Source organism: Bombus vancouverensis, chromosome 3 (genome assembly GCF_051014615.1).
Source record: "Bombus vancouverensis nearcticus chromosome 3, iyBomVanc1_principal, whole genome shotgun sequence".
Taxonomy (NCBI): Eukaryota; Metazoa; Arthropoda; class Insecta; order Hymenoptera; family Apidae; genus Bombus; species Bombus vancouverensis.
Window position 1 is genome coordinate 5,056,296 of NC_134913.1, and position 576,716 is coordinate 5,633,011.

Sequence of the window (576,716 nt, forward strand, 5' to 3'; positions counted from 1 at the left end):
CATATAACGTAATACGTTATAACGTTATACCATATAACGTAATAAGTGATAACGTTATACCATATAACGTAATACGTTAAAACGTTATACCATATAACGTAATACGTTATAACGTTATACCACATAACGTAATACGTGATAACGTTATACCATATAACGTAATACGTTAAAACGTTATACCATATAACGTAATACGTTATAACGTTATACCATATATCGTAATACGGTATAACGTTATACCATATAACATAATACGTTATAACGATATACCATATAACGTAATACGTTATAACGTTATACCATATAACGTAATACGTGATAACGTTATACCATATAACGTAATGCGTTAAAACGTTATACCATATAACGTAATACGTTATAACGTTGTACCGTATAGCGCAATACGTGATAACGTAATACCATATAACGTAATACGTTATGACGTTATACCATATAACGTAATACGTTATAACTTAATACCGTATAACGTAATACGTTATAACGTAATTCCATATAACGTAAAACGTCATTTCGTTATACCATATAACGTAATACGTTATAACGTAATACCATATAACGTAATACGTTATAACGTTATACCATATAACGTAATACGTGATAACGTTATACCATATAACGTAATACGTTATAACGATATACCATATAACGTAGTACGTTATAACGTTATACCATATAACGTAATACGTTATAACGTAATACCATATAACGTAATACGGTATAACGTTATACCATATAACGTAATACGTTATAACGATATACCATATAACGTAATACGTTATAACGTTACACCATATAACGTAATACGTTATAACGTTATACCATATAACGTAATACGGTATAACGTTATACCATATAACGTAATACGTTATAACGATATACCATATAACGTAGTACGTTATAACGTTATACCATATAACGTAATACGTTAAAACGTAATACCATATAACGTAATACGTTATAACGTAATACCATATAACGTAATACGTTATAACGTTATACCATATAACGTAATACATAATAACGTTATACCATATAACGTAATACTTTATAACATAATACCATATAACGTAATACGTTAAAACGTTATACCACATAACGTAATACGTTATAACGTAATACCATATAACGTAATACGTTATAACGTTATACCATATAACGTAATACGTTAAAACGTAATACCATATAACGTAATACGTTAAAACGTAATACCATATAACGTAATACGTTATAACGTAATACCATATAACGTAATACGTTATAACGTTATACCATATAACGTAATACGTTATAACGTTATACCATATAACGTAATACTTTATAACGTTATACCATATAACGTAATACGTTAAAACGTTATACCACATAACGTAATACGTTATAACATAATACCATATAACGTAATACGTTATAACGTTATACCATATAACGTAATACGTTAAAACGTAATACCATATAACGTAATACGTTATAACGTTATACCATATAACGTAAAACGTCATTTCTTTATACCATATAACGTAATACGTTATAACGTAATGCCGTAAAACGTAATACGTGATAACGTTATACCATATAACGTAATACGTTATAACGTAATAACATATAACGTAAAACGTTATAACGTAATACCATATAACGTAATACGTTATAACGTAATACCGTATAACGTAATACGTTATAACGAAATACCATATAACGTAAAACGTCATTTCGTTATACCATATAACGTAATACGTTATAACGTTATACCATATAACGTAATACGTTATAACGTAATACCATATAACGTAAAACGTCATTTCGTTATACCATATAACGTAATACGTTATAACGTAATACCATATAACGTAATACGGTATAACGTTATACCATATAACGTAATACGTTATAACGATATACCATATAATGTAATACGTTATAACGTTACACCATATAACGTAATACGTTATAACGTTATACCATATAACGTTATACGGTATAACGTTATACCATATAACGTAATACGTTATAACGATATACCATATAACGTAATACGTTATAACGTTATACCATATAACGTAATACGTGATAACGTAATACCATATAACGTAATACGTTATAACGTTATACCATATAACGTAATACGTTATAACGTAATGCCATATAACGTAATACGTGATAACGTTATACCATATAACGTAATACGTTATAACGTAATATCATATAACGTAAAACGTTATAACGTAATACCATATAACGTAATACGTTATAACGTTATACCATATAACGTAATACGTTAAAACGTAATACCATATAACGTAATACGTTATAACGTAATACCATATAACGTAATACGTTATAACGTTATACCATATAACGTAATATGTGATAACGTTATACCATATAACGTGATACGTTAAAACGTTATACCATATAACGTAATACGTTATAACGTTATACCATATAACGTAATACGTGATAACGTTATACCATATAACGTAGTACGTTATAACGTTATACCATATAACGTAATACGTTATAACGTTATACCATATAACGTAATACGTTATAACGTAATACCATATAACGTAAAACGCCATTTCGTTATACCATATAACGTAATACGTTATAACGTAATACCATATAACGAAATACGGTATAACGTTATACCATATAACGTAATACGTTAATGATATACCATATAACGTAATACGTTATAACGTTATACCATATAACGTAATACGTTATAACGTTATACCATATAACGTAATACGGTATAACGTTATACCATATAACGTAATACGTTATTACGGTATACCATATAACGTAGTACGTTATAACGTTATACCATATAACGTAATACGTTATAACGTTATATCATATAACGTAATACGTTATAACGGTATACCATATAACGTAGTACGTTATAACGTTATACCATATAACGTAATACGTTATAACGTTATACCATATAACGTAATACGTTAAAACGTTATACCATATAACGTAATACGTTATAACGTTATACCATATAACGTGATACGTGATAACGTAATATCATATAACGTAATACGTTATAACGTTATACCATATAACGTAATACGTTATAACGTTATACCATATAACGTAATACCTTATAACGTAATACCATATAACGTAATACGTTATAACGTTATACCATATAACGTAATACGTTAAAACGTAATACCATATAACGTAATACGTTATAACGTTATACCATATAACGTAAAACGTCATTTCGTTATACCATATAACGTAATACGTTATAACGTTATACCATATAACGTAATACGTTAAAACCTAATACCATATAACGTAATACGTTATAACGTTATACCATATAACGTAATACGTTATAACGTTATACCATATAACGTAATACGTTAAAACGTAATACCATATAACGTAATACGTTATAACGTTATACCATATAACGTAAAACGTCATTTCGTTATACCATATAACGTAATACGTTATAACGTAATGACATATAACGTAATACGTGATAACGTTATACCATATAACGTAATACGTTATAACGTAATAACATATAACGTAAAACGTTATAACGTAATACCATATAACGTAATACGTTATAACGTTATACCATATAACGTAATACGTTAAAACGTAATACCATATAACGTAATACGTTATAACGTAATACCATATAACGTAATACGTTATAACGTTATACCATATAACGTAATACGTTATAACGTTATACCATATAACGTAATACTTTATAACGTTATACCATATAACGTAATACGTTAAAACGTTATACCACATAACGTAATACGTTATAACGTAATACCATATAACGTAATACGTTATAACGTTATACCATATAACGTAATACGTTAAAACGTTATACCATATAACGTAAAACGTCATTTCGTTATACCATATAACGTAATACGTTATAACGTAATGCCATATAACGTAATACGTGATAACGTTATACCATATAACGTAATACGTTATAACGTAATAACATATAACGTAAAACGTTGTAACGTAATACCATATGACGTAATACGTTATAACGTTATACCATATAACGTAATACGTTAAAACGTAATACCATATAACGTAATACGTTAAAACGTTATACCACATAACGCAATACATTAAAACGTTATACCATATAACGTAATACGTTATAACGTTATACCATATAACGTAATACGTGATAACGTAATACCATATAACATAATACGTTATGACGTTATACCATATAACATAATACGTTATAACGTAATACCATATAACGTAATACGTTATAACGTAATACCATATAACGTAATAAGTTATATCGTTATACCGTATAGCGTAATACGTGATAACGTAATACCATATAACGTAATACGTTATGACGTTATACCATATAACGTAATACGTTATAACGTTATACCATATAACGTAATACGTGATAACGTTATACCATATAACGTAATACGTTATAACGTTATACCATATAACGTAATAAGTGATAACGTTATACCATATAACGTAATACGTTAAAACGTTATACCATATAACGTAAGACGTTATAACGTTATACCATATAACGTAATACGTGATAACGTTATACCATATAACGTAATACATTAAAACGTTATACCATATAACGTAATACGTTATAACGTTATACCATATAACGTAATACGTGATAACGTAATACCATATAACATAATACGTTATGACGTTATACCATATAACGTAATACGTTATAACGTAATACCATATAACGTAATACGTTATAACGTAATACCATATAACGTAATAAGTTATATCGTTATACCGTAGAGCGTAATACGTGATAACGTAATACCATATAACGTAATACGTTATGACGTTATACCATATAACGTAATACGTTATAACGTAATACCGTATAACGTAATACGTTATAACGTAATTCCATATAACGTAATACGTTATAATGTTATACCATATAACGTAATAAGTGATAACGTTATACCATATAACGTAATACGTTAAAACGTTATACCATATAACGTAAGACGTTATAACGTTATACCATATAACGTAATACGTGATAACGTTATACCATATAACGTAATACATTAAAACGTTATACCATATAACGTAATACGTTATAACGTTATACCATATAACGTAATACGTGATAACGTAATACCATATAACATAATACGTTATGACGTTATACCATATAACGTAATACGTTATAACGTAATACCATATAACGTAATACGTTATAACGTAATACCATATAACGTAATACGTTATATCGTTATACCGTATAGCGTAATACGTGATAACGTAATACCATATAACGTAATACGTTATGACGTTATACCATATAACGTAATACGTTATAACGTAATACCGTATAACGTAATACGTTATAACGTAATTCCATATAACGTAAAACGTCATTTCGTTATACCATATAACGTAATACGTTATAACGTAATACCATATAACGTAATACGTTATAACGTTATACCATATAACGTAATACGTTATAACGTTATACCATATAACGTAATACGGTATAACGTTATACCATATAACATAATACGTTATAACGATATACCATATAACGTAATACGTTATAACGTTATACCATATAACGTAATACGTGATAACGTTATACCATATAACGTAATGCGTTAAAACGTTATACCATATAACGTAATACGTTATATCGTTATACCGTATAGCGTAATACGTGATAACGTAATACCATATAACGTAATACGTTATGACGTTATACCATATAACGTAATACGTTATAACGTAATACCGTATAACGTAATACGTTATAACGTAATTCCATATAACGTAAAACGTGATAACGTTATACCATATAACGTAATACATTAAAACGTTATACCGTATAGCGTAATACGTGATAACGTAATACCATATAACGTAATACGTTATGACGTTATACCATATAACGTAATACGTTATAACGTAATACCGTATAACGTAATACGTTATAACGTAATTCCATATAACGTAAAACGTCATTTCGTTATACCATATAACGTAATACGTTATAACGTAATACCATATAACGTAATACGTTATATCGTTATACCGTATAGCGTAATACGTGATAACGTAATACCATATAACGTAATACGTTATGACGTTATACCATATAACGTAATACGTTATAACGTAATACCGTATAACGTAATACGTTATAACGTAATTCCATATAACGTAAAACGTCATTTCGTTATACCATATAACGTAATACGTTATAACGTAATACCATATAACGTAATACGTTATAACGATATACCATATAACGTAGTACGTTATAACGTAATACCATATAACGTAATACGGTATAACGTTATACCATATAACGTAATACGTTATAACGATATACCATATAACGTAATACGTTATAACGTTACACCATATAACGTAATACGTTATAACGTTATACCATATAACGTAATACGGTATAACGTTATACCACATAACGTAATACGTTATAACGATATACCATATAACGTAGTACGTTATAACGTTATACCATATAACGTAATACGGTATAACGTTATACCATATAACGTAATACGTTATAACGATATACCATATAACGTAGTACGTTATAACGTTATACCATATAACGTAATACGTTATAACGTTATACCATATAACGTAATACGTTAAAACGTAATACCATATAACATAATACGTTATGACGTTATACCATATAACGTAATACGTTATAACGTAATACCATATAACGTAATACGTTATAACGTAATACCATATAACGTAAAACGTCGTTTCGTTATACCATATAACGTAATACGTTATAACGTAATTCCGTATAACGTAATACGTTATAACGTAATTCCATATAACGTAAAACGTCATTTCGTTATACCATATAACGTAATACGTTATAACGTAATACCATATAACGTAATACGTTATAACGTTATACCATATAACGTAATACGTGATAACGTTATACCATATAACGTAATACGTTATAACGATATACCATATAACGTAGTACGTTATAACGTAATACCATATAACGTAATACGGTATAACGTTATACCATATAACGTAATACGTTATAACGATATACCATATAACGTAATACGTTATAACGTTACACCATATAACGTAATACGTTATAACGTTATACCATATAACGTAATACGGTATAACGTTATACCATATAACGTAATACGTTATAACGTTACACCATATAACGTAATACGTTATAACGTTATACCATATAACGTAATACGGTATAACGTTATACCATATAACGTAATACGTTATAACGATATACCATATAACGTAGTACGTTATAACGTTATACCATATAACGTAATACGTTATAACGTTATACCATATAACGTAATACGTGATAACGTAATACCATATAACATAATACGTTATGACGTTATACCATATAACGTAATAAGTTATAACGTAATACCATATAACGTAATACGTTATAACGTAATACCATATAACGTAAAACGTCGTTTCGTTATACCATATAACGTAATACGTTATAACGTAATACCATATAACGTAATACGTTATAACGTTATACCATATAACGTAATAAGTTATAACGTTATACCATATAACGTAATACGTTAAAACGTTATACCATATAACGTAATACGTTATAACGTTATACCATATAACGTAATACGTGATAACGTTATACCATATAACGTAATACGTTAATACGTTATACCATATAACGTAATACGTTATAACGTTATACCATATATCGTAATACGGTATAACGTTGTACCATATAACATAATACGTTATAACGTTATACCATATAACGTAATACGTTATAACGTTATACCATATAACGTAATACGTGATAACGTTATACCATATAACGTAATACGTTAAAACGTTATACCATATAACGTAATACGTTAAAACGTTATACCACATAACGTAATACGTTATAACGTAATACCATATAACGTAATACGTTATAATGTTATACCATATAACGTAATACGTTAAAACGTTATACCATATAACGTAATACGTGATAACGTTATACCATATAACGTAATACGTTATAACGTAATAACATATAACGTAAAACGTTGTAACGTAATACCATATAACGTAATACGTTATAACGTTATACCACATAACGTAATACGTTAAAACGTAATACCATATAACGTAATACGTTATAACGTTATACCATATAACGTAAAACGTCATTTCGTTATACCATATAACGTAATACGTTATAACGTAATGCCATATAACGTAATACGTGATAACGTTATACCATATAACGTAATACGTTATAACGATATACCACATAACGTAATACGTTATAACGTTATACCATATAACGTAATACGTGATAACGTTATACCACATAACGTAATACGTTATAACATAATACCATATAACGTAATACGTTATAACGTTATACCATATAACGTAATACGTAAAAACGTAATACCATATAACGTAATACGTTATAACGTTATACCATATAACGTAAAACGTCATTTCTTTATACCATATAACGTAATACGTTATAACGTAATGCCATAAAACGTAATACGTGATAACGTTATACCATATAACGTAATACGTTATAACGTAATAACATATAACGTAAAACGTTATAACGTAATGCCATATAACGTAATACGTTATAACGTAATACCGTATAACGTAATACGTTATAACGTAATACCATATAACGTAAAACGTCATTTCGTTATACCATATAACGTAATACGTTATAACGTAATACCATATAACGTAATACGTTATAACGTTATACCATATAACGTAATACGTGATAACGTTATACCATATAACGTAATACGTTAAAACGTTATACCATATAACGTAATACGTTATAACGTTATACCATATATCGTAATACGGTATAACGTTATACCATATAACATAATACGTTATAACGATATACCATATAACGTAATACGTTATAACGTTATACCATATAACGTAATACGTGATAACGTTATACCATATAACGTAATGCGTTAAAACGTTATACCATATAACGTAATACGTTATAACGTTATACCGTATAGCGTAATACGTGATAACGTAATACCATATAACGTAATACGTTATGACGTTATACCATATAACGTAATACGTTATAACTTAATACCGTATAACGTAATACGTTATAACGTAATTCCATATAACGTAAAACGTCATTTCGTTATACCATATAACGTAATACGTTATAACGTAATACCATATAACGTAATACGTTATAACGTTATACCATATAACGTAATACGTGATAACGTTATACCATATAACGTAATACGTTATAACGATATACCATATAACGTAGTACGTTATAACGTTATACCATATAACGTAATACGTTATAACGTAATACCATATAACGTAATACGGTATAACGTTATACCATATAACGTAATACGTTATAACGATATACCATATAACGTAATACGTTATAACGTTACACCATATAACGTAATACGTTATAACGTTATACCATATAACGTAATACGGTATAACGTTATACCATATAACGTAATACGTTATAACGATATACCATATAACGTAGTACGTTATAACGTTATACCATATAACGTAATACGTTATAACGTTATACCATATAACGTAATACGTTAAAACGTTATACCATATAACGTAATACGTTATAACGTTATACCATATAACGTAATACGTGATAACGTAATACCATATAACGTAATACGTTATAACGTTATACCATATAACGTAATACGTTATAACGTAATGCCATATAACGTAATACGTGATAACGTTATACCATATAACGTAATACGTTATAACGTAATAACATATAACGTAAAACGTTATAACGTAATACCATATAACGTAATACGTTATAACGTTATACCATATAACGTAATACGTTAAAACGTAATACCATATAACGTAATACGTTATAACGTAATACCATATAACGTAATACGTTATAACGTTATACCATATAACGTAATACATAATAACGTTATACCATATAACGTAATACTTTATAACATGATACCATATAACGTAATACGTTAAAACGTTATACCACATAACGTAATACGTTATAACGTAATACCATATAACGTAATACGTTATAACGTTATACCATATAACGTAATACGTTAAAACGTAATACCATATAACGTAATACGTTATAACGTTATACCATATAACGTAAAACGTCATTTCGTTATACCATATAACGTAATACGTTATAACGTTATACCATATAACGTAATACGTTAAAACGTAATACCATATAACGTAATACGTTATAACGTTATACCATATAACGTAAAACGTCATTTCGTTATACCATATAACGTAATGCCATATAAAGTAATACGTGATAACGTTATACCATATAACGTAATACGTTATAACGTAATAACATATAACGTAAAACGTTATAACGTAATACCATATAACGTAATACGTTATAACGTTATACCATATAACGTAATACGTTAAAACGTAATACCATATAACGTAATACGTTATAACGTAATACCATATAACGTAATACGTTATAACGTTATACCATATAACGTAATACGTTATAACGTTATACCATATAACGTAATACTTTATAACGTTATACCATATAACGTAATACGTTAAAACGTTATACCACATAACGTAATACGTTATAACATAATACCATATAACGTAATACGTTATAACGTTATACCATATAACGTAATACGTTAAAACGTAATACCATATAACGTAATACGTTATAACGTTATACCATATAACGTAAAACGTCATTTCTTTATACCATATAACGTAATACGTTATAACGTAATGCCATAAAACGTAATACGTGATAACGTTATACCATATAACGTAATACGTTATAACGTAATAACATATAACGTAAAACGTTATAACGTAATACCATATAACGTAATACGTTATAACGTAATACCGTATAACGTAATACGTTATAACGTAATACCATATAACGTAAAACGTCATTTCGTTATACCATATAACGTAATACGTTATAACGTTATACCATATAACGTAATACGTTATAACGTAATACCATATAACGTAAAACGTCATTTCGTTATACCATATAACGTAATACGTTATAACGTAATACCATATAACGTAATACGGTATAACGTTATACCATATAACGTAATACGTTATAACGATATACCATATAATGTAATACGTTATAACGTTACACCATATAACGTAATACGTTATAACGTTATACCATATAACGTTATACGGTATAACGTTATACCATATAACGTAATACGTTATAACGATATACCATATAACGTAATACGTTATAACGTTATACCATATAACGTAATACGTGATAACGTAATACCATATAACGTAATACGTTATAACGTTATACCATATAACGTAATACGTTATAACGTAATGCCATATAACGTAATACGTGATAACGTTATACCATATAACGTAATACGTTATAACGTAATATCATATAACGTAAAACGTTATAACGTAATACCATATAACGTAATACGTTATAACGTTATACCATATAACGTAATACGTTAAAACGTAATACCATATAACGTAATACGTTATAACGTAATACCATATAACGTAATACGTTATAACGTTATACCATATAACGTAATATGTGATAAGGTTATACCATATAACGTGATACGTTAAAACGTTATACCATATAACGTAATACGTTATAACGTTATACCATATAACGTAATACGTGATAACGTTATACCATATAACGTAGTACGTTATAACGTTATACCATATAACGTAATACGTTATAACGTTATACCATATAACGTAATACGTTATAACGTAATACCATATAACGTAAAACGCCATTTCGTTATACCATATAACGTAATACGTTATAACGTAATACCATATAACGAAATACGGTATAACGTTATACCATATAACGTAATACGTTAATGATATACCATATAACGTAATACGTTATAACGTTATACCATATAACGTAATACGTTATAACGTTATACCATATAACGTAATACGGTATAACGTTATACCATATAACGTAATACGTTATTACGGTATACCATATAACGTAGTACGTTATAACGTTATACCATATAACGTAATACGTTATAACGTTATATCATATAACGTAATACGTTATAACGGTATACCATATAACGTAGTACGTTATAACGTTATACCATATAACGTAATACGTTATAACGTTATACCATATAACGTAATACGTTAAAACGTTATACCATATAACGTAATACGTTATAACGTTATACCATATAACGTAATACGTGATAACGTAATACCATATAACGTAATACGTTATAACGTTATACCATATAACGTAATACGTTATAACGTTATACCATATAACGTAATACTTTATAACGTAATACCATATAACGTAATACGTTATAACGTTATACCATATAACGTAATACGTTAAAACGTAATACCATATAACGTAATACGTTATAACGTTATACCATATAACGTAAAACGTCATTTCGTTGTACCATATAACGTAATACGTTATAACGTTATACCATATAACGTAAAACGTCATTTCGTTATACCATATAACGTAATACGTTATAACGTTATACCATATAACGTAATACGTTAAAACGTAATACCATATAACGTAATACGTTATAACGTTATACCATATAACGTAATACGTTATAACGTTATACCATATAACGTAATACGTTAAAACGTAATACCATATAACGTAATACGTTATAACGTTATACCATATAACGTAAAACGTCATTTCGTTATACCATATAACGTAATACGTTATAACGTAATGACATATAACGTAATACGTGATAACGTTATACCATATAACGTAATACGTGATAACGTTATACCATATAACGTAATACATTAAAACGTTATACCATATAACGTAATACGTTATAACGTTATACCATATAACGTAATACGTGATAACGTAATACCATATAACATAATACGTTATGACGTTATACCATATAACGTAATACGTTATAACGTAATACCATATAACGTAATACGTTATAACGTAATACCATATAACGTAATACGTTATATCGTTATACCGTATAGCGTAATACGTGATAACGTAATACCATATAACGTAATACGTTATGACGTTATACCATATAACGTAATACGTTATAACGTAATACCGTATAACGTAATACGTTATAACGTAATTCCATATAACGTAAAACGTCATTTCGTTATACCATATAACGTAATACGTTATAACGTAATACCATATAACGTAATACGTTATAACGTTATACCATATAACGTAATACGTTATAACGTTATACCATATAACGTAATACGGTATAACGTTATACCATATAACATAATACGTTATAACGATATACCATATAACGTAATACGTTATAACGTTATACCATATAACGTAATACGTGATAACGTTATACCATATAACGTAATGCGTTAAAACGTTATACCATATAACGTAATACGTTATATCGTTATACCGTATAGCGTAATACGTGATAACGTAATACCATATAACGTAATACGTTATGACGTTATACCATATAACGTAATACGTTATAACGTAATACCGTATAACGTAATACGTTATAACGTAATTCCATATAACGTAAAACGTGATAACGTTATACCATATAACGTAATACATTAAAACGTTATACCGTATAGCGTAATACGTGATAACGTAATACCATATAACGTAATACGTTATGACGTTATACCATATAACGTAATACGTTATAACGTAATACCGTATAACGTAATACGTTATAACGTAATTCCATATAACGTAAAACGTCATTTCGTTATACCATATAACGTAATACGTTATAACGTAATACCATATAACGTAATACGTTATATCGTTATACCGTATAGCGTAATACGTGATAACGTAATACCATATAACGTAATACGTTATGACGTTATACCATATAACGTAATACGTTATAACGTAATACCGTATAACGTAATACGTTATAACGTAATTCCATATAACGTAAAACGTCATTTCGTTATACCATATAACGTAATACGTTATAACGTAATACCATATAACGTAATACGTTATAACGATATACCATATAACGTAGTACGTTATAACGTAATACCATATAACGTAATACGGTATAACGTTATACCATATAACGTAATACGTTATAACGATATACCATATAACGTAATACGTTATAACGTTACACCATATAACGTAATACGTTATAACGTTATACCATATAACGTAATACGGTATAACGTTATACCACATAACGTAATACGTTATAACGATATACCATATAACGTAGTACGTTATAACGTTATACCATATAACGTAATACGGTATAACGTTATACCATATAACGTAATACGTTATAACGATATACCATATAACGTAGTACGTTATAACGTTATACCATATAACGTAATACGTTATAACGTTATACCATATAACGTAATACGTTAAAACGTAATACCATATAACATAATACGTTATGACGTTATACCATATAACGTAATACGTTATAACGTAATACCATATAACGTAATACGTTATAACGTAATACCATATAACGTAAAACGTCGTTTCGTTATACCATATAACGTAATACGTTATAACGTAATTCCGTATAACGTAATACGTTATAACGTAATTCCATATAACGTAAAACGTCATTTCGTTATACCATATAACGTAATACGTTATAACGTAATACCATATAACGTAATACGTTATAACGTTATACCATATAACGTAATACGTGATAACGTTATACCATATAACGTAATACGTTATAACGATATACCATATAACGTAGTACGTTATAACGTAATACCATATAACGTAATACGGTATAACGTTATACCATATAACGTAATACGTTATAACGATATACCATATAACGTAATACGTTATAACGTTACACCATATAACGTAATACGTTATAACGTTATACCATATAACGTAATACGGTATAACGTTATACCATATAACGTAATACGTTATAACGTTACACCATATAACGTAATACGTTATAACGTTATACCATATAACGTAATACGGTATAACGTTATACCATATAACGTAATACGTTATAACGATATACCATATAACGTAGTACGTTATAACGTTATACCATATAACGTAATACGTTATAACGTTATACCATATAACGTAATACGTGATAACGTAATACCATATAACATAATACGTTATGACGTTATACCATATAACGTAATAAGTTATAACGTAATACCATATAACGTAATACGTTATAACGTAATACCATATAACGTAAAACGTCGTTTCGTTATACCATATAACGTAATACGTTATAACGTAATACCATATAACGTAATACGTTATAACGTTATACCATATAACGTAATAAGTTATAACGTTATACCATATAACGTAATACGTTAAAACGTTATACCATATAACGTAATACGTTATAACGTTATACCATATAACGTAATACGTGATAACGTTATACCATATAACGTAATACGTTAATACGTTATACCATATAACGTAATACGTTATAACGTTATACCATATATCGTAATACGGTATAACGTTGTACCATATAACATAATACGTTATAACGTTATACCATATAACGTAATACGTTATAACGTTATACCATATAACGTAATACGTGATAACGTTATACCATATAACGTAATACGTTAAAACGTTATACCATATAACGTAATACGTTAAAACGTTATACCACATAACGTAATACGTTATAACGTAATACCATATAACGTAATACGTTATAATGTTATACCATATAACGTAATACGTTAAAACGTTATACCATATAACGTAATACGTGATAACGTTATACCATATAACGTAATACGTTATAACGTAATAACATATAACGTAAAACGTTGTAACGTAATACCATATAACGTAATACGTTATAACGTTATACCACATAACGTAATACGTTAAAACGTAATACCATATAACGTAATACGTTATAACGTTATACCATATAACGTAAAACGTCATTTCGTTATACCATATAACGTAATACGTTATAGCGTAATGCCATATAACGTAATACGTGATAACGTTATACCATATAACGTAATACGTTATAACGATATACCACATAACGTAATACGTTATAACGTTATACCATATAACGTAATACGTGATAACGTTATACCACATAACGTAATACGTTATAACATAATACCATATAACGTAATACGTTATAACGTTATACCATATAACGTAATACGTAAAAACGTAATACCATATAACGTAATACGTTATAACGTTATACCATATAACGTAAAACGTCATTTCTTTATACCATATAACGTAATACGTTATAACGTAATGCCATAAAACGTAATACGTGATAACGTTATACCATATAACGTAATACGTTATAACGTAATAACATATAACGTAAAACGTTATAACGTAATGCCATATAACGTAATACGTTATAACGTAATACCGTATAACGTAATACGTTATAACGTAATACCATATAACGTAAAACGTCATTTCGTTATACCATATAACGTAATACGTTATAACGTAATACCATATAACGTAATACGTTATAACGTTATACCATATAACGTAATACGTGATAACGTTATACCATATAACGTAATACGTTAAAACGTTATACCATATAACGTAATACGTTATAACGTTATACCATATATCGTAATACGGTATAACGTTATACCATATAACATAATACGTTATAACGATATACCATATAACGTAATACGTTATAACGTTATACCATATAACGTAATACGTGATAACGTTATACCATATAACGTAATGCGTTAAAACGTTATACCATATAACGTAATACGTTATAACGTTATACCGTATAGCGTAATACGTGATAACGTAATACCATATAACGTAATACGTTATGACGTTATACCATATAACGTAATACGTTATAACTTAATACCGTATAACGTAATACGTTATAACGTAATTCCATATAACGTAAAACGTCATTTCGTTATACCATATAACGTAATACGTTATAACGTAATACCATATAACGTAATACGTTATAACGTTATACCATATAACGTAATACGTGATAACGTTATACCATATAACGTAATACGTTATAACGATATACCATATAACGTAGTACGTTATAACGTTATACCATATAACGTAATACGTTATAACGTAATACCATATAACGTAATACGGTATAACGTTATACCATATAACGTAATACGTTATAACGATATACCATATAACGTAATACGTTATAACGTTACACCATATAACGTAATACGTTATAACGTTATACCATATAACGTAATACGGTATAACGTTATACCATATAACGTAATACGTTATAACGATATACCATATAACGTAGTACGTTATAACGTTATACCATATAACGTAATACGTTATAACGTTATACCATATAACGTAATACGTTAAAACGTTATACCATATAACGTAATACGTTATAACGTTATACCATATAACGTAATACGTGATAACGTAATACCATATAACGTAATACGTTATAACGTTATACCATATAACGTAATACGTTATAACGTAATGCCATATAACGTAATACGTGATAACGTTATACCATATAACGTAATACGTTATAACGTAATAACATATAACGTAAAACGTTATAACGTAATACCATATAACGTAATACGTTATAACGTTATACCATATAACGTAATACGTTAAAACGTAATACCATATAACGTAATACGTTATAACGTAATACCATATAACGTAATACGTTATAACGTTATACCATATAACGTAATACATAATAACGTTATACCATATAACGTAATACTTTATAACATGATACCATATAACGTAATACGTTAAAACGTTATACCACATAACGTAATACGTTATAACGTAATACCATATAACGTAATACGTTATAACGTTATACCATATAACGTAATACGTTAAAACGTAATACCATATAACGTAATACGTTATAACGTTATACCATATAACGTAAAACGTCATTTCGTTATACCATATAACGTAATACGTTATAACGTTATACCATATAACGTAATACGTTAAAACGTAATACCATATAACGTAATACGTTATAACGTTATACCATATAACGTAAAACGTCATTTCGTTATACCATATAACGTAATGCCATATAAAGTAATACGTGATAACGTTATACCATATAACGTAATACGTTATAACGTAATAACATATAACGTAAAACGTTATAACGTAATACCATATAACGTAATACGTTATAACGTTATACCATATAACGTAATACGTTAAAACGTAATACCATATAACGTAATACGTTATAACGTAATACCATATAACGTAATACGTTATAACGTTATACCATATAACGTAATACGTTATAACGTTATACCATATAACGTAATACTTTATAACGTTATACCATATAACGTAATACGTTAAAACGTTATACCACATAACGTAATACGTTATAACATAATACCATATAACGTAATACGTTATAACGTTATACCATATAACGTAATACGTTAAAACGTAATACCATATAACGTAATACGTTATAACGTTATACCATATAACGTAAAACGTCATTTCTTTATACCATATAACGTAATACGTTATAACGTAATGCCATAAAACGTAATACGTGATAACGTTATACCATATAACGTAATACGTTATAACGTAATAACATATAACGTAAAACGTTATAACGTAATACCATATAACGTAATACGTTATAACGTAATACCGTATAACGTAATACGTTATAACGTAATACCATATAACGTAAAACGTCATTTCGTTATACCATATAACGTAATACGTTATAACGTTATACCATATAACGTAATACGTTATAACGTAATACCATATAACGTAAAACGTCATTTCGTTATACCATATAACGTAATACGTTATAACGTAATACCATATAACGTAATACGGTATAACGTTATACCATATAACGTAATACGTTATAACGATATACCATATAATGTAATACGTTATAACGTTACACCATATAACGTAATACGTTATAACGTTATACCATATAACGTTATACGGTATAACGTTATACCATATAACGTAATACGTTATAACGATATACCATATAACGTAATACGTTATAACGTTATACCATATAACGTAATACGTGATAACGTAATACCATATAACGTAATACGTTATAACGTTATACCATATAACGTAATACGTTATAACGTAATGCCATATAACGTAATACGTGATAACGTTATACCATATAACGTAATACGTTATAACGTAATATCATATAACGTAAAACGTTATAACGTAATACCATATAACGTAATACGTTATAACGTTATACCATATAACGTAATACGTTAAAACGTAATACCATATAACGTAATACGTTATAACGTAATACCATATAACGTAATACGTTATAACGTTATACCATATAACGTAATATGTGATAAGGTTATACCATATAACGTGATACGTTAAAACGTTATACCATATAACGTAATACGTTATAACGTTATACCATATAACGTAATACGTGATAACGTTATACCATATAACGTAGTACGTTATAACGTTATACCATATAACGTAATACGTTATAACGTTATACCATATAACGTAATACGTTATAACGTAATACCATATAACGTAAAACGCCATTTCGTTATACCATATAACGTAATACGTTATAACGTAATACCATATAACGAAATACGGTATAACGTTATACCATATAACGTAATACGTTAATGATATACCATATAACGTAATACGTTATAACGTTATACCATATAACGTAATACGTTATAACGTTATACCATATAACGTAATACGGTATAACGTTATACCATATAACGTAATACGTTATTACGGTATACCATATAACGTAGTACGTTATAACGTTATACCATATAACGTAATACGTTATAACGTTATATCATATAACGTAATACGTTATAACGGTATACCATATAACGTAGTACGTTATAACGTTATACCATATAACGTAATACGTTATAACGTTATACCATATAACGTAATACGTTAAAACGTTATACCATATAACGTAATACGTTATAACGTTATACCATATAACGTAATACGTGATAACGTAATACCATATAACGTAATACGTTATAACGTTATACCATATAACGTAATACGTTATAACGTTATACCATATAACGTAATACTTTATAACGTAATACCATATAACGTAATACGTTATAACGTTATACCATATAACGTAATACGTTAAAACGTAATACCATATAACGTAATACGTTATAACGTTATACCATATAACGTAAAACGTCATTTCGTTGTACCATATAACGTAATACGTTATAACGTTATACCATATAACGTAAAACGTCATTTCGTTATACCATATAACGTAATACGTTATAACGTTATACCATATAACGTAATACGTTAAAACGTAATACCATATAACGTAATACGTTATAACGTTATACCATATAACGTAATACGTTATAACGTTATACCATATAACGTAATACGTTAAAACGTAATACCATATAACGTAATACGTTATAACGTTATACCATATAACGTAAAACGTCATTTCGTTATACCATATAACGTAATACGTTATAACGTAATGACATATAACGTAATACGTGATAACGTTATACCATATAACGTAATACGTTATAACGTAATAACATATAACGTAAAACGTTATAACGTAATACCATATAACGTAATACGTTATAACGTTATACCATATAACGTAATACGTTAAAACGTAATACCATATAACGTAATACGTTATAACGTAATACCATATAACGTAATACGTTATAACGTTATACCATATAACGTAATACGTTATAACGTTATACCATATAACGTAATACTTTATAACGTTATACCATATAACGTAATACGTTAAAACGTTATACCACATAACGTAATACGTTATAACGTAATACCATATAACGTAATACGTTATAACGTTATACCATATAACGTAATACGTTAAAACGTTATACCATATAACGTAAAACGTCATTTCGTTATACCATATAACGTAATACGTTATAACGTAATGCCATATAACGTAATACGTGATAACGTTATACCATATAACGTAATACGTTATAACGTAATAACATGTAACGTAAAACGTTGTAACGTAATACCATATAACGTAATACGTTATAACGTTATACCATATAACGTAATACGTTAAAACGTAATACCATATAACGTAATACGTTAAAACGTTATACCACATAACGTAATACGTTATAACGTAATACCATATAACGTAATACGTTATAACGTTATACCATATAACGTAATACGTTAAAACGTAATACCATATAACGTAATACGTTATAACGTTATACCATATAACGTAAAACGTCATTTCGTTATACCATATAACGTAATACGTTATAACGTAATGCCATATAACGTAATACGTGATAACGTTATACCATATAACGTAATACGTTATAACGATATACCACATAACGTAATACGTTATAACGTTATACCATATAACGTAATACGTGATAACGTTATACCATATAACGTAATACGTTAAAACGTTATACCATATAACGTAATACGTTATAACGTTATACCATATAACGTAATACGTGATAACGTAATACCATATAACATAATACGTTATGACGTTATACCATATAACGTAATACGTTATAACGTAATACCATATAACGTAATACGTTATAACGTAATACCATATAACGTAAAACGTCGTTTCGTTATACCATATAACGTAATACGTTATAACGTAATACCATATAACGTAATACGTTATAACGTTATACCATATAACGTAATAAGTGATAACGTTATACCATATAACGTAATACGTTAAAACGTTATACCATATAACGTAAGACGTTATAACGTTATACCATATAACGTAATACGTGATAACGTTATACCATATAACGTAATACGTTAAAACGTTATACCATATAACGTAATACGTTATAACGTTATACCATATAACGTAATACGGTATAACGTTATACCATATAACATAATACGTTATAACGATATACCATATAACGTAATACGTTATAACGTTATACCATATAACGTAATACGTGATAACGTTATACCATATAACGTAATGCGTTAAAACTTTATACCATATAACGTAATACGTTATATCGTTATACCGTAGAGCGTAATACGTGATAACGTAATACCATATAACGTAATACGTTATGACGTTATACCATATAACGTAATACGTTATAACGTAATACCGTATAACGTAATACGTTATAACGTAATTCCATATAACGTAAAACGTCATTTCGTTATACCATATAACGTAATACGTTATAACGTAATACCATATAACGTAATACGTTATAACGTTATACCATATAACGTAATACGTGATAACGTTATACCATATAACGTAATACGTTATAACGATATACCATATAACGTAGTACGTTATAACGTAATACCATATAACGTAATACGGTGTAACGTTATACCATATAACGTAATACGTTATAACGATATACCATATAACGTAATACGTTATAACGTTACACCATATAACGTAATACGTTATAACGTTATACCATATAACGTAATACGGTATAACGTTATACCATATAACGTAATACGTTATAACGATATACCATATAACGTAGTACGTTATAACGTTATACCATATAACGTAATACGTTATAACGTTATACCATATAACGTAATACGTTAAAACGTTATACCATATAACGTAAAACGTTATAACGTTATACCATATAACGTAATACGTGATAACGTAATACCATATAACGTAATACGTTATAACGTTATACCATATAACGTAATACGTTATAACGTAATGCCCTATAACGTAGTACGTTATAACGTAATACCATATAACGTAATACGGTATAACGTTATACCATATAACGTAATACGTTATAACGATATACCATATAACGTAATACGTTATAACGTTACACCATATAACGTAATACGTTATAACGTTATACCATATAACGTAATACGGTATAACGTTATACCATATAACGTAATACGTTATAACGTTACACCATATAACGTAATACGTTATAACGTTATACCATATAACGTAATACGGTATAACGTTATACCATATAACGTAATACGTTATAACGATATACCATATAACGTAGTACGTTATAACGTTATACCATATAACGTAATACGTTATAACGTTATACCATATAACGTAATACGTGATAACGTAATACCATATAACATAATACGTTATGACGTTATACCATATAACGTAATAAGTTATAACGTAATACCATATAACGTAATACGTTATAACGTAATACCATATAACGTAAAACGTCGTTTCGTTATACCATATAACGTAATACGTTATAACGTAATACCATATAACGTAATACGTTATAACGTTATACCATATAACGTAATAAGTTATAACGTTATACCATATAACGTAATACGTTAAAACGTTATACCATATAACGTAATACGTTATAACGTTATACCATATAACGTAATACGTGATAACGTTATACCATATAACGTAATACGTTAAAACGTTATACCATATAACGTAATACGTTATAACGTTATACCATATATCGTAATACGGTATAACGTTGTACCATATAACATAATACGTTATAACGTTATACCATATAACGTAATACGTTATAACGTTATACCATATAACGTAATACGTGATAACGTTATACCATATAACGTAATACGTTAAAACGTTATACCATATAACGTAATACGTTAAAACGTTATACCACATAACGTAATACGTTATAACGTAATACCATATAACGTAATACGTTATAATGTTATACCATATAACGTAATACGTTAAAACGTTATACCATATAACGTAATACGTGATAACGTTATACCATATAACGTAATACGTTATAACGTAATAACATATAACGTAAAACGTTGTAACGTAATACCATATAACGTAATACGTTATAACGTTATACCACATAACGTAATACGTTAAAACGTAATACCATATAACGTAATACGTTATAACGTTATACCATATAACGTAAAACGTCATTTCGTTATACCATATAACGTAATACGTTATAACGTAATGCCATATAACGTAATACGTGATAACGTTATACCATATAACGTAATACGTTATAACGATATACCACATAACGTAATACGTTATAACGTTATACCATATAACGTAATACGTGATAACGTTATACCACATAACGTAATACGTTATAACATAATACCATATAACGTAATACGTTATAACGTTATACCATATAACGTAATACGTAAAAACGTAATACCATATAACGTAATACGTTATAACGTTATACCATATAACGTAAAACGTCATTTCTTTATACCATATAACGTAATACGTTATAACGTAATGCCATAAAACGTAATACGTGATAACGTTATACCATATAACGTAATACGTTATAACGTAATAACATATAACGTAAAACGTTATAACGTAATGCCATATAACGTAATACGTTATAACGTAATACCGTATAACGTAATACGTTATAGCGTAATACCATATAACGTAAAACGTCATTTCGTTATACCATATAACGTAATACGTTATAACGTAATACCATATAACGTAATACGTTATAACGTTATACCATATAACGTAATACGTGATAACGTTATACCATATAACGTAATACGTTATAACGTTATACCATATATCGTAATACGGTATAACGTTATACCATATAACATAATACGTCATAACGATATACCATATAACGTAATACGTTATAACGTTATACCATATAACGTAATACGTGATAACGTTATACCATATAACGTAATGCGTTAAAACGTTATACCATATAACGTAATACGTTATAACGTTATACCGTATAGCGTAATACGTGATAACGTAATACCATATAACGTAATACGTTATGACGTTATACCATATAACGTAATACGTTATAACTTAATACCGTATAACGTAATACGTTATAACGTAATTCCATATAACGTAAAACGTCATTTCGTTATACCATATAACGTAATACGTTATAACGTAATACCAAATAACGTAATACGTTATAACGTTATACCATATAACGTAATACGTGATAACGTTATACCATATAACGTAATACGTTATAACGATATACCATATAACGTAGTACGTTATAACGTTATACCATATAACGTAATACGTTATAACGTAATACCATATAACGTAATACGGTATAACGTTATACCATATAACGTAATACGTTATAACGATATACCATATAACGTAATACGTTATAACGTTACACCATATAACGTAATACGTTATAACGTTATACCATATAACGTAATACGGTATAACGTTATACCATATAACGTAATACGTTATAACGATATACCATATAACGTAGTACGTTATAACGTTATACCATATAACGTAATACGTTATAACGTTATACCATATAACGTAATACGTTAAAACGTTATACCATATAACGTAATACGTTATAACGTTATACCATATAACGTAATACGTGATAACGTAATACCATATAACGTAATACGTTATAACGTTATACCATATAACGTAATACGTTATAACGTAATGCCATATAACGTAATACGTGATAACGTTATACCATATAACGTAATACGTTATAACGTAATAACATATAACGTAAAACGTTATAACGTAATACCATATAACGTAATACGTTATAACGTTATACCATATAACGTAATACGTTAAAACGTAATACCATATAACGTAATACGTTATAACGTAATACCATATAACGTAATACGTTATAACGTTATACCATATAACGTAATACATAATAACGTTATACCATATAACGTAATACTTTATAACATAATACCATATAACGTAATACGTTAAAACGTTATACCACATAACGTAATACGTTATAACGTAATACCATATAACGTAATACGTTATAACGTTATACCATATAACGTAATACGTTAAAACGTAATACCATATAACGTAATACGTTATAACGTTATACCATATAACGTAAAACGTCATTTCGTTATACCATATAACGTAATACGTTATAACGTTATACCATATAACGTAATACGTTAAAACGTAATACCATATAACGTAATACGTTATAACGTTATACCATATAACGTAAAACGTCATTTCGTTATACCATATAACGTAATGCCATATAACGTAATACGTGATAACGTTATACCATATAACGTAATACGTTATAACGTAATAACATATAACGTAAAACGTTATAACGTAATACCATATAACGTAATACGTTATAACGTTATACCATATAACGTAATACGTTAAAACGTAATACCATATAACGTAATACGTTATAACGTAATACCATATAACGTAATACGTTATAACGTTATACCATATAACGTAATACGTTATAACGTTATACCATATAACGTAATACTTTATAACGTTATACCATATAACGTAATACGTTAAAACGTTATACCACATAACGTAATACGTTATAACATAATACCATACAACGTAATACGTTATAACGTTATACCATATAACGTAATACGTTAAAACGTAATACCATATAACGTAATACGTTATAACGTTATACCATATAACGTAAAACGTCATTTCTTTATACCATATAACGTAATACGTTATAACGTAATGCCATAAAACGTAATACGTGATAACGTTATACTATATAACGTAATACGTTATAACGTAATAACATATAACGTAAAACGTTATAACGTAATACCATATAACGTAATACGATATAACGTAATACCGTATAACGTAATACGTTATAACGTAATACCATATAACGTAAAACGTCATTTCGTTATACCATATAACGTAATACGTTATAACGTTATACCATATAACGTAATACGTTATAACGTAATACCATATAACGTAAAACGTCATTTCGTTATACCATATAACGTAATACGTTATAACGTAATACCATATAACGTAATACGGTATAACGTTATACCATATAACGTAATACGTTATAACGATATACCATATAATGTAATACGTTATAACGTTACACCATATAACGTAATACGTTATAACGTTATACCATATAACGTTATACGGTATAACGTTATACCATATAACGTAATACGTTATAACGATATACCATATAACGTAATACGTTATAACGTTATACCATATAACGTAATACGTGATAACGTAATACCATATAACGTAATACGTTATAACGTTATACCATATAACGTAATACGTTATAACGTAATGCCATATAACGTAATACGTGATAACGTTATACCATATAACGTAATACGTTATAACGTAATATCATATAACGTAAAACGTTATAACGTAGTACCATATAACGTAATACGTTATAACGTTATACCATATAACGTAATACGTTAAAACGTAATACCATATAACGTAATACGTTATAACGTAATACCATATAACGTAATACGTTATAACGTTATACCATATAACGTAATATGTGATAACGTTATACCATATAACGTGATACGTTAAAACGTTATACCATATAACGTAATACGTTATAACGTTATACCATATAACGTAATACGTGATAACGTTATACCATATAACGTAGTACGCTATAACGTTATACCATATAACGTAATACGTTATAACGTTATACCATATAACGTAATACGTTATAACGTAATACCATATAACGTAAAACGCCATTTCGTTATACCATATAACGTAATACGTTATAACGTAATACCATATAACGAAATACGGTATAACGTTATACCATATAACGTAATACGTTAATGATATACCATATAACGTAATACGTTATAACGTTATACCATATAACGTAATACGTTATAACGTTATACCATATAACGTAATACGGTATAACGTTATACCATATAACGTAATACGTTATTACGGTATACCATATAACGTAGTACGTTATAACGTTATACCATATAACGTAATACGTTATAACGTTATATCATATAACGTAATACGTTATAACGGTATACCATATAACGTAGTACGTTATAACGTTATACCATATAACGTAATACGTTATAACGTTATACCATATAACGTAATACGTTAAAACGTTATACCATATAACGTAATACGTTATAACGTTATACCATATAACGTAATACGTGATAACGTAATACCATATAACGTAATACGTTATAACGTTATACCATATAACGTAATACGTTATAACGTTATACCATATAACGTAATACTTTATAACGTAATACCATATAACGTAATACGTTATAACGTTATACCATATAACGTAATACGTTAAAACGTAATACCATATAACGTAATACGTTATAACGTTATACCATATAACGTAAAACGTCATTTCGTTGTACCATATAACGTAATACGTTATAACGTTATACCATATAACGTAAAACGTCATTTCGTTATACCATATAACGTAATACGTTATAACGTTATACCATATAACGTAATACGTTAAAACGTAATACCATATAACGTAATACGTTATAACGTTATACCATATAACGTAATACGTTATAACGTTATACCATATAACGTAATACGTTAAAACGTAATACCATATAACGTAATACGTTATAACGTTATACCATATAACGTAAAACGTCATTTCGTTATACCATATAACGTAATACGTTATAACGTAATGACATATAACGTAATACGTGATAACGTTATACCATATAACGTAATACGTTATAACGTAATAACATATAACGTAAAACGTTATAACGTAATACCATATAACGTAATACGTTATAACGTTATACCATATAACGTAATACGTTAAAACGTAATACCATATAACGTAATACGTTATAACGTAATACCATATAACGTAATACGTTATAACGTTATACCATATAACGTAATACGTTATAACGTTATACCATATAACGTAATACTTTATAACGTTATACCATATAACGTAATACGTTAAAACGTTATACCACATAACGTAATACGTTATAACGTAATACCATATAACGTAATACGTTATAACGTTATACCATATAACGTAATACGTTAAAACGTTATACCATATAACGTAAAACGTCATTTCGTTATACCATATAACGTAATACGTTATAACGTAATGCCATATAACGTAATACGTGATAACGTTATACCATATAACGTAATACGTTATAACGTAATAACATGTAACGTAAAACGTTGTAACGTAATACCATATAACGTAATACGTTATAACGTTATACCATATAACGTAATACGTTAAAACGTAATACCATATAACGTAATACGTTAAAACGTTATACCACATAACGTAATACGTTATAACGTAATACCATATAACGTAATACGTTATAACGTTATACCATATAACGTAATACGTTAAAACGTAATACCATATAACGTAATACGTTATAACGTTATACCATATAACGTAAAACGTCATTTCGTTATACCATATAACGTAATACGTTATAACGTAATGCCATATAACGTAATACGTGATAACGTTATACCATATAACGTAATACGTTATAACGATATACCACATAACGTAATACGTTATAACGTTATACCATATAACGTAATACGTGATAACGTTATACCATATAACGTAATACGTTAAAACGTTATACCATATAACGTAATACGTTATAACGTTATACCATATAACGTAATACGTGATAACGTAATACCATATAACATAATACGTTATGACGTTATACCATATAACGTAATACGTTATAACGTAATACCATATAACGTAATACGTTATAACGTAATACAATATAACGTAAAACGTCGTTTCGTTATACCATATAACGTAATACGTTATAACGTAATACCATATAACGTAATACGTTATAACGTTATACCATATAACGTAATAAGTGATAACGTTATACCATATAACGTAATACGTTAAAACGTTATACCATATAACGTAAGACGTTATAACGTTATACCATATAACGTAATACGTGATAACGTTATACCATATAACGTAATACGTTAAAACGTTATACCATATAACGTAATACGTTATAACGTTATACCATATAACGTAATACGGTATAACGTTATACCATATAACATAATACGTTATAACGATATACCATATAACGTAATACGTTATAACGTTATACCATATAACGTAATACGTGATAACGTTATACCATATAACGTAATGCGTTAAAACGTTATACCATATAACGTAATACGTTATATCGTTATACCGTAGAGCGTAATACGTGATAACGTAATACCATATAACGTAATACGTTATGACGTTATACCATATAACGTAATACGTTATAACGTAATACCGTATAACGTAATACGTTATAACGTAATTCCATATAACGTAAAACGTCATTTCGTTATACCATATAACGTAATACGTTATAACGTAATACCATATAACGTAATACGTTATAACGTTATACCATATAACGTAATACGTGATAACGTTATACCATATAACGTAATACGTTATAACGATATACCATATAACGTAGTACGTTATAACGTAATACCATATAACGTAATACGGTATAACGTTATACCATATAACGTAATACGTTATAACGATATACCATATAACGTAATACGTTATAACGTTACACCATATAACGTAATACGTTATAACGTTATACCATATAACGTAATACGGTATAACGTTATACCATATAACGTAATACGTTATAACGATATACCATATAACGTAGTACGTTATAACGTTATACCATATAACGTAATACGTTATAACGTTATACCATATAACGTAATACGTTAAAACGTTATACCATATAACGTAAAACGTTATAACGTTATACCATATAACGTAATACGTGATAACGTAATACCATATAACGTAATACGTTATAACGTTATACCATATAACGTAATACGTTATAACGTAATGCCATATAACGTAATACGTGATAACGTTATACCATATAACGTAATACGTTATAACGTAATAACATATAACGTAAAACGTTATAACGTAATACCATATAACGTAATACGTTATAACGTTATACCATATAACGTAATACGTTAAAACGTAATACCATATAACGTAATACGTTATAACGTAATACCATATAACGTAATACGTTATAACGTTATACCATATAACGTAATACGTTATAACGTTATACCATATAACGTAATACTTTATAACGTAATACCATATAACGTAATACGTTAAAACGTTATACCACATAACGTAATACGTTATAACGTAATACCATATAACGTAATACGTTATAACGTTATACCATATAACGTAATACGTTAAAACGTAATACCATATAACGTAATACGTTATAACGTTATACCATATAACGTAAAACGTCATTTCGTTATACCATATAACGTAATACGTTATAACGTTATACCATATAACGTAATACGTTAAAACGTAATACCATATAACGTAATACGTTATAACGTTATACCATATAACGTAAAACGTCATTTCGTTATACCATATAACGTAATACGTTATAACGTAATGCCATATAACGTAATACGTGATAACGTTATACCATATAACGTAATACGTTATAACGTTATACCATATAACGTAAAACGTCATTTCGTTATACCATATAACGTAATACGTTATAACGTAATGACATATAACGTAATACGTGATAACGTTATACCATATAACGTAATACGTTATAACGTAATAACATATAACGTAAAACGTTATAACGTAATACCATATAACGTAATACGTTATAACGTTATACCATATAACGTAATACGTTAAAACGTTATACCATATAACGTAATACGTTATAACGTTATACCATATAACGTAATACGTGATAACGTAATACCATATAACATAATACGTTATGACGTTATACCATATAACGTAATACGTTATAACGTAATACCATATAACGTAATACGTTATAACGATATACCACATAACGTAATACGTTATAACGTTATACCATATAACGTAATACGTGATAACGTTATACCATATAACGTAAAACGTTATAACGTAATACCATATAACGTAATACGTTATAACGTTATACCATATAACGTAATACGTTAAAACGTAATACCATATAACGTAATACGTTAAAACGTTATACCACATAACGTAATACGTTATAACGTAATACCATATAACGTTATACGGTATAACGTTATACCATATAACGTAATACGTTATAACGTAATACCATATAACGTAATACGTTATAACGTTATACCATATAGAGTAAAACGTCATTTCGTTATACCATATAACGTAATACGTTATAACGTAATGCCATATAACGTAATACGTGATAACGTTATACCATATAACGTAATACGTTATAACGTAATGCCATATAACGTAATACGTTATAACGTTATACCATATAACGTAATACGTGATAACGTTATACCATATAACGTAATACGTTAAAACGTTATACCATATAACGTAATAAGTGATAACGTTATACCATATAACGTAATACGTTAAAACGTTATACCATATAACGTAATACGTTATAACGTTATACCATATAACGTAATACGTGATAACGTTATACCATATAACGTAATACGTTATAACGTTATACCATATAACGTAATACGTTAAAACGTTATACCATATAACGTAAAACGTCATTTCGTTATACCATATAACGTAATACGTTATAACGTAATGCCATATAACGTAATACGTGATAACGTTATACCATATAACGTAATACGTTATAACGTAATAACATGTAACGTAAAACGTTGTAACGTAATACCATATAACGTAATACGTTATAACGTTATACCATATAACGTAATACGTTAAAACGTAATACCATATAACGTAATACGTTAAAACGTTATACCACATAACGTAATACGTTATAACGTAATACCATATAACGTAATACGTTATAACGTTATACCATATAACGTAATACGTTAAAACGTAATACCATATAACGTAATACGTTATAACGTTATACCATATAACGTAAAACGTCATTTCGTTATACCATATAACGTAATACGTTATAACGTAATGCCATATAACGTAATACGTGATAACGTTATACCATATAACGTAATACGTTATAACGATATACCACATAACGTAATACGTTATAACGTTATACCATATAACGTAATACGTGATAACGTTATACCATATAACGTAATACGTTAAAACGTTATACCATATAACGTAATACGTTATAACGTTATACCATATAACGTAATACGTGATAACGTAATACCATATAACATAATACGTTATGACGTTATACCATATAACGTAATACGTTATAACGTAATACCATATAACGTAATACGTTATAACGTAATACCATATAACGTAAAACGTCGTTTCGTTATACCATATAACGTAATACGTTATAACGTAATACCATATAACGTAATACGTTATAACGTTATACCATATAACGTAATAAGTGATAACGTTATACCATATAACGTAATACGTTAAAACGTTATACCATATAACGTAAGACGTTATAACGTTATACCATATAACGTAATACGTGATAACGTTATACCATATAACGTAATACGTTAAAACGTTATACCATATAACGTAATACGTTATAACGTTATACCATATAACGTAATACGGTATAACGTTATACCATATAACATAATACGTTATAACGATATACCATATAACGTAATACGTTATAACGTTATACCATATAACGTAATACGTGATAACGTTATACCATATAACGTAATGCGTTAAAACGTTATACCATATAACGTAATACGTTATATCGTTATACCGTAGAGCGTAATACGTGATAACGTAATACCATATAACGTAATACGTTATGACGTTATACCATATAACGTAATACGTTATAACGTAATACCGTATAACGTAATACGTTATAACGTAATTCCATATAACGTAAAACGTCATTTCGTTATACCATATAACGTAATACGTTATAACGTAATACCATATAACGTAATACGTTATAACGTTATACCATATAACGTAATACGTGATAACGTTATACCATATAACGTAATACGTTATAACGATATACCATATAACGTAGTACGTTATAACGTAATACCATATAACGTAATACGGTATAACGTTATACCATATAACGTAATACGTTATAACGATATACCATATAACGTAATACGTTATAACGTTACACCATATAACGTAATACGTTATAACGTTATACCATATAACGTAATACGGTATAACGTTATACCATATAACGTAATACGTTATAACGATATACCATATAACGTAGTACGTTATAACGTTATACCATATAACGTAATACGTTATAACGTTATACCATATAACGTAATACGTTAAAACGTTATACCATATAACGTAAAACGTTATAACGTTATACCATATAACGTAATACGTGATAACGTAATACCATATAACGTAATACGTTATAACGTTATACCATATAACGTAATACGTTATAACGTAATGCCATATAACGTAATACGTGATAACGCTATACCATATAACGTAATACGTTATAACGTAATAACATATAACGTAAAACGTTATAACGTAATACCATATAACGTAATACGTTATAACGTTATACCATATAACGTAATACGTTAAAACGTAATACCATATAACGTAATACGTTATAACGTAATACCATATAACGTAATACGTTATAACGTTATACCATATAACGTAATACGTTATAACGTTATACCATATAACGTAATACTTTATAACGTAATACCATATAACGTAATACGTTAAAACGTTATACCACATAACGTAATACGTTATAACGTAATACCATATAACGTAATACGTTATAACGTTATACCATATAACGTAATACGTTAAAACGTAATACCATATAACGTAATACGTTATAACGTTATACCATATAACGTAAAACGTCATTTCGTTATACCATATAACGTAATACGTTATAACGTTATACCATATAACGTAATACGTTAAAACGTAATACCATATAACGTAATACGTTATAACGTTATACCATATAACGTAAAACGTCATTTCGTTATACCATATAACGTAATACGTTATAACGTAATGCCATATAACGTAATACGTGATAACGTTATACCATATAACGTAATACGTTATAACGTTATACCATATAACGTAAAACGTCATTTCGTTATACCATATAACGTAATACGTTATAACGTAATGACATATAACGTAATACGTGATAACGTTATACCATATAACGTAATACGTTATAACGTAATAACATATAACGTAAAACGTTATAACGTAATACCATATAACGTAATACGTTATAACGTTATACCATATAACGTAATACGTTAAAACGTTATACCATATAACGTAATACGTTATAACGTTATACCATATAACGTAATACGTGATAACGTAATACCATATAACATAATACGTTATGACGTTATACCATATAACGTAATACGTTATAACGTAACACCATATAACGTAATACGTTATAACGATATACCACATAACGTAATACGTTATAACGTTATACCATATAACGTAATACGTGATAACGTTATACCATATAACGTAAAACGTTATAACGTAATACCATATAACGTAATACGTTATAACGTTATACCATATAACGTAATACGTTAAAACGTAATACCATATAACGTAATACGTTAAAACGTTATACCACATAACGTAATACGTTATAACGTAATACCATATAACGTTATACGGTATAACGTTATACCATATAACGTAATACGTTATAACGTAATACCATATAACGTAATACGTTATAACGTTATACCATATAGAGTAAAACGTCATTTCGTTATACCATATAACGTAATACGTTATAACGTAATGCCATATAACGTAATACGTGATAACGTTATACCATATAACGTAATACGTTATAACGTAATGCCATATAACGTAATACGTTATAACGTTATACCATATAACGTAATACGTGATAACGTTATACCATATAACGTAATACGTTAAAACGTTATACCATATAACGTAATAAGTGATAACGTTATACCATATAACGTAATACGTTAAAACGTTATACCATATAACGTAATACGTTATAACGTTATACCATATAACGTAATACGTGATAACGTTATACCATATAACGTAATACGTTATAACGTTATACCATATAACGTAATACGGTATAACGTTATACCATATAACGTAATACGTTATAACGGTATACCATATAACGTAGTACGTTATAACGTTATACCATATAACGTAATACGTTATAACGTTATACCATATAACGTAATACGTTAAAACGTTATACCATATAACGTAATACGTTATAACGTTATACCATATAACGTAATACGTGATAACGTAATACCATATAACGTAATACGTTATAACGTTATACCATATAACGTAATACGTTATAACGTTATACCATATAACGTAATACTTTATAACGTAATACCATATAACGTAATACGTTATAACGTTATACCATATAACGTAATACGTTAAAACGTAATACCATATAACGTAATACGTTATAACGTTATACCATATAACGTAAAACGTCATTTCGTTATACCATATAACGTAATACGTTATAACGTAATGACATATAACGTAATACGTGATAACGTTATACCATATAACGTAATACGTTATAACGTAATAACATATAACGTAAAACGTTATAACGTAATACCATATAACGTAATACGTTATAACGTTATACCATATAACGTAATACGTCAAAACGTAATACCATATAACGTAATACGTTATAACGTAATACCATATAACGTAATACGTTATAACGTTATACCATATAACGTAATACGTTATAACGTTATACCATATAACGTAATACTTTATAACGTTATACCATATAACGTAATACGTTAAAACGTTATACCACATAACGTAATACGTTATAACGTAAAACCATATAACGTAATACGTTATAACGTTATACCATATAACGTAATACGTTAAAACGTTATACCATATAACGTAAAACGTCATTTCGTTATACCATATAACGTAATACGTTATAACGTAATGCCATATAACGTAATACGTGATAACGTTATACCATATAACGTAATACGTTATAACGTAATAACATATAACGTAAAACGTTGTAACGTAATACCATATAACGTAATACGTTATAACGTTATACCATATAACGTAATACGTTAAAACGTAATAACATATAACGTAATACGTTAAAACGTTATACCACATAACGTAATACGTTATAACGTAATACCATATAACGTAATACGTTATAACGTTATACCATATAACGTAATACGTTAAAACGTAATACCATATAACGTAATACGTTATAACGTTATACCATATAACGTAAAACGTCATTTCGTTATACCATATAACGTAATACGTTATAACGTAATGCCATATAACGTAATACGTGATAACGTTATACCATATAACGTAATACGTTATAACGATATACCACATAACGTAATACGTTATAACGTTATACCATAAAACGTAATACGTGATAACGTTATACCATATAACGTAATACGTTAAAACGTTATACCATATAACGTAATACGTTATAACGTTATACCATATAACGTAATACGTGATAACGTAATACCATATAACATAATACGTTATGACGTTATACCATATAACGTAATACGTTATAACGTAATACCATATAACGTAATACGTTATAACGATATACCACATAACGTAATACGTTATAACGTTATACCATATAACGTAATACGTGATAACGTTATACCATATAACGTAATACGTTAAAACGTTATACCATATAACGTAATACGTTATAACGTTATACCATATAACGTAATACGTGATAACGTAATACCATATAACATAATACGTTATGACGTTATACCATATAACGTAAGACGTTATAACGTAATACCATATAACGTAATACGTTATAACGTAATACCATATAACGTAAAACGTCGTTTCGTTATACCATATAACGTAATACGTTATAACGTAATACCATATAACGTAATACGTTATAACGTTATACCATGTAACGTAATAAGTGATAACGTTATACCATATAACGTAATACGTTAAAACGTTATACCATATAACGTAAGACGTTATAACGTTATACCATATAACGTAATACGTGATAACGTTATACCATATAACGTAATACGTTAAAACGTTATACCATATAACGTAATACGTTATAACGTTATACCATATAACGTAATACGGTATAACGTTATACCATATAACATAATACGTTATAACGATATACCATATAACGTAATACGTTATAACGTTATACCATATAACGTAATACGTGATAACGTTATACCATATAACGTAATGCGTTAAAACGTTATACCATATAACGTAATACGTTATAACGTTATACCGTATAGCGTAATACGTGATAACGTAATACCATATAACGTAATACGTTATGACGTTATACCATATAACGTAATACGTTATAACGTAATACCGTATAACGTAATACGTTATAACGTAATTCCATATAACGTAAAACGTCATTTCGTTATACCATATAACGTAATACGTTATAACGTAATACCATATAACGTAATACGTTATAACGTTATACCATATAACGTAATACGTGATAACGTTATACCATATAACGTAATACGTTATAACGATATACCATATAACGTAGTACGTTATAACGTAATACCATATAACGTAATACGGTATAACGTTATACCATATAACGTAATACGTTATAACGATATACCATATAACGTAATACGTTATAACGTTACACCATATAACGTAATACGTTATAACGTTATACCATATAACGTAATACGGTATAACGTTATACCATATAACGTAATACGTTATAACGATATACCATATAACGTAGTACGTTATAACGTTATACCATATAACGTAATACGTTATAACGTTATACCATATAACGTAATACGTTAAAACGTTATACCATATAACGTAATACGTTATAACGTTATACCATATAACGTAATACGTGATAACGTAATACCATATAACGTAATACGTTATAACGTTATACCATATAACGTAATACGTTATAACGTAATGCCATATAACGTAATACGTGATAACGTTATACCATATAACGTAATACGTTATAACGTAATAACATATAACGTAAAACGTTATAACGTAATACCATATAACGTAATACGTTATAACGTTATACCATATAACGTAATACGTTAAAACGTAATACCATATAACGTAATACGTTATAACGTAATACCATATAACGTAATACGTTATAACGTTATACCATATAACGTAATACGTTATAACGTTATACCATATAACGTAATACTTTATAACGTAATACCATATAACGTAATACGTTAAAACGTTATACCACATAACGTAATACGTTATAACCTAATACCATATAACGTAATACGTTATAACGTTATACCATATAACGTAATACGTTAAAACGTAATACCATATAACGTAATACGTTATAACGTTATACCATATAACGTAAAACGTCAATTCGTTATACCATATAACGTAATACGTTATAACGTTATACCATATAACGTAATACGTTAAAACGTAATACCATATAACGTAATACGTTATAACGTTATACCATATAACGTAAAACGTCATTTCGTTATACCATATAACGTAATACGTTATAACGTAATGCCATATAACGTAATACGTGATAACGTTATACCATATAACGTAATACGTTATAACGTAATAACATATAACGTAAAACGTTATAACGTAATACCATATAACGTAATACGTTATAATGTTATACCATATAACGTAATACGTTAAAACGTAATACCATATAACGTAATACGTTATAACGTAATACCATATAACGTAATACGTTATAACGTTATACCATATAACGTAATACGTTATAACGTTATACCATATAACGTAATACGTTAAAACGTAATACCATATAACGTAATACGTTATAACGTAATACCATATAACGTAATACGTTATAACGTTATACCATATAACGTAATACGTTATAACGTTATACCATATAACGTAATACTTTATAACGTAATACCATATAACGTAATACGTTAAAACGTTATACCACATAACGTAATACGTTATAACGTAATACCATATAACGTAATACGTTATAACGTTATACCATATAACGTAATACGTTAAAACGTAATACCATATAACGTAATACGTTATAACGTTATACCATATAACGTAAAACGTCATTTCGTTATACCATATAATGTAATACGTTATAACGTTATACCATATAACGTAATACGTTAAAACGTAATACCATATAACGTAATACGTTATAACGTTATACCATATAACGTAAAACGTCATTTCGTTATACCATATAACGTAATACGTTATAACGTAATGCCATATAACGTAATACGTGATAACGTTATACCATATAACGTAATACGTTATAACGTAATAACATATAACGTAAAACGTTATAACGTAATACCATATAACGTAATACGTTATAACGTTATACCATATAACGTAATACGTTAAAACGTAATACCATATAACGTAATACGTTATAACGTAATACCATATAACGTAATACGTTATAACGTTATACCATATAACGTAATACGTTATAACGTTATACCATATAACGTAATACTTTATAACGTTATACCATATAACGTAATACGTTAAAACGTTATACCACATAACGTAATACGTTATAACGTAATACCATATAACGTAATACGTTATAACGTTATACCATATAACGTAATACGTTAAAACGTAATACCATATAACGTAATACGTTATAACGTTATACCATATAACGTAAAACGTCATTTCTTTATACCATATAACGTAATACGTTATAACGTAATGCCATATAACGTAATACGTGATAACGTTATACCATATAACGTAATACGTTATAACGTAATAACATATAACGTAAAACGTTATAACGTAATACCATATAACGTAATACGTTATAACGTAATACCGTATAACGTAATACGTTATAACGTAATACCCTATAACGTAAAACGTCATTTCGTTATACCATATAACGTAATACGTTATAACGTAATACCATATAACGTAATACGTTATAACGTTATACCGTATAACGTAATACGTGATAACGTTATACCATATAACGTAATACGTTATAACGATATACCATATAACGTAGTACGTTATAACGTTATACCATATAACGTAATACGTTATAACGTAATACCATATAACGTAAAACGTCATTTCGTTATACCATATAACGTAATACGTTATAACGTAATACCATATAACGTAATACGGTATAACGTTATACCATATAACGTAATACGTTATAACGGTATACCATATAACGTAGTACGTTATAACGTTATACCATATAACGTAATACGTTATAACGTTATACCATATAACGTAATACGTTAAAACGTTATACCATATAACGTAATACGTTATAACGTCATACCATATAACGTAATACGTGATAACGTAATACCATATAACGTAATACGTTATAACGTTATACCATATAACGTAATACGTTATAACGTTATACCATATAACGTAATACTTTATAACGTAATACCATATAACGTAATACGTTATAACGTTATACCATATAACGTAATACGTTAAAACGTAATACCATATAACGTAATACGTTATAACGTTATACCATATAACGTAAAACGTCATTTCGTTATACCATATAACGTAATACGTTATAACGTTATACCATATAACGTAAAACGTCATTTCGTTATACCATATAACGTAATACGTTATAACGTTATACCATATAACGTAATACGTTAAAACGTAATACCATATAACGTAATACGTTATAACGTTATACCATATAACGTAATACGTTATAACGTTATACCATATAACGTAATACGTTAAAACGTAATACCATATAACGTAATACGTTATAACGTTATACCATATAACGTAAAACGTCATTTCGTTATACCATATAACGTAATACGTTATAACGTAATGACATATAACGTAATACGTGATAACGTTATACCATATAACGTAATACGTTATAACGTAATAACATATAACGTAAAACGTTATAACGTAATACCATATAACGTAATACGTTATAACGTTATACCATATAACGTAATACGTTAAAACGTAATACCATATAACGTAATACGTTATAACGTAATACCATATAACGTAATACGTTATAACGTTATACCATATAACGTAATACGTTATAACGTTATACCATATAACGTAATACTTTATAACGTTATACCATATAACGTAATACGTTAAAACGTTATACCACATAACGTAATACGTTATAACGTAATACCATATAACGTAATACGTTATAACGTTATACCATATAACGTAATACGTTAAAACGTTATACCATATAACGTAAAACGTCATTTCGTTATACCATATAACGTAATACGTTATAACGTAATGCCATATAACGTAATACGTGATAACGTTATACCATATAACGTAATACGTTAAAACGTTATACCACATAACGTAATACGTTATAACGTAATACCATATAACGTAATACGTTATAACGTTATACCATATAACGTAATACGTTAAAACGTAATACCATATAACGTAATACGTTATAACGTTATACCATATAACGTAAAACGTCATTTCGTTATACCATATAACGTAATACGTTATAACGTAATGCCATATAACGTAATACGTGATAACGTTATACCATATAACGTAATACGTTATAACGATATACCACATAACGTAATACGTTATAACGTTATACCATATAACGTAATACGTGATAACGTTATACCATATAACGTAATACGTTAAAACGTTATACCATATAACGTAATACGTTATAACGTTATACCATATAACGTAATACGTGATAACGTAATACCATATAACATAATACGTTATGACGTTATACCATATAACGTAATACGTTATAACGTAATACCATATAACGTAATACGTTATAACGTAATACCATATAACGTAAAACGTCGTTTCGTTATACCATGTAACGTAATACGTTATAACGTAATACCATATAACGTAATACGTTATAACGTTATACCATATAACGTAATAAGTGATAACGTTATACCATATAACGTAATACGTTAAAACGTTATACCATATAACGTAAGACGTTATAACGTTATACCATATAACGTAATACGTGATAACGTTATACCATATAACGTAATACGTTAAAACGTTATACCATATAACGTAATACGTTATAACGTTATACCATATAACGTAATACGGTATAACGTTATACCATATAACATAATACGTTATAACGATATACCATATAACGTAATACGTTATAACGTTATACCATATAACGTAATACGTGATAACGTTATACCATATAACGTAATGCGTTAAAACGTTATACCATATAACGTAATACGTTATATCGTTATACCGTATAGCGTAATACGTGATAACGTAATACCATATAACGTAATACGTTATGACGTTATACCATATAACGTAATACGTTATAACGTAATACCGTATAACGTAATACGTTATAACGTAATTCCATATAACGTAAAACGTCATTTCGTTATACCATATAACGTAATACGTTATAACGTAATACCATATAACGTAATACGTGATAACGTTATACCATATAACGTAATACGTGATAACGTTACACCATATAACGTAATACGTTATAACGATATACCATATAACGTAGTACGTTATAACGTAATACCATATAACGTAATACGGTATAACGTTATACCATATAACGTAATACGTTATAACGATATACCATATAACGTAATACGTTATAACGTTACACCATATAACGTAATACGTTATAACGTTATACCATATAACGTAATACGGTATAACGTTATACCATATAACGTAATACGTTATAACGATATACCATATAACGTAGTACGTTACAACGTTATACCATATAACGTAATACGTTATAACGTTATACCATATAACGTAATACGTTAAAACGTTATACCATATAACGTAATACGTTATAACGTTATACCATATAACGTAATACGTGATAACGTAATACCATATAACGTAATACGTTATAACGTTATACCATATAACGTAATACGTTATAACGTAATGCCATATAACGTAATACGTGATAACGTTATACCATATAACGTAATACGTTATAACGTAATAACATATAACGTAAAACGTTATAACGTAATACCATATAACGTAATACGTTATAACGTTATACCATATAACGTAATACGTTAAAACGTAATACCATATAACGTAATACGTTATAACGTAATACCATATAACGTAATACGTTATAACGTTATACCATATAACGTAATACGTTATAACGTTATACCATATAACGTAATACTTTATAACGTAATACCATATAACGTAATACGTTAAAACGTTATACCACATAACGTAATACGTTATAACGTAATACCATATAACGTAATACGTTATAACGTTATACCATATAACGTAATACGTTAAAACGTAATACCATATAACGTAATACGTGATAACGTTATACCATATAACGTAATACGTTATAACGTAATAACATATAACGTAAAACGTTATAACGTAATACCATATAACGTAATACGTTATAACGTTATACCATATAACGTAATACGTTAAAACGTAATACCATATAACGTAATACGTTAAAACGTTATACCACATAACGTAATACGTTATAACGTAATACCATATAACGTTATACGGTATAACGTTATACCATATAACGTAATACGTTATAACGTAATACCATATAACGTAATACGTTATAACGTAATGCCATATAACGTAATACGTGATAACGTTATACCATATAACGTAATACGTTATAACGTAATAACATATAACGTAAAACGTTATAACGTAATACCATATAACGTAATACGTTATAACGTTATACCATATAACGTAATACGTTAAAACGTAATACCATATAACGTAATACGTTATAACGTAATACCATATAACGTAGTACGTTATAACGTTATACCATATAACGTAATACGTTATAACGTTATACCATATAACGTAATACGTTAAAACGTTATACCATATAACGTAATACGTTATAACGTTATACCATATAACGTAATACGTGATAACGTAATACCATATAACGTAATACGTTATAACGTTATACCATATAACGTAATACGTTATAACGTTATACCATATAACGTAATACTTTATAACGTAATACCATATAACGTAATACGTTATAACGTTATACCATATAACGTAATACGTTAAAACGTAATACCATACAACGTAATACGTTATAACGTTATACCATATAACGTAAAACGTCATTTCGTTATACCATATAACGTAATACGTTATAACGTTATACCATATAACGTAATACGTTAAAACGTAATACCATATAACGTAATACGTTATAACGTTATACCATATAACGTAATACGTTATAACGTTATACCATATAACGTAATACGTTAAAACGTAATACCATATAACGTAATACGTTATAACGTTATACCATATAACGTAAAACGTCATTTCGTTATACCATATAACGTAATACGTTATAACGTAATGACATATAACGTAATACGTGATAACGTTATACCATATAACGTAATACGTTATAACGTAATAACATATAACGTAAAACGTTATAACGTAATACCATATAACGTAATACGTTATAACGTTATACCATATAACGTAATACGTCAAAACGTAATACCATATAACGTAATACGTTATAACGTAATACCAGATAACGTAATACGTTAAAACGTTATACCATATAACGTAATACGTTATAACGTTATACCATATAACGTAATACGTTAAAACGTTATACCATATAACGTAAAACGTCATTTCGTTATACCATATAACGTAATACGTTATAACGTAATGCCATATAACGTAATACGTGATAACGTTATACCATATAACGTAATACGTTATAACGTAATAACATATAACGTAAAACGTTGTAACGTAATACCATATAACGTAATACGTTATAACGTTATACCATAAAACGTAATACGTGATAACGTAATACCATATAACATAATACGTTATGACGTTATACCATATAACGTAAAACGTCATTTCGTTATACCATATAACGTAATACGTTATAACGTAATGACATATAACGTAATACGTGATAACGTTATACCATATAACGTAATACGTTATAACGTAATAACATATAACGTAAAACGTTATAACGTAATACCATATAACGTAATACGTTATAACGTTATACCATATAACGTAATACGTCAAAACGTAATACCATATAACGTAATACGTTATAACGTAATACCATATAACGTAATACGTTAAAACGTTATACCATATAACGTAATACGTTATAACGTTATACCATATAACGTAATACGTTATAACGTAATGCCATATAACGTAATACGTGATAACGTTATACCATATAACGTAATACGTTATAACGATATACCACATAACGTAATACGTTATAACGTTATACCATAAAACGTAATACGTGATAACGTTATACCATATAACGTAATACGTTAAAACGTTATACCATATAACGTAATACGTTATAACGTTATACCATATAACGTAATACGTGATAACGTAATACCATATAACATAATACGTTATGACGTTATACCATATAACGTAATACGTTATAACGTAATACCATATAACGTAATACGTTATAACGATATACCACATAACGTAATACGTTATAACGTTATACCATATAACGTAATACGTGATAACGTTATACCATATAACGTAATACGTTAAAACGTTATACCATATAACGTAATACGTTATAACGTTATACCATATAACGTAATACGTGATAACGTAATACCATATAACATAATACGTTATGACGTTATACCATATAACGTAATACGTTATAACGTAATACCATATAACGTAATACGTTATAACGTAATACCATATAACGTAAAACGTCGTTTCGTTATACCATATAACGTAATACGTTATAACGTAATACCATATAACGTAATACGTTATAACGTTATACCATATAACGTAATAAGTGATAACGTTATACCATATAACGTAATACGTTAAAACGTTATACCATATAACGTAAGACGTTATAACGTTATACCATATAACGTAATACGTGATAACGTTATACCATATAACGTAATACGTTAAAACGTTATACCATATAACGTAATAGGTTATAACGTTATACCATATAACGTAATACGGTATAACGTTATACCATATAACATAATACGTTATAACGATATACCATATAACGTAATACGTTATAACGTTATACCATATAACGTAATACGTGATAACGTTATACCATATAACGTAATGCGTTAAAACGTTATACCATATAACGTAATACGTTATAACGTTATACCGTATAGCGTAATACGTGATAACGTAGTACCATATAACGTAATACGTTATGACGTTATACCATATAACGTAATACGTTATAACGTAATACCGTATAACGTAATACGTTATAACGTAATTCCATATAACGTAAAACGTCATTTCGTTATACCATATAACGTAATACGTTATAACGTAATACCATATAACGTAATACGTTATAGCGTTATACCATATAACGTAATACGTGATAACGTTATACCATATAACGTAATACGTTATAACGATATACCATATAACGTAGTACGTTATAACGTAATACCATATAACGTAATACGGTATAACGTTATACCATATAACGTAATACGTTATAACGATATACCATATAACGTAATACGTTATAACGTTACACCATATAACGTAATACGTTATAACGTTATACCATATAACGTAATACGGTATAACGTTATACCATATAACGTAATACGTTATAACGATATACCATATAACGTAGTACGTTATAACGTTATACCATATAACGTAATACGTTATAACGTTATACCATATAACGTAATACGTTAAAACGTTATACCATATAACGTAATACGTTATAACGTTATACCATATAACGTAATACGTGATAACGTAATACCATATAACGTAATACGTTATAACGTTATACCATATAACGTAATACGTTATAACGTAATGCCATATAACGTAATACGTGATAACGTTATACCATATAACGTAATACGTTATAACGTAATAACATATAACGTAAAACGTTATAACGTAATACCATATAACGTAATACGTTATAACGTTATACCATATAACGTAATACGTTAAAACGTAATACCATATAACGTAATACGTTATAACGTAATACCATATAACGTAATACGTTATAACGTTATACCATATAACGTAATACGTTATAACGTTATACCATATAACGTAATACTTTATAACGTAATACCATATAACGTAATACGTTAAAACGTTATACCACATAACGTAATACGTTATAACGTAATACCATATAACGTAATACGTTATAACGTTATACCATATAACGTAATACGTTAAAACGTAATACCATATAACGTAATACGTTATAACGTTATACCATATAACGTAAAACGTCATTTCGTTATACCATATAACGTAATACGTTATAACGTTATACCATATAACGTAATACGTTAAAACGTAATACCATATAACGTAATACGTTATAACGTTATACCATATAACGTAAAACGTCATTTCGTTATACCATATAACGTAATACGTTATAACGTAATGCCATATAACGTAATACGTGATAACGTTATACCATATAACGTAATACGTTATAACGTAATAACATATAACGTAAAACGTTATAACGTAATACCATATAACGTAATACGTTATAACGTTATACCATATAACGTAATACGTTAAAACGTAATACCATATAACGTAATACGTTATAACGTAATACCATATAACGTAATACGTTATAACGTTATACCATATAACGTAATACGTTATAACGTTATACCATATAACGTAATACGTTAAAACGTAATACCATATAACGTAATACGTTATAACGTAATACCATATAACGTAATACGTTATAACGTTATACCATATAACGTAATACGTTATAACGTTATACCATATAACGTAATACTTTATAACGTAATACCATATAACGTAATACGTTAAAACGTTATACCACATAACGTAATACGTTATAACGTAATACCATATAACGTAATACGTTATAACGTTATACCATATAACGTAATACGTTAAAACGTAATACCATATAACGTAATACGTTATAACGTTATACCATATAACGTAAAACGTCATTTCGTTATACCATATAACGTAATACGTTATAACGTTATACCATATAACGTAATACGTTAAAACGTAATACCATATAACGTAATACGTTATAACGTTATACCATATAACGTAAAACGTCATTTCGTTATACCATATAACGTAATGCGTTATAACGTAATGCCATATAACGTAATACGTGATAACGTTATACCATATAACGTAATACGTTATAACGTAATAACATATAACGTAAAACGTTATAACGTAATACCATATAACGTAATACGTTATAACGTTATACCATATACCGTAATACGTTAAAACGTAATACCATATAACGTAATACGTTATAACGTAATACCATATAACGTAATACGTTATAACGTTATACCATATAACGTAATACGTTATAACGTTATACCATATAACGTAATACTTTATAACGTTATACCATATAACGTAATACGTTAAAACGTTATACCACATAACGTAATACGTTATAACGTAATACCATATAACGTAATACGTTATAACGTTATACCATATAACGTAATACGTTAAAACGTAATACCATATAACGTAATACGTTATAACGTTATACCATATAACGTAAAACGTCATTTCTTTATACCATATAACGTAATACGTTATAACGTAATGCCATATAACGTAATACGTGATAACGTTATACCATATAACGTAATACGTTATAACGTAATAACATATAACGTAAAACGTTATAACGTAATACCATATAACGTAATACGTTATAACGTAATACCGTATAACGTAATACGTTATAACGTAATACCATATAACGTAAAACGTCATTTCGTTATACCATATAACGTAATACGTTATAACGTAATACCATATAACGTAATACGTTATAACGTTATACCGTATAACGTAATACGTGATAACGTTATACCATATAACGTAATACGTTATAACGATATACCATATAACGTAGTACGTTATAACGTTATACCATATAACGTAATACGTTATAACGTAATACCATATAACGTAAAACGTCATTTCGTTATACCATATAACGTAATACGTTATAACGTAATACCATATAACGTAATACGGTATAACGTTATACCATATAACGTAATACGTTATAACGATATACCATATAACGTAATACGTTATAACGTTACACCATATAACGTAATACGTTATAACGTTATACCATATAACGTTATACGGTATAACGTTATACCATATAACGTAATACGTTATAACGTAATGCCATATAACGTAATACGTGATAACGTTATACCATATAACGTAATACGTTATAACGTAATATCATATAACGTAAAACGTTATAACGTAATACCACATAACGTAATACGTTATAACGTAATACCATATAACGTAATACGTTATAACGTTATACCATATAACGTAATACGTTAAAACGTTATACCATATAACGTAAAACGTCATTTCGTTATACCATATAACGTAATACGTTATAACGTAATGCCATATAACGTAATACGTGATAACGTTATACCATATAACGTAATACGTTATAACGTAATAACATATAACGTAAAACGTTGTAACGTAATACCATATAACGTAATACGTTATTACGTTATAACGTTATACCATATAACGTAATACGTTAAAACGTAATACCATATAACGTAATACGTTAAAACGTTATACCACATAACGTAATACGTTATAACGTAATACCATATAACGTTATACGGTATAACGTTATACCATATAACGTAATACGTTATAACGTAATACCATATAACGTAATACGTTATAACGTTATACCATATAGAGTAAAACGTCATTTCGTTATACCATATAACGTAATACGTTATAACGTAATGCCATATAACGTAATACGTGATAACGTTATACCATATAACGTAATACGTTATAACGATATACCACATAACGTAATACGTTATAACGTTATACCATATAACGTAATACGTGATAACGTTATACCATATAACGTAATACGTTAAAACGTTATACCATATAACGTAATAAGTGATAACGTTATACCATATAACGTAATACGTTAAAACGTTATACCATATAACGTAATACGTTATAACGTTATACCATATAACGTAATACGTGATAACGTTATACCATATAACGTAATACGATATAACGTTATACCACATAACGTAATACGTTATAACGTAATACCATATAACGTAATACGTTATAACGTTATACCATATAACGTAATACGTTAAAACGTAATACCATATAACGTAATACGTTATAACGTTATACCATATAACGTAAAACGTCATTTCGTTATACCATATAACGTAATACGTTATAACGTTATACCATATAACGTAATACGTTAAAACGTAATACCATATAACGTAATACGTTATAACGTTATACCATATAACGTAAAACGTCATTTCGTTATACCATATAACGTAATACGTTATAACGTAATGCCATATAACGTAATACGTGATAACGTTATACCATATAACGTAATACGTTATAACGTAATAACATATAACGTAAAACGTTATAACGTAATACCATATAACGTAATACGTTATAACGTTATACCATATAACGTAATACGTTAAAACGTAATACCATATAACGTAATACGTTATAACGTAATACCATATAACGTAATACGTTATAACGTTATACCATATAACGTAATACGTTATAACGTTATACCATATAACGTAATACGTTAAAACGTAATACCATATAACGTAATACGTTATAACGTAATACCATATAACGTAATACGTTATAACGTTATACCATATAACGTAATACGTTATAACGTTATACCATATAACGTAATACTTTATAACGTAATACCATATAACGTAATACGTTAAAACGTTATACCACATAACGTAATACGTTATAACGTAATACCATATAACGTAATACGTTATAACGTTATACCATATAACGTAATACGTTAAAACGTAATACCATATAACGTAATACGTTATAACGTTAAACCATATAACGTAAAACGTCATTTCGTTATACCATATAACGTAATACGTTATAACGTTATACCATATAACGTAATACGTTAAAACGTAATACCATATAACGTAATACGTTATAACGTTATACCATATAACGTAAAACGTCATTTCGTTATACCATATAACGTAATGCGTTATAACGTAATGCCATATAACGTAATACGTGATAACGTTATACCATATAACGTAATACGTTATAACGTAATAACATATAACGTAAAACGTTATAACGTAATACCATATAACGTAATACGTTATAACGTTATACCATATACCGTAATACGTTAAAACGTAATACCATATAACGTAATACGTTATAACGTAATACCATATAACGTAATACGTTATAACGTTATACCATATAACGTAATACGTTATAACGTTATACCATATAACGTAATACTTTATAACGTTATACCATATAACGTAATACGTTAAAACGTTATACCACATAACGTAATACGTTATAACGTAATACCATATAACGTAATACGTTATAACGTTATACCATATAACGTAATACGTTAAAACGTAATACCATATAACGTAATACGTTATAACGTTATACCATATAACGTAAAACGTCATTTCTTTATACCATATAACGTAATACGTTATAACGTAATGCCATATAACGTAATACGTGATAACGTTATACCATATAACGTAATACGTTATAACGTAATAACATATAACGTAAAACGTTATAACGTAATACCATATAACGTAATACGTTATAACGTAATACCGTATAACGTAATACGTTATAACGTAATACCATATAACGTAAAACGTCATTTCGTTATACCATATAACGTAATACGTTATAACGTAATACCATATAACGTAATACGTTATAACGTTATACCGTATAACGTAATACGTGATAACGTTATACCATATAACGTAATACGTTATAACGATATACCATATAACGTAGTACGTTATAACGTTATACCATATAACGTAATACGTTATAACGTAATACCATATAACGTAAAACGTCATTTCGTTATACCATATAACGTAATACGTTATAACGTAATACCATATAACGTAATACGGTATAACGTTATACCATATAACGTAATACGTTATAACGATATACCATATAACGTAATACGTTATAACGTTACACCATATAACGTAATACGTTATAACGTTATACCATATAACGTTATACGGTATAACGTTATACCATATAACGTAATACGTTATAACGTAATGCCATATAACGTAATACGTGATAACGTTATACCATATAACGTAATACGTTATAACGTAATATCATATAACGTAAAACGTTATAACGTAATACCACATAACGTAATACGTTATAACGTAATACCATATAACGTAATACGTTATAACGTTATACCATATAACGTAATACGTTAAAACGTTATACCATATAACGTAAAACGTCATTTCGTTATACCATATAACGTAATACGTTATAACGTAATGCCATATAACGTAATACGTGATAACGTTATACCATATAACGTAATACGTTATAACGTAATAACATATAACGTAAAACGTTGTAACGTAATACCATATAACGTAATACGTTATTACGTTATAACGTTATACCATATAACGTAATACGTTAAAACGTAATACCATATAACGTAATACGTTAAAACGTTATACCACATAACGTAATACGTTATAACGTAATACCATATAACGTTATACGGTATAACGTTATACCATATAACGTAATACGTTATAACGTAATACCATATAACGTAATACGTTATAACGTTATACCATATAGAGTAAAACGTCATTTCGTTATACCATATAACGTAATACGTTATAACGTAATGCCATATAACGTAATACGTGATAACGTTATACCATATAACGTAATACGTTATAACGATATACCACATAACGTAATACGTTATAACGTTATACCATATAACGTAATACGTGATAACGTTATACCATATAACGTAATACGTTAAAACGTTATACCATATAACGTAATAAGTGATAACGTTATACCATATAACGTAATACGTTAAAACGTTATACCATATAACGTAATACGTTATAACGTTATACCATATAACGTAATACGTGATAACGTTATACCATATAACGTAATACGATATAACGTTATACCATATAACGTAATACGGTATAACGTTATACCATATAACGTAATTCGTTATAACGGTATACCATATAACGTAGTACGTTATAACGTTATACCATATAACGTAATATGTTATAACGTTATACCATATAACGTAATACGTTAAAACGTTATACCATATAACGTAATACGTTATAACGTTATACCATATAACGTAATACGTGATAACGTAATACCATATAACGTAATACGTTATAACGTTATACCATATAACGTAATACGTTATAACGTTATACCATATAACGTAATACTTTATAACGTAATACCATATAACGTAATACGTTATAACGTTATACCATATAACGTAATACGTTAAAACGTAATACCATATAACGTAATACGTTATAACGTTACACCATATAACGTAAAACGTCATTTCGTTATACCATATAACGTAATACGTTATAACGTTATACCATATAACGTAATACGTTAAAACGTAATACCATATAACGTAATACGTTATAACGTTATACCATATAACGTAATAAGTTATAACGTTATACCATATAACGTAATACGTTAAAACGTAATACCATATAACGTAATACGTTAAAACGTTATACCACATAACGTAATACGTTATAACGTAATACCATATAACGTAATACGTTATAACGTTATACCATATAACGTAATACGTTAAAACGTAATACCATATAACGTAATACGTTATAACGTTATACCATATAACGTAATACGTTAAAACGTTATACCACATAACGTAATACGTTATAACGTAATACCATATAACGTTATACGGTATAACGTTATACCATATAACGTAATACGTTAAAACGTAATACCATATAACGTAATACGTTATAACGTTATACCATATAACGTAATACGTTATAACGTAATGCCATATAACGTAATACGTGATAACGTTATACCATATAACGTAATACGTTATAACGTAATAACATATAACGTAAAACGTTATAACGTAATACCATATAACGTAATACGTTATAACGTTATACCATATAACGTAATACGTTAAAACGTAATACCATATAACGTAATACGTTATAACGTAATACCATATAACGTAATACGTTATAACGTTATACCATATAACGTAATACGTTATAACGTTATACCATATAACGTAATACTTTATAACGTAATACCATATAACGTAATACGTTAAAACGTTATACCACATAACGTAATACGTTAAAACGTAATACCATATAACGTAATACGTTAAAACGTTATACCACATAACGTAATACGTTATAACGTAATACCATATAACGTAATACGTTATAACGTTATACCATATAACGTAATACGTTAAAACGTAATACCATATAACGTAGTACGTTATAACGTTATACCATATAACGTAATACGTTATAACGTTATACCATATAACGTAATACGTTAAAACGTTATACCATATAACGTAATACGTTATAACGTTATACCATATAACGTAATACGTGATAACGTAATACCATATAACGTAATACGTTATAACGTTATACCATATAACGTAATACGTTATAACGTAATGCCATATAACGTAATACGTGATAACGTTATACCATATAACGTAATACGTTATAACGTAATAACATATAACGTAAAACGTTATAACGTAATACCATATAACGTAATACGTTATAACGTTATACCATATAACGTAATACGTTAAAACGTAATACCATATAACGTAATACGTTATAACGTAATACCATATAACGTAATACGTTATAACGTTATACCATATAACGTAATACGTTATAACGTTATACCATATAACGTAATACTTTATAACGTAATACCATATAACGTAATACGTTAAAACGTTATACCACATAACGTAATACGTTATAACGTAATACCATATAACGTAATACGTTATAACGTTATACCATATAACGTAATACGTTAAAACATAATACCATATAACGTAATACGTGATAACGTTATACCATATAACGTAATACGTTATAACGTAATAACATATAACGTAAAACGTTATAACGTAATACCATATAACGTAATACGTTATAACGTTATACCATATAACGTAATACGTTAAAACGTAATACCATATAACGTAATACGTTAAAACGTTATACCACATAACGTAATACGTTATAACGTAATACCATATAACGTTATACGGTATAACGTTATACCATATAACGTAATACGTTATAACGTAATACCATATAACGTAATACGTTATAACGTTATACCATATAGAGTAAAACGTCATTTCGTTATACCATATAACGTAATACGTTATAACGTAATGCCATATAACGTAATACGTGATAACGTTATACCATATAACGTAATACGTTATAACGATATACCACATAACGTAATACGTTATAACGTTATACCATATAACGTAATACGTGATAACGTTATACCATATAACGTAATACGTTAAAACGTTATACCATATAACGTAATAAGTGATAACGTTATACCATATAACGTAATACGTTAAAACGTTATACCATATAACGTAATACGTTATAACGTTATACCATATAACGTAATACGTGATAACGTTATACCATATAACGTAATACGTTATAACGTTATACCATATAACGTAATACGGTATAACGTTATACCATATAACGTAATTCGTTATAACGGTATACCATATAACGTAGTACGTTATAACGTTATACCATATAACGTAATACGTTATAACGTTATACCATATAACGTAATACGTTAAAACGTTATACCATATAACGTAATACGTTATAACGTTATACCATATAACGTAATACGTGATAACGTAATACCATATAACGTAATACGTTATAACGTTATACCATATAACGTAATACGTTATAACGTTATACCATATAACGTAATACTTTATAACGTAATACCATATAACGTAATACGTTATAACGTTATACCATATAACGTAATACGTTAAAACGTAATACCATACAACGTAATACGTTATAACGTTATACCATATAACGTAAAACGTCATTTCGTTATACCATATAACGTAATACGTTATAACGTTATACCATATAACGTAATACGTTAAAACGTAATACCATATAACGTAATACGTTATAACGTTATACCATATAACGTAATACGTTATAACGTTATACCATATAACGTAATACGTTAAAACGTAATACCATATAACGTAATACGTTATAACGTTATACCATATAACGTAAAACGTCATTTCGTTATACCATATAACGTAATACGTTATAACGTAATGACATATAACGTAATACGTGATAACGTTATACCATATAACGTAATACGTTATAACGTAATAACATATAACGTAAAACGTTATAACGTAATACCATATAACGTAATACGTTATAACGTTATACCATATAACGTAATACGTCAAAACGTAATACCATATAACGTAATACGTTATAACGTAATACCATATAACGTAATACGTTAAAACGTTATACCATATAACGTATTACGTTATAACGTTATACCATATAACGTAATACGTTAAAACGTTATACCATATAACGTAAAACGTCATTTCGTTATACCATATAACGTAATACGTTATAACGTAATGCCATATAACGTAATACGTGATAACGTTATACCATATAACGTAATACGTTATAACGTAATAACATATAACGTAAAACGTTGTAACGTAATACCATATAACGTAATACGTTATAACGTTATACCATATAACGTAATACGTTAAAACGTAATACCATATAACGTAATACGTTAAAACGTTATACCACATAACGTAATACGTTATAACGTAATACCATATAACGTAATACGTTATAACGTTATACCATATAACGTAATACGTTAAAACGTAATACCATATAACGTAATACGTTATAACGTTATACCATATAACGTAAAACGTCATTTCGTTATACCATATAACGTAATACGTTATAACGTAATGCCATATAACGTAATACGTGATAACGTTATACCATATAACGTAATACGTTATAACGATATACCACATAACGTAATACGTTATAACGTTATACCATAAAACGTAATACGTGATAACGTTATACCATATAACGTAATACGTTAAAACGTTATACCATATAACGTAATACGTTATAACGTTATACCATATAACGTAATACGTGATAACGTAATACCATATAACATAATACGTTATGACGTTATACCATATAACGTAATACGTTATAACGTAATACCATATAACGTAATACGTTATAACGATATACCACATAACGTAATACGTTATAACGTTATACCATATAACGTAATACGTGATAACGTTATACCATATAACGTAATACGTTAAAACGTTATACCATATAACGTAATACGTTATAACGTTATACCATATAACGTAATACGTGATAACGTAATACCATATAACATAATACGTTATGACGTTATACCATATAACGTAATACGTTATAACGTAATACCATATAACGTAATACGTTATAACGTAATACCATATAACGTAAAACGTCGTTTCGTTATACCATATAACGTAATACGTTATAACGTAATACCATATAACGTAATACGTTATAACGTTATACCATATAACGTAATAAGTGATAACGTTATACCATATAACGTAATACGTTAAAACGTTATACCATATAACGTAAGACGTTATAACGTTATACCATATAACGTAATACGTGATAACGTTATACCATATAACGTAATACGTTAAAACGTTATACCATATAACGTAATAGGTTATAACGTTATACCATATAACGTAATACGGTATAACGTTATACCATATAACATAATACGTTATAACGATATACCATATAACGTAATACGTTATAACGTTATACCATATAACGTAATACGTGATAACGTTATACCATATAACGTAATGCGTTAAAACGTTATACCATATAACGTAATACGTTATAACGTTATACCGTATAGCGTAATACGTGATAACGTAATACCATATAACGTAATACGTTATGACGTTATACCATATAACGTAATACGTTATAACGTAATACCGTATAACGTAATACGTTATAACGTAATTCCATATAACGTAAAACGTCATTTCGTTATACCATATAACGTAATACGTTATAACGTAATACCATATAACGTAATACGTTATAGCGTTATACCATATAACGTAATACGTGATAACGTTATACCATATAACGTAATACGTTATAACGATATACCATATAACGTAGTACGTTATAACGTAATACCATATAACGTAATACGGTATAACGTTATACCATATAACGTAATACGTTATAACGATATACCATATAACGTAATACGTTATAACGTTACACCATATAACGTAATACGTTATAACGTTATACCATATAACGTAATACGGTATAACGTTATACCATATAACGTAATACGTTATAACGATATACCATATAACGTAGTACGTTATAACGTTATACCATATAACGTAATACGTTATAACGTTATACCATATAACGTAATACGTTAAAACGTTATACCATATAACGTAATACGTTATAACGTTATACCATATAACGTAATACGTGATAACGTAATACCATATAACGTAATACGTTATAACGTTATACCATATAACGTAATACGTTATAACGTAATGCCATATAACGTAATACGTGATAACGTTATACCATATAACGTAATACGTTATAACGTAATAACATATAACGTAAAACGTTATAACGTAATACCATATAACGTAATACGTTATAACGTTATACCATATAACGTAATACGTTAAAACGTAATACCATATAACGTAATACGTTATAACGTAATACCATATAACGTAATACGTTATAACGTTATACCATATAACGTAATACGTTATAACGTTATACCATATAACGTAATACTTTATAACGTAATACCATATAACGTAATACGTTAAAACGTTATACCACATAACGTAATACGTTATAACGTAATACCATATAACGTAATACGTTATAACGTTATACCATATAACGTAATACGTTAAAACGTAATACCATATAACGTAATACGTTATAACGTTATACCATATAACGTAAAACGTCATTTCGTTATACCATATAACGTAATACGTTATAACGTTATACCATATAACGTAATACGTTAAAACGTAATACCATATAACGTAATACGTTATAACGTTATACCATATAACGTAAAACGTCATTTCGTTATACCATATAACGTAATACGTTATAACGTAATGCCATATAACGTAATACGTGATAACGTTATACCATATAACGTAATACGTTATAACGTAATAACATATAACGTAAAACGTTATAACGTAATACCATATAACGTAATACGTTATAACGTTATACCATATAACGTAATACGTTAAAACGTAATACCATATAACGTAATACGTTATAACGTAATACCATATAACGTAATACGTTATAACGTTATACCATATAACGTAATACGTTATAACGTTATACCATATAACGTAATACGTTAAAACGTAATACCATATAACGTAATACGTTATAACGTAATACCATATAACGTAATACGTTATAACGTTATACCATATAACGTAATACGTTATAACGTTATACCATATAACGTAATACTTTATAACGTAATACCATATAACGTAATACGTTAAAACGTTATACCACATAACGTAATACGTTATAACGTAATACCATATAACGTAATACGTTATAACGTTATACCATATAACGTAATACGTTAAAACGTAATACCATATAACGTAATACGTTATAACGTTATACCATATAACGTAAAACGTCATTTCGTTATACCATATAACGTAATACGTTATAACGTTATACCATATAACGTAATACGTTAAAACGTAATACCATATAACGTAATACGTTATAACGTTATACCATATAACGTAAAACGTCATTTCGTTATACCATATAACGTAATGCGTTATAACGTAATGCCATATAACGTAATACGTGATAACGTTATACCATATAACGTAATACGTTATAACGTAATAACATATAACGTAAAACGTTATAACGTAATACCATATAACGTAATACGTTATAACGTTATACCATATACCGTAATACGTTAAAACGTAATACCATATAACGTAATACGTTATAACGTAATACCATATAACGTAATACGTTATAACGTTATACCATATAACGTAATACGTTATAACGTTATACCATATAACGTAATACTTTATAACGTTATACCATATAACGTAATACGTTAAAACGTTATACCACATAACGTAATACGTTATAACGTAATACCATATAACGTAATACGTTATAACGTTATACCATATAACGTAATACGTTAAAACGTAATACCATATAACGTAATACGTTATAACGTTATACCATATAACGTAAAACGTCATTTCTTTATACCATATAACGTAATACGTTATAACGTAATGCCATATAACGTAATACGTGATAACGTTATACCATATAACGTAATACGTTATAACGTAATAACATATAACGTAAAACGTTATAACGTAATACCATATAACGTAATACGTTATAACGTAATACCGTATAACGTAATACGTTATAACGTAATACCATATAACGTAAAACGTCATTTCGTTATACCATATAACGTAATACGTTATAACGTAATACCATATAACGTAATACGTTATAACGTTATACCGTATAACGTAATACGTGATAACGTTATACCATATAACGTAATACGTTATAACGATATACCATATAACGTAGTACGTTATAACGTTATACCATATAACGTAATACGTTATAACGTAATACCATATAACGTAAAACGTCATTTCGTTATACCATATAACGTAATACGTTATAACGTAATACCATATAACGTAATACGGTATAACGTTATACCATATAACGTAATACGTTATAACGATATACCATATAACGTAATACGTTATAACGTTACACCATATAACGTAATACGTTATAACGTTATACCATATAACGTTATACGGTATAACGTTATACCATATAACGTAATACGTTATAACGTAATGCCATATAACGTAATACGTGATAACGTTATACCATATAACGTAATACGTTATAACGTAATATCATATAACGTAAAACGTTATAACGTAATACCACATAACGTAATACGTTATAACGTAATACCATATAACGTAATACGTTATAACGTTATACCATATAACGTAATACGTTAAAACGTTATACCATATAACGTAAAACGTCATTTCGTTATACCATATAACGTAATACGTTATAACGTAATGCCATATAACGTAATACGTGATAACGTTATACCATATAACGTAATACGTTATAACGTAATAACATATAACGTAAAACGTTGTAACGTAATACCATATAACGTAATACGTTATTACGTTATAACGTTATACCATATAACGTAATACGTTAAAACGTAATACCATATAACGTAATACGTTAAAACGTTATACCACATAACGTAATACGTTATAACGTAATACCATATAACGTTATACGGTATAACGTTATACCATATAACGTAATACGTTATAACGTAATACCATATAACGTAATACGTTATAACGTTATACCATATAGAGTAAAACGTCATTTCGTTATACCATATAACGTAATACGTTATAACGTAATGCCATATAACGTAATACGTGATAACGTTATACCATATAACGTAATACGTTATAACGATATACCACATAACGTAATACGTTATAACGTTATACCATATAACGTAATACGTGATAACGTTATACCATATAACGTAATACGTTAAAACGTTATACCATATAACGTAATAAGTGATAACGTTATACCATATAACGTAATACGTTAAAACGTTATACCATATAACGTAATACGTTATAACGTTATACCATATAACGTAATACGTGATAACGTTATACCATATAACGTAATACGATATAACGTTATACCATATAACGTAATACGGTATAACGTTATACCATATAACGTAATTCGTTATAACGGTATACCATATAACGTAGTACGTTATAACGTTATACCATATAACGTAATATGTTATAACGTTATACCATATAACGTAATACGTTAAAACGTTATACCATATAACGTAATACGTTATAACGTTATACCATATAACGTAATACGTGATAACGTAATACCATATAACGTAATACGTTATAACGTTATACCATATAACGTAATACGTTATAACGTTATACCATATAACGTAATACTTTATAACGTAATACCATATAACGTAATACGTTATAACGTTATACCATATAACGTAATACGTTAAAACGTAATACCATATAACGTAATACGTTATAACGTTACACCATATAACGTAAAACGTCATTTCGTTATACCATATAACGTAATACGTTATAACGTTATACCATATAACGTAATACGTTAAAACGTAATACCATATAACGTAATACGTTATAACGTTATACCATATAACGTAATAAGTTATAACGTTATACCATATAACGTAATACGTTAAAACGTAATACCATATAACGTAATACGTTAAAACGTTATACCACATAACGTAATACGTTATAACGTAATACCATATAACGTAATACGTTATAACGTTATACCATATAACGTAATACGTTAAAACGTAATACCATATAACGTAATACGTTATAACGTTATACCATATAACGTAAAACGTCATTTCGTTATACCATATAACGTAATACGTTATAACGTAATGCCATATAACGTAATACGTGATAACGTTATACCATATAACGTAATACGTTATAACGATATACCACATAACGTAATACGTTATAACGTTATACCATAAAACGTAATACGTGATAACGTTATACCATATAACGTAATACGTTAAAACGTTATACCATATAACGTAATACGTTATAACGTTATACCATATAACGTAATACGTGATAACGTAATACCATATAACATAATACGTTATGACGTTATACCATATAACGTAATACGTTATAACGTAATACCATATAACGTAATACGTTATAACGATATACCACATAACGTAATACGTTATAACGTTATACCATATAACGTAATACGTGATAACGTTATACCATATAACGTAATACGTTAAAACGTTATACCATATAACGTAATACGTTATAACGTTATACCATATAACGTAATACGTGATAACGTAATACCATATAACATAATACGTTATGACGTTATACCATATAACGTAATACGTTATAACGTAATACCATATAACGTAATACGTTATAACGTAATACCATATAACGTAAAACGTCGTTTCGTTATACCATATAACGTAATACGTTATAACGTAATACCATATAACGTAATACGTTATAACGTTATACCATATAACGTAATAAGTGATAACGTTATACCATATAACGTAATACGTTAAAACGTTATACCATATAACGTAAGACGTTATAACGTTATACCATATAACGTAATACGTGATAACGTTATACCATATATCGTAATACGTTAAAACGTTATACCATATAACGTAATACGTTATAACGTTATACCATATAACGTAATACGGTATAACGTTATACCATATAACATAATACGTTATAACGATATACCATATAACGTAATACGTTATAACGTTATACCATATAACGTAATACGTGATAACGTTATACCATATAACGTAATGCGTTAAAACGTTATACCATATAACGTAATACGTTATAACGTTATACCGTATAGCGTAATACGTGATAACGTAATACCATATAACGTAATACGTTATGACGTTATACCATATAACGTAATACGTTATAACGTAATACCGTATAACGTAATACGTTATAACGTAATTCCATATAACGTAAAACGTCATTTCGTTATACCATATAACGTAATACGTTATAACGTAATACCATATAACGTAATACGTTATAACGTTATACCATATAACGTAATACGTGATAACGTTATACCATATAACGTAATACGTTATAACGATATACCATATAACGTAGTACGTTATAACGTAATACCATATAACGTAATACGGTATAACGTTATACCATATAACGTAATACGTTATAACGTTATACCATATATCGTAATACGTTAAAACGTTATACCATATAACGTAATACGTTATAACGTTATACCATATAACGTAATACGGTATAACGTTATACCATATAACATAATACGTTATAACGATATACCATATAACGTAATACGTTATAACGTTATACCATATAACGTAATACGTGATAACGTTATACCATATAACGTAATGCGTTAAAACGTTATACCATATAACGTAATACGTTATAACGTTATACCATATAACGTAATACGTTAAAACGTTATACCATATAACGTAATACGTTATAACGTTATACCATATAACGTAATACGTGATAACGTAATACCATATAACGTAATACGTTATAACGTTATACCATATAACGTAATACGTTATAACGTAATGCCATATAACGTAATACGTGATAACGTTATACCATATAACGTAATACGTTATAACGTAATAACATATAACGTAAAACGTTATAACGTAATACCATATAACGTAATACGTTATAACGTTATACCATATAACGTAATACGTTAAAACGTAATACCATATAACGTAATACGTTATAACGTTATACCATATAACGTAATACGTTATAACGTAATGCCATATAACGTAATACGTGATAACGTTATACCATATAACGTAACACGTTATAACGTAATAACATATAACGTAAAACGTTATAACGTAATACCATATAACGTAATACGTTATAACGTTATACCATATAACGTAATACGTTAAAACGTAATACCATGTAACGTAATACGTTATAACGTAATACCATATAACGTAATACGTTATAACGTTATACCATATAACGTAATACGTTAAAACGTAATACCATATAACGTAATACGTTATAACGTTATACCATATAACGTAAAACGTCATTTCGTTATACCATATAACGTAATACGTTATAACGTTATACCATATAACGTAATACGTTAAAACGTAATACCATATAACGTAATACGTTATAACGTTATACCATATAACGTAAAACGTCATTTCGTTATACCATATAACGTAATACGTTATAACGTAATGCCATATAACGTAATACGTGATAACGTTATACCATATAACGTAATACGTTATAACGTAATAACATATAACGTAAAACGTTATAACGTAATACCATATAACGTAATACGTTATAACGTTATACCATATAACGTAATACGTTAAAACGTAATACCATATAACGTAATACGTTATAACGTAATACCATATAACGTAATACGTTATAACGTTATACCATATAACGTAATACGTTATAACGTTATACCATATAACGTAATACTTTATAACGTTATACCATATAACGTAATACGTTAAAACGTTATACCACATAACGTAATACGTTATAACGTAATACCATATAACGTAATACGTTATAACGTTATACCATATAACGTAATACGTTAAAACGTAATACCATATAACGTAATACGTTATAACGTTATACCATATAACGTAAAACGTCATTTCTTTATACCATATAACGTAATACGTTATAACGTAATGCCATATAACGTAATACGTGATAACGTTATACCATATAACGAAATACGTTATAACGTAATAACATATAACGTAAAACGTTATAACGTAATACCATATAACGTAATACGTTATAACGTAATACCGTATAACGTAATACGTTATAACGTAATACCATATAACGTAAAACGTCATTTCGTTATACCATATAACGTAATACGTTATAACGTAATACCATATAACGTAATACGTTATAACGTTATACCATATAACGTAATACGTGATAACGTTATACCATATAACGTAATACGTTATAACGATATACCATATAACGTAGTACGTTATAACGTTATACCATATAACGTAATACGTTATAACGTAATACCATATAACGTAAAACGTCATTTCGTTATACCATATAACGTAATACGTTATAACGTAATACCATATAACGTAATACGGTATAACGTTATACCATATAACGTAATACGTTATAACGATATACCATATAACGTAATACGTTATAACGTTACACCATATAACGTAATACGTTATAACGTTATACCATATAACGTTATACGGTATAACGTTATACCATATAACGTAATACGTTATAACGTAATGCCATATAACGTAATACGTGATAACGTTATACCATATAACGTAATACGTTATAACGTAATATCATATAACGTAAAACGTTATAACGTAATACCACATAACGTAATACGTTATAACGTAATACCATATAACGTAATACGTTATAACGTTATACCATATAACGTAATACGTTAAAACGTTATACCATATAACGTAAAACGTCATTTCGTTATACCATATAACGTAATACGTTATAACGTAATGCCATATAACGTAATACGTGATAACGTTATACCATATAACGTAATACGTTATAACGTAATAACATATAACGTAAAACGTTGTAACGTAATACCATATAACGTAATACGTTATAACGTTATACCATATAACGTAATACGTTAAAACGTAATACCATATAACGTAATACGTTAAAACGTTATACCACATAACGTAATACGTTATAACGTAATACCATATAACGTAATACGTTATAACGTTATACCATATAACGTAATACGTTAAAACGTAATACCATATAACGTAATACGTCATAACGTAATACCATATAACGTAATACGTTATAACGTTATACCATATAACGTAATACGTTAAAACGTAATACCATATAACGTAATACGTTATAACGTTATACCATATAGAGTAAAACGTCATTTCGTTATACCATATAACGTAATACGTTATAACGTAATGCCATATAACGTAATACGTGATAACGTTATACCATATAACGTAATACGTTATAACGATATACCACATAACGTAATACGTTATAACGTTATACCATATAACGTAATACGTGATAACGTTATACCATATAACGTAATACGTTAAAACGTTATACCATATAACGTAATACGTTATAACGTTATACCATATAACGTAATACGTGATAACGTAATACCATATAACATAATAAGTTATGACGTTATACCATATAACGTAATACGTTATAACGTAATACCATATAACGTAATACGTTATAACGTAATACCATATAACGTAAAACGTCGTTTCGTTATACCATATAACGTAATACGTTATAACGTAATACCATATAACGTAATACGTTATAACGTTATACCATATAACGTAATAAGTGATAACGTTATACCATATAACGTAATACGTTAAAACGTTATACCATATAACGTAATACGTTATAACGTTATACCATATAACGTAATACGTGATAACGTTATACCATATAACGTAATACGTTAAAACGTTATACCATATAACGTAATACGTTATAACGTTATACCATATAACGTAATACGGTATAACGTTATACCATATAACATAATACGTTATAACGATATACCATATAACGTAATACGTTATAACGTTATACCATATAACGTAATACGTGATAACGTTATACCATATAACGTAATGCGTTAAAACGTTATACCATATAACGTAATACGTTATAACGTTATACCGTATAGCGTAATACGTGATAACGTAATACCATATAACTTAATACGTTATGACGTTATACCATATAACGTAATACGTTATAACGTAATACCGTATAACGTAATACGTTATAACGTAATTCCATATAACGTAAAACGTCATTTCGTTATACCATATAACGTAATACGTTATAACGTAATACCATATAACGTAATACGTTATAACGATATACCATATAACGTAATACGTGATAACGTTATACCATATAACGTAATACGTTATAACGATATACCATATAACGTAGTACGTTATAACGTTATACCATATAACGTAATACGTTATAACGTAATACCATATAACGTAAAACGTCATTTCGTTATACCATATAACGTAATACGTTATAACGTAATACCATATAACGTAATACGGTATAACGTTATACCATATAACGTAATACGTTATAACGATATACCATATAACGTAATACGTTATAACGTTACACCATATAACGTAATACGTTATAACGTTATACCATATAACGTAATACGGTATAACGTTATACCATATAACGTAATACGTTATAACGTAATAACATATAACGTAAAACGTTATAACGTAATACCATATAACGTAATACGTTATAACGTTATACCATATAACGTAATACGTTAAAACGTAATACCATATAACGTAATACGTTATAACGTAATACCATATAACGTAATACGTTATAACGTTATACCATATAACGTAATACGTTATAACGTTATACCATATAACGTAATACTTTATAACGTAATACCATATAACGTAATACGTTAAAACGTTATACCACATAACGTAATACGTTATAACGTAATACCATATAACGTAATACGTTATAACTTTATACCATATAACGTAATACGTTAAAACGTAATACCATATAAAGTAATACGTTATAACGTTATACCATATAACGTAAAACGTCATTTCGTTATACCATATAACGTAATACGTTATAACGTAATGCCATATAACGTAATACGTGATAACGTTATACCATATAACGTAATACGTTATAACGTAATAACATATAACGTAAAACGTTATAACGTAATACCATATAACGTAATACGTTATAACGTTATACCATATAACGTAATACGTTAAAAAGTAATACCATATAACGTAATACGTTATAACGTAATACCATATAACGTAATACGTTATAACGTTATACCATATAACGTAATACGTTATAACGTTATACCATATAACGTAATACTTTATAACGTTATACCATATAACGTAATACGTTAAAACGTTATACCACATAACGTAATACGTTATAACGTAATACCATATAACGTAATACGTTATAACGTTATACCATATAACGTAATACGTTAAAACGTAATACCATATAACGTAATACGTTATAACGTTATACCATATAACGTAAAACGTCATTTCTTTATACCATATAACGTAATACGTTATAACGTAATGCCATATAACGTAATACGTGATAACGTTATACCATATAACGTAATACGTTATAACGTAATAACATATAACGTAAAACGTTATAACGTAATACCATATAACGTAATACGATATAACGTAATACCGTATAACGTAATACGTTATAACGAAATACCATATAACGTAAAACGTCATTTCGTTATACCATATAACGTAATACGTTATAACGTAATACCATATAACGTAATACGTTATAACGTTATACCATATAACGTAATACGTGATAACGTTATACCATATAACGTAATACGTTATAACGATATACCATATAACGTAGTACGTTATAACGTTATACCATATAACGTAATACGTTATAACGTAATACCATATAACGTAAAACGTCATTTCGTTATACCATATAACGTAATACGTTATAACGTAATACCATATAACGTAATACGGTATAACGTTATACCATATAACGTAATACGTTATAACGATATACCATATAACGTAATACGTTATAACGTTACACCATATAACGTAATACGTTATAACGTTATACCATATAACGTTATACGGTATAACGTTATACCATATAACGTAATACGTTATAACGATATACCATATAACGTAATACGTTATAACGTTATACCATATAACGTAATACGTGATAACGTAATACCATATAACGTAATACGTTATAACGTTATACCATATAACGTAATACGTTATAACGTAATGCCATATAACGTAATACGTGATAACGTTATACCATATAACGTAATACGTTATAACGTAATATCATATAACGTAAAACGTTATAACGTAATACCATATAACGTAATACGTTATAACGTTATACCATATAACGTAAAACGTCATTTCGTTATACCATATAACGTAATACGTTATAACGTAATGCCATATAACGTAATACGTGATAACGTTATACCATATAACGTAATACGTTATAACGTAATAACATATAACGTAAAACGTTATAACGTAATACCATATAACGTAATACGTTAAAACGTAATACCATATAACGTAATACGTTATAACGTAATACCATATAACGTAATACGTTATAACGTTATACCATATAACGTAATACGTTATAACGTTATACCATATAACGTAGTACGTTATAACGTTATACCATATAACGCAATACGTTATTACGTTATACCATATAACGTAATACGTTAAAACGTTATACCATATAACGTAATACGTTATAACGTTATACCATATAACGTAATACGTGATAACGTAATACCATATAACGTAATACGTTATAACGTTATACCATATAACGTAATACGTTATAACGTAATGCCATATAACGTAATACGTGATAACGTTATACCATATAACGTAATACGTTATAACGTAATAACATATAACGTAAAACGTTATAACGTAATACCATATAACGTAATACGTTATAACGTTATACCATATAACGTAATACGTTAAAACGTAATACCATATAACGTAATACGTTATAACGTAATACCATATAACGTAATACGTTATAACGTTATACCATATAACGTAATACGTTATAACGTTATACCATATAACGTAATACTTTATAACGTAATACCATATAACGTAATACGTTAAAACGTTATACCACATAACGTAATACGTTATAACGTAATACCATATAACGTAATACGTTATAACGTTATACCATGTAACGTAATACGTTAAAACGTAATACCATATAACGTAATACGTTATAACGTTATACCATATAACGTAAAACGTCATTTCGTTATACCATATAACGTAATACGTTATAACGTTATACCATATAACGTAATACGTTAAAACGTAATACCATATAACGTAATACGTTAAAACGTAATACCATATAACGTAATACGTTATAACGTTATACCATATAACGTATAACGTCATTTCTTTATACCATATAACGTAATACGTTATAACGTAATGCCATATAACGTAATACGTGATAACGTTATACCATATAACGTAATACGTTATAACGTTATACCATATAACGTAATACGTTATAACGTAATGCCATATAACGTAATACGTGATAACGTTATACCATATAACGTAATACGTTATAACGTAATAACATATAACGTAAAACGTTATAACGTAATACCATATAACGTAATACGTTATAACGTTATACCATATAACGTAATACGTTAAAACGTAATACCATATAACGTAATACGTTATAACGTAATACCATATAACGTAATACGTTATAACGTTATACCATATAACGTAATACGTTATAACGTTATACCATATAACGTAATACTTTATAACGTAATACCATATAACGTAATACGTTAAAACGTTATACCACATAACGTAATACGTTATAACGTAATACCATATAACGTAATACGTTATAACGTTATACCATGTAACGTAATACGTTAAAACGTAATACCATATAACGTAATACGTTATAACGTTATACCATATAACGTAAAACGTCATTTCGTTATACCATATAACGTAATACGTTATAACGTTATACCATATAACGTAATACGTTAAAACGTAATACCATATAACGTAATACGTTATAACGTTATACCATATAACGTAAAACGTCATTTCGTTATACCATATAACGTAATACGTTATAACGTAATGCCATATAACGTAATACGTGATAACGTTATACCATATAACGTAATACGTTATAACGTAATAACATATAACGTAAAACGTTATAACGTAATACCATATAACGTAATACGTTATAACGTTATACCATATAACGTAATACGTTAAAACGTAATACCATATAACGTAATACGTTATAACGTAATACCATATAACGTAATACGTTATAACGTTATACCATATAACGTAATACGTTATAACGTTATACCATATAACGTAATACTTTATAACGTTATACCATATAACGTAATACGTTAAAACGTTATACCACATAACGTAATACGTTATAACGTAATACCATATAACGTAATACGTTATAACGTTATACCATATAACGTAATACGTTAAAACGTAATACCATATAACGTAATACGTTATAACGTTATACCATATAACGTAAAACGTCATTTCTTTATACCATATAACGTAATACGTTATAACGTAATGCCATATAACGTAATACGTGATAACGTTATACCATATAACGTAATACGTTATAACGTAATAACATATAACGTAAAACGTTATAACGTAATACCATATAACGTAATACGTTATAACGTAATACCGTATAACGTAATACGTTATAACGTAATACCATATAACGTAAAACGTCATTTCGTTATACCATATAACGTAATACGTTATAACGTAATACCATATAACGTAATACGTTATAACGTTATACAATATAACGTAATACGTGATAACGTTATACCATATAACGTAATACGTTATAACGATATACCATATAACGTAGTACGTTATAACGTTATACCATATAACGTAATACGTTATAACGTAATACCATATAACGTAAAACGTCATTTCGTTATACCATATAACGTAATACGTTATAACGTAATACCATATAACGTAATACGGTATAACGTTATACCATATAACGTAATACGTTATAGCGATATACCATATAACGTAATACGTTATAACGTTACACCATATAACGTAATACGTTATAACGTTATACCATATAACGTTATACGGTATAACGTTATACCATATAACGTAATACGTTATAACGTAATGCCATATAACGTAATACGTGATAACGTTATACCATATAACGTAATACGTTATAACGTAATATCATATAACGTAAAACGTTATAACGTAATACCACATAACGTAATACGTTATAACGTAATACCATATAACGTAATACGTTATAACGTTATACCATATAACGTAATACGTTAAAACGTTATACCATATAACGTAAAACGTCATTTCGTTATACCATATAACGTAATACGTTATAACGTAATGCCATATAACGTAATACGTGATAACGTTATACCATATAACGTAATACGTTATAACGTAGTAACATATAACGTAAAACGTTGTAACGTAATACCATATAACGTAATACGTTATAACGTTATACCATATAACGTAATACGTTAAAACGTAATACCATATAACGTAATACGTTAAAACGTTATACCACATAACGTAATACGTTATAACGTAATACCATATAACGTAATACGTTATAACGTTATACCATATAACGTAATACGTTAAAACGTAATACCATATAACGTAATACGTTATAACGTTATACCATATAGAGTAAAACGTCATTTCGTTATACCATATAACGTAATACGTTATAACGTAATGCCATATAACGTAATACGTGATAACGTTATACCATATAACGTAATACGTTATAACGATATACCACATAACGTAATACGTTATAACGTTATACCATATAACGTAATACGTGATAACGTTATACCATATAACGTAATACGTTAAAACGTTATACCATATAACGTAATACGTTATAACGTTATACCATATAACGTAATACGTGATAACGTAATACCATATAACATAATAAGTTATGACGTTATACCATATAACGTAATACGTTATAACGTAATACCATATAACGTAATACGTTATAACGTAATACCATATAACGTAAAACGTCGTTTCGTTATACCATATAACGTAATACGTTATAACGTAATACCATATAACGTAATACGTTATAACGTTATACCATATAACGTAATAAGTGATAACGTTATACCATATAACGTAATACGTTAAAACGTTATACCATATAACGTAATACGTTATAACGTAATACCATATAACGTAAAACGTCGTTTCGTTATACCATATAACGTAATACGTTATAACGTAATACCATATAACGTAATACGTTATAACGTTATACCATATAACGTAATACGTTATAACGTTATACCATATAACGTAATACGGTATAACGTTATACCATATAACATAATACGTTATAACGTTATACCATATAACGTAATACGGTATAACGTTATACCATATAACATAATACGTTATAACGATATACCATATAACGTAATACGTTATAACGTTATACCATATAACGTAATACGTGATAACGTTATACCATATAACGTAATGCGTTAAAACGTTATACCATATAACGTAATACGTTATAACGTTATACCGTATAGCGTAATACGTGATAACGTAATACCATATAACGTAATACGTTATGACGTTATACCATATAACGTAATACGTTATAACGTAATACCGTATAACGTAATACGTTATAACGTAATTCCATATAACGTAAAACGTCATTTCGTAATACCATATAACGTAATACGTTATAACGTAATACCATATAACGTAATACGTTATAACGTTATACCACATAACGTAATACGTGATAACGTTATACCATATAACGCAATACGTTATAGCGATATACCATATAACGTAGTACGTTATAACGTTATACCATATAACGTAATACGTTATAACGTAATACCATATAACGTAAAACGTCATTTCGTTATACCATATAACGTAATACGTTATAACGTAATACCATATAACGTAATACGGTATAACGTTATACCATATAACGTAATACGTTATAACGATATACCATATAACGTAATACGTTATAACGTTACACCATATAACGTAATACGTTATAACGTTATACCATATAACGTAATACGGTATAACGTTATACCATATAACGTAATACGTTATAACGATATACCATATAACGTAGTACGTTATAACGTTATACCATATAACGTAATACGTTATAACGTTATACCATATAACGTAATACGTTAAAACGTTGTACCATATAACGTAATACGTTATAACGTTATACTATATAACGTAATACGTGATAACGTAATACCATATAACGTAATACGTTATAACGTTATACCATATAACGTAATACGTTATAACGTAATGCCATATAACGTAATACGTGATAAAGTTATACCATATAACGTAATACGTTATAACGTAATAACATATAACGTAAAACGTTATAACGTAATACCATATAACGTAATACGTTATAACGTTATACCATATAACGTAATACGTTAAAACGTAATACCATATAACGTAATACGTTATAACGTAATACCATATAACGTAATATGTTATAACGTTATACCATATAACGTAATACGTTATAACGTTATACCATATAACGTAATACTTTATAACGTAATACCATATAACGTAATACGTTAAAACGTTATACCACATAACGTAATACGTTATAACGTAATACCATATAACGTAATACGTTATAACGTTATACCATATAACGTAATACGTTAAAACGTAATACCATATAAAGTAATACGTTATAACGTTATACCATATAACGTAAAACGTCATTTCGTTATACCATATAACGTAATACGTTATAACGTAATGCCATATAACGTAATACGTGATAACGTTATACCATATAACGTAATACGTTATAACGTAATAACATATAACGTAAAACGTTATAACGTAATACCATATAACGTAATACGTTATAACGTTATACCATATAACGTAATACGTTAAAACGTAATACCATATAACGTAATACGTTATAACGTAATACCATATAACGTAATATGTTATAACGTTATACCATATAACGTAATACGTTATAACGTTATACCATATAACGTAATACTTTATAACGTTATACCATATAACGTAATACGTTAAAACGTTATACCACATAACGTAATACGTTATAACGTAATACCATATAACGTAATACGTTATAACGTTATACCATATAACGTAATACGTTAAAACGTAATACCATATAACGTAATACGTTATAACGTTATACCATATAACGTAAAACGTCATTTCTTTATACCATATAACGTAATACGTTATAACGTAATGCCATATAACGTAATACGTGATAACGTTATACCATATAACGTAATACGTTATAACGTAATAACATATAACGTAAAACGTTATAACGTAATACCATATAACGTAATACGTTATAACGTAATACCGTATAACGTAATACGTTATAACGTAATACCATATAACGTAAAACGTCATTTCGTTATACCATATAACGTAATACGTTATAACGTAATACCATATAACGTAATACGTTATAACGTTATACCATATAACGTAATACGTGATAACGTTATACCATATAACGTAATACGTTATAACGATATACCATATAACGTAGTACGTTATAACGTTATACCATATAACGTAATACGTTATAACGTAATACCATATAACGTAAAACGTCATTTCGTTATACCATATAACGTAATACGTTATAACGTAATACCATATAACGTAATACGGTATAACGTTATACCATATAACGTAATACGTTATAACGTAATGCCATATAACGTAATACGTGATAACGTTATACCATATAACGTAATACGTTATAACGTAATATCATATGACGTAAAACGTTATAACGTAATACCATATAACGTAATACGTTATAACGTTATACCATATAACGTAATACGTTAAAACGTAATACCATATAACGTAATACGTTATAACGTTATACCATATAACGTAATACGTGATAACGTTATACCATATAACGTAATACGTTATAACGATATACCATATAACGTAGTACGTTATAACGTTATACCATATAACGTAATACGTTATAACGTAATACCATATAACGTAAAACGTCATTTCGTTATACCATATAACGTAATACGTTATAACGTAATACCATATAACGTAATACGGTATAACGTTATACCATATAACGTAATACGTTATAACGATATACCATATAACGTAATACGTTATAACGTTACACCATATAACGTAATACGTTATAACGTTATACCATATAACGTTATACGGTATAACGTTATACCATATAACGTAATACGTTATAACGTAATGCCATATAACGTAATACGTGATAACGTTATACCATATAACGTAATACGTTATAACGTAATATCATATAACGTAAAACGTTATAACGTAATACCACATAACGTAATACGTTATAACGTAATACCATATAACGTAATACGTTATAACGTTATACCATATAACGTAATACGTTAAAACGTTATACCATATAACGTAAAACGTCATTTCGTTATACCATATAACGTAATACGTTATAACGTAATGCCATATAACGTAATACGTGATAACGTTATACCATATAACGTAATACGTTATAACGTAATAACATATAACGTAAAACGTTGTAACGTAATACCATATAACGTAATACGTTATAACGTTATACCATATAACGTAATACGTTAAAACGTAATACCATATAACGTAATACGTTAAAACGTTATACCACATAACGTAATACGTTATAACGTAATACCATATAACGTAATACGTTATAACGTTATACCATATAACGTAATACGTTAAAACGTAATACCATATAACGTAATACGTTATAACGTTATACCATATAGAGTAAAACGTCATTTCGTTATACCATATAACGTAATACGTTATAACGTAATGCCATATAACGTAATACGTGATAACGTTATACCATATAACGTAATACGTTATAACGATATACCACATAACGTAATACGTTATAACGTAATACCATATAACGTAATACGTGATAACGTTATACCATATAACGTAATACGTTAAAACGTTATACCATATAACGTAATACGTTATAACGTTATACCATATAACGTAATACGTGATAACGTAATACCATATAACATAATAAGTTATGACGTTATACCATATAACGTAATACGTTATAACGTAATACCATATAACGTAATACGTTATAACGTAATACCATATAACGTAAAACGTCGTTTCGTTATACCATATAACGTAATACGTTATAACGTAATACCATATAACGTAATACGTTATAACGTTATACCATATAACGTAATAAGTGATAACGTTATACCATATAACGTAATACGTTAAAACGTTATACCATATAACGTAATACGTTATAACGTTATACCATATAACGTAATACGTGATAACGTTATACCATATAACGTAATACGTTAAAACGTTATACCATATGACGTAATACGTTATAACGTTATACCATATAACGTAATACGGTATAACGTTATACCATATAACATAATACGTTATAACGATATACCATATAACGTAATACGTTATAACGTTATACCATATAACGTAATACGTGATAACGTTATACCATATAACGTAATGCGTTAAAACGTTATACCATATAACGTAATACGTTATAACGTTATACCGTATAGCGTAATACGTGATAACGTAATACCATATAACGTAATACGTTATGACGTTATACCATATAACGTAATACGTTATAACGTAATACCGTATAACGTAATACGTTATAACGCAATTCCATATAACGTAAAACGTCATTTCGTTATACCATATAACGTAATACGTTATAACGTAATACCATATAACGTAATACGTTATAACGTTATACCATATAACGTAATACGTGATAACGTTATACCATATAACGTAATACGTTATAACGATATACCATATAACGTAGTACGTTATAACGTTATACCATATAACGTAATACGTTATAACGTAATACGTTATAACGTAATACCATATAACGTAAAACGTCATTTCGTTATACCATATAACGTAATACGTTATAACGTAATACCATATAACGTAATACGGTATAACGTTATACCATATAACGTAATACGTTATAACGATATACCATATAACGTAATACGTTATAACGTTACACCATATAACGTAATACGTTATAACGTTATACCATATAACGTAATACGGTATAACGTTATACCATATAACGTAATACGTTATAACGATATACCATATAACGTAGTACGTTATAACGTTATACCATATAACGTAATACGTTATAACGTTATACCATATAACGTAATACGTTAAAACGTTGTACCATATAACGTAATACGTTATAACGTTATACCATATAACGTAATACGTGATAACGTAATACCATATAACGTAATACGTTATAACGTTATACCATATAACGTAATACGTTATAACGTAATGCCATATAACGTAATACGTGATAAAGTTATACCATATAACGTAATACGTTATAACGTAATAACATATAACGTAAAACGTTATAACGTAATACCATATAACGTAATACGTTATAACGTTATACCATATAACGTAATACGTTAAAACGTAATACCATATAACGTAATACGTTATAACGTAATACCATATAACGTAATACGTTATAACGTTATACCATATAACGTAATACGTTATAACGTTATACCATATAACGTAATACTTTATAACGTAATACCATATAACGTAATACGTTAAAACGTTATACCACATAACGTAATACGTTATAACGTAATACCATATAACGTAATACGTTATAACGTTATACCATATAACGTAATACGTTGAAACGTAATACCATATAAAGTAATACGTTATAACGTTACACCATATAACGTAAAACGTCATTTCGTTATACCATATAACGTAATACGTTATAACGTAATGCCATATAACGTAATACGTGATAACGTTATACCATATAACGTAATACGTTATAACGTAATAACATATAACGTAAAACGTTATAACGTAATACCATATAACGTAATACGTTATAACGTTATACCATATAACGTAATACGTTAAAACGTAATACCATATAACGTAATACGTTATAACGTAATACCATATAACGTAATACGTTATAACGTTATACCATATAACGTAATACGTTATAACGTTATACCATATAACGTAATACTTTATAACGTTATACCATATAACGTAATACGTTAAAACGCTATACCACATAACGTAATACGTTATAACGTAATACCATATAACGTAATACGTTATAACGTTATACCATATAACGTAATACGTTAAAACGTAATACCATATAACGTAATACGTTATAACGTTATACCATATAACGTAAAACGTCATTTCTTTATACCATATAACGTAATACGTTATAACGTAATGCCATATAACGTAATACGTGATAACGTTATACCATATAACGTAATACGTTATAACGTAATAACATATAACGTAAAACGTTATAACGTAATACCATATAACGTAATACGTTATAACGTAATACCGTATAACGTAATACGTTATAACGTAATACCATATAACGTAAAACGTCATTTCGTTATACCATATAACGTAATACGTTATAACGTAATACCATATAACGTAATACGTTATAACGTTATACCATATAACGTAATACGTGATAACGTTATACCATATAACGTAATACGTTATAACGATATACCATATAACGTAGTACGTTATAACGTTATACCATATAACGTAATACGTTATAACGTAATACCATATAACGTAAAACGTCATTTCGTTATACCATATAACGTAAAACGTCATTTCTTTATACCATATAACGTAATACGTTATAACGTAATGCCATATAACGTAATACGTGATAACGTTATACCATATAACGTAATACGTTATAACGTAATAACATATAACGTAAAACGTTATAACGTAATACCATATAACGTAATACGTTATAACGTAATACCGTATAACGTAATACGTTATAACGTAATACCATATAACGTAATACGTTATAACGTAATACCATATAACGTAATACGTTATAACGTTATACCATATAACGTAATACTTTATAACGTAATACCATATAACGTAATACGTTAAAACGTTATACCACATAACGTAATACGTTATAACGTAATACCATATAACGTAATACGTTATAACGTTATACCATATAACGTAATACGTTAAAACGTAATACCATATAACGTAATACGTTATAACGTTATACCATATAACGTAAAACGTCATTTCGTTATACCATATAACGTAATACGTTATAACGTTATACCATATAACGTAATACGTTAAAACGTAATACCATATAACGTAATACGTTATAACGTAATACCATATAACGTAAAACTTCATTTCGTTATACCATATAACGTAATACGTTATAACGTAATACCATATAACGTAATACGTTATAACGTTATACCATATAACGTAATACGTTATAACGTAATACCGTATAACGTAATACGTTATAACGTAATACCATATAACGTAAAACGTCATTTCGTTATACCATATAACGTAATACGTTATAACGTAATACCATATAACGTAATACGTTATAACGTTATACCATATAACGTAATACGTGATAACGTTATACCATATAACGTAATACGTTATAACGATATACCATATAACGTAGTACGTTATAACGTTATACCATATAACGTAATACGTTATAACGTAATACCATATAACGTAAAACGTCATTTCGTTATACCATATAACGTAATACGTTATAACGTAATACCATATAACGTAATACGGTATAACGTTAAACCATATAACGTAATACGTTATAACGATATACCATATAACGTAATACGTTATAACGTTACACCATATAACGTAATACGTTATAACGTTATACCATATAACGTTATACGGTATAACGTTGTACCATATAACGTAATACGTTATAACGATATACCATATAACGTAATACGTTATAACGTTATACCATATAACGTAATACGTGATAACGTTATACCATATAACGTAATACGTTATAACGTTATACCATATAACGTAATACGTTATAACGTAATGCCATATAACGTAATACGTGATAACGTTATACCATATAACGTAATACGTTATAACGTAATATCATATAACGTAAAACGTTATAACGTAATACCATATAACGTAATACGTTATAACGTTATACCATATAACGTAATACGTTAAAACGTAATACCATATAACGTAATACGTTATAACGTAATACCATATAACGTAATACGTTATAACGTTATACCATATAACGTAATACGTTATAACGTTATACCATATTACGTAATACTTTATAACGTAATACCATATAACGTAATACGTTAAAACGTTATACCACATAACGTAATACGTTATAACGTAATACCATATAACGTAATACGTTATAACGTTATACCATATAACGTAATACGTTAAAACGTAATACCATATAACGTAATACGTTATAACGTTATACCATATAACGTAAAACGTCATTTCGTTATACCATATAACGTAATACGTTATAACGTTATACCATATAACGTAATACGTTAAAACGTAATACCATATAACGTAATACGTTATAACGTAATACCATATAACGTAAAACGTCATTTCGTTATACCATATAACGTAAAACGTCATTTCGTTATACCATATAACGTAATACGTGATAACGTTATACCATATAACGTAATACGTTATAACGTAATAACATATAACGTAAAACGTTATAACGTAATACCATATAACGTAATACGTTATAACGTTATACCATATAACGTAATACGTTAAAACGTAATACCATATAACGTAATACGTTATAACGTAATACCATATAACGTAATACGTTATAACGTTATACCATATAACGTAATACGTTATAACGTTATACCATATAACGTAATACTTTATAACGTTATACCATATAACGTAATACGTTAAAACGTTATACCACATAACGTAATACGTTATAACGTAATACCATATAACGTAATACGTTATAACGTTATACCATATAACGTAATACGTTAAAACGTAATACCATATAACGTAATACGTTATAACGTTATACCATATAACGTAAAACGTCATTTCTTTATACCATATAACGTAATACGTTATAACGTAATGCCATATAACGTAATACGTGATAACGTTATACCATATAACGTAATACGTTATAACGTAATAACATATAACGTAAAACGTTATAACGTAATACCATATAACGTGATACGTTATAACGTAATACCGTATAACGTAATACGTTATAACGTAATACCATATAACGTAAAACGTCATTTCGTTATACCATATAACGTAATACGTTATAACGTAATACCATATAACGTAATACGTTATAACGTTATACAATATAACGTAATACGTGATAACGTTATACCATATAACGTAATACGTTATAACGATATACCATATAACGTAGTACGTTATAACGTTATACCATATAACGTAATACGTTATAACGTAATACCATATAACGTAAAACGTCATTTCGTTATACCATATAACGTAATACGTTATAACGTAATACCATATAACGTAATACGGTATAACGTTATACCATATAACGTAATACGTTATAACGATATACCATATAACGTAATACGTTATAACGTTACACCATATAACGTAATACGTTATAACGTTATACCATATAACGTTATACGGTATAACGTTATACCATATAACGTAATACGTTATAACGTAATGCCATATAACGTAATACGTGATAACGTTATACCATATAACGTAATACGTTATAACGTAATATCATATAACGTAAAACGTTATAACGTAATACCACATAACGTAATACGTTATAACGTAATACCATATAACGTAATACGTTATAACGTTATACCATATAACGTAATACGTTAAAACGTTATACCATATAACGTAAAACGTCATTTCGTTATACCATATAACGTAATACGTTATAACGTAATGCCATATAACGTAATACGTGATAACGTTATACCATATAACGTAATACGTTATAACGTAGTAACATATAACGTAAAACGTTGTAACGTAATACCATATAACGTAATACGTTATATCGTTATACCATATAACGTAATACGTTAAAACGTAATACCATATAACGTAATACGTTAAAACGTTATACCACATAACGTAATGCGTTATAACGTAATACCATATAACGTAATACGTTATAACGTTATACCATATAACGTAATACGTTAAAACGTAATACCATATAACGTAATACGTTATAACGTTATACCATATAGAGTAAAACGTCATTTCGTTATACCATATAACGTAATACGTTATAACGTAATGCCATATAACGTAATACGTGATAACGTTATACCATATAACGTAATACGTTATAACGATATACCACATAACGTAATACGTTATAACGTTATACCATATAACGTAATACGTGATAACGTTATACCATATAACGTAATACGTTAAAACGTTATACCATATAACGTAATACGTTATAACGTTATACCATATAACGTAATACGTGATAACGTAATACCATATAACATAATAAGTTATGACGTTATACCATATAACGTAATACGTTATAACGTAATACCATATAACGTAATACGTTATAACGTAATACCATATAACGTAAAACGTCGTTTCGTTATACCATATAACGTAATACGTTATAACGTAATACCATATAACGTAATACGTTATAACGTTATACCATATAACGTAATAAGTGATAACGTTATACCATATAACGTAATACGTTAAAACGTTATACCATATAACGTAATACGTTATAACGTAATACCATATAACGTAAAACGTCGTTTCGTTATACCATATAACGTAATACGTTATAACGTAATACCATATAACGTAATACGTTATAACGTTATACCATATAACGTAATACGTTATAACGTTATACCATATAACGTAATACGGTATAACGTTATACCATATAACATAATACGTTATAACGTTATACCATATAACGTAATACGGTATAACGTTATACCATATAACATAATACGTTATAACGATATACCATATAACGTAATACGTTATAACGTTATACCATATAACGTAATACGTGATAACGTTATACCATATAACGTAATGCGTTAAAACGTTATACCATATAACGTAATACGTTATAACGTTATACCGTATAGCGTAATACGTGATAACGTAATACCATATAACGTAATACGTTATGACGTTATACCATATAACGTAATACGTTATAACGTAATACCGTATAACGTAATACGTTATAACGTAATTCCATATAACGTAAAACGTCATTTCGTTATACCATATAACGTAATACGTTATAACGTAATACCATATACCGTAATACGTTATAACGTTATACCACATAACGTAATACGTGATAACGTTATACCATATAACGTAATACGTTATAGCGATATACCATATAACGTAGTACGTTATAACGTTATACCATATAACGTAATACGTTATAACGTAATACCATATAACGTAAAACGTCATTTCGTTATACCATATAACGTAATACGTTATAACGTAATACCATATAACGTAATACGGTATAACGTTATACCATATAACGTAATACGTTATAACGATATACCATATAACGTAATACGTTATAACGATATACCATATAACGTAATACGTTATAACGTTACACCATATAACGTAATACGTTATAACGTTATACCATATAACGTAATACGTTATAACGATATACCATATAACGTAATACGTTATAACGATATACCATATAACGTAGTACGTTATAACGTTATACCATATAACGTAATACGTTATAACGTTATACCATATAACGTAATACGTTAAAACGTTGTACCATATAACGTAATACGTTATAACGTTATACCATATAACGTAATACGTGATAACGTAATACCATATAACGTAATACGTTATAACGTTATACCATATAACGTAATACGTTATAACGTAATGCCATATAACGTAATACGTGATAAAGTTATACCATATAACGTAATACGTTATAACGTAATAACATATAACGTAAAACGTTATAACGTAATACCATATAACGTAATACGTTATAACGTTATACCATATAACGTAATACGTTAAAACGTAATACCATATAACGTAATACGTTATAACGTAATACCATATAACGTAATACGTTATAACGTTATACCATATAACGTAATACGTTATAACGTTATACCATATAACGTAATACTTTATAACGTAATACCATATAACGTAATACGTTAAAACGTTATACCACATAACGTAATACGTTATAACGTAATACCATATAACGTAATACGTTATAACGTTATACCATATAACGTAATACGTTAAAACGTAATACCATATAAAGTAATACGTTATAACGTTATACCATATAACGTAAAACGTCATTTCGTTATACCATATAACGTAATACGTTATAACGTAATGCCATATAACGTAATACGTGATAACGTTATACCATATAACGTAATACGTTATAACGTAATAACATATAACGTAAAACGTTATAACGTAATACCATATAACGTAATACGTTATAACGTTATACCATATAACGTAATACGTTAAAACGTAATACCATATAACGTAATACGTTATAACGTAATACCATATAACGTAATATGTTATAACGTTATACCATATAACGTAATACGTTATAACGTTATACCATATAACGTAATACTTTATAACGTTATACCATATAACGTAATACGTTAAAACGTTATACCACATAACGTAATACGTTATAACGTAATACCATATAACGTAATACGTTATAACGTTATACCATATAACGTAATACGTTAAAACGTAATACCATATAACGTAATACGTTATAACGTTATACCATATAACGTAAAACGTCATTTCTTTATACCATATAACGTAATACGTTATAACGTAATGCCATATAACGTAATACGTGATAACGTTATACCATATAACGTAATACGTTATAACGTAATAACATATAACGTAAAACGTTATAACGTAATACCATATAACGTAATACGTTATAACGTAATACCGTATAACGTAATACGTTATAACGTAATACCATATAACGTAAAACGTCATTTCGTTATACCATATAACGTAATACGTTATAACGTAATACCATATAACGTAATACGTTATAACGTTATACCATATAACGTAATACGTGATAACGTTATACCATATAACGTAATACGTTATAACGATATACCATATAACGTAGTACGTTATAACGTTATACCATATAACGTAATACGTTATAACGTAATACCATATAACGTAAAACGTCATTTCGTTATACCATATAACGTAATACGTTATAACGTAATACCATATAACGTAATACGGTATAACGTTATACCATATAACGTAATACGTTATAACGATATACCATATAACGTAATACGTTATAACGTTACACCATATAACGTAATACGTTATAACGTTATACCATATAACGTTATACGGTATAACGTTATACCATATAACGTAATACGTTATAACGATATACCATATAACGTAATACGTTATAACGTTATACCATATAACGTAATACGTGATAACGTAATACCATATAACGTAATACGTTATAACGTTATACCATATAACGTAATACGTTATAACGTAATGCCATATAACGTAATACGTGATAACGTTATACCATATAACGTAATACGTTATAACGTAATATCATATAACGTAAAACGTTATAACGTAATACCATATAACGTAATACGTTATAACGTTATACCATATAACGTAATACGTTAAAACGTAATACCATATAACGTAATACGTTATAACGTTATACCATATAACGTAATACGTGATAACGTTATACCATATAACGTAATACGTTATAACGATATACCATATAACGTAGTACGTTATAACGTTATACCATATAACGTAATACGTTATAACGTAATACCATATAACGTAAAACGTCATTTCGTTATACCATATAACGTAATACGTTATAACGTAATACCATATAACGTAATACGGTATAACGTTATACCATATAACGTAATACGTTATAACGATATACCATATAACGTAATACGTTATAACGTTACACCATATAACGTAATACGTTATAACGTTATACCATATAACGTTATACGGTATAACGTTATACCATATAACGTAAAACGTCATTTCGTTATACCATATAACGTAATACGTTATAACGTAATGCCATATAACGTAATACGTGATAACGTTATACCATATAACGTAATACGTTATAACGATATGCCACATAACGTAATACGTTATAACGTTATACCATATAACGTAATACGTGATAACGTTATACCATATAACGTAATACGTTAAAACGTTATACCATATAACGTAATACGTTATAACGTTATACCATATAACGTAATACGTGATAACGTAATACCATATAACATAATAAGTTATGACGTTATACCATATAACGTAATACGTTATAACGTAATACCATATAACGTAATACGTTATAACGTAATACCATATAACGTAAAACGTCGTTTCGTTATACCATATAACGTAATACGTTATAACGTAATACCATATAACGTAATACGTTATAACGTTATACCATATAACGTAATAAGTGATAACGTATTACCATATAACGTAATACGTTAAAACGTTATACCATATAACGTAATACGTTATAACGTTATACCATATAACGTAATACGTGATAACGTTATACCATATAACGTAATACGTTAAAACGTTATACCATATGACGTAATACGTTATAACGTTATACCATATAACGTAATACGGTATAACGTTATACCATATAACATAATACGTTATAACGATATACCATATAACGTAATACGTTATAACGTTATACCATATAACGTAATACGTGATAACGTTATACCATATAACGTAATGCGTTAAAACGTTATACCATATAACGTAATACGTTATAACGTTATACCGTATAGCGTAATACGTGATAACGTAATACCATATAACGTAATACGTTATGACGTTATACCATATAACGTAATACGTTATAACGTAATACCGTATAACGTAATACGTTATAACGCAATTCCATATAACGTAAAACGTCATTTCGTTATACCATATAACGTAATACGTTATAACGTAATACCATATAACGTAATACGTTATAACGTTATACCATATAACGTAATACGTGATAACGTTATACCATATAACGTAATACGTTATAACGATATACCATATAACGTAGTACGTTATAACGTTATACCATATAACGTAATACGTTATAACGTAATACGTTATAACGTAATACCATATAACGTAAAACGTCATTTCGTTATACCATATAACGTAATACGTTATAACGTAATACCATATAACGTAATACGGTATAACGTTATACCATATAACGTAATACGTTATAACGATATACCATATAACGTAATACGTTATAACGTTACACCATATAACGTAATACGTTATAACGTTATACCATATAACGTAATACGGTATAACGTTATACCATATAACGTAATACGTTATAACGATATACCATATAACGTAGTACGTTATAACGTTATACCATATAACGTAATACGTTATAACGTTATACCATATAACGTAATACGTTAAAACGTTGTACCATATAACGTAATACGTTATAACGTTATACCATATAACGTAATACGTGATAACGTAATACCATATAACGTAATACGTTATAACGTTATACCATATAACGTAATACGTTATAACGTAATGCCATATAACGTAATACGTGATAAAGTTATACCATATAACGTAATACGTTATAACGTAATAACATATAACGTAAAACGTTATAACGTAATACCATATAACGTAATAAGTTATAACGTTATACCATATAACGTAATACGTTAAAACGTAATACCATATAACGTAATACGTTATAACGTAATACCATATAACGTAATACGTTATAACGTTATACCATATAACGTAATACGTTATAACGTTATACCATATAACGTAATACTTTATGACGTAATACCATATAACGTAATACGTTAAAACGTTATACCACATAACGTAATACGTTATAACGTAATACCATATAACGTAATACGTTATAACGTTATACCATATAACGTAAAACGTTGAAACGTAATACCATATAAAGTAATACGTTATAACGTTACACCATATAACGTAAAACGTCATTTCGTTATACCATATAACGTAATACGTTATAACGTAATGCCATATAACGTAATACGTGATAACGTTATACCATATAACGTAATACGTTATAACGTAATAACATATAACGTAAAACGTTATAACGTAATACCATATAACGTAATACGTTATAACGTTATACCATATAACGTAATACGTTAAAACGTAATACCATATAACGTAATACGTTATAACGTAATACCATATAACGTAATACGTTATAACGTTATACCATATAACGTAATACGTTATAACGTTATACCATATAACGTAATACTTTATAACGTTATACCATATAACGTAATACGTTAAAACGTTATACCACATAACGTAATACGTTATAACGTAATACCATATAACGTAATACGTTATAACGTTATACCATATAACGTAATACGTTAAAACGTAATACCATATAACGTAATACGTTATAACGTTATACCATATAACGTAAAACGTCATTTCTTTATACCATATAACGTAATACGTTATAACGTAATGCCATATAACGTAATACGTGATAACGTTATACCATATAACGTAATACGTTATAACGTAATAACATATAACGTAAAACGTTATAACGTAATACCATATAACGTAATACGTTATAACGTAATACCGTATAACGTAATACGTTATAACGTAATACCATATAACGTAAAACGTCATTTCGTTATACCATATAACGTAATACGTTATAACGTAATACCATATAACGTAATACGTTATAACGTTATACCATATAACGTAATACGTGATAACGTTATACCATATAACGTAATACGTTATAACGATATACCATATAACGTAGTACGTTATAACGTTATACCATATAACGTAATACGTTATAACGTAATACCATATAACGTAAAACGTCATTTCGTTATACCATATAACGTAAAACGTCATTTCTTTATACCATATAACGTAATACGTTATAACGTAATGCCATATAACGTAATACGTGATAACGTTATACCATATAACGTAATACGTTATAACGTAATAACATATAACGTAAAACGTTATAACGTAATACCATATAACGTAATACGTTATAACGTAATACCGTATAACGTAATACGTTATAACGTAATACCATATAACGTAATACGTTATAACGTAATACCATATAACGTAATACGTTATAACGTTATACCATATAACGTAATACTTTATAACGTAATACCATATAACGTAATACGTTAAAACGTTATACCACATAACGTAATACGTTATAACGTAATACCATATAACGTAATACGTTATAACGTTATACCATATAACGTAATACGTTAAAACGTAATACCATATAACGTAATACGTTATAACGTTATACCATATAACGTAAAACGTCATTTCGTTATACCATATAACGTAATACGTTATAACGTTATACCATATAACGTAATACGTTAAAACGTAATACCATATAACGTAATACGTTATAACGTAATACCATATAACGTAAAACTTCATTTCGTTATACCATATAACGTAATACGTTATAACGTAATACCATATAACGTAATACGTTATAACGTTATACCATATAACGTAATACGTTATAACGTAATACCGTATAACGTAATACGTTATAACGTAATACCATATAACGTAAAACGTCATTTCGTTATACCATATAACGTAATACGTTATAACGTAATACGATATAACGTAATACGTTATAACGTTATACCATATAACGTAATACGTGATAACGTTATACCATATAACGTAATACGTTATAACGATATACCATATAACGTAGTACGTTATAACGTTATACCATATAACGTAATACGTTATAACGTAATACCATATAACGTAAAACGTCATTTCGTTATACCATATAACGTAATACGTTATAACGTAATACCATATAACGTAATACGGTATAACGTTATACCATATAACGTAATACGTTATAACGATATACCATATAACGTAATTTGTTATAACGTTACACCATATAACGTAATACGTTATAACGTTATACCATATAACGTTATACGGTATAACGTTATACCATATAACGTAATACGTTATAACGATATACCATATAACGTAATACGTTATAACGTTATACCATATAACGTAATACGTGATAACGTTATACCATATAACGTAATACGTTAAAACGTTATACCACATAACGTAATACGTTATAACGTAATACCATATAACGTAATACGTTATAACGTTATACCATATAACGTAATACGTTAAAACGTAATACCATATAACGTAATACGTTATAACGTTATACCATATAACGTAAAACGTCATTTCGTTATACCATATAACGTAATACGTTATAACGTTATACCATATAACGTAATACGTTAAAACGTAATACCATATAACGTAATACGTTATAACGTAATACCATATAACGTAAAACGTCATTTCGTTATACCATATAACGTAAAACGTCATTTCGTTATACCATATAACGTAATACGTGATAACGTTATACCATATAACGTAATACGTTATAACGTAATAACATATAACGTAAAACGTTATAACGTAATACCATATAACGTAATACGTTATAACGTTATACCATATAACGTAATACGTTAAAACGTAATACCATATAACGTAATACGTTATAACGTAATACCATATAACGTAATACGTTATAACGTTATACCATATAACGTAATACGTTATAACGTTATACCATATAACGTAATACTTTATAACGTTATACCATATAACGTAATACGTTAAAACGTTATACCACATAACGTAATACGTTATAACGTAATACCATATAACGTAATACGTTATAACGTTATACCATATAACGTAATACGTTAAAACGTAATACCATATAACGTAATACGTTATAACGTTATACCATATAACGTAAAACGTCATTTCTTTATACCATATAACGTAATACGTTATAACGTAATGCCATATAACGTAATACGTGATAACGTTATACCATATAACGTAATACGTTATAACGTAATAACATATAACGTAAAACGTTATAACGTAATACCATATAACGTAATACGTTATAACGTAATACCGTATAACGTAATACGTTATAACGTAATACCATATAACGTAAAACGTCATTTCGTTATACCATATAACGTAATACGTTATAACGTAATACCATATAACGTAATACGTTATAACGTTATACAATATAACGTAATACGTGATAACGTTATACCATATAACGTAATACGTTATAACGATATACCATATAACGTAGTACGTTATAACGTTATACCATATAACGTAATACGTTATAACGTAATACCATATAACGTAAAACGTCATTTCGTTATACCATATAACGTAATACGTTATAACGTAATACCATATAACGTAATACGGTATAACGTTATACCATATAACGTAATACGTTATAACGATATACCATATAACGTAATACGTTATAACGTTACACCATATAACGTAATACGTTATAACGTTATACCATATAACGTTATACGGTATAACGTTATACCATATAACGTAATACGTTATAACGTAATGCCATATAACGTAATACGTGATAACGTTATACCATATAACGTAATACGTTATAACGTAATATCATATAACGTAAAACGTTATAACGTAATACCACATAACGTAATACGTTATAACGTAATACCATATAACGTAATACGTTATAACGTTATACCATATAACGTAATACGTTAAAACGTTATACCATACAACGTAAAACGTCATTTCGTTATACCATATAACGTAATACGTTATAACGTAATGCCATATAACGTAATACGTGATAACGTTATACCATATAACGTAATACGTTATAACGTAGTAACATATAACGTAAAACGTTGTAACGTAATACCATATAACGTAATACGTTATAACGTTATACCATATAACGTAATACGTTAAAACGTAATACCATATAACGTAATACGTTAAAACGTTATACCACATAACGTAATACGTTATAACGTAATACCATATAACGTAATACGTTATAACGTTATACCATATAACGTAATACGTTAAAACGTAATACCATATAACGTAATACGTTATAACGTTATACCATATAGAGTAAAACGTCATTTCGTTATACCATATAACGTAATACGTTATAACGTAATGCCATATAACGTAATACGTGATAACGTTATACCATATAACGTAATACGTTATAACGATATACCACATAACGTAATACGTTATAACGTTATACCATATAACGTAATACGTGATAACGTTATACCATATAACGTAATACGTTAAAACGTTATACCATATAACGTAATACGTTATAACGTTATACCATATAACGTAATACGTGATAACGTAATACCATATAACATAATAAGTTATGACGTTATACCATATAACGTAATACGTTATAACGTAATACCATATAACGTAATACGTTATAACGTAATACCATATAACGTAAAACGTCGTTTCGTTATACCATATAACGTAATACGTTATAACGTAATACCATATAACGTAATACGTTATAACGTTATACCATATAACGTAATAAGTGATAACGTTATACCATATAACGTAATACGTTAAAACGTTATACCATATAACGTAATACGTTATAACGTAATACCATATAACGTAAAACGTCGTTTCGTTATACCATATAACGTAATACGTTATAACGTAATACCATATAACGTAATACGTTATAACGTTATACCATATAACGTAATACGTTATAACGTTATACCATATAACGTAATACGGTATAACGTTATACCATATAACATAATACGTTATAACGTTATACCATATAACGTAATACGGTATAACGTTATACCATATAACATAATACGTTATAACGATATACCATATAACGTAATACGTTATAACGTTATACCATATAACGTAATACGTGATAACGTTATACCATATAACGTAATGCGTTAAAACGTTATACCATATAACGTAATACGTTATAACGTTATACCGTATAGCGTAATACGTGATAACGTAATACCATATAACGTAATACGTTATGACGTTATACCATATAACGTAATACGTTATAACGTAATACCGTATAACGTAATACGTTATAACGTAATTCCATATAACGTAAAACGTCATTTCGTTATACCATATAACGTAATACGTTATAACGTAATACCATATAACGTAATACGTTATAACGTTATACCACATAACGTAATACGTGATAACGTTATACCATATAACGTAATACGTTATAGCGATATACCATATAACGTAGTACGTTATAACGTTATACCATATAACGTAATACGTTATAACGTAATACCATATAACGTAAAACGTCATTTCGTTATACCATATAACGTAATACGTTATAACGTAATACCATATAACGTAATACGGTATAACGTTATACCATATAACGTAATACGTTATAACGATATACCATATAACGTAATACGTTATAACGTTACACCATATAACGTAATACGTTATAACGTTATACCATATAACGTAATACGGTATAACGTTATACCATATAACGTAATACGTTATAACGATATACCATATAACGTAGTACGTTATAACGTTATACCATATAACGTAATACGTTATAACGTAATATCATATAACGTAAAACGTTATAACGTAATACCATATAACGTAATACGTTATAACGTTATACCATATAACGTAATACGTTAAAACGTAATACCATATAACGTAATACGTTATAACGTTATACCATATAACGTAATACGTGATAACGTTATACCATATAACGTAATACGTTATAACGATATACCATATAACGTAGTACGTTATAACGTTATACCATATAACGTAATACGTTATAACGTAATACCATATAACGTAAAACGTCATTTCGTTATACCATATAACGTAATACGTTATAACGTAATACCATATAACGTAATACGGTATAACGTTATACCATATAACGTAATACGTTATAACGATATACCATATAACGTAATACGTTATAACGTTACACCATATAACGTAATACGTTATAACGTTATACCATATAACGTTATACGGTATAACGTTATACCATATAACGTAAAACGTCATTTCGTTATACCATATAACGTAATACGTTATAACGTAATGCCATATAACGTAATACGTGATAACGTTATACCATATAACGTAATACGTTATAACGATATGCCACATAACGTAATACGTTATAACGTTATACCATATAACGTAATACGTGATAACGTTATACCATATAACGTAATACGTTAAAACGTTATACCATATAACGTAATACGTTATAACGTTATACCATATAACGTAATACGTGATAACGTAATACCATATAACATAATAAGTTATGACGTTATACCATATAACGTAATACGTTATAACGTAATACCATATAACGTAATACGTTATAACGTAATACCATATAACGTAAAACGTCGTTTCGTTATACCATATAACGTAATACGTTATAACGTAATACCATATAACGTAATACGTTATAACGTTATACCATATAACGTAATAAGTGATAACGTATTACCATATAACGTAATACGTTAAAACGTTATACCATATAACGTAATACGTTATAACGTTATACCATATAACGTAATACGTGATAACGTTATACCATATAACGTAATACGTTAAAACGTTATACCATATGACGTAATACGTTATAACGTTATACCATATAACGTAATACGGTATAACGTTATACCATATAACATAATACGTTATAACGATATACCATATAACGTAATACGTTATAACGTTATACCATATAACGTAATACGTGATAACGTTATACCATATAACGTAATGCGTTAAAACGTTATACCATATAACGTAATACGTTATAACGTTATACCGTATAGCGTAATACGTGATAACGTAATACCATATAACGTAATACGTTATGACGTTATACCATATAACGTAATACGTTATAACGTAATACCGTATAACGTAATACGTTATAACGCAATTCCATATAACGTAAAACGTCATTTCGTTATACCATATAACGTAATACGTTATAACGTAATACCATATAACGTAATACGTTATAACGTTATACCATATAACGTAATACGTGATAACGTTATACCATATAACGTAATACGTTATAACGATATACCATATAACGTAGTACGTTATAACGTTATACCATATAACGTAATACGTTATAACGTAATACGTTATAACGTAATACCATATAACGTAAAACGTCATTTCGTTATACCATATAACGTAATACGTTATAACGTAATACCATATAACGTAATACGGTATAACGTTATACCATATAACGTAATACGTTATAACGATATACCATATAACGTAATACGTTATAACGTTACACCATATAACGTAATACGTTATAACGTTATACCATATAACGTAATACGGTATAACGTTATACCATATAACGTAATACGTTATAACGATATACCATATAACGTAGTACGTTATAACGTTATACCATATAACGTAATACGTTATAACGTTATACCATATAACGTAATACGTTAAAACGTTGTACCATATAACGTAATACGTTATAACGTTATACCATATAACGTAATACGTGATAACGTAATACCATATAACGTAATACGTTATAACGTTATACCATATAACGTAATACGTTATAACGTAATGCCATATAACGTAATACGTGATAAAGTTATACCATATAACGTAATACGTTATAACGTAATAACATATAACGTAAAACGTTATAACGTAATACCATATAACGTAATACGTTATAACGTTATACCATATAACGTAATACGTTAAAACGTAATACCATATAACGTAATACGTTATAACGTAATACCATATAACGTAATACGTTATAACGTTATACCATATAACGTAATACGTTATAACGTTATACCATATAACGTAATACTTTATGACGTAATACCATATAACGTAATACGTTAAAACGTTATACCACATAACGTAATACGTTATAACGTAATACCATATAACGTAATACGTTATAACGTTATACCATATAACGTAAAACGTTGAAACGTAATACCATATAAAGTAATACGTTATAACGTTACACCATATAACGTAAAACGTCATTTCGTTATACCATATAACGTAATACGTTATAACGTAATGCCATATAACGTAATACGTGATAACGTTATACCATATAACGTAATACGTTATAACGTAATAACATATAACGTAAAACGTTATAACGTAATACCATATAACGTAATACGTTATAACGTTATACCATATAACGTAATACGTTAAAACGTAATACCATATAACGTAATACGTTATAACGTAATACCATATAACGTAATACGTTATAACGTTATACCATATAACGTAATACGTTATAACGTTATACCATATAACGTAATACTTTATAACGTTATACCATATAACGTAATACGTTAAAACGTTATACCACATAACGTAATACGTTATAACGTAATACCATATAACGTAATACGTTATAACGTTATACCATATAACGTAATACGTTAAAACGTAATACCATATAACGTAATACGTTATAACGTTATACCATATAACGTAAAACGTCATTTCTTTATACCATATAACGTAATACGTTATAACGTAATGCCATATAACGTAATACGTGATAACGTTATACCATATAACGTAATACGTTATAACGTAATAACATATAACGTAAAACGTTATAACGTAATACCATATAACGTAATACGTTATAACGTAATACCGTATAACGTAATACGTTATAACGTAATACCATATAACGTAAAACGTCATTTCGTTATACCATATAACGTAATACGTTATAACGTAATACCATATAACGTAATACGTTATAACGTTATACCATATAACGTAATACGTGATAACGTTATACCATATAACGTAATACGTTATAACGATATACCATATAACGTAGTACGTTATAACGTTATACCATATAACGTAATACGTTATAACGTAATACCATATAACGTAAAACGTCATTTCGTTATACCATATAACGTAAAACGTCATTTCTTTATACCATATAACGTAATACGTTATAACGTAATGCCATATAACGTAATACGTGATAACGTTATACCATATAACGTAATACGTTATAACGTAATAACATATAACGTAAAACGTTATAACGTAATACCATATAACGTAATACGTTATAACGTAATACCGTATAACGTAATACGTTATAACGTAATACCATATAACGTAATACGTTATAACGTAATACCATATAACGTAATACGTTATAACGTTATACCATATAACGTAATACTTTATAACGTAATACCATATAACGTAATACGTTAAAACGTTATACCACATAACGTAATACGTTATAACGTAATACCATATAACGTAATACGTTATAACGTTATACCATATAACGTAATACGTTAAAACGTAATACCATATAACGTAATACGTTATAACGTTATACCATATAACGTAAAACGTCATTTCGTTATACCATATAACGTAATACGTTATAACGTTATACCATATAACGTAATACGTTAAAACGTAATACCATATAACGTAATACGTTATAACGTAATACCATATAACGTAAAACTTCATTTCGTTATACCATATAACGTAATACGTTATAACGTAATACCATATAACGTAATACGTTATAACGTTATACCATATAACGTAATACGTTATAACGTAATACCGTATAACGTAATACGTTATAACGTAATACCATATAACGTAAAACGTCATTTCGTTATACCATATAACGTAATACGTTATAACGTAATACGATATAACGTAATACGTTATAACGTTATACCATATAACGTAATACGTGATAACGTTATACCATATAACGTAATACGTTATAACGATATACCATATAACGTAGTACGTTATAACGTTATACCATATAACGTAATACGTTATAACGTAATACCATATAACGTAAAACGTCATTTCGTTATACCATATAACGTAATACGTTATAACGTAATACCATATAACGTAATACGGTATAACGTTATACCATATAACGTAATACGTTATAACGATATACCATATAACGTAATACGTTATAACGTTACACCATATAACGTAATACGTTATAACGTTATACCATATAACGTTATACGGTATAACGTTATACCATATAACGTAATACGTTATAACGATATACCATATAACGTAATACGTTATAACGTTATACCATATAACGTAATACGTGATAACGTTATACCATATAACGTAATACGTTAAAACGTTATACCACATAACGTAATACGTTATAACGTAATACCATATAACGTAATACGTTATAACGTTATACCATATAACGTAATACGTTAAAACGTAATACCATATAACGTAATACGTTATAACGTTATACCATATAACGTAAAACGTCATTTCGTTATACCATATAACGTAATACGTTATAACGTTATACCATATAACGTAATACGTTAAAACGTAATACCATATAACGTAATACGTTATAACGTAATACCATATAACGTAAAACGTCATTTCGTTATACCATATAACGTAAAACGTCATTTCGTTATACCATATAACGTAATACGTGATAACGTTATACCATATAACGTAATACGTTATAACGTAATAACATATAACGTAAAACGTTATAACGTAATACCATATAACGTAATACGTTATAACGTTATACCATATAACGTAATACGTTAAAACGTAATACCATATAACGTAATACGTTATAACGTAATACCATATAACGTAATACGTTATAACGTTATACCATATAACGTAATACGTTATAACGTTATACCATATAACGTAATACTTTATAACGTTATACCATATAACGTAATACGTTAAAACGTTATACCACATAACGTAATACGTTATAACGTAATACCATATAACGTAATACGTTATAACGTTATACCATATAACGTAATACGTTAAAACGTAATACCATATAACGTAATACGTTATAACGTTATACCATATAACGTAAAACGTCATTTCTTTATACCATATAACGTAATACGTTATAACGTAATGCCATATAACGTAATACGTGATAACGTTATACCATATAACGTAATACGTTATAACGTAATAACATATAACGTAAAACGTTATAACGTAATACCATATAACGTAATACGTTATAACGTAATACCGTATAACGTAATACGTTATAACGTAATACCATATAACGTAAAACGTCATTTCGTTATACCATATAACGTAATACGTTATAACGTAATACCATATAACGTAATACGTTATAACGTTATACAATATAACGTAATACGTGATAACGTTATACCATATAACGTAATACGTTATAACGATATACCATATAACGTAGTACGTTATAACGTTATACCATATAACGTAATACGTTATAACGTAATACCATATAACGTAAAACGTCATTTCGTTATACCATATAACGTAATACGTTATAACGTAATACCATATAACGTAATACGGTATAACGTTATACCATATAACGTAATACGTTATAACGATATACCATATAACGTAATACGTTATAACGTTACACCATATAACGTAATACGTTATAACGTTATACCATATAACGTTATACGGTATAACGTTATACCATATAACGTAATACGTTATAACGTAATGCCATATAACGTAATACGTGATAACGTTATACCATATAACGTAATACGTTATAACGTAATATCATATAACGTAAAACGTTATAACGTAATACCACATAACGTAATACGTTATAACGTAATACCATATAACGTAATACGTTATAACGTTATACCATATAACGTAATACGTTAAAACGTTATACCATACAACGTAAAACGTCATTTCGTTATACCATATAACGTAATACGTTATAACGTAATGCCATATAACGTAATACGTGATAACGTTATACCATATAACGTAATACGTTATAACGTAGTAACATATAACGTAAAACGTTGTAACGTAATACCATATAACGTAATACGTTATAACGTTATACCATATAACGTAATACGTTAAAACGTAATACCATATAACGTAATACGTTAAAACGTTATACCACATAACGTAATACGTTATAACGTAATACCATATAACGTAATACGTTATAACGTTATACCATATAACGTAATACGTTAAAACGTAATACCATATAACGTAATACGTTATAACGTTATACCATATAGAGTAAAACGTCATTTCGTTATACCATATAACGTAATACGTTATAACGTAATGCCATATAACGTAATACGTGATAACGTTATACCATATAACGTAATACGTTATAACGATATACCACATAACGTAATACGTTATAACGTTATACCATATAACGTAATACGTGATAACGTTATACCATATAACGTAATACGTTAAAACGTTATACCATATAACGTAATACGTTATAACGTTATACCATATAACGTAATACGTGATAACGTAATACCATATAACATAATAAGTTATGACGTTATACCATATAACGTAATACGTTATAACGTAATACCATATAACGTAATACGTTATAACGTAATACCATATAACGTAAAACGTCGTTTCGTTATACCATATAACGTAATACGTTATAACGTAATACCATATAACGTAATACGTTATAACGTTATACCATATAACGTAATAAGTGATAACGTTATACCATATAACGTAATACGTTAAAACGTTATACCATATAACGTAATACGTTATAACGTAATACCATATAACGTAAAACGTCGTTTCGTTATACCATATAACGTAATACGTTATAACGTAATACCATATAACGTAATACGTTATAACGTTATACCATATAACGTAATACGTTATAACGTTATACCATATAACGTAATACGGTATAACGTTATACCATATAACATAATACGTTATAACGTTATACCATATAACGTAATACGGTATAACGTTATACCATATAACGTAATACGTTATAACGTTATACCATATAACGTAATAAGTGATAACGTTATACCATATAACGTAATACGTTAAAACGTTATACCATATAACGTAATACGTTATAACGTAATACCATATAACGTAAAACGTCGTTTCGTTATACCATATAACGTAATACGTTATAACGTTATACCATATAACGTAATACGTTATAACGTAATACCATATAACGTAATACGTTATAACGTTATACCATATAACGTAATACGTGATAACGTTATACCATATAACGTAATACGTTATAACGATATACCATATAACGTAGTACGTTATAACGTTATACCATATAACGTAATACGTTATAACGTAATACGTTATAACGTAATACCATATAACGTAAAACGTCATTTCGTTATACCATATAACGTAATACGTGATAACGTAATACCATATAACGTAATACGTTATGACGTTATACCATATAACGTAATACGTTATAACGTAATACCGTATAACGTAATACGTTATAACGCAATTCCATATAACGTAAAACGTCATTTCGTTATACCATATAACGTAATACGTTATAACGTAATACCATATAACGTAATACGTTATAACGTTATACCACATAACGTAATACGTGATAACGTTATACCATATAACGTAATACGTTATAGCGATATACCATATAACGTAGTACGTTATAACGTTATACCATATAACGTAATACGTTATAACGTAATACCATATAACGTAAAACGTCATTTCGTTATACCATATAACGTAATACGTTATAACGTAATACCATATAACGTAATACGGTATAACGTTATACCATATAACGTAATACGTTATAACGATATACCATATAACGTAATACGTTATAACGTTACACCATATAACGTAATACGTTATAACGTTATACCATATAACGTAATACGGTATAACGTTATACCATATAACGTAGTACGTTATAACGATATACCATATAACGTAGTACGTTATAACGTTATACCATATAACGTAATACGTTATAACGTTATACCATATAACGTAATACGTTAAAACGTTGTACCATATAACGTAATACGTTATAACGTTATACCATATAACGTAATACGTGATAACGTAATACCATATAACGTAATACGTTATAACGTTATACCATATAACGTAATACGTTATAACGTAATGCCATATAACGTAATACGTGATAAAGTTATACCATATAACGTAATACGTTATAACGTAATAACATATAACGTAAAACGTTATAACGTAATACCATATAACGTAATACGTTATAACGTTATACCATATAACGTAATACGTTAAAACGTAATACCATATAACGTAATACGTTATAACGTAATACCATATAACGTAATACGTTATAACGTTATACCATATAACGTAATACGTTATAACGTTATACCATATAACGTAATACTTTATAACGTAATACCATATAACGTAATACGTTAAAACGTTATACCACATAACGTAATACGTTATAACGTAATACCATATAACGTAATACGTTATAACGTTATACCATATAACGTAATACGTTAAAACGTAATACCATATAAAGTAATACGTTATAACGTTATACCATATAACGTAAAACGTCATTTCGTTATACCATATAACGTAATACGTTATAACGTAATGCCATATAACGTAATACGTGATAACGTTATACCATATAACGTAATACGTTATAACGTAATAACATATAACGTAAAACGTTATAACGTAATACCATATAACGTAATACGTTATAACGTTATACCATATAACGTAATACGTTAAAACGTAATACCATATAACGTAATACGTTATAACGTAATACCATATAACGTAATATGTTATAACGTTATACCATATAACGTAATACGTTATAACGTTATACCATATAACGTAATACTTTATAACGTTATACCATATAACGTAATACGTTAAAACGTTATACCACATAACGTAATACGTTATAACGTAATACCATATAACGTAATACGTTATAACGTTATACCATATAACGTAATACGTTAAAACGTAATACCATATAACGTAATACGTTTTAACGTTATACCATATAACGTAAAACGTCATTTCTTTATACCATATAACGTAATACGTTATAACGTAATGCCATATAACGTAATACGTGATAACGTTATACCATATAACGTAATACGTTATAACGTAATAACATATAACGTAAAACGTTATAACGTAATACCATATAACGTAATACGTTATAACGTAATACCGTATAACGTAATACGTTATAACGTAATACCATATAACGTAAAACGTCATTTCGTTATACCATATAACGTAATACGTTATAACGTAATACCATATAACGTAATACGTTATAACGTTATACCATATAACGTAATACGTGATAACGTTATACCATATAACGTAATACGTTATAACGATATACCATATAACGTAGTACGTTATAACGTTATACCATATAACGTAATACGTTATAACGTAATACCATATAACGTAAAACGTCATTTCGTTATACCATATAACGTAATACGTTATAACGTAATACCATATAACGTAATACGGTATAACGTTATACCATATAACGTAATACGTTATAACGATATACCATATAACGTAATACGTTATAACGTTACACCATATAACGTAATACGTTATAACGTTATACCATATAACGTTATACGGTATAACGTTATACCATATAACGTAATACGTTATAACGATATACCATATAACGTAATACGTTATAACGTTATACCATATAACGTAATACGTGATAACGTAATACCATATAACGAAATACGTTATAACGTTATACCATATAACGTAATACGTTATAACGTAATGCCATATAACGTAATACGTGATAACGTTATACCATATAACGTAATACGTTATAACGTAATATCATATAACGTAAAACGTTATAACGTAATACCATATAACGTAATACGTTATAACGTTATACCATATAACGTAATACGTTAAAACGTAATACCATATAACGTAATACGTTATAACGTTATACCATATAACGTAATACGTGATAACGTTATACCATATAACGTAATACGTTATAACGATATACCATATAACGTAGTACGTTATAACGTTATACCATATAACGTAATACGTTATAACGTAATACCATATAACGTAAAACGTCATTTCGTTATACCATATAACGTAATACGTTATAACGTAATACCATATAACGTAATACGGTATAACGTTATACCATATAACGTAATACGTTATAACGATATACCATATAACGTAATACGTTATAACGTTACACCATATAACGTAATACGTTATAACGTTATACCATATAACGTTATACGGTATAACGTTATACCATATAACGTAATACGTTATAACGTAATGCCATATAACGTAATACGTGATAACGTTATACCATATAACGTAATACGTTATAACGTAATATCATATAACGTAAAACGTTATAACGTAATACCACATAACGTAATACGTTATAACGTAATACCATATAACGTAATACGTTATAACGTTATACCATATAACGTAATACGTTAAAACGTTATACCATATAACGTAAAACGTCATTTCGTTATACCATATAACGTAATACGTTATAACGTAATGCCATATAACGTAATACGTGATAACGTTATACCATATAACGTAATACGGTATAACGTAACAACATATAACGTAAAACGTTGTAACGTAATACCATATAATGTAATACGTTATAACGTTATACCATATAACGTAATACGTTAAAACGTAATACCATATAACGTAATACGTTAAAACGTTATACCACATAACGTAATACGTTATAACGTAATACCATATAACGTAATACGTTATAACGTTATACCATATAACGTAATACGTTAAAACGTAATACCATATAACGTAATACGTTATAACGTTATACCATATAGAGTAAAACGTCATTTCGTTATACCATATAACGTAATACGTTATAACGTAATGCCATATAACGTAATACGTGATAACGTTATACCATATAACGTAATACGTTATAACGATATACCACATAACGTAATACGTTATAACGTTATACCATATAACGTAATACGTGATAACGTTATACCATATAACGTAATACGTTAAAACGTTATACCATATAACGTAATACGTTATAACGTTATACCATATAACGTAATACGTGATAACGTAATACCATATAACATAATAAGTTATGACGTTATACCATATAACGTAATACGTTATAACGTAATACCATATAACGTAATACGTTATAACGTAATACCATATAACGTAAAACGTCGTTTCGTTATACCATATAACGTAATACGTTATAACGTAATACCATATAACGTAATACGTTATAACGTTATACCATATAACGTAATAAGTGATAACGTTATACCATATAACGTAATACGTTAAAACGTTATACCATATAACGTAATACGTTATAACGTTATACCATATAACGTAATACGTGATAACGTTATACCATATAACGTAATACGTTAAAACGTTATACCATATGACGTAATACGTTATAACGTTATACCATATAACGTAATACGGTATAACGTTATACCATATAACATAATACGTTATAACGATATACCATATAACGTAATACGTTATAACGTTATACCATATAACGTAATACGTGATAACGTTATACCATATAACGTAATGCGTTAAAACGTTATACCATATAACGTAATACGTTATAACGTTATACCGTATAGCGTAATACGTGATAACGTAATACCATATAACGTAATACGTTATGACGTTATACCATATAACGTAATACGTTATAACGTAATACCGTATAACGTAATACGTTATAACGCAATTCCATATAACGTAAAACGTCATTTCGTTATACCATATAACGTAATACGTTATAACGTAATACCATATAACGTAATACGTTATAACGTTATACCATATAACGTAATACGTGATAACGTTATACCATATAACGTAATACGTTATAACGATATACCATATAACGTAGTACGTTATAACGTTATACCATATAACGTAATACGTTATAACGTAATACGTTATAACGTAATACCATATAACGTAAAACGTCATTTCGTTATACCATATAACGTAATACGTTATAACGTAATACCATATAACGTAATACGGTATAACGTTATACCATATAACGTAATACGTTATAACGATATACCATATAACGTAATACGTTATAACGTTACACCATATAACGTAATACGTTATAACGTTATACCATATAACGTAATACGGTATAACGTTATACCATATAACGTAATACGTTATAACGATATACCATATAACGTAGTACGTTATAACGTTATACCATATAACGTAATACGTTATAACGTTATACCATATAACGTAATACGTTAAAACGTTGTACCATATAACGTAATACGTTATAACGTTATACCATATAACGTAATACGTGATAACGTAATACCATATAACGTAATACGTTATAACGTTATACCATATAACGTAATACGTTATAACGTAATGCCATATAACGTAATACGTGATAAAGTTATACCATATAACGTAATACGTTATAACGTAATAACATATAACGTAAAACGTTATAACGTAATACCATATAACGTAATACGTTATAACGTTATACCATATAACGTAATACGTTAAAACGGAATACCATATAACGTAATACGTTATAACGTAATACCATATAACGTAATACGTTATAACGTTATACCATATAACGTAATACGTTATAACGTTATACCATATAACGTAATACTTTATAACGTAATACCATATAACGTAATACGTTAAAACGTTATACCACATAACGTAATACGTTATAACGTAATACCATATAACGTAATACGTTATAACGTTATACCATATAACGTAATACGTTGAAACGTAATACCATATAAAGTAATACGTTATAACGTTACACCATATAACGTAAAACGTCATTTCGTTATACCATATAACGTAATACGTTATAACGTAATGCCATATAACGTAATACGTGATAACGTTATACCATATAACGTAATACGTTATAACGTAATAACATATAACGTAAAACGTTATAACGTAATACCATATAACGTAATACGTTATAACGTTATACCATATAACGTAATACGTTAAAACGTAATACCATATAACGTAATACGTTATAACGTAATGCCATATAACGTAATACGTTATAACGTAATACCATATAACGTAATACGTTATAACGTTATACCATATAACGTAATACGTGATAACGTTATACCATATAACGTAATACGTTATAACGATATACCATATAACGTAGTACGTTATAACGTTATACCATATAACGTAATACGTTATAACGTAATACCATATAACGTAAAACGTCATTTCGTTATACCATATAACGTAAAACGTCATTTCTTTATACCATATAACGTAATACGTTATAACGTAATGCCATATAACGTAATACGTGATAACGTTATACCATATAACGTAATACGTTATAACGTAATAACATATAACGTAAAACGTTATAACGTAATACCATATAACGTAATACGTTATAACGTAATACCGTATAACGTAATACGTTATAACGTAATACCATATAACGTAATACGTTATAACGTAATACCATATAACGTAATACGTTATAACGTTATACCATATAACGTAATACTTTATAACGTAATACCATATAACGTAATACGTTAAAACGTTATACCACATAACGTAATACGTTATAACGTAATACCATATAACGTAATACGTTATAACGTTATACCATATAACGTAATACGTTAAAACGTAATACCATATAACGTAATACGTTATAACGTTATACCATATAACGTAAAACGTCATTTCGTTATACCATATAACGTAATACGTTATAACGTTATACCATATAACGTAATACGTTAAAACGTAATACCATATAACGTAATACGTTATAACGTAATACCATATAACGTAAAACTTCATTTCGTTATACCATATAACGTAATACGTTATAACGTAATACCATATAACGTAATACGTTATAACGTTATACCATATAACGTAATACGTTATAACGTAATACCGTATAACGTAATACGTTATAACGTAATACCATATAACGTAAAACGTCATTTCGTTATACCATATAACGTAATACGTTATAACGTAATACCATATAACGTAATACGTTATAACGTTATACCATATAACGTAATACGTGATAACGTTATACCATATAACGTAATACGTTATAACGATATACCATATAACGTAGTACGTTATAACGTTATACCATATAACGTAATACGTTATAACGTAATACCATATAACGTAAAACGTCATTTCGTTATACCATATAACGTAATACGTTATAACGTAATACCATATAACGTAATACGGTATAACGTTATACCATATAACGTAATACGTTATAACGATATACCATATAACGTAATACGTTATAACGTTACACCATATAACGTAATACGTTATAACGTTATACCATATAACGTTATACGGTATAACGTTATACCATATAACGTAATACGTTATAACGATATACCATATAACGTAATACGTTATAACGTTATACCATATAACGTAATACGTGATAACGTTATACCATATAACGTAATACGTTATAACGTTATACCATATAACGTAATACGTTATAACGTAATGCCATATAACGTAATACGTGATAACGTTATACCATATAACGTAATACGTTATAACGTAATATCATATAACGTAAAACGTTATAACGTAATACCATATAACGTAATACGTTATAACGTTATACCATATAACGTAATACGTTAAAACGTAATACCATATAACGTAATACGTTATAACGTAATACCATATAACGTAATACGTTATAACGTTATACCATATAACGTAATACGTTATAACGTTATACCATATTACGTAATACTTTATAACGTAATACCATATAACGTAATACGTTAAAACGTTATACCACATAACGTAATACGTTATAACGTAATACCATATAACGTAATACGTTATAACGTTATACCATATAACGTAATACGTTAAAACGTAATACCATATAACGTAATACGTTATAACGTTATACCATATAACGTAAAACGTCATTTCGTTATACCATATAACGTAATACGTTATAACGTTATACCATATAACGTAATACGTTAAAACGTAATACCATATAACGTAATACGTTATAACGTAATACCATATAACGTAAAACGTCATTTCGTTATACCATATAACGTAAAACGTCATTTCGTTATACCATATAACGTAATACGTTATAACGTTATACCATATAACGTAATACGTTAAAACGTAATACCATATAACGTAATACGTTATAACGTTATACCATATAACGTAAAACGTCATTTCGTTATACCATATAACGTAATACGTTATAACGTAATGCCATATAACGTAATACGTGATAACGTTATACCATATAACGTAATACGTTATAACGTTATACCATATAACGTAAAACGTCATTTCGTTATACCATATAACGTAATACGTTATAACGTAATGCCATATAACGTAATACGTGATAACGTTATACCATATAACGTAATACGTTATAACGTTACACCATATAACGTAATACGTTATAACGTTATACCATATAACGTTATACGGTATAACGTTATACTATATAACGTAATACGTTATAACGATATACCATATAACGTAATACGTTATAACGTTATACCATATAACGTAATACGTGATAACGTAATACCATATAACGTAATACGTTATAACGTTATACCATATAACGTAATACGTTATAACGTAATGCCATATAACGTAATGCGTGATAACGTTATACCATATAACGTAATACGTTATAACGTAATATCATATAACGTAAAACGTTATAACGTAATACCATATAACGTAATACGTTATAGCGTTATACCATATAACGTAATACGTTAAAACGTAATACCACATAACGTAATACGTTATAACGTAATACCATATAACGTAATACGTTATAACGTTATACCATATAACGTAATACTTTATAACGTAATACCATATAACGTAATACGTTAAAACGTTATACCACATAACGTAATACGTTATAACGTAATACCATATAACGTAATACGTTATAACGTTATACCATATAACGTAATACGTTAAAACGTAATACCATATAACGTAATACGTTATAACGTTATACCATATAACGTAAAACGTCATTTCGTTATACCATATAACGTAATACGTTATAACGTTATACCATATAACGTAATACGTTAAAACGTAATACCATATAACGTAATACGTTATAACGTAATACCATATAACGTAAAACTTCATTTCGTTATACCATATAACGTAATACGTTATAACGTAATACCATATAACGTAATACGTTATAACGTTATACCATATAACGTAATACGTGATAACGTTATACCATATAACGTAATACGTTATAACGATATACCATATAACGTAGTACGTTATAACGTTATACCATATAACGTAATACGTTATAACGTAATACCATATAACGTAAAACGTCATTTCGTTATACCATATAACGTAATACGTTATAACGTAATACCATATAACGTAATACGGTATAACGTTATACCATATGTAGTATCGTGGACGAAAGGCCTGGGAAATATCGGGCGAACTATGAACAATGTCGCGAGAGCCGAGGCGCCGTCGGGCCCATCAATGTGTCATCGGTCTTTTCAAGTGCATAGTTTCGTGGAAAAGACCTACGTGACCCTGGCCACGAGCGTCTGCAGAACACGTGTGCGGTGGGCCTAGGAAAAGGGCAATGGAATGCGACAACAGTCAGTCGAAAAGCAGTGTGCGAGGCGAGAACGAGAGTGCGAGTTGAGCGGAGACGGAGGTTGCGAGTGGCGTTGCCGAGAGAGTGTGGATTGCGCTGTGTTCTGTACGTTTGGTATGAATAGTTCAAGTTAAGCCTCAATCGTCTTATCTGTCTGATTAACATCTCTATTGTCCACGTTTTGTAAACATATTACATCACGATATTACATATTTTTGGGGGCCCCTCCGGGATTGGACAAGACAGAAAACGAAACGGTTTAACAGAGCTATTCGAGCTAGTTGTGAATTTACCGGTACGCGGTGCGGTAAAAGACGATATCGTTGACTGTTTAAGTTTGTGTTGTGTGAAAAATGGCCAACGTCGGGGACGAACGATTGTCGGGTGAAGAGGGTTCGACGCTGGAGGAGCTGAGGAATAAGCTCGCGCGAATGAACCTCCCTATATCGGGTGCGAGGTCAGTGCTGATTGCAAGGCTGAATCGGGCGTGTAGGGCTGGACAATCGTATCGTAAGGTATCGACGGGCGGTGAAGAGCTAACCGGTCAACGAGATTTAGAAAATGTACAGAGAGCTGAGCGTGATTGCAACGAAGATGAGGATGTTGAGAAAATGAATACGAAGGAGTTGAAGGAGCGCCTCGCTAGTTTGGGTTTAAAAACGACGGGAAGAAAAGTAGAGTTACGCGCACGGCTACGAGCGGCCATGGATGGTAACGACATATCGTCGGAAGAAGAAAGCGACGACGAAAGTGAGGATGAAGATGACAAGAAAAACGCAAGAGGATACAAGAGAGATACGCGAAGGGTGCATCAGGACCGTGACGAATGTTGTCGAAGGGCATGTGTTGGTTCGACACTGAGTTTTAGAGACGTCGAAGATGCATTAGAGTCGTTTAGTGGCAACAGAGGTGAAAATGTCGAACGATGGTTCGAGTTGTTCGAGGAAGTCGCTGATACGTGCATGTGGTCGGATGGGCAGAAGGCAGTCTACGCCAGGAAGCTGCTGAAGGGATCAGCGAAAATATTTGCGAGCTTCGAGTGTCATGCCAGGACTTGGCATGAATTGAAGAGGGGGCTAGTGAAAGAATTTTCGAGGAAAGTCAACAGTAGGCAAGTTCATCAGAAACTTGAAGAAACAAAAAAGGAGAGTGATGAAGCATGTTTGGCTTACATGTACCGTATGCTCGAAATAGCTAGCCATGTGGACATGGAGGAGGAAGCAAAGGTGGAATACATAGTGGATGGAATAATAGACGACGAGAACAATAAGGCTGTATTGTATGGCGCTACGTCAATCAAAGAGTTGAGGAAGAGGTTAGTAATGTACGAAGAGCAGAAGAGTCGCAGAGCAAAGTCGATTGTGAAGTCGGCTAAAACCCAGAAGAACGGGAAGCCCAGTCAATCTGTAGATGCAATGAAGAAAAGAAGATGCTTCATTTGCGGTAGTGAGGATCATCTAAGTGTTACGTGTCCGGAGAGGGGAGAAGGTGTTAGGTGTTTCAAGTGCAGCGGATTTGGACATATTGCAGCGAGGTGTACGGCACAACCGAAAGAGACTTGCGTAGTGTCAAGATCCGAAAAGGGGAAGTATGTGAAGGAAGTGGCGATAGATGATTGTAGGTTTGTGGCATTAGTGGATACAGGTAGTAACCTTACGTTCATACGAGCGGATGAGTATGTGAGGTTAGGATCGCCACCTCTGGGAAACTGCAAACTTAAGTTCGATGGTTTTGGTTCTGTTGGCAATAGTACCTGGGGCGAGTTTACAAGGGTAATGACGGTCGACGGGTACGACTTTACTGTCACCCTGCATGTTGTCTCGAATAAGGTAATGACAAGACACAGTCTACTCTTAGGTACCGACTTTTTAGACCAGGTAGAGTTGCGAGTCAAACGGGGCGAGGTGACATTTTTACGACTCGACGATCAGACCGACGGTCACGAGGACGCGCCGGATGTACTGGGGGTAAACGCGGTAGAACAGACCGACGAAACAGACCTGACACGCGTACGGGAACCGCATTATCGTGAAGCGATTCGCGATATCGTTAGGGGGTATAGGCCGGAGAAGAAGCGAGACGTCGGAATAACCGAGAAAATAGTTCTGAAAAGCGACAAACCGGTAGCGCGAAGACCGCGAAGACTGGCGCCGTCGGAAAGAAAGGAAGTAGATGATCTGATGGAAGCGTGGATAAACGAGGGTGTCATCAAATCGTCAGACTCGGAGTATGCGAGTCCGATAGGTGTAGTTAGAAAGAAAGATTTGTGTGTGCGTGTGGCTAGATGGGCCTTGTTACTAGGCGAGATTAAGTATCAGGTGTGTCATCGGCCGGGGAAAAGTATGCAGCATGTAGATGCTCCGAGTAGGAACCCCCTGCCGAGCACTATGTATGTAACGGAGAGTGAAGACGGGCTGATTGCACGGTTGAGAAGGGCACAGAACAAGGACACTGAAGTCCGTAGGATTTTGGACGCCGCAACGTGCAGTCAGGCCGATGGGCAGGTAGTAAGAAACAATATTTTGTATAAGGAGTGTGAGGACGATGTGCTAATAGTAGTATCGAAGGCGACGCGGGCTCAGGTAGTCAGGCAAGCGCACGAGCGTGGGCATTTCGAGGTTACCAAAACAGAAGCTATGGTCAAGAAGCACTTCTGGTTCAAGGGGTTACGCGAAAAGGTCGAACACGTGGTGTCCAACTGCCTTGACTGTAGCCTAACCGAGCGAAACATAGGTAAGCTAGAAGGGAACCTGCGAAATTACAAGAAAAGAAGAAAGCGTGCGAAGCAGTACCTGAGGAAGGACCCGTGCACACCTCGATTTTATGAAACCTTGGGTCCTAAATGCCGAAAGTGACGCATCTGATGACAGCGAGATAGAAGGCAACATCTGAGGGCAGATGTTATTGCAGGATGGCCGAATGTAGTATCGTGGACGAAAGGCCTGGGAAATATCGGGCGAACTATGAACAATGTCGCGAGAGCCGAGGCGCCGTCGGGCCCATCAATGTGTCATCGGTCTTTTCAAGTGCATAGTTTCGTGGAAAAGACCTACGTGACCCTGGCCACGAGCGTCTGCAGAACACGTGTGCGGTGGGCCTAGGAAAAGGGCAATGGAATGCGACAACAGTCAGTCGAAAAGCAGTGTGCGAGGCGAGAACGAGAGTGCGAGTTGAGCGCAGACGGAGGTTGCGAGTGGCGTTGCCGAGAGAGTGTGGATTGCGCTGTGTTCTGTACGTTTGGTATGAATAGTTCAAGTTAAGCCTCAATCGTCTTATCTGTCTGATTAACATCTCTATTGTCCACGTTTTGTAAACATATTACATCACGATATTACACATATAACGTAATACGTTATAACGATATACCATATAACGTAATACGTTATAACGTTACACCATATAACGTAATACGTTATAACGTTATACCATATAACGTTATACGGTATAACGTTATACCATATAACGTAATACGTTATAACGATATACCATATAACGTAATACGTTATAACGTTATACCATATAACGTAATACGTGATAACGTAATACCATATAACGTAATACGTTATAACGTTATACCATATAACGTAATACGTTATAACGTAATGCCATATAACGTAATACGTGATAACGTTATACCATATAACGTAATACGTTATAACGTAATATCATATAACGTAAAACGTTATAACGTAATACCATATAACGTAATACGTTATAACGTTATACCATATAACGTAATAAGTTAAAACGTAATACCATATAACGTAATACGTTATAACGTAATACCATATAACGTAATACGTTATAACGTTATACCATATAACGTAATACGTTATAACGTTATACCATATTACGTAATACTTTATAACGTAATACCATATAACGTAATACGTTAAAACGTTATACCACATAACGTAATACGTTATAACGTAATACCATATAACGTAATACGTTATAACGTTATACCATATAACGTAATACGTTAAAACGTAATACCATATAACGTAATACGTTATAACGTTATACCATATAACGTAAAACGTCATTTCGTTATACCATATAACGTAATACGTTATAACGTTATACCATATAACGTAATACGTTAAAACGTAATACCATATAACGTAATACGTTATAACGTAATACCATATAACGTAAAACGTCATTTCGTTATACCATATAACGTAAAACGTCATTTCGTTATACCATATAACGTAATACGTTATAACGTTATACCATATAACGTAATACGTTAAAACGTAATACCATATAACGTAATACGTTATAACGTTATACCATATAACGTAAAACGTCATTTCGTTATACCATATAACGTAATACGTTATAACGTAATGCCATATAACGTAATACGTGATAACGTTATACCATATAACGTAATACGTTATAACGTAATAACATATAACGTAAAACGTTATAACGTAATACCATATAACGTAATACGTTATAACGTTATACCATATAACGTAATAAGTTAAAACGTAATACCAGATAACGTAATACGTTATAACGTAATACCATATAACGTAATACGTTATAACGTTATACCATATAACGTAATACGTTATAACGTTATACCATATAACGTAATACGTTATAACGTTATACCATATAACGTAAAACGTCATTTCTTTATACCATATAACGTAATACGTTATAACGTAATGCCATATACCGTAATACGTGATAACGTTATACCATATAACGTAATACGTTATAACGTAATAACATATAACGTAAAACGTTATAACGTAATACCATATAACGTAATACGTTATAACGTAATACCGTATAACGTAATACGTTATAACGTAATACCATATAACGTAAAACGTCATTTCGTTATACCATATAACGTAATACGTTATAACGTAATACCATATAACGTAATACGTTATAACGTTATACCATATAACGTAATACGTGATAACGTTATACCATATAACGTAATACGTTATAACGATATACCATATAACGTAGTACGTTATAACGTTATACCATATAACGTAATACGTTATAACGTAATACCATATAACGTAATACGTTATAACGTAATAACATATAACGTAAAACGTTATAACGTAATACCATATAACGTAATACGGTATAACGTTATACCATATAACGTAATACGTTATAACGATATACCATATAACGTAATACGTTATAACGTTACACCATATAACGTAATACGTTATAACGTAATACCATATAACGTAATACGTTATAACGTTATACCATATAACGTAATACGTGATAACGTTATACCATATAACGTAATACGTTATAACGATATACCATATAACGTAGTACGTTATAACGTTATACCATATAACGTAATACGTTATAACGTAATACCATATAACGTAAAACGTCATTTCGTTATACCATATAACGTAATACGTTATAACGTAATACCATATAACGTAATACGGTATAACGTTATACCATATAACGTAATACGTTATAACGATATACCATATAACGTAATACGTTATAACGTTACACCATATAACGTAATACGTTATAACGTTATACCATATAACGTAATACGTGATAACGTTATACCATATAACGTAATACGTTATAACGATATAACATATAACGTAGTACGTTAAAACGTAATACCATATAACGTAATACGTTATAACGTTATACCATATAACGTAAAACGTCATTTCGTTATACCATATAACGTAATACGTTATAACGTAATGCCATATAACGTAATACGTGATAACGTTATACCATATAACGTAATACGTTATAACGTAATACCGTATAACGTAATACGTTATAACGTAATACCATATAACGTAAAACGTCATTTCGTTATACCATATAACGTAATACGTTATAACGTAATGCCATATAACGTAATACGTGATAACGTTATACCATATAACGTAATACGTTATAACGTAATATCATATAACGTAAAACGTTATAACGTAATACCATATAACGTAATACGTTATAACGTTATACCATATAACGTAATACGTTAAAACGTAATACCATATAACGTAATACGTTATAACGTAATACCATATAACGTAATACATTATAACGTTATACCATATAACGTAATACGTTATAACGTTATACCATATTACGTAATACTTTATAACGTAATACCATATAACGTAATACGTTAAAACATTTACACCACATAACGTAATACGTTATAACGTAATACCATATAACGTAATACGTTATAACGTTATACCATATAACGTAATACGTTAAAACGTAATACCATATAACGTAATACGTTATAACGTTATACCATATAACGTAAAACGTCATTTCGTTATACCATATAACGTAATACGTTATAACGTTATACCATATAACGTAATACGTTAAAACGTAATACCATATAACGTAATACGTTATAAGGTAATACCATATAACGTAAAACGTCATTTCGTTATACCATATAACGTAATACGTTATAACGTAATGCCATATAACGTAATACGTTAAAACGTTATACCATATAACGTAATAAGTGATAACGTTATACCATATAACGTAATACCTTAAAACGTTATACCATATAACGTAATACGTTATAACGTTATACCATATAACGTAATACGTGATAACGTTATACCATATAACGTAATACGTTAAAACGTTATACCATATAACGTAATACGTTATAACGTTATACCATATAACGTAATACGGTATAACGTTATACCATATAACATAATACGTTATAACGATATACCATATAACGTAATACGTTATAACGTTATACCATATAACGTAATACGTGATAACGTTATACCATATAACGTAATGCGTTAAAACGTTATACCATATAACGTAATACGTTATAACGTTATACCGTATAACGTAATACGTGATAACGTAATACCATATAACGTAATACGTTATGACGTTATACCATATAACGTAATACGTTATAACGTAATACCGTATAACGTAATACGTTATAACGTAATTCCATATAACGTAAAACGTCATTTCGTTATACCATATAACGTAATACGTTATAACGTAATACCATATAACGTAGTACGTTATAACGTTATACCATATAACGTAATACGTTATAACGTAATACCATATAACGTAAAACGTCATTTCGTTATACCATATAACGTAATACGTTATAACGTAATACCATATAACGTAATACGGTATAACGTTATACCATATAACGTAATACGTTATAACGATATACCATATAACGTAATACGTTATAACGTTACACCATATAACGTAATACGTTATAACGTTATACCATATAACGTAATACGGTATAACGTTATATCATATAACGTAATACGTTATAACGTTATACCATATAACGTAATACGTTATAACGATATACCATATAACGTAGTACGTTATAACGTTATACCATATAACGTAATACGTTATAACGTTATACCATATAACGTAATACGTTAAAACGTTATACCATATAACGTAATACGTTATAACGTTATACCATATAACGTAATACGTGATAACGTAATACCATATAACGTAATACGTTATAACGTTATACCATATAACGTAATACGTTATAACGTAATGCCATATAACGTAATACGTGATAACGTTATACCATATAACGTAATACGTTATAACGTAATAACATATAACGTAAAACGTTATAACGTAATACCATATAACGTAATACGTTATAACGTTATACCATATATCGTAATACGTTAAAACGTAATAACATATAACATAATACGTTATAACGTAATTCCATATAACGTAATACGTTATAACGTTATACCATATAACGTAATACGTTATAACGTTATACCATATAACGTAATACTTTATAACGTTATACCATATAACGTAATACGTTAAAACGTAATACCATATAACGTAATACGTTATAACGTTATACCATATAACGTAAAACGTCATTTCTTTATACCATATAACGTAATACGTTATAACGTAATGCCATATACCGTAATACGTGATAACGTTATACCATATAACGTAATACGTTATAACGTAATAACATATAACGTAAAACGTTATAACGTAATACCATATAACGTAATACGTTATAACGTAATACCGTATAACGTAATACGTTATAACGTAATACCATATAACGTAAAACGTCATTTCGTTATACCATATAACGTAATACGTTATAACGTAATACCATATAACGTAATACGTTATAACGTTATACCATATAACGTAATACGTGATAACGTTATACCATATAACGTAATACGTTATAACGATATACCATATAACGTAGTACGTTATAACGTTATACCATATAACGTAATACGTTATAACGTAATACCATATAACGTAATACGTTATAACGTAATAACATATAACGTAAAACGTTATAACGTAATACCATATAACGTAATACGGTATAACGTTATACCATATAACGTAATACGTTATAACGATATACCATATAACGTAATACGTTATAACGTTACACCATATAACGTAATACGTTATAACGTAATACCATATAACGTAATACGTTATAACGTTATACCATATAACGTAAAACGTCATTTCGTTATACCATATAACGTAATACGTTATAACGATATACCATATAACGTAATACGGTATAACGTTATACCATATAACGTAATACGTTATAACGATATACCATATAACGTAATACGTTATAACGTTACACCATATAACGTAATACGTTATAACGTTATACCATATAACGTAATACGTGATAACGTTATACCATATAACGTAATACGTTATAACGATATAACATATAACGTAGTACGTTAAAACGTAATACCATATAACGTAATACGTTATAACGTTATACCATATAACGTAAAACGTCATTTCGTTATACCATATAACGTAATACTTTATAACGTAATGCCATATAACGTAATACGTGATAACGTTATACCATATAACGTAATACGTTATAACGTAATACCGTATAACGTAATACGTTATAACGTAATACCATATAACGTAAAACGTCATTTCGTTATACCATATAACGTAATACGTTATAACGTAATGCCATATAACGTAATACGTGATAACGTTATACCATATAACGTAATACGTTATAACGTTATACCATATAACGTAATACGTGATAACGTAATACCATATAACGTAATACGTTATAACGTTATACCATATAACGTAATACGTTATAACGTAATGCCATATAACGTAATACGTGATAACGTTATACCATATAACGTAATACGTTATAACGTAATAACATATAACGTAAAACGTTATAACGTAATACCATATAACGTAATACGTTATAACGTTATACCATATAACGTAATACGTTAAAACGTAATACCATATAACACAATACGTTATAACGTAATTCCATATAACGTAATACGTTATAACGTTATACCATATAACGTAATACGTTATAACGTTATACCATATAACGTAATACTTTATAACGTTATACCATATAACGTAATACGTTAAAACGTAATACCATGTAACGTAATACGTTATAACGTAATACCATATAACGTAATACGTTATAACGTTATACCATATAACGTAATACGTTATAACGTTATACCATATAACGTAATACTTTATAACGTTATACCATATAACGTAATACGTTAAAACGTTATACCACATAACGTAATACGTTATAACGTAATACCATATAACGTAATACGTTATAACGTTATACCATATAACGTAATACGTTAAAACGTAATACCATATAACGTAATACGTTATAACGTTATACCATATAACGTAAAACGTCATTTCTTTGTACCATATAACGTAATACGTTATAACGTAATGCCATATAACGTAATACGTGATAACGTTATACCATATAACGTAATACGTTATAACGTAATAACATGTAACGTAAAACGTCATTTCGTTGTACCATATAACGTAATACGGTATAACGTTATACCATATAACGTAATACGTTATAACGATATACCATATAACGTAATACGTTATAACGTTATACCATATAACGTAATACGTGATAACGTTATACCATATAACGTAATACGTTAAAACGTTATACCATATAACATAATACGTTATAACGTTATACCATATAACGTAATACGTGATAACGTAATACCATATAACGTAATACGTTATGACGTTATACCATATAACATAATACGTTATAACGTAATACCATATAACGTAATACGTTATAACGTAATACCATATAACGTAATACGTTATAACGTTATACCATATAACGTAATACGTTATAACGTAATACCATATAACGTAAAACGTCATTTCGTTATACCATATAACGTAATACGTTATAACGTAATACCATATAACGTAATACGGTATAACGTTATACCATATAACGTAATACGTTATAACGATATACCATATAACGTAATACGTTATAACGTTATACCATATAACGTAATACTTTATAACGTTATACCATATAACGTAATACGTTAAAACCTTATAACACATAACGTAATACGTTATAACGTAATACCATATAACGTAAAACGTCATTTCGTTGTACCATATAACGTAATACGGTATAACGTTATACCATATAACGTAATACGTTATAACGATATACCATATAACGTAATACGTTATAACGTTATACCATATAACGTAATACGTTATAACGTTATACCATATAACGTAATACTTTATAACGTTATACCATATAACGTAATACGTTAAAACCTTATAACACATAACGTAATACGTTATAACGTAATACCATATAACGTAATACGTTATAACGTTATACCATATAACGTAGTACGTTATAACGTTATACCATATAACGTAATACGTTATAACGTTATACCATATAACGTAATACGTTATAACGTTATACCATATAACGTAATACGTTAAAACGTTATACCATATAACGTAATACGTTATAACGTTATACCATATAACGTAATGCGTGATAACGTAATACCATATAACGTAATACGTTATAACGTTATAGCATATAACGTAATACGTTATAACGTTATACCATATAACGTAATACTTTATAACGTTATACCATATAACGTAATACGTTATAACGTAATGCCATATAACGTAATACGTGATAACGTTATACCATATAACGTAATACGTTATAACGTAATAACATATAACGTAAAACGTTATAACGTAATACCATATAACGTAATACGTTATAACGTTATACCATATAACGTAATACGTTAAAACGTAATACCATATAACGTAATACGTTATAACGTAATACCATATAATGTAATACGTTATAACGTTATACCATATAACGTAATACGTTATAACGTTATACCATATAACGTAATACTTTATAACGTTATACCATATAACGTAATACGTTAAAACGTTATACCACATAACGTAATACGTTATAACGTAATACCATATAACGTAATACGTTATAACGTTATACCATATAACGTAATACGTTAAAACGTAATACCATATAACGTAATACGTTATAACGTTATACCATATAACGTAAAACGTCATTTCTTTGTACAATATAACGTAATACGTTATAACGTAATGCCATATAACGTAATACGTGATAACGTTATACCATATAACGTAATACGTTATAACGTAATAACATGTAACGTAAAACGTCATTTCGTTGTACCATATAACGTAAAACGTCATTTCGTTGTACCATATAACGTAATACGGTATAACGTTATACCATATAACGTAATACGTTATAACGATATACCATATAACGTAATACGTTATAACGTTATACCATATAACGTAATACGTGATAACGTTATACCATATAACGTAATACGTTAAAACGTTATACCATATAACATAATACGTTATAACGTTATACCATATAACGTAATACGTGATAACGTAATACCATATAACGTAATACGTTATAACGTTATACCATATAACGTAATACGTTATAACGTTATACCATATAACGTAATACTTTATAACGTTATACCATATAACGTAATACGTTAAAACCTTATAACACATAACGTAATACGTTATAACGTAATACCATATAACGTAATACGTTATAACGTTATACCATATAACGTAGTACGTTATAACGTTATACCATATAACGTAATACGTTATAACGTTATACCATATAACGTAATACGTTATAACGTTATACCATATAACGTAATACGTTAAAACGTTATACCATATAACGTAATACGTTATAACGTTATACCATATAACGTAATGCGTGATAACGTAATACCATATAACGTAATACGTTATAACGTTATAGCATATAACGTAATACGTTATAACGTTATACCATATAACGTAATACTTTATAACGTTATACCATATAACGTAATACGTTAAAACCTTATACCACATAACGTAATACGTTATAACGTAATACCATATAACGTAATACGTTATAACGTTATACCATATAACGTAATACGTTAAAACGTAATACCATATAACGTAATACGTTATAACGTTATACCATATAACGTAAAACGTCATTTCGTTATACCATATAACGTAATACGTTATAACGTAATGCCATATAACGTAATACGTGATAACGTTATACCATATAACGTAATACGTTATAACGTAATAACATATAACGTAAAACGTTATAACGTAATACCATATAACATAATACGTTATTACGTTATACCATATAACGTAATACGTTAAAACGTAATACCATATAACGTAATACGTTATAACGTAATACCATATAACGTAATACGTTATAACGATATACCATATAACGTAATACGTTATAACGTTATACCATATAACGTAATACTTTATAACGTTATACCATATAACGTAATACGTTAAAACGTTATACCACATAACGTAATACGTTATAACGTAATACCATATAACGTAATACGTTATAACGTTATACCATATAACGTAATACGTTAAAACGTAATACCATATAACGTAATACGTTATAACGTTATACCATATAACGTAAAACGTCATTTCGTTATACCATATAACGTAATACGTTATAACGTTATACCATATAACGTAATACGTTATAACGTTATACCATATAACGTAATACGTTAAAACGTTATACCATATAACGTAATACGTTAAAACGTAATACCATATAACGTAATACGTTATAACGTTATACCATATAACGTAAAACGTCATTTCGTTATACCATATAACGTAATACGTTATAACGTAATGCCATATAACGTAATACGTGATAACGTTATACCATATAACGTAATACGTTATAACGTAATAACATATAACGTAAAACGTTATAACGTAATACCATATAACATAATACGTTGTAACGTTATACCATATAACGTAATACGTTAAAACGTAATACCATATAACGTAATACGTTATAACGTAATACCATATAACGTAATACGTTATAACGTTATACCATATAACGTAATACGTTATAACGTAATACCATATAACGTAATACGTTATAACGTTATACCATATAACGTAATACGTTAAAACGTAATACCATATAACGTAATACGTTATAACGTTATACCATATAACGTAAAACGTCATTTCTTTATACCATATAACGTAATACGTTATAACGTAATGCCATATAACGTAATACGTGATAACGTTATACCATATAACGTAATACGTTATAACGTAATAACATATAACGTAAAACGTTATAACGTAATACCATATAACGTAATACGTTATAACGTAATACCGTATAACGTAATACGTTATAACGTAATACCATATAACGTAAAACGTCATTTCGTTATACCATATAACGTAATACGTTATAACGTAATACCATATAACGTAATACGTTATAACGTTATACCATATAACGTAATACGTGATAACGTTATAACATATAACGTAATACGTTATAACGTTATACCATATAACGTAATACGTGATAACGTTATACCATATAACGTAATACGGTATAACGTTATACCATATAACGTAATACGTTATAACGATATACCATATAACGTAGTACGTTATAACGTTATACCATATAACGTAATACGTTGTAACGTTATACCATATAACGTAATACGTTATAACGTAATGGCATATAACGTAATACGTGAAAACGTTATACCATATAACGTAATACGTTATAACGTAATATCATATAACGTAAAACGTTATAACGTAATACCATATAACGTAATACGTTATAACGTTATACCATATAACGTAATACGTTAAAACGTAATACCATATAACGTAATACGTTATAACGTAATACCATATAACGTAATTCCTTATAACGTTATACCATATAACGTAATACGTTATAACGTTATACCATATAACGTAATACTTTATAACGTAATACCATATAACGTAATACGTTAAAACGTTATACCACATAACGTAATACGTTATAACGTAATACCATATAACGTAATACGTTATAACGTTATACCATATAACGTAATACGTTAAAACGTAATACCATATAACGTAATACGTTATAACGTTATACCATATAACGTAAAACGTCATTTCGTTATACCATATAACGTAATACGTTATAACGTTATACCATATAACGTAATACGTTAAAACGTAATATCATATAACGTAATACGTTATAACGTTATACCATATAACGTAAAACGTCATTTCGTTATACCATATAACGTAATACGTTATAACGTAATGCCATATAACGTAATACGTGATAACGTTATACCATATAACGTAATACGTTATAACGTAATAACATATAACGTAAAACGTTATAACGTAATACCATATAACGTAATACGTTATAACGTTATACCATATAACGTAATACGTTAAAACGTAATACCATATAACGTAATACGTTATAACGTAATACCATATAACGTAATACGTTATAACGTTATACCATATAACGTAATACGTTATAACGTTATACCATATAACGTAATACTTTATAACGTTATACCATGTAACGTAATACGTTAAAACGTTATACCACATAACGTAATACGTTATAACGTAATACCATATAACGTAATACGTTATAACGTTATACCATATAACGTAATACGTTAAAACGTAATACCATATAACGTAATACGTTATAACGTTATACCATATAACGTAAAACGTCATTTCTTTGTACCATATAACGTAATACGTTATAACGTAATGCCATATAACGTAATACGTTATAACGTTATACCATATAACGTAATACGTTAAAACGTAATACCATATAACGTAATACGTTATAACGTAATACCATATAACGTAATACGTTATAACGTTATACCATATAACGTAATACGTTATAACGTTATACCATATAACGTAATACTTTATAACGTTATACCATGTAACGTAATACGTTAAAACGTTATACCACATAACGTAATACGTTATAACGTAATACCATATAACGTAATACGTTATAACGTTATACCATATAACGTAATACGTTAAAACGTAATACCATATAACGTAATACGTTATAACGTTATACCATATAACGTAAAACGTCATTTCTTTGTACCATATAACGTAATACGTTATAACGTAATGCCATATAACGTAATACGTGATAACGTTATACCATATAACGTAATACGTTATAACGTAATAACATATAACGTAAAACGTCATTTCGTTGTACCATATAACGTAATACGGTATAACGTTATACCATATAACGTAATACGTTATAACGATATACCATATAACGTAATACGTTGTAACGTTATACCATATAACGTAATACGTGATAACGTTATACCATATAACGTAATACGTTAAAACGTTATACCATATAACATAATACGTTATAACGTTATACCATATAACGTAATACGTGATAACGTAATACCATATAACGTAATACGTTATGACGTTACACCATATAACGTAATACGTTATAACGTAATACCATATAACGTAATACGTTATAACGTAATACCATATAACGTAATACGTTATAACGTTATACCATATAACGTAATACGTTATAACGTAATACCATATAACGTAAAACGTCATTTCGTTATACCATATAACGTAATACGTTATAACGTAATACCATATAACGTAATACGGTATAACGTTATACCATATAACGTAATACGTTATAACGATATACCATATAACGTAATACGTTATAACGTTATACCATATAACGTAATACTTTATAACGTTATACCATATAACGTAATACGTTAAAACCTTATACCATATAACGTAATACGTTATAACGTAATACCATATAACGTAATACGTTATAACGTTATACCATATAACGTAATACGTTATAACGTTATACCATATAACGTAATACTTTATAACGTAATACCATATAACGTAATACGTTAAAACGTTATACCACATAACGTAATACGTTATAACGTAATACCATATAACGTAATACGTTATAACGTTATACCATATAACGTAATACGTTAAAACGTAATACCATATAACGTAATACGTTATAACGTTATACCATATAACGTAAAACGTCATTTCGTTATACCATATAACGTAATACGTTAAAACGTAATACCATATAACGTAATACGTTATAACGTTATACCATATAACGTAAAACGTCATTTCGTTATACCATATAACGTAATACGTTATAACGTAATGCCATATAACGTAATACGTGATAACGTTATACCATATAACGTAATACGTTATAACGTAATAACATATAACGTAAAACGTTATAACGTAATACCATATAACGTAATACGTTATAACGTTATACCATATAACGTAATACGTTAAAACGTAATACCATATAACGTAATACGTTATAACGTAATACCATATAATGTAATACGTTATAACGTTATACCATATAACGTAATACGTTATAACGTTATACCATATAACGTAATACTTTATAACGTTATACCATATAACGTAATACGTTAAAACGTTATACCACATAACGTAATACGTTATAACGTAATACCATATAACGTAATACGTTATAACGTTATACCATATAACGTAATACGTTAAAACGTAATACCATATAACGTAATACGTTATAACGTTATACCATATAACGTAAAACGTCATTTCTTTGTACAATATAACGTAATACGTTATAACGTAATGCCATATAACGTAATACGTGATAACGTTATACCATATAACGTAATACGTTATAACGTAATAACATGTAACGTAAAACGTCATTTCGTTGTACCATATAACGTAAAACGTCATTTCGTTGTACCATATAACGTAATACGGTATAACGTTATACCATATAACGTAATACGTTATAACGATATACCATATAACGTAATACGTTAAAACCTTATAACACATAACGTAATACGTTATAACGTAATACCATATAACGTAAAACGTCATTTCGTTGTACCATATAACGTAATACGGTATAACGTTATACCATATAACGTAATACGTTATAACGATATACCATATAACGTAATACGTTATAACGTTATACCATATAACGTAATACGTTATAACGTTATACCATATAACGTAATACTTTATAACGTTATACCATATAACGTAATACGTTAAAACCTTATAACACATAACGTAATACGTTATAACGTAATACCATATAACGTAATACGTTATAACGTTATACCATATAACGTAGTACGTTATAACGTTATACCATATAACGTAATACGTTATAACGTTATACCATATAACGTAATACGTTATAACGTTATACCATATAACGTAATACGTTAAAACGCTATACCATATAACGTAATACGTTATAACGTTATACCATATAACGTAATGCGTGATAACGTAATACCATATAACGTAATACGTTATAACGTTATAGCATATAACGTAATACGTTATAACGTTATACCATATAACGTAATACTTTATAACGTTATACCATATAACGTAATACGTTAAAACCTTATACCACATAACGTAATACGTTATAACGTAATACCATATAACGTAATACGTTATAACGTTATACCATATAACGTAATACGTTAAAACGTAATACCATATAACGTAATACGTTATAACGTTATACCATATAACGTAAAACGTCATTTCGTTATACCATATAACGTAATACGTTATAACGTAATGCCATATAACGTAATACGTGATAACGTTATACCATATAACGTAATACGTTATAACGTAATAACATATAACGTAAAACGTTATAACGTAATACCATATAACATAATACGTTATTACGTTATACCATATAACGTAATACGTTAAAACGTAATACCATATAACGTAATACGTTATAACGTAATACCATATAACGTAATACGTTATAACGATATACCATATAACGTAATACGTTATAACGTTATACCATATAACGTAATACTTTATAACGTTATACCATATAACGTAATACGTTAAAACGTTATACCACATAACGTAATACGTTATAACGTAATACCATATAACGTAATACGTTATAACGTTATACCATATAACGTAATACGTTAAAACGTAATACCATATAACGTAATACGTTATAACGTTATACCATATAACGTAAAACGTCATTTCGTTATACCATATAACGTAATACGTTATAACGTTATACCATATAACGTAATACGTTATAACGTTATACCATATAACGTAATACGTTAAAACGTTATACCATATAACGTAATACGTTAAAACGTAATACCATATAACGTAATACGTTATAACGTTATACCATATAACGTAAAACGTCATTTCGTTATACCATATAACGTAATACGTTATAACGTAATGCCATATAACGTAATACGTGATAACGTTATACCATATAACGTAATACGTTATAACGTAATAACATATAACGTAAAACGTTATAACGTAATACCATATAACATAATACGTTGTAACGTTATACCATATAACGTAATACGTTAAAACGTAATACCATATAACGTAATACGTTATAACGTAATACCATATAACGTAATACGTTATAACGTTATACCATATAACGTAATACGTTATAACGTAATACCATATAACGTAATACGTTATAACGTTATACCATATAACGTAATACGTTAAAACGTAATACCATATAACGTAATACGTTATAACGTTATACCATATAACGTAAAACGTCATTTCTTTATACCATATAACGTAATACGTTATAACGTAATGCCATATAACGTAATACGTGATAACGTTATACCATATAACGTAATACGTTATAACGTAATAACATATAACGTAAAACGTTATAACGTAATACCATATAACGTAATACGTTATAACGTAATACCGTATAACGTAATACGTTATAACGTAATACCATATAACGTAAAACGTCATTTCGTTATACCATATAACGTAATACGTTATAACGTAATACCATATAACGTAATACGTTATAACGTTATACCATATAACGTAATACGTGATAACGTTATAACATATAACGTAATACGTTATAACGTTATACCATATAACGTAATACGTGATAACGTTATACCATATAACGTAATACGGTATAACGTTATACCATATAACGTAATACGTTATAACGATATACCATATAACGTAGTACGTTATAACGTTATACCATATAACGTAATACGTTGTAACGTTATACCATATAACGTAATACGTTATAACGTAATGGCATATAACGTAATACGTGAAAACGTTATACCATATAACGTAATACGTTATAACGTAATATCATATAACGTAAAACGTTATAACGTAATACCATATAACGTAATACGTTATAACGTTATACCATATAACGTAATACGTTAAAACGTAATACCATATAACGTAATACGTTATAACGTAATACCATATAACGTAATTCCTTATAACGTTATACCATATAACGTAATACGTTATAACGTTATACCATATAACGTAATACTTTATAACGTAATACCATATAACGTAATACGTTAAAACGTTATACCACATAACGTAATACGTTATAACGTAATACCATATAACGTAATACGTTATAACGTTATACCATATAACGTAATACGTTAAAACGTAATACCATATAACGTAATACGTTATAACGTTATACCATATAACGTAAAACGTCATTTCGTTATACCATATAACGTAATACGTTATAACGTTATACCATATAACGTAATACGTTAAAACGTAATATCATATAACGTAATACGTTATAACGTTATACCATATAACGTAAAACGTCATTTCGTTATACCATATAACGTAATACGTTATAACGTAATGCCATATAACGTAATACGTGATAACGTTATACCATATAACGTAATACGTTATAACGTAATAACATATAACGTAAAACGTTATAACGTAATACCATATAACGTAATACGTTATAACGTTATACCATATAACGTAATACGTTAAAACGTAATACCATATAACGTAATACGTTATAACGTAATACCATATAACGTAATACGTTATAACGTTATACCATATAACGTAATACGTTATAACGTTATACCATATAACGTAATACTTTATAACGTTATACCATGTAACGTAATACGTTAAAACGTTATACCACATAACGTAATACGTTATAACGTAATACCATATAACGTAATACGTTATAACGTTATACCATATAACGTAATACGTTAAAACGTAATACCATATAACGTAATACGTTATAACGTTATACCATATAACGTAAAACGTCATTTCTTTGTACCATATAACGTAATACGTTATAACGTAATGCCATATAACGTAATACGTGATAACGTTATACCATATAACGTAATACGTTATAACGTAATAACATATAACGTAAAACGTCATTTCGTTGTACCATATAACGTAATACGGTATAACGTTATACCATATAACGTAATACGTTATAACGATATACCATATAACGTAATACGTTGTAACGTTATACCATATAACGTAATACGTGATAACGTTATACCATATAACGTAATACGTTAAAACGTTATACCATATAACATAATACGTTATAACGTTATACCATATAACGTAATACGTGATAACGTAATACCATATAACGTAATACGTTATGACGTTACACCATATAACGTAATACGTTATAACGTAATACCATATAACGTAATACGTTATAACGTAATACCATATAACGTAATACGTTATAACGTTATACCATATAACGTAATACGTTATAACGTAATACCATATAACGTAAAACGTCATTTCGTTATACCATATAACGTAATACGTTATAACGTAATACCATATAACGTAATACGGTATAACGTTATACCATATAACGTAATACGTTATAACGATATACCATATAACGTAATACGTTATAACGTTATACCATATAACGTAATACTTTATAACGTTATACCATATAACGTAATACGTTAAAACCTTATACCATATAACGTAATACGTTATAACGTAATACCATATAACGTAATACGTTATAACGTTATACCATATAACGTAATACGTTATAACGTTATACCATATAACGTAATACTTTATAACGTAATACCATATAACGTAATACGTTAAAACGTTATACCACATAACGTAATACGTTATAACGTAATACCATATAACGTAATACGTTATAACGTTATACCATATAACGTAATACGTTAAAACGTAATACCATATAACGTAATACGTTATAACGTTATACCATATAACGTAAAACGTCATTTCGTTATACCATATAACGTAATACGTTAAAACGTAATACCATATAACGTAATACGTTATAACGTTATACCATATAACGTAAAACGTCATTTCGTTATACCATATAACGTAATACGTTATAACGTAATGCCATATAACGTAATACGTGATAACGTTATACCATATAACGTAATACGTTATAACGTAATAACATATAACGTAAAACGTTATAACGTAATACCATATAACGTAATACGTTATAACGTTATACCATATAACGTAATACGTTAAAACGTAATACCATATAACGTAATACGTTATAACGTAATACCATATAATGTAATACGTTATAACGTTATACCATATAACGTAATACGTTATAACGTTATACCATATAACGTAATACTTTATAACGTTATACCATATAACGTAATACGTTAAAACGTTATACCACATAACGTAATACGTTATAACGTAATACCATATAACGTAATACGTTATAACGTTATACCATATAACGTAATACGTTAAAACGTAATACCATATAACGTAATACGTTATAACGTTATACCATATAACGTAAAACGTCATTTCTTTGTACAATATAACGTAATACGTTATAACGTAATGCCATATAACGTAATACGTGATAACGTTATACCATATAACGTAATACGTTATAACGTAATAACATGTAACGTAAAACGTCATTTCGTTGTACCATATAACGTAAAACGTCATTTCGTTGTACCATATAACGTAATACGGTATAACGTTATACCATATAACGTAATACGTTATAACGATATACCATATAACGTAATACGTTATAACGTTATACCATATAACGTAATACGTGATAACGTTATACCATATAACGTAATACGTTAAAACGTTATACCATATAACATAATACGTTATAACGTTATACCATATAACGTAATACGTGATAACGTAATACCATATAACGTAATACGTTATGACGTCATACCATATAACGTAATACGTTATAACGTAATACCATATAACGTAATACGTTATAACGTAATACCATATAACGTAATACGTTATAACGTTATACCATATAACGTAATACGTTATAACGTAATAAAATATAACGTAAAACGTCATTTCGTTATACCATATAACGTAATACGTTATAACGTAATACCATATAACGTAATACGGTATAACGTTATACCATATAACGTAATACGTTATAACGATATACCATATAACGTAATACGTTATAACGTTATACCATATAACGTAATACTTTATAACGTTATACCATATAACGTAATACGTTGAAACCTTATAACACATAACGTAATACGTTATAACGTAATACCATATAACGTAATACGTTATAACGTTATACCATATAACGTAGTACGTTATAACGTAATACCATATAACGTAATACGTTATAACGTTATACCATATAACGTAATACGTTATAACGTTATACCATATAACGTAATACTTTATAACGTTATACCATATAACGTAATACGTTAAAACGTTATACCACATAACGTAATACGTTATAACGTAATACCATATAACGTAATACGTTATAACGTTATACCATATAACGTAATACGTTAAAACGTAATACCATATAACGTAATACGTTATAACGTTGTACCATATAACGTAAAACGTCATTTCTTTGTACCATATAACGTAATACGTTATAACGTAATGCCATATAACGTAATACGTGATAACGTTATACCATATAACGTAATACGTTATAACGTAATAACATGTAACGTAATACGTCATTTCGTTGTACCATATAACGTAATACGGTATAACGTTATACCATATAACGTAATACGTTATAACGATATACCATATAACGTAATACGTTATAACGTTATACCATATAACGTAATACGTGATAACGTTATACCATATAACGTAATACGTTAAAACGTTATACCATATAACATAATACGTTATAACGTTATACCATATAACGTAATACGTGATAACGTAATACCATATAACGTAATACGTTATGACGTTATACCATATAACGTAATACGTTATAACGTAATACCATATAACGTAATACGTTATAACGTAATACCATATAACGCAATACGTTATAACGTTATACCATATAACGTAATACGTTATAACGTAATACCATATAACGTAAAACGTCATTTCGTTATACCATATAACGTAATACGTTATAACGTTATACCATATAACATAATACGTTATAACGTTATACCATATAACGTAATACGTGATAACGTAATACCATATAACGTAATACGTTATGACGTTATACCATATAACGTAATACGTTATAACGTAATACCATATAACGTAATACGTTATAACGTAATACCATATAACGTAATACGTTATAACGTTATACCATATAACGTAATGCGTTATAACGTAATACCATATAACGTAAAACGTCATTTCGTTATACCATATAACGTAATACGTTATAACGTAATACCATATAACGTAATACGGTATAACGTTATACCATATAACGTAATACTTTATAACGTTATACCATATAACGTAATACGTTAAAACCTTATAACACATAACGTAATACGTTATAACGTAATACCATATAACGTAATACGTTATAACGTTATACCATATAACGTAGTACGTTATAACGTAATACCATATAACGTAATACGTTATAACGTTATACCATATAACGTAATACGTTATAACGTTATACCATATAACGTAATACTTTATAACGTTATACCATATAACGTAATACGTTAAAACGTTATACCACATAACGTAATACGTTATAACGTAATACCATATAACGTAATACGTTATAACGTTATACCATATAACGTAATACGTTATAACGTAATACCATATAACGTAATACGTTATAACGTTATACCATATAACGTAATACGTTATAACGTAATACCATATAACGTAAAACGTCATTTCGTTATACCATATAACGTAATACGTTATAACGTAATACCATATAACGTAATACGGTATAACGTTATACCATATAACGTAATACTTTATAACGTTATACCATATAACGTAATACGTTAAAACCTTATAACACATAACGTAATACGTTATAACGTAATACCATATAACGTAATACGTTATAACGTAATACCATATAACGTAATACGGTATAACGTTATACCATATAACGTAATACTTTATAACGTTATACCATATAACGTAATACGTTAAAACCTTATAACACATAACGTAATACGTTATAACGTAATACCATATAACGTAATACGTTATAACGTAATACCATATAACGTAATACGTTATAACGTTATACCATATAACGTAATACGTTATAACGTTATACCATATAACGTAATACGTGATAACGTTATACCATATAACGTAATACGGTATAACGTTATACCATATAACGTAATACGTTATAACGATATACCATATAACGTAGTACGTTATAACGTTATACCATATAACGTAATACGTTGTAACGTTATACCATATAACGTAATACGTTATAACGTAATGGCATATAACGTAATACGTGAAAACGTTATACCATATAACGTAATACGTTATAACGTAATATCATATAACGTAAAACGTTATAACGTAATACCATATAACGTAATACGTTATAACGTTATACCATATAACGTAATACGTTAAAACGTAATACCATATAACGTAATACGTTATAACGTAATACCATATAACGTAATTCCTTATAACGTTATACCATATAACGTAATACGTTATAACGTTATACCATATAACGTAATACAGTGTAACGTAATACCATATAACGTAATACGTTAAAACGTTATACCACATAACGTAATACGTTATAGCGTAATACCATATAACGTAATACGTTATAACGTTATACCATATAACGTAATACGTTAAAACGTAATACCATATAGCGTGATACGTTATAACGTTATACCATATAACGTAAAACGTCATTTCGTTATACCATATAACGTAATACGTTATAACGTTATACCATATAACGTAATACGTTAAAACGTAATATCATATAACGTAATACGTTATAACGTTATACCTTATAACGTAAAACGTCATTTCGTTATACCATATAACGTAATACGTTATAACGTAATGCCATATAACGTAATACGTGATAACGTTATACCATATAACGTAATACGTTATAACGTAATAACATATAACGTAAAACGTTATAACGTAATACCATATAACGTAATACGTTATAACGTTATACCATATAACGTAATACGTTAAAACGTAATACCATATAACGTAATACGTTATAACGTAATACCATATAACGTAATACGTCATAACGTTATACCATATAACGTAATACGTTATAACGTTATACCATATAACGTAATACTTTATAACGTTATACCATATAACGTAATACGTTAAAACGTTATACCACATAACGTAATACGTTATAACGTAATACCATATAACGTAATACGTTATAACGTTATACCATATAACGTAATACGTTAAAACGTAATACCATATAACGTAATACGTTATAACGTTATACCATATAACGTAAAACGTCATTTCTTTGTACCATATAACGTAATACGTTATAACGTAATGCCATATAACGTAATACGTGATAACGTTATACCATATAACGTAATACGTTATAACGTAATAACATATAACGTAAAACGTCATTTCGTTGTACCATATAACGTAATACGGTATAACGTTATACCATATAACGTAATACGTTATAACGATATACCATATAACGTAATACGTTATAACGTTATACCATATAACGTAATACGTGATAACGTTATACCATATAACGTAATACGTTAAAACGTTATACCATATAACATAATACGTTATAACGTTATACCATATAACGTAATACGTGATAACGTAATACCATATAACGTAATACGTTATGACGTTACACCATATAACGTAATACGTTATAACGTAATACCATATAACGTAATACGTTATAACGTAATACCATATAACGTAATACGATATAACGTTATACCATATAACGTAATACGTTATAACGTAATACCATATAACGTAAAACGTCATTTCGTTATACCATATAACGTAATACGTTATAACGTAATACCATATAACGTAATACGGTATAACGTTATACCATATAACGTAATACGTTATAACGATATACCATATAACGTAATACGTTATAACGTTATACCATATAACGTAATACTTTATAACGTTATACCATATAACGTAATACGTTAAAACCTTATACCATATAACGTAATACGTTATAACGTAATACCATATAACGTAATACGTTATAACGTTATACCATATAACGTAATACGTTATAACGTTATACCATATAACGTAATACTTTATAACGTAATACCATATAACGTAATACGTTAAAACGTTATACCACATAACGTAATACGTTATAACGTAATACCATATAACGTAATACGTTATAACGTTATACCATATAACGTAATACGTTAAAACGTAATACCATATAACGTAATACGTTATAACGTTATACCATATAACGTAAAACGTCATTTCGTTATACCATATAACGTAATACGTTATAACGTTATACCATATAACGTAATACGTTAAAACGTAATACCATATAACGTAATACGTTATAACGTTATACCATATAACGTAAAACGTCATTTCGTTATACCATATAACGTAATACGTTATAACGTAATGCCATATAACGTAATACGTGATAACGTTATACCATATAACGTAATACGTTATAACGTAATAACATATAACGTAAAACGTTATAACGTAATACCATATAACGTAATACGTTATAACGTTATACCATATTACGTAATACGTTAAAACGTAATACCATATAACGTAATACGTTATAACGTAATACCATATAACGTAATACGTTATAACGTTATACCATATAACGTAATACGTTATAACGTTATACCATATAACGTAATACTTTATAACGTTATACCATATAACGTAATACGTTAAAACGTTATACCACATAACTTAATACGTTATAACGTAATACCATATAACGTAATACGTTAAAACGTTATACCACATAACGTAATACGTTGTAACGTAATACCATATAACGTAATACGTGATATCGTAATACCATATAACATAATACGTTATGACGTTATACCATATAACGTAATACATTATAACGTAATACCATATAACGTAATACGTTATAACTTAATACCATATAACGTAAAACGTCGTTTCGTTATACCATATAACGTAATACGTTATAACGTAATACCATATAACGTAATACGTTATAACGTTATACCGTATAACGTAATACGTGATAACGTAATACCATATAACGTAATACGTTATGACGTTATACCATATAACGTAATACGTTACAACGTAATACCGTATAACGTAATACGTTATAACGTTATACCATATAACGTAATACGTTATAACGTTATACCATATAACGTAATACTTTATAACGTAATACCATATAACGTAATACGTTAAAACGTTATACCACATAACGTAATACGTTATAACGTAATACCATATAACGTAATACGTTATAACGTTATACCATATAACGTAATACGTTAAAACGTAATACCATATAACGTAATACGTTATAACGTTATACCATATAACGTAAAACGTCATTGCGTTATACCATATAACGTAATACGTTATAACGTAATACCATATAACGTAATACGGTATAACGTTATACCATATAACGTAATACGTTATAACGATATACCATATAACGTAATACGTTGTAACGTTACACCATATAACGTAATACGTTATAACGTTATACCATATAACGTAATACGGTATAACGTTATACCATATAACGTAATACGTTATAACGATATACCATATAACGTAGTACGTTATAACGTTATACCATATAACGTAATACGTTATAACGTTATACCATATAACGTAATACGTTATAACGTAATGCCATATAACGTAATACGTGATAACGTTATACCATATAACGTAATACGTTATAACGTAATATCATATAACGTAAAACGTTATAACGTAATACCATATAACGTGATACGTTATAACGTTATACCATATAACGTAATACGTTAAAACGTAATACCATATAACGTAATACGTTATAACGTAATGCCATATAACGTAATACGTGATAACGTTATACCATATAACGTAAAACGTCATTTCGTTATACCATATAACGTAATACGTTATAACGTAATGCCATATAACGTAATACGTGATAACGTTATACCATATAACGTAATACGTTATAACGTAATAACATATAACGTAAAACGTTATAACGTAATACCATATAACGTAATACGTTATAACGTTATACCATATAACGTAATACGTTAAAACGTAATACCATATAACGTAATACGTTATAACGTAATACCATATAACGTAATACGTCATAACGTTATACCATATAACGTAATACGTTATAACGTTATACCATATAACGTAATACTTTATAACGTTATACCATATAACGTAATACGTTAAAACGTTATACCACATAACGTAATACGTTATAACGTAATACCATATAACGTAATACGTTATAACGTTATACCATATAACGTAATACGTTAAAACGTAATACCATATAACGTAATACGTTATAACGTTATACCATATAACGTAAAACGTCATTTCTTTGTACCATATAACGTAATACGTTATAATGTAATGCCATATAACGTAATACGTGATAACGTTATACCATATAACGTAATACGTTATAACGTAATAACATATAACGTAAAACGTCATTTCGTTGTACCATATAACGTAATACGGTATAACGTTATACCATATAACGTAATACGTTATAACGATATACCATATAACGTAATACGTTATAACGTTATACCATATAACGTAATACGTGATAACGTTATACCATATAACGTAATACGTTAAAACGTTATACCATATAACATAATACGTTATAACGTTATACCATATAACGTAATACGTGATAACGTAATACCATATAACGTAATACGTTATGACGTTACACCATATAACGTAATACGTTATAACGTAATACCATATAACGTAATACGTTATAACGTAATACCATATAACGTAATACGATATAACGTTATACCATATAACGTAATACGTTATAACGTAATACCATATAACGTAATACGTTATAACGTTATACCATATAACGTAATACGGTATAACGTTATACCATATAACGTAATACGTTATAACGATATACCATATAACGTAATACGTTATAACGTTATACCATATAACGTAATACTTTATAACGTTATACCATATAACGTAATACGTTAAAACCTTATACCATATAACGTAATACGTTATAACGTAATACCATATAACGTAATACGTTATAACGTTATACCATATAACGTAATACGTTATAACGTTATACCATATAACGTAATACTTTATAACGTAATACCATATAACGTAATACGTTAAAACGTTATACCACATAACGTAATACGTTATAACGTAATACCATATAACGTAATACGTTATAACGTTATACCATATAACGTAATACGTTAAAACGTAATACCATATAACGTAATACGTTATAACGTTATACCATATAACGTAAAACGTCATTTCGTTATACCATATAACGTAATACGTTATAACGTTATACCATATAACGTAATACGTTAAAACGTAATACCATATAACGTAATACGTTATAACGTTATACCATATAACGTAAAACGTCATTTCGTTATACCATATAACGTAATACGTTATAACGTAATGCCATATAACGTAATACGTGATAACGTTATACCATATAACGTAATACGTTATAACGTAATAACATATAACGTAAAACGTTATAACGTAATACCATATAACGTAATACGTTATAACGTTATACCATATTACGTAATACGTTAAAACGTAATACCATATAACGTAATACGTTATAACGTAATACCATATAACGTAATACGTTATAACGTTATACCATATAACGTAATACGTTATAACGTTATACCATATAACGTAATACTTTATAACGTTATACCATATAACGTAATACGTTAAAACGTTATACCACATAACTTAATACGTTATAACGTAATACCATATAACGTAATACGTTAAAACGTTATACCACATAACGTAATACGTTGTAACGTAATACCATATAACGTAATACGTGATATCGTAATACCATATAACATAATACGTTATGACGTTATACCATATAACGTAATACATTATAACGTAATACCATATAACGTAATACGTTATAACTTAATACCATATAACGTAAAACGTCGTTTCGTTATACCATATAACGTAATACGTTATAACGTAATACCATATAACGTAATACGTTATAACGTTATACCATATAACGTAAAACGTCATTTCGTTATACCATATAACGTAATACGTTATAACGTAATACCATATAACGTAATACGGTATAACGTTATACCATATAACGTAATACGTTATAACGATATACCATATAACGTAATACGTTATAACGTTACACCATATAACGTAATACGTTATAACGTTATACCATATAACGTAATACGGTATAACGTTATACCATATAACATAATACGTTATAACGATATACCATATAACGTAATACGTTATAACGTTATACCATATAACGTAATACGTGATAACGTTATACCATATAACGTAATGCGTTAAAACGTTATACCATATAACGTAATACGTTATAACGTTATACCGTATAACGTAATACGTGATAACGTAATACCATATAACGTAATACGTTATGACGTTATACCATATAACGTAATACGTTACAACGTAATACCGTATAACGTAATACGTTATAACGTTATACCATATAACGTAATACGTTATAACGTTATACCATATAACGTAATACTTTATAACGTAATACCATATAACGTAATACGTTAAAACGTTATACCACATAACGTAATACGTTATAACGTAATACCATATAACGTAATACGTTATAACGTTATACCATATAACGTAATACGTTAAAACGTAATACCATATAACGTAATACGTTATAACGTTATACCATATAACGTAAAACGTCATTGCGTTATACCATATAACGTAATACGTTATAACGTAATACCATATAACGTAATACGGTATAACGTTATACCATATAACGTAATACGTTATAACGATATACCATATAACGTAATACGTTATAACGTTACACCATATAACGTAATACGTTATAACGTTATACCATATAACGTAATACGGTATAACGTTATACCATATAACGTAATACGTTATAACGATATACCATATAACGTAGTACGTTATAACGTTATACCATATAACGTAATACGTTATAACGTTATACCATATAACGTAATACGTTATAACGTAATGCCATATAACGTAATACGTGATAACGTTATACCATATAACGTAATACGTTATAACGTAATATCATATAACGTAAAACGTTATAACGTAATACCATATAACGTGATACGTTATAACGTTATACCATATAACGTAATACGTTAAAACGTAATACCATATAACGTAATACGTTATAACGTAATACCATATAACGTAATACGTTATAACGTTATACCATATAACGTAATACGTTATAACGTTATACCATATAACGTAATACTTTATAACGTAATACCATATAACGTAATACGTTAAAACGTTATACCACATAACGTAATACGTTATAACGTAATACCATATAACGTAATACGTTATAACGTTATACCATATAACGTAATACGTTAAAACGTAATACCATATAACGTAATACGTTATAAGGTTATACCATATAACGTAAAACGTCATTTCGTTATACCATATAACGTAATACGTTATAACGTTATACCATATAACGTAATACGTTAAAACGTAATACCATATAACGTAATACGTTATAACGTTGTACCATATAACGTAAAACGTCATTTCGTTATACCATATAACGTAATACGTTATAACGTAATGCCATATAACGTAATACGTGATAACGTTATACCATATAACGTAATACGTTATAACGTAATAACATATAACGTAAAACGTTATAACGTAATACCATATAACGTAATACGTTATAACGTTATACCATATAACGTAATACGTTAAAACGTAATACCATATAACGTAATACGTTATAACGTAATACCATATAACGTAATACGTTATAACGTTATACCATATAACGTAATACGTTATAACGTTATACCATATAACGTAATACTTTATAACGTTATACCATATAACGTAATACGTTAAAACGTTATACCACATAACGTAATACGTTATAACGTAATACCATATAACGTAATACGTTATAACGTTATACCATATAACGTAATACGTTAAAACGTAATACCATATAACGTAATACGTTATAACGTTATACCATATAACGTAAAACGTCATTTCTTTGTACCATATAACGTAATACGTTATAACGTAATGCCATATAACGTAATACGTGATAACGTTATACCATATAACGTAATACGTTATAACGTAATAACATGTAACGTAAAACGTCATTTCGTTGTACCATATAACGTAATACGGTATAACGTTATACCATATAACGTAATACGTTATAACGATATACCATATAACGTAATACGTTATAACGTTATACCATATAACGTAATACGTGATAACGTTATACCATATAACGTAATACGTTAAAACGTTATACCATATAACATAATACGTTATAACGTTATACCATATAACGTAATACGTGATAACGTAATACCATGTAACGTAATACGTTATGACGTCATACCATATAACGTAATACGTTATAACGTAATACCATATAACGTAATACGTTATAACGTAATACCATATAACGTAATACGTTATAACGTTATACCATATAACGTAATACGTTATAACGTAATACCATATAACGTAAAACGTCATTACGTTATACCATATAACGTAATACGTTATAACGTAATACCATATAACGTAATACGGTATAACGTTATACCATATAACGTAATACGTTATAACGATATACCATATAACGTAATACGTTATAACGTTATACCATATAACGTAATACTTTATAACGTTATACCATATAACGTAATACGTTAAAACCTTATAACACATAACGTAATACGTTATAACGTAATACCATATAACGTAATACGTTATAACGTTATACCATATAACGTAGTACGTTATAACGTAATACCATATAACGTAATACGTTATAACGTTATACCATATAACGTAATACGTTATAACGTTATACCATATAACGTAATACTTTATAACGTTATACCATATAACGTAATACGTTAAAACGTTATACCACATAACGTAATACGTTATAACGTAATACCATATAACGTAATACGTTATAACGTTATACCATATAACGTAATACGTTAAAACGTAATACCATATAACGTAATACGTTATAACGTTGTACCATATAACGTAAAACGTCATTTCTTTGTACCATATAACGTAATACGTTATAACGTAATGCCATATAACGTAATACGTGATAACGTTATACCATATAACGTAATACGTTATAACGTTATACCATATAACGTAATACTTTATAACGTTATACCATATAACGTAATACGTTAAAACGTTATACCACATAACGTAATACGTTATAACGTAATACCATATAACGTAATACGTTATAACGTTATACCATATAACGTAATACGTTAAAACGTAATACCATATAACGTAATACGTTATAACGTTGTACCATATAACGTAAAACGTCATTTCTTTGTACCATATAACGTAATACGTTATAACGTAATGCCATATAACGTAATACGTGATAACGTTATACCATATAACGTAATACGTTATAACGTAATAACATGTAACGTAATACGTCATTTCGTTGTACCATATAACGTAATACGGTATAACGTTATACCATATAACGTAATACGTTATAACGATATACCATATAACGTAATACGTTATAACGTTATACCATATAACGTAATACGTGATAACGTTATACCATATAACGTAATACGTTAAAACGTTATACCATATAACATAATACGTTATAACGTTATACCATATAACGTAATAAGTGATAACGTAATACCATATAACGTAATACGTTATGACGTTATACCATATAACGTAATACGTTATAACGTAATACCATATAACGTAATACGTTATAACGTAATACCATATAACGCAATACGTTATAACGTTATACCATATAACGTAATACGTTATAACGTAATACCATATAACGTAAAACGTCATTTCGTTATACCATATAACGTAATACGTTATAACGTTATACCATATAACATAATACGTTATAACGTTATACCATATAACGTAATACGTGATAACGTAATACCATATAACGTAATACGTTATGACGTTATACCATATAACGTAATACGTTATAACGTAATACCATATAACGTAATACGTTATAACGTAATACCATATAACGTAATACGTTATAACGTTATACCATATAACGTAATACGTTATAACGTAATACCATATAACGTAAAACGTCATTTCGTTATACCATATAACGTAATACGTTATAACGTAATACCATATAACGTAATACGGTATAACGTTATACCATATAACGTAATACGTTATAACGATATACCATATAACGTAATACGTTATAACGTTATACCATATAACGTAATACTTTATAACGTTATACCATATAACGTAATACGTTAAAACCTTATAACACATAACGTAATACGTTATAACGTAATACCATATAACGTAATACGTTATAACGTTATACCATATAACGTAGTACGTTATAACGTAATACCATATAACGTAATACGTTATAACGTTATACCATATAACGTAATACGTTATAACGTTATACCATATAACGTAATACTTTATAACGTTATATCATATAACGTAATACGTTAAAACGTTATACCACATAACGTAATACGTTATAACGTAATACCATATAACGTAATACGGTATAACGTTATACCATATAACGTAATACGTTAAAACGTAATACCATATAACGTAATACGTTATAACGTTGTACCATATAACGTAAAACGTCATTTCTTTGTACCATATAACGTAATACGTTATAACGTAATGCCATATAACGTAATACGTGATAACGTTATACCATATAACGTAATACGTTATAACGTAATAACATGTAACGTAATACGTCATTTCGTTGTACCATATAACGTAATACGGTATAACGTTATACCATATAACGTAATACGTTATAACGATATACCATATAACGTAATACGTTATAACGTTATACCATATAACGTAATACGTGATAACGTTATACCATATAACGTAATACGTTAAAATGTTATACCATATAACATAATACGTTATAACGTTATACCATATAACGTAATACGTGATAACGTAATATCATATAACGTAATACGTTATGACGTTATACCATATAACGTAATACGTTATAACGTAATACCATATAACGTAATACGTTATAACGTAATACCATATAACGTAATACGTTATAACGTTATACCATATAACGTAATACGTTATAACGTAATACCATATAACGTAAAACGTCATTTCGTTATACCATATAACGTAATACGTTATAACGTAATACCATATAACGTAATACGGTATAACGTTATACCATATAACGTAATACGTTATAACGATATACCATATAACGTAGTACGTTATAACGGTATACCATATAACGTAATACGTTATAACGTAATACCATATAACGTAAAACGTCATTTCTTTATACCATATAACGTAATACGTTATAACGTAATGCCATATAACGTAATACGTGATGACGTTATACCATATAACGTAATACGTTATAACGTTATACCATATAACGTAATACGTTATAACGATATACCATATAACGTAATACGTTATAACGTTACACCATATAACGTAATACGTTATAACGTTATACCATATAACGTAATACGTTATAACGTAATACCATATAACGTAAAACGTCATTTCTTTATACCATATAACGTAATACGTTATAACGTAATGCCATATAACGTAATACGTGATGACGTTATACCATATAACGTAATACGTTATAACGTTATACCATATAACGTAATACGTTATAACGATATACCATATAACGTAATACGTTATAACGTTACACCATATAACGTAATACGTTATAACGTTATACCATATAACGTAATACGTTATAACGTAATACCATATAACGTAAAACGTCATTTCTTTATACCATATAACGTAATACGTTATGACGTTATACCATATAACGTAATACATTATAACGTAATACCATATAACGTAATACGTTATAACTTAATACCATATAACGTAAAACGTCGTTTCGTTATACCATATAACGTAATACGTTATAACGTAATACCATATAACGTAATACGTTATAACGTTATACCATATAACGTAAAACGTCATTTCGTTATACCATATAACGTAATACGTTATAACGTAATACCATATAACGTAATACGGTATAACGTTATACCATATAACGTAATGCGTTAAAACGTTATACCATATAACGTAATACGTTATAACGTTATACCGTATAACGTAATACGTGATAACGTAATACCATATAACGTAATACGTTATGACGTTATACCATATAACGTAATACGTTACAACGTAATACCGTATAACGTAATACGTTATAACGTAATTCCATATAACGTAAAACGTCATTTCGTTATACCATATAACGTAATACGTTATAACGTAATACCATATAACGTAATACGTTATAACGTTATACCATATAACGTAATACGTTATAACGTTATACCATATAACGTAATACGTGATAACGTTATACCATATAACGTAATACGTTATAACGATATACCATATAACGTAGTACGTTATAACGGTATACCATATAACGTAATACGTTATAACGTAATACCATATAACGTAAAACGTCATTTCTTTATACCATATAACGTAATACGTTATAACGTAATGCCATATAACGTAATACGTGATGACGTTATACCATATAACGTAATACGTTATAACGTAATAACATATAACGTAAAACGTTATAACGTAATACCATATAACGTAATACGTTATAACGTAATACCATATAACGTAGTACGTTATAACGTTATACCATATAACGTAATACGTTATAACGTAATACCATATAACGTAAAACGTCATTGCGTTATACCATATAACGTAATACGTTATAACGTAATACCATATAACGTAATACGGTATAACGTTATACCATATAACGTAATACGTTATAACGATATACCATATAACGTAATACGTTATAACGTTATACCATATAACGTAATACGTTAAAACGTAATACCATATAACGTAATACGTTATAACGTAATACCATATAACGTAATACGTTATAACGTTATACCATATAACGTAATACGTTATAACGTTATACCATATAACGTAATACTTTATAACGTAATACCATATAACGTAATACGTTAAAACGTTATACCACATAACGTAATACGTTATAACGTAATACCATATAACGTAATACGTTATAACGTTATACCATATAACGTAATACGTTAAAACGTAATACCATATAACGTAATACGTTATAAGGTTATACCATTTAACGTAAAACGTCATTTCGTTATACCATATAACGTAATACGTTATAACGTTATACCATATAACGTAATACGTTAAAACGTAATACCATATAACGTAATACGTTATAACGTTATACCATATAACGTAAAACGTCATTTCGTTATACCATACAACGTAATACGTTATAACGTAATGCCATATAACGTAATACGTTATAACGTAATACCATATAACGTAAAACGTCATTGCGTTATACCATATAACGTAATACGTTATAACGTAATACCATATAACGTAATACGGTATAACGTTATACCATATAACGTAATACGTTATAACGATATACCATATAACGTAATACGTTATAACGTTACACCATATAACGTAATACGTTATAACGTTATACCATATAACGTAATACGGTATAACGTTATACCATATAACGTAATACGTTATAACGATATACCATATAACGTAGTACGTTATAACGTTATACCATATAACGTAATACGTTATAACGTTATACCATATAACGTAATACGTTATAACGTAATGCCATATAACGTAATACGTGATAACGTTATACCATATAACGTAATACGTTATAACGTAATATCATATAACGTAAAACGTTATAACGTAATACCATATAACGTGATACGTTATAACGTTATACCATATAACGTAATACGTTAAAACGTAATACCATATAACGTAATACGTTATAACGTAATACCATATAACGTAATACGTTATAACGTTATACCATATAACGTAATACGTTATAACGTTATACCATATAACGTAATACTTTATAACGTAATACCATATAACGTAATACGTTAAAACGTTATACCACATAACGTAATACGTTATAACGTAATACCATATAACGTAATACGTTATAACGTTATACCATATAACGTAATACGTTAAAACGTAATACCATATAACGTAATACGTTATAAGGTTATACCATATAACGTAAAACGTCATTTCGTTATACCATATAACGTAATACGTTATAACGTTATACCATATAACGTAATACGTTAAAACGTAATACCATATAACGTAATACGTTATAACGTTGTACCATATAACGTAAAACGTCATTTCGTTATACCATATAACGTAATACGTTATAACGTAATGCCATATAACGTAATACGTGATAACGTTATACCATATAACGTAATACGTTATAACGTAATAACATATAACGTAAAACGTTATAACGTAATACCATATAACGTAATACGTTATAACGTTATACCATATAACGTAATACGTTAAAACGTAATACCATATAACGTAATACGTTATAACGTAATACCATATAACGTAATACGTTATAACGTTATACCATATAACGTAATACGTTATAACGTTATACCATATAACGTAATACTTTATAACGTTATACCATATAACGTAATACGTTAAAACGTTATACCACATAACGTAATACGTTATAACGTAATACCATATAACGTAATACGTTATAACGTTATACCATATAACGTAATACGTTAAAACGTAATACCATATAACGTAATACGTTATAACGTTATACCATATAACGTAAAACTTCATTTCTTTGTACCATATAACGTAATACGTTATAACGTAATGCCATATAACGTAATACGTGATAACGTTATACCATATGACGTAATACGTTATAACGTAATAACATGTAACGTAAAACGTCATTTCGTTGTACCATATAACGTAATACGGTATAACGTTATACCATATAACGTAATACGTTATAACGATATACCATATAACGTAATACGTTATAACGTTATACCATATAACGTAATACGTGATAACGTTATACCATATAACGTAATACGTTAAAACGTTATACCATATAACATAATACGTTATAACGTTATACCACATAACGTAATACGTGATAACGTAATACCATATAACGTAATACGTTATGACGTCATACCATATAACGTAATACGTTATAACGTAATACCATATAACGTAATACGTTATAACGTTATACCATATAACGTAATACGTTATAACGTAATACCATATAACGTAAAACGTCATTACGTTATACCATATAACGTAATACGTTATAACGTAATACCATATAACGTAATACGGTATAACGTTATACCATATAACGTAATACGTTATAACGATATACCATATAACGTAATACGTTATAACGTTATACCATATAACGTAATACTTTATAACGTTATACCATATAACGTAATACGTTAAAACCTTATAACACATAACGTAATACGTTATAACGTAATACCATATAACGTAATACGTTATAACGTTATACTATGTAACGTAGTACGTTATAACGTAATACCATATAACGTAATACGTTATAACGTTATACCATATAACGTAATACGTTATAACGTTATACCATATAACGTAATACTTTATAACGTTATACCATATAACGTAATACGTTAAAACGTTATACCACATAACGTAATACGTTATAACGTAATACCATATAACGTAATACGTTATAACGTTATACCATATAACGTAATACGTTAAAACGTAATACCATATAACGTAATACGTTATAACGTTGTACCATATAACGTAAAACGTCATTTCTTTGTACCATATAACGTAATACGTTATAACGTAATGCCATATAACGTAATACGTGATAACGTTATACCATATAACGTAATACGTTATAACGTTATACCATATAACGTAATACTTTATAACGTTATACCATATAACGTAATACGTTAAAACGTTATACCACATAACGTAATACGTTATAACGTAATACCATATAACGTAATACGTTATAACGTTATACCATATAACGTAATACGTTAAAACGTAATACCATATAACGTAATACGTTATAACGTTGTACCATATAACGTAAAACGTCATTTCTTTGTACCATATAACGTAATACGTTATAACGTAATGCCATATAACGTAATACGTGATAACGTTATACCATATAACGTAATACGTTATAACGTAATAACATGTAACGTAATACGTCATTTCGTTGTACCATATAACGTAATACGGTATAACGTTATACCATATAACGTAATACGTTATAACGATATACCATATAACGTAATACGTTATAACGTTATACCATATAACGTAATACGTTATAACGATATACCATATAACGTAATACGTTATAACGTTACACCATATAACGTAATACGTTATAACGTTATACCATATAACGTAATACGTTATAACGTAATACCATATAACGTAAAACGTCATTTCTTTATACCATATAACGTAATACGTTATGACGTTATACCATATAACGTAATACATTATAACGTAATACCATATAACGTAATACGTTATAACTTAATACCATATAACGTAAAACGTCGTTTCGTTATACCATATAACGTAATACGTTATAACGTAATACCATATAACGTAATACGTTATAACGTTATACCATATAACGTAAAACGTCATTTCGTTATACCATATAACGTAATACGTTATAACGTTATACCATATAACGTAATACGGTATAACGTTATACCATATAACGTAATGCGTTAAAACGTTATACCATATAACGTAATACGTTATAACGTTATACCGTATAACGTAATACGTGATAACGTAATACCATATAACGTAATACGTTATGACGTTATACCATATAACGTAATACGTTACAACGTAATACCGTATAACGTAATACGTTATAACGTTATACCATATAACGTAAAACGTCATTTCGTTATACCATATAACGTAATACGTTATAACGTAATACCATATAACGTAATACGGTATAACGTTATACCATATAACGTAATGCGTTAAAACGTTATACCATATAACGTAATACGTTATAACGTTATACCGTATAACGTAATACGTGATAACGTAATACCATATAACGTAATACGTTATGACGTTATACCATATAACGTAATACGTTACAACGTAATACCGTATAACGTAATACGTTATAACGTAATTCCATATAACGTAAAACGTCATTTCGTTATACCATATAACGTAATACGTTATAACGTAATACCATATAACGTAATACGTTATAACGTTATACCATATAACGTAATACGTTATAACGTAATACCATATAACGTAATACGTGATAACGTAATACCATATAACGTAATACGTTATGACGTTATACCATATAACGTAATACGTTACAACGTAATACCGTATAACGTAATACGTTATAACGTTATACCATATAACGTAAAACGTCATTTCGTTATACCATATAACGTAATACGTTATAACGTAATACCATATAACGTAATACGGTATAACGTTATACCATATAACGTAATGCGTTAAAACGTTATACCATATAACGTAATACGTTATAACGATATACCATATAACGTAGTACGTTATAACGGTATACCATATAACGTAATACGTTATAACGTAATACCATATAACGTAAAACGTCATTTCTTTATACCATATAACGTAATACGTTATAACGTAATGCCATATAACGTAATACGTGATGACGTTATACCATATAACGTAATACGTTATAACGTAATAACATATAACGTAAAACGTTATAACGTAATACCATATAACGTAATACGTTATAACGTAATACCATATAACGTAGTACGTTATAACGTTATACCATATAACGTAATACGTTATAACGTAATACCATATAACGTAAAACGTCATTGCGTTATACCATATAACGTAATACGTTATAACGTAATACCATATAACGTAATACGGTATAACGTTATACCATATAACGTAATACGTTATAACGATATACCATATAACGTAATACGTTATAACGTTATACCATATAACGTAATACGTTAAAACGTAATACCATATAACGTAATACGTTATAACGTAATACCATATAACGTAATACGTTATAACGTTATACCATATAACGTAATACGTTATAACGTTATACCATATAACGTAATACTTTATAACGTAATACCATATAACGTAATACGTTAAAACGTTATACCACATAACGTAATACGTTATAACGTAATACCATATAACGTAATACATTATAACGTTATACCATATAACGTAATACGTTAAAACGTAATACCATATAACGTAATACGTTATAAGGTTATACCATTTAACGTAAAACGTCATTTCGTTATACCATATAACGTAATACGTTATAACGTTATACCATATAACGTAATACGTTAAAACGTAATACCATATAACGTAATACGTTATAACGTTATACCATATAACGTAAAACGTCATTTCGTTATACCATACAACGTAATACGTTATAACGTAATGCCATATAACGTAATACGTTATAACGTAATACCATATAACGTAAAACGTCATTGCGTTATACCATATAACGTAATACGTTATAACGTAATACCATATAACGTAATACGGTATAACGTTATACCATATAACGTAATACGTTATAACGATATACCATATAACGTAATACGTTATAACGTTACACCATATAACGTAATACGTTATAACGTTATACCATATAACGTAATACGGTATAACGTTATACCATATAACGTAATACGTTATAACGATATACCATATAACGTAGTACGTTATAACGTTATACCATATAACGTAATACGTTATAACGTTATACCATATAACGTAATACGTTATAACGTAATGCCATATAACGTAATACGTGATAACGTTATACCATATAACGTAATACGTTATAACGTAATATCATATAACGTAAAACGTTATAACGTAATACCATATAACGTGATACGTTATAACGTTATACCATATAACGTAATACGTTAAAACGTAATACCATATAACGTAATACGTTATAACGTAATACCATATAACGTAATACGTTATAACGTTATACCATATAACGTAATACGTTATAACGTTATACCATATAACGTAATACGTTATAACGTTATACCATATAACGTAATACTTTATAACGTTATACCATATAACGTAATACGTTAAAACGTTATACCACATAACGTAATACGTTATAACGTAATACCATATAACGTAATACGTTATAACGTTATACCATATAACGTAATACGTTAAAACGTAATACCATATAACGTAATACGTTATAACGTTATACCATATAACGTAAAACTTCATTTCTTTGTACCATATAACGTAATACGTTATAACGTAATGCCATATAACGTAATACGTGATAACGTTATACCATATGACGTAATACGTTATAACGTAATAACATGTAACGTAAAACGTCATTTCGTTGTACCATATAACGTAATACGGTATAACGTTATACCATATAACGTAATACGTTATAACGATATACCATATAACGTAATACGTTATAACGTTATACCATATAACGTAATACGTGATAACGTTATACCATATAACGTAATACGTTAAAACGTTATACCATATAACATAATACGTTATAACGTTATACCACATAACGTAATACGTGATAACGTAATACCATATAACGTAATACGTTATGACGTCATACCATATAACGTAATACGTTATAACGTAATACCATATAACGTAATACGTTATAACGTTATACCATATAACGTAATACGTTATAACGTAATACCATATAACGTAAAACGTCATTACGTTATACCATATAACGTAATACGTTATAACGTAATACCATATAACGTAATACGGTATAACGTTATACCATATAACGTAATACGTTATAACGATATACCATATAACGTAATACGTTATAACGTTATACCATATAACGTAATACTTTATAACGTTATACCATATAACGTAATACGTTAAAACCTTATAACACATAACGTAATACGTTATAACGTAATACCATATAACGTAATACGTTATAACGTTATACTATGTAACGTAGTACGTTATAACGTAATACCATATAACGTAATACGTTATAACGTTATACCATATAACGTAATACGTTATAACGTTATACCATATAACGTAATACTTTATAACGTTATACCATATAACGTAATACGTTAAAACGTTATACCACATAACGTAATACGTTATAACGTAATACCATATAACGTAATACGTTATAACGTTATACCATATAACGTAATACGTTAAAACGTAATACCATATAACGTAATACGTTATAACGTTGTACCATATAACGTAAAACGTCATTTCTTTGTACCATATAACGTAATACGTTATAACGTAATGCCATATAACGTAATACGTGATAACGTTATACCATATAACGTAATACGTTATAACGTTATACCATATAACGTAATACTTTATAACGTTATACCATATAACGTAATACGTTAAAACGTTATACCACATAACGTAATACGTTATAACGTAATACCATATAACGTAATACGTTATAACGTTATACCATATAACGTAATACGTTAAAACGTAATACCATATAACGTAATACGTTATAACGTTGTACCATATAACGTAAAACGTCATTTCTTTGTACCATATAACGTAATACGTTATAACGTAATGCCATATAACGTAATACGTGATAACGTTATACCATATAACGTAATACGTTATAACGTAATAACATGTAACGTAATACGTCATTTCGTTGTACCATATAACGTAATACGGTATAACGTTATACCATATAACGTAATACGTTATAACGATATACCATATAACGTAATACGTTATAACGTTATACCATATAACGTAATACGTTATAACGATATACCATATAACGTAATACGTTATAACGTTACACCATATAACGTAATACGTTATAACGTTATACCATATAACGTAATACGTTATAACGTAATACCATATAACGTAAAACGTCATTTCTTTATACCATATAACGTAATACGTTATGACGTTATACCATATAACGTAATACATTATAACGTAATACCATATAACGTAATACGTTATAACTTAATACCATATAACGTAAAACGTCGTTTCGTTATACCATATAACGTAATACGTTATAACGTAATACCATATAACGTAATACGTTATAACGTTATACCATATAACGTAAAACGTCATTTCGTTATACCATATAACGTAATACGTTATAACGTTATACCATATAACGTAATACGGTATAACGTTATACCATATAACGTAATGCGTTAAAACGTTATACCATATAACGTAATACGTTATAACGTTATACCGTATAACGTAATACGTGATAACGTAATACCATATAACGTAATACGTTATGACGTTATACCATATAACGTAATACGTTACAACGTAATACCGTATAACGTAATACGTTATAACGTTATACCATATAACGTAAAACGTCATTTCGTTATACCATATAACGTAATACGTTATAACGTAATACCATATAACGTAATACGGTATAACGTTATACCATATAACGTAATGCGTTAAAACGTTATACCATATAACGTAATACGTTATAACGTTATACCGTATAACGTAATACGTGATAACGTAATACCATATAACGTAATACGTTATGACGTTATACCATATAACGTAATACGTTACAACGTAATACCGTATAACGTAATACGTTATAACGTAATTCCATATAACGTAAAACGTCATTTCGTTATACCATATAACGTAATACGTTATAACGTAATACCATATAACGTAATACGTTATAACGTTATACCATATAACGTAATACGTTATAACGTAATACCATATAACGTAATACGTGATAACGTAATACCATATAACGTAATACGTTATGACGTTATACCATATAACGTAATACGTTACAACGTAATACCGTATAACGTAATACGTTATAACGTTATACCATATAACGTAAAACGTCATTTCGTTATACCATATAACGTAATACGTTATAACGTAATACCATATAACGTAATACGGTATAACGTTATACCATATAACGTAATGCGTTAAAACGTTATACCATATAACGTAATACGTTATAACGATATACCATATAACGTAGTACGTTATAACGGTATACCATATAACGTAATACGTTATAACGTAATACCATATAACGTAAAACGTCATTTCTTTATACCATATAACGTAATACGTTATAACGTAATGCCATATAACGTAATACGTGATGACGTTATACCATATAACGTAATACGTTATAACGTAATAACATATAACGTAAAACGTTATAACGTAATACCATATAACGTAATACGTTATAACGTAATACCATATAACGTAGTACGTTATAACGTTATACCATATAACGTAATACGTTATAACGTAATACCATATAACGTAAAACGTCATTGCGTTATACCATATAACGTAATACGTTATAACGTAATACCATATAACGTAATACGGTATAACGTTATACCATATAACGTAATACGTTATAACGATATACCATATAACGTAATACGTTATAACGTTATACCATATAACGTAATACGTTAAAACGTAATACCATATAACGTAATACGTTATAACGTAATACCATATAACGTAATACGTTATAACGTTATACCATATAACGTAATACGTTATAACGTTATACCATATAACGTAATACTTTATAACGTAATACCATATAACGTAATACGTTAAAACGTTATACCACATAACGTAATACGTTATAACGTAATACCATATAACGTAATACGTTATAACGTTATACCATATAACGTAATACGTTAAAACGTAATACCATATAACGTAATACGTTATAAGGTTATACCATTTAACGTAAAACGTCATTTCGTTATACCATATAACGTAATACGTTATAACGTTATACCATATAACGTAATACGTTAAAACGTAATACCATATAACGTAATACGTTATAACGTTATACCATATAACGTAAAACGTCATTTCGTTATACCATACAACGTAATACGTTATAACGTAATGCCATATAACGTAATACGTTATAACGTAATACCATATAACGTAAAACGTCATTGCGTTATACCATATAACGTAATACGTTATAACGTAATACCATATAACGTAATACGGTATAACGTTATACCATATAACGTAATACGTTATAACGATATACCATATAACGTAATACGTTATAACGTTACACCATATAACGTAATACGTTATAACGTTATACCATATAACGTAATACGGTATAACGTTATACCATATAACGTAATACGTTATAACGATATACCATATAACGTAGTACGTTATAACGTTATACCATATAACGTAATACGTTATAACGTTATACCATATAACGTAATACGTTATAACGTAATGCCATATAACGTAATACGTGATAACGTTATACCATATAACGTAATACGTTATAACGTAATATCATATAACGTAAAACGTTATAACGTAATACCATATAACGTGATACGTTATAACGTTATACCATATAACGTAATACGTTAAAACGTAATACCATATAACGTAATACGTTATAACGTAATACCATATAACGTAATACGTTATAACGTTATACCATATAACGTAATACGTTATAACGTTATACCATATAACGTAATACTTTATAACGTAATACCATATAACGTAATACGTTAAAACGTTATACCACATAACGTAATACGTTATAACGTAATACCATATAACGTAATACGTTATAACGTTATACCATATAACGTAATACGTTAAAACGTAATACCATATAACGTAATACGTTATAAGGTTATACCATATAACGTAAAACGTCATTTCGTTATACCATATAACGTAATACGTTATAACGTTATACCATATAACGTAATACGTTAAAACGTAATACCATATAACGTAATACGTTATAACGTTGTACCATATAACGTAAAACGTCATTTCGTTATACCATATAACGTAATACGTTATAACGTAATGCCATATAACGTAATACGTGATAACGTTATACCATATAACGTAATACGTTATAACGTAATAACATATAACGTAAAACGTTATAACGTAATACCATATAACGTAATACGTTATAACGTTATACCATATAACGTAATACGTTAAAACGTAATACCATATAACGTAATACGTTATAACGTAATACCATATAACGTAATACGTTATAACGTTATACCATATAACGTAATACGTTATAACGTTATACCATATAACGTAATACTTTATAACGTTATACCATATAACGTAATACGTTAAAACGTTATACCACATAACGTAATACGTTATAACGTAATACCATATAACGTAATACGTTATAACGTTATACCATATAACGTAATACGTTAAAACGTAATACCATATAACGTAATACGTTATAACGTTATACCATATAACGTAAAACTTCATTTCTTTGTACCATATAACGTAATACGTTATAACGTAATGCCATATAACGTAATACGTGATAACGTTATACCATATGACGTAATACGTTACAACGTAATAACATGTAACGTAAAACGTCATTTCGTTGTACCATATAACGTAATACGGTATAACGTTATACCATATAACGTAATACGTTATAACGATATACCATATAACGTAATACGTTATAACGTTATACCATATAACGTAATACGTGATAACGTTATACCATATAACGTAATACGTTAAAACGTTATACCATATAACATAATACGTTATAACGTTATACCATATAACGTAATACGTTACAACGTAATACCGTATAACGTAATACGTTATAACGTTATACCATATAACGTAAAACGTCATTTCGTTATACCATATAACGTAATACGTTATAACGTAATACCATATAACGTAATACGGTATAACGTTATACCATATAACGTAATGCGTTAAAACGTTATACCATATAACGTAATACGTTATAACGATATACCATATAACGTAGTACGTTATAACGGTATACCATATAACGTAATACGTTATAACGTAATACCATATAACGTAAAACGTCATTTCTTTATACCATATAACGTAATACGTTATAACGTAATGCCATATAACGTAATACGTGATGACGTTATACCATATAACGTAATACGTTATAACGTAATAACATATAACGTAATACGTTACAACGTAATACCGTATAACGTAATACGTTATAACGTTATACCATATAACGTAAAACGTCATTTCGTTATACCATATAACGTAATACGTTATAACGTAATACCATATAACGTAATACGGTATAACGTTATACCATATAACGTAATGCGTTAAAACGTTATACCATATAACGTAATACGTTATAACGATATACCATATAACGTAGTACGTTATAACGGTATACCATATAACGTAATACGTTATAACGTAATACCATATAACGTAAAACGTCATTTCTTTATACCATATAACGTAATACGTTATAACGTAATGCCATATAACGTAATACGTGATGACGTTATACCATATAACGTAATACGTTATAACGTAATAACATATAACGTAAAACGTTATAACGTAATACCATATAACGTAATACGTTATAACGTAATACCATATAACGTAGTACGTTATAACGTTATACCATATAACGTAATACGTTATAACGTAATACCATATAACGTAAAACGTCATTGCGTTATACCATATAACGTAATACGTTATAACGTAATACCATATAACGTAATACGGTATAACGTTATACCATATAACGTAATACGTTATAACGATATACCATATAACGTAATACGTTATAACGTTATACCATATAACGTAATACGTTAAAACGTAATACCATATAACGTAATACGTTATAACGTAATACCATATAACGTAATACGTTATAACGTTATACCATATAACGTAATACGTTATAACGTTATACCATATAACGTAATACTTTATAACGTAATACCATATAACGTAATACGTTAAAACGTTATACCACATAACGTAATACGTTATAACGTAATACCATATAACGTAATACGTTATAACGTTATACCATATAACGTAATACGTTAAAACGTAATACCATATAACGTAATACGTTATAAGGTTATACCATTTAACGTAAAACGTCATTTCGTTATACCATATAACGTAATACGTTATAACGTTATACCATATAACGTAATACGTTAAAACGTAATACCATATAACGTAATACGTTATAACGTTATACCATATAACGTAAAACGTCATTTCGTTATACCATACAACGTAATACGTTATAACGTAATGCCATATAACGTAATACGTTATAACGTAATACCATATAACGTAAAACGTCATTGCGTTATACCATATAACGTAATACGTTATAACGTAATACCATATAACGTAATACGGTATAACGTTATACCATATAACGTAATACGTTATAACGATATACCATATAACGTAATACGTTATAACGTTACACCATATAACGTAATACGTTATAACGTTATACCATATAACGTAATACGGTATAACGTTATACCATATAACGTAATACGTTATAACGATATACCATATAACGTAGTACGTTATAACGTTATACCATATAACGTAATACGTTATAACGTTATACCATATAACGTAATACGTTATAACGTAATGCCATATAACGTAATACGTGATAACGTTATACCATATAACGTAATACGTTATAACGTAATATCATATAACGTAAAACGTTATAACGTAATACCATATAACGTGATACGTAATAACGTTATACCATATAACGTAATACGTTAAAACGTAATACCATATAACGTAATACGTTATAACGTAATACCATATAACGTAATACGTTATAACGTTATACCATATAACGTAATACGTTATAACGTTATACCATATAACGTAATACTTTATAACGTAATACCATATAACGTAATACGTTAAAACGTTATACCACATAACGTAATACGTTATAACGTAATACCATATAACGTAATACGTTATAACGTTATACCATATAACGTAATACGTTAAAACGTAATACCATATAACGTAATACGTTATAAGGTTATACCATATAACGTAAAACGTCATTTCGTTATACCATATAACGTAATACGTTATAACGTTATACCATATAACGTAATACGTTAAAACGTAATACCATATAACGTAATACGTTATAACGTTGTACCATATAACGTAAAACGTCATTTCGTTATACCATATAACGTAATACGTTATAACGTAATGCCATATAACGTAATACGTGATAACGTTATACCATATAACGTAATACGTTATAACGTAATAACATATAACGTAAAACGTTATAACGTAATACCATATAACGTAATACGTTATAACGTTATACCATATAACGTAATACGTTAAAACGTAATACCATATAACGTAATACGTTATAACGTAATACCATATAACGTAATACGTTATAACGTTATACCATATAACGTAATACGTTATAACGTTATACCATATAACGTAATACTTTATAACGTTATACCATATAACGTAATACGTTAAAACGTTATACCACATAACGTAATACGTTATAACGTAATACCATATAACGTAATACGTTATAACGTTATACCATATAACGTAATACGTTAAAACGTAATACCATATAACGTAATACGTTATAACGTTATACCATATAACGTAAAACTTCATTTCTTTGTACCATATAACGTAATACGTTATAACGTAATGCCATATAACGTAATACGTGATAACGTTATACCATATGACGTAATACGTTACAACGTAATAACATGTAACGTAAAACGTCATTTCGTTGTACCATATAACGTAATACGGTATAACGTTATACCGTATAACGTAATACGTGATAACGTAATACCATATAACGTAATACGTTATGACGTTATACCATATAACGTAATACGTTACAACGTAATACCGTATAACGTAATACGTTATAACGTAATTCCATATAACGTAAAACGTCATTTCGTTATACCATATAACGTAATACGTTATAACGTAATACCATATAACGTAATACGTTATAACGTTATACCATATAACGTAATACGTTATAACGTAATACCATATAACGTAATACGTGATAACGTAATACCATATAACGTAATACGTTATGACGTTATACCATATAACGTAATACGTTACAACGTAATACCGTATAACGTAATACGTTATAACGTTATACCATATAACGTAAAACGTCATTTCGTTATACCATATAACGTAATACGTTATAACGTAATACCATATAACGTAATACGGTATAACGTTATACCATATAACGTAATGCGTTAAAACGTTATACCATATAACGTAATACGTTATAACGATATACCATATAACGTAGTACGTTATAACGGTATACCATATAACGTAATACGTTATAACGTAATACCATATAACGTAAAACGTCATTTCTTTATACCATATAACGTAATACGTTATAACGTAATGCCATATAACGTAATACGTGATGACGTTATACCATATAACGTAATACGTTATAACGTAATAACATATAACGTAAAACGTTATAACGTAATACCATATAACGTAATACGTTATAACGTAATACCATATAACGTAGTACGTTATAACGTTATACCATATAACGTAATACGTTATAACGTAATACCATATAACGTAAAACGTCATTGCGTTATACCATATAACGTAATACGTTATAACGTAATACCATATAACGTAATACGGTATAACGTTATACCATATAACGTAATACGTTATAACGATATACCATATAACGTAATACGTTATAACGTTATACCATATAACGTAATACGTTAAAACGTAATACCATATAACGTAATACGTTATAACGTAATACCATATAACGTAATACGTTATAACGTTATACCATATAACGTAATACGTTATAACGTTATACCATATAACGTAATACTTTATAACGTAATACCATATAACGTAATACGTTAAAACGTTATACCACATAACGTAATACGTTATAACGTAATACCATATAACGTAATACGTTATAACGTTATACCATATAACGTAATACGTTAAAACGTAATACCATATAACGTAATACGTTATAAGGTTATACCATTTAACGTAAAACGTCATTTCGTTATACCATATAACGTAATACGTTATAACGTTATACCATATAACGTAATACGTTAAAACGTAATACCATATAACGTAATACGTTATAACGTTATACCATATAACGTAAAACGTCATTTCGTTATACCATACAACGTAATACGTTATAACGTAATGCCATATAACGTAATACGTTATAACGTAATACCATATAACGTAAAACGTCATTGCGTTATACCATATAACGTAATACGTTATAACGTAATACCATATAACGTAATACGGTATAACGTTATACCATATAACGTAATACGTTATAACGATATACCATATAACGTAATACGTTATAACGTTACACCATATAACGTAATACGTTATAACGTTATACCATATAACGTAATACGGTATAACGTTATACCATATAACGTAATACGTTATAACGATATACCATATAACGTAGTACGTTATAACGTTATACCATATAACGTAATACGTTATAACGTTATACCATATAACGTAATACGTTATAACGTAATGCCATATAACGTAATACGTGATAACGTTATACCATATAACGTAATACGTTATAACGTAATATCATATAACGTAAAACGTTATAACGTAATACCATATAACGTGATACGTTATAACGTTATACCATATAACGTAATACGTTAAAACGTAATACCATATAACGTAATACGTTATAACGTAATACCATATAACGTAATACGTTATAACGTTATACCATATAACGTAATACGTTATAACGTTATACCATATAACGTAATACTTTATAACGTAATACCATATAACGTAATACGTTAAAACGTTATACCACATAACGTAATACGTTATAACGTAATACCATATAACGTAATACGTTATAACGTTATACCATATAACGTAATACGTTAAAACGTAATACCATATAACGTAATACGTTATAAGGTTATACCATATAACGTAAAACGTCATTTCGTTATACCATATAACGTAATACGTTATAACGTTATACCATATAACGTAATACGTTAAAACGTAATACCATATAACGTAATACGTTATAACGTTGTACCATATAACGTAAAACGTCATTTCGTTATACCATATAACGTAATACGTTATAACGTAATGCCATATAACGTAATACGTGATAACGTTATACCATATAACGTAATACGTTATAACGTAATAACATATAACGTAAAACGTTATAACGTAATACCATATAACGTAATACGTTATAACGTTATACCATATAACGTAATACGTTAAAACGTAATACCATATAACGTAATACGTTATAACGTAATACCATATAACGTAATACGTTATAACGTTATACCATATAACGTAATACGTTATAACGTTATACCATATAACGTAATACTTTATAACGTTATACCATATAACGTAATACGTTAAAACGTTATACCACATAACGTAATACGTTATAACGTAATACCATATAACGTAATACGTTATAACGTTATACCATATAACGTAATACGTTAAAACGTAATACCATATAACGTAATACGTTATAACGTTATACCATATAACGTAAAACTTCATTTCTTTGTACCATATAACGTAATACGTTATAACGTAATGCCATATAACGTAATACGTGATAACGTTATACCATATGACGTAATACGTTACAACGTAATAACATGTAACGTAAAACGTCATTTCGTTGTACCATATAACGTAATACGGTATAACGTTATACCATATAACGTAATACGTTATAACGATATACCATATAACGTAATACGTTATAACGTTATACCATATAACGTAATACGTGATAACGTTATACCATATAACGTAATACGTTAAAACGTTATACCATATAACATAATACGTTATAACGTTATACCACATAACGTAATACGTGATAACGTAATACCATATAACGTAATACGTTATGACGTCATACCATATAACGTAATACGTTATAACGTAATACCATATAACGTAATACGTTATAACGTAATACCATATAACGTAATACGTTATAACGTTATACCATATAACGTAATACGTTATAACGTAATACCATATAACGTAATACGTTATAACGATATACCATATAACGTAATACGTTATAACGTTATACCATATAACGTAATACGTGATAACGTTATACCATATAACGTAATACGTTAAAATGTTATACCATATAACATAATACGTTATAACGTTATACCATATAACGTAATACGTGATAACGTAATATCATATAACGTAATACGTTATGACGTTATACCATATAACGTAATACGTTATAACGTAATACCATATAACGTAATACGTTATAACGTAATACCATATAACGTAATACGTTATAACGTTATACCATATAACGTAATACGTTATAACGTAATACCATATAACGTAAAACGTCATTTCGTTATACCATATAACGTAATACGTTATAACGTAATACCATATAACGTAATACGGTATAACGTTATACCATATAACGTAATACGTTATAACGATATACCATATAACGTAGTACGTTATAACGGTATACCATATAACGTAATACGTTATAACGTAATACCATATAACGTAAAACGTCATTTCTTTATACCATATAACGTAATACGTTATAACGTAATGCCATATAACGTAATACGTGATGACGTTATACCATATAACGTAATACGTTATAACGTTATACCATATAACGTAATACGTTATAACGTAATACCATATAACGTAAAACGTCATTTCTTTATACCATATAACGTAATACGTTATAACGTAATGCCATATAACGTAATACGTGATGACGTTATACCATATAACGTAATACGTTATAACGTTATACCATATAACGTAATACGTTATAACGATATACCATATAACGTAATACGTTATAACGTTACACCATATAACGTAATACGTTATAACGTTATACCATATAACGTAATACGTTATAACGTAATACCATATAACGTAAAACGTCATTTCTTTATACCATATAACGTAATACGTTATGACGTTATACCATATAACGTAATACATTATAACGTAATACCATATAACGTAATACGTTATAACTTAATACCATATAACGTAAAACGTCGTTTCGTTATACCATATAACGTAATACGTTATAACGTAATACCATATAACGTAATACGTTATAACGTTATACCATATAACGTAAAACGTCATTTCGTTATACCATATAACGTAATACGTTATAACGTAATACCATATAACGTAATACGGTATAACGTTATACCATATAACGTAATGCGTTAAAACGTTATACCATATAACGTAATACGTTATAACGTTATACCGTATAACGTAATACGTGATAACGTAATACCATATAACGTAATACGTTATGACGTTATACCATATAACGTAATACGTTACAACGTAATACCGTATAACGTAATACGTTATAACGTAATTCCATATAACGTAAAACGTCATTTCGTTATACCATATAACGTAATACGTTATAACGTAATACCATATAACGTAATACGTTATAACGTTATACCATATAACGTAATACGTTATAACGTTATACCATATAACGTAATACGTGATAACGTTATACCATATAACGTAATACGTTATAACGATATACCATATAACGTAGTACGTTATAACGGTATACCATATAACGTAATACGTTATAACGTAATACCATATAACGTAAAACGTCATTTCTTTATACCATATAACGTAATACGTTATAACGTAATACCATATAACGTAATACGTTATAACGTTATACCATATAACGTAAAACGTCATTTCGTTATACCATACAACGTAATACGTTATAACGTAATGCCATATAACGTAATACGTTATAACGTAATACCATATAACGTAAAACGTCATTGCGTTATACCATATAACGTAATACGTTATAACGTAATACCATATAACGTAATACGGTATAACGTTATACCATATAACGTAATACGTTATAACGATATACCATATAACGTAATACGTTATAACGTTACACCATATAACGTAATACGTTATAACGTTATACCATATAACGTAATACGGTATAACGTTATACCATATAACGTAATACGTTATAACGATATACCATATAACGTAGTACGTTATAACGTTATACCATATAACGTAATACGTTATAACGTTATACCATATAACGTAATACGTTATAACGTAATGCCATATAACGTAATACGTGATAACGTTATACCATATAACGTAATACGTTATAACGTAATATCATATAACGTAAAACGTTATAACGTAATACCATATAACGTGATACGTTATAACGTTATACCATATAACGTAATACGTTAAAACGTAATACCATATAACGTAATACGTTATAACGTAATACCATATAACGTAATACGTTATAACGTTATACCATATAACGTAATACGTTATAACGTTATACCATATAACGTAATACTTTATAACGTAATACCATATAACGTAATACGTTAAAACGTTATACCACATAACGTAATACGTTATAACGTAATACCATATAACGTAATACGTTATAACGTTATACCATATAACGTAATACGTTAAAACGTAATACCATATAACGTAATACGTTATAAGGTTATACCATATAACGTAAAACGTCATTTCGTTATACCATATAACGTAATACGTTATAACGTTATACCATATAACGTAATACGTTAAAACGTAATACCATATAACGTAATACGTTATAACGTTGTACCATATAACGTAAAACGTCATTTCGTTATACCATATAACGTAATACGTTATAACGTAATGCCATATAACGTAATACGTGATAACGTTATACCATATAACGTAATACGTTATAACGTAATAACATATAACGTAAAACGTTATAACGTAATACCATATAACGTAATACGTTATAACGTTATACCATATAACGTAATACGTTAAAACGTAATACCATATAACGTAATACGTTATAACGTAATACCATATAACGTAATACGTTATAACGTTATACCATATAACGTAATACGTTATAACGTTATACCATATAACGTAATACTTTATAACGTTATACCATATAACGTAATACGTTAAAACGTTATACCACATAACGTAATACGTTATAACGTAATACCATATAACGTAATACGTTATAACGTTATACCATATAACGTAATACGTTAAAACGTAATACCATATAACGTAATACGTTATAACGTTATACCATATAACGTAAAACTTCATTTCTTTGTACCATATAACGTAATACGTTATAACGTAATGCCATATAACGTAATACGTGATAACGTTATACCATATGACGTAATACGTTATAACGTAATAACATGTAACGTAAAACGTCATTTCGTTGTACCATATAACGTAATACGGTATAACGTTATACCATATAACGTAATACGTTATAACGATATACCATATAACGTAATACGTTATAACGTTATACCATATAACGTAATACGTGATAACGTTATACCATATAACGTAATACGTTAAAACGTTATACCATATAACATAATACGTTATAACGTTATACCACATAACGTAATACGTGATAACGTAATACCATATAACGTAATACGTTATGACGTCATACCATATAACGTAATACGTTATAACGTAATACCATATAACGTAATACGTTATAACGTTATACCATATAACGTAATACGTTATAACGTAATACCATATAACGTAAAACGTCATTACGTTATACCATATAACGTAATACGTTATAACGTAATACCATATAACGTAATACGGTATAACGTTATACCATATAACGTAATACGTTATAACGATATACCATATAACGTAATACGTTATAACGTTATACCATATAACGTAATACTTTATAACGTTATACCATATAACGTAATACGTTAAAACCTTATAACACATAACGTAATACGTTATAACGTAATACCATATAACGTAATACGTTATAACGTTATACTATGTAACGTAGTACGTTATAACGTAATACCATATAACGTAATACGTTATAACGTTATACCATATAACGTAATACGTTATAACGTTATACCATATAACGTAATACTTTATAACGTTATACCATATAACGTAATACGTTAAAACGTTATACCACATAACGTAATACGTTATAACGTAATACCATATAACGTAATACGTTATAACGTTATACCATATAACGTAATACGTTAAAACGTAATACCATATAACGTAATACGTTATAACGTTGTACCATATAACGTAAAACGTCATTTCTTTGTACCATATAACGTAATACGTTATAACGTAATGCCATATAACGTAATACGTGATAACGTTATACCATATAACGTAATACGTTATAACGTTATACCATATAACGTAATACTTTATAACGTTATACCATATAACGTAATACGTTAAAACGTTATACCACATAACGTAATACGTTATAACGTAATACCATATAACGTAATACGTTATAACGTTATACCATATAACGTAATACGTTAAAACGTAATACCATATAACGTAATACGTTATAACGTTGTACCATATAACGTAAAACGTCATTTCTTTGTACCATATAACGTAATACGTTATAACGTAATGCCATATAACGTAATACGTGATAACGTTATACCATATAACGTAATACGTTATAACGTAATAACATGTAACGTAATACGTCATTTCGTTGTACCATATAACGTAATACGGTATAACGTTATACCATATAACGTAATACGTTATAACGATATACCATATAACGTAATACGTTATAACGTTATACCATATAACGTAATACGTTATAACGATATACCATATAACGTAATACGTTATAACGTTACACCATATAACGTAATACGTTATAACGTTATACCATATAACGTAATACGTTATAACGTAATACCATATAACGTAAAACGTCATTTCTTTATACCATATAACGTAATACGTTATGACGTTATACCATATAACGTAATACATTATAACGTAATACCATATAACGTAATACGTTATAACTTAATACCATATAACGTAAAACGTCGTTTCGTTATACCATATAACGTAATACGTTATAACGTAATACCATATAACGTAATACGTTATAACGTTATACCATATAACGTAAAACGTCATTTCGTTATACCATATAACGTAATACGTTATAACGTTATACCATATAACGTAATACGGTATAACGTTATACCATATAACGTAATGCGTTAAAACGTTATACCATATAACGTAATACGTTATAACGTTATACCGTATAACGTAATACGTGATAACGTAATACCATATAACGTAATACGTTATGACGTTATACCATATAACGTAATACGTTACAACGTAATACCGTATAACGTAATACGTTATAACGTTATACCATATAACGTAAAACGTCATTTCGTTATACCATATAACGTAATACGTTATAACGTAATACCATATAACGTAATACGGTATAACGTTATACCATATAACGTAATGCGTTAAAACGTTATACCATATAACGTAATACGTTATAACGTTATACCGTATAACGTAATACGTGATAACGTAATACCATATAACGTAATACGTTATGACGTTATACCATATAACGTAATACGTTACAACGTAATACCGTATAACGTAATACGTTATAACGTAATTCCATATAACGTAAAACGTCATTTCGTTATACCATATAACGTAATACGTTATAACGTAATACCATATAACGTAATACGTTATAACGTTATACCATATAACGTAATACGTTATAACGTTATACCATATAACGTAATACGTGATAACGTTATACCATATAACGTAATACGTTATAACGATATACCATATAACGTAGTACGTTATAACGGTATACCATATAACGTAATACGTTATAACGTAATACCATATAACGTAAAACGTCATTTCTTTATACCATATAACGTAATACGTTATAACGTAATGCCATATAACGTAATACGTGATGACGTTATACCATATAACGTAATACGTTATAACGTAATAACATATAACGTAAAACGTTATAACGTAATACCATATAACGTAATACGTTATAACGTAATACCATATAACGTAGTACGTTATAACGTTATACCATATAACGTAATACGTTATAACGTAATACCATATAACGTAAAACGTCATTGCGTTATACCATATAACGTAATACGTTATAACGTAATACCATATAACGTAATACGGTATAACGTTATACCATATAACGTAATACGTTATAACGATATACCATATAACGTAATACGTTATAACGTTATACCATATAACGTAATACGTTAAAACGTAATACCATATAACGTAATACGTTATAACGTAATACCATATAACGTAATACGTTATAACGTTATACCATATAACGTAATACGTTATAACGTTATACCATATAACGTAATACTTTATAACGTAATACCATATAACGTAATACGTTAAAACGTTATACCACATAACGTAATACGTTATAACGTAATACCATATAACGTAATACGTTATAACGTTATACCATATAACGTAATACGTTAAAACGTAATACCATATAACGTAATACGTTATAAGGTTATACCATTTAACGTAAAACGTCATTTCGTTATACCATATAACGTAATACGTTATAACGTTATACCATATAACGTAATACGTTAAAACGTAATACCATATAACGTAATACGTTATAACGTTATACCATATAACGTAAAACGTCATTTCGTTATACCATACAACGTAATACGTTATAACGTAATGCCATATAACGTAATACGTTATAACGTAATACCATATAACGTAAAACGTCATTGCGTTATACCATATAACGTAATACGTTATAACGTAATACCATATAACGTAATACGGTATAACGTTATACCATATAACGTAATACGTTATAACGATATACCATATAACGTAATACGTTATAACGTTACACCATATAACGTAATACGTTATAACGTTATACCATATAACGTAATACGGTATAACGTTATACCATATAACGTAATACGTTATAACGATATACCATATAACGTAGTACGTTATAACGTTATACCATATAACGTAATACGTTATAACGTTATACCATATAACGTAATACGTTATAACGTAATGCCATATAACGTAATACGTGATAACGTTATACCATATAACGTAATACGTTATAACGTAATATCATATAACGTAAAACGTTATAACGTAATACCATATAACGTGATACGTTATAACGTTATACCATATAACGTAATACGTTAAAACGTAATACCATATAACGTAATACGTTATAACGTAATACCATATAACGTAATACGTTATAACGTTATACCATATAACGTAATACGTTATAACGTTATACCATATAACGTAATACTTTATAACGTAATACCATATAACGTAATACGTTAAAACGTTATACCACATAACGTAATACGTTATAACGTAATACCATATAACGTAATACGTTATAACGTTATACCATATAACGTAATACGTTAAAACGTAATACCATATAACGTAATACGTTATAAGGTTATACCATATAACGTAAAACGTCATTTCGTTATACCATATAACGTAATACGTTATAACGTTATACCATATAACGTAATACGTTAAAACGTAATACCATATAACGTAATACGTTATAACGTTGTACCATATAACGTAAAACGTCATTTCGTTATACCATATAACGTAATACGTTATAACGTAATGCCATATAACGTAATACGTGATAACGTTATACCATATAACGTAATACGTTATAACGTAATAACATATAACGTAAAACGTTATAACGTAATACCATATAACGTAATACGTTATAACGTTATACCATATAACGTAATACGTTAAAACGTAATACCATATAACGTAATACGTTATAACGTAATACCATATAACGTAATACGTTATAACGTTATACCATATAACGTAATACGTTATAACGTTATACCATATAACGTAATACTTTATAACGTTATACCATATAACGTAATACGTTAAAACGTTATACCACATAACGTAATACGTTATAACGTAATACCATATAACGTAATACGTTATAACGTTATACCATATAACGTAATACGTTAAAACGTAATACCATATAACGTAATACGTTATAACGTTATACCATATAACGTAAAACTTCATTTCTTTGTACCATATAACGTAATACGTTATAACGTAATGCCATATAACGTAATACGTGATAACGTTATACCATATGACGTAATACGTTATAACGTAATAACATGTAACGTAAAACGTCATTTCGTTGTACCATATAACGTAATACGGTATAACGTTATACCATATAACGTAATACGTTATAACGATATACCATATAACGTAATACGTTATAACGTTATACCATATAACGTAATACGTGATAACGTTATACCATATAACGTAATACGTTAAAACGTTATACCATATAACATAATACGTTATAACGTTATACCACATAACGTAATACGTGATAACGTAATACCATATAACGTAATACGTTATGACGTCATACCATATAACGTAATACGTTATAACGTAATACCATATAACGTAATACGTTATAACGTAATACCATATAACGTAATACGTTATAACGTTATACCATATAACGTAATACGTTATAACGTAATACCATATAACGTAATACGTTATAACGATATACCATATAACGTAATACGTTATAACGTTATACCATATAACGTAATACGTGATAACGTTATACCATATAACGTAATACGTTAAAATGTTATACCATATAACATAATACGTTATAACGTTATACCATATAACGTAATACGTGATAACGTAATATCATATAACGTAATACGTTATGACGTTATACCATATAACGTAATACGTTATAACGTAATACCATATAACGTAATACGTTATAACGTAATACCATATAACGTAATACGTTATAACGTTATACCATATAACGTAATACGTTATAACGTAATACCATATAACGTAAAACGTCATTTCGTTATACCATATAACGTAATACGTTATAACGTAATACCATATAACGTAATACGGTATAACGTTATACCATATAACGTAATACGTTATAACGATATACCATATAACGTAGTACGTTATAACGGTATACCATATAACGTAATACGTTATAACGTAATACCATATAACGTAAAACGTCATTTCTTTATACCATATAACGTAATACGTTATAACGTAATGCCATATAACGTAATACGTGATGACGTTATACCATATAACGTAATACGTTATAACGTTATACCATATAACGTAATACGTTATAACGTAATACCATATAACGTAAAACGTCATTTCTTTATACCATATAACGTAATACGTTATAACGTAATGCCATATAACGTAATACGTGATGACGTTATACCATATAACGTAATACGTTATAACGTTATACCATATAACGTAATACGTTATAACGATATACCATATAACGTAATACGTTATAACGTTACACCATATAACGTAATACGTTATAACGTTATACCATATAACGTAATACGTTATAACGTAATACCATATAACGTAAAACGTCATTTCTTTATACCATATAACGTAATACGTTATGACGTTATACCATATAACGTAATACATTATAACGTAATACCATATAACGTAATACGTTATAACTTAATACCATATAACGTAAAACGTCGTTTCGTTATACCATATAACGTAATACGTTATAACGTAATACCATATAACGTAATACGTTATAACGTTATACCATATAACGTAAAACGTCATTTCGTTATACCATATAACGTAATACGTTATAACGTAATACCATATAACGTAATACGGTATAACGTTATACCATATAACGTAATGCGTTAAAACGTTATACCATATAACGTAATACGTTATAACGTTATACCGTATAACGTAATACGTGATAACGTAATACCATATAACGTAATACGTTATGACGTTATACCATATAACGTAATACGTTACAACGTAATACCGTATAACGTAATACGTTATAACGTAATTCCATATAACGTAAAACGTCATTTCGTTATACCATATAACGTAATACGTTATAACGTAATACCATATAACGTAATACGTTATAACGTTATACCATATAACGTAATACGTTATAACGTTATACCATATAACGTAATACGTGATAACGTTATACCATATAACGTAATACGTTATAACGATATACCATATAACGTAGTACGTTATAACGGTATACCATATAACGTAATACGTTATAACGTAATACCATATAACGTAAAACGTCATTTCTTTATACCATATAACGTAATACGTTATAACGTAATGCCATATAACGTAATACGTGATGACGTTATACCATATAACGTAATACGTTATAACGTAATAACATATAACGTAAAACGTTATAACGTAATACCATATAACGTAATACGTTATAACGTAATACCATATAACGTAGTACGTTATAACGTTATACCATATAACGTAATACGTTATAACGTAATACCATATAACGTAAAACGTCATTGCGTTATACCATATAACGTAATACGTTATAACGTAATACCATATAACGTAATACGGTATAACGTTATACCATATAACGTAATACGTTATAACGATATACCATATAACGTAATACGTTATAACGTTATACCATATAACGTAATACGTTAAAACGTAATACCATATAACGTAATACGTTATAACGTAATACCATATAACGTAATACGTTATAACGTTATACCATATAACGTAATACGTTATAACGTTATACCATATAACGTAATACTTTATAACGTAATACCATATAACGTAATACGTTAAAACGTTATACCACATAACGTAATACGTTATAACGTAATACCATATAACGTAATACGTTATAACGTTATACCATATAACGTAATACGTTAAAACGTAATACCATATAACGTAATACGTTATAAGGTTATACCATTTAACGTAAAACGTCATTTCGTTATACCATATAACGTAATACGTTATAACGTTATACCATATAACGTAATACGTTAAAACGTAATACCATATAACGTAATACGTTATAACGTTATACCATATAACGTAAAACGTCATTTCGTTATACCATACAACGTAATACGTTATAACGTAATGCCATATAACGTAATACGTTATAACGTAATACCATATAACGTAAAACGTCATTGCGTTATACCATATAACGTAATACGTTATAACGTAATACCATATAACGTAATACGGTATAACGTTATACCATATAACGTAATACGTTATAACGATATACCATATAACGTAATACGTTATAACGTTACACCATATAACGTAATACGTTATAACGTTATACCATATAACGTAATACGGTATAACGTTATACCATATAACGTAATACGTTATAACGATATACCATATAACGTAGTACGTTATAACGTTATACCATATAACGTAATACGTTATAACGTTATACCATATAACGTAATACGTTATAACGTAATGCCATATAACGTAATACGTGATAACGTTATACCATATAACGTAATACGTTATAACGTAATATCATATAACGTAAAACGTTATAACGTAATACCATATAACGTGATACGTTATAACGTTATACCATATAACGTAATACGTTAAAACGTAATACCATATAACGTAATACGTTATAACGTAATACCATATAACGTAATACGTTATAACGTTATACCATATAACGTAATACGTTATAACGTTATACCATATAACGTAGTACTTTATAACGTAATACCATATAACGTAATACGTTAAAACGTTATACCACATAACGTAATACGTTATAACGTAATACCATATAACGTAATACGTTATAACGTTATACCATATAACGTAATACGTTAAAACGTAATACCATATAACGTAATACGTTATAAGGTTATACCATATAACGTAAAACGTCATTTCGTTATACCATATAACGTAATACGTTATAACGTTATACCATATAACGTAATACGTTAAAACGTAATACCATATAACGTAATACGTTATAACGTTGTACCATATAACGTAAAACGTCATTTCGTTATACCATATAACGTAATACGTTATAACGTAATGCCATATAACGTAATACGTGATAACGTTATACCATATAACGTAATACGTTATAACGTAATAACATATAACGTAAAACGTTATAACGTAATACCATATAACGTAATACGTTATAACGTTATACCATATAACGTAATACGTTAAAACGTAATACCATATAACGTAATACGTTATAACGTAATACCATATAACGTAATACGTTATAACGTTATACCATATAACGTAATACGTTATAACGTTATACCATATAACGTAATACTTTATAACGTTATACCATATAACGTAATACGTTAAAACGTTATACCACATAACGTAATACGTTATAACGTAATACCATATAACGTAATACGTTATAACGTTATACCATATAACGTAATACGTTAAAACGTAATACCATATAACGTAATACGTTATAACGTTATACCATATAACGTAAAACTTCATTTCTTTGTACCATATAACGTAATACGTTATAACGTAATGCCATATAACGTAATACGTGATAACGTTATACCATATGACGTAATACGTTATAACGTAATAACATGTAACGTAAAACGTCATTTCGTTGTACCATATAACGTAATACGGTATAACGTTATACCATATAACGTAATACGTTATAACGATATACCATATAACGTAATACGTTATAACGTTATACCATATAACGTAATACGTGATAACGTTATACCATATAACGTAATACGTTAAAACGTTATACCATATAACATAATACGTTATAACGTTATACCACATAACGTAATACGTGATAACGTAATACCATATAACGTAATACGTTATGACGTTATACCATATAACGTAATACGTTATAACGTTATACCATATAACGTAATACGTGATAACGTTATACCATATAACGTAATACGTTATAACGATATACCATATAACGTAGTACGTTATAACGGTATACCATATAACGTAATACGTTATAACGTAATACCATATAACGTAAAACGTCATTTCTTTATACCATATAACGTAATACGTTATAACGTAATGCCATATAACGTAATACGTGATGACGTTATACCATATAACGTAATACGTTATAACGTAATAACATATAACGTAAAACGTTATAACGTAATACCATATAACGTAATACGTTATAACGTAATACCATATAACGTAGTACGTTATAACGTTATACCATATAACGTAATACGTTATAACGTAATACCATATAACGTAAAACGTCATTGCGTTATACCATATAACGTAATACGTTATAACGTAATACCATATAACGTAATACGGTATAACGTTATACCATATAACGTAATACGTTATAACGATATACCATATAACGTAATACGTTATAACGTTATACCATATAACGTAATACGTTAAAACGTAATACCATATAACGTAATACGTTATAACGTAATACCATATAACGTAATACGTTATAACGTTATACCATATAACGTAATACGTTATAACGTTATACCATATAACGTAATACTTTATAACGTAATACCATATAACGTAATACGTTAAAACGTTATACCACATAACGTAATACGTTATAACGTAATACCATATAACGTAATACGTTATAACGTTATACCATATAACGTAATACGTTAAAACGTAATACCATATAACGTAATACGTTATAAGGTTATACCATTTAACGTAAAACGTCATTTCGTTATACCATATAACGTAATACGTTATAACGTTATACCATATAACGTAATACGTTAAAACGTAATACCATATAACGTAATACGTTATAACGTTATACCATATAACGTAAAACGTCATTTCGTTATACCATACAACGTAATACGTTATAACGTAATGCCATATAACGTAATACGTTATAACGTAATACCATATAACGTAAAACGTCATTGCGTTATACCATATAACGTAATACGTTATAACGTAATACCATATAACGTAATACGGTATAACGTTATACCATATAACGTAATACGTTATAACGATATACCATATAACGTAATACGTTATAACGTTACACCATATAACGTAATACGTTATAACGTTATACCATATAACGTAATACGGTATAACGTTATACCATATAACGTAATACGTTATAACGATATACCATATAACGTAGTACGTTATAACGTTATACCATATAACGTAATACGTTATAACGTTATACCATATAACGTAATACGTTATAACGTAATGCCATATAACGTAATACGTGATAACGTTATACCATATAACGTAATACGTTATAACGTAATATCATATAACGTAAAACGTTATAACGTAATACCATATAACGTGATACGTTATAACGTTATACCATATAACGTAATACGTTAAAACGTAATACCATATAACGTAATACGTTATAACGTAATACCATATAACGTAATACGTTATAACGTTATACCATATAACGTAATACGTTATAACGTTATACCATATAACGTAATACTTTATAACGTAATACCATATAACGTAATACGTTAAAACGTTATACCACATAACGTAATACGTTATAACGTAATACCATATAACGTAATACGTTATAACGTTATACCATATAACGTAATACGTTAAAACGTAATACCATATAACGTAATACGTTATAAGGTTATACCATATAACGTAAAACGTCATTTCGTTATACCATATAACGTAATACGTTATAACGTTATACCATATAACGTAATACGTTAAAACGTAATACCATATAACGTAATACGTTATAACGTTGTACCATATAACGTAAAACGTCATTTCGTTATACCATATAACGTAATACGTTATAACGTAATGCCATATAACGTAATACGTGATAACGTTATACCATATAACGTAATACGTTATAACGTAATAACATATAACGTAAAACGTTATAACGTAATACCATATAACGTAATACGTTATAACGTTATACCATATAACGTAATACGTTAAAACGTAATACCATATAACGTAATACGTTATAACGTAATACCATATAACGTAATACGTTATAACGTTATACCATATAACGTAATACGTTATAACGTTATACCATATAACGTAATACTTTATAACGTTATACCATATAACGTAATACGTTAAAACGTTATACCACATAACGTAATACGTTATAACGTAATACCATATAACGTAATACGTTATAACGTTATACCATATAACGTAATACGTTAAAACGTAATACCATATAACGTAATACGTTATAACGTTATACCATATAACGTAAAACTTCATTTCTTTGTACCATATAACGTAATACGTTATAACGTAATGCCATATAACGTAATACGTGATAACGTTATACCATATGACGTAATACGTTATAACGTAATAACATGTAACGTAAAACGTCATTTCGTTGTACCATATAACGTAATACGGTATAACGTTATACCATATAACGTAATACGTTATAACGATATACCATATAACGTAATACGTTATAACGTTATACCATATAACGTAATACGTGATAACGTTATACCATATAACGTAATACGTTAAAACGTTATACCATATAACATAATACGTTATAACGTTATACCACATAACGTAATACGTGATAACGTAATACCATATAACGTAATACGTTATGACGTCATACCATATAACGTAATACGTTATAACGTAATACCATATAACGTAATACGTTATAACGTAATACCATATAACGTAATACGTTATAACGTTATACCATATAACGTAATACGTTATAACGTAATACCATATAACGTAAAACGTCATTACGTTATACCATATAACGTAATACGTTATAACGTAATACCATATAACGTAATACGGTATAACGTTATACCATATAACGTAATACGTTATAACGATATACCATATAACGTAATACGTTATAACGTTATACCATATAACGTAATACTTTATAACGTTATACCATATAACGTAATACGTTAAAACCTTATAACACATAACGTAATACGTTATAACGTAATACCATATAACGTAATACGTTATAACGTTATACCATGTAACGTAGTACGTTATAACGTAATACCATATAACGTAATACGTTATAACGTTATACCATATAACGTAATACGTTATAACGTTATACCATATAACGTAATACTTTATAACGTTATACCATATAACGTAATACGTTAAAACGTTATACCACATAACGTAATACGTTATAACGTAATACCATATAACGTAATACGTTATAACGTTATACCATATAACGTAATACGTTAAAACGTAATACCATATAACGTAATACGTTATAACGTTGTACCATATAACGTAAAACGTCATTTCTTTGTACCATATAACGTAATACGTTATAACGTAATGCCATATAACGTAATACGTGATAACGTTATACCATATAACGTAATACGTTATAACGTTATACCATATAACGTAATACTTTATAACGTTATACCATATAACGTAATACGTTAAAACGTTATACCACATAACGTAATACGTTATAACGTAATACCATATAACGTAATACGTTATAACGTTATACCATATAACGTAATACGTTAAAACGTAATACCATATAACGTAATACGTTATAACGTTGTACCATATAACGTAAAACGTCATTTCTTTGTACCATATAACGTAATACGTTATAACGTAATGCCATATAACGTAATACGTGATAACGTTATACCATATAACGTAATACGTTATAACGTAATAACATGTAACGTAATACGTCATTTCGTTGTACCATATAACGTAATACGGTATAACGTTATACCATATAACGTAATACGTTATAACGATATACCATATAACGTAATACGTTATAACGTTATACCATATAACGTAATACGTGATAACGTTATACCATATAACGTAATACGTTAAAACGTTATACCATATAACATAATACGTTATAACGTTATACCATATAACGTAATAAGTGATAACGTAATACCATATAACGTAATACGTTATGACGTTATACCATATAACGTAATACGTTATAACGTAATACCATATAACGTAATACGTTATAACGTAATACCATATAACGCAATACGTTATAACGTTATACCATATAACGTAATACGTTATAACGTAATACCATATAACGTAAAACGTCATTTCGTTATACCATATAACGTAATACGTTATAACGTTATACCATATAACATAATACGTTATAACGTTATACCATATAACGTAATACGTGATAACGTAATACCATATAACGTAATACGTTATGACGTTATACCATATAACGTAATACGTTATAACGTAATACCATATAACGTAATACGTTATAACGTAATACCATATAACGTAATACGTTATAACGTTATACCATATAACGTAATACGTTATAACGTAATACCATATAACGTAAAACGTCATTTCGTTATACCATATAACGTAATACGTTATAACGTAATACCATATAACGTAATACGGTATAACGTTATACCATATAACGTAATACGTTATAACGATATACCATATAACGTAATACGTTATAACGTTATACCATATAACGTAATACTTTATAACGTTATACCATATAACGTAATACGTGATAACGTAATACCATATAACGTAATACGTTATGACGTTATACCATATAACGTAATACGTTACAACGTAATACCGTATAACGTAATACGTTATAACGTAATTCCATATAACGTAAAACGTCATTTCGTTATACCATATAACGTAATACGTTATAACGTAATACCATATAACGTAATACGTTATAACGTTATACCATATAACGTAATACGTTATAACGTTATACCATATAACGTAATACGTGATAACGTTATACCATATAACGTAATACGTTATAACGATATACCATATAACGTAGTACGTTATAACGGTATACCATATAACGTAATACGTTATAACGTAATACCATATAACGTAAAACGTCATTTCTTTATACCATATAACGTAATACGTTATAACGTAATGCCATATAACGTAATACGTGATGACGTTATACCATATAACGTAATACGTTATAACGTAATAACATATAACGTAAAACGTTATAACGTAATACCATATAACGTAATACGTTATAACGTAATACCATATAACGTAGTACGTTATAACGTTATACCATATAACGTAATACGTTATAACGTAATACCATATAACGTAAAACGTCATTGCGTTATACCATATAACGTAATACGTTATAACGTAATACCATATAACGTAATACGTTATAACGTTATACCATATAACGTAATACGTTATAACGTTATACCATATAACGTAATACTTTATAACGTAATACTATATAACGTAATACGTTAAAACGTTATACCACATAACGTAATACGTTATAACGTAATACCATATAACGTAATACGTTATAACGTTATACCATATAACGTAATACGTTAAAACGTAATACCATATAACGTAATACGTTATAAGGTTATACCATTTAACGTAAAACGTCATTTCGTTATACCATATAACGTAATACGTTATAACGTTATACCATATAACGTAATACGTTAAAACGTAATACCATATAACGTAATACGTTATAACGTTATACCATATAACGTAAAACGTCATTTCGTTATACCATACAACGTAATACGTTATAACGTAATGCCATATAACGTAATACGTTATAACGTAATACCATATAACGTAAAACGTCATTGCGTTATACCATATAACGTAATACGTTATAACGTAATACCATATAACGTAATACGGTATAACGTTATACCATATAACGTAATACGTTATAACGATATACCATATAACGTAATACGTTATAACGTTACACCATATAACGTAATACGTTATAACGTTATACCATATAACGTAATACGGTATAACGTTATACCATATAACGTAATACGTTATAACGATATACCATATAACGTAGTACGTTATAACGTTATACCATATAACGTAATACGTTATAACGTTATACCATATAACGTAATACGTTATAACGTAATGCCATATAACGTAATACGTGATAACGTTATACCATATAACGTAATACGTTATAACGTAATATCATATAACGTAAAACGTTATAACGTAATACCATATAACGTGATACGTTATAACGTTATACCATATAACGTAATACGTTAAAACGTAATACCATATAACGTAATACGTTATAACGTAATACCATATAACGTAATACGTTATAACGTTATACCATATAACGTAATACGTTATAACGTTATACCATATAACGTAATACTTTATAACGTAATACCATATAACGTAGTACGTTATAACGTTATACCATATAACGTAATACGTTATAACGTAATACCATATAACGTAATACGTTATAACGTAATACCATATAACGCAATACGTTATAACGTTATACCATATAACGTAATACGTTATAACGTAATACCATATAACGTAAAACGTCATTTCGTTATACCATATAACGTAATACGTTATAACGTTATACCATATAACATAATACGTTATAACGTTATACCATATAACGTAATACGTGATAACGTAATACCATATAACGTAATACGTTATGACGTTATACCATATAACGTAATACGTTATAACGTAATACCATATAACGTAATACGTTATAACGTAATACCATATAACGTAATACGTTATAACGTTATACCATATAACGTAATACGTTATAACGTAATACCATATAACGTAAAACGTCATTTCGTTATACCATATAACGTAATACGTTATAACGTAATACCATATAACGTAATACGGTATAACGTTATACCATATAACGTAATACGTTATAACGATATACCATATAACGTAATACGTTATAACGTTATACCATATAACGTAATACGTTAAAACGTAATACCATATAACGTAATACGTTATAACGTTATACCATATAACGTAAAACGTCATTTCGTTATACCATACAACGTAATACGTTATAACGTAATGCCATATAACGTAATACGTGATAACGTTATACCATATAACGTAATACGTTATAACGTAATAACATGTAACGTAATACGTCATTTCGTTGTACCATATAACGTAATACGGTATAACGTTATACCATATAACGTAATACGTTATAACGATATACCATATAACGTAATACGTTATAACGTTATACCATATAACGTAATACGTGATAACGTTATACCATATAACGTAATACGTTAAAACGTTATACCATATAACATAATACGTTATAACGTTATACCATATAACGTAATACGTGATAACGTAATATCATATAACGTAATACGTTATGACGTTATACCATATAACGTAATACGTTATAACGTAATACCATATAACGTAATACGTTATAACGTAATACCATATAACGTAATACGTTATAACGTTATACCATATAACGTAATACGTTATAACGTAATACCATATAACGTAAAACGTCATTTCGTTATACCATATAACGTAATACGTTATAACGTAATACCATATAACGTAATACGGTATAACGTTATACCATATAACGTAATACGTTATAACGATATACCATATAACGTAGTACGTTATAACGGTATACCATATAACGTAATACGTTATAACGTAATACCATATAACGTAAAACGTCATTTCTTTATACCATATAACGTAATACGTTATAACGTAATGCCATATAACGTAATACGTGATGACGTTATACCATATAACGTAATACGTTATAACGTTATACCATATAACGTAATACGTTATAACGATATACCATATAACGTAATACGTTATAACGTTACACCATATAACGTAATACGTTATAACGTTATACCATATAACGTAATACGTTATAACGTAATACCATATAACGTAAAACGTCATTTCTTTATACCATATAACGTAATACGTTATAACGTAATGCCATATAACGTAATACGTGATGACGTTATACCATATAACGTAATACGTTATAACGTTATACCATATAACGTAATACGTTATAACGATATACCATATAACGTAATACGTTATAACGTTACACCATATAACGTAATACGTTATAACGTTATACCATATAACGTAATACGTTATAACGTAATACCATATAACGTAAAACGTCATTTCTTTATACCATATAACGTAATACGTTATGACGTTATACCATATAACGTAATACATTATAACGTAATACCATATAACGTAATACGTTATAACTTAATACCATATAACGTAAAACGTCGTTTCGTTATACCATATAACGTAATACGTTATAACGTAATACCATATAACGTAATACGTTATAACGTTATACCATATAACGTAAAACGTCATTTCGTTATACCATATAACGTAATACGTTATAACGTAATACCATATAACGTAATACGGTATAACGTTATACCATATAACGTAATGCGTTAAAACGTTATACCATATAACGTAATACGTTATAACGTTATACCGTATAACGTAATACGTGATAACGTAATACCATATAACGTAATACGTTATGACGTTATACCATATAACGTAATACGTTACAACGTAATACCGTATAACGTAATACGTTATAACGTAATTCCATATAACGTAAAACGTCATTTCGTTATACCATATAACGTAATACGTTATAACGTAATACCATATAACGTAATACGTTATAACGTTATACCATATAACGTAATACGTTATAACGTTATACCATATAACGTAATACGTGATAACGTTATACCATATAACGTAATACGTTATAACGATATACCATATAACGTAGTACGTTATAACGGTATACCATATAACGTAATACGTTATAACGTAATACCATATAACGTAAAACGTCATTTCTTTATACCATATAACGTAATACGTTATAACGTAATGCCATATAACGTAATACGTGATGACGTTATACCATATAACGTAATACGTTATAACGTAATAACATATAACGTAAAACGTTATAACGTAATACCATATAACGTAATACGTTATAACGTAATACCATATAACGTAGTACGTTATAACGTTATACCATATAACGTAATACGTTATAACGTAATACCATATAACGTAAAACGTCATTGCGTTATACCATATAACGTAATACGTTATAACGTAATACCATATAACGTAATACGGTATAACGTTATACCATATAACGTAATACGTTATAACGATATACCATATAACGTAATACGTTATAACGTTATACCATATAACGTAATACGTTAAAACGTAATACCATATAACGTAATACGTTATAACGTAATACCATATAACGTAATACGTTATAACGTTATACCATATAACGTAATACGTTATAACGTTATACCATATAACGTAATACTTTATAACGTAATACCATATAACGTAATACGTTAAAACGTTATACCACATAACGTAATACGTTATAACGTAATACCATATAACGTAATACGTTATAACGTTATACCATATAACGTAATACGTTAAAACGTAATACCATATAACGTAATACGTTATAAGGTTATACCATTTAACGTAAAACGTCATTTCGTTATACCATATAACGTAATACGTTATAACGTTATACCATATAACGTAATACGTTAAAACGTAATACCATATAACGTAATACGTTATAACGTTATACCATATAACGTAAAACGTCATTTCGTTATACCATACAACGTAATACGTTATAACGTAATGCCATATAACGTAATACGTTATAACGTAATACCATATAACGTAAAACGTCATTGCGTTATACCATATAACGTAATACGTTATAACGTAATACCATATAACGTAATACGGTATAACGTTATACCATATAACGTAATACGTTATAACGATATACCATATAACGTAATACGTTATAACGTTACACCATATAACGTAATACGTTATAACGTTATACCATATAACGTAATACGTTATAACGTAATGCCATATAACGTAATACGTGATAACGTTATACCATATAACGTAATACGTTATAACGTAATATCATATAACGTAAAACGTTATAACGTAATACCATATAACGTGATACGTTATAACGTTATACCATATAACGTAATACGTTAAAACGTAATACCATATAACGTAATACGTTATAACGTAATACCATATAACGTAATACGTTATAACGTTATACCATATAACGTAATACGTTATAACGTTATACCATATAACGTAATACTTTATAACGTAATACCATATAACGTAGTACGTTATAACGTTATACCATATAACGTAATACGTTATAACGTAATACCATATAACGTAAAACGTCATTGCGTTATACCATATAACGTAATACGTTATAACGTAATACCATATAACGTAATACGGTATAACGTTATACCATATAACGTAATACGTTATAACGATATACCATATAACGTAATACGTTATAACGTTATACCATATAACGTAATACGTTAAAACGTAATACCATATAACGTAATACGTTATAACGTAATACCATATAACGTAATACGTTATAACGTTATACCATATAACGTAATACGTTATAACGTTATACCATATAACGTAATACTTTATAACGTAATACCATATAACGTAATACGTTAAAACGTTATACCACATAACGTAATACGTTATAACGTAATACCATATAACGTAATACGTTATAACGTTATACCATATAACGTAATACGTTAAAACGTAATACCATATAACGTAATACGTTATAAGGTTATACCATATAACGTAAAACGTTAAAACGTTATACCACATAACGTAATACGTTATAACGTAATACCATATAACGTAATACGTTATAACGTTATACCATATAACGTAATACGTTAAAACGTAATACCATATAACGTAATACGTTATAACGTTGTACCATATAACGTAAAACGTCATTTCTTTGTACCATATAACGTAATACGTTATAACGTAATGCCATATAACGTAATACGTGATAACGTTATACCATATAACGTAATACGTTATAACGTAATAACATATAACGTAAAACGTTATAACGTAATACCATATAACGTAATACGTTATAACGTAATACCATATAACGTAATACGGTATAACGTTATACCATATAACGTAATACGTTATAACGATATACCATATAACGTAATACGTTATAACGTTACACCATATAACGTAATACGTTATAACGTTATACCATATAACGTAATACGGTATAACGTTATACCATATAACGTAATACGTTATAACGATATACCATATAACGTAGTACGTTATAACGTTATACCATATAACGTAATACGTTATAACGTTATACCATATAACGTAATACGTTATAACGTAATGCCATATAACGTAATACGTGATAACGTTATACCATATAACGTAATACGTTATAACGTAATATCATATAACGTAAAACGTTATAACGTAATACCATATAACGTGATACGTTATAACGTTATACCATATAACGTAATACGTTAAAACGTAATACCATATAACGTAATACGTTATAACGTAATACCATATAACGTAATACGTTATAACGTTATACCATATAACGTAATACGTTATAACGTTATACCATATAACGTAATACTTTATAACGTAATACCATATAACGTAGTACGTTATAACGTTATACCATATAACGTAATACGTTATAACGTAATACCATATAACGTAAAACGTCATTGCGTTATACCATATAACGTAATACGTTATAACGTAATACCATATAACGTAATACGGTATAACGTTATACCATATAACGTAATACGTTATAACGATATACCATATAACGTAATACGTTATAACGTTATACCATATAACGTAATACGTTAAAACGTAATACCATATAACGTAATACGTTATAACGTAATACCATATAACGTAATACGTTATAACGTTATACCATATAACGTAATACGTTATAACGTTATACCATATAACGTAATACTTTATAACGTAATACCATATAACGTAATACGTTAAAACGTTATACCACATAACGTAATACGTTATAACGTAATACCATATAACGTAATACGTTATAACGTTATACCATATAACGTAATACGTTAAAACGTAATACCATATAACGTAATACGTTATAAGGTTATACCATATAACGTAAAACGTTAAAACGTTATACCACATAACGTAATACGTTATAACGTAATACCATATAACGTAATACGTTATAACGTTATACCATATAACGTAATACGTTAAAACGTAATACCATATAACGTAATACGTTATAACGTTGTACCATATAACGTAAAACGTCATTTCTTTGTACCATATAACGTAATACGTTATAACGTAATGCCATATAACGTAATACGTGATAACGTTATACCATATAACGTAATACGTTATAACGTAATAACATATAACGTAAAACGTTATAACGTAATACCATATAACGTAATACGTTATAACGTTATACCATATAACGTAATACGTTAAAACGTAATACCATATAACGTAATACGTTATAACGTAATACCATATAACGTAATACGTTATAACGTTATACCATATAACGTAATACGTTATAACGTTATACCATATAACGTAATACTTTATAACGTTATACCATATAACGTAATACGTTAAAACGTTATACCACATAACGTAATACGTTATAACGTAATACCATATAACGTAATACGTTATAACGTTATACCATATAACGTAATACGTTAAAACGTAATACCATATAACGTAATACGTTATAACGTTATACCATATAACGTAAAACGTCATTTCTTTGTACCATATAACGTAATACGTTATAACGTAATGCCATATAACGTAATACGTGATAACGTTATACCATATAACGTAATACGTTATAACGTAATAACATGTAACGTAAAACGTCATTTCGTTGTACCATATAACGTAATACGGTATAACGTTATACCATATAACGTAATACGTTATAACGATATACCATATAACGTAATACGTTATAACGTTATACCATATAACGTAATACGTGATAACGTTATACCATATAACGTAATACGTTAAAACGTTATACCATATAACATAATACGTTATAACGTTATACCATATAACGTAATACGTGATAACGTAATACCATATAACGTAATACGTTATGACGTCATACCATATAACGTAATACGTTATAACGTAATACCATATAACGTAATACGTTATAACGTAATACCATATAACGTAATACGTTATAACGTTATACCATATAACGTAATACGTTATAACGTAATACCATATAACGTAAAACGTCATTACGTTATACCATATAACGTAATACGTTATAACGTAATACCATATAACGTAATACGGTATAACGTTATACCATATAACGTAATACGTTATAACGATATACCATATAACGTAATACGTTATAACGTTATACCATATAACGTAATACTTTATAACGTTATACCATATAACGTAATACGTTAAAACCTTATAACACATAACGTAATACGTTATAACGTAATACCATATAACGTAATACGTTATAACGTTATACCATATAACGTAGTACGTTATAACGTAATACCATATAACGTAATACGTTATAACGTTATACCATATAACGTAATACGTTATAACGTTATACCATATAACGTAATACTTTATAACGTTATACCATATAACGTAATACGTTAAAACGTTATACCACATAACGTAATACGTTATAACGTAATACCATATAACGTAATACGTTATAACGTTATACCATATAACGTAATACGTTAAAACGTAATACCATATAACGTAATACGTTATAACGTTGTACCATATAACGTAAAACGTCATTTCTTTGTACCATATAACGTAATACGTTATAACGTAATGCCATATAACGTAATACGTGATAACGTTATACCATATAACGTAATACGTTATAACGTTATACCATATAACGTAATACTTTATAACGTTATACCATATAACGTAATACGTTAAAACGTTATACCACATAACGTAATACGTTATAACGTAATACCATATAACGTAATACGTTATAACGTTATACCATATAACGTAATACGTTAAAACGTAATACCATATAACGTAATACGTTATAACGTTGTACCATATAACGTAAAACGTCATTTCTTTGTACCATATAACGTAATACGTTATAACGTAATGCCATATAACGTAATACGTGATAACGTTATACCATATAACGTAATACGTTATAACGTAATAACATGTAACGTAATACGTCATTTCGTTGTACCATATAACGTAATACGGTATAACGTTATACCATATAACGTAATACGTTATAACGATATACCATATAACGTAATACGTTATAACGTTATACCATATAACGTAATACGTGATAACGTTATACCATATAACGTAATACGTTAAAACGTTATACCATATAACATAATACGTTATAACGTTATACCATATAACGTAATAAGTGATAACGTAATACCATATAACGTAATACGTTATGACGTTATACCATATAACGTAATACGTTATAACGTAATACCATATAACGTAATACGTTATAACGTAATACCATATAACGCAATACGTTATAACGTTATACCATATAACGTAATACGTTATAACGTAATACCATATAACGTAAAACGTCATTTCGTTATACCATATAACGTAATACGTTATAACGTTATACCATATAACATAATACGTGATAACGTAATACCATATAACGTAATACGTTATGACGTTATACCATATAACGTAATACGTTATAACGTAATACCATATAACGTAATACGTTATAACGTAATACCATATAACGTAATACGTTATAACGTTATACCATATAACGTAATACGTTATAACGTAATACCATATAACGTAAAACGTCATTTCGTTATACCATATAACGTAATACGTTATAACGTAATACCATATAACGTAATACGGTATAACGTTATACCATATAACGTAATACGTTATAACGATATACCATATAACGTAATACGTTATAACGTTATACCATATAACGTAATACTTTATAACGTTATACCATATAACGTAATACGTTAAAACCTTATAACACATAACGTAATACGTTATAACGTAATACCATATAACGTAATACGTTATAACGTTATACCATATAACGTAGTACGTTATAACGTAATACCATATAACGTAATACGTTATAACGTTATACCATATAACGTAATACGTTATAACGTTATACCATATAACGTAATACTTTATAACGTTATATCATATAACGTAATACGTTAAAACGTTATACCACATAACGTAATACGTTATAACGTGATACCATATAACGTAATACGGTATAACGTTCTACCATATAACGTAATACGTTAAAACGTAATACCATATAACGTAATACGTTATAACGTTGTACCATATAACGTAAAACGTCATTTCTTTGTACCATATAACGTAATACGTTATAACGTAATGCCATATAACGTAATACGTGATAACGTTATACCATATAACGTAATACGTTATAACGTAATAACATGTAACGTAATACGTCATTTCGTTGTACCATATAACGTAATACGGTATAACGTTATACCATATAACGTAATACGTTATAACGATATACCATATAACGTAATACGTTATAACGTTATACCATATAACGTAATACGTGATAACGTTATACCATATAACGTAATACGTTAAAACGTTATACCATATAACATAATACGTTATAACGTTATACCATATAACGTAATACGTGATAACGTAATATCATATAACGTAATACGTTATGACGTTATACCATATAACGTAATACGTTATAACGTAATACCATATAACGTAATACGTTATAACGTAATACCATATAACGTAATACGTTATAACGTTATACCATATAACGTAATACGTTATAACGTAATACCATATAACGTAAAACGTCATTTCGTTATACCATATAACGTAATACGTTATAACGTAATACCATATAACGTAATACGGTATAACGTTATACCATATAACGTAATACGTTATAACGATATACCATATAACGTAGTACGTTATAACGGTATACCATATAACGTAATACGTTATAACGTAATACCATATAACGTAAAACGTCATTTCTTTATACCATATAACGTAATACGTTATAACGTAATGCCATATAACGTAATACGTGATGACGTTATACCATATAACGTAATACGTTATAACGTTATACCATATAACGTAATACGTTATAACGATATACCATATAACGTAATACGTTATAACGTTACACCATATAACGTAATACGTTATAACGTTATACCATATAACGTAATACGTTATAACGTAATACCATATAACGTAAAACGTCATTTCTTTATACCATATAACGTAATACGTTATAACGTAATGCCATATAACGTAATACGTGATGACGTTATACCATATAACGTAATACGTTATAACGTTATACCATATAACGTAATACGTTATAACGATATACCATATAACGTAATACGTTATAACGTTACACCATATAACGTAATACGTTATAACGTTATACCATATAACGTAATACGTTATAACGTAATACCATATAACGTAAAACGTCATTTCTTTATACCATATAACGTAATACGTTATGACGTTATACCATATAACGTAATACATTATAACGTAATACCATATAACGTAATACGTTATAACTTAATACCATATAACGTAAAACGTCGTTTCGTTATACCATATAACGTAATACGTTATAACGTAATACCATATAACGTAATACGTTATAACGTTATACCATATAACGTAAAACGTCATTTCGTTATACCATATAACGTAATACGTTATAACGTAATACCATATAACGTAATACGGTATAACGTTATACCATATAACGTAATGCGTTAAAACGTTATACCATATAACGTAATACGTTATAACGTTATACCGTATAACGTAATACGTGATAACGTAATACCATATAACGTAATACGTTATGACGTTATACCATATAACGTAATACGTTACAACGTAATACCGTATAACGTAATACGTTATAACGTAATTCCATATAACGTAAAACGTCATTTCGTTATACCATATAACGTAATACGTTATAACGTAATACCATATAACGTAATACGTTATAACGTTATACCATATAACGTAATACGTTATAACGTTATACCATATAACGTAATACGTGATAACGTTATACCATATAACGTAATACGTTATAACGATATACCATATAACGTAGTACGTTATAACGGTATACCATATAACGTAATACGTTATAACGTAATACCATATAACGTAAAACGTCATTTCTTTATACCATATAACGTAATACGTTATAACGTAATGCCATATAACGTAATACGTGATGACGTTATACCATATAACGTAATACGTTATAACGTAATAACATATAACGTAAAACGTTATAACGTAATACCATATAACGTAATACGTTATAACGTAATACCATATAACGTAGTACGTTATAACGTTATACCATATAACGTAATACGTTATAACGTAATACCATATAACGTAAAACGTCATTGCGTTATACCATATAACGTAATACGTTATAACGTAATACCATATAACGTAATACGGTATAACGTTATACCATATAACGTAATACGTTATAACGATATACCATATAACGTAATACGTTATAACGTTATACCATATAACGTAATACGTTAAAACGTAATACCATATAACGTAATACGTTATAACGTAATACCATATAACGTAATACGTTATAACGTTATACCATATAACGTAATACGTTATAACGTTATACCATATAACGTAATACTTTATAACGTAATACCATATAACGTAATACGTTAAAACGTTATACCACATAACGTAATACGTTATAACGTAATACCATATAACGTAATACGTTATAACGTTATACCATATAACGTAATACGTTAAAACGTAATACCATATAACGTAATACGTTATAAGGTTATACCATATAACGTAAAACGTCATTTCGTTATACCATATAACGTAATACGTTATAACGTTATACCATATAACGTAATACGTTAAAACGTAATACCATATAACGTAATACGTTATAACGTTATACCATATAACGTAAAACGTCATTTCGTTATACCATACAACGTAATACGTTATAACGTAATGCCATATAACGTAATACGTTATAACGTAATACCATATAACGTAAAACGTCATTGCGTTATACCATATAACGTAATACGTTATAACGTAATACCATATAACGTAATACGGTATAACGTTATACCATATAACGTAATACGTTATAACGATATACCATATAACGTAATACGTTATAACGTTACACCATATAACGTAATACGTTATAACGTTATACCATATAACGTAATACGGTATAACGTTATACCATATAACGTAATACGTTATAACGATATACCATATAACGTAGTACGTTATAACGTTATACCATATAACGTAATACGTTATAACGTTATACCATATAACGTAATACGTTATAACGTAATGCCATATAACGTAATACGTGATAACGTTATACCATATAACGTAATACGTTATAACGTAATATCATATAACGTAAATCGTTATAACGTAATACCATATAACGTGATACGTTATAACGTTATACCATATAACGTAATACGTTAAAACGTAATACCATATAACGTAATACGTTATAACGTAATACCATATAACGTAATACGTTATAACGTTATACCATATAACGTAATACGTTATAACGTTATACCATATAACGTAATACTTTATAACGTAATACCATATAACGTAGTACGTTATAACGTTATACCATATAACGTAATACGTTATAACGTAATACCATATAACGTAAAACGTCATTGCGTTATACCATATAACGTAATACGTTATAACGTAATACCATATAACGTAATACGGTATAACGTTATACCATATAACGTAAAACGTCATTTCGTTATACCATACAACGTAATACGTTATAACGTAATGCCATATAACGTAATACGTTATAACGTAATACCATATAACGTAAAACGTCATTGCGTTATACCATATAACGTAATACGTTATAACGTAATACCATATAACGTAATACGGTATAACGTTATACCATATAACGTAATACGTTATAACGATATACCATATAACGTAATACGTTATAACGTTACACCATATAACGTAATACGTTATAACGTTATACCATATAACGTAATACGGTATAACGTTATACCATATAACGTAATACGTTATAACGATATACCATATAACGTAGTACGTTATAACGTTATACCATATAACGTAATACGTTATAACGTTATACCATATAACGTAATACGTTATAACGTAATGCCATATAACGTAATACGTGATAACGTTATACCATATAACGTAATACGTTATAACGTAATATCATATAACGTAAATCGTTATAACGTAATACCATATAACGTGATACGTTATAACGTTATACCATATAACGTAATACGTTAAAACGTAATACCATATAACGTAATACGTTATAACGTAATACCATATAACGTAATACGTTATAACGTTATACCATATAACGTAATACGTTATAACGTTATACCATATAACGTAATACTTTATAACGTAATACCATATAACGTAGTACGTTATAACGTTATACCATATAACGTAATACGTTATAACGTAATACCATATAACGTAAAACGTCATTGCGTTATACCATATAACGTAATACGTTATAACGTAATACCATATAACGTAATACGGTATAACGTTATACCATATAACGTAATACGTTATAACGATATACCATATAACGTAATACGTTATAACGTTATACCATATAACGTAATACGTTAAAACGTAATACCATATAACGTAATACGTTATAACGTAATACCATATAACGTAATACGTTATAACGTTATACCATATAACGTAATACGTTATAACGTTATACCATATAACGTAATACTTTATAACGTAATACCATATAACGTAATACGTTAAAACGTTATACCACATAACGTAATACGTTATAACGTAATACCATATAACGTAATACGTTATAACGTTATACCATATAACGTAATACGTTAAAACGTAATACCATATAACGTAATACGTTATAAGGTTATACCATATAACGTAAAACGTCATTTCGTTATACCATATAACGTAATACGTTATAACGTTATACCATATAACGTAATACGTTAAAACGTAATACCATATAACGTAATACGTTATAACGTTATACCATATAACGTAAAACGTCATTTCGTTATACCATACAACGTAATACGTTATAACGTAATGCCATATAACGTAATACGTTATAACGTAATACCATATAACGTAAAACGTCATTGCGTTATACCATATAACGTAATACGTTATAACGTAATACCATATAACGTAATACGGTATAACGTTATACCATATAACGTAATACGTTATAACGATATACCATATAACGTAATACGTTATAACGTTACACCATATAACGTAATACGTTATAACGTTATACCATATAACGTAATACGGTATAACGTTATACCATATAACGTAATACGTTATAACGATATACCATATAACGTAGTACGTTATAACGTTATACCATATAACGTAATACGTTATAACGTTATACCATATAACGTAATACGTTATAACGTAATGCCATATAACGTAATACGTGATAACGTTATACCATATAACGTAATACGTTATAACGTAATATCATATAACGTAAAACGTTATAACGTAATACCATATAACGTGATACGTTATAACGTTATACCATATAACGTAATACGTTAAAACGTAATACCATATAACGTAATACGTTATAACGTAATACCATATAACGTAATACGTTATAACGTTATACCATATAACGTAATACGTTATAACATTATACCATATAACGTAATACTTTATAACGTAATACCATATAACGTAATACGTTAAAACGTTATACCACATAACGTAATACGTTATAACGTAATACCATATAACGTAATACGTTATAACGTTATACCATATAACGTAATACGTTAAAACGTAATACCATATAACGTAATACGTTATAAGGTTATACCATATAACGTAAAACGTCATTTCGTTATACCATATAACGTAATACGTTATAACGTTATACCATATAACGTAATACGTTAAAACGTAATACCATATAACGTAATACGTTATAACGTTATACCATATAACGTAAAACGTCATTTCGTTATACCATATAACGTAATACGTTATAACGTAATGCCATATAACGTAATACGTGATAACGTTATACCATATAACGTAATACGTTATAACGTAATAACATATAACGTAAAACGTTATAACGTAATACCATATAACGTAATACGTTATAACGTTATACCATATAACGTAATACGTTAAAACGTAATACCATATAACGTAATACGTTATAACGTAATACCATATAACGTAATACGTTATAACGTTATACCATATAACGTAATACGTTATAACGTTATACCATATAACGTAATACTTTATAACGTTATACCATATAACGTAATACGTTAAAACGTTATACCACATAACGTAATACGTTATAACGTAATACCATATAACGTAATACGTTATAACGTTATACCATATAACGTAATACGTTAAAACGTAATACCATATAACGTAATACGTTATAACGTTATACCATATAACGTAAAACGTCATTTCTTTGTACCATATAACGTAATACGTTATAACGTAATGCCATATAACGTAATACGTGATAACGTTATACCATATAACGTAATACGTTATAACGTAATAACATGTAACGTAAAACGTCATTTCGTTGTACCATATAACGTAATACGGTATAACGTTATACCATATAACGTAATACGTTATAACGATATACCATATAACGTAATACGTTATAACGTTATACCATATAACGTAATACGTGATAACGTTATACCATATAACGTAATACGTTAAAACGTTATACCATATAACATAATACGTTATAACGTTATACCATATAACGTAATACGTGATAACGTAATACCATATAACGTAATACGTTATGACGTTATACCATATAACGTAATACGTTATAACGTAATACCATATAACGTAATACGTTATAACGTAATACCATATAACGTAATACGTTATAACGTTATACCATATAACGTAATACGTTATAACGTAATACCATATAACGTAAAACGTCATTTCGTTATACCATATAACGTAATACGTTATAACGTAATACCATATAACGTAATACGGTATAACGTTATACCATATAACGTAATACGTTATAACGATATACCATATAACGTAATACGTTATAACGTTATACCATATAACGTAATACTTTATAACGTTATACCATATAACGTAATACGTTAAAACCTTATAACACATAACGTAATACGTTATAACGTAATACCATATAACGTAATACGTTATAACGTTATACCATATAACGTAGTACGTTATAACGTAATACCATATAACGTAATACGTTATAACGTTATACCATATAACGTAATACGTTATAACGTTATACCATATAACGTAATACTTTATAACGTTATACCATATAACGTAATACGTTAAAACGTTATACCACATAACGTAATACGTTATAACGTAATACCATATAACGTAATACGTTATAACGTTATACCATATAACGTAATACGTTAAAACGTAATACCATATAACGTAATACGTTATAACGTTATACCATATAACGTAAAACGTCATTTCTTTGTACCATATAACGTAATACGTTATAACGTAATGCCATATAACGTAATACGTGATAACGTTATACCATATAACGTAATACGTTATAACGTAATAACATGTAACGTAATACGTCATTTCGTTGTACCATATAACGTAATACGGTATAACGTTATACCATATAACGTAATACGTTATAACGATATACCATATAACGTAATACGTTATAACGTTATACCATATAACGTAATACGTGATAACGTTATACCATATAACGTAATACGTTAAAACGTTATACCATATAACATAATACGTTATAACGTTATACCATATAACGTAATACGTGATAACGTAATACCATATAACGTAATACGTTATGACGTTATACCATATAACGTAATACGTTATAACGTAATACCATATAACGTAATACGTTATAACGTAATACCATATAACGTAATACGTTATAACGTTATACCATATAACGTAATACGTTATAACGTAATACCATATAACGTAAAACGTCATTTCGTTATACCATATAACGTAATACGTTATAACGTAATACCATATAACGTAATACGGTATAACGTTATACCATATAACGTAATACGTTATAACGATATACCATATAACGTAATACGTTATAACGTTATACCATATAACGTAATACTTTATAACGTTATACCATATAACGTAATACGTTAAAACCTTATAACACATAACGTAATACGTTATAACGTAATACCATATAACGTAATACGTTATAACGTTATACCATATAACGTAGTACGTTATAACGTTATACCATATAACGTAATACGTTATAACGTTATACCATATAACGTAATACGTTATAACGTTATACCATATAACGTAATACGTTAAAACGTTATACCATATAACGTAATACGTTATAACGTTATACCATATAACGTAATACGTGATAACGTAATACCATATAACGTAATACGTTATAACGTTATAGCATATAACGTAATACGTTATAACGTTATACCATATAACGTAATACTTTATAACGTTATACCATATAACGTAATACGTTAAAACCTTATACCACATAACGTAATACGTTATAACGTAATACCATATAACGTAATACGTTATAACGTTATACCATATAACGTAATACGTTAAAACGTTATACCATATAACGTAATACGTTAAAACGTAATACCATATAACGTAATACGTTATAACGTAATACCATTTAACGTAATACGTTATAACGATATACCATATAACGTAATACGTTAAAACGTAATACCATATAACGTAATACGTTATAACGTTATACCATATAACGTAATACGTGATAACGTTATACCATGTAACGTAATACGTTAAAACGTTATACCATATAACGTAAAACGTCATTTCGTTATACCATATAACGTAATACGTTATAACGTAATGCCATATAACGTAATACGTGATAACGTTATACCATATAATGTAATACGTTATAACGTAATAACATATAACGTAAAACGTTATAACGTAATACCATATAACGTAATACGTTATAACGTTATACCATATAACGTAATACGTTAAAACGTAATACCATATAACGTAATACGTTATAACGTAATACCATTTAACGTAATACGTTATAACGATATACCATATAACGTAATACGTTATAACGTTATACCATATAACGTAATACTTTATAACGTTATACCATATAACGTAATACGTTAAAACGTTATACCACATAACGTAATACGTTATAACGTAATACCATATAACGTAATACGTTATAACGTTATACCATATAACGTAATACGTTAAAACGTAATACCATATAACGTAATACGTTATAACGTTATACCATATAACGTAAAACGTCATTTCGTTATACCATGTAACGTAATACGTTATAACGTTATACCATATAACGTAATACGTTAGAACGTAATACCATATAACGTAATACGTTATAACGTTATACCATATAACGTAAAACGTCATTTCGTTATACCATATAACGTAATACGTTATAACGTAATGACATATAACGTAATACGTGATAACGTTATACCATATAACGTAATACGTTATAACGTAATAACATATAACGTAAAACGTTATAACGTAATACCGTATAACGTAATACGTTATAACGTTATACCATATAACGTAATACGTTAAAACGTAATACCATATAACGTAATACGTTATAACGTAATACCATATAACGTAATACGTTATAACGTTATACCATATAACGTAATACGTTATAACGTTATACCATATAACGTAATACATTAAATCGTAATACCATATAACGTAATACGTTATAACGTTATACCATATAACGTAAAACGTCATTTCGTTATACCATATAACGTAATACGTTATAACGTTATACCATATAACGTAATACGTTAAAACGTAATACCATATAACGTAATACGTTATAACGTTATACCATATAACGTAAAACGTCATTTCGTTATACCATATAACGTAATACGTTATAACGTAATGACATATAACGTAATACGTGATAACGTTATACCATATAACGTAATACGTTATAACGTAATAACATATAACGTAAAACGTTATAACGTAATACCGTATAACGTAATACGTTATAACGTTATACCATATAACGTAATACGTTAAAACGTAATACCATATAACGTAATACGTTATAACGTAATACCATATAACGTAATACGTTATAACGTTATACCATATAACGTAATACGTTATAACGTTATACCATATAACGTAATACTTTATAACGTTATACCATATAACGTAATACGTTAAAACGTTATACCACATAACGTAATACGTTATAACGTAATACCATATAACGTAATACGTTATAACGTTATACCATATAACGTAATACGTGATAACGTTATACCATATAACGTAATACGTTAAAACGTTATACCATATAACGTAAAACGTCATTTCGTTATACCATATAACGTAATACGTTATAACGTAATGCCATATAACGTAATACGTGAAAACGTTATACCATATAACGTAATACGTTATAACGTAATAACATATAACGTAAAACGTCATTTCGTTGTACCATATAACGTAATACGGTATAACGTTATACCATATAACGTAATACGTGATAACGTTATACCATATAACGTAATACGTTATAGCGTTATACCATATAACGTAATACGTGATAGCGTTATACCATATAACGTAATACGTTAAAACGTTATACCATATAACGTAATACGTTATAACGTTATACCATATAACGTAATACGTGATAACGTAATACCATATAACGTAATACGTTATGACGTTATACCATATAACGTAATACATTATAACGTAATACCATATAACGTAATACGTTATAACGTAATACCATATAACGTAAAACGTCATTTCGTTATACCATATAACGTAATATGTTATAACGTTATACCATATAACGTAATACGTTAAAACGTAATACCATATAACGTAATACGGTATAACGTTATACCATATAACGTAATACGTGATAACGTTATACCATATAACGTAATACGTTATAACGTTATACCATATAACGTAATACGTGATAACGTTATACCATATAACGTAATACGTTAAACCGTTATACCATAAAACGTAATACGTTATAGCGTTATACCATATAACGTAATACGTGATATCGTAATACCATATAACGTAATACGTTATAACGTTATACCATATAACGTAATACGTTAAAACGTAATACCATATAACGTAATACGTTATAACGTTATACCATATAACGTAAAACGTCATTTCGTTATACCATATAACGTAATATGTTATAACGTTATACCATATAACGTAATACGTTAAAACGTAATACCATATAACGTAATACGTTATAACGTTATACCATATAACGTAAAACGTCATTTCGTTATACCATATAACGTAATACGTTATAACGTAATGCCGTATAACGTAATACGTGATAACGTTATACCATATAACGTAATACGTTAAACCGTTATACCATATAACGTAATACGTTATAACGTTATACCATATAACGTAATACGTGATAACGTAATACCATATAACGTAATACGTTATAACGTTATACCATATAACGTAAAACGTCATTTCGTTATACCATATAACGTAATACGTTATAACGTAATGCCATATAACTTAATACGTGATAACGTTATACCATATAACGTAATTCGTTATAACGTAATAACATATAACGTAAAACGTCATTTCGTTGTACCATATAACGTAATACGTTAAAACGTTATACCATATAACGTAATACGTTATAACGTTATACCATATAACGTAATACGTGATAACGTAATACCATATAACGTAGTACGTTGTGAAGTTATACCATATAACGTAATACGTTATAACGTAATACCATATAACGTAATACGTTATAACGTAATACCATATAACGTAAAACGTCATTTCGTTATACCATATAACGTAATACGTTATAACGTAATACCATATAACGTAATACGTTATAACGTTATACCATATAACGTAATAAGTGATAACGTTATACCATATAACGTAATACGTTAAAACGTTATACCATATAACGTAATACGTTATAACGTTATACCATATAACGTAATACGTGATAACGTTATACCATATAACGTAATACGTTAAACCGTTATACCATATAACGTAATACGTTATAACGTTATACCATATAACGTAATCCGTGATAACGTAATACCATATAACGTAATACGTTATAACGTAATACCATATAACGTAATACGTTATAACGTTATACCATATAACGTAATACGTGATAACGTTATACCATATAACGTAATACGTTAAACCGTTATACCATATAACGTAATACGTTATAACGTTATACCATATAACGTAATACGTGATAACGTAATACCATATAACCTAATACGTTATAACGTTATACCATATAACGTAATACGTTAAAACGTAATACCATATAACGTAATACGTTATAACGTAATACCATATAACGTAATACGTTATAACGTTATACCATATAACGTAATACGTTATAACGTTATACCATATAACGTAATACGTTAAAACGTTATACCACAGAACGTAATACGATATAACGTAATACCATATAACGTAATACGTTATAACGTTATACCATATAACGTAATACGTGATAACGTAATACCATATAACGTAATACGTTATAACGTTATACCATATAACGTAATACGTTAAAACGTAATACCATATAACGTAATACGTTATAACGTTATACCATATAACGTAAAACGTCATTTCGTTATACCATATAACGTAATATGTTATAACGTTATACCATATAACGTAATACGTTAAAACGTAATATCATATAACGTAATACGTTATAACGTTATACCATATATCGTAAAACGTCATTTCGTTATACCATATAACGTAATACGTTATAACGTAATGCCATATAACGTAATACGTGATAACGTTATACCATATAACGTAATACGTTAAACCGTTATACCATATAACGTAATACGTTATAACGTTATACCATATAACGTAATACGTGATAACGTAATACCATATAACGTAATACGTTATAACGTTATACCATATAACGTAATACGTTATAACGTTATACCATATAACGTAATACGTTAAAACGTAATACCATATAACGTAATACGTTATAGCGTTATACCATATAACGTAAAACGTCATTTCGTTATACCATATAACGTAATACGTTATAACGTAATGCCATATAACGTAATACGTGATAACGTTATACCATATAACGTAATTCGTTATAACGTAATAACGTATAACGTAAAACGTCATTTCGTTGTACCATATAACGTAATACGTTAAAACGTTATACCATATAACGTAATACGTTATAACGTTATACCATATAACGTAATACGTGATAACGTAATACCATATAACGTAGTACGTTATGACGTTATACCATATAACGTAATACGTTATAACGTAATACCATATAACGTAATGCGTTATAACGTAATACCATATAACGTAAAACGTCATTTCGTTATACCATATAACGTAATACGTTATAAAGTAATACCATATAACGTAATACGTTATAACGTTATACCATATAACGTAATAAGTGATAACGTTATACCATATAACGTAATACGTTAAAACGTTATACCATATAACGTAATACGTTATAACGTTATACCATATAACGTAATACGTGATAACGTTATACCATATAACGTAATACGTTAAACCGTTATACCATATAACGTAATACGTTATAACGTTATACCATATAACGTAATACGTGATAACGTAATACCATATAACGTAATACGTTATAACGTAATACCATATAACGTAATACGTTATAACGTTATACCATATAACGTAATACGTGATAACGTTATACCATATAACGTAATACGTTAAACCGTTATACCATATAACGTAATACGTTATAACGTTATACCATATAACGTAATACGTGATAACGTAATACCATATAACCTAATACGTTATAACGTTATACCATATAACGTAATACGTTAAAACGTAATACCATATAACGTAATACGTTATAACGTAATACCATATAACGTAATACGTTATAACGTTATACCATATAACGTAATACGTTATAACGTAATACCATATAACGTAATACGTTATAACGTTATACCATATAACGTAATACGTTAAAACGTAATACCATATAACGTAATACGTTATAACGTTATACCATATAACGTAAAACGTCATTTCGTTATACCATATAACGTAATATGTTATAACGTTATACCATATAACGTAATACGTTAAAACGTAATACCATATAACGTAATACGTTATAACGTTATACCATATAACGTAAAACGTCATTTCGTTATACCATATAACGTAATACGTTATAACGTAATGCCATATAACGTAATACGTGATAACGTTATACCATATAACGTAATACGTTATAACGTAATAACATATAACGTAAAACGTTATAACGTAATACCATATAACGTAATACGTTATAACGTTATACCATATAACGTAATACGTTAAAACGTAATACCATATAACGTAATACGTTATAACGTAATACCATATAACGTAATACGTTATAACGTTATACCATATAACGTAATACGTTATAACGTTATACCATATAACGTAATACTTTATAACGTTATACCATATAACGTAATACGTTAAAACGTTATACCACATAACGTAATACGTTATAACGTAATACCATATAACGTAATACGTTATAACGTTATACCATATAACGTGATACGTTAAAACGTAATACCATATAACGTAATACGTTATAACGTTATACCATATAACGTAAAACGTCATTTCGTTATACCATATAACGTAGTACGTTATAACGGTATACCATATAACGTAATACGTTATAACGATATACCATATAACGTAATACGTTATAACGTTACACCATATAACGTAATACGTTATAACGTTATACCATATAACGTAATACGTTATAACGTAATACCATATAACGTAAAACGTCATTTCTTTATACCATATAACGTAATACGTTATAACGTAATACCATATAACGTAATACGTTATAACGTTATACCATATAACGTAATAAGTGATAACGTTATACCATATAACGTAATACGTTAAAACGTTATACCATATAACGTAATACGTTATAACGTTATACCATATAACGTAATACGTGATAACGTTATACCATATAACGTAATACGTTAAACCGTTATACCATATAACGTAATACGTTATAACGTTATACCATATAACATAATACGTTATAACGTTATACCATATAACGTAATACGTGATAACGTAATATCATATAACGTAATACGTTATGACGTTATACCATATAACGTAATACGTTATAACGTAATACCATATAACGTAATACGTTATAACGTAATACCATATAACGTAATACGTTATAACGTTATACCATATAACGTAATACGTTATAACGTAATACCATATAACGTAAAACGTCATTTCGTTATACCATATAACGTAATACGTTATAACGTAATACCATATAACGTAATACGGTATAACGTTATACCATATAACGTAATACGTTATAACGATATACCATATAACGTAGTACCTTATAACGGTATACCATATAACGTAATACGTTATAACGTAATACCATATAACGTAAAACGTCATTTCTTTATACCATATAACGTAATACGTTATAACGTAATGCCATATAACATAATACGTGATGACGTTATACCATATAACGTAATACGTTATAACGTTATACCATATAACGTAATACGTTATAACGATATACCATATAACGTAATACGTTATAACGTTACACCATATAACGTAATACGTTATAACGTTATACCATATAACGTAATACGTTATAACGTAATACCATATAACGTAAAACGTCATTTCTTTATACCATATAACGTAATACGTTATAACGTAATGCCATATAACGTAATACGTGATGACGTTATACCATATAACGTAATACGTTATAACGTTATACCATATAACGTAATACGTTATAACGATATACCATATAACGTAATACGTTATAACGTTACACCATATAACGTAATACGTTATAACGTTATACCATATAACGTAATACGTTATAACGTAATACCATATAACGTAAAACGTCATTTCTTTATACCATATAACGTAATACGTTATGACGTTATACCATATAACGTAATACATTATAACGTAATACCATATAACGTAATACGTTATAACTTAATACCATATAACGTAAAACGTCGTTTCGTTATACCATATAACGTAATACGTTATAACGTAATACCATATAACGTAATACGTTATAACGTTATACCATATAACGTAAAACGTCATTTCGTTATACCATATAACGTAATACGTTATAACGTAATACCATATAACGTAATACGGTATAACGTTATACCATATAACGTAATGCGTTAAAACGTTATACCATATAACGTAATACGTTATAACGTTATACCGTATAACGTAATACGTGATAACGTAATACCATATAACGTAATACGTTATGACGTTATACCATATAACGTAATACGTTACAACGTAATACCGTATAACGTAATACGTTATAACGTAATTCCATATAACGTAAAACGTCATTTCGTTATACCATATAACGTAATACGTTATAACGTAATACCATATAACGTAATACGTTATAACGTTATACCATATAACGTAATACGTTATAACGTTATACCATATAACGTAATACGTGATAACGTTATACCATATAACGTAATACGTTATAACGATATACCATATAACGTAGTACGTTATAACGGTATACCATATAACGTAATACGTTATAACGTAATACCATATAACGTAAAACGTCATTTCTTTATACCATATAACGTAATACGTTATAACGTAATGCCATATAACGTAATACGTGATGACGTTATACCATATAACGTAATACGTTATAACGTAATAACATATAACGTAAAACGTTATAACGTAATACCATATAACGTAATACGTTATAACGTAATACCATATAACGTAGTACGTTATAACGTTATACCATATAACGTAATACGTTATAACGTAATACCATATAACGTAAAACGTCATTGCGTTATACCATATAACGTAATACGTTATAACGTAATACCATATAACGTAATACGGTATAACGTTATACCATATAACGTAATACGTTATAACGATATACCATATAACGTAATACGTTATAACGTTATACCATATAACGTAATACGTTAAAACGTAATACCATATAACGTAATACGTTATAACGTAATACCATATAACGTAATACGTTATAACGTTATACCATATAACGTAATACGTTATAACGTTATACCATATAACGTAATACTTTATAACGTAATACCATATAACGTAATACGTTAAAACGTTATACCACATAACGTAATACGTTATAACGTAATACCATATAACGTAATACGTTATAACGTTATACCATATAACGTAATACGTTAAAACGTAATACCATATAACGTAATACGTTATAAGGTTATACCATATAACGTAAAACGTCATTTCGTTATACCATATAACGTAATACGTTATAACGTTATACCATATAACGTAATACGTTAAAACGTAATACCATATAACGTAATACGTTATAACGTTATACTATATAACGTAAAACGTCATTTCGTTATACCATACAACGTAATACGTTATAACGTAATGCCATATAACGTAATACGTTATAACGTAATACCATATAACGTAAAACGTCATTGCGTTATACCATATAACGTAATACGTTATAACGTAATACCATATAACGTAATACGGTATAACGTTATACCATATAACGTAATACGTTATAACGATATACCATATAACGTAATACGTTATAACGTTACACCATATAACGTAATACGTTATAACGTTATACCATATAACGTAATACGGTATAACGTTATACCATATAACGTAATACGTTATAACGATATACCATATAACGTAGTACGTTATAACGTTATACCATATAACGTAATACGTTATAACGTTATACCATATAACGTAATACGTTATAACGTAATGCCATATAACGTAATACGTGATAACGTTATACCATATAACGTAATACGTTATAACGTAATATCATATAACGTAAAACGTTATAACGTAATACCATATAACGTGATACGTTATAACGTTATACCATATAACGTAATACGTTAAAACGTAATACCATATAACGTAATACGTTATAACGTAATACCATATAACGTAATACGTTATAACGTTATACCATATAACGTAATACGTTATAACGTTATACCATATAACGTAATACTTTATAACGTAATACCATATAACGTAGTACGTTATAACGTTATACCATATAACGTAATACGTTATAACGTAATACCATATAACGTAAAACGTCATTGCGTTATACCATATAACGTAATACGTTATAACGTAATACCATATAACGTAATACGGTATAACGTTATACCATATAACGTAATACGTTATAACGATATACCATATAACGTAATACGTTATAACGTTATACCATATAACGTAATACGTTAAAACGTAATACCATATAACGTAATACGTTATAACGTAATACCATATAACGTAATACGTTATAACGTTATACCATATAACGTAATACGTTATAACGTTATACCATATAACGTAATACTTTATAACGTAATACCATATAACGTAATACGTTAAAACGTTATACCACATAACGTAATACGTTATAACGTAATACCATATAACGTAATACGTTATAACGTTATACCATATAACGTAATACGTTAAAACGTAATACCATATAACGTAATACGTTATAAGGTTATACCATATAACGTAAAACGTCATTTCGTTATACCATATAACGTAATACGTTATAACGTTATACCATATAACGTAATACGTTAAAACGTAATACCATATAACGTAATACGTTATAACGTTATACCATATAACGTAAAACGTCATTTCGTTATACCATACAACGTAATACGTTATAACGTAATGCCATATAACGTAATACGTTATAACGTAATACCATATAACGTAAAACGTCATTGCGTTATACCATATAACGTAATACGTTATAACGTAATACCATATAACGTAATACGGTATAACGTTATACCATATAACGTAATACGTTATAACGATATACCATATAACGTAATACGTTATAACGTTACACCATATAACGTAATACGTTATAACGTTATACCATATAACGTAATACGGTATAACGTTATACCATATAACGTAATACGGTATAACGTTATACCATATAACGTAATACGTTATAACGATATACCATATAACGTAGTACGTTATAACGTTATACCATATAACGTAATACGTTATAACGTTATACCATATAACGTAATACGTTATAACGTAATGCCATATAACGTAATACGTGATAACGTTATACCATATAACGTAATACGTTATAACGTAATATCATATAACGTAAAACGTTATAACGTAATACCATATAACGTGATACGTTATAACGTTATACCATATAACGTAATACGTTAAAACGTAATACCATATAACGTAATACGTTATAACGTAATACCATATAACGTAATACGTTATAACGTTATACCATATAACGTAATACGTTATAACATTATACCATATAACGTAATACTTTATAACGTAATACCATATAACGTAATACGTTAAAACGTTATACCACATAACGTAATACGTTATAACGTAATACCATATAACGTAATACGTTATAACGTTATACCATATAACGTAATACGTTAAAACGTAATACCATATAACGTAATACGTTATAAGGTTATACCATATAACGTAAAACGTCATTTCGTTATACCATATAACGTAATACGTTATAACGTTATACCATATAACGTAATACGTTAAAACGTAATACCATATAACGTAATACGTTATAACGTTATACCATATAACGTAAAACGTCATTTCGTTATACCATATAACGTAATACGTTATAACGTAATGCCATATAACGTAATACGTGATAACGTTATACCATACAACGTAATACGTTATAACGTAATAACATATAACGTAAAACGTTATAACGTAATACCATATAACGTAATACGTTATAACGTTATACCATATAACGTAATACGTTAAAACGTAATACCATATAACGTAATACGTTATAACGTAATACCATATAACGTAATACGTTATAACGTTATACCATATAACGTAATACGTTATAACGTTATACCATATAACGTAATACTTTATAACGTTATACCATATAACGTAATACGTTAAAACGTTATACCACATAACGTAATACGTTATAACGTAATACCATATAACGTAATACGTTATAACGTTATACCATATAACGTAATACGTTAAAACGTAATACCATATAACGTAATACGTTATAACGTTATACCATATAACGTAAAACGTCATTTCTTTGTACCATATAACGTAATACGTTATAACGTAATGCCATATAACGTAATACGTGATAACGTTATACCATATAACGTAATACGTTATAACGTAATAACATGTAACGTAAAACGTCATTTCGTTGTACCATATAACGTAATACGGTATAACGTTATACCATATAACGTAATACGTTATAACGATATACCATATAACGTAATACGTTATAACGTTATACCATATAACGTAATACGTGATAACGTTATACCATATAACGTAATACGTTAAAACGTTATACCATATAACATAATACGTTATAACGTTATACCATATAACGTAATACGTGATAACGTAATACCATATAACGTAATACGTTATGACGTTATACCATATAACGTAATACGTTATAACGTAATACCATATAACGTAATACGTTATAACGTAATACCATATAACGTAATACGTTATAACGTTATACCATATAACGTAATACGTTATAACGTAATACCATATAACGTAAAACGTCATTTCGTTATACCATATAACGTAATACGTTATAACGTAATACCATATAACGTAATACGGTATAACGTTATACCATATAACGTAATACGTTATAACGATATACCATATAACGTAATACGTTATAACGTTATACCATATAACGTAATACTTTATAACGTTATACCATATAACGTAATACGTTAAAACCTTATAACACATAACGTAATACGTTATAACGTAATACCATATAACGTAATACGTTATAACGTTATACCATATAACGTAGTACGTTATAACGTAATACCATATAACGTAATACGTTATAACGTTATACCATATAACGTAATACGTTATAACGTTATACCATATAACGTAATACTTTATAACGTTATACCATATAACGTAATACGTTAAAACGTTATACCACATAACGTAATACGTTATAACGTAATACCATATAACGTAATACGTTATAACGTTATACCATATAACGTAATACGTTAAAACGTAATACCATATAACGTAATACGTTATAACGTTATACCATATAACGTAAAACGTCATTTCTTTGTACCATATAACGTAATACGTTATAACGTAATGCCATATAACGTAATACGTGATAACGTTATACCATATAACGTAATACGTTATAACGTAATAACATGTAACGTAATACGTCATTTCGTTGTACCATATAACGTAATACGGTATAACGTTATACCATATAACGTAATACGTTATAACGATATACCATATAACGTAATACGTTATAACGTTATACCATATAACGTAATACGTGATAACGTTATACCATATAACGTAATACGTTAAAACGTTATACCATATAACATAATACGTTATAACGTTATACCATATAACGTAATACGTGATAACGTAATACCATATAACGTAATACGTTATGACGTTATACCATATAACGTAATACGTTATAACGTAATACCATATAACGTAATACGTTATAACGTAATACCATATAACGTAATACGTTATAACGTTATACCATATAACTTAATACGTTATAACGTAATACCATATAACGTAAAACGTCATTTCGTTATACCATATAACGTAATACGTTATAACGTAATACCATATAACGTAATACGGTATAACGTTATACCATATAACGTAATACGTTATAACGATATACCATATAACGTAATACGTTATAACGTTATACCATATAACGTAATACTTTATAACGTTATACCATATAACGTAATACGTTAAAACCTTATAACACATAACGTAATACGTTATAACGTAATACCATATAACGTAATACGTTATAACGTTATACCATATAACGTAGTACGTTATAACGTTATACCATATAACGTAATACGTTATAACGTTATACCATATAACGTAATACGTTATAACGTTATACCATATAACGTAATACGTTAAAACGTTATACCATATAACGTAATACGTTATAACGTTATACCATATAACGTAATACGTGATAACGTAATACCATATAACGTAATACGTTATAACGTTATAGCATATAACGTAATACGTTATAACGTTATACCATATAACGTAATACTTTATAACGTTATACCATATAACGTAATACGTTAAAACCTTATACCACATAACGTAATACGTTATAACGTAATACCATATAACGTAATACGTTATAACGTTATACCATATAACGTAATACGTTAAAACGTTATACCATATAACGTAATACGTTAAAACGTAATACCATATAACGTAATACGTTATAACGTAATACCATTTAACGTAATACGTTATAACGATATACCATATAACGTAATACGTTAAAACGTAATACCATATAACGTAATACGTTATAACGTTATACCATATAACGTAATACGTGATAACGTTATACCATATAACGTAATACGTTAAAACGTTATACCATATAACGTAAAACGTCATTTCGTTATACCATATAACGTAATACGTTATAACGTAATGCCATATAACGTAATACGTGATAACGTTATACCATATAATGTAATACGTTATAACGTAATAACATATAACGTAAAACGTTATAACGTAATACCATATAATGTAATACGTTATAACGTTATACCATATAACGTAATACGTTAAAACGTAATACCATATAACGTAATACGTTATAACGTAATACCATTTAACGTAATACGTTATAACGATATACCATATAACGTAATACGTTATAACGTTATACCATATAACGTAATACTTTATAACGTTATACCATATAACGTAATACGTTAAAACGTTATACCACATAACGTAATACGTTATAACGTAATACCATATAACGTAATACGTTATAACGTTATACCATATAACGTAATACGTTAAAACGTAATACCATATAACGTAATACGTTATAACGTTATACCATATAACGTAAAACGTCATTTCGTTATACCATGTAACGTAATACGTTATAACGTTATACCATATAACGTAATACGTTAGAACGTAATACCATATAACGTAATACGTTATAACGTTATACCATATAACGTAAAACGTCATTTCGTTATACCATATAACGTAATACGTTATAACGTAATGACATATAACGTAATACGTGATAACGTTATACCATATAACGTAATACGTTATAACGTAATAACATATAACGTAAAACGTTATAACGTAATACCGTATAACGTAATACGTTATAACGTTATACCATATAACGTAATACGTTAAAACGTAATACCATATAACGTAATACGTTATAACGTAATACCATATAACGTAATACGTTATAACGTTATACCATATAACGTAATACGTTATAACGTTATACCATATAACGTAATACATTAAAACGTAATACCATATAACGTAATACGTTATAACGTTATACCATATAACGTAAAACGTCATTTCGTTATACCATATAACGTAATACGTTATAACGTTATACCATATAACGTAATACGTTAAAACGTAATACCATATAACGTAATACGTTATAACGTTATACCATATAACGTAAAACGTCATTTCGTTATACCATATAACGTAATACGTTATAACGTAATGACATATAACGTAATACGTGATAACGTTATACCATATAACGTAATACGTTATAACGTAATAACATATAACGTAAAACGTTATAACGTAATACCGTATAACGTAATACGTTATAACGTTATACCATATAACGTAATACGTTAAAACGTAATACCATATAACGTAATACGTTATAACGTAATACCATATAACGTAATACGTTATAACGTTATACCATATAACGTAATACGTTATAACGTTATACCATATAACGTAATACTTTATAACGTTATACCATATAACGTAATACGTTAAAACGTTATACCACATAACGTAATACGTTATAACGTAATACCATATAACGTAATACGTTATAACGTTATACCATATAACGTAATACGTGATAACGTTATACCATATAACGTAATACGTTAAAACGTTATACCATATAACGTAAAACGTCATTTCGTTATACCATATAACGTAATACGTTATAACGTAATGCCATATAACGTAATACGTGAAAACGTTATACCATATAACGTAATACGTTATAACGTAATAACATATAACGTAAAACGTCATTTCGTTGTACCATATAACGTAATACGGTATAACGTTATACCATATAACGTAATACGTGATAACGTTATACCATATAACGTAATACGTTATAGCGTTATACCATATAACGTAATACGTGATAGCGTTATACCATATAACGTAATACGTTAAAACGTTATACCATATAACGTAATACGTTATAACGTTATACCATATAACGTAATACGTGATAACGTAATACCATATAACGTAATACGTTATGACGTTATACCATATAACGTAATACATTATAACGTAATACCATATAACGTAATACGTTATAACGTAATACCATATAACGTAAAACGTCATTTCGTTATACCATATAACGTAATATGTTATAACGTTATACCATATAACGTAATACGTTAAAACGTAATACCATATAACGTAATACGGTATAACGTTATACCATATAACGTAATACGTGATAACGTTATACCATATAACGTAATACGTTATAACGTTATACCATATAACGTAATACGTGATAACGTTATACCATATAACGTAATACGTTAAACCGTTATACCATAAAACGTAATACGTTATAGCGTTATACCATATAACGTAATACGTGATATCGTAATACCATATAACGTAATACGTTATAACGTTATACCATATAACGTAATACGTTAAAACGTAATACCATATAACGTAATACGTTATAACGTTATACCATATAACGTAAAACGTCATTTCGTTATACCATATAACGTAATATGTTATAACGTTATACCATATAACGTAATACGTTAAAACGTAATACCATATAACGTAATACGTTATAACGTTATACCATATAACGTAAAACGTCATTTCGTTATACCATATAACGTAATACGTTATAACGTAATGCCGTATAACGTAATACGTGATAACGTTATACCATATAACGTAATACGTTAAACCGTTATACCATATAACGTAATACGTTATAACGTTATACCATATAACGTAATACGTGATAACGTAATACCATATAACGTAATACGTTATAACGTTATACCATATAACGTAAAACGTCATTTCGTTATACCATATAACGTAATACGTTATAACGTAATGCCATATAACTTAATACGTGATAACGTTATACCATATAACGTAATTCGTTATAACGTAATAACATATAACGTAAAACGTCATTTCGTTGTACCATATAACGTAATACGTTAAAACGTTATACCATATAACGTAATACGTTATAACGTTATACCATATAACGTAATACGTGATAACGTAATACCATATAACGTAGTACGTTGTGACGTTATACCATATAACGTAATACGTTATAACGTAATACCATATAACGTAATACGTTATAACGTAATACCATATAACGTAAAACGTCATTTCGTTATACCATATAACGTAATACGTTATAACGTAATACCATATAACGTAATACGTTATAACGTTATACCATATAACGTAATAAGTGATAACGTTATACCATATAACGTAATACGTTAAAACGTTATACCATATAACGTAATACGTTATAACGTTATACCATATAACGTAATACGTGATAACGTTATACCATATAACGTAATACGTTAAACCGTTATACCATATAACGTAATACGTTATAACGTTATACCATATAACGTAATACGTGATAACGTAATACCATATAACGTAATACGTTATAACGTTATACCATATAACGTAATACGTTATAACGTTATACCATATAACGTAATACGTTAAAACGTAATACCATATAACGTAATACGTTATAACGTTATACCATATAACGTAAAACGTCATTTCGTTATACCATGTAACGTAATACGTTATAACGTTATACCATATAACGTAATACGTTAGAACGTAATACCATATAACGTAATACGTTATAACGTTATACCATATAACGTAAAACGTCATTTCGTTATACCATATAACGTAATACGTTATAACGTAATGACATATAACGTAATACGTGATAACGTTATACCATATAACGTAATACGTTATAACGTTATACCATATAACGTAATACGTTATAACGTTATACCATATAACGTAATACGTTAAAACGTAATACCATATAACGTAATACGTTATAACGTTATACCATATAACGTAAAACGTCATTTCGTTATACCATATAACGTAATACGTTATAACGTAATGCCATATAACGTAATACGTGATAACGTTATACCATATAACGTAATACGTTATAACGTTATACCATATAACCTAATACTTTATAACGTTATACCATATAACGTAATACGTTAAAACCTTATAACACATAACGTAATACGTTATAACGTAATACCATATAACGTAATACGTTATAACGTTATACCATATAACGTAGTACGTTATAACGTTATACCATATAACGTAATACGTTATAACGTTATACCATATAACGTAATACGTTATAACGTTATACCATATAACGTAATACGTTAAAACGTTATACCATATAACGTAATACGTTATAACGTTATACCATATAACGTAATACGTGATAACGTAATACCATATAACGTAATACGTTATAACGTTATAGCATATAACGTAATACGTTATAACGTTATACCATATAACGTAATACTTTATAACGTTATACCATATAACGTAATACGTTAAAACCTTATACCACATAACGTAATACGTTATAACGTAATACCATATAACGTAATACGTTATAACGTTATACCATATAACGTAATACGTTAAAACGTTATACCATATAACGTAATACGTTAAAACGTAATACCATATAACGTAATACGTTATAACGTAATACCATTTAACGTAATACGTTATAACGATATACCATATAACGTAATACGTTAAAACGTAATACCATATAACGTAATACGTTATAACGTTATACCATATAACGTAATACGTGATAACGTTATACCATATAACGTAATACGTTAAAACGTTATACCATATAACGTAAAACGTCATTTCGTTATACCATATAACGTAATACGTCCTAACGTAATGCCATATAACGTAATACGTGATAACGTTATACCATATAATGTAATACGTTATAACGTAATAACATATAACGTAAAACGTTATAACGTAATACCATATAACGTAATACGTTATAACGTTATACCATATAACGTAATACGTTAAAACGTAATACCATATAACGTAATACGTTATAACGTAATACCATTTAACGTAATACGTTATAACGATATACCATATAACGTAATACGTTATAACGTTATACCATATAACGTAATACTTTATAACGTTATACCATATAACGTAATACGTTAAAACGTTATACCACATAACGTAATACGTTATAACGTAATACCATATAACGTAATACGTTATAACGTTATACCATATAACGTAATACGTTAAAACGTAATACCATATAACGTAATACGTTATAACGTTATACCATATAACGTAAAACGTCATTTCGTTATACCATGTAACGTAATACGTTATAACGTTATACCATATAACGTAATACGTTAGAACGTAATACCATATAACGTAATACGTTATAACGTTATACCATATAACGTAAAACGTCATTTCGTTATACCATATAACGTAATACGTTATAACGTAATGACATATAACGTAATACGTGATAACGTTATACCATATAACGTAATACGTTATAACGTAATAACATATAACGTAAAACGTTATAACGTAATACCGTATAACGTAATACGTTATAACGTTATACCATATAACGTAATACGTTAAAACGTAATACCATATAACGTAATACGTTATAACGTAATACCATATAACGTAATACGTTATAACGTTATACCATATAACGTAATACGTTATAACGTTATACCATATAACGTAATACATTAAAACGTAATACCATATAACGTAATACGTTATAACGTTATACCATATAACGTAAAACGTCATTTCGTTATACCATATAACGTAATACGTTATAACGTTATACCATATAACGTAATACGTTAAAACGTAATACCATATAACGTAATACGTTATAACGTTATACCATATAACGTAAAACGTCATTTCGTTATACCATATAACGTAATACGTTATAACGTAATGACATATAACGTAATACGTGATAACGTTATACCATATAACGTAATACGTTATAACGTAATAACATATAACGTAAAACGTTATAACGTAATACCGTATAACGTAATACGTTATAACGTTATACCATATAACGTAATACGTTAAAACGTAATACCATATAACGTAATACGTTATAACGTAATACCATATAACGTAATACGTTATAACGTTATACCATATAACGTAATACGTTATAACGTTATACCATATAACGTAATACTTTATAACGTTATACCATATAACGTAATACGTTAAAACGTTATACCACATAACGTAATACGTTAAAACGTAATACCATATAACGTAATACGTTATAACGTAATACCATATAACGTAATACGTTATAACGTTATACCATATAACGTAATACGTTAAAACGTAATACCATATAACGTAAAACGTCATTTCGTTATACCATGTAACGTAATACGTTATAACGTTATACCATATAACGTAATACGTTAGAACGTAATACCATATAACGTAATACGTTATAACGTTATACCATATAACGTAAAACGTCATTTCGTTATACCATATAACGTAATACGTTATAACGTAATGACATATAACGTAATACGTGATAACGTTATACCATATAACGTAATACGTTATAACGTAATAACATATAACGTAAAACGTTATAACGTAATACCGTATAACGTAATACGTTATAACGTTATACCATATAACGTAATACGTTAAAACGTAATACCATATAACGTAATACGTTATAACGTAATACCATATAACGTAATACGTTATAACGTTATACCATATAACGTAATACGTTATAACGTTATACCATATAACGTAATACTTTATAACGTTATACCATATAACGTAATACGTTATAACGTTATACCATATAACGTAATACGTTAAAACGTAATACCATATAACGTAATACGTTATAACGTAATACCATATAACGTAATACGTTATAACGTTATACCATATAACGTAATACGTTAAAACGTAATACCATATAACGTAATACGTTATAACGTTATACCATATAACGTAAAACGTCATTTCGTTATACCATGTAACGTAATACGTTATAACGTTATACCATATAACGTAATACGTTAGAACGTAATACCATATAACGTAATACGTTATAACGTTATACCATATAACGTAAAACGTCATTTCGTTATACCATATAACGTAATACGTTATAACGTAATGACATATAACGTAATACGTGATAACGTTATACCATATAACGTAATACGTTATAACGTTATACCATATAACGTAATACGTTATAACGTTATACCATATAACGTAATACGTTAAAACGTAATACCATATAACGTAATACGTTATAACGTTATACCATATAACGTAAAACGTCATTTCGTTATACCATATAACGTAATACGTTATAACGTAATGCCATATAACGTAATACGTGATAACGTTATACCATATAACGTAATACGTTATAACGTTATACCATATAACGTAATACTTTATAACGTTATACCATATAACGTAATACGTTAAAACCTTATAACACATAACGTAATACGTTATAACGTAATACCATATAACGTAATACGTTATAACGTTATACCATATAACGTAGTACGTTATAACGTTATACCATATAACGTAATACGTTATAACGTTATACCATATAACGTAATACGTTATAACGTTATACCATATAACGTAATACGTTAAAACGTTATACCATATAACGTAATACGTTATAACGTTATACCATATAACGTAATACGTGATAACGTAATACCATATAACGTAATACGTTATAACGTTATAGCATATAACGTAATACGTTATAACGTTATACCATATAACGTAATACTTTATAACGTTATACCATATAACGTAATACGTTAAAACCTTATACCACATAACGTAATACGTTATAACGTAATACCATATAACGTAATACGTTATAACGTTATACCATATAACGTAATACGTTAAAACGTTATACCATATAACGTAATACGTTAAAACGTAATACCATATAACGTAATACGTTATAACGTAATACCATTTAACGTAATACGTTATAACGATATACCATATAACGTAATACGTTAAAACGTAATACCATATAACGTAATACGTTATAACGTTATACCATATAACGTAATACGTGATAACGTTATACCATATAACGTAATACGTTAAAACGTTATACCATATAACGTAAAACGTCATTTCGTTATACCATATAACGTAATACGTCCTAACGTAATGCCATATAACGTAATACGTGATAACGTTATACCATATAATGTAATACGTTATAACGTAATAACATATAACGTAAAACGTTATAACGTAATACCATATAACGTAATACGTTATAACGTTATACCATATAACGTAATACGTTAAAACGTAATACCATATAACGTAATACGTTATAACGTAATACCATTTAACGTAATACGTTATAACGATATACCATATAACGTAATACGTTATAACGTTATACCATATAACGTAATACTTTATAACGTTATACCATATAACGTAATACGTTAAAACGTTATACCACATAACGTAATACGTTATAACGTAATACCATATAACGTAATACGTTATAACGTTATACCATATAACGTAATACGTTAAAACGTAATACCATATAACGTAATACGTTATAACGTTATACCATATAACGTAAAACGTCATTTCGTTATACCATGTAACGTAATACGTTATAACGTTATACCATATAACGTAATACGTTAGAACGTAATACCATATAACGTAATACGTTATAACGTTATACCATATAACGTAAAACGTCATTTCGTTATACCATATAACGTAATACGTTATAACGTAATGACATATAACGTAATACGTGATAACGTTATACCATATAACGTAATACGTTATAACGTAATAACATATAACGTAAAACGTTATAACGTAATACCGTATAACGTAATACGTTATAACGTTATACCATATAACGTAATACGTTAAAACGTAATACCATATAACGTAATACGTTATAACGTAATACCATATAACGTAATACGTTATAACGTTATACCATATAACGTAATACGTTATAACGTTATACCATATAACGTAATACATTAAAACGTAATACCATATAACGTAATACGTTATAACGTTATACCATATAACGTAAAACGTCATTTCGTTATACCATATAACGTAATACGTTATAACGTTATACCATATAACGTAATACGTTAAAACGTAATACCATATAACGTAATACGTTATAACGTTATACCATATAACGTAAAACGTCATTTCGTTATACCATATAACGTAATACGTTATAACGTAATGACATATAACGTAATACGTGATAACGTTATACCATATAACGTAATACGTTATAACGTAATAACATATAACGTAAAACGTTATAACGTAATACCGTATAACGTAATACGTTATAACGTTATACCATATAACGTAATACGTTAAAACGTAATACCATATAACGTAATACGTTATAACGTAATACCATATAACGTAATACGTTATAACGTTATACCATATAACGTAATACGTTATAACGTTATACCATATAACGTAATACTTTATAACGTTATACCATATAACGTAATACGTTAAAACGTTATACCACATAACGTAATACGTTATAACGTAATACCATATAACGTAATACGTTATAACGTTATACCATATAACGTAATACGTGATAACGTTATACCATATAACGTAATACGTTAAAACGTTATACCATATAACGTAAAACGTCATTTCGTTATACCATATAACGTAATACGTTATAACGTAATGCCATATAACGTAATACGTGAAAACGTTATACCATATAACGTAATACGTTATAACGTAATAACATATAACGTAAAACGTCATTTCGTTGTACCATATAACGTAATACGGTATAACGTTATACCATATAACGTAATACGTGATAACGTTATACCATATAACGTAATACGTTATAGCGTTATACCATATAACGTAATACGTGATAGCATTATACCATATAACGTAATACGTTAAAACGTTATACCATATAACGTAATACGTTATAACGTTATACCATATAACGTAATACGTGATAACGTAATACCATATAACGTAATACGTTATGACGTTATACCATATAACGTAATACATTATAACGTAATACCATATAACGTAATACGTTATAACGTAATACCATATAACGTAAAACGTCATTTCGTTATACCATATAACGTAATATGTTATAACGTTATACCATATAACGTAATACGTTAAAACGTAATACCATATAACGTAATACGGTATAACGTTATACCATATAACGTAATACGTGATAACGTTATACCATATAACGTAATACGTTATAACGTTATACCATATAACGTAATACGTGATAACGTTATACCATATAACGTAATACGTTAAACCGTTATACCATAAAACGTAATACGTTATAGCGTTATACCATATAACGTAATACGTGATATCGTAATACCATATAACGTAATACGTTATAACGTTATACCATATAACGTAATACGTTAAAACGTAATACCATATAACGTAATACGTTATAACGTTATACCATATAACGTAAAACGTCATTTCGTTATACCATATAACGTAATATGTTATAACGTTATACCATATAACGTAATACGTTAAAACGTAATACCATATAACGTAATACGTTATAACGTTATAACATATAACGTAAAACGTCATTTCGTTGTACCATATAACGTAATACGTTAAAACGTTATACCATATAACGTAATACGTTATAACGTTATACCATATAACGTAATACGTGATAACGTAATACCATATAACGTAGTACGTTGTGACGTTATACCATATAACGTAATACGTTATAACGTAATACCATATAACGTAATACGTTATAACGTAATACCATATAACGTAAAACGTCATTTCGTTATACCATATAACGTAATACGTTATAACGTAATACCATATAACGTAATACGTTATAACGTTATACCATATAACGTAATAAGTGATAACGTTATACCATATAACGTAATACGTTAAAACGTTATACCATATAACGTAATACGTTATAACGTTATACCATATAACGTAATACGTGATAACGTTATACCATATAACGTAATACGTTAAACCGTTATACCATATAACGTAATACGTTATAACGTTATACCATATAACGTAATCCGTGATAACGTAATACCATATAACGTAATACGTTATAACGTAATACCATATAACGTAATACGTTATAACGTTATACCATATAACGTAATACGTGATAACGTTATACCATATAACGTAATACGTTAAACCGTTATACCATATAACGTAATACGTTATAACGTTATACCATATAACGTAATACGTGATAACGTAATACCATATAACCTAATACGTTATAACGTTATACCATATAACGTAATACGTTAAAACGTAATACCATATAACGTAATACGTTATAACGTAATACCATATAACGTAATACGTTATAACGTTATACCATATAACGTAATACGTTATAACGTTATACCATATAACGTAATACGTTAAAACGTTATACCACAGAACGTAATACGATATAACGTAATACCATATAACGTAATACGTTATAACGTTATACCATACAACGTAATACGTGATAACGTAATACCATATAACGTAATACGTTATAACGTTATACCATATAACGTAATACGTTAAAACGTAATACCATATAACGTAATACGTTATAACGTTATACCATATAACGTAAAACGTCATTTCGTTATACCATATAACGTAATATGTTATAACGTTATACCATATAACGTAATACGTTAAAACGTAATACCATATAACGTAATACGTTATAACGTTATACCATATAACGTAAAACGTCATTTCGTTATACCATATAACGTAATACGTTATAACGTAATGCCATATAACGTAATACGTGATAACGTTATACCATATAACGTAATACGTTAAACCGTTATACCATATAACGTAATACGTTATAACGTTATACCATATAACGTAATACGTGATAACGTAATACCATATAACGTAATACGTTATAACGTTATACCATATAACGTAATACGTTATAACGTTATACCATATAACGTAATACGTTAAAACGTAATACCATATAACGTAATACGTTATAGCGTTATACCATATAACGTAAAACGTCATTTCGTTATACCATATAACGTAATACGTTATAACGTAATGCCATATAACGTAATACGTGATAACGTTATACCATATAACGTAATTCGTTATAACGTAATAACGTATAACGTAAAACGTCATTCCGTTGTACCATATAACGTAATACGTTAAAACGTTATACCATATAACGTAATACGTTATAACGTTATACCATATAACGTAATACGTGATAACGTAATACCATATAACGTAGTACGTTATGACGTTATACCATATAACGTAATACGTTATAACGTAATACCATATAACGTAATACGTTATAACGTAATACCATATAACGTAAAACGTCATTTCGTTATACCATATAACGTAATACGTTATAAAGTAATACCATATAACGTAATACGTTATAACGTTATACCATATAACGTAATAAGTGATAACGTTATACCATATAACGTAATAAGTTAAAACGTTATACCATATAACGTAATACGTTATAACGTTATACCATATAACGTAATACGTGATAACGTTATACCATATAACGTAATACGTTAAACCGTTATACCATATAACGTAATACGTTATAACGTTATACCATATAACGTAATACGTGATAACGTAATACCATATAACGTAATACGTTATAACGTAATACCATATAACGTAATACGTTATAACGTTATACCATATAACGTAATACGTGATAACGTTATACCATATAACGTAATACGTTAAACCGTTATACCATATAACGTAATACGTTATAACGTTATACCATATAACGTAATACGTGATAACGTAATACCATATAACCTAATACGTTATAACGTTATACCATATAACGTAATACGTTAAAACGTAATACCATATAACGTAATACGTTATAACGTAATACCATATAACGTAATACGTTATAACGTTATACCATATAACGTAATACGTTATAACGTAATACCATATAACGTAATACGTTATAACGTTATACCATATAACGTAATACGTTAAAACGTAATACCATATAACGTAATACGTTATAACGTTATACCATATAACGTAAAACGTCATTTCGTTATACCATATAACGTAATATGTTATAACGTTATACCATATAACGTAATACGTTAAAACGTAATACCATATAACGTAATACGTTATAACGTTATACCATATAACGTAAAACGTCATTTCGTTATACCATATAACGTAATACGTTATAACGTAATGCCATATAACGTAATACGTGATAACGTTATACCATATAACGTAATACGTTATAACGTAATAACATATAACGTAATACGTTATAACGTTATACCATATAACGTAATACGTTAAAACGTAATACCATATAACGTAATACGTTATAACGTTATACCATATAACGTAAAACGTCATTTCGTTATACCATATAACGTAATACGTTATAACGTAATACCATATAACGTAATACGTTATAACGTTATACCATATAACGTAATACGTTAAAACGTAATACCATATAACGTAATACGTTATAACGTTATACCATATAACGTAAAACGTCATTTCGTTGTACCATATAACGTAATACGTTATAACGTTATACCATATAACGTAATACGTTAAAACGTAATACCATATAACGTAATACGTTATAACGTTATACCATATAACGTAAAACGTCATTTCGTTATACCATATAACGTAATATGTTATAACGTTATACCATATAACGTAATACGTTAAAACGTAATACCATATAACGTAATACGTTATAACGTTATACCATATAACGTAAAACGTCATTTCGTTATACCATATAACGTAATACGTTATAACGTAATGCCATATAACGTAATACGTGATAACGTTATACCATATAACGTAATACGTTATAACGTAATAACATATAACGTAAAACGTTATAACGTAATACCATATAACGTAATACGTTATAACGTTATACCATATAACGTAATACGTTAAAACGTAATACCATATAACGTAATACGTTATAACGTAATACCATATAACGTAATACGTTATAACGTTATACCATATAACGTAATACGTTATAACGTTATACCATATAACGTAATACTTTATAACGTTATACCATATAACGTAATACGTTAAAACGTTATGCCACATAACGTAATACGTTATAACGTAATACCATATAACGTAATACGTTATAACGTTATACCATATAACGTAATACGTTAAAACGTAATACCATATAACGTAATACGTTATAACGTTATACCATATAACGTAAAACGTCATTTCGTTATACCATATAACGTAATACGTTATAACGTAATGCCATATAACGTAATACGTGATAACGTTATACCATATAACGTAATACGTTATAACGTAATAACATATAACGTAAAACGTCATTTCGTTGTACCATATAACGTAATACGTTATAACGTTATACCATATAACGTAATACTTTATAACGTTATACCATATAACGTAATACGTTAAAACCTTATACCACATAACGTAATACGTTATAACGTAATACCATATAACGTAATACGTTATAACGTTATACCATATAACGTAATACGTTATAACGTAATACCATATAACGTAATACGTTATAACGTTATACCATATAACGTAATACGTTATAACGTTATACCATATAACTGTAGTATCGTGGACGAAAGGCCTGGGAAATATCGGGCGAACTATGAACAATGTCGCGAGAGCCGAGGCGCCGTCGGGCCCATCAATGTGTCATCGGTCTTTTCAAGTGCATAGTTTCGTGGAAAAGACCTACGTGACCCTGGCCACGAGCGTCTGCAGAACACGTGTGCGGTGGGCCTAGGAAAAGGGCAATAGAATGCGACAACAGTTAGTCGAGAAACAGAGCGCGAGTCGAAAAGCAGAGTGCGAGTCGAGAAGCAGAGTGCGAGCGGAGAAGCCGAGTGCGAGTTGAGCGGAGACGGAGGTTGCGAGTGGCGTTGCCGAGAGAGTGTGGATTGCGCTGTGTTCTGTACGTTTGGTATGCATAGTTCAAGTTAAGCCACAATCGTCTTTTCTGTCTGATTAACATCTCTATTGTCCACGTTTTGTAAACATATTACATCACGATATTACATATTTTGGGGGCTCAGCCGGGATTGGACAAGACAGAAAACGAAACGGTTGAACAGAGCTATTCGAGCTAGTTGTGAATTTACCGGTACGCGGTGCGGTAAAAGACGATATCGTTGACTGTTTAAGTTTGTGTAGTGTGAAAAATGGCAAACGTCGAGGACGAACGATTGTCGGGTGAAGAGGGTTCGACGCTGGAGGAGCTGAGGAATAAGCTCGCGCGAATGAACCTCCCTATATCGGGTGCGAGGTCAGTGCTGATTGCAAGGCTGAATCGGGCGTGTAGGGTTGGACAATCGTATCGTAAGGGATCGACGGGCGGTGAAGAGCTAACCGGTCAACGAGATCTAGAAAATGTACAGAGAGCTGAGCGTGATTGCAACGAAGATGAGGATGTTGAGAAAATGAATACGAAGGAGTTGAAGGAGCGCCTCGCTAGTTTGGGTTTAAAAACGACGGGAAGAAAAGTAGAGTTACGCGCACGGCTACGAGCGGCCATGGATGGTAATGACATATCGTCGGAAGAAGAAAGCGACGACGAAAGTGAGGATGAAGATGGCAAGAAAAACGCAAGAGAATACAAGAGAGATACGCGAAGGGTGTATCAGGACCGTGACGAATGTTGTCGAAGGGCATGTGTTGGTTCGACGCTGAGTTTTAGAGACGTCGAAGACGCATTAGAGTCGTTTAGTGGCAACAGAGGTGAAAATGTCGAACGATGGTTCGAGTCGTTCGAGGAAGTCGCTGATACGTGCATGTGGTCGGATGGGCAGAAGGCAGTCTACGCGAGGAAGCTGCTGAAGGGATCAGCGAAAATATTTGCGAGCTTCGAGTGTCATGCCAGGACTTGGCATGAGTTGAAGAGGGGGCTAGTGAAAGAATTTTCGAGGAAAGTCAACAGTAGGCAAGTACATCAGAAACTTGAAGAAACAAAGAAGGAGAGTGATGAAGCATGTTTGGCGTACATGTACCGTATGCTCGAGATAGCCAGCCATGTGGACATGGAGGAGGAAGCAAAGGTGGAATACATAGTGGATGGAATAATAGACGACGAGAACAATAAGGCTGTATTGTACGGCGCTACGTCAATCAAAGAGTTGAGGAAGAGGTTAGTAATGTACGAAGAGCAGAAGAGTCGCAGAGCAAAGTCGATTGTGAAGTCGGCTAAAACCCAGAAGAACGGGAAGCTCAGTCAATCTGTAGATGCAATGAAGAAAAGAAGATGCTTCATTTGCGGTAGTGAGGATCATCTAAGTGTTACGTGTCCGGAGAGGGGAGAAGGTGTTAAGTGTTTCAAGTGCAGCGGATTTGGACATATTGCAGCGAGGTGTACGGCACAACCGAAAGAGACTTGCGTAGTGTCAAGATCCGAAAAGGGGAAGTATGTGAAGGAAGTGGCGATAGATGATTGTAGGTTTGTGGCATTAGTGGATACAGGTAGTAACCTTACGTTCATACGAGCGGATGAGTATGTGAGGTTAGGATCACCACCTCTGGGAAACTGCAAACTTAAGTTTGATGGTTTTGGTTCCGCTGGCAATAGTACCTGGGGCGAGTTCACAAGGGTAATGACGGTCGACGGGTGCGACTTTACTGTCACTTTGCATGTTGTCTCGAATAAGGTAATGACAAGACACAGTCTACTCTTAGGTACCGACTTTTTAGACCAGGTAGAGTTGCGAGTCAAACGGGGCGAGGTGACATTTTTACGACTCGACGATCAGACCGACGGTCACGAGGACGCGCCGGATGTACTGGGGGTAAACGCGGTAGAACAGACCGACGAAACAGACCTGACACGTGTACGGGAACCGCATTATCGTGAAGCGATTCGCGATATCGTTAGGGGGTATAGGCCGGAGAAGAAGCGAGACGTCGGAATAACCGAAAAAGTAGTTTTGGAAAGCGACAAGCCGGTAGCGCGAAGACCGCGAAGACTGGCGCCGTCGGAAAGAAAGGAAGAAGATGATTTGATGGAAGCGTGGACAAATGAGGGTGTCATCAAATCGTCAGACTCGGAGTATGCGAGTCCGATAGGTGTAGTTAGAAAAAAAGATTTGTGTGTGCGTGTGGCTAGATGGGCCTTGTTACTAGGCGAGATTAAGTATCAGGCGTGTCATCTGCCGGGGAAAAGTATGCAGCATGTAGACGCCCTGAGTAGGAACCCCCTGCCGAGCACTATGTATGTAACGGAGAGTGAAGACGGGCTGATTGCACGGTTGAGAAGGGCACAGAACAAGGACATTGAAGTCCGTAGGATTTTGGACGCCGCAACGTGCAGTCAGGCCGATGGGCAGGTAGTAAGAAACAATATTTTGTATAAGGAGTGTGAGGACGATGTGCTAATAGTAGTATCGAAGGCGATGCGGGCTCAGGTAGTCAGGCAAGCGCACGAGCGTGGGCATTTCGAGGTTACCAAAACAGAAGCTATGGTCAAGAAGGACTTCTGGTTCAAGGGGTTACGCGAAAAGGTCGAACACGTGGTATCCAACTGCCTTGACTGTAGCCTAACCCAACGAAACATAGGTAAGCTAGAAGGGAACCTGCGAAATTACAAGAAAAGAAGAAAGCGTGCGAAGCAGTACCGAAGGAAGGACCCGCGCACACCTCGATTTTATGAAACCTTGGGTCCTAAATGCCGAAAGTGACGCATCTGATGACAGCGAGATAGAAGGCAACATCTGAGGGCAGATGTTATTGCAGGATGGCCGAATGTAGTATCGTGGACGAAAGGCCTGGGAAATATCGGGCGAACTATGAACAATGTCGCGAGAGCCGACGCGCCGTCGGGCCCATCAATGTGTCATCGGTCTTTTCAAGTGCACAGTTTCGTGGAAAAGACCTACGTGACCCTGGCCACGAGCGTCTGCAGAACACGTGTGCGGTGGGCCTAGGAAAAGGGCAATAGAATGCGACAACAGTTAGTCGAGAAACAGAGCGCGAGTCGAAAAGCAGAGTGCGAGTCGAGAAGCAGAGTGCGAGAGGAGAAGCCGAGTGCGAGTTGAGCGGAGACGGAGGTTGCGAGTGGCGTTGCCGAGAGAGTGTGGATTGCGCTGTGTTCTGTACGTTTGGTATGCATAGTTCAAGTTAAGCCACAATCGTCTTTTCCGTCTGATTAACATCTCTATTGTCCACGTTTTGTAAACATATTACATCACGATATTACATAACGTAATACGTTATAACGTTATACCATATAACGTAAAACGTCATTTCGTTATACCATATAACGTAATATGATATAACGTTATACCATATAACGTAATACGTTAAAACGTAATTCCATATAACGTAATACGTTATAACGTTATACCATATAACGTAAAACGTCATTTCGTTATACCATATAACGTAATACGTTATAACGTAATGCCATATAACGTAATACGTGATAACGTTATACCATATAACGTAATACGTTAAACCGTTATACCATATAACGTAATACGTTATAACGTTATACCATATAACGTAATACGTGATAACGTAATACCATATAACGTAATACGTTATAACGTTATACCATATAACGTAATACGTTATAACGTTATACCATATAACGTAATACGTTAAAACGTAATACCATATAACGTAATACGTTATAACGTTATACCATATAACGTAAAACGTCATTTCGTTATACCATATAACGTAATACGTTATAACGTAATGCCATATAACGTAATACGTGATAACGTTATACCATATAACGTAATACGTTATAACGTAATAACATATAACGTAAAACGTCATTTCGTTGTACCATATAACGTAATACGTTAAAACGTTATACCATATAACGTAATACGTTATAACGTTATACCATATAACGTAATACGTGATAACGTAATACCATATAACGTAGTACGTTATGACGTTATACCATATAACGTAATACGTTATAACGTAATACCATATAACGTAATACGTTATAACGTAATACCATATAACGTAAAACGTCATTTCGTTATACCATATAACGTAATACGTTATAACGTAATACCATATGACGTAATACGTTATAACGTTATACCATATAACGTAATAAGTGATAACGTTATACCATATAACGTAATACGTTAAAACGTTATACCATATAACGTAATACGTGATAACGTAATACCATATAACGTAATACGTTATAACGTAATATCATATAACGTAATACGTTATAACGTTATACCATATAACGTAATACGTGATAACGTAATACCATATAACGTAATACGTTATAACGTTATACCATATAACGTAATACGTTAAAACGTAATACCATATAACGTAATACGTTATAACGTTATACCATATAACGTAAAACGTCATTTCGTTATACCATATAACGTAATACGTTATAACGTAATGCCATATAACGTAATACGTTAAAACGTAATACCATATAACGTAATACGTTATAACGTTATACCATATAACGTAAAACGTCATTTCGTTATACCATATAACGTAATACATTATAACGTAATGCCATATAACGTAATACGTGATAACGTTATACCATATAACGTAATACGTTATAACGTAATAACATATAACGTAAAACGTTATAACGTAATACCATATAACGTAATACGTTATAACGTTATACCATATAACGTAATACGTTAAAACGTAATACCATATAACGTAATACGTTATAACGTTATACCATATAACGTAATACTTTATAACGTTATACCATATAACGTAATACGTTAAAACGTTATAACACATAACGTAATACGTTATAACGTAATACCATATAACGTAATACGTTATAACGTTATACCATATAACGTAATACGTTAAAACGTAATACCATATAACGTAATACGTTATAACGTTATACCATATAACGTAAAACGTCATTTCGTTATACCATATAACGTAATACGTTATAACGTAATGCCATATAACGTAATACGTGATAACGTTATACCATATAACGTAATACGTTATAACGTAATAACATATAACGTAAAACGTCATTTCGTTGTACCATATAACGTAATACGTTATAACGTTATACCATATAACGTAATACTTTATAACGTTATACCATATAACGTAATACGTTAAAACCTTATACCACATAACGTAATACGTTATAACGTAATACCATATAACGTAATACGTTATAACGTTATACCATATAACGTAATACGTTATAACGTAATACCATATAACGTAATACGTTATAACGTTATACCATATAACGTAAAACGTCATTTCGTTATACCATATAACGTAATACGTTATAACGTAATGCCATATAACGTAATACGTGATAACGATATACCATATAACGTAATACGTTATAACGTAATAACATATAACGTAAAACGTTATAACGTAATACCATATAACGTAATACGTTATAACGTTATACCATATAACGTAATACGTTAAAACGTAATACCATATAACGTAATACGTTATAACGTAATACCATATAACGTAATACGTTATAACGATATACCATATAACGTAATACGTTATAACGTTATACCATATAACGTAATACGTTAAAACGTTATACCATATAACGTAATACGTTATAACGTTATACCATATAACGTAATACGTGATAACGTAATACCATATAACGTAATACGTTATGACGTTATACCATATAACGTAATACGTTATAACGTAATACCATATAACGTAATACGTTATAACGTAATACCATATAACGTAATACGTTATAACGTTATACCATATAACGTAATACGTTATAACGTTATACCATATAACGTAATACGTTATAACGTTATACCATATAACGTAAAACGTCATTTCGTTATACCATATAACGTAATATGTTATAACGTTATACCATATAACGTAATACGTTAAAACGTAATACCATATAACGTAATACGTTATAACGTTATACCATATAACGTAAAACGTCATTTCGTTATACCATATAACGTAATACGTTATAACGTAATGCCATATAACGTAATACGTGATAACGTTATACCATATAACGTAATACGTTAAACCGTTATACCATATAACGTAATACGTTATAACGTTATACCATATAACGTAATACGTGATAACGTAATACCATATAACGTAATACGTTATAACGTTATACCATATAACGTAATACGTTATAACGTTATACCATATAACGTAATACGTTAAAACGTAATACCATATAACGTAATACGTTATAACGTTATACCATATAACGTAAAACGTCATTTCGTTATACCATATAACGTAATACGTTATAACGTAATGCCATATAACGTAATACGTGATAACGTTATACCATATAACGTAATACGTTATAACGTAATAACATATAACGTAAAACGTCATTTCGTTGTACCATATAACGTAATACGTTAAAACGTTATACCATATAACGTAATACGTTATAACGTTATACCATATAACGTAATACGTGATAACGTAATACCATATAACGTAGTACGTTATGACGTTATACCATATAACGTAATACGTTATAACGTAATACCATATAACGTAATACGTTATAACGTAATACCATATAACGTAATACGTTATAACGTAATACCATATAACGTAAAACGTCATTTCGTTATACCATATAACGTAATACGTTAAAACGTAATACCATATAACGTAATACGTTATAACGTTATACCATATAACGTAAAACGTCATTTCGTTATACCATATAACGTAATACGTTATAACGTAATGCCATATAACGTAATACGTGATAACGTTATACCATATAACGTAATACGTTATACCGTAATAACATATAACGTAAAACGTCATTTCGTTGTACCATATAACGTAATACGTTAAAACGTTATACCATATAACGTAATACGTTATAACGTTATACCATATAACGTAATACGTGATAACGTAATACCATATAACGTAGTACGTTATGACGTTATACCATATAACGTAATACGTTATAACGTAATACCATATAACGTAATACGTTATAACGTAATACCATATAACGTAAAACGTCATTTCGTTATACCATATAACGTAATACGTTATAACGTAATACCATATAACGTAATACGTTATAACGTTATACCATATAACGTAATAAGTGATAACGTTATACCATATAACGTAATACGTTAAAACGTTATACCATATAACGTAATACGTGATAACGTAATACCATATAACGTAATACGTTATAACGTAATACCATATAACGTAATACGTTATAACGTTATACCATATAACGTAATACGTGATAACGTAATACCATATAACGTAATACGTTATAACGTTATACCATATAACGTAATACGTTAAAACGTAATACCATATAACGTAATACGTTATAACGTTATACCATATAACGTAAAACGTCATTTCGTTATACCATATAACGTAATACGTTATAACGTAATGCCATATAACGTAATACGTTAAAACGTAATACCATATAACGTAATACGTTATAACGTTATACCATATAACGTAAAACGTCATTTCGTTATACCATATAACGTAATACATTATAACGTAATGCCATATAACGTAATACGTGATAACGTTATACCATATAACGTAATACGTTATAACGTAATAACATATAACGTAAAACGTTATAACGTAATACCATATAACGTAATACGTTATAACGTTATACCATATAACGTAATACGTTAAAACGTAATACCATATAACGTAATACGTTATAACGTTATACCATATAACGTAATACTTTATAACGTTATACCATATAACGTAATACGTTAAAACGTTATAACACATAACGTAATACGTTATAACGTAATACCATATAACGTAATACGTTATAACGTTATACCATATAACGTAATACGTTAAAACGTAATACCATATAACGTAATACGTTATAACGTTATACCATATAACGTAAAACGTCATTTCGTTATACCATATAACGTAATACGTTATAACGTAATGCCATATAACGTAATACGTGATAACGTTATACCATATAACGTAATACGTTATAACGTAATAACATATAACGTAAAACGTCATTTCGTTGTACCATATAACGTAATACGTTATAACGTTATACCATATAACGTAATACTTTATAACGTTATACCATATAACGTAATACGTTAAAACCTTATACCACATAACGTAATACGTTATAACGTAATACCATATAACGTAATACGTTATAACGTTATACCATATAACGTAATACGTTATAACGTAATACCATATAACGTAATACGTTATAACGTTATACCATATAACGTAAAACGTCATTTCGTTATACCATATAACGTAATACGTTATAACGTAATGCCATATAACGTAATACGTGATAACGATATACCATATAACGTAATACGTTATAACGTAATAACATATAACGTAAAACGTTATAACGTAATACCATATAACGTAATACGTTATAACGTTATACCATATAACGTAATACGTTAAAACGTAATACCATATAACGTAATACGTTATAACGTAATACCATATAACGTAATACGTTATAACGATATACCATATAACGTAATACGTTATAACGTTATACCATATAACGTAATACGTTAAAACGTTATACCATATAACGTAATACGTTATAACGTTATACCATATAACGTAATACGTGATAACGTAATACCATATAACGTAATACGTTATGACGTTATACCATATAACGTAATACGTTATAACGTAATACCATATAACGTAATACGTTATAACGTAATACCATATAACGTAATACGTTATAACGTTATACCATATAACGTAATACGTTATAACGTTATACCATATAACGTAATACGTTATAACGTTATACCATATAACGTAAAACGTCATTTCGTTATACCATATAACGTAATATGTTATAACGTTATACCATATAACGTAATACGTTAAAACGTAATACCATATAACGTAATACGTTATAACGTTATACCATATAACGTAAAACGTCATTTCGTTATACCATATAACGTAATACGTTATAACGTAATGCCATATAACGTAATACGTGATAACGTTATACCATATAACGTAATACGTTAAACCGTTATACCATATAACGTAATACGTTATAACGTTATACCATATAACGTAATACGTGATAACGTAATACCATATAACGTAATACGTTATAACGTTATACCATATAACGTAATACGTTATAACGTTATACCATATAACGTAATACGTTAAAACGTAATACCATATAACGTAATACGTTATAACGTTATACCATATAACGTAAAACGTCATTTCGTTATACCATATAACGTAATACGTTATAACGTAATGCCATATAACGTAATACGTGATAACGTTATACCATATAACGTAATACGTTATAACGTAATAACATATAACGTAAAACGTCATTTCGTTGTACCATATAACGTAATACGTTAAAACGTTATACCATATAACGTAATACGTTATAACGTTATACCATATAACGTAATACGTGATAACGTAATACCATATAACGTAGTACGTTATGACGCTATACCATATAACGTAATACGTTATAACGTAATACCATATAACGTAATACGTTATAACGTAATACCATATAACGTAATACGTTATAACGTAATACCATATAACGTAAAACGTCATTTCGTTATACCATATAACGTAATACGTTATAACGTAATACCATATAACGTAATACGTTATAACGTTATACCATATAACGTAATAAGTGATAACGTTATACCATATAACGTAATACGTTAAAACGTTATACCATATAACGTAATACGTTATAACGTTATACCATATAACGTAATACGTGATAACGTTATACCATATAACGTAATACGTTAAACCGTTATACCATATAACGTAATACGTTATAACGTTATACCATATAACGTAATACGTGATAACGTAATACCATATAACGTAATACGTTATAACGTAATACCATATAACGTAATACGTTATAACGTTATACCATATAACGTAATACGTGATAACGTTATACTATATAACGTAATACGTTAAACCGTTATACCATATAACGTAATACGTTATAACGTTATACCATATAACGTAATACGTGATAACGTAATACCATATAACGTAATACGTTATAACGTTATACCATATAACGTAATACGTTAAAACGTAATACCATATAACGTAATACGTTATAACGTAATACCATATAACGTAATACGTTATAACGTTATACCATATAACGTAATACGTTATAACGTTATACCATATAACGTAATACGTTAAAACGTTATACCACATAACGTAATACGATATAACGTAATACCATATAACGTAATACGTTATAACGTTATTCCACGTAACGTAATACGTTAAAACGTAATACCATATAACGTAATACGTTATAACGTTATACCATATAACATAAAACGTCATTTCGTTATACCATATAACGTAATACGTTATAACGTAATGCCATATAACGTAATACGTGATAACGTTATACCATATAACGTAATACGTTATAACGTAATACCATATAACGTAATACGGTATAACGTTATACCATATAACGTAATACGTTATAACGATCTACCATATAACGTAATACGTTATAACGTTATACCATATAACGTAATACGTTATAACGTTATACCATATAACGTAATACTTTATAACGTTATACCATATAACGTAATACGTTAAAACCTCATACCACATAACGTAATACGTTATAACGTAATACCATATAACGTAATACGTTATAACGTTATACCATATAACGTAATACGTTAAAACGTAATACGATATAACGTAATACGTTATAACGTTATACCATATAACGTAAAACGTCATTTCGTTATACCATATAACGTAATACGTTATAACGTAATGCCATATAACGTAATACGTGATAACGATATACCATATAACGTAATACGTTATAACGTAATAACATATAACGTAAAACGTTATAACGTAATACCATATAACGTAATACGTTATAACGTTATACCATATAACGTAATACGTTAAAACGTAATACCATATAACGTAATACGTTATAACGTAATACCATATAACGTAATACGTTATAACGATATACCATATAGCGTAATACGTTATAACGTTATACCATATAACGTAATACTTTATAACGTTATACCATATAACGTAATACGTTAAAACGTTATACCACATAACGTAATACGTTATAACGTAATACCATATAACGTAATACGTTATAACGTTATACCATATAACGTAATACGTTAAAACGTAATACCATATAACGTAATACGTTATAACGTTATACCATATAACGTAAAACGTCATTTCGTTATACCATATAACGTAATACGTTATAACGTAATGACATATAACGTAATACGTGATAACGTTATACCATATAACGTAATACGTTATAACGTAATAACATATAACGTAAAACGTTATAACGTAATACCATATAACGTAATACGTTATAACGTTATACCATATAACGTAACACGTTAAAACGTAATACCATATAACGTAATACGTTATAACGTAATACCATATAACGTAATACGTTATAACGTTATACCATATAACGTAATACGTTATAACGTTATACCATATAACGTAATACTTTATAACGTTATACCATATAACGTAATACGTTAAAACGTTATACCACATAACGTAATACGTTATAACGTAATACCATATAACGTAATACGTTATAACGTTATACCATATAACGTAATACGTGATAACGTTATACCATATAACGTAATACGTTAAAACGTTATACCATATAACGTAAAACGTCATTTCGTTATACCATATAACGTAATACGTTATAACGTGATGCCATATAACGTAATACGTGATAACGTTATACCATATAACGTAATACGTTATAACGTAATAACATATAACGTAAAACGTCATTTCGTTGTACCATATAACGTAATACGGTATAACGTTATACCATATAACGTAATACGTGATAACGTTATACCATATAACGTAATACGTTATAACGTTATACCATATAACGTAATACGTGATAACGTTATACCATATAACGTAATACGTTAAAACGTTATACCACATAACGTAATACGTTATAACGTTATACCATATAACGTAATACGTGATAACGTAATACCATATAACGTAATACGTTATAACGTTATACCATATAACGTAATACGTGATAACGTCATACCATATAACGTAATACGTTATAACGTTATACCATATAACGTAATACGTTAAAACGTAATACCATATAACGTAATACGTTATAACGTTATACCATATAACGTAAAACGTCATTTCGTTATACCATATAACGTAATATGTTATAACGTTATACCATATAACGTAATACGTTAAAACGTAATACCATATAACGTAATACGTTATAACGTTATACCGTATAACGTAAAACGTCATTTCGTTATACCATATAACGTAATACGTTATAACGTAATGCCATATAACGTAATACGTGATAACGTTATACCATATAACGTAATACGTTATAACGTAATAACATATAACGTAAAACGTTATAACGTAATACCATATAACGTAATACGTTATAACGTTATACCATATAACGTAATACGTGATAACGTAATACCATATAACGTAATACGTTATAACGTTATACCATATAACGTAATACGTTATAACGTTATACCATATAACGTAATACGTTAAAACGTAATACCATATAACGTAATACGTTATAACGTTATACCATATAACGTAAAACGTCATTTCGTTATACCATATAACGTAATACGTTATAACGTAATGCCATATAACGTAATACGTGATAACGTTATACCATATAACGTAATACGTTATAACGTAATAACATATAACGTAAAACGTCATTTCGTTGTACCATATAACGTAATACGTTAAAACGTTATACCATATAACGTAATACGTTATAACGTTATACCATATAACGTAATACGTGATAACGTAATACCATATAACGTAGTACGTTATGACGTTATACCATATAACGTAATACGTTATAACGTAATACCATATAACGTAATACGTTATAACGTAATACCATATAACGTAATACGTTATAACGTAATACCATATAACGTAAAACGTCATTTCGTTATACCATATAACGTAATACGTTAAAACGTAATACCATATAACGTAATACGTTATAACGTTATACCATATAACGTAAAACGTCATTTCGTTATACCATATAACGTAATACGTTATAACGTAATGCCATATAACGTAATACGTGATAACGTTATACCATATAACGTAATACGTTATACCGTAATAACATATAACGTAAAACGTCATTTCGTTGTACCATATAACGTAATACGTTAAAACGTTATACCATATAACGTAATACGTTATAACGTTATACCATATAACGTAATACGTGATAACGTAATACCATATAACGTAGTACGTTATGACGTTATACCATATAACGTAATACGTTATAACGTAATACCATATAACGTAATACGTTATAACGTAATACCATATAACGTAAAACGTCATTTCGTTATACCATATAACGTAATACGTTATAACGTAATACCATATAACGTAATACGTTATAACGTTATACCATATAACGTAATAAGTGATAACGTTATACCATATAACGTAATACGTTAAAACGTTATACCATATAACGTAATACGTGATAACGTAATACCATATAACGTAATACGTTATAACGTAATACCATATAACGTAATACGTTATAACGTTATACCATATAACGTAATACGTGATAACGTAATACCATATAACGTAATACGTTATAACGTTATACCATATAACGTAATACGTTAAAACGTAATACCATATAACGTAATACGTTATAACGTTATACCATATAACGTAAAACGTCATTTCGTTATACCATATAACGTAATACGTTATAACGTAATGCCATATAACGTAATACGTTAAAACGTAATACCATATAACGTAATACGTTATAACGTTATACCATATAACGTAAAACGTCATTTCGTTATACCATATAACGTAATACATTATAACGTAATGCCATATAACGTAATACGTGATAACGTTATACCATATAACGTAATACGTTATAACGTAATAACATATAACGTAAAACGTTATAACGTAATACCATATAACGTAATACGTTATAACGTTATACCATATAACGTAATACGTTAAAACGTAATACCATATAACGTAATACGTTATAACGTTATACCATATAACGTAATACTTTATAACGTTATACCATATAACGTAATACGTTAAAACGTTATAACACATAACGTAATACGTTATAACGTAATACCATATAACGTAATACGTTATAACGTTATACCATATAACGTAATACGTTAAAACGTAATACCATATAACGTAATACGTTATAACGTTATACCATATAACGTAAAACGTCATTTCGTTATACCATATAACGTAATACGTTATAACGTAATGCCATATAACGTAATACGTGATAACGTTATACCATATAACGTAATACGTTATAACGTAATAACATATAACGTAAAACGTCATTTCGTTGTACCATATAACGTAATACGTTATAACGTTATACCATATAACGTAATACTTTATAACGTTATACCATATAACGTAATACGTTAAAACATTATACCACATAACGTAATACGTTATAACGTAATACCATATAACGTAATACGTTATAACGTTATACCATATAACGTAATACGTTATAACGTAATACCATATAACGTAATACGTTATAACGTTATACCATATAACGTAAAACGTCATTTCGTTATACCATATAACGTAATACGTTATAACGTAATGCCATATAACGTAATACGTGATAACGATATACCATATAACGTAATACGTTATAACGTAATAACATATAACGTAAAACGTTATAACGTAATACCATATAACGTAATACGTTATAACGTTATACCATATAACGTAATACGTTAAAACGTAATACCATATAACGTAATACGTTATAACGTAATACCATATAACGTAATACGTTATAACGATATACCATATAACGTAATACGTTATAACGTTATACCATATAACGTAATACGTTAAAACGTTATACCATATAACGTAATACGTTATAACGTTATACCATATAACGTAATACGTGATAACGTAATACCATATAACGTAATACGTTATGACGTTATACCATATAACGTAATACGTTATAACGTAATACCATATAACGTAATACGTTATAACGTAATACCATATAACGTAATACGTTATAACGTTATACCATATAACGTAATACGTTATAACGTTATACCATATAACGTAATACGTTATAACGTTATACCATATAACGTAAAACGTCATTTCGTTATACCATATAACGTAATATGTTATAACGTTATACCATATAACGTAATACGTTAAAACGTAATACCATATAACGTAATACGTTATAACGTTATACCATATAACGTAAAACGTCATTTCGTTATACCATATAACGTAATACGTTATAACGTAATGCCATATAACGTAATACGTGATAACGTTATACCATATAACGTAATACGTTAAACCGTTATACCATATAACGTAATACGTTATAACGTTATACCATATAACGTAATACGTGATAACGTAATACCATATAACGTAATACGTTATAACGTTATACCATATAACGTAATACGTTATAACGTTATACCATATAACGTAATACGTTAAAACGTAATACCATATAACGTAATACGTTATAACGTTATACCATATAACGTAAAACGTCATTTCGTTATACCATATAACGTAATACGTTATAACGTAATGCCATATAACGTAATACGTGATAACGTTATACCATATAACGTAATACGTTATAACGTAATAACATATAACGTAAAACGTCATTTCGTTGTACCATATAACGTAATACGTTAAAACGTTATACCATATAACGTAATACGTTATAACGTTATACCATATAACGTAATACGTGATAACGTAATACCATATAACGTAGTACGTTATGACGCTATACCATATAACGTAATACGTTATAACGTAATACCATATAACGTAATACGTTATAACGTAATACCATATAACGTAATACGTTATAACGTAATACCATATAACGTAAAACGTCATTTCGTTATACCATATAACGTAATACGTTATAACGTAATACCATATAACGTAATACGTTATAACGTTATACCATATAACGTAATAAGTGATAACGTTATACCATATAACGTAATACGTTAAAACGTTATACCATATAACGTAATACGTTATAACGTTATACCATATAACGTAATACGTGATAACGTTATACCATATAACGTAATACGTTAAACCGTTATACCATATAACGTAATACGTTATAACGTTATACCATATAACGTAATACGTGATAACGTAATACCATATAACGTAATACGTTATAACGTAATACCATATAACGTAATACGTTATAACGTTATACCATATAACGTAATACGTGATAACGTTATACTATATAACGTAATACGTTAAACCGTTATACCATATAACGTAATACGTTATAACGTTATACCATATAACGTAATACGTGATAACGTAATACCATATAACGTAATACGTTATAACGTTATACCATATAACGTAATACGTTAAAACGTAATACCATATAACGTAATACGTTATAACGTAATACCATATAACGTAATACGTTATAACGTTATACCATATAACGTAATACGTTATAACGTTATACCATATAACGTAATACGTTAAAACGTTATACCACATAACGTAATACGATATAACGTAATACCATATAACGTAATACGTTATAACGTTATTCCACGTAACGTAATACGTTAAAACGTAATACCATATAACGTAATACGTTATAACGTTATACCATATAACATAAAACGTCATTTCGTTATACCATATAACGTAATACGTTATAACGTAATGCCATATAACGTAATACGTGATAACGTTATACCATATAACGTAATACGTTATAACGTAATACCATATAACGTAATACGGTATAACGTTATACCATATAACGTAATACGTTATAACGATCTACCATATAACGTAATACGTTATAACGTTATACCATATAACGTAATACGTTATAACGTTATACCATATAACGTAATACTTTATAACGTTATACCATATAACGTAATACGTTAAAACCTCATACCACATAACGTAATACGTTATAACGTAATACCATATAACGTAATACGTTATAACGTTATACCATATAACGTAATACGTTAAAACGTAATACGATATAACGTAATACGTTATAACGTTATACCATATAACGTAAAACGTCATTTCGTTATACCATATAACGTAATACGTTATAACGTAATGCCATATAACGTAATACGTGATAACGATATACCATATAACGTAATACGTTATAACGTAATAACATATAACGTAAAACGTTATAACGTAATACCATATAACGTAATACGTTATAACGTTATACCATATAACGTAATACGTTAAAACGTAATACCATATAACGTAATACGTTATAACGTAATACCATATAACGTAATACGTTATAACGATATACCATATAGCGTAATACGTTATAACGTTATACCATATAACGTAATACTTTATAACGTTATACCATATAACGTAATACGTTAAAACGTTATACCACATAACGTAATACGTTATAACGTAATACCATATAACGTAATACGTTATAACGTTATACCATATAACGTAATACGTTAAAACGTAATACCATATAACGTAATACGTTATAACGTTATACCATATAACGTAAAACGTCATTTCGTTATACCATATAACGTAATACGTTATAACGTAATGACATATAACGTAATACGTGATAACGTTATACCATATAACGTAATACGTTATAACGTAATAACATATAACGTAAAACGTTATAACGTAATACCATATAACGTAATACGTTATAACGTTATACCATATAACGTAACACGTTAAAACGTAATACCATATAACGTAATACGTTATAACGTAATACCATATAACGTAATACGTTATAACGTTATACCATATAACGTAATACGTTATAACGTTATACCATATAACGTAATACTTTATAACGTTATACCATATAACGTAATACGTTAAAACGTTATACCACATAACGTAATACGTTATAACGTAATACCATATAACGTAATACGTTATAACGTTATACCATATAACGTAATACGTGATAACGTTATACCATATAACGTAATACGTTAAAACGTTATACCATATAACGTAAAACGTCATTTCGTTATACCATATAACGTAATACGTTATAACGTGATGCCATATAACGTAATACGTGATAACGTTATACCATATAACGTAATACGTTATAACGTAATAACATATAACGTAAAACGTCATTTCGTTGTACCATATAACGTAATACGGTATAACGTTATACCATATAACGTAATACGTGATAACGTTATACCATATAACGTAATACGTTATAACGTTATACCATATAACGTAATACGTGATAACGTTATACCATATAACGTAATACGTTAAAACGTTATACCACATAACGTAATACGTTATAACGTTATACCATATAACGTAATACGTGATAACGTAATACCATATAACGTAATACGTTATAACGTTATACCATATAACGTAATACGTGATAACGTCATACCATATAACGTAATACGTTATAACGTTATACCATATAACGTAATACGTTAAAACGTAATACCATATAACGTAATACGTTATAACGTTATACCATATAACGTAAAACGTCATTTCGTTATACCATATAACGTAATATGTTATAACGTTATACCATATAACGTAATACGTTAAAACGTAATACCATATAACGTAATACGTTATAACGTTATACCGTATAACGTAAAACGTCATTTCGTTATACCATATAACGTAATACGTTATAACGTAATGCCATATAACGTAATACGTGATAACGTTATACCATATAACGTAATACGTTATAACGTAATAACATATAACGTAAAACGTTATAACGTAATACCATATAACGTAATACGTTATAACGTTATACCATATAACGTAATACGTTAAAACGTAATACCATATAACGTAATACGTTATAACGTAATACCATATAACGTAATACGTTATAACGTTATACCATATAACGTAATACGTTATAACGTTATACCATATAACGTAATACTTTATAACGTTATACCATATAACGTAATACGTGATAACGTAATACCATATAACGTAATACGTTATAACGTAATACCATATAACGTAATACGTTAAAACGTAATACCATATAACGTAATACGTTATAACGTTATACCATATAACGTAAAACGTCATTTCGTTATACCATATAACGTAATACGTTATAACGTAATGCCATATAACGTAATACGTGATAACGTTATACCATATAACGTAATACGTTATAACGTAATAACATATAACGTAAAACGTCATTTCGTTGTACCATATAACGTAATACGGTATAACGTTATACCATATAACGTAATACGTTATAACGAGATACCATATAACGTAATACGTTATAACGTTATACCATATAACGTAATACGTGATAACGTTATACCATATAACGTAATATGTTAAAACGTTATACCATATAACGTAATACGTTATAACGTTATACCATATAACGTAATATGTGATAACGTAATACCATATAACGTAGTACGTTATGACGTTATACCATATAACGTAATACGTTATAACGTAATACCATATAACGTAATACGTTATAACGTAATACCATATAACGTAAAACGTCATTTCGTTATACCATATAACGTAATACGTTATAACGTAATACCATATAACGTAATATGTTATAACGTTATACCATATAACGTAATAAGTGATAACGTTATACCATATAACGTAATACGTTAAAACGTTATACCATATAACGTAATACGTTATAACGTTATACCATATAACGTAATACGTGATAACGTTATACCATATAACGTAATACGTTAAACCGTTATACCATATAACGTAATACGTTATAACGTTATACCATATAACGTAATACGTGATAACGTAATACCATATAACGTAATACGTTATAACGTAATACCATATAACGTAATACGTTATAACGTTATACCATATAACGTAATACGTGATAACGTTATACCATATAACGTAATACGTTAAACCGTTATACCATATAACGTAATACGTTATAACGTTATACCATATAACGTAATACGTGATAACGTAATACCATATAACGTAATACGTTATAACGTTATACCATATAACGTAATACGTTAAAACGTAATACCATATAACGTAATACGTTATAACGTAATACCATATAACGTAATACGTTATAACGTTATACCATATAACGTAATACGTTATAACGTTATACCATATAACGTAATACGTTAAAACGTTATACCACATAACGTAATACGATATAACGTAATACCATATAACGTAATACGTTATAACGTTATACCATACAACGTAATAAGTTAAAACGTAATACCATATAACGTAATACGTTATAACGTTATACCATATAACATAAAACGTCATTTCGTTATACCATATAACGTAATACGTTATAACGTAATGCCATATAACGTAATACGTGATAACGTTATACCATATAACGTAATACGTTATAGCGTAATAACATATAACGTAAAACGTCATTTCGTTGTACCATATAACGTAATAAGGTATAACGTTATACCATATAACGTAATACGTTATAACGATATACCATATAACGTAATACGTTATAACGTTATACCATATAACGTAATACGTTAAAACGTTATACCACATAACGTAATACGTTATAACGTAATACCATATAACGTAATACGTTATAACGTTATACCATATAACGTAATACGTTAAAACGTAATACCATATAACGTAATACGTTATAACGTTATACCATATAACGTAAAACGTCATTTCTTTGTACCATATAACGTAATACGTTATAACGTAATGCCATATAACGTAATACGTGATAACGTTATACCATATAACGTAATACGTTATAACGTAATAACATGTAACGTAAAACGTCATTTCGTTGTACCATATAACGTAATACGGTATAACGTTATACCATATAACGTGATACGTTATAACGATATACCATATAACGTAATACGTTATAACGTTATACCATATAACGTAATACGTGATAACGTTATACCATATAACGTAATACGTTAAAACGTTATACCATATAACATAATACGTTATAACGTTATACCATATAACGTAATACGTGATAACGTAAAACCATATAACGTAATACGTTATGACGTTATACCATATAACGTAATACGTTATAACGTAATACCATAAAACGTAATACGTTATAACGTAATACCATATAACGTAATACGTTATAACGTAATACCATATAACGTAATACGTTATAACGTTATACCATATAACGTAATACGTTATAACGTAATACCATATAACGTAAAACGTCATTTCGTTATACCATATAACGTAATACGTTATAACGTAATACCATATAACGTAATACGTTATAACGTTATACCATATAACGTAATACGTTAAAACGTAATACCATATAACGTAATACGTTATAGCGTTATACCATATAACGTAAAACGTCATTTCGTTATACCATATAACGTAATACGTTATAACGTTATACCATATAACGTAATACGTTATAACGTTATACCATATAACGTAATACGTTAAAACGTTATACCATATAACGTAATACGTTAAAACGTAATACCATATAACGTAATACGTTATAACGTTATACCATATAACGTAAAACGTCATTTCGTTATACCATATAACGTAATACGTTATAACGTAATGCCATATAACGTAATACGTGATAACGTTATACCATATAACGTAATACGTTATAACGTTATACCATATAACGTAATACTTTATAACGTTATACCATATAACGTAATACGTTAAAACGTTATACCACATAACGTAATACGTTATAACGTAATACCATATAACGTAATACGTTATAACGTTATACCATATAACGTAAAACGTCATTTCTTTATACCATATAACGTAATACGTTATAACGTAATGCCATATAACGTAATACGTGATAACGTTATACCATATAACGTAATACGTTATAACGTAATAACATATAACGTAAAACGTTATAACGTAATACGTGATAACGTAATACGTGATAACGTAATACCATATAACGTAAAACGTCATTTCGTTATACCATATAACGTAATACGTTAAAACGTTATACCATATAACGTAATACGTTATAACGTTATACCATATAACGTAATACGTGATAACGTAATACCATATAACGTAAAACGTCATTTCGTTATACCATATAGCGTAATTCGTTATAACGTAATACCATATAACGTAATACGTTATAACGTTATACCATATAACGTAATAAGTGATAACGTTATACCATATAACGTAATACGTTAAAACGTTATACCATATAACGTAATACGTTATAACGTTATACCATATAACGTAATACGTGATAACGTAATACCATATAACGTAAAACGTCATTTCGTTATACCATATAACGTAATACGTTATAACGTTATACCATATAACGTAATACGTGATAACGTAATACCATATAACGTAATACGTGATAACGTTATACCATATAACGTAATACGTTAAAACGTTATACCATATAACGTAATACGTTATAACGTTATACCATATAACGTAATACGTGATACCGTTATACCATATAACGTAGTACGTTATAACGTTATGCCATATAATGTAATACGTTATAACGTAATACCATATAACGTAAAACGTCATTTCGTTATACCATATAACGTAATACGTTATAACGTAATACCATATAACGTAATACGGTATAACGTTATACCATATAACGTAATACGTTAAAACGTAATACCATATAACGTAATACGTTATAACGTTATACCATATAACGTAATACGTTAAAACGTTATACCATATAACGTAATACGTTATAACGTTATACCATATAACGTAATACGTGATAACGTAATACCATATAACGTAATACGTTATAACGATATACCATATAACGTAGTACGTTATAACGTTATACCATATAACGTAATACGTTATAACGTTATACCATATAACGTAATACGTTAAAACGTTATACCATATAACGTAATACGTTATAACGTTATACCATATAACGTAATACGTGATAACGTAATACCATATAACGTAATACGTTATAACGTTATACCATATAACGTAATACGTTATAACGTTATACCATATAACGTAATACTTTATAACGTTATACCATATAACGTAATACGTTAAAACCTTATACCACATAACGTAATACGTTATAACGTAATACCATATAACGTAATACGTTATAACGTTATACCATATAACGTAATAGGTTATAACGTTATACCATATAACGTAATACTTTATAACGTTATACCATATAACGTAATACGTTAAAACCTTATAACACATAACGTAATACGTTATAACGTAATACCATATAACGTAATACGTTATAACGTTATACCATATAACGTAATACGTTATAACGTTATACCATATAACGTAATACTTTATAACGTTATACCATATAACGTAATACGTTAAAACCTTATACCACATAACGTAATACGTTATAACGTAATACCATATAACGTAATACGTTATAACGTTATACCATATAACGTAATACGTTAAAACGTAATACCATATAACGTAATACGTTAAAACGTTATACCACATAACGTAATACGTTATATCGTAATACCATATAACGTAATACGTTATAACGTTATACCATATAACGTAATACGTTAAAACGTAATACCATGTAACGTAATACGTTATAACGTAATAACATTTAACGTAAAACGTCATTTCGTTGTACCATACAACGTAATACGGTATAACGTTATACCATATAACGTAATACGTTATAACGATATACCATATAACGTAATACGTTATAACGTTATACCATATAACGTAATACGTGATAACGTTATACCATATAACGTAATACGTTAAAACGTTATACCATATAACGTAATACGTTATAACGTTATACCATATAACGTAATACGTGATAACGTAATACCATATAACGTAATAAGTTATGACGTTATACCATATAACGTAATACGTTATAACGTAATACCATATAACGTAACACGTTATAACGTAATACCATATAACGTAAAACGTCATTTCGTTATACCATATAACGTAATACGTTATAACGTAATACCATATAACGTAATACGTTATAACGTTATACCATATAACGTAATAAGTGATAACGTTATACCATATAACGTAATACGTTATAACGTTATACCATATAACGTAATACGTTATAACGTTATACCATATAACGTAATACGTGATAACGTTATACCATATAACGTAATACGTTAAACCGTTATACCATATAACGTAATACGTTATAACGTTATACCATATAACGTAATACGTGATAACGTAATACCATATAACGTAATACGTTATGACGTTATACCATATAATGTAATACGTTATAACGTAATACCATATATCGTAATACGTTATAACGTAATACCGTATAACGTAAAACGTCATTTCGTTATACCATATAACGTAATACGTTATAACGTAATACCATATAACGTAATACGTTATAACGTTATACCATATAACGTAATACGTGATAACGTTATACCATATAACGTAATACGTTAAAACGATATACCATATAACGTAATACGTTATAACGTTATACCATATAACGTAATACGTGATAACGTTATACCATATAACGTAATACGTTAAAACGTTATACCATATAACGTAATACGTTAAAACGATATACCATATAACGTAATACGTTATAACGTTATACCATATAACGTAATACGTTATAACGTTATACCATATAACGTAATACGTTAAAACGTAATACCATATAACGTAATACGTTATAACGTTATACCATATAACGTAATACGTTAAAACGTAATACCATATAACGTAATACGTTAAAACGTTATACCATAGAACGTAATACGTTAAAACGTTATACCATATAACGTAATACGTTATAACGTTATACCATATAACGTAATACGTGATACCGTTATACCATATAACGTAGTACGTTATAACGTTATACCATATAACGTAATACGTTATAACGTTATACCATATAACGTAATACGTTATAACGTTATACCATATAACGTAATACGTTATAACGTAATACCATATAACGTAAAACGTCATTTCGTTATACCATATAACGTAATACGTTATAACGTAATACCATATAACGTAATACGGTATAACGTTATACCATATAACGTAATACGTTATAACGATATACCATATAACGTAATACGTTATAACGTTATACCATATAACGTAATACGTTATAACGTTATACCATATAACGTAATACGGTATAACGTTATACCATATAACGTAATACGTTATAACGATATACCATATAACGTAGTACGTTATAACGTTATACCATATAACGTAATACGTTATAACGTTATACCATATAACGTAATACGTTATAACGTTATACCATATAACGTAATACGTTATAACGTTATACCATATAACGTAATACGTTAAAATGTTATACCATATAACGTAATACGTTAAAACGTAATACCATATAACGTAATACGTTATAACGTTATACCATATAACGTAAAACGTCATTTCGTTATACCATATAACGTAATACGTTATAACGTAATGCCATATAACGTAATACGTGATAACGTTATACCATATAACGTAATACGTTATAACGTTATACCATATAACGTAATACGTTATAACGTTATACCATATAACGTAATACTTTATAACGTTATACCATATAACGTAATACGTTAAAACGTTATACCACATAACGTAATACGTTATAACGTAATACCATATAACGTAATACGTTATAACGTTATACCATATAACGTAATACGTTAAAATGTTATACCATATAACGTAATACGTTAAAACGTAATACCATATAACGTAATACGTTATAACGTTATACCATATAACGTAAAACGTCATTTCGTTATACCATATAACGTAATACGTTATAACGTAATGCCATATAACGTAATACGTGATAACGTTATACCATATAACGTAATACGTTATAACGTTATACCATATAACGTAATACGTTATAACGTTATACCATATAACGTAATACTTTATAACGTTATACCATATAACGTAATACGTTAAAACCTTATACCACATAACGTAATACGTTATAACGTAATACCATATAACGTAATACGTTATAACGTTATACCATATAACGTAATACGTTAAAACGTAATACCATATAACGTAATACGTTAAAACGTAATACCATATAACGTAATACGTTATAACGTTATACCATATAACGTAAAACGTCATTTCGTTATACCATATAACGTAATACGTTATAACGTAATGCCATATAACGTAATACGTGATAACGTTATACCATATAACGTAATACGTTATAACGTAATAACATATAACGTAAAACGTTATAACGTAATACCATATAACGTAATACGTTATAACGTTATACCATATAACGTAATACGTTAAAACGTAATACCATATAACGTAATACGTTATAACGTAATACCATATAACGTAATACGTTATAACGTTATACCATATAACGTAATACGTTATAACGTTATACCATATAACGTAATACGTTATAACGTAATACCATATAACGTAAAACGTCATTTCGTTATACCATATAACGTAATACGTTATAACGTAATACCATATAACGTAATACGGTATAACGTTATACCATATAACGTAATACGTTATAACGATATACCTTATAACGTAATACGTTATAACGTTATACCATATAACGTAATACGTTATAACGTTATACCATATAACGTAATACGGTATAACGTTATACCATATAACGTAATACGTTATAACGATATACCATATAACGTAGTACGTTATAACGTTATACCATATAACGTAATACGTTATAACGTTATACCATATAACGTAATACGTTAAAACGTTATACCATATAACGTAATACGTTATAACGTTATACCATATAACGTAATACGTGATAACGTAATACGATATAACGTAATACGTTATAACGTTATACCATATAACGTAATACGTTATAACGTTATACCATATAACGTAATACTTTATAACGTTATACCATATAACGTAATACGTTAAAACCTTATACCACATAACGTAATACGTTATAACGTAATACCATATAACGTAATACGTTATAACGTTATACCATATAACGTAATACGTTAAAACGTAATACCATATAACGTAATACGTTAAAACGTAATACCATATAACGTAATACGTTATAACGTTATACCATATAACGTAAAACGTCATTTCGTTATACCATATAACGTAATACGTTATAACGTAATGCCATATAACGTAATACGTGATAACGTTATACCATATAACGTAATACGTTATAACGTAATAACATATAACGTAAAACGTTATAACGTAATACCATATAACGTAATACGTTATAACGTTATACCATATAACGTAATAAGTGATAACGTTATACCATATAACGTAATACGTTAAAACGTTATACCATATAACGTAATACGTTATAACGTTATACCATATAACGTAATACGTGATAACGTTATACCATATAACGTAATACGTTAAACCGTTATACCATATAACGTAATACGTTATAACGTTATACCATATAACGTAATACGTGATAACGTAATACCATATAACGTAATACGTTATGACGTTATACCATATAATGTAATACGTTATAACGTAATACCATATAACGTAATACGTTATAACGTAATACCATATAACGTAAAACGTCATTTCGTTATACCATATAACGTAATACGTTATAACGTAATACCATATAACGTAATACGTTATAACGTTATACCATATAACGTAATACGTGATAACGTTATACCATATAACGTAATACGTTAAAACGATATACCATATAACGTAATACGTTATAACGTTATACCATATAACGTAATACGTGATAACGTTATACCATATAACGTAATACGTTAAAACGTTATACCATATAACGTAATACGTTATAACGTTATACCATATAACGTAATACGTTATAACGTAATAACATATAACGTAAAACGTCATTTCGTTGTACCATATAACGTAATCAGGTATAACGTTATACCATATAACGTAATACGTTATAACGATATACCATATAACGTAATACGTTATAACGTTATACCATATAACGTAATACGTTAAAACGTTATACCATATAACGTAATACGTTATAACGTTATACCCTATAACGTAATACGTGATAACGTAATACCATATAACGTAATACGTTATAACGTTATACCATATAACGTAATACGTTATAACGTTATACCATATAACGTAATACTTTATAACGTTATACCATATAACGTAATACGTTAAAACCTTATACCACATAACGTAATACGTTATAACGTAATACCATATAACGTAATACGTTATAACGTTATACCATATAACGTAATACGTTAAAACGTAATACCATATAACGTAATACGTTAAAACGTTATACCATAGAACGTAATACGTTAAAACGTTATACCATATAACGTAATACGTTATAACGTTATACCATATAACGTAATACGTGATACCGTTATACCATATAACATAGTACGTTATAACGTTATACCATATAACGTAATACGTTATAACGTTATACCATATAACGTAATACGTTATAACGTTATACCATATAACGTAATACGTTATAACGTAATACCATATAACGTAAAACGTCATTTCGTTATACCATATAACGTAATACGTTATAACGTAATACCATATAACATAATACGGTATAACGTTATACCATATAACGTAATACGTTATAACGATATACCATATAACGTAATACGTTATAACGTTATACCATATAACGTAATACGTTATAACGTTATACCATATAACGTAATACGGTATAACGTTATACCATATAACGTAATACGTTATAACGATATACCATAAAACGTAGTACGTTATAACGTTATACCATATAACGTAATACGTTATAACGTTATACCATATAACGTAATACGTTAAAACGTTATACCATATAACGTAATACGTTATAACGTTATACCATATAACGTAATACGTGATAACGTAATACGATATAACGTAATACGTTATAACGTTATACCATATAACGTAATACGTTATAACGTTATACCATATAACGTAATACGTTATAACGTTATACCATATAACGTAATACGTTATAACGTAATACCATATAACGTAAAACGTCATTTCGTTATACCATATAACGTAATACGTTATAACGTAATACCATATAACGTAATACGGTATAACGTTATACCATATAACGTAATACGTTATAACGATATACCATATAACGTAATACGTTATAACGTTATACCATATAACGTAATACGTTATAACGTTATACCATATAACGTAATACGGTATAACGTTATACCATATAACGTAATACGTTATAACGGTATACCATATAACGTAGTACGTTATAACGTTATACCATATAACGTAATACGTTATAACGTTATACCATATAACGTAATACGTTAAAACGTTATACCATATAACGTAATACGTTATAACGTTATACCATATAACGTAATACGTGATAACGTAATACGATATAACGTAATACGTTATAACGTTATACCATATAACGTAATACGTTATAACGTTATACCATATAACGTAATACTTTATAACGTTATACCATATAACGTAATACGTTAAAACCTTATACCACATAACGTAATACGTTATAACGTAATACCATATAACGTAATACGTTATAACGTTATACCATATAACGTAATACGTTAAAACGTAATACCATATAACGTAATACGTTAAAACGTAATACCATATAACGTAATACGTTATAACGTTATACCATATAACGTAAAACGTCATTTCGTTATACCATATAACGTAATACGTTATAACGTAATGCCATATAACGTAATACGTGATAACGTTATACCATATAACGTAATACGTTATAACGTAATAACATATAACGTAAAACGTTATAACGTAATACCATATAACGTAATACGTTATAACGTTATACCATATAACATAAAACGTCATTTCGTTATACCATATAACGTAATACGTTATAACGTAATGCCATATAACGTAATACGTGATAACGTTATACCATATAACGTAATACGTTATAACGTAATAACATATAACGTAAAACGTTATAACGTAATACCATATAACGTAATACGTTATAACGTTATACCATATAACGTAAAACGTCATTTCGTTATTCCATATAACGTAATACGTTATAACGTTATACCATATAACGTAATACGTTAAAACGTTATACCATATAACGTAATAGGTTATAACGTTATACCATATAACATAAAACGTCATTTCGTTATACCATATAACGTAATACGTTATAACGTAATGCCATATAACGTAATACGTGATAACGTTATACCATATAACGTAATACGTTATAACGTAATAACATATAACGTAAAACGTTATAACGTAATACCATATAACGTAATACGTTATAACGTTATACCATATAACGTAATACGTTAAAATGTAATACCATATAACGTAATACGTTATAACGTAATACCATATAACGTAATACGTTATAACGTTATACCATATAACGTAATACGTTATAACGTTATACCATATAACGTAATACGTTAAAACGTTATACCACATAACGTAATACGTTATAACGTAATACCATATAACGTAATACGTTATAACGTTATACCATATAACGTAATACGTGATAACGTTATACCATATAACGTAATACGTTAAAACGTTATACCATATAACGTAAAACGTCATTTCGTTATACCATATAACGTAATACGTTATAACGTAATGCCATATAACGTAATACGTGATAACGTTATACCATATAACGTAATACGTTATAACGTAATAACATATAACGTAAAACGTCATTTCGTTGTACCATATAACGTAATACGGTATAACGTAATACCATATAACGTAATACGTGATAACGTTATACCATATAACGTAATACGTTATAACGTTATACCATATAACGTAATACGTGATAACGTTATACCATATAACGTAATACGTTAAAACGTTATACCACATAACGTAATACGTTATAACGTTATACCATATAACGTAATACGTGATAACGTAATACCATATAACGTAATACGTTATGACGTTATACCATATAACGTAATACGTTATAACGTAATACCATATAACGTAATACGTTATAACGTAATACCATATAACGTAAAACGTCATTTCGTTATACCATATAACGTAATACGTTATAACGTAATACCATATAACGTAATACGTTATAACGTAATACCATATAACGTAATAAGTGATAACGTTATACCATATAACGTAATACGTTAAAACGTTATACCATATAACGTAATACGTTATAACGTTATACCATATAACGTAATACGTGATAACGTTATACCATATAACGTAATACGTTAAACCGTTATACCATATAACGTAATACGTTATAACGTTATACCATATAACGTAATACGTGATAACGTAATACCATATAACGTAATACGTTATAACGTTATACCATATAACGTAATACGTTAAAACGTAATACCATATAACGTAATACGTTATAACGTTATACCATATAACGTAAAGCGTCATTTCGTTATACCATATAACGTAATATGTTATAACGTTATACCATATAACGTAATACGTTAAAACGTAATACCATATAACGTAATACGTTATAACGTTATAATATATAACGTAAAACGTCATTTCGTTATACCATATAACGTAATACGTTATAACGTAATACCATATAACGTAATACGTTATAACGTAATACCATATAACGTAAAACGTCATTTCGTTATACCATATAACGTAATACGTTATAACGTAATACCATATAACGTAATACGTTATAACGTTATACCATATAACGTAATAAGTGATAACGTTATACCATATAACGTAATACGTTAAAACGTTATACCATATAACGTAATACGTTATAACGTTATACCATATAACGTAATACGTTATAACGTTATACCATATAACGTAATACGTTAAAACGTTATACCATATAACGTAATACGTTATAACGTTATACCATATAACGTAATACGTGATAACGTAATACGATATAACGTAATACGTTATAACGTTATACCATATAACGTAATACCTTATAACGTTATACCATATAACGTAATACTTTATAACGTTATACCATATAACGTAATACGTTAAAACCTTATACCACATAACGTAATACGTTATAACGTAATACCATATAACGTAATACGTTATAACGTTATACCATATAACGTAATACGTTAAAACGTAATACCATATAACGTAATACGTTAAAACGTAATACCATATAACGTAATACGTTATAACGTTATACCATATAACGTAAAACGTCATTTCGTTATACCATATAACGTAATACGTTTTAACGTAATGCCATATAACGTAATACGTGATAACGTTATACCATATAACGTAATACGTTATAACGTAATAACATATAACGTAAAACGTTATAACGTAATACCATATAACGTAATACGTTATAACGTTATACCATATAACATAAAACGTCATTTCGTTATACCATATAACGTAATACGTTATAACGTAATGCCATATAACGTAATACGTGATAACGTTATACCATATAACGTAATACGTTATAACGTAATAACATATAACGTAAAACGTTATAACGTAATACCATATAACGTAATACGTTATAACGTTATACCATATAACGTAATACGTTAAAACGTAATACCATATAACGTAATACGTTAAAACGTAATACCATATAACGTAATACGTTATAACGTTATACCATATAACGTAATACGTTAAAACGTAATGTAATATCGTGATGTAATATGTTTACAAAACGTGGACAATAGAGTTGTTAATCAGACAGATAAGACGATTGTGGCTTAACTTGAACTATTCATACCAAACGTACAGAACACAGCGCAATCCACACTCTATCGGCAACGCCACTCGCAACGCGCGTCTCCGCTCGACTCGCACTCAGCTCCTCCGCTCGCACTCTCGTTCTCGACTCACACTCTGTTTCTCGACTGACCCTTTCTGGCCGTTGTCGCATTCTGTTGTCCTTTTCCTAGGCCCACCGCACACGTGTTCCGCAGACGCTCGTGGCCAGGGTCACGTAGGTCTTTTCCACGAAACTATGCACTTGAAAAGACCGATGACACATTGATGGGCCCGACGGCGCCTCGGCTCTCGCGACACTGTTCATAGTTCGTCCGATATTTCCCAGGCCTTTCGTCCACGATACTACAGTAATACCATATAACGTAATACGTTATAACGTTATACCATATAACGTAAAACGTCATTTCGTTATTCCATATAACGTAATACGTTATAACGTTATACCATATAACGTAATACGTTAAAACGTTATACCATATAACGTAATACGTTATAACGTTATACCATATAACATAAAACGTCATTTCGTTATACCATATAACGTAATACGTTATAACGTAATGCCATATAACGTAATACGTGATAACGTTATACCATATAACGTAATACGTTATAACGTAATAACATATAACGTAAAACGTTATAACGTAATACCATATAACGTAATACGTTATAACGTTATACCATATAACGTAATACGTTAAAATGTAATACCATATAACGTAATACGTTATAACGTAATACCATATAACGTAATACGTTATAACGTTATACCATATAACGTAATACGTTATAACGTTATACCATATAACGTAATACGTTAAAACGTTATACCACATAACGTAATACGTTATAACGTAATACCATATAACGTAATACGTTATAACGTTATACCATATAACGTAATACGTGATAACGTTATACCATATAACGTAATACGTTAAAACGTTATACCATATAACGTAAAACGTCATTTCGTTATACCATATAACGTAATACGTTATAACGTAATGCCATATAACGTAATACGTGATAACGTTATACCATATAACGTAATACGTTATAACGTAATAACATATAACGTAAAACGTCATTTCGTTGTACCATATAACGTAATACGGTATAACGTAATACCATATAACGTAATACGTGATAACGTTATACCATATAACGTAATACGTTATAACGTTATACCATATAACGTAATACGTGATAACGTTATACCATATAACGTAATACGTTAAAACGTTATACCACATAACGTAATACGTTATAACGTTATACCATATAACGTAATACGTGATAACGTAATACCATATAACGTAATACGTTATGACGCTATACCATATAACGTAATACGTTATAACGTAATACCATATAACGTAATACGTTATAACGTAATACCATATAAGGTAAAACGTCATTTCGTTATACCATATAACGTAATACGTTATAACGTAATACCATATAACGTAATACGTTATAACGTTATACCATATAACGTAATAAGTGATAACGTTATACCATATAACGTAATACGTTAAACCGTTATACCATATAACGTAATACGTTATAACGTTATACCATATAACGTAATACGTGATAACGTTATACCATATAACGTAATACGTTAAACCGTTATACCATATAACGTAATACGTTATAACGTTATACCATATAACGTAATACGTGATAACGTAATACCATATAACGTAATACGTTATAACGTTATACCATATAACGTAATACGTTAAAACGTAATACCATATAACGTAATACGTTATAACGTTATACCATATAACGTAAAGCGTCATTTCGTTATACCATATAACGTAATATGTTATAACGTTATACCATATAACGTAATACGTTAAAACGTAATACCATATAACGTAATACGTTATAACGTTATACCATATAACGTAATACGTGATAACGTTATACCATATAACGTAATACGTTAAACCGTTATACCATATAACGTAATACGTTATAACGTTATACCATATAACGTAATACGTGATAACGTAATACCATATAACGTAATACGTTATAACGTTATACCATATAACGTAATACGTTAAAACGTAATACCATATAACGTAATACGTTATAACGTTATACCATATAACGTAAAGCGTCATTTCGTTATACCATATAACGTAATATGTTATAACGTTATACCATATAACGTAATACGTTAAACCGTTATACCATATAACGTAATACGTTATAACGTTATACCATATAACGTAATACGTGATAACGTAATACCATATAACGTAATACGTTATAACGTTATACCATATAACGTAATACGTTAAAACGTAATACCATATAACGTAATACGTTATAACGTTATACCATATAACGTAAAGCGTTATTTCGTTATACCATATAACGTAATATGTTATAACGTTATACCATATAACGTAATACGTTAAAACGTAATACCATATAACGTAATACGTTATAACGTTATAATATATAACGTAAAACGTCATTTCGTTATACCATATAACGTAATACGTTATAACGTAATACCATATAACGTAATACGTTATAACGTAATACCATATAACGTAAAACGTCATTTCGTTATACCATATAACGTAATACGTTATAACGTAATACCATATAACGTAATACGTTATAACGTTATACCATATAACGTAATAAGTGATAACGTTATACCATATAACGTAATACGTTAAAACGTTATACCATATAACGTAATACGTTATAACGTTATACCATATAACGTAATACGTTATAACGTTATACCATATAACGTAATACGTTAAAACGTTATACCATATAACGTAATACGTTATAACGTTATACCATATAACGTAATAAGTGATAACGTAATACGATATAACGTAATACGTTATAACGTTATACCATATAACGTAATACGTTATAACGTTATACCATATAACGTAATACTTTATAACGTTATACCATATAACGTAATACGTTAAAACCTTATACCACATAACGTAATACGTTATAACGAAATACCATATAACGTAATACGTTATAACGTTATACCATATAACGTAATACGTTAAAACGTAATACCATATAACGTAATACGTTAAAACGTAATACCATATAACGTAATACGTTAAAACGTAATACCATATAACGTAATACGTTATAACGTTATACCATATAACGTAATACGTTATGACGTTATACCATATAACGTAATACGTTAAAACGTTATACCATATAACGTAATACGTTATAACGTTATACCATATAACGTAATACGTTATAACGTAATGCCATATAACGTAATACGTGATAACGTTATACCATATAACGTAATACGTTATAACGTAATAACATATAACGTAAAACGTCATTTCGTTGTACCATATAACGTAATACGGTATAACGTAATACCATATAACGTAATACGTGATAACGTTATACCATATAACGTAATACGTTATAACGTTATACCATATAACGTAATACGTGATAACGTTATACCATATAACGTAATACGTTAAAACGTTATACCACATAACGTAATACGTTATAACGTTATACCATATAACGTAATACGTGATAACGTAATACCATATAACGTAATACGTTATGACGTTATACCATATAACGTAATACGTTATAACGTAATACCATATAACGTAATACGTTATAACGTAATACCATATAACGTAAAACGTCATTTCGTTATACCATATAACGTAATACGTTATAACGTAATACCATATAACGTAATACGTTATAACGTAATACCATATAACGTAATAAGTGATAACGTTATACCATATAACGTAATACGTTAAAACGTTATACCATATAACGTAATACGTTATAACGTTATACCATATAACGTAATACGTGATAACGTTATACCATATAACGTAATACGTTAAACCGTTATACCATATAACGTAATACGTTATAACGTTATACCATATAACGTAATACGTGATAACGTAATACCATATAACGTAATACGTTATAACGTTATACCATATAACGTAATACGTTAAAACGTAATACCATATAACGTAATACGTTATAACGTTATACCATATAACGTAAAGCGTCATTTCGTTATACCATATAACGTAATATGTTATAACGTTATACCATATAACGTAATACGTTAAAACGTAATACCATATAACGTAATACGTTATAACGTTATAATATATAACGTAAAACGTCATTTCGTTATACCATATAACGTAATACGTTATAACGTAATACCATATAACGTAATACGTTATAACGTAATACCATATAACGTAAAACGTCATTTCGTTATACCATATAACGTAATACGTTATAACGTAATACCATATAACGTAATACGTTATAACGTTATACCATATAACGTAATAAGTGATAACGTTATACCATATAACGTAATACGTTAAAACGTTATACCATATAACGTAATACGTTATAACGTTATACCATATAACGTAATACGTTATAACGTTATACCATATAACGTAATACGTTAAAACGTTATACCATATAACGTAATACGTTATAACGTTATACCATATAACGTAATACGTGATAACGTAATACGATATAACGTAATACGTTATAACGTTATACCATATAACGTAATACCTTATAACGTTATACCATATAACGTAATACTTTATAACGTTATACCATATAACGTAATACGTTAAAACCTTATACCACATAACGTAATACGTTATAACGTAATACCATATAACGTAATACGTTATAACGTTATACCATATAACGTAATACGTTAAAACGTAATACCATATAACGTAATACGTTAAAACGTAATACCATATAACGTAATACGTTATAACGTTATACCATATAACGTAAAACGTCATTTCGTTATACCATATAACGTAATACGTTTTAACGTAATGCCATATAACGTAATACGTGATAACGTTATACCATATAACGTAATACGTTATAACGTAATAACATATAACGTAAAACGTTATAACGTAATACCATATAACGTAATACGTTATAACGTTATACCATATAACATAAAACGTCATTTCGTTATACCATATAACGTAATACGTTATAACGTAATGGCATATAACGTAATACGTGATAACGTTATACCATATAACGTAATACGTTATAACGTAATAACATATAACGTAAAACGTTATAACGTAATACCATATAACGTAATACGTTATAACGTTATACCATATAACGTAATACGTTAAAACGTAATACCATATAACGTAATACGTTAAAACGTAATACCATATAACGTAATACGTTATAACGTTATACCATATAACGTAATACGTTAAAACGTAATACCATATAACGTAATACGTTATAACGTTATACCATATAACGTAAAACGTCATTTCGTTATTCCATATAACGTAATACGTTATAACGTTATACCATATAACGTAATACGTTAAAACGTTATACCATATAACGTAATACGTTATAACGTTATACCATATAACATAAAACGTCATTTCGTTATACCATATAACGTAATACGTTATAACGTAATGCCATATAACGTAATACGTGATAACGTTATACCATATAACGTAATACGTTATAACGTAATAACATATAACGTAAAACGTTATAACGTAATACCATATAACGTAATACGTTATAACGTTATACCATATAACGTAATACGTTAAAATGTAATACCATATAACGTAATACGTTATAACGTAATACCATATAACGTAATACGTTATAACGTTATACCATATAACGTAATACGTTATAACGTTATACCATATAACGTAATACGTTAAAACGTTATACCACATAACGTAATACGTTATAACGTAATACCATATAACGTAATACGTTATAACGTTATACCATATAACGTAATACGTGATAACGTTATACCATATAACGTAATACGTTAAAACGTTATACCATATAACGTAAAACGTCATTTCGTTATACCATATAACGTAATACGTTATAACGTAATGCCATATAACGTAATACGTGATAACGTTATACCATATAACGTAATACGTTATAACGTAATAACATATAACGTAAAACGTCATTTCGTTGTACCATATAACGTAATACGGTATAACGTAATACCATATAACGTAATACGTGATAACGTTATACCATATAACGTAATACGTTATAACGTTATACCATATAACGTAATACGTGATAACGTTATACCATATAACGTAATACGTTAAAACGTTATACCACATAACGTAATACGTTATAACGTTATACCATATAACGTAATACGTGATAACGTAATACCATATAACGTAATACGTTATGACGCTATACCATATAACGTAATACGTTATAACGTAATACCATATAACGTAATACGTTATAACGTAATACCATATAAGGTAAAACGTCATTTCGTTATACCATATAACGTAATACGTTATAACGTAATACCATATAACGTAATACGTTATAACGTTATACCATATAACGTAATAAGTGATAACGTTATACCATATAACGTAATACGTTAAACCGTTATACCATATAACGTAATACGTTATAACGTTATACCATATAACGTAATACGTGATAACGTTATACCATATAACGTAATACGTTAAACCGTTATACCATATAACGTAATACGTTATAACGTTATACCATATAACGTAATACGTGATAACGTAATACCATATAACGTAATACGTTATAACGTTATACCATATAACGTAATACGTTAAAACGTAATACCATATAACGTAATACGTTATAACGTTATACCATATAACGTAAAGCGTCATTTCGTTATACCATATAACGTAATATGTTATAACGTTATACCATATAACGTAATACGTTAAAACGTAATACCATATAACGTAATACGTTATAACGTTATACCATATAACGTAATACGTGATAACGTTATACCATATAACGTAATACGTTAAACCGTTATACCATATAACGTAATACGTTATAACGTTATACCATATAACGTAATACGTGATAACGTAATACCATATAACGTAATACGTTATAACGTTATACCATATAACGTAATACGTTAAAACGTAATACCATATAACGTAATACGTTATAACGTTATACCATATAACGTAAAGCGTCATTTCGTTATACCATATAACGTAATATGTTATAACGTTATACCATATAACGTAATACGTTAAAACGTAATACCATATAACGTAATACGTTATAACGTTATACCATATAACGTAATACGTGATAACGTTATACCATATAACGTAATACGTTAAACCGTTATACCATATAACGTAATACGTTATAACGTAATGCCATATAACGTAATACGTGATAACGTTATACCATATAACGTAATACGTTATAACGTAATAACATATAACGTAAAACGTTATAACGTAATACCATATAACGTAATACGTTATAACGTTATACCATATAACGTAATACGTTAAAATGTAATACCATATAACGTAATACGTTATAACGTAATACCATATAACGTAATACGTTATAACGTTATACCATATAACGTAATACGTTATAACGTTATACCATATAACGTAATACGTTAAAACGTTATACCACATAACGTAATACGTTATAACGTAATACCATATAACGTAATACGTTATAACGTTATACCATATAACGTAATACGTGATAACGTTATACCATATAACGTAATACGTTAAAACGTTATACCATATAACGTAAAACGTCATTTCGTTATACCATATAACGTAATACGTTATAACGTAATGCCATATAACGTAATACGTGATAACGTTATACCATATAACGTAATACGTTATAACGTAATAACATATAACGTAAAACGTCATTTCGTTGTACCATATAACGTAATACGGTATAACGTAATACCATATAACGTAATACGTGATAACGTTATACCATATAACGTAATACGTTATAACGTTATACCATATAACGTAATACGTGATAACGTTATACCATATAACGTAATACGTTAAAACGTTATACCACATAACGTAATACGTTATAACGTTATACCATATAACGTAATACGTGATAACGTAATACCATATAACGTAATACGTTATGACGCTATACCATATAACGTAATACGTTATAACGTAATACCATATAACGTAATACGTTATAACGTAATACCATATAAGGTAAAACGTCATTTCGTTATACCATATAACGTAATACGTTATAACGTAATACCATATAACGTAATACGTTATAACGTTATACCATATAACGTAATAAGTGATAACGTTATACCATATAACGTAATACGTTAAACCGTTATACCATATAACGTAATACGTTATAACGTTATACCATATAACGTAATACGTGATAACGTTATACCATATAACGTAATACGTTAAACCGTTATACCATATAACGTAATACGTTATAACGTTATACCATATAACGTAATACGTGATAACGTAATACCATATAACGTAATACGTTATAACGTTATACCATATAACGTAATACGTTAAAACGTAATACCATATAACGTAATACGTTATAACGTTATACCATATAACGTAAAGCGTCATTTCGTTATACCATATAACGTAATATGTTATAACGTTATACCATATAACGTAATACGTTAAAACGTAATACCATATAACGTAATACGTTATAACGTTATACCATATAACGTAATACGTGATAACGTTATACCATATAACGTAATACGTTAAACCGTTATACCATATAACGTAATACGTTATAACGTTATACCATATAACGTAATACGTGATAACGTAATACCATATAACGTAATACGTTATAACGTTATACCATATAACGTAATACGTTAAAACGTAATACCATATAACGTAATACGTTATAACGTTATACCATATAACGTAAAGCGTCATTTCGTTATACCATATAACGTAATATGTTATAACGTTATACCATATAACGTAATACGTTAAACCGTTATACCATATAACGTAATACGTTATAACGTTATACCATATAACGTAATACGTGATAACGTAATACCATATAACGTAATACGTTATAACGTTATACCATATAACGTAATACGTTAAAACGTAATACCATATAACGTAATACGTTATAACGTTATACCATATAACGTAAAGCGTCATTTCGTTATACCATATAACGTAATATGTTATAACGTTATACCATATAACGTAATACGTTAAAACGTAATACCATATAACGTAATACGTTATAACGTTATAATATATAACGTAAAACGTCATTTCGTTATACCATATAACGTAATACGTTATAACGTAATACCATATAACGTAATACGTTATAACGTAATACCATATAACGTAAAACGTCATTTCGTTATACCATATAACGTAATACGTTATAACGTAATACCATATAACGTAATACGTTATAACGTTATACCATATAACGTAATAAGTGATAACGTTATACCATATAACGTAATACGTTAAAACGTTATACCATATAACGTAATACGTTATAACGTTATACCATATAACGTAATACGTTATAACGTTATACCATATAACGTAATACGTTAAAACGTTATACCATATAACGTAATACGTTATAACGTTATACCATATAACGTAATAAGTGATAACGTAATACGATATAACGTAATACGTTATAACGTTATACCATATAACGTAATACGTTATAACGTTATACCATATAACGTAATACTTTATAACGTTATACCATATAACGTAATACGTTAAAACCTTATACCACATAACGTAATACGTTATAACGAAATACCATATAACGTAATACGTTATAACGTTATACCATATAACGTAATACGTTAAAACGTAATACCATATAACGTAATACGTTAAAACGTAATACCATATAACGTAATACGTTAAAACGTAATACCATATAACGTAATACGTTATAACGTTATACCATATAACGTAATACGTTATGACGTTATACCATATAACGTAATACGTTAAAACGTTATACCATATAACGTAATACGTTATAACGTTATACCATATAACGTAATACGTTATAACGTAATGCCATATAACGTAATACGTGATAACGTTATACCATATAACGTAATACGTTATAACGTAATAACATATAACGTAAAACGTCATTTCGTTGTACCATATAACGTAATACGGTATAACGTAATACCATATAACGTAATACGTGATAACGTTATACCATATAACGTAATACGTTATAACGTTATACCATATAACGTAATACGTGATAACGTTATACCATATAACGTAATACGTTAAAACGTTATACCACATAACGTAATACGTTATAACGTTATACCATATAACGTAATACGTGATAACGTAATACCATATAACGTAATACGTTATGACGTTATACCATATAACGTAATACGTTATAACGTAATACCATATAACGTAATACGTTATAACGTAATACCATATAACGTAAAACGTCATTTCGTTATACCATATAACGTAATACGTTATAACGTAATACCATATAACGTAATACGTTATAACGTAATACCATATAACGTAATAAGTGATAACGTTATACCATATAACGTAATACGTTAAAACGTTATACCATATAACGTAATACGTTATAACGTTATACCATATAACGTAATACGTGATAACGTTATACCATATAACGTAATACGTTAAACCGTTATACCATATAACGTAATACGTTATAACGTTATACCATATAACGTAATACGTGATAACGTAATACCATATAACGTAATACGTTATAACGTTATACCATATAACGTAATACGTTAAAACGTAATACCATATAACGTAATACGTTATAACGTTATACCATATAACGTAAAGCGTCATTTCGTTATACCATATAACGTAATATGTTATAACGTTATACCATATAACGTAATACGTTAAAACGTAATACCATATAACGTAATACGTTATAACGTTATAATATATAACGTAAAACGTCATTTCGTTATACCATATAACGTAATACGTTATAACGTAATACCATATAACGTAATACGTTATAACGTAATACCATATAACGTAAAACGTCATTTCGTTATACCATATAACGTAATACGTTATAACGTAATACCATATAACGTAATACGTTATAACGTTATACCATATAACGTAATAAGTGATAACGTTATACCATATAACGTAATACGTTAAAACGTTATACCATATAACGTAATACGTTATAACGTTATACCATATAACGTAATACGTTATAACGTTATACCATATAACGTAATACGTTAAAACGTTATACCATATAACGTAATACGTTATAACGTTATACCATATAAAGTAATACGTGATAACGTAATACGATATAACGTAATACGTTATAACGTTATACCATATAACGTAATACCTTATAACGTTATACCATATAACGTAATACTTTATAACGTTATACCATATAACGTAATACGTTAAAACCTTATACCACATAACGTAATACGTTATAACGTAATACCATATAACGTAATACGTTATAACGTTATACCATATAACGTAATACGTTAAAACGTAATACCATATAACGTAATACGTTAAAACGTAATACCATATAACGTAATACGTTATAACGTTATACCATATAACGTAAAACGTCATTTCGTTATACCATATAACGTAATACGTTTTAACGTAATGCCATATAACGTAATACGTGATAACGTTATACCATATAACGTAATACGTTATAACGTAATAACATATAACGTAAAACGTTATAACGTAATACCATATAACGTAATACGTTATAACGTTATACCATATAACATAAAACGTCATTTCGTTATACCATATAACGTAATACGTTATAACGTAATGCCATATAACGTAATACGTGATAACGTTATACCATATAACGTAATACGTTATAACGTAATAACATATAACGTAAAACGTTATAACGTAATACCATATAACGTAATACGTTATAACGTTATACCATATAACGTAATACGTTAAAACGTAATACCATATAACGTAATACGTTAAAACGTAATACCATATAACGTAATACGTTATAACGTTATACCATATAACGTAATACGTTAAAACGTAATACCATATAACGTAATACGTTATAACGTTATACCATATAACGTAAAACGTCATTTCGTTATTCCATATAACGTAATACGTTATAACGTTATACCATATAACGTAATACGTTAAAACGTTATACCATATAACGTAATACGTTATAACGTTATACCATATAACATAAAACGTCATTTCGTTATACCATATAACGTAATACGTTATAACGTAATGCCATATAACGTAATACGTGATAACGTTATACCATATAACGTAATACGTTATAACGTAATAACATATAACGTAAAACGTTATAACGTAATACCATATAACGTAATACGTTATAACGTTATACCATATAACGTAATACGTTAAAATGTAATACCATATAACGTAATACGTTATAACGTAATACCATATAACGTAATACGTTATAACGTTATACCATATAACGTAATACGTTATAACGTTATACCATATAACGTAATACGTTAAAACGTTATACCACATAACGTAATACGTTATAACGTAATACCATATAACGTAATACGTTATAACGTTATACCATATAACGTAATACGTGATAACGTTATACCATATAACGTAATACGTTAAAACGTTATACCATATAACGTAAAACGTCATTTCGTTATACCATATAACGTAATACGTTATAACGTAATGCCATATAACGTAATACGTGATAACGTTATACCATATAACGTAATACGTTATAACGTAATAACATATAACGTAAAACGTCATTTCGTTGTACCATATAACGTAATACGGTATAACGTAATACCATATAACGTAATACGTGATAACGTTATACCATATAACGTAATACGTTATAACGTTATACCATATAACGTAATACGTGATAACGTTATACCATATAACGTAATACGTTAAAACGTTATACCACATAACGTAATACGTTATAACGTTATACCATATAACGTAATACGTGATAACGTAATACCATATAACGTAATACGTTATGACGCTATACCATATAACGTAATACGTTATAACGTAATACCATATAACGTAATACGTTATAACGTAATACCATATAAGGTAAAACGTCATTTCGTTATACCATATAACGTAATACGTTATAACGTAATACCATATAACGTAATACGTTATAACGTTATACCATATAACGTAATAAGTGATAACGTTATACCATATAACGTAATACGTTAAACCGTTATACCATATAACGTAATACGTTATAACGTTATACCATATAACGTAATACGTGATAACGTTATACCATATAACGTAATACGTTAAACCGTTATACCATATAACGTAATACGTTATAACGTTATACCATATAACGTAATACGTGATAACGTAATACCATATAACGTAATACGTTATAACGTTATACCATATAACGTAATACGTTAAAACGTAATACCATATAACGTAATACGTTATAACGTTATACCATATAACGTAAAGCGTCATTTCGTTATACCATATAACGTAATATGTTATAACGTTATACCATATAACGTAATACGTTAAAACGTAATACCATATAACGTAATACGTTATAACGTTATACCATATAACGTAATACGTGATAACGTTATACCATATAACGTAATACGTTAAACCGTTATACCATATAACGTAATACGTTATAACGTTATACCATATAACGTAATACGTGATAACGTAATACCATATAACGTAATACGTTATAACGTTATACCATATAACGTAATACGTTAAAACGTAATACCATATAACGTAATACGTTATAACGTTATACCATATAACGTAAAGCGTCATTTCGTTATACCATATAACGTAATATGTTATAACGTTATACCATATAACGTAATACGTTAAACCGTTATACCATATAACGTAATACGTTATAACGTTATACCATATAACGTAATACGTGATAACGTAATACCATATAACGTAATACGTTATAACGTTATACCATATAACGTAATACGTTAAAACGTAATACCATATAACGTAATACGTTATAACGTTATACCATATAACGTAAAGCGTCATTTCGTTATACCATATAACGTAATATGTTATAACGTTATACCATATAACGTAATACGTTAAAACGTAATACCATATAACGTAATACGTTATAACGTTATAATATATAACGTAAAACGTCATTTCGTTATACCATATAACGTAATACGTTATAACGTAATACCATATAACGTAATACGTTATAACGTAATACCATATAACGTAAAACGTCATTTCGTTATACCATATAACGTAATACGTTATAACGTAATACCATATAACGTAATACGTTATAACGTTATACCATATAACGTAATAAGTGATAACGTTATACCATATAACGTAATACGTTAAAACGTTATACCATATAACGTAATACGTTATAACGTTATACCATATAACGTAATACGTTATAACGTTATACCATATAACGTAATACGTTAAAACGTTATACCATATAACGTAATACGTTATAACGTTATACCATATAACGTAATAAGTGATAACGTAATACGATATAACGTAATACGTTATAACGTTATACCATATAACGTAATACGTTATAACGTTATACCATATAACGTAATACTTTATAACGTTATACCATATAACGTAATACGTTAAAACCTTATACCACATAACGTAATACGTTATAACGAAATACCATATAACGTAATACGTTATAACGTTATACCATATAACGTAATACGTTAAAACGTAATACCATATAACGTAATACGTTAAAACGTAATACCATATAACGTAATACGTTATAACGTTATACCATATAACGTAAAACGTCATTTCGTTATACCATATAACGTAATACGTTATAACGTAATGCCATATAACGTAATACGTGATAACGTTATACCATATAACGTAATACGTTATAACGTAATAACATATAACGTAAAACGTTATAACGTAATACCATATAACGTAATACGTTATAACGTTATACCATATAACATAAAACGTCATTTCGTTATACCATATAACGTAATACGTTATAACGTAATGCCATATAACGTAATACGTGATAACGTTATACCATATAACGTAATACGTTATAACGTAATAACATATAACGTAAAACGTTATAACGTAATACCATATAACGTAATACGTTATAACGTTATACCATATAACGTAATACGTTAAAACGTAATACCATATAACGTAATACGTTAAAACGTAATACCATATAACGTAATACGTTATAACGTTATACCATATAACGTAATACGTTAAAACGTAATACCATATAACGTAATACGTTATAACGTTATACCATATAACGTAAAACGTCATTTCGTTATTCCATATAACGTAATACGTTATAACGTTATACCATATAACGTAATACGTTAAAACGTTATACCATATAACGTAATACGTTATAACGTTATACCATATAACATAAAACGTCATTTCGTTATACCATATAACGTAATACGTTATAACGTAGTGCCATATAACGTAATACGTGATAACGTTATACCATATAACGTAATACGTTATAACGTAATAACATATAACGTAAAACGTTATAACATAATACCATATAACGTAATACGTTATAACGTTATACCATATAACGTAATACGTTAAAATGTAATACCATATAACGTAATACGTTATAACGTAATACCATATAACGTAATACGTTATAACGTTATACCATATAACGTAATACGTTACAACGTTATACCATATAACGTAATACGTTAAAACGTTATACCACATAACGTAATACGTTATAACGTAATACCATATAACGTAATACGTTATAACGTTATACCATATAACGTAATACGTGATAACGTTATACCATATAACGTAATACGTTAAAACGTTATACCATATAACGTAAAACGTCATTTCGTTATACCATATAACGTAATACGTTATAACGTAATGCCATATAACGTAATACGTGATAACGTTATACCATATAACGTAATACGTTATAACGTAATAACATATAACGTAAAACGTCATTTCGTTGTACCATATAACGTAATACGGTATAACGTAATACCATATAACGTAATACGTGATAACGTTATACCATATAACGTAATACGTTATAACGTTATACCATATAACGTAATACGTGATAACGTTATACCATATAACGTAATACGTTAAAACGTTATACCACATAACGTAATACGTTATAACGTTATACCATATAACGTAATACGTGATAACGTAATACCATATAACGTAATACGTTATGACGTTATACCATATAACGTAATACGTTATAACGTAATACCATATAACGTAATACGTTAAACCGTTATACCATATAACGTAATACGTTATAACGTTATACCATATAACGTAATACGTGATAACGTAATACCATATAACGTAATACGTTATAACGTAATACCATATAACGTAATACGTTATAACGTTATACCATATAACGTAATACGTGATAACGTTATACCATATAACGTAATACGTTAAACCGTTATACCATATAACGTAATACGTTATAACGTTATACCATATAACGTAATACGTGATAACGTAATACCATATAACGTAATACGTTATAACGTTATACCATATAACGTAATACGTTAAAACGTAATACCATATAACGTAATACGTTATAACGTAATACCATATAACGTAATACGTTATAACGTTATACCATATAACGTAATACGTTATAACGTTATACCATATAACGTAATACGTTAAAACGTTATACCACATAACGTAATACGATATAACGTAATACCATATAACGTAATACGTTAAAACGTAAGACCATATAACGTAATACGTTATAACGTTATACCATATAACATAAAACGTCATTTCGTTATACCATATAACGTAATACGTTATAACGTAATGCCATATAACGTAATACGTGATAACGTTATACCATATAACGTAATACGTTATAACGTAATAACATATAACGTAATACGTTATAACGTTATACCATATAACGTAATACGTTAAAACGTAATACCATATAACGTAATACGTTATAACGTAATACCATATAACGTAATACGTTAAAACGTAATGCCATATAACGTAATACGTGATAACGTTATACCATATAACGTAATACGTTATAGCGTAATAACATATAACGTAAAACGTCATTTCGTTGTACCATATAACGTAATAAGGTATAACGTTATACCATATAACGTAATACGTTATAACGTTATACCATATAACGTAAAACGTCATTTCGTTATTCCATATAACGTAATACGTTATAACGTTATACCATATAACGTAATACGTTAAAACGTTATACCATATAACGTAATACGTTATAACGTTATACCATATAACATAAAACGTCATTTCGTTATACCATATAACGTAATACGTTATAACGTAATGCCATATAACGTAATACGTGATAACGTTATACCATATAACGTAATACGTTATAACGTAATAACATATAACGTAAAACGTTATAACGTAATACCATATAACGTAATACGTTATAACGTTATACCATATAACGTAATACGTTAAAATGTAATAGCATATAACGTAATACGTTATAACGTAATATCATATAACGTAATACGTTATAACGTTATACCATATAACGTAATACGTTATAACGTTATACCATATAACGTAATACGTTAAAACGTTATACCACATAACGTAATACGTTATAACGTAATACCATATAACGTAATACGTTATAACGTTATACCATATAACGTAATACGTGATAACGTTATACCATATAACGTAATACGTTAAAACGTTATACCATATAACGTAAAACGTCATTTCGTTATACCATATAACGTAATACGTTATAACGTAATGCCATATAACGTAATACGTGATAACGTTATACCATATAACGTAATACGTTATAACGTAATAACATATAACGTAAAACGTCATTTCGTTATACCATATAACGTAATACGTTATAACGTAATGCCATATAACGTAATACGTGATAACGTTATACCATATAACGTAATACGTGATAACGTTATACCATATAACGTAATATGTTAAAACGTTATACCATATAACGTAATACGTTAAAACGTTATACCATATAACGTAATACGTGATAACGTTATACCATATAACGTAATACGTTATAACGTAATAACATATAACGTAAAACGTCATTTCGTTGTACCATATAACGTAATACGGTATAACGTAATACCATATAACGTAATACGTGATAACGTTATACCATATAACGTAATACGTTATAACGTTATACCATATAACGTAATACGTGATAACGTTATACCATATAACGTAATACGTTAAAACGTTATACCACATAACGTAATACGTTATAACGTTATACCATATAACGTAATACGTGATAACGTAATACCATATAACGTAATACGTTATGACGTTATACCATATAACGTAATACGTTATAACGTAATACCATATAACGTAATACGTTATAACGTAATACCATATAACGTAAAACGTCATTTCGTTATACCATATAACGTAATACGTTATAACGTAATACCATATAACGTAATACGTTATAACGTTATACCATATAACGTAATAAGTGATAACGTTATACCATATAACGTAATACGTTAAAACGTTATACCATATAACGTAATACGTTATAACGTTATACCATATAACGTAATACGTGATAACGTTATACCATATAACGTAATACGTTAAACCGTTATACCATATAACGTAATACGTTATAACGTTATACCATATAACGTAATACGTGATAACGTAATACCATATAACGTAATACGTTATAACGTTATACCATATAACGTAATACGTTAAAACGTAATACCATATAACGTAATACGTTATAACGTTATACCATATAACGTAAAACGTCATTTCGTTATACCATATAACGTAATACGTTATAACGTAATGCCATATAACGTAATACGTGATAACGTTATACCATATAACGTAATACGTTATAACGTAATAACATATAACGTAAAACGTCATTTCGTTGTACCATATAACGTAATACGGTATAACGTAATACCATATAACGTAATACGTTATGACGTTATACCATATAACGTAATACGTTATAACGTAATACCATATAACGTAATACGTTATAACGTAATACCATATAACGTAAAACGTCATTTCGTTATACCATATAACGTAATACGTTATAACGTAATACCATATAACGTAATACGTTATAACGTTATACCATATAACGTAATAAGTGATAACGTTATACCATATAACGTAATACGTTAAAACGTTATACCATATAACGTAATACGTTATAACGTTATACCATATAACGTAATACGTGATAACGTTATACCATATAACGTAATACGTTAAACCGTTATACCATATAACGTAATACGTTATAACGTTATACCATATAACGTAATACGTGATAACGTAATACCATATAACGTAATACGTTATAACGTTATACCATATAACGTAATACGTTAAAACGTAATACCATATAACGTAATACGTTATAACGTTATACCATATAACGTAAAGCGTCATTTCGTTATACCATATAACGTAATATGTTATAACGTTATACCATATAACGTAATACGTTAAAACGTAATACCATATAACGTAATACGTTATAACGTTATAATATATAACGTAAAACGTCATTTCGTTATACCATATAACGTAATACGTTATAACGTAATGCCATATAACGTAATACGTGATAACGTTATACCATATAACGTAATACGTTAAAACGTAATACCATATAACGTAATACGTTATAACGTAATACCATATAACGTAATACGTTATAACGTTATACCATATAACGTAATACGTTATAACGTTATACCATATAACGTAATACTTTATAACGTTATACCATATAACGTAATACGTTAAAGCGTTATACCACATAACGTAATACGTTATAACGTAATACCATATAACGTAATACGTTATAGCGTTATACCATATAACGTAATACGTTAAAACGTAATACCATATAACGTAATACGTTATAACGTTATACCATATAACGTAAAACGTCATTTCGTTATACCATATAACGTAATACGTTATAACGTAATGCCATATAACGTAATACGTGATAACGTTATACCATATAACGTAATAAGTGATAACGTTATACCATATAACGTAATACGTTAAAACGTTATACCATATAACGTAATACGTTATAACGTTATACCATATAACGTAATACGTGATAACGTTATACCATATAACGTAATACGTTAAACCGTTATACCATATAACGTAATACGTTATAACGTTATACCATATAACGTAATACGTGATAACGTAATACCATATAACGTAATACGTTATAACGTTATACCATATAACGTAATACGTTAAAACGTAATACCATATAACGTAATACGTTATAACGTTATACCATATAACGTAAAACGTCATTTCGTTATACCATATAACGTAATACGTTATAACGTAATGCCATATAACGTAATACGTGATAACGTTATACCATATAACGTAATACGTTATAACGTAATAACATATAACGTAAAACGTCATTTCGTTGTACCATATAACGTAATACGGTATAACGTAATACCATATAACGTAATACGTTATGACGTTATACCATATAACGTAATACGTTATAACGTAATACCATATAACGTAATACGTTATAACGTAATACCATATAACGTAAAACGTCATTTCGTTATACCATATAACGTAATACGTTATAACGTAATACCATATAACGTAATACGTTATAACGTTATACCCTATAACGTAATAAGTGATAACGTTATACCATATAACGTAATACGTTAAAACGTTATACCATATAACGTAATACGTTATAACGTTATACCATATAACGTAATACGTGATAACGTTATACCATATAACGTAATACGTTAAACCGTTATACCATATAACGTAATACGTTATAACGTTATACCATATAACGTAATACGTGATAACGTAATACCATATAACGTAATACGTTATAACGTTATACCATATAACGTAATACGTTAAAACGTAATACCATATAACGTAATACGTTATAACGTTATACCATATAACGTAAAGCGTCATTTCGTTATACCATATAACGTAATATGTTATAACGTTATACCATATAACGTAATACGTTAAAACGTAATACCATATAACGTAATACGTTATAACGTTATAATATATAACGTAAAACGTCATTTCGTTATACCATATAACGTAATACGTTATAACGTAATGCCATATAACGTAATACGTGATAACGTTATACCATATAACGTAATACGTTAAAACGTAATACCATATAACGTAATACGTTATAACGTAATACCATATAACGTAATACGTTATAACGTTATACCATATAACGTAATACGTTATAACGTTATACCATATAACGTAATACTTTATAACGTTATACCATATAACGTAATACGTTAAAGCGTTATACCACATAACGTAATACGTTATAACGTAATACCATATAACGTAATACGTTATAGCGTTATACCATATAACGTAATACGTTAAAACGTAATACCATATAACGTAATACGTTATAACGTTATACCATATAACGTAAAACGTCATTTCGTTATACCATATAACGTAATACGTTATAACGTAATGCCATATAACGTAATACGTGATAACGTTATACCATATAACGTAATACGTTATAACGTAATAACATATAACGTAAAACGTCATTTCGTTGTACCATATAACGTAATACGGTATAACGTTATACCATATAACGTAATACGTTATAACGATATACCATATAACGTAATACGTTATAACGTTATACCATATAACGTAATACGTGATAACGTTATACCATATAACGTAATATGTTAAAACGTTATACCATATAACGTAATACGTTAAAACGTTATACCATATAACGTAATACGTGATAACGTTATACCATATAACGTAATACGTTATAACGTAATAACATATAACGTAAAACGTCATTTCGTTGTACCATATAACGTAATACGGTATAACGTAATACCATATAACGTAATACGTGATAACGTTATACCATATAACGTAATACGTTATAACGTTATACCATATAACGTAATACGTGATAACGTTATACCATATAACGTAATACGTTAAAACGTTATACCACATAACGTAATACGTTATAACGTTATACCATATAACGTAATACGTGATAACGTAATACCATATAACGTAATACGTTATGACGTTATACCATATAACGTAATACGTTATAACGTAATACCATATAACGTAATACGTTATAACGTAATACCATATAACGTAAAACGTCATTTCGTTATACCATATAACGTAATACGTTATAACGTAATACCATATAACGTAATACGTTATAACGTTATACCATATAACGTAATAAGTGATAACGTTATACCATATAACGTAATACGTTAAAACGTTATACCATATAACGTAATACGTTATAACGTTATACCATATAACGTAATACGTGATAACGTTATACCATATAACGTAATACGTTAAACCGTTATACCATATAACGTAATACGTTATAACGTTATACCATATAACGTAATACGTGATAACGTAATACCATATAACGTAATACGTTATAACGTTATACCATATAACGTAATACGTTAAAACGTAATACCATATAACGTAATACGTTATAACGTTATACCATATAACGTAAAGCGTCATTTCGTTATACCATATAACGTAATATGTTATAACGTTATACCATATAACGTAATACGTTAAAACGTAATACCATATAACGTAATACGTTATAACGTTATAATATATAACGTAAAACGTCATTTCGTTATACCATATAACGTAATACGTTATAACGTAATGCCATATAACGTAATACGTGATAACGTTATACCATATAACGTAATACGTTAAAACGTAATACCATATAACGTAATACGTTATAACGTAATACCATATAACGTAATACGTTATAACGTTATACCATATAACGTAATACGTTATAACGTTATACCATATAACGTAATACTTTATAACGTTATACCATATAACGTAATACGTTAAAACGTTATACCACATAACGTAATACGTTATAACGTAATACCATATAACGTAATACGTTATAACGTTATACCATATAACGTAATACGTTAAAACGTAATACCATATAACGTAATACGTTATAACGTTATACCATATAACGTAAAACGTCATTTCGTTATACCATATAACGTAATACGTTATAACGTAATGCCATATAACGTAATACGTGATAACGTTATACCATATAACGTAATACGTTATAACGTAATAACATATAACGTAAAACGTCATTTCGTTGTACCATATAACGTAATACGGTATAACGTTATACCATATAACGTAATACGTTATAACGATATACCATATAACGTAATATGTTAAAACGTTATACCATATAACGTAATACGTGATAACGTAATACCATATAACGTAGTACGTTATGACGTTATACCATATAACGTAATACGTTATAACGTAATACCATATAACGTAATACGTTATAACGTAATACCATATAACGTAAAACGTCATTTCGTTATACCATATAACGTAGTACGTTATGACGTTATACCATATAACGTAATACGTTATAACGTAATACCATATAGCGTAATACGTTATAACGTTATACCATATAACGTAATACGTGATAACGTTATACCATATAACGTAATACGTTATAACGTAATACCATATAACGTAATACGTTATAACGTTATACCATATAACGTAATAAGTGATAACGTTATACCATATAACGTAATACGTTAAAACGTTATACCATATAACGTAATACGTTATAACGTTATACCATATAACGTAATAAGTGATAACGTTATACCATATAACGTAATACGTTAAAACGTTATACCATATAACGTAATACGTTATAACGTTATACCATATAACGTAATACGTGATAACGTTATACCATATAACGTAATACGTTAAACCGTTATACCATATAACGTAATACGTTATAACGTTATACCATATAACGTAATACGTGATAACGTAATACCATATAACGTAATACGTTATAACGTAATACCATATAACGTAATACGTTATAACGTTATACCATATAACGTAATACGTGATAACGTTATACCATATAACGTAATACGTTAAACCGTTATACCATGTAACGTAATACGTTATAACGTTATACCATATAACGTAATACGTGATAACGTAATACCATATAACGTAATACGTTATAACGTTATACCATATAACGTAATACGTGATACCGTTATACCATATAACGTAATACGTTAAAAAGTTATACCATATAACGTAATACGTTATAACGTTATACCATATAACGTAATACGTGATACCGTTATACCATATAACGTAATACGTTAAACCGTTATACCATATAACGTAATACGTTATAACGTTATACCATATAACGTAATACGTGATAACGTAATACCATATAACGTAATACGTTATGACGTTATACCATATAATGTAATACGTTATAACGTAATACCATATAACGTAATACGTTATAACGTAATACCATATAACGTAAAACGTCATTTCGTTATACCATATAACGTAATACGTTATAACGTAATACCATATAACGTAATACGTTATAACGTTATACCATATAACGTAATAAGTGATAACGTTATACCATATAACGTAATACGTTAAAACGTTATACCATATAACGTAATACGTTATAACATTATACCATATAACGTAATACGTGATACCGTTATACCATATAACGTAGTACGTTATAACGTTATACCATATAACGTAATACGTTATAACGTTATACCATATAACGTAATACGTTATAACGTAATACCATATAACGTAATACGTTATAACGTTATACCATATAACGTAATACTTTATAACGTTATACCATATAACGTAATACGTTAAAACGTTATACCACATAACGTAATACGTTATAACGTAATACCATATAACGTAATACGTTATAACGTTATACCATATAACGTAATACGTTAAAACGTAATACCATATAACGTAATACGTTATAACGTTATACCATATAACGTAAAACGTCATTTCGTTATACCATATAACGTAATACGTTATAACGTAATGCCATATAACGTAATACGTGATAACGTTATACCATATAACGTAATACGTTATAATGTAATAACATATAACGTAAAACGTCATTTCGTTGTACCATATAACGTAATACGGTATAACGTTATACCATATAACGTAATACGTTATAACGATATACCATATAGCGTAATACGTTATAACGTTATACCATATAACGTAATACGTGATAACGTTATACCATATAACGTAATATGTTAAAACGTTATACCATATAACGTAATACGTTATAACGTTATACCATATAACGTAATACGTGATAACGTAATACCATATAACGTAGTACGTTATGACGTTATACCATATAACGTAATACGTTATAACGTAATACCATATAACGTAATACGTTATAACGTAATACCATATAACGTAAAACGTCATTTCGTTATACCATATAACGTAATACGTTATAACGTAATACCATATAACGTAATACGTTATAACGTTATACCATATAACGTAATAAGTGATAACGTTATACCATATAACGTAATACGTTAAAACGTTATACCATATAACGTAATACGTTATAACGTTATACCATATAACGTAATACGTGATAACGTTATACCATATAACGTAATACGTTAAACCGTTATACCATATAACGTAATACGTTATAACGTTATACCATATAACGTAATACGTGATAACGTAATACCATATAACGTAATACGTTATAACGTAATACCATATAACGTAATACGTTATAACGTTATACCATATAACGTAATACGTGATAACGTTATACCATATAACGTAATACGTTAAACCGTTATACCATGTAACGTAATACGTTATAACGTTATACCATATAACGTAATACGTGATAACGTAATACCATATAACGTAATACGTTATAACGTTATACCATATAACGTAATACGTGATACCGTTATACCATATAACGTAATACGTTAAAAAGTTATACCATATAACGTAATACGTTATAACGTTATACCATATAACGTAATACGTGATACCGTTATACCATATAACGTAATACGTTAAACCGTTATACCATATAACGTAATACGTTATAACGTTATACCATATAACGTAATACGTTATAACGTAATACCATATAACGTAATACGTCATTTCGTTATACCATATAACGTAATACGTTATAACGTAATGCCATATAACGTAATACGTGATAACGTTATACCATATAACGTAATACGTTATAACGTAATAACATATAACGTAAAACGTTATAACGTAATACCATATAACGTAATACGTTATAACGTTATACCATATAACGTAATACGTTAAAACGTAATACCATATAACGTAATACGTTATAACGTAATACCATATAACGTAATACGTTATAACGTTATACCATATAACGTAATACTTTATAACGTTATACCATATAACGTAATACGTTAAAACGTTATACCACATAACGTAATACGTTATAACGTAATACCATATAACGTAATACGTTATAACGTTATACCATATAACGTAATACGTTAAAACGTAATACCATATAACGTAATACGTTATAACGTTATACCATATAACGTAATACGTTAAAACGTAATACCATATAACGTAATACGTTATAACGTAATACCATATAACGTAATACGTCATTTCGTTATACCATATAACGTAATACGTTATAACGTAATGCCATATAACGTAATACGTGATAACGTTATACCATATAACGTAATACGTTATAACGTAATAACATATAACGTAAAACGTTATAACGTAATACCATATAACGTAATACGTTATAACGTTATACCATATAACGTAATACGTTAAAACGTAATACCATATAACGTAATACGTTATAACGTAATACCATATAACGTAATACGTTATAACGTTATACCATATAACGTAATACGTTATAACGTTATACCATATAACGTAATACTTTATAACGTTATACCATATAACGTAATACGTTAAAACGTTATACCACATAACGTAATACGTTATAACGTAATACCATATAACGTAATACGTTATAACGTTATACCATATAACGTAATACGTTAAAACGTAATACCATATAACGTAATACGTTATAACGTTATACCATATAACGTAAAACGTCATTTCGTTATACCATATAACGTAATACGTTATAACGTTATACCATATAACGTAATACGTTAAAACGTTATACCACATAACGTAATACGTTATAACGTAATACCATATAACGTAATACGTTATAACGTTATACCATATAACGTAATACGTTATAACGTAATGCCATATAACGTAATACGTGATAGCGTTATACCATATAACGTAATACGTTATAACGTAATAACATATAACGTAAAACGTTATAACGTAATACCATATAACGTAATAAGTTATAACGTTATACCATATAACGTAATACGTTAAAACGTAATACCATATAACGTAATACGTTATAACGTAATACCATATAACGTAATACGTTATAACGTTATACCATATAACGTAATACGTTATAACGTTATACCATATAACGTAATACTTTACAACGTTATACCATATAACGTAATACGTTAAAACGTTATACCACATAACGTAACACGTTATAACGTAATACCATATAACGTAATACGTTATAACGTTATACCATATAACGTAATACGTTAAAACGTAATACCATATAACGTAATACGTTATAACGTTATACCATATAACGTAAAACGTCATTTCTTTATACCATATAACGTAATACGTTATAACGTAATGCCATATAACGTAATACGTGATAACGTTATACCATATAACGTAATACGTTATAACGTAATAACATATAACGTAAAACGTCATTTCGTTGTACCATATAACGTAATACGGTATAACGTTATACCATATAACGTAATACGTTATAACGATACACCATATAACGTAATACGTTATAACGTTATACCATATAACGTAATACTTTATAACGTTATACCATATAACGTAATACGTTATAACGTTATACCATATAACGTAATACGTGATAACGTTATACCATATAACGTAATACGTTAAAACGTTATACCATATAACGCAATACGTTATAACGTTATACCATATAACGTAATACGTTATAGCGTAATAACATATAACGTAAAACGTCATTTCGTTGTACCATATAACGTAATCAGGTATAACGTTATACCATATAACGTAATACGTTATAACGATATACCATATAACGTAATACGTTATAACGTTATACCATATAACGTAATACGTTAAAACGTTATACCATATAACGTAATACGTTATAACGTTATACCATATAACGTAATACTTGATAACGTAATACCATATAACGTAAAACGTCATTTCGTTATACCATATAACGTAATACGTTATAACGTAATACCATATAACGTAATACGTTACAACGTTATACCATATAACGTTATACGTTATAACGTAATACCATATAACGTAATACGTTATAACGTTATACCATATAACGTAATAAGTGATAACGTTATACCATATAACGTAATACGTTATAACGTTATACCATATAACGAAATAAGTGATAACGTTATACCATATAACGTAATACGTTAAAACGTTATACCATATAACGTAATACGGTATAACGTTATACCATATAACGTAATACGTTGTAGCGATATACCATATAACGTAATACGTTATAACGTTATACCATATAACGTAATACGTGATAACGTTATACCATATAACGTAATACGTTATCACGTTATACCATATAACGTAATGCGTGATAAATGTAATACCATATAACGTAGTACGTTATGACGTCATACCATATAACGTAATACGTTATAACGTAATACCATATAACGTAATACGTTATAACGTAATACCATATAACGTAAAACGTCATTTCGTTATACCATATAACGTAATACGTTATAACGTAATACCATATAACGTAATACGTTATAACGTTATACCATATAACGTAATAAGTGATAACGTTATACCATATAACGTAATACGTTAAAACGTTATACCATATAACGTAATACGTTATAACGTTATACCATATAAAGTAATACGTGATAACGTTATACCATATAACGTAATACGTTATGACGTTATACCATATAACGTAATACGTTATAACGTAATACCATATAACGTAAAACGTAATTTCGTTATACCATATAACGTAATACGTTAAAACGTTATACCATATAACGTAATACGTTATAACGTTATACCATATAACGTAATACGTGATAACGTAATACCATATAACGTAATACGTTATGACGTTATACCATATAACGTAATACGTTATAACGTAATACCATATAACGTAATACGTTATAACGTAATACCATATAACGTAAAACGTCATTTTGTTATACCATATAACGTAATACGTTATAACGTAATACCATATAACGTAATACGTTATAACGTTATATCATATAACGTAATAAGTGATAACGTTATACCATATAACGTAATACGTTAAAACGTTATACCATATAACGTAATACGTTATAACGTTATACCATATAACGTAATACGTGATAACGTTATACCATATAACGTAATACTTTATAACGTTATACCATATAACGTAATACGTTAAAACGTTATACCACATAACGTAATACGTTATAGCGTAATACCATATAACGTAATACGTTATAACGTTATACCATATAACGTAATACGTTTAAACGTAATACCATATAACGTAATACGTTATAACGTTATACCATATAACGTAAAACGTCATTTCGTTATACCATATAACGTAATACGTTATAACGTAATGCAATATAACGTAATACGTGATAACGTTATACCATATAACGTAATACGTTATAACGTAATAACATATAACGTAAAACGTTATTTCTTTATACCATATAACGTAATACGGTATAACGTTATACCATATAACGTAATACGTTATAGCGTTATATCATATAACGTAATAAGTGATAACGTTATACCATATAACGTAATACGTTAAAACGTTATACCATATAACGTAATACGTTATAACGTTATACCATATAACGTAATACGTGATAACGTTATACCATATAACGTAATACTTTATAACGTTATACCATATAACGTAATACGTTAAAACGTTATACCACATAACGTAATACGTTATAGCGTAATACCATATAACGTAATACGTTATAACGTTATACCATATAACGTAATACGTTTAAACGTAATACCATATAACGTAATACGTTATAACGTTATACCATATAACGTAAAACGTCATTTCGTTATACCATATAACGTAATACGTTATAACGTAATGCAATATAACGTAATACGTGATAACGTTATACCATATAACGTAATACGTTATAACGTAATAACATATAACGTAAAACGTTATTTCGTTATACCATATAACGTAATACGGTATAACGTTATACCATATAACGTAATACGTTATAGCGATATACCATATAACGTAATACGTTATAACGTTATACCATATAACGTAATATGTGATAACGTTATACCATATAACGTAATACGTTATAACGTTATACCATATAAAGTAATACGTGATAACGTTATACCATATAACGTAATACGTTATGACGTTATACCATATAACGTAATACGTTATAACGTAATACCATATAACGTAAAACGTCATTTCGTTATACCATATAACGTAATACGTTAAAACGTTATACCATATAACGTAATACGTTATAACGTTATACCATATAACGTAATACGTGATAACGTAATACCATATAACGTAATACGTTATGACGTTATACCATATAACGTAATACGTTATAACGTAATACCATATAACGTAATACGTTATAACGTAATACCATATAACGTAAAACGTCATTTCGTTATACCATATAACGTAATACGTTATAACGTAATACCATATAACGTAATACGTTATAACGTTATACCATATAACGTAATAAGTGATAACGTTATACCATATAACGTAATACGTTAAAACGTTATACCATATAACGTAATACGTTAAAACGTTATACCATATAACGTAATACGTGATAACGTTATACCATATAACGTAATACGTTATAACGTAATACCATATAAGGTAATACGTTATAACGTTATACCATATAACGTAATACGTGATAATGTAATACCATATAACGTAATACGTTATGACGTTATACTATATAATGTAATACGTTACAACGTAATACCATATAACGTAATACGTTATAACGTAATAACATATAACGTAAAACGTCATTTCGTTATACCATATAACGTAATACGGTATAACGTTATACCATATAACGTAATACGTGATAACGTTATACCATATAACGTAATACGTTATAACGTTATACCATATAACGTAATACGTGATAACGTTATACCATATAACGTAATATGTTAAAACGTTATACCATATAACGTAATACGTTATAACGTTATACCATATAACGTAATACGTGATAACGTAATACCATATAACGTAATACGTTATGACGTTATACCAGATAACGTAATACGTTATAACGTAATACCATATAACGTAATACGTTATAACGTAATACCATATAACGTAAAACGTCATTTCGTTATACCATATAACGTAATACGTTATAACGTAATACCATATAACGTAATACGTTATAACGTTATACCATATAACGTAATAAGTGATAACGTTATACCATATAACGTAATACGTTAAAACGTTATACCATATAACGTAATACGTTATAACGTTATACCATATAACGTAATACGTGATAACGTTATACCATATAACGTAATACGTTAAACCGTTATACCATATAACGTAATACGTTATAACGTTATACCATATAACGTAATACGTGATAACGTAATACCATATAACGTAATACGTTATAACGTTATACCATATAACGTAATACGTTAAAACGTAATACCATATAACGTAATACGTTATAACGTTATACCATATAACGTAAAACGTCATTTCGTTATACCATATAACGTAATATGTTATAACATTATACCATATAACGTAATACGTTAAAACGTAATACCATATAACGTAATACGTTATAACGTTATACCATATAACGTAAAACGTCATTTCGTTATACCATATAACGTAATACGTTATAACGTAATGCCATATAACGTAATACGTGATAACGTTATACCATATAACGTAATACGTTATAACGTAATAACATATAACGTAAAACGTTATAACGTAATGCCATATAACGTAATACGTGATAACGTTATACCATATAACGTAATACGTTATAACGTAATAACATATAACGTAAAACGTCATTTCGTTGTACCATATAACGTAATACGGTATAACGTTATACCATATAACGTAATACGTTATAACGATACACCATATAACGTAATACGTTATAACGTTATACCATATAACGTAATACGTGATAAAGTTATACCATATAACGTAATACGTTAAAACGTCATACCATATAACGTAATACGTTATAACGTTGTACCATATAACGTAATACGTGATAACGTAATACCATATAACGTAGTACGTTAGGACGTTATACCATATAACGTAATACGTTATAACGTAATACCATATAACGTAATACGTTATAACGTAATACCATATAACGTAAAACGTCATTTCGTTATACCATATAACGTAATACGTTATAACGTAATACCATATAACGTAATACGTTATAACGTAATACCATATAACGTAATACGTTATAACGTTATACCATATAACGTAATAAGTGATAACGTTATACCATATAACGTAATACGTTAAAACGTAATACCATATAACGTAATACGTTATAACGTAATACCATATAACGTAATACGTTATAACGTTATACCATATAACGTAATACGTTATAACGTTATACCATATAACGTAATACGTTAAAACGTTATACCACATAACGTAATACGATATAACGTAATACCATATAACGTAATAAGTTATAACGTTATACCATATAACGTAATACGTTAAAACGTAATACCATATAACGTAATACGTTATAACGTAATACTATATAACGTAATACGTTATAACGTTATACCATATAACGTAATACGTTATAACGTTATACCATATAACGTAATACGTTAAAACGTTATACCACATAACGTAATACGTTATAACGTAATACCATATAACGTAATACGTTATAACGTTATACCATATAACGTAATACGTTAAAACGTAATACCATATAACCTAATACGTTATAACGTTATACCATATAACGTAAAACGTCATTTCGTTATACCATATAACGTAATACGTTATAACGTAATGCCATATAACGTAATACGTGATAACGTTATACCATATAACGTAATACGTTATAACGTAATAACATATAACGTAAAACGTCATTTCGTTGTACCATATAACGTAATACGGTATAACGTTATACCATATAACGTAATACGTTATAACGATATACCATATAACGTAATACGTTGTAACGTTATACCATATAACGTAATACGTGATAACGTTATACCATATAACGTAATACGTTAAAACGTTATACCATATAACGTAATACGTTATAACGTTATACCATATAACGTAATACGTGATAACGTAATACCATATAACGTAGTACGTTATGACGTTATACCATATAACGTAATACGTTATAACGTAATACCATATAACGTAATACGTTATAACGTAATACCATATAACGTAAAACGTCATTTCGTTATACCATATAACGTAATACGTTATAACGTAATACCATATAACGTAATACGTTATAACGTTATACCATATAACGTAATAAGTGATAACGTTATACCATATAACGTAATACGTTAAAACGTTATACCATATAACGTAATACGTTAAAACGTTATACCATATAACGTAATACGTGATAACGTTATACCATATAACGTAATACGTTATAACGTAATACCATATAAGGTAATACGTTATAACGTTATACCATATAACGTAATACGTGATAATGTAATACCATATAACGTAATACGTTATGACGTTATACTATATAATGTAATACGTTACAACGTAATACCATATAACGTAATACGTTATAACGTAATAACATATAACGTAAAACGTCATTTCGTTATACCATATAACGTAATACGGTATAACGTTATACCATATAACGTAATACGTGATAACGTTATACCATATAACGTAATACGTTATAGCGATATACCATATAACGTAATACGTTATAACGTTATACCATATAACGTAATATGTGATAACGTTATACCATATAACGTAATACGTTATAACGTTATACCATATAACGTAATACGTGATAACGTTATACCATATAACGTAATACGTTATAGCGATATACCATATAACGTAATACGTTATAACGTTATACCATATAACGTAATATGTGATAACGTTATACCATATAACGTAATACGTTATAACGTTATACCATATAAAGTAATACGTGATAACGTTATACCATATAACGTAATACGTTATGACGTTATACCATATAACGTAATACGTTATAACGTAATACCATATAACGTAAAACGTCATTTCGTTATACCATATAACGTAATACGTTAAAACGTTATACCATATAACGTAATACGTTATAACGTTATACCATATAACGTAATACGTGATAACGTAATACCATATAACGTAATACGTTATGACGTTATACCATATAACGTAATACGTTATAACGTAATACCATATAACGTAATACGTTATAACGTAATACCATATAACGTAAAACGTCATTTCGTTATACCATATAACGTAATACGTTATAACGTAATACCATATAACGTAATACGTTATAACGTTATACCATATAACGTAATAAGTGATAACGTTATACCATATAACGTAATACGTTAAAACGTTATACCATATAACGTAATACGTTAAAACGTTATACCATATAACGTAATACGTGATAACGTTATACCATATAACGTAATACGTTATAACGTAATACCATATAAGGTAATACGTTATCACGTTATACCATATAACGTAATGCGTGATAAATGTAATACCATATAACGTAGTACGTTATGACGTCATACCATATAACGTAATACGTTATAACGTAATACCATATAACGTAATACGTTATAACGTAATACCATATAACGTAAAACGTCATTTCGTTATACCATATAACGTAATACGTTATAACGTAATACCATATAACGTAATACGTTATAACGTTATACCATATAACGTAATAAGTGATAACGTAATAACATATAACGTAATACGTTGTAGCGATATACCATATAACGTAATACGTTATAACGTTATACCATATAACGTAATACGTGATAACGTTATACCATATAACGTAATACGTTATCACGTTATACCATATAACGTAATGCGTGATAAATGTAATACCATATAACGTAGTACGTTATGACGTCATACCATATAACGTAATACGTTATAACGTAATACCATATAACGTAATACGTTATAACGTAATACCATATAACGTAAAACGTCATTTCGTTATACCATATAACGTAATACGTTATAACGTAATACCATATAACGTAATACGTTATAACGTTATACCATATAACGTAATAAGTGATAACGTTATACCATATAACGTAATACGTTAAAACGTTATACCATATAACGTAATACGTTATAACGTTATACCATATAAAGTAATACGTGATAACGTTATACCATATAACGTAATACGTTATGACGTTATACCATATAACGTAATACGTTATAACGTAATACCATATAACGTAAAACGTAATTTCGTTATACCATATAACGTAATACGTTAAAACGTTATACCATATAACGTAATACGTTATAACGTTATACCATATAACGTAATACGTGATAACGTAATACCATATAACGTAATACGTTATGACGTTATACCATATAACGTAATACGTTATAACGTAATACCATATAACGTAATACGTTATAACGTAATACCATATAACGTAAAACGTCATTTTGTTATACCATATAACGTAATACGTTATAACGTAATACCATATAACGTAATACGTTATAACGTTATATCATATAACGTAATAAGTGATAACGTTATACCATATAACGTAATACGTTAAAACGTTATACCATATAACGTAATACGTTATAACGTTATACCATATAACGTAATACGTGATAACGTTATACCATATAACGTAATACTTTATAACGTTATACCATATAACGTAATACGTTAAAACGTTATACCACATAACGTAATACGTTATAGCGTAATACCATATAACGTAATACGTTATAACGTTATACCATATAACGTAATACGTTTAAACGTAATACCATATAACGTAATACGTTATAACGTTATACCATATAACGTAAAACGTCATTTCGTTATACCATATAACGTAATACGTTATAACGTAATGCAATATAACGTAATACGTGATAACGTTATACCATATAACGTAATACGTTATGACGTAATAACATATAACGTAAAACGTTATTTCTTTATACCATATAACGTAATACGGTATAACGTTATACCATATAACGTAATACGTTATAGCGTTATATCATATAACGTAATAAGTGATAACGTTATACCATATAACGTAATACGTTAAAACGTTATACCATATAACGTAATACGTTATAACGTTATACCATATAACGTAATACGTGATAACGTTATACCATATAACGTAATACTTTATAACGTTATACCATATAACGTAATACGTTAAAACGTTATACCACATAACGTAATACGTTATAGCGTAATACCATATAACGTAATACGTTATAACGTTATACCATATAACGTAATACGTTTAAACGTAATACCATATAACGTAATACGTTATAACGTTATACCATATAACGTAAAACGTCATTTCGTTATACCATATAACGTAATACGTTATAACGTAATGCAATATAACGTAATACGTGATAACGTTATACCATATAACGTAATACGTTATAACGTAATAACATATAACGTAAAACGTTATTTCGTTATACCATATAACGTAATACGGTATAACGTTATACCATATAACGTAATACGTTATAGCGATATACCATATAACGTAATACGTTATAACGTTATACCATATAACGTAATATGTGATAACGTTATACCATATAACGTAATACGTTATGACGTTATACCATATAAAGTAATACGTGATAACGTTATACCATATAACGTAATACGTTATGACGTTATACCATATAACGTAATACGTTATAACGTAATACCATATAACGTAAAACGTCATTTCGTTATACCATATAACGTAATACGTTAAAACGTTATACCATATAACGTAATACGTTATAACGTTATACCATATAACGTAATACGTGATAACGTAATACCATATAACGTAATACGTTATGACGTTATACCATATAACGTAATACGTTATAACGTAATACCATATAACGTAATACGTTATAACGTAATACCATATAACGTAAAACGTCATTTCGTTATACCATATAACGTAATACGTTATAACGTAATACCATATAACGTAATACGTTATAACGTTATACCATATAACGTAATAAGTGATAACGTTATACCATATAACGTAATACGTTAAAACGTTATACCATATAACGTAATACGTTAAAACGTTATACCATATAACGTAATACGTGATAACGTTATACCATATAACGTAATACGTTATAACGTAATACCATATAAGGTAATACGTTATAACGTTATACCATATAACGTAATACGTGATAATGTAATACCATATAACGTAATACGTTATGACGTTATACTATATAATGTAATACGTTACAACGTAATACCATATAACGTAATACGTTATAACGTAATAACATATAACGTAAAACGTCATTTCGTTATACCATATAACGTAATACGGTATAACGTTATACCATATAACGTAATACGTGATAACGTTATACCATATAACGTAATACGTTATAACGTTATACCATATAACGTAATACGTGATAACGTTATACCATATAACGTAATATGTTAAAACGTTATACCATATAACGTAATACGTTATAACGTTATACCATATAACGTAATACGTGATAACGTAATACCATATAACGTAATACGTTATGACGTTATACCAGATAACGTAATACGTTATAACGTAATACCATATAACGTAATACGTTATAACGTAATACCATATAACGTAAAACGTCATTTCGTTATACCATATAACGTAATACGTTATAACGTAATACCATATAACGTAATACGTTATAACGTTATACCATATAACGTAATAAGTGATAACGTTATACCATATAACGTAATACGTTAAAACGTTATACCATATAACGTAATACGTTATAACGTTATACCATATAACGTAATACGTGATAACGTTATACCATATAACGTAATACGTTAAACCGTTATACCATATAACGTAATACGTTATAACGTTATACCATATAACGTAATACGTGATAACGTAATACCATATAACGTAATACGTTATAACGTTATACCATATAACGTAATACGTTAAAACGTAATACCATATAACGTAATACGTTATAACGTTATACCATATAACGTAAAACGTCATTTCGTTATACCATATAACGTAATATGTTATAACATTATACCATATAACGTAATACGTTAAAACGTAATACCATATAACGTAATACGTTATAACGTTATACCATATAACGCAAAACGTCATTTCGTTATACCATATAACGTAATACGTTATAACGTAATGCCATATAACGTAATACGTGATAACGTTATACCATATAACGTAATACGTTATAACGTAATAACATATAACGTAAAACGTTATAACGTAATGCCATATAACGTAATACGTGATAACGTTATACCATATAACGTAATACGTTATAACGTAATAACATATAACGTAAAACGTCATTTCGTTGTACCATATAACGTAATACGGTATAACGTTATACCATATAACGTAATACGTTATAACGATACACCATATAACGTAATACATTATAACGTTATACCATATAACGTAATACGTGATAAAGTTATACCATATAACGTAATACGTTAAAACGTCATACCATATAACGTAATACGTTATAACGTTGTACCATATAACGTAATACGTGATAACGTAATACCATATAACGTAGTACGTTAGGACGTTATACCATATAACGTAATACGTTATAACGTAATACCATATAACGTAATACGTTATAACGTAATACCATATAACGTAAAACGTCATTTCGTTATACCATATAACGTAATACGTTATAACGTAATACCATATAACGTAATACGTTATAACGTAATACCATATAACGTAATACGTTATAACGTTATACCATATAACGTAATAAGTGATAACGTTATACCATATAACGTAATACGTTAAAACGTAATACCATATAACGTAATACGTTATAACGTAATACCATATAACGTAATACGTTATAACGTTATACCATATAACGTAATACGTTATAACGTTATACCATATAACGTAATACGTTAAAACGTTATACCACATAACGTAATACGATATAACGTAATACCATATAACGTAATAAGTTATAACGTTATACCATATAACGTAATACGTTAAAACGTAATACCATATAACGTAATACGTTATAACGTAATACTATATAACGTAATACGTTATAACGTTATACCATATAACGTAATACGTTATAACGTTATACCATATAACGTAATACGTTAAAACGTTATACCACATAACGTAATACGTTATAACGTAATACCATATAACGTAATACGTTATAACGTTATACCATATAACGTAATACGTTAAAACGTAATACCATATAACCTAATACGTTATAACGTTATACCATATAACGTAAAACGTCATTTCGTTATACCATATAACGTAATACGTTATAACGTAATGCCATATAACGTAATACGTGATAACGTTATACCATATAACGTAATACGTTATAACGTAATAACATATAACGTAAAACGTCATTTCGTTGTACCATATAACGTAATACGGTATAACGTTATACCATATAACGTAATACGTTATAACGATATACCATATAACGTAATACGTTGTAACGTTATACCATATAACGTAATACGTGATAACGTTATACCATATAACGTAATACGTTAAAACGTTATACCATATAACGTAATACGTTATAACGTTATACCATATAACGTAATACGTGATAACGTAATACCATATAACGTAGTACGTTATGACGTTATACCATATAACGTAATACGTTATAACGTAATACCATATAACGTAATACGTTATAACGTAATACCATATAACGTAAAACGTCATTTCGTTATACCATATAACGTAATACGTTATAACGTAATACCATATAACGTAATACGTTATAACGTTATACCATATAACGTAATAAGTGATAACGTTATACCATATAACGTAATACGTTAAAACGTTATACCATATAACGTAATACGTTAAAACGTTATACCATATAACGTAATACGTGATAACGTTATACCATATAACGTAATACGTTATAACGTAATACCATATAAGGTAATACGTTATAACGTTATACCATATAACGTAATACGTGATAATGTAATACCATATAACGTAATACGTTATGACGTTATACTATATAATGTAATACGTTACAACGTAATACCATATAACGTAATACGTTATAACGTAATAACATATAACGTAAAACGTCATTTCGTTATACCATATAACGTAATACGGTATAACGTTATACCATATAACGTAATACGTGATAACGTTATACCATATAACGTAATACGTTATAGCGATATACCATATAACGTAATACGTTATAACGTTATACCATATAACGTAATATGTGATAACGTTATACCATATAACGTAATACGTTATAACGTTATACCATATAACGTAATACGTGATAACGTTATACCATATAACGTAATACGTTATAGCGATATACCATATAACGTAATACGTTATAACGTTATACCATATAACGTAATATGTGATAACGTTATACCATATAACGTAATACGTTATAACGTTATACCATATAAAGTAATACGTGATAACGTTATACCATATAACGTAATACGTTATGACGTTATACCATATAACGTAATACGTTATAACGTAATACCATATAACGTAAAACGTCATTTCGTTATACCATATAACGTAATACGTTAAAACGTTATACCATATAACGTAATACGTTATAACGTTATACCATATAACGTAATACGTGATAACGTAATACCATATAACGTAATACGTTATGACGTTATACCATATAACGTAATACGTTATAACGTAATACCATATAACGTAATACGTTATAACGTAATACCATATAACGTAAAACGTCATTTCGTTATACCATATAACGTAATACGTTATAACGTAATACCATATAACGTAATACGTTATAACGTTATACCATATAACGTAATAAGTGATAACGTTATACCATATAACGTAATACGTTAAAACGTTATACCATATAACGTAATACGTTAAAACGTTATACCATATAACGTAATACGTGATAACGTTATACCATATAACGTAATACGTTATAACGTAATACCATATAAGGTAATACGTTATAACGTTATACCATATAACGTAATACGTGATAACGTAATACCATATAACGTAATACGTTATGACGTTATACTATATAATGTAATACGTTACAACGTAATACCATATAACGTAATACGTTATAACGTAATAACATATAACGTAAAACGTCATTTCGTTATACCATATAACGTAATACGGTATAACGTTATACCATATAACGTAATACGTGATAACGTTATACCATATAACGTAATACGTTATAACGTTATACCATATAACGTAATACGTGATAACGTTATACCATATAACGTAATATGTTAAAACGTTATACCATATAACGTAATACGTTATAACGTTATACCATATAACGTAATACGTGATAACGTAATACCATATAACGTAATACGTTATGACGTTATACCAGATAACGTAATACGTTATAACGTAATACCATATAACGTAATACGTTATAACGTAATACCATATAACGTAAAACGTCATTTCGTTATACCATATAACGTAATACGTTATAACGTAATACCATATAACGTAATACGTTATAACGTTATACCATATAACGTAATAAGTGATAACGTTATACCATATAACGTAATACGTTAAAACGTTATACCATATAACGTAATACGTTATAACGTTATACCATATAACGTAATACGTGATAACGTTATACCATATAACGTAATACGTTAAACCGTTATACCATATAACGTAATACGTTATAACGTTATACCATATAACGTAATACGTGATAACGTAATACCATATAACGTAATACGTTATAACGTTATACCATATAACGTAATACGTTAAAACGTAATACCATATAACGTAATACGTTATAACGTTATACCATATAACGTAAAACGTCATTTCGTTATACCATATAACGTAATATGTTATAACATTATACCATATAACGTAATACGTTAAAACGTAATACCATATAACGTAATACGTTATAACGTTATACCATATAACGTAAAACGTCATTTCGTTATACCATATAACGTAATACGTTATAACGTAATGCCATATAACGTAATACGTGATAACGTTATACCATATAACGTAATACGTTATAACGTAATAACATATAACGTAAAACGTTATAACGTAATGCCATATAACGTAATACGTGATAACGTTATACCATATAACGTAATACGTTATAACGTAATAACATATAACGTAAAACGTCATTTCGTTGTACCATATAACGTAATACGGTATAACGTTATACCATATAACGTAATACGTTATAACGATACACCATATAACGTAATACGTTATAACGTTATACCATATAACGTAATACGTGATAAAGTTATACCATATAACGTAATACGTTAAAACGTCATACCATATAACGTAATACGTTATAACGTTGTACCATATAACGTAATACGTGATAACGTAATACCATATAACGTAGTACGTTAGGACGTTATACCATATAACGTAATACGTTATAACGTAATACCATATAACGTAATACGTTATAACGTAATACCATATAACGTAAAACGTCATTTCGTTATACCATATAACGTAATACGTTATAACGTAATACCATATAACGTAATACGTTATAACGTAATACCATATAACGTAATACGTTATAACGTTATACCATATAACGTAATAAGTGATAACGTTATACCATATAACGTAATACGTTAAAACGTAATACCATATAACGTAATACGTTATAACGTAATACCATATAACGTAATACGTTATAACGTTATACCATATAACGTAATACGTTATAACGTTATACCATATAACGTAATACGTTAAAACGTTATACCACATAACGTAATACGATATAACGTAATACCATATAACGTAATAAGTTATAACGTTATACCATATAACGTAATACGTTAAAACGTAATACCATATAACGTAATACGTTATAACGTAATACTATATAACGTAATACGTTATAACGTTATACCATATAACGTAATACGTTATAACGTTATACCATATAACGTAATACGTTAAAACGTTATACCACATAACGTAATACGTTATAACGTAATACCATATAACGTAATACGTTATAACGTTATACCATATAACGTAATACGTTAAAACGTAATACCATATAACCTAATACGTTATAACGTTATACCATATAACGTAAAACGTCATTTCGTTATACCATATAACGTAATACGTTATAACGTAATGCCATATAACGTAATACGTGATAACGTTATACCATATAACGTAATACGTTATAACGTAATAACATATAACGTAAAACGTCATTTCGTTGTACCATATAACGTAATACGGTATAACGTTATACCATATAACGTAATACGTTATAACGATATACCATATAACGTAATACGTTGTAACGTTATACCATATAACGTAATACGTGATAACGTTATACCATATAACGTAATACGTTAAAACGTTATACCATATAACGTAATACGTTATAACGTTATACCATATAACGTAATACGTGATAACGTAATACCATATAACGTAGTACGTTATGACGTTATACCATATAACGTAATACGTTATAACGTAATACCATATAACGTAATACGTTATAACGTAATACCATATAACGTAAAACGTCATTTCGTTATACCATATAACGTAATACGTTATAACGTAATACCATATAACGTAATACGTTATAACGTTATACCATATAACGTAATACGTTTAAACGTAATACCATATAACGTAATACGTTATAACGTTATACCATATAACGTAAAACGTCATTTCGTTATACCATATAACGTAATACGTTATAACGTAATGCAATATAACGTAATACGTGATAACGTTATACCATATAACGTAATACGTTATAACGTAATAACATATAACGTAAAACGTTATTTCTTTATACCATATAACGTAATACGGTATAACGTTATACCATATAACGTAATACGTTATAGCGTTATATCATATAACGTAATAAGTGATAACGTTATACCATATAACGTAATACGTTAAAACGTTATACCATATAACGTAATACGTTATAACGTTATACCATATAACGTAATACGTGATAACGTTATACCATATAACGTAATACTTTATAACGTTATACCATATAACGTAATACGTTAAAACGTTATACCACATAACGTAATACGTTATAGCGTAATACCATATAACGTAATACGTTATAACGTTATACCATATAACGTAATACGTTTAAACGTAATACCATATAACGTAATACGTTATAACGTTATACCATATAACGTAAAACGTCATTTCGTTATACCATATAACGTAATACGTTATAACGTAATGCAATATAACGTAATACGTGATAACGTTATACCATATAACGTAATACGTTATAACGTAATAACATATAACGTAAAACGTTATTTCGTTATACCATATAACGTAATACGGTATAACGTAATACCATATAACGTAAAACGTCATTTCGTTATACCATATAACGTAATACGTTATAACGTAATACCATATAACGTAATACGTTATAACGTTATACCATATAACGTAATACGTGATAACGTAATACCATATAACGTAATACGTTATGACGTTATACCATATAACGTAATACGTTATAACGTAATACCATATAACGTAATACGTTATAACGTAATACCATATAACGTAAAACGTCATTTCGTTATACCATATAACGTAATACGTTATAACGTAATACCATATAACGTAATACGTTATAACGTTATACCATATAACGTAATAAGTGATAACGTTATACCATATAACGTAATACGTTAAAACGTTATACCATATAACGTAATACGTTAAAACGTTATACCATATAACGTAATACGTGATAACGTTATACCATATAACGTAATACGTTATAACGTAATACCATATAAGGTAATACGTTATAACGTTATACCATATAACGTAATACGTGATAATGTAATACCATATAACGTAATACGTTATGACGTTATACCATATAATGTAATACGTTACAACGTAATACCATATAACGTAATACGTTATAACGTAATAACATATAACGTAAAACGTCATTTCGTTATACCATATAACGTAATACGGTATAACGTTATACCATATAACGTAATACGTGATAACGTTATACCATATAACGTAATACGTTATAACGTTATACCATATAACGTAATACGTGATAACGTTATACCATATAACGTAATATGTTAAAACGTTATACCATATAACGTAATACGTTATAACGTTATACCATATAACGTAATACGTGATAACGTAATACCATATAACGTAATACGTTATGACGTTATACCAGATAACGTAATACGTTATAACGTAATACCATATAACGTAATACGTTATAACGTAATACCATATAACGTAAAACGTCATTTCGTTATACCATATAACGTAATACGTTATAACGTAATACCATATAACGTAATACGTTATAACGTTATACCATATAACGTAATAAGTGATAACGTTATACCATATAACGTAATACGTTAAAACGTTATACCATATAACGTAATACGTTATAACGTTATACCATATAACGTAATACGTGATAACGTTATACCATATAACGTAATACGTTAAACCGTTATACCATATAACGTAATACGTTATAACGTTATACCATATAACGTAATACGTGATAACGTAATACCATATAACGTAATACGTTATAACGTTATACCATATAACGTAATACGTTAAAACGTAATACCATATAACGTAATACGTTATAACGTTATACCATATAACGTAAAACGTCATTTCGTTATACCATATAACGTAATATGTTATAACATTATACCATATAACGTAATACGTTAAAACGTAATACCATATAACGTAATACGTTATAACGTTATACCATATAACGTAAAACGTCATTTCGTTATACCATATAACGTAATACGTTATAACGTAATGCCATATAACGTAATACGTGATAACGTTATACCATATAACGTAATACGTTATAACGTAATAACATATAACGTAAAACGTTATAACGTAATGCCATATAACGTAATACGTGATAACGTTATACCATATAACGTAATACGTTATAACGTAATAACATATAACGTAAAACGTCATTTCGTTGTACCATATAACGTAATACGGTATAACGTTATACCATATAACGTAATACGTTATAACGATACACCATATAACGTAATACGTTATAACGTTATACCATATAACGTAATACGTGATAAAGTTATACCATATAACGTAATACGTTAAAACGTCATACCATATAACGTAATACGTTATAACGTTGTACCATATAACGTAATACGTGATAACGTAATACCATATAACGTAGTACGTTAGGACGTTATACCATATAACGTAATACGTTATAACGTAATACCATATAACGTAATACGTTATAACGTAATACCATATAACGTAAAACGTCATTTCGTTATACCATATAACGTAATACGTTATAACGTAATACCATATAACGTAATACGTTATAACGTAATACCATATAACGTAATACGTTATAACGTTATACCATATAACGTAATAAGTGATAACGTTATACCATATAACGTAATACGTTAAAACGTAATACCATATAACGTAATACGTTATAACGTAATACCATATAACGTAATACGTTATAACGTTATACCATATAACGTAATACGTTATAACGTTATACCATATAACGTAATACGTTAAAACGTTATACCACATAACGTAATACGATATAACGTAATACCATATAACGTAATAAGTTATAACGTTATACCATATAACGTAATACGTTAAAACGTAATACCATATAACGTAATACGTTATAACGTAATACCATATAACGTAATACGTTATAACGTTATACCATATAACGTAATACGTTATAACGTTATACCATATAACGTAATACGTTAAAACGTTATACCACATAACGTAATACGTTATAACGTAATACCATATAACGTAATACGTTATAACGTTATACCATATAACGTAATACGTTAAAACGTAATACCATATAACCTAATACGTTATAACGTTATACCATATAACGTAAAACGTCATTTCGTTATACCATATAACGTAATACGTTATAACGTAATGCCATATAACGTAATACGTGATAACGTTATACCATATAACGTAATACGTTATAACGTAATAACATATAACGTAAAACGTCATTTCGTTGTACCATATAACGTAATACGGTATAACGTTATACCATATAACGTAATACGTTATAACGATATACCATATAACGTAATACGTTGTAACGTTATACCATATAACGTAATACGTGATAACGTTATACCATATAACGTAATACGTTAAAACGTTATACCATATAACGTAATACGTTATAACGTTATACCATATAACGTAATACGTGATAACGTAATACCATATAACGTAGTACGTTATGACGTTATACCATATAACGTAATACGTTATAACGTAATACCATATAACGTAATACGTTAAAACGTAATACCATATAACGTAAAACGTCATTTCGTTATACCATATAACGTAATACGTTATAACGTAATACCATATAACGTAATACGTTATAACGTTATACCATATAACGTAATAAGTGATAACGTTATACCATATAACGTAATACGTTAAAACGTTATACCATATAACGTAATACGGTATAACGTTATACCATATAACGTAATACGTGATAACGTTATACCATATAACGTAATACGTTAAACCGTTATACCATATAACGTAATACGTTATAACGTTATACCATATAACGTAATACGTGATAACGTAATACCATATAACGTAATGCGTTATAACGTTATACCATATAACGTAATACGTTAAAACGTAATACCATATAACGTAATACGTTATAACGTAATACCATATAACGTAATACGTTATAACGTTATACCATATAACGTAATACGTTATAACGTTATACCATATAACGTAATACGTTAAAACGTTATACCACATAACGTAATACGATATAACGTAATACCATATAACGTAATACGTTATAACGTTATACCATATAACGTAATACGTTAAAACGTAATACCATATAACGTAATACGTTATAACGTTATACCATATAACATAAAACATCATTTCGTTATACCATATAACGTAATACGTTATAACGTAATGCCATATAACGTAATACGTGATAACGTTATACCATATAACGTAATACGTTATAACGTAATAACATATAACGTAAAACGTTATAACGTAATACCATATAACGTAATACGTGATAACGTAATACCATATAACGTAATACGTTATAACGTTATACCATATAACGTAATACGTTAAAACGTAATACCATATAACGTAATACGTTATAACGTTATACCATATAACGTAAAACGTCATTTCGTTATACCATATAACGTAATATGTTATAACGTTATACCATATAACGTAATACGTTAAAACGTAATACCATATAACGTAATACGTTATAACGTTATACCATATAACGTAAAACGTCATTTCGTTATACCATATAACGTAATACGTTATAACGTAATGCCATATAACGTAATACGTGATAACGTTATACCATATAACGTAATACGTTATAACGTAATAACATATAACGTAAAACGTTATAACGTAATACCATATAACGTAATAAGTTATAACGTTATACCATATAACGTAATACGTTAAAACGTAATACCATATAACGTAATACGTTATAACGTAATACCATATAACGTAATACGTTATAACGTTATACCATATAACGTAATACGTTATAACGTTATACCATATAACGTAATACTTTATAACGTTATACCATATAACGTAATACGTTATAACGTTATACCATATAACGTAATACGTTATAACGTTATACCATATAACGTAATACGTTAAAACGTTATACCACATAACGTAATACGATATAACGTAATACCATATAACGTAATAAGTTATAACGTTATACCATATAACGTAATACGTTAAAACGTAATACCATATAACGTAATACGTTATAACGTTATACCATATAACGTAAAACGTCATTTCGTTATACCATATAACGTAATACGGTATAACGTTATACCATATAACGTAATACGTTATAACGATATACCATATAACGTAATACGTTATAACGTTATACCATATAACGTAAAACGTCATTTCGTTATACCATATAACGTAATACGTTATAACGTAATGCCATATAACGTAATACGTGATAACGTTATACCATATAACGTAATACGTTATAACGTAATAACATATAACGTAAAACGTTATAACGTAATACCATATAACGTAATAAGTTATAACGTTATACCATATAACGTAATACGTTAAAACGTAATACCATATAACGTAATACGTTATAACGTAATACCATATAACGTAATACGTTATAACGTTATACCATATAACGTAATACGTTATAACGTTATACCATATAACGTAATACTTTATAACGTTATACCATATAACGTAATACGTTAAAACGTTATACCACATAACGTAATACGTTATAACGTAATACCATATAACGTAATACGTTATAACGTTATACCATATAACGTAATACGTTAAAACGTAATACCATATAACGTAATACGTTATAACGTTATACCATATAACGTAAAACGTTATAACGTAATACCATATAACGTAATACGTTATAACGTAATACCATATAACGTAAAACGTCATTTCGTTATACCATATAACGTAATACGTTATAACGTAATACCATATAACGTAATACGTTATAACGTTATACCATATAACGTAATAAGTGATAACGTTATACCATATAACGTAATACGTTATAACGTAATACCATATAACGTAATACGTTATAACGTAATACCATATAACGTAAAACGTCATTTCGTTATACCATATAACGTAATACGTTATAACGTAATACCATATAACGTAATACGTTATAACGTTATACCATATAACGTAATAAGTGATAACGTTATACCATATAACGTAATACGTTAAAACGTTATACCATATAACGTAATACGTTATAACGTTATACCATATAACGTAATACGTGATAACGTTATACCATATAACGTAATACGTTAAACCGTTATACCATATAACGTAATACGTTATAACGTTATACCATATAACGTAATACGTGATAACGTAATACCATATAACGTAATGCGTTATAAAGTTATACCATATAACGTAATACGTTAAAACGTAATACCATATAACGTAATACGTTATAACGTAATACCATATAACGTAATACGTTATAACGTTATACCATATAACGTAATACGTTATAACGTTATACCATATAACGTAATACGTTAAAACGTTATACCACATAACGTAATACGATATAACGTAATACCATATAACGTAATAAGTTATAACGTTATACCATATAACGTAATACGTTAAAACGTAATACCATATAACGTAATACGTTATAACGTAATACCATATAACGTAATACGTTATAACGTTATACCATATAACGTAATACGTTATAACGTTATACCATATAATGTAATACGTTAAAACGTTATACCACATAACGTAATACGTTATAACGTAATACCATATAACGTAATACGTTATAACGTTATACCATATAACGTAATACGTTAAAACGTAATACCATATAACCTAATACGTTATAACGTTATACCATATAACGTAAAACGTCATTTCGTTATACCATATAACGTAATACGTTATAACGTAATGCCATATAACATAATACGTGATAACGTTATACCATATAACGTAATACGTTATAACGTAATAACATATAACGTAAAACGTCATTTCGTTGTACCATATAACGTAATACGGTATAACGTTATACCATATAACGTAATACGTTATAACGATATACCATATAACGTAATACGTTATAACGTTATACCATATAACGTAATACGTGATAACGTTATACCATATAACGTAATACGTTAAAACGTTATACCATATAACGTAATACGTTATAACGTTATACCATATAACGTAATACGTGATAACGTAATACCATATAACGTAGTACGTTATGACGTTATACCATATAACGTAATACGTTATAACGTAATACCATATAACGTAATACGTTATAACGTAATACCATATAACGTAAAACGTCATTTCGTTATACCATATAACGTAATACGTTATAACGTAATACCATATAACGTAATACGTTATAACGTTATACCATATAACGTAATAAGTGATAACGTTATACCATATAACGTAATACGTTAAAACGTTATACCATATAACGTAATACGTTATAACGTTATACCATATAACGTAATACGTGATAACGTTATACCATATAACGTAATACGTTAAACCGTTATACCATATAACGTAATACGTTATAACGTTATACCATATAACGTAATACGTGATAACGTAATACCATATAACGTAATGCGTTATAACGTTATACCATATAACGTAATACGTTAAAACGTAATACCATATAACGTAATACGTTATAACGTAATACCATATAACGTAATACGTTATAACGTTATACCATATAACGTAATACGTTATAACGTTATACCATATAACGTAATACGTTAAAACGTTATACCACATAACGTAATACGTTATAACGTTATACCATATAACGTAAAACGTCATTTCGTTATACCATATAACGTAATATGTTATAACGTTATACCATATAACGTAATACGTTAAAACGTAATACCATATAACGTAATACGTTATAACGTTATACCATATAACGTAAAACGTCATTTCGTTATACCATATAACGTAATACGTTATAACGTAATGCCATATAACGTAATACGTGACAACGTTATACCATATAACGTAATACGTTATAACGTAATAACATATAACGTAAAGCGTTATAACGTAATACCATATAACGTAATAAGTTATAACGTTATACCATATAACGTAATACGTTAAAACGTAATACCATATAACGTAATACGTTATAACGTAATACCATATAACGTAATACGTTATAACGTAATACCATATAACGTAATACGTTATAACGTTATACCATATAACGTAATACTTTATAACGTTATACCATATAACGTAATACGTTAAAATGTTATACCACATAACGTAATACGTTAAAACGTAATACCATATAACGTAATACGTTATAACGTAATACCATATAACGTAATACGTTAAAACGTTATACCATATAACGTAATACGTTATAACGTTATACCATATAACGTAATACGTGATAACGTAATACCATATAACGTAGTACGTTATGACGTTATACCATATAACGTAATACGTTATAACGTAATACCATATAACGTAATACGTTATAACGTAATACCATATAACGTAAAACGTCATTTCGTTATACCATATAACGTAATACGTTATAACGTAATACCATATAACGTAATACGTTATAACGTTATACCATATAACGTAATAAGTGATAACGTTATACCATATAACGTAATACGTTAAAACGTTATACCATATAACGTAATACGTTATAACGTTATACCATATAACGTAATACGTGATAACGTTATACCATATAACGTAATACGTTAAACCGTTATACCATATAACGTAATACGTTATAACGTTATACCATATAACGTAATACGTGATAACGTAATACCATATAACGTAATCCGTTATAACGTTATACCATATAACGTAATACGTTAAAACGTAATACCATATAACGTAATACGTTATAACGTAATACCATATAACGTAATACGTTATAACGTTATACCATATAACGTAATACGTTATAACGTTATACCATATAACGTAATACGTTAAAACGTTATACCACATAACGTAATACGATATAACGTAATACCATATAACGTAATAAGTTATAACGTTATACCATATAACGTAATACGTTAAAACGTAATACCATATAACGTAATACGTTATAACGTAATACCATATAACGTAATACGTTAAAACGTTATACCACATAACGTAATACGTTATAACGTAATACCATATAACGTAATACGTTATAACGTTATACCATATAACGTAATACGTTAAAACGTAATACCATATAACCTAATACGTTATAACGTTATACCATATAACGTAAAACGTCATTTCGTTATACCATATAACGTAATACGTTATAACGTAATGCCATATAACGTAATACGTGATAACGTTATACCATATAACGTAATACGTTATAACGTAATAACATATAACGTAAAACGTCATTTCGTTGTACCATATAACGTAATACGGTATAACGTTATACCATATAACGTAATACGTTATAACGATATACCATATAACGTAATACGTTATAACGTTATACCATATAACGTAATACGTGATAACGTTATACCGTATAACGTAATACGTTAAAACGTTATACCATATAACGTAATACGTTATAACGTTATACCATATAACGTAATACGTGATAACGTAATACCATATAACGTAGTACGTTATGACGTTATACCATATAACGTAATACGTTATAACGTAATACCATATAACGTAATACGTTATAACGTAATACCATATAACGTAAAACGTCATTTCGTTATACCATATAACGTAATAAGTTATAACGTAATACCATATAACGTAATACGTTATAACGTTATACCATATAACGTAATAAGTGATAACGTTATACCATATAACGTAATACGTTAAAACGTTATACCATATAACGTAATACGTTATAACGTTATACCATATAACGTAATACGTGATAACGTTATACCATATAACGTAATACGTTAAACCGTTATACCATATAACGTAGTACGTTATAACGTTATACCATATAACGTAATACGTGATAACGTAATACCATATAACGTAATGCGTTATAACGTTATACCATATAACGTAATACGTTAAAACGTAATACCATATAACGTAATACGTTATAACGTAATACCATATAACGTAATACGTTATAACGTTATACCATATAACGTAATACGTTATAACGTTATACCATATAACGTAATACGTTAAAACGTTATACCACATAACGTAATACGTTATAACGTTATACCATATAACGTAAAACGTCATTTCGTTATACCATATAACGTAATATGTTATAACGTTATACCATATAACGTAATACGTTAAAACGTAATACCATATAACGTAATACGTTATAACGTTATACCATATAACGTAAAACGTCATTTCGTTATACCATATAACGTAATACGTTATAACGTAATGCCATATAACGTAATACGTGATAACGTTATACCATATAACGTAATACGTTATAACGTAATAACATATAACGTAAAACGTTATAACGTAATACCATATAACGTAATACGTTATAACGTAATACCGTATAACGTAATACGTTATAACGTAATACCATATAACGTAAAACGTCATTTCGTTATACCATATAACGTAATACGTTATAACGTAATACCATATAACGTAATACGTTATAACGTTATACCATATAACGTAATACGTGATAACGTTATACCATATAACGTAATACGTTATAACGATATACCATATAACGTAGTACGTTATAACGTTATACCATATAACGTAATACGTTATAACGTAATACCATATAACGTAAAACGTCATTTCGTTATACCATATAACGTAATACGTTATAACGTAATACCATATAACGTAATACGGTATAACGTTATACCATATAACGTAATACGTTATAACGATATACCATATAACGTAATACGTTATAACGTTACACCATATAACGTAATACGTTATAACGTTATACCATATAACGTTATACGGTATAACGTTATACCATATAACGTAATACGTTATAACGATATACCATATAACGTAATACGTTATAACGTTATACCATATAACGTAATACGTGATAACGTAATACCATATAACGTAATACGTTATAACGTTATACCATATAACGTAATACGTTATAACGTAATGCCATATAACGTAATACGTGATAACGTTATACCATATAACGTAATACGTTATAACGTAATATCATATAACGTAAAACGTTATAACGTAATACCATATAACGTAATACGTTATAACGTTATACCATATAACGTAATACGTTAAAACGTAATACCATATAACGTAATACGTTATAACGTTATACCATATAACGTAATACGTGATAACGTTATACCATATAACGTAATACGTTATAACGATATACCATATAACGTAGTACGTTATAACGTTATACCATATAACGTAATACGTTATAACGTAATACCATATAACGTAAAACGTCATTTCGTTATACCATATAACGTAATACGTTATAACGTAATACCATATAACGTAATACGGTATAACGTTATACCATATAACGTAATACGTTATAACGATATACCATATAACGTAATACGTTATAACGTTACACCATATAACGTAATACGTTATAACGTTATACCATATAACGTTATACGGTATAACGTTATACCATATAACGTAATACGTTATAACGTAATGCCATATAACGTAATACGTGATAACGTTATACCATATAACGTAATACGTTATAACGTAATATCATATAACGTAAAACGTTATAACGTAATACCACATAACGTAATACGTTATAACGTAATACCATATAACGTAATACGTTATAACGTTATACCATATAACGTAATACGTTAAAACGTTATACCATATAACGTAAAACGTCATTTCGTTATACCATATAACGTAATACGTTATAACGTAATGCCATATAACGTAATACGTGATAACGTTATACCATATAACGTAATACGTTATAACGTAATAACATATAACGTAAAACGTTGTAACGTAATACCATATAACGTAATACGTTATAACGTTATACCATATAACGTAATACGTTAAAACGTAATACCATATAACGTAATACGTTAAAACGTTATACCACATAACGTAATACGTTATAACGTAATACCATATAACGTAATACGTTATAACGTTATACCATATAACGTAATACGTTAAAACGTAATACCATATAACGTAATACGTTATAACGTTATACCATATAGAGTAAAACGTCATTTCGTTATACCATATAACGTAATACGTTATAACGTAATGCCATATAACGTAATACGTGATAACGTTATACCATATAACGTAATACGTTATAACGATATACCACATAACGTAATACGTTATAACGTTATACCATATAACGTAATACGTGATAACGTTACACCATATAACGTAATACGTTAAAACGTTATACCATATAACGTAATACGTTATAACGTTATACCATATAACGTAATACGTGATAACGTAATACCATATAACATAATAAGTTATGACGTTATACCATATAACGTAATACGTTATAACGTAATACCATATAACGTAATACGTTATAACGTAATACCATATAACGTAAAACGTCGTTTCGTTATACCATATAACGTAATACGTTATAACGTAATACCATATAACGTAATACGTTATAACGTTATACCATATAACGTAATAAGTGATAACGTTATACCATATAACGTAATACGTTAAAACGTTATACCATATAACGTAATACGTTATAACGTTATACCATATAACGTAATACGTGATAACGTTATACCATATAACGTAATACGTTAAAACGTTATACCATATGACGTAATACGTTATAACGTTATACCATATAACGTAATACGGTATAACGTTATACCATATAACATAATACGTTATAACGATATACCATATAACGTAATACGTTATAACGTTATACCATATAACGTAATACGTGATAACGTTATACCATATAACGTAATGCGTTAAAACGTTATACCATATAACGTAATACGTTATAACGTTATACCGTATAGCGTAATACGTGATAACGTAATACCATATAACGTAATACGTTATGACGTTATACCATATAACGTAATACGTTATAACGTAATACCGTATAACGTAATACGTTATAACGCAATTCCATATAACGTAAAACGTCATTTCGTTATACCATATAACGTAATACGTTATAACGTAATACCATATAACGTAATACGTTATAACGTTATACCATATAACGTAATACGTGATAACGTTATACCATATAACGTAATACGTTATAACGATATACCATATAACGTAGTACGTTATAACGTTATACCATATAACGTAATACGTTATAACGTAATACGTTATAACGTAATACCATATAACGTAAAACGTCATTTCGTTATACCATATAACGTAATACGTTATAACGTAATACCATATAACGTAATACGGTATAACGTTATACCATATAACGTAATACGTTATAACGATATACCATATAACGTAATACGTTATAACGTTACACCATATAACGTAATACGTTATAACGTTATACCATATAACGTAATACGGTATAACGTTATACCATATAACGTAATACGTTATAACGATATACCATATAACGTAGTACGTTATAACGTTATACCATATAACGTAATACGTTATAACGTTATACCATATAACGTAATACGTTAAAACGTTGTACCATATAACGTAATACGTTATAACGTTATACCATATAACGTAATACGTGATAACGTAATACCATATAACGTAATACGTTATAACGTTATACCATATAACGTAATACGTTATAACGTAATGCCATATAACGTAATACGTGATAAAGTTATACCATATAACGTAATACGTTATAACGTAATAACATATAACGTAAAACGTTATAACGTAATACCATATAACGTAATACGTTATAACGTTATACCATATAACGTAATACGTTAAAACGTAATACCATATAACGTAATACGTTATAACGTAATACCATATAACGTAATACGTTATAACGTTATACCATATAACGTAATACGTTATAACGTTATACCATATAACGTAATACTTTATAACGTAATACCATATAACGTAATACGTTAAAACGTTATACCACATAACGTAATACGTTATAACGTAATACCATATAACGTAATACGTTATAACGTTATACCATATAACGTAATACGTTGAAACGTAATACCATATAAAGTAATACGTTATAACGTTACACCATATAACGTAAAACGTCATTTCGTTATACCATATAACGTAATACGTTATAACGTAATACCATATAACGTAATACGGTATAACGTTATACCATATAACGTAATACGTTATAACGATATACCATATAACGTAATACGTTATAACGTTACACCATATAACGTAATACGTTATAACGTTATACCATATAACGTAATACGGTATAACGTTATACCATATAACGTAATACGTTATAACGATATACCATATAACGTAGTACGTTATAACGTTATACCATATAACGTAATACGTTATAACGTTATACCATATAACGTAATACGTTAAAACGTTGTACCATATAACGTAATACGTTATAACGTTATACCATATAACGTAATACGTGATAACGTAATACCATATAACGTAATACGTTATAACGTTATACCATATAACGTAATACGTTATAACGTAATGCCATATAACGTAATACGTGATAAAGTTATACCATATAACGTAATACGTTATAACGTAATAACATATAACGTAAAACGTTATAACGTAATACCATATAACGTAATACGTTATAACGTTATACCATATAACGTAATACGTTAAAACGTAATACCATATAACGTAATACGTTATAACGTAATACCATATAACGTAATACGTTATAACGTTATACCATATAACGTAATACGTTATAACGTTATACCATATAACGTAATACTTTATGACGTAATACCATATAACGTAATACGTTAAAACGTTATACCACATAACGTAATACGTTATAACGTAATACCATATAACGTAATACGTTATAACGTTATACCATATAACGTAATACGTTGAAACGTAATACCATATAAAGTAATACGTTATAACGTTACACCATATAACGTAAAACGTCATTTCGTTATACCATATAACGTAATACGTTATAACGTAATGCCATATAACGTAATACGTGATAACGTTATACCATATAACGTAATACGTTATAACGTAATAACATATAACGTAAAACGTTATAACGTAATACCATATAACGTAATACGTTATAACGTTATACCATATAACGTAATACGTTAAAACGTAATACCATATAACGTAATACGTTATAACGTAATACCATATAACGTAATACGTTATAACGTTATACCATATAACGTAATACGTTATAACGTTATACCATATAACGTAATACTTTATAACGTTATACCATATAACGTAATACGTTAAAACGTTATACCACATAACGTAATACGTTATAACGTAATACCATATAACGTAATACGTTATAACGTTATACCATATAACGTAATACGTTAAAACGTAATACCATATAACGTAATACGTTATAACGTTATACCATATAACGTAAAACGTCATTTCTTTATACCATATAACGTAATACGTTATAACGTAATGCCATATAACGTAATACGTGATAACGTTATACCATATAACGTAATACGTTATAACGTAATAACATATAACGTAAAACGTTATAACGTAATACCATATAACGTAATACGTTATAACGTAATACCGTATAACGTAATACGTTATAACGTAATACCATATAACGTAAAACGTCATTTCGTTATACCATATAACGTAATACGTTATAACGTAATACCATATAACGTAATACGTTATAACGTTATACCATATAACGTAATACGTGATAACGTTATACCATATAACGTAATACGTTATAACGATATACCATATAACGTAGTACGTTATAACGTTATACCATATAACGTAATACGTTATAACGTAATACCATATAACGTAAAACGTCATTTCGTTATACCATATAACGTAAAACGTCATTTCTTTATACCATATAACGTAATACGTTATAACGTAATGCCATATAACGTAATACGTGATAACGTTATACCATATAACGTAATACGTTATAACGTAATAACATATAACGTAAAACGTTATAACGTAATACCATATAACGTAATACGTTATAACGTAATACCGTATAACGTAATACGTTATAACGTAATACCGTATAACGTAATACGTTATAACGTAATACCATATAACGTAATACGTTATAACGTTATACCATATAACGTAATACTTTATAACGTAATACCATATAACGTAATACGTTAAAACGTTATACCACATAACGTAATACGTTATAACGTAATACCATATAACGTAATACGTTATAACGTTATACCATATAACGTAATACGTTAAAACGTAATACCATATAACGTAATACGTTATAACGTTATACCATATAACGTAATACGTTATAACGTTATACCATATAACGTAATACGTTATAACGTTATACCATATAACGTAATACGGTATAACGTTATACCATATAACGTAATACGTTATAACGATATACCATATAACGTAGTACGTTATAACGTTATACCATATAACGTAATACGTTATAACGTTATACCATATAACGTAATACGTTAAAACGTTGTACCATATAACGTAATACGTTATAACGTTATACCATATAACGTAATACGTGATAACGTAATACCATATAACGTAATACGTTATAACGTTATACCATATAACGTAATACGTTATAACGTAATGCCATATAACGTAATACGTGATAAAGTTATACCATATAACGTAATACGTTATAACGTAATAACATATAACGTAAAACGTTATAACGTAATACCATATAACGTAATACGTTATAACGTTATACCATATAACGTAATACGTTAAAACGTAATACCATATAACGTAATACGTTATAACGTAATACCATATAACGTAATACGTTATAACGTTATACCATATAACGTAATACGTTATAACGTTATACCATATAACGTAATACTTTATGACGTAATACCATATAACGTAATACGTTAAAACGTTATACCACATAACGTAATACGTTATAACGTAATACCATATAACGTAATACGTTATAACGTTATACCATATAACGTAATACGTTGAAACGTAATACCATATAAAGTAATACGTTATAACGTTACACCATATAACGTAAAACGTCATTTCGTTATACCATATAACGTAATACGTTATAACGTAATGCCATATAACGTAATACGTGATAACGTTATACCATATAACGTAATACGTTATAACGTAATAACATATAACGTAAAACGTTATAACGTAATACCATATAACGTAATACGTTATAACGTTATACCATATAACGTAATACGTTAAAACGTAATACCATATAACGTAATACGTTATAACGTAATACCATATAACGTAATACGTTATAACGTTATACCATATAACGTAATACGTTATAACGTTATACCATATAACGTAATACTTTATAACGTTATACCATATAACGTAATACGTTAAAACGTTATACCACATAACGTAATACGTTATAACGTAATACCATATAACGTAATACGTTATAACGTTATACCATATAACGTAATACGTTAAAACGTAATACCATATAACGTAATACGTTATAACGTTATACCATATAACGTAAAACGTCATTTCTTTATACCATATAACGTAATACGTTATAACGTAATGCCATATAACGTAATACGTGATAACGTTATACCATATAACGTAATACGTTATAACGTAATAACATATAACGTAAAACGTTATAACGTAATACCATATAACGTAATACGTTATAACGTAATACCGTATAACGTAATACGTTATAACGTAATACCATATAACGTAAAACGTCATTTCGTTATACCATATAACGTAATACGTTATAACGTAATACCATATAACGTAATACGTTATAACGTTATACCATATAACGTAATACGTGATAACGTTATACCATATAACGTAATACGTTATAGCGATATACCATATAACGTAGTACGTTATAACGTTATACCATATAACGTAATACGTTATAACGTAATACCATATAACGTAAAACGTCATTTCGTTATACCATATAACGTAAAACGTCATTTCTTTATACCATATAACGTAATACGTTATAACGTAATGCCATATAACGTAATACGTGATAACGTTATACCATATAACGTAATACGTTATAACGTAATAACATATAACGTAAAACGTTATAACGTAATACCATATAACGTAATACGTTATAACGTAATACCGTATAACGTAATACGTTATAACGTAATACCGTATAACGTAATACGTTATAACGTAATACCATATAACGTAATACGTTATAACGTTATACCATATAACGTAATACTTTATAACGTAATACCATATAACGTAATACGTTAAAACGTTATACCACATAACGTAATACGTTATAACGTAATACCATATAACGTAATACGTTATAACGTTATACCATATAACGTAATACGTTAAAACGTAATACCATATAACGTAATACGTTATAACGTTATACCATATAACGTAAAACGTCATTTCGTTATACCATATAACGTAATACGTTATAACGTTATACCATATAACGTAATACGTTAAAACGTAATACCATATAACGTAATACGTTATAACGTAATACCATATAACGTAAAACTTCATTTCGTTATACCATATAACGTAATACGTTATAACGTAATACCATATAACGTAATACGTTATAACGTTATACCATATAACGTAATACGTTATAACGTAATACCGTATAACGTAATACGTTATAACGTAATACCATATAACGTAAAACGTCATTTCGTTATACCATATAACGTAATACGTTATAACGTAATACCATATAACGTAATACGTTATAACGTTATACCATATAACGTAATACGTGATAACGTTATACCATATAACGTAATACGTTATAACGATATACCATATAACGTAGTACGTTATAACGTTATACCATATAACGTAATACGTTATAACGTAATACCATATAACGTAAAACGTCATTTCGTTATACCATATAACGTAATACGTTATAACGTAATACCATATAACGTAATACGGTATAACGTTATACCATATAACGTAATACGTTATAACGATATACCATATAACGTAATACGTTATAACGTTACACCATATAACGTAATACGTTATAACGTTATACCATATAACGTTATACGGTATAACGTTATACCATATAACGTAATACGTTATAACGATATACCATATAACGTAATAGGTTATAACGTTATACCATATAACGTAATACGTGATAACGTTATACCATATAACGTAATACGTTATAACGTTATACCATATAACGTAATACGTTATAACGTAATGCCATATAACGTAATACGTGATAACGTTATACCATATAACGTAATACGTTATAACGTAATATCATATAACGTAAAACGTTATAACGTAATACCATATAACGTAATACGTTATAACGTTATACCATATAACGTAATACGTTAAAACGTAATACCATATAACGTAATACGTTATAACGTAATACCATATAACGTAATACGTTATAACGTTATACCATATAACGTAATACGTTATAACGTTATACCATATTACGTAATACTTTATAACGTAATACCATATAACGTAATACGTTAAAACGTTATACCACATAACGTAATACGTTATAACGTAATACCATATAACGTAATACGTTATAACGTTATACCATATAACGTAATACGTTAAAACGTAATACCATATAACGTAATACGTTATAACGTTATACCATATAACGTAAAACGTCATTTCGTTATACCATATAACGTAATACGTTATAACGTTATACCATATAACGTAATACGTTAAAACGTAATACCATATAACGTAATACGTTATAACGTAATACCATATAACGTAAAACGTCATTTCGTTATACCATATAACGTAAAACGTCATTTCGTTATACCATATAACGTAATACGTGATAACGTTATACCATATAACGTAATACGTTATAACGTAATAACATATAACGTAAAACGTTATAACGTAATACCATATAACGTAATACGTTATAACGTTATACCATATAACGTAATACGTTAAAACGTAATACCATATAACGTAATACGTTATAACGTAATACCATATAACGTAATACGTTATAACGTTATACCATATAACGTAATACGTTATAACGTTATACCATATAACGTAATACTTTATAACGTTATACCATATAACGTAATACGTTAAAACGTTATACCACATAACGTAATACGTTATAACGTAATACCATATAACGTAATACGTTATAACGTTATACCATATAACGTAATACGTTAAAACGTAATACCATATAACGTAATACGTTATAACGTTATACCATATAACGTAAAACGTCATTTCTTTATACCATATAACGTAATACGTTATAACGTAATGCCATATAACGTAATACGTGATAACGTTATACCATATAACGTAATACGTTATAACGTAATAACATATAACGTAAAACGTTATAACGTAATACCATATAACGTAATACGTTATAACGTAATACCGTATAACGTAATACGTTATAACGTAATACCATATAACGTAAAACGTCATTTCGTTATACCATATAACGTAATACGTTATAACGTAATACCATATAACGTAATACGTTATAACGTTATACAATATAACGTAATACGTGATAACGTTATACCATATAACGTAATACGTTATAACGATATACCATATAACGTAGTACGTTATAACGTTATACCATATAACGTAATACGTTATAACGTAATACCATATAACGTAAAACGTCATTTCGTTATACCATATAACGTAATACGTTATAACGTAATACCATATAACGTAATACGGTATAACGTTATACCATATAACGTAATACGTTATAACGATATACCATATAACGTAATACGTTATAACGTTACACCATATAACGTAATACGTTATAACGTTATACCATATAACGTTATACGGTATAACGTTATACCATATAACGTAATACGTTATAACGTAATGCCATATAACGTAATACGTGATAACGTTATACCATATAACGTAATACGTTATAACGTAATATCATATAACGTAAAACGTTATAACGTAATACCACATAACGTAATACGTTATAACGTAGTACCATATAACGTAATACGTTATAACGTTATACCATATAACGTAATACGTTAAAACGTTATACCATATAACGTAAAACGTCATTTCGTTATACCATATAACGTAATACGTTATAACGTAATGCCATATAACGTAATACGTGATAACGTTATACCATATAACGTAATACGTTATAACGTAGTAACATATAACGTAAAACGTTGTAACGTATTACCATATAACGTAATACGTTATAACGTTATACCATATAACGTAATACGTTAAAACGTAATACCATATAACGTAATACGTTAAAACGTTATACCACATAACGTAATACGTTATAACGTAATACCATATAACGTAATACGTTATAACGTTATACCATATAACGTAATACGTTAAAACGTAATACCATATAACGTAATACGTTATAACGTTATACCATATAGAGTAAAACGTCATTTCGTTATACCATATAACGTAATACGTTATAACGTAATACCATATAACGTAATACGTTATAACGTTATACCATATAACGTAATACGTTAAAACGTAATACCATATAACGTAATACGTTAAAACGTTATACCATATAACGTAATACGTGATAACGTAATACCATATAACATAATAAGTTATGACGTTATACCATATAACGTAATACGTTATAACGTAATAGCATATAACGTAATACGTTATAACGTAATACCATATAACGTAATACGTTATAACGTAATACCATATAACGTAAAACGTCGTTTCGTTATACCATATAACGTAATACGTTATAACGTAATACCATATAACGTAATACGTTATAACGTTATACCATATAACGTAATAAGTGATAACGTTATACCATATAACGTAATACGTTAAAACGTTATACCATATAAGGTAATACGTTATAACGTAATACCATATAACGTAAAACGTCGTTTCGTTATACCATATAACGTAATACGTTATAACGTAATACCATATAACGTAATACGTTATAACGTTATACCATATAACGTAATACGTTATAACGTTATACCATATAACGTAATACGGTATAACGTTATACCATATAACATAATACGTTATAACGTTATACCATATAACGTAATACGGTATAACGTTATACCATATAACATAATACGTTATAACGATATACCATATAACGTAATACGTTATAACGTTATACCATATAACGTAATACGTGATAACGTTATACCATATAACGTAATGCGTTAAAACGTTATACCATATAACGTAATACGTTATAACGTTATACCGTATAGCGTAATACGTGATAACGTAATACCATATAACGTAATACGTTATGACGTTATACCATATAACGTAATACGTTATAACGTAATACCGTATAACGTAATACGTTATAACGTAATTCCATATAACGTAAAACGTCATTTCGTTATACCATATAACGTAATACGTTATAACGTAATACCATATAACGTAATACGTTATAACGTTATACCACATAACGTAATACGTGATAACGTTATACCATATAACGTAATACGTTATAGCGATATACCATATAACGTAGTACGTTATAACGTTATACCATATAACGTAATACGTTATAACGTAATACCATATAACGTAAAACGTCATTTCGTTATACCATATAACGTAATACGTTATAACGTAATACCATATAACGTAATACGGTATAACGTTATACCATATAACGTAATACGTTATAACGATATACCATATAACGTAATACGTTATAACGTTACACCATATAACGTAATACGTTATAACGTTATACCATATAACGTAATACGGTATAACGTTATACCATATAACGTAATACGTTATAACGATATACCATATAACGTAGTACGTTATAACGTTATACCATATAACGTAATACGTTATAACGTTATACCATATAACGTAATACGTTAAAACGTTGTACCATATAACGTAATACGTTATAACGTTATACCATATAACGTAATACGTGATAACGTAATACCATATAACGTAATACGTTATAACGTTATACCATATAACGTAATACGTTATAACGTAATGCCATATAACGTAATACGTGATAAAGTTATACCATATAACGTAATACGTTATAACGTAATAACATATAACGTAAAACGTTATAACGTAATACCATATAACGTAATACGTTATAACGTTATACCATATAACGTAATACGTTAAAACGTAATACCATATAACGTAATACGTTATAACGTAATACCATATAACGTAATACGTTATAACGTTATACCATATAACGTAATACGTTATAACGTTATACCATATAACGTAATACTTTATAACGTAATACCATATAACGTAATACGTTAAAACGTTATACCACATAACGTAATACGTTATAACGTAATACCATATAACGTAATACGTTATAACGTTATACCATATAACGTAATACGTTAAAACGTAATACCATATAAAGTAATACGTTATAACGTTATACCATATAACGTAAAACGTCATTTCGTTATACCATATAACGTAATACGTTATAACGTAATGCCATATAACGTAATACGTGATAACGTTATACCATATAACGTAATACGTTATAACGTAATAACATATAACGTAAAACGTTATAACGTAATACCATATAACGTAATACGTTATAACGTTATACCATATAACGTAATACGTTAAAACGTAATACCATATAACGTAATACGTTATAACGTAATACCATATAACGTAATATGTTATAACGTTATACCATATAACGTAATACGTTATAACGTTATACCATATAACGTAATACTTTATAACGTTATACCATATAACGTAATACGTTAAAACGTTATACCACATAACGTAATACGTTATAACGTAATACCATATAACGTAATACGTTATAACGTTATACCATATAACGTAATACGTTAAAACGTAATACCATATAACGTAATACGTTATAACGTTATACCATATAACGTAAAACGTCATTTCTTTATACCATATAACGTAATACGTTATAACGTAATGCCATATAACGTAATACGTGATAACGTTATACCATATAACGTAATACGTTATAACGTAATAACATATAACGTAAAACGTTATAACGTAATACCATATAACGTAATACGTTATAACGTAATACCGTATAACGTAATACGTTATAACGTAATACCATATAACGTAAAACGTCATTTCGTTATACCATATAACGTAATACGTTATAACGTAATACCATATAACGTAATACGTTATAACGTTATACCATATAACGTAATACGTGATAACGTTATACCATATAACGTAATACGTTATAACGATATACCATATAACGTAGTACGTTATAACGTTATACCATATAACGTAATACGTTATAACGTAATACCATATAACGTAAAACGTCATTTCGTTATACCATATAACGTAATACGTTATAACGTAATACCATATAACGTAATACGGTATAACGTTATACCATATAACGTAATACGTTATAACGATATACCATATAACGTAATACGTTATAACGTTACACCATATAACGTAATACGTTATAACGTTATACCATATAACGTTATACGGTATAACGTTATACCATATAACGTAATACGTTATAACGATATACCATATAACGTAATACGTTATAACGTTATACCATATAACGTAATACGTGATAACGTAATACCATATAACGTAATACGTTATAACGTTATACCATATAACGTAATACGTTATAACGTAATGCCATATAACGTAATACGTGATAACGTTATACCATATAACGTAATACGTTATAACGTAATATCATATAACGTAAAACGTTATAACGTAATACCATATAACGTAATACGTTATAACGTTATACCATATAACGTAATACGTTAAAACGTAATACCATATAACGTAATACGTTATAACGTTATACCATATAACGTAATACGTGATAACGTTATACCATATAACGTAATACGTTATAACGATATACCATATAACGTAGTACGTTATAACGTTATACCATATAACGTAATACGTTATAACGTAATACCATATAACGTAAAACGTCATTTCGTTATACCATATAACGTAATACGTTATAACGTAATACCATATAACGTAATACGGTATAACGTTATACCATATAACGTAATACGTTATAACGATATACCATATAACGTTATACGTTATAACGTTACACCATATAACGTAATACGTTATAACGTTATACCATATAACGTTATACGGTATAACGTTATACCATATAACGTAATACGTTATAACGTAATGCCATATAACGTAATACGTGATAACGTTATACCATATAACGTAATACGTTATAACGTAATATCATATAACGTAAAACGTTATAACGTAATACCACATAACGTAATACGTTATAACGTAATACCATATAACGTAATACGTTATAACGTTATACCATATAACGTAATACGTTAAAACGTTATACCATATAACGTAAAACGTCATTTCGTTATACCATATAACGTAATACGTTATAACGTAATGCCATATAACGTAATACGTGATAACGTTATACCATATAACGTAATACGTTATAACGTAATAACATATAACGTAAAACGTTGTAACGTAATACCATATAACGTAATACGTTATAACGTTATACCATATAACGTAATACGTTAAAACGTAATACCATATAACGTAATACGTTAAAACGTTATACCACATAACGTAATACGTTATAACGTAATACCATATAACGTAATACGTTATAACGTTATACCATATAACGTAATACGTTAAAACGTAATACCATATAACGTAATACGTTATAACGTTATACCATATAGAGTAAAACGTCATTTCGTTATACCATATAACGTAATACGTTATAACGTAATGCCATATAACGTAATACGTGATAACGTTATACCATATAACGTAATACGTTATAACGATATACCACATAACGTAATACGTTATAACGTTATACCATATAACGTAATACGTGATAACGTTATACCATATAACGTAATACGTTAAAACGTTATACCATATAACGTAATACGTTATAACGTTATACCATATAACGTAATACGTGATAACGTAATACCATATAACATAATAAGTTATGACGTTATACCATATAACGTAATACGTTATAACGTAATACCATATAACGTAATACGTTATAACGTAATACCATATAACGTAAAACGTCGTTTCGTTATACCATATAACGTAATACGTTATAACGTAATACCATATAACGTAATACGTTATAACGTTATACCATATAACGTAATAAGTGATAACGTTATACCATATAACGTAATACGTTAAAACGTTATACCATATAACGTAATACGTTATAACGTTATACCATATAACGTAATACGTGATAACGTTATACCATATAACGTAATACGTTAAAACGTTATACCATATGACGTAATACGTTATAACGTTATACCATATAACGTAATACGGTATAACGTTATACCATATAACATAATACGTTATAACGATATACCATATAACGTAATACGTTATAACGTTATACCATATAACGTAATACGTGATAACGTTATACCATATAACGTAATGCGTTAAAACGTTATACCATATAACGTAATACGTTATAACGTTATACCGTATAGCGTAATACGTGATAACGTAATACCATATAACGTAATACGTTATGACGTTATACCATATAACGTAATACGTTATAACGTAATACCGTATAACGTAATACGTTATAACGCAATTCCATATAACGTAAAACGTCATTTCGTTATACCATATAACGTAATACGTTATAACGTAATACCATATAACGTAATACGTTATAACGTTATACCATATAACGTAATACGTGATAACGTTATACCATATAACGTAATACGTTATAACGATATACCATATAACGTAGTACGTTATAACGTTATACCATATAACGTAATACGTTATAACGTAATACGTTATAACGTAATACCATATAACGTAAAACGTCATTTCGTTATACCATATAACGTAATACGTTATAACGTAATACCATATAACGTAATACGGTATAACGTTATACCATATAACGTAATACGTTATAACGATATACCATATAACGTAATACGTTATAACGTTACACCATATAACGTAATACGTTATAACGTTATACCATATAACGTAATACGGTATAACGTTATACCATATAACGTAATACGTTATAACGATATACCATATAACGTAGTACGTTATAACGTTATACCATATAACGTAATACGTTATAACGTTATACCATATAACGTAATACGTTAAAACGTTGTACCATATAACGTAATACGTTATAAAGTTATACCATATAACGTAATACGTGATAACGTAATACCATATAACGTAATACGTTATAACGTTATACCATATAACGTAATACGTTATAACGTAATGCCATATAACGTAATACGTGATAAAGTTATACCATATAACGTAATACGTTATAACGTAATAACATATAACGTAAAACGTTATAACGTAATACCATATAACGTAATACGTTATAACGTTATACCATATAACGTAATACGTTAAAACGTAATACCATATAACGTAATACGTTATAACGTAATACCATATAACGTAATACGTTATAACGTTATACCATATAACGTAATACGTTATAACGTTATACCATATAACGTAATACTTTATAACGTAATACCATATAACGTAATACGTTAAAACGTTATACCACATAACGTAATACGTTATAACGTAATACCATATAACGTAATACGTTATAACGTTATACCATATAACGTAATACGTTGAAACGTAATACCATATAAAGTAATACGTTATAACGTTACACCATATAACGTAAAACGTCATTTCGTTATACCATATAACGTAATACGTTATAACGTAATGCCATATAACGTAATACGTGATAACGTTATACCATATAACGTAATACGTTATAACGTAATAACATATAACGTAAAACGTTATAACGTAATACCATATGACGTAATACGTTATAACGTTATACCATATAACGTAATACGTTAAAACGTAATACCATATAACGTAATACGTTATAACGTAATACCATATAACGTAATACGTTATAACGTTATACCATATAACGTAATACGTTATAACGTTATACCATATAACGTAATACTTTATAACGTTATACCATATAACGTAATACGTTAAAACGTTATACCACATAACGTAATACGTTATAACGTAATACCATATAACGTAATACGTTATAACGTTATACCATATAACGTAATACGTTAAAACGTAATACCATATAACGTAATACGTTATAACGTTATACCATATAACGTAAAACGTCATTTCTTTATACCATATAACGTAATACGTTATAACGTAATGCCATATAACGTAATACGTGATAACGTTATACCATATAACGTAATACGTTATAACGTAATAACATATAACGTAAAACGTTATAACGTAATACTATATAACGTAATACGTTATAACGTAATACCGTATAACGTAATACGTTATAACGTAATACCATATAACGTAAAACGTCATTTCGTTATACCATATAACGTAATACGTTATAACGTAATACCATATAACGTAATACGTTATAACGTTATACCATATAACGTAATACGTGATAACGTTATACCATATAACGTAATACGTTATAACGATATACCATATAACGTAGTACGTTATAACGTTATACCATATAACGTAATACGTTATAACGTAATACCATATAACGTAAAACGTCATTTCGTTATACCATATAACGTAAAACGTCATTTCTTTATACCATATAACGTAATACGTTATAACGTAATGCCATATAACGTAATACGTGATAACGTTATACCATATAACGTAATACGTTATAACGTAATAACATATAACGTAAAACGTTATAACGTAATACCATATAACGTAATACGTTATAACGTAATACCGTATAACGTAATACGTTATAACGTAATACCATATAACGTAATACGTTATAACGTAATACCATATAACGTAATACGTTATAACGTTATACCATATAACGTAATACTTTATAACGTAATACCATATAACGTAATACGTTAAAACGTTATACCACATAACGTAATACGTTATAACGTAATACCATATAACGTAATACGTTATAACGTTATACCATATAACGTAATACGTTAAAACGTAATACCATATAACGTAATACGTTATAACGTTATACCATATAACGTAAAACGTCATTTCGTTATACCATATAACGTAATACGTTATAACGTTATACCATATAACGTAATACGTTAAAACGTAATACCATATAACGTAATACGTTATAACGTAATACCATATAACGTAAAACTTCATTTCGTTATACCATATAACGTAATACGTTATAACGTAATACCATATAACGTAATACGTTATAACGTTATACCATATAACGTAATACGTTATAACGTAATACCGTATAACGTAATACGTTATAACGTAATACCATATAACGTAAAACGTCATTTCGTTATACCATATAACGTAATACGTTATAACGTAATACCATATAACGTAATACGTTATAACGTTATACCATATAACGTAATACGTGATAACGTTATACCATATAACGTAATACGTTATAACGATATACCATATAACGTAGTACGTTATAACGTTATACCATATAACGTAATACGTTATAACGTAATACCATATAACGTAAAACGTCATTTCGTTATACCATATAACGTAATACGTTATAACGTAATACCATATAACGTAATACGGTATAACGTTATACCATATAACGTAATACGTTATAACGATATACCATATAACGTAATACGTTATAACGTTACACCATATAACGTAATACGTTATAACGTTATACCATATAACGTTATACGGTATAACGTTATACCATATAACGTAATACGTTATAACGATATACCATATAACGTAATACGTTATAACGTTATACCATATAACGTAATACGTGATAACGTTATACCATATAACGTAATACGTTATAACGTTATACCATATAACGTAATACGTTATAACGTAATGCCATATAACGTAATACGTGATAACGTTATACCATATAACGTAATACGTTATAACGTAATATCATATAACGTAAAACGTTATAACGTAATACCATATAACGTAATACGTTATAACGTTATACCATATAACGTAATACGTTAAAACGTAATACCATATAACGTAATACGTTATAACGTAATACCATATAACGTAATACGTTATAACGTTATACCATATAACGTAATACGTTATAACGTTATACCATATTACGTAATACTTTATAACGTAATACCATATAACGTAATACGTTAAAACGTTATACCACATAACGTAATACGTTATAACGTAATACCATATAACGTAATACGTTATAACGTTATACCATATAACGTAATACGTTAAAACGTAATACCATATAACGTAATACGTTATAACGTTATACCATATAACGTAAAACGTCATTTCGTTATACCATATAACGTAATACGTTATAACGTTATACCATATAACGTAATACGTTAAAACGTAATACCATATAACGTAATACGTTATAACGTAATACCATATAACGTAAAACGTCATTTCGTTATACCATATAACGTAAAACGTCATTTCGTTATACCATATAACGTAATACGTTATAACGTTATACCATATAACGTAATACGTTAAAACGTAATACCATATAACGTAATACGTTATAACGTTATACCATATAACGTAAAACGTCATTTCGTTATACCATATAACGTAATACGTTATAACGTAATGCCATATAACGTAATACGTGATAACGTTATACCATATAACGTAATACGTTATAACGTTATACCATATAACGTAAAACGTCATTTCGTTATACCATATAACGTAATACGTTATAACGTAATGCCATATAACGTAATACGTGATAACGTTATACCATATAACGTAATACGTTATAACGTTACACCATATAACGTAATACGTTATAACGTTATACCATATAACGTTATACGGTATAACGTTATACTATATAACGTAATACGTTATAACGATATACCATATAACGTAATACGTTATAACGTTATACCATATAACGTAATACGTGATAACGTAATACCATATAACGTAATACGTTATAACGTTATACCATATAACGTAATACGTTATAACGTAATGCCATATAACGTAATGCGTGATAACGTTATACCATATAACGTAATACGTTATAACGTAATATCATATAACGTAAAACGTTATAACGTAATACCATATAACGTAATACGTTATAGCGTTATACCATATAACGTAATACGTTAAAACGTAATACCACATAACGTAATACGTTATAACGTAATACCATATAACGTAATACGTTATAACGTTATACCATATAACGTAATACTTTATAACGTAATACCATATAACGTAATACGTTAAAACGTTATACCACATAACGTAATACGTTATAACGTAATACCATATAACGTAATACGTTATAACGTTATACCATATAACGTAATACGTTAAAACGTAATACCATATAACGTAATACGTTATAACGTTATACCATATAACGTAAAACGTCATTTCGTTATACCATATAACGTAATACGTTATAACGTTATACCATATAACGTAATACGTTAAAACGTAATACCATATAACGTAATACGTTATAACGTAATACCATATAACGTAAAACTTCATTTCGTTATACCATATAACGTAATACGTTATAACGTAATACCATATAACGTAATACGTTATAACGTTATACCATATAACGTAATACGTGATAACGTTATACCATATAACGTAATACGTTATAACGATATACCATATAACGTAGTACGTTATAACGTTATACCATATAACGTAATACGTTATAACGTAATACCATATAACGTAAAACGTCATTTCGTTATACCATATAACGTAATACGTTATAACGTAATACCATATAACGTAATACGGTATAACGTTATACCATATGTAGTATCGTGGACGAAAGGCCTGGGAAATATCGGGCGAACTATGAACAATGTCGCGAGAGCCGAGGCGCCGTCGGGCCCATCAATGTGTCATCGGTCTTTTCAAGTGCATAGTTTCGTGGAAAAGACCTACGTGACCCTGGCCACGAGCGTCTGCAGAACACGTGTGCGGTGGGCCTAGGAAAAGGGCAATGGAATGCGACAACAGTCAGTCGAAAAGCAGTGTGCGAGGCGAGAACGAGAGTGCGAGTTGAGCGGAGACGGAGGTTGCGAGTGGCGTTGCCGAGAGAGTGTGGATTGCGCTGTGTTCTGTACGTTTGGTATGAATAGTTCAAGTTAAGCCTCAATCGTCTTATCTGTCTGATTAACATCTCTATTGTCCACGTTTTGTAAACATATTACATCACGATATTACATATTTTTGGGGGCCCCTCCGGGATTGGACAAGACAGAAAACGAAACGGTTTAACAGAGCTATTCGAGCTAGTTGTGAATTTACCGGTACGCGGTGCGGTAAAAGACGATATCGTTGACTGTTTAAGTTTGTGTTGTGTGAAAAATGGCCAACGTCGGGGACGAACGATTGTCGGGTGAAGAGGGTTCGACGCTGGAGGAGCTGAGGAATAAGCTCGCGCGAATGAACCTCCCTATATCGGGTGCGAGGTCAGTGCTGATTGCAAGGCTGAATCGGGCGTGTAGGGCTGGACAATCGTATCGTAAGGGATCGACGGGCGGTGAAGAGCTAACCGGTCAACGAGATTTAGAAAATGTACAGAGAGCTGAGCGTGATTGCAACGAAGATGAGGATGTTGAGAAAATGAATACGAAGGAGTTGAAGGAGCGCCTCGCTAGTTTGGGTTTAAAAACGACGGGAAGAAAAGTAGAGTTACGCGCACGGCTACGAGCGGCCATGGATGGTAACGACATATCGTCGGAAGAAGAAAGCGACGACGAAAGTGAGGATGAAGATGACAAGAAAAACGCAAGAGGATACAAGAGAGATACGCGAAGGGTGCATCAGGACCGTGACGAATGTTGTCGAAGGGCATGTGTTGGTTCCACACTGAGTTTTAGAGACGTCGAAGATGCATTAGAGTCGTTTAGTGGCAACAGAGGTGAAAATGTCGAACGATGGTTCGAGTTGTTCGAGGAAGTCGCTGATACGTGCATGTGGTCGGATGGGCAGAAGGCAGTCTACGCCAGGAAGCTGCTGAAGGGATCAGCGAAAATATTTGCGAGCTTCGAGTGTCATGCCAGGACTTGGCATGAATTGAAGAGGGGGCTATTGAAAGAATTTTCGAGGAAAGTCAACAGTAGGCAAGTTCATCAGAAACTTGAAGAAACAAAAAAGGAGAGTGATGAAGCATGTTTGGCTTACATGTACCGTATGCTCGAAATAGCTAGCCATGTGGACATGGAGGAGGAAGCAAAGGTGGAATACATAGTGGATGGAATAATAGACGACGAGAACAATAAGGCTGTATTGTATGGCGCTACGTCAATCAAAGAGTTGAGGAAGAGGTTAGTAATGTACGAAGAGCAGAAGAGTCGCAGAGCAAAGTCGATTGTGAAGTCGGCTAAAACCCAGAAGAACGGGAAGCCCAGTCAATCTGTAGATGCAATGAAGAAAAGAAGATGCTTCATTTGCGGTAGTGAGGATCATCTAAGTGTTACGTGTCCGGAGAGGGGAGAAGGTGTTAGGTGTTTCAAGTGCAGCGGATTTGGACATATTGCAGCGAGGTGTACGGCACAACCGAAAGAGACTTGCGTAGTGTCAAGATCCGAAAAGGGGAAGTATGTGAAGGAAGTGGCGATAGATGATTGTAGGTTTGTGGCATTAGTGGATACAGGTAGTAACCTTACGTTCATACGAGCGGATGAGTATGTGAGGTTAGGATCGCCACCTCTGGGAAACTGCAAACTTAAGTTCGATGGTTTTGGTTCTGTTGGCAATAGTATCTGGGGCGAGTTTACAAGGGTAATGACGGTCGACGGGTACGACTTTACTGTCACCCTGCATGTTGTCTCGAATAAGGTAATGACAAGACACAGTCTACTCTTAGGTACCGACTTTTTAGACCAGGTAGAGTTGCGAGTCAAACGGGGCGAGGTGACATTTTTACGACTCGACGATCAGACCGACGGTCACGAGGACGCGCCGGATGTACTGGGGGTAAACGCGGTAGAACAGACCGACGAAACAGACCTGACACGCGTACGGGAACCGCATTATCGTGAAGCGATTCGCGATATCGTTAGGGGGTATAGGCCGGAGAAGAAGCGAGACGTCGGAATAACCGAGAAAATAGTTCTGAAAAGCGACAAACCGGTAGCGCGAAGACCGCGAAGACTGGCGCCGTCGGAAAGAAAGGAAGTAGATGATCTGATGGAAGCGTGGATAAACGAGGGTGTCATCAAATCGTCAGACTCGGAGTATGCGAGTCCGATAGGTGTAGTTAGAAAGAAAGATTTGTGTGTGCGTGTGGCTAGATGGGCCTTGTTACTAGGCGAGATTAAGTATCAGGTGTGTCATCGGCCGGGGAAAAGTATGCAGCATGTAGATGCTCCGAGTAGGAACCCCCTGCCGAGCACTATGTATGTAACGGAGAGTGAAGACGGGCTGATTGCACGGTTGAGAAGGGCACAGAACAAGGACACTGAAGTCCGTAGGATTTTGGACGCCGCAACGTGCAGTCAGGCCGATGGGCAGGTAGTAAGAAACAATATTTTGTATAAGGAGTGTGAGGACGATGTGCTAATAGTAGTATCGAAGGCGACGCGGGCTCAGGTAGTCAGGCAAGCGCACGAGCGTGGGCATTTCGAGGTTACCAAAACAGAAGCTATGGTCAAGAAGCACTTCTGGTTCAAGGGGTTACGCGAAAAGGTCGAACACGTGGTGTCCAACTGCCTTGACTGTAGCCTAACCGAGCGAAACATAGGTAAGCTAGAAGGGAACCTGCGAAATTACAAGAAAAGAAGAAAGCGTGCGAAGCAGTACCTGAGGAAGGACCCGTGCACACCTCGATTTTATGAAACCTTGGGTCCTAAATGCCGAAAGTGACGCATCTGATGACAGCGAGATAGAAGGCAACATCTGAGGGCAGATGTTATTGCAGGATGGCCGAATGTAGTATCGTGGACGAAAGGCCTGGGAAATATCGGGCGAACTATGAACAATGTCGCGAGAGCCGAGGCGCCGTCGGGCCCATCAATGTGTCATCGGTCTTTTCAAGTGCATAGTTTCGTGGAAAAGACCTACGTGACCCTGGCCACGAGCGTCTGCAGAACACGTGTGCGGTGGGCCTAGGAAAAGGGCAATGGAATGCGACAACAGTCAGTCGAAAAGCAGTGTGCGAGGCGAGAACGAGAGTGCGAGTTGAGCGCAGACGGAGGTTGCGAGTGGCGTTGCCGAGAGAGTGTGGATTGCGCTGTGTTCTGTACGTTTGGTATGAATAGTTCAAGTTAAGCCTCAATCGTCTTATCTGTCTGATTAACATCTCTATTGTCCACGTTTTGTAAACATATTACATCACGATATTACACATATAACGTAATACGTTATAACGATATACCATATAACGTAATACGTTATAACGTTACACCATATAACGTAATACGTTATAACGTTATACCATATAACGTTATACGGTATAACGTTATACCATATAACGTAATACGTTATAACGATATACCATATAACGTATAACGTTATAACGTTATACCATATAACGTAATACGTGATAACGTAATACCATATAACGTAATACGTTATAACGTTATACCATATAACGTAATACGTTATAACGTAATGCCATATAACGTAATACGTGATAACGTTATACCATATAACGTAATACGTTATAACGTAATATCATATAACGTAAAACGTTATAACGTAATACCATATAACGTAATACGTTATAACGTTATACCATATAACGTAATACGTTAAAACGTAATACCATATAACGTAATACGTTATAACGTAATACCATATAACGTAATACGTTATAACGTTATACCATATAACGTAATACGTTATAACGTTATACCATATTACGTAATACTTTATAACGTAATACTATATAACGTAATACGTTAAAACGTTATACCACATAACGTAATACGTTATAACGTAATACCATATAACGTAATACGTTATAACGTTATACCATATAACGTAATACGTTAAAACGTAATACCATATAACGTAATACGTTATAACGTTATACCATATAACGTAAAACGTCATTTCGTTATACCATATAACGTAATACGTTATAACGTTATACCATATAACGTAATACGTTAAAACGTAATACCATATAACGTAATACGTTATAACGTAATACCATATAACGTAAAACGTCATTTCGTTATACCATATAACGTAAAACGTCATTTCGTTATACCATATAACGTAATACGTTATAACGTTATACCATATAACGTAATACGTTAAAACGTAATACCATATAACGTAATACGTTATAACGTTATACCATATAACGTAAAACGTCATTTCGTTATACCATATAACGTAATACGTTATAACGTAATGCCATATAACGTAATACGTGATAACGTTATACCATATAACGTAATACGTTATAACGTAATAACATATAACGTAAAACGTTATAACGTAATACCATATAACGTAATACGTTATAACGTTATACCATATAACGTAATACGTTAAAACGTAATACCAGATAACGTAATACGTTATAACGTAATACCATATAACGTAATACGTTATAACGTTATACCATATAACGTAATACGTTATAACGTTATACCATATAACGTAATACGTTATAACGTTATACCATATAACGTAAAACGTCATTTCTTTATACCATATAACGTAATACGTTATAACGTAATGCCATATACCGTAATACGTGATAACGTTATACCATATAACGTAATACGTTATAACGTAATAACATATAACGTAAAACGTTATAACGTAATACCATATAACGTAATACGTTATAACGTAATACCGTATAACGTAATACGTTATAACGTAATACCATATAACGTAAAACGTCATTTCGTTATACCATATAACGTAATACGTTATAACGTAATACCATATAACGTAATACGTTATAACGTTATACCATATAACGTAATACGTGATAACGTTATACCATATAACGTAATACGTTATAACGATATACCATATAACGTAGTACGTTATAACGTTATACCATATAACGTAATACGTTATAACGTAATACCATATAACGTAATACGTTATAACGTAATAACATATAACGTAAAACGTTATAACGTAATACCATATAACGTAATACGGTATAACGTTATACCATATAACGTAATACGTTATAACGATATACCATATAACGTAATACGTTATAACGTTACACCATATAACGTAATACGTTATAACGTAATACCATATAACGTAATACGTTATAACGTTATACCATATAACGTAATACGTGATAACGTTATACCATATAACGTAATACGTTATAACGATATACCATATAACGTAGTACGTTATAACGTTATACCATATAACGTAATACGTTATAACGTAATACCATATAACGTAAAACGTCATTTCGTTATACCATATAACGTAATACGTTATAACGTAATACCATATAACGTAATACGGTATAACGTTATACCATATAACGTAATACGTTATAACGATATACCATATAACGTAATACGTTATAACGTTACACCATATAACGTAATACGTTATAACGTTATACCATATAACGTAATACGTGATAACGTTATACCATATAACGTAATACGTTATAACGATATAACATATAACGTAGTACGTTAAAACGTAATACCATATAACGTAATACGTTATAACGTTATACCATATAACGTAAAACGTCATTTCGTTATACCATATAACGTAATACGTTATAACGTAATGCCATATAACGTAATACGTGATAACGTTATACCATATAACGTAATACGTTATAACGTAATACCGTATAACGTAATACGTTATAACGTAATACCATATAACGTAAAACGTCATTTCGTTATACCATATAACGTAATACGTTATAACGTAATGCCATATAACGTAATACGTGATAACGTTATACCATATAACGTAATACGTTATAACGTAATATCATATAACGTAAAACGTTATAACGTAATACCATATAACGTAATACGTTATAACGTTATACCATATAACGTAATACGTTAAAACGTAATACCATATAACGTAATACGTTATAACGTAATACCATATAACGTAATACGTTATAACGTTATACCATATAACGTAATACGTTATAACGTTATACCATATTACGTAATACTTTATAACGTAATACCATATAACGTAATACGTTAAAACATTTACACCACATAACGTAATACGTTATAACGTAATACCATATAACGTAATACGTTATAACGTTATACCATATAACGTAATACGTTAAAACGTAATACCATATAACGTAATACGTTATAACGTTATACCATATAACGTAAAACGTCATTTCGTTATACCATATAACGTAATACGTTATAACGTTATACCATATAACGTAATACGTTAAAACGTAATACCATATAACGTAATACGTTATAAGGTAATACCATATAACGTAAAACGTCATTTCGTTATACCATATAACGTAATACGTTATAACGTAATGCCATATAACGTAATACGTTAAAACGTTATACCATATAACGTAATAAGTGATAACGTTATACCATATAACGTAATACCTTAAAACGTTATACCATATAACGTAATACGTTATAACGTTATACCATATAACGTAATACGTGATAACGTTATACCATATAACGTAATACGTTAAAACGTTATACCATATAACGTAATACGTTATAACGTTATACCATATAACGTAATACGGTATAACGTTATACCATATAACATAATACGTTATAACGATATACCATATAACGTAATACGTTATAACGTTATACCATATAACGTAATACGTGATAACGTTATACCATATAACGTAATGCGTTAAAACGTTATACCATATAACGTAATACGTTATAACGTTATACCGTATAACGTAATACGTGATAACGTAATACCATATAACGTAATACGTTATGACGTTATACCATATAACGTAATACGTTATAACGTAATACCGTATAACGTAATACGTTATAACGTAATTCCATATAACGTAAAACGTCATTTCGTTATACCATATAACGTAATACGTTATAACGTAATACCATATAACGTAATACGTTATAACGTTATACCATATAACGTAATACGTGATAACGTTATACCATATAACGTAATACGTTATAACGATATACCATATAACGTAGTACGTTATAACGTTATACCATATAACGTAATACGTTATAACGTAATACCATATAACGTAAAACGTCATTTCGTTATACCATATAACGTAATACGTTATAACGTAATACCATATAACGTAATACGGTATAACGTTATACCATATAACGTAATACGTTATAACGATATACCATATAACGTAATACGTTATAACGTTACACCATATAACGTAATACGTTATAACGTTATACCATATAACGTAATACGGTATAACGTTATATCATATAACGTAATACGTTATAACGATATACCATATAACGTAGTACGTTATAACGTTATACCATATAACGTAATACGTTATAACGTTATACCATATAACGTAATACGTGATAACGTTATACCATATAACGTAATACGTTATAACGATATACCATATAACGTAGTACGTTATAACGTTATACCATATAACGTAATACGTTATAACGTAATACCATATAACGTAAAACGTCATTTCGTTATACCATATAACGTAATACGTTATAACGTAATACCATATAACGTAATACGGTATAACGTTATACCATATAACGTAATACGTTATAACGATATACCATATAACGTAATACGTTATAACGTTACACCATATAACGTAATACGTTATAACGTTATACCATATAACGTAATACGGTATAACGTTATATCATATAACGTAATACGTTATAACGATATACCATATAACGTAGTACGTTATAACGTTATACCATATAACGTAATACGTTATAACGTTATACCATATAACGTAATACGTTAAAACGTTATACCATATAACGTAATACGTTATAACGTTATACCATATAACGTAATACGTGATAACGTAATACCATATAACGTAATACGTTATAACGTTATACCATATAACGTAATACGTTATAACGTAATGCCATATAACGTAATACGTGATAACGTTATACCATATAACGTAATACGTTATAACGTAATAACATATAACGTAAAACGTTATAACGTAATACCATATAACGTAATACGTTATAACGTTATACCATATAACGTAATACGTTAAAACGTAATACCATATAACATAATACGTTATAACGTAATTCCATATAACGTAATACGTTATAACGTTATACCATATAACGTAATACGTTATAACGTTATACCATATAACGTAATACTTTATAACGTTATACCATATAACGTAATACGTTAAAACGTAATACCATATAACGTAATACGTTATAACGTTATACCATATAACGTAAAACGTCATTTCTTTATACCATATAACGTAATACGTTATAACGTAATGCCATATACCGTAATACGTGATAACGTTATACCATATAACGTAATACGTTATAACGTAATAACATATAACGTAAAACGTTATAACGTAATACCATATAACGTAATACGTTATAACGTAATACCGTATAACGTAATACGTTATAACGTAATACCATATAACGTAAAACGTCATTTCGTTATACCATATAACGTAATACGTTATAACGTAATACCATATAACGTAATACGTTATAACGTTATACCATATAACGTAATACGTGATAACGTTATACCATATAACGTAATACGTTATAACGATATACCATATAACGTAGTACGTTATAACGTTATACCATATAACGTAATACGTTATAACGTAATACCATATAACGTAATACGTTATAACGTAATAACATATAACGTAAAACGTTATAACGTAATACCATATAACGTAATACGGTATAACGTTATACCATATAACGTAATACGTTATAACGATATACCATATAACGTAATACGTTATAACGTTACACCATATAACGTAATACGTTATAACGTAATACCATATAACGTAATACGTTATAACGTTATACCATATAACGTAATACGTGATAACGTTATACCATATAACGTAATACGTTATAACGATATACCATATAACGTAGTACGTTATAACGTTATACCATATAACGTAATACGTTATAACGTAATACCATATAACGTAAAACGTCATTTCGTTATACCATATAACGTAATACGTTATAACGTAATACCATATAACGTAATACGGTATAACGTTATACCATATAACGTAATACGTTATAACGATATACCATATAACGTAATACGTTATAACGTTACACCATATAACGTAATACGTTATAACGTTATACCATATAACGTAATACGTGATAACGTTATACCATATAACGTAATACGTTATAACGATATAACATATAACGTAGTACGTTAAAACGTAATACCATATAACGTAATACGTTATAACGTTATACCATATAACGGAAAACGTCATTTCGTTATACCATATAACGTAATACGTTATAACGTTATGCCATATAACGTAATACGTGATAACGTTATACCATATAACGTAATACGTTATAACGTACTACCGTATAACGTAATACGTTATAACGTAATACCATATAACGTAAAACGTCATTTCGTTATACCATATAACGTAATACGTTATAACGTAATGCCATATAACGTAATACGTGATAACGTTATACCATATAACGTAATACGTTATAACGTTATACCATATAACGTAATACGTGATAACGTAATACCATATAACGTAATACGTTATAACGTTATACCATATAACGTAATACGTTATAACGTAATGCCATATAACGTAATACGTGATAACGTTATACCATATAACGTAATACGTTATAACGTAATAACATATAACGTAAAACGTTATAACGTAATACCATATAACGTAATACGTTATAACGTTATACCATATAACGTAATACGTTAAAACGTAATACCATATAACATAATACGTTATAACGTAATTCCATATAACGTAATACGTTATAACGTTATACCATATAACGTAATACGTTATAACGTTATACCATATAACGTAATACTTTATAACGTTATACCATATAACGTAATACGTTAAAACGTAATACCATGTAACGTAATACGTTATAACGTAATACCATATAACGTAATACGTTATAACGTTATACCATATAACGTAATACGTTATAACGTTATACCATATAACGTAATACTTTATAACGTTATACCATATAACGTAATACGTTAAAACGTTATACCACATAACGTAATACGTTATAACGTAATACCATATAACGTAATACGTTATAACGTTATACCATATAACGTAATACGTTAAAACGTAATACCATATAACGTAATACGTTATAACGTTATACCATATAACGTAAAACGTCATTTCTTTGTACCATATAACGTAATACGTTATAACGTAATGCCATATAACGTAATACGTGATAACGTTATACCATATAACGTAATACGTTATAACGTAATAACATGTAACGTAAAACGTCATTTCGTTGTACCATATAACGTAATACGGTATAACGTTATACCATATAACGTAATACGTTATAACGATATACAATATAACGTAATACGTTATAACGTTATACCATATAACGTAATACGTGATAACGTTATACCATATAACGTAATACGTTAAAACGTTATACCATATAACATAATACGTTATAACGTTATACCATATAACGTAATACGTGATAACGTAATACCATATAACGTAATACGTTATGACGTTATACCATATAACATAATACGTTATAACGTAATACCATATAACGTAATACGTTATAACGTAATACCATATAACGTAATACGTTATTTCGTTATACCATATAACGTAATACGTTATAACGTAATACCATATAACGTAAAACGTCATTTCGTTATACCATATAACGTAATACGTTATAACGTAATACCATATAACGTAATACGGTATAACGTTATACCATATAACGTAATACGTTATAACGATATACCATATAACGTAATACGTTATAACGTTATACCATATAACGTAATACTTTATAACGTTATACCATATAACGTAATACGTTAAAACCTTATAACACATAACGTAATACGTTATAACGTAATACCATATAACGTAAAACGTCATTTCGTTGTACCATATAACGTAATACGGTATAACGTTATACCATATAACGTAATACGTTATAACGATATACCATATAACGTAATACGTTATAACGTTATACCATATAACGTAATACGTTATAACGTTATACCATATAACGTAATACTTTATAACGTTATACCATATAACGTAATACGTTAAAACCTTATAACACATAACGTAATACGTTATAACGTAATACCATATAACGTAATACGTTATAACGTTATACCATATAACGTAGTACGTTATAACGTTATACCATATAACGTAATACGTTATAACGTTATACCATATAACGTAATACGGTATAACGTTATACCATATAACGTAATACGTTATAACGATATACCATATAACGTAATACGTTATAACGTTACACCATATAACGTAATACGTTATAACGTTATACCATATAACGTAATACGTGATAACGTTATACCATATAACGTAATACGTTATAACGATATAACATATAACGTAGTACGTTAAAACGTAATACCACATAACGTAATACGTTATAACGTTATACCATATAACGTAAAACGTCATTTCGTTATACCATATAACGTAATACGTTATAACGTAATGCCATATAACGTAATACGTGATAACGTTATACCATATAACGTAATACGTTATAACGTAATACCGTATAACGTAATACGTTATAACGATATACCATATAACGTAATACGTTATAACGTTACACCATATAACGTAATACGTTATAACGTTATACCATATAACGTAATACGTGATAACGTTATACCATATAACGTAATACGTTATAACGATATACCATATAACGTAGTACGTTATAACGTTATACCATATAACGTAATACGTTATAACGTAATACCATATAACGTAAAACGTCATTTCGTTATACCATATAACGTAATACGTTATAACGTAATACCATATAACGTAATACGGTATAACGTTATACCATATAACGTAATACGTTATAACGATATACCATATAACGTAATACGTTATAACGTTACACCATATAACGTAATACGTTATAACGTTATACCATATAACGTAATACGTGATAACGTTATACCATATAACGTAATACGTTATAACGATATAACATATAACGTAGTACGTTAAAACGTAATACCATATAACGTAATACGTTATAACGTTATACCATATAACGTAAAACGTCATTTCGTTATACCATATAACGTAATACGTTATAACGTAATGCCATATAACGTAATACGTGATAACGTTATACCATATAACGTAATACGTTATAACGTAATACCGTATAACGTAATACGTTATAACGTAATACCATATAACGTAAAACGTCATTTCGTTATACCATATAACGTAATACGTTATAACGTAATGCCATATAACGTAATACGTGATAACGTTATACCATATAACGTAATACGTTATAACGTAATATCATATAACGTAAAACGTTATAACGTAATACCATATAACGTAATACGTTATAACGTTATACCATATAACGTAATACGTTAAAACGTAATACCATATAACGTAATACGTTATAACGTAATACCATATAACGTAATACGTTATAACGTTATACCATATAACGTAATACGTTATAACGTTATACCATATTACGTAATACTTTATAACGTAATACCATATAACGTAATACGTTAAAACATTTACACCACATAACGTAATACGTTATAACGTAATACCATATAACGTAATACGTTATAACGTTATACCATATAACGTAATACGTTAAAACGTAATACCATATAACGTAATACGTTATAACGTTATACCATATAACGTAAAACGTCATTTCGTTATACCATATAACGTAATACGTTATAACGTTATACCATATAACGTAATACGTTAAAACGTAATACCATATAACGTAATACGTTATAAGGTAATACCATATAACGTAAAACGTCATTTCGTTATACCATATAACGTAATACGTTATAACGTAATGCCATATAACGTAATACGTTAAAACGTTATACCATATAACGTAATAAGTGATAACGTTATACCATATAACGTAATACCTTAAAACGTTATACCATATAACGTAATACGTTATAACGTTATACCATATAACGTAATACGTGATAACGTTATACCATATAACGTAATACGTTAAAACGTTATACCATATAACGTAATACGTTATAACGTTATACCATATAACGTAATACGGTATAACGTTATACCATATAACATAATACGTTATAACGATATACCATATAACGTAATACGTTATAACGTTATACCATATAACGTAATACGTGATAACGTTATACCATATAACGTAATGCGTTAAAACGTTATACCATATAACGTAATACGTTATAACGTTATACCGTATAACGTAATACGTGATAACGTAATACCATATAACGTAATACGTTATGACGTTATACCATATAACGTAATACGTTATAACGTAATACCGTATAACGTAATACGTTATAACGTAATTCCATATAACGTAAAACGTCATTTCGTTATACCATATAACGTAATACGTTATAACGTAATACCATATAACGTAATACGTTATAACGTTATACCATATAACGTAATACGTGATAACGTTATACCATATAACGTAATACGTTATAACGATATACCATATAACGTAGTACGTTATAACGTTATACCATATAACGTAATACGTTATAACGTAATACCATATAACGTAAAACGTCATTTCGTTATACCATATAACGTAATACGTTATAACGTAATACCATATAACGTAATACGGTATAACGTTATACCATATAACGTAATACGTTATAACGATATACCATATAACGTAATACGTTATAACGTTACACCATATAACGTAATACGTTATAACGTTATACCATATAACGTAATACGGTATAACGTTATATCATATAACGTAATACGTTATAACGATATACCATATAACGTAGTACGTTATAACGTTATACCATATAACGTAATACGTTATAACGTTATACCATATAACGTAATACGTGATAACGTTATACCATATAACGTAATACGTTATAACGATATACCATATAACGTAGTACGTTATAACGTTATACCATATAACGTAATACGTTATAACGTAATACCATATAACGTAAAACGTCATTTCGTTATACCATATAACGTAATACGTTATAACGTAATACCATATAACGTAATACGGTATAACGTTATACCATATAACGTAATACGTTATAACGATATACCATATAACGTAATACGTTATAACGTTACACCATATAACGTAATACGTTATAACGTTATACCATATAACGTAATACGGTATAACGTTATATCATATAACGTAATACGTTATAACGATATACCATATAACGTAGTACGTTATAACGTTATACCATATAACGTAATACGTTATAACGTTATACCATATAACGTAATACGTTAAAACGTTATACCATATAACGTAATACGTTATAACGTTATACCATATAACGTAATACGTGATAACGTAATACCATATAACGTAATACGTTATAACGTTATACCATATAACGTAATACGTTATAACGTAATGCCATATAACGTAATACGTGATAACGTTATACCATATAACGTAATACGTTATAACGTAATAACATATAACGTAAAACGTTATAACGTAATACCATATAACGTAATACGTTATAACGTTATACCATATAACGTAATACGTTAAAACGTAATACCATATAACATAATACGTTATAACGTAATTCCATATAACGTAATACGTTATAACGTTATACCATATAACGTAATACGTTATAACGTTATACCATATAACGTAATACTTTATAACGTTATACCATATAACGTAATACGTTAAAACGTAATACCATGTAACGTAATACGTTATAACGTAATACCATATAACGTAATACGTTATAACGTTATACCATATAACGTAATACGTTATAACGTTATACCATATAACGTAATACTTTATAACGTTATACCATATAACGTAATACGTTAAAACGTTATACCACATAACGTAATACGTTATAACGTAATACCATATAACGTAATACGTTATAACGTTATACCATATAACGTAATACGTTAAAACGTAATACCATATAACGTAATACGTTATAACGTTATACCATATAACGTAAAACGTCATTTCTTTGTACCATATAACGTAATACGTTATAACGTAATGCCATATAACGTAATACGTGATAACGTTATACCATATAACGTAATACGTTATAACGTTATACCATATAACGTAATACGTTAAAACGTTATACCATATAACGTAATACGTTATAACGTTATACCATATAACGTAATACGTGATAACGTAATACCATATAACGTAATACGTTATAACGTTATACCATATAACGTAATACGTTATAACGTAATGCCATATAACGTAATACGTGATAACGTTATACCATATAACGTAATACGTTATAACGTAATAACATATAACGTAAAACGTTATAACGTAATACCATATAACGTAATACGTTATAACGTTATACCATATAACGTAATACGTTAAAACGTAATACCATATAACATAATACGTTATAACGTAATTCCATATAACGTAATACGTTATAACGTTATACCATATAACGTAATACGTTATAACGTTATACCATATAACGTAATACTTTATAACGTTATACCATATAACGTAATACGTTAAAACGTAATACCATATAACGTAATACGTTATAACGTTATACCATATAACGTAAAACGTCATTTCTTTATACCATATAACGTAATACGTTATAACGTAATGCCATATACCGTAATACGTGATAACGTTATACCATATAACGTAATACGTTATAACGTAATAACATATAACGTAAAACGTTATAACGTAATACCATATAACGTAATACGTTATAACGTAATACCGTATAACGTAATACGTTATAACGTAATACCATATAACGTAAAACGTCATTTCGTTATACCATATAACGTAATACGTTATAACGTAATACCATATAACGTAATACGTTATAACGTTATACCATATAACGTAATACGTGATAACGTTATACCATATAACGTAATACGTTATAACGATATACCATATAACGTAGTACGTTATAACGTTATACCATATAACGTAATACGTTATAACGTAATACCATAAAACGTAATACGTTATAACGTAATAACATATAACGTAAAACGTTATAACGTAATACCATATAACGTAATACGGTATAACGTTATACCATATAACGTAATACGTTATAACGATATACCATATAACGTAATACGTTATAACGTTACACCATATAACGTAATACGTTATAACGTAATACCATATAACGTAATACGTTATAACGTTATACCATATAACGTAATACGTGATAACGTTATACCATATAACGTAATACGTTATAACGATATACCATATAACGTAGTACGTTATAACGTTATACCATATAACGTAATACGTTATAACGTAATACCATATAACGTAAAACGTCATTTCGTTATACCATATAACGTAATACGTTATAACGTAATACCATATAACGTAATACGGTATAACGTTATACCATATAACGTAATACGTTATAACGATATACCATATAACGTAATACGTTATAACGTTACACCATATAACGTAATACGTTATAACGTTATACCATATAACGTAATACGTGATAACGTTATACCATATAACGTAATACGTTATAACGATATAACATATAACGTAGTACGTTAAAACGTAATACCATATAACGTAATACGTTATAACGTTATACCATATAACGGAAAACGTCATTTCGTTATACCATATAACGTAATACGTTATAACGTTATGCCATATAACGTAATACGTGATAACGTTATACCATATAACGTAATACGTTATAACGTACTACCGTATAACGTAATACGTTATAACGTAATACCATATAACGTAAAACGTCATTTCGTTATACCATATAACGTAATACGTTATAACGTAATGCCATATAACGTAATACGTGATAACGTTATACCATATAACGTAATACGTTATAACGTTATACCATATAACGTAATACGTGATAACGTAATACCATATAACGTAATACGTTATAACGTTATACCATATAACGTAATACGTTATAACGTAATGCCATATAACGTAATACGTGATAACGTTATACCATATAACGTAATACGTTATAACGTAATAACATATAACGTAAAACGTTATAACGTAATACCATATAACGTAATACGTTATAACGTTATACCATATAACGTAATACGTTAAAACGTAATACCATATAACATAATACGTTATAACGTAATTCCATATAACGTAATACGTTATAACGTTATACCATATAACGTAATACGTTATAACGTTATACCATATAACGTAATACTTTATAACGTTATACCATATAACGTAATACGTTAAAACGTAATACCATGTAACGTAATACGTTATAACGTAATACCATATAACGTAATACGTTATAACGTTATACCATATAACGTAATACGTTATAACGTTATACCATATAACGTAATACTTTATAACGTTATACCATATAACGTAATACGTTAAAACGTTATACCACATAACGTAATACGTTATAACGTAATACCATATAACGTAATACGTTATAACGTTATACCATATAACGTAATACGTTAAAACGTAATACCATATAACGTAATACGTTATAACGTTATACCATATAACGTAAAACGTCATTTCTTTGTACCATATAACGTAATACGTTATAACGTAATGCCATATAACGTAATACGTGATAACGTTATACCATATAACGTAATACGTTATAACGTAATAACATGTAACGTAAAACGTCATTTCGTTGTACCATATAACGTAATACGGTATAACGTTATACCATATAACGTAATACGTTATAACGATATACCATATAACGTAATACGTTATAACGTTATACCATATAACGTAATACGTGATAACGTTATACCATATAACGTAATACGTTAAAACGTTATACCATATAACATAATACGTTATAACGTTATACCATATAACGTAATACGTGATAACGTAATACCATATAACGTAATACGTTATGACGTTATACCATATAACATAATACGTTATAACGTAATACCATATAACGTAATACGTTATAACGTAATACCATATAACGTAATACGTTATTTCGTTATACCATATAACGTAATACGTTATAACGTAATACCATATAACGTAAAACGTCATTTCGTTATACCATATAACGTAATACGTTATAACGTAATACCATATAACGTAATACGGTATAACGTTATACCATATAACGTAATACGTTATAACGATATACCATATAACGTAATACGTTATAACGTTATACCATATAACGTAATACTTTATAACGTTATACCATATAACGTAATACGTTAAAACCTTATAACACATAACGTAATACGTTATAACGTAATACCATATAACGTAAAACGTCATTTCGTTGTACCATATAACGTAATACGGTATAACGTTATACCATATAACGTAATACGTTATAACGATATACCATATAACGTAATACGTTATAACGTTATACCATATAACGTAATACGTTATAACGTTATACCATATAACGTAATACTTTATAACGTTATACCATATAACGTAATACGTTAAAACCTTATAACACATAACGTAATACGTTATAACGTAATACCATATAACGTAATACGTTATAACGTTATACCATATAACGTAGTACGTTATAACGTTATACCATATAACGTAATACGTTATAACGTTATACCATATAACGTAATACGGTATAACGTTATACCATATAACGTAATACGTTATAACGATATACCATATAACGTAATACGTTATAACGTTACACCATATAACGTAATACGTTATAACGTTATACCATATAACGTAATACGTGATAACGTTATACCATATAACGTAATACGTTATAACGATATAACATATAACGTAGTACGTTAAAACGTAATACCATATAACGTAATACGTTATAACGTTATACCATATAACGTAAAACGTCATTTCGTTATACCATATAACGTAATACGTTATAACGTAATGCCATATAACGTAATACGTGATAACGTTATACCATATAACGTAATACGTTATAACGTAATACCGTATAACGTAATACGTTATAACGTAATACCATATAACGTAAAACGTCATTTCGTTATACCATATAACGTAATACGTTATAACGTAATGCCATATAACGTAATACGTGATAACGTTATACCATATAACGTAATACGTTATAACGTAATATCATATAACGTAAAACGTTATAACGTAATACCATATAACGTAATACGTTATAACGTTATACCATATAACGTAATACGTTAAAACGTAATACCATATAACGTAATACGTTATAACGTAATACCATATAACGTAATACGTTATAACGTTATACCATATAACGTAATACGTTATAACGTTATACCATATTACGTAATACTTTATAACGTAATACCATATAACGTAATACGTTAAAACATTTACACCACATATCGTAATACGTTATAACGTAATACCATATAACGTAATACGTTATAACGTTATACCATATAACGTAATACGTTAAAACGTAATACCATATAACGTAATACGTTATAACGTTATACCATATAACGTAAAACGTCATTTCGTTATACCATATAACGTAATACGTTATAACGTTATACCATATAACGTAATACGTTAAAACGTAATACCATATAACGTAATACGTTATAAGGTAATACCATATAACGTAAAACGTCATTTCGTTATACCATATAACGTAATACGTTATAACGTAATGCCATATAACGTAATACGTTAAAACGTTATACCATATAACGTAATAAGTGATAACGTTATACCATATAACGTAATACCTTAAAACGTTATACCATATAACGTAATACGTTATAACGTTATACCATATAACGTAATACGTGATAACGTTATACCATATAACGTAATACGTTAAAACGTTATACCATATAACGTAATACGTTATAACGTTATACCATATAACGTAATACGGTATAACGTTATACCATATAACATAATACGTTATAACGATATACCATATAACGTAATACGTTATAACGTTATACCATATAACGTAATACGTGATAACGTTATACCATATAACGTAATGCGTTAAAACGTTATACCATATAACGTAATACGTTATAACGTTATACCGTATAACGTAATACGTGATAACGTAATACCATATAACGTAATACGTTATGACGTTATACCATATAACGTAATACGTTATAACGTAATACCGTATAACGTAATACGTTATAACGTAATTCCATATAACGTAAAACGTCATTTCGTTATACCATATAACGTAATACGTTATAACGTAATACCATATAACGTAATACGTTATAACGTTATACCATATAACGTAATACGTGATAACGTTATACCATATAACGTAATACGTTATAACGATATACCATATAACGTAGTACGTTATAACGTTATACCATATAACGTAATACGTTATAACGTAATACCATATAACGTAAAACGTCATTTCGTTATACCATATAACGTAATACGTTATAACGTAATACCATATAACGTAATACGGTATAACGTTATACCATATAACGTAATACGTTATAACGATATACCATATAACGTAATACGTTATAACGTTACACCATATAACGTAATACGTTATAACGTTATACCATATAACGTAATACGGTATAACGTTATATCATATAACGTAATACGTTATAACGATATACCATATAACGTAGTACGTTATAACGTTATACCATATAACGTAATACGTTATAACGTTATACCATATAACGTAATACGTGATAACGTTATACCATATAACGTAATACGTTATAACGATATACCATATAACGTAGTACGTTATAACGTTATACCATATAACGTAATACGTTATAACGTAATACCATATAACGTAAAACGTCATTTCGTTATACCATATAACGTAATACGTTATAACGTAATACCATATAACGTAATACGGTATAACGTTATACCATATAACGTAATACGTTATAACGATATACCATATAACGTAATACGTTATAACGTTACACCATATAACGTAATACGTTATAACGTTATACCATATAACGTAATACGGTATAACGTTATATCATATAACGTAATACGTTATAACGATATACCATATAACGTAGTACGTTATAACGTTATACCATATAACGTAATACGTTATAACGTTATACCATATAACGTAATACGTTAAAACGTTATACCATATAACGTAATACGTTATAACGTTATACCATATAACGTAATACGTGATAACGTAATACCATATAACGTAATACGTTATAACGTTATACCATATAACGTAATACGTTATAACGTTATACCATATAACGTAATACGTTATAACGTAATAACATATAACGTAAAACGTTATAACGTAATACCATATAACGTAATACGTTATAACGTTATACCATATAACGTAATACGTTAAAACGTAATACCATATAACATAATACGTTATAACGTAATTCCATATAACGTAATACGTTATAACGTTATACCATATAACGTAATACGTTATAACGTTATACCATATAACGTAATACTTTATAACGTTATACCATATAACGTAATACGTTAAAACGTAATACCATATAACGTAATACGTTATAACGTTATACCATATAACGTAAAAGTCATTTCTTTATACCATATAACGTAATACGTTATAACGTAATGCCATATACCGTAATACGTGATAACGTTATACCATATAACGTAATACGTTATAACGTAATAACATATAACGTAAAACGTTATAACGTAATACCATATAACGTAATACGTTATAACGTAATACCGTATAACGTAATACGTTATAACGTAATACCATATAACGTAAAACGTCATTTCGTTATACCATATAACGTAATACGTTATAACGTAATACCATATAACGTAATACGTTATAACGTTATACCATATAACGTAATACGTGATAACGTTATACCATATAACGTAATACGTTATAACGATATACCATATAACGTAGTACGTTATAACGTTATACCATATAACGTAATACGTTATAACGTAATACCATATAACGTAATACGTTATAACGTAATAACATATAACGTAAAACGTTATAACGTAATACCATATAACGTAATACGGTATAACGTTATACCATATAACGTAATACGTTATAACGATATACCATATAACGTAATACGTTATAACGTTACACCATATAACGTAATACGTTATAACGTAATACCATATAACGTAATACGTTATAACGTTATACCATATAACGTAATACGTGATAACGTTATACCATATAACGTAATACGTTATAACGATATACCATATAACGTAGTACGTTATAACGTTATACCATATAACGTAATACGTTATAACGTAATACCATATAACGTAAAACGTCATTTCGTTATACCATATAACGTAATACGTTATAACGTAATACCATATAACGTAATACGGTATAACGTTATACCATATAACGTAATACGTTATAACGATATACCATATAACGTAATACGTTATAACGTTACACCATATAACGTAATACGTTATAACGTTATACCATATAACGTAATACGTGATAACGTTATACCATATAACGTAATACGTTATAACGATATAACATATAACGTAGTACGTTAAAACGTAATACCATATAACGTAATACGTTATAACGTTATACCATATAACGGAAAACGTCATTTCGTTATACCATATAACGTAATACGTTATAACGTTATGCCATATAACGTAATACGTGATAACGTTATACCATATAACGTAATACGTTATAACGTAATACCGTATAACGTAATACGTTATAACGTAATACCATATAACGTAAAACGTCATTTCGTTATACCATATAACGTAATACGTTATAACGTAATGCCATATAACGTAATACGTGATAACGTTATACCATATAACGTAATACGTTATAACGTTATACCATATAACGTAATACGTGATAACGTAATACCATATAACGTAATACGTTATAACGTTATACCATATAACGTAATACGTTATAACGTAATGCCATATAACGTAATACGTGATAACGTTATACCATATAACGTAATACGTTATAACGTAATAACATATAACGTAAAACGTTATAACGTAATACCATATAACGTAATACGTTATAACGTTATACCATATAACGTAATACGTTAAAACGTAATACCATATAACATAATACGTTATAACGTAATTCCATATAACGTAATACGTTATAACGTTATACCATATAACGTAATACGTTATAACGTTATACCATATAACGTAATACTTTATAACGTTATACCATATAACGTAATACGTTAAAACGTAATACCATGTAACGTAATACGTTATAACGTAATACCATATAACGTAATACGTTATAACGTTATACCATATAACGTAATACGTTATAACGTTATACCATATAACGTAATACTTTATAACGTTATACCATATAACGTAATACGTTAAAACGTTATACCACATAACGTAATACGTTATAACGTAATACCATATAACGTAATACGTTATAACGTTATACCATATAACGTAATACGTTAAAACGTAATACCATATAACGTAATACGTTATAACGTTATACCATATAACGTAAAACGTCATTTCTTTGTACCATATAACGTAATACGTTATAACGTAATGCCATATAACGTAATACGTGATAACGTTATACCATATAACGTAATACGTTATAACGTAATAACATGTAACGTAAAACGTCATTTCGTTGTACCATATAACGTAATACGGCATAACGTTATACCATATAACGTAATACGTTATAACGATATACCATATAACGTAATACGTTATAACGTTATACCATATAACGTAATACGTGATAACGTTATACCATATAACGTAATACGTTAAAACGTTATACCATATAACATAATACGTTATAACGTTATACCATATAACGTAATACGTGATAACGTAATACCATATAACGTAATACGTTATGACGTTATACCATATAACATAATACGTTATAACGTAATACCATATAACGTAATACGTTATAACGTAATACCATATAACGTAATACGTTATAACGTTATACCATATAACGTAATACGTTATAACGTAATACCATATAACGTAAAACGTCATTTCGTTATACCATATAACGTAATACGTTATAACGTAATACCATATAACGTAATACGGTATAACGTTATACCATATAACGTAATACGTTATAACGATATACCATATAACGTAATACGTTATAACGTTATACCATATAACGTAATACTTTATAACGTTATACCATATAACGTAATACGTTAAAACCTTATAACACATAACGTAATACGTTATAACGTAATACCATATAACGTAAAACGTCATTTCGTTGTACCATATAACGTAATACGGTATAACGTTATACCATATAACGTAATACGTTATAACGATATACCATATAACGTAATACGTTATAACGTTATACCATATAACGTAATACGTTATAACGTTATACCATATAACGTAATACTTTATAACGTTATACCATATAACGTAATACGTTAAAACCTTATAACACATAACGTAATACGTTATAACGTAATACCATATAACGTAATACGTTATAACGTTATACCATATAACGTAGTACGTTATAACGTTATACCATATAACGTAATACGTTATAACGTTATACCATATAACGTAATACGTTATAACGTTATACCATATAACGTAATACGTTAAAACGTTATACCATATAACGTAATACGTTATAACGTTATACCATATAACGTAATGCGTGATAACGTAATACCATATAACGTAATACGTTATAACGTTATAGCATATAACGTAATACGTTATAACGTTATACCATATAACGTAATACTTTATAACGTTATACCATATAACGTAATACGTTAAAACCTTATACCACATAACGTAATACGTTATAACGTAATACCATATAACGTAATACGTTATAACGTTATACCATATAACGTAATACGTTAAAACGTAATACCATATAACGTAATACGTTATAACGTTATACCATATAACGTAAAACGTCATTTCGTTATACCATATAACGTAATACGTTATAACGTAATGCCATATAACGTAATACGTGATAACGTTATACCATATAACGTAATACGTTATAACGTAATAACATATAACGTAAAACGTTATAACGTAATACCATATAACGTAATACGTTATAACGTTATACCATATAACGTAATACGTTAAAACGTAATACCATATAACGTAATACGTTATAACGTAATACCATATAACGTAATACGTTATAACGATATACCATATAACGTAATACGTTATAACGTTATACCATATAACGTAATACTTTATAACGTTATACCATATAACGTAATACGTTAAAACGTTATACCACATAACGTAATACGTTATAACGTAATACCATATAACGTAATACGTTATAACGTTATACCATATAACGTAATACGTTAAAACGTAATACCATATAACGTAATACGTTATAACGTTATACCATATAACGTAAAACGTCATTTCGTTATACCATATAACGTAATACGTTATAACGTTATACCATATAACGTAATACGTTATAACGTTATACCATATAACGTAATACGTTAAAACGTTATACCATATAACGTAATACGTTAAAACGTAATACCATATAACGTAATACGTTATAACGTTATACCATATAACGTAAAACGTCATTTCGTTATACCATATAACGTAATACGTTATAACGTAATGCCATATAACGTAATACGTGATAACGTTATACCATATAACGTAATACGTTATAACGTAATAACATATAACGTAAAACGTTATAACGTAATACCATATAACATAATACGTTGTAACGTTATACCATATAACGTAATACGTTAAAACGTAATACCATATAACGTAATACGTTATAACGTAATACCATATAACGTAATACGTTATAACGTTATACCATATAACGTAATACGTTATAACGTAATACCATATAACGTAATACGTTATAACGTTATACCATATAACGTAATACGTTAAAACGTAATACCATATAACGTAATACGTTATAACGTTATACCATATAACGTAAAACGTCATTTCTTTATACCATATAACGTAATACGTTATAACGTAATGCCATATAACGTAATACGTGATAACGTTATACCATATAACGTAATACGTTATAACGTAATAACATATAACGTAAAACGTTATAACGTAATACCATATAACGTAATACGTTATAACGTAATACCGTATAACGTAATACGTTATAACGTAATACCATATAACGTAAAACGTCATTTCGTTATACCATATAACGTAATACGTTATAACGTAATACCATATAACGTAATACGATATAACGTTATACCATATAACGTAATACGTGATAACGTTATAACATATAACGTAATACGTTATAACGTTATACCATATAACGTAATACGTGATAACGTTATACCATATAACGTAATACGGTATAACGTTATACCATATAACGTAATACGTTATAACGATATACCATATAACGTAGTACGTTATAACGTTATACCATATAACGTAATACGTGAAAACGTTATACCATATAACGTAATACGTTATAACGTTATACCATATAACGTAATACTTTATAACGTAATACCATATAACGTAATACGTTAAAACGTTATACCACATAACGTAATACGTTATAACGTAATACCATATAACGTAATACGTTATAACGTTATACCATATAACGTAATACGTTAAAACGTAATACCATATAACGTAATACGTTATAACGTTATACCATATAACGTAAAACGTCATTTCGTTATACCATATAACGTAATACGTTATAACGTTATACCATATAACGTAATACGTTAAAACGTAATATCATATAACGTAATACGTTATAACGTTATACCATATAACGTAAAACGTCATTTCGTTATACCATATAACGTAATACGTTATAACGTAATGCCATATAACGTAATACGTGATAACGTTATACCATATAACGTAATACGTTATAACGTAATAACATATAACGTAAAACGTTATAACGTAATACCATATAACGTAATACGTTATAACGTTATACCATATAACGTAATACGTTAAAACGTAATACCATATAACGTAATACGTTATAACGTAATACCATATAACGTAATACGTTATAACGTTATACCATATAACGTAATACGTTATAACGTTATACCATATAACGTAATACTTTATAACGTTATACCATGTAACGTAATACGTTAAAACGTTATACCACATAACGTAATACGTTATAACGTAATACCATATAACGTAATACGTTATAACGTTATACCATATAACGTAATACGTTAAAACGTAATACCATATAACGTAATACGTTATAACGTTATACCATATAACGTAAAACGTCATTTCTTTGTACCATATAACGTAATACGTTATAACGTAATGCCATATAACGTAATACGTGATAACGTTATACCATATAACGTAATACGTTATAACGTAATAACATATAACGTAAAACGTCATTTCGTTGTACCATATAACGTAATACGTGATAACGTTATACCATATAACGTAATACGTTATAACATTATACCATATAACGTAATACGTTGTAACGTTATACCATATAACGTAATACGTGATAACGTTATACCATATAACGTAATACGTTAAAACGTTATACCATATAACATAATACGTTATAACGTTATACCATATAACGTAATACGTGATAACGTAATACCATATAACGTAATACGTTATGACGTTACACCATATAACGTAATACGTTATAACGTAATACCATATAACGTAATACGTTATAACGTAATACCATATAACGTAATACGTTATAACGTTATACCATATAACGTAATACGTTATAACGTAATACCATATAACGTAAAACGTCATTTCGTTATACCATATAACGTAATACGTTATAACGTAATACCATATAACGTAATACGGTATAACGTTATACCATATAACGTAATACGTTATAACGATATACCATATAACGTAATACGTTATAACGTTATACCATATAACGTAATACTTTATAACGTTATACCATATAACGTAATACGTTAAAACCTTATACCATATAACGTAATACGTTATAACGTAATACCATATAACGTAATACGTTATAACGTTATACCATATAACGTAATACGTTATAACGTTATACCATATAACGTAATACTTTATAACGTAATACCATATAACGTAATACGTTAAAACGTTATACCACATAACGTAATACGTTATAACGTAATACCATATAACGTAATACGTTATAACGTTATACCATATAACGTAATACGTTAAAACGTAATACCATATAACGTAATACGTTATAACGTTATACCATATAACGTAAAACGTCATTTCGTTATACCATATAACGTAATACGTTAAAACGTAATACCATATAACGTAATACGTTATAACGTTATACCATATAACGTAAAACGTCATTTCGTTATACCATATAACGTAATACGTTATAACGTAATGCCATATAACGTAATACGTGATAACGTTATACCATATAACGTAATACGTTATAACGTAATAACATATAACGTAAAACGTTATAACGTAATACCATATAACGTAATACGTTATAACGTTATACCATATAACGTAATACGTTAAAACGTAATACCATATAACGTAATACGTTATAACGTAATACCATATAATGTAATACGTTATAACGTTATACCATATAACGTAATACGTTATAACGTTATACCATATAACGTAATACTTTATAACGTTATACCATATAACGTAATACGTTAAAACGTTATACCACATAACGTAATACGTTATAACGTAATACCATATAACGTAATACGTTATAACGTTATACCATATAACGTAATACGTTAAAACGTAATACCATATAACGTAATACGTTATAACGTTATACCATATAACGTAAAACGTCATTTCTTTGTACAATATAACGTAATACGTTATAACGTAATGCCATATAACGTAATACGTGATAACGTTATACCATATAACGTAATACGTTATAACGTAATAACATGTAACGTAAAACGTCATTTCGTTGTACCATATAACGTAATACGGTATAACGTTATACCATATAACGTAATACGTTATAACGATATACCATATAACGTAATACGTTATAACGTTATACCATATAACGTAATACGTGATAACGTTATACCATATAACGTAATACGTTAAAACGTTATACCATATAACATAATACGTTATAACGTTATACCATATAACGTAATACGTGATAACGTAATACCATATAACGTAATACGTTATGACGTCATACCATATAACGTAATACGTTATAACGTAATACCATATAACGTAATACGTTATAACGTAATACCATATAACGTAATACGTTATAACGTTATACCATATAACGTAATACGTTATAACGTAATAAAATATAACGTAAAACGTCATTTCGTTATACCATATAACGTAATACGTTATAACGTAATACCATATAACGTAATACGGTATAACGTTATACCATATAACGTAATACGTTATAACGATATACCATATAACGTAATACGTTATAACGTTATACCATATAACGTAATACTTTATAACGTTATACCATATAACGTAATACGTTGAAACCTTATAACACATAACGTAATACGTTATAACGTAATACCATATAACGTAATACGTTATAACGTTATACCATATAACGTAGTACGTTATAACGTAATACCATATAACGTAATACGTTATAACGTTATACCATATAACGTAATACGTTATAACGTTATACCATATAACGTAATACTTTATAACGTTATACCATATAACGTAATACGTTAAAACGTTATACCACATAACGTAATACGTTATAACGTAATACCATATAACGTAATACGTTATAACGTTATACCATATAACGTAATACGTTAAAACGTAATACCATATAACGTAATACGTTATAACGTTGTACCATATAACGTAAAACGTCATTTCTTTGTACCATATAACGTAATACGTTATAACGTAATGCCATATAACGTAATACGTGATAACGTTATACCATATAACGTAATACGTTATAACGTAATAACATGTAACGTAATACGTCATTTCGTTGTACCATATAACGTAATACGGTGTAACGTTATACCATATAACGTAATACGTTATAACGATATACCATATAACGTAATACGTTATAACGTTATACCATATAACGTAATACGTGATAACGTTATACCATATAACGTAATACGTTAAAACGTTATACCATATAACATAATACGTTATAACGTTATACCATATAACGTAATACGTGATAACGTAATACCATATAACGTAATACGTTATGACGTTATACCATATAACGTAATACGTTATAACGTAATACCATATAACGTAATACGTTATAACGTAATACCATATAACGCAATACGTTATAACGTTATACCATATAACGTAATACGTTATAACGTAATACCATATAACGTAAAACGTCATTTCGTTATACCATATAACGTAATACGTTATAACGTTATACCATATAACATAATACGTTATAACGTTATACCATATAACGTAATACGTGATAACGTAATACCATATAACGTAATACGTTATGACGTTATACCATATAACGTAATACGTTATAACGTAATACCATATAACGTAATACGTTATAACGTAATACCATATAACGTAATACGTTATAACGTTATACCATATAACGTAATACGTTATAACGTAATACCATATAACGTAAAACGTCATTTCGTTATACCATATAACGTAATACGTTATAACGTAATACCATATAACGTAATACGGTATAACGTTATACCATATAACGTAATACTTTATAACGTTATACCATATAACGTAATACGTTAAAACCTTATAACACATAACGTAATACGTTATAACGTAATACCATATAACGTAATACGTTATAACGTTATACCATATAACGTAGTACGTTATAACGTAATACCATATAACGTAATACGTTATAACGTTATACCATATAACGTAATACGTTATAACGTTATACCATATAACGTAATACTTTATAACGTTATACCATATAACGTAATACGTTAAAACGTTATACCACATAACGTAATACGTTATAACGTAATACCATATAACGTAATACGTTATAACGTTATACCATATAACGTAATACGTTATAACGTAATACCATATAACGTAATACGTTATAACGTTATACCATATAACGTAATACGTTATAACGTAATACCATATAACGTAAAACGTCATTTCGTTATACCATATAACGTAATACGTTATAACGTAATACCATATAACGTAATACGTTATAACGTTATACCATATAACGTAATACGTTATAACGTAATACCATATAACGTAATACGTTATAACGTTATACCATATAACGTAATACTTTATAACGTTATACCATATAACGTAATACGTTAAAACCTTATAACACATAACGTAATACGTTATAACGTAATACCATATAACGTAATACGTTATAACGTAATACCATATAACGTAATACGGTATAACGTTATACCATATAACGTAATACTTTATAACGTTATACCATATAACGTAATACGTTAAAACCTTATAACACATAACGTAATACGTTATAACGTAATACCATATAACGTAATACGTTATAACGTTATACCATATAACGTAGTACGTGATAACGTAATACCATATAACGTAATACGTTATGACGTTATACCATATAACGTAATACGTTATAACGTAATACCATATAACGTAATACGTTATAACGTAATACCATATAACGCAATACGTTATAACGTTATACCATATAACGTAATACGTTATAACGTAATACCATATAACGTAAAACGTCATTTCGTTATACCATATAACGTAATACGTTATAACGTTATACCATATAACATAATACGTTATAACGTTATACCATATAACGTAATACGTGATAACGTAATACCATATAACGTAATACGTTATGACGTTATACCATATAACGTAATACGTTATAACGTAATACCATATAACGTAATACGTTATAACGTAATACCATATAACGTAATACGTTATAACGTTATACCATATAACGTAATACGTTATAACGTAATACCATATAACGTAAAACGTCATTTCGTTATACCATATAACGTAATACGTTATAACGTAATACCATATAACGTAATACGGTATAACGTTATACCATATAACGTAATACTTTATAACGTTATACCATATAACGTAATACGTTAAAACCTTATAACACATAACGTAATACGTTATAACGTAATACCATATAACGTAATACGTTATAACGTTATACCATATAACGTAGTACGTTATAACGTAATACCATATAACGTAATACGTTATAACGTTATACCATATAACGTAATACGTTATAACGTTATACCATATAACGTAATACTTTATAACGTTATACCATATAACGTAATACGTTAAAACGTTATACCACATAACGTAATACGTTATAACGTAATACCATATAACGTAATACGTTATAACGTTATACCATATAACGTAATACGTTAAAACGTAATACCATATAACGTAATACGTTATAACGTTGTACCATATAACGTAATACGTTATAACGTAATAACATATAACGTAAAACGTTATAACGTAATACCATATAACGTAATACGTTATAACGTAATACCGTATAACGTAATACGTTATAACGTAATACCATATAACGTAAAACGTCATTTCGTTATACCATATAACGTAATACGTTATAACGTAATACCATATAACGTAATACGTTATAACGTTATACCATATAACGTAATACGTGATAACGTTATACCATATAACGTAATACGTTATAACGTTATACCATATAACGTAATACGTGATAACGTTATACCATATAACGTAATACGGTATAACGTTATACCATATAACGTAATACGTTATAACGATATACCATATAACGTAGTACGTTATAACGTTATACCATATAACGTAATACGTTGTAACGTTATACCATATAACGTAATACGTTATAACGTAATGGCATATAACGTAATACGTGAAAACGTTATACCATATAACGTAATACGTTATAACGTAATATCATATAACGTAAAACGTTATAACGTAATACCATATAACGTAATACGTTATAACGTTATACCATATAACGTAATACGTTAAAACGTAATACCATATAACGTAATACGTTATAACGTAATACCATATAACGTAATTCCTTATAACGTTATACCATATAACGTAATACGTTATAACGTTATACCATATAACGTAATACAGTATAACGTAATACCATATAACGTAATACGTTAAAACGTTATACCACATAACGTAATACGTTATAACGTAATACCATATAACGTAATACGTTATAACGTTATACCATATAACGTAATACGTTAAAACGTAATACCATATAGCGTGATACGTTATAACGTTATACCATATAACGTAAAACGTCATTTCGTTATACCATATAACGTAATACGTTATAACGTTATACCATATAACGTAATACGTTAAAACGTAATATCATATAACGTAATACGTTATAACGTTATACCATATAACGTAAAACGTCATTTCGTTATACCATATAACGTAATACGTTATAACGTAATGCCATATAACGTAATACGTGATAACGTTATACCATATAACGTAATACGTTATAACGTAATAACATATAACGTAAAACGTTATAACGTAATACCATATAACGTAATACGTTATAACGTTATACCATATAACGTAATACGTTAAAACGTAATACCATATAACGTAATACGTTATAACGTAATACCATATAACGTAATACGTCATAACGTTATACCATATAACGTAATACGTTATAACGTTATACCATATAACGTAATACTTTATAACGTTATACCATATAACGTAATACGTTAAAACGTTATACCACATAACGTAATACGTTATAACGTAATACCATATAACGTAATACGTTATAACGTTATACCATATAACGTAATACGTTAAAACGTAATACCATATAACGTAATACGTTATAACGTTATACCATATAACGTAAAACGTCATTTCTTTGTACCATATAACGTAATACGTTATAACGTAATGCCATATAACGTAATACGTGATAACGTTATACCATATAACGTAATACGTTATAACGTAATAACATATAACGTAAAACGTCATTTCGTTGTACCATATAACGTAATACGGTATAACGTTATACCATATAACGTAATACGTTATAACGATATACCATATAACGTAATACGTTATAACGTTATACCATATAACGTAATACGTGATAACGTTATACCATATAACGTAATACGTTAAAACGTTATACCATATAACATAATACGTTATAACGTTATACCATATAACGTAATACGTGATAACGTAATACCATATAACGTAATACGTTATGACGTTACACCATATAACGTAATACGTTATAACGTAATACCATATAACGTAATACGTTATAACGTAATACCATATAACGTAATACGATATAACGTTATACCATATAACGTAATACGTTATAACGTAATACCATATAACGTAAAACGTCATTTCGTTGTACCATATAACGTAATACGTTATAACGTAATACCATATAACGTAATACGGTATAACGTTATACCATATAACGTAATACGTTATAACGATATACCATATAACGTAATACGTTATAACGTTATACCATATAACGTAATACTTTATAACGTTATACCATATAACGTAATACGTTAAAACCTTATACCATATAACGTAATACGTTATAACGTAATACCATATAACGTAATACGTTATAACGTTATACCATATAACGTAATACGTTATAACGTTATACCATATAACGTAATACTTTATAACGTAATACCATATAACGTAATACGTTAAAACGTTATACCACATAACGTAATACGTTATAACGTAATACCATATAACGTAATACGTTATAACGTTATACCATATAACGTAATACGTTAAAACGTAATACCATATAACGTAATACGTTATAACGTTATACCATATAACGTAAAACGTCATTTCGTTATACCATATAACGTAATACGTTATAACGTTATACCATATAACGTAATACGTTAAAACGTAATACCATATAACGTAATACGTTATAACGTTATACCATATAACGTAAAACGTCATTTCGTTATACCATATAACGTAATACGTTATAACGTAATGCCATATAACGTAATACGTGATAACGTTATACCATATAACGTAATACGTTATAACGTAATAACATATAACGTAAAACGTTATAACGTAATACCATATAACGTAATACGTTATAACGTTATACCATATTACGTAATACGTTAAAACGTAATACCATATAACGTAATACGTTATAACGTAATACCATATAACGTAATACGTTATAACGTTATACCATATAACGTAATACGTTATAACGTTATACCATATAACGTAATACTTTATAACGTTATACCATATAACGTAATACGTTAAAACGTTATACCACATAACTTAATACGTTATAACGTAATACCATATAACGTAATACGTTAAAACGTTATACCACATAACGTAATACGTTGTAACGTAATACCATATAACGTAATACGTGATATCGTAATACCATATAACATAATACGTTATGACGTTATACCATATAACGTAATACATTATAACGTAATACCATATAACGTAATACGTTATAACTTAATACCATATAACGTAAAACGTCGTTTCGTTATACCATATAACGTAATACGTTATAACGTAATACCATATAACGTAATACGTTATAACGTTATACCGTATAACGTAATACGTGATAACGTAATACCATATAACGTAATACGTTATGACGTTATACCATATAACGTAATACGTTACAACGTAATACCGTATAACGTAATACGTTATAACGTTATACCATATAACGTAATACGTTATAACGTTATACCATATAACGTAATACTTTATAACGTAATACCATATAACGTAATACGTTAAAACGTTATACCACATAACGTAATACGTTATAACGTAATACCATATAACGTAATACGTTATAACGTTATACCATATAACGTAATACGTTAAAACGTAATACCATATAACGTAATACGTTATAACGTTATACCATATAACGTAAAACGTCATTGCGTTATACCATATAACGTAATACGTTATAACGTAATACCATATAACGTAATACGGTATAACGTTATACCATATAACGTAATACGTTATAACGATATACCATATAACGTAATACGTTGTAACGTTACACCATATAACGTAATACGTTATAACGTTATACCATATAACGTAATACGGTATAACGTTATACCATATAACGTAATACGTTATAACGATATACCATATAACGTAGTACGTTATAACGTTATACCATATAACGTAATACGTTATAACGTTATACCATATAACGTAATACGTTATAACGTAATGCCATATAACGTAATACGTGATAACGTTATACCATATAACGTAATACGTTATAACGTAATATCATATAACGTAAAACGTTATAACGTAATACCATATAACGTGATACGTTATAACGTTATACCATATAACGTAATACGTTAAAACGTAATACCATATAACGTAATACGTTATAACGTAATGCCATATAACGTAATACGTGATAACGTTATACCATATAACGTAAAACGTCATTTCGTTATACCATATAACGTAATACGTTATAACGTAATGCCATATAACGTAATACGTGATAACGTTATACCATATAACGTAATACATTATAACGTAATAACATATAACGTAAAACGTTATAACGTAATACCATATAACGTAATACGTTATAACGTTATACCATATAACGTAATACGTTAAAACGTAATACCATATAACGTAATACGTTATAACGTAATACCATATAACGTAATACGTGATAACGTAATACCATATAACGTAATACGTTATGACGTTATACCATATAACGTAATACGTTACAACGTAATACCGTATAACGTAATACGTTATAACGTTATACCATATAACGTAATACGTTATAACGTTATACCATATAACGTAATACTTTATAACGTAATACCATATAACGTAATACGTTAAAACGTTATACCACATAACGTAATACGTTATAACGTAATACCATATAAAGTAATACGTTATAACGTTATACCATATAACGTAATACGTTAAAACGTAATACCATATAACGTAATACGTTATAACGTTATACCATATAACGTAAAACGTCATTGCGTTATACCATATAACGTAATACGTTATAACGTAATACCATATAACGTAATACGGTATAACGTTATACCATATAACGTAATACGTTATAACGATATACCATATAACGTAATACGTTGTAACGTTACACCATATAACGTAATACGTTATAACGTTATACCATATAACGTAATACGGTATAACGTTATACCATATAACGTAATACGTTATAACGATATACCATATAACGTAGTACGTTATAACGTTATACCATATAACGTAATACGTTATAACGTTATACCATATAACGTAATACGTTATAACGTAATGCCATATAACGTAATACGTGATAACGTTATACCATATAACGTAATACGTTATAACGTAATATCATATAACGTAAAACGTTATAACGTAATACCATATAACGTGATACGTTATAACGTTATACCATATAACGTAATACGTTAAAACGTAATACCATATAACGTAATACGTTATAACGTAATGCCATATAACGTAATACGTGATAACGTTATACCATATAACGTAAAACGTCATTTCGTTATACCATATAACGTAATACGTTATAACGTAATGCCATATAACGTAATACGTGATAACGTTATACCATATAACGTAATACGTTATAACGTAATAACATATAACGTAAAACGTTATAACGTAATACCATATAACGTAATACGTTATAACGTTATACCATATAACGTAATACGTTAAAACGTAATACCATATAACGTAATACGTTATAACGTAATACCATATAACGTAATACGTCATAACGTTATACCATATAACGTAATACGTTATAACGTTATACCATATAACGTAATACTTTATAACGTTATACCATATAACGTAATACGTTAAAACGTTATACCACATAACGTAATACGTTATAACGTAATACCATATAACGTAATACGTTATAACGTTATACCATATAACGTAATACGTTAAAACGTAATACCATATAACGTAATACGTTATAACGTTATACCATATAACGTAAAACGTCATTTCTTTGTACCATATAACGTAATACGTTATAATGTAATGCCATATAACGTAATACGTGATAACGTTATACCATATAACGTAATACGTTATAACGTAATAACATATAACGTAAAACGTCATTTCGTTGTACCATATAACGTAATACGGTATAACGTTATACCATATAACGTAATACGTTATAACGATATACCATATAACGTAATACGTTATAACGTTATACCATATAACGTAATACGTGATAACGTTATACCATATAACGTAATACGTTAAAACGTTATACCATATAACATAATACGTTATAACGTTATACCATATAACGTAATACGTGATAACGTAATACCATATAACGTAATACGTTATGACGTTACACCATATAACGTAATACGTTATAACGTAATACCATATAACGTAATACGTTATAACGTAATACCATATAACGTAATACGATATAACGTTATACCATATAACGTAATACGTTATAACGTAATACCATATAACGTAAAACGTCATTTCGTTATACCATATAACGTAATACGTTATAACGTAATACCATATAACGTAATACGGTATAACGTTATACCATATAACGTAATACGTTATAACGATATACCATATAACGTAATACGTTATAACGTTATACCATATAACGTAATACTTTATAACGTTATACCATATAACGTAATACGTTAAAACCTTATACCATATAACGTAATACGTTATAACGTAATACCATATAACGTAATACGTTATAACGTTATACCATATAACGTAATACGTTATAACGTTATACCATATAACGTAATACTTTATAACGTAATACCATATAACGTAATACGTTAAAACGTTATACCACATAACGTAATACGTTATAACGTAATACCATATAACGTAATACGTTATAACGTTATACCATATAACGTAATACGTTAAAACGTAATACCATATAACGTAATACGTTATAACGTTATACCATATAACGTAAAACGTCATTTCGTTATACCATATAACGTAATACGTTATAACGTTATACCATATAACGTAATACGTTAAAACGTAATACCATATAACGTAATACGTTATAACGTTATACCATATAACGTAAAACGTCATTTCGTTATACCATATAACGTAATACGTTATAACGTAATGCCATATAACGTAATACGTGATAACGTTATACCATATAACGTAATACGTTATAACGTAATAACATATAACGTAAAACGTTATAACGTAATACCATATAACGTAATACGTTATAACGTTATACCATATTACGTAATACGTTAAAACGTAATACCATATAACGTAATACGTTATAACGTAATACCATATAACGTAATACGTTATAACGTTATACCATATAACGTAATACGTTATAACGTTATACCATATAACGTAATACTTTATAACGTTATACCATATAACGTAATACGTTAAAACGTTATACCACATAACTTCATACGTTATAACGTAATACCATATAACGTAATACGTTAAAACGTTATACCACATAACGTAATACGTTGTAACGTAATACCATATAACGTAATACGTGATATCGTAATACCATATAACATAATACGTTATGACGTTATACCATATAACGTAATACATTATAACGTAATACCATATAACGTAATACGTTATAACTTAATACCATATAACGTAAAACGTCGTTTCGTTATACCATATAACGTAATACGTTATAACGTAATACCATATAACGTAATACGTTATAACGTTATACCATATAACGTAAAACGTCATTTCGTTATACCATATAACGTAATACGTTATAACGTAATACCATATAACGTAATACGGTATAACGTTATACCATATAACGTAATACGTTATAACGATATACCATATAACGTAATACGTTATAACGTTACACCATATAACGTAATACGTTATAACGTTATACCATATAACGTAATACGGTATAACGTTATACCATATAACATAATACGTTATAACGATATACCATATAACGTAATACGTTATAACGTTATACCATATAACGTAATACGTGATAACGTTATACCATATAACGTAATGCGTTAAAACGTTATACCATATAACGTAATACGTTATAACGTTATACCGTATAACGTAATACGTGATAACGTAATACCATATAACGTAATACGTTATGACGTTATACCATATAACGTAATACGTTACAACGTAATACCGTATAACGTAATACGTTATAACGTTATACCATATAACGTAATACGTTATAACGTTATACCATATAACGTAATACTTTATAACGTAATACCATATAACGTAATACGTTAAAACGTTATACCACATAACGTAATACGTTATAACGTAATACCATATAACGTAATACGTTATAACGTTATACCATATAACGTAATACGTTAAAACGTAATACCATATAACGTAATACGTTATAACGTTATACCATATAACGTAAAACGTCATTGCGTTATACCATATAACGTAATACGTTATAACGTAATACCATATAACGTAATACGGTATAACGTTATACCATATCACGTAATACGTTATAACGATATACCATATAACGTAATACGTTATAACGTTACACCATATAACGTAATACGTTATAACGTTATACCATATAACGTAATACGGTATAACGTTATACCATATAACGTAATACGTTATAACGATATACCATATAACGTAGTACGTTATAACGTTATACCATATAACGTAATACGTTATAACGTTATACCATATAACGTAATACGTTATAACGTAATGCCATATAACGTAATACGTGATAACGTTATACCATATAACGTAATACGTTATAACGTAATATCATATAACGTAAAACGTTATAACGTAATACCATATAACGTGATACGTTATAACGTTATACCATATAACGTAATACGTTAAAACGTAATACCATATAACGTAATACGTTATAACGTAATACCATATAACGTAATACGTTATAACGTTATACCATATAACGTAATACGTTATAACGTTATACCATATAACGTAATACTTTATAACGTAATACCATATAACGTAATACGTTAAAACGTTATACCACATAACGTAATACGTTATAACGTAATACCATATAACGTAATACGTTATAACGTTATACCATATAACGTAATACGTTAAAACGTAATACCATATAACGTAATACGTTATAAGGTTATACCATATAACGTAAAACGTCATTTCGTTATACCATATAACGTAATACGTTATAACGTTATACCATATAACGTAATACGTTAAAACGTAATACCATATAACGTAATACGTTATAACGTTGTACCATATAACGTAAAACGTCATTTCGATATACCATATAACGTAATACGTTATAACGTAATGCCATATAACGTAATACGTGATAACGTTATACCATATAACGTAATACGTTATAACGTAATAACATATAACGTAAAACGTTATAACGTAATACCATATAACGTAATACGTTATAACGTTATACCATATAACGTAATACGTTAAAACGTAATACCATATAACGTAATACGTTATAACGTAATACCATATAACGTAATACGTTATAACGTTATACCATATAACGTAATACGTTATAACGTTATACCATATAACGTAATACTTTATAACGTTATACCATATAACGTAATACGTTAAAACGTTATACCACATAACGTAATACGTTATAACGTAATACCATATAACGTAATACGTTATAACGTTATACCATATAACGTAATACGTTAAAACGTAATACCATATAACGTAATACGTTATAACGTTATACCATATAACGTAAAACGTCATTTCTTTGTACCATATAACGTAATACGTTATAACGTAATGCCATATAACGTAATACGTGATAACGTTATACCATATAACGTAATACGTTATAACGTAATAACATGTAACGTAAAACGTCATTTCGTTGTACCATATAACGTAATACGGTATAACGTTATACCATATAACGTAATACGTTATAACGATATACCATATAACGTAATACGTTATAACGTTATACCATATAACGTAATACGTGATAACGTTATACCATATAACGTAATACGTTAAAACGTTATACCATATAACATAATACGTTATAACGTTATACCATATAACGTAATACGTGATAACGTAATACCATATAACGTAATACGTTATGACGTCATACCATATAACGTAATACGTTATAACGTAATACCATATAACGTAATACGTTATAACGTAATACCATATAACGTAATACGTTATAACGTTATACCATATAACGTAATACGTTATAACGTAATACCATATAACGTAAAACGTCATTACGTTATACCATATAACGTAATACGTTATAACGTAATACCATATAACGTAATACGGTATAACGTTATACCATATAACGTAATACGTTATAACGATATACCATATAACGTAATACGTTATAACGTTATACCATATAACGTAATACTTTATAACGTTATACCATATAACGTAATACGTTAAAACCTTATAACACATAACGTAATACGTTATAACGTAATACCATATAACGTAATACGTTATAACGTTATACCATATAACGTAGTACGTTATAACGTAATACCATATAACGTAATACGTTATAACGTTATACCATATAACGTAATACGTTATAACGTTATACCATATAACGTAATACTTTATAACGTTATACCATATAACGTAATACGTTAAAACGTTATACCACATAACGTAATACGTTATAACGTAATACCATATAACGTAATACGTTATAACGTTATACCATATAACGTAATACGTTAAAACGTAATACCATATAACGTAATACGTTATAACGTTGTACCATATAACGTAAAACGTCATTTCTTTGTACCATATAACGTAATACGTTATAACGTAATGCCATATAACGTAATACGTGATAACGTTATACCATATAACGTAATACGTTATAACGTTATACCATATAACGTAATACTTTATAACGTTATACCATATAACGTAATACGTTAAAACGTTATACCACATAACGTAATACGTTATAACGTAATACCATATAACGTAATACGTTATAACGTTATACCATATAACGTAATACGTTAAAACGTAATACCATATAACGTAATACGTTATAACGTTGTACCATATAACGTAAAACGTCATTTCTTTGTACCATATAACGTAATACGTTATAACGTAATGCCATATAACGTAATACGTGATAACGTTATACCATATAACGTAATACGTTATAACGTAATAACATGTAACGTAATACGTCATTTCGTTGTACCATATAACGTAATACGGTATAACGTTATACCATATAACGTAATACGTTATAACGATATACCATATAACGTAATACGTTATAACGTTATACCATATAACGTAATACGTGATAACGTTATACCATATAACGTAATACGTTAAAACGTTATACCATATAACATAATACGTTATAACGTTATACCATATAACGTAATAAGTGATAACGTAATACCATATAACGTAATACGTTATGACGTTATACCATATAACGTAATACGTTATAACGTAATACCATATAACGTAATACGTTATAACGTAATACCATATAACGCAATACGTTATAACGTTATACCATATAACGTAATACGTTATAACGTAATACCATATAACGTAAAACGTCATTTCGTTATACCATATAACGTAATACGTTATAACGTTATACCATATAACATAATACGTTATAACGTTATACCATATAACGTAATACGTGATAACGTAATACCATATAACGTAATACGTTATGACGTTATACCATATAACGTAATACGTTATAACGTAATACCATATAACGTAATACGTTATAACGTAATACCATATAACGTAATACGTTATAACGTTATACCATATAACGTAATACGTTATAACGTAATACCATATAACGTAAAACGTCATTTCGTTATACCATATAACGTAATACGTTATAACGTAATACCATATAACGTAATACGGTATAACGTTATACCATATAACGTAATACGTTATAACGATATACCATATAACGTAATACGTTATAACGTTATACCATATAACGTAATACTTTATAACGTTATACCATATAACGTAATACGTTAAAACCTTATAACACATAACGTAATACGTTATAACGTAATACCATATAACGTAATACGTTATAACGTTATACCATATAACGTAGTACGTTATAACGTAATACCATATAACGTAATACGTTATAACGTTATACCATATAACGTAATACGTTATAACGTTATACCATATAACGTAATACTTTATAACGTTATATCATATAACGTAATACGTTAAAACGTTATACCACATAACGTAATACGTTATAACGTAATACCATATAACGTAATACGGTATAACGTTATACCATATAACGTAATACGTTAAAACGTAATACCATATAACGTAATACGTTATAACGTTGTACCATATAACGTAAAACGTCATTTCTTTGTACCATATAACGTAATACGTTATAACGTAATGCCATATAACGTAATACGTGATAACGTTATACCATATAACGTAATACGTTATAACGTAATAACATGTAACGTAATACGTCATTTCGTTGTACCATATAACGTAATACGGTATAACGTTATACCATATAACGTAATACGTTATAACGATATACCATATAACGTAATACGTTATAACGTTATACCATATAACGTAATACGTGATAACGTTATACCATATAACGTAATACGTTAAAACGTTATACCATATAACATAATACGTTACAACGTTATACCATATAACGTAATACGTGATAACGTAATATCATATAACGTAATACGTTATGACGTTATACCATATAACGTAATACGTTATAACGTAATACCATATAACGTAATACGTTATAACGTAATACCATATAACGTAATACGTTATAACGTTATACCATATAACGTAATACGTTATAACGTAATACCATATAACGTAAAACGTCATTTCGTTATACCATATAACGTAATACGTTATAACGTAATACCATATAACGTAATACGGTATAACGTTATACCATATAACGTAATACGTTATAACGATATACCATATAACGTAGTACGTTATAACGGTATACCATATAACGTAATACGTTATAACGTAATACCATATAACGTAAAACGTCATTTCTTTATACCATATAACGTAATACGTTATAACGTAATGCCATATAACGTAATACGTGATGACGTTATACCATATAACGTAATACGTTATAACGTAATACCATATAACGTAATACGGTATAACGTTATACCATATAACGTAATGCGTTAAAACGTTATACCATATAACGTAATACGTTATAACGTTATACCGTATAACGTAATACGTGATAACGTAATACCATATAACGTAATACGTTATGACGTTATACCATATAACGTAATACGTTACAACGTAATACCGTATAACGTAATACGTTATAACGTAATTCCATATAACGTAAAACGTCATTTCGTTATACCATATAACGTAATACGTTATAACGTAATACCATATAACGTAATACGTTATAACGTTATACCATATAACGTAATACGTTATAACGTTATACCATATAACGTAATACGTGATAACGTTATACCATATAACGTAATACGTTATAACGATATACCATATAACGTAGTACGTTATAACGGTATACCATATAACGTAATACGTTATAACGTAATACCATATAACGTAAAACGTCATTTCTTTATACCATATAACGTAATACGTTATAACGTAATGCCATATAACGTAATACGTGATGACGTTATACCATATAACGTAATACGTTATAACGTAATAACATATAACGTAAAACGTTATAACGTAATACCATATAACGTAATACGTTATAACGTAATACCATATAACGTAGTACGTTATAACGTTATACCATATAACGTAATACGTTATAACGTAATACCATATAACGTAAAACGTCATTGCGTTATACCATATAACGTAATACGTTATAACGTAATACCATATAACGTAATACGGTATAACGTTATACCATATAACGTAATACGTTATAACGATATACCATATAACGTAATACGTTATAACGTTATACCATATAACGTAATACGTTAAAACGTAATACCATATAACGTAATACGTTATAACGTAATACCATATAACGTAATACGTTATAACGTTATACCATATAACGTAATACGTTATAACGTTATACCATATAACGTAATACTTTATAACGTAATACCATATAACGTAATACGTTAAAACGTTATACCACATAACGTAATACGTTATAACGTAATACCATATAACGTAATACGTTATAACGTTATACCATATAACGTAATACGTTAAAACGTAATACCATATAACGTAATACGTTATAAGGTTATACCATTTAACGTAAAACGTCATTTCGTTATACCATATAACGTAATACGTTATAACGTTATACCATATAACGTAATACGTTAAAACGTAATACCATATAACGTAATACGTTATAACGTTATACCATATAACGTAAAACGTCATTTCGTTATACCATACAACGTAATACGTTATAACGTAATGCCATATAACGTAATACGTTATAACGTAATACCATATAACGTAAAACGTCATTGCGTTATACCATATAACGTAATACGTTATAACGTAATACCATATAACGTAATACGGTATAACGTTATACCATATAACGTAATACGTTATAACGATATACCATATAACGTAATACGTTATAACGTTACACCATATAACGTAATACGTTATAACGTTATACCATATAACGTAATACGGTATAACGTTATACCATATAACGTAATACGTTATAACGATATACCATATAACGTAGTACGTTATAACGTTATACCATATAAGGTAATACGTTATAACGTTATACCATATAACGTAATACGTTATAACGTAATGCCATATAACGTAATACGTGATAACGTTATACCATATAACGTAATACGTTATAACGTAATATCATATAACGTAAAACGTTATAACGTAATACCATATAACGTGATACGTTATAACGTTATACCATATAACGTAATACGTTAAAACGTAATACCATATAACGTAATACGTTATAACGTAATACCATATAACGTAATACGTTATAACGTTATACCATATAACGTAATACGTTATAACGTTATACCATATAACGTAATACTTTATAACGTAATACCATATAACGTAGTACGTTATAACGTTATACCATATAACGTAATACGTTATAACGTAATACCATATAACGTAAAACGTCATTGCGTTATACCATATAACGTAATACGTTATAACGTAATACCATATAACGTAATACGGTATAACGTTATACCATATAACGTAATACGTTATAACGATATACCATATAACGTAATACGTTATAACGTTATACCATATAACGTAATACGTTAAAACGTAATACCATATAACGTAATACGTTATAACGTAATACCATATAACGTAATACGTTATAACGTTATACCATATAACGTAATACGTTATAACGTTATACCATATAACGTAATACTTTATAACGTAATACCATATAACGTAATACGTTAAAACGTTATACCACATAACGTAATACGTTATAACGTAATACCATATAACGTAATACGTTATAACGTTATACCATATAACGTAATACGTTAAAACGTAATACCATATAACGTAATACGTTATAAGGTTATACCATATAACGTAAAACGTCATTTCGTTATACCATATAACGTAATACGTTATAACGTTATACCATATAACGTAATACGTTAAAACGTAATACCATATAACGTAATACGTTATAACGTTATACCATATAACGTAAAACGTCATTTCGTTATACCATACAACGTAATACGTTATAACGTAATGCCATATAACGTAATACGTGATAACGTTATACCATATAACGTAATACGTTATAACGTAATAACATGTAACGTAATACGTCATTTCGTTGTACCATATAACGTAATACGGTATAACGTTATACCATATAACGTAATACGTTATAACGATATACCATATAACGTAATACGTTATAACGTTATACCATATAACGTAATACGTGATAACGTTATACCATATAACGTAATACGTTAAAACGTTATACCATATAACATAATACGTTATAACGTTATACCATATAACGTAATACGTGATAACGTAATATCATATAACGTAATACGTTATGACGTTATACCATATAACGTAATACGTTATAACGTAATACCATATAACGTAATACGTTATAACGTAATACCATATAACGTAATACGTTATAACGTTATACCATATAACGTAATACGTTATAACGTAATACCATATAACGTAAAACGTCATTTCGTTATACCATATAACGTAATACGTTATAACGTAATACCATATAACGTAATACGGTATAACGTTATACCATATAACGTAATACGTTATAACGATATACCATATAACGTAGTACGTTATAACGGTATACCATATAACGTAATACGTTATAACGTAATACCATATAACGTAAAACGTCATTTCTTTATACCATATAACGTAATACGTTATAACGTAATGCCATATAACGTAATACGTGATGACGTTATACCATATAACGTAATACGTTATAACGTTATACCATATAACGTAATACGTTATAACGATATACCATATAACGTAATACGTTATAACGTTACACCATATAACGTAATACGTTATAACGTTATACCATATAACGTAATACGTTATAACGTAATACCATATAACGTAAAACGTCATTTCTTTATACCATATAACGTAATACGTTATAACGTAATGCCATATAACGTAATACGTGATGACGTTATACCATATAACGTAATACGTTATAACGTTATACCATATAACGTAATACGTTATAACGATATACCATATAACGTAATACGTTATAACGTTACACCATATAACGTAATACGTTATAACGTTATACCATATAACGTAATACGTTATAACGTAATACCATATAACGTAAAACGTCATTTCTTTATACCATATAACGTAATACGTTATGACGTTATACCATATAACGTAATACATTATAACGTAATACCATATAACGTAATACGTTATAACTTAATACCATATAACGTAAAACGTCGTTTCGTTATACCATATAACGTAATACGTTATAACGTAATACCATATAACGTAATACGTTATAACGTTATACCATATAACGTAAAACGTCATTTCGTTATACCATATAACGTAATACGTTATAACGTAATACCATATAACGTAATACGGTATAACGTTATACCATATAACGTAATGCGTTAAAACGTTATACCATATAACGTAATACGTTATAACGTTATACCGTATAACGTAATACGTGATAACGTAATACCATATAACGTAATACGTTATGACGTTATACCATATAACGTAATACGTTACAACGTAATACCGTATAACGTAATACGTTATAACGTAATTCCATATAACGTAAAACGTCATTTCGTTATACCATATAACGTAATACGTTATAACGTAATACCATATAACGTAATACGTTATAACGTTATACCATATAACGTAATACGTTATAACGTTATACCATATAACGTAATACGTGATAACGTTATACCATATAACGTAATACGTTATAACGATATACCATATAACGTAGTACGTTATAACGGTATACCATATAACGTAATACGTTATAACGTTATACCATATAACGTAATACGTGATAACGTTATACCATATAACGTAATACGTTAAAACGTTATACCATATAACATAATACGTTATAACGTTATACCATATAACGTAATACGTGATAACGTAATACCATATAACGTAATACGTTATGACGTCATACCATATAACGTAATACGTTATAACGTAATACCATATAACGTAATACGTTATAACGTAATACCATATAACGTAATACGTTATAACGTTATACCATATAACGTAATACGTTATAACGTAATACCATATAACGTAAAACGTCATTACGTTATACCATATAACGTAATACGTTATAACGTAATACCATATAACGTAATACGGTATAACGTTATACCATATAACGTAATACGTTATAACGATATACCATATAACGTAATACGTTATAACGTTATACCATATAACGTAATACTTTATAACGTTATACCATATAACGTAATACGTTAAAACCTTATAACACATAACGTAATACGTTATAACGTAATACCATATAACGTAATACGTTATAACGTTATACCATATAACGTAGTACGTTATAACGTAATACCATATAACGTAATACGTTATAACGTTATACCATATAACGTAATACGTTATAACGTTATACCATATAACGTAATACTTTATAACGTTATACCATATAACGTAATACGTTAAAACGTTATACCACATAACGTAATACGTTATAACGTAATACCATATAACGTAATACGTTATAACGTTATACCATATAACGTAATACGTTAAAACGTAATACCATATAACGTAATACGTTATAACGTTGTACCATATAACGTAAAACGTCATTTCTTTGTACCATATAACGTAATACGTTATAACGTAATGCCATATAACGTAATACGTGATAACGTTATACCATATAACGTAATACGTTATAACGTTATACCATATAACGTAATACTTTATAACGTTATACCATATAACGTAATACGTTAAAACGTTATACCACATAACGTAATACGTTATAACGTAATACCATATAACGTAATACGTTATAACGTTATACCATATAACGTAATACGTTAAAACGTAATACCATATAACGTAATACGTTATAACGTTGTACCATATAACGTAAAACGTCATTTCTTTGTACCATATAACGTAATACGTTATAACGTAATGCCATATAACGTAATACGTGATAACGTTATACCATATAACGTAATACGTTATAACGTAATAACATGTAACGTAATACGTCATTTCGTTGTACCATATAACGTAATACGGTATAACGTTATACCATATAACGTAATACGTTATAACGATATACCATATAACGTAATACGTTATAACGTTATACCATATAACGTAATACGTGATATCGTTATACCATATAACGTAATACGTTAAAACGTTATACCATATAACATAATACGTTATAACGTTATACCATATAACGTAATAAGTGATAACGTAATACCATATAACGTAATACGTTATGACGTTATACCATATAACGTAATACGTTATAACGTAATACCATATAACGTAATACGTTATAACGTAATACCATATAACGCAATACGTTATAACGTTATACCATATAACGTAATACGTTATAACGTAATACCATATAACGTAAAACGTCATTTCGTTATACCATATAACGTAATACGTTATAACGTTATACCATATAACATAATACGTTATAACGTTATACCATATAACGTAATACGTGATAACGTAATACCATATAACGTAATACGTTATGACGTTATACCATATAACGTAATACGTTATAACGTAATACCATATAACGTAATACGTTATAACGTAATACCATATAACGTAATACGTTATAACGTTATACCATATAACGTAATACGTTATAACGTAATACCATATAACGTAAAACGTCATTTCGTTATACCATATAACGTAATACGTTATAACGTAATACCATATAACGTAATACGGTATAACGTTATACCATATAACGTAATACGTTATAACGATATACCATATAACGTAATACGTTATAACGTTATACCATATAACGTAATACTTTATAACGTTATACCATATAACGTAATACGTTAAAACCTTATAACACATAACGTAATACGTTATAACGTAATACCATATAACGTAATACGTTATAACGTTATACCATATAACGTAGTACGTTATAACGTAATACCATATAACGTAATACGTTATAACGTTATACCATATAACGTAATACGTTATAACGTTATACCATATAACGTAATACTTTATAACGTTATATCATATAACGTAATACGTTAAAACGTTATACCACATAACGTAATACGTTATAACGTAATACCATATAACGTAATACGGTATAACGTTATACCATATAACGTAATACGTTAAAACGTAATACCATATAACGTAATACGTTATAACGTTGTACCATATAACGTAAAACGTCATTTCTTTGTACCATATAACGTAATACGTTATAACGTAATGCCATATAACGTAATACGTGATAACGTTATACCATATAACGTAATACGTTATAACGTAATAACATGTAACGTAATGCGTCATTTCGTTGTACCATATAACGTAATACGGTATAACGTTATACCATATAACGTAATACGTTATAACGATATACCATATAACGTAATACGTTATAACGTTATACCATATAACGTAATACGTGATAACGTTATACCATATAACGTAATACGTTAAAACGTTATACCATATAACATAATACGTTATAACGTTATACCATATAACGTAATACGTGATAACGTAATATCATATAACGTAATACGTTATGACGTTATACCATATAACGTAATACGTTATAACGTAATACCATATAACGTAATACGTTATAACGTAATACCATATAACGTAATACGTTATAACGTTATACCATATAACGTAATACGTTATAACGTAATACCATATAACGTAAAACGTCATTTCGTTATACCATATAACGTAATACGTTATAACGTAATACCATATAACGTAATACGGTATAACGTTATACCATATAACGTAATACGTTATAACGATATACCATATAACGTAGTACGTTATAACGGTATACCATATAACGTAATACGTTATAACGTAATACCATATAACGTAAAACGTCATTTCTTTATACCATATAACGTAATACGTTATAACGTAATGCCATATAACGTAATACGTGATGACGTTATACCATATAACGTAATACGTTATAACGTTATACCATATAACGTAATACGTTATAACGATATACCATATAACGTAATACGTTATAACGTTACACCATATAACGTAATACGTTATAACGTAATACCATATAACGTAATACGGTATAACGTTATACCATATAACGTAATACGTTATAACGATATACCATATAACGTAATACGTTATAACGTTACACCATATAACGTAATACGTTATAACGTTATACCATATAACGTAATACGGTATAACGTTATACCATATAACGTAATACGTTATAACGATATACCATATAACGTAGTACGTTATAACGTTATACCATATAACGTAATACGTTATAACGTTATACCATATAACGTAATACGTTATAACGTAATGCCATATAACGTAATACGTGATAACGTTATACCATATAACGTAATACGTTATAACGTAATATCATATAACGTAAAACGTTATAACGTAATACCATATAACGTGATACGTTATAACGTTATACCATATAACGTAATACGTTAAAACGTAATACCATATAACGTAATACGTTATAACGTAATACCATATAACGTAATACGTTATAACGTTATACCATATAACGTAATACGTTATAACGTTATACCATATAACGTAATACTTTATAACGTAATACCATATAACGTAGTACGTTATAACGTTATACCATATAACGTAATACGTTATAACGTAATACCATATAACGTAAAACGTCATTGCGTTATACCATATAACGTAATACGTTATAACGTAATACCATATAACGTAATACGTTATAACGTTATACCATATAACGTAAAACGTCATTTCGTTATACCATATAACGTAAAACGTCATTTCTTTATACCATATAACGTAATACGTTATAACGTAATGCCATATAACGTAATACGTGATGACGTTATACCATATAACGTAATACGTTATAACGTTATACCATATAACGTAATACGTTATAACGATATACCATATAACGTAATACGTTATAACGTTACACCATATAACGTAATACGTTATAACGTTATACCATATAACGTAATACGTTATAACGTAATACCATATAACGTAAAACGTCATTTCTTTATACCATATAACGTAATACGTTATAACGTAATGCCATATAACGTAATACGTGATGACGTTATACCATATAACGTAATACGTTATAACGTTATACCATATAACGTAATACGTTATAACGATATACCATATAACGTAATACGTTATAACGTTACACCATATAACGTAATACGTTATAACGTTATACCATATAACGTAATACGTTATAACGTAATACCATATAACGTAAAACGTCATTTCTTTATACCATATAACGTAATACGTTATGACGTTATACCATATAACGTAATACATTATAACGTAATACCATATAACGTAATACGTTATAACTTAATACCATATAACGTAAAACGTCGTTTCGTTATACCATATAACGTAATACGTTATAACGTAATACCATATAACGTAATACGTTATAACGTTATACCATATAACGTAAAACGTCATTTCGTTATACCATATAACGTAATACGTTATAACGTAATACCATATAACGTAATACGGTATAACGTTATACCATATAACGTAATGCGTTAAAACGTTATACCATATAACGTAATACGTTATAACGTTATACCGTATAACGTAATACGTGATAACGTAATACCATATAACGTAATACGTTATGACGTTATACCATATAACGTAATACGTTACAACGTAATACCGTATAACGTAATACGTTATAACGTAATTCCATATAACGTAAAACGTCATTTCGTTATACCATATAACGTAATACGTTATAACGTAATACCATATAACGTAATACGTTATAACGTTATACCATATAACGTAATACGTTATAACGTTATACCATATAACGTAATACGTGATAACGTTATACCATATAACGTAATACGTTATAACGATATACCATATAACGTAGTACGTTATAACGGTATACCATATAACGTAATACGTTATAACGTTATACCATATAACGTAATACGTGATAACGTTATACCATATAACGTAATACGTTAAAACGTTATACCATATAACATAATACGTTATAACGTTATACCATATAACGTAATACGTGATAACGTAATACCATATAACGTAATACGTTATGACGTCATACCATATAACGTAATACGTTATAACGTAATACCATATAACGTAATACGTTATAACGTAATACCATATAACGTAATACGTTATAACGTTATACCATATAACGTAATACGTTATAACGTAATACCATATAACGTAAAACGTCATTACGTTATACCATATAACGTAATACGTTATAACGTAATACCATATAACGTAATACGGTATAACGTTATACCATATAACGTAATACGTTATAACGATATACCATATAACGTAATACGTTATAACGTTATACCATATAACGTAATACTTTATAACGTTATACCATATAACGTAATACGTTAAAACCTTATAACACATAACGTAATACGTTATAACGTAATACCATATAACGTAATACGTTATAACGTTATACCATATAACGTAGTACGTTATAACGTAATACCATATAACGTAATACGTTATAACGTTATACCATATAACGTAATACGTTATAACGTTATACCATATAACGTAATACTTTATAACGTTATACCATATAACGTAATACGTTAAAACGTTATACCACATAACGTAATACGTTATAACGTAATACCATATAACGTAATACGTTATAACGTTATACCATATAACGTAATACGTTAAAACGTAATACCATATAACGTAATACGTTATAACGTTGTACCATATAACGTAAAACGTCATTTCTTTGTACCATATAACGTAATACGTTATAACGTAATGCCATATAACGTAATACGTGATAACGTTATACCATATAACGTAATACGTTATAACGTTATACCATATAACGTAATACTTTATAACGTTATACCATATAACGTAATACGTTAAAACGTTATACCACATAACGTAATACGTTATAACGTAATACCATATAACGTAATACGTTATAACGTTATACCATATAACGTAATACGTTAAAACGTAATACCATATAACGTAATACGTTATAACGTTGTACCATATAACGTAAAACGTCATTTCTTTGTACCATATAACGTAATACGTTATAACGTAATGCCATATAACGTAATACGTGATAACGTTATACCATATAACGTAATACGTTATAACGTAATAACATGTAACGTAATACGTCATTTCGTTGTACCATATAACGTAATACGGTATAACGTTATACCATATAACGTAATACGTTATAACGATATACCATATAACGTAATACGTTATAACGTTATACCATATAACGTAATACGTGATATCGTTATACCATATAACGTAATACGTTAAAACGTTATACCATATAACATAATACGTTATAACGTTATACCATATAACGTAATAAGTGATAACGTAATACCATATAACGTAATACGTTATGACGTTATACCATATAACGTAATACGTTATAACGTAATACCATATAACGTAATACGTTATAACGTAATACCATATAACGCAATACGTTATAACGTTATACCATATAACGTAATACGTTATAACGTAATACCATATAACGTAAAACGTCATTTCGTTATACCATATAACGTAATACGTTATAACGTTATACCATATAACATAATACGTTATAACGTTATACCATATAACGTAATACGTGATAACGTAATACCATATAACGTAATACGTTATGACGTTATACCATATAACGTAATACGTTATAACGTAATACCATATAACGTAATACGTTATAACGTAATACCATATAACGTAATACGTTATAACGTTATACCATATAACGTAATACGTTATAACGTAATACCATATAACGTAAAACGTCATTTCGTTATACCATATAACGTAATACGTTATAACGTAATACCATATAACGTAATACGGTATAACGTTATACCATATAACGTAATACGTTATAACGATATACCATATAACGTAATACGTTATAACGTTATACCATATAACGTAATACTTTATAACGTTATACCATATAACGTAATACGTTAAAACCTTATAACACATAACGTAATACGTTATAACGTAATACCATATAACGTAATACGTTATAACGTTATACCATATAACGTAGTACGTTATAACGTAATACCATATAACGTAATACGTTATAACGTTATACCATATAACGTAATACGTTATAACGTTATACCATATAACGTAATACTTTATAACGTTATATCATATAACGTAATACGTTAAAACGTTATACCACATAACGTAATACGTTATAACGTAATACCATATAACGTAATACGGTATAACGTTATACCATATAACGTAATACGTTAAAACGTAATACCATATAACGTAATACGTTATAACGTTGTACCATATAACGTAAAACGTCATTTCTTTGTACCATATAACGTAATACGTTATAACGTAATGCCATATAACGTAATACGTGATAACGTTATACCATATAACGTAATACGTTATAACGTAATAACATGTAACGTAATACGTCATTTCGTTGTACCATATAACGTAATACGGTATAACGTTATACCATATAACGTAATACGTTATAACGATATACCATATAACGTAATACGTTATAACGTTATACCATATAACGTAATACGTGATAACGTTATACCATATAACGTAATACGTTAAAACGTTATACCATATAACATAATACGTTATAACGTTATACCATATAACGTAATACTTGATAACGTAATATCATATAACGTAATACGTTATGACGTTATACCATATAACGTAATACGTTATAACGTAATACCATATAACGTAATACGTTATAACGTAATACCATATAACGTAATACGTTATAACGTTATACCATATAACGTAATACGTTATAACGTAATACCATATAACGTAAAACGTCATTTCGTTATACCATATAACGTAATACGTTATAACGTAATACCATATAACGTAATACGGTATAACGTTATACCATATAACGTAATACGTTATAACGATATACCATATAACGTAGTACGTTATAACGGTATACCATATAACGTAATACGTTATAACGTAATACCATATAACGTAAAACGTCATTTCTTTATACCATATAACGTAATACGTTATAACGTAATGCCATATAACGTAATACGTGATGACGTTATACCATATAACGTAATACGTTATAACGTTATACCATATAACGTAATACGTTATAACGATATACCATATAACGTAATACGTTATAACGTTACACCATATAACGTAATACGTTATAACGTTATACCATATAACGTAATACGTTATAACGTAATACCATATAACGTAAAACGTCATTTCTTTATACCATATAACGTAATACGTTATAACGTAATGCCATATAACGTAATACGTGATGACGTTATACCATATAACGTAATACGTTATAACGTTATACCATATAACGTAATACGTTATAACGATATACCATATAACGTAATACGTTATAACGTTACACCATATAACGTAATACGTTATAACGTTATACCATATAACGTAATACGTTATAACGTAATACCATATAACGTAAAACGTCATTTCTTTATACCATATAACGTAATACGTTATGACGTTATACCATATAACGTAATACATTATAACGTAATACCATATAACGTAATACGTTATAACTTAATACCATATAACGTAAAACGTCGTTTCGTTATACCATATAACGTAATACGTTATAACGTAATACCATATAACGTAATACGTTATAACGTTATACCATATAACGTAAAACGTCATTTCGTTATACCATATAACGTAATACGTTATAACGTAATACCATATAACGTAATACGGTATAACGTTATACCATATAACGTAATGCGTTAAAACGTTATACCATATAACGTAATACGTTATAACGTTATACCGTATAACGTAATACGTGATAACGTAATACCATATAACGTAATACGTTATGACGTTATACCATATAACGTAATACGTTACAACGTAATACCGTATAACGTAATACGTTATAACGTAATTCCATATAACGTAAAACGTCATTTCGTTATACCATATAACGTAATACGTTATAACGTAATACCATATAACGTAATACGTTATAACGTTATACCATATAACGTAATACGTTATAACGTTATACCATATAACGTAATACGTGATAACGTTATACCATATAACGTAATACGTTATAACGATATACCATATAACGTAGTACGTTATAACGGTATACCATATAACGTAATACGTTATAACGTAATACCATATAACGTAAAACGTCATTTCTTTATACCATATAACGTAATACGTTATAACGTAATGCCATATAACGTAATACGTGATGACGTTATACCATATAACGTAATACGTTATAACGTAATAACATATAACGTAAAACGTTATAACGTAATACCATATAACGTAATACGTTATAACGTAATACCATATAACGTAGTACGTCATAACGTTATACCATATAACGTAATACGTTATAACGTAATACCATATAACGTAAAACGTCATTGCGTTATACCATATAACGTAATACGTTATAACGTAATACCATATAACGTAATACGGTATAACGTTATACCATATAACGTAATACGTTATAACGATATACCATATAACGTAATACGTTATAACGTTATACCATATAACGTAATACGTTAAAACGTAATACCATATAACGTAATACGTTATAACGTAATACCATATAACGTAATACGTTATAACGTTATACCATATAACGTAATACGTTATAACGTTATACCATATAACGTAATACTTTATAACGTTATACCATATAACGTAATACGTTATAACGATATACCATATAACGTAGTACGTTATAACGGTATACCATATAACGTAATACGTTATAACGTTATACCATATAACGTAATACGTGATAACGTTATACCATATAACGTAATACGTTAAAACGTTATACCATATAACATAATACGTTATAACGTTATACCATATAACGTAATACGTGATAACGTAATACCATATAACGTAATACGTTATGACGTCATACCATATAACGTAATACGTTATAACGTAATACCATATAACGTAATACGTTATAACGTAATACCATATAACGTAATACGTTATAACGTTATACCATATAACGTAATACGTTATAACGTAATACCATATAACGTAAAACGTCATTACGTTATACCATATAACGTAATACGTTATAACGTAATACCATATAACGTAATACGGTATAACGTTATACCATATAACGTAATACGTTATAACGATATACCATATAACGTAATACGTTATAACGTTATACCATATAACGTAATACTTTATAACGTTATACCATATAACGTAATACGTTAAAACCTTATAACACATAACGTAATACGTTATAACGTAATACCATATAACGTAATACGTTATAACGTTATACCATATAACGTAGTACGTTATAACGTAATACCATATAACGTAATACGTTATAACGTTATACCATATAACGTAATACGTTATAACGTTATACCATATAACGTAATACTTTATAACGTTATACCATATAACGTAATACGTTAAAACGTTATACCACATAACGTAATACGTTATAACGTAATACCATATAACGTAATACGTTATAACGTTATACCATATAACGTAATACGTTAAAACGTAATACCATATAACGTAATACGTTATAACGTTGTACCATATAACGTAAAACGTCATTTCTTTGTACCATATAACGTAATACGTTATAACGTAATGCCATATAACGTAATACGTGATAACGTTATACCATATAACGTAATACGTTATAACGTTATACCATATAACGTAATACTTTATAACGTTATACCATATAACGTAATACGTTAAAACGTTATACCACATAACGTAATACGTTATAACGTAATACCATATAACGTAATACGTTATAACGTTATACCATATAACGTAATACGTTAAAACGTAATACCATATAACGTAATACGTTATAACGTTGTACCATATAACGTAAAACGTCATTTCTTTGTACCATATAACGTAATACGTTATAACGTAATGCCATATAACGTAATACGTGATAACGTTATACCATATAACGTAATACGTTATAACGTAATAACATGTAACGTAATACGTCATTTCGTTGTACCATATAACGTAATACGGTATAACGTTATACCATATAACGTAATACGTTATAACGATATACCATATAACGTAATACGTTATAACGTTATACCATATAACGTAATACGTGATATCGTTATACCATATAACGTAATACGTTAAAACGTTATACCATATAACATAATACGTTATAACGTTATACCATATAACGTAATAAGTGATAACGTAATACCATATAACGTAATACGTTATGACGTTATACCATATAACGTAATACGTTATAACGTAATACCATATAACGTAATACGTTATAACGTAATACCATATAACGCAATACGTTATAACGTTATACCATATAACGTAATACGTTATAACGTAATACCATATAACGTAAAACGTCATTTCGTTATACCATATAACGTAATACGTTATAACGTTATACCATATAACATAATACGTTATAACGTTATACCATATAACGTAATACGTGATAACGTAATACCATATAACGTAATACGTTATGACGTTATACCATATAACGTAATACGTTATAACGTAATACCATATAACGTAATACGTTATAACGTAATACCATATAACGTAATACGTTATAACGTTATACCATATAACGTAATACGTTATAACGTAATACCATATAACGTAAAACGTCATTTCGTTATACCATATAACGTAATACGTTATAACGTAATACCATATAACGTAATACGGTATAACGTTATACCATATAACGTAATACGTTATAACGATATACCATATAACGTAATACGTTATAACGTTATACCATATAACGTAATACTTTATAACGTTATACCATATAACGTAATACGTTAAAACCTTATAACACATAACGTAATACGTTATAACGTAATACCATATAACGTAATACGTTATAACGTTATACCATATAACGTAGTACGTTATAACGTAATACCATATAACGTAATACGTTATAACGTTATACCATATAACGTAATACGTTATAACGTTATACCATATAACGTAATACTTTATAACGTTATATCATATAACGTAATACGTTAAAACGTTATACCACATAACGTAATACGTTATAACGTAATACCATATAACGTAATACGGTATAACGTTATACCATATAACGTAATACGTTAAAACGTAATACCATATAACGTAATACGTTATAACGTTGTACCATATAACGTAAAACGTCATTTCTTTGTACCATATAACGTAATACGTGATGACGTTATACCATATAACGTAATACGTTATAACGTTATACCATATAACGTAATACGTTATAACGATATACCATATAACGTAATACGTTATAACGTTACACCATATAACGTAATACGTTATAACGTTATACCATATAACGTAATACGTTATAACGTAATACCATATAACGTAAAACGTCATTTCTTTATACCATATAACGTAATACGTTATAACGTAATGCCATATAACGTAATACGTGATGACGTTATACCATATAACGTAATACGTTATAACGTTATACCATATAACGTAATACGTTATAACGATATACCATATAACGTAATACGTTATAACGTTACACCATATAACGTAATACGTTATAACGTTATACCATATAACGTAATACGTTATAACGTAATACCATATAACGTAAAACGTCATTTCTTTATACCATATAACGTAATACGTTATGACGTTATACCATATAACGTAATACATTATAACGTAATACCATATAACGTAATACGTTATAACTTAATACCATATAACGTAAAACGTCGTTTCGTTATACCATATAACGTAATACGTTATAACGTAATACCATATAACGTAATACGTTATAACGTTATACCATATAACGTAAAACGTCATTTCGTTATACCATATAACGTAATACGTTATAACGTAATACCATATAACGTAATACGGTATAACGTTATACCATATAACGTAATGCGTTAAAACGTTATACCATATAACGTAATACGTTATAACGTTATACCGTATAACGTAATACGTTATAACGATATACCATATAACGTAATACGTTATAACGTTATACCATATAACGTAATACTTTATAACGTTATACCATATAACGTAATACGTTAAAACCTTATAACACATAACGTAATACGTTATAACGTAATACCATATAACGTAATACGTTATAACGTTATACCATATAACGTAGTACGTTATAACGTAATACCATATAACGTAATACGTTATAACGTTATACCATATAACGTAATACGTTATAACGTTATACCATATAACGTAATACTTTATAACGTTATATCATATAACGTAATACGTTAAAACGTTATACCACATAACGTAATACGTTATAACGTAATACCATATAACGTAATACGGTATAACGTTATACCATATAACGTAATACGTTAAAACGTAATACCATATAACGTAATACGTTATAACGTTGTACCATATAACGTAAAACGTCATTTCTTTGTACCATATAACGTAATACGTTATAACGTAATGCCATATAACGTAATACGTGATAACGTTATACCATATAACGTAATACGTTATAACGTAATAACATGTAACGTAATACGTCATTTCGTTGTACCATATAACGTAATACGGTATAACGTTATACCATATAACGTAATACGTTATAACGATATACCATATAACGTAATACGTTATAACGTTATACCATATAACGTAATACGTGATAACGTTATACCATATAACGTAATACGTTAAAACGTTATACCATATAACATAATACGTTATAACGTTATACCATATAACGTAATACTTGATAACGTAATATCATATAACGTAATACGTTATGACGTTATACCATATAACGTAATACGTTATAACGTAATACCATATAACGTAATACGTTATAACGTAATACCATATAACGTAATACGTTATAACGTTATACCATATAACGTAATACGTTATAACGTAATACCATATAACGTAAAACGTCATTTCGTTATACCATATAACGTAATACGTTATAACGTAATACCATATAACGTAATACGGTATAACGTTATACCATATAACGTAATACGTTATAACGATATACCATATAACGTAGTACGTTATAACGGTATACCATATAACGTAATACGTTATAACGTAATACCATATAACGTAAAACGTCATTTCTTTATACCATATAACGTAATACGTTATAACGTAATGCCATATAACGTAATACGTGATGACGTTATACCATATAACGTAATACGTTATAACGTTATACCATATAACGTAATACGTTATAACGATATACCATATAACGTAATACGTTATAACGTTACACCATATAACGTAATACGTTATAACGTTATACCATATAACGTAATACGTTATAACGTAATACCATATAACGTAAAACGTCATTTCTTTATACCATATAACGTAATACGTTATAACGTAATGCCATATAACGTAATACGTGATGACGTTATACCATATAACGTAATACGTTATAACGTTATACCATATAACGTAATACGTTATAACGATATACCATATAACGTAATACGTTATAACGTTACACCATATAACGTAATACGTTATAACGTTATACCATATAACGTAATACGTTATAACGTAATACCATATAACGTAAAACGTCATTTCTTTATACCATATAACGTAATACGTTATGACGTTATACCATATAACGTAATACATTATAACGTAATACCATATAACGTAATACGTTATAACTTAATACCATATAACGTAAAACGTCGTTTCGTTATACCATATAACGTAATACGTTATAACGTAATACCATATAACGTAATACGTTATAACGTTATACCATATAACGTAAAACGTCATTTCGTTATACCATATAACGTAATACGTTATAACGTAATACCATATAACGTAATACGGTATAACGTTATACCATATAACGTAATGCGTTAAAACGTTATACCATATAACGTAATACGTTATAACGTTATACCGTATAACGTAATACGTGATAACGTAATACCATATAACGTAATACGTTATGACGTTATACCATATAACGTAATACGTTACAACGTAATACCGTATAACGTAATACGTTATAACGTAATTCCATATAACGTAAAACGTCATTTCGTTATACCATATAACGTAATACGTTATAACGTAATACCATATAACGTAATACGTTATAACGTTATACCATATAACGTAATACGTTATAACGTTATACCATATAACGTAATACGTGATAACGTTATACCATATAACGTAATACGTTATAACGATATACCATATAACGTAGTACGTTATAACGGTATACCATATAACGTAATACGTTATAACGTAATACCATATAACGTAAAACGTCATTTCTTTATACCATATAACGTAATACGTTATAACGTAATGCCATATAACGTAATACGTGATGACGTTATACCATATAACGTAATACGTTATAACGTAATAACATATAACGTAAAACGTTATAACGTAATACCATATAACGTAATACGTTATAACGTAATACCATATAACGTAGTACGTTATAACGTTATACCATATAACGTAATACGTTATAACGTAATACCATATAACGTAAAACGTCATTGCGTTATACCATATAACGTAATACGTTATAACGTAATACCATATAACGTAATACGGTATAACGTTATACCATATAACGTAATACGTTATAACGATATACCATATAACGTAATACGTTATAACGTTATACCATATAACGTAATACGTTAAAACGTAATACCATATAACGTAATACGTTATAACGTAATACCATATAACGTAATACGTTATAACGTTATACCATATAACGTAATACGTTATAACGTTATACCATATAACGTAATACTTTATAACGTTATACCATATAACGTAATACGTTATAACGATATACCATATAACGTAGTACGTTATAACGGTATACCATATAACGTAATACGTTATAACGTTATACCATATAACGTAATACGTGATAACGTTATACCATATAACGTAATACGTTAAAACGTTATACCATATAACATAATACGTTATAACGTTATACCATATAACGTAATACGTGATAACGTAATACCATATAACGTAATACGTTATGACGTCATACCATATAACGTAATACGTTATAACGTAATACCATATAACGTAATACGTTATAACGTAATACCATATAACGTAATACGTTATAACGTTATACCATATAACGTAATACGTTATAACGTAATACCATATAACGTAAAACGTCATTACGTTATACCATATAACGTAATACGTTATAACGTAATACCATATAACGTAATACGGTATAACGTTATACCATATAACGTAATACGTTATAACGATATACCATATAACGTAATACGTTATAACGTTATACCATATAACGTAATACTTTATAACGTTATACCATATAACGTAATACGTTAAAACCTTATAACACATAACGTAATACGTTATAACGTAATACCATATAACGTAATACGTTATAACGTTATACCATATAACGTAGTACGTTATAACGTAATACCATATAACGTAATACGTTATAACGTTATACCATATAACGTAATACGTTATAACGTTATACCATATAACGTAATACTTTATAACGTTATACCATATAACGTAATACGTTAAAACGTTATACCACATAACGTAATACGTTATAACGTAATACCATATAACGTAATACGTTATAACGTTATACCATATAACGTAATACGTTAAAACGTAATACCATATAACGTAATACGTTATAACGTTGTACCATATAACGTAAAACGTCATTTCTTTGTACCATATAACGTAATACGTTATAACGTAATGCCATATAACGTAATACGTGATAACGTTATACCATATAACGTAATACGTTATAACGTTATACCATATAACGTAATACTTTATAACGTTATACCATATAACGTAATACGTTAAAACGTTATACCACATAACGTAATACGTTATAACGTAATACCATATAACGTAATACGTTATAACGTTATACCATATAACGTAATACGTTAAAACGTAATACCATATAACGTAATACGTTATAACGTTGTACCATATAACGTAAAACGTCATTTCTTTGTACCATATAACGTAATACGTTATAACGTAATGCCATATAACGTAATACGTGATAACGTTATACCATATAACGTAATACGTTATAACGTAATAACATGTAACGTAATACGTCATTTCGTTGTACCATATAACGTAATACGGTATAACGTTATACCATATAACGTAATACGTTATAACGATATACCATATAACGTAATACGTTATAACGTTATACCATATAACGTAATACGTGATATCGTTATACCATATAACGTAATACGTTAAAACGTTATACCATATAACATAATACGTTATAACGTTATACCATATAACGTAATAAGTGATAACGTAATACCATATAACGTAATACGTTATGACGTTATACCATATAACGTAATACGTTATAACGTAATACCATATAACGTAATACGTTATAACGTAATACCATATAACGCAATACGTTATAACGTTATACCATATAACGTAATACGTTATAACGTAATACCATATAACGTAAAACGTCATTTCGTTATACCATATAACGTAATACGTTATAACGTTATACCATATAACATAATACGTTATAACGTTATACCATATAACGTAATACGTGATAACGTAATACCATATAACGTAATACGTTATGACGTTATACCATATAACGTAATACGTTATAACGTAATACCATATAACGTAATACGTTATAACGTAATACCATATAACGTAATACGTTATAACGTTATACCATATAACGTAATACGTTATAACGTAATACCATATAACGTAAAACGTCATTTCGTTATACCATATAACGTAATACGTTATAACGTAATACCATATAACGTAATACGGTATAACGTTATACCATATAACGTAATACGTTATAACGATATACCATATAACGTAATACGTTATAACGTTATACCATATAACGTAATACTTTATAACGTTATACCATATAACGTAATACGTTAAAACCTTATAACACATAACGTAATACGTTATAACGTAATACCATATAACGTAATACGTTATAACGTTATACCATATAACGTAGTACGTTATAACGTAATACCATATAACGTAATACGTTATAACGTTATACCATATAACGTAATACGTTATAACGTTATACCATATAACGTAATACTTTATAACGTTATATCATATAACGTAATACGTTAAAACGTTATACCACATAACGTAATACGTTATAACGTAATACCATATAACGTAATACGGTATAACGTTATACCATATAACGTAATACGTTAAAACGTAATACCATATAACGTAATACGTTATAACGTTGTACCATATAACGTAAAACGTCATTTCTTTGTACCATATAACGTAATACGTTATAACGTAATGCCATATAACGTAATACGTGATAACGTTATACCATATAACGTAATACGTTATAACGTAATAACATGTAACGTAATACGTCATTTCGTTGTACCATATAACGTAATACGGTATAACGTTATACCATATAACGTAATACGTTATAACGATATACCATATAACGTAATACGTTATAACGTTATACCATATAACGTAATACGTGATAACGTTATACCATATAACGTAATACGTTAAAACGTTATACCATATAACATAATACGTTATAACGTTATACCATATAACGTAATACGTGATAACGTAATATCATATAACGTAATACGTTATGACGTTATACCATATAACGTAATACGTTATAACGTAATACCATATAACGTAATACGTTATAACGTAATACCATATAACGTAATACGTTATAACGTTATACCATATAACGTAATACGTTATAACGTAATACCATATAACGTAAAACGTCATTTCGTTATACCATATAACGTAATACGTTATAACGTAATACCATATAACGTAATACGGTATAACGTTATACCATATAACGTAATACGTTATAACGATATACCATATAACGTAGTACGTTATAACGGTATACCATATAACGTAATACGTTATAACGTAATACCATATAACGTAAAACGTCATTTCTTTATACCATATAACGTAATACGTTATAACGTAATGCCATATAACGTAATACGTGATGACGTTATACCATATAACGTAATACGTTATAACGTTATACCATATAACGTAATACGTTATAACGATATACCATATAACGTAATACGTTATAACGTTACACCATATAACGTAATACGTTATAACGTTATACCATATAACGTAATACGTTATAACGTAATACCATATAACGTAAAACGTCATTTCTTTATACCATATAACGTAATACGTTATAACGTAATGCCATATAACGTAATACGTGATGACGTTATACCATATAACGTAATACGTTATAACGTTATACCATATAACGTAATACGTTATAACGATATACCATATAACGTAATACGTTATAACGTTACACCATATAACGTAATACGTTATAACGTTATACCATATAACGTAATACGTTATAACGTAATACCATATAACGTAAAACGTCATTTCTTTATACCATATAACGTAATACGTTATGACGTTATACCATATAACGTAATACATTATAACGTAATACCATATAACGTAATACGTTATAACTTAATACCATATAACGTAAAACGTCGTTTCGTTATACCATATAACGTAATACGTTATAACGTAATACCATATAACGTAATACGTTATAACGTTATACCATATAACGTAAAACGTCATTTCGTTATACCATATAACGTAATACGTTATAACGTAATACCATATAACGTAATACGGTATAACGTTATACCATATAACGTAATGCGTTAAAACGTTATACCATATAACGTAATACGTTATAACGTTATACCGTATAACGTAATACGTGATAACGTAATACCATATAACGTAATACGTTATGACGTTATACCATATAACGTAATACGTTACAACGTAATACCGTATAACGTAATACGTTATAACGTAATTCCATATAACGTAAAACGTCATTTCGTTATACCATATAACGTAATACGTTATAACGTAATACCATATAACGTAATACGTTATAACGTTATACCATATAACGTAATACGTTATAACGTTATACCATATAACGTAATACGTGATAACGTTATACCATATAACGTAATACGTTATAACGATATACCATATAACGTAGTACGTTATAACGGTATACCATATAACGTAATACGTTATAACGTAATACCATATAACGTAAAACGTCATTTCTTTATACCATATAACGTAATACGTTATAACGTAATGCCATATAACGTAATACGTGATGACGTTATACCATATAACGTAATACGTTATAACGTAATAACATATAACGTAAAACGTTATAACGTAATACCATATAACGTAATACGTTATAACGTAATACCATATAACGTAGTACGTTATAACGTTATACCATATAACGTAATACGTTATAACGTAATACCATATAACGTAAAACGTCATTGCGTTATACCATATAACGTAATACGTTATAACGTAATACCATATAACGTAATACGGTATAACGTTATACCATATAACGTAATACGTTATAACGATATACCATATAACGTAATACGTTATAACGTTATACCATATAACGTAATACGTTAAAACGTAATACCATATAACGTAATACGTTATAACGTAATACCATATAACGTAATACGTTATAACGTTATACCATATAACGTAATACGTTATAACGTTATACCATATAACGTAATACTTTATAACGTAATACCATATAACGTAATACGTTGAAACGTTATACCACATAACGTAATACGTTATAACGTAATACCATATAACGTAATACGTTATAACGTTATACCATATAACGTAATACGTTAAAACGTAATACCATATAACGTAATACGTTATAAGGTTATACCATATAACGTAAAACGTCATTTCGTTATACCATATAACGTAATACGTTATAACGTTATACCATATAACGTAATACTTTATAACGTAATACCATATAACGTAGTACGTTATAACGTTATACCATATAACGTAATACGTTATAACGTAATACCATATAACGTAAAACGTCATTGCGTTATACCATATAACGTAATACGTTATAACGTAATACCATATAACGTAATACGGTATAACGTTATACCATATAACGTAATACGTTATAACGATATACCATATAACGTAATACGTTATAACGTTATACCATATAACGTAATACGTTAAAACGTAATACCATATAACGTAATACGTTATAACGTAATACCATATAACGTAATACGTTATAACGTTATACCATATAACGTAATACGTTATAACGTTATACCATATAACGTAATACTTTATAACGTAATACCATATAACGTAATACGTTAAAACGTTATACCACATAACGTAATACGTTATAACGTAATACCATATAACGTAATACGTTATAACGTTATACCATATAACGTAATACGTTAAAACGTAATACCATATAACGTAATACGTTATAAGGTTATACCATATAACGTAAAACGTCATTTCGTTATACCATATAACGTAATACGTTATAACGTTATACCATATAACGTAATACGTTAAAACGTAATACCATATAACGTAATACGTTATAACGTTATACCATATAACGTAAAACGTCATTTCGTTATACCATACAACGTAATACGTTATAACGTAATGCCATATAACGTAATACGTTATAACGTAATACCATATAACGTAAAACGTCATTGCGTTATACCATATAACGTAATACGTTATAACGTAATACCATATAACGTAATACGGTATAACGTTATACCATATAACGTAATACCTTATAACGATATACCATATAACGTAATACGTTATAACGTTACACCATATAACGTAATACGTTATAACGTTATACCATATAACGTAATACGGTATAACGTTATACCATATAACGTAATACGTTATAACGATATACCATATAACGTAGTACGTTATAACGTTATACCATATAACGTAATACGTTATAACGTTATACCATATAACGTAATACGTTATAACGTAATGCCATATAACGTAATACGTGATAACGTTATACCATATAACGTAATACGTTATAACGTAATATCATATAACGTAAAACGTTATAACGTAATACCATATAACGTGATACGTTATAACGTTATACCATATAACGTAATACGTTAAAACGTAATACCATATAACGTAATACGTTATAACGTAATACCATATAACGTAATACGTTATAACGTTATACCATATAACGTAATACGTTATAACATTATACCATATAACGTAATACTTTATAACGTAATACCATATAACGTAATACGTTAAAACGTTATACCACATAACGTAATACGTTATAACGTAATACCATATAACGTAATACGTTATAACGTTATACCATATAACGTAATACGTTAAAACGTAATACCATATAACGTAATACGTTATAAGGTTATACCATATAACGTAAAACGTCATTTCGTTATACCATATAACGTAATACGTTATAACGTTATACCATATAACGTAATACGTTAAAACGTAATACCATATAACGTAATACGTTATAACGTTATACCATATAACGTAAAACGTCATTTCGTTATACCATATAACGTAATACGTTATAACGTAATGCCATATAACGTAATACGTGATAACGTTATACCATATAACGTAATACGTTATAACGTAATAACATATAACGTAAAACGTTATAACGTAATACCATATAACGTAATACGTTATAACGTTATACCATATAACGTAATACGTTAAAACGTAATACCATATAACGTAATACGTTATAACGTAATACCATATAACGTAATACGTTATAACGTTATACCATATAACGTAATACGTTATAACGTTATACCATATAACGTAATACTTTATAACGTTATACCATATAACGTAATACGTTAAAACGTTATACCACATAACGTAATACGTTATAACGTAATACCATATAACGTAATACGTTATAACGTTATACCATATAACGTAATACGTTAAAACGTAATACCATATAACGTAATACGTTATAACGTTATACCATATAACGTAAAACGTCATTTCTTTGTACCATATAACGTAATACGTTATAACGTAATGCCATATAACGTAATACGTGATAACGTTATACCATATAACGTAATACGTTATAACGTAATAACATGTAACGTAAAACGTCATTTCGTTGTACCATATAACGTAATACGGTATAACGTTATACCATATAACGTAATACGTTATAACGATATACCATATAACGTAATACGTTATAACGTTATACCATATAACGTAATACGTGATAACGTTATACCATATAACGTAATACGTTAAAACGTTATACCATATAACATAATACGTTATAAAGTTATACCATATAACGTAATACGTGATAACGTAATACCATATAACGTAATACGTTATGACGTTATACCATATAACGTAATACGTTATAACGTAATACCATATAACGTAATACGTTATAACGTAATACCATATAACGTAATACGTTATAACGTTATACCATATAACGTAATACGTTATAACGTAATACCATATAACGTAAAACGTCATTTCGTTATACCATATAACGTAATACGTTATAACGTAATACCATATAACGTAATACGGTATAACGTTATACCATATAACGTAATACGTTATAACGATATACCATATAACGTAATACGTTATAACGTTATACCATATAACGTAATACTTTATAACGTTATACCATATAACGTAATACGTTAAAACCTTATAACACATAACGTAATACGTTATAACGTAATACCATATAACGTAATACGTTATAACGTTATACCATATAACGTAGTACGTTATAACGTAATACCATATAACGTAATACGTTATAACGTTATACCATATAACGTAATACGTTATAACGTTATACCATATAACGTAATACTTTATAACGTTATACCATATAACGTAATACGTTAAAACGTTATACCACATAACGTAATACGTTATAACGTAATACCATATAACGTAATACGTTATAACGTTATACCATATAACGTAATACGTTAAAACGTAATACCATATAACGTAATACGTTATAACGTTATACCATATAACGTAAAACGTCATTTCTTTGTACCATATAACGTAATACGTTATAACGTAATGCCATATAACGTAATACGTGATAACGTTATACCATATAACGTAATACGTTATAACGTAATAACATGTAACGTAATACGTCATTTCGTTGTACCATATAACGTAATACGGTATAACGTTATACCATATAACGTAATACGTTATAACGATATACCATATAACGTAATACGTTATAACGTTATACCATATAACGTAATACGTGATAACGTTATACCATATAACGTAATACGTTAAAACGTTATACCATATAACATAATACGTTATAACGTTATACCATATAACGTAATACGTGATAGCGTAATACCATATAACGTAATACGTTATGACGTTATACCATATAACGTAATACGTTATAACGTAATACCATATAACGTAATACGTTATAACGTAATACCATATAACGTAATACGTTATAACGTTATACCATATAACGTAATACGTTATAACGTAATACCATATAACGTAAAACGTCATTTCGTTATACCATATAACGTAATACGTTATAACGTAATACCATATAACGTAATACGGTATAACGTTATACCATATAACGTAATACGTTATAACGATATACCATATAACGTAATACGTTATAACGTTATACCATATAACGTAATACTTTATAACGTTATACCATATAACGTAATACGTTAAAACCTTATAACACATAACGTAATACGTTATAACGTAATACCATATAACGTAATACGTTATAACGTTATACCATATAACGTAGTACGTTATAACGTTATACCATATAACGTAATACGTTATAACGTTATACCATATAACGTAATACGTTATAACGTTATACCATATAACGTAATACGTTAAAACGTTATACCATATAACGTAATACGTTATAACGTTATACCATATAACGTAATACGTGATAACGTAATACCATATAACGTAATACGTTATAACGTTATAGCATATAACGTAATACGTTATAACGTTATACCATATAACGTAATACTTTATAACGTTATACCATATAACGTAATACGTTAAAACCTTATACCACATAACGTAATACGTTATAACGTAATACCATATAACGTAATACGTTATAACGTTATACCATATAACGTAATACGTTAAAACGTTATACCATATAACGTAATACGTTAAAACGTAATACCATATAACGTAATACGTTATAACGTAATACCATTTAACGTAATACGTTATAACGATATACCATATAACGTAATACGTTAAAACGTAATACCATATAACGTAATACGTTATAACGTTATACCATATAACGTAATACGTGATAACGTTATACCATATAACGTAATACGTTAAAACGTTATACCATATAACGTAAAACGTCATTTCGTTATACCATATAACGTAATACGTTATAACGTAATGCCATATAACGTAATACGTGATAACGTTATACCATATAATGTAATACGTTATAACGTAATAACATATAACGTAAAACGTTATAACGTAATACCATATAACGTAATACGTTATAACGTTATACCATATAACGTAATACGTTAAAACGTAATACCATATAACGTAATACGTTATAACGTAATACCATTTAACGTAATACGTTATAACGATATACCATATAACGTAATACGTTATAACGTTATACCATATAACGTAATACTTTATAACGTTATACCATATAACGTAATACGTTAAAACGTTATACCACATAACGTAATACGTTATAACGTAATACCATATAACGTAATACGTTATAACGTTATACCATATAACGTAATACGTTAAAACGTAATACCATATAACGTAATACGTTATAACGTTATACCATATAACGTAAAACGTCATTTCGTTATACCATGTAACGTAATACGTGATAACGTTATACCATATAACGTAATACGTTATAACGTAATAACATATAACGTAAAACGTTATAACGTAATACCGTATAACGTAATACGTTATAACGTTATACCATATAACGTAATACGTTAAAACGTAATACCATATAACGTAATACGTTATAACGTAATACCATATAACGTAATACGTTATAACGTTATACCATATAACGTAATACGTTATAACGTTATACCATATAACGTAATACATTAAAACGTAATACCATATAACGTAATACGTTATAACGTTATACCATATAACGTAAAACGTCATTTCGTTATACCATATAACGTAATACGTTATAACGTTATACCATATAACGTAATACGTTAAAACGTAATACCATATAACGTAATACGTTATAACGTTATACCATATAACGTAAAACGTCATTTCGTTATACCATATAACGTAATACGTTATAACGTAATGACATATAACGTAATACGTGATAACGTTATACCATATAACGTAATACGTTATAACGTAATAACATATAACGTAAAACGTTATAACGTAATACCGTATAACGTAATACGTTATAACGTTATACCATATAACGTAATACGTTAAAACGTAATACCATATAACGTAATACGTTATAACGTAATACCATATAACGTAATACGTTATAACGTTATACCATATAACGTAATACGTTATAACGTTATACCATATAACGTAATACTTTATAACGTTATACCATATAACGTAATACGTTAAAACGTTATACCACATAACGTAATACGTTATAACGTAATACCATATAACGTAATACGTTATAACGTTATACCATATAACGTAATACGTGATAACGTTATACCATATAACGTAATACGTTAAAACGTTATACCATATAACGTAAAACGTCATTTCGTTATACCATATAACGTAATACGTTATAACGTAATGCCATATAACGTAATACGTGAAAACGTTATACCATATAACGTAATACGTTATAACGTAATAACATATAACGTAAAACGTCATTTCGTTGTACCATATAACGTAATACGGTATAACGTTATACCATATAACGTAATACGTGATAACGTTATACCATATAACGTAATACGTTATAGCGTTATACCATATAACGTAATACGTGATAGCGTTATACCATATAACGTAATACGTTAAAACGTTATACCATATAACGTAATACGTTATAACGTTATACCATATAACGTAATACGTGATAACGTAATACCATATAACGTAATACGTTATGACGTTATACCATATAACGTAATACATTATAACGTAATACCATATAACGTAATACGTTATAACGTAATGACATATAACGTAATACGTGATAACGTTATACCATATAACGTAATACGTTATAACGTAATAACATATAACGTAAAACGTTATAACGTAATACCGTATAACGTAATACGTTATAACGTTATACCATATAACGTAAAACGTCATTTCGTTACACCATATAACGTAATACGTTATAACGTAATGCCGTATAACGTAGTACGTGATAACGTTATACCATATAACGTAATACGTTAAACCGTTATACCATATAACGTAATACGTTATAACGTTATACCATATAACGTAATACGTGATAACGTAATACCATATAACGTAATACGTTATAACGTTATACCATATAACGTAAAACGTCATTTCGTTATACCATATAACGTAATACGTTATAACGTAATGCCATATAACTTAATACGTGATAACGTTATACCATATAACGTAATTCGTTATAACGTAATAACATATAACGTAAAACGTCATTTCGTTGTACCATATAACGTAATACGTTAAAACGTTATACCATATAACGTAATACGTTATAACGTTATACCATATAACGTAATACGTGATAACGTAATACCATATAACGTAGTACGTTGTGACGTTATACCATATAACGTAATACGTTATAACGTAATACCATATAACGTAATACGTTATAACGTAATACCATATAACGTAAAACGTCATTTCGTTATACCATATAACGTAATACGTTATAACGTAATACCATATAACGTAATACGTTATAACGTTATACCATATAACGTAATAAGTGATAACGTTATACCATATAACGTAATACGTTAAAACGTTATACCATATAACGTAATACGTTATAACGTTATACCATATAACGTAATACGTGATAACGTTATACCATATAACGTAATACGTTAAACCGTTATACCATATAACGTAATACGTTATAACGTTATACCATATAACGTAATCCGTGACAACGTAATACCATATAACGTAATACGTTATAACGTAATACCATATAACGTAATACGTTATAACGTAATACCATATAACGTAATACGTTATAACGTTATACCATATAACGTAATACGTTAAAACGTTATACCACAGAACGTAATACGATATAACGTAATACCATATAACGTAATACGTTATAACGTTATACCATATAACGTAATACGTGATAACGTAATACCATATAACGTAATACGTTATAACGTTATACCATATAACGTAATACGTTAAAACGTAATACCATATAACGTAATACGTTATAACGTTATACCATATAACGTAAAACGTCATTTCGTTATACCATATAACGTAATATGTTATAACGTTATACCATATAACGTAATACGTTAAAACGTAATACCATATAACGTAATACGTTATAACGTTATACCATATAACGTAAAACGTCATTTCGTTATACCATATAACGTAATACGTTATAACGTAATGCCATATAACGTAATACGTGATAACGTTATACCATATAACGTAATACGTTAAACCGTTATACCATATAACGTAATACGTTATAACGTTATACCATATAACGTAATACGTGATAACGTAATACCATATAACGTAATACGTTATAACGTTATACCATATAACGTAATACGTTATAACGTTATACCATATAACGTAATACGTTAAAACGTAATACCATATAACGTAATACGTTATAGCGTTATACCATATAACGTAAAACGTCATTTCGTTATACCATATAACGTAATACGTTATAACGTAATGCCATATAACGTAATACGTGATAACGTTATACCATATAACGTAATTCGTTATAACGTAATAACGTATAACGTAAAACGTCATTTCGTTGTACCATATAACGTAATACGTTAAAACGTTATACCATATAACGTAATACGTTATAACGTTATACCATATAACGTAATACGTGATAACGTAATACCATATAACGTAGTACGTTATGACGTTATACCATATAACGTAATACGTTATAACGTAATACCATATAACGTAATACGTTATAACGTAATACCATATAACGTAAAACGTCATTTCGTTATACCATATAACGTAATACGTTATAAAGTAATACCATATAACGTAATACGTTATAACGTTATACCATATAACGTAATAAGTGATAACGTTATACCATATAACGTAATACGTTAAAACGTTATACCATATAACGTAATACGTTATAACGTTATACCATATAACGTAATACGTGATAACGTTATACCATATAACGTAATACGTTAAACCGTTATACCATATAACGTAATACGTTATAACGTTATACCATATAACGTAATACGTGATAACGTAATACCATATAACGTAATACGTTATAACGTAATACCATATAACGTAATACGTTATAACGTTATACCATATAACGTAATACGTGATAACGTTATACCATATAACGTAATACGTTAAACCGTTATACCATATAACGTAATACGTTATAACGTTATACCATATAACGTAATACGTGATAACGTAATACCATATAACCTAATACGTTATAACGTTATACCATATAACGTAATACGTTAAAACGTAATACCATATAACGTAATACGTTATAACGTAATACCATATAACGTAATACGTTATAACGTTATACCATATAACGTAATACGTTATAACGTAATACCATATAACGTAATACGTTATAACGTTATACCATATAACGTAATACGTTAAAACGTAATACCATATAACGTAATACGTTATAACGTTATACCATATAACGTAAAACGTCATTTCGTTATACCATATAACGTAATATGTTATAACGTTATACCATATAACGTAATACGTTAAAACGTAATACCATATAACGTAATACGTTATAACGTTATACCATATAACGTAAAACGTCATTTCGTTATACCATATAACGTAATACGTTATAACGTAATGCCATATAACGTAATACGTGATAACGTTATACCATATAACGTAATACGTTATAACGTAATAACATATAACGTAAAACGTTATAACGTAATACCATATAACGTAATACGTTATAAGGTTATACCATATAACGTAATACGTTAAAACGTAATACCATATAACGTAATACGTTATAACGTAATACCATATAACGTAATACGTTATAACGTTATACCATATAACGTAATACGTTATAACGTTATACCATATAACGTAATACTTTATAACGTTATACCATATAACGTAATACGTTAAAACGTTATACCACATAACGTAATACGTTATAACGTAATACCATATAACGTAATACGTTATAACGTTATACCATATAACGTAATACGTTAAAACGTAATACCATATAACGTAATACGTTATAACGTTATACCATATAACGTAAAACGTCATTTCGTTATACCATATAACGTAGTACGTTATAACGGTATACCATATAACGTAATACGTTATAACGATATACCATATAACGTAATACGTTATAACGTTACACCATATAACGTAATACGTTATAACGTTATACCATATAACGTAATACGTTATAACGTAATACCATATAACGTAAAACGTCATTTCTTTATACCATATAACGTAATACGTTATAACGTAATACCATATAACGTAATACGTTATAACGTTATACCATATAACGTAATAAGTGATAACGTTATACCATATAACGTAATACGTTAAAACGTTATACCATATAACGTAATACGTTATAACGTTATACCATATAACGTAATACGTGATAACGTTATACCATATAACGTAATACGTTAAACCGTTATACCATATAACGTAATACGTTATAACGTTATACCATATAACATAATACGTTATAACGTTATACCATATAACGTAATACGTGATAACGTAATATCATATAACGTAATACGTTATGACGTTATACCATATAACGTAATACGTTATAACGTAATACCATATAACGTAATACGTTATAACGTAATACCATATAACGTAATACGTTATAACGTTATACCATATAACGTAATACGTTATAACGTAATACCATATAACATAAAACGTCATTTCGTTATACCATATAACGTAATACGTTATAACGTAATACCATATAACGTAATACGGTATAACGTTATACCATATAACGTAATACGTTATAACGATATACCATATAACGTAGTACGTTATAACGGTATACCATATAACGTAATACGTTATAACGTAATACCATATAACGTAAAACGTCATTTCTTTATACCATATAACGTAATACGTTATAACGTAATGCCATATAACGTAATACGTGATGACGTTATACCATATAACGTAATACGTTATAACGTTATACCATATAACGTAATACGTTATAACGATATACCATATAACGTAATACGTTATAACGTTACACCATATAACGTAATACGTTATAACGTTATACCATATAACGTAATACGTTATAACGTAATACCATATAACGTAAAACGTCATTTCTTTATACCATATAACGTAATACGTTATAACGTAATGCCATATAACGTAATACGTGATGACGTTATACCATATAACGTAATACGTTATAACGTTATACCATATAACGTAATACGTTATAACGATATACCATATAACGTAATACGTTATAACGTTACACCATATAACGTAATACGTTATAACGTTATACCATATAACGTAATACGTTATAACGTAATACCATATAACGTAAAACGTCATTTCTTTATACCATATAACGTAATACGTTATGACGTTATACCATATAACGTAATACATTATAACGTAATACCATATAACGTAATACGTTATAACTTAATACCATATAACGTAAAACGTCGTTTCGTTATACCATATAACGTAATACGTTATAACGTAATACCATATAACGTAATACGTTATAACGTTATACCATATAACGTAAAACGTCATTTCGTTATACCATATAACGTAATACGTTATAACGTAATACCATATAACGTAATACGGTATAACGTTATACCATATAACGTAATGCGTTAAAACGTTATACCATATAACGTAATACGTTATATCGTTATACCGTATAACGTAATACGTGATAACGTAATGCCATATAACGTAATACGTTATGACGTTATACCATATAACGTAATACGTTACAACGTAATACCGTATAACGTAATACGTTATAACGTAATTCCATATAACGTAAAACGTCATTTCGTTATACCATATAACGTAATACGTTATAACGTAATACCATATAACGTAATACGTTATAACGTTATACCATATAACGTAATACGTTATAACGTTATACCATATAACGTAATACGTGATAACGTTATACCATATAACGTAATACGTTATAACGATATACCATATAACGTAGTACGTTATAACGGTATACCATATAACGTAATACGTTATAACGTAATACCATATAACGTAAAACGTCATTTCTTTATACCATATAACGTAATACGTTATAACGTAATGCCATATAACGTAATACGTGATGACGTTATACCATATAACGTAATACGTTATAACGTAATAACATATAACGTAAAACGTTATAACGTAATACCATATAACGTAATACGTTATAACGTAATACCATATAACGTAGTACGTTATAACGTTATACCATATAACGTAATACGTTATAACGTAATACCATATAACGTAAAACGTCATTGCGTTATACCATATAACGTAATACGTTATAACGTAATACCATATAACGTAATACGGTATAACGTTATACCATATAACGTAATACGTTATAACGATATACCATATAACGTAATACGTTATAACGTTATACCATATAACGTAATACGTTAAAACGTAATACCATATAACGTAATACGTTATAACGTAATACCATATAACGTAATACGTTATAACGTTATACCATATAACGTAATACGTTATAACGTTATACCATATAACGTAATACGTTAAAACGTAATACCATATAACGTAATACGTTATAACGTTATACCATATAACGTAAAACGTCATTTCGTTATACCATACAACGTAATACGTTATAACGTAATGCCATATAACGTAAAACGTTATAACGTAATACCATATAACGTGATACGTTATAACGTTATACCATATAACGTAATACGTTAAAACGTAATACCATATAACGTAATACGTTATAACGTAATACCATATATCGTAATACGTTATAACGTTATACCATATAACGTAATACGTTATAACGTTATACCATATAACGTAATACGTTATAACGTTATACCATATAACGTAATACGTTAAAACGTAATACCATATAACGTAATACGTTATAAGGTTATACCATATAACGTAAAACGTCATTTCGTTATACCATATAACGTAATACGTTATAACGTTATACCATATAACGTAATACGTTAAAACGTAATACCATATAACGTAATACGTTATAACGTTATACCATATAACGTAAAACGTCATTTCGTTATACCATACAACGTAATACGTTATAACGTAATGCCATATAACGTAATACGTTATAACGTAATACCATATAACGTAAAACGTCATTGCGTTATACCATATAACGTAATACGTTATAACGTAATACCATATAACGTAATACGGTATAACGTTATACCATATAACGTAATACGTTATAACGATATACCATATAACGTAATACGTTATAACGTTACACCATATAACGTAATACGTTATAACGTTATACCATATAACGTAATACGGTATAACGTTATACCATATAACGTAATACGTTATAACGATATACCATATAACGTAGTACGTTATAACGTTATACCATATAACGTAATACGTTATAACGTTATACCATATAACGTAATACGTTATAACGTAATGCCATATAACGTAATACGTGATAACGTTATACCATATAACGTAATACGTTATAACGTAATATCATATAACGTAAAACGTTATAACGTAATACCATATAACGTGATACGTTATAACGTTATACCATATAACGTAATACGTTAAAACGTAATACCATATAACGTAATACGTTATAACGTAATACCATATATCGTAATACGTTATAACGTTATACCATATAACGTAATACGTTATAACGTTATACCATATAACGTAATACTTTATAACGTAATACCATATAACGTAGTACGTTATAACGTTATACCATATAACGTAATACGTTATAACGTAATACCATATAACGTAAAACGTCATTGCGTTATACCATATAACGTAATACGTTATAACGTAATACCATATAACGTAATACGGTATAACGTTATACCATATAACGTAATACGTTATAACGATATACCATATAACGTAATACGTTATAACGTTATACCATATAACGTAATACGTTAAAACGTAATACCATATAACGTAATACGTTATAACGTAATACCATATAACGTAATACGTTATAACGTTATACCATATAACGTAATACGTTATAACGTTATACCATATAACGTAATACTTTATAACGTAATACCATATAACGTAATACGTTAAAACGTTATACCACATAACGTAATACGTTATAACGTAATACCATATAACGTAATACGTTATAACGTTATACCATATAACGTAATACGTTAAAACGTAATACCATATAACGTAATACGTTATAAGGTTATACCATATAACGTAAAACGTCATTTCGTTATACCATATAACGTAATACGTTATAACGTTATACCATATAACGTAATACGTTAAAACGTAATACCATATAACGTAATACGTTATAACGTTATACCATATAACGTAAAACGTCATTTCGTTATACCATACAACGTAATACGTTATAACGTAATGCCATATAACGTAATACGTTATAACGTAATACCATATAACGTAAAACGTCATTGCGTTATACCATATAACGTAATACGTTATAACGTAATACCATATAACGTAATACGGTATAACGTTATACCATATAACGTAATACGTTATAACGATATACCATATAACGTAATACGTTATAACGTTACACCATATAACGTAATACGTTATAACGTTATACCATATAACGTAATACGGTATAACGTTATACCATATAACGTAATACGTTATAACGATATACCATATAACGTAGTACGTTATAACGTTATACCATATAACGTAATACGTTATAACGTTATACCATATAACGTAATACGTTATAACGTAATGCCATATAACGTAATACGTGATAACGTTATACCATATAACGTAATACGTTATAACGTAATATCATATAACGTAAAACGTTATAACGTAATACCATATAACGTGATACGTTATAACGTTATACCATATAACGTAATACGTTAAAACGTAATACCATATAATGTAATACGTTATAACGTAATACCATATAACGTAATACGTTATAACGTTATACCATATAACGTAATACGTTATAACATTATACCATATAACGTAATACTTTATAACGTAATACCATATAACGTAATACGTTAAAACGTTATACCACATAACGTAATACGTTATAACGTAATACCATATAACGTAATACGTTATAACGTTATACCATATAACGTAATACGTTAAAACGTAATACCATATAACGTAATACGTTATAAGGTTATACCATATAACGTAAAACGTCATTTCGTTATACCATATAACGTAATACGTTATAACGTTATACCATATAACGTAATACGTTAAAACGTAATACCATATAACGTAATACGTTATAACGTTATACCATATAACGTAAAACGTCATTTCGTTATACCATATAACGTAATACGTTATAACGTAATGCCATATAACGTAATACGTGATAACGTTATACCATATAACGTAATACGTTATAACGTAATAACATATAACGTAAAACGTTATAACGTAATACCATATAACGTAATACGTTATAACGTTATACCATATAACGTAATACGTTAAAACGTAATACCATATAACGTAATACGTTATAACGTAATACCATATAACGTAATACGTTATAACGTTATACCATATAACGTAATACGTTATAACGTTATACCATATAACGTAATACTTTATAACGTTATACCATATAACGTAATACGTTAAAACGTTATACCACATAACGTAATACGTTATAACGTAATACCATATAACGTAATACGTTATAACGTTATACCATATAACGTAATACGTTAAAACGTAATACCATATAACGTAATACGTTATAACGTTATACCATATAACGTAAAACGTCATTTCTTTGTACCATATAACGTAATACGTTATAACGTAATGCCATATAACGTAATACGTGATAACGTTATACCATATAACGTAATACGTTATAACGTAATAACATGTAACGTAAAACGTCATTTCGTTGTACCATATAACGTAATACGGTATAACGTTATACCATATAACGTAATACGTTATAACGATATACCATATAACGTAATACGTTATAACGTTATACCATATAACGTAATACGTGATAACGTTATACCATATAACGTAATACGTTAAAACGTTATACCATATAACATAATACGTTATAACGTTATACCATATAACGTAATACGTGATAACGTAATACCATATAACGTAATACGTTATGACGTTATACCATATAACGTAATACGTTATAACGTAATACCATATAACGTAATACGTTATAACGTAATACCATATAACGTAATACGTTATAACGTTATACCATATAACGTAATACGTTATAACGTAATACCATATAACGTAAAACGTCATTTCGTTATACCATATAACGTAATACGTTATAACGTAATACCATATAACGTAATACGGTATAACGTTATACCATATAACGTAATACGTTATAACGATATACCATATAACGTAATACGTTATAACGTTATACCATATAACGTAATACTTTATAACGTTATACCATATAACGTAATACGTTAAAACCTTATAACACATAACGTAATACGTTATAACGTAATACCATATAACGTAATACGTTATAACGTTATACCATATAACGTAGTACGTTATAACGTAATACCATATAACGTAATACGTTATAACGTTATACCATATAACGTAATACGTTATAACGTTATACCATATAACGTAATACTTTATAACGTTATACCATATAACGTAATACGTTAAAACGTTATACCACATAACGTAATACGTTATAACGTAATACCATTAAACGTAATACGTTATAACGTTATACCATATAACGTAATACGTTAAAACGTAATACCATATAACGTAATACGTTATAACGTTATACCATATAACGTAAAACGTCATTTCTTTGTACCATATAACGTAATACGTTATAACGTAATGCCATATAACGTAATACGTGATAACGTTATACCATATAACGTAATACGTTATAACGTAATAACATGTAACGTAATACGTCATTTCGTTGTACCATATAACGTAATACGGTATAACGTTATACCATATAACGTAATACGTTATAACGATATACCATATAACGTAATACGTTATAACGTTATACCATATAACGTAATACGTGATAACGTTATACCATATAACGTAATACGTTAAAACGTTATACCATATAACATAATACGTTATAACGTTATACCATATAACGTAATACGTGATAACGTAATACCATATAACGTAATACGTTATGACGTTATACCATATAACGTAATACGTTATAACGTAATACCATATAACGTAATACGTTATAACGTAATACCATATAACGTAATACGTTATAACGTTATACCATATAACGTAATACGTTATAACGTAATACCATATAACGTAAAACGTCATTTCGTTATACCATATAACGTAATACGTTATAACGTAATACCATATAACGTAATACGGTATAACGTTATACCATATAACGTAATACGTTATAACGATATACCATATAACGTAATACGTTATAACGTTATACCATATAACGTAATACTTTATAACGTTATACCATATAACGTAATACGTTAAAACCTTATAACACATAACGTAATACGTTATAACGTAATACCATATAACGTAATACGTTATAACGTTATACCATATAACGTAGTACGTTATAACGTTATACCATATAACGTAATACGTTATAACGTTATACCATATAACGTAATACGTTATAACGTTATACCATATAACGTAATACGTTAAAACGTTATACCATATAACGTAATACGTTATAACGTTATACCATATAACGTAATACGTGATAACGTAATACCATATAACGTAATACGTTATAACGTTATAGCATATAACGTAATACGTTATAACGTTATACCATATAACGTAATACTTTATAACGTTATACCATATAACGTAATACGTTAAAACCTTATACCACATAACGTAATACGTTATAACGTAATACCATATAACGTAATACGTTATAACGTTATACCATATAACGTAATACGTTAAAACGTTATACCATATAACGTAATACGTTAAAACGTAATACCATATAACGTAATACGTTATAACGTAATACCATTTAACGTAATACGTTATAACGATATACCATATAACGTAATACGTTAAAACGTAATACCATATAACGTAATACGTTATAACGTTATACCATATAACGTAATACGTGATAACGTTATACCATATAACGTAATACGTTAAAACGTTATACCATATAACGTAAAACGTCATTTCGTTATACCATATAACGTAATACGTTATAACGTAATGCCATATAACGTAATACGTGATAACGTTATACCATATAATGTAATACGTTATAACGTAATAACATATAACGTAAAACGTTATAACGTTATACCATATAACGTAATACGTTAAAACGTAATACCATATAACGTAATACGTTATAACGTAATACCATTTAACGTAATACGTTATAACGATATACCATATAACGTAATACGTTATAACGTTATACCATATAACGTAATACTTTATAACGTTATACCATATAACGTAATACGTTAAAACGTTATACCACATAACGTAATACGTTATAACGTAATACCATATAACGTAATACGTTATAACGTTATACCATATAACGTAATACGTTAAAACGTAATACCATATAACGTAATACGTTATAACGTTATACCATATAACGTAAAACGTCATTTCGTTATACCATGTAACGTAATACGTTATAACGTTATACCATATAACGTAATACGTTAGAACGTAATACCATATAACGTAATACGTTATAACGTTATACCATATAACGTAAAACGTCATTTCGTTATACCATATAACGTAATACGTTATAACGTAATGACATATAACGTAATACGTGATAACGTTATACCATATAACGTAATACGTTATAACGTAATAACATATAACGTAAAACGTTATAACGTAATACCGTATAACGTAATACGTTATAACGTTATACCATATAACGTAATACGTTAAAACGTAATACCATATAACGTAATACGTTATAACGTAATACCATATAACGTAATACGTTATAACGTTATACCATATAACGTAATACGTTATAACGTTATACCATATAACGTAATACATTAAAACGTAATACCATATAACGTAATACGTTATAACGTTATACCATATAACGTAAAACGTCATTTCGTTATACCATATAACGTAATACGTTATAACGTTATACCATATAACGTAATACGTTAAAACGTAATACCATATAACGTAATACGTTATAACTTTATACCATATAACGTAAAACGTCATTTCGTTATACCATATAACGTAATACGTTATAACGTAATGACATATAACGTAATACGTGATAACGTTATACCATATAACGTAATACGTTATAACGTAATAACATATAACGTAAAACGTTATAACGTAATACCGTATAACGTAATACGTTATAACGTTATACCATATAACGTAATACGTTAAAACGTAATACCATATAACGTAATACGTTATAACGTAATACCATATAACGTAATACGTTATAACGTTATACCATATAACGTAATACGTTATAACGTTATACCATATAACGTAATACTTTATAACGTTATACCATATAACGTAATACGTTAAAACGTTATACCACATAACGTAATACGTTATAACGTAATACCATATAACGTAATACGTTATAACGTTATACCATATAACGTAATACGTGATAACGTTATACCATATAACGTAATACGTTAAAACGTTATACCATATAACGTAAAACGTCATTTCGTTATACCATATAACGTAATACGTTATAACGTAATGCCATATAACGTAATACGTGAAAACGTTATACCATATAACGTAATACGTTATAACGTAATAACATATAACGTAAAACGTCATTTCGTTGTACCATATAACGTAATACGGTATAACGTTATACCATATAACGTAATACGTGATAACGTTATACCATATAACGTAATACGTTATAGCGTTATACCATATAACGTAATACGTGATAGCGTTATACCATATAACGTAATACGTTAAAACGTTATACCATATAACGTAATACGTTATAACGTTATACCATATAACGTAATACGTGATAACGTAATACCATATAACGTAATACGTTATGACGTTATACCATATAACGTAATACATTATAACGTAATACCATATAACGTAATACGTTATAACGTAATACCATATAACGTAAAACGTCATTTCGTTATACCATATAACGTAATATGTTATAACGTTATACCATATAACGTAATACGTTAAAACGTAATACCATATAACGTAATACGGTATAACGTTATACCATATAACGTAATACGTGATAACGTTATACCATATAACGTAATACGTTATAACGTTATACCATATAACGTAATACGTGATAACGTTATACCATATAACGTAATACGTTAAACCGTTATACCATAAAACGTAATACGTTATAGCGTTATACCATATAACGTAATACGTGATATCGTAATACCATATAACGTAATACGTTATAACGTTATACCATATAACGTAATACGTTAAAACGTAATACCATATAACGTAATACGTTATAACGTTATACCATATAACGTAAAACGTCATTTCGTTATACCATATAACGTAATATGTTATAACGTTATACCATATAACGTAATACGTTAAAACGTAATACCATATAACGTAATACGTTATAACGTTATACCATATAACGTAAAACGTCATTTCGTTATACCATATAACGTAATACGTTATAACGTAATGCCGTATAACGTAATACGTGATAACGTTATACCATATAACGTAATACGTTAAACCGTTATACCATATAACGTAATACGTTATAACGTTATACCATATAACGTAATACGTGATAACGTAATACCATATAACGTAATACGTTATAACGTTATACCATATAACGTAAAACGTCATTTCGTTATACCATATAACGTAATACGTTATAACGTAATGCCATATAACTTAATACGTGATAACGTTATACCATATAACGTAATTCGTTATAACGTAATAACATATAACGTAAAACGTCATTTCGTTGTACCATATAACGTAATACGTTAAAACGTTATACCATATAACGTAATACGTTATAACGTTATACCATATAACGTAATACGTGATAACGTAATACCATATAACGTAGTACGTTGTGACGTTATACCATATAACGTAATACGTTATAACGTAATACCATATAACGTAATACGTTATAACGTAATACCATATAACGTAAAACGTCATTTCGTTATACCATATAACGTAATACGTTATAACGTAATACCATATAACGTAATACGTTATAACGTTATACCATATAACGTAATAAGTGATAACGTTATACCATATAACGTAATACGTTAAAACGTTATACCATATAACGTAATACGTTATAACGTTATACCATATAACGTAATACGTGATAACGTTATACCATATAACGTAATACGTTAAACCGTTATACCATATAACGTAATACGTTATAACGTTATACCATATAACGTAATCCGTGATAACGTAATACCATATAACGTAATACGTTATAACGTAATACCATATAACGTAATACGTTATAACGTTATACCATATAACGTAATACGTGATAACGTTATACCATATAACGTAATACGTTAAACCGTTATACCATATAACGTAATACGTTATAACGTTATACCATATAACGTAATACGTGATAACGTAATACCATATAACCTAATACGTTATAACGTTATACCATATAACGTAATACGTTAAAACGTAATACCATATAACGTAATACGTTATAACGTAATACCATATAACGTAATACGTTATAACGTTATACCATATAACGTAATACGTTATAACGTTATACCATATAACGTAATACGTTAAAACGTTATACCACAGAACGTAATACGATATAACGTAATACCATATAACGTAATACGTTATAACGTTATACCATATAACGTAATACGTGATAACGTAATACCATATAACGTAATACGTTATAACGTTATACCATATAACGTAATACGTTAAAACGTAATACCATATAACGTAATACGTTATAACGTTATACCATATAACGAAAACGTCATTTCGTTATACCATATAACGTAATATGTTATAACGTTATACCATATAACGTAATACGTTAAAACGTAATACCATATAACGTAATACGTTATAACGTTATACCATATAACGTAAAACGTCATTTCGTTATACCATATAACGTAATACGTTATAACGTAATGCCATATAACGTAATACGTGATAACGTTATACCATATAACGTAATACGTTAAACCGTTATACCATATAACGTAATACGTTATAACGTTATACCATATAACGTAATACGTGATAACGTAATACCATATAACGTAATACGTTATAACGTTATACCATATAACGTAATACGTTATAACGTTATACCATATAACGTAATACGTTAAAACGTAATACCATATAACGTAATACGTTATAGCGTTATACCATATAACGTAAAACGTCATTTCGTTATACCATATAACGTAATACGTTATAACGTAATGCCATATAACGTAATACGTGATAACATTATACCATATAACGTAATTCGTTATAACGTAATAACGTATAACGTAAAACGTCATTTCGTTGTACCATATAACGTAATACGTTAAAACGTTATACCATATAACGTAATACGTTATAACGTTATACCATATAACGTAATACGTGATAACGTAATACCATATAACGTAGTACGTTATGACGTTATACCATATAACGTAATACGTTATAACGTAATACCATATAACGTAATACGTTATAACGTAATACCATATAACGTAAAACGTCATTTCGTTATACCATATAACGTAATACGTTATAAAGTAATACCATATAACGTAATACGTTATAACGTTATACCATATAACGTAATAAGTGATAACGTTATACCATATAACGTAATACGTTAAAACGTTATACCATATAACGTAATACGTTATAACGTTATACCATATAACGTAATACGTGATAACGTTATACCATATAACGTAATACGTTAAACCGTTATACCATATAACGTAATACGTTATAACGTTATACCATATAACGTAATACGTGATAACGTAATACCATATAACGTAATACGTTATAACGTAATACCATATAACGTAATACGTTATAACGTTATACCATATAACGTAATACGTGATAACGTTATACCATATAACGTAATACGTTAAACCGTTATACCATATAAAGTAATACGTTATAACGTTATACCATATAACGTAATACGTGATAACGTAATACCATATAACCTAATACGTTATAACGTTATACCATATAACGTAATACGTTAAAACGTAATACCATATAACGTAATACGTTATAACGTAATACCATATAACGTAATACGTTATAACGTTATACCATATAACGTAATACGTTATAACGTAATACCATATAACGTAATACGTTATAACGTTATACCATATAACGTAATACGTTAAAACGTAATACCATATAACGTAATACGTTATAACGTTATACCATATAACGTAAAACGTCATTTCGTTATACCATATAACGTAATATGTTATAACGTTATACCATATAACGTAATACGTTAAAACGTAATACCATATAACGTAATACGTTATAACGTTATACCATATAACGTAAAACGTCATTTCGTTATACCATATAACGTAATACGTTATAACGTAATGCCATATAACGTAATACGTGATAACGTTATACCATATAACGTAATACGTTATAACGTAATAACATATAACGTAAAACGTTATAACGTAATACCATATAACGTAATACGTTATAACGTTATACCATATAACGTAATACGTTAAAACGTAATACCATATAACGTAATACGTTATAACGTAATACCATATAACGTAATACGTTATAACGTTATACCATATAACGTAATACGTTATAACGTTATACCATATAACGTAATACTTTATAACGTTATACCATATAACGTAATACGTTAAAACGTTATACCACATAACGTAATACGTTATAACGTAATACCATATAACGTAATACGTTATAACGTTATACCATATAACGTAATACGTTAAAACGTAATACCATATAACGTAATACGTTATAACGTTATACCATATAACGTAATACGTTATAACGTAATAACATATAACGTAAAACGTCATTTCGTTGTACCATATAACGTAATACGTTATAACGTTATACCATATAACGTAATACTTTATAACGTTATACCATATAACGTAATACGTTAAAACCTTATACCACATAACGTAATACGTTATAACGTAATACCATATAACGTAATACGTTATAACGTTATACCATATAACGTAATACGTTATAACGTAATACCATATAACGTAATACGTTAAAACGTAATACCATATAACGTAATACGTTATAACGTTATACCATATAACGTAAAACGTCATTTCGTTATACCATATAACGTAATATGTTATAACGTTATACCATATAACGTAATACGTTAAAACGTAATACCATATAACGTAATACGTTATAACGTTATACCATATAACGTAAAACGTCATTTCGTTATACCATATAACGTAATACGTTATAACGTAATGCCATATAACGTAATACGTGATAACGTTATACCATATAACGTAATACGTTATAACGTAATAACATATAACGTAAAACGTTATAACGTAATACCATATAACGTAATACGTTATAACGTTATACCATATAACGTAATACGTTAAAACGTAATACCATATAACGTAATACGTTATAACGTAATACCATATAACGTAATACGTTATAACGTTATACCATATAACGTAATACGTTATAACGTTATACCATATAACGTAATACTTTATAACGTTATACCATATAACGTAATACGTTAAAACGTTATGCCACATAACGTAATACGTTATAACGTAATACCATATAACGTAATACGTTATAACGTTATACCATATAACGTAATACGTTAAAACGTAATACCATATAACGTAATACGTTATAACGTTATACCATATAACGTAAAACGTCATTTCGTTATACCATATAACGTAATATGTTATAACGTTATACCATATAACGTAATACGTTAAAACGTAATACCATATAACGTAATACGTTATAACGTTATACCATATAACGTAAAACGTCATTTCGTTATACCATATAACGTAATACGTTATAACGTAATGCCATATAACGTAATACGTGATAACGTTATACCATATAACGTAATACGTTATAACGTAATAACATATAACGTAAAACGTTATAACGTAATACCATATAACGTAATACGTTATAACGTTATACCATATAACGTAATACTTTATAACGTTATACCATATAACGTAATACGTTATAACGTTATACCATATAACGTAATACTTTATAACGTTATACCATATAACGTAATACGTTAAAACCTTATACCACATAACGTAATACGTTATAACGTAATACCATATAACGTAATACGTTATAACGTTATACCATATAACGTAATACGTTATAACGTAATACCATATAACGTAATACGTTATAACGTTATACCATATAACGTAATACGTTATAACGTTATACCATATAACTGTAGTATCGTGGACGAAAGGCCTGGGAAATATCGGGCGAACTATGAACAATGTCGCGAGAGCCGAGGCGCCGTCGGGCCCATCAATGTGTCATCGGTCTTTTCAAGTGCATAGTTTCGTGGAAAAGACCTACGTGACCCTGGCCACGAGCGTCTGCAGAACACGTGTGCGGTGGGCCTAGGAAAAGGGCAATAGAATGCGACAACAGTTAGTCGAGAAACAGAGCGCGAGTCGAAAAGCAGAGTGCGAGTCGAGAAGCAGAGTGCGAGCGGAGAAGCCGAGTGCGAGTTGAGCGGAGACGGAGGTTGCGAGTGGCGTTGCCGAGAGAGTGTGGATTGCGCTGTGTTCTGTACGTTTGGTATGCATAGTTCAAGTTAAGCCACAATCGTCTTTTCTGTCTGATTAACATCTCTATTGTCCACGTTTTGTAAACATATTACATCACGATATTACATATTTTGGGGGCTCAGCCGGGATTGGACAAGACAGAAAACGAAACGGTTGAACAGAGCTATTCGAGCTAGTTGTGAATTTACCGGTACGCGGTGCGGTAAAAGACGATATCGTTGACTGTTTAAGTTTGTGTAGTGTGAAAAATGGCAAACGTCGAGGACGAACGATTGTCGGGTGAAGAGGGTTCGACGCTGGAGGAGCTGAGGAATAAGCTCGCGCGAATGAACCTCCCTATATCGGGTGCGAGGTCAGTGCTGATTGCAAGGCTGAATCGGGCGTGTAGGGTTGGACAATCGTATCGTAAGGGATCGACGGGCGGTGAAGAGCTAACCGGTCAACGAGATCTAGAAAATGTACAGAGAGCTGAGCGTGATTGCAACGAAGATGAGGATGTTGAGAAAATGAATACGAAGGAGTTGAAGGAGCGCCTCGCTAGTTTGGGTTTAAAAACGACGGGAAGAAAAGTAGAGTTACGCGCACGGCTACGAGCGGCCATGGATGGTAATGACATATCGTCGGAAGAAGAAAGCGACGACGAAAGTGAGGATGAAGATGGCAAGAAAAACGCAAGAGAATACAAGAGAGATACGCGAAGGGTGTATCAGGACCGTGACGAATGTTGTCGAAGGGCATGTGTTGGTTCGACGCTGAGTTTTAGAGACGTCGAAGACGCATTAGAGTCGTTTAGTGGCAACAGAGGTGAAAATGTCGAACGATGGTTCGAGTCGTTCGAGGAAGTCGCTGATACGTGCATGTGGTCGGATGGGCAGAAGGCAGTCTACGCGAGGAAGCTGCTGAAGGGATCAGCGAAAATATTTGCGAGCTTCGAGTGTCATGCCAGGACTTGGCATGAGTTGAAGAGGGGGCTAGTGAAAGAATTTTCGAGGAAAGTCAACAGTAGGCAAGTACATCAGAAACTTGAAGAAACAAAGAAGGAGAGTGATGAAGCATGTTTGGCGTACATGTACCGTATGCTCGAGATAGCCAGCCATGTGGACATGGAGGAGGAAGCAAAGGTGGAATACATAGTGGATGGAATAATAGACGACGAGAACAATAAGGCTGTATTGTACGGCGCTACGTCAATCAAAGAGTTGAGGAAGAGGTTAGTAATGTACGAAGAGCAGAAGAGTCGCAGAGCAAAGTCGATTGTGAAGTCGGCTAAAACCCAGAAGAACGGGAAGCTCAGTCAATCTGTAGATGCAATGAAGAAAAGAAGATGCTTCATTTGCGGTAGTGAGGATCATCTAAGTGTTACGTGTCCGGAGAGGGGAGAAGGTGTTAAGTGTTTCAAGTGCAGCGGATTTGGACATATTGCAGCGAGGTGTACGGCACAACCGAAAGAGACTTGCGTAGTGTCAAGATCCGAAAAGGGGAAGTATGTGAAGGAAGTGGCGATAGATGATTGTAGGTTTGTGGCATTAGTGGATACAGGTAGTAACCTTACGTTCATACGAGCGGATGAGTATGTGAGGTTAGGATCACCACCTCTGGGAAACTGCAAACTTAAGTTTGATGGTTTTGGTTCCGCTGGCAATAGTACCTGGGGCGAGTTCACAAGGGTAATGACGGTCGACGGGTGCGACTTTACTGTCACTTTGCATGTTGTCTCGAATAAGGTAATGACAAGACACAGTCTACTCTTAGGTACCGACTTTTTAGACCAGGTAGAGTTGCGAGTCAAACGGGGCGAGGTGACATTTTTACGACTCGACGATCAGACCGACGGTCACGAGGACGCGCCGGATGTACTGGGGGTAAACGCGGTAGAACAGACCGACGAAACAGACCTGACACGTGTACGGGAACCGCATTATCGTGAAGCGATTCGCGATATCGTTAGGGGGTATAGGCCGGAGAAGAAGCGAGACGTCGGAATAACCGAAAAAGTAGTTTTGGAAAGCGACAAGCCGGTAGCGCGAAGACCGCGAAGACTGGCGCCGTCGGAAAGAAAGGAAGAAGATGATTTGATGGAAGCGTGGACAAATGAGGGTGTCATCAAATCGTCAGACTCGGAGTATGCGAGTCCGATAGGTGTAGTTAGAAAAAAAGATTTGTGTGTGCGTGTGGCTAGATGGGCCTTGTTACTAGGCGAGATTAAGTATCAGGCGTGTCATCTGCCGGGGAAAAGTATGCAGCATGTAGACGCCCTGAGTAGGAACCCCCTGCCGAGCACTATGTATGTAACGGAGAGTGAAGACGGGCTGATTGCACGGTTGAGAAGGGCACAGAACAAGGACATTGAAGTCCGTAGGATTTTGGACGCCGCAACGTGCAGTCAGGCCGATGGGCAGGTAGTAAGAAACAATATTTTGTATAAGGAGTGTGAGGACGATGTGCTAATAGTAGTATCGAAGGCGATGCGGGCTCAGGTAGTCAGGCAAGCGCACGAGCGTGGGCATTTCGAGGTTACCAAAACAGAAGCTATGGTCAAGAAGGACTTCTGGTTCAAGGGGTTACGCGAAAAGGTCGAACACGTGGTATCCAACTGCCTTGACTGTAGCCTAACCCAACGAAACATAGGTAAGCTAGAAGGGAACCTGCGAAATTACAAGAAAAGAAGAAAGCGTGCGAAGCAGTACCGAAGGAAGGACCCGCGCACACCTCGATTTTATGAAACCTTGGGTCCTAAATGCCGAAAGTGACGCATCTGATGACAGCGAGATAGAAGGCAACATCTGAGGGCAGATGTTATTGCAGGATGGCCGAATGTAGTATCGTGGACGAAAGGCCTGGGAAATATCGGGCGAACTATGAACAATGTCGCGAGAGCCGACGCGCCGTCGGGCCCATCAATGTGTCATCGGTCTTTTCAAGTGCACAGTTTCGTGGAAAAGACCTACGTGACCCTGGCCACGAGCGTCTGCAGAACACGTGTGCGGTGGGCCTAGGAAAAGGGCAATAGAATGCGACAACAGTTAGTCGAGAAACAGAGCGCGAGTCGAAAAGCAGAGTGCGAGTCGAGAAGCAGAGTGCGAGCGGAGAAGCCGAGTGCGAGTTGAGCGGAGACGGAGGTTGCGAGTGGCGTTGCCGAGAGAGTGTGGATTGCGCTGTGTTCTGTACGTTTGGTATGCATACTTCAAGTTAAGCCACAATCGTCTTTTCCGTCTGATTAACATCTCTATTGTCCACGTTTTGTAAACATATTACATCACGATATTACATAACGTAATACGTTATAACGTTATACCATATAACGTAAAACGTCATTTCGTTATACCATATAACGTAATATGTTATAACGTTATACCATATAACGTAATACGTTAAAACGTAATTCCATATAACGTAATACGTTATAACGTTATACCATATAACGTAAAACGTCATTTCGTTATACCATATAACGTAATACGTTATAACGTAATGCCATATAACGTAATACGTGATAACGTTATACCATATAACGTAATACGTTAAACCGTTATACCATATAACGTAATACGTTATAACGTTATACCATATAACGTAATACGTGATAACGTAATACCATATAACGTAATACGTTATAACGTTATACCATATAACGTAATACGTTATAACGTTATACCATATAACGTAATACGTTAAAACGTAATACCATATAACGTAATACGTTATAACGTTATACCATATAACGTAAAACGTCATTTCGTTATACCATATAACGTAATACGTTATAACGTAATGCCATATAACGTAATACGTGATAACGTTATACCATATAACGTAATACGTTATAACGTAATAACATATAACGTAAAACGTCATTTCGTTGTACCATATAACGTAATACGTTAAAACGTTATACCATATAACGTAATACGTTATAACGTTATACCATATAACGTAATACGTGATAACGTAATACCATATAACGTAGTACGTTATGACGTTATACCATATAACGTAATACGTTATAACGTAATACCATATAACGTAATACGTTATAACGTAATACCATATAACGTAAAACGTCATTTCGTTATACCATATAACGTAATACGTTATAACGTAATACCATATAACGTAATACGTTATAACGTTATACCATATAACGTAATAAGTGATAACGTTATACCATATAACGTAATACGTTAAAACGTTATACCATATAACGTAATACGTGATAACGTAATACCATATAACGTAATACGTTATAACGTAATACCATATAACGTAATACGTTATAACGTTATACCATATAACGTAATACGTGATAACGTAATACCATATAACGTAATACGTTATAACGTTATACCATATAACGTAATACGTTAAAACGTAATACCATATAACGTAATACGTTATAACGTTATACCATATAACGTAAAACGTCATTTCGTTATACCATATAACGTAATACGTTATAACGTAATGCCATATAACGTAATACGTTAAAACGTAATACCATATAACGTAATACGTTATAACGTTATACCATATAACGTAAAACGTCATTTCGTTATACCATATAACGTAATACATTATAACGTAATGCCATATAACGTAATACGTGATAACGTTATACCATATAACGTAATACGTTATAACGTAATAACATATAACGTAAAACGTTATAACGTAATACCATATAACGTAATACGTTATAACGTTATACCATATAACGTAATACGTTAAAACGTAATACCATATAACGTAATACGTTATAACGTTATACCATATAACGTAATACTTTATAACGTTATACCATATAACGTAATACGTTAAAACGTTATAACACATAACGTAATACGTTATAACGTAATACCATATAACGTAATACGTTATAACGTTATACCATATAACGTAATACGTTAAAACGTAATACCATATAACGTAATACGTTATAACGGTATACCATATAACGTAAAACGTCATTTCGTTATACCATATAACGTAATACGTTATAACGTAATGCCATATAACGTAATACGTGATAACGTTATACCATATAACGTAATACGTTATAACGTAATAACATATAACGTAAAACGTCATTTCGTTGTACCATATAACGTAATACGTTATAACGTTATACCATATAACGTAATACTTTATAACGTTATACCATATAACGTAATACGTTAAAACCTTATACCACATAACGTAATACGTTATAACGTAATACCATATAACGTAATACGTTATAACGTTATACCATATAACGTAATACGTTATAACGTAATACCATATAACGTAATACGTTATAACGTTATACCATATAACGTAAAACGTCATTTCGTTATACCATATAACGTAATACGTTATAACGTAATGCCATATAACGTAATACGTGATAACGATATACCATATAACGTAATACGTTATAACGTAATAACATATAACGTAAAACGTTATAACGTAATACCATATAACGTAATACGTTATAACGTTATACCATATAACGTAATACGTTAAAACGTAATACCATATAACGTAATACGTTATAACGTAATACCATATAACGTAATACGTTATAACGATATACCATATAACGTAATACGTTATAACGTTATACCATATAACGTAATACGTTAAAACGTTATACCATATAACGTAATACGTTATAACGTTATACCATATAACGTAATACGTGATAACGTAATACCATATAACGTAATACGTTATGACGTTATACCATATAACGTAATACGTTATAACGTAATACCATATAACGTAATACGTTATAACGTAATACCATATAACGTAATACGTTATAACGTTATACCATATAACGTAATACGTTATAACGTTATACCATATAACGTAATACGTTATAACGTTATACCATATAACGTAAAACGTCATTTCGTTATACCATATAACGTAATATGTTATAACGTTATACCATATAACGTAATACGTTAAAACGTAATACCATATAACGTAATACGTTATAACGTTATACCATATAACGTAAAACGTCATTTCGTTATACCATATAACGTAATACGTTATAACGTAATGCCATATAACGTAATACGTGATAACGTTATACCATATAACGTAATACGTTAAACCGTTATACCATATAACGTAATACGTTATAACGTTATACCATATAACGTAATACGTGATAACGTAATACCATATAACGTAATACGTTATAACGTTATACCATATAACGTAATACGTTATAACGTTATACCATATAACGTAATACGTTAAAACGTAATACCATATAACGTAATACGTTATAACGTTATACCATATAACGTAAAACGTCATTTCGTTATACCATATAACGTAATACGTTATAACGTAATGCCATATAACGTAATACGTGATAACGTTATACCATATAACGTAATAAGTTATAACGTAATAACATATAACGTAAAACGTCATTTCGTTGTACCATATAACGTAATACGTTAAAACGTTATACCATATAACGTAATACGTTATAACGTTATACCATATAACGTAATACGTGATAACGTAATACCATATAACGTAGTACGTTATGACGTTATACCATATAACGTAATACGTTATAATGTAATACCATATAACGTAATACGTTATAACGTAATACCATATAACGTAATACGTTATAACGTAATACCATATAACGTAAAACGTCATTTCGTTATACCATATAACGTAATACGTTAAAACGTAATACCATATAACGTAATACGTTATAACGTTATACCATATAACGTAAAACGTCATTTCGTTATACCATATAACGTAATACGTTATAACGTAATGCCATATAACGTAATACGTGATAACGTTATACCATATAACGTAATACGTTATAACGTAATAACATATAACGTAAAACGTCATTTCGTTGTACCATATAACGTAATACGTTAAAACGTTATACCATATAACGTAATACGTTATAACGTTATACCATATAACGTAATACGTGATAACGTAATACCATATAACGTAGTACGTTATGACGTTATACCATATAACGTAATACGTTATAACGTAATACCATATAACGTAATACGTTATAACGTAATACCATATAACGTAAAACGTCATTTCGTTATACCATATAACGTAATACGTTATAACGTAATACCATATAACGTAATACGTTATAACGTTATACCATATAACGTAATAAGTGATAACGTTATACCATATAACGTAATACGTTAAAACGTTATACCATATAACGTAATACGTGATAACGTAATACCATATAACGTAATACGTTATAACGTAATACCATATAACGTAATACGTTATAACGTTATACCATATAACGTAATACGTGATAACGTAATACCATAAAACGTAATACGTTATAACGTTATACCATATAACGTAATACGTTAAAACGTAATACCATATAACGTAATACGTTATAACGTTATACCATATAACGTAAAACGTCATTTCGTTATACCATATAACGTAATACGTTATAACGTAATGCCATATAACGTAATACGTTAAAACGTAATACCATATAACGTAATACGTTATAACGTTATACCATATAACGTAAAACGTCATTTCGTTATACCATATAACGTAATACATTATAACGTAATGCCATATAACGTAATACGTGATAACGTTATACCATATAACGTAATACGTTATAACGTAATAACATATAACGTAAAACGTTATAACGTAATACCATATAACGTAATACGTTATAACGTTATACCATATAACGTAATACGTTAAAACGTAATACCATATAACGTAATACGTTATAACGTTATACCATATAACGTAATACTTTATAACGTTATACCATATAACGTAATACGTTAAAACGTTATAACACATAACGTAATACGTTATAACGTAATACCATATAACGTAATACGTTATAACGTTATACCATATAACGTAATACGTTAAAACGTAATACCATATAACGTAATACGTTATAACGTTATACCATATAACGTAAAACGTCATTTCGTTTTACCATATAACGTAATACGTTATAACGTAATGCCATATAACGTAATACGTGATAACGTTATACCATATAACGTAATACGTTATAACGTAATAACATATAACGTAAAACGTCATTTCGTTGTACCATATAACGTAATACGTTATAACGTTATACCATATAACGTAATACTTTATAACGTTATACCATATAACGTAATACGTTAAAACCTTATACCACATAACGTAATACGTTATAACGTAATACCATATAACGTAATACGTTATAACGTTATACCATATAACGTAATACGTTATAACGTAATACCATATAACGTAATACGTTATAACGTTATACCATATAACGTAAAACGTCATTTCGTTATACCATATAACGTAATACGTTATAACGTAATGCCATATAACGTAATACGTGATAACGATATACCATATAACGTAATACGTTATAACGTAATAACATATAACGTAAAACGTTATAACGTAATACCATATAACGTAATACGTTATAACGTTATACCATATAACGTAATACGTTAAAACGTAATACCATATAACGTAATACGTTATAACGTAATACCATATAACGTAATACGTTATAACGATATACCATATAACGTAATACGTTATAACGTTATACCATATAACGTAATACGTTAAAACGTTATACCATATAACGTAATACGTTATAACGTTATACCATATAACGTAATACGTGATAACGTAATACCATATAACGTAATACGTTATGACGTTATACCATATAACGTAATACGTTATAACGTAATACCATATAACGTAATACGTTATAACGTAATACCATATAACGTAATACGTTATAACGTTATACCATATAACGTAATACGTTATAACGTTATACCATATAACGTAATACGTTATAACGTTATACCATATAACGTAAAACGTCATTTCGTTATACCATATAACGTAATATGTTATAACGTTATACCATATAACGTAATACGTTAAAACGTAATACCATATAACGTAATACGTTATAACGTTATACCATATAACGTAAAACGTCATTTCGTTATACCATATAACGTAATACGTTATAACGTAATGCCATATAACGTAATACGTGATAACGTTATACCATATAACGTAATACGTTAAACCGTTATACCATATAACGTAATACGTTATAACGTTATACCATATAACGTAATACGTGATAACGTAATACCATATAACGTAATACGTTATAACGTTATACCATATAACGTAATACGTTATAACGTTATACCATATAACGTAATACGTTAAAACGTAATACCATATAACGTAATACGTTATAACGTTATACCATATAACGTAAAACGTCATTTCGTTATACCATATAACGTAATACGTTATAACGTAATGCCATATAACGTAATACGTGATAACGTTATACCATATAACGTAATACGTTATAACGTAATAACATATAACGTAAAACGTCATTTCGTTGTACCATATAACGTAATACGTTAAAACGTTATACCATATAACGTAATACGTTATAACGTTATACCATATAACGTAATACGTGATAACGTAATACCATATAACGTAGTACGTTATGACGCTATACCATATAACGTAATACGTTATAACGTAATACCATATAACGTAATACGTTATAACGTAATACCATATAACGTAATAAGTTATAACGTAATACCATATAACGTAAAACGTCATTTCGTTATACCATATAACGTAATACGTTATAACGTAATACCATATAACGTAATACGTTATAACGTTATACCATATAACGTAATAAGTGATAACGTTATACCATATAACGTAATACGTTAAAACGTTATACCATATAACGTAATACGTTATAACGTTATACCATATAACGTAATACGTGATAACGTTATACCATATAACGTAATACGTTAAACCGTTATACCATATAACGTAATACGTTATAACGTTATACCATATAACGTAATACGTGATAACGTAATACCATATAACGTAATACGTTATAACGTAATACCATATAACGTAATACGTTATAACGTTATACCATATAACGTAATACGTGATAACGTTATACCATATAACGTAATACGTTAAACCGTTATACCATATAACGTAATACGTTATAACGTTATACCATATAACGTAATACGTGATAACGTAATACCATATAACGTAATACGTTATAACGTTATACCATATAACGTAATACGTTAAAACGTAATACCATATAACGTAATACGTTATAACGTAATACCATATAACGTAATACGTTATAACGTTATACCATATAACGTAATACGTTATAACGTTATACCATATAACGTAATACGTTAAAACGTTATACCACATAACGTAATACGATATAACGTAATACCATATAACGTAATACGTTATAACGTTATTCCATGTAACGTAATACGTTAAAACGTAATACCATATAACGTAATACGTTATAACGTTATACCATATAACATAAAACGTCATTTCGTTATACCATATAACGTAATACGTTATAACGTAATGCCATATAACGGAATACGTGATAACGTTATACCATATAACGTAATACGTTATAACGTAATACCATATAACGTAATACGGTATAACGTTATACCATATAACGTAATACGTTATAACGATCTACCATATAACGTAATACGTTATAACGTTATACCATATAACGTAATACGTTATAACGTTATACCATATAACGTAATACTTTATAACTTTATACCATATAACGTAATACGTTAAAACCTCATACCACATAACGTAATACGTTATAACGTAATACCATATAACGTAATACGTTATAACGTTATACCATATAACGTAATACGTTAAAACGTAATACGATATAACGTAATACGTTATAACGTTATACCATATAACGTAAAACGTCATTTCGTTATACCATATAACGTAATACGTTATAACGTAATGCCATATAACGTAATACGTGATAACGATATACCATATAACGTAATACGTTATAACGTAATAACATATAACGTAAAACGTTATAACGTAATACCATATAACGTAATACGTTATAACGTTATACCATATAACGTAATACGTTAAAACGTAATACCATATAACGTAATACGTTATAACGTAATACCATATAACGTAATACGTTATAACGATATACCATATAGCGTAATACGTTATAACGTTATACCATATAACGTAATACTTTATAACGTTATACCATATAACGTAATACGTTAAAACGTTATACCACATAACGTAATACGTTATAACGTAATACCATATAACGTAATACGTTATAACGTTATACCATATAACGTAATACGTTAAAACGTAATACCATATAACGTAATACGTTATAACGTTATACCATATAACGTAAAACGTCATTTCGTTATACCATATAACGTAATACGTTATAACGTAATGACATATAACGTAATACGTGATAACGTTATACCATATAACGTAATACGTTATAACGTAATAACATATAACGTAAAACGTTATAACGTAATACCATATAACGTAATACGTTATAACGTTATACCATATAACGTAACACGTTAAAACGTAATACCATATAACTTAATACGTTATAACGTAATACCATATAACGTAATACGTTATAACGTTATACCATATAACGTAATACGTTATAACGTTATACCATATAACGTAATACTTTATAACGTTATACCATATAACGTAATACGTTAAAACGTTATACCACATAACGTAATACGTTATAACGTAATACCATATAACGTAATACGTTATAACGTTATACCATATAACGTAATACGTGATAACGTTATACCATATAACGTAATACGTTAAAACGTTATACCATATAACGTAAAACGTCATTTCGTTATACCATATAACGTAATACGTTATAACGTGATGCCATATAACGTAATACGTGATAACGTTATACCATATAACGTAATACGTTATAACGTAATAACATATAACGTAAAACGTCATTTCGTTGTACCATATAACGTAATACGGTATAACGTTATACCATATAACGTAATACGTGATAACGTTATACCATATAACGTAATACGTTATAACGTTATACCATATAACGTAATACGTGATAACGTTATACCATATAACGTAATACGTTAAAACGTTATACCACATAACGTAATACGTTATAACGTTATACCATATAACGTAATACGTGATAACGTAATACCATATAACGTAATACGTTATAACGTTATACCATATAACGTAATACGTGATAACGTCATACCATATAACGTAATACGTTATAACGTTATACCATATAACGTAATACGTTAAAACGTAATACCATATAACGTAATACGTTATAACGTTATACCATATAACGTAAAACGTCATTTCGTTATACCATATAACGTAATATGTTATAACGTTATACCATATAACGTAATACGTTAAAACGTAATACCATATAACGTAATACGTTATAACGTTATACCGTATAACGTAAAACGTCATTTCGTTATACCATATAACGTAATACGTTATAACGTAATGCCATATAACGTAATACGTGATAACGTTATACCATATAACGTAATACGTTATAACGTAATAACATATAACGTAAAACGTTATAACGTAATACCATATAACGTAATACGTTATAACGTTATACCATATAACGTAATACGTTAAAACGTAATACCATATAACGTAATACGTTATAACGTAATACCATATAACGTAATACGTTATAACGTTATACCATATAACGTAATACGTTATAACGTTATACCATATAACGTAATACTTTATAACGTTATACCATATAACGTAATACGTGATAACGTAATACCATATAACGTAATACGTTATAACGTAATACCATATAACGTAATACGTTAAAACGTAATACCATATAACGTAATACGTTATAACGTTATACCATATAACGTAAAACGTCATTTCGTTATACCATATAACGTAATACGTTATAACGTAATGCCATATAACGTAATACGTGATAACGTTATACCATATAACGTAATACGTTATAACGTAATAACATATAACGTAAAACGTCATTTCGTTGTACCATATAACGTAATACGGTATAACGTTATACCATATAACGTAATACGTTATAACGAGATACCATATAACGTAATACGTTATAACGTTATACCATATAACGTAATACGTGATAACGTTATACCATATAACGTAATATGTTAAAACGTTATACCATATAACGTAATACGTTATAACGTTATACCATATAACGTAATATGTGATAACGTAATACCATATAACGTAGTACGTTATGACGTTATACCATATAACGTAATACGTTATAACGTAATACCATATAACGTAATACGTTATAACGTAATACCATATAACGTAAAACGTCATTTCGTTATACCATATAACGTAATACGTTATAACGTAATACCATATAACGTAATATGTTATAACGTTATACCATATAACGTAATAAGTGATAACGTTATACCATATAACGTAATACGTTAAAACGTTATACCATATAACGTAATACGTTATAACGTTATACCATATAACGTAATACGTGATAACGTTATACCACATAACGTAATACGTTAAACCGTTATACCATATAACGTAATACGTTATAACGTTATACCATATAACGTAATACGTGATAACGTAATACCATATAACGTAATACGTTATAACGTAATACCATATAACGTAATACGTTATAACGTTATACCATATAACGTAATACGTGATAACGTTATACCATATAACGTAATACGTTAAACCGTTATACCATATAACGTAATACGTTATAACGTTATACCATATAACGTAATACGTGATAACGTAATACCATATAACGTAATACGTTATAACGTTATACCATATAACGTAATACGTTAAAACGTAATACCATATAACGTAATACGTTATAACGTAATACCATATAACGTAATACGTTATAACGTTATACCATATAACGTAATACGTTATAACGTTATACCATATAACGTAATACGTTAAAACGTTATACCACATAACGTAATACGATATAACGTAATACCATATAACGTAATACGTTATAACGTTATACCATACAACGTAATAAGTTAAAACGTAATACCATATAACGTAATACGTTATAACGTTATACCATATAACATAAAACGTCATTTCGTTATACCATATAACGTAATACGTTATAACGTAATGCCATATAACGTAATACGTGATAACGTTATACCATATAACGTAATACGTTATAACGTAATAACATATAACGTAAAACGTCATTTCGTTGTACCATATAACGTAATACGGTATAACGTTATACCATATAACGTAATACGTTATAACGAGATACCATATAACGTAATACGTTATAACGTTATACCATATAACGTAATACGTGATAACGTTATACCATATAACGTAATATGTTAAAACGTTATACCATATAACGTAATACGTTATAACGTTATACCATATAACGTAATATGTGATAACGTAATACCATATAACGTAGTACGTTATGACGTTATACCATATAACGTAATACGTTATAACGTAATACCATATAACGTAATACGTTATAACGTAATACCATATAACGTAAAACGTCATTTCGTTATACCATATAACGTAATACGTTATAACGTAATACCATATAACGTAATATGTTATAACGTTATACCATATAACGTAATAAGTGATAACGTTATACCATATAACGTAATACGTTAAAACGTTATACCATATAACGTAATACGTTATAACGTTATACCATATAACGTAATACGTGATAACGTTATACCATATAACGTAATACGTTAAACCGTTATACCATATAACGTAATACGTTATAACGTTATACCATATAACGTAATACGTGATAACGTAATACCATATAACGTAATACGTTATAACGTAATACCATATAACGTAATACGTTATAACGTTATACCATATAACGTAATACGTGATAACGTTATACCATATAACGTAATACGTTAAACCGTTATACCATATAACGTAATACGTTATAACGTTATACCATATAACGTAATACGTGATAACGTAATACCATATAACGTAATACGTTATAACGTTATACCATATAACGTAATACGTTAAAACGTAATACCATATAACGTAATACGTTATAACGTAATACCATATAACGTAATACGTTATAACGTTATACCATATAACGTAATACGTTATAACGTTATACCATATAACGTAATACGTTAAAACGTTATACCACATAACGTAATACGATATAACGTAATACCATATAACGTAATACGTTATAACGTTATACCATACAACGTAATAAGTTAAAACGTAATACCATATAACGTAATACGTTATAACGTTATACCATATAACATAAAACGTCATTTCGTTATACCATATAACGTAATACGTTATAACGTAATGCCATATAACGTAATACGTGATAACGTTATACCATATAACGTAATACGTTATAGCGTAATAACATATAACGTAAAACGTCATTTCGTTGTACCATATAACGTAATAAGGTATAACGTTATACCATATAACGTAATACGTTATAACGATATACCATATAACGTAATACGTTATAACGTTATACCATATAACGTAATACGTTAAAACGTTATACCACATAACGTAATACGTTATAACGTAATACCATATAACGTAATACGTTATAACGTTATACCATATAACGTAATACGTTAAAACGTAATACCATATAACGTAATACGTTATAACGTTATACCATATAACGTAAAACGTCATTTCTTTGTACCATATAACGTAATACGTTATAACGTAATGCCATATAACGTAATACGTGATAACGTTATACCATATAACGTAATACGTTATAACGTAATAACATGTAACGTAAAACGTCATTTCGTTGTACCATATAACGTAATACGGTATAACGTTATACCATATAACGTGATACGTTATAACGATATACCATATAACGTAATACGTTATAACGTTATACCATATAACGTAATACGTGATAACGTTATACCATATAACGTAATACGTTAAAACGTTATACCATATAACATAATACGTTATAACGTTATACCATATAACGTAATACGTGATAACGTAAAACCATATAACGTAATACGTTATGACGTTATACCATATAACGTAATACGTTATAACGTAATACCATAAAACGTAATACGTTATAACGTAATACCATATAACGTAATACGTTATAACGTAATACCATATAACGTAATACGTTATAACGTTATACCATATAACGTAATACGTTATAACGTAATACCATATAACGTAAAACGTCATTTCGTTATACCATATAACGTAATACGTTATAACGTAATACCATATAACGTAATACGGTATAACGTTATACCATATAACGTAATACGTTATAACGATATACCATATAACGTAATACGTTATAACGTTATACCATATAACGTAATACTTTATAACGTTATACCATATAACGTAATACGTTAAAACCTTATAACACATAACGTAATACGTTATAACGTAATACCATATAACGTAATACGTTATAACGTAATACCATATAACGTAATACGTTATAACGATATACCATATAACGTAATACGTTATAACGTTATACCATATAACGTAATACTTTATAACGTTATACCATATAACGTAATACGTTAAAACGTTATACCACATAACGTAATACGTTATAACGTAATACCATATAACGTAATACGTTATAACGTTATACCATATAACGTAATACGTTAAAACGTAATACCATATAACGTAATACGTTATAACGTTATACCATATAACGTAAAACGTCATTTCGTTATACCATATAACGTAATACGTTATAACGTTATACCATATAACGTAATACGTGATAACGTTATACCATATAACGTAATACGTTATAGCGTAATAACATATAACGTAAAACGTCATTTCGTTGTACCATATAACGTAATAAGGTATAACGTTATACCATATAACGTAATACGTTATAACGATATACCATATAACGTAATACGTTATAACGTTATACCATATAACGTAATACGTTAAAACGTTATACCACATAACGTAATACGTTATAACGTAATACCATATAACGTAATACGTTATAACGTTATACCATATAACGTAATACGTTAAAACGTAATACCATATAACGTAATACGTTATAACGTTATACCATATAACGTAAAACGTCATTTCTTTGTACCATATAACGTAATACGTTATAACGTAATGCCATATAACGTAATACGTGATAACGTTATACCATATAACGTAATACGTTATAACGTAATAACATGTAACGTAAAACGTCATTTCGTTGTACCATATAACGTAATACGGTATAACGTTATACCATATAACGTGATACGTTATAACGATATACCATATAACGTAATACGTTATAACGTTATACCATATAACGTAATACGTGATAACGTTATACCATATAACGTAATACGTTAAAACGTTATACCATATAACATAATACGTTATAACGTTATACCATATAACGTAATACGTGATAACGTAAAACCATATAACGTAATACGTTATGACGTTATACCATATAACGTAATACGTTATAACGTAATACCATAAAACGTAATACGTTATAACGTAATACCATATAACGTAATACGTTATAACGTAATACCATATAACGTAATACGTTATAACGTTATACCATATAACGTAATACGTTATAACGTAATACCATATAACGTAAAACGTCATTTCGTTATACCATATAACGTAATACGTTATAACGTAATACCATATAACGTAATACGGTATAACGTTATACCATATAACGTAATACGTTATAACGATATACCATATAACGTAATACGTTATAACGTTATACCATATAACGTAATACTTTATAACGTTATACCATATAACGTAATACGTTAAAACCTTATAACACATAACGTAATACGTTATAACGTAATACCATATAACGTAATACGTTATAACGTAATACCATATAACGTAATACGTTATAACGATATACCATATAACGTAATACGTTATAACGTTATACCATATAACGTAATACTTTATAACGTTATACCATATAACGTAATACGTTAAAACGTTATACCACATAACGTAATACGTTATAACGTAATACCATATAACGTAATACGTTATAACGTTATACCATATAACGTAATACGTTAAAACGTAATACCATATAACGTAATACGTTATAACGTTATACCATATAACGTAAAACGTCATTTCGTTATACCATATAACGTAATACGTTATAACGTTATACCATATAACGTAATACGTTATAACGTTATACCATATAACGTAATACGTTAAAACGTTATACCATATAACGTAATACGTTAAAACGTAATACCATATAACGTAATACGTTATAACGTTATACCATATAACGTAAAACGTCATTTCCTTATACCATATAACGTAATACGTTATAACGTAATGCCATATAACGTAATACGTGATAACGTTATACCATATAACGTAATACGTTATAACGTTATACCATATAACGTAATACTTTATAACGTTATACCATATAACGTAATACGTTAAAACGTTATACCACATAACGTAATACGTTATAACGTAATACCATATAACGTAATACGTTATAACGTTATACCATATAACGTAAAACGTCATTTCTTTATACCATATAACGTAATACGTTATAACGTAATGCCATATAACGTAATACGTGATAACGTTATACCATATAACGTAATACGTTATAACGTAATAACATATAACGTAAAACGTTATAACGTAATACGTGATAACGTAATACGTGATAACGTAATACCATATAACGTAAAACGTCATTTCGTTATACCATATAACGTAATACGTTAAAACGTTATACCATATAACGTAATACGTTATAACGTTATACCATATAACGTAATACGTGATAACGTAATACCATATAACGTAAAACGTCATTTCGTTATACCATATAGCGTAATTCGTTATAACGTAATACCATATAACGTAATACGTTATAACGTTATACCATATAACGTAATAAGTGATAACGTTATACCATATAACGTAATACGTTAAAACGTTATACCATATAACGTAATACGTTATAACGTTATACCATATAACGTAATACGTGATAACGTAATACCATATAACGTAAAACGTCATTTCGTTATACCATATAGCGTAATTCGTTATAACGTAATACCATATAACGTAATACGTTATAACGTTATACCATATAACGTAATAAGTGATAACGTTATACCATATAACGTAATACGTTAAAACGTTATACCATATAACGTAATACGTTATAACGTTATACCATATAACGTAATACGTGATAACGTAATACCATATAACGTAAAACGTCATTTCGTTATACCATATAACGTAATACGTTATAACGTTATACCATATAACGTAATACGTTATAACGTTATACCATATAACGTAATACGTTAAAACGTTATACCATATAACGTAATACGTTATAACGTTATACCATATAACGTAATACGTGATAACGTAATACCATATAACGTAATACGTTATAACGTTATACCATATAACGTAATACGTTATAACGTTATACCATATAACGTAATACTTTATAACGTTATACCATATAACGTAATACGTTAAAACCTTATACCACATAACGTAATACGTTATAACGTAATACCATATAACGTAATACGTTATAACGTTATACCATATAACGTAATACGTTAAAACGTAATACCATATAACGTAATACGTTAAAACGTAATACCATATAACGTAATACGTTATAACGTTATACCATATAACGTAAAACGTCATTTCGTTATACAATATAACGTAATACGTTATAACGTAATGCCATATAACGTAATACGTGATAACGTTATACCATATAACGTAATACGTTATAACGTAATAACATATAACGTAAAACGTTATAACGTAATACCATATAACGTAATACGTTATAACGTTATACCATATAACGTAATACGTTAAAACGTAATACCATATAACGTAATACGTTATAATGTAATACCATATAACGTAATACGTTATAACGTTATACCATATAACGTAATAGGTTATAACGTTATACCATATAACGTAATACTTTATAACGTTATACCATATAACGTAATACGTTAAAACCTTATACCACATAACGTAATACGTTATAACGTAATACCATATAACGTAATACGTTATAACGTTATACCATATAACGTAATACGTTATAACGTTATACCATATAACGTAATACTTTATAACGTTATACCATATAACGTAATACGTTAAAACCTTATACCACATAACGTAATACGTTATAACGTAATACCATATAACGTAATACGTTATAACGTTATACCATATAACGTAATACGTTAAAACGTAATACCATATAACGTAATACGTTAAAACGTTATACCACATAACGTAATACGTTATATCGTAATACCATATAACGTAATACGTTATAACGTTATACCATATAACGTAATACGTTAAAACGTAATACCATGTAACGTAATACGTTATAACGTAATAACATTTAACGTAAAACGTCATTTCGTTGTACCATACAACGTAATACGGTATAACGTTATACCATATAACGTAATACGTTATAACGATATACCATATAACGTAATACGTTATAACGTTATACCATATAACGTAATACGTGATAACGTTATACCATATAACGTAATACGTTAAAACGTTATACCATATAACGTAATACGTTATAACGTTATACCATATAACGTAATACGTGATAACGTAATACCATATAACGTAATAAGTTATGACGTTATACCATATAACGTAATACGTTATAACGTAATACCATATAACGTAACACGTTATAACGTAATACCATATAACGTAAAACGTCATTTCGTTATACCATATAACGTAATACGTTATAACGTAATACCATATAACGTAATACGTTATAACGTTATACCATATAACGTAATAAGTGATAACGTTATACCATATAACGTAATACGTTATAACGTTATACCATATAACGTAATACGTTATAACGTTATACCATATAACGTAATACGTGATAACGTTATACCATATAACGTAATACGTTAAACCGTTATACCATATAACGTAATACGTTATAACGTTATACCATATAACGTAATACGTGATAACGTAATACCATATAGCGTAATACGTTATGACGTTATACCATATAATGTAATACGTTATAACGTAATACCATATATCGTAATACGTTATAACGTAATACCATATAACGTAAAACGTCATTTCGTTATACCATATAACGTAATACGTTATAACGTAATACCATATAACGTAATACGTTATAACGTTATACCATATAACGTAATACGTGATAACGTTATACCATATAACGTAATACGTTAAAACGATATACCATATAACGTAATACGTTATAACGTTATACCATATAACGTAATACGTGATAACGTTATACCATATAACGTAATACGTTAAAACGTTATATCATATAACGTAATACGTTAAAACGATATACCATATAACGTAATACGTTATAACGTTATACCATATAACGTAATACGTTATAACGTTATACCATATAACGTAATACGTTAAAACGTAATACCATATAACGTAATACGTTATAACGTTATACCATATAACGTAATACGTTAAAACGTAATACCATATAACGTAATACGTTAAAACGTTATACCATAGAACGTAATACGTTAAAACGTTATACCATATAACGTAATACGTTATAACGTAATACCATATAACGTAAAACGTCATTTCGTTATACCATATAACGTAATACGTTATAACGTAATACCATATAACGTAATACGGTATAACGTTATACCATATAACGTAATACGTTATAACGATATACCATATAACGCAATACGTTATAACGTTATACCATATAACGTAATACGTTATAACGTTATACCATATAACGTAATACGTTATAACGTTATACCATATAACGTAAAACGTCATTTCGTTATACCATATAACGTAATACGTTATAACGTAATGCCATATAACGTAATACGTGATAACGTTATACCATATAACGTAATACGTTATAACGTTATACCATATAACGTAATACGTTATAACGTTATACCATATAACGTAATACTTTATAACGTTATACCATATAACGTAATACGTTAAAACGTTATACCACATAACGTAATACGTTATAACGTAATACCATATAACGTAATACGTTATAACGTTATACCATATAACGTAATACGTTAAAATGTTATACCATATAACGTAATACGTTAAAACGTAATACCATATAACGTAATACGTTATAACGTTATACCATATAACGTAAAACGTCATTTCGTTATACCATATAACGTAATACGTTATAACGTAATGCCATATAACGTAATACGTGATAACGTTATACCATATAACGTAATACGTTATAACGTTATACCATATAACGTAATACGTTATAACGTTATACCATATAACGTAATACGGTATAACGTTATACCATATAACGTAATACGTTATAACGATATACCATATAACGTAGTACGTTATAACGTTATACCATATAACGTAATACGTTATAACGTTATACCATATAACGTAATACGTTATAACGTTATACCATATAACGTAATACGTTATAACGTTATACCATATAACGTAATACGTTAAAATGTTATACCATATAACGTAATACGTTAAAACGTAATACCATATAACGTAATACGTTATAACGTTATACCATATAACGTAAAACGTCATTTCGTTATACCATATAACGTAATACGTTATAACGTAATGCCATATAACGTAATACGTGATAACGTTATACCATATAACGTAATACGTTATAACGTTATACCATATAACGTAATACGTTATAACGTTATACCATATAACGTAATACTTTATAACGTTATACCATATAACGTAATACGTTAAAACGTTATACCACATAACGTAATACGTTATAACGTAATACCATATAACGTAATACGTTATAACGTTATACCATATAACGTAATACGTTAAAATGTTATACCATATAACGTAATACGTTAAAACGTAATACCATATAACGTAATACGTTATAACGTTATACCATATAACGTAAAACGTCATTTCGTTATACCATATAACGTAATACGTTATAACGTAATGCCATATAACGTAATACGTGATAACGTTATACCATATAACGTAATACGTTATAACGTTATACCATATAACGTAATACGTTATAACGTTATACCATATAACGTAATACTTTATAACGTTATACCATATAACGTAATACGTTAAAACCTTATACCACATAACGTAATACGTTATAACGTAATACCATATAACGTAATACGTTATAACGTTATACCATATAACGTAATACGTTAAAACGTAATACCATATAACGTAATACGTTAAAACGTAATACCATATAACGTAATACGTTATAACGTTATACCATATAACGTAAAACGTCATTTCGTTATACCATATAACGTAATACGTTATAACGTAATGCCATATAACGTAATACGTGATAACGTTATACCATATAACGTAATACGTTATAACGTAATAACATATAACGTAAAACGTTATAACGTAATACCATATAACGTAATACGTTATAACGTTATACCATATAACGTAATACGTTAAAACGTAATACCATATAACGTAATACGTTATAACGTAATACCATATAACGTAATACGTTATAACGTTATACCATATAACGTAATACGTTATAACGTTATACCATATAACGTAATACGTTATAACGTAATACCATATAACGTAAAACGTCATTTCGTTATACCATATAACGTAATACGTTATAACGTAATACCATATAACGTAATACGGTATAACGTTATACCATATAACGTAATACGTTATAACGATATACCTTATAACGTAATACGTTATAACGTTATACCATATAACGTAATACGTTATAACGTTATACCATATAACGTAATACGGTATAACGTTATACCATATAACGTAATACGTTATAACGATATACCATATAACGTAGTACGTTATAACGTTATACCATATAACGTAATACGTTATAACGTTATACCATATAACGTAATACGTTAAAACGTTATACCATATAACGTAATACGTTATAACGTTATACCATATAACGTAATACGTGATAACGTAATACGATATAACGTAATACGTGATAACGTTATACCATATAACGTAATACGTTAAACCGTTATACCATATAACGTAATACGTTATAACGTTATACCATATAACGTAATACGTGATAACGTAATACCATATAACGTAATACGTTATGACGTTATACCATATAATGTAATACGTTATAACGTAATACCATATAACGTAATACGTTATAACGTAATACCATATAACGTAAAACGTCATTTCGTTATACCATATAACGTAATACGTTATAACGTAATACCATATAACGTAATACGTTATAACGTTATACCATATAACGTAATACGTGATAACGTTATACCATATAACGTAATACGTTAAAACGATATACCATATAACGTAATACGTTATAACGTTATACCATATAACGTAATACGTGATAACGTTATACCATATAACGTAATACGTTAAAACGTTATACCATATAACGTAATACGTTATAACGTTATACCATATAACGTAATACGTTATAACGTAATAACATATAACGTAAAACGTCATTTCGTTGTACCATATAACGTAATCAGGTATAACGTTATACCATATAACGTAATACGTTATAACGATATACCATATAACGTAATACGTTATAACGTTATACCATATAACGTAATACGTTAAAACGTTATACCATATAACGTAATACGTTATAACGTTATACCCTATAACGTAATACGTGATAACGTAATACCATATAACGTAATACGTTATAACGTTATACCATATAACGTAATACGTTATAACGTTATACCATATAACGTAATACTTTATAACGTTATACCATATAACGTAATACGTTAAAACCTTATACCACATAACGTAATACGTTATAACGTAATACCATATAACGTAATACGTTATAACGTTATACCATATAACGTAATACGTTAAAACGTAATACCATATAACGTAATACGTTAAAACGTTATACCATAGAACGTAATACGTTAAAACGTTATACCATATAACGTAATACGTTATAACGTTATACCATATAACGTAATACGTGATACCGTTATACCATATAACATAGTACGTTATAACGTTATACCATATAACGTAATACGTTATAACGTTATACCATATAACGTAATACGTTATAACGTTATACCATATAACGTAATACGTTATAACGTAATACCATATAACGTAAAACGTCATTTCGTTATACCATATAACGTAATACGTTATAACGTAATACCATATAACGTAATACGGTATAACGTTATACCATATAACGTAATACGTTATAACGATATACCATATAACGTAATACGTTATAACGTTATACCATATAACGTAATACGTTATAACGTTATACCATATAACGTAATACGGTATAACGTTGTACCATATAACGTAATACGTTATAACGATATACCATAAAACGTAGTACGTTATAACGTTATACCATATAACGTAATACGTTATAACGTTATACCATATAACGTAATACGTTAAAACGTTATACCATATAACGTAATACGTTATAACGTTATACCATATAACGTAATACGTGATAACGTAATACGATATAACGTAATACGTTATAACGTTATACCATATAACGTAATACGTTATAACGTTATACCATATAACGTAATACGTTATAACGTTATACCATATAACGTAATACGTTATAACGTAATACCATATAACGTAAAACGTCATTTCGTTATACCATATAACGTAATACGTTATAACGTAATACCATATAACGTAATACGGTATAACGTTATACCATATGACGTAATACGTTATAACGATATACCATATAACGTAATACGTTATAACGTTATACCATATAACGTAATACGTTATAACGTTATACCATATAACGTAATACGGTATAACGTTATACCATATAACGTAATACGTTATAACGATATACCATATAACGTAGTACGTTATAACGTTATACCATATAACGTAATACGTTATAACGTTATACCATATAACGTAATACGTTAAAACGTTATACCATATAACGTAATACGTTATAACGTTATACCATATAACGTAATACGTGATAACGTAATACGATATAACGTAATACGTTATAACGTTATACCATATAACGTAATACGTTATAACGTTATACCATATAACGTAATACTTTATAACGTTATACCATATAACGTAATACGTTAAAACCTTATACCACATAACGTAATACGTTATAACGTAATACCATATAACGTAATACGTTATAACGTTATACCATATAACGTAATACGTTAAAACGTAATACCATATAACGTAATACGTTAAAACGTAATACCATATAACGTAATACGTTATAACGTTATACCATATAACGTAAAACGTCATTTCGTTATACCATATAACGTAATACGTTATAACGTAATGCCATATAACGTAATACGTGATAACGTTATACCATATAACGTAATACGTTATAACGTAATAACATATAACGTAAAACGTTATAACGTAATACCATATAACGTAATACGTTATAACGTTATACCATATAACATAAAACGTCATTTCGTTATACCATATAACGTAATACGTTATAACGTAATGCCATATAACGTAATACGTGATAACGTTATACCATATAACGTAATACGTTATAACGTAATAACATATAACGTAAAACGTTATAACGTAATACCATATAACGTAATACGTTATAACGTTATACCATATAACGTAAAACGTCATTTCGTTATTCCATATAACGTAATACGTTATAACGTTATACCATATAACGTAATACGTTAAAACGTTATACCATATAACGTAATAGGTTATAACGTTATACCATATAACATAAAACGTCATTTCGTTATACCATATAACGTAATACGTTATAACGTAATGCCATATAACGTAATACGTGATAACGTTATACCATATAACGTAATACGTTATAACGTAATAACATATAACGTAAAACGTTATAACGTAATACCATATAACGTAATACGTTATAACGTTATACCATATAACGTAATACGTTAAAATGTAATACCATATAACGTAATACGTTATAACGTAATACCATATAACGTAATACGTTATAACGTTATACCATATAACGTAATACGTTATAACGTTATACCATATAACGTAATACGTTAAAACGTTATACCACATAACGTAATACGTTATAACGTAATACCATATAACGTAATACGTTATAACGTTATACCATATAACGTAATACGTGATAACGTTATACCATATAACGTAATACGTTAAAACGTTATACAATATAACGTAAAACGTCATTTCGTTATACCATATAACGTAATACGTTATAACGTAATGCCATATAACGTAATACGTGATAACGTTATACCATATAACGTAATACGTTATAACGTAATAACATATAACGTAAAACGTCATTTCGTTGTACCATATAACGTAATACGGTATAACGTAATACCATATAACGTAATACGTGATAACGTTATACCATATAACGTAATACGTTATAACGTTATACCATATAACGTAATACGTGATAACGTTATACCATATAACGTAATACGTTAAAACGTTATACCACATAACGTAATACGTTATAACGTTATACCATATAACGTAATACGTGATAACGTAATACCATATAACGTAATACGTTATGACGTTATACCATATAACGTAATACGTTATAACGTAATACCATATAACGTAATACGTTATAACGTAATACCATATAACGTAAAACGTCATTTCGTTATACCATATAACGTAATACGTTATAACGTAATACCATATAACGTAATACGTTATAACGTAATACCATATAACGTAATAAGTGATAACGTTATACCATATAACGTAATACGTTAAAACGTTATACCATATAACGTAATACGTTATAACGTTATACCATATAACGTAATACGTGATAACGTTATACCATATAACGTAATACGTTAAACCGTTATACCATATAACGTAATACGTTATAACGTTATACCATATAACGTAATACGTGATAACGTAATACCATATAACGTAATACGTTATAACGTTATACCATATAACGTAATACATTAAAACGTAATACCATATAACGTAATACGTTATAACGTTATAATATATAACGTAAAACGTCATTTCGTTATACCATATAACGTAATACGTTATAACGTAATACCATATAACGTAATACGTTATAACGTAATACCATATAACGTAAAACGTCATTTCGTTATACCATATAACGTAATACGTTATAACGTAATACCATATAACGTAATACGTTATAACGTTATACCATATAACGTAATAAGTGATAACGTTATACCATATAACGTAATACGTTAAAACGTTATACCATATAACGTAATACGTTATAACGTTATACCATATAACGTAATACGTTATAACGTTATACCATATAACGTAATACGTTATAACGTTATACCATATAACGTAATACGTTAAAACGTTATACCATATAACGTAATACGTTATAACGTTATACCATATAACGTAATACGTGATAACGTAATACGATATAACGTAATACGTTATAACGTTATACCATATAACGTAATACCTTATAACGTTATACCATATAACGTAATACTTTATAACGTTATACCATATAACGTAATACGTTAAAACCTTATACCACATAACGTAATACGTTATAACGTAATACCATATAACGTAATACGTTATAACGTTATACCATATAACGTAATACGTTAAAACGTAATACCATATAACGTAATACGTTAAAACGTAATACCATATAACGTAATACGTTATAACGTTATACCATATAACGTAAAACGTCATTTCGTTATACCATATAACGTAATACGTTTTAACGTAATGCCATATAACGTAATACGTGATAACGTTATACCATATAACGTAATACGTTATAACGTAATAACATATAACGTAAGACGTTATAACGTAATACCATATAACGTAATACGTTATAACGTTATACCATATAACATAAAACGTCATTTCGTTATACCATATAACGTAATACGTTATAACGTAATGCCATATAACGTAATACGTGATAACGTTATACCATATAACGTAATACGTTATAACGTAATAACATATAACGTAAAACGTTATAACGTAATACCATATAACGTAATACGTTATAACGTTATACCATATAACGTAATACGTTAAAACGTAATACCATATAACGTAATACGTTAAAACGTAATACCATATAACGTAATACGTTATAACGTTATACCATATAACGTAATACGTTAAAACGTAATACCATATAACGTAATACGTTATAACGTTATACCATATAACGTAAAACGTCATTTCGTTATTCCATATAACGTAATACGTTATAACGTTATACCATATAACGTAATACGTTAAAACGTTATACCATATAACGTAATACGTTATAACGTTATACCATATAACATAAAACGTCATTTCGTTATACCATATAACGTAATACGTTATAACGTAATGCCATATAACGTAATACGTGATAACGTTATACCATATAACGTAATACGTTATAACGTAATAACATATAACGTAAAACGTTATAACGTAATACCATATAACGTAATACGTTATAACGTTATACCATATAACGTAATACGTTAAAATGTAATACCATATAACGTAATACGTTATAACGTAATACCATATAACGTAATACGTTATAACGTTATACCATATAACGTAATACGTTATAACGTTATACCATATAACGTAATACGTTAAAACGTTATACCACATAACGTAATACGTTATAACGTAATACCATATAACGTAATACGTTATAACGTTATACCATATAACGTAATACGTGATAACGTTATACCATATAACGTAATACGTTAAAACGTTATACCATATAACGTAAAACGTCATTTCGTTATACCATATAACGTAATACGTTATAACGTAATGCCATATAACGTAATACGTGATAACGTTATACCATATAACGTAATACGTTATAACGTAATAACATATAACGTAAAACGTCATTTCGTTGTACCATATAACGTAATACGGTATAACGTAATACCATATAACGTAATACGTGATAACGTTATACCATATAACGTAATACGTTATAACGTTATCCCATATAACGTAATACGTGATAACGTTATACCATATAACGTAATACGTTAAAACGTTATACCACATAACGTAATACGTTATAACGTTATACCATATAACGTAATACGTGATAACGTAATACCATATAACGTAATACGTTATGACGCTATACCATATAACGTAATACGTTATAACGTAATACCATATAACGTAATACGTTATAACGTAATACCATATAAGGTAAAACGTCATTTCGTTATACCATATAACGTAATACGTTATAACGTAATACCATATAACGTAATACGTTATAACGTTATACCATATAACGTAATAAGTGATAACGTTATACCATATAACGTAATACGTTAAACCGTTATACCATATAACGTAATACGTTATAACGTTATACCATATAACGTAATACGTGATAACGTTATACCATATAACGTAATACGTTAAACCGTTATACCATATAACGTAATACGTTATAACGTTATACCATATAACGTAATACGTGATAACGTAATACCATATAACGTAATACGTTATAACGTTATACCATATAACGTAATACGTTAAAACGTAATACCATATAACGTAATACGTTATAACGTTATACCATATAACGTAAAGCGTCATTTCGTTATACCATATAACGTAATATGTTATAACGTTATACCATATAACGTAATACGTTAAAACGTAATACCATATAACGTAATACGTTATAACGTTATACCATATAACGTAATACGTGATAACGTTATACCATATAACGTAATACGTTAAACCGTTATGCCATATAACGTAATACGTTATAACGTTATACCATATAACGTAATACGTGATAACGTAATACCATATAACGTAATACGTTATAACGTTATACCATATAACGTAATACGTTAAAACGTAATACCATATAACGTAATACGTTATAACGTTATACCATATAACGTAAAGCGTCATTTCGTTATACCATATAACGTAATATGTTATAACGTTATACCATATAACGTAATACGTTAAACCGTTATACCATATAACGTAATACGTTATAACGTTATACCATATAACGTAATACGTGATAACGTAATACCATATAACGTAATACGTTATAACGTTATGCCATATAACGTAATACGTTAAAACGTAATACCATATAACGTAATACGTTATAACGTTATACCATATAACGTAAAGCGTCATTTCGTTATACCATATAACGTAATATGTTATAACGTTATACCATATAACGTAATACGTTAAAACGTAATACCATATAACGTAATACGTTATAACGTTATAATATATAACGTAAAACGTCATTTCGTTATACCATATAACGTAATACGTTATAACGTAATACCATATAACGTAATACGTTATAACGTAATACCATATAACGTAAAACGTCATTTCGTTATACCATATAACGTAATACGTTATAACGTAATACCATATAACGTAATACGTTATAACGTTATACCATATAACGTAATAAGTGATAACGTTATACCATATAACGTAATACGTTAAAACGTTATACCATATAACGTAATACGTTATAACGTTATACCATATAACGTAATACTTTATAACGTTATACCATATAACGTAATACGTTAAAACGTTATACCATATAACGTAATACGTTATAACGTTATACCATATAACGTAATAAGTGATAACGTAATACGATATAACGTAATACGTTATAACGTTATACCATATAACGTAATACGTTATAACGTTATACCATATAACGTAATACTTTATAACGTTATACCATATAACGTAATACGTTAAAACCTTATACCACATAACGTAATACGTTATAACGAAATACCATATAACGTAATACGTTATAACGTTATACCATATAACGTAATACGTTAAAACGTAATACCATATAACGTGATACGTTAAAACGTAATACCATATAACGTAATACGTTATAACGTTATACCATATAACGTAAAACGTCATTTCGTTATACCATATAACGTAATACGTTATAACGTAATGCCATATAACGTAATACGTGATAACGTTATACCATATAACGTAATACGTTATAACGTAATAACATATAACGTAAAACGTTATAACGTAATACCATATAACGTAATACGTTATAACGTTATACCATATAACATAAAACGTCATTTCGTTATACCATATAACGTAATACGTTATAACGTAATGCCATATAACGTAATACGTGATAACGTTATACCATATAACGTAATACGTTATAACGTAATAACATATAACGTAAAACGTTATAACGTAATACCATATAACGTAATACGTTATAACGTTATACCATATAACGTAATACGTTAAAACGTAATACCATATAACGTAATACGTTAAAACGTAATACCATATAACGTAATACGTTATAACGTTATACCATATAACGTAATACGTTAAAACGTAATACCATATAACGTAATACGTTATAACGTTATACCATATAACGTAAAACGTCATTTCGTTATTCCATATAACGTAATACGTTATAACGTTATACCATATAACGTAATACGTTAAAACGTTATACCATATAACGTAATACGTTATAACGTTATACCATATAACATAAAACGTCATTTCGTTATACCATATAACGTAATACGTTATAACGTAGTGCCATATAACGTAATACGTGATAACGTTATACCATATAACGTAATACGTTATAACGTAATAACATATAACGTAAAACGTTATAACGTAATACCATATAACGTAATACGTTATAACGTTATACCATATAACGTAATACGTTAAAATGTAATACCATATAACGTAATACGTTATAACGTAATACCATATAACGTAATACGTTATAACGTTATACCATATAACGTAATACGTTACAACGTTATACCATATAACGTAATACGTTAAAACGTTATACCACATAACGTAATACGTTATAACGTAATACCATATAACGTAATACGTTATAACGTTATACCATATAACGTAATACGTGATAACGTTATACCATATAACGTAATACGTTAAAACGTTATACCATATAACGTAAAACGTCATTTCGTTATACCATATAACGTAATACGTTATAACGTAATGCCATATAACGTAATACGTGATAACGTTATACCATATAACGTAATACGTTATAACGTAATAACATATAACGTAAAACGTCATTTCGTTGTACCATATAACGTAATACGGTATAACGTAATACCATATAACGTAATACGTGATAACGTTATACCATATAACGTAATACGTTATAACGTTATACCATATAACGTAATACGTGATATCGTTATACCATATAACGTAATACGTTAAAACGTTATACCACATAACGTAATACGTTATAACGTTATACCATATAACGTAATACGTGATAACGTAATACCATATAACGTAATACGTTATGACGTTATACCATATAACGTAATACGTTATAACGTAATACCATATAACGTAATACGTTATAACGTAATACCATATAACGTAAAACGTCATTTCGTTATACCATATAACGTAATACGTTATAACGTAATACCATATAACGTAATACGTTATAACGTTATACCATATAACGTAATAAGTGATAACGTTATACCATATAACGTAATACGTTAAAACGTTATACCATATAACGTAATACGTTATAACGTTATACCATATAACGTAATGCGTGATAACGTTATACCATATAACGTAATACGTTAAACCGTTATACCATATAACGTAATACGTTATAACGTTATACCATATAACGTAATACGTGATAACGTAATACCATATAACGTAATACGTTATAACGTAATACCATATAACGTAATACGTTATAACGTTATACCATATAACGTAATACGTGATAACGTTATACCATATAACGTAATACGTTAAACCGTTATACCATATAACGTAATACGTTATAACGTTATACCATATAACGTAATACGTGATAACGTAATACCATATAACGTAATACGTTATAACGTTATACCATATAACGTAATACGTTAAAACGTAATACCATATAACGTAATACGTTATAACGTAATACCATATAACGTAATACGTTATAACGTTATACCATATAACGTAATACGTTATAACGTTATACCATATAACGTAATACGTTAAAACGTTATACCACATAACGTAATACGATATAACGTAATACCATATAACGTAATACGTTAAAACGTAAGACCATATAACGTAATACGTTATAACGTTATACCATATAACGTAAAACGTCATTTCGTTATACCATATAACGTAATACGTTATAACGTAATGCCATATAACGGAATACGTGATAACGTTATACCATATAACGTAATACGTTATAACGTAATAACATATAACGTAAAACGTCATTTCGTTGTACCATATAACGTAATACGTTATAACGTTATACCATATAACATAAAACGTCATTTCGTTATACCATATAACGTAATACGTTATAACGTAATGCCATATAACGTAATACGTGATAACGTTATACCATATAACGTAATACGTTATAGCGTAATAACATATAACGTAAAACGTCATTTCGTTGTACCATATAACGTAATAAGGTATAACGTTATACCATATAACGTAATACGTTATAACGTTATACCATATAACGTAAAACGTCATTTCGTTATTCCATATAACGTAATACGTTATAACGTTATACCATATAACGTAATACGTTAAAACGTTATACCATATAACGTAATACGTTATAACGTTATACCATATAACATAAAACGTCATTTCGTTATACCATATAACGTAATACGTTATAACGTAATGCCATATAACGTAATACGTGATAACGTTATACCATATAACGTAATACGTTATAACGTAATAACATATAACGTAAAACGTTATAACGTAATACCACATAACGTAATACGTGATATCGTTATACCATATAACGTAATACGTTAAAACGTTATACCACATAACGTAATACGTTATAACGTTATACCATATAACGTAATACGTGATAACGTAATACCATATAACGTAATACGTTATGACGTTATACCATATAACGTAATACGTTATAACGTAATACCATATAACGTAATACGTTATAACGTAATACCATATAACGTAAAACGTCATTTCGTTATACCATATAACGTAATACGTTATAACGTAATACCATATAACGTAATACGTTATAACGTTATACCATATAACGTAATAAGTGATAACGTTATACCATATAACGTAATACGTTAAAACGTTATACCATATAACGTAATACGTTATAACGTTATACCATATAACGTAATGCGTGATAACGTTATACCATATAACGTAATACGTTAAACCGTTATACCATATAACGTAATACGTTATAACGTTATACCATATAACGTAATACGTGATAACGTAATACCATATAACGTAATACGTTATAACGTAATACCATATAACGTAATACGTTATAACGTTATACCATATAACGTAATACGTGATAACGTTATACCATATAACGTAATACGTTAAACCGTTATACCATATAACGTAATACGTTATAACGTTATACCATATAACGTAATACGTGATAACGTAATACCATATAACGTAATACGTTATAACGTTATACCATATAACGTAATACGTTAAAACGTAATACCATATAACGTAATACGTTATAACGTAATACCATATAACGTAATACGTTATAACGTTATACCATATAACGTAATACGTTATAACGTTATACCATATAACGTAATACGTTAAAACGTTATACCACATAACGTAATACGATATAACGTAATACCATATAACGTAATACGTTAAAACGTAAGACCATATAACGTAATACGTTATAACGTTATACCATATAACGTAAAACGTCATTTCGTTATACCATATAACGTAATACGTTATAACGTAATGCCATATAACGGAATACGTGATAACGTTATACCATATAACGTAATACGTTATAACGTAATAACATATAACGTAAAACGTCATTTCGTTGTACCATATAACGTAATACGTTATAACGTTATACCATATAACATAAAACGTCATTTCGTTATACCATATAACGTAATACGTTATAACGTAATGCCATATAACGTAATACGTGATAACGTTATACCATATAACGTAATACGTTATAGCGTAATAACATATAACGTAAAACGTCATTTCGTTGTACCATATAACGTAATAAGGTATAACGTTATACCATATAACGTAATACGTTATAACGTTATACCATATAACGTAAAACGTCATTTCGTTATTCCATATAACGTAATACGTTATAACGTTATACCATATAACGTAATACGTTAAAACGTTATACGATATAACGTAATACGTCATAACGTTATACCATATAACATAAAACGTCATTTCGTTATACCATATAACGTAATACGTTATAACGTAATGCCATATAACGTAATACGTGATAACGTTATACCATATAACGTAATACGTTATAACGTAATAACATATAACGTAAAACGTTATAACGTAATACCATATAACGTAATACGTTATAACGTTATACCATATAACGTAATACGTTAAAATGTAATACCATATAACGTAATACGTTATAACGTAATACCATATAACGTAATACGTTATAACGTTATACCATATAACGTAATACGTTATAACGTTATACCATATAACGTAATACGTTAAAACGTTATACCACATAACGTAATACGTTATAACGTAATACCATATAACGTAATACGTTATAACGTTATACCATATAACGTAATACGTGATAACGTTATACCATATAACGTAATACGTTAAAACGTTATACCATATAACGTAAAACGTCATTTCGTTATACCATATAACGTAATACGTTATAACGTAATGCCATATAACGTAATACGTGATAACGTTATACCATATAACGTAATACGTTATAACGTAATAACATATAACGTAAAACGTCATTTCGTTATACCATATAACGTAATACGTTATAACGTAATGCCATATAACGGAATACGTGATAACGTTATACCATATAACGTAATACGTTATAACGTAATAACATATAACGTAAAACGTCATTTCGTTGTACCATATAACGTAATACGTTAAAACGTAATACCATATAACGTAATACGTTATAACGTTATACCATATAACGTAAAACGTCATTTCGTTATTCCATATAACGTAATACGTTATAACGTTATACCATATAACGTAATACGTTAAAACGTTATACCATATAACGTAATACGTTATAACGTTATACCATATAACATAAAACGTCATTTCGTTATACCATATAACGTAATACGTTATAACGTAATGCCATATAACGTAATACGTGATAACGTTATACCATATAACGTAATACGTTATAACGTAATAACATATAACGTAAAACGTTATAACGTAATACCATATAACGTAATACGTTATAACGTTATACCATATAACGTAATACGTTAAAATGTAATACCATATAACGTAATACGTTATAACGTAATACCATATAACGTAATACGTTATAACGTTATACCATATAACGTAATACGTTATAACGTTATACCATATAACGTAATACGTTAAAACGTTATACCACATAACGTAATACGTTATAACGTAATACCATATAACGTAATACGTTATAACGTTATACCATATAACGTAATACGTGATAACGTTATACCATATAACGTAATACGTTAAAACGTTATACCATATAACGTAAAACGTCATTTCGTTATACCATATAACGTAATACGTTATAACGTAATGCCATATAACGTAATACGTGATAACGTTATACCATATAACGTAATACGTTATAACGTAATAACATATAACGTAAAACGTCATTTCGTTGTACCATATAACGTAATACGGTATAACGTAATACCATATAACGTAATACGTTATGACGTTATACCATATAACGTAATACGTTATAACGTAATACCATATAACGTAATACGTTATAACGTAATACCATATAACGTAAAACGTCATTTCGTTATACCATATAACGTAATACGTTATAACGTAATACCATATAACGTAATACGTTATAACGTTATACCATATAACGTAATAAGTGATAACGTTATACCATATAACGTAATACGTTAAAACGTTATACCATATAACGTAATACGTTATAACGTTATACCATATAACGTAATACGTGATAACGTTATACCATATAACGTAATACGTTAAACCGTTATACCATATAACGTAATACGTTATAACGTTATACCATATAACGTAATACGTGATAACGTAATACCATATAACGTAATACGTTATAACGTTATACCATATAACGTAATACGTTAAAACGTAATACCATATAACGTAATACGTTATAACGTTATACCATATAACGTAAAGCGTCATTTCGTTATACCATATAACGTAATATGTTATAACGTTATACCATATAACGTAATACGTTAAAACGTAATACCATATAACGTAATACGTTATAACGTTATAATATATAACGTAAAACGTCATTTCGTTATACCATATAACGTAATACGTTATAACGTAATGCCATATAACGTAATACGTGATAACGTTATACCATATAACGTAATACGTTAAAACGTAATACCATATAACGTAATACGTTATAACGTAATACCATATAACGTAATACGTTATAACGTTATACCATATAACGTAATACGTTATAACGTTATACCATATAACGTAATACTTTATAACGTTATACCATATAACGTAATACGTTAAAACCTTATACCACATAACGTAATACGTTATAACGAAATACCATATAACGTAATACGTTATAACGTAATGCCATATAACGTAATACGTGATAACGTAATACCATATAACGTAATACGTTAAAACGTAAGACCATATAACGTAATACGTTATAACGTTATACCATATAACGTAAAACGTCATTTCGTTATACCATATAACGTAATACGTTATAACGTAATGCCATATAACGGAATACGTGATAACGTTATACCATATAACGTAATACGTTATAACGTAATAACATATAACGTAAAACGTCATTTCGTTGTACCATATAACGTAATACGTTATAACGTTATACCATATAACATAAAACGTCATTTCGTTATACCATATAACGTAATACGTTATAACGTAATGCCATATAACGTAATACGTGATAACGTTATACCATATAACGTAATACGTTATAGCGTAATAACATATAACGTAAAACGTCATTTCGTTGTACCATATAACGTAATAAGGTATAACGTTATACCATATAACGTAATACGTTATAACGTTATACCATATAACGTAAAACGTCATTTCGTTATTCCATATAACGTAATACGTTATAACGTTATACCATATAACGTAATACGTTAAAACGTTATACGATATAACGTAATACGTCATAACGTTATACCATATAACATAAAACGTCATTTCGTTATACCATATAACGTAATACGTTATAACGTAATGCCATATAACGTAATACGTGATAACGTTATACCATATAACGTAATACGTTATAACGTAATAACATATAACGTAAAACGTTATAACGTAATACCATATAACGTAATACGTTATAACGTTATACCATATAACGTAATACGTTAAAATGTAATACCATATAACGTAATACGTTATAACGTAATACCATATAACGTAATACGTTATAACGTTATACCATATAACGTAATACGTTATAACGTTATACCATATAACGTAATACGTTAAAACGTTATACCACATAACGTAATACGTTATAACGTAATACCATATAACGTAATACGTTATAACGTTATACCATATAACGTAATACGTGATAACGTTATACCATATAACGTAATACGTTAAAACGTTATACCATATAACGTAAAACGTCATTTCGTTATACCATATAACGTAATACGTTATAACGTAATGCCATATAACGTAATACGTGATAACGTTATACCATATAACGTAATACGTTATAACGTAATAACATATAACGTAAAACGTCATTTCGTTATACCATATAACGTAATACGTTATAACGTAATGCCATATAACGGAATACGTGATAACGTTATACCATATAACGTAATACGTTATAACGTAATAACATATAACGTAAAACGTCATTTCGTTGTACCATATAACGTAATACGTTAAAACGTAATACCATATAACGTAATACGTTATAACGTTATACCATATAACGTAAAACGTCATTTCGTTATTCCATATAACGTAATACGTTATAACGTTATACCATATAACGTAATACGTTAAAACGTTATACCATATAACGTAATACGTTATAACGTTATACCATATAACATAAAACGTCATTTCGTTATACCATATAACGTAATACGTTATAACGTAATGCCATATAACGTAATACGTGATAACGTTATACCATATAACGTAATACGTTATAACGTAATAACATATAACGTAAAACGTTATAACGTAATACCATATAACGTAATACGTTATAACGTTATACCATATAACGTAATACGTTAAAATGTAATACCATATAACGTAATACGTTATAACGTAATACCATATAACGTAATACGTTATAACGTTATACCATATAACGTAATACGTTATAACGTTATACCATATAACGTAATACGTTAAAACGTTATACCACATAACGTAATACGTTATAACGTAATACCATATAACGTAATACGTTATAACGTTATACCATATAACGTAATACGTGATAACGTTATACCATATAACGTAATACGTTAAAACGTTATACCATATAACGTAAAACGTCATTTCGTTATACCATATAACGTAATACGTTATAACGTAATGCCATATAACGTAATACGTGATAACGTTATACCATATAACGTAATACGTTATAACGTAATAACATATAACGTAAAACGTCATTTCGTTATACCATATAACGTAATACGTTATAACGTAATGCCATATAACGGAATACGTGATAACGTTATACCATATAACGTAATACGTTATAACGTAATAACATATAACGTAAAACGTCATTTCGTTGTACCATATAACGTAATACGTTAAAACGTAATACCATATAACGTAATACGTTATAACGTTATACCATATAACGTAAAACGTCATTTCGTTATTCCATATAACGTAATACGTTATAACGTTATACCATATAACGTAATACGTTAAAACGTTATACCATATAACGTAATACGTTATAACGTTATACCATATAACATAAAACGTCATTTCGTTATACCATATAACGTAATACGTTATAACGTAATGCCATATAACGTAATACGTGATAACGTTATACCATATAACGTAATACGTTATAACGTAATAACATATAACGTAAAACGTTATAACGTAATACCATATAACGTAATACGTTATAACGTTATACCATATAACGTAATACGTTAAAATGTAATACCATATAACGTAATACGTTATAACGTAATACCATATAACGTAATACGTTATAACGTTATACCATATAACGTAATACGTTATAACGTTATACCATATAACGTAATACGTTAAAACGTTATACCACATAACGTAATACGTTATAACGTAATACCATATAACGTAATACGTTATAACGTTATACCATATAACGTAATACGTGATAACGTTATACCATATAACGTAATACGTTAAAACGTTATACCATATAACGTAAAACGTCATTTCGTTATACCATATAACGTAATACGTTATAACGTAATGCCATATAACGTAATACGTGATAACGTTATACCATATAACGTAATACGTTATAACGTAATAACATATAACGTAAAACGTCATTTCGTTGTACCATATAACGTAATACGGTATAACGTAATACCATATAACGTAATACGTTATGACGTTATACCATATAACGTAATACGTTATAACGTAATACCATATAACGTAATACGTTATAACGTAATACCATATAACGTAAAACGTCATTTCGATATACCATATAACGTAATACGTTATAACGTAATACCATATAACGTAATACGTTATAACGTTATACCATATAACGTAATAAGTGATAACGTTATACCATATAACGTAATACGTTAAAACGTTATACCATATAACGTAATACGTTATAACGTTATACCATATAACGTAATACGTGATAACGTTATACCATATAACGTAATACGTTAAACCGTTATACCATATAACGTAATACGTTATAACGTTATACCATATAACGTAATACGTGATAACGTAATACCATATAACGTAATACGTTATAACGTTATACCATATAACGTAATACGTTAAAACGTAATACCATATAACGTAATACGTTATAACGTTATACCATATAACGTAAAGCGTCATTTCGTTATACCATATAACGTAATATGTTATAACGTTATACCATATAACGTAATACGTTAAAACGTAATACCATATAACGTAATACGTTATAACGTTATAATATATAACGTAAAACGTCATTTCGTTATACCATATAACGTAATACGTTATAACGTAATGCCATATAACGTAATACGTGATAACGTTATACCATATAACGTAATACGTTAAAACGTAATACCATATAACGTAATACGTTATAACGTAATACCATATAACGTAATACGTTATAACGTTATACCATATAACGTAATACGTTATAACGTTATACCATATAACGTAATACTTTATAACGTTATACCATATAACGTAATACGTTAAAACCTTATACCACATAACGTAATACGTTATAACGAAATACCATATAACGTAATACGTTATAACGTTATACCATATAACGTAATACGTTAAAACGTAATACCATATAACGTGATACGTTAAAACGTAATACCATATAACGTAATACGTTATAACGTTATACCATATAACGTAAAACGTCATTTCGTTATACCATATAACGTAATACGTTATAACGTAATGCCATATAACGTAATACGTGATAACGTTATACCATATAACGTAATACGTTATAACGTAATAACATATAACGTAAAACGTTATAACGTAATACCATATAACGTAATACGTTATAACGTTATACCATATAACATAAAACGTCATTTCGTTATACCATATAACGTAATACGTTATAACGTAATGCCATATAACGTAATACGTGATAACGTTATACCATATAACGTAATACGTTATAACGTAATAACATATAACGTAAAACGTTATAACGTAATACCATATAACGTAATACGTTATAACGTTATACCATATAACGTAATACGTTAAAACGTAATACCATATAACGTAATACGTTAAAACGTAATACCATATAACGTAATACGTTATAACGTTATACCATATAACGTAATACGTTAAAACGTAATACCATATAACGTAATACGTTATAACGTTATACCATATAACGTAAAACGTCATTTCGTTATTCCATATAACGTAATACGTTATAACGTTATACCATATAACGTAATACGTTAAAACGTTATACCATATAACGTAATACGTTATAACGTTATACCATATAACATAAAACGTCATTTCGTTATACCATATAACGTAATACGTTATAACGTAGTGCCATATAACGTAATACGTGATAACGTTATACCATATAACGTAATACGTTATAACGTAATAACATATAACGTAAAACGTTATAACGTAATACCATATAACGTAATACGTTATAACGTTATACCATATAACGTAATACGTTAAAATGTAATACCATATAACGTAATACGTTATAACGTAATACCATATAACGTAATACGTTATAACGTTATACCATATAACGTAATACGTTACAACGTTATACCATATAACGTAATACGTTAAAACGTTATACCACATAACGTAATACGTTATAACGTAATACCATATAACGTAATACGTTATAACGTTATACCATATAACGTAATACGTGATAACGTTATACCATATAACGTAATACGTTAAAACGTTATACCATATAACGTAAAACGTCATTTCGTTATACCATATAACGTAATACGTTATAACGTAATGCCATATAACGTAATACGTGATAACGTTATACCATATAACGTAATACGTTATAACGTAATAACATATAACGTAAAACGTCATTTCGTTGTACCATATAACGTAATACGGTATAACGTAATACCATATAACGTAATACGTGATAACGTTATACCATATAACGTAATACGTTATAACGTTATACCATATAACGTAATACGTGATATCGTTATACCATATAACGTAATACGTTAAAACGTTATACCACATAACGTAATACGTTATAACGTTATACCATATAACGTAATACGTGATAACGTAATACCATATAACGTAATACGTTATGACGTTATACCATATAACGTAATACGTTATAACGTAATACCATATAACGTAATACGTTATAACGTAATACCATATAACGTAAAACGTCATTTCGTTATACCATATAACGTAATACGTTATAACGTAATACCATATAACGTAATACGTTATAACGTTATACCATATAACGTAATAAGTGATAACGTTATACCATATAACGTAATACGTTAAAACGTTATACCATATAACGTAATACGTTATAACGTTATACCATATAACGTAATGCGTGATAACGTTATACCATATAACGTAATACGTTAAACCGTTATACCATATAACGTAATACGTTATAACGTTATACCATATAACGTAATACGTGATAACGTAATACCATATAACGTAATACGTTATAACGTAATACCATATAACGTAATACGTTATAACGTTATACCATATAACGTAATACGTGATAACGTTATACCATATAACGTAATACGTTAAACCGTTATACCATATAACGTAATACGTTATAACGTTATACCATATAACGTAATACGTGATAACGTAATACCATATAACGTAATACGTTATAACGTTATACCATATAACGTAATACGTTAAAACGTAATACCATATAACGTAATACGTTATAACGTAATACCATATAACGTAATACGTTATAACGTTATACCATATAACGTAATACGTTATAACGTTATACCATATAACGTAATACGTTAAAACGTTATACCACATAACGTAATACGATATAACGTAATACCATATAACGTAATACGTTAAAACGTAAGACCATATAACGTAATACGTTATAACGTTATACCATATAACGTAAAACGTCATTTCGTTATACCATATAACGTAATACGTTATAACGTAATGCCATATAACGGAATACGTGATAACGTTATACCATATAACGTAATACGTTATAACGTAATAACATATAACGTAAAACGTCATTTCGTTATACCATATAACGTAATACGTGATAACGTAATACCATATAACGTAATACGTTATAACGTAATACCATATAACGTAATACGTTATAACGTTATACCATATAACGTAATACGTGATAACGTTATACCATATAACGTAATACGTTAAACCGTTATACCATATAACGTAATACGTTATAACGTTATACCATATAACGTAATACGTGATAACGTAATACCATATAACGTAATACGTTATAACGTTATACCATATAACGTAATACGTGATAACGTTATACCATATAACGTAATACGTTAAACCGTTATACCATATAACGTAATACGTTATAACGTTATACCATATAACGTAATACGTGATAACGTAATACCATATAACGTAATACGTTATAACGTTATACCATATAACGTAATACGTTAAAACGTAATACCATATAACGTAATACGTTATAACGTAATACCATATAACGTAATACGTTATAACGTTATACCATATAACGTAATACGTTATAACGTTATACCATATAACGTAATACGTTAAAACGTTATACCACATAACGTAATACGATATAACGTAATACCATATAACGTAATACGTTAAAACGTAAGACCATATAACGTAATACGTTATAACGTTATACCATATAACGTAAAACGTCATTTCGTTATACCATATAACGTAATACGTTATAACGTAATGCCATATAACGGAATACGTGATAACGTTATACCATATAACGTAATACGTTATAACGTAATAACATATAACGTAAAACGTCATTTCGTTGTACCATATAACGTAATACGTTATAACGTTATACCATATAACGTAATACGTTAAAACGTAATACCATATAACGTAATACGTTATAACGTTATAATATATAACGTAAAACGTCATTTCGTTATACCATATAACGTAATACGTTATAACGTAATGCCATATAACGTAATACGTGATAACGTTATACCATATAACGTAATACGTTAAAACGTAATACCATATAACGTAATACGTTATAACGTAATACCATATAACGTAATACGTTATAACGTTATACCATATAACGTAATACGTTATAACGTTATACCATATAACGTAATACTTTATAACGTTATACCATATAACGTAATACGTTAAAACCTTATACCACATAACGTAATACGTTATAACGAAATACCATATAACGTAATACGTTATAACGTTATACCATATAACGTAATACGTTAAAACGTAATACCATATAACGTGATACGTTAAAACGTAATACCATATAACGTAATACGTTATAACGTTATACCATATAACGTAAAACGTCATTTCGTTATACCATATAACGTAATACGTTATAACGTAATGCCATATAACGTAATACGTGATAACGTTATACCATATAACGTAATACGTTATAACGTAATAACATATAACGTAAAACGTTATAACGTAATACCATATAACGTAATACGTTATAACGTTATACCATATAACATAAAACGTCATTTCGTTATACCATATAACGTAATACGTTATAACGTAATGCCATATAACGTAATACGTGATAACGTTATACCATATAACGTAATACGTTATAACGTAATAACATATAACGTAAAACGTTATAACGTAATACCATATAACGTAATACGTTATAACGTTATACCATATAACGTAATACGTTAAAACGTAATACCATATAACGTAATACGTTAAAACGTAATACCATATAACGTAATACGTTATAACGTTATACCATATAACGTAATACGTTAAAACGTAATACCATATAACGTAATACGTTATAACGTTATACCATATAACGTAAAACGTCATTTCGTTATTCCATATAACGTAATACGTTATAACGTTATACCATATAACGTAATACGTTAAAACGTTATACCATATAACGTAATACGTTATAACGTTATACCATATAACATAAAACGTCATTTCGTTATACCATATAACGTAATACGTTATAACGTAGTGCCATATAACGTAATACGTGATAACGTTATACCATATAACGTAATACGTTATAACGTAATAACATATAACGTAAAACGTTATAACGTAATACCATATAACGTAATACGTTATAACGTTATACCATATAACGTAATACGTTAAAATGTAATACCATATAACGTAATACGTTATAACGTAATACCATATAACGTAATACGTTATAACGTTATACCATATAACGTAATACGTTACAACGTTATACCATATAACGTAATACGTTAAAACGTTATACCACATAACGTAATACGTTATAACGTAATACCATATAACGTAATACGTTATAACGTTATACCATATAACGTAATACGTGATAACGTTATACCATATAACGTAATACGTTAAAACGTTATACCATATAACGTAAAACGTCATTTCGTTATACCATATAACGTAATACGTTATAACGTAATGCCATATAACGTAATACGTGATAACGTTATACCATATAACGTAATACGTTATAACGTAATAACATATAACGTAAAACGTCATTTCGTTGTACCATATAACGTAATACGGTATAACGTAATACCATATAACGTAATACGTGATAACGTTATACCATATAACGTAATACGTTATAACGTTATACCATATAACGTAATACGTGATATCGTTATACCATATAACGTAATACGTTAAAACGTTATACCACATAACGTAATACGTTATAACGTTATACCATATAACGTAATACGTGATAACGTAATACCATATAACGTAATACGTTATGACGTTATACCATATAACGTAATACGTTATAACGTAATACCATATAACGTAATACGTTATAACGTAATACCATATAACGTAAAACGTCATTTCGTTATACCATATAACGTAATACGTTATAACGTAATACCATATAACGTAATACGTTATAACGTTATACCATATAACGTAATAAGTGATAACGTTATACCATATAACGTAATACGTTAAAACGTTATACCATATAACGTAATACGTTATAACGTTATACCATATAACGTAATGCGTGATAACGTTATACCATATAACGTAATACGTTAAACCGTTATACCATATAACGTAATACGTTATAACGTTATACCATATAACGTAATACGTGATAACGTAATACCATATAACGTAATACGTTATAACGTAATACCATATAACGTAATACGTTATAACGTTATACCATATAACGTAATACGTGATAACGTTATACCATATAACGTAATACGTTAAACCGTTATACCATATAACGTAATACGTTATAACGTTATACCATATAACGTAATACGTGATAACGTAATACCATATAACGTAATACGTTATAACGTTATACCATATAACGTAATACGTTAAAACGTAATACCATATAACGTAATACGTTATAACGTAATACCATATAACGTAATACGTTATAACGTTATACCATATAACGTAATACGTTATAACGTTATACCATATAACGTAATACGTTAAAACGTTATACCACATAACGTAATACGATATAACGTAATACCATATAACGTAATACGTTAAAACGTAAGACCATATAACGTAATACGTTATAACGTTATACCATATAACGTAAAACGTCATTTCGTTATACCATATAACGTAATACGTTATAACGTAATGCCATATAACGGAATACGTGATAACGTTATACCATATAACGTAATACGTTATAACGTAATAACATATAACGTAAAACGTCATTTCGTTATACCATATAACGTAATACGTGATAACGTAATACCATATAACGTAATACGTTATAACGTAATACCATATAACGTAATACGTTATAACGTTATACCATATAACGTAATACGTGATAACGTTATACCATATAACGTAATACGTTAAACCGTTATACCATATAACGTAATACGTTATAACGTTATACCATATAACGTAATACGTGATAACGTAATACCATATAACGTAATACGTTATAACGTTATACCATATAACGTAATACGTGATAACGTTATACCATATAACGTAATACGTTAAACCGTTATACCATATAACGTAATACGTTATAACGTTATACCATATAACGTAATACGTGATAACGTAATACCATATAACGTAATACGTTATAACGTTATACCATATAACGTAATACGTTAAAACGTAATACCATATAACGTAATACGTTATAACGTAATACCATATAACGTAATACGTTATAACGTTATACCATATAACGTAATACGTTATAACGTTATACCATATAACGTAATACGTTAAAACGTTATACCACATAACGTAATACGATATAACGTAATACCATATAACGTAATACGTTAAAACGTAAGACCATATAACGTAATACGTTATAACGTTATACCATATAACGTAAAACGTCATTTCGTTATACCATATAACGTAATACGTTATAACGTAATGCCATATAACGGAATACGTGATAACGTTATACCATATAACGTAATACGTTATAACGTAATAACATATAACGTAAAACGTCATTTCGTTGTACCATATAACGTAATACGTTATAACGTTATACCATATAACATAAAACGTCATTTCGTTATACCATATAACGTAATACGTTATAACGTAATGCCATATAACGTAATACGTGATAACGTTATACCATATAACGTAATACGTTATAGCGTAATAACATATAACGTAAAACGTCATTTCGTTGTACCATATAACGTAATAAGGTATAACGTTATACCATATAACGTAATACGTTATAACGTTATACCATATAACGTAAAACGTCATTTCGTTATTCCATATAACGTAATACGTTATAACGTTATACCATATAACGTAATACGTTAAAACGTTATACCATATAACGTAATACGTTATAACGTTATACCATATAACATAAAACGTCATTTCGTTATACCATATAACGTAATACGTTATAACGTAATGCCATATAACGTAATACGTGATAACGTTATACCATATAACGTAATACGTTATAACGTAATAACATATAACGTAAAACGTTATAACGTAATACCATATAACGTAATACGTTATAACGTTATACCATATAACGTAATACGTTAAAATGTAATACCATATAACGTAATACGTTATAACGTAATACCATATAACGTAATACGTTATAACGTTATACCATATAACGTAATACGTTATAACGTTATACCATATAACGTAATACGTTAAAACGTTATACCACATAACGTAATACGTTATAACGTAATACCATATAACGTAATACGTTATAACGTTATACCATATAACGTAATACGTGATAACGTTATACCATATAACGTAATACGTTAAAACGTTATACCATATAACGTAAAACGTCATTTCGTTATACCATATAACGTAATACGTTATAACGTAATGCCATATAACGTAATACGTGATAACGTTATACCATATAACGTAATACGTTATAACGTAATAACATATAACGTAAAACGTCATTTCGTTATACCATATAACGTAATACGTTATAACGTAATGCCATATAACGGAATACGTGATAACGTTATACCATATAACGTAATACGTTATAACGTAATAACATATAACGTAAAACGTCATTTCGTTGTACCATATAACGTAATACGTTATAACGTAATAACATATAACGTAAAACGTTATAACGTAATACCATATAACGTAATACGTTATAACGTTATACCATATAACGTAATACGTTAAAACGTAATACCATATAACGTAATACGTTAAAACGTAATACCATATAACGTAATACGTTATAACGTTATACCATATAACGTAATACGTTAAAACGTAATACCATATAACGTAATACGTTATAACGTTATACCATATAACGTAAAACGTCATTTCGTTATTCCATATAACGTAATACGTTATAACGTTATACCATATAACGTAATACGTTAAAACGTTATACCATATAACGTAATACGTTATAACGTTATACCATATAACATAAAACGTCATTTCGTTATACCATATAACGTAATACGTTATAACGTAATGCCATATAACGTAATACGTGATAACGTTATACCATATAACGTAATACGTTATAACGTAATAACATATAACGTAAAACGTTATAACGTAATACCATATAACGTAATACGTTATAACGTTATACCATATAACGTAATACGTTAAAATGTAATACCATATAACGTAATACGTTATAACGTAATACCATATAACGTAATACGTTATAACGTTATACCATATAACGTAATACGTTATAACGTTATACCATATAACGTAATACGTTAAAACGTTATACCACATAACGTAATACGTTATAACGTAATACCATATAACGTAATACGTTATAACGTTATACCATATAACGTAATACGTGATAACGTTATACCATATAACGTAATACGTGAAAACGTTATACCATATAACGTAAAACGTCATTTCGTTATACCATATAACGTAATACGTTATAACGTAATGCCATATAACGTAATACGTGATAACGTTATACCATATAACGTAATACGTTATAACGTAATAACATATAACGTAAAACGTCATTTCGTTGTACCATATAACGTAATACGGTATAACGTAATACCATATAACGTAATACGTTATGACGTTATACCATATAACGTAATACGTTATAACGTAATACCATATAACGTAATACGTTATAACGTAATACCATATAACGTAAAACGTCATTTCGTTATACCATATAACGTAATACGTTATAACGTAATACCATATAACGTAATACGTTATAACGTTATACCATATAACGTAATAAGTGATAACGTTATACCATATAACGTAATACGTTAAAACGTTATACCATATAACGTAATACGTTATAACGTTATACCATATAACGTAATACGTGATAACGTTATACCATATAACGTAATACGTTAAACCGTTATACCATATAACGTAATACGTTATAACGTTATACCATATAACGTAATACGTGATAACGTAATACCATATAACGTAATACGTTATAACGTTATACCATATAACGTAATACGTTAAAACGTAATACCATATAACGTAATACGTTATAACGTTATACCATATAACGTAAAGCGTCATTTCGTTATACCATATAACGTAATATGTTATAACGTTATACCATATAACGTAATACGTTAAAACGTAATACCATATAACGTAATACGTTATAACGTTATAATATATAACGTAAAACGTCATTTCGTTATACCATATAACGTAATACGTTATAACGTAATGCCATATAACGTAATACGTGATAACGTTATACCATATAACGTAATACGTTAAAACGTAATACCATATAACGTAATACGTTATAACGTAATACCATATAACGTAATACGTTATAACGTTATACCATATAACGTAATACGTTAAAACGTTATACCATATAACGTAATACGTGATAACGTTATACCATATAACGTAATACGTTATAACGTAATAACATATAACGTAAAGCGTCATTTCGTTGTACCATATAACGTAATACGGTATAACGTAATACCATATAACGTAATACGTGATAACGTTATACCATATAACGTAATACGTTATAACGTTATACCATATAACGTAATACGTGATAACGTTATACCATATAACGTAATACGTTAAAACGTTATACCACATAACGTAATACGTTATAACGTTATACCATATAACGTAATACGTGATAACGTAATACCATATAACGTAATACGTTATGACGTTATACCATATAACGTAATACGTTATAACGTAATACCATATAACGTAATACGTTATAACGTAATACCATATAACGTAAAACGTCATTTCGTTATACCATATAACGTAATACGTTATAACGTAATACCATATAACGTAATACGTTATAACGTTATACCATATAACGTAATAAGTGATAACGTTATACCATATAACGTAATACGTTAAAACGTTATACCATATAACGTAATACGTTATAACGTTATACCATATAACATAATACGTGATAACGTTATACCATATAACGTAATACGTTAAACCGTTATACCATATAACGTAATACGTTATAACGTTATACCATATAACGTAATACGTGATAACGTAATACCATATAACGTAATACGTTATAACGTTATACCATATAACGTAATACGTTAAAACGTAATAGCATATAACGTAATACGTTATAACGTTATACCATATAACGTAAAGCGTCATTTCGTTATACCATATAACGTAATATGTTATAACGTTATACCATATAACGTAATACGTTAAAACGTAATACCATATAACGTAATACGTTATAACGTTATAATATATAACGTAAAACGTCATTTCGTTATACCATATAACGTAATACGTTATAACGTAATGCCATATAACGTAATACGTGATAACGTTATACCATATAACGTAATACGTTAAAACGTAATACCATATAACGTAATACGTTATAACGTAATACCATATAACGTAATACGTTATAACGTTATACCATATAACGTAATACGTTATAACGTTATACCATATAACGTAATACTTTATAACGTTATACCATATAACGTAATACGTTAAAACGTTATACCACATAACGTAATACGTTATAACGTAATACCATATAACGTAATACGTTATAACGTTATACCATATAACGTAATACGTTAAAACGTAATACCATATAACGTAATACGTTATAACGTTATACCATATAACGTAAAACGTCATTTCGTTATACCATATAACGTAATACGTTATAACGTAATGCCATATAACGTAATACGTGATAACGTTATACCATATAACGTAATACGTTATAACGTAATAACATATAACGTAAAACGTCATTTCGTTGTACCATATAACGTAATACGGTATAACGTTATACCATATAACGTAATACGTTATAACGATATACCATATAACGTAATATGTTAAAACGTTATACCATATAACGTAATACGTGATAACGTAATACCATATAACGTAGTACGTTATGACGTTATACCATATAACGTAATATGTTATAACGTAATACCATATAACGTAATACGTTATAACGTAATACCATATAACGTAAAACGTCATTTCGTTATACCATATAACGTAGTACGTTATGACGTTATACCATATAACGTAATACGTTATAACGTAATACCATATAACGTAATACGTTAAACCGTTATACCATATAACGTAATACGTTATAACGTTATACCATATAACGTAGTACGTGATAACGTTATACCATATAACGTAATACGTTATAACGTAATACCATATAACGTAATACGTTATAACGTTATACCATATAACGTAGTACGTGATAACGTTATACCATATAACGTAATACGTTAAACCGTTATACCATATAACGTAATACGTTATAACGTAATACCATATAACGTAATACGTTAAACCGTTATACCATATAACGTAATACGTTATAACGTAATACCATATAACGTAATACGTTAAACCGTTATACCATATAACGTAATACGTTATAACGTTATACCATATAACGTAGTACGTGATAACGTTATACCATATAACGTAATACGTTATAACGTTATACCATATAACGTAATACGTTATAACGTTATACCATATAACGTAATACGTGATAACGTTATACCATATAACGTAATACGTTAAACCGTTATACCATATAACGTAATACGTTATAACGTTATACCATATAACGTAATACGTGATAACGTAATACCATATAACGTAATACGTTATAACGTTATACCATATAACGTAATACGTTAAAACGTAATACAATATAACGTAATACGTTATAACGTAATACCATATAACGTAATACGTTATAACGTTATACCATATAACGTAATACGTTATAACGTTATACCATATAACGTAATACGTTAAAACGTTATACCACATAACGTAATACGATATAACGTAATACCATATAACGTAATACGTTAAAACGTAATACCATATAACGTAATACGTTATAACGTTATACCATATAACGTAAAACGTCATTTCGTTATACCATATAACGTAATACGTTATAACGTAATGCCATATAACGTAATACGTGATAACGTTATACCATATAACGTAATACGTTATAACGTAATAACATATAACGTAAAACGTCATTTCGTTGTACCATATAACGTAATACGTTATAACGTTATACCATATAACATAAAACGTCATTTCGTTATACCATATAACGTAATACGTTATAACGTAATGCCATATAACGTAATACGTGATAACGTTATACCATATAACGTAATACGTTATAGCGTAATAACATATAACGTAAAACGTCATTTCGTTGTACCATATAACGTAATAAGGTATAACGTTATACCATATAACGTAATACGTTATAACGATATACCATATAACGTAATACGTTATAACGTTATACCATATAACGTAATACGTTAAAACGTTATACCATATAAGGTAATACGTTATAACGTTATACCATATAACGTAATACGTGATAACGTAATACCATATAACGTAAAACGTCATTTCGTTATACCATATAACGTAATACGTTATAACGTAATACCATATAACGTAATACGTTATAACGTTATACCATATAACGTAATAAGTGATAACGTTATACCATATAACGTAATACGTTAAAACGTTATACCATATAACGTAATACGTTATAACGTTATACCATATAACGTAATACGTGATAACGTTATACCATATAACGTAGTACGTTATAACGTTATACCATATAACGTAATACGTTATAACGTTATACCATATAACGTAATACGTTATAACGTTATACCATATAACGTAATACGTTATAACGTAATACCATATAACGTAATACGTTAAACCGTTATACCATATAACGTAATACGTTATAACGTTATACCATATAACGTAATACGTGGTAACGTAATACCATATAACGTAATACGTTATAACGTTATACCATATAACGTAATACGTTAAAACGTTATACCATATAACGTAATACGTTATAACGTTATACCATATAACGTAATACGTGATAACGTAATACCATATAACGTAAAACGTCATTTCGTTATACCATATAACGTAATACGTTATAACGTAATACCATATAACGTAATACGTTATAACGTTATACCATATAACGTAATAAGTGATAACGTTATACCATATAACGTAATACGTTAAAACGTTATACCATATAACGTAATACGTTATAACGTTATACCATATAACGTAATACGTGATAACGTAATACCATATAACGTAAAACGTCATTTCGTTATACCATATAACGTAATACGTTATAACGTAATACCATATAACGTAATACGTTATAACGTTATACCATATAACGTAATAAGTGATAACGTTATACCATATAACGTAATACGTTAAAACGTTATACCATATAACGTAATACGTTATAACATTATACCATATAACGTAATACGTGATACCGTTATACCATATAACGTAGTACGTTATAACGTTATACCATATAACGTAATACGTTATAACGTTATACCATATAACGTAATACGTTATAACGTAATACCATATAACGTAATACGTTATAACGTTATACCATATAACGTAATACTTTATAACGTTATACCATATAACGTAATACGTTAAAACGTTATACCACATAACGTAATACGTTATAACGTAATACCATATAACGTAATACGTTATAACGTTATACCATATAACGTAATACGTTAAAACGTAATACCATATAACGTAATACGTTATAACGTTATACCATATAACGTAAAACGTCATTTCGTTATACCATATAACGTAATACGTTATAACGTAATGCCATATAACGTAATACGTGATAACGTTATACCATATAACGTAATACGTTATAACGTAATAACATATAACGTAAAACGTCATTTCGTTGTACCATATAACGTAATACGGTATAACGTTATACCATATAACGTAATACGTTATAACGATATACCATATAGCGTAATACGTTATAACGTTATACCATATAACGTAATACGTGATAACGTTATACCATATAACGTAATATGTTAAAACGTTATACCATATAACGTAATACGTTATAACGTTATACCATATAACGTAATACGTGATAACGTAATACCATATAACGTAGTACGTTATGACGTTATACCATATAACGTAATACGTTATAACGTAATACCATATAACGTAATACTTTATAACGTAATACCATATAACGTAAAACGTCATTTCGTTATACCATATAACGTAATACGTTATAACGTAATACCATATAACGTAATACGTTATAACGTTATACCATATAACGTAATAAGTGATAACGTTATACCATATAACGTAATACGTTAAAACGTTATACCATATAACGTAATACGTTATAACGTTATACCATATAACGTAATACGTGATAACGTTATACCATATAACGTAATACGTTAAACCGTTATACCATATAACGTAATACGTTATAACGTTATACCATATAACGTAATACGTGATAACGTAATACCATATAACGTAATACGTTATAACGTAATACCATATAACGTAATACGTTATAACGTTATACCATATAACGTAATACGTGATAACGTTATACCATATAACGTAATACGTTAAACCGTTATACCATATAACGTAATACGTTATAACGTTATACCATATAACGTAATACGTGATAACGTAATACCATATAACGTAATACGTTATAACGTTATACCATATAACGTAATACGTGATACCGTTATACCATATAAAGTAATACGTTAAAAAGTTATACCATATAACGTAATACGTTATAACGTTGTACCATATAACGTAATACGTGATACCGTTATACCATATAACGTAATACGTTAAACCGTTATACCATATAACGTAATACGTTATAACGTTATACCATATAACGTAATACGTGATAACGTAATACCATATAACGTAATACGTTATGACGTTATACCATATAATGTAATACGTTATAACGTAATACCATATAACGTAATACGTTATAACGTAATACCATATAACGTAAAACGTCATTTCGTTATACCATATAACGTAATACGTTATAACGTAATACCATATAACGTAATACGTTATAACGTTATACCATATAACGTAATACGTGATAACGTTATACCATATAACGTAATACGTTAAAACGATATACCATATAACGTAATACGTTATAACGTTATACCATATAACGTAATACGTGATAACGTTATACCATATAACGTAATACGTTAAAACGTTATACCATATAACGTAATACGTTATAACGTTATACCATATAACGTAATACGTTATAACGTAATAACATATAACGTAAAACGTCATTTCGTTGTACCATATAACGTAATCAGGTATAACGTTATACCATATAACGTAATACGTTATAACGATATACCATATAACGTAATACGTTATAACGTTATACCATATATCGTAATACGTTAAAACGTTATACCATATAACGTAATACGTTATAACGTTATACCATATAACGTAATACGTGATAACGTAATACCATATAACGTAAAACGTCATTTCGTTATACCATATAACGTAATACGTTATAACGTAATACCATATAACGTAATACGTTATAACGTTATACCATATAACGTAATAAGTGATAACGTTATACCATATAACGTAATACGTTAAAACGTTATACCATATAACGTAATACGTTATAACGTTATACCATATAACGTAATACGTGATAACGTTATACCATATAACGTAATACGTTAAACCGTTATACCATATAACGTAATACGCTATAACGTTATACCATATAACGTAATACGTGATAACGTAATACCATATAACGTAATACGTTAAAACGTTATACCATATAACGTAATACGTTATAACGTAATACCATATAACGTAATACGTGATACCGTTATACCATATAACGTAGTACGTTATAACGTTATACCATATAACGTAATACGTTATAACGTTATACCATATAACGTAATACGTTATAACGTTATACCATATAACGTAATACGTTATAACGTAATACCATATAACGTAAAACGTCATTTCGTTATACCATATAACGTAATACGTTATAACGTAATACCATATAACGTAATACGCTATAACGTTATACCATATAACGTAATACGTTATAACGATATACCATATAACGTAATACGTTATAACGTTATACCATATAACGTAATACGTTATAACGTTATACCATATAACGTAATACGGTATAACGTTATACCATATAACGTAATACGTTATAACGATATACCATATAACGTAGTACGTTATAACGTTATACCATATAACGTAATACGTTATAACGTTATACCATATAACGTAATTCGTTAAAACGTTATACCATATAACGTAATACGTTATAACGTTATACCATATAACGTAATACGTTAAAACGTAATACCATATAACGTAATACGTTATATCGTTATACCATATAACGTAAAACGTCATTTCGTTATACCATATAACGTAATACGTTAAAACGTTATACCATATAACGTAATACGTTATAACGTTATACCATATAACGTAATACGTTAAAACGTTATACCATATAACGTAATACGTTATAACGTTATACCATATAACGTAATACGTTATAACGTAATAACATATAACGTAAAACGTCATTTCGTTGTACCATATAACGTAATCAGGTATAACGTTATACCATATAACGTAATACGTTATAACGATATACCATATAACGTAATACGTTATAACGTTATACCATATATCGTAATACGTTAAAACGTTATACCATATAACGTAATACGTTATAACGTTATACCATATAACGTAATACGTGATAACGTAATACCATATAACGTAAAACGTCATTTCGTTATACCATATAACGTAATACGTTATAACGTAATACCATATAACGTAATACGTTATAACGTTATACCATATAACGTAATACGTGATAACGTTATACCATATAACGTAATACGTTAAAACGATATACCATATAACGTAATACGTTATAACGTTATACCATATAACGTAATACGTGATAACGTTATACCATATAACGTAATACGTTAAAACGTTATACCATATAACGTAATACGTTATAACGTTATACCATATAACGTAATACGTTATAACGTTATACCATATATCGTAATACGTTAAAACGTTATACCATATAACGTAATACGTTATAACGTAATACCATATAACGTAATACGTGATACCGTTATACCATATAACGTAGTACGTTATAACGTTATACCATATAACGTAATACGTTATAACGTTATACCATATAACGTAATACGTTATAACGTTATACCATATAACGTAATACGTTATAACGTAATACCATATAACGTAAAACGTCATTTCGTTATACCATATAACGTAATACGTTATAACGTAATACCATATAACGTAATACGCTATAACGTTATACCATATAACGTAATACGTTATAACGATATACCATATAACGTAATACGTTATAACGTTATACCATATAACGTAATACGTTATAACGTTATACCATATAACGTAATACGGTATAACGTTATACCATATAACGTAATACGTTATAACGATATACCATATAACGTAGTACGTTATAACGTTATACCATATAACGTAATACGTTATAACGTTATACCATATAACGTAATTCGTTAAAACGTTATACCATATAACGTAATACGTTATAACGTTATACCATATAACGTAATACGTTAAAACGTAATACCATATAACGTAATACGTTATATCGTTATACCATATAACGTAAAACGTCATTTCGTTATACCATATAACGTAATACGTTATAACGTTATACCATATAACGTAATACGTTAAAACGTTATACCATATAACGTAATACGTTATAACGTTATACCATATAACATAAAACGTCATTTCGTTATACCATATAACGTAATACGTTATAACGTAATGCCATATAACGTAATACGTGATAACGTTATACCATATAACGTAATACGTTATAACGTAATAACATATAACGTAAAACGTTATAACGTAATACCATATAACGTAATACGTTATAACGTTATACCATATAACGTAATACGTTAAAACGTAATACCATATAACGTAATACGTTATAACGTAATACCATATAACGTAATACGTTATAACGTTATACCATATAACGTAATACGTTATAACGTTATACCATATAACGTAATACTTTATAACGTTATACCATATAACGTAATACGTTAAAACGTTATACCACATAACGTAATACGTTATAACGTAATACCATATAACGTAATACGTTATAACGTTATACCATATAACGTAATACGTTAAAACGTAATACCATATAACGTAATACGTTATAACGTAATAACATATAACGTAAAACGTCATTTCGTTGTACCATACAACGTAATACGGTATAACGTTATACCATATAACGTAATACGTTATAACGATATACCATATAACGTAATACGTTATAACGTTATACCATATAACGTAATACGTGATAACGTTATACCATATAACATAAAACGTCATTTCGTTATACCATATAACGTAATACGTTATAACGTAATGCCATATAACGTAATACGTGATAACGTTATACCATATAACGTAATACGTTATAACGTAATAACATATAACGTAATACGTGATAACGTTATACCATATAACGTAATACGTTATAACGTAATAACATATAACGTAAAACGTTATAACGTAATACCATATAACGTAATACGTTATAACGTTATACCATATAACGTAATACGTTAAAACGTAATACCATATAACGTAATACGTTATAACGTAATACCATATAACGTAATACGTTATAACGTTATACCATATAACGTAATACGTTATAACGTTATACCATATAACGTAATACTTTATAACGTTATACCATATAACGTAATACGTTAAAACGTTATACCACATAACGTAATACGTTATAACGTAATACCATATAACGTAATACGTTATAACGTAATACCATATAACGTAATACGTCATTTCGTTATACCATATAACGTAATACGTTATAACGTAATGCCATATAACGTAATACGTGATAACGTTATACCATATAACGTAATACGTTATAACGTAATAACATATAACGTAAAACGTTATAACGTAATACCATATAACGTAATACGTTATAACGTTATACCATATAACGTAATACGTTAAAACGTAATACCATATAACGTAATACGTTATAACGTAATACCATATAACGTAATACGTTATAACGTTATACCATATAACGTAATACGTTATAACGTTATACCATATAACGTAATACTTTATAACGTTATACCATATAACGTAATACGTTAAAACGTTATACCACATAACGTAATACGTTATAACGTAATACCATATAACGTAATACGTTATAACGTTATACCATATAACGTAATACGTTAAAACGTAATACCATATAACGTAATACGTTATAACGTTATACCATATAACGTAAAACGTCATTTCGTTATACCATATAACGTAATACGTTATAACGTTATACCATATAACGTAATACGTTAAAACGTTATACCACATAACGTAATACGTTATAACGTAATACCATATAACGTAATACGTTATAACGTTATACCATATAACGTAATACGTTATAACGTAATGCCATATAACGTAATACGTGATAGCGTTATACCATATAACGTAATACGTTATAACGTAATAACATATAACGTAAAACGTTATAACGTAATACCATATAACGTAATAAGTTATAACGTTATACCATATAACGTAATACGTTAAAACGTAATACCATATAACGTAATACGTTATAACGTAATACCATATAACGTAATACGTTATAACGTTATACCATATAACGTAATACGTTATAACGTTATACCATATAACGTAATACTTTACAACGTTATACCATATAACGTAATACGTTAAAACGTTATACCACATAACGTAACACGTTATAACGTAATACCATATAACGTAATACGTTATAACGTTATACCATATAACGTAATACGTTAAAACGTAATACCATATAACGTAATACGTTATAACGTTATACCATATAACGTAAAACGTCATTTCTTTATACCATATAACGTAATACGTTATAACGTAATGCCATATAACGTAATACGTGATAACGTTATACCATATAACGTAATACGTTATAACGTAATAACATATAACGTAAAACGTCATTTCGTTGTACCATATAACGTAATACGGTATAACGTTATACCATATAACGTAATACGTTATAACGATACACCATATAACGTAATACGTTATAACGTTATACCATATAACGTAATACTTTATAACGTTATACCATATAACGTAATACGTTATAACGTTATACCATATAACGTAATACGTGATAACGTTATACCATATAACGTAATACGTTAAAACGTTATACCATATAACGTAATACGTTATAACGTTATACCATATAACGTAATACGTTATAGCGTAATAACATATAACGTAAAACGTCATTTCGTTGTACCATATAACGTAATCAGGTATAACGTTATACCATATAACGTAATACGTTATAACGATATACCATATAACGTAATACGTTATAACGTTATACCATATAACGTAATACGTTAAAACGTTATACCATATAACGTAATACGTTATAACGTTATACCATATAACGTAATACTTGATAACGTAATACCATATAACGTAAAACGTCATTTCGTTATACCATATAACGTAATACGTTATAACGTAATACCATATAACGTAATACGTTACAACGTTATACCATATAACGTTATACGTTATAACGTAATACCATATAACGTAATACGTTATAACGTTATACCATATAACGTAATAAGTGATAACGTTATACCATATAACGTAATACGTTATAACGTTATACCATATAACGTAATAAGTGATAACGTTATACCATATAACGTAATACGTTAAAACGTTATACCATATAACGTAATACGGTATAACGTTATACCATATAACGTAATACGTTGTAGCGATATACCATATAACGTAATACGTTATAACGTTATACCATATAACGTAATACGTGATAACGTTATACCATATAACGTAATACGTTATCACGTTATACCATATAACGTAATGCGTGATAAATGTAATACCATATAACGTAGTACGTTATGACGTCATACCATATAACGTAATACGTTATAACGTAATACCATATAACGTAATACGTTATAACGTAATACCATATAACGTAAAACGTCATTTCGTTATACCATATAACGTAATACGTTATAACGTAATACCATATAACGTAATACGTTATAACGTTATACCATATAACGTAATAAGTGATAACGTTATACCATATAACGTAATACGTTAAAACGTTATACCATATAACGTAATACGTTATAACGTTATACCATATAAAGTAATACGTGATAACGTTATACCATATAACGTAATACGTTATGACGTTATACCATATAACGTAATACGTTATAACGTAATACCATATAACGTAAAACGTAATTTCGTTATACCATATAACGTAATACGTTAAAACGTTATACCATATAACGTAATACGTTATAACGTTATACCATATAACGTAATACGTGATAACGTAATACCATATAACGTAATACGTTATGACGTTATACCATATAACGTAATACGTTATAACGTAATACCATATAACGTAATACGTTATAACGTAATACCATATAACGTAAAACGTCATTTTGTTATACCATATAACGTAATACGTTATAACGTAATACCATATAACGTAATACGTTATAACGTTATATCATATAACGTAATAAGTGATAACGTTATACCATATAACGTAATACGTTAAAACGTTATACCATATAACGTAATACGTTATAACGTTATACCATATAACGTAATACGTGATAACGTTATACCATATAACGTAATACTTTATAACGTTATACCATATAACGTAATACGTTAAAACGTTATACCACATAACGTAATACGTTATAGCGTAATACCATATAACGTAATACGTTATAACGTTATACCATATAACGTAATACGTTTAAACGTAATACCATATAACGTAATACGTTATAACGTTATACCATATAACGTAAAACGTCATTTCGTTATACCATATAACGTAATACGTTATAACGTAATGCAATATAACGTAATACGTGATAACGTTATACCATATAACGTAATACGTTATAACGTAATAACATATAACGTAAAACGTTATTTCTTTATACCATATAACGTAATACGGTATAACGTTATACCATATAACGTAATACGTTATAGCGTTATATCATATAACGTAATAAGTGATAACGTTATACCATATAACGTAATACGTTAAAACGTTATACCATATAACGTAATACGTTATAACGTTATACCATATAACGTAATACGTGATAACGTTATACCATATAACGTAATACTTTATAACGTTATACCATATAACGTAATACGTTAAAACGTTATACCACATAACGTAATACGTTATAGCGTAATACCATATAACGTAATACGTTATAACGTTATACCATATAACGTAATACGTTTAAACGTAATACCATATAACGTAATACGTTATAACGTTATACCATATAACGTAAAACGTCATTTCGTTATACCATATAACGTAATACGTTATAACGTAATGCAATATAACGTAATACGTGATAACGTTATACCATATAACGTAATACGTTATAACGTAATAACATATAACGTAAAACGTTATTTCGTTATACCATATAACGTAATACGGTATAACGTTATACCATATAACGTAATACGTTATAGCGATATACCATATAACGTAATACGTTATAACGTTATACCATATAACGTAATATGTGATAACGTTATACCATATAACGTAATACGTTATAACGTTATACCATATAAAGTAATACGTGATAACGTTATACCATATAACGTAATACGTTATGACGTTATACCATATAACGTAATACGTTATAACGTAATACCATATAACGTAAAACGTCATTTCGTTATACCATATAACGTAATACGTTAAAACGTTATACCATATAACGTAATACGTTATAACGTTATACCATATAACGTAATACGTGATAACGTAATACCATATAACGTAATACGTTATGACGTTATACCATATAACGTAATACGTTATAACGTAATACCATATAACGTAATACGTTATAACGTAATACCATATAACGTAAAACGTCATTTCGTTATACCATATAACGTAATACGTTATAACGTAATACCATATAACGTAATACGTTATAACGTTATACCATATAACGTAATAAGTGATAACGTTATACCATATAACGTAATACGTTAAAACGTTATACCATATAACGTAATACGTTAAAACGTTATACCATATAACGTAATACGTGATAACGTTATACCATATAACGTAATACGTTATAACGTAATACCATATAAGGTAATACGTTATAACGTTATACCATATAACGTAATACGTGATAATGTAATACCATATAACGTAATACGTTATGACGTTATACCATATAATGTAATACGTTACAACGTAATACCATATAACGTAATACGTTATAACGTAATAACATATAACGTAAAACGTCATTTCGTTATACCATATAACGTAATACGGTATAACGTTATACCATATAACGTAATACGTGATAACGTTATACCATATAACGTAATACGTTATAACGTTATACCATATAACGTAATACGTGATAACGTTATACCATATAACGTAATATGTTAAAACGTTATACCATATAACGTAATACGTTATAACGTTATACCATATAACGTAATACGTGATAACGTAATACCATATAACGTAATACGTTATGACGTTATACCAGATAACGTAATACGTTATAACGTAATACCATATAACGTAATACGTTATAACGTAATACCATATAACGTAAAACGTCATTTCGTTATACCATATAACGTAATACGTTATAACGTAATACCATATAACGTAATACGTTATAACGTTATACCATATAACGTAATAAGTGATAACGTTATACCATATAACGTAATACGTTAAAACGTTATACCATATAACGTAATACGTTATAACGTTATACCATATAACGTAATACGTGATAACGTTATACCATATAACGTAATACGTTAAACCGTTATACCATATAACGTAATACGTTATAACGTTATACCATATAACGTAATACGTGATAACGTAATACCATATAACGTAATACGTTATAACGTTATACCATATAACGTAATACGTTAAAACGTAATACCATATAACGTAATACGTTATAACGTTATACCATATAACGTAAAACGTCATTTCGTTATACCATATAACGTAATATGTTATAACATTATACCATATAACGTAATACGTTAAAACGTAATACCATATAACGTAATACGTTATAACGTTATACCATATAACGTAAAACGTCATTTCGTTATACCGTATAACGTAATACGTTATAACGTAATGCCATATAACGTAATACGTGATAACGTTATACCATATAACGTAATACGTTATAACGTAATAACATATAACGTAAAACGTTATAACGTAATGCCATATAACGTAATACGTGATAACGTTATACCATATAACGTAATACGTTATAACGTAATAACATATAACGTAAAACGTCATTTCGTTGTACCATATAACGTAATACGGTATAACGTTATACCATATAACGTAATACGTTATAACGATACACCATATAACGTAATACGTTATAACGTTATACCATATAACGTAATACGTGATAAAGTTATACCATATAACGTAATACGTTAAAACGTCATACCATATAACGTAATACGTTATAACGTTGTACCATATAACGTAATACGTGATAACGTAATACCATATAACGTAGTACGTTAGGACGTTATACCATATAACGTAATACGTTATAACGTAATACCATATAACGTAATACGTTATAACGTAATACCATATAACGTAAAACGTCATTTCGTTATACCATATAACGTAATACGTTATAACGTAATACCATATAACGTAATACGTTATAACGTAATACCATATAACGTAATACGTTATAACGTTATACCATATAACGTAATAAGTGATAACGTTATACCATATAACGTAATACGTTAAAACGTAATACCATATAACGTAATACGTTATAACGTAATACCATATAACGTAATACGTTATAACGTTATACCATATAACGTAATACGTTATAACGTTATACCATATAACGTAATACGTTAAAACGTTATACCACATAACGTAATACGATATAACGTAATACCATATAACGTAATAAGTTATAACGTTATACCATATAACGTAATACGTTAAAACGTAATACCATATAACGTAATACGTTATAACGTAATACTATATAACGTAATACGTTATAACGTTATACCATATAACGTAATACGTTATAACGTTATACCATATAACGTAATACGTTAAAACGTTATACCACATAACGTAATACGTTATAACGTAATACCATATAACGTAATACGTTATAACGTTATACCATATAACGTAATACGTTAAAACGTAATACCATATAACCTAATACGTTATAACGTTATACCATATAACGTAAAACGTCATTTCGTTATACCATATAACGTAATACGTTATAACGTAATGCCATATAACGTAATACGTGATAACGTTATACCATATAACGTAATACGTTATAACGTAATAACATATAACGTAAAACGTCATTTCGTTGTACCATATAACGTAATACGGTATAACGTTATACCATATAACGTAATACGTTATAACGATATACCATATAACGTAATACGTTGTAACGTTATACCATATAACGTAATACGTGATAACGTTATACCATATAACGTAATACGTTAAAACGTTATACCATATAACGTAATACGTTATAACGTTATACCATATAACGTAATACGTGATAACGTAATACCATATAACGTAGTACGTTATGACGTTATACCATATAACGTAATACGTTATAACGTAATACCATATAACGTAATACGTTATAACGTAATACCATATAACGTAAAACGTCATTTCGTTATACCATATAACGTAATACGTTATAACGTAATACCATATAACGTAATACGTTATAACGTTATACCATATAACGTAATACGTTTAAACGTAATACCATATAACGTAATACGTTATAACGTTATACCATATAACGTAAAACGTCATTTCGTTATACCATATAACGTAATACGTTATAACGTAATGCAATATAACGTAATACGTGATAACGTTATACCATATAACGTAATACGTTATAACGTAATAACATATAACGTAAAACGTTATTTCTTTATACCATATAACGTAATACGGTATAACGTTATACCATATAACGTAATACGTTATAGCGTTATATCATATAACGTAATAAGTGATAACGTTATACCATATAACGTAATACGTTAAAACGTTATACCATATAACGTAATACGTTATAACGTTATACCATATAACGTAATACGTGATAACGTTATACCATATAACGTAATACTTTATAACGTTATACCATATAACGTAATACGTTAAAACGTTATACCACATAACGTAATACGTTATAGCGTAATACCATATAACGTAATACGTTATAACGTTATACCATATAACGTAATACGTTTAAACGTAATACCATATAACGTAATACGTTATAACGTTATACCATATAACGTAAAACGTCATTTCGTTATACCATATAACGTAATACGTTATAACGTAATGCAATATAACGTAATACGTGATAACGTTATACCATATAACGTAATACGTTATAACGTAATAACATATAACGTAAAACGTTATTTCGTTATACCATATAACGTAATACGGTATAACGTTATACCATATAACGTAATACGTTATAGCGATATACCATATAACGTAATACGTTATAACGTTATACCATATAACGTAATATGTGATAACGTTATACCATATAACGTAATACGTTATAGCGTTATACCATATAAAGTAATACGTGATAACGTTATACCATATAACGTAATACGTTATGACGTTATACCATATAACGTAATACGTTATAACGTAATACCATATAACGTAAAACGTCATTTCGTTATACCATATAACGTAATACGTTAAAACGTTATACCATATAACGTAATACGTTATAACGTTATACCATATAACGTAATACGTGATAACGTAATACCATATAACGTAATACGTTATGACGTTATACCATATAACGTAATACGTTATAACGTAATACCATATAACGTAATACGTTATAACGTAATACCATATAACGTAAAACGTCATTTCGTTATACCATATAACGTAATACGTTATAACGTAATACCATATAACGTAATACGTTATAACGTTATACCATATAACGTAATAAGTGATAACGTTATACCATATAACGTAATACGTTAAAACGTTATACCATATAACGTAATACGTTAAAACGTTATACCATATAACGTAATACGTGATAACGTTATACCATATAACGTAATACGTTATAACGTAATACCATATAAGGTAATACGTTATAACGTTATACCATATAACGTAATACGTGATAATGTAATACCATATAACGTAATACGTTATGACGTTATACCATATAATGTAATACGTTACAACGTAATACCATATAACGTAATACGTTATAACGTAATAACATATAACGTAAAACGTCATTTCGTTATACCATATAACGTAATACGGTATAACGTTATACCATATAACGTAATACGTGATAACGTTATACCATATAACGTAATACGTTATAACGTTATACCATATAACGTAATACGTGATAACGTTATACCATATAACGTAATATGTTAAAACGTTATACCATATAACGTAATACGTTATAACGTTATACCATATAACGTAATACGTGATAACGTAATACCATATAACGTAATACGTTATGACGTTATACCAGATAACGTAATACGTTATAACGTAATACCATATAACGTAATACGTTATAACGTAATACCATATAACGTAAAACGTCATTTCGTTATACCATATAACGTAATACGTTATAACGTAATACCATATAACGTAATACGTTATAACGTTATACCATATAACGTAATAAGTGATAACGTTATACCATATAACGTAATACGTTAAAACGTTATACCATATAACGTAATACGTTATAACGTTATACCATATAACGTAATACGTGATAACGTTATACCATATAACGTAATACGTTAAACCGTTATACCATATAACGTAATACGTTATAACGTTATACCATATAACGTAATACGTGATAACGTAATACCATATAACGTAATACGTTATAACGTTATACCATATAACGTAATACGTTAAAACGTAATACCATATAACGTAATACGTTATAACGTTATACCATATAACGTAAAACGTCATTTCGTTATACCATATAACGTAATATGTTATAACATTATACCATATAACGTAATACGTTAAAACGTAATACCATATAACGTAATACGTTATAACGTTATACCATATAACGTAAAACGTCATTTCGTTATACCATATAACGTAATACGTTATAACGTAATGCCATGTAACGTAATACGTGATAACGTTATACCATATAACGTAATACGTTATAACGTAATAACATATAACGTAAAACGTTATAACGTAATGCCATATAACGTAATACGTGATAACGTTATACCATATAACGTAATACGTTATAACGTAATAACATATAACGTAAAACGTCATTTCGTTGTACCATATAACGTAATACGGTATAACGTTATACCATATAACGTAATACGTTATAACGTTATACCATATAACGTAATAAGTGATAACGTTATACCATATAACGTAATACGTTAAAACGTTATACCATATAACGTAATACGTTAAAACGTTATACCATATAACGTAATACGTGATAACGTTATACCATATAACGTAATACGTTATAACGTAATACCATATAAGGTAATACGTTATAACGTTATACCATATAACGTAATACTTTATAACGTTATACCATATAACGTAATACGTTATAACGTAATACCATATAACGTAATACGTTATAACGTAATACCATATAACGTAAAACGTCATTTCGTTATACCATATAACGTAATACGTTATAACGTAATACCATATAACGTAATACGTTATAACGTTATACCATATAACGTAAAACGTCATTTCGTTATACCATATAACGTAATACGTTATAACGTAATGCAATATAACGTAATACGTGATAACGTTATACCATATAACGTAATACGTTATAACGTAATAACATATAACGTAAAACGTTATTTCGTTATACCATATAACGTAATACGGTATAACGTTATACCATATAACGTAATACGTTATAGCGATATACCATATAACGTAATACGTTATAACGTTATACCATATAACGTAATATGTGATAACGTTATACCATATAACGTAATACGTTATAACGTTATACCATATAAAGTAATACGTGATAACGTTATACCATATAACGTAATACGTTATGACGTTATACCATATAACGTAATACGTTATAACGTAATACCATATAACGTAAAACGTCATTTCGTTATACCATATAACGTAATACGTTAAAACGTTATACCATATAACGTAATACGTTATAACGTTATACCATATAACGTAATACGTGATAACGTAATACCATATAACGTAATACGTTATGACGTTATACCATATAACGTAATACGTTATAACGTAATACCATATAACGTAATACGTTATAACGTAATACCATATAACGTAAAACGTCATTTCGTTATACCATATAACGTAATACGTTATAACGTAATACCATATAACGTAATACGTTATAACGTTATACCATATAACGTAATAAGTGATAACGTTATACCATATAACGTAATACGTTAAAACGTTATACCATATAACGTAATACGTTAAAACGTTATACCATATAACGTAATACGTGATAACGTTATACCATATAACGTAATACGTTATAACGTAATACCATATAAGGTAATACGTTATAACGTTATACCATATAACGTAATACGTGATAATGTAATACCATATAACGTAATACGTTATGACGTTATACCATATAATGTAATACGTTACAACGTAATACCATATAACGTAATACGTTATAACGTAATAACATATAACGTAAAACGTCATTTCGTTATACCATATAACGTAATACGGTATAACGTTATACCATATAACGTAATACGTGATAACGTTATACCATATAACGTAATACGTTATAACGTTATACCATATAACGTAATACGTGATAACGTTATACCATATAACGTAATATGTTAAAACGTTATACCATATAACGTAATACGTTATAACGTTATACCATATAACGTAATACGTGATAACGTAATACCATATAACGTAATACGTTATGACGTTATACCAGATAACGTAATACGTTATAACGTAATACCATATAACGTAATACGTTATAACGTAATACCATATAACGTAAAACGTCATTTCGTTATACCATATAACGTAATACGTTATAACGTAATACCATATAACGTAATACGTTATAACGTTATACCATATAACGTAATAAGTGATAACGTTATACCATATAACGTAATACGTTAAAACGTTATACCATATAACGTAATACGTTATAACGTTATACCATATAACGTAATACGTGATAACGTTATACCATATAACGTAATACGTTAAACCGTTATACCATATAACGTAATACGTTATAACGTTATACCATATAACGTAATACGTGATAACGTAATACCATATAACGTAATACGTTATAACGTTATACCATATAACGTAATACGTTAAAACGTAATACCATATAACGTAATACGTTATAACGTTATACCATATAACGTAAAACGTCATTTCGTTATACCATATAACGTAATATGTTATAACATTATACCATATAACGTAATACGTTAAAACGTAATACCATATAACGTAATACGTTATAACGTTATACCATATAACGTAAAACGTCATTTCGTTATACCATATAACGTAATACGTTATAACGTAATGCCATATAACGTAATACGTGATAACGTTATACCATATAACGTAATACGTTATAACGTAATAACATATAACGTAAAACGTTATAACGTAATGCCATATAACGTAATACGTGATAACGTTATACCATATAACGTAATACGTTATAACGTAATAACATGTAACGTAAAACGTCATTTCGTTGTACCATATAACGTAATACGGTATAACGTTATACCATATAACGTAATACGTTATAACGATACACCATATAACGTAATACGTTATAACGTTATACCATATAACGTAATACGTGATAAAGTTATACCATATAACGTAATACGTTAAAACGTCATACCATATAACGTAATACGTTATAACGTTGTACCATATAACGTAATACGTGATAACGTAATACCATATAACGTAGTACGTTAGGACGTTATACCATATAACGTAATACGTTATAACGTAATACCATATAACGTAATACGTTATAACGTAATACCATATAACGTAAAACGTCATTTCGTTATACCATATAACGTAATACGTTATAACGTAATACCATATAACGTAATACGTTATAACGTAATACCATATAACGTAATACGTTATAACGTTATACCATATAACGTAATAAGTGATAACGTTATACCATATAACGTAATACGTTAAAACGTAATACCATATAACGTAATACGTTATAACGTAATACCATATAACGTAATACGTTATAACGTTATACCATATAACGTAATACGTTATAACGTTATACCATATAACGTAATACGTTAAAACGTTATACCACATAACGTAATACGATATAACGTAATACCATATAACGTAATAAGTTATAACGTTATACCATATAACGTAATACGTTAAAACGTAATACCATATAACGTAATACGTTATAACGTAATACTATATAACGTAATACGTTATAACGTTATACCATATAACGTAATACGTTATAACGTTATACCATATAACGTAATACGTTAAAACGTTATACCACATAACGTAATACGTTATAACGTAATACCATATAACGTAATACGTTATAACGTTATACCATATAATGTAATACGTTAAAACGTAATACCATATAACCTAATACGTTATAACGTTATACCATATAACGTAAAACGTCATTTCGTTATACCATATAACGTAATACGTTATAACGTAATGCCATATAACGTAATACGTGATAACGTTATACCATATAACGTAATACGTTATAACGTAATAACATATAACGTAAAACGTCATTTCGTTGTACCATATAACGTAATACGGTATAACGTTATACCATATAACGTAATACGTTATAACGATATACCATATAACGTAATACGTTGTAACGTTATACCATATAACGTAATACGTGATAACGTTATACCATATAACGTAATACGTTAAAACGTTATACCATATAACGTAATACGTTATAACGTTATACCATATAACGTAATACGTGATAACGTAATACCATATAACGTAGTACGTTATGACGTTATACCATATAACGTAATACGTTATAACGTAATACCATATAACGTAATACGTTATAACGTAATACCATATAACGTAAAACGTCATTTCGTTATACCATATAACGTAATACGTTATAACGTAATACCATATAACGTAATACGTTATAACGTTATACCATATAACGTAATACGTTTAAACGTAATACCATATAACGTAATACGTTATAACGTTATACCATATAACGTAAAACGTCATTTCGTTATACCATATAACGTAATACGTTATAACGTAATGCAATATAACGTAATACGTGATAACGTTATACCATATAACGTAATACGTTATAACGTAATAACATATAACGTAAAACGTTATTTCTTTATACCATATAACGTAATACGGTATAACGTTATACCATATAACGTAATACGTTATAGCGTTATATCATATAACGTAATAAGTGATAACGTTATACCATATAACGTAATACGTTAAAACGTTATACCATATAACGTAATACGTTATAACGTTATACCATATAACGTAATACGTGATAACGTTATACCATATAACGTAATACTTTATAACGTTATACCATATAACGTAATACGTTAAAACGTTATACCACATAACGTAATACGTTATAGCGTAATACCATATAACGTAATACGTTATAACGTTATACCATATAACGTAATACGTTTAAACGTAATACCATATAACGTAATACGTTATAACGTTATACCATATAACGTAAAACGTCATTTCGTTATACCATATAACGTAATACGTTATAACGTAATGCAATATAACGTAATACGTGATAACGTTATACCATATAACGTAATACGTTATAACGTAATAACATATAACGTAAAACGTTATTTCGTTATACCATATAACGTAATACGGTATAACGTTATACCATATAACGTAATACGTTATAGCGATATACCATATAACGTAATACGTTATAACGTTATACCATATAACGTAATATGTGATAACGTTATACCATATAACGTAATACGTTATAACGTTATACCATATAAAGTAATACGTGATAACGTTATACCATATAACGTAATACGTTATGACGTTATACCATATAACGTAATACGTTATAACGTAATACCATATAACGTAAAACGTCATTTCGTTATACCATATAACGTAATACGTTAAAACGTTATACCATATAACGTAATACGTTATAACGTTATACCATATAACGTAATACGTGATAACGTAATACCATATAACGTAATACGTTATGACGTTATACCATATAACGTAATACGTTATAACGTAATACCATATAACGTAATACGTTATAACGTAATACCATATAACGTAAAACGTCATTTCGTTATACCATATAACGTAATACGTTATAACGTAATACCATATAACGTAATACGTTATAACGTTATACCATATAACGTAATAAGTGATAACGTTATACCATATAACGTAATACGTTAAAACGTTATACCATATAACGTAATACGTTAAAACGTTATACCATATAACGTAATACGTGATAACGTTATACCATATAACGTAATACGTTATAACGTAATACCATATAAGGTAATACGTTATAACGTTATACCATATAACGTAATACGTGATAATGTAATACCATATAACGTAATACGTTATGACGTTATACCATATAATGTAATACGTTACAACGTAATACCATATAACGTAATACGTTATAACGTAATAACATATAACGTAAAACGTCATTTCGTTATACCATATAACGTAATACGGTATAACGTTATACCATATAACGTAATACGTGATAACGTTATACCATATAACGTAATACGTTATAACGTTATACCATATAACGTAATACGTGATAACGTTATACCATATAACGTAATATGTTAAAACGTTATACCATATAACGTAATACGTTATAACGTTATACCATATAACGTAATACGTGATAACGTAATACCATATAACGTAATACGTTATGACGTTATACCAGATAACGTAATACGTTATAACGTAATACCATATAACGTAATACGTTATAACGTAATACCATATAACGTAAAACGTCATTTCGTTATACCATATAACGTAATACGTTATAACGTAATACCATATAACGTAATACGTTATAACGTTATACCATATAACGTAATAAGTGATAACGTTATACCATATAACGTAATACGTTAAAACGTTATACCATATAACGTAATACGTTATAACGTTATACCATATAACGTAATACGTGATAACGTTATACCATATAACGTAATACGTTAAACCGTTATACCATATAACGTAATACGTTATAACGTTATACCATATAACGTAATACGTGATAACGTAATACCATATAACGTAATACGTTATAACGTTATACCATATAACGTAATACGTTAAAACGTAATACCATATAACGTAATACGTTATAACGTTATACCATATAACGTAAAACGTCATTTCGTTATACCATATAACGTAATATGTTATAACATTATACCATATAACGTAATACGTTAAAACGTAATACCATATAACGTAATACGTTATAACGTTATACCATATAACGTAAAACGTCATTTCGTTATACCATATAACGTAATACGTTATAACGTAATGCCATATAACGTAATACGTGATAACGTTATACCATATAACGTAATACGTTATAACGTAATAACATATAACGTAAAACGTTATAACGTAATGCCATATAACGTAATACGTGATAACGTTATACCATATAACGTAATACGTTATAACGTAATAACATATAACGTAAAACGTCATTTCGTTGTACCATATAACGTAATACGGTATAACGTTATACCATATAACGTAATACGTTATAACGATACACCATATAACGTAATACGTTATAACGTTATACCATATAACGTAATACGTGATAAAGTTATACCATATAACGTAATACGTTAAAACGTCATACCATATAACGTAATACGTTATAACGTTGTACCATATAACGTAATACGTGATAACGTAATACCATATAACGTAGTACGTTAGGACGTTATACCATATAACGTAATACGTTATAACGTAATACCATATAACGTAATACGTTATAACGTAATACCATATAACGTAAAACGTCATTTCGTTATACCATATAACGTAATACGTTATAACGTAATACCATATAACGTAATACGTTATAACGTAATACCATATAACGTAATACGTTATAACGTTATACCATATAACGTAATAAGTGATAACGTTATACCATATAACGTAATACGTTAAAACGTAATACCATATAACGTAATACGTTATAACGTAATACCATATAACGTAATACGTTATAACGTTATACCATATAACGTAATACGTTATAACGTTATACCATATAACGTAATACGTTAAAACGTTATACCACATAACGTAATACGATATAACGTAATACCATATAACGTAATAAGTTATAACGTTATACCATATAACGTAATACGTTAAAACGTAATACCATATAACGTAATACGTTGTAACGTAATACCATATAACGTAATACGTTATAACGTTATACCATATAACGTAATACGTTATAACGTTATACCATATAACGTAATACGTTAAAACGTTATACCACATAACGTAATACGTTATAACGTAATACGTTATAACGTTATACCATATAACGTAATACGTTAAAACGTAATACCATATAACCTAATACGTTATAACGTTATACCATATAACGTAAAACGTCATTTCGTTATACCATATAACGTAATACGTTATAACGTAATGCCATATAACGTAATACGTGATAACGTTATACCATATAACGTAATACGTTATAACGTAATAACATATAACGTAAAACGTCATTTCGTTGTACCATATAACGTAATACGGTATAACGTTATACCATATAACGTAATACGTTATAACGATATACCATATAACGTAATACGTTGTAACGTTATACCATATAACGTAATACGTTGTAACGTTATACCATATAACGTAATACGTGATAACGTTATACCATATAACGTAATACGTTAAAACGTTATACCATATAACGTAATACGTTATAACGTTATACCATATAACGTAATACGTGATAACGTAATACCATATAACGTAGTACGTTATGACGTAATACCATATAACGTAATACGTTATAACGTAATACCATATAACGTAAAACGTCATTTCGTTATACCATATAACGTAATACGTTATAACGTAATACCATATAACGTAATACGTTATAACGTTATACCATATAACGTAATAAGTGATAACGTTATACCATATAACGTAATACGTTAAAACGTTATACCATATAACGTAATACGTTATAACGTTATACCATATAACGTAATACGTGATAACGTTATACCATATAACGTAATACGTTAAACCGTTATACCATATAACGTAATACGTTATAACGTTATACCATATAACGTAATACGTGATAACGTTATACCATATAACGTAATACGTTAAAACGTTATACCATATAACGTAATACGTTATAACGTTATACCATATAACGTAATACGTGATAACGTTATACCATATAACGTAATACGTTAAACCGTTATACCATATAACGTAATACGTTATAACGTTATACCATATAACGTAATACGTGATAACGTAATACCATATAACGTAATGCGTTATAACGTTATACCATATAACGTAATACGTTAAAACGTAATACCATATAACGTAATACGTTATAACGTAATACCATATAACGTAATACGTTATAACGTTATACCATATAACGTAATACGTTATAACGTTATACCATATAACGTAATACGTTAAAACGTTATACCACATAACGTAATACGATATAACGTAATACCATATAACGTAATACGTTATAACGTTATACCATATAACGTAATACGTTAAAACGTAATACCATATAACGTAATACGTTATAACGTTATACCATATAACATAAAACATCATTTCGTTATACCATATAACGTAATACGTTATAACGTAATGCCATATAACGTAATACGTGATAACGTTATACCATATAACGTAATACGTTATAACGTAATAACATATAACGTAAAACGTTATAACGTAATACCATATAACGTAATACGTGATAACGTAATACCATATAACGTAATACGTTATAACGTTATACCATATAACGTAATACGTTAAAACGTAATACCATATAACGTAATACGTTATAACGTTATACCATATAACGTAAAACGTCATTTCGTTATACCATATAACGTAATATGTTATAACGTTATACCATATAACGTAATACGTTAAAACGTAATACCATATAACGTAATACGTTATAACGTTATACCATATAACGTAAAACGTCATTTCGTTATACCATATAACGTAATACGTTATAACGTAATGCCATATAACGTAATACGTGATAACGTTATACCATATAACGTAATACGTTATAACGTAATAACATATAACGTAAAACGTTATAACGTAATACCATATAACGTAATAAGTTATAACGTTATACCATATAACGTAATACGTTAAAACGTAATACCATATAACGTAATACGTTATAACGTAATACCATATAACGTAATACGTTATAACGTTATACCATATAACGTAATACGTTATAACGTTATACCATATAACGTAATACTTTATAACGTTATACCATATAACGTAATACGTTATAACGTTATACCATATAACGTAATACGTTATAACGTTATACCATATAACGTAATACGTTAAAACGTTATACCACATAACGTAATACGATATAACGTAATACCATATAACGTAATAAGTTATAACGTTATACCATATAACGTAATACGTTAAAACGTAATACCATATAACGTAATACGTTATAACGTTATACCATATAACGTAAAACGTCATTTCGTTATACCATATAACGTAATACGGTATAACGTTATACCATATAACGTAATACGTTATAACGATATTCCATATAACGTAATACGTTATAACGTTATACCATATAACGTAAAACGTCATTTCGTTATACCATATAACGTAATACGTTATAACGTAATGCCATATAACGTAATACGTGATAACGTTATACCATATAACGTAATACGTTATAACGTAATAACATATAACGTAAAACGTTATAACGTAATACCATATAACGTAATATGTTATAACGTTATACCATATAACGTAATACGTTAAAACGTAATACCATATAACGTAATACGTTATAACGTAATACCATATAACGTAATACGTTATAACGTTATACCATATAACGTAATACGTTATAACGTTATACCATATAACGTAATACTTTATAACGTTATACCATATAACGTAATACGTTAAAACGTTATACCACATAACGTAATACGTTATAACGTAATACCATATAACGTAATACGTTATAACGTTATACCATATAACGTAATACGTTAAAACGTAATACCATATAACGTAATACGTTATAACGTTATACCATATAACGTAAAACGTTATAACGTAATACCATATAACGTAATACGTTATAACGTAATACCATATAACGTAAAACGTCATTTCGTTATACCATATAACGTAATACGTTATAACGTAATACCATATAACGTAATACGTTATAACGTTATACCATATAACGTAATAAGTGATAACGTTATACCATATAACGTAATACGTTATAACGTAATACCATATAACGTAATACGTTATAACGTAATACCATATAACGTAAAACGTCATTTCGTTATACCATATAACGTAATACGTTATAACGTAATACCATATAACGTAATACGTTATAACGTTATACCATATAACGTAATAAGTGATAACGTTATACCATATAACGTAATACGTTAAAACGTTATACCATATAACGTAATACGTTATAACGTTATACCATATAACGTAATACGTGATAACGTTATACCATATAACGTAATACGTTAAACCGTTATACCATATAACGTAATACGTTATAACGTTATACCATATAACGTAATACGTGATAACGTAATACCATATAACGTAATGCGTTATAAAGTTATACCATATAACGTAATACGTTAAAACGTAATACCATATAACGTAATACGTTATAACGTAATACCATATAACGTAATACGTTATAACGTTATACCATATAACGTAATACGTTATAACGTTATACCATATAACGTAATACGTTAAAACGTTATACCACATAACGTAATACGATATAACGTAATACCATATAACGTAATAAGTTATAACGTTATACCATATAACGTAATACGTTAAAACGTAATACCATATAACGTAATACGTTATAACGTAATACCATATAACGTAATACGTTATAACGTTATACCATATAACGTAATACGTTATAACGTTATACCATATAACGTAATACGTTAAAACGTTATACCACATAACGTAATACGTTATAACGTAATACCATATAACGTAATACGTTATAACGTTATACCATATAACGTAATACGTTAAAACGTAATACCATATAACCTAATACGTTATAACGTTATACCATATAACGTAAAACGTCATTTCGTTATACCATATAACGTAATACGTTATAACGTAATGCCATATAACATAATACGTGATAACGTTATACCATATAACGTAATACGTTATAACGTAATAACATATAACGTAAAACGTCATTTCGTTGTACCATATAACGTAATACGGTATAACGTTATACCATATAACGTAATACGTTATAACGATATACCATATAACGTAATACGTTATAACGTTATACCATATAACGTAATACGTGATAACGTTATACCATATAACGTAATACGTTAAAACGTTATACCATATAACGTAATACGTTATAACGTTATACCATATAACGTAATACGTGATAACGTAATACCATATAACGTAGTACGTTATGACGTTATACCATATAACGTAATACGTTATAACGTAATACCATATAACGTAATACGTTATAACGTAATACCATATAACGTAAAACGTCATTTCGTTATACCATATAACGTAATACGTTATAACGTAATACCATATAACGTAATACGTTATAACGTTATACCATATAACGTAATAAGTGATAACGTTATACCATATAACGTAATACGTTAAAACGTTATACCATATAACGTAATACGTTATAACGTTATACCATATAACGTAATACGTGATAACGTTATACCATATAACGTAATACGTTAAACCGTTATACCATATAACGTAATACGTTATAACGTTATACCATATAACGTAATACGTGATAACGTAATACCATATAACGTAATGCGTTATAACGTTATACCATATAACGTAATACGTTAAAACGTAATACCATATAACGTAATACGTTATAACGTAATACCATATAACGTAATACGTTATAACGTTATACCATATAACGTAATACGTTATAACGTTATACCATATAACGTAATACGTTAAAACGTTATACCACATAACGTAATACGTTATAACGTTATACCATATAACGTAAAACGTCATTTCGTTATACCATATAACGTAATATGTTATAACGTTATACCATATAACGTAATACGTTAAAACGTAATACCATATAACGTAATACGTTATAACGTTATACCATATAACGTAAAACGTCATTTCGTTATACCATATAACGTAATACGTTATAACGTAATGCCATATAACGTAATACGTGACAACGTTATACCATATAACGTAATACGTTATAACGTAATAACATATAACGTAAAGCGTTATAACGTAATACCATATAACGTAATAAGTTATAACGTTATACCATATAACGTAATACGTTAAAACGTAATACCATATAACGTAATACGTTATAACGTAATACCATATAACGCAATACGTTATAACGTAATACCATATAACGTAATACGTTATAACGTTATACCATATAACGTAATACTTTATAACGTTATACCATATAACGTAATACGTTAAAATGTTATACCACATAACGTAATACGTTAAAACGTAATACCATATAACGTAATACGTTATAACGTAATACCATATAACGTAATACGTTAAAACGTTATACCATATAACGTAATACGTTATAACGTTATACCATATAACGTAATACGTGATAACGTAATACCATATAACGTAGTACGTTATGACGTTATACCATATAACGTAATACGTTATAACGTAATACCATATAACGTAATACGTTATAACGTAATACCATATAACGTAAAACGTCATTTCGTTATACCATATAACGTAATACGTTATAACGTAATACCATATAACGTAATACGTTATAACGTTATACCATATAACGTAATAAGTGATAACGTTATACCATATAACGTAATACGTTAAAACGTTATACCATATAACGTAATACGTTATAACGTTATACCATATAACGTAATACGTGATAACGTTATACCATATAACGTAATACGTTAAACCGTTATACCATATAACGTAATACGTTATAACGTTATACCATATAACGTAATACGTGATAACGTAATACCATATAACGTAATCCGTTATAACGTTATACCATATAACGTAATACGTTAAAACGTAATACCATATAACGTAATACGTTATAACGTAATACCATATAACGTAATACGTTATAACGTTATACCATATAACGTAATACGTTATAACGTTATACCATATAACGTAATACGTTAAAACGTTATACCACATAACGTAATACGATATAACGTAATACCATATAACGTAATAAGTTATAACGTTATACCATATAACGTAATACGTTAAAACGTAATACCATATAACGTAATACGTTATAACGTAATACCATATAACGTAATACGTTATAACGTTATACCATATAACGTAATACGTTATAACGTTATACCGTATAACGTAATACGTTAAAACGTTATACCACATAACGTAATACGTTATAACGTAATACCATATAACGTAATACGTTATAACGTTATACCATATAACGTAATACGTTAAAACGTAATACCATATAACCTAATACGTTATAACGTTATACCATATAACGTAAAACGTCATTTCGTTATACCATATAACGTAATACGTTATAACGTAATGCCATATAACGTAATACGTGATAACGTTATACCATATAACGTAATACGTTATAACGTAATAACATATAACGTAAAACGTCATTTCGTTGTACCATATAACGTAATACGGTATAACGTTATACCATATAACGTAATACGTTATAACGATATACCATATAACGTAATACGTTATAACGTTATACCATATAACGTAATACGTGATAACGTTATACCGTATAACGTAATACGTTAAAACGTTATACCATATAACGTAATACGTTATAACGTTATACCATATAACGTAATACGTGATAACGTAATACCATATAACGTAGTACGTTATGACGTTATACCATATAACGTAATACGTTATAACGTAATACCATATAACGTAATACGTTATAACGTAATACCATATAACGTAAAACGTCATTTCGTTATACCATGTAACGTAATACGTTATAACGTAATACCATATAACGTAATACGTTATAACGTTATACCATATAACGTAATAAGTGATAACGTTATACCATATAACGTAATACGTTAAAACGTTATACCATATAACGTAATACGTTATAACGTTATACCATATAACGTAATACGTGATAACGTTATACCATATAACGTAATACGTTAAACCGTTATACCATATAACGTAATACGTTATAACGTTATACCATATAACGTAATACGTGATAACGTAATACCATATAACGTAATGCGTTATAACGTTATACCATATAACGTAATACGTTAAAACGTAATACCATATAACGTAATACGTTATAACGTAATACCATATAACGTAATACGTTATAACGTTATACCATATAACGTAATACGTTATAACGTTATACCATATAACGTAATACGTTAAAACGTTATACCACATAACGTAATACGTTATAACGTTATACCATATAACGTAAAACGTCATTTCGTTATACCATATAACGTAATATGTTATAACGTTATACCATATAACGTAATACGTAAAAACGTAATACCATATAACGTAATACGTTATAACGTTATACCATATAACGTAAAACGTCATTTCGTTATACCATATAACGTAATACGTTATAACGTAATGCCATATAACGTAATACGTGATAACGTTATACCATATAACGTAATACGTTATAACGTAATAGCATATAACGTAAAGCGTTATAACGTAATACCATATAACGTAATAAGTTATAACGTTATACCATATAACGTAATACGTTAAAACGTAATACCATATAACGTAATACGTTATAACGTAATACCATATAACGTAATACGTTATAACGTTATACCATATAACGTAATACGTTATAACGTTATACCATATAACGTAATACGTGATAACGTTATACCATATAACGTAATACGTTAAACCGTTATACCATATAACGTAATACGTTATAACGTTATACCATATAACGTAATACGTGATAACGTAATACCATATAACGTAATGCGTTATAACGTTATACCATATAACGTAATACGTTAAAACGTAATACCATATAACGTAATACGTTATAACGTAATACCATATAACGTAATACGTTATAACGTTATACCATATAACGTAATACGTTATAACGTTATACCATATAACGTAATACGTTAAAACGTTATACCACATAACGTAATACGTTATAACGTTATACCATATAACGTAAAACGTCATTTCGTTATACCATATAACGTAATATGTTATAACGTTATACCATATAACGTAATACGTTAAAACGTAATACCATATAACGTAATACGTTATAACGTTATACCATATAACGTAATACGTTATAACGTTATACCATATAACGTAATACGTGATAACGTTATACCATATAACGTAATACGTTAAACCGTTATACCATATAACGTAATACGTTATAACGTTATACCATATAACGTAATACGTGATAACGTAATACCATATAACGTAATGCGTTATAACGTTATACCATATAACGTAATACGTTAAAACGTAATACCATATAACGTAATACGTTATAACGTAATACCATATAACGTAATACGTTATAACGTTATACCATATAACGTAATACGTTATAACGTTATACCATATAACGTAATACGTTAAAACGTTATACCACATAACGTAATACGTTATAACGTTATACCATATAACGTAAAACGTCATTTCGTTATACCATATAACGTAATATGTTATAACGTTATACCATATAACGTAATACGTTAAAACGTAATACCATATAACGTAATACGTTATAACGTTATACCATATAACGTAAAACGTCATTTCGTTATACCATATAACGTAATACGTTATAACGTAATGCCATATAACGTAATACGTGACAACGTTATACCATATAACGTAATACGTTATAACGTAATAACATATAACGTAAAGCGTTATAACGTAATACCATATAACGTAATAAGTTATAACGTTATACCATATAACGTAATACGTTAAAACGTAATACCATATAACGTAATACGTTATAACGTAATACCATATAACGTAATACGTTATAACGTAATACCATATAACGTAATACGTTATAACGTTATACCATATAACGTAATACTTTATAACGTTATACCATATAACGTAATACGTTAAAATGTTATACCACATAACGTAATACGTTAAAACGTAATACCATATAACGTAATACGTTATAACGTAATACCATATAACGTAATACGTTAAAACGTTATACCATATAACGTAATACGTTATAACGTTATACCATATAACGTAATACGTGATAACGTAATACCATATAACGTAGTACGTTATGACGTTATACCATATAACGTAATACGTTATAACGTAATACCATATAACGTAATACGTTATAACGTAATACCATATAACGTAAAACGTCATTTCGTTATACCATATAACGTAATACGTTATAACGTAATACCATATAACGTAATACGTTATAACGTTATACCATATAACGTAATAAGTGATAACGTTATACCATATAACGTAATACGTTAAAACGTTATACCATATAACGTAATACGTTATAACGTTATACCATATAACGTAATACGTGATAACGTTATACCATATAACGTAATACGTTAAACCGTTATACCATATAACGTAATACGTTATAACGTTATACCATATAACGTAATACGTGATAACGTAATACCATATAACGTAATCCGTTATAACGTTATACCATATAACGTAATACGTTAAAACGTAATACCACATAACGTAATACGATATAACGTAATACCATATAACGTAATAAGTTATAACGTTATACCATATAACGTAATACGTTAAAACGTAATACCATATAACGTAATACGTTATAACGTAATACCATATAACGTAATACGTTATAACGTTATACCATATAACGTAATACGTTATAACGTTATACCGTATAACGTAATACGTTAAAACGTTATACCACATAACGTAATACGTTATAACGTAATACCATATAACGTAATACGTTATAACGTTATACCATATAACGTAATACGTTAAAACGTAATACCATATAACCTAATACGTTATAACGTTATACCATATAACGTAAAACGTCATTTCGTTATACCATATAACGTAATACGTTATAACGTAATGCCATATAACGTAATACGTGATAACGTTATACCATATAACGTAATACGTTATAACGTAATAACATATAACGTAAAACGTCATTTCGTTGTACCATATAACGTAATACGGTATAACGTTATACCATATAACGTAATACGTTATAACGATATACCATATAACGTAATACGTTATAACGTTATACCATATAACGTAATACGTGATAACGTTATACCGTATAACGTAATACGTTAAAACGTTATACCATATAACGTAATACGTTATAACGTTATACCATATAACGTAATACGTGATAACGTAATACCATATAACGTAGTACGTTATGACGTTATACCATATAACGTAATACGTTATAACGTAATACGTTATAACGTAATACCATATAACGTAAAACGTCATTTCGTTATACCATATAACGTAATACGTTATAACGTAATACCATATAACGTAATACGTTATAACGTTATACCATATAACGTAATAAGTGATAACGTTATACCATATAACGTAATACGTTAAAACGTTATACCATATAACGTAATACGTTATAACGTTATACCATATAACGTAATACGTGATAACGTTATACCATATAACGTAATACGTTAAACCGTTATACCATATAACGTAATACGTTATAACGTTATACCATATAACGTAATACGTGATAACGTAATACCATATAACGTAATGCGTTATAACGTTATACCATATAACGTAATACGTTAAAACGTAATACCATATAACGTAATACGTTATAACGTAATACCATATAACGTAATACGTTATAACGTTATACCATATAACGTAATACGTTATAACGTTATACCATATAACGTAATACGTTAAAACGTTATACCACATAACGTAATACGTTATAACGTTATACCATATAACGTAAAACGTCATTTCGTTATACCATATAACGTAATATGTTATAACGTTATACCATATAACGTAATACGTTAAAACGTAATACCATATAACGTAATACGTTATAACGTTATACCATATAACGTAAAACGTCATTTCGTTATACCATATAACGTAATACGTTATAACGTAATGCCATATAACGTAATACGTGATAACGTTATACCATATAACGTAATACGTTATAACGTAATAGCATATAACGTAAAGCGTTATAACGTAATACCATATAACGTAATAAGTTATAACGTTATACCATATAACGTAATACGTTAAAACGTAATACCATATAACGTAATACGTTATAACGTAATACCATATAACGTAATACGTTATAACGTTATACCATATAACGTAATACGTTATAACGTTATACCATATAACGTAATACTTTATAACGTTATACCATATAACGTAATACGTTATAACGTTATACCATATAACGTAAAACGTCATTTCGTTATACCATATAACGTAATACGTTATAACGTAATGCCATATAACGTAATACGTGATAACGTTATACCATATAACGTAATACGTTATAACGTAATAGCATATAACGTAAAGCGTTATAACGTAATACCATATAACGTAATACGTTATAACGTTATACCATATAACGTAATAAGTGATAACGTTATACCATATAACGTAATACGTTAAAACGTTATACCATATAACGTAATACGTTATAACGTTATACCATATAACGTAATACGTGATAACGTTATACCATATAACGTAATACGTTAAACCGTTATACCATATAACGTAATACGTTATAACGTTATACCATATAACGTAATACGTGATAACGTAATACCATATAACGTAATGCGTTATAACGTTATACCATATAACGTAATACGTTAAAACGTAATACCATATAACGTAATACGTTATAACGTAATACCATATAACGTAATACGTTATAACGTTATACCATATAACGTAATACGTTATAACGTTATACCATATAACGTAATACGTTAAAACGTTATACCACATAACGTAATACGATATAACGTAATACCATATAACGTAATAAGTTATAACGTTATACCATATAACGTAATACGTTAAAACGTAATACCATATAACGTAATACGTTATAACGTAATACCATATAACGTAATACGTTATAACGTTATACCATATAACGTAATACGTTATAACGTTATACCATATAACGTAATACGTTAAAACGTTATACCACATAACGTAATACGTTATAACGTAATACCATATAACGTAATACGTTATAACGTTATACCATATAACGTAATACGTTAAAACGTAATACCATATAACCTAATACGTTATAACGTTATACCATATAACGTAAAACGTCATTTCGTTATACCATATAACGTAATACGTTATAACGTAATGCCATATAACGTTATACGTGATAACGTTATACCATATAACGTAATACGTTATAACGTAATAACATATAACGTAAAACGTCATTTCGTTGTACCATATAACGTAATACGGTATAACGTTATACCATATAACGTAATACGTTATAACGATATACCATATAACGTAATACGTTGTAACGTTATACCATATAACGTAATACGTGATAACGTTATACCATATAACGTAATACGTTAAAACGTTATACCATATAACGTAATACGTTATAACGTTATACCATATAACGTAATACGTGATAACGTAATACCATATAACGTAGTACGTTATGACGTTATACCATATAACGTAATACGTTATAACGTTATACCATATAACGTAATACGTGATAACGTTATACCATATAACGTAATACGTTAAACCGTTATACCATATAACGTAATACGTTATAACGTTATACCATATAACGTAATACGTGATAACGTAATACCATATAACGTAATGCGTTATAACGTTATACCATATAACGTAATACGTTAAAACGTAATACCATATAACGTAATACGTTATAACGTAATACCATATAACGTAATACGTTATAACGTTATACCATATAACGTAATACGTTATAACGTTATACCATATAACGTAATACGTTAAAACGTTATACCACATAACGTAATACGATATAACGTAATACCATATAACGTAATACGTTATAACGTTATACCATATAACGTAATACGTTAAAACGTAATACCATATAACGTAATACGTTATAACGTTATACCATATAACATAAAACATCATTTCGTTATACCATATAACGTAATACGTTATAACGTAATGCCATATAACGTAATACGTGATAACGTTATACCATATAACGTAATACGTTATAACGTAATAACATATAACGTAAAACGTTATAACGTAATACCATATAACGTAATACGTGATAACGTAATACCATATAACGTAATACGTTATAACGTTATACCATATAACGTAATACGTTAAAACGTAATACCATATAACGTAATACGTTATAACGTTATACCATATAACGTAAAACGTCATTTCGTTATACCATATAACGTAATATGTTATAACGTTATACCATATAACGTAATACGTTAAAACGTAATACCATATAACGTAATACGTTATAACGTTATACCATATAACGTAAAACGTCATTTCGTTATACCATATAACGTAATACGTTATAACGTAATGCCATATAACGTAATACGTGATAGCGTTATACCATATAACGTAATACGTTATAACGTAATAACATATAACGTAAAACGTTATAACGTAATACCATATAACGTAATAAGTTATAACGTTATACCATATAACGTAATACGTTAAAACGTAATACCATATAACGTAATACGTTATAACGTAATACCATATAACGTAATACGTTATAACGTTATACCATATAACGTAATACGTTATAACGTTATACCATATAACGTAATACTTTATAACGTTATACCATATAACGTAATACGTTAAAACGTTATACCACATAACGTAATACGTTATAACGTAATACCATATAACGTAATACGTTATAACGTTATACCATATAACGTAATACGTTAAAACGTAATACCATATAACGTAATACGTTATAACGTTATACCATATAACGTAAAACGTCATTTCGTTATACCATATACCGTAATACGTTATAACGTAATGCCATATAACGTAATACGTGATAACGTTATACCATATAACGTGATACGTTATAACGTAATAACATATAACGTAAAACGTTATTTCGTTGTACCATATAACGTAATACGGTATAACGTTATACCATATAACGTAATACGTTATAACGATATACCATATAACGTAATACGTTATAACGTTATACCATATAACGTAATACGTGATAACGTTATACCATATAACGTAATACGTTAAAACGTTATACCATATAACGTAATACGTTATAACGTTATACCATATAACGTAATACGTGATAACGTAATACCATATAACGTAGTACGTTATGACGTTATAACATATAACGTAATACGTTATAACGTAATACCATATAACGTAATACGTTATAACGTAATACCATATAACGTAAAACGTCATTTCGTTATACCATATAACGTAATACGTTATAACGTAATACCATATAACGTAATACGTTATAACGTTATACCATATAACGTAATAAGTGATAACGTTATACCATATAACGTAATACGTTAAAACGTTATACCGTATAACGTAATACGTTATAACGTTATACCATATAACGTAATACGTGATAACGTTATACCATATAACGTAATACGTTAAACCGTTATACCATATAACGTAATACGTTATAACGTTATACCATATAACGTAATACGTGATAACGTAATACCATATAACGTAATGCGTTATAACGTTATACCATATAACGTAATACGTTAAAACGTAATACCATATAACGTAATACGTTATAACGTAATACCATATAACGTAATACGTTATAACGTTATACCATATAACGTAATACGTTATAACGTTATACCATATAACGTAATACGTTAAAACGTTATACCACATAACGTAATACGATATAACGTAATACCATATAACGTAATAAGTTATAACGTTATACCATATAACGTAATACGTTAAAACGTAATACCATATAACGTAATACGTTATAACGTTATACCATATAACGTAAAACGTCATTTCGTTATACCATATAACGTAATACGGTATAACGTTATACCATATAACGTAATACGTTATAACGATATACCATATAACGTAATACGTTATAACGTTATACCATATAACGTAAAACGTCATTTCGTTATACCATATAACGTAATACGTTATAACGTAATGCCATATAACGTAATACGTGATAACGTTATACCATATAACGTAATACGTTATAACGTAATAACATATAACGTAAAACGTTATAACGTAATACCATATAACGTAATAAGTTATAACGTTATACCATACAACGTAATACGTTAAAACGTAATACCATATAACGTAATACGTTATAACGTAATACCATATAACGTAATACGTTATAACGTTATACCATATAACGTAATACGTTATAACGTTATACCATATAACGTAATACTTTATAACGTTATACCATATAACGTAATACGTTAAAACGTTATACCACATAACGTAATACGTTATAACGTAATACCATATAACGTAATACGTTATAACGTTATACCATATAACGTAATACGTTAAAACGTAATACCATATAACGTAATACGTTATAACGTTATACCATATAACGTAAAACGTCATTTCGTTATACCATATAACGTAATACGTTATAACGTAATGCCATATAACGTAATACGTGATAACGTTATACCATATAACGTAATACGTTATAACGTAATAACATATAACGTAAAACGTCATTTCGTTGTACCATATAACGTAATACGTTAAAACGTAATACCATATAACGTAATACGTTATAACGTAATACCATATAACGTAATACGTTATAACGTTATACCATATAACGTAATACGTTATAACGTTATACCATATAACGTAATACTTTATAACGTTATACCATATAACGTAATACGTTAAAACGTTATACCATATAACGTAATACGTTATAACGTTATACCATATAACGTAATACGTTAAAACGTAATACCATATAACCTAATACGTTATAACGTTATACCATATAACGTAAAACGTCATTTCGTTATACCATATAACGTAATACGTTATAACGTAATGCCATATAACGTTATACGTGATAACGTTATACCATATAACGTAATACGTTATAACCTAATAACATATAACGTAATACGTGATAACGTAATACCATATAACGTAATCCGTTATAACGTTATACCATATAACGTAATACGTTAAAACGTAATACCATATAACGTAATACGTTATAACGTAATACCATATAACGTAATACGTTATAACGTTATACCATATAACGTAATACGTTATAACGTTATACCATATAACGTAATACGTTAAAACGTTATACCACATAACGTAATACGATATAACGTAATACCATATAACGTAATAAGTTATAACGTTATACCATATAACGTAATACGTTAAAACGTAATACCATATAACGTAATACGTTATAACGTAATACCATATAACGTAATACGTTATAACGTTATACCATATAACGTAATACGTTATAACGTTATACCGTATAACGTAATACGTTAAAACGTTATACCACATAACGTAATACGTTATAACGTAATACCATATAACGTAATACGTTATAACGTTATACCATATAACGTAATACGTTAAAACGTAATACCATATAACCTAATACGTTATAACGTTATACCATATAACGTAAAACGTCATTTCGTTATACCATATAACGTAATACGTTATAACGTAATGCCATATAACGTAATACGTGATAACGTTATACCATATAACGTAATACGTTATAACGTAATAACATATAACGTAAAACGTCATTTCGTTGTACCATATAACGTAATACGGTATAACGTTATACCATATAACGTAATACGTTATAACGATATACCATATAACGTAATACGTTATAACGTTATACCATATAACGTAATACGTGATAACGTTATACCGTATAACGTAATACGTTAAAACGTTATACCATATAACGTAATACGTTATAACGTTATACCATATAACGTAATACGTGATAACGTAATACCATATAACGTAGTACGTTATGACGTTATACCATATAACGTAATACGTTATAACGTAATACCATATAACGTAATACGTTATAACGTAATACCATATAACGTAAAACGTCATTTCGTTATACCATATAACGTAATACGTTATAACGTAATACCATATAACGTAATACGTTATAACGTTATACCATATAACGTAATAAGTGATAACGTTATACCATATAACGTAATACGTTAAAACGTTATACCATATAACGTAATACGTTATAACGTTATACCATATAACGTAATACGTGATAACGTTATACCATATAACGTAATACGTTAAACCGTTATACCATATAACGTAATACGTTATAACGTTATACCATATAACGTAATACGTGATAACGTAATACCATATAACGTAATGCGTTATAACGTTATACCATATAACGTAATACGTTAAAACGTAATACCATATAACGTAATACGTTATAACGTAATACCATATAACGTAATACGTTATAACGTTATACCATATAACGTAATACGTTATAACGTTATACCATATAACGTAATACGTTAAAACGTTATACCACATAACGTAATACGTTATAACGTTATACCATATAACGTAAAACGTCATTTCGTTATACCATATAACGTAATATGTTATAACGTTATACCATATAACGTAATACGTTAAAACGTAATACCATATAACGTAATACGTTATAACGTTATACCATATAACGTAAAACGTCATTTCGTTATACCATATAACGTAATACGTTATAACGTAATGCCATATAACGTAATACGTGATAACGTTATACCATATAACGTAATACGTTATAACGTAATAGCATATAACGTAAAGCGTTATAACGTAATACCATATAACGTAATAAGTTATAACGTTATACCATATAACGTAATACGTTAAAACGTAATACCATATAACGTAATACGTTATAACGTAATACCATATAACGTAATACGTTATAACGTTATACCATATAACGTAATACGTTATAACGTTATACCATATAACGTAATACTTTATAACGTTATACCATATAACGTAATACGTTATAACGTTATACCATATAACGTAAAACGTCATTTCGTTATACCATATAACGTAATACGTTATAACGTAATGCCATATAACGTAATACGTGATAACGTTATACCATATAACGTAATACGTTATAACGTAATAGCATATAACGTAAAGCGTTATAACGTAATACCATATAACGTAATACGTTATAACGTTATACCATATAACGTAATAAGTGATAACGTTATACCATATAACGTAATACGTTAAAACGTTATACCATATAACGTAATACGTTATAACGTTATACCATATAACGTAATACGTGATAACGTTATACCATATAACGTAATACGTTAAACCGTTATACCATATAACGTAATACGTTATAACGTTATACCATATAACGTAATACGTGATAACGTAATACCATATAACGTAATGCGTTATAACGTTATACCATATAACGTAATACGTTAAAACGTAATACCATATAACGTAATACGTTATAACGTAATACCATATAACGTAATACGTTATAACGTTATACCATATAACGTAATACGTTATAACGTTATACCATATAACGTAATACGTTAAAACGTTATACCACATAACGTAATACGATATAACGTAATACCATATAACGTAATAAGTTATAACGTTATACCATATAACGTAATACGTTAAAACGTAATACCATATAACGTAATACGTTATAACGTAATACCATATAACGTAATACGTTATAACGTTATACCATATAACGTAATACGTTATAACGTTATACCATATAACGTAATACGTTAAAACGTTATACCACATAACGTAATACGTTATAACGTAATACCATATAACGTAATACGTTATAACGTTATACCATATAACGTAATACGTTAAAACGTAATACCATATAACCTAATACGTTATAACGTTATACCATATAACGTAAAACGTCATTTCGTTATACCATATAACGTAATACGTTATAACGTAATGCCATATAACGTTATACGTGATAACGTTATACCATATAACGTAATACGTTATAACGTAATAACATATAACGTAAAACGTCATTTCGTTGTACCATATAACGTAATACGGTATAACGTTATACCATATAACGTAATACGTTATAACGATATACCATATAACGTAATACGTTGTAACGTTATACCATATAACGTAATACGTGATAACGTTATACCATATAACGTAATACGTTAAAACGTTATACCATATAACGTAATACGTTATAACGTTATACCATATAACGTAATACGTGATAACGTAATACCATATAACGTAGTACGTTATGACGTTATACCATATAACGTAATACGTTATAACGTAATACCATATAACGTAATACGTTATAACGTAATACCATATAACGTAAAACGTCATTTCGTTATACCATATAACGTAATACGTTATAACGTAATACCATATAACGTAATACGTTATAACGTTATACCATATAACGTAATAAGTGATAACGTTATACCATATAACGTAATACGTTAAAACGTTATACCATATAACGTAATACGTTATAACGTTATACCATATAACGTAATACGTGATAACGTTATACCATATAACGTAATACGTTAAACCGTTATACCATATAACGTAATACGTTATAACGTTATACCATATAACGTAATACGTGATAACGTAATACCATATAACGTAATGCGTTATAACGTTATACCATATAACGTAATACGTTAAAACGTAATACCATATAACGTAATACGTTATAACGTAATACCATATAACGTAATACGTTATAACGTTATACCATATAACGTAATACGTTATAACGTTATACCATATAACGTAATACGTTAAAACGTTATACCACATAACGTAATACGATATAACGTAATACCATATAACGTAATACGTTATAACGTTATACCATATAACGTAATACGTTAAAACGTAATACCATATAACGTAATACGTTATAACGTTATACCATATAACATAAAACATCATTTCGTTATACCATATAACGTAATACGTTATAACGTAATGCCATATAACGTAATACGTGATAACGTTATACCATATAACGTAATACGTTATAACGTAATAACATATAACGTAAAACGTTATAACGTAATACCATATAACGTAATACGTGATAACGTAATACCATATAACGTAATACGTTATAACGTTATACCATATAACGTAATACGTTAAAACGTAATACCATATAACGTAATACGTTATAACGTTATACCATATAACGTAAAACGTCATTTCGTTATACCATATAACGTAATATGTTATAACGTTATACCATATAACGTAATACGTTAAAACGTAATACCATATAACGTAATACGTTATAACGTTATACCATATAACGTAAAACGTCATTTCGTTATACCATATAACGTAATACGTTATAACGTAATGCCATATAACGTAATACGTGATAACGTTATACCATATAACGTAATACGTTATAACGTAATAACATATAACGTAAAACGTTATAACGTAATACCATATAACGTAATAAGTTATAACGTTATACCATATAACGTAATACGTTAAAACGTAATACCATATAACGTAATACGTTATAACGTAATACCATATAACGTAATACGTTATAACGTTATACCATATAACGTAATACGTTATAACGTTATACCATATAACGTAATACTTTATAACGTTATACCATATAACGTAATACGTTAAAACGTTATACCACATAACGTAATACGTTATAACGTAATACCATATAACGTAATACGTTATAACGTTATACCATATAACGTAATACGTTAAAACGTAATACCATATAACGTAATACGTTATAACGTTATACCATATAACGTAAAACGTCATTTCGTTATACCATATACCGTAATACGTTATAACGTAATGCCATATAACGTAATACGTGATAACGTTATACCATATAACGTGATACGTTATAACGTAATAACATATAACGTAAAACGTCATTTCGTTGTACCATATAACGTAATACGGTATAACGTTATACCATATAACGTAATACGTTATAACGATATACCATATAACGTAATACGTTATAACGTTATACCATATAACGTAATACGTGATAACGTTATACCATATAACGTAATACGTTAAAACGTTATACCATATAACGTAATACGTTATAACGTTATACCATATAACGTAATACGTGATAACGTAATACCATATAACGTAGTACGTTATGACGTTATAACATATAACGTAATACGTTATAACGTAATACCATATAACGTAATACGTTATAACGTAATACCATATAACGTAAAACGTCATTTCGTTATACCATATAACGTAATACGTTATAACGTAATACCATATAACGTAATACGTTATAACGTTATACCATATAACGTAATAAGTGATAACGTTATACCATATAACGTAATACGTTAAAACGTTATACCATATAACGTAATACGTTATAACGTTATACCATATAACGTAATACGTGATAACGTTATACCATATAACGTAATACGTTAAACCGTTATACCATATAACGTAATACGTTATAACGTTATACCATATAACGTAATACGTGATAACGTAATACCATATAACGTAATGCGTTATAACGTTATACCATATAACGTAATACGTTAAAACGTAATACCATATAACGTAATACGTTATAACGTAATACCATATAACGTAATACGTTATAACGTTATACCATATAACGTAATACGTTATAACGTTATACCATATAACGTAATACGTTAAAACGTTATACCACATAACGTAATACGATATAACGTAATACCATATAACGTAATAAGTTATAACGTTATACCATATAACGTAATACGTTAAAACGTAATACCATATAACGTAATACGTTATAACGTTATACCATATAACGTAAAACGTCATTTCGTTATACCATATAACGTAATACGGTATAACGTTATACCATATAACGTAATACGTTATAACGATATACCATATAACGTAATACGTTATAACGTTATACCATATAACGTAAAACGTCATTTCGTTATACCATATAACGCAATACGTTATAACGTAATGCCATATAACGTAATACGTGATAACGTTATACCATATAACGTAATACGTTATAACGTAATAACATATAACGTAAAACGTTATAACGTAATACCATATAACGTAATAAGTTATAACGTTATACCATACAACGTAATACGTTAAAACGTAATACCATATAACGTAATACGTTATAACGTAATACCATATAACGTAATACGTTATAACGTTATACCATATAACGTAATACGTTATAACGTTATACCATATAACGTAATACTTTATAACGTTATACCATATAACGTAATACGTTAAAACGTTATACCACATAACGTAATACGTTATAACGTAATACCATATAACGTAATACGTTATAACGTTATACCATATAACGTAATACGTTAAAACGTAATACCATATAACGTAATACGTTATAACGTTATACCATATAACGTAAAACGTCATTTCGTTATACCATATAACGTAATACGTTATAACGTAATGCCATATAACGTAATACGTGATAACGTTATACCATATAACGTAATACGTTATAACGTAATAACATATAACGTAAAACGTCATTTCGTTGTACCATATAACGTAATACGTTAAAACGTAATACCATATAACGTAATACGTTATAACGTAATACCATATAACGTAATACGTTATAACGTTATACCATATAACGTAATACGTTATAACGTTATACCATATAACGTAATACTTTATAACGTTATACCATATAACGTAATACGTTAAAACGTTATACCATATAACGTAATACGTTATAACGTTATACCATATAACGTAATACGTTAAAACGTAATACCATATAACCTAATACGTTATAACGTTATACCATATAACGTAAAACGTCATTTCGTTATACCATATAACGTAATACGTTATAACGTAATGCCATATAACGTTATACGTGATAACGTTATACCATATAACGTAATACGTTATAACCTAATAACATATAACGTAAAACGTCATTTCGTTGTACCATATAACGTAATACGGTATAACGTTATACCATATAACGTAATACGTTATAACGATATACCATATAACGTAATACGTTGTAACGTTATACCATATAACGTAATACGTGATAACGTTATACCATATAACGTAATACGTTAAAACGTTATACCATATGACGTAATACGTTATAACGTTATACCATATAACGTAATACGTGATAACGTAATACCATATAACGTAGTACGTTATGACGTTATACCATATAACGTAATACGTTATAACGTAATACCATATAACGTAATACGTTATAACGTAATACCATATAACGTAAAACGTCATTTCGTTATACCATATAACGTAATACGTTATAACGTAATACCATATAACGTAATACGTTATAACGTTATACCATATAACGTAATAAGTGATAACGTTATACCATATAACGTAATACGATAAAACGTTATACCATATAACGTAATACGTTATAACGTTATACCATATAACGTAATACGTGATAACGTTATACCATATAACGTAATACGTTAAACCGTTATACCATATAACGTAATACGTTATAACGTTATACCATATAACGTAATACGTGATAACGTAATACCATATAACGTAATGCGTTATAACGTTATACCATATAACGTAATACGTTAAAACGTAATACCATATAACGTAATACGTTATAACGTAATACCATATAACGTAATACGTTGTAACGTTATACCATATAACGTAATACGAGATAACGTTATACCATATAACGTAATACGTTAAAACGTTATACCATATAACGTAATACGTTATAACGTTATACCATATAACGTAATACGTGATAACGTAATACCATATAACGTAATACGTTATAACGTTATACCATATAACGTAATACGTTAAAACGTAATACCATATAACGTAATACGTTATAACGTTATACCATATAACGTAAAACGTCATTTCGTTATACCATATAACGTAATATGTTATAACGTTATACCATATAACGTAATACGTTAAAACGTAATACCATATAACGTAATACGTTATAACGTTATACCATATAACGTAAAACGTCATTTCGTTATACCATATAACGTAATACGTTATAACGTAATGCCATATAACGTAATACGATATAACGTAATACCATATAACGTAATACGTTATAACGTTATACCATATAACGTAATACGTTAAAACGTAATACCATATAACGTAATACGTTATAACGTTATACCATATAACGTAATACGTGATAACGTTATACCATATAACGTAATACGTTAAACCGTTATACCATATAACGTAATACGTTATGACGTTATACCATATAACGTAATACGTTATAACGTAATACCATATAACGTAATACGTTATAACGTAATACCATATAACGTAAAACGTCATTTCGTTATACCATATAACGTAATACGTTATAACGTAATACCATATTACGTAATACGTTATAACGTTATACCATATAACGTAATAAGTGATAACGTTATACCATATAACGTAATACGTTAAAACGTTATACCATATAACGTAATACGTTATAACGTTATACCATATAACGTAATACGTGATAACGTTATACCATATAACGTAATACGTTAAACCGTTATACCATATAACGTAATACGTTATAACGTTATACCATATAACGTAATACGTGATAACGTAATACCATATAACGTAATGCGTTATAACGTTATACCATATAACGTAATACGTTAAAACGTAATACCATATAACGTAATACGTTATAACGTAATACCATATAACGTAATACGTTATAACGTTATACCATATAACGTAATACGTTATAACGTTATACCATATAACGTAATACGTTAAAACGTTATACCACATAACGTAATACGATATAACGTAATACCATATAACGTAATACGTTATAACGTTATACCATATAACGTAATACGTTAAAACGTAATACCATATAACGTAATACGTTATAACGTTATACCATATAACATAAAACATCATTTCGTTATACCATATAACGTAATACGTTATAACGTAATGCCATATAACGTAATACGTGATAACGTTATACCATATAACGTAATACGTTATAACGTAATAACATATAACGTAAAACGTTATAACGTAATACCATATAACGTAATACGTGATAACGTAATACCATATAACGTAATACGTTATAACGTTATACCATATAACGTAATACGTTAAAACGTAATACCATATAACGTAATACGTTATAACGTTATACCATATAACGTAAAACGTCATTTCGTTATACCATATAACGTAATATGTTATAACGTTATACCATATAACGTAATACGTTAAAACGTAATACCATATAACGTAATACGTTATAACGTTATACCATATAACGTAAAACGTCATTTCGTTATACCATATAACGTAATACGTTATAACGTAATAACATATAACGTAAAACGTCATTTCGTTGTACCATATAACGTAATACGGTATAACGTTATACCATATAACGTAATACGTTATAACGATATACCATATAACGTAATACGTTATAACGTTATACCATATAACGTAATACGTGATAACGTTATACCATATAACGTAATACGTTAAAACGTTATACCATATAACGTAATACGTTATAACGTTATACCATATAACGTAATACGTGATAACGTAATACCATATAACGTAGTACGTTATGACGTTATAACATATAACGTAATACGTTATAACGTAATACCATATAACGTAATACGTTATAACGTAATACCATATAACGTAAAACGTCATTTCGTTATACCATATAACGTAATACGTTATAACGTAATACCATATAACGTAATACGTTATAACGTTATACCATATAACGTAATAAGTGATAACGTTATACCATATAACGTAATACGTTAAAACGTTATACCATATAACGTAATACGTTATAACGTTATACCATATAACGTAATACGTGATAACGTTATACCATATAACGTAATACGTTAAACCGTTATACCATATAACGTAATACGTTATAACGTTATACCATATAACGTAATACGTTATAACGTAATAGCATATAACGTAAAGCGTTATAACGTAATACCATATAACGTAATACGTTATAACGTTATACCATATAACGTAATAAGTGATAACGTTATACCATATAACGTAATACGTTAAAACGTTATACCATATAACGTAATACGTTATAACGTTATACCATATAACGTAATACGAGATAACGTTATACCATATAACGTAATACGTTAAACCGTTATACCATATAACGTAATACGTTATAACGTTATACCATATAACGTAATACGTGATAACGTAATACCATATAACGTAATGCGTTATAACGTTATACCATATAACGTAATACGTTAAAACGTAATACCATATAACGTAATACGTTATAACGTAATACCATATAACGTAATACGTTATAACGTTATACCATATAACGTAATACGTTATAACGTTATACCATATAACGTAATACGTTAAAACGTTATACCACATAACGTAATACGATATAACGTAATACCATATAACGTAATAAGTTATAACGTTATACCATATAACGTAATACGTTAAAACGTAATACCATATAACGTAATACGTTATAACGTAATACCATATAACGTAGTACGTTATGACGTTATACCATATAACGTAATACGTTATAACGTAATACCATATAACGTAATACGTTATAACGTAATACCATATAACGTAAAACGTCATTTCGTTATACCATATAACGTAATACGTTATAACGTAATGCCATATAACGTTATACGTGATAACGTTATACCATATAACGTAATACGTTATAACCTAATAACATATAACGTAAAACGTCATTTCGTTGTACCATATAACGTAATACGGTATAACGTTATACCATATAACGTAATACGTTATAACGATATACCATATAACGTAATACGTTGTAACGTTATACCATATAACGTAATACGTGATAACGTTATACCATATAACGTAATACGTTAAAACGTTATACCATATGACGTAATACGTTATAACGTTATACCATATAACGTAATACGTGATAACGTAATACCATATAACGTAGTACGTTATGACGTTATACCATATAACGTAATACGTTATAACGTAATACCATATAACGTAATACGTTATAACGTAATACCATATAACGTAAAACGTCATTTCGTTATACCATATAACGTAATACGTTATAACGTAATACCATATAACGTAATACGTTATAACGTTATACCATATAACGTAATAAGTGATAACGTTATACCATATAACGTAATACGATAAAACGTTATACCATATAACGTAATACGTTATAACGTTATACCATATAACGTAATACGTGATAACGTTATACCATATAACGTAATACGTTAAACCGTTATACCATATAACGTAATACGTTATAACGTTATACCATATAACGTAATACGTGATAACGTAATACCATATAACGTAATGCGTTATAACGTTATACCATATAACGTAATACGTTAAAACGTAATACCATATAACGTAATACGTTATAACGTAATACCATATAACGTAATACGTTGTAACGTTATACCATATAACGTAATACGAGATAACGTTATACCATATAACGTAATACGTTAAAACGTTATACCATATAACGTAATACGTTATAACGTTATACCATATAACGTAATACGTGATAACGTAATACCATATAACGTAGTACGTTATGACGTTATACCATATAACGTAATACGTTATAACTTAATACCATATAACGTAATACGTTATAACGTAATACCATATAACGTAAAACGTCATTTCGTTATACCATATAACGTAATACGTTATAACGTAATACCATATAACGTAATACGTTATAACGTTATACCATATAACGTAATAAGTGATAACGTTATACCATATAACGTAATACGTTAAAACGTTATACCATATAACGTAATACGTTATAACGTTATACCATATAACGTAATACGTGATAACGTTATACTATATAACGTAATACGTTAAACCGTTATACCATATAACGTAATACGTTATAACGTTATACCATATAACGTAATACGTGATAACGTAATACCATATAACGTAATGCGTTATAACGTTATACCATATAACGTAATACGTTAAAACGTAATACCATATAACGTAATACGTTATAACGTAATACCATATAACGTAATACGTTATAACGTTATACCATATAACGTAATACGTTATAACGTTATACCATATAACGTAATACGTTAAAACGTTATACCACATAACGTAATACGATATAACGTAATACCATATAACGTAATACGTTATAACGTTATACCATATAACGTAATACGTTAAAACGTAATACCATATAACGTAATACGTTATAACGTTATACCATATAACATAAAACATCATTTCGTTATACCATATAACGTAATACGTTATAACGTAATGCCATATAACGTAATACGTGATAACGTTATACCATATAACGTAATACGTTATAACGTAATAACATATAACGTAAAACGTTATAACGAAATACCATATAACGTAATACGTGATAACGTAATACCATATAACGTAATACGTTATAACGTTATACCATATAACGTAATACGTTAAAACGTAATACCATATAACGTAATACGTTATAACGTTATACCATATAACGTAAAACGTCATTTCGTTATACCATATAACGTAATATGTTATAACGTTATACCATATAACGTAATACGTTAAAACGTAATACCATATAACGTAATACGATATAACGTTATACCATATAACGTAAAACGTCATTTCGTTATACCATATAACGTAATACGTTATAACGTAATAACATATAACGTAAAACGTCATTTCGTTGTACCATATAACGTAATACGGTATAACGTTATACCATATAACGTAATACGTTATAACGATATACCATATAACGTAATACGTTATAACGTTATACCATATAACGTAATACGTGATAACGTTATACCATATAACGTAATACGTTAAAACGTTATACAATATAACGTAATACGTTATAACGTTATACCATATAACGTAATACGTGATAACGTAATACCATATAACGTAGTACGTTATGACGTTATAACATATAACGTAATACCATATAACGTAATACGTTATAACGTAATACCATATAACGTAAAACGTCATTTCGTTATACCATATAACGTAATACGTTATAACGTAATACCATATAACGTAATACGTTATAACGTTATACCATATAACGTAATAAGTGATAACGTTATACCATATAACGTAATACGTTAAAACGTTATACCATATAACGTAATACGTTATAACGTTATACCATATAACGTAATACGTGATAACGTTATACCATATAACGTAATACGTTAAACCGTTATACCATATAACGTAATACGTTATAACGTTATACCATATAACGTAATACGTTATAACGTAATAGCATATAACGTAAAGCGTTATAACGTAATACCATATAACGTAATACGTTATAACGTTATACCATATAACGTAATAAGTGATAACGTTATACCATATAACGTAATACGTTAAAACGTTATACCATATAACGTAATACGTTATAACGTTATACCATATAACGTAATACGTGATAACGTTATACCATATAACGTAATACGTTAAACCGTTATACCATATAACGTAATACGTTATAACGTTATACCATATAACGTAATACGTGATAACGTAATACCATATAACGTAATGCGTTATAACGTTATACCATATAACGTAATACGTTAAAACGTAATACCATATAACGTAATACGTTATAACGTAATACCATATAACGTAATACGTTATAACGTTATACCATATAACGTAATACGTTATAACGTTATACCATATAACGTAATACGTTAAAACGTTATACCACATAACGTAATACGATATAACGTAATACCATATAACGTAATAAGTTATAACGTTATACCATATAACGTAATACGTTAAAACGTAATACCATATAACGTAATACGTTATAACGTAATACCATATAACGTAATACGTTATAACGTTATACCATATAACGTAATACGTTATAACGTTATACCATATAACGTAATACGTTAAAACGTTATACCACATAACGTAATACGTTATAACGTAATACCATATAACGTAATACGTTATAACGTTATACCATATAACGTAATACGTTAAAACGTAATACCATATAACCTAATACGTTATAACGTTATACCATATAACGTAAAACGTCATTTCGTTATACCATATAACGTAATACGTTATAACGTAATGCCATATAACGTAATACGTTATAACGTAATAACATATAACGTAAAACGTCATTTCGTTGTACCATATAACGTAATACGGTATAACGTTATACCATATAACGTAATACGTTATAACGATATACCATATAACGTAATACGTTGTAACGTTATACCATATAACGTAATACGTGATAACGTTATACCATATAACGTAATACGTTAAAACGTTATACCATATAACGTAATACGTTATAACGTTATACCATATAACGTAATACGTGATAACGTAATACCATATAACGTAGTACGTTATGACGTTATACCATATAACGTAATACGTTATAACGTAATACCATATAACGTAATACGTTATAACGTAATACCATATAACGTAAAACGTCATTTCGTTATACCATATAACGTAATACGTTATAACGTAATACCATATAACGTAATACGTTATAACGTTATACCATATAACGTAATAAGTGATAACGTTATACCATATAACGTAATACGTTAAAACGTTATACCATATAACGTAATACGTTATAACGTTATACCATATAACGTAATACGTGATAACGTTATACCATATAACGTAATACGTTAAACCGTTATACCATATAACGTAATACGTTATAACGTTATACCATATAACGTAATACGTGATAACGTAATACCATATAACGTAATGCGTTATAACGTTATACCATATAACGTAATACGTTAAAACGTAATACCATATAACGTAATACGTTATAACGTAATACCATATAACGTAATACGTTATAACGTTATACCATATAACGTAATACGTTATAACGTTATACCATATAACGTAATACGTTAAAACGTTATACCACATAACGTAATACGATATAACGTAATACCATATAACGTAATACGTTATAACGTTATACCATATAACGTAATACGTTAAAACGTAATACCATATAACGTAATACGTTATAACGTTATACCATATAACATAAAACATCATTTCGTTATACCATATAACGTAATACGTTATAACGTAATGCCATATAACGTAATACGTGATAACGTTATACCATATAACGTAATACGTTATAACGTAATAACATATAACGTAAAACGTTATAACGTAATACCATATAACGTAATACGTGATAACGTAATACCATATAACGTAATACGTTATAACGTTATACCATATAACGTAATACGTTAAAACGTAATACCATATAACGTAATACGTTATAACGTTATACCATATAACGTAAAACGTCATTTCGTTATACCATATAACGTAATATGTTATAACGTTATACCATATAACGTAATACGTTAAAACGTAATACCATATACCGTAATACGTTATAACGTTATACCATGTAACGTAAAACGTCATTTCGTTATACCATATAACGTAATACGTTATAACGTAATGCCATATAACGTAATACGTGATAACGTTATACCATATAACGTAATACGTTATAACGTAATAACATATAACGTAAAACGTTATAACGTAATACCATATAACGTAATAAGTTATAACGTTATACCATATAACGTAATACGTTAAAACGTAATACCATATAACGTAATACGTTATAACGTAATACCATATAACGTAATACGTTATAACGTTATACCATATAACGTAATACGTTATAACGTTATACCATATAACGTAATACTTTATAACGTTATACCATATAACGTAATACGTTAAAACGTTATACCACATAACGTAATACGTTATAACGTAATACCATATAACGTAATACGTTATAACGTTATACCATATAACGTAATACGTTAAAACGTAATACCATATAACGTAATACGTTATAACGTTATACCATATAACGTAAAACGTCATTTCGTTATACCATATACCGTAATACGTTATAACGTAATGCCATATAACGTAATACGTGATAACGTTATACCATATAACGTGATACGTTATAACGTAATAACATATAACGTAAAACGTCATTTCGTTGTACCATATAACGTAATACGGTATAACGTTATACCATATAACGTAATACGTTATAACGATATACCATATAACGTAATACGTTATAACGTTATACCATATAACGTAATACGTGATAACGTTATACCATATAACGTAATACGTTAAAACGTTATACCATATAACGTAATACGTTATAACGTTATACCATATAACGTAATACGTGATAACGTAATACCATATAACGCAGTACGTTATGACGTTATAACATATAACGTAATTCGTTATAACGTAATACCATATAACGTAATACGTTATAACGTAATACCATATAACGTAAAACGTCATTTCGTTATACCATATAACGTAATACGTTATAACGTAATACCATATAACGTAATACGTTATAACGTTATACCATATAACGTAATAAGTGATAACGTTATACCATATAACGTAATACGTTAAAACGTTATACCATATAACGTAATACGTTATAACGTTATACCATATAACGTAATACGTGATAACGTTATACCATATAACGTAATACGTTAAACCGTTATACCATATAACGTAATACGTTATAACGTTATACCATATAACGTAATACGTGATAACGTAATACCATATAACGTAATGCGTTATAACGTTATACCATATAACGTAATACGTTAAAACGTAATACCATATAACGTAATACGTTATAACGTAATACCATATAACGTAATACGTTATAACGTTATACCATATAACGTAATACGTTATAACGTTATACCATATAACGTAATACGTTAAAACGTTATACCACATAACGTAATACGATATAACGTAATACCATATAACGTAATAAGTTATAACGTTATACCATATAACGTAATACGTTAAAACGTAATACCATATAACGTAATACGTTATAACGTTATACCATATAACGTAAAACGTCATTTCGTTATACCATATAACGTAATACGGTATAACGTTATACCATATAACGTAATACGTTATAACGATATACCATATAACGTAATACGTTATAACGTTATACCATATAACGTAAAACGTCATTTCGTTATACCATATAACGTAATACGTTATAACGTAATGCCATATAACGTAATACGTGATAACGTTATACCATATAACGTAATACGTTATAACGTAATAACATATAACGTAAAACGTTATAACGTAATACCATATAACGTAATAAGTTATAACGTTATACCATACAACGTAATACGTTAAAACGTAATACCATATAACGTAATACGTTATAACGTAATACCATATAACGTAATACGTTAAAACGTTATACCACATAACGTAATACGTTATAACGTAATACCATATAACGTAATACGTTATAACGTTATACCATATAACGTAATACGTTAAAACGTAATACCATATAACGTAATACGTTATAACGTTATACCATATAACGTAAAACGTCATTTCGTTATACCATATAACGTAATACGTTATAACGTAATGCCATATAACGTTATACGTGATAACGTTATACCATATAACGTAATACGTTATAACCTAATAATATATAACGTAAAACGTCATTTCGTTATACCATATAACGTAATACGTTATAACGTTATACCATATAACGTAATACGTTATAACGTTATACCATATAACGTAATACTTTATAACGTTATACCATATAACGTAAGACGTTAAAACGTTATACCACATAACGTAATACGTTATAACGTAATACCATATAACGTAATACGTTATAACGTTATACCATATAACGTAATACGTTAAAACGTAATACCATATAACGTAATACGTTATAACGTTATACCATATAACGTAAAACGTCATTTCGTTATACCATATAACGTAATACGTTATAACGTAATGCCATATAACGTAATACGTGATAACGTTATACCATATAACGTAATACGTTATAACGTAATAACATATAACGTAAAACGTCATTTCGTTGTACCATATAACGTAATACGTTAAAACGTAATACCATATAACGTAATACGTTATAACGTAATACCATATAACGTAATACGTTATAACGTTATACCATATAACGTAATGCGTTATAACGTTATACCATATAACGTAATACTTTATAACGTTATACCATATAACGTAATACGTTATAACGTTATACCATATAACGTAAAACGTCATTTCGTTATACCATATAACGTAATACGTTATAACGTAATGCCATATAACGTAATACGTGATAACGTTATACCATATAACGTAATACGTTATAACGTAATAACATATAACGTAAAACGTCATTTCGTTGTACCATATAACGTAATACGGTATAACGTTATACCATATAACGTAATACGTTATAACGATACACCATATAACGTAATACGTTATAAAGTTATACCATATAACGTAATACGTGATAACGTTATACCATATAACGTAATACGTTATAACGTAATACCATATAACGTAATACGTTATAACGTTATACCATATAACGTAATACGTTATAACGTTATACCATATAACGTAATACGTTAAAACGTTATACCACATAACGTAATACGATATAACGTAATACCATATAACGTAATAAGTTATAACGTTATACCATATAACGTAATACGTTAAAACGTAATACCATATAACGTAATACGTTATAACGTTATACCATATAACGTAAAACGTCATTTCGTTATACCATATAACGTAATACGGTATAACGTTATACCATATAACGTAATACGTTATAACGATATACCATATAACGTAATACGTTATAACGTTATACCATATAACGTAAAACGTCATTTCGTTATACCATATAACGTAATACGTTATAACGTAATGTCATATAACGTAATACGTGATAACGTTATACCATATAACGTAATACGTTATAACGTAATAACATATAACGTAAAACGTTATAACGTAATACCATATAACGTAATAAGTTATAACGTTATACCATATATCGTAATACGTTAAAACGTAATACCATATAACGTAATACGTTATAACGTAATACCATATAACGTAATACGTTATAACGTTATACCATATAACGTAATACGTTATAACGTTATACCATATAACGTAATACTTTATAACGTTATACCATATAACGTAAGACGTTAAAACGTTATACCACATAACGTAATACGTTATAACGTAATACCATATAACGTAATACGTTATAACGTTATACCATATAACGTAATACGTTAAAACGTAATACCATATAACGTAATACGTTATAACGTTATACCATATAACGTAAAACGTCATTTCGTTATACCATATAACGTAATACGTTATAACGTAATGCCATATAACGTAATACGTGATAACGTTATACCATATAACGTAATACGTTATAACGTAATAACATATAACGTAAAACGTCATTTCGTTGTACCATATAACGTAATACGTTAAAACGTAATACCATATAACGTAATACGTTATAACGTAATACCATATAACGTAATACGTTATAACGTTATACCATATAACGTAATGCGTTATAACGTTATACCATATAACGTAATACTTTATAACGTTATACCATATAACGTAATACGTTATAACGTTATACCATATAACGTAAAACGTCATTTCGTTATACCATATAACGTAATACGTTATAACGTAATGCCATATAACGTAATACGTGATAACGTTATACCATATAACGTAATACGTTATAACGTAATAACATATAACGTAAAACGTCATTTCGTTGTACCATATAACGTAATACGGTATAACGTTATACCATATAACGTAATACGTTATAACGATACACCATATAACGTAATACGTTATAACGTTATACCATATAACGTAATACGTGATAACGTTATACCATATAACGTAATACGTTAAACCGTTATACCATATAACGTAATACGTTATAACGTTATACCATATAACGTAATACGTGATAACGTAATACCATATAACGTAATGCGTTATAACGTTATACCATATAACGTAATACGTTAAAACGTAATACCATATAACGTAATACGTTATAACGTAATACCATATAACGTAATACGTTATAACGTTATACCATATAACGTAATACGTTATAACGTTATACCATATAACGTAATACGTTAAAACGTTATACCACATAACGTAATACGATATAACGTAATACCATATAACGTAATAAGTTATAACGTTATACCATATAACGTAATACGTTAAAACGTAATACCATATAACGTAATACGTTATAACGTAATACCATATAACGTAATACGTTATAACGTTATACCATATAACATAAAACATCATTTCGTTATACCATATAACGTAATACGTTATAACGTAATGCCATATAACGTAATACGTGATAACGTTATACCATATAACGTAATACGTTATAACGTTATACCATATAACGTAATACGTTAAAACGTTATACCACATAACGTAATACGATATAACGTAATACCATATAACGTAATAAGTTATAACGTTATACCATATAACGTAATACGTTATAACGTAATGCCATATAACGTAATACGTGATAACGTTATACCATATAACGTAATACGTTATAACGTAATAACATATAACGTAAAACGTCATTTCGTTGTACCATATAACGTAATACGGTATAACGTTATACCATATAACGTAATACGTTATAACGATATACCATATAACGTAATACGTTATAACGTTATACCATATAACGTAATACGTGATAGCGTTATACCATATAACGTAATACGTTAAAACGTTATACCATATAACGTAATACGTTATAACGTTATACCATATAACGTAATACGTGATAACGTAATACCATATAACGTAGTACGTTATGACGTTATACCATATAACGTAATACGTTATAACGTAATACCATATAACGTAATACGTTATAACGTAATACCATATAACGTAAAACGTCATTTCGTTATACCATATAACGTAATACGTTATAACGTAATACCATATAACGTAATACGTTATAACGTTATACCATATAACGTAATAAGTGATAACGTTATACCATATAACGTAATACGTTAAAACGTTATACCATATAACGTAATACGTTATAACGTTATACCATATAACGTAATACGTGATAACGTTATACCATATAACGTAATACGTTAAACCGTTATACCATATAACGTAATACGTTATAACGTTATACCATATAACGTAATACGTGATAACGTAATACCATATAACGTAATGCGTTATAACGTTATACCATATAACGTAATACGTTATAACGTAATACCATATAACGTAAAACGTCATTTCGTTATACCATATAACGTAATACGTTATAACGTAATACCATATAACGTAATACGTTATAACGTTATACCATATAACGTAATACGTTATAACGTAATACCATATAACGTAATACGTTATAACGTAATACCATATAACGTAAAACGTCATTTCGTTATACCATATAACGTAATACGTTATAACGTAATACCATATAACGTAATACGTTATAACGTTATACCATATAACGTAATAAGTGATAACGTTATACCATATAACGTAATACGTTAAAACGTTATACCATATAACGTAATACGTTATAACGTTATACCATATAACGTAATACGTGATAACGTTATACCATATAACGTAATACGTTAAACCGTTATACCATATAACGTAATACGTTATAACGTTATACCATATAACGTAATACGTGATAACGTAATACCATATAACGTAATGCGTTATAACGTTATACCATATAACGTAATACGTTAAAACGTAATACCATATAACGTAATACGTTATAACGTAATACCATATAACGTAATACGTTATAACGTTATACCATATAACGTAATACGCTATAACGTTATACCATATAACGTAATACGTTAAAACGTTATACCACATAACGTAATACGATATAACGTAATACCATATAACGTAATAAGTTATAACGTTATACCATATAACGTAATACGTTAAAACGTAATACCATATAACGTAATACGTTATAACGTTATACCATATAACGTAAAACGTCATTTCGTTATACCATATAACGTAATACGGTATAACGTTATACCATATAACGTAATACGTTATAGCGATATACCATATAACGTAATACGCTATAACGTTATACCATATAACGTAATACGTGATAACGTTATACCATATAACGTAATACGTTAAAACGTTATACCATATAACGTAAAACGTCATTTCGTTATACCATATAACGTAATGCGTTATAACGTAATGCCCTATAACGTAATACGTGATAACGTAATACCATATAAGGTAATACGTCATGACGTTATACCATATAACGTAATACGTTATAACGTAATACCATATAACGTAATTCGTTATAACGTAATACCATATAACGTAAAACGTCATTTCGTTATACCATATAACGTAATACGTTATAACGTAATAGCATATAACGTAATACGTTATAACGTTATACCATATAACGTAATACGTGATAACGTTATACCATATAACGTAATACGTGAAAACGTTATACCATATAACGTAATACGTTATAACGTTATACCATATAACGTAATACGTGATAACGTTATACCATATAACGTAATACGTGATAACGTTATACCATATAACGTAATACGTTAAACCGTTATACCATATAACGTAATACGTTATAACGTTATACCATATAACGTAATACGTGATAACGTAATACCATATAACGTAATGCGTTATAACGTTATACCATATAACGTAATACGTTAAAACGTAATACCATATAACGTAATACGTTATAACGTAATACCATATAACGTAATACGTTATAACGTTATACCATATAACGTAATACGTTATAACGTAATGCCATATAACGTATTACGTGATAACGTTATACCATATAACGTAATACGTTATAACGTAATACCATATAACGTAAAACGTCATTTCGTTATACCATATAACGTAATACGTTAAAACGTAATACCATATAACGTAGTACGTTATGACGTTATACCATATAACGTAATACGTTATAACGTAATACCATATAACGTAATACGTTATAACGTAATACCATATAACGTAAAACGTCATTTCGTTATACCATATAACGTAATACGTTATAACGTAATACCATATAACGTAATACGTTATAACGTTATACCATATAACGTAATAAGTGATAACGTTATACCATATAACGTAATACGTTAAAACGTTATACCATATAACGTAATACGTTATAACGTTATACCATATAACGTAATACGTGATAACGTTATACCATATAACGTAATACGTTAAACCGTTATACCATATAACGTAATACGTTATAACGTTATACCATATAACGTAATACGTGATAACGTAATACCATATAACGTAATGCGTTATAACGTTATACCATATAACGTAATACGTTAAAACGTAATACCATATAACGTAATACGTTATAACGTAATACCATATAACGTAATACGTTATAACGTTATACCATATAACGTAATACGTTATAACGTTATACCATATAACGTAATACGTTAAAACGTTATACCACATAACGTAATACGATATAACGTAATACCATATAACGTAATACGTTATAACGTTATACCATATAACGTAATACGTTAAAACGTAATACCATATAACGTAATACGTTATAACGTTATACCATATAACATAAAACATCATTTCGTTATACCATATAACGTAATACGTTATAACGTAATGCCATATAACGTAATACGTGATAACGTTATACCATATAACGTAATACGTTATAACGTAATAACATATAACGTAAAACGTTATAACGTAATACCATATAACGTAATACGTGATAACGTAATACCATATAACGTAATACGTTATAACGTTATACCATATAACGTAATACGTTAAAACGTAATACCATATAACGTAATACGTTATAACGTTATACCATATAACGTAAAACGTCATTTCGTTATACCATATAACGTAATATGTTATAACGTTATACCATATAACGTAATACGTTAAAACGTAATACCATATAACGTAATACGTTATAACGTTATACCATATAACGTAAAACGTCATTTCGTTATACCATATAACGTAATACGTTATAACGTAATGCCATATAACGTAATACGTGATAACGTTATACCATATAACGTAATACGTTATAACGTAATAACATATAACGTAAAACGTTATAACGTAATACCATATAACGTAATAAGTTATAACGTTATACCATATAACGTAATACGTTAAAACGTAATACCATATAACGTAATACGTTATAACGTAATACCATATAACGTAATACGTTATAACGTTATACCATATAACGTAATACGTTATAACGTTATACCATATAACGTAATACTTTATAACGTTATACCATATAACGTAATACGTTAAAACGTTATACCACATAACGTAATACGTTATAACGTAATACCATATAACGTAATACGTTATAACGTTATACCATATAACGTAATACGTTAAAACGTAATACCATATAACGTAATACGTTATAACGTTATACCATATAACGTAAAACGTCATTTCGTTATACCATATACCGTAATACGTTATAACGTAATGCCATGTAACGTAATACGTGATAACGTTATACCATATAACGTAATACGTTATAACGTAATAACATATAACGTAAAACGTCATTTCGTTGTACCATATAACGTAATACGGTATAACGTTATACCATATAACGTAATACGTTATAACGATATACCATATAACGTAATACGTTATAACGTTATACCATATAACGTAATACGTGATAACGTTATACCATATAACGTAATACGTTAAAACGTTATACCATATAACGTAATACGTTATAACGTTACACCATATAACGTAATACGTGATAACGTAATACCATATAACGTAGTACGTTATGACGTTATAACATATAACGTAATACGTTATAACGTAATACCATATAACGTAATACGTTATAACGTAATACCATATAACGTAAAACGTCATTTCGTTATACCATATAACGTAATACGTTATAACGTAATACCATATAACGTAATACGTTATAACGTTATACCATATAACGTAATAAGTGATAACGTTATACCATATAACGTAATACGTTAAAACGTTATACCATATAACGTAATACGTTATAACGTTATACCATATAACGTAATACGTGATAACGTTACACCATATAACGTAATACGTTAAACCGTTATACCATATAACGTAATACGTTATAACGTTATACCATATAACGTAATACGTGATAACGTAATACCATATAACGTAATGCGTTATAACGTTATACCATATAACGTAATACGTTAAAACGTAATACCATATAACGTAATACGTTATAACGTAATACCATATAACGTAATACGTTATAACGTTATACCATATAACGTAATACGTTATAACGTTATACCATATAACGTAATACGTTATAACGTTATACCATATAACGTAATACGTTAAAACGTTATACCACATAACGTAATACGATATAACGTAATACCATATAACGTAATAAGTTATAACGTTATACCATATAACGTAATACGTTAAAACGTAATACCATATAACGTAATACGTTATAACGTTATACCATATAACGTAAAACGTCATTTCGTTATACCATATAACGTAATACGGTATAACGTTATACCATATAACGTAATACGTTATAACGATATACCATATAACGTAATACGTTATAACGTTATACCATATAACGTAAAACGTCATTTCGTTATACCATATAACGTAATACGTTATAACGTAATGCCATATAACGTAATACGTGATAACGTTATACCATATAACGTAATACGTTATAACGTAATAACATATAACGTAAAACGTTATAACGTAATACCATATAACGTAATAAGTTATAACGTTATACCATACAACGTAATACGTTAAAACGTAATACCATATAACGTAATACGTTATAACGTAATACCATATAACGTAATACGTTATAACGTTATACCATATAACGTAATACGTTATAACGTTATACCATATAACGTAATACTTTATAACGTTATACCATATAACGTAATACGTTAAAACGTTATACCACATAACGTAATACGTTATAACGTAATACCATATAACGTAATACGTTATAACGTTATACCATATAACGTAATACGTTAAAACGTAATACCATATAACGTAATACGTTATAACGTTATACCATATAACGTAAAACGTCATTTCGTTATACCATATAACGTAATACGTTATAACGTAATGCCATATAACGTAATACGTGATAACGTTATACCATATAACGTAATACGTTATAACGTAATAACATATAACGTAAAACGTCATTTCGTTGTACCATATAACGTAATACGTTAAAACGTAATACCATATAACGTAATACGTTATAACGTAATACCATATAACGTAATACGTTATAACGTTATACCATATAACGTAATACGTTATAACGTTATACCATATAACGTAATACTTTATAACGTTATACCATATAACGTAATACGTTAAAACGTTATACCATATAACGTAATACGTTATAACGTTATACCATATAACGTAATACGTTAAAACGTAATACCATATAACCTAATACGTTATAACGTTATACCATATAACGTAAAACGTCATTTCGTTATACCATATAACGTAATACGTTATAACGTAATGCCATATAACGTTATACGTGATAACGTTATACCATATAACGTAATACGTTATAACCTAATAACATATAACGTAAAACGTCATTTCGTTGTACCATATAACGTAATACGGTATAACGTTATACCATATAACGTAATACGTTATAACGATATACCATATAACGTAATACGTTGTAACGTTATACCATATAACGTAATACGTGATAACGTTATACCATATAACGTAATACGTTAAAACGTTATACCATATGACGTAATACGTTATAACGTTATACCATATAACGTAATACGTGATAACGTAATACCATATAACGTAGTACGTTATGACGTTATACCATATAACGTAATACGTTATAACGTAATACCATATAACGTAATACGTTATAACGTAATACCATATAACGTAAAACGTCATTTCGTTATACCATATAACGTAATACGTTATAACGTAATACCATATAACGTAATACGTTATAACGTTATACCATATAACGTAATAAGTGATAACGTTATACCATATAACGTAATACGTTAAAACGTTATACCATATAACGTAATACGTTATAACGTTATACCATATAACGTAATACGTGATAACGTTATACCATATAACGTAATACGTTAAACCGTTATACCATATAACGTAATACGTTATAACGTTATACCATATAACGTAATACGTGATAACGTAATACCATATAACGTAATGCGTTATAACGTTATACCATATAACGTAATACGTTAAAACGTAATACCATATAACGTAATACGTTATAACGTAATACCATATAACGTAATACGTTGTAACGTTATACCATATAACGTAATACGTGATAACGTTATACCATATAACGTAATACGTTAAAACGTTATACCATATAACGTAATACGTTATAACGTTATACCATATAACGTAATACGTGATAACGTAATACCATATAACGTAGTACGTTATGACGTTATACCATATAACGTAATACGTTATAACGTAATACCATATAACGTAATACGTTATAACGTAATACCATATAACGTAAAACGTCATTTCGTTATACCATATAACGTAATACGTTATAACGTAATACCATATAACGTAATACGTTATAACGTTATACCATATAACGTAATAAGTGATAACGTTATACCATATAACGTAATACGTTAAAACGTTATACCATATAACGTAATACGTTATAACGTTATACCATATAACGTAATACGTGATAACGTTATACCATATAACGTAATACGTTAAACCGTTATACCATATAACGTAATACGTTATAACGTTATACCATATAACGTAATACGTGATAACGTAATACCATATAACGTAATGCGTTATAACGTTATACCATATAACGTAATACGTTAAAACGTAATACCATATAACGTAATACGTTATAACGTAATACCATATAACGTAATACGTTATAACGTTATACCATATAACGTAATACGTTATAACGTTATACCATATAACGTAATACGTTAAAACGTTATACCACATAACGTAATACGATATAACGTAATACCATATAACGTAATACGTTATAACGTTATACCATATAACGTAATACGTTAAAACGTAATACCATATAACGTAATACGTTATAACGTTATACCATATAACATAAAACATCATTTCGTTATACCATATAACGTAATACGTTATAATGTAATGCCATATAACGTAATACGTGATAACGTTATACCATATAACGTAATACGTTATAACGTAATAACATATAACGTAAAACGTTATAACGTAATACCATATAACGTAATACGTGATAACGTAATACCATATAACGTAATACGTTATAACGTTATACCATATAACGTAATACGTTAAAACGTAATACCATATAACGTAATACGTTATAACGTTATACCATATAACGTAAAACGTCATTTCGTTATACCATATAACGTAATATGTTATAACGTTATACCATATAACGTAATACGTTAAAACGTAATACCATATAACGTAATACGTTATAACGTTATACCATATAACGTAAAACGTCATTTCGTTATACCATATAACGTAATACGTTATAACGTAATGCCATATAACGTAATACGTGATAACGTTATACCATATAACGTAATACGTTATAACGTAATAACATATAACGTAAAACGTTATAACGTAATGCCATATAACGTAATAGGTGATAACGTTATACCATATAACGTAATACGTTAAAACGTAATACCATATAACGTAATACGTTATAACGTTATACCATATAACGTAATACGTTAAAACGTTATACCACATAACGTAATACGTTATAACGTAATACCATATAACGTAATACGTTATAACGTTATACCATATAACGTAATACGTTAAAACGTAATACCATATAACGTAATACGTTATAACGTTATACCATATAACGTAAAACGTCATTTCGTTATACCATATACCGTAATACGTTATAACGTAATGCCATGTAACGTAATACGTGATAACGTTATACCATATAACGTAATACGTTATAACGTAATAACATATAACGTAAAACGTCATTTCGTTGTACCATATAACGTAATACGGTATAACGTTATACCATATAACGTAATACGTTATAACGATATACCATATAACGTAATACGTTATAACGTTATACCATATAACGTAATACGTGATAACGTTATACCATATAACGTAATACGTTAAAACGTTATACCATATAACGTAATACGTTATAACGTTACACCATATAACGTAATACGTGATAACGTAATACCATATAACGTAGTACGTTATGACGTTATAACATATAACGTAATACGTTATAACGTAATACCATATAACGTAATACGTTATAACGTAATACCATATAACGTAAAACGTCATTTCGTTATACCATATAACGTAATACGTTATAACGTAATACCATATAACGTAATACGTTATAACGTTATACCATATAACGTAATAAGTGATAACGTTATACCATATAACGTAATACGTTAAAACGTTATACCATATAACGTAATACGTTATAACGTTATACCATATAACGTAATACGTGATAACGTTATACCATATAACGTAATACGTTAAACCGTTATACCATATAACGTAATACGTTATAACGTTATACCATATAACGTAATACGTGATAACGTAATACCATATAACGTAATGCGTTATAACGTTATACCATATAACGTAATACGTTAAAACGTAATACCATATAACGTAATACGTTATAACGTAATACCATATAACGTAATACGTTATAACGTTATACCATATAACGTAATACGTTATAACGTTATACCATATAACGTAATACGTTATAACGTTATACCATATAACGTAATACGTTAAAACGTTATACCACATAACGTAATACGATATAACGTAATACCATATAACGTAATAAGTTATAACGTTATACCATATAACGTAATACGTTAAAACGTAATACCATATAACGTAATACGTTATAACGTTATACCATATAACGTAAAACGTCATTTCGTTATACCATATAACGTAATACGGTATAACGTTATACCATATAACGTAATACGTTATAACGATATACCATATAACGTAATACGTTATAACGTTATACCATATAACGTAAAACGTCATTTCGTTATACCATATAACGTAATACGTTATAACGTAATGCCATATAACGTAATACGTGATAACGTTATACCATATAACGTAATACGTTATAACGTAATAACATATAACGTAAAACGTTATAACGTAATACCATATAACGTAATAAGTTATAACGTTATACCATACAACGTAATACGTTAAAACGTAATACCATATAACGTAATACGTTATAACGTAATACCATATAACGTAATACGTTATAACGTTATACCATATAACGTAATACGTTATAACGTTATACCATATAACGTAATACTTTATAACGTTATACCATATAACGTAATACGTTAAAACGTTATACCACATAACGTAATACGTTATAACGTAATACCATATAACGTAATACGTTATAACGTTATACCATATAACGTAATACGTTAAAACGTAATACCATATAACGTAATACGTTATAACGTTATACCATATAACGTAAAACGTCATTTCGTTATACCATATAACGTAATACGTTATAACGTAATGCCATATAACGTAATACGTGATAACGTTATACCATATAACGTAATACGTTATAACGTAATAACATATAACGTAAAACGTCATTTCGTTGTACCATATAACGTAATACGTTAAAACGTAATACCATATAACGTAATACGTTATAACGTAATACCATATAACGTAATACGTTATAACGTTATACCATATAACGTAATACGTTATAACGTTATACCATATAACGTAATACTTTATAACGTTATACCATATAACGTAATACGTTAAAACGTTATACCATATAACGTAATACGTTATAACGTTATACCATATAACGTAATACGTTAAAACGTAATACCATATAACCTAATACGTTATAACGTTATACCATATAACGTAAAACGTCATTTCGTTATACCATATAACGTAATACGTTATAACGTAATGCCATATAACGTTATACGTGATAACGTTATACCATATAACGTAATACGTTATAACCTAATAACATATAACGTAAAACGTCATTTCGTTGTACCATATAACGTAATACGGTATAACGTTATACCATATAACGTAATACGTTATAACGATATACCATATAACGTAATACGTTGTAACGTTATACCATATAACGTAATACGTGATAACGTTATACCATATAACGTAATACGTTAAAACGTTATACCATATGACGTAATACGTTATAACGTTATACCATATAACGTAATACGTGATAACGTAATACCATATAACGTAGTACGTTATGACGTTATACCATATAACGTAATACGTTATAACGTAATACCATATAACGTAATACGTTATAACGTAATACCATATAACGTAAAACGTCATTTCGTTATACCATATAACGTAATACGTTATAACGTAATACCATATAACGTAATACGTTATAACGTTATACCATATAACGTAATAAGTGATAACGTTATACCATATAACGTAATACGTTAAAACGTTATACCATATAACGTAATACGTTATAACGTTATACCATATAACGTAATACGTGATAACGTTATACCATATAACGTAATACGTTAAACCGTTATACCATATAACGTAATACGTTATAACGTTATACCATATAACGTAATACGTGATAACGTAATACCATATAACGTAATGCGTTATAACGTTATACCATATAACGTAATACGTTAAAACGTAATACCATATAACGTAATACGTTATAACGTAATACCATATAACGTAATACGTTGTAACGTTATACCATATAACGTAATACGTGATAACGTTATACCATATAACGTAATACGTTAAAACGTTATACCATATAACGTAATACGTTATAACGTTATACCATATAACGTAATACGTGATAACGTAATACCATATAACGTAGTACGTTATGACGTTATACCATATAACGTAATACGTTATAACGTAATACCATATAACGTAATACGTTATAACGTAATACCATATAACGTAAAACGTCATTTCGTTATACCATATAACGTAATACGTTATAACGTAATACCATATAACGTAATACGTTATAACGTTATACCATATAACGTAATAAGTGATAACGTTATACCATATAACGTAATACGTTAAAACGTTATACCATATAACGTAATACGTTATAACGTTATACCATATAACGTAATACGTGATAACGTTATACCATATAACGTAATACGTTAAACCGTTATACCATATAACGTAATACGTTATAACGTTATACCATATAACGTAATACGTGATAACGTAATACCATATAACGTAATGCGTTATAACGTTATACCATATAACGTAATACGTTAAAACGTAATACCATATAACGTAATACGTTATAACGTAATACCATATAACGTAATACGTTATAACGTTATACCATATAACGTAATACGTTATAACGTTATACCATATAACGTAATACGTTAAAACGTTATACCACATAACGTAATACGATATAACGTAATACCATATAACGTAATACGTTATAACGTTATACCATATAACGTAATACGTTAAAACGTAATACCATATAACGTAATACGTTATAACGTTATACCATATAACATAAAACATCATTTCGTTATACCATATAACGTAATACGTTATAATGTAATGCCATATAACGTAATACGTGATAACGTTATACCATATAACGTAATACGTTATAACGTAATAACATATAACGTAAAACGTTATAACGTAATACCATATAACGTAATACGTGATAACGTAATACCATATAACGTAATACGTTATAACGTTATACCATATAACGTAATACGTTAAAACGTAATACCATATAACGTAATACGTTATAACGTTATACCATATAACGTAAAACGTCATTTCGTTATACCATATAACGTAATATGTTATAACGTTATACCATATAACGTAATACGTTAAAACGTAATACCATATAACGTAATACGTTATAACGTTATACCATATAACGTAAAACGTCATTTCGTTATACCATATAACGTAATACGTTATAACGTAATGCCATATAACGTAATACGTGATAACGTTATACCATATAACGTAATACGTTATAACGTAATAACATATAACGTAAAACGTTATAACGTAATGCCATATAACGTAATAGGTGATAACGTTATACCATATAACGTAATACGTTAAAACGTAATACCATATAACGTAATACGTTATAACGTTATACCATATAACGTAAAACGTCATTTCGTTATACCATATAACGTAAAACGTTATAACGTAATGCCATATAACGTAATAGGTGATAACGTTATACCATATAACGTAATACGTTATAACGTAATAACATATAACGTAAAACGTCATTTCGTTGTACCATATAACGTAATACGGTATAACGTTATACCATATAACGTAATACGTTATAACGATATACCATATAACGTAATACGTTATAACGTTATACCATATAACGTAATACGTGATGACGTTATACCATATAACGTAATACGTTAAAACGTTATACCATATAACGTAATACGTTATAACGTTATACCATATAACGTAATACGTGATAACGTAATACCATATAACGTAGTACGTTATGACGTTATAACATATAACGTAATACGTTATAACGTAATACCATATAACGTAATACGTTATAACGTAATACCATATAACGTAAAACGTCATTTCGTTATACCATATAACGTAATACGTTATAACGTAATACCATATAACGTAATACGTTATAACGTTATACCATATAACGTAATAAGTGATAACGTTATACCATATAACGTAATACGTTAAAACGTTATACCATATAACGTAATACGTTATAACGTTATACCATATAACGTAATACGTGATAACGTTATACCATATAACGTAATACGTTAAACCGTTATACCATATAACGTAATACGTTATAACGTTATACCATATAACGTAATACGTGATAACGTAATACCATATAACGTAATGCGTTATAACGTTATACCATATAACGTAATACGTTAAAACGTAATACCATATAACGTAATACGTTATAACGTAATACCATATAACGTAATACGTTATAACGTTATACCATATAACGTAATACGTTATAACGTTATACCATATAACGTAATACGTTAAAACGTTATACCACATAACGTAATACGATATAACGTAATACCATATAACGTAATAAGTTATAACGTTATACCATATAACGTAATACGTTAAAACGTAATACCATATAACGTAATACGTTATAACGTTATACCATATAACGTAAAACGTCATTTCGTTATACCATATAACGTAATACGGTATAACGTTATACCATATAACGTAATACGTTATAACGATATACCATATAACGTAATACGTTATAACGTTATACCATATAACGTAAAACGTCATTTCGTTATACCATATAACGTAATACGTTATAACGTAATGCCATATAACGTAATACGTGATAACGTTATACCATATAACGTAATACGTTATAACGTAATAACATATAACGTAAAACGTTATAACGTAATACCATATAACGTAATAAGTTATAACGTTATACCATATATCGTAATACGTTAAAACGTAATACCATATAACGTAATACGTTATAACGTAATACCATATAACGTAATACGTTATAACGTTATACCATATAACGTAATACGTTATAACGTTATACCATATAACGTAATACTTTATAACGTTATACCATATAACGTAATACGTTAAAACGTTATACCACATAACGTAATACGTTATAACGTAATACCATATAACGTAATACGTTATAACGTTATACCATATAACGTAATACGTTAAAACGTAATACCATATAACGTAATACGTTATAACGTTATACCATATAACGTAAAACGTCATTTCGTTATACCATATAACGTAATACGTTATAACGTAATGCCATATAACGTAATACGTGATAACGTT